The following is a 576,716-nucleotide window of genomic DNA, read 5'->3' on the forward strand; positions in this document are numbered from 1 at the left end:
GGCTGAAAAGGGTGGGAAATATTTTTTTATGTTTCGCAAAGCAGGAATAGTTAGCAGCTGTTATAGGAAAGTGATTTAATTAACAGGCATGCAACTATCTTTAAAATTTCATTTTATGTAGTTTTCTTTCTGCCTTTTCTGTAATTTTCTGGTAAGGAGCACTGTCATTCTGTGCACTGTGTTGAAGTAAAATTGTAGTCCTCCTTCTATTTATGGCAAATTTCCAGTTTTTTTGCTTTAAAATTCTGGTCACCCTACACATCTATGTGTGGTCTTTGCAAATAGGACACCTCTTCCTATGGTCATTAAGGCCCCTCACGTTTCAAATCATAATGTTTAGCTGGGTACTCACGCTCGTGGTCTCTTTCGCATTCATAGTCTACTTATTGTAGTGGAGTAGAATATGTGCAACATGTAATCATGTATCCTGTTTGCACTCCAATGCACCGTCGACCTCTCACTGCTTGCTGATCCTTGAACTAAAATAACCCTTTCCCCGCTCCCATGTTACTTTTCAAAACATATGACATAACTGGAACATTTGGTTACCCCCTCCCCAAAAATAAACAAAAAAGAAGCTTATTACCTTACCCCGATGTGTAATACACTTGGGGGCGGTGGCTGCCCGCCCTCCTGAACACTCCTGACAACTTACTCCCGCCCACATTAATGAATATGACATCCAGGCAGTCTGAGTAGCAGCCAACTAGGTGCAGAACTTGTCTATATTAGTTCTCTTGCTGTGGTTTGTGACGTGTGATTGCAAACTAATCTGTCTCTAATGCGGCCTCGGCACCTTAGCTTACAGCAAAAGTCTTGTATTGATCACAGGTAGGGCGCTTGTCCATCTCTTCCTATATTTCCAGTCTCTCGGGATGCTTGTCAACACGCTCAGAAATGCGATCCATCCTATATCAAAGTGAGTCTAGCTTACCATCAATGGTGACAAGGCTTTGCCGCATGGCTGAGAGAATGTGACGTATATCATCCCACTTCTCGGAGGCTGTAGCCCCCTGTTCAGAAGCCATGAGTTCAGGGTCCTCCTCTCTGACTGGACGATTTGCGCTGCTCAAATGGTCGTTTAGGCTGGGACTTATTGACCGTCCCCATATTTCCGAGGCCTGCCGAGATTGGGAGGCGCTAGTTAACCTTTATTTTGTCCAGGTGATGTGTATAATGTCCTGTTATTAAGTTTGACAACTGGTGCGGTATATGTAGTTGATGGACCACTCCTGGTGGTTGTTCCTGGATGTGTGATCCCAAATGGGGCTGGATAATGAACGTGGTCTGATCCCCGCTGGGCACCTGGACTGGTCTTTAGTGTTGTCAGGCGTGGCGCTCACAACATGTCCACAGCCCCTCACTTTATACAATGAGGGCCAGAGCGCACCGAACCCCGATAGGCACCTTTGCCAATGTACTGCTTTGTGATGTCAGGGGTGTTGGACCACGTGTCGTGGCCTGCCGTGCACACCAATAGCTTGTGGATCCGCTCACTCCGCGCCTCACATCAAAGATCGCACCGGCTTGCCCCGCGGTACCACCGCCTAAGTGCGCCGCCCGGGCAGAATGCCCGCCACAGCTCCACGTTGCGGTGATCTGGGCCTCATGATCCGGCAGGCCACCCACTGTCGGTGGGGGGATGGAGTGGTCACACAGTCCTGTTCAGTTTGGCAGCGCCCAGTAGCGGCCGCCGTTCCTGTTTGCTGTGATGCGTTCAGTGCGTGAGTGACCACTGTGCCCTCGGCCTGGTCGCACCCACACCTCCCGCCTGCTCCTCCTTACCTGCCTGAGCCTCGCACTCAGCGACGCCCCAGCCGCCACAGGACCATCCAGCGACGCCCCAGCCGCCACAGGGCCGCCCAGCATCGCCCCAGCCGCCACAGGGCCGCCCAGCGACGCCCCAGCCGCCACAGGACCATCCAGCGACGCCCCAGCCGCCACAGAGCCGCCCAGCGACGCCCCAGCCGCCACAGGGCCGCCCAGCGACGCCCCAGCCGCCACAGGGCCGCCCAGCGACGCCCCAGCCGCCACAGGGCCGCCCAGCGACGCCCCCAGCCGCCACAGGGCCGCAGCCGAGCCCCCAGGCTTCTCGCCGGTTCCCACGAGACCCCGCCCCCCCGGCCGCCGATTGGTTCCCGCGCTCCCCGCCTCCCCGCAGACCCTCCCTCCCGGCTCCCCTCTTATGACACCCCCGGAGCGACCGCGCAGCGGGAGCACCGACTGAGCGCCGAAGGTGCGCCAAAGGTAAGCCCTTCTGCGCCCGTCCGCGCCTGGACCGCGCCCAGTGCCAGGACCCCTGGACCCCGCAGACACCAGCCCACCCGCCAGACGTACACCGCCGCCACCCTCAACGCGATCAACACCGGCCGAGTCCCGGGATGCTACCGAGCAACCCCGAGACGCACCCACGGACCCTTCAGCTGCCACGCCTGCAAGTTCACCTGCATCCGGACCTGCCCCGCACCAGCACCCGCCAAGCCGAACACCAGCAGCAACCACCTCAAGTGCATCCTGCTCAACACCCGCTCCGTCCACAGACACGCCATCGAACTCTGGAACCTCCTCGACACCACAGCTCCTGACGTTGCCTTCCTCATGGAAACCTGGATGAACGACTCCTCAGCGCCCGACATCGCCATCGCCATCCCAGAGGGCTACAAGATCACCCGGAGGGACCGCACCGCCAACCAGATGGGAGGAGGCATCGCCATCGTCCACAGGGACACCATCCGCATCACGACCAACACCGACGACACCCTGACTACCGCCGAACACCTACACTTCCAGATCCACACCGACCCGAAGACCACCCTCAGAGGCACCCTGATCTACCGACCCCCGGGACCACGCACACAATTCAGCGAGGACATCGCTGACTTCGTCAGCCCGCATGCCCTCCCCTCCGCTGACTACATCCTCCTGGGGGACATCAACTTCCACCTGGAGAACAACAACGACCGCAACACCATCACCCTGCTTGACAACCTCGCCAACCTCGGACTCAAGCAGCTGGTGTCCACCCCCACCCACCTCGCCGGACACACACTCGACGCCGTCTTCTCATCCAGCAAAGACATCGCCTTCAGCCACCGCACAGGACTCCACTGGACGGACCACAGCTGCGTCCACTTCACCTTCAGAAGAACGACGATCCACCACCACCAACAACAGGTTGCCCGAAGAAGCTGGAACAAGATCACAGCCGACCAGCTCGCCGCTTCCCTGAGCCAGCACCCTCCCGCCAGCTCAGCGAACCTCAGCTAGGCCGCCGACAACCTCACGAAGTGGATCAGCAACTGCGCGGACGAACTCGCCCCACTGAGGACCCCGCCCAGCAGACCCGGCAGCAAGAAGGCCCCATGGTTCACCGACGAACTCAAGAGCTCCAAGAAGAACTGCTGAGCCCTCGAGAAAGTCTGGAGAAGGGAACCAACACCGAACAACATGACCACCCTCAAGCTTGCCACCCGGAAGCACCACCAACTGATCCGCGCCACCAAGAAAACTGCATTCAAGGACCGGCTGGACAACAACGCACACAACTGCAAGGAACTCTTCAACATCGTGAAAGAGCTCTCCAACCCCAACGCCGGAAACAACGACATCACCCCATCGCAAGACCTATGCAACTCCTCGCCTCCTACTTCCACAACAAGACATGAACAACAGCTTCAGCACTCAACCGACGCACGCCACGACCGCACCAACGCCCCCCACCACCACCCTCCGCGCCTGGACTCCGATCAGCACCGAAGACACCGTCCGCATGATGAACTCCATCCACTCCGGATATCCGACCGACCCCTGCCCTCACCACATCTTCAACAAGGCCGACGCGGTCATCGCACCCACCTGCGGGACATCATCAACACCTCCTTCGACACCGCCACCTTCCCGGAAAGCTGGAAGCACGCCAAACTCAGCGCTCTACTAAAGAAACCAACAGCGGACCCCACCGAACTCAAGAATTACCGCCCCATCTCGCTCCTCCCGTTTCCAGCCAAAGTCATCGAGAAGACCGTCAACAAACAGCTGGCCGCCTTCCTCGAGACGAATGGATCCCTCGACCCCTCACAGTCTGGCTTCTGAGCCAACCACAGCACCGAGACCGCCCTCATCGCTGCCACCGATGACATCCGAGCCCTGATGGACAACGGAGAAACAGCGGCCCTCATCCTCCTAGACCTCTCCGCGGCATTCGACACTGTCTGCCACCGCACCCTAGTGCAGGGCCTCAGCAACGTCGGGATCCAGGAGAAGGCACTGGAATGGATCATCTCCTTCCTCGACGGAAGAACACAGCGAGTCCGTCTACCACCGTACATGTCAGAGGCCACCGAAGTCATCTGCGGCGTCTCTCAAGGATCCCCGCTGAGCACCACCCTCTTCAACGTCTACATGAGCCCCCTCGCGGCCATCGCACGCCAACACAACCTCAACATCATCTCCTACGCCGACGACACCCAGCTGATCCTCTCCCTGACCAACGACCCCGCCGCCGCCAGAGCCAACCTTCACGAAGGGATGAAAGACGTAGCCGAGTGGATGACGACCAGCCGCCTGAAACTGAACTCAGACAAGACGGAAGTCCTCAACGTGGGCTCCTCGCCCTCCGCCTGGGACGATGCATGGTGGCCCCCCGCCCTGGGCACCGCACCCAGACCGACAGACCACGCACGCAACCTGGGCTTCATCCTGGACTCCTCCCTCTCCATGACCAGACAAGTCAACGCTGTCTCCTCGTCGTGCTTCAACATCCTGCGCATGCTACGGAAGATCTTCCGGTGGATCCCCACCGAGACTAGGAAGACAGTCACCCAGGCCCTCGTCACCAGCCGACTGGACTACGGCAACGCCCTCTACGCCGGAACCACCACCAAGCTCCAGAAGAGACTCCAGCGGATCCAGAACACCTCAGCCAGACTCATCCTCGACATCCCACGACACAGCCACATCTCCGGACATTTGAGAGACCTGCACTGGTTCCCCGTCAACAAAAGAATCACCTTCCGTCTCCTCACCCACGCACACAAAGCCCTACACGATCAAGGCCCGAGCTACCTCAACAACCGCATCAACTTCTACGCTCCCAAACGTCACCTCCGATCAGCCAGTCACGCCCTCGCCGCCGTCCCCCGCATCCGAAGAACGACAACAGGAGGAAGGTCCTTCTCCTACCTGGCCGTCAAGACCTGGAACTCCCTCCCAACCGACCTGCGCCTGACCCAAGACCACCTCTCCTTCAGGAAGAAGCTCAAGACCTGGCTGTTCGAGCAGTAGCAGCACCCCCCCCCCCCCCCCCAGCGCCTTGATTCCCTCCGGGTAAGTAGAGCGCTCTATAAATGTCTTTGATTGATTGATTGATTGGGTCAGTCCAGGAAGCGCGGGGAGGAACCAGCAGTCGTGGCACCACCGCTGCACTGCTTTTTATGCCGCCATGTTAACAGTCCGCATTTTTCTTATGACCGGTTCTGATGTGGCGGGCACCTTGATCCACTGCTTGGGCATTCACGCGTAGCTCACCGCAAGCCACAACCCCTTGACCTGCTTTCAAAAAGTAATGTGCCAGCATGAAGACGATGTCTGCAGGATAGTGTGGGCGGCTGTCTGAGCTCGCTCGAGCTGCGGCTATCTTGGAGTCTGGCAAGCTCTACCCTCTTTATATTACATATTTATTGCACTCTTGCTTTTTGACGCCCCAGCTTATTTTTCATTTTTAGTTACCAATTCAGGCATGGCTATCGTCCATGCTTAAATTGGTAAAGTAAAAAAAATGACTGCCAGACACCCACACACGCGGCGGTCATTTTGAAATGATTTATACGATGTCTGCTTTGTGCACATTTGTCGTGTTGCACCAGGGAATCTTGAGCGTCCATGACATTGTGTACCTTTTTTATTACTTTTTTTCACTGTTTGTTTCTTTTTACCCTGTTGACATGCGTGCCTTTCTCACTAGTGTTGCTCCGACATGTAATTTCTTGAGACTCATTCATGTTTTACAACCAATGGGACCAGTATGCACAAGAATAGCTCTGTTGCAGTACATTGATCTTTGATGGGAGCTAAACCCCATTAAATCCTATAATGATCCCAGTGCAGAATGTGTACAGGACAGTTGACTCTCATAGGCAAGAGATCAATGCCCATCAAATGATTTTGACTCAAAACAGTCACCTTGAGCGTCTGCCCAGCCGACCCATTCAAAACGGTGGCCTTGACTTTCACCATCGTTTTTACCAACCGATTCTTTTTATTTTTCAACCTTTTATTATTTATACATGGGTACAAAAAACATAAAATGCAACTAGGTAGCCATACTCTAATATTAGAATAGTACCCAGTTCATTGGACATTAGTAAGCAGCCTCTACTGACAAGTTTTTGAGAGAGAATATAATAACTTTATAAACCTAAAATTATCCTCCTTCCTTTGCACAAATGCATAAGGAATGCAACCTACCCAGTGTGTATTTTTATGAATTCCTAAATTAAAGCACACTTTATTAAAACTTAAACTTTCCCATTCACAGAGCAACTGATTTAAGATGCTAATTCCCCCACATGCAAGGGTCACATGGAATCCAACTTATGACGATTCCTTAATTATCCTTAGTCGCCGTTTATAAATATAATTTAAAAAAAGAATGGATCAAATAATTAAATCGTTGGTTATCTCCAGGATAAACGGTTGGACCACGTTTTAAGTGCCCATTTGAATGATAACTCAGCTATAACTGTTCAGTCTAGGTTTATGCTGCTCTAGGGACCTCGGCTAAAAATTCAAAATGGGTCTTGCTACTTATAGCTCTCTTTGGCACTGACTCTTCTCATGGCTTCCTATTGCACATGTTCAATTGCTGTGATAACATTAAAACTTTGTGGCACAAAATAGGAAAGTAGTTGCAAGGCATTTTTATTTTTGACGTTAATATTCAATACACACAAGGATATCTAGGGGTCTGTGCCCCCCACCAGAGTTTGTTAAAAAAAAGTCTTTTTGCCCTAGCCTCTTGCGACAAGATCACCCTTATGTAATTGGAAGAAGTTTGATGGCTTATCACATTCCTGGAGGTCCAGGGGGCGCTAGGCATATTATGAAAAGAAACGCGTAACAACACATATGAATCAGTGTCTTTACAAAATCATAGCTGGATGGAAACTGGATTATATGTGCCATCTGCCTCCAAAAATTAAAGTGGCTCTGAATTGGAAAACTGTGACTCCTATGCAAAGACTAAATGTGTATAACCCAGGTAAGAGCAGTGGAGTAAATATTCTTTACTATCTACTGTTTACATTGACTCGAGGGTAATATGGAATGGCCTCTAGTTTCTTCTTTCTCTTCTCCTCCCGCTGCCACCAGCATTTTCTTAGTCTTTTACATTTTTACATGTTTTCTTGATAGCCCATTTAAGCACTGCCATTCTTTCTTTTCCCGAGTGAAATCTTGGCCTATGTAATGTCACTGTTAAATATGGCCCTGTGAAATCTGGCCTATGTAATGTCACTTGTAAATATGGCCATGTGTCCTTTGTACAGAAAGGTCTGGATATGGATACTGATGTAGTTTGTGCTGGATGATTCTGTAATGTGTGGGTCTTTTATTATAGTCAAGAACGTATGGCACCCTCCTGGTCTTCTCCCTGTAAGGTGTCGATCATCGTCCTTGCTGTGCAAACCTTCACCTTTCACCAGTTAGGGGCTACTTACTTTTTTTCTACCCATAACTTATTACCGTAATATCCATGTATGTGCGAACTCTCACCTAAACATGTGCATAAAGTTAAGAATACATTTTAAAGGAGGCTGGAAGCATGCAGGGCACTGTTGCACTGTATAGTATAGATTTTTTGCTTTGTGTGACCTCGATTCAGACTTGTGTCTGTCCCTTAGGCCCATAAATGCTTCACACAGTTGAAAAGTCCCAGAAAAAGTTGGCTTGCATTTAGATTTAGAGCTGCTAAATAATATACTGCAGACAACCACCTTTTTAGGTCTCGCCTACGCAGCGCACAAGCGCTGCTTAGAGAGACCTCTTGGCATCACTCTGCACTTTGGCTAAAACTCGTGCATGTTTGCACTGCTGTCTATGGACACTCGTGCACGTTTGGAGTTTCCCTTGCGGGAGTGAGCAGCGGCGCCATCTGTACCTATTATCATGCCTTGCTGCTCGCTCCCGCAAGTGAAACGCCAGACATGCCTCAGCGTCTACAGGCGCACAGGGGCCATATGTTTCCGACTTGTTCACAGTAGCGCGTGCATCGGTCCCGACCTCTGCTCTCGTCCTTTCCATGTTCCCCCCCTCATGTTCCAGTGTTCCCTTTTCCTGCTTTCTCTCTCACATCCATGCTTTCTGACCCCGCCTCTGCCGTGGCTCCTCTCTGCGTCCTTCTCCCCCGCACCCTTCCTTTCTGTGCCTCCCCCCTCTCTCCCCCTGTGCAGGCTGGGCAGCGTGACTTAACCAGCTACCATACGAAGACGGCCACTCCTCTCCGGCACTACAGCACTCTGAATACCACCAAAAACGCTGCCATTACGCAACATTGAAAACAAGATGCTTCTATTCACGTTTAAATGGGAGAGCTGTTTGCACTCCTTTGTCGAGCACCAGTGGGTGCCTTGGTTGGCGGCCACGGACTTCGCAGTATTAAACTTCAGCTAAGGATAGGCACGAGACGGTAACAAGATAAGACAGTCTAGCACATTTGGAAAATCGTGCTTGCTGCAGGCTTCACTTCTCCTTTAGACGCCAGGGTCTTTCCCTCTCCCGCTTGTTACCAGACGACGGTATTGGAAACCGACACTGGCCTAATAGGCATTCTACTGGCTCCTTCCTCCCAGCGCAGAAGAGGCGCCAAGAGGTCACGCCTGAATGCTAATAAAAACATAAGAGCATCGGGAACCTGTATACAGTGGAGATGTTATGGAATTCATTTTGAATATCTTTGTGCAAATATCATTAACCTGTCGATATTGTTGCTTTTTATGCCCTGGTGAAAGATATGCGAGTACTGAATTCACTGGACAATATATATGGAATCAAAGGAGTTAGCCATCCGTGCACGTAAAGCATGAGATTAAAAAGTAAACTGACCTAGTTTTGCTTTTTTCTCCATTTGTTATTTAGTAGCACTATTCAGGTTCCAATAGCAATAATTTCATCAAAGAAATACATGAAAAATGTTGAGCAACATTGGATTCGCATCAAATCCTCTAAGGAGGTGGAAATCGGAGCAGCCGGGCAAAACCTGTCGGTGGGGTGGGGGCATGCGTGGGTAGGGCAGGCAAACGGGGTGCTGATGGGTGTCCATGCTCCCTATGCGGTGTTGGTCTGGTGAGGTGTGCCTCTACCTGCAGCCACTGGTCTGAATCTGCACGTGATTTTACCAGGTGCGTTTCTGCAAAGTAATATAAGGCCCGGTGTTTCCACGACCTCTGATCCCAGGTGCTGGCATGCCAGGCATCTTGTAATTGGCCCTTGCGATCAACTGACCTCTAAAAGAGGACTACAGTGTTCATTGAAACATCACACACGCTAATTAGGCACTGGTTCTGTCTCTGTTCTGTTCTGTTAGTAACTCATGTTTGTTTCAGCACAATGAAGTGTCCTATTATTTTCATACAATAAACCAGCATATTCTGAACTATTCCTCTATCTGTTTCACCTTTGTTTTGACATACATTGATAATGGTGTGCCACATTAACATGTGTACCACACACAATCAGGTGATGCAATACACATTGATATTTACCTGAAATTGATACAATTGACTGTAATGGAAGCACAGCGCTACCTGTTTAGTAACGCTGTCCTTTTTGCCTCTGAGGACATGCATGTATGTACATGTATGGCATGTCAATGAAAACGAGCATTATCAGCGGCGAATAATTGGCTGTCCGTGGGATGGCTCTGTGCAGAGGAGAATGGAAATATTATAAGCTCCCTTCGCTTCAGACGCCAGGGACCCTTCTGTGACATCGACAATCTGTGCAAGGCAGACTGGGGCTGAGCTCACGTCTGCTCCTCTGTCTAGCGGCTATGTGCCCTGTGAGATTCCTGCAGCCAGTTGTGGCTTTTTTACTGGGCAGAACTGTGCATTCTGGGACCTGTAGCTTTGCTACTCTCATTGTGGTATGGGCCGCCGAAGGCACCGCATGCAAAGGGTCGCTGCTACTATCTAGCCAAGGGAACTTAAACAAGCATGGTCCTAGCCATTAGGTCTCGCCTTTGGGACCTTATAAGTGTTTAGCCATACAACAGTTAATGTTGTTGCACCAAGGATATTGTGCTGGATAACTAAACACTTATAAGGTCCCAAAGGCGAGACCTATTGGCTATGCCAATGCTTGTTTAAGTTCTCTTGGCTAGATATTCGCATTCTTACTGTTTGATCACCAAGTGTTCTGTTCTTTTAAATTCATACTTTGTGATAATGGTACCTCAAAAGCATTTTCTCTTGACTGCCTATTCTGCTTTCTAAGTTTTGGACTGATAACAGGAGGCGTAATGAAACATATTGACACTTGTTCGTAATTACTTCTTATGTTTAATTTGACGATGTTGTTTACTTGTTACAGTGTTCAGGCTTTTGCCAACTGTTTTCTTCAGAAGTAGTAGCAGGAAAAGGGGTGGAAAGAACGGGTCAGGTGCTAGGGTAGTACATTTGTTAAAGTAACTTCCACTGGCCTTCCGCCCCTAGACGTCTTCTTAGTAAAATGATCATGGATGCTCTAACCCTTAAAGGCCTTGCCCTTTCTACTTTTGAGTCATTCTCAGTCTTTTTATTTCAGTAATTTTTTATTGAAAAAAGATATATTTACATGGAGCACAACATATACATGGGAGGAAGAAGAGAAAAAGAAGGGGAAAGAAAGGGGAACAAGCATTTTCAATGCAATGGTTTCACCTTTGGAAATGTTTGAGCTATTGGCATTGTTAATGACCAAATTTTTATTTATGTGTTGGTTTTCAAAACAGATAAATAAATGGCATTGTCACTTACATTGTTATTAGCGTAATCTTTGCAGTCTCTAGAACTCTATAGCACTCCCTAGTTACTCTACACTCCCTAGCACTGTGCACTCCCTAGCACTCCGCACCTCTTAGCATTGTGCACTCCGCACCTCTTAGCATTGTGCACTCCCTAGCACTCTCTAGTCATTTCCTAGCACTCCTTAGTCACTCCCTAGCACTCTGAACTCTCTAGTCACTCTGTACTCTCTAGTCACTCTGTACTCTCTAGTCACTCTGCACTCTCTAGTCACTCTGCACTCTCTAGTCACTCTGCACCGTGTGACAGCAACTATGCACGTGCACCCACGCTCCCCTCTAGATACCGATCGGCGAGCATGCACACCACCGTGTGACAGCAACTGACTGTGCGCGTGCACCCACATTCACCTCTAGATAGGGATTGGTGTGCATGCACACTATCTTGTGACAGCATCCACACGTGTGCATAGGGCCAACACTTGATACCAAAGGGCATACATTCACACGACCATGTGACACCCGTCACTGAATATTGAGCAGCACACATATGACACAGATCCGCGCGTGCGTGTACACTTGCTCTCACCTCAAGACACCAGGGAGTGTATACGCAAAATTATGTTATGTGTGTTTGTAAAGTGCAGTATCACCCGCGAGCCTATCTTGGTGCTGAAAAAGTCTGACAAATTATCGTACTTGCGCCATGTATCTGTGCAATCACCTCTATAGATGACGTATGTGTCTGCGTGGTGGTAGGAATGCATACAGAGACACACGGCGAACGTGTCTGCGCACAAGCACACGTATTGCTATAGATACACGTTGAGAAATGTACTTATGCCTGGTTAAGTGGTCTGCACCTGTAGGACATAAATATGTACTGAAACGTGCACAGAAACTGCCCCATAATCTTTGCACTTACATACCTAGATAATGGCGTGTGTCCTACAGATACAGTACCTGTACATGTCTGCAGAGGCAGCTGTTGCTATATACTGAGGGCTGTACATACATCCCAGGACAGTCTGCGCACAGACCTACACCGTGAGGGGGGGCGGGAAAGGAACGGACAGCGGGAGGGGGGGGGAAAGGAACGGACAGCGGGAGGGGGGGGCGGGAAAAGAACGGACAGCGGGAGGGGGGCAGGAAAGGAACGGACAGCGGGAGGGGGGCGGGAAAGGAACGGCCAGCGGGAGGGTTGAGGGAAAGGCACAATATTGTTTGCCAAAAGTAGTTCTTTAAAGGGCTAACGACCGCAGCGCCAGCCTCACCTTTCACTTGCTCGTTCAGTCACGTTATTATTCGCATCGCACACCTTTCACTTTGTGCGACCCGGCACCCATACATTCTCGTTCGCTCTACATCCAGGTACTGCACCTACGGTGCCGCACACTGGCAGCCCTCATTCAAGGCAGGGCGCATCACAGGCTTGGAGGCGCTCCAACTAACTCCAACCTATAGGTGTAGGCACGAAGGCACAATCGCTAAAGTTTCAGGGTAGCAGTTTAAAATTCAGGGCAAAAGAAACATTTACAGAACCATCTGAGGCGGTAACCCAATAATATAAAGCAGGTAAACAGCCAGCTGTGAGTATAAATCGGTTTAAGTTAGCTGGTTTGTACAGTGCTTCGCCATAGTAATCAAATATTCACAGCAACGGAGAGTGAAAGGGGAGGGGGGCGGGAACGGGGAGGGGGGCGGAATGGACACACGGGGAGGGGGCGGAACGGACACATGGACAGCGGGAGGGGGGGTCGGGAACGGGATAAATATTAAAAAATTTTGCTTACCTGATCAGCGGCCTCAGTGCACAGCCCACCCCTGCAAAAGACACAGTGGAAATGGAGTAAACATGACGAGACCAAAAAAAAATAAATGCACACACCCACCGCCGCAATGACGTTCGGAAAGGGGTGGAGAGGGAAAAAGTCGCGGGAACGCCCCCTAATCTGGTCCGGCCTTGACGGACAGATCCGGCTCCCAATGGCTAGCCTCCATTTATGGAGCTAGCCAAAGGGAGTCGGGGGACGTTCCTGAAGCCCATATAGTAAACAATAGATTTCGCCTGCGCCGAAAAGCTGCGCAGAGCGCAGCCGTCGGCAGGCGAAACCTAAAAAAAGTAATGCCCGGGGGAGGGGGTCTAATTCACGTTCAGCGTTTCAGTCTTATTGGCGTTAGTCCAACCGCCAGTCGTTCGAGCTTGACCTTGTCGTTTGGATCCTCCGTCCCCTTATCTTGCATCGATTGTCACTCTTGATCCCCAGCCCCGACCGTGGGTAGGAAAGAGAGAGAGAAAGGAGCAGCGCAGGATTTTTTGGGGTTTGCACTATCAGGTGGGCTGAGTGCTGGTGGCACCTGTAGGGTTGGGTACCTGGCTGTGTTGCCTATGGGGGTTTGTGCGAGGATAGGTAGTTGTCTAGGGACTCCCACATGTTTGACTGTCTGTGTCTTTGGTGAGTGTTTCGCTGTTATGGTGTCCGCCCCTCTCAGGAATGTGACCCTGTTGAACCATGTTCTAGACGTGGCTTTCCCTGTGTCTTTCCAATTGTTCAATACTGTTTTGACCGCTGCTGTCAGCAGCAGGTCGATGAGGTCTCTATCTTCTTTGGTTGTGATTGAAGGAGACGTGAACCCCATTGCTAGGCTGTAAAAATCCAGTTGTATGGCGGCCCCAGTGATGTTGTTTATCTGTGTCTCAATTATGTTCCAGAACTTACTAACCTTGGTGCAGCGAAAGAGCAGGTGTGCAAGATCCCCCCCCTTTGTTTGTTGCAATTCCAGCAGGAATCGCTGTCGCGGATTCCTACGGAGGCTAGGCGGGCGGGGGTCCAGTATGCCTTGTGTATCAGCCAGAATTTGGTCTGGTCTAGAGTCGCCGTCACCTTTTCCTTGATGTGGATCTCCATAGATCAGCCTTCTCTTCCTCGCTTAGCACCCTTCCCCCTAGTGAAGTCATTCTCAGTCTTAAATGGTTTGGGGATTTCGTGGAAGTTGTGTGAGGAAATCCATCTTCAGTGGACCTTGACCTAGGTGGGTGGCACAGTAGTTTTTGTGCTTGTTTGATATTATGGAAAGCCTACCCATGATGGTGTTAAAGTATTGTCCACCCTGTTGTCGTTACTTGGCCATATACCCCCAACATGTCTCTGTGCCATGTACTTGCTAAGTTGCCATTTGGAACAAGCTACTTGTGTAATGGGAGTTTAGTTTGTGTTTTTAACTCTAGCCTTGTTGCCAGAAGAGAGAAGGGTCTATGAAAATAGCATTTCACTAGATTGCCTCAATCTATCCCAGCTTTGAAATCCTGCCGTTTAGTTGGTTTTCCTTTAAAGAACAAAAACAAGTCTCAAAAGTGTGACCTTTGTTAGGCACGCCACTTTGCTGTAAAGCATAAACTTAAGTAATTTCTTCCTCCTAGTGTGTGCTTTCCAGCAACAGAATATTAATTTATGATGAGAAAATATTTGAAGTTTGTTGAGTAATGTCTACATTTGTTTCTTGGAGTCGTTGCGAAGTGTTCAATACATACATGCCGCCGATCTTGACTTTCTTTGTGTAAACATGATTTATAGTGTTTTTCATCTGGGGCAGTAGCTTTCCTATTGTGAAATACCTGTGTGGTTACGCCACACAGGCGCCTGGAAACTGTTCAGTACAAACATTGCTGTGATTTGACAAGCACTAATATAGGCAATTAATTAACATTCAAATGGTGTGTGGAATATTGTTCTTTGTTAAAAAAAAATATGTATTGGCTCAATACATTTTCAGTGGAGATATAGCCTAACTCTTTCGAACTTTATAATGTTGCAAAGCATTACCAGACTGGAAGCACGGAAAAGGAGGAAGGAAAAGACTAGGGGGTGGGCCTTCTTACCATACTCATCCATGATTCCTATTGGCATCAAAATGACTGCCGAATTCATGCTGTTCAGAAAGAAATTGAAGACCCATCTCTTTCCAACCCCTATCACCTCACCTGTTAGGGGGCACAATCTCTGTGCCACGTAAAAACATAAAATTACCGGGGCACTCTTTTGTTAAGTGCTCAGTTGCTTCCCAGATAGGTTTAAGCTACATAACTACTCGTAAACAGATGCATTCATGCAATCTGATAGACTTCTAGCTGCAGATTCGTTACAGTAGAATTTTCTTCAAGCATCAGACTCGATCCCGAAATTTTTGTGAGCTACCCCTACGTGCCGGGAAGGTGGTGTTATTTGGCTCTGCATGACGCCGTGACATATGTGATGTGCGCAGTGCCAATATAGGCACCACCCCATCGCACTGACGTCCGTTCTTTTTGTTTCCTTTCCACACAAATAAACACAGATCTGCAGAGAGCTACCCCAAATCACTTTTTGACCTTTTTCGTTTTTGTGTCAATGCGTTTTGAAACTTGCCTCCTGGTGTGGTAGGGATGTTGCCGAGGAAGGCTGGATTCAAGCCCTGCGATGCCTGTCATTGGCAAATGTCAGTGATGGACCCGCATCTCTTCTGTCTCAGTTGTCTGGACCCGAAAGTCCCACATCAAATTTCGTGCCATGCAACTAAAGGCCTTGAGGGAGCAATCCCTGAAGCTCCTTGCCACTCGATGTGCTACACCGCGACGTTCTCTATCACAGTTGAGAGGAAGGTCCCAGGATCAGTCACATTGCCATAGCTCTTCGTCGCAGTCAAAGTTGTCCCACTCTGTAAGTCCCACAGAAAGAAGAGCAAGAAGTCGAAGAGGTCTTCGACTTCACCCCCTCAGTCAAAAGTCATCTGACGAGACGAAGGAGCCTTGTCACTCAAGACCTGGCTCTGCTGTTGAGCCTGTGCGGCCTCTGTGCCTCCCTGATTTTCCAGGACCTGAAGCGACCCCCACCCAACTCTGAGAATTCTATGAGGCCACACACCTCATATTTGGACGGCCCATCCCCGCTGGTGCCTCTTTGCACCCATGGGTTTAAGAGGTGCCCCTAATGGTTTACCGCAGGCAGGTCTGCCCTCTGCACCAATCAGGCCCCTTGGATCCACCGACGGATCTGGACTGGTTGTTCCACCTTGACCACCCCCCACCTTTGCACCCCTTTACACCGGTCCCTATGTCGGCGCCGTCCTCATTTTTATCCCTGACTCGGACACTGAGTTGGAGGGGTGTTGTCTGACCGATTTGAGCCATTCCTATGGGCTAGGACTTGGGGAAGATTGTGAGGGGCCAGTGTACCCTGAAGAGCACCGGCCCCTAAACCTGAATATGGACTGGTGTGAGGAATTGGTTGATGCCAGTGGATTAGACACCTTCCCAGATGTTGGATTAGTCTCTCTTCCTACCGTGGCTACGAAGGAGGCTGCCACATTTGCTATGATGATGGTGAGGAGGGCTGCCAAGGTTCTGGACTTGGTTTCCCTGTGTGGGTGTCAAGACGTAACGCTTGCTGGAGGTGCTTCACCGGGGCGTACCCAGGGGACCCCTCCTCACCAAACACGATATCCTAGAGAACTTGGTGGTTCAAGCCTCCACTTCCCGAATACATCATGGCACATTCGCTACCACCCAACCTCATAGGGAATCCAAAAGGCTGGACACCTTGGGTAAGTAAATATTTTCTTCCACTAGCCTGACATTGCAGTCTTTAAACACTACTTTACACTGTTACTTCCATTTCCTTTGGGATTCAGTTGCGCACGTGTGCCTAGGTCTCAGAGGAGGCCTGAGCTCTCTTCCAGGCTATGGCGAGACCCAACTAAGTTCACAATCAGATGTGGGCTGGACACAACCAACTCGCTAGGGAGAGCAGTTTCTTTGTTGGTGGACTTAGGGCACCATGCCTGGCTGAGGAAAACTGGCTTTACAGGGGATGTCCATGCTTCACATTTCAGCATGCCCTTTGATGGCTCCGGTCTCTTTTCGGAAAGAAAACTGACTCGGCGCCGGAACACTTCAAGGACAGCAGAGCTACGGCCAGATCCTTGTGTCTTTCCATGGCCCCCGGTCAACCTCAGCCCACCATTGCTTCTTTTGTGGCCATGGAAGGGGCTTCCAGCGACGTCTTTACCCACCCAGCAACTAGGGCCCACAAGCTTCCCAGCCCCTGCGTGGCCAAGGCTGCGGCATCCACTGACCTCGTAGGTCAGGCATCCAGAGGTCAGCCCAGTCCACCAGCCCCCTGGCAGCCGCATCCTCCAAACCCTTATAGTCTGCTCGCATACCATCATGGGCACCCAGTGGGCGCCAGGATCCACTGTCGCCTGAACCACTGTCTGTCTATAGCATCGGACCAATGGGTTTTACAGATTTTCGGAAGGGCTACTCCCTCACATTTGTGACTACCCCTCCACCCATTTTTTTTTTGTAAAACATGTTTATTGGCATTTGAGATTATTACATACATCTCATCTTTCATTGCCAATGGTTTTGGCATACAAGTGATCCCGCACAGGGATATAATACTGTAACATAAGAGCATATGGTTTGAAGGTTGTTGAGCCCTTTCGCTCAGTCTATTAATTGGCGATAACCCTCACAGGTCTGTTTCCATTTACAGGTAACCGGTACAAAAGGGGGTGGTGATGGACGGAGCATCTGAACCAATCAAACACTCACACCCAGTCAACAGATCTGGGTTTAATCCATCACCGTTCTTTAGCCCACTCTGCCACCCCAGTTCAGATATGGCCATATGCAAATCAGTCTGACCCTGTGCCTCATGGGAACAGTCCAGCCCGAACTGCCAAGCCATGCCATGCCATCCCTGGACCGGAAACAAGCTTCCTAGGACCGGTTTATGGCATTACAGCCGTCTTCAGCCAGGCTTGCTTGATTCCAGTGCTAAAGTGAGCAAGAGACTCGCGTCTGAGCATACCCTGCCAATTTATGGCGAACAAAGCTGTACATATACAGGTAACCTTCACACATCCCTCTGAACGGCAAGTCCAGGATATTCAGGCTATGAAACCGATGTTTCAGCCTCTATCCTGGGCTCCAGCTTCCTTTTGTATGCCTCACTGGGACCTTAGTTTGTTTCTTACTTTCTTAATGTGCACTCCTTTTGAGGCACTTCATTATTGTCCTCTTAGGCTCCTCACCAACAAGATGGTCTTTCTGGTGACAATTACATTTGCCAGGAGGATCAGTGAGTTACATACAGGCACGGTCCTCGCAGGTTCCCTACATACATCTCCTTTTTCCCCGACAAACTGGTACTTCGGACTCTAACATCGTTCTCGCCTAAGATAGCCACACCGTTCCATGTAGGTCAGTCCATCATTTTTCTTACCACCGGCTGGACCCAAAAAGAAAGTTGTTGTGCAATCTTGACCTCACAAAACCGTTCCGGGTGGACAATCAACTCTTCGTTGGATATGTCGGGCCAAGAAAAGGAAGACTCTGTAGATACGGACCATCTTCCAATTGATTGTGCTCTATATTAAAATCTGCTATGCATTGGCCAAAAAGCAGCCCATGAGGGTTTGCGTGCTCATTCCACAAGAGCCAATGCTGCAACCACTGCATTGGCATGCCGAATTCCAGTCCCAGACATCTGCGGGGCAGCAACATGTGCATCTCTACACACATTTCCTACTGCCTGGACAGTCAGGTCCTTAGGGATGGGCACTTTGCCTGTTCAGTCCTGCAGGACTTTTTAGTGCAGAATTGTTTCAAAGACCCACCTCTGGGAAGGTATTGCTTTCGTATCTATTGTAAGGTAAGGATTCTGCAACTAGTAGTGTCTTATCAGATGAACAAGTTACTTACCTCTGTAACTCCATATCTAGTAGAGACGGTCTAGCCACAGATTCCTTATCGACCCACACATCCTCCCCACTTGGAGAACAGATTTCTAGAGACCCGGATGTTCCCCTATCCGGACCCTAGTTTTCCACACCCGTGGTCAATGTACTTAGTAGCTCTGCACTCCTGGCATGGAAAGTTGGAAAAGAAACTGATGTCAGTGTGCTGAGGTGGTGCCTATATAGGCACCATGTATGTCGCATCCGGTGCCGACAATGACACATGGAGCCGAACGACACCACCTACCGCTGTGCAGGGAAACGGCTCAGAAAAATTGCCAGAATCACTTGGACGCCTGGGGATAATTCTAAGGCAAGGAATCCAGCCTGATTCCTGGAGATAATTCTAAGGTAAGGAATCCAGTCTGACGCCTGGGAAGTCTCTGCCAGATAAGGCATTAACTAAGGTAAGTAACCTGTTCACTAGGCAGTTAATCCGAAGCAAGCCTCTTCCTCCTTGTAATTGCCCTAGGAGTAGAGTACATTTGTGAGAGCTTTGCCCTGGGAAATCCACATGTTGACCATTGGGAAGTCTTTTAGGAAGAGAGAGGAGTTGAAGAGGCTGTGTGTGATGAGCATGTATTTATATCAAACAAACAACATCATTATAGATGCCATCCCCCCACCCTATTCCGTACCCCATTTTATATTCAAACCCTCCCCACCCATTTTGCCATCCCTTCACTTCCCCTCCCCTGCCATTTCTTCTTCTTCTATTTCTTCTTTGTTCTCTTGCTGTCTCTCTTCTGTCTATCCTTTCATCTCTCTTCCTCATTTCCGACCCACACCTTGATACTACTCTGGGGTAACCCTGGTGCTCTTTAATATGCCCTACCCTCATAGCACCTCTCTCGCTCTCTCGCTCGCTCGCTCGCTTGCTCGCTCTCTTGCTCGCTCTCTCGCTCGCTCTCTCGCTCGCTCTCTTGCTCGCTCTCTTGCTCGCTCTCTTGCTCGCTCTCTCTCGCTCTCTCTCGCTCTCTCTCGCTCTCTCTCGCTCTCTCTCGCTCTCTCTCGCTCTCTCTCGCTCTCTCTCGCTCTCTCTCGCTCTCTCTCGCTCTCTCTCGCTCTCCCTCGCTCTCCCTCGCTCTCCCTCGCTCTCTCTCGCTCTTTCTCGCTCTCTCACATAAGATTCAAGACACTCTGGATTATTTCCAATGAGTTGTCTTGTTACGTTACGTTACTCTGACTCCACGGTACCACTGCTACATAGTACATGGCGATGTACTTTATTTGAACTTCCATACCCCAGCATGCAAATGTTTCTCTCTGACCTGTGCTAAGTCTAGAATTCTTGTCTTCTAAAACATTCAATACAAATGATTATGATATGGAAATAAAAGCAAACTTAGCTTGACAGCAACAGTTAACTACCTCAGTTGGACATTACCTTATTTGAATTGCGCAATAACATTACATTGCACATATTTACATTTACTTGCATTACATAATTTGATGTTTGTAGGAACAGCGAGTTTGGTATTTTCCTAGAACCACACAATTTACAGTCAAATGTTGGGGCAGGATTAGAATTAACTTCTCAGGTTACAAGTCTGCAGTTTAACCACAACACACATCTCTTACACTTGTTTCTCTGCCTTTGTAGATCACTTCCTTTGGAATAAGGTAGGCTCTTGTCAGAAAATAGCTAGCTTTTTCGCTGTCACTTCTTAGTAGCCACAGGAAATTTTCGTTTGCATTTTCCAATAGGATTAGCTATATGGTTGGCAAGACGTCACAGTGAAGGAAAGTCTTAGTTCCAACTATAGAATGAAACCCTGATTAGTAGACGTTGTACACACAGGTATGATCAATTTGTGAAGACGAGGGGTGTCTATACACAAGCAGAAATAGGGACTATCACACTGACTTCTGTCAGATTGATCTCCTTTCCTCTCCGAACACATTTAATGCATCTTATTCAGTAGAAAAATGTATTGGCTTTTCTCCTTCGGGTCAGATCCTTAAAACATTCCTAGGAAAGGGTAAGCAAGCGTGAACACTTGTCTCTAGAGAAATGTGGTACCAATTCAGATTTGTGATCAAGGTGAATTTAGAGAGTTTGTGCAATCATGACATCTCCATGTCTTTTTTTTTTTTTAAAGGTCCCGCAAACCGCCTTTAGATTGCCTGTGGGCCTTACCAAAAACGTATAGTGAGCTTAGAGCTGGTCCACTTCTCTCCTTTGGTTGGCTTTATTGTCAGTCTCATATGCTTGCTTCTTGTTTGATGGCTCACCTTCCTTCCTCCCTTTGTGTTTGTCCCTTCCCTGAAGTATATTTTTTTTACCATTCTTTTTGATTGGCTGGCTTGTACCTTTCCATGCCCACATTGAGGGAATACTTTTTTCTTTTTCTTAAAGCACAGCATGAGTGCATGTGCGCTCTTGCTTTTTATCCTGTGCTTCTCACCCAAGCACCTTTCCTGGGCACTCCATATTGGTCCTCCCTCCCTCACGTCTCTCTCCCTCGTGCACTGCTTCTCGCTTTCCATTGTCCACCCTATACACTCATTTTGTTTATTCTTTCCCTTACCTAAAGCTAGTCCTCTGTTGCTGCCCACGCCCACTCCCATTTGCATCCCCCATTCACTCCTCCACCTTTCACAGTCCATATACAAGAATATTTAGTTTTTTTGTTTTTCGAAGGGCCCAGCAGCTGTTATTTGCTGCCGGGCAACTCTATCAGCAAAGCACGTTTGCCCAAGTAGATACTTACATTTTGTTTTCTTTTATTTGCACTCCAAGTGCCGTCTGTCATCTTGGATCAGTAAACAAAAAAGAAAAATGGCGCCAGTGTAATTCCATATTCGTGCTCATACGTGGTGATGCTGCACAGAATCTTCTAAACACATTGTCCAAGTTAGTAGGTCAAAAAGGAGAGACCTATTGCCTTTGCCAATACTTGTTATTATTTGTAGTGTGCAATTTAGTTCACAATGATCCCCATCACAGCAAGACTGGAAGCCAATAACAGCCCTGGACAGCTTCACACTGCTAGGCTGCCTACTGCATCAAGCCGGCATATCGAGGGAATGTTTGCATTTATGGTGTCCCTCTACAAGCAAATTTTTAATATAAAATGGGCTAAAATGCTGCATTTGTCCATCATGGGCTATCGCAGTATCTAGGAGCATTATTCCTCTGCAGCGGCAGCACCAGACCACCGGAAATCAAACTACCTTTCCTATGTCACTGTCCTGTTGTGTCCCCTGCATTCTGTTTTCAGTGGAAGTAGGAAACAAAGGTAATTAAAAGCTTTGTGCATCGAAAGTGGTCACTTAAACTATACAGTGAAACGCACCATGTGGCACTAGATGCCGCATGTGTAAGGTGACTTTGGTTGTTCTGATTAATGTTTTTATGCTTTCCGTTCTATTTGATGTCATTTATAGCGTTAATCTGTGATTCAGAAAGACATTTCAGGATGCCATTAAACAATATTTTAGTTGGTGAATGGAGTGGTCTCTAGGTGAAATTGGAAAATTGGCTAGGCCTCCTAGATGCATATTTATTGATCTTCTTGTTTAACCTTGTGCATCATTTTGGTGCTATTTTCCTAGTCAACTCCAGCAAGCTGCTGTTTTAGTTTGAATTTATAGCACCTGGCATTCATAATTTATGTAAATCGGGTAAACCAGACCATCAGGTTAATAAGGTCAAAACCTCTGTTAGGGTTCGCATCTCTTACAGCACCAATATTGCTTGACTTGAAGTTCAAAACCTACCAATGGAAAGTATACAAAACCAAGACTATGGAATGACCTCTCTTTACAACTAAAACTAGATACTGCGTTTTAGTAATTCTTAAAAGATCTCAAGCCATGCACTTCTTTTCCACCCTGTAATGTTTAAAAGGACCAATAGTCCTCTCGCTAGCTCTCTTTGCACTGCTTGTTGTACCAAGCCCTCTCCAAGCTTGGTAAATTTCTTTGCATGCACTTTATAACCTAGTGTGTGAGGTAAGCTTCCTGTTAGGCACACAGCTCTAGTGGCCCTGGGTGTCAGCTCCACACTTTGTGAGAATTGTGACGAGCAATTCAGTGCCCAGACCTGGATCCTCTTCGTTGAGCTGAACATTTCAGCTCTTTCCTTTGGTTTCAACACACGTTGCTTTGCTGTCTAATGTGTACTAGGAAATGCCTTCCATCTGGGAGTACCCATAGGACCGATGACATTTTATGTTCTTGGCACTTCTTTCCAAGCTCACTGATGGGATGGAATGGCTGGGGCATGTGTATGTCTATATACCTCTATATCTATCTTTGCAAAGCTTGAAATTATTTATATCTGATAGTATTTTTTAAACGTTTTATTGCAATTTTAAACTATACAGTCTCCAACATAGAAGACAAAATTACACTCCATATCTCGCTTTTTTAACATGCACAAACCATTTACCTTCTTGCATAACTTCCATTTATTCTTACTCATGTTTTTCATTATTCACCAGGTGTGGTTGAGCCACCCTATGTGAGAACCCTGTATTTTCCATATTTGTCACTTGAATGTTATATGCTAGTCTTTGTATTACTTTTCCTCAGGTCCGTTCAGCGTATATTTCAAATTGTCTGTCATAACTCTCCATGTATCTTTCTCCTAATTCCTCCATATTTACTGATATTTCTGCAGGCAACCACGACCTTCATAAATCTCTTTTTTGGTGGTCTGACACTAGTCCATGACTTTTACCCCTTGTGATACTATTGGTGGTTCCTCCATTCACCAATTTTTCACTCTGTCTTTTTCATCTGCGAACCCCTGATTAACGAATAGTTTCTGACATGTAGTGAAGTATGTCTCCTCCCAAACGCCTAACAGCATCATCAGTGGTGTATTTCGTAGGGTTACTCCTATCACCTGTGAAGTCTAGCTTGAATCGATGTCTAATAATGTTGAATCACTGGACATTCCCAGATAAACTGAAAAAAAAGGTTTCCACCCTGTCACATGTGTGTAGTTTGATCTATTCTACCAGTTGTGTGTAGCATTTCCTAAGTATATCTTTTTTTGTTTTTGAAGTAGATTCAGCAAATTCACTGAACACTTTGTTTCTTTTCCAGGGCCTATTCATTCTCATTGAACATCCCGAAAGGGGTGACTCAAAATCCCCCAGAGAGTTGTCTCTGTGTCCCATGAGCACACCAGAGGACCTCGGATCAGGGAGCAACACTGAACTGGAGTCCGTACTTCGACTTCGTAAGGGACACATGCCCGTTGATTTGCTGGGGACAGAACCCAACGATGAGCAGTGCAGTGAGCTGGGGCCCCTCTTAGTGGACCCCCCTGCAGTTCAAGAAGACGTAAGTTCAGTACAATTCAAAGCTTCATGATGCATAATGTGTATGTATGCAGCAAAATGCATAGTAAGTTAATGATGTGTCAAATGCATTGTGCTATGTTCATTTAAATTGCTGTACATGCTCTACAGTCTACTAGGCCTTCAGATATGTCCACTGGACCAAGATGGCCTGCTCACTTATGTTTAATGCTATGACCAGTAGGTTTCTCCATTGTTTGGAGCCTGCTTGACAGAGAGGTCGAGAGGTGCCCTGGAAGCCTGTCTTGTGTACCCAACAGTGCTTTTGGGGTAAACCTGTCGATCCTTGAAGATTCTCCCTTTCTCGTTATTGTGGGTCTTGAGAAGCGCAAATGTAATAGCACTGCGCTAATTGCGAGATCTATTGTTTCAAGTTTATAACACCAAAAAATGGTATACTTTCTAGGTAACCAGTCTTGCGTTTGTTTAAATTGGTCATTGGGTGTAACTCTCCAGTAAAGCAGTTACTTAGTTGTGTGTGTACAGGTAATTAAATTGGACACATGGCATTCTGTGATGTAAATGAACAAGCACATTTTAATTTGACTGTTTAAAGGGCTAAACTCCTGATTAACAATAGTAATATAGAATGAAACCCGAAGTGTATTAATAATCCATATTTTTCACTAGTTGATATGCCTCTGCCTTGCATTGTGTACCGTTCGGGGCTGGGAAGGATGGCTAGAGTACAATCTAAAAATAGCTTTCTTCGTCCTTGGAGGCATTACAATACTTATCGAGGTCTTTTGTTGTTGTCACAATAATGAAGTTTTTATAATGATGTGCACGTTACTCTTAGCTCCATCTCTCTCTCGTTCTCCCGCTATAAGCACTTGCAGTGCTTAGCCATAGGATAGGCAACTATACATGCAGCTTTTTTCAAAAGTAAATAAATATTTTTAAAAAGCTGTGGACAGTGCATGCTTGCTCCCTCTTGTCTTCTCACCAACCTTAGTTTCATGGATTCCAAATAGCATTATGAGAGGTGGGTGCTTTGTAATTTGTCAGCAGCTGCTCTCACCTGGGACCCAACTGTTTTGGAGAGCTCGTTATGTTTTAGGTTTTTCCTGCACAGCGCTTACACTGTGCTTGAGATATCTATTGTTTTTAATATAAACTCAAAAAGGACTTGCATCCTGCCTCCTCTCTTTCCTGGCTTTTCATTGGTTCCTGTGCGTGGGACTTACCTTTCCTCTATTTCTATTGGCTGTAGCATATTTTCTTGCATTAACCAATGCTTGTTCCTTATCTGCTTCTCATCAGTTTCCCACCGCTGAAATTCTGTTAACGTATAACAACAATGGTCCTGTCGGGTTCGAACAAGCTTCTTACCACATTTTACTGAATAATTAACACTTAATTTCTTTCCCAAAGGGTCAATCAGAGCAAGAAGCCAAAAGCCAAAAATCTATTAAACAAATCCAAACAATATCCGGTATATCAGGCTATTTTATACAAATTATTTGCATTCACAAATATCCTATTTGCATTGAAAAACAATTTGTACTATTGGAAAGACGGAGCATCAGTTGTGAGAACAGTGAAGTTCAAGTGAAGTGAAGTGAAGTGAAAAAATACTTATATAGCGCGCTACCACTCCAGGGAGTATCTTGGCGCTTAGATTTCTGAAAAGACAGAAGAGGTGTTATGAAGTGCTCAGTGACGTATCGTGCAGTGATAGACTCGTGACTTTATATACAGTGGGGATGGGAGGGGAGATTTTTGGTCAGTCAAATCTTCATTAAATAGTTTATGCTGTGGGCCACATCCGTTGGCTGCTCCACAGAGTCTCTAAGGCTGATCCAAATATTTTTCGTCGACGTTTCAATCCAGTTATGGCCCTATTTGTGCCTCACCGCGGGTCTTCATCAGGACTGTGGGGCAGGGAAGGGTTGAGTCTGGTAGGCCGCCTGTTTGGACAAAATTTGAATAAGTCAGTATTGGATTTTTGTTGTTGTAAGTGTATATTGCTTGGCAAGGAAAGCGTTCACTTCAGGGTGGCCACGGCGGGTCCTCCCAGGGTGTTGACCGGTTCCCTCGTCTGTAAGAAGGTCAGGGGTATGAATTCCTCCAAATGTAGTTCTAAAAGGAATCGAATTAGTGACCCGTCTGTCTTATCCTAATTACAAGTGATGTCCATTGTTGCCCGTCACTCACCTGCTGTCACTTAGTTTGATACAGCAAGCTTCAAATTCGAAATCAATCTGATGATCACAATAAGGAGTCAATCTGTGGGAGAGAAATGCCCTCTATTAGTGAGTTCCCATCACCCTTTGGCCGTGGGTACTTTCTGCTTGCATCTATGACCGATGTTAACTTCACGTAGATTACATCGAGTGGGTACACTAGCGCTGCTGCGAGACACCCATCTGCTTTGGCATTATAACGTCTATGAGCTTCGAAGTTAAGATACAGTTACTCCCATATATCGAGAAACATTGGTATTATAACGTCTATGGGCTTCGAAGTTAAGTTGCCGTTACTCCCATGTATCGAGAAACCTAGGCGTGTCAGCATAATAAGGGCCACATGGATCGGAAGACTGCTGCAATCTGCGCTTACCTTTTCCAGTCAAGTTGTTTGAAAGAGAAGCGCCGGGTTTCTTCTCGCCGTGCGCCTCTGCCGGTTCTCCTTGCAAAAGTGAGATCGCGGTGCTGTTCCCGGCCAGTATTAACTGGTTCGGGAAGCGCGAGGACGTGCCGTGATCGATGCGCTCCGGTTTCTAGGCAATCCTCGGTTATGGAGCTCGGCGTGATCGTGCATTTTGTAGTTTGGAACACTTCCAGAGAGGCTGGAAATTGCGGTGCCTCATTAGCTTGTTCTGCACGAAACAGGCATGTTTAAGTATACAACGAATATACGATGCAGTGCGCTCAGTTTGTGAATGTGGCATGGTGACTTGACATTTCATAATTGTGCGACGATATTCATAGTTGGAACACCTCGAACGCAAAATTTGTGTGCTCTAGTGTCCGCCTTGTAGTTTGAGACACTTGCACTAAGGCTAGAATGGTTCAATCATGTATTCTGCATGAATCAGGCATGTTTAAGTTTACAACGAATACATGAGGCAAAAAATATACGAGTCAGTGTGCTCAGTTTGTGCATGTGGCATGTTGACTTGACATTTCATCATAGTGCTCAGTTTATGCAAGTTGCAAAGTGACTTGGTATATCATCATGTTGCGTCAATGTTCATATTCACATTATACTTAACAGAAAATTCTAGTTACACTTGTGCTACAGTGGAAGACATGAATCAGTAACGTGTCATTGGTATTATTCCACCACAACTAGGATTGCCACTACGTTTCATGATACATATATACTATAATATTTTCAACGACAGTGTAGACGTTTTAGTGTCAGTGTATTTACAAATTGAAGTGAGGATAAAATCATCTGGACATGTATGTACATTTTAACCCCGTATTGCGACGGTGCCACATACAGGCTAACTTGGGAATGTATTGCAGCTGTCCCATCCAAATTATGTCAATGTACACCTGGCACAGGGGATCACGGTTGTTATATACAAATGGTATGGATCATTACATGATTACAGTGTTCATAAAAAAGCATGAGATGGTGTATTTACATATGACCGTGAAAATAAAATCTTCTAGAGATCTGTGTCTATTTCATGAGCATTCTCAGGTGACAGGGAGGATAGTGTAGTCGACCCTACAGCTATCCCGTCTGTTTCTCAGTTTCTTCCTTGTCGTTAAGCCCTTCCTGCACTGAGTTAAGAAGGTGAATCCACCTGCCCTCCTTGTAGTTGAGAGACTTCGTGATAGAACCTCCCCTGGCATTGGGGATGATCTTCTCTACTTCTAGCCAGCCTCCTCCGGTGTGTGATTGTATGTGTTGTAGTGTTCTACTAAGGGGGCTCCTATTGTTCTGCACCTGATCCTGCTCATGTGCTCTAAAATCCTCATTTTTACTCTGTGTTGTCTGTCCGATGTATACTCGTGGGCAGGGGCAGAAAATGGCGTAGATTACATATGTACTGTTGCAGTTCGTGAAGGTATACACCTGTTACAACGCAACTTTTACGACTACCTACTGTTACAACGCGACCATTACAACGCATACCATTACAACGCATTGCGCTGGGGGGCGCTCTAGGATAGGGAATAAGTATAATTTACTATCCAACACCTTCCCTAGTGTCCACGGGGACTGGAGTTAGAATAGTAAATTATACTTACCACTATCCAGCACCTCAAAGCGCTATGCGTTGTAATGGTATGCATTGTAATGGTCGCGTTGTAACAGTAGGTAGTCGTAATGGTATGCGTTGTAACATGGTACATCCGTTCGTGAATGTGTGAGTTGAAATGTTCTGTGGTTATGAGTAAAGTCAATCCCTGCCAGGCAAAAATCACAGGCCTTACAACCATCACATTTGCGGTGTCCTATAACTGGCGGGAGTCCCATGAGATTTCTCAGGTCTGGTTCTTTCGGTAGTTCCAGAAATGCTTTTACCACAGTGTCCTTCACGTTCTTAACCCTTTTGAAGGCAAAAAGGGGTTGTTGTTCCATCCGTAGTTCCCCTGCCACCAAATTCCAATATTTGCATATGATTTTCTTAATATCGTTACTCTTGGTGTTGAATATTGTAACAAATACAATCTTGTCTGTCTCCCTGGTTTTTTCCTTGGTCGTGCGTAGCTGGTCACGATGGCAGTACCATGCTCGTTTTTTGGCTCGTTTCAGAGGCCTTTAGTATACCCCTTTCCCGTAGGTGTGTTGTCAGTACCTCTGATTCCTTAAAGAAATCTTTCCTTTGTGAGTAGTTTCTTCTTAATCTTAGATACTGCCCATACGGCAAGTTGTCTCTCAAATTGCGGGAGTGATGTGAACCATACATCAACAGGGTGTTCCTCTCCATAGGTTTTCCATACAAGCTGTCCCCCCTCCGCCCTGAAGGTGAGGTCCAGGAAATCAATAGATACACTGCTGTAGGCCAGTGTGAGTTGTAGGTCACTGTTCCTGCTGTTTAGCCACACAGGGAATTCCATCAAGTCACTCTCTGTTCCTGACCAAATCATTATAACATCATCGATGTATCTTTTCCAGATTTCAATTTTACTGAGGTATGGGTTCAGTTGGTTGTACAGGTGTTCCTCCTCACAGCTATCCATAAACAGATTCGCTAGACTTGGGGCATATGTAGCGCCCATGGCCACCCCCTTGCATTGGTAGTAGAACTGTCTCTTAAACAGTCGTGGCTGGTGACATTTGAAAGTGGCGGGGCGTAAGAGTTGTGGACGGCGCACTGTGGCGAGCAAGCGCAGCCAGCAAGCATGAACGCATCAAGGGTGCACCTCGCTTTTCTTAACATGACCCTTCTCCTGATGCCTGGTGGGACAGACACATTAAACAGACTCAAAATAACCTCAAAATAAAGCCTTGACTTGCAAATGTATATCCGTGATCTATAAAGGCAGAGACCTGGGCGCCAGGCACGAACAAGACTGGGACTGTAATCACGATTATGGTTTGCCAGTCATGCTTGACAGCACGACGCGACACTCAATACAAAATTAGGCAGCTGTATTTTTCCTTTTTCAAAAATAAATCCCGGCATGGCACACATTGTTTTCTGTATATATTTATATGTAAATCGCAGCAACAAAACACGGAAAACTTGAAGCCTTAAACACAGAAATTCACACTCCGTACACAGACACGGTCTTACTGTGAACAAGGACCTTGATGCTCTAGGTCTGAACTTTTTCCTTTGCAATGTGCGCACCTAGGAACCTAGGGAATTATCATTTTGCCAATATTTTATTACTAATGCAAAAAAAGTGTAAGCATTATTATTGCAATTCCTATGGGCTGGGCGGTCTAGTGACGTACAGAGCAGAGGATTGAGAGGTGATCTCGAGCCTTCATCCGTTTACCCCTGGATATGGTGCAAGAAGGGAGTGCTATGTGCGTGCTCGTGTGAATGATGCCGGGAGGTAGTCGAGACATCTATGTGCGGCTCTAGAGCTTTCAATTTCCTCGCAGTAAAATGTTACAAGCTCTTTACCAGAGAGAGACCTACGGGAAGGAGACACTTTCAATACATGTGAGCCCCTGTTAGTGAATTTGTCAATTTTACCACACAGTCGCGCCGGCAATATGGGTGGGGGGGGGGGGTAGAAATGGTGTTGTCGCTCTGCTGAGGGGAGGGATGGGAGGGATGGGGGGGAATACAGTTGTGATAAATACTCATCTCAAAAAATGGCTAGATGAGGGTCTATTGGATGAGGATGAATACCTTTTTCTTAAAGTGAACCGCCCCAGGTACCCGTGTTTCTATACATTGCCAAAGATTCACAAAGGCCTACCATTTCCACCAGGTAGGCCAATTGTATCGGGCATTGGGGGGCCAACGGAACATTTGTCCCAATTTGTTGATGTGTTTCTGCAACCGATAATGTCTAATTTACCTTCCTACATCAAAGATACGCGTCACATCTTAAACATTTTGGGAGACATAAAATGGGAGACTGGAATGGTATTGGTTACTCTTGATGTGATCTCGTTGTACACGAGCATCAAGAACGAATTAGAACTGAAAGCCTTGGCCCGTTTTCTATCTTAAAGACCTGCCAGTCACTGGCAACATACACAAATGACTTTGGCGATGACTGAACTGATATTGGAGAATAACTATTTTTTGTTCAAAGGTGACTGGTTTAAACAAAAACAAGGAGTGGCTATGGGCTCCAAATTTTCACTGGCGTATGCGAATATTTTTATGGGCTGGTTAGAAGAAAAATACATTTGGGGCCCTGTAGCAAATGAATGGAATGGATCTATCCTGTATTGGGGTAGGTTCATAGACGACTGTATTATGATTTGGACAGGATCTATGCAAGCCTTAGATGGGTTTTTCACGTATCTTAACAATAATGATGTGAATATAGGTTTTACCACTTGCCACAGTACGACAAATATAACATTCTTAGATGTTGAGCTATATGTAAAGAATGAACGTATTGAAAGCAAAATGTATTGTAAACCTACTTCATGCAACACAATACTCCATGCGAAGAGTGCTCACCCACGTCACCAAGTTAGAGCCATTCCGTTTGGTGAGATGCTTAGAGCCAGGCGTAACTGCAGCAAAACTGAGAATTTTAATAGCTGCATATGTGATATGGAGAGAAGATTTGTGCAGAGAGGTTACGACAAACAAAATGTGAAATTGGCTAAACAGAGGGTCCTAAAAGTTGGGCACAGTGAGACATTAAAGCCTTCAGCCAAACATGGTCAAAAGGATCAGCCAATCAGACTGATTACAACCTATACTCCGAAGAGTAATGTTTTGGTGCAAAGTATGAGAAAACATTGGGGTATTTTGAAACTGGATAATGTTCTAAAACAACATATAGGGGGCAGGCCACAAATCTCCTAAAGAAGGGGTCAGACTTTGGGCTCCCTACTAAGCCCGAGTTATCCAGTATCACAACCACATGTCATATGGCTTGATCAATATGCAAAGGGATTTTACAAATGTGGCCATTGTGGCATGTGTAGATGTGCAAAAGACAAAACAAAAAGTTTCAAAATCAAGGATGGAAAACGGTATGATATCAAAATGAACATCACATGTAGTACTAAATTTGTAATCTACATAATTGAATGTAAATGTATGAGGGTGTATGTGGGCAGCACAATTCGCATGCTTAAAGAAAGAATGGGCGAACATCTAAGAGCAGTAAAAAACAATGATGTGAGGTATCCGATAGCGGAACACATACATAACTGTGAGAAGCAGGACTATAGCAAAAGTTTCAAATTCTATGGTATTGATCATGTGACTGTTGACCCACGAGGTGGGAACAGAGAATTGAAATTGAGGAGGCAGGAAGCACGATGGATCATGCGCCTTAGGGCGGTAGAGGAAGGATTAAATTATGATCAGGAGCTTCAATTTTTCTTAGGTGATTAAAGAGTACCAGCGAAATTTGTGACTGACTGATGCACATTACCTATATGTGAGTACACATCAGATGAGGTAAGGTTATTTGATGGGTATTCCATAATACTCATTATTATTAACTTTATGGTCATATAGTATACAAATCTGCTGTTTTAAACGCAGTACAATGATAACGCCGAAAGACTTTGAGAATAATGCTGGATTAAATACGCTCAATTAACAATGGTATGCACTGCTGTAATTGTTAAAACTCGCTATATAAAAAGTATATTTGGAAATTCATAGAGGAGAAGGCCGTATAGATATAAGTTTTTTGAAATTATCCTTGAATAGTATGTGAAGTATATTCGTTTTAAAATGGCTGCCGCATTATACAGGCACCTCTGTAAGCACTGATTTGGTAGCCCGTCATCAGTGTCTAGCGGCGTCTAGTTTAAACCAGGAAGAGGAAGGAAAGGTGTTGTCTCCTGTACTCGGGACGCAACCGAAAGTACCGAGCAAGGTAAGCCGGGGGCAGAGGGAAGCTAAGATTTAATTAATGGAGAGGGGAAGTGTTAGGAGAGTAATATACTCAATCTTTAACTCAACAGGCTCAAAAGAGATGCGGTATGAACAATAGGAGATTGATGAAAACCGGCAGACTCACAAGGTACGAACCCGGCCTTTAAAACTTTAAGAATGGGGAAGGAAATAACAAACAGTGCACTCGGAGCTAAGAATATACTATTGATTGTAGGTTTTTAACCAGCACACGAGGAAAACAGAAAGGGCTAAACCAATTGGGACGCTATTAATTGGAAGTTGACCTGCAATATTTCAGGTAAGCGAGGCCGATATAGATGTAATGTTAGAATCACGCAATGATTTTTGCCAAGCATAAAAGTGAAATTAATCCAATTCACGTATAGGTAAAAAGTTGGATGGCGTGCAATAAATGATTCTGAGGATATAGAAGTTGAAGGAGAGGAAAGCAATAAGAAAACGTGAGGTAGGTTCATAAATAAAAATAGATGTATGTATTACGCATTGATCCAAAGTGCATCCCTAATTCTCAATGGGTATAGAGTGAAGATGTATATTTTCTCTATTCAAACAGAGAGTTGTGTAAAGCCAAGTTGAGGTAAATATAACCCAGATTACTTGGTGATTATGCATGTTGGGCAATAAGATATTCACGAATGGTCTTGGTCAGAAGTAACCACTTTCCTTATGTTTTGGTGCATGAAATGCTTTAGACACAGGATAGAGTGTAACACAACCATGTATTTCATTTTACTTTAATTTATTTCAAATTGTATCAACCAAAAGAAACACGGTGAAGATGTTAAAATATGTTCAAAGGGCATGCAATACATTGCTTTATAAGGGTTTCTATTGAGCACAAGGTTGTCTTTAGGGGTCTTGATGAGGCTCTATAAGAAGTTATCAGATTAATTGAAATAAGGGGTTGTAAAAAAACGCTGTTTGTATTATTTCCTGCCCTGAGGAAGCCGATGGGTTCTGTATAACCTCGGCGAAACGCGTTGGCATGGCATGGAATTGGAAAATAAAAGAAGAAAGTGTGGAAGAGCCTTGAGACTGATTTGACATCGTTGAATTATTTACTTTAAGAGACTTTAACAACTATGATATGTTGAGTGCTGCAGTATCATATTGTTAGTGGGATGGGGGGTAAGCGGGATAATTTTAAATAAAATAATAAAACAACAAAGTCAATAAGCATAACTTACCTTACCTTCCCGCTGGCGCCTTTAAGTTAGTTCCGACTCCCGCCCTCCTGTTCTACTAGTCACGCAGGAAGCCAGGCACCCTCCCTCCCCTCCACCACAGCACAGCACTGTGATTGGTCCGGCCGGCTGCCCCAACACCACGTCATTTCTCTGTATGCTGCAGCATACAGAGAACAGTAGAGTGGGAGGGGTTACTCGAGTACAGGGGGGAGCGGCTTGCCCGCTGTTTTTAATACAGTTAATACTGTCTGTTTGAACAGCCTCTTAGGCTGCCCAAACAGACAGTATTAACAACAGTGGGGAAAGCCACTCCACCCTGCCCTTGAGTAACCCCTCCCACTCTCACAAGCAGGAACTTCTCTGCTTTCTCGCCGTGCGAGAAGGCAGAAACAAATGGTAGTTCTCTACTATTTGTTTCTGCCTTCTCGCACGGCGAAAAAGCAGTGGGGCGGTGCCCAAACGCCCCCATGGAGGATCCGCCACTGCTCTTAAATATGAAGTAGTTCCTTTTCATAGCAGTTTCCAGAAGTGAGATCACAAAGGTAGTTGGGATCCAGTAGGGTCTCGATCTTAATTCCAATGTGTTCCTGATCACATCCACTGCTTCATCTTGAGGGATAGATGTATCTAAAGAGCACACATCAAGGGTGACCATTATTTGGTTTCTTCCATCAAAGGGTTGGCCTTCTAACAATTGTATTATTTGCATACTATCCCTTACATATGATTTAGTTTCAGGGACCCAGGGTTGGAGAAAATAATCAATAAATTAGTTAAGTGGTTCCAAGACCGATCCACACACCGATATTATGGGTCTTCCCGGTGGTTTCTCCAATCTTTTATGCACCTTAGGTTGCGTGTAGAGGGTCCGGATCCTTGGTTCACGTTGGTTCAGGAAGTCGCGCTACTGTTGACTGAGGTAACCCTCCTCCATTCCTCTTTTTGTGGTGTCCTCTATATGCTGCTTGATGTCTTGTGTGGGGTCTTTCCCAATTTTTCGGTAGCTCTCCTGGGCCTGTAGTTGCTGTTCGATCTCCCAGACGTAGTCCTCCACATTCTGTACCACGATTGCTCCCCCTTTGTCCTCCGCTTTGATCACTCTTATCAAGTGTAGTCAAAGCCAATTTTTCAGTCTTAGTGGTGTTATACCTGATATATTTCCTATCATCAAGTAGCTGCATGGTATCCTCTAAAACAATCTTTTCAAAAGCCAGTATTCTGTCTGACATCATGAATGCTGTCGGTGTGAATGTAGATGGTGGTCTAAAGGTGGTTGCGGCTTGTGAAGGTGAGAAAGTGTTTTTGGAGAAATAATATTTAAGTCTTATCTTCCGGAAGAAGCGCTGTAGTTCAAGTTTTACTTGAAAAGAATCTGGTTTAGAAGTCGGTACAAAGGATAACCTCTTGGATAGGATATTCTTCTCTGCGGGTGTCAGAATGTAATTAGATAGATTGATTATGGGATCAAGGGCATCAATTGTTATTGCAGTCTGGTGTCCTGGAGAGCGGTATTTCTAGCTCTCAAAGCTTTCTTTCCAGCGATAGAGTCCAACTCAGTCCTACTTCAGACGGACAATACGACCACCATGTTCTATCTGAACAAACAAGGAGGCACGCGCCTCTCAGTAATGGCAGTGCACCTTCCAGGCGAATTGAACGTAAAAGCAGACGCACTCAGCAGGCACTTCGAAGATCAGCCAGACTGGGTGCTAAACGACAAAGTGGTAGAAGAGCTTTTTCGTTGCTGGGGTCATCCAGCCATAGACTTGTTTGCAGACGACTAAAACGCCAAATGCCGCACCTTCGCGTCCAGGTTCCACCGGCCAGGGACGCAGGGGAATGCTCTCCTGATGGATTGGTCGGGAACATTCGCTTACGCATTTCCTCCCCTGGCTCTGATTCCGAAGGTAGTCTCCAAGCTCCTCAGGTCGGACATGGAGATGATCTTGATAGCTCCGGATTGGCCACGGCAGTGGTGGTACCCGGACCTTCTGCATCTGTCTGTGTCCCCACACAAACGACTTCCTTGCAGGCCGGACCTGTTGAGCAAGATGAACGGGAGGATACTGCATCCCAACCTCCCATCACTGAACCTAACCGCATGGCACCTGAGGTCCTGCAATATGGACATCTGAACTTGCCTCCCGAATGCATGAACATTTTATAGGAGGCTAAGAGGCCTTCCACGAGAGCGTCCTATGCGTTCAAGTGGAAAAGGTTTTTCTTATGGTGTAGGGCTCATCACCTGGATCCTACTAAAGGGCAGGAGGAGGTAATTCTGCCATACCTCCTTTCCTTGGCAACTTCTGGATTGAAATATGCTTCCATTAGAGTGCATCTGTCAGCTATAGTAGTGTACAGGAAATCGCCTCATCAGATTTCTTTCTTTCAGGTTCCGGTGGTTAAGGACTTCCTCCAGGGGTTGAAAAAAGTCTATCCCCCTGCGCGAAATCCTTCTCCTCCTTGAGAATTGAACCTGGTTCTATCCAGGTTAATGTCACCTCCTTTTGAACCTATCCACAAGGCTTCTTTGCAACATCTATCTTGGAAAGCAGCCTTTTTAGTGGCAATCACATCAGCGCGCAGAGTAAGCGAGATACAAGCGATTTGTGCGAAGGAACCATATACTGTTTTCCACTACAATAGGGTGGTCCTGAGGGCTCACCCATCCTTCTTGCCTAAGGTGGTTTCTGATTTTCATATAAATCAGTCCATCTCCCTCCCTTCTTTTTTTCCAAATCCAGCGACCCCAGCCGAGCGGTCATTGCACTCCTTGGATTTGAAGAGAGTGCTCAAGTTCTATTTGGAAAAAACCAAGGGAATCAGGAAGTCGGATCAGCTGTTCGTGAACTATGGTTCGATGCGAACAGGTTTTCCAGTGGCCAAGAGGTCCATCTCTAGATGGATTGTCTCCTGCATTAAATTGGCCTACCAGCTTGCAGGCAAGCCTTTATTGGTGTCACCCAGAGCGCATTCTACCAGAAGGAAAGCGGCCACGGTGGCTTTCTTGCACAACATTCCAATGTCAGAAATATTCAAGGCTGCAACCTGGAAATCAGTTCATACCTTTACGAGGCATTACTGTCTAGAATCTGATTCCAGGGCCGATACTCAAGTGGGACAAGCTTCTTTGAGGAATCTATTTGGGTAGCCTGCGGCCTGTACGAGCTTAGTTGTTACTAGGCTTAGTATGGTTATTACTGTATTGTTACTCCTTTGCCCGCAGGGAGATGAGGTGAGGCTCGCTATTCTATTCTAATGCTTATGACTATTGATGAGGATCCCCTGGAAGAGAAGGATTAGTTACTTACCTGTAATCCTAGTTCTCTTCCAGGGGTATCCTCATCAAAGTCATAAGCAACCCTCCCGCCTCCCCGGGCAAACGACATTCTTTAATAGGGAGATATTGTTAACCTATTTGTTACTGGGTTTTTTCAGTCTCCGAAAAGAACAACTGACCTAACTGTAACTCCTGAGGCATGATGGGATACTGGGGGTCATGGGTGCCTTAAAGGCACAGTGTCCGTTTACTGCTATGCAGCTACATGTTTGCTTTTCAGTCTTTTTAGACTGTGTGTTTGCAATGCAGCCTGGGAGCTTACTATGCTTCCAGTGAGTTATGAGAATTTCTACTGCTTTCTGAGCATTAAAACAGTTTCTAAACAATCTTTGGTGTTGTTTCTCATGTTTCTAATGCTTATTATTCATGTATGGTGGAAATTCTTCACAGCATATTTCAGCTCTGATGTTATTTGACTGCTATATATATATATGTTTATATATATATATATATATATATACATATATATATCAAGCACTCAACACTTCGAACCAGTATCCGAAGGAGACGACACAGCGTAGTGAAAGAACCTTCTTTATTTCAAAAGTCGCTTACGACGCGTTTCGCCTGACCCAGCAGGCTTGGTCACGATAGGGTTTGTGTCAACACATACATTCATTTAAAGTGCTCAATACTGACGTGATGCATCACGTGACATACAAAATCATAGAAATAGAAAAGTTATTTACACATGCTCTCATCGTGCACAGCATTAGAGTAAAGAATTATATTTCAGTGTCATTTAGATAAAGGTATCAAAATGCAATATACATAAATAAAGCCTCTAATCAAAGTGGTAAAAAACGGTGAAAGAATGAATAAGAAACAATAAATATTTCTTTCATCTATACTCATTCCTCTACCCCAATTCGGGACATTCACACAGTTTTTTTGGTAAAGCCAATTCGGCCCAAGTGGGCTTATTTTGATTCACCAAAACCACCTCAAATGGCAATTTATAAGCAATAATCAGCCTCTAAATTCAATATTATTTAACTAGTATTCTCATTGTGCATAGATGATTAGCTAATACTTTTTCAAAAAGATAAAGCCCCAGTGGGCAAACCCAATCTATTCTACTTATTGACTATAAGAGCACTTATTTAAAAACAATCCATTATTACATTTCTCCTAGAGAAAATGAACTTCGTTGATGCAGGAAGTCGAGTAGACCACAAAAAATTAATTTTAAAGTCATAAAGTAAATCATAGGTGAGTGTATAGATCTTCTTCAATGTTCAATCCATACGGGCTTTTTGTATTCAGTTCAACTATGTACCATGACTCCAGTTTGCGCAGTTTTTTCACCCTATCCCCCCCTCTTTCATTCAAGGGCACGGAATCAATCACATAGTAGGACAGACTGTTCACATTCTTGTCATGGAATTTTTCGAAGTGTCGGGCGACTGGATATGACCTGTCAGCATTTTTTATCGCCCTCAAATGTTGTAGTATCCGCTGGTGAACGGGTTTAATTGTACTACCAACATACTGTAGATTACATCCACAGCTCAAAACATAAATCGAAAATTCCGTTTTACAGTCAAATTGTCCTTTGATTTTTTTCATTCTATTTGAGAGACCCGGTTTGTATGTACTGGTATTTCTCCCATGTTCACAAGCCTTACATTTCTTGCACTTAAGAAACCCATCCTTTCTGGCCAACCAATCACTCCTATTTGTCTTCTTCTTTTTTACCTTAGTCAGTGTGGTTTTGACTAACAACTGCTTAAAGGATTTTGCTTTTCTAAAAGTGATCAGAGGTCTAGTGGTTAAAGCAGGACCAATAATTGGATCATTTTTAATGACATGCCAATTCCTGCTTAGTATTTTCCTCACAGAGCCATGCAATTTGTTGTAGTTCGTGATTATTCTACAATCGTTCCCTTCCTGTTTTTTAATCCTCTTATCTTTGAAAAGAACTTCCTCTCTTGTCTTTTGTCTGACTTTATTAAAAGATATCTCCAAACAGTTGTCACTGTATCCTCTTTGCTTGAAGTGCTGTTGTAGATCTTTTAAAGCATTCTCCCTGTCTTGTGGATCACTGCAATTCCTCACCACTCTAAGACCCTCCCCATAAGGAATACTGTTCACCAAACATGTGGGATGGAAGCTACTGGCATGTAGCACAGTGTTTCCAGAGGTCTCCTTCCTGTATATTTTGGTTTGTATTCTACCATCCTTTACATAAACAGTAAGATCTAAGAAGTTGACAGATTCAGTACTAGCGGTACTAGTGAACTTGAGATTCAAGCTGTTCTGCTGTATTCTTGCCAGGAAGAGGTTAAGGTCTAACATGGAGCCTTTCCAGACAACAAACAAGTCATCAATGAAACGACTCCAATGGAGGATGTTATTCTCACATTCATTTTGGTACTGTTTCCGGATCACCTGCTCCTCCCACCAGCCCATATGCAAATTCGCATAGCTGGGGGCGAAGCAGGTGCCCATCGCAGTACCACAGGTTTGATGGAACAATTCATTATTAAAAATGAAAAAATTATTTTTCAAACAGGTAGAAACCATAGACAACAACATTTGCGTATGGGCCCACAGTTTGATTGGTCTGGTTCCTAAAAAGTGTCTGATGGCATTCAAGCCATCGCTGTGTTTAATGCTTGTATACAGTGTGGTAACGTCAATTGTTACCAAAATCAAATCCTCCTCCCAAGGTATGTCATAGATGGATTTTAGAAAATCCCCTGTATCAAGAATGTATGAAGGTAATTGTGATGCCAGGGGATTGAGAAAAGAATCAATAAACTTGGAGGTATTCTCCAACCCACTACCAATGGCGGAAATAATTGGCCTACCAGGGGGGTTGTATACATCCTTATGCACCTTCGGGAGCAAATAAAACACTGGGGTGACTGGATTGGATATCTTCAAAAATTTCAATTCATCATGGGTGATTAAAGCTTGGCTATACCAGTTTTCCAGATCTGAGTTATACTGTGCATGGCTATTAAACATCATTTCCTGTTTAATCCTCACATAGCAAGCTCTATTATTCAGTTGTTTATAGGCTTCAGATATATATTTCTGCCTGTCCCAGAGAACTACGTTCCCACCCTTATCCGCATTTCGAACAATACAACTCTCATTCTGCTTGATTTTTTCAATAAGGGTTGCTTGGGCTTTTTCTTGCTTGCTGAATTTTTTATTGCACACACTGGTACACTTTTCCAAGTTCTTTAAATCATTCACCACTAAGTCATTGAAGATGTCAATATTGTCACGTGCAGTGTAAGGAGTGAAACGCGACCTCGGACGGAAACCAGTAGGGTCGCTGGCATTGATGGTTAGTCCTTCAGCTCTTGCCACTTCATCTGCGTGGCTCATAAGTTCCAAAGGTTCTGATGGTTCCTGTTCCTCAAAGTTTACATCATTACCATCTATACTGAAAGAGGGATGAAAGTCTAACATGAGGTCCATATCTTGTACATTCAATTCTCCAGGTATACTCCCACTGTTACTGGGGTTCAAAACTCCACTGCTCGAGCTCGGGTTCATAGTGAAATGTTTTTTTAGTTTCAAAAGCCTAGCAAACTTGAAGATGTCGATACGTGTTTGGACATAATTAAACTCGGCTTCTGGGCAAAATGACAGGCCCAAGTCTAGTGTTTGTTCCTCTTCAGTAGAGAGTTCCAAATCCGTCAAGTTGATTATCGATGGTTGTTGTTGGCTTATAGTTGGGACAGTGATCGTTGACAGTTGCGCATTTATTCTTTGTTTTGCACCTTGGCGCCTTTTTCGCCTTTGCCTTTGCCTTTTGCCCTTGGAGGTTTGGCGTAGTTTACCTTGGTTCTTGGGCGGAGGTTGAAGCGCCGGTATATACATATATATATATATATATATATATATATGTATGTATATATATATGTGGGGCACATATAATATAGTGTTTCCGGGGTCCCGCGCATGGGCGGTAATATTCTAATGCTTATGACTTTGATGAGGATACCCCTGGAAGAGAACTAGGATTACTGGTAAGTAACTAATCCTTTATGAATGCATGTTTAAGGTATTATATTCGTAGTACCTTATACGAGGGACATTACAGCATAATGTGTGTCTGTTTGTTGGCCTAAGTAATTGACAGCAGCACTTTGACAAGATTGTAATACCACTTGAACAGTGTTGATTAGTTTGTACCCCGATCCGAAATACTGAGACAATGCGGTGAAAGTGATGATTAAGTATTTTCATCAGAAAGTTGGATGTACCTCGCTTTATAATTATGGATCAAGGATTTGTTTCAGTAAAGCGTTTGTCATCCGTGAGCAACACATTGAAAATCTGCGGTTTCAATTGCTTTGTCATACAACCTTATGATAACCGAGTAAAATGGCCTAACGGTTAAAATACAAACCGTGTATTAACTAAAAAGGCTTAGGTTTTGCTGTGTCCTAAGAGCAAACTTTGTTTGATTGTTGGATAAATACATCACACGGCCTACAGGAATCCTTCAGAGTGTGGGCTCTTCCTGAGCTTTAAAAACTGTGGCTTTCTTTAGAACTAAACCTGGAAAGTCATAAGTGGGAATTGGGAGAACTTCTGTCACCTAAGACCTACCAACTATGCCTTTAGTTAAGCACTTACTGAATATCCTCCATACTGACAATTAAAGACATTGCAGTCGATGCCTTAGAAAATGCCTACTGCACATGGTAGTTAATAGTTAGCCATAAGTATTGATACATTGTCACTCCCTTCAGATTTAGGCCATTGATTTTCCAGTTAATTAAATGACAATTTTGCAACAGCCAAATCGCATTACCTTTATTCTGGTGGTGTTAAAACTTAATGACTTCACTGGCTTAACATTTAACATTTAAAACGTCCTGACTTATAATAATAATAATAATAATAATAATAATAATAAATAAATGCATAAAGCGCATGGTTACACGGTTATAGTGTGTCCCCGCGCTTAACATTTAATTTGGGAGAATTGCAGTTAACGTTTTGTTGTGCAGAGAGAATGTTGTATATGGATTGGGAGAATGGTATGTGACTTCATATTAAAGCTTAAGGTTATTCTGTACTACCACCCTTGCTGTTCGCTCCCTGCCATAGCCGACCTTAACCTGCACAGATGTTTCCAAATATAGATCCACTAAGAGCTTCAATAGCCCTTGTGTAAGCCCAACTTGGACAGCTTTGACCGCACTACATCAAAAGCAGCTTTAAATCCATGAAGCAGAGTCCGCTATCCCATTCAGCTATTATCTTGAGCCCATCGTTCAACTTCCTTAAACAGTGATAGTGCAAATATCTTTGAGGACATATCGATCAGTGAAATCAGTCAATAAGCTGTCGGGTCCTCATGGTTACCCTTTCTAGGTCTCGCGTGGGCGGATATCTCTCGCAGGGCGTGGCAGCTTCACTGCTCCGCCCACGCGAGAGATATTGTTCTAAAAAGAGTACTGTAAGCCCCACCCCTCCTCTCCATTGGGTAGCGTCGGCGTTTATGGTAAACGCTGGCTTCCCATTGGAAAAGAGGGGCCACCCAGTCCGATTTTCGTACTGCTCCTCTGGACAAGGTAGCCTGCTTTGTGGCTGCCGTAAAGACATTTCTTATCTGCTTGTTTATTTAACAAGCAGATAAGAACATTCTTCACACAGCTGTGAAGCAGACCCAAGCCCAAGCCCTCACGCTGCCTTCATGCCTGCAGCACGTGCCACTGCTGGTCTCTTTTTGGGCCGTGTACTCAGCAGCAGCTCTCCCCCCACCCACCCTGGCTGGGCTCTCCTTCGCAGTGTCTGCCAGGAGGAGGGGGCGAGGAGGAGGGCAGTAGATGAAAGGAAGCCGCTGCTGGAACTGTGCGCCCGGCCTCGCTGTAAACGCAGCACAGCGAGGTGAGGCAGGCACAAGGCGAGGCAGTGGCATGTGGCCTGGGTCCGGGCGGAGGGCTCCAGGCTTCTTAAGCGTGTTATTGTAAATGCTCGTTTATGACTCGCATTGGAGGACGGACAGTAGGTTTGCAGTAAATCACTGCCGCTTTCACCTCCTCTGCAGTTTGAGAATTCTGCTCAGACGGGGCAGAGGATCCTGGTTAGAGAAGCAGCAGAAAAGAGATGAAAAACAGAAATAGAGAGGATACAGGGAAAAAAGAAGAATTTGACCGTAAAAAGCGAGAAAGAAGACTTGAGAAGGATCAAAGATCTGTGAGGTCTGAAGTTGTTCCGAGGCAGGTGGGAGTAACTCATCCTGTCCTAGCTTTTCTTTGCATTTTTTACATTTTATCTGTTTGTAAGTGAGGTACAAGCAGCTAGGGTGGCTTGGGACTATCTCCTTCCCAGGCCTGGCCCAGGGCGCAGGGCCACTCCCAATCGGAAGGCATAAGGGCCGGGGACACACGGGGCTCCGGGGGGTGCGGGTGCAGGTGTCTAAGAACTCTCCTTCGATCAGCATGCCAGAACCGTCGCTGGCAAATGCTTTGGAACCATTAGATCCTTGAGAAAATTTTTCGACTTTCTCCCCATCGATGCCAGAAAGACGGTGACAGTCGCACTTATAATCTCGCGACTGGATTACTGCAACGGCTTGCTCGCAGGAGTTAAGAAGAGCACCATCCTTAAACTGCAGAGCGTACTTCACACAGCCGCCCGTCTAGTCCTAGGTCTCCCCCGCAGGTCCTCTATTTCTGCAGCGCTCCGTTCGCTTCATTGGCTCCCCCTCCACAAAAGGATCCTTTTCAAAATCCTGATCATGGCTTTTCGTGCCTACAATAAGACAGGCCCCAAATACCTCACAAGACGTTTTCCCCATTATTTGCCCAGCCGTCACCTTCGTTCAAGCGATGATAATCTTATCATTCTTCCGAAATACAACCTGAAAACGAAAGGCGCGAAAACCCTCAGCTTCCTTGCGACCAAAGCTTGGAACAAACTACCCAAAACCCTCAGACAACAAACCCAGGAAAAACCCTTCAGAAAGCTCCTGAAAACATGGATTTTCAAACTCCCGGATGACCACCCTAAGGCTTCCATCTAATTCCTTCCATCTAAATTCCTCCTGGACCGGCTTTCCTTCATTCACCAGCGCCAAGATGCTCCCTTCGGAGCGAACGTTGCGCTCTACAAATACCCCACAAAATATCAAAATATCAAAATAAGAGCTGCCATGTGGACTCTCGCGGGGCTCCTGCTTCACGTGCCCGGGGTTGTTTTGGCCTTTGCAGGGCAGCCGCCGGCCCCGAGGGTCCATCATGTCTCGGCGGGCGTTTGCTTTTTAGTTTTCAATTCACAATTGAAATTTGAAGCACAATAAAAGTAACTGGAATAGAGGCGTTGATCAAAAAGTACAATAAATAAGCAAAAGTTTGCTCTGTGGTTGACCAGCAACATAGCAGGTAATAACATTGAAGGAAATAAAAACGTTCAATCTGTTTAGGTATGTAATTGCTATTCTTGTCTGAATATATACCAATGCATTCCAAGAAAAACATAGAAAGCACTAATTTATTTCGGAAATGAAGTTGTTTTTTTCTGATCCAAGACTTCAGCAGCAATTACCGTAGCGACACTAGGGTATTTAGCCATGTAATTATCAAAAAATAGGGTAAGTTCTGAAATCACTAAAAGTCAACTGCCGAGCACAATACATGCTTGGCAGGCACGGTTTCTCTTGGTTAGCAAGTGGGAAAATCTTCCTACAATAGACTGCTGCGTGAATCACCTTTCCAACCAGCACTCCCGCACCCCTCCGCCCCCCCACCCCACCCCTTCTCCCCTCCACCCCCCACCCCACCCCTTCTCCCCTCCTGTGCCGCGGGACTTCAGATTTAACTGAACTTAGTTACTGCCCGTCTCAGCCCTCATGTTTACATTTTCCCTGGCTTGCGGTGCTCAAGATCCCAACCCCGGAAGGGTGAGGGCTGGCAGTTGACCCAGACGGGATCCTGAAGTGTGACCTGCAGTGACCGCAGATGTCAGCAGCGAGTGTCTCTTTCAAGTTGCACTGCTGCAGAGTTCGGATTTATTTGTTCGGTTAGGGCTAGCAAGGTCGGGCTGGCAGGCCACCAGGCCATGTGCAGAGAGCGTACAGTGCCACGGACCCCCGCCGTTACAGCGCATCGCTGGCCTTGCAGAGCCACGCGCTGCTCCGTTATACGGCACTGACTTTTCCGTTGATCCATTGGTCAACCCGAAGTCAGCAGGACCATAACTCCCAGAATGCACAGGCCTTACTATGGCCCAGAGCGATGGTGCTTAAGATACCAACCCCGGAAGGATGAGGGCTGGCAGTTGGCCCCGCCTGGATCCTGAAGTGTGACACGCTGACCGCAGATGTCAGCAGTGAGTGCCGAACCGCCGCACCCACACGGTGGGCAGGTCCAAGCAGCTAGGGTGGCTTGGGAGTTGCTTCTTCCCAGGCCTGGCCCAGGGCGCAGGGCCACTCCCTCCACACGGGTGGAATAAGGGCCGGGCGCACTGGGGCTGGGGGGGGGGGGGGGAAGAGGGGGAGGGGTAGGCAGGGGTTAAGGTGGGTAGAGAGGAGGGGTAGGGGGGAGGGGAGAGAGTGTGTGGGTGTGTAACCGCTGCCATGTGGACTCACGCCGTGTGCTGTGCGGGGCTCCTGCTTCACACAGGGCTGGGTTTGGGGAGGAAGAAGAGTGCGAGTGTCTGAGCGCTGCCATGTAAACTCTCACCGTATGCTGTGCCACCACCAATACCATTAACACCAACAGTACCACTACCCCTACAACAACCATCCCTACCACCACTAACACAACAAATAGCAACAACAATACAACAAATTCCACCATCACCAATACCAATAGCTCCAAAACTCCTGTTGCGAGACCTATTGCATTTTAATGCTTGTTAAAAATTGTTGTAATGAGTGATCCTCTTTTTAGTTCTTGTACATTTTGTTGGCGACTCCATTAGGGCAAGAGACTCAACTCGTTTTTTTATAACCTTTATTTGTCATTTTATAAACACATTACAACAAAGCAGCAACTCAACAGGGCGGAATACTGCTGCCGCCATGCCAGCCCCACTTCAACTTCACATCACAGTAATAAGATATATTAGGCGAAACGAAGACACATTCAATTATCATAGTAAACATAACAAAGCAAATGTATTCCGTTCTTAACACACAGACACAGCCTTACCCCCCACTAGTGGCGGTTGGTGACATTTGAAACTAGTGGGGCGTAAAAGTTAAGAGTGGCCTGTGGTAAGAGTAGCAAGCAAGCATGATCGCCATAAGGGTGTTTCTGGGGGCTTCTCTCCACAAGAATATTTTTAAACAAGAGTGGACAAACGGTGCATTTTCAAAAAGTGAGAAGGTTAATAAAATAATTATGAAACAGTAGTTATGACATCAATAAAGAGATTTCATATGATTTTGACGTAGGTAGCTGCTTATTCAGTATAACCATAGAACTGCATAACAGACTTTAAGATAACAATGAATCATATTTGTGTAAATCATTGTATAGAAAATATTATATAAGACAAAGGGGACTACTAGATGTAGGATTCATGTCACATATATTAGTAGGCATTTTTAGGAGCGCTTGGTGATATGGAGAAACACAAACTCAGGATTCAGACGTAACACAGTGGTTAGTGTTAGCTTTGCTAATAAGAATTTATTTATATGCAAACAAACCCTTTTTTAGCAACATTAGGATAATGAAAGACTTAGAAAAAAACATAACGTTCTAACCTGTACCAGGTAGCTTGCATGCAGCTACTGTGTTAGATACACTTGTAATTTATGAACTGCACAGTAACAGAAGGACCTCTGTGACAAAAGCAGTAACCCACTGAGCTATGCACATAAAATGCTGTTCTGTAGTCTGCATAGTACATGTTATTTCCAGCAGGCATATGAACCCTCTGTGCTGCTACCTTCAATGAGTCAAAACTGTGATCTTTCTCCAGGAAAAACATTACTCATTAGAGTTATCTTGAAACTACTAGATGTAGAGGGACTCTGCAGTTGATGCTTTTAAAATTACTGTACTGCTACAAAACGGGCCTCCACTCAGTCCGGCCTGCACCCCATAAAGACATCTGTGCTAAACTAACTGCATAGAAATACACAAAACCCGCAAGGAGGAGATCTTAGCTCGATTAAGATAGCCCTACGGGTGATTGCACTTACTGCTGATGACTGCGGTTATCCTGCATACCACAAGAAATGCCCCATAAGATAACTTAGTGGGTACAAGCACGAGGTGCAGAGCTCGCCAGTCGCCTACTGGCCAAAGGCTCAAATGATGTGAGATAGACGAATAGGTGCATTGTTTACATTTTTTTAAATAATTACTAATGTTATTAATCAATGCGGATATGTCTCCTTATCGTAAGGCAACGTGCTTACTATTAATTTGCATGGAAACGTTTCCATGAAAATACATCAAATATGAAAACAAGCTCACACACATTCCTCAAATTATGTCACAAATGAATTGATTTGTGCAGAAACGAATCGTTCTTGAAAACAAAATAATTTGTGAAAAATAGAATGAAGGCAAAACAACACAATTTTCACAAACACATTGATTCAGTTCACTTTTGTCTGTATTCGCTGAACCCAGATTTACGCATTTGTGAAAATTATAAAACCTATTTTGGCCGGCCATTCCTAACTTCAACATACCCGATATAAAAATTCCCCACCTCCACAACAGACCATGAGAATTTCGTTTCACCGTAGGGCTGAACGGCTTTCCTCATTCTCCCACATTCGTCAACCTTCCCTCCCGAACCACTGACCCCCATTCAGGGGGAAACGATGCGATTTTGGAGAGAAGTTGACCTTTTGTAGACTGGAGTGACAAGGTGTATGCAGCGCACACCACAAATCGAAATTAACTGCCTCATGCCGCTACACAATCAGCAGAAGGAGCAGAAAAACAAAGTGAAGGTTTTAGGAAAAACATTGTCTACAAAATACAAACAGGTCTCTGTTTGTCTGTACTACCGTCCATGGCTCACCGCTGCTGGTAGTAGCTTAGCTTTACTATACGCCGCCGTCACAAAGTTGCACCAGTCAGGGCCGGTTTTGGTTCTCATCCGGCCCTGCTCACAGAAGTCCCCCACCGACCAGCAAAATAGATACAATCTGCCTCCTCTGCTGCATAACAAGGGACACATCGAGGTGCGCTCTGGATTAACTTTATTCAGGCCCACAGGTGCCTCATAGGTGCGATGCATGAAGTTAAGTGAATTAATTTGAACTGGGCGTTACTTGACACTGTCTTCAATAACTCACACGTCCGAGTCCAGTCCACATCCGAAATAGGGGTCCCCAGATGTACATCTCAGATGTTCTGCACTATTAGCAGCCCCTAATTGTATCAGCCTATAGATGTCTCCCCGACCCTCAACATCTCACCCCATGGAACCGAGCCAGACGGAGCCACAGGATAAGACGGCCAAAGAATCCTCACTGTGTCAGACACATGCATAATGTAAGAAATACCCCGATTCTAATGCAAACTGACCCTCTGCCTCCTCAAATGACATAAAAACCTCGCTTGGATACAGATCCCCCACTAACTCGCATCCACCCTCACGCCAAGAGTGGTAAGACAGCCTCTTCCTTCTGGTGAAATTAAGCCAAGCTCCATATTGTCAGTTTCCTACGAAAAGGCGTCCTCCTAATAACCACCAGGTGCCACACCGCCGTTGTCTGTCGTACCACATGGGGTGCATTATGGGACGCCCAGGCCCTGCCATCAGATATGCAGGGAGCTTGTTCCCCTGCACTAACCCCAGTAAAAGATCCTTTTAATCCTTCTTTTAATCCCTCATCCATCCATTTCGCCACGTGCTGCATGTAAGTGGCATAATAATATTCCAAATTCGGCACACCCTTCCATTGTCCTCATTCCTGTTTAATCAACATCAAGCACGCTACTTTCGTCTGTTTCCTAGCCCAGATGAGCGAGGTAAGAAGGGAATTCAACTTACCAAATACCCCCGCGACCAGGGACACAGTGAATTTTGAATCACATAAAGGCATCCGTGCAAAAGCACCATCTTGGAGACTGCATCCCTACCTATCGGTGATAACGATAACGTGTTCCAAAACCCGACCGAGGGCCACAGGGAGTCGATAACACTCCATATTATAATGTAGCCGTTTGTTGAGCGTACGCGCCACCATCATACGAAGGTATCGAAACTTCTTCGTCACCCATCTCAAACCAAGATCCGACAACCGTTACCAGGGCACACACCAGCGGACTTCCATTTGTTAATTCGGAGGTCCGACACCTCGCCAAACTCACGCAGCAGCGCAAATAATGCTGCCACCAACGTACTAGGCTCATTAAGATAAACAGTGCATTATCAGCATAAAGAGATATGATGTGCCGAGAGTGCCCCACCTCAATGCCCCACTCATGCAACACCAACCGTGCCTGCACCACAGTAACTTAAAAATAGCTTGTTTATGAACTGGTAGCCCATGATGCTTCTTGAGGCAGGCAGATGGTAAGCTCCCTTTTCCTACGTTGCAAACAATTTTGGCAGCTGTATTTTGAACAGTTTGAACAGTTTGAAGCCTTGAGAACAAGTAATTGTCCATGCCGACAATTAAAGCATTCCATAGTTGATCCCACTCAGCAATAAAGCTTGGATAATGTTCCTTCTCCAGGCTACTGGAATCCATCGGATCAATTTCTGAAGGAATCGTAGCAGTCCGAAACACGTCCCTCGGAACCCTGGTTACTTGTCCTTGTTATAAGGTCTGGTACTTGCCTACGACCCCTTTTAAAGAACAAAACCCCCAACTCTGCCCTTGGATGGATGGGTACCCTCCCCCCGCCCCCCAGGGCAAACAATTCAAACCACACTGTTTTGGATTAAGAGGAGTGACCCCTCGGCCGTATTTATTACATATTAAAAACATTGATTATTAATTTTTCATTATGTACACTTTACGCAAAAAGTCCAAATACATTGGTAGACACATGCCACTTGTCTAACCTTAACATGCTCTAATACAAATGCCACTCCTAACGTAATCTACAAATGTATATACTTTACTTTCTGCTTGTCCCCTCTAGGCCCTATGGCAAGGTCAATAACTGGCAGCCCCAGATCAGATCCTGGTAAACTACAAATGCTACTCTACCAGAGTAGGCTTGTGTAGGGGGTACAGCTTATCGGACGGATACTTTCCCCTGGGCCCGCCCTAAGCCTTAAACTCCATAACAGGGCCCAATGGCAGCCCCTGATCCCGGTAGAATTATAAATACTACTCCACCAGAGTATGCTTGCATAAGGGGTACAGCTTATCGGACGGATGCTTTCCCCATACGCCCTAAGACTTAAACTCCATAATGGGGGCTGCAATTCTGCATACTTGCACACCGATGCACATGCGCTTGCGATAGTGGCCACTGGCCTACTGGAAAGAGTGACTCCCCTGGCCCCTGCACCGCGACAGCCTACTGACCGGCTGCCACTGCCCCTGGAGTTGCATGGTGCTGGCCGCTAAGGGACGAAGACTATGCTTACCAATCATGACCATACTACCACAAGATAGCATAGTTGCCCGACTATCTGTCCTCCCCCACAGCCCACTAGGAAGGTCATGCCCTGGAAATCGCCCGCCCCTGGACTCAACTAAAAAACCCTTCATCCCAGGCGAGCCCGGCCGTTACCCCTAGGAGCAGGATCCGGATTGCCGGTGGTCCCTTACTTTCTTGTTAAAGCGTGGCCCACCAAGTCCTTGCCTTGCCCCACTGACAGTCGGCCCTGCGCATGAAAATCTTTTCTTGTTCCCAATTTACGCGCCATGACCTCATGAAACTGCCGGCAAACATGAAAGTAGAACATCCGTTGGTTGACAGGCTAAAAGACCTACACTACTGCACATGATACTATGTAATAGTGTATCGATGCAAACTTCTCCCTGAGTTACAGGGTGAAGAAACTTGCAATTCATATGAAACAGAACCAATGGGCTACAGCAAGTCAGCCGAACCTAACTCGGTGTCTCGGATGGCGAAACCCATGACCCTTGAACGGAAAGATAGTGAGGCGTGTGCCATCGCTACATAGCAAAAGTGGCCCTGAAAGCCCGCCGTCTTTGCCGTGTGGATCTCCTCACAGGTGTCACCGTCATGGACCCACCATACATAAAGGAACATAAAAACACAGATGATTAGTGCTCCTAGTCCCTGGGGAAAAAAGTTGGGTGTGCGTGCCCGGCCCATCGACTACCTCATGAGACTGTACCCTCCTTTGTCCACCCCAGGTTGCTGAGGTATGGTGTGACAGTGTGGATCTTGAATGCGCAAGAAAAAAAGGATGCATAGGTACTGTGCGCCACCCCATATGTATCTAGTGCGAAAAGTGAAAAAGCACACAGGGTGCTTATGAATTGTATGATATGATTTAGGCATCTAATGCCGGAATGCGCCCAAGCCTAGGTACCATGACACAAAACGGACATCCACTGCATACCTGTGGTAAGCATGTCTACCTCAAACCTTGCATACATGTTCGGGCACCAGGGTGCTGGGATACTGTGCGGCACCATACATTACTAGTATAAGTGTATGAGCACCAAGGGGATGGTGACGAACCCCCAGGCATATAAAGCTTGATTATACAGGTACCATGTGACATGACACGGACATCCCAATGCCTCCGCGTTCAGGCACCAAGGTGCCGAGATATTGTGATACAATACATAACTCATCCTAAGTGTATGAGCACAAAAGGTGCTTAGGTACTGTGTGACTAATCCCCAGGCCTCCGACCGAGACCCTGCCATCACACCAACCATGACACCGCACCTGCAAAGGAAAAAAGACAACAAGTTACGGGCTGATGCTGGCCCGGATGCCTCCTGGTGAGGAGCGCGAGGAACAAGATACTGTTCCTATGCCCACTGCCCCCTTTTAAGAGGGGGCAGTGGAGACCACCATGTCTGCTTATTGTCTAAACCAGTCTCCCCCAAACGTCCGGCGTTTCGCTTCCGGTTCACTGACGAGGTCTGGCGCGAGCGCTATAGTGGCGGCTCGTGCTAGATAGCGCTCGCCTTGGCCATTCTCAGCATTTGTTACCTTCTCAGCTACAATTGACATCAACAGATACCGATTCAATCTTATGCTGCCGTGCGGAACGCGAACCCTGTTTAGTTGGCAGTAATTCGGCCTGTGAGGGCTCACCTCCATGCTCTGGCAGGTGCTGTGTGAGCTGTGTGAGCCTCCCCCAACCCCCTCATCACCCCAACCCCCCCAATCAACTGCTAAGACGACTGCCTGAGGGTGGCGTACTGCCATGATAGTGTTAGGTGCAGGGGTCTTGGGATGTTTGCCTAACCCATGATTGCGTTCAGCAGCGCCACATATGGTAGCTCTGCAGCTGCAGATGCCCCCAATCAAAAGCAATCCAATTCACGGCTCCATCGACAAATTCTAGAAAGTGTCGAGCAATCGACCTCCAAGACCAAACCAGCACTGGCGTTGCCAATAGGTCTCGCAGTAGGAAAGTTGGAGCTATTGGTTTTGTAAATGACAAAGCCCTTTATGTTTTTTTAAATGAAAACAAAAAAAGGCATTGTTATTTGCAATTGTAATAGCTCCAACTTTCCTACTGCGAGACCTATTGGCAACGCCAGTGCTTGTTGTTCACTGCGGCAAATGCCTCATTTCTACTGATGGAAAAGATGCACTTGAAGTGCTCTGTTTCTGATGTGCATTTTTTTGCGGTTTTCTACAGCGTGAACTTGAAGGCATCAGAGCGCTTTACTCGAGCACCAGTTTCGTTACAGGCGGACACATTTTTGGGCATTGGGAAATTAAGTGATCTACCCAGAATCACAGGATGTTCAAACATTCGCCTTATGCCAGACGCTAAAGTTGTTCCCCACCTTCCGAGACGGCCCTCCAGCCCTTAAAGCCACATCCTAATTGCGTTACAACATAGCTTCCAGCAATATTTCCATGCTAGGAATTCAAATATCATAAAGCTGATTTTGTGAAACGGATGAGCATACTAATTTAACCGCATCGCCAGAAGCAGTATTTAGGTGCCTGCCATGCGATCAGTAACTCTGCCAAAATGGAGCGTCAGCGTCACTCAGAAAACTCCAGTCCGCTTGCTTAAAACTGGGCGTCACCTACCGACCACAAGAAGGTCGGCTAAAAAAACAAGATGGGCATTTAGATATCGGGAGCACTGTACAATAGCAGAAGTCTAGCACAAGCTTCTTCAAATTGTTGGTATTCCTGTCGCATTGGCTAAGATCATGCAATTCGTCGCCACTGATGAACAATGCAGTGCTCCATGAAAGATACATTAATCTATATAACAAGAGGGGAGCTGGGTAAAGGGTGGATTGTTGAAATAACTAGGAAGACAGTGGGTGAGGGGGGAGGCAGGAGTGTTGCAGGGGGCGAGAGGAGGCTGCGTGTGAAAGAAAAGGCATAGGGGAGGAGAAGCCGCAGAGCGCACGCTGGGCGAAGCCCTTTGATGTGCTGTGAGCGGCCGGGAAAGTGAATAATTAGGGGAGGAGCATCCAGCTTTGCTAGTAGTATCAGAGAGGGACCCCGGCGCCCACTCAGAGAACATGAGAACTCCCCTCTGAAGCGAAAGAGTAGGGACAGTGTGTGGGGGGAGTGGGGGGGAGTCTCTCCTAAGAAGAGCATGGGGTCACTGTCACTCACTCATCGTTGTACTAAGGAAGCGCTGCACAGAAGCACGCGCTGGAGTGAAGTGGTCGTTTCCTCACACCCCTCTATCTGGTGTCTCTGATGCACAAGGGTTAGCTATAATAAGTACAGTAGTAGCACCGGGGGCTAGGGGGTGGGGAAAGGGGCGTGGGGAGGGGGGCGATTGTGCCCCAAGTAGAGCTGATGGAAGGGGACAATTTTCCTATAACTACTTATCGTGCAACGTAGGCTGCGTCTAGCGATAGCTCTGCTGTCTGGGGCCTGCGACGTTGGTGAAGCACAGCAAGTACATGGAAGTGCATCAGTGAGGAGGATGCGCGCATGCGTGCTCGTGTTTGCGATCAGATAGTTAGTTAATCGCAACACGTAAGGAAGTGTATCAGTGGGGAGGATGCACAATTTGGCACTGTAAAACAAACACGGGCCAGTGAGGTTTGAAAATCTATGTCTGTCCTTCTTGGCACAAGAGGGCAGAGGCAAAAACAGAACCTCGGATCTGCCATAGCGAAGTGGCTCCGTCTAATGTGAGACTCCAATAGACATTGCGTGCTAATAGAACAAAACCGCATGTGATACTCCAATAGACATTGCGTGCTAATAGAACAAAACCGCTTTGTACTCTGGATCTTGCAGTTTCCCAGGCACCCTCATAAGTATGGACTTAAAACCACAACACATATTAAACAAGCAGGGCAACATTTGCAGGGAACGGTGGAGGCAGGGCGGGGAATGTGACGTCAGGGAAACTGATACAGGAGGGAACTGAAAGTAAGGCCGGCATGAATAATTAGGGGAGGAGATGCCGGGAAACTGAAAGTGCGGCCGGCCTGCGGCCGGCCATGAATAATTAGGGGAGGAGAAGCCCTTTGATGTGCTGTGCTAGGCGGGAATGCGCGTGCTTGTTGCTCACGTGATTCACGTGAACTTCAAGAAAACCGTGGGGCTGAAAGCCCTTAGTTTGAAGTTGATTTTGCCGACATGAATTCTCGCTCCGCTCGATGCGCTTGCGCACATCGATAGGTCGCGAGACCTAAAAACGCAGGTTTGCCCCCCCAGTCAAAACAAACAGCCACAGGGGTCTGCGTGGCGTCTTCGTACACCAATACTCCACTTCCTATAAGAGGGCCAAGCAGAGCAGGTCTCCCTAGGTGTCCCCTCTCCAGCCACCAAGGGTGGAATCACTGCAGCAGTTTCCTCCTCCGCACCAGACTGCAGGTCCTCTGGCCTCCGCAATGGCCAACTCGTAATTTGTCTACTAGTACAAGCCTCAAAGAGCACTCGCACCAATGGCCCCCCAGCAGGCAGACTCATTCCATATAGGCCCAAGCAGTGGTGAAAGCCAGCAGGGTCATGTCTGCCTCAACAGAGTTGTGTGATCCACTCTGGGCCCCATACCCGGTGCCATTGCCATCCCCATACTGGAACCTCTCGTCATTGGGGCCCCACCAGGCTGCAGCAGCCTAAGGCTGTAAACCAGAGGACCTCTCTCGTGGATTTCAGTCACGGTCTCCACCACTGCCAGGGGAGGCGCACCTCCCGCTCAGGCCACCGTGGAATGCCCTCCGGGTCAGCGGGGGGCCTCAGTGGCCGCCCTCGTTACTGAAAGGGTGATCCGTATGTGTTGGTAGTTTATTGGATTGAGAACTTTGTAGTATAACATGATGTATGTTTGTTCTGTAAAGTTCCACTGTTGCGCAGGTGATTGAGTGAATTAAATCAAGTGGCCCTGTGAATGTTTTTCAACAGAGATTCACCTGTCCCGTGGTCACACTGAACAAAATCCTAGCACGAGGGAAGCGTGTTACTGTGTACAGGCTCCACCTCAGTCAGGTCATTTCTGGTAACAAGATGTGTGTGCCAGTCTCAGGTGCTGTGACTTACGTTTGCTGACTACTTAGAGCCACATGGAAAGATTGTGTAGCTCTCTTTGACACCGTCGAGGCAGAGTGGTTTAACTGCACTGTGAGGGGTAGATGTGACGCGGTAAAACTCGTCAGGCCAGAGAATTCATTATATTGTGCCTCCTCGCTTTAAAATAGTTCTGTGCCTGTGATCTTCACAACGAGAGCCTGTCACACAGCTGGTTAGTCAGCGGTTTCAACATGTTTGCCCTCAATTCACTGTGACTGTTTCACAATCCTCACACAGCTGTGAAAGTCGGGAGTCGGCTTTATATTCTTTAGCTGCAATCACTAACCTTTGTACAGGGAGACCTGTTCTACCCGAACACGCGACGGTCACGTGGCCTGTGCTTTGTTTGGAGAGGAAGGAACGGAGGGGAAAAAGTAAAAGTCCGAATCCTTTCGAATGTTGACCTCTTTCCGGCTCTCTGTTGCAGACAGCATTATCGATTGAGTACTGCGGTACATAACGTTGAACGAATGGAGCAGGTCATCTGCTGATGCAAGTAAATGCAATAATGGATAGACAACAAGCAGATGGGTGCACCGAGCGGGAAACCTTCCATGCGCCTCTATTGCAGTGCCCCCTTCTACAGGAGCTAAAACAACTGACCCAGCCACAGCAGTCAAATCATTTGCGAACACATCACCTAAAATTGAACTGATCCAGCGGAATGTTTGTTAGCAAAAGCTTATCAAAGCCTCAAGTGGCATTTTATTTCACCAACTCTTATTCGCTCAGTTTTGTTCCATTCGTAGGCAGGATCATGGTTCCTAATTGGATTTGTGCATGCTTAAATAGGACATCAGGCTACAAAACAGACTGCTGTTTCTTATGTCCAAAGAAAGCCAGCTCTCTGTATCAGCCTGTTCACGTGCCATGGAGCGTGGGACATCATTTTAACGGTCACTTTTAGTTTAATGAATCTCTTGTTTTCATGTAGCCTTATGATCAGAGTTTTCTGACTCCCACGAATGACTAGGGCAGTCTGCTTCTGAGAAATGTTTGCTCACCACCATGTACTGTTCTAGTTCCAGAAGCTCTCCTAATTTGTTTCCCTTAGACTGCTATGGGTGTTTCCCATTTAAATATTGTTGGCAGTCTACCAATTCAAGGTCCTGATGTTCAATCCTCTGCATAGTTGTCAACTATTCGTCACTTCAGTAATTTTTCGTTGAAGGAATTCCGTTGCTTGCCCTTAAAGTGATGTCTTAGGATGTCTGGGCTGCAGAATTTTCCTAAAGACTGCTTTCCTATTTCTCCTTTAGATTAATCCTACATTTGTGTGGTGTGGTACCTGATCTCAGTGTACACGAATAGTGGTCAATTGCGTGCATAAGGGATGCTGTGAAGAAACGAAGATGGAGTGAATCTTCGAGTGATTTATGAAACCGAGAAATTGGTGGTTGTTATGGGCGCACCTCCAAAATGGTATGAGATCGTCTGAGGCAAGGGACAGTCTATTGCGAGGACACGTGGAACAGAGCTACAGCTCTATGAGAAAAGTTCCAGGGTGATTTGTGGATGTGTAATTATTTACCAATTAGGCGGTGAAGAAAAGGATTAGCCCTCACCCAACTGGTCCACTGTCAAAGGAGGTAGTTGCAGACTGCAGCCTGCTTTGTTGGGTAGGCCGCAGCATTCCAACAAATGTTATAACTCATCTACAGTCATTGTATTTTCTCCTGAACGTATAGGCCACATCACTAACTTGACTTGACTTTTGGAAAGCAAAGTGCATGTGAAGTCTTATTGTAAAATATGTGATACTTTCATATTAAAGGAACCTCTGTGGAACTCCATAATCTTGTTTAGTCCGAAGCCTGCCAGAGAGCACAGCAGTCTGATCGCAATGACTTATTTGACAATATGTCGATAGATAACCTGGAATGCAACTCCTCCCCTTGCTTCCCATTGGATTTTTGTTCTGTCACTCTTAATTTCTTGTCTTCTATTCTCTGGCTTTATTTGTTTCAGATTGTCAAACTAGTATATGTTCCTTCCCCGGAGCGTAGCCTGTTTACCATGCCTGATAAGCTCCTTTTCTCCTTCCAAAAGTGTTTGCGTTTGGGAACTTTTTTCTTTTTTAGAAGCACTCTGAGAGTGTAGGTATCCCCCTCATAAATGTTCCCACTTTTCCCTGCATGTTTTATTTCATTTCCTGTGTGTGCATGCGTTCGACCTTTGAGTCACTCTCCCATGCGCTTTAACATGATGTGCTCTCTTTATTCGTTACCACCGAACGTTTCTCCACCTCTGTGTACTTCCCTCCTCTCACTCACTGTGTTGATTTCCTCACCCACGCCAACCATGTTGCTTCCTCCCCAAACACACCACCTAGTTGCTTCTGTGTAGCTTCGCCCGCATTGCTGCGGCTTACCCACCATCCTATCACTTCACCAACCTCTGTGAGTATTCCTCCATGTTGATTCCCCACCCGTGTTGTTTCTCCCACCTGTGTTGTTTCTCCCACCTGTGTTGTTTCTACCTTCCCACTCACCGTACTTTTTTTTTGTTCAACAATCCAGCACAAATGTGTAAAACAACAAAACTTTCACATAATTTTGTAGGTGTGTGTATGCTTAGTACTGGCGCCTACAAAATGACACCGCCAACCGTTTAACCTTTTACCCCCCCTATTTATTAGCCTTTTGCTGCACATCATCAGGGATACTATGCAGCATGGCTAAAACCATTGACAAAGCCAGTAGCTCCCAAAGGCGAGACCTGTTGACTTTGCCTGCACTTGTTCTTTTTTGCTGTTCTCATTTACTACAGAGCTCTTTTACAGGTCACACAGAAAAGCAATAAAGACCGCAAGATCAAGTTATAAAGCCTTCACAAAGAAGAAAGAAAATTGATTTAGCAAATAGAAAGTGGAAGGAGTTAGAAAAAGCGGCCCTGGAGAAAGACACACAAGATTAGAGAAGTTCTTAGACTAAGGAAAAACTTCTTGGAATCTAACATTACAGAAGAAGCCTGGGTAATGCATTTCAATACTATCTTTAACATCACAGATGATTCAGAATATGATACACAGTCACCGAGATTCCTGGTTGAATAGAATCATTGTGCCAATATGTAAGAAAGGTTTCAAATACAACCCAAAATCCTACAGACCAATAAGTCTAATTGATATTGACTGTAAAATCTTTTCCAAATAAATTTTGAAGGCCATGGGCGAGTTTGTCACTGATTAAAAACATCCTTGCACATGGATGTACGGACAAGCAGGGTTTCTTGAAGGACAATGTACGATAGATCCGGTTTTGACCTTCCTGCATAAAATTAATACATTTAACACAGTAATAAAAATGACCTTGTTTGGGGCCTTTTTCAAATTTCTCATCGGCTTTTGATTTAGTCTCAAGGAAAAATCTTTGTAAAAAATTGAGCATTTTGGCCATTCACATTAATTCAATTGTTTGTGCACCGGAGCCCCCTCCCAGGTCAGACTTAATCAAAGAGGGTACATCAGTAAAAATAAATTACTTGCCAGAAGAGGGGTCTAGCAAGGTTATGTTTTGGATCCACTTCTGTTCTCCCTCTATATAAATAATGACTTGTACCAAGAAATCAGAAGAGCCGCTGATTACATTCCATCAATAAATGGTTTCAAGACTCTGGCCCTTCTTTATGTCGAGGATTCCATCCTGATAGCAAAAATCCCCAAAGGTGTGCAAGCATGACTTCTAGCTATGGGTGAATATTGCTATGTAAATAATTTAGCAACGATGCAGGGAAAACCAAGATAATGACCTTCAGGACCAAACGTGACAATAAGTATTCATTCTTCATAAATCAAGTAAGACTGGAGGAAGTTATTACTTTTTAGAATGTAATAATAAGAATCGATAGGTCATTGAAAACTCCTATACAAACATCTATAGGTAAACCAGAAGCAACACAAAAACCTATTTTCTTTGGTCAGTTCAGTGAAAGGGCCCACTCACTGAGCCCTAAACTATCTAGTCAAATGGTTTGCAGTGTATTATCAGTGTAACAGTGTTGAATTGAGGATTTTGTGTATGGTCTGCTGGTGGATTTTTAACCTTTCGCTCTGTCAGTATTCCATTACAAATACTATTTCAGAGAGGCAGGTTAGATATTTACATTTATTCCAATATGTCCACTTGATTTAAAAGTTGTAATGGCACTTTTTGTGGCTTTGTTGCAAAGCCTTCTGGTCCAGTTCTCACTAGCATGCTAGGCAGTATATAGTTTCCAATGATGGTGTACTTGAGACCGTACTAATTTAAACTCTTTGGTTACAGTACAGTCAACCTTCTATGAGCTTCAGCAGATGAGGAGTCCCTTTGTGTCATCATTGCCTCTCACCTGGGATTCCCACCCTGTTCCTCAAAATGTCCAACTACTGTGGATGTGCCCAAATATTAAACAAACAAGTCCGTTTTTGTCAAGTATACGCCATATTTTAGGACGGTGTACCTATAGTGGGTGGCTCAGCGAGGGATGTCTCTTTATCTCACCACCCTGAGCTGCTGAGTTCTGCTGGTTTTAGAGCAGTTCTCGGAAGAATTTCTCTTAGCATCCCGGGCTCAGTGTTAGAAGGGGCCTTGTATTCTGCTGCGCAAGGTCTCCAGGATCAGCAGGCTGCATTTATCTGCTTCTCGGTCCTCTGTGCCTGGCTCTCACCGGTGAAGTTTCTAGGTGAATGCAACCCTTTATGGTTCTCAGTACATAGGTGAAGAGAAACTCAAAGTGTTAGGTTGCTTCTAGGTGGGATGAAGCAGAATATTGTTGGGCTTCATGGGCGCCTCCGTGGTTCATGCCTTGATCCCTAGGCCACACCCCCAGGTATTAAGTATCAAGCTTGGACATCTTTAGGACAAATCTTTAGGAAAAAGAGAACTTGCCAGCGAGCCTTCTCTGGCGCCGCCCAGAAGATATGGAACTCTCTTCCACTGGAAATACGCAGAATCTCCTCTACGATTGCTTTCAAACTGGAAGTTAAAAGATTCCTAATGAACAAATTCCTACCTTAATTGTGCTATATTCACCTGCTCAAGGTCATTGATCCTAAAACCATTGGACCATCATTGGATGCTGCTCTTCTTTATCTAATAGTGTGCCCCCCCCATTTAGTCCGCTATGTACCTGCTTATTGTATTACTCTCCTTTGACCCATTCGTCTTGTAATTATGTGATTATTCTTGCTTTTATTCCTATTTAATGTCGATAATGTATGTATTACCCTTCTTCCATCCTTTTTGTAAAGCACTCTGATATCCTTCGGATCTTGTTCGCGCTGTATAAAACTTTATAAAGAAAAAAAAAGAAAAGAATTCTTAGTCCCAAGTGGGCAGCAAAATCAAAAGATATACAGACAGCATCCCTACTAGCATTCAGGGAAGCTCTGTCTGACCCCTAAACCAAGAGTTTTCATACATTATTTGTGCATGTGAAATTACTAAAACTGCAGAATCATTGTGGTATGATCAAATGTCACGAATATTGATTGTTCCCACTTTATGCAAATGCCATCCGGAGAAGGTGGAACAAACTAGATACATGAACAGCAGCAAGCTATGAGCTAGTGCAGGAACCTTGAAGTAATGTTGCAGTTTTGTGACTGGACCGGGGAAGATTCATCACCAACCACATGAACCATAATACTGGAATGTACCATATGTGCAGTGATTTTCTCCCTGCACTTGACTCCGGGGTTCGTTCGGCGTGGGAAACTGACCTGGGCTACCCCATTTCGGATGAGCAATGGAGGTGGTGTTGTAGGGCTACCAGGGTGGTGTCCCTTAACAGCAGACATAAACTATTACACTTTAAATTGCTGCGGAGGTTGTACCACACCCCGGCTCTCTCACACAGGATTGACCCTGAGCGCTCTCATAATTGCCCCAAATGCCGGCCCCCGTTTGCGGACTTAGCGCATCTCTCATGGTCTTGTCCTCTCATTCAGGAATACTGGTCCCAGGTACACCGTACATTTAGTGACATACTGCTTTTAAATCTAGTTCCCACCTAGGATATGTCGCTGACTTACCACGTAGTGTGCGTAGACTGGCCGCTCTGGGGTTTCTGCTGGCCAAACATGAGGTGGCGCTGAGATGGTGCGATAGGCGTCCCCCAAAACATAACTCTTGGCTCCGCAGTCTAGCTTTCTGCAACGCTAATAGTGAGGAGTTTTCGTTGATGATCCCCACTGCTGCTAGACCGGTGGACATCTGGGGCCCATACCGCACATACATCGCCAAGGCTATGTCTGCCCACCAAACACAATCAGACCACCAGATTGTCCCCGAGGGTATTGGTTGAGAGAACATACATCTTACCACTCTATGGAAGTAACAATGCTGAAATAGTGGACTGCCTGTTGGGTGTGGATTGACGAGTGTTGAGTAATGATGAGGTGCCCATGGTGCTTGGAAATACCGCTATGTAGTTGAGGGTATGCTGATACTCTATTTGGGGTATATCCATATGTCTACATTCCTCTCCCTCCCCATTCCGTTCTCCCTGTGTTTCCTGAGAATTGTAGTTTGTAGTTATGACATTCTTGATGTGCGTTTTGCTGCCCAGATTTCTAGGACTCAACGCTGTACAGCAAATGCTTCCGTTTGCTTCATTTCTTACTATGTGATATGGCTCTATTACGATTGTAACAGCTCCGACTTGCAGTGTACTATTTGATAAGTATGTGTCAAATGTGACTTCATTTGATTTTTTTTTTTTTTGGAAAAGGTAAATAAAGATTTAAAAAAAAAACATAACACTGGAAATAAACAAACATGATTCTGCTTTACCGTGGGCTATAGAAACAAGTATTTGCAATGCAATAGGTCTCGCATAAATGTGCGTTTGGGCTATTGACATTGCAAATAACAATGCCTTTTATTTTTGTTTTCATTTTTAAAACATAAATAAAAGGCATTGTAATTTGCAATGCCAATAGCTTAAACTTACGTAAATGGGAGACCTATTGCATTGCAAATGCTTTTTTTGCTTGGTGCCCTTTTTCTGTTCACAGGAGCATTACCTCTTGACATAAGTACTTTGATGAGGAAGACCTGGACCTATTAATAAAGGTAACAGGTACACAAAAGGGCGATTACTAGTACGGTAGCTCTTCTGAGAAGTGTTGGTTCTGTCATTTTAAAAAGGCGAGAGCTCCGCAGAGAGATGCTGGTACTATCCTAATTAATGTGCATCACAGCTGAGATGTGCTCTGGAACGAGATCACGAGAGACACAGCAGCTATGTTGAGAATTGTTTTCCCTTCGTGCCCATTACTGGCATAGCCAGCCTCAGTCCTGGCAATCCAACTTTTAAAGTACAGCCACCATACTGAGGTGAACCAGAATGCATGTAACACGGATATGATGGATTCCTGAGGTTCATTTCACATGGACTGTCTATTGGCAGCCTTTCCTCATGGCCCACTGCCCCTGAGCTGTAGATCTGTTTGTACTCTCTGTTGATTGAGTTATCAGTGTCATCTACTGTCATGGTCCAGCGCCCAGGGTCACACCATAGAGCATAGACCATAAAAAAAGTAACTGTGATTCAGCCTCAGTTTCTTCATTTCACGTTGCAGTGGTTCTCACATCCCTCCTCGGACTGGTGACCCCCGGTCACAAAAAATGTGCACAGACGTGTATTTGAGGGAGTATGCGAGGGCTGCTGCTAACTCCCTCCCACGCCCATCATAGACTTCTAGCTCTCCCCGCTTCTTAAACCTCTGCCCCTCTGCTAACCAGATATAAAAGAATTATAATCACTGGAATAACCGAGACTAAATCAAGGAGCTGGCCCTGGTCATTACCTGGTCGTTTAGATAGAGGAGAAAGGGGGAGTGGGAAGGGAGAGGGAGTTATTTGTGTCTAGGACGCATATAGAAGACAAAGAACTGTGTGACAAACAATGTGACGATCGAGTCTACTTTTCAGATGTATAATAATTCTTCATTAATTCATTCAAATGTAAGTATTTCCTGGACGGTGAAATGGTGAAACAAATAGCATGAGGTCATTTCTTTCGGTGAAACCAATGTCCACCTTATTTGTCTTTTAAACAACTAGTAGAGATATGTTACAGGAAGCAGCGTTCTCAAGAGCGATCTAAAAGTATGGTGAAGGGCTCATCTCTCGATTATGTCCAACTTATGGCTTTGGTTTTTTTCTCAGACCACCACAATATTCACCCAGTCAAGCGCTCTGGATTATCCACACTTAAATGTGAAGAGTACCTCCAGTTCAGGGTTTCTATTTTTTTTAAATTTTGGCACTTTTACTCCTGAATTTGTAACCGGTTACAAAGGACCACATACAAGTCGCATATTGTAAAAGTAAAAAAAAAAGCCTGTACAGTATGTCCCGCATGAGAAGTGAGTTGATGAAGACACTGGTTAAAACATTTTTATGCGAGAGCCACAAGAGTGGGCGAAGGGGGCACACAGTGGCTGAAGAAGGTCACGTGCGTTAGTTCACACAGGTTAAGAGTGGCACAAAATGGGCAAATCACACATTGTGGGTGACCTGCTGAAAATATTGCTCTATCTGTTCTCTTATACTGTGCCTGTGTTCTTTTTATTCTTATTATTGGGGGTGGTGGGGTTATATAGCGCGAAGTAGACCCGAAGGAATCATCGCGCTTTACATGGGAACCAGTAAAGGGCCCACTTGCTATTGACATCAGAATACGTTGAATTATCACACAATCTAGTAATTTCCTGGTTGAGTACAGTAGCTCCCTCACCTTGTAATTCCCTGTTGGTCATGTCTGTGGGCAGGGGTTCAAGTACACACTGCTATGCAGCCTCAACGTCCCAGGTTTCACAAACACTGCCCTGGGGCAGACTGGGACTGTCTTGTCCTGCTTTTCACTTCCCCAAAGAGCACCCTCATGCCCAGTGCTAGGTGCTTAGCGTGTGCACAAGATGGCTCTCTGTGCAAAGAGTGTAGTCGGGTGTAATGTGCTATTTAAAATCAAGGCGTTTGCAAATCCATCGACAAATGGTGGTAACTGCGGATGCGCAGGATGGACGTCAAGTCGACTTAGGCGGCGGTGCGAGCTGACACATGACAAACTCTATCTTACGTTGTGTGAAACACATGACTCTAGGTGGCTGGTTACTTCCCTGCCCAACATCTGGCTCTGCTCCAGGAACCCTCTCCAACGACAGTCTAGTCAAACACTTGCCCGCGAAAAAGGCATGGCTTTGCAGAGGGGTTTTCCAGGAACGGCAGCGGAGAGGGGAAGCGCCGAAGGAGCGGTGGTGAGCCGAGTCACATCAGCACCTCTACCAAGGTGAGAAAGGTAAAAGCAAGGAAGGAAAATTAAACGTAACGTAGTCCATATTTAAACGCACATCCCACTTGTCACTTTTTTTTTAATGCAGGTGGGCGGTCAGTCGGAGGGGGAGGAGATGGAAATAGAACAAGGGAGGTCGACTGGGTTGGCGCGCAGTGCACGCGCGCATGGCAGCGTGCTTTCACTGTAAACTGCGTTTAAAGTGAAAGCACACCGTGTTTAAAGTGAAAGCATGCACAAGATGGCGGCGGACTGTCCACTGTCCTTACATGCACGCTCATGCTGTTAGGTTTGGACAAATGGCGAGAGCAGCCATCTTTGTCCATCCCTGCGCGTGCATGTTAGGCTTTGGCAGAATCGATTGCAAAAGGTCCTCTCTGGCGAGAGCAGCACATGTGCTGTTTTCGCCAGGCGAGACCTAATAAAAAAGCGTGAAATGGGTAGGGGGAAGACAAGAGAAATCCATTTTGTAAATCATTGCTGCTAGGCCCAAATTGAGGCCTAGTTAGCAAGGATCAGGAAAACACACTCCTACACATCATAGGAAATTTGTTTTAGATACCATAGCACTGTGTCAATGTGCATATGTTTTATCAAGTGAAAAATCACATTTGGCATGTGAATAATGCACAAAAATATTAATGCACAAAAATCCTTAACATGTATGTATATACTGAAACACACCAATATGTATGTGAGTGTACAGCTATCTTTTAAACCAGTAAACAAACTAACAATAACAGAAATATTGCTTCTCAAGTAGGATCTTTGGTGCTTGTTTACTTCAAATAAATTTCAACTATTCCATCCTATTGAGGAAACACTTAAAGTGTAGTTCTTTTCAGCTGTACAATCTCTGCCAGGGGGAAATGACACAGACCAGCAGTTTACTCTCCTATGGAGAATGGGCTTACTAAACCTTCTTCAATTGGGTTAACCCTGCAGTGGGGTTCTCCTTAGTAAGGGAACATCCTTAGCCTGTCTGTAACTCGCAGGGATGAGCTTCACTCTCCTGTACTCAGTCTTGTGGAAAGTTGATCAGGACAAACTTCTCCCAGACAGCGAGAATGAGGAAACTATGTTAGAGTCCTTCTTAGTAAGAATGGCCCAATTTGCAGTTCTCAGCCAGTACTGCCCTGTAAGAAATTGGGTTATTGTTTGAAGGGGAGTGGAAGCCCCACATGGGCAACAACTACAATCCTTGTCAGGGTAAACCACAAAAGTCGCTAACTTAACCTGTGCTTAATCCTCTGGTGGCTTGGCACAAAAGTAGTCTGGCCTAATTTAGGGGCAATGTTAAATTATTCATGCAGCACACAAACAATAATAAAGTGAAAATGTAACACAAAATAAATCCCAAACCAATGTAGAAAAAGTGTACATTTTAATACATGAAATGATATCAGAATGGCAAAAACATCTAATAAGTTTAACCAGAGATATTCAACTTTAAGGTTTTAAGTAAAAATGGCACCAAGTAGCACAAAACTCCAAGAATGGTTATCTGGTAGTCGGACTGGGACAAATGCACAAGTTCTGCCCGACCATGAAGGAGCACGGGCTGGATACAGGGACCAGATTAGTCCCGCTGAGCGTTGTACCATATGTCCTTTAGGCGAGGCTTTGTGTTGCATGGTGTGGATTCCAATCAGGAGCTGCGAGGGCTGCTATGCGAGGTGAGGTCCTGCATCGGAGTGAATGGAACCCACAGACAAAGAGGAGCACTCTCTGATGCCAGCCAAGGGTCCATGACCCAGGGAGCTCCTCTTGAGTATCAGGACTCACTCCGGGCAGAGGCCAGTAGTAGGGCTCAGGCAGGATCAGTTACAGCAGATGAGCTGGGTATTTGTTGGGAGGGCTCTGGTGCTTATGTCATGTCCCTGTAGCTCTGACACAGGAGGTCGGCAACTGACACTTGGAGTCACTCTAGGTTAGCCTGGGATGAAGGTACGCAAGTCCAGTCTTCCTTTTCAAACTGCAAGGAAGTCTACAAGCAGCAGAGCAATATTTCACTTGTGACCATCACTGGGCCAGGAGTGTTCGGAAGAGTGGCTCTGAAGGTCTAATATTTATACCTTGGGCCTCTATAGTTACTCTGCACTTAAATGACGCAGCACAAGGCTCTGTCCCACCAGCCTGGCAAAAGTCAGTGAGTGTATCCGTTTTTTAAAAAGGGAATAGAGCTTGTTACAGATCCATTTCCTAACTGGATGCTGAAGCCAAAAATATTGGTTGGGTATTGTTAAATCGTTTGACAGCTTGAGAAAATGTGCATAATATTCTTTTGGATTTCTAATATGGATTTAGACCAGGTGATGCTCCTATGGTTGGTGGTCGACCAGTGCCCACCCTACTATATGTGGACGATATGGTACTGATAGTGCATACTGCGAACAGTTTGCAGCAACTTTTAGACCTTTTTATCAAATGTATGGTCTGTTTGGATCCTGATACACATTTTTCTAAATCTGGTTGGACTGAAGTGTACCAAATCTAGCAGCTTTTTGATAAAGGGTCAGCATATTAGGAAGATTGATAGCTTTTGCCGTTAAGGCATTTTATTGGACTCACAGCTTTATTGGCAACCTCTTCTGAAAAATAACAGACAGTCCGTTAATGGGGTGGCACACAGTGAATGCAATTTTTCATGGCGACTGGTGAGTAGTTGTATCTAGTCGATCACTGATTTACAGAATTCCAATTGTATTCCTACAGTCAGCCATGGATGTGAGATGTGGGCATACACATCCTGCACCTCTAAACAGATTGCAGAAAATCAATGTTTAAGACGCTTACTAAAGATTTCGCAATGTGTCTCTTCTGAGATTGTCCATGGTGAAGTTGGCTTAGGTTAGATTTCAGATTTTATACGTCTCCGGCCTCTGCTTCTATGGTTCACTGTTTGTTATGAGTTTAATAAACAATTATTAATTGAGTCTGGATCACATGCTTCATATCTCCTGGTTGCATTATCTCATGCGCACTCTGAGAGACCTTGGCAGACCTGAACTTTTTTTATAACCCAGATCGTATCACTCAAGCTGACATATTGTGGGTCAAACATGCTTTTTCAGGCACAGTGGGAGCAGACAGAGAAGCTCTTGCGCCGACTAAGTGCTCAATGGCCCACTATGACATGGTACAAACAATGAGTTGCTTGAAATTTTATCTGACACTAGACCTGTCCAGTTACAATAGAAGGCTTTTGACCCTTTTCGGACTAAATTTGTTCTCTCCGCTCTTGTTTGTTTCTAATGGGTGGGACAAAGCTTCTGAGCTTCCTATGTGTTCTTGTGAGATGGTTACTATTCTGGATACACTGCACAGTTTTTATTTGCACAAAATTTAAAACTTTGTTAGAAATTTATTTGGCCTCTCTTATTACCAATGAACTTCAGACATGTGTGTCCAGCTTTATTGTTCTTATAATTCTCAAGGCTAATAACTGTCTGGAGAAAGACAGGGCATGCAAGATTGGTGTCCGATTCCTTTGTGTGTGCAGGAAGCCACAGCCCTTTGAAATGTAAGTGGGGCCTGGTACAGCCCCTTCCAGTCATCCTACCAGGATGGCCCATCCTGTCCACACTTGAGCCTCCTTTGAGTTACTGTCTGAAGGCAATACACAAACCCCAACAGCAGAGCCGTTCACACAAATGTGACCCAAGACAGGTGCAGAAGGCATAAATGATTAGGACAAAAAAAAGCAAATTTTTTAGAATTGTGACTTAAAATCCGATTTTGATATTAAAGAGAATTTTAAATTACAACACATTTAGGTGTCAGCAGTTTATTTTGATCTTCTCCCAATCTAAAGTTATCACTTATTAAATGTAATAAGATACCCAGTGTTAGTCAATGGGAGTGATGGACCTTACGGCAGGGAAATACGCCGTTAGGAACTTTTATCTGCCAGGACATGTCAAACTTAAACACACACGCCCTGCCTTTATATACAATGTACCCTCCTCTGTGAACCTTTAGGGCCTACCTAGGGGTGACTTATAAGTATTAAAAAGGAAAGTGAAGGCCTGCGCCTGCAGACGCCTGGAAAAAACATGGAGGAACCAGAAGACCACTGAAGCCCACACCGACCACAAGATCGCCATTAAGAACTACCACCGGCTGATAAGGGACACCAAAAGAACCTTCATCAGGGATAAAATCAACACCAACGCAGCCAACACAAGGGAACTCTTCAACGTCATCCAGCATTTCACCAAACCCTCATGCGAAGCCTCTGACATCACACCCTCCCAAGATCTCTGTAACAATCTCAGTGCCTACTTCCACCAGAAGATCATGACCCTTTATGACAAAATCAACGAACCAACAAATGCCTTCACCCCTCCACCCACTACCACCGTCACGCCAACCATCACTACCTGGAACCCCGCATCCATCGAACTTATCATCACCACCATGAATAAAACTCACTCAGGAGCCCCCACGGACCCCTGCACATCTTCCACAGAGCCTCCACTGCCATCGCTCCCGAGCTAGCCCGCACCATCAACTCCTCCCTGGCCTCCAGCTCCTGCCCCATGGAATAGAAACACGCGGAAGTAAAGCCCCTCCTCAAAAAACCATCGGCCGACCCGACTGACCTCAAGAACTACCGACCCATCTCCCTCCTCCCCTTCGCGGCCAAAGTCACAGAAAGGCTTGTGAACGCCCAACTGACAACCTTCATCGAAGATAACTGCATCCTGGACCCCTCCCAATCCCGTTTCCGCAGCAACCACAGCCCTGCTCACCGCCACCGATGACATCCGCATGCTGCTCGACCTGGGCCACACCGCAGGCCTCATCCTCCTGGATCTCTCCGCAGCGTTCAACACTGTCTCACACCTCACACTAACCAACAGGCTCCACAATGCGGGAATTCATAGAGACGCCCTCAACTGGATTCGATCCTTCCTCTCCGGCAGAACACAGAGGGTCATGCTCCCCCCTTCCTCTCCGAACCCACCAACATCATCTGCAGAGTTCCCCAAGGATCTTCTCTGAGCCCAACTCTATTCAACATCTACATGGCCGCCATCGTCAGGCAGCACGGACTCAGCAACGTGTCCTACGCTGACAACACCCAGCTCATCCTCTCCCTCACCAACAACTCAGAAGACACTAGACTCGGTTTCCAGGAAGGAATGAGAAACGTGGCCGCCTGGTGAAGGACAGCTGCCTCAAACTCAACTCCGAAAAGACCAAGGCTCTCATCTTTGGCCCCTGCCCCTCTGCCTGGAGCGACTCCTAGTGACCTCCCGCCCTCTGGCCCCCACCCACCCCGACGGACAACGCTTGGAACCTTGGCATAATCCTCAACTCCTCCCTCTCCATGAACCGCCAAATCAACGCTATCTCCTCCACCAGTTTCAACTGCCTCCGGGTCCTAAGAAAGACCTTTAAGTGAATCCCTCCAGACTGCAGAAAGACCATCCCCCATGCACTCATCACCAGCAGGCTTGACTACAGCAACGCCCTCTACGCCGGAATCAACAAATCCTTACTACACAAACTCCAAACCACCGAAAACGCTGCCGCCAGGCTCATGCTAGGGATACCGCGCCACGAACATATGTCTCTACACCTGCTAGAATTCCACTGGCTCCCCGTCGAGAAGAGAAACACCTACAAACTACTCACACATGCCTACAAATTCCTCAACAACATCTGACCCAAATACCTCAACAACCGAATGAGTTTCCACGCACCCAAGAGGAACCTCCGTTTAGCTGAACTTGTCCTGGCAGTGGTCCCCCGCATCCACAGAAGAAGAGCTGGAGGGAGAGTTTTCTCCTACACCGCAGCCACAGCATGGAACACTCTCCCAATAGAAATGAGACACACACCAACCCTACACACCTTCGCACGGGCTCTCAAGACCTGGCTTTTCGACTGACCGTAGCAGCCCTACCTTCTCTCCCCCAGCACATTGAGACCCTCACGGGTGAGTAGCGCGCTTTACCAACCCTGATTGATTGAAGGCCTGGCAAAAGATGTATTATGCATGGCCAAAATGGCAGTTTAAAACTGCACTATGGACAGGCCTGAGACATGTTTTTAAAGAATACTTTTGTTGGTGACACAATGAGTGCTGCAGGCCCCTAGTAGCATTTAATTTACAGGCCTGGGTACAGGTATTGTGATTTACTAGGGACTTACAAGTACATTAAATGTGCTAATTAGGTATAGACCAATTTTACCATTTTTGAAGGAGCTATCACACCACTTTAGCATTGGTTAACCCCTTCCACGCTGATGACGAGCTGGGCTCGTCATGGCGTAGCCTCCTCGCACGCTGATCACGAGCCCAGCTCGTCACGTAACATGCGTTTTTAAAAATCTCAGCGCAGGAGCGGAATTCCGCTAGCGCGCATGAGGTTAACAGTGGTAGAGTGTACAGAGTCCTAAGCCAGCAAAAACAGTTATGGATGGAAGGCAAAATGTTTGTGGGACGACCACACCAAGGATGTCAGGTCAAACATTCCCCTTACAACCAGTGACACTATCAGCTCCTACAGCATCAAAGGAATCTCTCCCCTTTACCTGCGGGTTTATAGGCAAAGCATAAATAATCTCTTGTCAGTGGATAACCTCCCTCAACCCTGCTCCACACATGACAAAAATAAACTGTGCACATTCACTCGCTCCTCACCTAAAGTCCCGGATGACAGGTCATCCAGTAATTAGCCCATTGTCGCTATGAGAGACCTGGATCCGCTACGCTCGGAGTGCAGTGGCAGCTATCGGGGAGTGACATAGAAGCAGGTACGGTGTCAGAACAGGTGTCCGATGGGGCGCAGACTGTGAAATGGAGCCCCCTTCTCACGTTAGCGCTATCTGCGCAGTTTAGTCAGCCTGGGCTGCTGGCTCATTGGCTCCGTTGCTGGGTGTGTTCTTTTTGCATACAGCATATGGCTGCCAAATGACAATAGCTTTCCATAGGTGGTATCCTGTGCCTCGTCTATTCAGCAGATGCTCGGTAATTGGCAAGCTAGACATTCTTCTGAACACATTTCTTTGCGATATTCTGACTGTAGTGAGAGTTATGTTAATTATATTTATAGAGCGCATGATTACCCACGGGCGTCCTAGTGCTAGAAGCTCAACTGCACTGAGATCAAAGTTGCAAGGCCCAATTAGCTGAGGGATTCTAAAGGTTAAATAGCCAAGTTTCAAGTTCCTTCCTAAATGCGAGGAGGTCAGTGGAGTTCCTCAGATTCCAAGGGAGGGCATTCAAGCGTTGGCAGCCCCTACACTTCACGTTTCTGTGCCTGTCCTGCTGATTGGGAGCACCCTCCTACAAGTGCGTCATCGTAGGCCGCGTTTGTAGGCTTGAAGGCATGTCACGCTTTGAGGGTCTGTACTTAGAAGTGAATCAAAATCCACCAATTAGTCTTGAGCATAACAGATAGCCAGCCGTGCCATTTTCACAGGTATATAATTGCATGTACTCGGTACAAGATACCTGGCATTAATGCATTGCGATTCAATGGGAATGTTAACATTGTACATTCTAAAATGATTTATGTATTTTAGATCTGTAAAACTGTTGTAATTAATGGGATTCTAAATTGTAACGTCTTAAAATGTGTACGCTTCCAAATGTATTAATCCCTGCACTCAGAACTAGTACATCAGCGAATGGCTCTCAGCTGGCGAGTTTACTTCCTGGCGTCTCTTACATGGAGCAGGTGTTCTTCTGCACTTTATCTCCTAGCTGTAATGTCGGGGGGCAGCACGTGAGGTTGTCCGGAGAAGTGTTCAATTTGAAAAACAGACTTGTTTCTATTGGTGTAAATCTGAGGTAACTCAGTAGCAGACACTAAAGAGCGATTTGTGTTCGACTTCCGCAGAAAAGTATGAAGTTGGGTAAGTTAAGCTAAAAATCCAACAAAGAAAACATAAGAGAAAATATTTTTAGGAAGTTGAGCAAAGCCTAATTAACATTAATCACTCTTTTTTTTAATGGAGGGAAAGATTGTTGATCCACATTTAAAATGCTGATCTGCAATTAAAAAAACATTGATATTTAAAAATACAGAACGATTCAGTTTATTTTTATTGCGTTTTTTGTAAAGTGCTACTATCCATCCTGCACTAGCATCAGAGCTCCTTGGAAGATGGCTCTATAGAGAGGTAACAGTGAGCTGCAATATAATACATTTTCAAGAACTTGTGGCGGTGAACGGGTCCTTCGCACAGCAGCGATGGACAGTGCCTAGAGAGAACCTGTCATCGAGAATGTACCCAAGAGCAAAATAAAAGTGTGAAAAGAGCAAGAGTCCTGAGAGCCTGGTTGAAGAGGCATAGACAGTCTTTTGTGTCTGACGGGGAAGGACATAGGAATCCACTTTAATAGGGCTGTCCTGAGGAGGATTTCCTTATTAAAGTTCCGGGATGGAGAAGTGTCTCTTAATGATCTTCGTATGAATTTGAGATTGTAATTCTCATTCTCAAAAAAAGTTGGAGAGTTCCTGTGGAGGATCCCTAGACTTGAAGCTGACTACTATTGTATCTCCTCTATAGGCAGTGACTGATGGACCAGAGGTTTCTTGTTGTTTAGTAAGGATATGCAGTTTTGAGAGAGAGTTTGCTCAGTGGTCATGGAGTACTTGTGTAGGAGGGTAAGTGCTTTAAAGGTAATTTTTTATTTAACTAGGAGTTAATGGAGGGATTTCTGTTATGGTGTGATGCTGTTATGCCATTTTAGACCAAGTAATAGGCAAGCTTCTTAGATTTTAACTCAGTTTTGAGATAAATATGCTGTGGAGAACCGTATAAAGTCTGTTACACTAATCCCCAAGTAATGACCACAAGGAAGGCTGTTTTGTCTGAGAGCAATGGCTCATCAGTAGAACCACTTTCTACACTGTCTAGTCTAGTCTTGAGCTAGAGAACATAACTTTCCGGCGAGTACAGACTAGCTTCTGATTTTAATTGAAGCAAGGGACCACCCGAATAAAGTTTTTTCTGGTACCCATTGCCTCATTTTAACTCACTTTTCCATCTACAACACTGTGGCCTCTCACCCGCACTTCACCTACAGGCAGTTGGATTAAAAGATCTCCGTTAAATAGCCCCTCTTAAAGGTGTTGCTCGTTGGGGATTGCACCGCCTACCCAACGAGGAGCATTGCCTAAGATGATGCGTGACACCTGCAAAGGTGTGTGAGGCCACTATATCCAACAAAATGGATACCCCTTGGTAGGTTTTCACTGAAACTTCACCTCTCCTCCACACTCCTGTGACCTAAACACACACCCTCCCCAGGAACAGCCCAGTTCTCTTTTGCAACACATTGTCTCGAAGGGCGCAACTGTGGCTGGACCTTCCACTCACCCAGAGTGGTACTCTCGCTCTTTCGATCGCGCAGATCTCTCCTCCTCCTCATTGTATACAGTCATCAGTAGAACCCCTTTTAGGAGACCTAGAAGGTGCAATGCTCTTTGGAAACCTCACTTATAATGGGGCTAAATGACCGATCAAAATAAAAGAGCACACCATATTGAGTGCTTTATTAGCAGTGAAGTAGGGAGAGTTGCATAGTTCTTCTGGTCAAGGTAATGGGAAGGGTAGTGGATTGGCAGGACACAAGAGAACAAATTCAGTTTTATCCAGTAAATGCAGAGCTAGTTAATTTTCCTACTTCGATGAACCTGAACAAGGCAGTGAGGCAAGTTGATAAAATTACCAGGATTGCATTTAAGCTGTGAGATGGTGTAAATTGGATATCCACTCTTGAAGTGTTGACAGATAATCTGGGCCATCATAGTGTTAAATAGTGGTAGTTTGGTAGAGAGGTAGAGAGGTGTGGCTCACTGGTTAGAGGCGGCAGACCTGTAAGCAGAGAACGGCCCGGGACCAGGGTTCAATTCCCGACGCGGCAGGGTCGTGGACCAGGGGTCAACGGACTCGATAATTCTCGCCTCAGTGCCTACTCTAACCGGGGAACACACTCGGTAACTCTGGGCATTAAGCTTGCCTCATCTCTACAACGGCCCCCCACAGACGCCGGGGATGCCTGGTTTCACCCTGGAGATACCCAGAAAGGGACCATCTCACAGGGAAAACAAGGACGGGTTTCACCAGCGGTCTACAGCGCCAGGACACTCGGGTAGAGTAACAGTGCGCTTTACAAGAATCCCACATTTACATTTGATCCCTGAACGTATTAATGCCCAAAGAGAAAACATTAACTTCTAAGTCACTAGCCTACACTTAGAAGTGTCTGTAAATCATAAATAAATCGGAAATCCGGTATTTGTAAAGCGCAAACTACTCATCCTTACGGGTCTCAAGGCGCTAGGGGCTGTCGTGGAAATTAAGTGAGCAATTGCCCAGAGTCACATGGTGCTGAGCTGATCTGCCACCGGAGCCGGGGATCGAACTGTGAGCCCTGTGCTCCGAAGTCAGCTGCCCTGGCAGCTGCACCACACCTCTCCACCTCTGTAGAGTTAAAAGTCCTCTTCATATGGTGAACATTGATCTTCCTCAAAAACAAGTTTGATATCTGCTCAGTTGGTTACCTGCTCTTACTCCAGTGCAAACCTGTCCATTTCACTTTAAGCACAGATCTAATTAGCCTTTGTAATCACTTGCTTTTATTTGTCTGTGTAGAGAGTATATAAATTCAATAAGCAGTGAAGGTGAACTCCTCTCTTAACCCCTCAGAACATGGCTGAGATACATTGTAGTTTGTTGGCCTGTGTTGAGATGGTTACGATGTATGCACATTATCAGGTTTATGATTTAACCTATAAATTCCAACTGCAGCCTGACACCCTTCATGAAAGCTTGAAAACAGACGTGTTCTAGGTATTTTTTTTTTTTGGGGGGGGGGGATTTTTTTTACATTTTGATTGTCATAACTAGGTACTATTTTTATTCTATTTGTGGGTTTTTGTGAAGCGCTGTATCACTCATTTACAGAGTCAGTTGCATTTCATTTACAGAGTCAGTTGCATTTCATTTACAGAGTCGGTTGCATTTCATTTACAGAGTCAGTTGCATTTCATTTACAGAGTCAGTTGCATTTCATTTACAGAGTCAGTTGCATTTCATTTACAGAGTCAGTTGGCATCTGTAAGTAGATAAGTGAGTGAAGCTGAGCCAATTTACTTTATTGTGAATACCGCCAAGTTTTACGGAGTTTACAGAATTTAAACAAACCTGATTACGCACTGTTAGAAGGTGGCAAACACTATCAGAGTGAAGTACTTAGAAGCTGGAAGGATGTACCGCCTCAGCTTGCAAACTTAAAGTTGGCTACTGTAGAAGCTGAGTAAAGTAGGATCTCACTTTTTTTTTTAGCTAGAAAATTCAGGATAGACTCAGAAAATGCCTTGTGCATTAAGCAAATAGTCTTCAGCTGGATGCCTATATTATGAAGACATTAACCAAAGAAATGAAAATAATCAAACCAACAAAACTTCAGTCCACATTGTTTTATTCACAATGGGATGATATATTGAATATGCATAATTTACAGAATAATCAATCAGTGGTTATTTACAGTGCCCCAAAGGTAGAAGCGGGGAGGGTAGTGTGATAGTGATGGGAGTTGGTGAAAGAAAGAGAGAAGATTCTTAAGTGACGGTAAAATCAGCAATTGAGACTTGTTTCACAAAGTTACAAACTCTGTACCTAAAACAGGACCGACCGGTTCATGCGGATTATTTTAGACACAAATCATACTCCAAATGTTCAATGAATGAAACCAATGGGGTGTGGAGTTGACGGTGAAAGGCAATCCGATGTCGCCGTTTCGACCCTCGTACGCGCAGACATTAGTTTTAATCTTGCTGTGGGGGCTATAGACAGGACCCGGTGATACGTGGGTTCGAGGTCAATTTCGAGAAAGGATCGTGATGTAACCCAGACGTTGTTTGTATGTTTCCACGGATTCAGGGGGGTCCCTTGTACCATCATTGCGACTGTGAGCAGAGACCAGAGCAGGATTAACTCCGTGACCGACACAGCTCTTGACCCACCTCCGCCTGATCGCCACAGAACACGATCTCCGCCGGACGTGTCCTGGCTACGGCGTGTAGATTACATATTATCGATGGTACAAGGGACCCCCCTGAATCCGTGGAAACATACGAACAACGTCTGGGTTACATCACGATCCTTTCTCGAAATTGACCTCGAACCCACGTATCACCGCGTCCTGTCTATACCACGTTTGTGGTTACGTGTCCCCCACACTCCAGTCCTGATGAAGACCCCACAGCAAGATTAAAACTAATGTCTGCGCGTACGAGGGTCGAAACGTCGACATCTGATTGCCTTTCACTGTCAACTCCACACCCCATTGGTTTCATTCATTGAACATTTGGAGTATGATTTGTGTCTAAAATAATCCGCATGAACCTGTCGGTCCTGTTTTAGGTACAGAGTTTGTAACTTTGTGAAACAAGTCTCAATTGCTGATTTTACCGTCACTTAAGAATCTTCTCTCTTTCTTTCACCAACTCCCATCACTATCACACTACCCTCCCCGCTTCTACCTTTGGGGCACTGTAAATAACCACTGATTGATTATTCTGTAAATTATGCATATTCAATATATCATCCCATTGTGAATAAAACAATGTGGACTGAAGTTTTGTTGGTTTGATTATTTTCATTCCTTTGGTTAATGTCTTCATATTACTGGGACCCCTTCCCTTTACTCGTTAACTAACCCAGGTCCCCGTAACTTTAACTGGGTCAACCCCCCTATCAATATTCTGGATGCCTATATTGACAGGAAGTTAGCAAAGTTGTTTGTGATTAGGGGTACCTGATATTTTTTTTCCTTCTTTAAACACCAACTAGATTGTGGCTTTCTGAAGTTTTTGAAGACGGTCCAAGCTTTTCTTAGGAAGCCCAAGATAAGTGGAATTGCCATAATCTAAGCTTGATTAGATAACAGCAGCTATTACTCTGAGAAAATGACGGGAAAGTAACATTGATTTGGTAACGGCAGATAACGGAGGTTCCGGAGAAAGCTACGCGGCCAAGATGTTTTCTTAGATTGTGAGTTGAATGTGCTGGGGAGAGCATAGACCCGAATCAGTTGGCAAGAGCTCTGGTTTACTCTGATTTAACTTCAAAAGGTTTGCTTGTATCCATGTCTGGGTGTTTTTCAGTACTAGCGAGAGGTCACAAGTACTTGGAAGAATTACTGGGGAGTCTGCAGAAATGTTGACTATTATCCATGTAGAACTAGGATATCACCATGGATGGATGTAGATTCAGCAAAATGCTAGGAGTAGCAGAAGTGACATTCTATACTATTTGACCTTAATGATTTCACAGGAAGTGACCTCATATGGCCTTTGTCCATGAATCTTCCTAGACCATGATGCCACATGGCCATAATACTGATGACATCACAATAATTAAGATTGGTGAAGTTCCCTAATAATTGAATGATTAATATAACGCAAACAAATGTCTATTTTTAGATATCATCTATGTGAAGGTGCAGATATGATATGTCAAGGGAACAGTCACCTGAATTGTAGTAAGCAAGCAAAGTGAGGCTGATGTCTTTTAGTAGAGATTACAGGGTGGGGGATTCTCTCCCCTGGGAACATTTTTGAAAATAAAGATGAGCTCTAGTGCATTTCAAGTCCTTTCATGGTGTGCAAAGCTATTGAAATCTAACGGTCTCATTGATTTGACACAATTATGTCTTTTTAAATGTCTTATGTGTGCCCCATATGCCAAGAATTATCTCCATTGCTATGGCAAGCATTTTGCTATGAGCGCCCATTTCGCATCGGCATTACATACAATATGCCAGTGCCAGAATTCTATTAATACTGCTGTCTGTGTACTCTGGGGGGGCCTTATATAAAAAGTTACGCCTAGTATGTTGAGGACCACATTTTGTCATGGATGGCCCCTGTCATATGCCACGTTGTCCTCCATATGCCAAGAATTTCCTCCAGTGTGCCTGCATCAGCATTTTGCCACATGTATCAACTACAGCAAAGGTTTTCTCCAGTATGCCAGAGCTGACATTTTTCCAATGGTCCCCCATGCCAAAATTGACCTATAGTGTGGCCAACGCTAGCATTTTGCAGTGGGTATCCCATATGCAAGTATAGCCTCCAGTGTGCCAATGCCAGCATTTTGCCAATGGTGCGTCTATAAACCAAAAAGTATGCCAGGTCCAACATCAGACTTTCAAGCAGAACACATTCTCACTGGTGCTCACTTATATTCACATACACTCCTTCACACACATTCAGTCTTCCTTACTCATCAGCGTTTGCTTGCCCTCCATTTTCACCCAGTCTCTTGCACTCACTCATACCCTAACTCACTCACTTTTGCTCACTTATATTTGCTACTTACACACACACAATCCCACATACAAATATAAATGCTCAGACATATATACACACACTCTCAGGCAAATTCACTGTGACTCACATGCACGTACACAACATACATTTAGTCATTTTATTTTTCTTACCTTAAATACCAGTGAAGGTCCATTCCAGATCCTGCTGCTCAACTTTTTACTACACTAATAGTGATTCATTGACTACTATTTGCTATTAGTGTAATGAAAATGAGCAGAAAACTAGGATGGAGTCCGGGGCTGGAAATGCGAGATACCCTTGTGCTATTGCCACTGATTTTGCCACTGTGAGGCCAGGGGGTGCAAAGGCATTGCCAGGGGTCACAAGAGGCAAGCCAGGTCGCAGGTGCTTTTCCCTAAATGACGTCCATGGATATCACCTAAGTTGTTGCAATAGGTAAGGCAGGGGAGATAAATTGCGAATAAATAACAGTGGAGAAATTATAGTTCCCTTTTGTACTCTCCATAAAAGTGGGGTTGACATGGAGCAAAATTGGCCAAGCTGAATTGATTAGAGGCAGTTGGTGTGGAATGAAAACATCCATATTAGATAAAGGCCACCACTTGCTAGGGTGGTAAGGAAGTATAATACAATTGTGTGGCTGATAGTGTCAAAGGTTACAGAGAGCTCCAAAAGTATTAGGACCCCTCCATTGCTTGTCCAGCATCATTCTCGGATCTTTGAGGGCAGAGGTAACCACCAGCTAGGTGCTTCTGCCAGGTGTAAATCCTATCTGACGATCCTGTAAACTGTGATGGTTTACAACAAAGTTGTGAAAGAAGTTTTCTCAAATTTAAAGAAAATCAGAAGTAAAGAGATGTTTGTACATTATTTAGGATCTAAGGGGTGCAAAGAATGTTTTAATGAGGATTGAACAATAACATGTTGAATTGATTGGGAAAATCTCAATTGACAGTGAAGAATGTATAATTTCTCTTAAATAGGGTGTTATTTAATCTTTAAGTAGGTTCCAACAATCTTCAGTTGCGAAGTTTAAAAGGGCGGAAACCGTGGTCTTCTGTATTGGTTCTGTTAGGGATATTGTTAGACAGATACGAAGAGATCTTGGTATGCACTGCTTACCTGAGTTTGTTTTTATATTTTTTTTATAAGTTATCAATTGGTGACTGTAAGGAAGTATGAAATAGCAAAAGGATGCTGGGTAAGCCGAATGATTGGTGTTGTTGAAAACATTTTTATATTATTTTTTGCGCAGATAATTTTGATTAAATAGTATTCTTTGTTGTTAGCTGCCTTTATTAAAAAAGTATTTGTGCAACTGGCAGCAGTAATTAGTTCTGCCGATGGCATTATACAAGCTGCCAATAACTGTCTTTCTAACTTTCTCTGATAAGTTCTTGTAACCAATATGAGTTGGATTCACTGTTTTTGTCTGAGTTTGATTAGGCCAATCCAAGAATCTGATGAACAGGATTATCAAAGTCATTGATCATATTTAAGAGGTTTGAGTTAGTCGGCTGCTGGGAAAAAAAAAGAGTACTAATAGTCTGCGATCTGTATAGATAATGTTGCAACATTATTATTGGACCATGATCTAGTTTGAATGGTTTCTGATTTCATTTTGGGTTCAGAGACATTATATAGTTTAACCAAAAAGATGTACATAGAGATCTAAAAGTGGTGAGACTACGATTATCATAAAGTGGAATTAAATCCCACCAAGTCAGATGTCGCAAAAACTACATCAGCTGATTTGCTCACCTTACGGGTGTGGCCGACTACATGTTGGGATAGTTAAGGATTTTCATGGCACTCATTAACAAGTCTGCACTGATGTCTAAGGCAGGCTCCCCCCTCCTTACATTGTCTCCTCAAACTATCAGGTGAGTGTAACTAATTAGCATCTTTAAGATTAATTTATCACGCCAAGAAAAATATTCATATATTATAGTTGGTGAGTGTTAAATAAAATTTGACATGATAATCTTTTTTAGTTCTAGGCATAGGATGTCCATGCCTGGATATTAAGAGCATGCCTGATTAGTTACCTGACGAGAATCTTTGAAAATGGCGGCTACCTGGCTTCAACATTTACCAGTGCGATCTTGGTGGAACATTTTACAGTCTTTAGGGGGAGGTCCTCAATAATGAGGCCGCATTCATAAGAGAGCCATGTTTCAGTAAGAAATATTATCTATAAGCTATTGCTAGTAATCAAATGATTGACAGTAATTCTCTTAATGAAAAGTCGTGTGGTCAGTTAACGAGTTATTGAGTAGTTTTTTTATATATATATATATATTCGCTCTGCATTATCAGGGTTGAGCATGAAACCATTTGAAAATAAAGACAAATTGTGCTCACCTGTGAGAGAATTGGAATATGTAAGTTGAAGGATTTCCAAAGGAACAACATGGCTGACTATTGGGCACATCAGTCATGGACAACACGGTTGGCTTGCCTTTGGTACGTCTCTGGCATGCAAGCTGCATGTCCACTGTGCAGGTGCCATTTTATGCCACAACACTCAGGAGTGAAGGGATGAGAAAGAGAGTGACGTTGCTGGCTCCGCACCAGTCAAGAGGCCAATAGTGATAAAGCGGAGAAAATAGTTATACCAGCAAATTACATAACTAAAACAATAAACCAAATAAAAATTAGGCTGTAGTTACCGGGAGTTAAGATAAAATGGAAATTTAAGATTAAATTGAAATCAACCAAGATAAAATAACAATGGGGCTCCTCGTTGAGCTGCAAGGAAAATCAAAGGCCCACTGAGTGAATTGATGTTGTTGCTTCCAGTTAAGTCCTGTTATTACCAGTACTGCAGAGCATCAAACAGTCAAACTCAGATGTCACTTCCGGTTCTACAGTGTATTCTTAAAAAATTTACTCTTTATTTGGTATTTTGTCTGTAGCAGCTGGTAAATGCACTTGGTTATCATTTTTGGTTGTAGGGGGTTCATCTGAAAAACCTATCTTAGGTGCCTTTGTCAAAACACGGTGCCTGCTATTTGTCTGTGTTTTAAACTGACTTGACAATGAAATTGTCTAGTTTGCATATTATAAGAATAGTTTACATTGAAAGTAGGCTAAGTTCATTATTTGCTAAGCCTCCGAGTGATTTAATGTCCTTGCCAGACGAATGATGTGGCTCGTAGTGGATTGGCTCTGCTATCAGCTAATAACCTCCAAGTACACAGGCCCAATACTAATGATCTGTGTCATTATAATATTGGTATAAGCCTTTAGGTGCACAGGTTGGATCCAGATCTGTGCCAATAACTATTTTTTAAACTTTGTGAAATTATTGTGTTGGTCTTCTTGGGTCTTTGGTGTGACTGTTTGAGTACTGGCTCTGTCTGACACGTCCCAAACAAAACAAAATTAACATAACCATCCCAAAAGGATTCTACATCCTGAAAAATAATTGGTGTGTACATTTCTTCAAAGGCTAAAGGCAAAAAACTACTCGGCTAGAGCAAATTTCCCTTTTTTTCATCTAAAGAGTTCAGTCATTCTCCTGTATTTCTATCTTTCGTAGATTCACATGCTTGAATTATTCTTTATCGAATAATTTGATCATGTGAATCTATGAAATCTATCCAACCTTAAGAACTGTTACAGGCAAGTAACATTTTCTTCCTTAGTCTTCAAAGCAAAGACCGTGGGGTGAACAAGTTAAGAGAGTAGATTATCATTGCCAAAGTTAATGTGGATAATGCATATAAATCCATTGGGAAGGAGGGGGTTATAAGAGTTGATTGTACTCTCCTGTTCTTGCTTTCACATTGCATAAGTTCCCATCCCACGTAAAACTTTTTAAACAAATCTTTTAGACTAGGCTTTTGCTAGCAGGGGCAGCCGTGATAAGTGATTGTAGAGATATAGAAACGTAGAGAATCTGCTTCTTTAAAGCCCCTCTCACCTCTGGGTCCTGATGTCCCAATGTGCCTACAGGGCTATTGATAACTATGACCCTGCACACATGCTTAGTACACACCTTTATTTGCTGACCTATTGAGGCCAGTATAAAATGATCACCATGTAAGCCTTGCAGTGGAGTTGGATTTAGCAGAGCGTCTTCAGTTTTTAGAAGGCTGTGCTGCCAGGCAGAACTATAATTCCACATCTTCTGAAAACAGTGGCTGCTTTAGCCAAAGGAAATTCAGCCTTCGGTATTGGAAACTAAGCAGATTAGCCCATGACCCCGCAAATCCCCTTACCTGGTTAAACTTTTCTCTTTGCTTCCAACTAAACCAGTGGAGCTCTTGTTGTCGTCTTGGGTTTAATAAATGTTTTTGTACATGCTTGTGTACTTCCTCTAATCCAGCAGTCAAGATAGATTTTACCACCAATGCTGTTGGTTCTCTTTCTTGCACACTTGATCAGATTTCATTTGACATATTGACTATGGCTTCTATGTAGTTAATGTATGTTATTTCTTTGCCTATAAATTACTTAACGTAGCTATGAGACAGGCTTAAAGTGCTGGGAGAAGTAAGAGGGAGCAGCGCAATAGGAAATATGAGAGAACGTCTTTTGAACTGAAAGAGCCTCCCCAAAATACTTTACCCACACCAACTGATATAGCGCTAGTACTTGGTGTAGCCAAGCGTAGTGTTGACTGCACAGGAAAGTGAGACCATAAGAGGCAGTTGTGTTGCTTCTGCCTTCGAATTCAGGAGATCAAAAGTCATAATGAAATGAGTAATGAACTTGTGGAGTAAGGCAGAATGGAAAAATGGAAGCATTCAGAAGTAGTTTCAAATCTTTCATTGAAGATAGGAAGCAGAATGAGAGGCACCGCCTGGCTTACACTAAGGGCCATATGATGAGGCATTGCATTTGTAGCTGGATGATTTAGATGGGTCTTCGGGCTAATACTCGTCTTTAGAAGGTCCACGAGTTATTGTGACCTTGGAAAGTGAAACATCAAGGTTCCTCTTCTAGTTGAGGATGTTAGCTATCTCTGGAGCCTATGAAATTGTTGCATCAGTTCATATTAGGATGACCTATCCCCCTCATGCCTGGGTACTCTTGTGACAGAATTGTTGCTGTGATGAGGATTCTTTCACACTATGCAGGTGGACTAAGACGTATTGGTTTTGTAGATGTGCGGCACTGCACAAATTAATGACCCATCGTGTTTTCCAAGAAAAAACTCTAGAAATTGGCCCAATTTGAATGATGCTGTGAGAACTTTTTTCTGTGTCCTCGTGCAGTCAGTGGTTACTGGGTGCTATTTGTTGCGTGTCATGTTGTTTTTCACAATGCCCTAGTGCTATGGGTACCACTGCTTTCGAATTGGTAAACAAGTTACACCCCCCCCCCTTTGCCTTTTGTTCACTTGTCAAGAGTAGCTAGGCTTTTAACTGAAGGAGCATTGCTGGAGCTGCAGTGGAACTCAGATACAGTATGACATAGTATTAATGACACTCAAAATGCATGTACAAAATGTAATACAGAATGGTGAGTAACAAAAAAACAACCAGACCTAGCAACTTCTCACACTTAGGCTGTAAAGTGCTGTACTCTAAACGTATGGGATATGTTTTTCCATGGGAGGTTTGAGCGTGCTCCACTGTGTTTGAAAACACTCTCTGTTCTTTAACTGTGGCTTGCTTTACAGTCCTTGAATAATGGAACACATTTGTGTTCAACACATCGTGTTACAAATGCATATGGTTTGTTGTGATAGTCTTCCCTTTAGCCTAGTTTTGCAGGGGAGGCCTGGCGAAGGGGATTACTCTTTAGGTTAGAGCCGAAAAAAAGGCACAAACACCCCAAATCCCGAAAAGCTCACTCAACAGAATGGTTTATGGCATCCAAAGTACGAGTTCGAAATGGAAATACAAGAACTTGCGCCTAAAATGGGCTACTGCTTGCTTCATTGACACTCCTGGAATATCGCAGGTCTTCGAATCTCTTTCAATCCAGATGTCTTGAGTTCATTTCTGATGGCTGATCTCCAAGGTCCTAGTGGCTCCTCAATGCCTCAAATCCTTGAACCAGATTTCACTCTAGCTTCGGTCCGCTTGACTTTGCTCCTCTCAACATGCTGAGCAGTACAGTGTCCTCATCCGGTTTTACAAGTCTGAACGACAGGTCTTTCTCAGACGTCATAGGCTTGTTCGTGGTCTTGTGGAAAAGGTACAGGTCCTGCTTCCTAATCGCTGTCGGACAAACCTGTAAAATGGAGCAGCAGAGTTCGTCCAGACATATTCAACCTACTTGGCTTATCATTCCCTGTGCACTGAAATGAATCAATGTTCAACTCTGCTGCCTCATCTTATCTGCGTTTCTTAACAAACGCTGTACCAGCATGGCTCATTTTACACAATACTCCGAGAGTAATGACTTAGTGGATATTTATTGCGTGCTTTGTACTGCCAGTGCCATGGAAACGGAGCTCGCGGAGTATTCTTTTGTGTTTTAATGGTGGCAAGTGACAGAGCAGTGCTGTAGTTGCCCTTGCTATTATGTAGCATGACGATATTGTGTCATGGTCCATTGATTTAAAGCTTATTTTAGTCTAATTTAGTGTTTTGTTAAGCACACCGTTCACCAACAAGTGTCACCTTTGCAGGCGAGACAATAAATTAATTCAGTTGCCACGCCCATTACTGTATGACCGTTTCAACCATCTTTTACTGTTACCACCTGCAGCGAGCCTCCCTTATGGCTGGAATTTGTGCATATTCCGTCATGGCTAAAACAACATTCATGGCATGCCTAAATCCTATTGTTGATCAAAGAAGTTAGAAGATCAACCACTTAAGCTGTCCCGAAGTGCTGTTGGCACACTCACAGTCAGGACACCACGAGACTGGAGTGCAAAAATAGAGAAAACTAGGCAATGGGTCTTCTCTTTCTTAGGCACACGGCATCTGGAATGACATCCCCTAAATCCATCATGCCTCAACCTTGCTCCAGTTTATGACCAAGCTAAAGGCACACCTCCTGTAATGACTTGTTAACTGTAGCTTTGTGCTGCTACTTTTCGGCTAGGTGTACGCTATTTAGATACCACTTTCTTACACACATGCATGCTTTTTATAAGTAAAACCTTTATGGCACCCTTTACGTACGCTTAGGTTGCCTAGTAGAAAAGTTAGTTAAAGTGTGTCACACCAATGCAGTCTGCTCCCAGTGTGTCATTTATTGGGGACGTTTTAAAGTGAGGTGCCAATTGGGGCATGTGGGATCAAGGGAAAGTGTCCTGGGTTTTGCAAAGCGTGTGCTCTGGAGGGCTGGTGATTCTCCAAGCAGATGGACGTGGATGTATAATACCGACTGGCCTTCGAATAGTATTAGACCGCTTTAAAAATAAGTTTCTAGTCCTGCTCATTGTGGGTGGCATTGTACCACTAATAAGTAGTAGAAAAGTATTTAGTAATGTACCCCTGTGCTATTATGAATGCAAACTTTCCTTTTAGTGTTTCTGTCTCGGTCTTTATCCCCGACCCCGATTTATTTCAACACAAAATTAAAGAAAATGTAGTGCATACGTTTGTTTTTACTGAACGCTAAATGACACTCGTTGAGATGTATGATGAAGCAATTTAGGTGAAATGCTTTCTGTGAATTGGAGTTGTAGCCATTTCTTTAGTGAAATCACATGCAACCCCCTCAAATCTCGTGTCACACGGGAAAAAACTCGTAGAAAAAGGCACGTCTGTCACCAGCCACTACTTTATCCGCTCCAGCTCTGTGACGCGTAAGGCACCCTCGGCGACTAAGAACCTTGAAGACCAAAGAGGAACACAGTAGACAAATGAGTGTTTTGTCAAATCATGACTTCAGGTACATTTTGAACACGGGTGCTTGTGATGTTGCCCTCGAAACTATTACGAAAACGTATTGTTATGAATCGCTGGTAACAGCAGAAATATCACAACCCAGTTTCCTGTCCCTCATCAAGAAATTCCACGCAGAACCATGTCAAATCTTTGCACCTTTTACTGGTGAGAGGTGGAAAGCCGCATTCTTATAAACTCCTGAAGTTAATAGTGGAGGAACGCCGAATCCGTTTATTGACGACGACTTCGAGGGCTGTGAGGCGAATCGATGCTCCCCGGCATTAGCCCGAGGTCTTTAGTTCCCCGGCAAGCAATTACCTGGAGCAGGCTAGGGCGCACTGCAGGAACGCGCTTACAGCTCAGACGAAGAGGAAGCACAATGGAATATCACCAGAGACGCGCTGCCGACAGCTGCGCGCGGAACATCTGCCGCGCGTCACGTTACGTCAGCGGGAACGCAGAGGCCGTGCGTGCGTCGAGTGTAGTGTGCCTCTTTCAGGCGTCTGGGGCCCTCTATTTAGCCGCTCTCTGCTAGAAACCTATTATGCGCAGTGTTTGCGCCGAGTAATCAAAAATGTTTTCCATATGATTTTCTCTCCCGACCTGCCTGTGCTACTAATACGGGCATTTCTTTAGACCAGGACGTCCTCTGAACACGAGCAGGACAATGAATTCGCCTTTGGGTATGCAGCAGCCCCTTCAGAGCCCCCGCAGTGGACAGAAAGGTTGCTTGCTCTTTTAAGCGTCGTGGCGTGGGTGTTTTACACAGTACGTTCGTGAGTGCTTATCCTCGTCAGGGACACGAGCCTGCTGTTTGCCTAAAAGCATCTGAAGGTCAAAGAGAAACGCCCTTGGAGTGTTCTCCTCTGGCTGATCGATTGCCAGTCTACCTACTCTTACGTTGGTGGCTGTCAGTATGACCGCCCCCCTCGTCGCGCTGACCTTCGGCTGCGTACGTCTGTTATGTGAATTACCCAGTGATTCGCAGTAGAACAGGAATACCCAGCCCACACCAGAACAAGTCAACGACAGACAGCATGCCGAAAGCATCATCTAAACGGAACACACAAGTGACTTATTTAATACTAATACAGGGTGACCAGATTTTAAAAACCATGACTTTCCACAAATAGGTTGGACTGCCGTGTCCTACGACCGAGGGACACAGGATGACAAAGTGTACAGAGCTCACCCACCAAATAAACACAATTACATTTAACTTCTTCACACAGTGTCACCTCTGTTAATGAAATTGCTTGCTACAAGGGATTCTAATTAATCAATGACAGGAGCACTTTAAAATGTGTCTTCGTTTAAGTTCGGTGGATCCTCTTTGAAAATCAGGATTTGTGCTCCATAACTGTGAAATATTCCCACACTGTTCGTGAGATCCAGGACAACTGGTCACTCTTTAATAGTTTATTTATGCAGCACTTCATACCACACGCACTTTTGGGCTGCTCTCGCAGGAATTCAAACTCGTGACCTAGATGTGGAATATACACATTACAGAGCTTCGTGTAGGTGTCATTTCTATCCAGGTAGGTATGGGAGCATGCCATTCCAACCATCCCTCTAGGATGTGTGAAGGGAAATGAGCACTGAGAGGCAGTATTTATTTGTGGTTTGTAGGTTTGTATAGGTAAAGCTTTGTGTGTCTTGACCCTACAAGCAGGGGGCTGATTAAATTAATGTGTACATGGGGGTGGCTGAGCCTGTGTGGAGAACTCGTGTTCAAGTAGATTTAGAAGCAGTTTGTTGGTGAAGACCCACAGAGCTGAACGGTCCCGCAGTGCTGAGCCTGGTCTGTGGTCTCTGGGATGGAGGACAGGATGAATTAATCTCTAGAAGACCTTACCTTGGGCTGGCTTCTGTACAAAAGGGCAGTGGGCCTGTATAGACTCAAATATTGGATACCACAAGTCTTTCTGGAGTCACAGGTAGTCCATTACCATAGGGCCTCCTTGGAACTGTATTTCTGCATCCAGTGATGTGACTGGAGATTAAAGTCACGTCACAGTTGACTTTCAGTTGACCAACCTACCGTAGGTAGGGCTAGTCACACACTCCACGCCAGGATCCTCTTACGGGTGATAGTGTGCTTTATTCATGTACATAAAGGAGGTGCCGGATACCCTAGTCCCCTAGTTTGGCAATAGTGCGTGTGAACAAGATTGAAGGCTCCACTTCTTTGTCCAGGTGCATTGACTATTAGACCAGCCACTCAGAGCTAGAAAAGTTAATATTTCTTAGACCAAGAATATATTCTTACCATTTTTTTCTCTTACGGTGTGTGGGTCGGTAAGGCCTATTCCACACACCCACTCATCAGACTTAATTTATCTTTTTTGCTTTTCTTTGTCGTTACTAGGGATAATGACAGACCCACCTAGAATCTCACTAAGGGTGTTTGAGCATCAGTCCTGGTGCAAAGGAGAATTAACACTGGCTAAGAACCAGACTGAATATAGTGAGTGATTGTCTCCAAAACTCGGCTGTTCAACATGGCTGCATTCATTCAATTAAATTATATTGCATTTCCCAGTTGCCAGCAAGATAGCTTATGCTCCCTCCACTCACCCAAATGAGCGATCCTACTTGTACCAGAGATGGATGCCTAGCACATTGCAATACATGCTTAAGTAATTATTCCCAAATTGTGTAGGCCGAGGAGCATAAGAGCCAGATGAAGGCACTGTGTTGGTCAGATAGTTCAGACATAGAGACAGCATCCACGTACAAGCGCACACACAGGCTCTAGGACACCAAGCTTATGCATTTCATGTTTGACCTTTGTGTGTGGGAGTGCGGTGCGGTAAGTTCGCATTGCTGATGCTTCCTCCTGCTCAGTTGGTGTTTTGTGTAAGGGAAGCATGCACTGCTACGTCCCTGTAGCACCTGTGTTTTGTGTTGGGAAAGATTGGTAAAACCTTCTCTGTGCATAAATGCTGAACAGATTCTTTGCTAATACTTATCCTAATTTCCAAGGAGTCCGTGGTGGATTGTGCCTGTAGTAGTGCAAAGCTTTTATGATGTTGACTATACAGAGACATCATCATCTGCTTTAATAAATGCTTTAAGGAGAAGCACTAGTCCAGTGTAACATGGATTAACGAATTCTGGTTGTCTGCTTTAACAGGGGTACTGCTCTACTTTCTTGGGTTTATTGTCTGCTTTAAGTGACTCAATCTCCATTTTAAGATGGTTGGGTGCTCACCTACACCTCGCTGCTAACCACTTCCGTAATGCAGGCAGGCGTACTCACTGAATTTCATGTGGAGAGGGCTTTGGAGGCTGCCAAAGGTGTAATACTGGCAGTCCTATCGGAAGTGAGGACTGCCAGTACCCACTAGCACGTCTCCTCTAAATTAGAGACATTATTGCAAATCGATATTTTGGTTTGGAGGCTGTTGAAAAGGGTTTCATTTGCTTATAAAATGCAAGGTAAATGCGGTCAAAAAGGGATTGTGAAGAAGGATACACAACCTTTTCAGACCCTTCCAGAAGACTAGTCCTACACTTTGAAGAGGGATAACATTGCAGTATAAATACATATCTACCTCGCTTGTTTTCTTTGCATGTAGTAGTCCCATTCTAGTCCTAATATTTCTACACTGCTGAGCCAGTGCTTGAGTAACACGGATGACAGCCCTTCCACTGCTTTTGGTATTCGATACCTCAGAAGGGTGCTGTTTGAAACCGTTCACTGTTAAGCCTGCAGGGACAAAAGAAACTGGATCTACACAGTCCTGAAACAAAAGTGCGGATTAAAGTTACCCATGATTACATCATGATAAAGCAGTTTAATTTCCAGTGAAGCAGTAAGAAGGCGATTTAATAGAAACAACAAAGCAGAGGGCCCCAAAGGATGATCTAATGAGAATGACTAGGCAGAATGTTCCCATCTTTGCTCACAATAGAGATTGGATGTGCTTGAAGCACACTCTTTCCTCTAATTTTGAACCATTACTCGACTCTTTAATGCCACCTACTCTAACAGGCATCCTGTCCAGCTGCTTTCCATGTGGGTCTTGCCTCTTCGTTGGTTGATCATAGTTCAAAAGTGAGCCGAAAATCAGATTCTAGGACCAAAAACATGGGAATAAAGAATAAATTAAGCAAAATCATGTCGCACAGCTACAAACCTAGATGTAAAAGGAGAAAAATGTATTTTACTGTTTTGGCATTTATTTAAATTTGTGCTGTTAGTAGCGTGGTTGCTTTAGAGAGAGGTAGAATCTGGAGGCCATTGAAATGGTCTGTTTGTGTTTTGACACCAATCTAGTGACCGTACTTGCATAAACGTGCACATTCTAGTTTAACTGTATTAGTGTAGAGTATGGTATCGTCATGAACGTGGAGAAACCGTCTATTAATGGATATAAAAATAGTCTACGTAAAAAGTGGTTGTAATTAAGAATCTACACCATTAATAGTTGGTCTGTCAGATTGGCTAAACGGACATGTTTCCCCTTTTTAGCTCGAGCCTTAGCGCAGCGCGCATGCACTATTCTAAGGAGAGGGCCTCTTGGAGCTGAACAGCACTTTTCACACGCTCGTTTTTTTTTTTTTTTCCATTGGTCTATACGTGTGTCTTTCTGAGGAAGAAATCACGCAATAGGTCAAAGGTATCTGCATGTATCCGCCCACGGCCTAAGGCTTGCGGTTACCTGCATGGGCCATCTGTTCGATCATCTGTTTTTAATTGCACCACGCGCGTGCACCCGAAGGTAGCATTAACATTTTTTAATATAATCGGGATTCAGAAATCCGTATTATATTTAAAAACATCAATGGGTACCCCATCCGGGCCAGCAGCTTTACAATTAACACTTTTTACCAGGGCAGATTCGATTTCATCTGTTGTTAATATATAATTAACATTTTTACCCTTATTTAAATTGGCAGCATCTGGGTTGAATATACTCTCAACATGCAATGCCCAGTCTTCCGGGGCCACCACAAAATCAATATTTACTGTTGTGTTCTCTTTAACGAATGGGTGGTTTGTTTTCTAAAAGAGAACTGGATCTTACATCTCTGCGGCCTGGATTAATTTCTCCCATGCCCCCTCACAAATCTCCTTTTTCCTTTCTTTCAAAGTATTTTTGTAAGCTTTCCTCAAGGTACTGATCTTGACACTATCTCTTGTCTTTACTTTAAGGGCAGATTTTAGTTCCCCATTTAACCTAGAATATTCCTGATTGAACTATCTGGGGATAAGATCAGAAACTTACCTCCTCCTTTTGGAAGTTAAATCACCTGCAATTTCGGTTGTAATATTACAAAATGCAGTAGTAATGTCCAAATGTATTGAGGAACTGTCCATACAATTTTCTAGATCTTTGTTTTTTCCCAGTAAAATTTTCCATGAAGGTGGATGGATTCTCACCGGACAATTTTATTGAAATTACATTATTGCCTTGGATAGTAATATCAGTGTCCGCACCCCTACTCCGTTTCTTCTGTGTCAGAGTTAACCTCAGTGACACAGTTAAGGGATGGTGGTCACTAAGAAGGCTAACACTTTAAAGGATTTTTTTCCACCAAATCCCTGCAATTAGATGAGACAATAAAATGATCTATTTGAAGATGACCTTGCCCCAATCAATCAATCAATCAATCAATCAGAGTACTTGTAAAGCGAGCTACTTACCCATGAGGGTCTCAAGGCGCTGAGGGGAGTGGGTGCAGCTACTGCTCGAAGAGCCAGGTCTTGAGGAGTCTTCTGAAGGCGAGTAGGTCTTGGTCTGACGTAGGTGGGTAGGGAGGGTGTTCCAGGTCTTGGCGGTGAGGTAGGAGAAGGATCTGCCGCCAGATGTTGTTTGTTTGATGCGGGGGACAGCGGTGAGGGCGAGGCTGGCGGGGCGCAGCTGGCGGGTGGGGGTGTAGAAGCGGAGTCTGCTGTTCAGGTAGGCTGGTCCCGCGTTGTGGAGTGCTTTGTGTGTGTGGGTGAGGAGCTTGAAGGTGATCCTCTTGTCGACGGGGAGCCAGTGTAGGTCTCTCAGGTGGGGGGTGATGTGGCTGCGGCGGGGGACGTTGACGATCAGTCGGGTGGAAGCGTTTTGGATGCGTTGTAGTCGTCGTAGGTGTTTGGCTGGGATTCCTGTATAGAGTGCGTTGCCGTAGTCCAGTCTGCTGCTGATGAGGGCCTGTGTCACCGTTGTTCTTGTTTCGGTCGGTATCCACTTGTAGATCCTGCGTAGCATGCGGAGGGTATTGTAGAAGGAGGAGGAGACGGTGTTGACCTGTTTGGACATGGAGAGGGAGGAGTCGAGGATGAATCCTAGGTTGCGTGCATGGTCGGTGGGTGTCAGTGCTGTTCCCAGTGTGGTCAGTCACCTGCAGTCATCCCAGGCTGAGGGGGTGGGTCCGAGGATGTGTACCTCCGTCTTGTCCGAGTTCAGCTTCAGACGGCTGTTCCTCATCCAGTCGGCGACGGCCTTCATTCCCTCGTGGAGGTTGGTTTTGGCGGTGTGCCAGTCCTTGGTGAGGGAGAGTATGAGCTGGGTGTCGGCGTTGGAGATGATGTTGAGGTCGTGTTGGCGGGCCACTTGTGCGAGAAGGGCCATGTAGACATTGAACAGCGTCGGGCTGAGGGATGAGCCCTGGGGGACGCTGCAGATGATGTCGGTGGCCTCTGATCGGAAGGGCGGGAGGCGGACGCTCTGGGTTCTGCCGGAGAGGAAGGACGTGGTCCAGTCAAGGGCCTTCTTTTGGATTCCGGCTTCTAGGAGGTGTGACTTTAGAGTGCGATGGCAGACCGTGTCGAAGGCGGCTGACAGTTCCAGGAGGATGAGGGCTGATGTTTCGCTGTTTTTTAGTTGGCGCCTGATGTCTGGCAGCGATGAAGGCTGTCTCGGTGCTGTGGTTTCGTCTGAACCCGGACTGGGACGGGTCCAAGATGTTGTTGTCTTCCACGTGGCGGGCCACTTGCATGTTGATGATTTTCTCGAGGACCTTCGCCGGGAACGGGAGCAGGGAGATGGGCCAGAAGTTCTTGAGGTCCTTGGGGTCCGCTTTGGGCTTCTTGAGGAGGGCATTGATTTCGGCATGTTTCCAGCTTTCCCGGAATGTCGCTGTTTTGAAGGAGATGTTGATGACCTTCCGTAGTTTGGGTGCGATGGCAGCGTCTGCTTTGTTGAATACGTGGTGTGGGCATGGGTCTGACTGAGAGCCTGGGTGGATGGAGTGCATGACCTTGCGTGTCTCGTCGTCGTTGACATTGGACCAGGAGCTCAGGCGGCTGGCGCTGTTGGTGTTCACAGGGAAGGTGGGGTCTGGCGTAGTCGTGGCGGTCATGGTGTTGAAGCTGTCATGGATGTCAGCGATCTTGCAGTGGAAGAAGATGGCTAGTGAGTTGCACAGTTCTTGTGAGGGCGGTATATCGTTGGTGTTGGAGAGTTCCTTTACGATGCTGAAGAGCTCTTCGCTGTCTTGTGCGTTGTTATCCAAGCGGTCTTTGAAGGAGGATCTCTTGGCTAATCTGATGAGGTGGTGATGTCTGCGGGTGGCATCCTTGTGGGCTGCGTGGTTGTCCGGTGTGCTCGTGGAGCCATATCTTCTACAGTTTCCGGCATGCGCGTTTGGAGGTCTGCAGCTTGTCGGTGAACCAGGTGGCTCTCTTGCTGGCATGGTTGTTGGAGGGTTTCTTGAGTGGGGCGAGAGTGTTGGCGCAGTCGTCGATCCACTGTCTGAGGTTGCGAGCTGCGGTGTCTGCGTTGGTGGGGTCGGTGGGTGGGTTTTGGACGAGGGTGGTGATCAGCTGGTCTTCGGTGACTTTGCTACAGCAGCGGGAGGTAGCTGTTGGGTGCGGTGGTGCGTGGTTGGTTTATTGAAGGTGAAATGGATGCTGCGGTCGTCGGTCCAGTGGAGTTTGGTGGTGTGGACGAAGGCGATATGCGTGCATGTGGAGAAGACGGGGTCCAGCGTGTGGCCAGCGGCGTGGGTGGGTGCGGTGACTAATTGTCTGAGGCCGAGGTTGTCGATCAAGGTGGTGGAGTTGGCGTAGTTGTTGTTCTCAAGGTGGAAATTCAGGTCCCCGAGGAGGATGTAGTCCGTGGAGGCGAGTGCGTGGGTGCTGGCAAAGTCGGCGATGGAGTCGCTGAATTGAGCTCTGGGTCCGGGGGATCTGTAGATGAGTGTACCTCTGAGGGTCGTGGTGGGATCTGTGTGGGTCCGGAAGTGCAGATGTTCGGCAGTGTTGAGGGGGTCGTCTGCGTGGGTGGCGATCTTGAGGGTGGACTAGTGGACAATGGCTATTCCTCCTCCAGTTCCGTTGGCGCGATCCCTGCGGGTGATCTTGTAGCCGTCCAGGATGGCTATGGCGATGTCGAGGAGTCGTTCCGCCAGGTCTCGGTCAGGAAGGCCACGTCTGGGGCAGAGGTGTTGAGCAGATCCCAGAGCTCGATAGCGTGTTTGTGTGCGGAGCGGGTGTTGAGGAGTATGCAGCAGAGGTGGTTGGGTCCAGTCCTTGGAGGTTTGGTGGTTCTGTCGCAGGTGAAGCTGCAGGTGTGGCAGGAGAAAGTGAGTCAGTTTCGGGGTGGCTTGGAAGCAGGTGTGGTTTCGGCCGGTGTTGAGTGCGTGGAGGGTGCTGGTGTTGTAGCGGAGTCTGGTGTTGTGGCGTTCGCGGGGTCCAGGGGTTCTGGTGCTGGGCGCGGTCCATGCGCGGATTGGCGCAGACAGGCTTGCCTTTTGCCGCGACAGCTGCGCGGACTCCATCAGAGGGGGATAGGAGCAGCTGGGAGGCGGGAGCGGGGTGGCCAATGGGGAGCAGGGGGTGGGGCCGCTGGGGGGCAGCGGCGGGAAGGAGCAGGAAACGGTGGCAAAACAGGTGGGTGGCAGGGAGTAGGCCCGAGGCAGCTGGTGGCTGTGTGGTGGCGTGGAGAGTGACCTTCCTGCGAGCAGGGTCAGAGGTCGCTCCTACGCCACTGCGCAGCCTCCTTAATAGGGGGATATGGAGGGAGGAGCAGCTGGGAGGCGGGAGCAGGGTGGCCAATGGGGAGCAGGGAGGGTGGGGCCGCAGGGGCACAGCGGCGGGAAGGAGCGGGAAACGGCGGCAAAACAGGCGAGCGGCAGGGAGCAGGCCCGAGGCGGCTGGCGGCCGTGTGGTGGCATGGTGAGCGACCTGCCTGCGAGCAGGGTCCGTAATATCACCCTCTGACATAGTGGGTTCCAAAACTGCTAGATTTTATTTGTGTATAGCAATATTATTATTATTATTAAAAATGGGGAATCCTATCACCAAAAGAATCACAATATCCACAGGATTCTCCAACTTCAAAAGCACATTTGACACAGTTAAAATTACCCGCCCAAACTAAAATGTAATCCCCTCCTACTCCCTCTAAAAAATAATCCAGGTCTTCTTCTAAAAGCTTAATTACCCTAATTTTTGTTTTATCAAAGATGGTATTATAAAAATGTATTACAATGATGGACTGCTTTCCTTCCGAATGTAAATACAAAAGCTGATAATACTGTGACAAGATATGTTTTCTTTAAAATGAAAGGCAAAGTAACTGCAATTAGAGTTGCTAAGCCACCTTTTGCTCTCCTCATCCTAGATGGACTAGCATTGGTACAAACAGTTTGATATCCGTTTATAAAAAAGGGCTCAGTATGCGAAGTTTCTCGGATTAGTACTAGCACAAACCCATCTATCCTTTTCAACCACTCCTCGTTAATCTTACTTTTAATCCTTGCAACTTTCCACGTCATAATATTTAGAAACTCATTTGTGCGGTGGCTAACTTCCATCGGGTTACAAGTGGGAGAATGGTCCTTATTGCTATTCAGAGACTTTTCCATGGCAACTTTCTGAGTTTGTACAGTTAAATCAAAATTTTCCGGATTAATAATTATGTTACTAATATAATCACGATCCTTAATACTAGACAGAGGCTCTTCCATAACAATTTTCTTAGTTTGTGTAGTTATATCCACGTCTATCGGGCTATAAAAAACAACGTGATACAAATTCCTGGCTGGTAACAGCCGTAGCCTTTTGCTGTCAGTCTATTTCACTGCAACTTCTCAAAGGGGCATACTTATTAAACAAAGGCACATTTGAGAGTAAGTTGTGCCTCGAATTTATATGAGTATTACCAAGACTAGGCCTATAGAAATAACCCAGTGGGACGGCCGTTATGTAATCCTCATTATCAAAGCGGTACCCATTAGCATTACTCAGAAACATTTCTAGCAAACCTCCAACCAGCCCCCTACTATGAAAGTTTACCACAACAGTCTCCCTGACATGATTCCCTGGATTTGCCCACCCAGTTCACTCGCCTTGGCATAATAATATCCTGATGTAATATATTAGCCCCAACATTCGAATTTGCTGATATCCAGTGAACCACTTGATTTTTCAATGTCTCATAAGTTTCCCTCTGGTTTTGAGTAATTTTGGAACATTGTATAAAACGATGACGTATGGAGTTGCCTGGGGGGCGGGGGGGAGATTTAATGGCCCCTTGATGTTATTATTATCTTGCATAATACTGTTTGTTTTGGCCGTCAAAAGTTTTTTTTGTTGCTCTTAAACAGTGTCTACTTTGTGGGGCCTTGTATCTTGTGTTAGTTGAATTGTCAAAATATCCCCTGATGTTGATGCCTGGATAGTCTCTTTGATTTTCATCACCGATAATGGTAACAGGGATTGATCTCTCTTTTACGCATTCCGATGGATTATAGGTTGATTTATGGAGGCTAATCGCCTTACTTGTTGTTTTAAAGGATAACATTTCAGAGACCATGTCTGTCAAAAGTGCCATATCTTTTTGCAAAAATGTGATTTCTGACATTGAGCGTCTCTCAATACTGTCCAATTTTCCATGTAATTTCTTAAAAATAGTTTCGAGATCTTGCGGCTTTTTAGCATATTGTATAACATTGCTATCCCCAATCCCTGAATTGTTGACTCACTTTTTTTGTTTGGGTTTGGTTTTAGCCTTGGTTGAATGCTTCCTCACAGGGCTATTAACTTTTCGTGGGAGTTTTCACTTTTTTTGCTGGAGGGGATCGCGGGGATGTATAATTTGAGGATACAGAAATCTCCAGAGATGTCATAAGAATACATGGGTTAGACAATTAGGGAACATTATCCTTATTAGTTGCAGTTACTGTAGTTGGCTCGACCTCCTTGTCGTTCTCTCTCATATTACTCATGGATACTAGAGAGTCAATCCCACCTTCTAAAGCGGACTCTTTTAAGGCGGCATCTAAGGCAGTTTTTGTTGCTGTCAATTGTTCCTCCGCATGCACGATTTCACTATTGAGGAGTCCCACTGCATTTTTAAGGTACTCAGTGATGGGTGCAGACTTCGTGGGCAATTTTCTCCATTGTGATGGTAATTTCCTTTTGCCCATATCTCAATCGGTATGTTGCACTATGAAACAGGCAAATAAAATGTAAATGTCTCTTACCAGGAGTTAGCGATTTCTGTACGTCCAAGGGGGGGGTGGCCCTGCCCTGCCTAGACTTGCTGCGGACGGACGCAGACGGGCCACCCTTGGCCAGGGATTTACCCGGGCGCAGCCCGCTCTACGGGAGCCCTGGCCTCCTTTTGTGCTCCTCCTGGCGTACCTGATTATGTAAGCGGCGTGTGCGCCAATAGGGCTGCTGGGAAATGTAGTGCCTTCCCCTTGTGGCACCGGATTCACAAACGAGGCAAACTGTGGCTGACCTGCGAAACTGTGGTCCCTCCAAGCGTCGAAGTCCTGGAATTCTGAAGTGAAAAGCAACAAGTATCAGGCAAGTGAAAATGACGTCTGTCATGAGCTACATGGCTGAAAGAGTTGCATCAGCCTAAAAGCAGGGCTACAATGTGCCTATTAGTGTTAAAGTCTCCATGTTACAGAGCAATAGATGCAGAATCATTTAGGATAATTTCCTGCAAGGTAGATACTTTTAAGGTCCCAAAGGCGAGACCGATTGCATTGCAAATGCTTGTTTTGAAGTAGGTATGGTACCACAGTCTAGAAACGTGTTTGGGTCAAGTACTTAAACATTTTTTTTTCTGGTCCACCTGCAGTCAAGGCACAAATCCATAATGCCAATGTCTAATTTGTATACAAGTTGATATAGTCAATTGATGAAAATCATTCTAAAATTGGTAGCCAGTATCAAGAGCACTAGCTTACCAGGCTGTTTTAAACAAGCATTGGCAAAGGCAATAGGACTCACCTATGCAGGATCTATTGGCTTTGCCATTGTGTGTTAACCATGTTGTACACCAGCGTGGCTGCAGTTGAGCATGGCTAAAAGTTGGTGTCATAGAGTGGAGGGGCGTAGAATGTCATAAAGTGGCATAGAGTAGAGTCGTGGAGTGGCGTATATCTCGGTGGCTTAGAGTGGAGTATGCATGGTGCGTTAGCGCATGCCATTACAGACAACACATTTAAAATTTTTAATGACAATTAAATTTAACCAATACAATTGTACTGATAAAACTATTCAGAGCACAAATGATAGTGTGCAAATGGCATCCCCTAGTGTACTGATTTGTTTTGATCGCATTGAAATATTTGTTTCCACCATACTACAGAACTACAAAAAAATTGCTTAATTTGTACTTTCCTAATTCTGATATGCACTGAAGTATTTGCAAAGTCCATTTACAGACATTTACATTTTGGTGTGTGCTAGAAAAAAAGCCTTTTCTTTCACTGTAACCAGCTAGATAGATAAATCCTCTCACTTCGAAGTCAAAGAAAGAAAAGCAAACACCAAGCTCCTTCTGAAGACAGAGCATGACCGTTGACCTCTGTCTTACAAGGCACTGCGAATGTGACAAGATGAGAATAAGATTTAAAGGCCTGTATATAGAAAGCGAGCACTGGTCGATGAATATAGTAAACAGGCAATGTTCCAGAGTAGGAAAAAGATATGCTGGACAGCCCAAAACAAATAAAGCCAACAAATAGAAAGCCCAAAAATGTGAGTTACAAACCACATATCCAATGGTAAGCAATGAGTGGAATGTATTTTCAGGAAAGCTCCCAGAATGCCCACAAAAAGTATTTTTACAACCAGAGTTGCGCTTCAACCTATTAAAAAAATATCACATTTAGAGGAGGAAGGGGGGTGTGTAGTGTCACAGATATTCTTCTGTAAGTAGTTGTATGTTACTTGGGTAGGACTTAGAGCCCGAATTTCCAGAAGTAAGACACTTGCAGAAAGAAACTTTGTGCTTCTCTGTTTAAGTTGCACTCGTGAACTGTGGTTGTTTAAAGAGCTATTTATTTTCTATTTTGGGTAAGAATAACTCTGAAATGTTGCAGATTTGAGCACTGCAATCATCTTTGTTTACTACAATAAAACTGGTTTAGAATGCAGCTAGAAATTGCCTTACAGGACCTTAAATATTACCATGATACCATGGAATTACTATATGCCACGGAGTATAAAGAAGTGCTTTGAACTGTCATCAAAAGATTCTAGTTCATGGCTAACGAAGCGTGATGGGTCTTCCTTTCTGCAGACATGTATTGGTTCGGCACATCGCTGCATTTTTCGGTTATTTAGAGCCCACCGAGCCAGGGGTGGTTGTTTGCACCTTGCAGAAATTTCTGTGCTTATAATAGTAAAAGGTTGTCGCTATCAAATTATTTGCATTGTGGCCGGTGGACCTGGTCGAGTCTCTGCTAACCCTGTAATCTTCGTAGTGGATGAGGGACTCTTCTGCCTTATGGGGAGTGGGAGGGCGCAGAGTCACTCCAGTGCTTGAGTGCGCCAGTGAAGAAGTGTCGCATCTGGTGTGGACAGTGCTTGCCCATTCATTGCTCCCGGTATCCCTGTGAATAGCTAAATGCCCAGATGCTTCGCGTGCTGCATATTTATTTATAGCCCAGGCTACTGCGTATTTTGTATGAAAAAAGTGCACGGGCGCGAGAATGCGACCATTCTTACTGTGAAAGAGCACACAGATTTCTGTTGTTGGCCGACCTTCATACACTAGGCTATGCAGGTCTGAAAAGGAGTTATGTTGTCCTCCTTTTTGCCATCCCCGAGCCCTCTCTGCAATAAAAGGCTGCCACCATGCTTTCCCCGAGATCTATGTCTTTAATTAAAATTAGAGGCCAACTGTTTCTCATTCTGCAGCAGCACCATCCGCCCTCTCTGTGTTGGTGAGTAAGCGCTTAAAATAAATTGTACAGCAGGGCTGGAGGCCATTGAAGTAACTAACAATTGTGGAATATGCTGAAACTCGGAAGCCTAGTGGTGTGTAGGAGCACACAACTGCAGTAATCTGAAGGGACAGTGCATAAGACAGACTTCATCAAATACTCATTGGCGGCACTACTACTGCACTCTTAAGTTCCCATCCAGTTTCCCACCCTCTGCGTCAGTCACTTGGCTCTCACCTGTTCCCCTCTGCTAGCCAAGGTGGCAACAGCAGTATTTGGAAACGCCTGTCCTTAAAGTTGATTTATGAAAATAATCACAGGGTGCCTGCACCATCCTTAAAGATCACATCACTCGCTCAGTTTAATAACCTATATCTCTACATCTTCCCACAAATCCCGGGCTTCTGCAGCATGCCAGATCTGTTACCCATGAAATCCTCGAGGCATGATTCAAGTGGAAGCCCAGGCCCTCATCGTTACCAGAGCCGCCATCTAGACAACCTATGGCGAGGTCTAAAGCTCTTGCAGTACAGTACACACAGCTGTAGGCTTGGTGAGTATAGGGTAATGGTCTTTACTATGTGAATGTGTACCTTTATATCAACACCTCTTTCCTTCCAAGAGTCTGAGCATCTAGCCAATTGAAGGAAACGTATCTGTTTGCCCTCAACTCTAACTCCACCAATGTCTTCCTTTAGTTTGATCCCCACAAGAAAATGTATCCGTTGGGAAGACGCAGCTGAGACCCCATCCTAACAGAAGGTACTGTCAGTGTTCTGCTCCCTTAGTCTTAGCTGAACCTCCTGACAGGCCCTCATTACACACACGTGCTCTCCTTCTCTTCCCCTTTCTCTTGCTATTTCACTCTTGCTGTTACTCTCTCCTTTCTCCCTCACTTTCTCTCTTACACTCCTTTCAAATTCACACTCTCGCTCCCTGAACATTTACCACACGTTCTTACAATGTTGGATCATAATTCCTCTCCCAAGCACTGCACCCCAGTTGACCCGCATCCATATCCGACATTTCCCCTCCCCTCCCCACATTGCTGCTTCTGTCCAGCCACTTCAGGCTTGCTGCAAGAGCTGTGCGTTCCCCCTCATTGGATCTTTTGAATATTCTCATGAATCCTTTCTGGTCGTCCTGCTGGGAATCGCAGTAACTTTAAATAGCAGTAAACTGTGTTAAAATGGATATTGGCCTCAACAACAGTGTTTGTTTACAAGCACATTAACCTCATTTTAAACAGGCTGAATTTTGACCAATGAGATGGAAACGCTAAACTCTGCAACTTCCCCAAGAGGCCACCACAGCTCAGATTTCTACATCACATCATGTGTTATGTATTCCCTGAGAAGAGCTCAGCTCTAACCTGTCAATGACTATATCCTGATATTTTTCTGGTCTGCTTAGCTAGTTCAATTGTCTGAAGAACGACCTTCTTTCTACGGGGATGTCCCCTTTTCTGGGGAAGATTCCATGAAAATTGCTGCACCAAGCACTTCCAAAAAGCAAATGCAAAAGTGAATATGAAAAGTTTCCAGAGGAGCTGGACCAACTTCATAAAGCACCTGCAACCATATCTTCACAGAAAAAGATTGGATTTTCTTCAGAAAAATGCTTTAGACAGTAGGTACATCTGCACAAAAGCCTGAGCGAAAATCCAGCTCACTTGATTTTCTAACTGAAATTCAGTCCCTATCGGTGGCTTCCACGTCATTGTGTATGACTAAGGAAAAGAAACACTGTTTTTGTTGATGCAATTGTCAACATCACTCCTCCTGCCACCTATGGGACAGACATCGTCAACATGACGTGATCACCGTCAACAGCGACCAGACCCTCGTAGTTGATTAGAGTTCCTACTACAATGAGACCATCATCAACGACACCAAGGAAGTCTTTACTCCTGTTATCAACAGTGGCCCTTCCTTCAACATCTTCAAGGTCACATTCGTTTACAACAGTTTACTACACCAGTCACATTTTCAACTATAAAGTTGACAGCAAGCCTTCTCTCCCAACTTCTGGATTAGAAGGTGATTTCAGCAATCAGGACACCTCTGAGACTACCTATAGTGCTATGCAGTTATATGTGCATTACGTCCTGAAGTTTGAGGGAGATGCTTTGGATGAAGAAGATTCTTACTAGGAGTATGATTCCGTAGGGCTCCCGGTTTTATGGTATTTATTTTTCTGACATTTCCGTCTGTATTTATCCGTATTTATTTTTTGCCAACTTTATCTGTATTTATCCATATTTATTATGGGTTTTGTGAAAAAATAACGCTGAAACTGGTATATTTCCAGGTTTATTTAACCAGTAAATATGCAGTCATGCTTGAATGCCTGCCAGGTTTCAGTATTATTAACACCCGCAGAAGATAAATCAATGCACTTATATGAAACTATGCACATTTCAGTATCAGCCTTGTGCATATCTACTGCTGTTTAGGACTTTTTACAAAAATTCTTTCTTTTTAACCTCATTACCTATCAATCCACACAGTTATTGTCCTGGCAATCATGGCAAAGTGCACTTAGGATCACTCAAAAGGCACCCAATTTCCATTTTTATCCACTTATTAAAATATATACAGACAACAAAATAAATGGTTTTCTGTCTGTATTTATCTGTAAAAATCAGTAAAAACGGAAAACAGGGAGCCTTCATTATAAGGCATTGACTTTCATACCTTTCATCCTCTTCAATACTATGCACCTCGTTGTTTCTGTACAGATTCTGAAGTCCTGCAGGTGCCTGCTGCATTTTTATGACCCTTTCTCTGTAGATGATGATGGGCACCTTTTAAAGACACTTCTCTCAGCAGTCTGCCATATAACATGTGTCCACCCTTCCTCTTCCACCAATGCCGTCTCTGCCACCTACACGCCCTTCACCTTGAACAACCCAGCCTCCAAGGTCAGTCACTCCACCACTGGTTTTGCCAACTTCTGGGAGATGAGAACTTATCGGGTCAGTGTATTCTGATTTGGAAGAAGAGAGAGAACTAACAGATGATGGAGTAATGAGAAGTGGGGTGCCTGTATCATACCAAGCAAAGGTGACAAATCACTTGTCAAATCAGACTGTCCTCCAGACGGCATAGCCCATTTCCATACACTGATGAAAAATCGGGTAGAAATGTCAAACTCCCAATGATCTCAGTGGTTCAGCAATGCTTGCTGTATGACTTCAAGGAACATCCTTACAAATCTATTAGGTCCATGCCTATACTGGACTTAGTTTTGTCAGAAGGCCTACAATTGGTGAAAACACCAGTGGTGGTGCCCCATTTACAAAAGAAGTACAGGGCCCCAGTCTGTGGCCCAGCACAGATGAAAGAAACAGATCACTCAATTTTCTGCACACCCCTGAGTGGCACTGCAGATGCATAGATCATTTCCTCTGTAGAGTTGTTTCCCAGGTGACAATATCAACTAAGGCTGCAAACGGCTTAACATTTTTGGGTCGTTTTGATTGCTACATGAGTCATGACATCTTGCCACTGATCGACGTTGTACCAGAGGATAAGAGGGAAAACTGTTAAAGCCATCATCAAAGAGGGAGCAACAACATCAGGAGCAATCATTGACGCTAAAATGGACGTTTCAAATGCAGACTTTTGCCAGCTGGGCTGAGTGGTTGCATTAAGAAAACAGGAATGACTGAGATCTGCAGCTTTCCGTCCAGAAGTCCAAGTAAAAATACTAAATATACTATTTTAAGAAATCGCCCAGATTAGAAAGCGTGATGATGCCTCGCAGAATATTAAAACAGATAAGTATGTGTCAAAATCTCTGTGTGCTTTCCAATACCATCCTCCTCACTTAACACATTTTGGTGGCTCACAAAGATCACAGGCTTTTGGAGAGGCTTTAATCGGTACGGACAACAAGGCCATCTGTATTTTCTCCAAAGGTAGCCCAGATACAAACAGGGCTATGCACCCAACAGAAACCAAAGTCAGGATACGACAGATCTTCTGGGCGAAAGAGTAGTACCTTGCATGCGCTCTCAGGACAACCAAAAGCAAGCTTGACTCCTTACATCTGCCCCCACCCCACCCCCAGGATCCTCATCTTACTGGATAGAGCTAAGAATTTCCCTTTTTGCCCCTGCATGGGAGTCCATAACATCGGACCAATGGGTGTAGCAGATTACACTTGGGTCATATGTTGGAGTTTCTACGGAAAATGCCAGTCTTTCCACCCAGGAAGTAGCATTGTCTTCATTTGAGGGCACTGCAAAAGGAAATTCTCCTCCTTCTTAAAGGAGTGGTAGAGACTGTCCCGAAATGCAGGATTTGGATGATTGGTTTGTTATGGTGTTAAGGGAAGAGTCAAAAGCTTCTACAGTCGTCTGCATCTCTCGGTTCTCTGGCTAGGCGTGACACTGAACATCAAGAAGTTTTCTGTGGAACCAGAGACAAAGGTTCGAGGCATGTGGGCTGCTGAATTCATATCTGTGCATAGATCGCCGCCTAGTGTTGGGTCCGGATGATCGCACATTGTTGTCCTGGAAGAGTCTTCGAAGTATCACGAGATAGGTGGCTCCTTCCCTGGACTACAGTGCGCATGGGCATCGACTCCATCCTCAGATTGTTTTTTTCCGCCATTGGGTTCGGATGTATATTGGTTCCCTCTAGTCGGAATCGATAAAAAACTTTCTTAAGGCCAAAAGGTCTTTCGTTTTCTTCGTCGGTAAAGTCTTGCGTTTGGTGCCTAATTCTTCCAGCTCGGTTTCGAGCCGGATTCCATAGAACCGCGTGCTTTCGGCGCGGAGGGCCCAGTCGACGCCACAGACCCTATCGACTACTCATCATGGAACGGAGCCCGTTCAAGAGATGTCCCGTCTGCAACTCCAAGTATCCCCACATCGACGTCCACCCGGTGTGCAACAAGTGTCTGTCGCCGGATCATGATGAAGCCAGTTGCATGGCTTGTTCCCGTTTCAGGTTCAAGAAGACGCTTAAGCATCGACGCGCTGCACTCCAGGAGGCCCAGCAAACTGCACCGGCGCCTGTGGACATCTTCGGTGCCGGGGATGATGAGGAGGGAGCTGACCGGGAAGTTGGTGAAAACCTGTCGAATCACGCGTCGGAGGTCGACTATAACTACGACGCGGACGCTGAAATGTTCGAAGCTGAAGAAGTCGTCGACGAGGTAGGAGACGACGACGGGGCCTGTGGGGCCATGGAAGATAGCTTGAGCGAAGAGCTAACTCAAACTGACAATGGGGCCGTAACGCTTCAGAAGGCTCAGGTCGAGGGATCGCCACTAGGCCTTACCCAAGATCTTACTATGGGTTTTACGGCCCCGCCTTCGGGCTCGGCTACGGACATTACTATTGAGCCGCACCCTGCAAAATCGAAACCGAAAGTCTCGACGCAAGCAGAAGCACTGGTGCCCCCCTCGAAACCGAAAGTGCGCATTACTTTGGTCGGATCGAAGGCCTCGGAGCCGTCGACGCCGACAAAGCAGAAGGGTGTTGTCGATCCGAAGACACAGGTCAAGGGCGTTGAGACGAAGTCTGCCACGCCGAAGACAAAGGTCAAGGTGGTCGAGCCGAGTCAATCGGCGCCGAAGACGGTCGACACCAACAAAGGACTCGGTGATCCGAAGGTTCTCGAGACTACGCGTCAACAAGACAAGGCCAAGAGCGGCGCAACCCGCGAGTCCACGCCTAGTGGTGCCTCGAAGGATCCCGTCGGCTCGACGCAACCGTCCGCAGCTTTCTCCAAGCAAATGGCGGACTCCCTAAAGCGCATCAAGGAGAAGGGCTCGGCTGTCGGCCGAAAGATCCTCCATCTTCGAAGCCGGTCGAGAAACCTCACAAAGCGTCGACGCCCATTCACTTCACGTTGCCGCCGAAGGTGGCGCCGAAGGCTTTCAACCCTAGGATGGGCGCCGGCGTGCCCGAGAAGCTTCCCTCGGTGCCGAAGTCGACGACGGTGGTCCCAACCTTGAAGCATCGACAATCTTCATTGGAAGAACAACAAGAACACTTTATCGATGCCGAAACGGGCAGACTTTTCCTCCATAAACGGAAAATTGCCCCGGAACAGCCAATGGAGTCCTACAAAATTCCTTTAAAGAAAAAGGATTCCTTTTCGACTCCTGTTCTTGTGGAACCACTTTCTCCACATGCCCATGATGTCTCACCCACTTACTCTGACGTGGACGCTGGGGAAGGCGATGATGAGGATGAGTACAGCTATCCTGTCTACACAGACCCTGAAGATACCAATGAACCCTGGGCAGCTGGTGCTGACCCAGGTGATCCTCACTCTGCCCCAGACACTCAACTCTATTCTGTGAAAACGTCGCCTACAGAGGATTCAGCAGCGTTTAATGCCCTCATTGAACGGGCAGCTAAAAATCATGACGTCCAGCTCCCTGCTGACCCCATTGAAATGGACATTCTTTTTGATACCTTTTCTGTCTCAGAAAGAACTGTCAAGACTCTACCTTTGTTGAAGGGTGTCTTAAAACATGCTGGGGAGATCTTTAAGGAGCCTACCAGAGTCAGGGTGATAAACCCTAGGATTGAGAAGAAGAATAAACTAGCGCCTACTGATCCTACTTACATCAAGGGTCTTTTCGTCGCTCAAGCACTAGAGGCGTTTCCAGAGGCCAGCTCTCCCAAACCACGCAGTACTACAAAGGCAACACGCAGTCCACATACACCAAACAAAGTCGAGGTGGATATCGTGGTAACAGCGCCAAAGGCAGGGGTCGGGGAAACAACAACTCCAGATCTTCTGCCACCAACAAACAGTGACGCCTTGTCACTGCCCCCCGACCACGCAACACCGGTCGGGGGGAGACTTCAGCAGTTCCTGCCGGTCTGGAAATCCATCACCACAGACAGGTGGGTCACACAGCTCATACAGTAAGGTTATTGTCTGGAGTTAACATTCACTTCACCCAACTTGCCCCCAAGACACCGTCCAATGTCCGACGAGCACTTGCACTTATTGCAGCAGGAGGTCATCGTCATGCTGCAAAAAGGGGCAATCGAGCTCGTGCCTGTGGAAGAAAGAGGCACAGGAGTTTACTCGCTGTACTTCTTGATACCAAAAAAGGACGGGTCCCTTAGACCCATACTGGACCTCAGACCCCTCAATCAGTACATTCTATCGGAGCACTTTCATATGCTGACCCTGCAGCAAGTACTTCCATTGCTCAGTCAGGGGGATTTCCTCGCAACTTTAGACCTAAAGGATGCGTATTTTCACATTCCGCTGCACCCGTCACACAGAAAATACCTCTGGTTCACCATCCAAAACCAACATTACCAGTTAAAGGTTTTGCCTTTTGGGGTCACCACGGCACCCAGGGTGTTTACGAAGTGCCTGGCGACGGTGGCAGCGCACCTAAGGAGACAAAACATTCACGTCTACCCTTATCTGGACGACTGGCTCATCCAGGAAAAGTCAGCCCAGCAGTGTGCCACCCACATGTCCCACAACATTCACCTTCTTCACGATCGGGGATTCTCACTGAATTACCCAAAGTCCCACCTGCAACCCGCCCACATATGGCAGTATCTGGGTGCGACGATAAACACTCTGGCAGCCACAGCACAGCCAAATTCAGTGAGGGTCAACACCATTCAATCGCTGATACAAAGATTCAGACCCCAACACTCTCTTCCAGCGCGAGTGTTCATGCAGTTGATAGGCATGATGGCCTCCTGCATCTCCATAGTCCCGTACGCGAGACTACATATGCGTCCGCTTCAGGAGTGCTTAGCACGTCAGTGGACTCGGGCTCACGGACAGTTGAAAGACCTAGTGTTGATGAGCGGTCGGGCGTACAACTCTCTACATTGGTGAAATCCACAAAACCTTTGCAAGGGACGACCGTTCCAAGAGCCTCTACCACAGATCATCCTGACGACGGACGCTTCTCTCCATGGATGGGGAGCTCATGTACTCCATTACACTGTGCAGGGACTATGGACACCACAGCAAAGGAAGATGCACATCAATGTTCTGGAACTGATGGCGATCTTCATGGCACTAAAAGCCTTCAAAGTACATCTGTGCAACAAGGTCATGTTGATCCGGACGGACAACATGACGGCCACGTACTACATTCAGAAGCAGGGAGGAACACACTCTCCACAGCTGTCTCATCTGGCTCAGAGCATGTGGATGTGGGCCATTCAGAGAAACATCTTCCTCATGGCAGAACACCTCCCAGGCAAAGACATTCAGATGGCGGACCTGCTCAGCAGGTACAGCCACCAAATGCTCTAGTGGGAGATACATCCATCGGTACTCCATCCGTACTTCCAAAGGTGGGGTCATCCAGAGATAGACCTGTTCGCCACAAAGGAGAATGCAAAATGCCGAAGCTTTGCCGCCAGGTTTCCACACCCACAGTCATAAGGCAATGCGATATGGATGAACTGGTCAGGCAAATTTGCGTACACTTTTCCCCCAGCACCTCTAATACCGCTGGTGGCACGCAAGCTGAAGCAGCACTCGATGACTCTCATCCTGGTTGCTCCAACGTGGGCTCGCCAACCATGGTACACCACGTTTCTGGAACTGTCCGTGGTACCGCATCAAAGGCTGCGCCTCACACCCAGGCTTTTGACGCAGAGCCATGGCGACATTCAGCATCCAGATCCTCAACAGCTCAACCTGGCGATCTGGCTCCTGAGGTCTTAAAGCTTGGCTACCACAACTTACCTCCTGACTGTATGGACATCATCCGGGAGGCAAGGAAGCCCACAACCAGAGCATGCTATGCGGCGAAGTGGAAGCGGTTTGTCATTTATTGTGCAGGCCACAACATTAACCCGCTGGATGCATCTATTCAAAACATCATTTGTTATCTCTTACATTTGTACAAATGTAATCTGACCTATGCTTCCATTCGCATACATTTATCCGCAATGGCTGCTTATCTCAAAAACAGACAGCACCTCTCACTTTTCAGGGTGCCTGCCATTAAAGCCTTTCTGGAAGGACTCAAATGAGTCATTCCTCCGCGGACGCCACCAGCTCCGGAGTGGAACCTCAATGTAGTCCTCACCAGGCTGATGGGTCCCCCTTTTGAACCACTGCATTCCTGCGAGATTCGATTCTTAACATGGAAAGGGGCTTTCCTTATAGCGATTACGTCGCTACGACGAGTTAGTGAACTCCAGGCACTAACTATCCAAGAGCCATTTATTCAAATTCATTCTAACAGGGTGGTGCTTCGCACTAACCCTAAATTCCTTCCTAAGGTAGTGTCTCAGTTCCATATCAACCAGACTATAGAACTACCTGTGTTCTTCCAAAATCCAGAGTCACTGGCGGAGAGAATGCTCCACACACTTGACGTCAAAAGGGCCCTAATGTATTACATTGATAGGACCAAGGATTTTAGGAAGACTAAACAACTCTTTGTTGCCTTTGCGCCAAAACACAAATGTAACCCCATTTCCAAGGCTGGTATAGCCAGGTGGATCGTTAAATGTATTCAGATCTGCTATCAGAAAGCCAAGCGCACTCTCACCATTCCACCACGGGCCCACTCCACCCGAAAGTTGGGGGCCTCCATGGCTTTCCTTGGAAATATTCCTTTGGAAGGCATATGTAGAGCAGCCACATGGTCTACCACACACACATTTACAAAACATTACTGTGTTGATGTGCACTCCAAACTGCAGGCAGCTGTAGGACAGGCTGTTTTAAAAACTCTTTTCCAAACTACTGCAGCTGGCACGGGCGGCCACCGTTAATGGAGGGACTGCTATGTATTCTATGCACAGATATGAATTCAGCAGCCCACATGCCTCGAACCGAATATGCTACTTACCAGTATGCATCTGTTCTTGGCATGTAGGGCTGCTGACATTCATATCGCCCGCCCTCCTCCCCGGCGCCTGTAGCGGCTGCAGCATTCACACATACTTCTAGCATGGTCATCATTCATCTTGGCCACAATGGCTAAAAACAATCTGAGGATGGAGTCGATGCCCATGCGCACTGTAGTCCAGGGGAGGAGCCACCTATCTTGTGATACTTCGAAGACTCTTCCAGGACAACAATGTGCGATCATCCGGACCCAACACTAGGCGGCGATCTATGCACAGATATGAATGTCAGCAGCCCTACATGCCAAGAACAGATGCATACTGGTAAGTAGCATATTCGCTTCACCTCTTAGGAGCGATACATGACACACTGTTGGAAAAGGCTTTTCCTTAGCTGGACAGATTGATAAAGCTTCAATCCATGGCAAAGACCTTCACTGCCAAGCAGTTGGTCACTATCCGGTATTACAAATCTCTGCTGTGCCTAATGTCATCCTGCATTAGTCTTATAGCCTTTTCCAGGCTCTCAATGAGGCCTGTTTAGCAAGATTGGACAGCCAGTAGAGGCACATGGGAAAACACAGTCCACATCACAAAACGCCTAAAACAGGCACTCATACAGTGGTGGTGCCCTATGAATCCTAACACAGGCTCCCTTTCCATCAGTCAGAGTGGTGCTCACAACTGATGCATCTATGGAGGGTTGGGGAAGCACACAATCAAGTACTGTTGACCAAAGGTCGCTGGTCAGACGCAGAAAAGAGCTTCATCTCATTAACATAGAGCTCGAAGCCATAAGACTGGGTCTTCGGGCGCTCCACCCAAGACTTGCAAGTCAAGCAACTCCTAATCTAGATGAACAATACAACATCCATATTTTACATCACGAAGCAGGAAGGAATGTTGTCCTGGCCACTGTTAGAAGAGGTCCGGATGCAATAGGACTGGGCCTTTTCCTACTAAGTGGACATAACGGTGGAGCATCTCCCTGGGCGGCAAATTCTATCGGATTGTCACGAGTGGAAGCTTCACAAATATCAAGTGGATTACATATTCCATAAATGGTATCAACCCACACTTCTATGGTAGTATCTGGTCTCAAACAGCAGATTCAGTCCTTTTCTTATCTTCCACGGATTAGGAGTGTTCTGAAGTGGCTGCCTGGAGGTGCCACATGTATGCCTGTCACGAGCTAGTGGGTAGGAATGACCCCCTCGGGATGCCCTAACCAGTGGGGTGAGAACTCCTTTGGCTAAGTCTAACCTGTTTGGGCATTTTTAAGATGGCCAAAGTGTTCGATTCGAGCAATAGGCAGTGGCGGATGGTGACAGTTTAAAATGGTGGGGTGTAAATACCACAACTGAAGTGTGTGAGCCCAGCTATTCAACAGGGATACATTTATCAGAATGGCAAACACACTTCCCATGACCACGCCACAGCAACAGGTTGGCTTTCTGGAAATTCAAAGGATTCAACCTGCAGAGCAGTGAGATCGAGGCTGGCAGAGTGGAGATGGTGAAAGTGTGAGGGAGAGGCTGAAAGGAGACAGAATATACCAATGGTGGCATTGTGAGACTGAGATACTGGGAGAGATATGAAGAGCTCGGACAGAGAGTGGGTAAGCAGGGGAACAGGAAAGGCTGGTGAGGAAGTGGAGAGAGACATAAGAGGTAGGTGTGAAAGCACACAACTGGTATGTCAGGTGTGCAAGTGGACAAGGTACTTGAGGAAGTGGAGAGGCATGAGAGTGGGGAAATAGTAGAGAGATTGGGGAGAGGCCGGATAGACAGTGGGAGCGAGGAAATTACCTTTTCCCTGTGTCCCTCCTCGGTCGTTTCTGTGTGTCTTCTGGCTGGAACCAAGCAGGAAGCACCAAGGCTCCTTTGAGCCAGTCCCAGCCCTGCAATGGAGCGTTGTGATTGGTCTGAGTGCCATAGTTTGGCACTCAGACGAGGCTAGGGAGCCTGGGCATGTTCTCCACCAGAGCTGTAATCCAGCCTATGTGTAGAATATGCAAAGTATGCTTGATTGTTTGACCAGTCGAAGACGGCCAGCCAAAAAGTCATGTGCACTTACAAAGTGCTCACCACTCCTCCCCCTGCTCTGTGAGCTGATTAGGCCCAACCCTCAAAACTGCTTTAGCAGGAAAAAATAAAGTAAAAACTTTGTGTTATTTTATTTTCTCTTTTTTACACTGCTGGAAAGCAGTGTGGTGACGCTGCTCCACATTTTCGGGCAGTTTGATAGGCAGTCCTGCGTAACCTGTTTCAGTAAAAGTGAGCATGCTTCCTGCTTTTTAGGTCGAGCTGGTGTTAGCGCGAAGCGCTGCCTCCAGCGAAAGACCGTATGTTATCCACTTGCTGGGAATGTTGAACAGGGGATGGGCACGCGCAGCGATTTAATCGGGTGTGCGTGCACGTTCACTCACGCGTCGTGCACATCTCCTGTCCCAGATTCCCAGCAAAAAAAAAAAAACCCACACACACCCCTCCGCCCCCCCCCCTTCCCTCGCTGGGGGGGGCAGGCACCGGCAATACGCCCCGCCCCCCCCCCCACCGGGTCTGTCGGACTCCTCTCATCCCGCGGTAGTGGCGGCTGCACGGGAATCGTAGGTGGCTTGCTCCCTTCTCTTCACAGGAGCGCGGGGTAGGCTCCCGTCCGCTTCCTGTCTGTGCTGGTGGCCCCGCCCTCTGTGTCTCGCCTGTGCAGAGAAGACCCCCCCTTCCACAGCCCTTCCAGCTTCTAAAAGTGCAGCTTGGGGGCGTGATTAGCTCATAGTCCAGGTCCAGGTGCACCATCATTACGGTTCAGGTAAGACTCGTTGATTGAGGCAGTAGATATGACACAGCACACAGTGTAAGCAGTTGGTTTCGGTTTAAGAATCGAGAGAATAGAAACCTAGAATTTCGTGGTAGAAACTAGGTACTTCCCAGCTCTGCCGCTTGTTGCATTTGCTAACGAAAAAGTCGCATTAGGTAAATTGCTTTTAATGAAATATTGGCATGCAGCAGTGACTGCTTCAGAAGAGGGGAAGCCTGTCCTTGGACGCAGACAGAGTCCCTCGTCCTCTGAGCAGTCAGCGCCCACTCAAACCAGAATGTTGACTTGTTGGAAGGCAACAGACAGCAGTAAAGTAGGTGGTTTAAGAGAGACGGGTGCTCAAATATGTCAGGATTTTCAATATGAGTTTCTGTTACGTTGGGGGCTCGGCTGACTTTTTTCAACAAACCATGGGTTTATCTCCATGAAAGCTCATATGCTTCCAGATGTATATCAGAGAAGAACTGAGAGAACCAGGGACATGGAAATAACCGTTTTTTCGTCACCACAGTGACTTCGCTTCACTGTCTTCTGAGGCCTCTCACGATAATGGGGCTCAGCTGCATCAAACCGTGGACCGGAAGCACTCAATCCAAGAAAGGTAAGTTGCTTGCTGTGGTGTACAGTAACCTTAAACGCGGGCTTTACTCAAGAATATGTGAAGAACAAACACCTGGTTCCATGGTGGGAAGAGGTTGTGGGCTACATTAAGTAAGAATTCATGTGCACGCAGTGCATTGTGGGGCCTAGTTGTTGAATGGTTTTGCTTTCCCTGGTGGCCGTGGTGATGTCGGGCTTTGCTAGTCTGCCCTAGATGTTATAATTTATTTGTGTATCAACAGCATCTCTTTCCACCCTACCCAGTGCTACAGCGATTTACTGTGGAAAGTGAACAAATAACCTACATTTGAAGGAGGCCTCATTTTAAATACGTTGATATGAATAAGCATTTATCGCGGACTGCGCTGCCCTGCCAGCCTCGACTGACCTGACCCATGTTATCCATGCAAGGTGCCCTCCATTCCATTGTAGAGCGATTAACGTCACGCGCATTAGCTGATTGACTGTAAAATGACGAACGCATTTTCAAGTTGGAAATTATTTTACTAGGAACGCATAATTGCTTCACTATTAAAAGGTGGAGCAGCCTGATACACTGAGGTATACGTGCTTGCAGCTAACAGTGCCGACACGCACCATTTTTTTCCAATCAGATTTTATTGGGGTTTTTGCATATATGACGCAACACAGTGGTCTATTCAGTCAAGATATTGTTCACCATTTCTTTCATCATTGCAAACATAGTGTCGGCATGCACCTTTGCTCATTTGTAGGCTGTAGGACTTTTTCTCATCTGGACCTTGATAAATGTGCAAAGCACAAAATATTAGTATACGTAGTTTTACAGCTGAGGAAATTCAGAGGTGTACTAAAAGCACGTTTAAGAATACACACGGTTGAACATGTTAGAAACTGCTCAAACCTGGAAAAGAGGCTACATTTGTGCAAATGCAAGTTAGGTAATTTCGAACATCTGCAAAAGACCTTTAAAAGCCTCCATTCCTGGTCAATACCTCAGCGTGACGTCTGAAAAATATGTTGAGAGGCCTTGTAGGTAAAGTTCTGTGTAACCTGGATAAGCCATCCTTTAGTATTGTAATAGTGGGTAACATTCACCAGGCACCAGCTATTCACTGCGCCGTACGTGGAATACTAATGATGTGTTGTGGGTCAACAAATCGGTATTTTAGGAATCAAAAATTGTAGTCGACATTAAAACTTAGTGACACGTTCTTTCCATCACACTATGTTCCCGGAAAATATTTTTTCATTCATATTAAGATCGTGTGCAGTAGCAAGGAGGAGACAAGGTCAGGAGTGTTGAAGGTGGCAGGGAATAGACTTTATATAACCAGTAATGCTGCCATTCTTACCCAGTCTTGGTTCAGCACATTCACTGCCAGGGATCTTTTGATTGAGGTAATGTTATGTACACTGCTCAGTGGCAATAGACCCTGCATCATCAGCAGTGCAGGGGTGCCCATAGTTCCAGGGGTCCTCTCCAACACTGTGAACAGGTGAGCCGGAGAGCTTCTGAATGGGTACGCAGCGTAGGGGACCCCTCCATGTACTTTGCAGGGGGCCCCCTTAAGTTTTGTTACACCACTGACACCACTTTGAAAAGGCTGAAGTTAAAAGTGAGGGGAGGGAGCAATATATTGGGTGCCATATTTGATTTTGCCCAGGACTCTTTGAGCAAAGGACAACCCTGCATCTATATATGGAGCACAACAACTGACGTGCACCTGAAACCAGCCAGGACTATTGGCTTTGTGAATGACTTTGTTGTACATAATTAATATTAAAAAGTTTTAATTACGAGACTGTGAATAAAAACATTACTGAGGCCTGTGGAAGGTTTCTTCAGGGTGTCTCAATCACACCCATTATGTTCACTCAATGTTAGATCTATACGCCCTTTTTTCCTTAACATTTCCTCCATCCATAAGTTACACCTCATGTCTTTCTTCTTCAGCATCCTTTTTTCTCTCTTTCCTTAATCTACTTCCACAGATCTCCTAATTCACCACCCCAAACACACAACACACCCGCTCACCTGTAAGCACTGCATTTTCTTTTACTTGTCAATATTTCGACAGCTGTGTTCCTCCTTGGCACACATTTGCACGGAATCAAAATTGCAACTAGACTACGTGATCATTGAGCGGTGCGCTCTGCAGCGAGACGTTGGATTGGAAGACCATCTATTCTGAACACCTTTTCAGGTCTCGACTATTCTATCCCGTTAGGGATTGAATAGGCGAGATTATAGTAAGCAGTCCGAAAAGTCTACCTAGCCAGCGGATCACGTACAGTTCATGTGAGGCAGGCGTCTGAGGCAGGCCTGTGCACATCAAACACCATCGGCCTCGGCATCAGACTTCAAAGGAAGCCGCTCGCACACCACCATTTGTCTGAGCCTCAGCATCAGACTTCAAAGGAATCTGCTCCCAAGCCGCTCCCCTGCCCCCCCACCCCCATCAGACTTCAAAGAAATGTGCTCCCGGCCCCCGCCACAGCAATGCAGAGAGCTTTGGTTTTTTTTGCATCCATTTCGTGGGGAAGCCGTGTTTTGTTCGGCGTTCTCTGCACCTTTCTCGTTTTTTTCTGGACGAAAGTGAAAGCCTACCGTGCTTGTTTACAGTAGCCTTTGTCCTCAAATGCTGTTGCTATGTTGCCATCTCTCTAGGGACACTCAGCTTGAAAACACACGACTTGCTAGCTGCAATTTTACATCCGCTATGCTTTGCCTCTAGACACGTTGATCCCTCGCAGACTGTACTGACTCTGCCCCTTTTGATTCTGAAACTGACCAACGCAGTCACCACGCAGTCTCTTCTCTCTGTCTTATGATGTCTGCCCTGCCACCATTTACTTCGGACCCTCACCCTCACACCTCCTCACACTCACTCACCCTCACACCCCCTCACTCACACACCCTCACTCACCCTCACACCCACCCTCATCCACCCTCACACACCCTCACACCCTCACCCTCACAACCCTCTCACCCACCCTTACCCCCTCACACCCCCACACACTCACACCCCCTCACCCTCCCCTCACACACCTCACCCTCACCCCCTCTCTCACCCCCTCACTCTCACCCCCCCTCATCCTCACCTCACACCCCCTCATCCTCACCCTCACCCACCCTCATCCTCACCCTCACCCACCCTCTCACCCTCACACACCCTCTCACCCTCACACCCCCTCACACCCCTCACCCTCTCATCCCCTCACCCCCTCACCCTCACCCCCCCTCACCCCCCTCACCCCCCCTCACCCTCACACCCCCTCACCCTCACATCCCCTCACCCTCCATCGCACCCTCACACCCCTCACCCTCACACCCCTCACCCTCACACACCTCACCATCACACCCCTCACCCTCACACCCCTCACCCTCACACACCCTCACCCACCTCTACCCTCACCCACCCCCACCTTCACACACCCCCTCACTCACCCCCTCACTCACCCTCACACAACCTTTCCCCCTCACACACCCTCTCACCCTCACACACCCTCTTACCCATCCCCTCACTCTCACACACCCTCATGCCTCCCCTCCCCCTGATGCACCCCCTCACACTCCCTCCCCATCACACCCCCTCCTCCTTACACCCCCTCCTCCTCACACCCCCACACACCCCCTCACTCTCTCACACCCTCACACTCCCTCACCCTCACACTCCCTCACCCTCACACTCCCTCCCCCTCACACTCCCTCACCCTCACACTCCCTCACCCTCACACCCCCTCACCCTCACCCCTCACCCTCACATCCCTTCACCCCCTCACCCTCACACTCCCTCACCCTCACACTCCCTCACCCTCACACTCCCTCACCCTCACACTCCCTCACCCTCACACTCCCTCACACCCCTCACCCTCTCACCCTCACTCACCCTCTCACCCTCACTCACCCTCTCACCCTCACTCATCCTCACTCACCCTCTCACCCTCACTCACCCTCTCACCCTCACTCACCCTCTCATATTCACTCACCCTCTCACCCCCTCTCACCCTCACACACCCTCTCACCTTCATACACCCTCACCCTCATACCCCCTTACCCACACCCACCCTCCCCCTCCCTCACCCTCCCTCACCCTCACCCTCCCTCACCCTCACACACCCTCACCCTCACACACCCTCACCCTCACACACCCTCACACCCCCTCACACCCCTCACCCCCCCTCACCCCCTCACCCCCTCACCCCCCTCACCCCCTCACCCTCACACCCTCTCACCCTCACACCCCCTCACCATCACAATCTCACCCTCACAACCCCACACCCTCCCCCTCACAACCCCACACCCTCCCCCTCACACCCCCTACCCCTACCCCTCCCCCTCACACCCCCTCACCTCACACCCCCTCACCTCACACCCCCTCACCCTCACACCCCCTCACCCTCACACCCCCTCACCCTCACACCCCCTCACCCTCACACCCCCTCACCCTCACACCCCCTCACCCTCACACACCTTCGCCCTCACACACCCTCACCCCCCTCACCCGCCCTCACCCCCCCCTCACTCACCCACCCTCACCCCCCCTCACTCACCCACCCTCACCCCCTCACTCACTCACCCTCACACACCCTCACACACCCTCACCCTCACACACCCTCACCCACCCTCACCCTCACACACCCTCACCCTCACACACCCTCACCCTCACACACCCCTCACCCACCCCTCACCCTCACAGCCCCACACACCCTCACTCACACGCCCCCACTCACACAGTCTCAGTCAGTCTCACACCCACTCACCCTCACCCACCATCACCCTCACACACACCATCACACACCATCACCCTCACACACCATCACACACCATCACCCTCACACACCATCACACACCATCACCCTCACACACCATCACACACACACACACACACACACATAACAAAACATAGCATAGCATAACAAAACACAGCATAGCATAACAATAAAAGCATAGCATAACAAAACATAGCATAGCAAAACACAACAAAGCATAGCATACAATAACAAAACACAACAAAGCATAGCATAACAAAACATAGCAATACAAAACAAAGCATAGCATAGCATAACAAAACACAACATAACATAAAAAAGCATAGCATAACAAAACATAGCAAAACACAACATAACATAAAACAAAGCATAGCATAATAAAACATAGCAAAACACAACATAGCATAGCATAACAAAACAAAACACAACAAAACATAGCATACATTACAAAACATAGCATTGCAAAGCATAGCAAAACATAGCATACATTACAAAACATAGCATTGCAAAGCATAGCAAAACATAGCCTAGCATAACAAAACACAACATAGCATAGCATACATAACAAAGCATAGCATAATATAACATAGCATAACAAAACATAGCATAACAAAACATAGCATAGCATAACAAAACAAAGCATAGGATAGCAAAACTAAACATAGCATAGCATAACAAAACAAAGCATAGAATAGCCAAACAAAACATAGCATAACAAAACATAGCATAACGTAACAAAACATAGCATAACAAAACACAACAACACATAGCATAACAAAACAAAGCAAAACACAACAAAGCATAGCATAGCTTAACAAAACACAACAAAACATTGCATTGCAAAAGAAAACATATAAAAGCATAGCAAAACATAGCATACCAAACACAACAAAACGTAGCATAAAGCATAGCAAAACAAAGCATAGTATAATAAAATAGAGGAAAGCATAGCATAACAAAATCTAGCATAGCATAGCAAATCGTAGCATAGCATAACAAAACATAGCATAGCATACCAAAACACAGCATCGGATAACAATTCAAAGCATAGGATAGCAAAACATAGCATAACATAACAAAACAAAACATAGGATAGCAAAACAAAACCTAGCATAGCATACAGCATCACTCTGCACCACCACAGCATCACTCAGGGGTACCACAGCATCACTCGTTTGCAATCACAACGTCACTCAGCGCCACCACAGCATCAATCTGTGCAACTATTCAACAACACCTGGATCAAATATGTTCGCTCAATGTTTCAAGCTTTATTACAAATGTAACAAAAAGATGGTAATATTTCACTTCTGGTCTTGGATTTTCGTCACAATAAAATATACTGAACATAATCTTCACAAAAGTTGTTTACAAAAGTTTAAGCTATTGCCATTATAAATTACAATAACTTTTATTTAAGTATTATTGAAAAAAAATTAAAAGCCATTGTTATTTGTAATATCAATACATGTAAGTCACGTAAATACAACACATATTGCATTACAAATGCTACCCGTGTCACATTTGCGAAAGTTATAACTATTGGCATTGTAAATGACAAAGCTATTAATTTCGCTATTTTCAAAAACAAAACATAAATAAAAAATGTCATTTACAATACCAATAGCTCAAACTTTCCTAATGCGAGACCTATTGCATTGCAAATGCTTGTTATAATTGATATGTACTGCTTAACTTTGATTCATGCGTGTGAAAATATGAAAGATCCAGTGCTGTCGAAGAAATAAGTAGCTTACTTGTCGTTCATATATTCAGAAGCGGCCCTCCCTGCTCCGCGCTCATTTATTATGTACACAACAATCTGTGCAATGATTTATTGGTTATGGTGGCCTTCAGGGGGAGGATGAGAGTTTAGCATTTCAATCTCATTGGCCAAAGTTTGGATGGTTTGAACGAGGTGCATGTGCTACCAAAACAAACACTGGTGAAGCCTATGGCCATTTTAGCGCTCTTTAAAGTTACCAGGGATTCGCAGCAATGCAATGAGGATTGATTTAAGCTTGTGCACATATAAAGACACAAACGCTGGTGGCCAGGAGTTACAGGTATGGAATCTATTTCTTCTTATGTTAGAAGTAGGACCTGTCACATGAGTTTCCTGTAGTTCGCGATGGTATTGTCTTTTGCTATTCCTTTGCAGCCAGGTAAAATTCGGCAGTTGTCTGATGGGAACTCGCACATTTTCTTAAAGCGGTGTGACATGTACTTGGATTTTTTTTCAGTTTACTAAATTTTGCATTTCACTGGATATTTGTTTCCTTGTTCTAAGTCACATACAAACATTTTCAGCGATAGTGAATGTTATGCAAGTTTTATCTCAACGGAAATGGTATTATACAAGAATATGTCTAATGTACATACATCTTGTACGTTTTCCAAGTGACAGATAGCACAATTGACAGGAGCTCATGTAACGTGTGTGGGGCTAAATGTGTATGGAAAATAATGGTCAAAATCCGAATATCGCAATAAAATCTTTCAAAATCTTAATTTTCATGCAAAAACATATGTTTTGTGCACTAAGCAGAATACTTCTAGTTCTCACGTGAACTATGGGTGTATTGCTTAGGTGAAACGATGCGACTTCGCACAGCTTAGTTTGCCATTCAAAATGCAATACACTTCCGCTGTATTGCATTTTGCATTGAATGAGCTTTTGAGGTAGTCCATTCTTTTCACGAGGCTCTCCCGTCTTTCCTCGGATCCCCAGCCCTCCCCTCGGATCCCCAGCCCTCCCCTCGCATCTCCAGCCCTTTGCGGTGGCGTCAGGCTGCAGAAAAAGCTCTTCAAACTACCAATACAAATAAGACTTTTTCTTGCATGTAATGTCCTTGCCTTTCTCAATTAGAGCCCGATCTGAAGACACCCTGCTTATGCTCCTGTCCAACCGCGGAGTTTATCCTGGAGTAATTATTTTAAATCCAGCAGATTATGCAAGTCACCTGACGAGCCTTGGCCACCCTGGGCTCGCAGGAAGCGCAAGCCAGCTTTTTATTATTAAACGGTTTAAAGGTTTCTTGAGACGATGAAGACATGCCCAAAATACATTTGCGTGAGTGTGTTTCCTGCACTGTCAGTGCTGTGCCCGTCTCCTAAGGATGATAGTTCTACATTATGAACGCTTCAATTTGTCGTCGTTTAACTTTCCTGGGCTGGTCAGTGCAGTACTGCTCTTCAATGCTTTGGCACAGTTTATTATTTGGGAGAGGCTCGCACCCTCCCCCTCCTACCTCGGATTACATTCTAGAACCAGGGCTGGCGAAAGAAAGTGCTCAAAAGTGTAAGCGAACTTCGCCAGAGCCGCTGGCCCAAGGTTGGTTCTCTTTCATGCTAAGGTCTAGAATTCGCTGGCTATGCTTGTAAGATGGGGTGAAAAGAGCTTTGAGAAGCCACTTGTTAGTGCTGCCTCCACCCGAGAGTTGTATTAGCTGTCTTTCTCTGGATAGCAAAATAGCTTCGACATAGTCTTGCATTCTAATTACTCATCCTAGAGATTTACTGACTGGAGGCTTGATGCACCCATCGGCAGAGCTGATCCTCCTCTTCAAAATGCTGTCTAGAGAATCCTCTCTTTGTCCTTCGAGTCCGCACTCCCACTGCAGGGGTTGAACCAGGGTACTGGCATTGCTTAGGCCTAGCATACGTTGATCACTTTTCACTAAAGAAAGTGATACATAAATGAGTACACCAGGGGAATCGAATGAAGACATTTTTATTACGTTGAGCCAAAATCCTCTCATGGGCCAGGCAATAGATGTGAGAAATAAAAAACTAGCTGGAGCAGGTAGCTTAGATGGAAAAATCTGAAGTGTAATCTTTGAGTTGTTCCGTCATTCACTTTTCTAATGAATGCAGTGGTCAGGGGGAACAAACTCCATATGTACTTGTACCACTGCCCCAAAATATCCACAGAGTGAAGCACAGAAGATATCTAGTCATGTATGTAGTAATAGACCAGTCTTTACGTCACCCAGAAAGAGGCTCATTGACAAAAGAAGCATGTGAAAAACTAGCCAGCAAAACCGCCCCTGAAATTAAGAAATGTAGCCACACTAGCCCATGCTTAAAATAACGAGCTCCCAATGAAGGCCAAGATCAAATGAGCCAGGCTGCATGCCAAGGGCGCCAACACTAGCGCACAATCATAATGTGGTGGGGTGCATGGAGGTGCGGCCCGTGCAAATAAGGGAGGACTAAGCTTTTGCATCCGTATCCTATTGCAGAGAAGGGAGTTGAGGCATAGGAGCTTCTGAGGCGTACTGACTATGCACCACATGGAGGAGGCATATAGTCAGTGTGCACCCCCTAGAGCACCCTTGTTTAAGGTGATATATGGGTGCCAAAGGCATCCCCCTGCAGGTGAGTGCAGTAGCACATCATCTGCCACTGGGAGGGTCCCTGCTTCTTCCCTCCAGCCCCCCTTTAAACTGTGGCAGTATCTCTGGCTGTAAGTGAAATGCAGACTGCCAGTCCGGCCTTTCACTAATGGGCTATACTGAGTGCAGGCGTAAGTTGCCACCAGCATTTTGAACAGGCATTCACCGTAATAGAGTGCACTTTCCCTATATGTGCCGGTAAAATGGTGTGCCACAACAGAGTGAGGCGATGCTTCCTATACCTAATGTCCTCTAGGCAGGGATTCAGATGACCGTTCCACAACAGCAGGTCATTTGGAGCACTGTGCTCAAGCCTTGGAATGCCATCCACTCAATACTCTTAAGTGCAGCCTAGCATATGTCCCTACAAACAAACCTCTGCTTGAGCAGTGAATTTGAAACGAAGTGAATAAGTTACTCCAGAACAGTGCTTAATTTGAGCCGGTCGTTTCTGGTGCTCAGCACTCGAACTTAATTGTTAACACCTGCTCTTATGACAGACTGCCACATGGTGGCGCTGTTTGCCTAATTTACAGATCGGCACAATAACAGTTGTTTATTAATTCAATATACATTAAAAATTACTAATATCAGCGGCCCAAGCCATTCTAATAGTTTTGGGGGCCTAGAATAGTCTCAGATGTCGCACTTGTAGATGTGTGATGGCTAGTGATTGTGTTGGTACTGTCACTGGCAGCATGGTAAGGGCAATGGGTGGTACAAGCGGGAGTATCCTCCTGATAAGGGCCCTTGCACTTATTTATTTACAAATTAAGCACTGCTCCAGAACAACAATCTTAAGTATGAAGCCTATGAAATGGTATCCAAACCTTTTTAATCTAAGCACATCTCTTTCATCACTACTAAAAAAGATCCCCTAAGCATCAGACCCTCACATCGACAACAGAATATTCAGTTTGCATTTATGTCAGAGGAAATGGCCCCAGGGTGATGTAGCTAGCGCTTTATAATACACTGCACATAAATAATTATGGTAGCTCTGTTGACTAATATCATGGTGTTTCTAATGCCTAGTACTGTACACCTGGAACACTTGGTTGGTTAAACTTGGAGAATGTGTAACTTGGAAACTGAGAAAACTTTGTCATCCAGTCACTTATGGAACATAAAACCGGCATTCCCTCCCTGGAAGCTAGAATCCGAATGGTGTTTAACTGTTCCCGTTTCCCAGCATCCCAGGCTTTCTGAAGGTATTTGTAGAGCTCTGTCTATGTTGGCAATGCATTAGTCACCCGTTCCCAGTGGAATTGATGACAAAATAATTTTAAAAGACCATGTTAAGTTGATTTGATATTGCAGGCTTGTGACCCTTTTCTGGATTGAGCCACTAAAAGTGGGTAGAATTTGCAGAGATGAGTTGTCCCAACAGTTGAGATTCTGGCAGCTCAGTGGCATCCAAGGTTCAGTGTAGGCTAGGCTAGATCAACTTTTGTTGCCTTATCAAGTAGAAAACCTTTTTAAGTGACAGATAAGTGGCTGAAAACGCCTTGTCTCAGAATGATCATCTTGATAGAGATATGGTCACGGTAACATCATAGCTTGGGCTGAGGTTCACTCTACGTTTCAACCAGATAAATATGCTTGGTAGAGTGTTCTAACCTAATATCGATTGATTGATTGATTGACATATTTAGAGGTCATTGAACAGTAAAGAGGATAAGAATGCTGTAGCAATTCTTAGAAAAGGAGAGGACTTGCATATCAATAGTATTCAACAGTTTAAATTCCCCAAGTTGATGATTTGCTGGATCAAAAAAACACAGTCCGTATTTAAGGTAATTTGTGACAGGAGGAAGCCTTTATTTGCGAATACAAATCATGCCACTCATCTGACTTTGAATACCTTCTTGTGCGCACTGATGAAACGTATGCAGCAGTAGTGACAGAGACACTGTTAGATCGAACTTGTAGCATGACGCTGTAGTTTTAACCTGCCCCCACCCCGCATACCCCACCCAGAATACATTCCTGTATTTTAGCACCTAGCGGAACGACAGGGAACATTAATTAGAGCAATGAGTTATGCTGCTATATCATGTGTGCATTAAAGAGAATTGAATCTGTGGAAGAGCATGGAACAGCAGAATTGTTATGTTAAATCTGATTAGCCATGGTGCCCCCGTTTGGAAGGCTGGTGAAACCTGTAGTATGCTAAAACAGAAAGTATTTAAGTGTGTCTACTGTAGTGATGACAAAAGTGGTATTCTGTAGCCTAATTAGGTATTCGAAATCCTATATCTTCCTACTTTCGCCTGCCTTATTGGGGACTAGATTATAGGGTAACCATTATCCTTGTAAGAGGCAATAAACCTGCCGAACGGCCACCCTACAGCCGAGCTTGCTGTGCCAGAAGCGCGCCTCCCTCCCTCCCTGCCTGCTAGTTGTCAGCTAGTATAGCCCCCAGGTAGCATTACAGGTATATTGGCCGGGGAAGAGCACTCTTATTCTCCTGTACCGGTCTTATCATGCACCAGTGTCAACAAGGACATATACTGGCCAACTAGGCATTGTGCAGACTAGCAGAGGTTCTTCTCGCGCTGCTTTCTATTCCACCCCCCACCTAGGGTCTTTAAAGCTCTTTTTCTCCTTCCTAAAGGACCTTGAGCATTGTATTAACAGCTCCAGTCGAAATCCCATGAGCGAAGGGGCAAGGCTCAACATTGTCTAGTGTGTTGTCTGCCAAGCTGTTCTTTCTGCATTACTAGTGAAATAAATGGTGTTCAGAGACGCATGTTTGCATTTCTGTATATTTCCTTTTATCACTATCTTTTAATGTGGTTCATTTGTCTGAGTCTCAACAGAGAAATTGGCAGATGGTCTCGCACTACTTTTATGCTTTCTGTTTTTTCAGTGTTTTTGTAATTACCCACATTTGCTAATTTGGTAGCTTTAACATTTCTGATTACTCATTGTACGTTAATCTACTTACAGAGTCAAGAGGAAAGTGAATGTCCCAATGAACCTGTTCAAGAAGATGAAGGGTTTATGGGCATGGCCCCTCTGTTGCAGGCCCACCATGCCATGGAACGAGTAGAAGAGTTTATGTGTAAGGTAAGAATGTGCCGCTTTTCTCCCTCTGTAATTAGTTTAATTTCTTTTTTGCTTAATTATGTTTCTTAATCCATACGGATCCCTTAGTTCATGATCTTCTCCTTAATTAGTCCGAAAACCGTGTAGAGTCACAACTCAACCCTTTTTTTGTTTTCAGCATACATTTAAAGTAAAACCTTAGCATGGGTTTCTTAGGGAGGTTATTCTACAATTTAAATTAAGGTTTGCAGAGAATGTTGGCCCGTGAACACATTTGACAAATGGCCTCCTTTTAAGGTATACATATAAGCATGCATGTTGTTACTTTGAATCCAACAACATTAATATATCAAAGGACCCTTGACCAGTCATCCCAAGCATACCGTGTGTCACTTTCACCAGCACATCCCTCAGTACAGCATCTGGACCGAAAACCTAACTGCAGATTATCTAGAAATGCCCTGTTCTATAAAAGTCTATAATTGTCTTGTCATAGTGTTTTACGTGATTTTGGCTGTCCAGTTGGCCTGTTATTGATCTAAAATGTCTTGGTACCATAGTGTCCTGAGTGGACTTCTTCAATGGATATTTATTTAGCTTGCGAGGCATTGGAAATAATTCTTCTTATTTACCTGTGGGAAAATCAAAACAATAGAAACTCAGTTCTGCAGTATTCTTCGAGAATAAAGTGTTTTGAGAACCCACTGTTCGATTCATTGTTGGATAACTTCGATTTTCATTTTAAAAGAAAGGTTGCGTATGTTTCTCTTACAGTCCATCATCTTCAGCAAAGAGAACATTACACGCCTTCTGTGGAAAGTCATAAAGCCACCTTTTGATGTTATCCCAATAATCCAATGAGATTAAGAAATCCAGCAATAGCCTCATCACTATGGTGCGGTCTGTAGAGGTTAGCTTTATGTAACCAAAGCAACTCTTCGTTAATTATGGTTCCACACACAGAGCAATGTGTACATCTTCATAATCTATTAACAGCGGGCCAGTGTCCTGCATCATCACACGTTCTCAGTAGTCATTTCCCTTTGGGTGGACCGAGAACCGGTATAGGCGAAGCAGCTTCTCCATCATAGGATCTTTGATAGTCATAAACACTAGAATAATTACCCGCTGCCCAAATGGCCTCAGAACACTTCTTGTGTTCATGTACACAAGTTATTCATGTCCATCTGATTTTATGATGAAATAAACCCTATGATAGCATATCGAAGGCTCAGTTTTTTTTCTGGGAAAATACAATGATTCTGAATACCAATTTAAAACCTGCTTTGCAGCATTTTTTTAAAGAAAGGTGAAAATGTACGAAGACAGAAAATAGCCTTATAGGCTTTCATTTTAACCCCTTCGCTGCGGCGGCTATTCCGCCGCAGCGCTAAGGGGGTAGGGCGGCCGCGCGGCGGTCACATGCTTGTGACGGAACCGCTCCGTCACGGCTCGCAGGTGAGCTGTGCTTGTGACGGAACGGTTCAGTCACGAACGCGCCCGCTCAAATCAGCGCCGCGCAGGCGCGCCGAACGGGCCATGACGGAACGGTTCCGTCACAAGCACAGCTCACCCACGGCTTGTGACGGAACGGTTCCATCACAAGCATGCAAGGGGTTAAAGAGAGAAAAAAGGGTGCTGTCCCTTTAATAATCCACAAGTCTTCTCTACCCAGAGTGCACCCTATTGGCGTTAAACCTTCATGAGCCAGTTCCTTCCTCCTGCTCATGTGAGCACATGAGAATTAGAACTTCAGTTTTACAAATATCGCAATTTATCATAGCTTTTTAAGCTTCAATCAATGTTTTGAGACCTTACACATCGAGTAATGCCATAAGATCAGGATTCATGAGAAGAATTTTCCTCAAAAATGCTTTCTCTTTTTCTGAAGTGCTCTTCATGAGGCAGAAAAGGAAGTGTCAGACCCCCACACGGCATTACCATTAACCTTGGAAAAACGAAGACCATGACCTATAACAACAAAAAACGAGCTTCAAAATGGTTCCAGGGAGATACCTTGATTGAGAATACAGAAGAGTATAAGTATTTAGGGGTCAATATTGATAAAAACAGAAGTGATCAAAAGGAAAGGCGTGGCTCATGCGGTAAAAACCTTAAAAGGAAATTGGCAGGGCCTTCACTGGCACCCCTTCTTCGAGCAGTATAAGCCAAACTTCTACTGATCATTTCATACAGGGAGAACCACTAAGAAACTGTGACGTGAGAGTTTTGGATAACATAATGGCGTGCTCCTGTAGAATCATCTTTTCACTTTCGTGCTTTACATCCCCGGCACAGATTCTGCTGGAGTTTGAACTGTTAAAACAGATGCTGTCTATCGGGGTTCCTACCTATAATGCTGTAACAGAATAAGAAAAGCAGAGACCAACATGCTGAATTACCTTCTATGGAAGGAGCTAGAAGATAGCAACTTTTGACCGGCAAGGACCTACCTTCAAGAATACCTAACTACTACTTGGCTTACGCAGCTTTTGGACACGCCTACTAGCCATCAGTTATTCAAGGAGCTAATTTGGAAATCACTAAAAATCAGCTCACTTACTCAAGATAAAGCTTCACTGACTCTCAGAGCCCACGGATGGATGACACTAAATAACTACAAGGCTCACTGTCCACAGAAGGTAATAAAACAAGAATTTACAATGCAATAGGTCTCTCAGCATTAAAGTTTGAGTTACTGGCATTGTAAATGACAATGCTTTGCATTATTTTATTTTTTTATTTGCAATTGGTATATAAACATTGTTTGTGAATGGTTAGCTGTTGCTTATGCTAAGCAAATTTGGCAGTAATATAGAGTGCTAGTCTTGCTTGTTATAAGCATGCTGATTTAAAGCGCTCTGATTCCTGCGGGTAAAGTTTGCGCTATATAAAAGTGAAAACTAATAAATACATTTAAAAAAAGCCTCCTGTACCACGTCCGTTCTTATTCTGCAATGCCACATATCTTTGGGTCCCTGTACTTATTAACTGCACCCCGCTGTGGGAAACCTCCATGGCAGGAACAATGTGTTGCGGGTCAGACACGGGCAATGTAGCCACTGTCCTGTGGCTGCACCGCGGGGTAACAGTGTAGGGGCAGGAAGGCAGGCAGTTGGTAGTGCTGTGCCATAGCAGTGTAGTTCTCTGTGTATGCTGGGCATGGGGGTTGCTATTGGCTGACAAGAAGTGGTGAGGAGGTGTCGGTTCGGTGTGCCTGCTTCCTGATCTTGGGCAGGCGACAGGTAAAACAAGAAGGCTTAGTGCTTTCCGTGGAGCCAACAATAGATATAGCCATCTGTTTCATATCTTAACTTAAATGTAAGGTATTTTGTTTTGTGATTTTCACAAAAGACCAGAACTGGGCATGAAGTTAGTGTTCCTGTTGGTGTATTGTAGAGTTCAGAGCTCTTGCCCCCCACACTACCTCTCTGAGAAGCCTTGGACTGCTCACCCTCACTATCCTGAGAAACACACGCAAAAAAGGTTGGCCAAGATTTCAGAGCCATAGTGGGCCAGACACCAGTGACAAAATATCGAAATTGCCCGGTGACCCAGAAGAGAGTCTGACACCACTTGTCTATGTTCTCTCATCTTCCAGGATACCAAGTATCAGGCATGCCTCCTCGATTGATTTGGTTGTATTCCAAAAGGTGTTCCATCAAACTTCATATGGTCCAGCCTTCAATTCCACCCTCGGGTGTGAGATTAACTCCCTTGCCACTGCCAGAATTCTGATCTTCTGTTTCCTGCTGTTAGAGCTTCCTGGGCTTGCATTTTTGGAGCATTACTTTATTTGCTCTTTTCTGAGCTTGGCGGTTTCAATGTTGGGAGGCTGATTCACAATAATACAGTGAAATAGCTCCGCTTCTTCAACACTGCTCCTTCAAAATGCAACGAGGCACTCAATTCAGAACTGTTTCAGAGTTTCTTATTGTACATCGGGTGGGGTCTGCTGCCCCAATCAGATGTCAGTGGAACGTCTTCTTTATTCAAGAAAGTGATTTCTGGTTCACTTCTCTTTCATAAAACTTTTCATGTCCGGCTACGCAGTATCACCAAAAATCTCCACCTTCTTTTTTTCAAGAGAATGTATTGAAATGTAGAGTCCAAATCATTCCCCTCCTTGGTTTGTAGTGCCAAGAAATTACAGGTGCTTTCCTTGTGCTGTGTGACTTAGGGAGCAATTTACTGTATGCAGTGAACCCTAGCATTCGTTTAACGCTTGTGACTCAATCTGGGCCTCAGCAATGTCCCAGTGTGGCGTTCAGCAGAATCCCAATGTGGACCACTGCTTTCCCATTTTTTGCAGAAAAGTCTACACTACGTCTAATACTAATGAAAGGTACAAATGCAAGCAGTATTTCATAAAACCTCTGCAAGACAATCCGTACTGTTTTTTCCACTACAGTGTTTTGTTGTCCCCCCTACCCTCCCAAACAAGCGCGCGCCGGTCCCGCCTCTGGGCAGTACACGGAGTCCGGCTGCAAGAGACACCCTCACCCTGCCTGGCACGCGCTTCAGTGCGTCTCGCACGCGCCTTCCCCTACGGTATTGCTTCTCTCGCGCGGCCTTGACGCTCATGGTGCCCGTATCGCCCCTGTGATGCCCTTTCCCTGGGTAGGAAATGCCAGTGTGACCAGCAGTCTCCACGGAAGAAGCCGGATTAATGCTGGTGGGCCGCCGGGACCTAGGCGATGTGGCTGGTGAGTCGGAATCCGATGCGCCACCTGGGCCGGGAGGAGTGGCGCCGATGCGGTGAGGGGGGCGGCAAGGGGGTGTCTCTGTGCGCTCGTGTGTGTGTGTGTGCGGCGGCGGGGGGCGAGTGGGGGTGGGTGGTGTGTGTGTTTCTGTATGTGTGCGTGCGTGAATGTGCGCTCGTGTGTGTGTCTCTGTGTGTGCGCATGCATGTGCGAAAACAGGGGGAGGTGTGACTGTGTGTATTGGAGCTTCCCAAGAGACAGGAGATGTGCACACGCGCGTGCGGCCCGCTCCGATCCCATTCTTGAGGATGCGTGTGTCCATCTCTTGTCTCCTGGGAAGCTGAGCCGGTAACTATAGGTCTCTGGCGAGACCACTGTTTGGCGAGGTAATCGCCACGAGACCTAAAAACTACACAATAACAGTGAGACTCCTGAATAACCAAAAATCGATATCCACGCCAGTCGAAAGGCTGGCTTATGTAGGGGTGGCTTTGGAAACCATAAAGGCAAGTGTGTTTCCTTCGGAGGAGAAACTTTCTTCTATCCAGGAAACGTTATATTCTCAGTTCAACTCCTCATCCAACTGCAAAAAAGATAACCTCACTTCTGGGATTGATGACCTTTTATGTAAACATTGATCCCACTGCGAGGTTGCTCCTGGGATCTTTCTGGCAATGCATAGAGGACCAGTGGTCCGAAACAGAAAACAATTGAGAAGACAGACTAACTCTGACCTTAACAGCAAGGGAATCCCCCGCATGGTGGTGCAAGAGGCAGAAACAATTTCCCGCGCAAACAGTAATAACAGATGCTTCACATGCAGGTTGGGGAGCTCAAAACTTAACAATTCATGGACGATGGTCAAAATTAGAAAAATCATACCGCATAAATTACCTAGAGTTCAGAGCTGTTCAACAGCTCTCAAAACCTTCTTCCCATATCTATAGATCTCATCGACCATTCAGACCTTGACAGAAAAACACCACCACCATGCATTAGATAAACGGGAAAGGATGCACCAGGTCAAGACCTCTGTCAATGCAAGCTCAGTGGATCGGGAATTGAGCTCTGTCCAAAAATGGCAACCATTCGCAATTCAGGGAAAATTTATGTTAAGGCAAACTTTCTCATCTGACGCTATGAAGAGTCTCACAAATGGATATTGGAGGACGACGTTCTAAAAGATATTTTCCAAGAATGGGAAAGCCTTCACTAGATCTATTTGCAGCAAAAGAAAGCAAAACATTCTTAGACTTCGTATCCAGATTTCCAGAACAGGGATCCCTAAGGAATGCCATTTTGATTGAGTGGTTGAGGCCATTACTCCACACTATTCCATCAATCTCATTTATACCAATAGTTATTCTGATAATATGGATAGCTCCAGATTGCCCAAGACATTAGTGATACCCCGACTTCTTGCAAAACCACAGAAGAGGCTTTCTAAATAGGCCCCATGGTCAAATTCCCCACCCGACCCTTCCATCATTAAATTTGGCTGCAATAATCCTAAAGCCAGACAATATGGTCATCTTAATATGCCACCAATCAGTATGGAAATCCTGAAGGAGACAAAATCTCCTTCAGAAAGTACTTAAGGATATTGTCTGGCCTTCGGATTATTTCAGCCATATTAAGTGGAAAACATTCCGTTTCTGGTGTCAGCAGGAAAGACAACATCCAATCCCACATTAAGAAGACGTGATTCTCCCTTATTTTTTTCACTTGGTGTGAGAAAGTGAGTTTCTGTTGCAACAATGCACATCCTGGGACGAGGTGCCAAGCCTCCTCCCTCAGGATGGGCAGGGAAAGATTCAAAGGCATTCCACCTTTGTGAGCTTCTCCAGACCACTTGCTGTACTCCGCAACTTGCCCCCACCTCAGAAAGGGGGGTGTGCCAGCCTGTGCCAACTCCACCCCTCAGGTGGGAGAGGCTAGGTGATGCAGGACCCCGGGCTCCTGCCATCTTGAAGATGGGGAGCCCTGCCCAATCACAGCTAGGCTCCTGCCCCCTCCCACAGGAGAGGAGCAGGCTAGGGGATGTACCCACCCCAGGACAGGGACCCATTGGTCCCTGCCCTTGCCCTAACTGTAACGCCCCTAAATTTAGTATTTAGGGGCACCCTGAACCTTCTTGCTTCGATCCAGATTACGAAACAAGAAAGATGATCAAGGAACACGAAGACCTGAAGTGCAGCTGCTAAAAAGAGGAAGACACCAACTGATTTGGCCCCAGCCCTACCGGGCTGTCGACCCTCGAACCTGCTCCTGATAAACCCCAGCATCTCCAGTGGTCAGCAACCTCAAAAAACGCGGAGGACAATGATGAATTGTAACGAGTAATGTCAAAGGTACCCAACCCCTTACTTCTGCTTGATTTCCTAGGGTACAATTGTATGTCTTGCACTGTATGATTATGATGTACACCACTGTTTCTTGAAAAGTTAATAAAAAACATTTAAAAATATTTTAACTGTTTCTTTTAATTATATGTATTATTTTTTTAAAAATTTCAAACATTAAAAAAACGACATATATAAAAAAAAAAAAAACCCAGACGACCTGACTGCCTTGTGACTCTGAATACCTGGGTCTCCCACGAGCAGTGGTACTGCTCAAAGCAAGTAACAAGCCCTGGCATCAGTCCGTAACCGCGAACCCTGCACATTCTGCACCTGCCAAGCCTGGCCTGTGCTGGAGTGAATCAAGACCCTGAGGACGTCCCCCCGGCGATTCTGACCTGGAATCCAGTGCCCTGGGACCCTCCTCGGCGGCCCCGACTACGCCTGCAGCCTCAGGACAAGAGACCCCTCCAACCGTGACCAGCAGGTGGTAAGATTTCCAGACCATTAAAAGACGCCCCACAGCCCCCTGTGCCCAACTCCTGGGAGCCTACCTATCCTCCAAGATCCCAACTTACCCCTCGAAGTGTTGGTCGCGCCAGAAGATCCTCCGTCCCCGAGCCTGCAGCCTTTGTTCCCTTTTCAAGATCTCCATTGAATAACATTGAGCGTCCAACGGCTCAAAAGCACCCTGCACCCACCCGCCTGAGTGCCCCTGGCCGTGCAACCTGTACCCTATCCTACTTCCCCATTTGCCCTGAGCAAGTGACCAGCTGCCCAACTCCCACAGCCGCGCATGGCCTGCTATACAGCAGCCACCAACCAAAGGCCCCCTGCCTCGCATTGGATAACATTGGGCCTAACTACCTCTGCACCCGGCTGCCCCTGTTCCGCTGAGAGTGTACCAACTGTACCTACCTGACCCTGGGGGACCCCTGAGTCTATGCCTAGAACCTTAACTTCACCAGTTGAATACTCACCTGAAAACCAATAACTCACTTTCCTGCCATATGATAAAATTGACAGGTTTGACTCGAAAAATCTTTGAAGTGTGAAGTTTTGAAACTCTAAAATATTCCTATAAAATCTGCCGAATACCGAATTCCGAAGTACTCACCTGGGATCAGGAGAGAAGCCAGTACTGTACCTTGTAGCCCAGTACTGAACCGCAAAAGTAATCCTAACCGGGTTTACTAGATAGCTAGCTGAATTTTCTCCATAGGAATCCATTGTCTGCTTTTCTATGAAATTTCTTCTAAGTGTCTACTTTTGAAAACTTGAAATATTCCTTAAAAATCGTACCTACTACTGAAACGTAATTACTTACCTGTCTTAAGTAGGGATCCCAGTGATGGACCTAGGAGCCCAGTACTGGTACAAAAGTAACAAGAACGTGCTTTACCTGTAACCTAAATTTTCTCCTATTGGATAACATTGCTAGATTTTCACTGAAAAGTTTCTAAGTGTGAACTTTTGAAATACCTTTATATTCTTTAAAAATCATTGAAATAACGAAAACGTTTTTACTAAACTGTTTTCAGCTTAGGTCTCAGGACTGAATTTAGGATCTAGTCCTGGAATTACAAAAGTAATCTATAAGGTAATCAGCTGCATTTATGTAGAAACATCCATTGAGCTCAATTTTACATTGTGTTTAGAATTGTGTTGCCTACTGCAACCATTGTACCTATTGTATCTACAAAATGAATTGCCTCTTTGCAAAGTAATTACCTGAGAGTGCTTACATCGAGAAAAGTATATTTTGACACCTGTGGGTTCTAAAAATAAAACAACTATATCTTTTGATATAAAAACAATTGGCCTGGAGTTCAGTTCTTGAGTGTGTGAAACCTTTTGCTGACTGAGTGGATACAACAAATGCTTTAGACTGTCCTCTGGTACTGCCTTACTGCTCGACCAAGCTACCACTTTGGAGAGTAAGGTCAGACCTGACTTTAAACTCTGTTATACCTCTGGTGGTTGTGGACCCTATACACACTGTACCTTACTTTGGTCCAGTATATATAGAGCAACACTTGGCTCAGTCTAAGCTTTGGTTTTCTTCAATAAAAGTATATTTGGCAGCCATCACGGCATACAGAGAGTCTCCAAGACAAGTATCAATTTTCAAAATACCAGTCATTAAATATTTTTTGGAAGGACTGAAAAATGTAAAACTTCAGATTAAACATCCTTATCCACATTGGGAGTGAAATGTTGTGCTTCCCAAATTGAAGGGTTTACCTTTTGAACGACAACACAAATCTACATTGCAGTATTTGTCATGGAAAATTGCATCCTTGATGTTTATTACAACCAGCTAGAAGAATAAGCGAACTGCAAGCATTAATGAGAACTCACCCCTATCTAAAGAGGCTTTGGATTTTTATATTAACCAGAAATATACTCTCCCTACATTCTTTCCTAATCCTTCAACACTCGGAGAGAGAGTGCTACACTTGTAGGACGTTCGAAGGGTTTTACGTTTCTATGTAGATAAAACAAAAGATTTGAGAAAAACGTCACAAATGTTTATTATCTATGACCCAATAAGGCAAAGTATGGCCACATCTAAGTAGTCTATAGCTAGGTGAACAGTTTCTTGTATCGCACTATGCTTACAGTTGCAGTTAGCAAACAGACTTTTACCTGGTAAAACTAGAGCACACTCGACCAGAATAAAAAGTACCTACTACAGCATGGCTCAGCAATGTAACCTTAACAGGCATATGTAAAGCAGTTACATGGAAGTCACTTCACACTTTCACTAAAAAAAGTTGCTTGAACTCTGATACACAAGCGGATGCAAAAATGGGTTAAGAAATGCTAAGAAATTTCTTTAAATAGAGCCTTCTAACCTCTATTTAACCTGGTTAATTTTGCTCCTAGATCCATGCAGGCAATGCAGAATTATTCTAGTGTTTGACCTCAATGAATATTCCTACCGTACAAAACCAGGACTACTTATAAATATCAATTGTTCTGCTGCATCACTCAAAAACTACCCCATTAACACAGTTGAGTGGACTCATTTTATTTCCTTTGTCTGACACTACTGTCCTCACACCATTTCGTTTTAATTATTTTCTAAACTGAATAATTTGAACCATGTAATGAATGGACTTTTTGTGCAATTGGAGCTTCCACAATCATTATAAAATGGTACGTTCTAGGACCCATGATTCATGCATAACATGCTGCAGTGTTCCACCTTTCATTAAATACCCCCAGATTTCTGCTGTGTTAGTGCAATGCACATATTGTTGGCATTTCACCTACCTTTGCGCACCACAGCTGTAGCGATCCTTTATTGATCCACGCAAGCCGTGCTGAGGACCTGTTAAGAAATTCTCAGTTCATCTGTAAAGAGATAATATAGTAAATGGAATATAGAGTTAGTTTCCCTCGCTTGCCATCTTAAGCAAGCATTGGCATAGCCACTAGGTCTCGCATTTGGGACCTTATAAGTGTTTAGCCATGCAACAGTTGGTGTTGTTGCATCAAGTATATTCTTCTGCATAACTAAATACTTATAGGGTCCAAAAAGCGAGACCTATTAGCTATGCCAATGTTTGTTTGTTTTTTGTTGCTGTTTTGTTTAAGTTGCCAGATCTACAATAGCTGGACATGGTTTTTGTTAACAGTTCTTTGCATCAAATGACTTATTTTCATTGCTCTGAATGTTGTTTCCATTCTGGTTGTAGGAAGCAGTCCTTCTCGGGGGTGTGGGGGCTGCCAGCTGTGCGCGTGCGCCGAACTTTGCAAATGAGAAAAAGCCTGGTGCAGGCACAATTTACAAGTGTGGAGTGAGTGAGCCCCAGGCAGCATGACTCACTCACAAAGGAGTTCATGCACTGCACCTGCATATTCAGCATGGTTTAAGGAAACTCGACCCACTCCCTCCCAGGCATCAAAAACATATTTACCAAGAAACTCTGAGAAGAGCCTGACTGCTGCACTGACAGCTGGTGTTGTGTGGAAACGTTCACTGACGGCTGGTGGTGTGTGTGCCTGGTGGAAGCGTGCACTGACGGCTGGTGGTGTGTGTGCCTGGTGGGAGCGTGCAGTGACGGCTGGTGGTGTGTGTGCCTGGTGGAAACGTTCACTGGCGGCTGGTGGTGTGTGTGCCTGGTGGAAGCGTGCACTGACGGCTGGTGGTGTGTGTGCCTGGTGGAAGCGTGCACTGACGGCTGGTGGTTTGTGTGCCTGGTGGAAGTGTGCACTGACGGCTGGTGGTGTGTGTGCCTGGTGGAAGCATGCACTGACGGCTGGTAGTGTGTGTGCCCTGGTGAAAGTGTGCACTGATGGCTAGTGGTGTGTGTGCCTGGTGGAAGCGGGCACTAACGGCTGGTGGTGTGTGTGCCTGGTGGAAGCGTGAACTGACGGCTGGTGGTGTGTGTGTGCCCGGTGAAAGCGTGCACTGACGGCTGGTGGTGTGTGCCTGGTGGAAGCGTGCACTGACAGCTGGTGTGTGTGCCTGGTGGAAGCGTTCACTGACGGCTGGTGGTGTGTGTGCCTGGTGGAAGCGTGCACAGACGGCTGGTGGTGTGTGTGCCCAGTGAAAGCCAGCAATGACGGCTGGTGGTATGTGTGCCTGGTGGAAGCGTGCACTGACGGCTGGTGGTGTGTGTGCCTGGTGGAAGCGTCCACTGACGGCTGGGGGTGTGTCTGCCTGGTGAAAGCGTGCACTGATGGCTGGTGGTGTGTGTAGCCAGTGAAAGCATGCACAGACAGCTGGTGGTGTGTGTGTGCCTGGTGAAAGCGTGCACTGACGGCTGGTGGTGTGTGCCTGGTGGAAGCATGCACTGACGGCTGGTAGTGTGTGTGCCTGGTGGAAGCGTGCACTGATGGCTGGTGGTGTGTGTGCCTGGTGGAAGTGTGCACTGACGGCTGGTGGTGTGTGTGCCCAGTGAAAGCCAGCACTGACGGCTGGTGGTGTGTGTGCCTGATGGAAGCGTGCACTGACGGCTGGTGGTGTGTGTGCCTGGTGGAAGCGTCCACTGACGGCTGGTGGTGGTGTGTGCTTGGTGGAAGCATGCACTGACGGCTGGTGTTGTGTGTGTCCAGTGAAAGCCTGCACTGATGGCTGGTGGTGTGTGTGCCTGGTTGAAGCGTGCACGGACGGCTGGTGGTGTGTGTGCATGGTGGAAGCGTGTACAGACGGCTGGTGGTGCGTGTGCCCGGTGAAAGCGTGCACCGGCGGCTGGTGGTGTGTGTATGCGTGGTGAAAGCGTGCACTAACGGTTGGTGTTGTGTGTGTGTGCATGGTGAAAGTGTGCACCGACGGCTGGTGGTGTGTGCCTAGTGGAAGCGGGCACAGACGACTGGTAGTGTGAGTGCCTGGTGGAAGCATGCACTGACGGCTGGTGATGTGTGTGCCTGGTGGAAGCGTACACTGACGGCTGGTGGTGTGTGTGCCTGGTGGAAGCGTGCACTGACGACTGGTGGTGTGTACCTGGTGAAAGCGTGCACTGAAGACTGAGGGTGTGTTTGCCTGGTGGAAGCGTGCACTAACGGTTGGTGTTGTGTACCTGGTGAAAGCGTGCACTGAAGACTGATGGTGTGTGTGCCTGGTGGAAGCAGGAGCATTCACAGTGATAGAAGACAGAAATGAAACTGACGAAGAGGAGAGAGAGTGCGAGCAGAGGAGCATGATTCACAGCTAGAAGACACAAATGAAGGTGACCAGGAGGGAGGAGGAAAAGGGAGGGGGTAGTGCAAGCAGAGGAGCCTGATTACAGCAAAAAAAACACAGATGGCTGCTGTGCACGAGCTTGTGAACGCAAGCTGTAGGCCAGCAAAAGCCTCTGGTGGCACTTATAAAAGCCACTTAATAAATTTCTCGAAGAGATCTAAAAATGTAGTCCTAAAAGTGGCTCAGTGTCCCCAACTTCCACCAATGACACTTTAAGTGTACCTTCTGAAGTTTTTATTTCGCCTGACACTCAGATCTGACCGGCTTCTTCCTTACTTTGAGAATTTAAAGTCAATAGACTGATTAGAGGGAGTAGTGGTGAATTACATTAATTTGCATTCGTTGTTTCTTTTTAAATTAATCTAGGCTCTAAATGTAGTCAACGATCCGTAGTTGGTACAGATGCGTTGATGTGAACGGTCAAAATTGAATCAAATAATGTATTTCCCCAGTCCCTATAACTATGTTCCCTTACTTCTAAACCCAGATTCTGTGTCCGCACGTTTCCCCTCTCACCCTATGAAAAGAGATGTTGCTGGCTGCTTCTCAATGAAAACGATAAGGCTGGAAGTCTTTCTCTTGGTGTGTGGCCCTGATAGAGTATCTGGAAGCACAACTTGGAAGGGGAGCAGAGGTGTCAGGGCTCTGGCCTGTTACAGGAGGAGGTAGTTATGATTAACACTGCCTGCTTGACAATTTGCCTGGGGAAGGATGGCCCTCAAGGGTCCTTGTTACCGGCTCCATAAATAGCTTCGAAGATGGAGGTGTTCAGGGGTTGGGAAACTGGGGGGATGGTTTGTAGTGTCTGCGCTATGACCCAACAACTATTCAGTAGTATCTGTTAAATGAGGACTGAGCGGAACAGAGTGTAACTTTCATCAATAGGACACAAGTTGCCTCAAGCAACCTAGCCGGGCGTATCCCCTTCTCAGCCTGACATGCTGCAAACAAGAACTTAACCCCTCATTATGCCTCAGAGGGCGTCCTGGACGGTTTTATATGGTGTACCATTTATTTACTGTTTTGTGTTGTGTGGGAGGCATCAGACGGTTGTTGCAATTGTGTTGCAACTAGCTTGTATCGTAAATTCTGTCTGTCCCACATTGGCACCGATGTCATTACCTTTTGGCTGTATTGTGTAACGCCATTACCTTGTTGCTTTATTATTGGACTTTGACTGTGTGTTCTCACTATTCTGAATATGTCCTGTTTTTAGCTCCCGCTGGCTGCATTTGACTTTAGTCGTATCCCCACGTGCATCTCAAATTATCCTACGCACCCTACTTGTAAAGCGCTCTGATACCTTCGGGTCTAGCTAGTGCTACATAAAACTCTAAATACAAAAATGTAAATGTGAATGAGTGACAGGGTTACATGAGGCAAAGACTTCCCAGTAGTCTTGTAACCTGCACCTGCTGGATCACCTTACGATACAACCATTTCTTTATTGCTTTTCCACAGCGAGCTATATGGTTGCTGATTTTTTTTCCCCAAATCTTTTTCATTTTGTGGATAAAACAGATCAAATTCAATCATATATGATTGGACAAAAGAAGAAAAAATAAACCGGAGCCTATGCAGGTGCATAGGTATTGGTTGTTGATTATTTGAACTCATCCCAATAGGCTGTTCCAGAATTTTAAATAGGGAAAGAACTTAAGCTGATGTGGGATTTTCTGAAATTTAGCATGTAAGAAATTTGTAGCCGGAATATTCCGCAGTTACAATCTAGAGACCACTGGAGGCAACACAGCAGGTTTCTGTGCATTTACGGATGTTTGTCTTCCCGAGGAGCGAAGACGAGGCCTACAGGCTTGTCTGTGCTGCTGCATTTGGAGCGGGTCGGACTGATTTGCATAAGATTTGTTCCCTTTTAAAGACACAATTATACTAAAATGTATGACATGATTTTCCAGTGGTTTTGAATCGTATGCTCAAGTATTTACATCAGGTGTATAATTGGCTGCTAATGCCGACACATTCACTGTTGTTCCCCTTTACTATGCTGTTTACCTTGTATCCTTATCACCACAGGTTTTTATTTCCGTTACCACCCTGTGAATAATAACTCAAATGTCCTCAGTATATTCCATGTATGACCTTGTTGAATAGCCTTGCAGGGGTAAACACCAAAAGGTTCATAAAGGTGTTTGAGGTTCATGATGGTCAAAAGGGACATAGCCCAGACTTATAGGGGCGGAAACCTCTCTCACAGTGGAGGCTTGCGCTGGACTGATGCCCGGTACTAGGAAAACAAGTCTACCATGATGTCTGCAGAAACAATAAAACGTGTGTGGGGAGGTGGGTAGAGTACCACAAAGCTGGCGGCCTGCATCCACTTAGGTGGCATGGAGCAGAAAAGTTGCATGGAAACTCTACCATACTGAGATTACTGTTGCTGATGCAGTCACCATTGTGGGCTTGAGATGCAGATGAAGCTGTCGCATTGTATGAAGCAAAAATGCCAATAAAAGTTTTATTAAAAACATTAAAAAAAATTGACGCCAATGGGATTCCAGCCAATTCGTAAAAGCCCTCGTTTTCAAATGCATTTCATTTTTTGGAGGAAACCCCTTTAGTTCTAGCATCATTCGCGTTTCCTTTTATATTTGTAAGGACAGCTATCCTCACTCTGTTTCCTGGATCTGAAAGTCACCTCCGCATTTAGTGTTCTACCGCTGTACCTGCAGGAGAAGCCGGGAAGTCCCGTGTCTGGATAATGCTCGGAGTAGCCGCAGCCCTGCCCGATCTAGAAATCATTGGCTAATACCAGAGCCCCCTGGGCGCCCAGCCGCACCTGACCTTCATTTCACTTTCCATGTGTTGATGTTCGTGACCTCCGCCTGCGCTCATGTCGCTGCCTAATTAGTAACGCCAGCCCTGTTACTGTAACTTCAGACTCATCCATGGGATGGAGGGGAGGGGGGGGGGGAGTTAGGTGTGGCGAGTCGTGTAGCACTTTCGTTCAAGGCTCAGAAGTTCAAAGGTCAGGGACTTAAAGATGGCAGAAAGAGTTCAACATTCCGTAGGATTCGTATCTTTCAGAGACATCACATATTTTTCCCGTTACTGGCATACTGAGTGACCTTTGAGCAGTGATGTCATTAATTATACAGTGTCCTCGTGTTGTTCCCCAAGAGGTCTGGCTGAAATAACAAGCATTTACAATGCAACGGTTTCGCCTTTGCAAAAGTTAGCGCTTTTGGCATTGTAAATGACAAATGTTTTATTTATGTGTTGGTTTTGGAAACAGATAAATAAATGGCATTGTCATGAGCAGTAGAGAGTGAGTAGTAGAGAGTGAGTAGTAGAGAGTAGTAGAGAGTGAGTAGAGAGTAGTAAGTGAGTAGTAAGTGAATAGTAGAGTGTGTAGTAGAGAGTAGTGAGTGTGTAGTAGTGTGTAGTAGAGAGTAGTGTGTGTAGTAGAGAGTGTGTAGTAGAGAGTAGTGAGTGTGTAGTAGAGTGTGTAGTAGTGAGTGTAGTAGAGAGTAGTGACTGTAGTAGAGAGTGAGTAGTAGAGAGAGTAGTGAGTAGTAGAGTGTGTAGTAGAGTAGTGAGTGTGTACTAGAGTGTGTACTAGAGTGTACTAGAGTGTGTAGTAGAGAGTGAGCAGTAGAGAGTAGTGAGTGTGTAGTAGAGTGGTGAGTGTGTAGTAGAGTGTGTAGTAGGGAGTGTAGTAGAGTGTGTAGTAGAGAGTGTGTAGTAGAGAGTAGTGAGTGTGTAGTAGAGTGTGTAATACAGAATGTGAAGTAGAGAGATTGAAGTAGAGAGATTGAAGTAGAGAGATTGAAGTAGAGAGATTGAGGTAGAGAGATTGAGGTAGAGAGACTGAGGTAGAGAGACTGAGGTAGATAGATTGAGGTAGAGAGATTGAGGTAGAGAGATTGAGGTAGAGAGATTGAGGTAGAGAGATTGAAGTAGAGAGATTGAAGTAGAGTGTGGAGTAGAGAGTGGAGAGTCTGTAGTAGAGTGTAGTAGAAAGTAGTGAGTGTGTAGTAGAGTAGTAGAGAATGTGTAGTAGAGTAGTAGAGAGTAGTAGAGGGTGTGTAGTAGAGTGTGTAGTAGAGCGTGTGTGTAGCAGAGTGTGTAGTAGTGTAGTAGAGTGTGTAGTGTAGAGTGTGTAGTGTAGAGTGTGTAGTGTAGAGTGTGTAGTGTAGAGTGTGTAGTGTAGAGTGTGTAGTGTAGAGTGTGTAGAGTAGAGTGTGTAGAGTAGAGTGTGTAGAGTAGAGTGTGTAGAGTAGAGTGTGTAGAGTAGAGTGTGTAGAGTAGAGTGTGTAGTGTAGAGTGTGTAGTGTAGAGTGTGTAGTGTAGAGTGTGTAGTGTAGAGTGTGTAGTGTAGAGTGTGTAATGTAGAGTGTGTAATTGTTATGACCGGATTTTCTGATTAGATGGGATCAGCCCCTAGGGGCCCCTCCAACCCAGCCAGAACGTAATCACATCCCTCCTCAGGACCAACTATCCAGGCACCTGGGTACCTACCTGAGGATGGGGAACTCGCAATATACAAGCTCATATTATTAAAAACACCACTAAATCTATAGGGATACTAAGAATACTCACTGATTACTAAGGATATCCATACCCTACACCACACTCATACATCAGTTAGTCTCGCGGCCACTCAGACCCAGACTGATCTACCCTAGGGCAGATATGACACACAATCCGGTGCGTCTACACATGGGCCTGCAGAACCCAATGCTCCCTTTTCCAAACGGTTCGCAATCCTGCAAACCTACACGCCAGTCTCCCACCTGACGCTCTCACTTACGCAAGCCACAATCTTGTGGGTATCCACGCTGGTCTCCTACCCAACGTTCTCACTAACGCCGCATATCAACGACGACCACATTCCTATGAACACCTATATATATATATATTGGGAAGTCTCTTCACTAAGGGTCTGCTACTACAATATTAGGAGTTAGCCAATTAATATAATGTACCTCTTATTCTTGGCATCATAGGTCCACTCACTCCCTATTTATGTGATCACCACTTACCTGATTGGGATTACTCATCCATTCATGTACCTAGTAAACACCTAGAAGATACATTTACCTAGATTGAACAAGGATATAAGGCGCATTTTAGTTTAATACAAACTAGGGGTTTATTAGAACAATATAAACATTTACACAGATCTGTAACTGACAAAGACTATAGGTAGAACACACCGCTGAAAGAGAAAAGATTAGACATACAATAGCTTAGGGAATAAGGACAAAATTAAGGGTGGAGTTCACCTGATTAGTGTGTAGTCTTGTTCTAGCTGTCATCTGGGTTCCTCTCTCGTCTGTGCCTTGGCTCATCTCAGATTCTCTCTCTCTCCTGCACTCTTGGGTACACCTCTGCGCTGATCACTTTGCACTGGACTCCTCTCCCCCACGAACTGTCTCCACGTTCCAGCTTCAATCTAATGGTTCCTGCCGCTCTGATCACCGTTCATTCCACTAGCTTGTTCACTCTGTCTCTGCACCAATGTCCAAATAACTCCATCTGCTCCCATAGGTTAGTCCACGATCTCTCCTCCGTCTCTTCTAAAAGGCATTACTTCAGACTCCAGCTATTCACACCTCCTCCTGATAAGTAACTGCTTCTGACTGCTTCCTTCAGTTCCAGCTCCCTATTCAACTCAGCTCTCTCTCCAGCTTGAACCCTCTCTCTCTGCCAACTCCACTCCACTGCTTTCCACTCCTCCACCTCAACACGACTGACTGGCACCGCCACCTCCACTCGACTCTCCTCGACTCACTGACTCCGCCTCTGCACTTCACTGATATAGAATGCTGTTTCCTCATGGAAAGTTCCAGCCATCAGCCTGCCGCCCACCAGGTCTCTGCATCACCTCGCATCAAGGACACACACCCAGCCGGCCGGCCTTTTGTTGTGTCTTCCACACAGAGAATAATACAGCCTACCGATAAGGGCTGGCCCAGACCGGTTCTCTCCAAGTGAAAAACAGCCTTAACTATAAACTTTGCCTTTACCCTGAAAAGCCTCTCAGCTTCATCAAGATGGAGTCCCTCTAGCTCTAGGCCTGTAGGCCTGAAAGGGATGAAATGCCCCTTAGCTCTGTCAGAATACCTACATAAACCATACCAATGTGTCTAATATGTCAAAGCCAATAGGCAATAGACAGGTTAAAGTCAAGAATAAAGGATCTATTATCATATTAAGCAGCTATCCTCTTCTAGGTCTGGAAAAAAGGGCTTAAAAGGGCCAACCCAGGCTAAGAATACCTATACTAGATGTGAGCAAGACTAAGGTCTATATCACTGCTAAATAGAGCCCCAAAACTCTGCCATTACATTCCACCCTTAGATCCTTATCTTGCGAACATCAATAAACAACAACATCCATATAAACAAACATCAACACAATCTATCCAACACAGGCTAAAAATACCTATCCTAGATGTAAGCAAGACTAAGATCTATATCACTGCTAAATAGAGACAAAAACTCTGCCATCCACCCTTAGATCCTTATCTTGCGAACATCTTATAAACAATAACATCCATATAGACAAACATCAACACAATCTATCAACAAATCAAAAACTAAAAAACTCTCTAAAAAGAATGACAACTTAAGGAAATTCCACCTGAAACCCAATTGTAGGGAATACAAACCTAACAACCAACTGAAAACAAATCAAAGCACCCTTGACTTGAATGCTGTAACATATCTAAGATTGGATCTGATAACAACAGAAACGAACCAAAGCATCCTCAAACTAAATGTGCCTCAACTTCTAATGATAACTGGCGAAATCTAGTGATGTAGGGACTTATGTGTTGAATGAAAACAGCAAGGGGCCTAAATGGGGCCTACCTACTTCGGACAACTTAAGCCTAAATGAGGCCTACCTACTTCGGACAACTTAAGAACTAAATGTGATTCAACTTCTAAAGAGAAAACAACAAAGGGCCTAAATGAGGTTTACCTACTATTGTCAACTTAAGCTAATGATGACTCATGAAATTTAATGGTGTAGGGGCTTGTTTGTGGAATAAAAATAACAATGGGCCTAAATGAGGCCTACTGACATTTGTCAATTTAAAGAAACTATTTGGTGAAATCTGAGAAGTAGACATGACAAATTATTTTCAAGGTTTGGGCAAACATTAATACATAATCATACTAAAAGACACACCTCCCAGAACAATCCAAAGTCCAAGGTAACCACCCTTTGATCAATCAAGGTGAAAATGTAAGAACAGTAAAAAACAACCCCATTTCTACAAGATAGCTGGTGTATATATATATCACTTAGTTTCTTCACACTGTGGAACACATGTGTGCACCACCATTCAAAAAAAAGTCCTTCATTGGCAAAAACTGTTTTGAAGAAAACAGGAAAACTATAATAGGTGACATGTTTGTGTTATTTTAAAAGTGGGGCCTGCTCGTAGTGATTGCAAAGAATAAAGCAGGCCAAGGAATTATAGAAGAAAATCCTTTTGGGAAATTCATAATGATGGAGTCTGTCACAAATTAAAAAAAAGTGTAATTGTGTTCTTCAAAAAAAAAGTCCAATGTCAATTTTGTTGATCAGTGTAGGTCACCACCCTGCATCTTCGGTATCCGGACACTTCCTCCGATGCGGCCATTCACCACCCTTCCGGTCTGGTCTGGTCTGGTTCCATCTTCCAAAAATAATAAACTAACATAAAAACATGAAAGTAAAAAACTAAAATAAGAAAAGGAAGTGGGAGGGGGGGCGACCCACACCAACACCACAACCCAGCAACCTAGGACAAGAAAACAAGTATCATTATTCTAGAAAAATAAAATTTTAATTTAAAAAGCACCCCGGGTGCCTTTTATTATTGAAAAGAAAATATCCTAATTAATTAAAAACATTCAAAATCTAACTTTTAAGTAAATTTAGCAGGGCCTAACATACCCTAATCCTTACTAAGACAGCCCCTCCCTTCAGAGCAGGACCCAGGCTACAGTGTGAAGTAATTTGAATCACTGCCAAATGATGATCTCACAGCAGGAGCAGGGCACTGCAAGCCTCCATTTCCCTGATCAGAGAAGCCCGCCCAGGCCCACTGCAACTAACTAACTCCAAGGGCAAGAGTCTGCAAGAGTCCCTTATCAGCAGGCAATGAAGCTGCCTGCGTCAACAGCCAGGAAGAGCGAGTTAACCCCACCCTTAAATAAACAAGCCGTCTGCGGAACAAAATTGGATTATGGCCAATCAAAAACAGGACAGGCTGCAGCCGAAGCCTGCAGAGAAAAAAAAAAAACTCGTCTTCACAAACCAGCTGGTCTGCCAAGGTCGACAAACAAATTCTTTGCAAGCTTGTTCCCAGGCCTGATTGCACTAACTAACGAAAGCCAGCATTCTAAAAAAAAAATTCTGTTACAATGTACTGCTACTTAAAAGCTCCAGTTTCTAAAAAGACTTTTGTCTAACTAATTCAGCTAAAGGCAAGATAATTAAAATAAGGGCACTTATTTAGAAAGGGGCAACTAAGTTTTGCACATACAGTCTGTATTTAAAAAACGAATTAACATGGACCATTGTCAGCTGTTGAAAGAGAAATAATTTTAAAACAACACAAAATGCAGACATATTTCACCATTGTGTTTTGTTCAACCAGGGACAACATGTAATTATGCGTTACAGTGTAATTTATAGCGCAAACTTTTCATATAGACACATTTATAAAAAAAGTTTCATTTTGCATTTGGGAAAATAATAATAAGAATACATATCATTTTTTTTTCTTCAAAAGCACACGGTTGCCTTTCACTAATTAAAAGCACATGTTACCATGCACTGTCGGGCAAGATTGATTATTCTCAACCTGTGATCATTGCAACCAGCACATTCCTTTCTAGATGGAAAACCCTCAAAGAAATAATTAATGAAAACAGCCCGTAGCATGCATTCTAACGGGCCACCTCCTTAACATTTCACTCATTTTAAATCATGCATTCAAAAATAATTTTCCACACGTCTATGGATCCATATTAAGAAGCGTATTTAAAAGAACACAGCTCTCTCCGTGCAAACCCTTATCTCAATCCGACCGGTTGATTTATAACTTACAGTTCCAAGGCAAACCCACACAAATTCGTAGACGCAGTTCAAAAAGAATGTGAAATGAACAGAACCCTTCGCAAAGCACAAGATGTTACCTTTCCGTCAAGAAGCTGACAAAGCACGTAGGCAGACCAAGGAGTAAAAAAAAAAAGTCAAAATCAAACCATCAATCCTTAAAATAATCCACTGACTTTTATAGTCAGGTCAAATAACCATGCGTGTTGACAGCATGTTAAAAATAAAGACTGCCATCTCAATTCAAGATATTAACCCTTTGGCAGCTCAAGCACAATCAATTCCCAATGACTGCAGATACATGGGAAAATCATGAACACATCTCTTCACGTTTACAGATAACACGTACACACATTTTCAAAACGTTATCCCCAAGCACCCGAGAGAGATCCAGCTCTCTCCTGCCTAACGTAATGATAACATGCCCAGTCCAAGCCATGACCACATGGCGCTATTTACAAGCCATATTTACAAGACAAACTCTCCACAAACAATATATCCAAGGCGCAATTCACAAGGAACACAGCAGATCAACATGAGAACATGCACCTCACAAGCCACATTAACATGGCGCTATTCACAAGCCATATTTACAAGACAAGCTTTTCACAAACAATATATCCAAGGCGCAATGCACAAGGAACACAGCAGATCAACATGAGAACATGCACCTCACAAGCCACATTAATATGGCGCTATTCATAAGCCATATTTACAAGGAGCTATATGCAAAGAACTCCACAAATCATATTACAATGAACACATTTCACATTGCACAGCATAAGCAGATGCAGCAAGCAATTTAATGGACAATTTAAAAGCATTTTTTGCACACATTTATACAATTGGACCATCACAAAGATGTAACTGGCTCCCTCATGTAATGCCATCCTTCAACCCTGACAGTTTAAACACCAAGATGAAAACCATTCCTTCCACCCTGAATAAGCCAAATGCCATGATGTAATGCAATCTCCTCACGCTGCAACTGTTCAAGCCCATAGATCACACATGCTACATAAACTGCAACATTACGCCAGATGGAACCGGCGCTCAGGGCACTCCCTCAGAACACATGGGAAACTCTCTAAGCACATGGCCAGGACACACAGGATTCGTAAGATGCCGACTACGCCAAATGTTATGACCGGATTTTCTGATTAGATGGGATCAGCCCCTAGGGGCCCCTCCAACCCAGCCAGAACGTAATCACATCCCTCCTCTGGACCAACTATCCAGGCACCTGGGTACCTACCTGAGGATTGGGGAACTCGCAATTTACAAGCTCATATTATTAAAAACACAACTAAATCTATAGGGATACTAAGAATACTCACTGATTACTAAGGATATCCATACCCTACACCACACTCATACATCAGTTAGTCTCGCGGCCACTCAGACCCAGACTGATCTACCCTAGGGCAGATATGACACACAATCCGGTGCGTCTACACATGGGCCTGCAGAACCCAATGCTCCCTTTTCCAAACGGTTAGCAATCCTGCAAACCTACACGCCAGTCTCCCACCTGACTCACTTACGCAAGCCACAATCTTGTGGGTATCCACGCTGGTCTCCTACCCAACGTTCTCACTAACGCCGCATATCAACGACGACCACATTCCTATGAACACCTATATATATATATATATATTGGGAAGTCTCTTCACTAAGGGTCTGCTACTACAATATTAGGAGTTAGCCAATTAATATAATGTACCTCTTATTCTTGGCATCATAGGTCCACTCACTCCCTATTTATGTGATCACCACTTACCTGATTGGGATTACTCATCCATTCATGTACCTAGTAAACACCTAGAAGATACATTTACCTAGATTGAACAAGGATATAAGGCGCATTTTAGTTTAATACAAACTAGGGGTTTATTAGAACAATATAAACATTTACACAGATCTGTAACTGACAAAGACTATAGGTAGAACACACCGCTGAAAGAGAAAAGATTAGACATACAATAGCTTAGGGAATAAGGACAAAATTAAGGGTGGAGTTCACCTGATTAGTGTGTAGTCTTGTTCTAGCTGTCATCTGGGTTCCTCTCTCGTCTGTGCCTTGGCTCATCTCAGATTCTCTCTCTCTCCTGCACTCTTGGGTACACCTCTGCGCTGATCACTTTGCACTGGACTCATCTCCCCCACGAACTGTCTCCACCTCCCAGCTTCAATCTAATGGTTCCTGCCGCTCTGATCACCGTTCATTCCACTAGCTTGTTCACTCTGTCTCTGCACCAATGTCCAAATAACTCCATCTGCTCCCATAGGTTAGTCCACGATCTCTCCTCCGTCTCTTCTAAAAGGCATTACTTCAGACTCCAGCTATTCACACCTCCTCCTGATAAGTAACTGCTTCCGACTGCTTCCTTCAGTTCCAGCTCACTATTCAACTCAGCTCTCTCTCCAGCTTGAACCCTCTCTCTCTGCCAACTCCACTCCACTGCTTTCCACTCCTCCACCTCAACACGACTGACTGGCACCGCCACCTCCACTCGACTCTCCTCGACTCACTGACTCCGCCTCTGCACTTCACTGATATAGAATGCTGTTTCCTCATGGAAAGTTCCAGCCATCAGCCTGCCGCCCACCAGGTCTCTGCATCACCTCGCATCAAGGACACACACCCAGCCGGCCGGCCTTTTGTTGTGTCTTCCACACAGAGAATAATACAGCCTACCGATAAGGGCTGGCCCAGACCGGTTCTCTCCAAGTGAAAAACAGCCTTAACTATAAACTTTGCCTTTACCCTGAAAAGCCTCTCAGCTTCATCAAGATGGAGTCCCTCTAGCTCTAGGCCTGTAGGCCTGAAAGGGATGAAATGCCCCTTAGCTCTGTCAGAATACCTACATAAACCATACCAATGTGTCTAATATGTCAAAGCCAATAGGCAATAGACAGGTTAAAGTCAAAATAAAGGATCTATTATCATATTAAGCAGCTATCCTCTTCTAGGTCTGGAAAAAAGGGCTTAAAAGGGCCAACACAGGCTAAGAATACCTATACTAGATGTGAGCAAGACTAAGGTCTATATCACTGCTAAATAGAGCCCAAAAACTCTGCCATTACAGTAATGTAGAGTGTGAAATGTAGAGTGTGTAATGTAGAGTGTGTAATGTAGAGTGTGTAATGTAGAGTGTGTAATGTAGAGTGTGTAATGTAGAGTGTGTAATGTAGAGTGTGTAATGTAGAGTGTGGTGACTGTAGTAGATAGTGTGTAGTAGAGAGCGTGTAGTAGAGAGCGTGTAGTAGAGAGCGTGTAGTAGAGAGCGTGCAGTAGAGAGTGTGCAGTAGAGAGTGTGCAGTAGAGAGTGTGCAGTAGAGAGTGTGCAGTAGAGAGTGTGCAGTAGAGAGTGTGCAGTAGAGAGTGTGCAGTAGAGAGTGTGTAGTAGAGAGTGTGTAGTAGAGAGTGTGTAGTAGAGAGTGTGTAGTAGAGAGTGTGTAGTAGAGAGTGTGTAGTAGAGAGTGTGTAGTAGAGAGTGTGTAGTAGAGAGTGTGTAGTAGAGAGTGTGTAGTAGAGAGTGTGTAGTAGAGAGTGTGCAGTAGAGAGTGTGCAGTAGAGAGTGTGCAGTAGAGAGTGTGCAGTAGAGAGTGTGTAGTAGAGAGTGTGCAGTAGAGAGTGTGTAGTATAGAGTGTGTAGAAGAGAGTAGTGGCTGTAGTAGTGAGTGTGTAGTAGAGTGTGTAGTAGAGTGTGTAGTAGAGAGTGTGTAGTAGAGTGTGTTGTAGAGTGTGTAGTAGAGAGTAGAGTGCGTAGCAGAGAGTAGTGACTGTAGTAGAGAGTGTGTAGCAGAATGTGTAGTAGAGAGTAGTGACTGTAGTAGGGAGTGTGTAGTAGAGAGTGTGCAGTGATTTGAGTTTTACATCAAATTAAAAACGGGAACGGAACAAACTCATCCTATACATTATTGTGGTAGGTGCCCACGCATATAGGGTTAAATGATGCGTTAGATGCCACAGATCCCACCAACACGCTTCCTTTATGATAGGAGAATGCCCAACATCGCGGAGATTTGCTCTCTGCTCTTCCCGGATATTTGTATTTTCAAATATATAATGTTATCCTGCTAAACGAAGACGATGCTCAAACTATAAAAGAAGAGGGTTTCACAGATATGTTAGTCCTTCCGGGCAAACGAAATGACCCAAAGAAAGATCAAGTGACAGTGTAGAGCTCCAAGTGAGTCTTAATAAAATCAGTGTCTGCAACGCATAGCATCAAAGACGAGCGGGGCATCAAACTGCAGTGTCATTCAATCAAAGCTTCAAGGCTTCTGAGCGCTAGCCGAGAATTATTTTTTGTGAAGCACTAATCACTGTGGAAGGTGCCCCTGCTATCCCAGATGTGAGAAGTCAGTCTGATATAAAAATAAGCAGTATTTGGAATGAATGTATTTGGCAGGGGGAAGGTGGGGCGGCGCAAGACAGTACTGACGAGTGAACAGGAGCCATTTTGTACCGAGTGATTCTGCCTGTGTGCATGTAGACAAACCAGGCAGCAGCATGAGCATGTGATCAACATCGTGTTCACCAGTTCAAAGTGCCGCAGCTTCGAGGCGGGCGAGCCGACAGATTAACAGGGAGAGCCCGAGCCGAGCCGAGGGTCTGGCTCGGGCCTTAGAGCCCTGGAAATATGTGCTATGTAAATTATACAGCGAAGATCGCGTCAAAATATGACGGCCTCTTTAAAAAGGTGTCGTTCTTTAAAATGTGAAGGCTTGGTGTTAATGCTGCACGTTATCGCTCTGCACTGAGAAGGTTTTCTACAACTGGTAGCGCACATATTTCAAAGTGTTTTCATACACAAAAAAGAAAAAAACAACACTTTGCGTTGTTGTAGCTGCTGCTTGCTACATGTTGGAATGTGTGTTCCAGCGGAGTTTCTTCAAGTTCCCGCTTCCCGCCGGGCCGCCGCGCTGCCTGCGACGACCCGGAAGCGGTTGGGCAGCCGGCCAATCGCAGCGCGGCCCCAACCGGAAGTCCCGCCCCCATCGCGGCGCGAGAGAGAAGACACTGTCCGAGGAGCCCCGAGGGCTCCTGATCGAGTCCCGGTCCCGAGATGGGGGACCGGGTGAAGAGCGGCCGGGCGCATGAAGAAGGCGGGGCTCTCATGTGGTGAGAGTGCCCCGCAAAGTGCAACCGCCGCCCGAGAGGCACGCCGAGCACCGCCAGAACAGGTGAGTGTGTTGCGGAGGAGGAGGGGTGAGTGGGGGTGGGGTGTGCGCGTGTGTCTGTTGTAGTGTCTGTGCGTGCGTGTGTCTGTCTGCGCGTGTGTCTGTTAAAGGGGGGGTGCGTGTGTGTGTATGCAGTGTGTGTATGTGCGCATGCGTGCGGGAGCCTTTCTGTGCATGGGAATATCGGGCACGGCGACGCGACGTGCGCGCTCACGAGCTACAATCTCCAGGAGGACAAGCTCGTCACAGTCTGCAGTCCACATTCCCCGGAAAGTGACGAAAGAACAGTGCTGGCAAGCAGACCGGTTCCCCTTGATGACAGTTAGGTGTGTCTTTGTACTCATTCAACTTTCATTTTGGCTGCTATTATTATTTGTATTGACCAAAATGTTATTATGTTAATCCCTTCATAGCTGCCACCACCACAATGTAGCAACCAGTCATGGAGTCACAGCATGCTTCAATCATTTCCCGTTATCAAAGTGGGAGTTCCACAGTATAAATAGAAAGTTGCACAATGTTAAACATGTGGAGCAAATCCCTCGAGCAGACCAGACCAGACCAGTGTTTCTCTATTAATTCTCTTTTTCCTTAATTTCCACAGTAGCCAATATGTGTTTCGTCTTTATTGACTTCCTCAGGGCTAATAAATAGGAATCTCACTCCTCAATTGACATCATAACATCTGTAGGAATACGAATATTATGATATCTGTTGGACTTGGCCCTTTTTGCAGGGTCATCAAAGAACTTTTTGCCTTCCTCCTGAATTTTTTTCTGACCTGTTGTTGGAGGTTTTAGGACTCAGGGCACTTTATCACTACTGATCAGTGCTGATGTGCATGTGCTCTCCATAGTACACTTGGTAAGATTGGTCTACACCTGTTTGGCATATTTAATTTACATGTCAGTCCCTTGTACAGTGGTATCTCATATACCCAGGGCCAATCAATCAGGGGGTTTATAAAGCGTGCTTCTCACCCGTGAGCGTCTCAATGCGCTGAGGGGGGAGGCCTCCGGTCAAGTCGAAGAGTCCGGTGTTGAGGTCCTTCCTGAATGTGCAGGGTCGGAGAGCGTCTGATGTTCACGGGGAGCTCGTCCCGGTCTTGGCTGTGATGTAGGAGAAGGCTCTCCCACCTGTTCTACTTCTGTGGATGCTTGAGACATCGGCCCGGGCGAGGTGGGTGGAGCCGAGGTTCCTCCTTGGCATGTGGAAGGTAATTCTCTTGTTGAGGTATTTGGGTCTGATGTTGTGGAGGGATTGGTAGGCATGGGAGAGGAGTTTGAAGGTGACTCTCTTTTCGACGGGGAGCCAGTGGAGGTCTCGTAGGTGTTGGGTCACGTGTTCGTGGCGTAGAGTCCCAGGACGAGTCTGGCAGGGGCGTTCTGGATGGTTTGGAGTCTGCGTAGTAGAGTTCTGTTGATACCGGCATATAGGACGTTGCGGTAGTCCAATCAGCTGGTTATCAGTGCGTGGGTGGCGGTCTTTCTGCAGTCGGAGGGGGGGGGTCCATTTGAAGGTCTTGCGGATGATGCGCAGGCAGTTGAAGCTGGTGGAGATGACGGTGTTGATCTGGCGGTTCATGGAGAGGGAGGAGTCGAGGATGATGCAGAGGTCTCGTGTGTGGTCTGTAGGGGTGGGTGGCTTTCCGAGGGTGGAGGCCCACCAGGAGTCGTACCAGGTGGAGTTGTGGGTTCCGAGGATGAGGACCTCTGTCTTCTCTGAGTTGAGCTGCAATCAGCTTTCCTTCATCCAGTCTGCCACATTCTTCATCCCTTCCTGGAAGCAGAGTCTGGTGTGTTCGGGGGTTCTTCGTGAGTGAAAGGATGAGCTGGGTGTCATCGGCATAGGATACAATGCTGAGTCCCTGCTGTTTGACGATGGCGGCAAGGGGGGCCATGTAGATGTTGAAGAGCGTGGGGCTGAGTGAAGAACCTTGGGGTACGCCGCAGTTGATATCAGTGGGTTTGTAGAGGAAGGGAAGGGAGTCTGATCCTCTGGGTTCTGTCGGAGAGAAAGGATTGGATCCAGTCGAGGGCGGCTCCTTGTATCCCTGCATCATGAAGTCTGGCTGTGAGTGTGTGGTTAGAGACAGTGTTGAATGCTGCAGAGAGGTACAGAAGGTTGAGGGCCGGGGTGTGTCCCTGTTCTAGTAGCATGCGGATGTCATCTGTGGCTGCGAGGAAGGTTGTCTCGGTGCTGTGGTTGCTGCGGAATCCGGACTGGGAGGCGTCTAGGATAGTTCTATGCCCACGAGCCTCGCTGGGACTTTTGCAGCGAAAGGGAGGAGAGAGATGGGCCGGTAGTTTTTCAGGTCGGTGGGGTCGGCCTTGGGTTTCTTCAGGAGGGGTTTGACCTCCGCCCGCTTCCAGTCGTCTGGGAAGATGCCGAACATGAAGGAGGCATTGATGGGCTTGCCTAGTTCGGGTGTGATGGTGGCGGTGGACCTGTGGAATATGTGTGGTGGGCAGGGGTCCGAAGGGGCTCCTGAGTGGGTTTTCTTCAAGGTGGCAGTGATGTGTTCAACGGTGGTGGCTTCCCAGGTCATGCTGGTTGGCAGGTTGGTGGCATCAGGGAGGGGGGAGTTGTTCGTCGTAGGTTCGTTGAAGTTGTTGTAGATGGTCTTGATCTTCAGATGGAAGTAGGTGCTGAGTTTGTCTCAGAGTTCCTGGGAAGGAGTGATGTCTGTGGCTTCGCTGGGAGGTTTTGTGAACTGTTGTATGACGTTGAACAGCTCCTTGGTGTTGGTTGCGTTGTCTTTTTTGAAGGTTCATTTGGTGTCTCTATGGCGCTGGTGATATTCTATGAGGGCGCTCCTGTGGTTGTTCCGAGCTTCTGTGGTTTTTTTGTTTCGCCAGGATTTCTCTATGCGTCTGCAGGAGCATCTGGCTTCTTGTAGTTCTGTGGTGAACCAAGCGGCCTTTAGGGGGTGTTGCTTAGCTGGGTGTCAGAGGGGTGCGAGTTTGTCGGCGCAGCGGGAGAACCAGCGGTGGAATTCTGTGGCTGCGGAATTGGTGTCGGTCGTGGCGCTGGGTGGGTCTTGGAGGAGGGTGGTGCTGAGGAGTTCCTCAGTGACCTTGCTCCAGTTCCTCCTTGGTGGTTCCGATGCAGGCTTGGGTGCGGGGTCAGTGTTGAAGGTGAAATGGATGCAGTGGTGATCTGTTCAGAGGGGCTGAGTGGTGTGGCTGAAGCGGATGTTTGTTCCTCCTGCGCAAATAGGGTCTTGGGTGTGTCCAGCTCTGTGGGAGGGCGTGTTGACCAGTTGCTTTAGTCCGATGTTGGCGACATTGTCGAGGAGAGTGATAGGGTCGGGTTATTGTAGTTGTCGAGGTCGGTGTTCAGGTCCCCGAGTAGAATGTAGTCCGTGGAGGTGATTGCGTGGGATGCGGAGAGCTCAGCGATGATGGTTGCGGACTGGGTGCGAGGTCCCGGCGGTCTGTAGATGAGGGTCCCGCATAGCGCTCGTTCTTAGGCTGGTCTGGATCTGGAAGTTGAGGTGTTCTGAGTTGGATTATGGGTCACTCGAGGTGGAGAGTCGGAGTGTGGCTTTGTGGGTGATAGCGAGTCCTCCTCCTGGGCAGTGGGGGCGGTCTTTTCTCTGGATCTTGTAGCTGGCGGGGATGGCGGTGGCGATGTCGGGGCCGGAGGGGATGGTACAGGTTTCTGTGAAGGCTACGTCGGGCGGGAGGGTGTTGATCTGGTCCCAGAACTCGACGGCGTGTCGGTGGTAGGATCGCACGTTGAGGAGGATGCAAGTCAGGGACTTTGTGATGCGTGCGTCGGGCGGTCCTTCGGTGGTATTGGGGGCAATGTTGATGGTGAATGATCTGCGGCAGGGTAGGCATGCAAAGGGCCCGTGGGTGGTGTTTGGCGTGGATCTTACGCAGTAGGAGTGTCTTCCGGGGTTGAGTGCGTGGAGGGTGGTGGAGTCATAGCGGTGGGGTCTGGGAGAGCCAGGGTTCCTGGTGCTGGTTGGGTGTGGACGGGCGCAGGTCGCCATTAAGAGGGGAGAGGGGCGGGACCAGGGTAGGGAGGCGGGAGCAGCGGCAGGAAACAGACAAAATTACCACTGTTGCACTGAAGCCTAATGTAGTGGTACTACAGAAGGGGAACACACAGGCTGAAATAAGAGGCACAACAGTAAGGGGCGCACACAGAGAAATAACGCTGTAATTACTAGAACAAAAGAATGTTGAGAATGACGGTCGGCAGGAAATTAGGTGAACCTGAGGCGCTGGAAGCTGGCAGCCGGCGTTATCCCTGTTCGTGAAGGGCACTGAGCAGGAGGTGAGCGTCTGTTCAGGTGGAGCTGCCGGGGAGAGTGCTGGCCTGGACCCGAGGGCCAGTAAATTAAATGCTACTGCTGGGCTTACAGTGCTGCTTGCGCCACCCACAAAGTAGCCTTTCAAACCTGTCTCAGGCCTCTTCCACTGCAAGGGCTGCGCTCACAATTTACTGCCGCTGTGACGTGGCACATAAAGTGGATGCCACGTCTGTAACTCTCCTTTTACTACATATCAGTCACTCCTGAGGTAGGCCCTAGCTAGCTTTATGAGCTGGGTGCGGTGTAGGTAAAAGGTAGGACATATGCCCTAACTGTGTGGCATGTCTTGGCAGTGACAAACGGCCTATTTGGTTTCTCACTGCTGTGAGGCAGCCCTCTCATAGGAATTCATTGGGGATTCCCTGATATGTGCTTCAGTGGTAATTCCTGACTTAAGAGGGGTAGCGTGATCAAGTTTGGTATGTTTGGAATAGTGGGAATAAATGCTGTGTATTGGTGTTCACAGATTTATGAACACTATTTTAGAAATGACACTTTTAGAAGTAGGCATTTCTGTGTGCTATGTGCCTTTCTTCCTGCCTGTTGTGTATTGACTGTCTTGCCTTGGAGAGACAGGGCCTTGGGAGCAGCAGTGGTTCCATAAAGTCTGGATGAGTCAGCGTTATATTGAATAGGCCTGATCTGCATTTGGAGTGGTGGGAGATGGGGCACTTGCACCTGAATAGGGCTGTGCCTGCCTTCCACAATGGGGCCAGGGCCTACACTTACAATGCGGAATGTTGTGCACTTGCCAAATTCCTCCAGAACTGGTTTGGACTGGGCTCAGAGCCCTAGGCCAGGGGAGAACAAAGACATATGCCCTATAAATCCTGGGGCTGTGTCCCTATGTCTGTGGATCTGAACAAACTTGGATTTAAATAACACTCTGCCAGGAGGAGCTGCTGCCTGAGGGGGTTGGAGGGACAGCCCTTCCGCTGGGGGGCCCCGAGTGCTGGCCTGCCTGTGCCCAGCTCTGCCCTTGTTAATTTCTGGCAAAGAGCGCTGCCTGCTCCCTCTTGTTGTCTTCAGGAGGGAGACCGGCTGTGGGCTTTATTGATGGTACCCTCTGAATTCAGCGTGTGGTGAACTCTTTTCAGCCCAAATTCAGGTTAACTTGCTTCGCCACCAAAAGCGAATGCTGAGCGCTTCAATTTTAATTTTAAACTTGTGCCACAGTAGAAGCGCGTGGTCAGCGCTATCACCACAACTGTCCTCGGAGCCAGAGAAGGGGCTCAATCCTCAAACCTTCATCGGGTGCTGAGTGTGTATCCGCATTGGGAGGAAGACAGAAGCCCCGACGGAGACTTTGCTCTGTGAAGTGAAGCTGCCGGAAGTCAGGCAGAGGGCGCTTGATCGTGGGCGGTGCTCCAGAAAGAAAGTGGAGAGCCCCGCGGGTTTCCCTTAGCATGGTCGTGTGCAGGGCTGGCAGGAGCGACTGAGCCAGAGCCTTACAGGCTCCTGTGGCCACAGGGAAGAAGTCCAGAACTCCACCGCCGTCATGTGTTGCTGTGCGGACGGCGTGGACGTCGAAACGGAAGTCAGGCGGCTGTTGCCTGTTTGTGGGCGGGGCTGACAGCCATGAGCCTTTCAGTGGAGACGGGAAGGTGGCGGAGGTTCTGCCCCTTGATTGAAGACCACCCCTTGGAATCCTGACTCACCCAGAGTGAGGGTAAGTCCGGGTAGCTTTGCCTTTGTGGGGGGATCAAGTGGGGTCTTTCACATCCTTGGGGGCATTGCTCTGCCCTTTTTGGTGACATTGCAGGGATTACTCCAACCTCGGGGGCACGAGATCGGGAGAGGTCTCCAAAGTTTTGGGCTGGCCAGCAGGAGCACTGCGTAAGTTGCGGCAGCTGCCGAATTGTGTACACTGCTGGCGGGCTTTTCTTGTTCCTGTGGGCATAAAGTGTGCACCGGCCCAGTGATTGTTCTTGCGCACGGTAGACTACGGTTATACCGGGCTGTGTTAGTCCTGAATATAATTAGGCTGTGGTGTTACGTCTACTGTGGCAATGAGGCTCCTAATGGGGGCATGATGTATTTATGATGTGTGCCCAGTGGAAAGGTCACTAAGGTGCACTGGTGATGATACACATTTTAGGCTATACTAAGTACCGTTGTGATGTTTATGCCTAAAATGTGTTTGATATGTTTTCTGCAAGTGTTTACTTTGGTGCACTATTGCTGGTACTTTTGCCTATGCTAAGTGCAATCCTGCCAGTATTTACTGGTGACACTAAATGTCATGACCGTGGCATGATTGGCCTAATGATTTAGGTAATCCCTGTAAATTTGTGACAAGTGCCCGGTGGCACAGTGTATATATGTGATTAGGTTCTAATGTATTTTATGGATAATACACCGGCCATTTTTATATAACATGGTGTGGAGTTTCTTTTGTGGTGTGCCTAATGTGTCGCTGCTGTGTGTGTGCTGCGCAAACACTTCACGCATTGCCTCTGGGATGTGCCGGACTGCTTTGCCAACCTACCAAAGGGGTGAGCAGGGGGTTATCATTAGTGTGAATTCCCCTGCCCTGACTAGAGTAGTGGTTTCTGCCTGGCATGGGCGCATACCTTAGCCAACCAGAAATCCCATTTCTAACAGTATCAATTAAAGAGTGGGAGGAGGAGATAGAAACCTGCTCGGCATCCTTGCCTTTTAAACTATGAACATTGAAACTATGCTGCTCTACGATACATCTTAAGTTATTACTTCCGAGTTGCATTGGGCCTATGGTTTATTCCTATTTATTAACCCGTGGATGAAAGATGAAATACTTTTTCTTACTACTCCAAGAGGGGAAGAACAGGCATCATACACAATACAAGCGGAATATTCCACAAATGCAACAAAACCCTCTAGCACCTTCAAATGACATTCCAGAACAGTTTTTCTATGTCGATTTTCTTTGTTTCTTAATTTCCCTTTTTTAAGGGGAGTTCGTGGTAAGGGCAATACTTTACTCCAAAGTTATACCCTGGTATCTCTGGCATGAATTTTCTGAAATGAGTGGTTTTTTCTCTTCTCATCAACAATGTCATTGTCTGGACCATTGATAGTTTTCTCGTCGGCGATGGCAATATCGTCTGCAATATAAGAGATCCTCAATGGGATTGCTGTCAACAGGGAACTAACTGTAACCATAATAGTCGACAATGATGTTGATGTAGTCAACGTTGTTGTCTTTGAGGGTGTTGTCGTTGATGACTTAATCATTGTCAACGGTTTCTTCGTTGACTGCTCCATCGATAGTGCTGCAGTAGGCTTTCTTAATTTCGTGGATACCTTGTCTGATGTTGTTGTAGGTTCTGATCTTAGCTTTTGGTGAGAGGAAATATGTTCTATTTTTTGTTTTTGATGGTGCTCCAAGGATGGTTTTCGCTCTTGTGAAGGTCTGTGGTGAGTCGTTTTAGAACGTTTTTTGGGAGGTTCTTACTTTGTACTAGCTTTGGATGAATGCCCTTTTGACATTTCCCTATTGTGGGGCTTTTTGATAGATTCTGATGAGCTGTCACAATCATGCCCTGAAGCTACGGATTCCTTGTCTCAGATTTTTGAAGCCATAGCAAAAGTCTCCCCTCATTTTGGAGAAAAAGTATGACAAATGTTAGTCTTTTATGTGTGACAATGGCGGAGGCAGTAGATGGGGTTCTTGTGTGTATCCTCAGAGTATAGTCTCTTCTTCCCACAGGTACCACAATGTCTGCAGTGACTTTTTTTAGAGTCTTCTGACATGGTGTTCAGTCAGTTTTTTGTTAATAGATGTTAAGGAGTTGGGTTTTAATCAAGTAACTCCAGTATCAAAGCTAGAAGTTGTAGTTTAAAGATTTTCTTTTGACAATAAATTGAGCAGAGTTTGGAGAAACTCTGGTCACACAACATGGGGTAGAAAATCTGAGGTATGGTATCCTCTGAGAGGAGTGGTTACCAGAGTGCTGAAGCCTGATTAGCTAAAGTTTGGATCTTTTTAAATGATGTGACTAGATGATGTTTTAAGACTGTGCAAGCTATGTTTAGCATAGTACTGCTTTCCAGTTATTCTTTGGAACAACCTCTCCCGACGACTGGGAATGATTCACGCATATGACTCTATGAAAGATGCCAATACTGGAGAACCATAGTTACAGGTGAGTAACCTTTTCCTTCATTAGATTAAAGATTCGGAGCTTTAGTTAATGGCTGTTATTTGTCCTTGTTGCAGACGTGATTCAGAAAATATTTAATGGCTTAAATCCAAGTATAGTGTAAAAAAACGGGGGCCACTATGTTACCCAGTGGAAACTAGCTAACTTAATATAATAGCCACATTGGTACGTACAATGTTTATAAAGTATTTTCAAAACAGCAGATTGCTAGTAGGTAAAACCTACCTAACTTTAGAGTATGTAAGATGTAAATCAATTGCATTATCCAATGCAGGAACATATGGACCACCATACAGTAAGAAGATACTCCATACATTGATGGGTGCTGCAGACAACGTCTGACAGGGAAAGCAAAAGGTGCTGAGCACATCTGACGCCAAATAAGCAAATAGTGCAGCACACAGTGTTAGGTGTGATTGTACCCGGCAACACGTTCTAATGGGGAATTGAGCTGTTTCGGGCACTTTTAATGCGTGTTCATGTAACAGTCCAATTTTTTTTTAAAGCAGATTGTCTGGCCCAGCTTGTTCCAAGTGCACAGTGTCATCTTTAAGACCGACCATTGATGAGTCCATCTAGTAGCTAACCTAGAAGACAACTGCATGCCTTGCCAGTGAAAAATATGGGCAATAACTTGTTGATCAGTGTCATGGAACTTTGTATGAACCGGTCACTCTCGAATGTTATCAAAGCAATCTAGTGTTTGGCAGTTGCTGAACGGGGATAGGGAGCAGTTGCCAGTAAAGTTCTCATCTTCATCATCTGCCAGGGCCTCTGACATAATAACTGTATGATTTTAGTCAGGGGTTGATGAGCAGAGGGCTGTCTGATAAATGAGCAGGGCTGATATGATTAATGAAGAACAAAGTATGTGAAGTTAGTCTGTTAGTGTCTTGTCCTCAAATTGTTCTTACCTCAATTGCTAATGGTCAGAAGAAACCTAGTTTCAGGCAGTTGCTTGTCCTCGTGAGTGGTGTTTCAAGAGATGGCATGAGGCGAAAGCAGATTGGCAGATAAAGGTGAGATAGGATGTAACTCTGAAATGATATGCACAAATAAATTGGTATGGCATTGTCGCTGTTCTCACTGAGCAGGGAAATTTGAGCTACAGAGTCTATACCTGGAAAAAATGAAGGAGCCTCGAAGTCTTACATTTCTAATGTCTTACTACAGACCACACTCTTACCAGTTTTGACTTTTATTGAAGCTTCATCTTGAGTTTCTCTGTAGAAATCTCCAACCTGTGTTTCCAATTTTGAGGAAATGATTTTCATTTTGTTTTAGTATTTGTTGTAGTTGATGTAATCTGTATTTAAAACACTATCTGAGGACCTCGAAATCAATAGTCAAAACGCTGTGGCACTTTAAATGTGTCTGCACTAAGGTGGCTAAAGTTCCTCTTAGATAAAAATAGGTAAACCCTAAGATTATGGTGTACCGAAAAAAAGGGAATAATCTAAATAGATAGGTACGGGGAATGGTTTGTTTGTCTTTCTATTGGGAGGTTGGGATATGGTGTGTTAAGAGAATTCCTCCTGTTGTCTCGAGTGCCCTCAGACACCCTTGCGAGTGTCAAATATCATCATGGGGCGTTGCTCCTCGTGTGGGTGGCGCTGCAGTCCCTCATGGGCCCCACGAGGGGGCTATTTTATGGAGATCTTTTTAAGGAGATGCTGCAGTTGTGCTTGTGGGCGTGGGGGCCATTTAAATGTGACCTTTCTTAAATACATAAAGCTTTACCGAGATCTATCATCTTTGGCCAGCACTCTCATGAGTATTTGCTGAACATCTCGAACCGAAATACTCTACATTAGTTAACGTTATCAATGCGTAAGGACCTGTTGTAGATGATAAAAAAAGCTAGTATTTGGTCGAGAAGGTGAGAACTGATACAAGCAGAATATTCTCTATTGCAGTCCAGAGAGTGATCCTGATACATCTCATGCCCTCTGGAGCGATAGTGATTTTATTTTTTGAGTTTATTTTGAGCTTTTGCTGAAGTCATTGGAGCTAAAAATGGATGTTTCTCAGTATTGATGTGCATATCAGCAGCTGCCTCCTGTTCCTTCATTAGAGCGTGAAAGCCCTTGGTACGCTACTGCACAGGGTGGGAGTGGTTAATTATGTGGATCTATCAAGACGGAGTGACTAGTATGCTGTCAGCATTTGTGTGGCACACGTCTGTTGTTTGAATGTTCTTGTGATCTTGGCTGTCTGTGGGTGCTTGTCTGAATAGCTGTGTGGTTTCTTGGTAATAGTAATTGTGTTTGGTGTGTGTAACAAGGGAATCAGTCATTGATGTGATTAGTTGATGGTTCCTGCTTGATACATAGATCTAGCTGTTCTGGTTGTTCGCTGATGCCCCCAACATCTTTGGCAAACCGGACTCCTTTAGCGTGAAGAAGGAGGGGACACTGGCCGCTCCGGCATTCCTCCATGCCAATCTAAGCCATGCCCAGCCCGGAGGTCATCTACTCTGACGCCTTTGAATATGAAGAGGATGTTGTGCCAACACGCAAGACCAGTGGCACTCGAATCAACACCACACCCAGGGGCGTAAGTATCCTCGGATCTGACACTCACTCAAAGCCTCACAAGAGTCCACACACTGGGGCAGATCACCACTCGCACAAGAGTCAGGCTTCAAGCCCATGTACAAAAGGCCGCCACCTCCTCTGCCATTGAGCTCCGGTCAGCACCGAGAGAAGGAGCCATCCAAGGGCAGGAATTCCTCTCAGCCGTCAAACCCCACACAGCCCAAGGTCATTGGTCGGCCTCACTCCCTCTTGAAGTCGGCACCAGGCCCTCCATTGACAGCGAAAGCACCGTTGGTGGTTGGCTCAGATGAATCGGAGCAGCCCATTCTGTAGACACTCCAGGAAGAGCTTGACGCCAGTCAGAAGTGCCTTTTCATTCAAGCAGTCACCAACCCCTCATCCAATGCCATAGAGACAGGGGCCCTAGCTCTTGCCCCTATGTTCTACTTTCCCCTGCCACTACCTCCACCTCCACCAGTCTCACTGCCATGTTCATGCACACCACGCCAGCTGCCTTCGCCTGAGTTGTACTGAGGGGTCCTCACAAACCTTTTTGGATCCAGGCAGCCCCTTTAATCCTGCTGATCCCTATGACATGACCTTTGAGACTGCAGATCTTGAGCACTATCCTGTCAGGTCATCAGCCGCCTCCCCCGTCCTCCAACTCTGAAAGTTTGGCTTAGCTTGGTGAATAGTCCAGTGCATCCATACCTGTATCAAAAAACTAAAAGAACCTTACGCCTTCCTTCCCTCCCCGCACGGCACCCTTGTCCTGTTTATAAAAGGCACAGCCGTGACTAGCTGACATATGCAAAACGGCCAGCAGATCAAGCCCACATATATTTACCAAACACTATTGTGTGGATATACTAGCTTGCGAGCCGGTAGTGCTTGGCCAGATGGTATTGGGAACTTTGATGCACCCTACACATGCTAACCACTTCTAATAGAGTGTACTGCTTTACAGTCTATGCAAAGTATGTGTATCTACAGCCACACATTCTACGAACGGAAAATGTTACCTCCAAGCATCTGTTCGTAGTGTGTAGTGCTGTAGATTCACATGCACCCACCCTCCTTCCCTTCCTCTTGCTCTGCATATCTCATGTTACATGTTTGACACTGTACAATGCACATGGTATGTTATTTCACCACTCCAAACATACTTTCACCGGCTGTGAGAAAAACAGGCTAACATGGACTCTATGCCCATGTGCATTGTCTACCAAGTAAGGAGTCCCATGCATGACTCAAAAGACTTTTTTGAAGAAATGACCGATCCCAACACTACATGGCAGGAGTATGCAGAGCATGTGAATCTACAGCATTACAAGCTACAAACGAATGCTTACAAGGTTAGTAACATTTTCCTTTCTACCATACTTTGCTGTGGATTTTTCCTTGTTTTTTGGGTACTGACACTGAAGGTGCCCAATGTAATCTTTATTAAAATCTCAACAAAACCAAAAATATGTTTTGCCCTTTCTGAAATGATTGAATATTCCTTCATGTAGAGGAGGCCATGGATGGTCTCTTGCAGTGTAAGGTTTTCGACCAATGCCATATTCATCTTCACTTGCAGATACAAATACACACCCAACTTGCATTTTCCCGGACAGGTTGTTCTCCCTTATCCTCATTCTCCATCTGCTGCTTCTCTGGCTTTGTCCTAGTTGAGCTTGGCCCAAACCACAGAGTAAATTTGTGCCCGTTTGACTTTATTCAACATGACATTTTTTTTTTTTATGAAAAACTATTTTTTTTCATCTATCCCCCTTAATGTTTATCTTCGTATTTTGCCTCACCCATGCACTTTTTCATAATTTGATTAATTGCCTTCATGTAATTTTATTTGTACCAGCAATTTGGAGAAAATCACTTTATAAATGTAAGTAAATAAAAATTAACATCCTCAGACTTGAAACTGTATTTCTGATCACAGCTTAAGCTACATTATGTTCATGTCTGCAGAAAAAGTAACGACCTGAAATCTAACAAACGATATGTACATATGTTGAGCTTTTAGCTGAATAAAAACCTCTTCACATTCTGTTACTGAAATATTTTCCTTACTTTTAATTACTGGAAAGGTGGGTCTGAGAAGTGAGGGAGACGTATCTGTTTTAAGTTGCTCGCCATAAAAAATAAGTTTTCCAGCATCACTTCAAATTTTAAAAGTAGCAATGTGTTAGCGTGGAAAGTGTCCCAGATAGGTTTGAGAGTAACTAAACCACTGTGTGTTTTTACTTCTGCAGGTATGGGAAGGTCGATGGCGTGTCATCCCACACGATGTTTTACCGGACTGGCTGAAAGACAATGACTACCTTCTGCACGGGCATAGACCACCACTGCCCTCCTTCCGAGCGTGCTTCAAAAGCATTTTCAGGATACATACAGAGACAGGCAACATCTGGACGCACCTCTTAGGTAGGTGATGATGCAGAGCAGTCACATCTGTGGTGCAGGAAGCGGTTTGCCAAACCTGCACCTTATCTCTGTAGTGCGGAGAGGAACATTTTGGGCTTTCTAGCAACATATCAGCAACCTGGACCAAATGAATTTTTTTTTAAGTTATGCCAAATTAGACATCGTAAAACACCAGGAAAATAACCTGGTATATTATTTTGTTATTTGTGTTCCGGTTATGTTAATGTGAAATTAGTATTCCATAATTTCCAGCAGGTAATCAAGTCTGCAATTTTAAATTATTAAACCTCTGTCATCTACAACATCCTTTAATGCTATTGTACCTTTTTAGGAAATGTACATTCTTCCACAAAAATGCACATTTCTTAAATTGTCCAACGACCATTACTACAGTATTCTGCTTTTTCGTCAGGAAGTGAATTCATCTTAGTGTTATTTGCCGAAAATTGATCATTCCCTTTCATAGATGCGCTACATGGACACAGCCTTTGCTTTGATGTCCCTTTTTATTTCCCTTTGAATCTTTCAGTGTTACAAATGTGTGCGAAGACAAACAAATTCAAAGAAGAATGTCAAAGTGTGGCTCTCTTTGATCCTCCAAAACCCCTAAGGGAATAGAACATTTATGCAACACTTTATACAATCAACCAATCTCAAAGCAAAGATTTGTTCATCGCGACAGACGAAGAACAATTCTTTTTCAACGTCTCTGAGTTACAGATTTAAATGATCAGCATGTTTTTTTTAAATAAACAGGCCGCTAGATATAGAATTATAAACTCATTTTGGCCACTTTTGGGCCTTGGAAATGTTGGCAAAATAAATTTCTTAAAATCCAGAAGAAGAGAGAGAGAGAGTCAGTAAACGGGGAAACAAGTGGAAGGGAAGAAGGGAAAGAAGGAAAACAGCGATCAGTGAGAAGCAGGGATGAAAAAGAGCCTGCAAGAGTGAGGTTATTGTTATTGTTAGATTATATTTGTAGAGCGCCAATCACCAAATGTCTCTAGGTGTTTACAGCGTGTACCAGGAGCCAGGAATCCCTTAGTCCCGAAGATACTGGGTGCACAGTAGGTGGGTTTACCCAAATGACTCAGTAAACGAGATGGTTTTGAGTTTCCTCCTAAATGGAAGTAAAATGGTTTCCCTGCACATATTGTCCGGGAGCTTATTCCAGATGTGGAGAATCACAGCTGAGGAAGCCTCCCCACCCATTGTAGCTCTATTAACGCTCGGACAGGCCAGTAAGCTAGCCTCAGATGACCGGAGGTGACGTCCCGGCACATAGGGCTTCAGGCGGTCCTTGATATATTTGGGCGCTACTCCATATTGTGCTTTACGTGCAATTTGACCCTCTGCTTGATAGGGAGCCAGTGTAACTGTTGTAGCAGGGGGTGGTGTGTGCTCCTTCTGGCAGATTAAAAATCAGCTTTGCTGCTTCATTTAAAACCACCTGAAGTTTCCCCAGGAGTTTGTCAGGAAGCCTGTGTATACTGCGTTACCATAGTCCCGTTGTGACAGGATTAGGGCTGTCATGACCGTACGCATGGTGGAAAATTAAAACAGGGTCCCGAGCTTCGGGAGTTGTCGCATCAGGCCTGTGCAGCTCCCCACTACAGCAGACACCTGGTTAAGGGTGAAATGCGAGTATTGCCTATTTCAGTAATGATGTTTTTAACCTTGGATACGAAGAAGTCATGTACCTTTTCACAGTCTGCTTGATGAGCGACCGTCCTTTGTTCTTTTGTGCGACTCACCTCCTTGAGTACATTAAAGGTCTCTCTCTGAATGTCTGTAGCCTTCCTGATCCTCTCTTCATAGTACACAGATTCGGATCTGGTGATTGATTTTTTTTTTGTAGAGAGCGAGTTTTGCCATATACTTCTCTGGGTATTCTAGGTCGTATGATTTCGGCCAATGCCTTTCGCATTGACGGAGAGCCTGTTTTTGTCCTCTTAGTTCTTTCCTGTACCAGGGGGCACCCTTCAAACTGTTAGTTACCTTTTCCCTTTGCGCGGGAGCCACCATATCGAAAGCTGATCTTAACCCCGAACTGAGTCTTTCGTACACCAGGTCAGGATCCCGGACTGTGATCCTGAATGTACTGTCTCATTTAGTGCTTCCCTCAGCTTAGCATCCTCAATCTTTCACCAATTCTATGCTGCTCTCCAAACTGGGGGTAGGTGTGTAGAAAGGCTGCCCACAGGAAGTTCGAAGCTGATCAGATAATGAACTGACCGGCTACATGGTCTGCCATATGTGTGAAACTTACCTGATGACGTGGTCCATATAAGGTCTAGAGTTTTACCTTTCTCGTGAGTAGGGGACTCCACAATTTGCTGCATGCCCAATATAGTCATAGCCTCTCCGAACCTACTTGACACACAATCCCTAGGTATCAGATTCCAATTTTAGTTAAAATCTTCTAATACCAGAATCTGTTGGTATCTTGAACACAGATCGATAACCACTTTGTGGAACAGGTCATTAAATAACGGGGTTGGCCAAGGGGGGCGATACACCACTACTACTATCAGACAGGATGATTTGAGCCCGATCTTACTCCCCACTACTTCTGCCCCATCTAGCCTCTCCTCGACAATTTTCTCGGTGGTAAGTGACCTGTGGCTTAATATTGCAACTCTACCCCCTCTTTTATTCCCCTGTTGATTATACGTTAAGACGTCATTGTCAAGAGGAGGGAGGCCACAACATTGGGACCCGAGGTCTCCTTTAGCCAGGTCTCCATTAGTGCGAGGAGGTCGAGCTCCTTTTCCTGCAGTAGGGTAAAGATCTCGAAGTTATACTTTTGGATGGACCGAGTGTTCAGTAAAGCGGCCTTTAGGCCTAAGGGCACCTCTAACCCTATGTCCGTGGCCCTGTCAACCAGCATACAGTTATTCAGTGGGACTCCTGTATCCACTAGCAGGTTGTATGAGCAGAGACTTTCCACCAGAGAATCCGAGACGGCCGACATGTTTGCTGTACTTTTTAATTTCAAGAGTTCTTCCATGGAGTAAACCAATTTTTGGCCAGGGTTCCTGGCCCCTGGGCACGGACGCGCGCAGACGGGCTTTTCTTAGGTGCGTCTTTGGCACGCCAGAAGCGCGTCTTTTGCAGCATTAGTCTTATGACTGTGAGTGTGGCGGCAACTAGCTCGCTAACTCTGCTCAAAGCGGAAGTGTAGCAGGATGCCTTCTCCACACAATCAGCACACATCTGCGGTGGACGGGAAGGCGGTTCTGCTGAAAGCGGGCATGAAAGGTAGATGCAAGTAAATGTTAAACAACTTGTTTTAAAATCAGGATGGGTTTAAGTACCCAGGCGGGAAAAATAGCAATTTGTTTAAAAAGGCATTTTTACACTGTTCAATGACCCCAACGTGCAAAATAGCAATTCATTTCACAAAGCGCTTAGCAATGTTTACTGATGCTGGCTGTGATCAGCAAAATGATCAAAGTGAGTGAGAGAGTCCGCCTCTGATCCGCCAAGGTAAAATGCAGGGAGCGTATGGTGGTGGTTCAAAGAGGCATGAGGTGAAATCAAAACTAGACAGCATTTGTATTCGGCACGCTGACGTTTAGCCGTGGTGCAGGCGGTCTTCAGAGTAACACTTTGGGTGGCCCTAGAATTTACTTTTTGGCAAATTAAGCATTGAATTGAGCCTTAATGTTAAGCCACAAGACCTTTTGGAGATATATGTATATGTGCGCACACACACACACACACACTCACTCACTCACTCACTCACTCTCTCTCTCACTCTCTCACTCTCTCTTATGTTAAGAGACAATAAACAAGAAAGGATTTATTTGTCACACTTCCAGGAAGGCTCTGGCAAGAGGACTGCATTACTGAGGCCGTATGATGCTGAAGCTATTTATAAAACATTGTACCCACGCTTGGTGTCTCAGTCCATGAAATTCTTTCCTTTTAACTGTTGCCCAATAGTGTCATTTATAGGTCTCTTACATTTTTTTGGTCTTCTGACCTACATAAAGGTTGGCCCTTTTGTTTATACAGATGCCACCAGACTTGCTCTTCAGACTCCGAAGTCTGTTTCTTATATATCATTGCAGTTCCGAATTTTCTGATTTAGAACTGCTAATCAATTTATCTGTGACTTCCCTGACGCCTCCCCTGCCTCTCTGCTTACTTTAGGAAGGGTGTGCTAACACACCCAAGTGCTCTTCAGGCAAATCCTCTACTAGAGGATGTAGTCTTTATTTAACTCTGCTTACTCAAATCCTCTTTCTCAACATGAGACTTTGAAGTTATAATGAGATGAACCTGGGGCTCTCAACCAGATAGCTGTTCCATTTTATTGACATCCTCTCCCAATAACACCCAACCTCATGTTTTTCTCCGCTGCATTTTTAATGACGTTTGATCAACACCGGTTCTTGAAGCGAACTACAGGCAACTACTATTGCAGAACTGTGCCCTGTCCTTTCCCCAGCTAGAGCCAGCCTTGGTTTCAAGACTTGCACACTTCCAATGCCTTGATCATTTAAGACATTGGGGAGAGTATTTATGGTGTGATGAATATTATGTTCTCTTTTAGCTTATGCCACAAAAGTCTATGCGGTTATGTTCTGCATCTTCAGAGCAAAGTTCTTCTAAAGCATTGTGTGACTCGGTCCAAATACTTTTTCAAGTGGATGTCAGCGTCATAGCACACGTTATTCGGAAAACAATGTACTCCTATTCATTGTTCTTATGCATTTCTTCTTTATCTTCTCAGTTTCTAGAAAAGACGATGCCACTGCATGGTATTGCCAAAAACTGATTTTGAAAGCTGTTAGAAATTTTAACAAGCATTTGCAATGCAATAGGTCTCGCATTAATTAAGTTTGAGCTATTGGCATTGCTAAATATTGCAACACCAATTGCAACAAAAGTCTATAAATTGAAGGCCAAATAAATGTGTATTTTTTTTTTGTATCAATGGTGGCATGCTGCGCTTTAGATGAATGTTTAAAAGTAATGTGCGCCATACTGTGATTGCTACAATAGTTAATTGTGGATGTGTTAACAATTTATGTGTGCACTGATGGCTGGTGGTGTGTGTGCCTGTAGAAATTGTGCACTGATGGCTGGTGGTGTGTGTGCCTGGTGGAAGTGTGCACTGCCGGCTGGTGGTGTGTGTTCCTGGTGGAAGCATGCACTGATGGCTGGTGGTGTGTGTGCCTGGTGAAAGCGTGCACTGATGGCGGCTGGTGGTGTGTGCCTGGTGGAAGTGTGCACTGATGTCTGGTGGTGTGCCTGGTGGAAGCGTGCACTGACGGCTAGCGGTGTTTGTGCCCAGTGAAAGCGTGCACTGACGGCTGGTGGTGTTTGTGCCCAGTGAAAGCGTGCACTGACGGCTGGTGGTGTTTGTGCCAGGTGAAAGCGTGCACTGACGACTGATGGTGTCTGTTGAAAGTGTGCTCTGACAGTGTGGTTGTGTGTGTGGTTGTGTGTGTGGCTGTGTGTGTGGTTGTGTTTTATTATGATATGCCATGCTATGCTTTGTTTTGTTATGCTATGCTAAGCTTTGTTTTGTTATGCTATGCTATGTTTTGTTATGCTGCTCTGTTTTGTTTTATTATGCTATGCTTTGTTGTGTTTTGTTATGCTATACAATGTTTTGTTATGCTATGCTATGTTTTGCTATGCTATGTTTTGCTCTCCTGGTGTGTGGCTGTGTGTGGTTGTGTGTGTGTGTGTGTGGGGTTGTGTGTGTGTGTGGGGTTGTGTGTGTGTGTGGGGGGTTGTGTGTGTGGGGAGGAGGTTTTGGGGGGGATTGTTGGGGGGCGGGGTGTGTGTGGGGTTGTGTGTGGGGTTGTGGTTGGGTGTGGGGGGGTCGTGTGCTGTGGGGTTGTGTGTGTGTGTGGGGGTTGTGGTTCTGTGTGTGTATAGTCTCCACAATTTAGCCAATTTGTTGCATTAGTAATTGCTGCATTTAATTCAAATTGAAGTTTCCAGTCTGGGAGCGAAATATGTCCATGGACTGCTGACGGAGGTAAATTAATCCCACCTGCCTACCATACCTGTCCGCCATGAATAACGGTCCTGTGTGTCACTGTCGCCAGTCTGAGACAGGTACACATGCACGAATAGTCAACAGAAGCTATTTTCTGTCTCCGAGGGCGTTAATTACCGTTTCAAAAGTGTGTCGTTAAAGCACTACTGTATGAGAAGCGAGCTGTGTACTAGTGGCCCTAAACCTCCAGGACTGAAGTCTGAATTCTGTGGGTACCATGATAAACTTAGGCTGGTCTGGAAACTGCAGTTCCCAGTCAACTGGGCCAGTATTCACCAGAACTCTGTACAGCAGTGTGATTAAAGCAGTCATCAACACACTGAAACAAGACTTCAGCGCTTCGCTGTGAAATGGATCCCCCCCCCAAAAAAAAGCCTGTGAGTGGTGCGCGCGCGCCACTGCGAGGCATATGTCTTCAATTATCGCGTCCGTGTCTGGCCGCAGTAATTTAAGACATATGGGCTTTGGTGCGCGTAACAGACACCAATAGGCCATAGGCGGCGCTACGAGGCCGCCTATTGCGTGTTCTGTTAAAAAACAGCACGCACGCAAAGCCCAATCAAAATGGACCTTGAAATGCACGAGCTGTGTGGAATTTCAAGGTCCATTTTTGAAACCACACTAAAAGGGCTTTTCACTCGCTTCGCTTGGGAGCCCTAAAAATGAATACGTCGATGCACGCACGGCCCACTCTGTGTTCTAAAAATGAATACGTTGATGCACGCACGGCCCACTCTGTGTTCTGCTCCTCGCTTGTTGATCCACTTGCGCTTGCTGTTTTCTGTCTGCTATCATAACGGAAACCTGTTTCAGTGTCTTGATTTTGGTCAAAGTATCTCTGCTCTGTTAATGCTTTAAAATCCAAGACTGTTTTATGCCATACAAATACTATCTAAAACTTTTTTCCAACTCTTACCACAGCTTTTCGATGTGTCTGTGTGACCCAGGCTGAATATATTTCTGTGATGCAGTAGAAAGTTTCCTAAAGTTTATTTGCACAGAGACTGTGCCATGTGAGAAGCTTGTTCCTCTAGTTTGTGCTTTTGTGGGTTTTTTTGTGCCGAAATTTTCCTTTTCAGTAGCCTTATCAGGCACATTCATAAACTTGGCAGACTGTTTTAGATCGAGCCTAGAGTCAGCGTGCATGCCCTGCTCTAGGGGAGACTTGTTGTAGTGGAGTATGTAATGGAAGCTCCGGCCACTCTCTGGCCATATTTGCCATTGGCTGGTGTCTGTGTCCTTCATAAATGCTGGTGTCTGATTTGTGAAATGCTTGTTAATCCCTCCTTCGTACTACTGCCTTGTCTCTTTTGTACCCTCCTATGGCGACTGGACTGGCCTGGTGTCCTATCAATATTGCCTGCATTAACCCTGCTAGCGAACTCTTTGCCTAATTAATTTTATAGAGCACTGGTGGGACGCCAGCTTTAGCAATGGTGGACGTATTTGCAGCGCGCGCTTTTACTTTTGCTTATTGGTGTTGCCTTAACTTTCAAATATCCCCCCTTTGCTGGAGCCGTCCAAGAGTCCTTCACCTGGCCCGTTGTTGACCTCTTTTGATCAAATCTCTCTGGAGGACTCCTCTATTTTACTTGCTAACTGTAAGTCTGGGTCGCCTCTTGACGCCAGGACATTCTCAAACGTATTGCTCCGTTGGTCAATCCGATTCTTAATAAACTGATGAATGCCTCTTTGGAGTCTGCTATAGGGCTTTAAACAGGCCTGACTACTGCCATAATGGAAGAAACCTGATGTAGCCCCTAAGGGGCTTTCTTTAAACAGGCCTGACTACTGCCATTACGGAAGAAACCCTAGATCAGGTTTCTAAGGGACATGGTCATTTTAGACTGATTTCTCTTTTACCTGCTGCTGGCCAAGATGTTGGAGAAGTTGGTCAACCGACAACTCTCCGATTTCTTGGAGTATAACCACCTTTACATGATGCAAAATCTGGTTTTCATGCAGGCTAGAACACAGAATCAGCTCTCATTCATTAAGAACAACCTTGATCAAAACGCTGCAGCAATGGTAGTCCATTTTGATCTGTCGACAGCTTTCTTCTGAATAGTTTGTGGAGTGTGGGTGTCCATGGGCTGGCTTGGGCCTGGCTCACATCCTATCTGAAAGACAGATCACGATCAGTATATCTCTCCCCCCCCACCGTTTACGTAATCCCTCAAACCACAGACTTGTGGGGTGCCTCAGTGCTATGCCCTTAAGTAAGACTCTTTTTTAATGTTCATCTAGCCCTCCTGGCTAGCCTTGTCGAAGCATGGGGAGTGAGGGTGATGTCTTATGCTGATGATGCCCAGTTGCTGCTTTCCTTTTGGGAGATGGATGTGGGTGCCTTCATCGTGTTAAAGGACTGCTTGAAAGTTATCAGTGAATGGATGAACGTTAATTGTCTTTAACTGAATTCTGACAAAACAGAAATACTCTTCATTGGCATTAGCGATAAGCCTGATGCTCATAACTAGTGGCCTTCGGTGCTGGGCACCCCATACTCCCCTCCCCTCCCCTTCCCTTCCCATCTTCACTGGTAAGAAATCTAGGTTTGCTCCAATCTGTCTTTCGACCTGCAGGTCAAGCTGTTTCTGCAAGTTGTTTCTTCAGGTTAAAATCTCTCTGCAGGAAGCGCCATCATACGGAAGTGCGGCAGCATGTCTAATTTTGAAGTACCCGGCTCGTTCATACGTGTCATCCTTCTTACACAGTCTACATTCCCTGGCCAATGCCAATCACATTAAATTCTCGTCATTCTTATTTGCCTATAGAGCCTTTGGGCACAAAGGTCCTCTATATCTAAGAAGAAGGCTGACTGCCTACCACCGGGGCAGATCATTGCGATCCAATTTGCCAAAGCTACTGCTCATTTCCAGGGTTCGTTATGCGAGAAGAGGTGGACGTTCTTTTTCATTTCTGACTGTCAAAGTTTGGAACTCCCTTCGACTGCCCTGCTTTTCTCCCCTTCTGCCCCAGTTTTTTGTAAATTCCTGAAGACTTATCTTGTTAATGATTGTTTATGTATTGGGGCTTTGTTAGATCTTGATCATTCCGCCCTCATGCTGGTAGCGCCGGGAAACTTCTTCAGAAGCTTCTGCACGATTTAGAAATTCCATTGCATTTGTATTGTATACCTGTGCCCACCCTCTGGAAGGTGTGAGCTGCTTCTAGAGGTTTGTCTTTGAAGTTCCCAGGCACCAGCCTTACTACAGGGGCTATGCAGCCCTTTGTGTTGAGGTAGGACCCTGCCTATTCAGGTGTAAGCAGGACGATGCCCAGCTCCACCCTCCCATTCTTCCAGTGATGGCCCCTCCAGTTACACCTAACTCTCTATTGTGTGTGGTTGTCTAGGAGGACTGCACAAAGCCCAACTGTCCGCTAACCCCAGTCATGTGCCACAGGTACAGGCTGTAGGCTCTAAATGGCTAAGGCAGAAAAACGCCAAGTTTCCAAAAGTGGCATTTTTAAAATTGTAATTTAAAATCCAACTTTACCATAAGAGAAAATGTATCAGAATTGCACAGATGCCAAACATGAACTGGCTACCTGTTCCCATTTGGAAATTACATCTTTCTCAATGTAATAGGGTACCTCCAATGTTATCTTATGGGAGAGGTAGGCCTGGTAATAGTGAAATACAAATTAAGAGTGTTTCACTCCCTGGACATGTACATTTTAAAATGAGTTGTCTAGGGCTGATCCCTGGAGATGACTTATATGTATTAAAAAGGAAGGTTTGGACCTGGCAAAAAATTATTTTGTCAGGTCAAAATGGCAGTTTAAAACTGCATGCACACACTGCAATGACAGGCCTGAGACCTGTTTAAAGGGGCTACTGACATTGGTGATACAATCAGTGTTGTAGGCTCACTAGTAGCATTTACAGGCCCCAGGGTTCAAGTAGTACCAATTTACTCAGGGCTTACAAGTAAATGAAATACAACATTTAGGGATAAGCCAATGTTATCCTATTTAAAGTAGTGAGCACATGTACATTAGCACTGGTTAGCACTGGTAAAGTGCACAGAATCCTAAAACCAGCAAAAAAGAGATCAGCAAAAATATAGGCGGAAGGCAAAAAGTTTAGATGAAGACCACCCCAAGGCTGTGAAATGAATTGAAAAGTAAATTTATAAAAGCGCGATTGCTGCCCGGGGGCGTCCAAGGCCTAACACCCACCCACCATTGTCTGTTTACTTTCCCATCCCCTGCCAATCACCCTCTGTTGTCTGTATACCCTAACAGTCCCACCCATCTGCCCTCCACTGTCAGTTTCCTGCCCTGGCCCTGCCCGTCCACCCTCCTTTTTCAGCATGTTTCCTCAGGATATGTTGTCAGCTTTCTTCCTTAGCTTTTCCCATCCATCCTCCATTGTCTGTGTTCTTCCCCAGCCCCTCCCACCCACCTTTTGTTGTCCATGTGCTTCTACAGATACCTCTCACCTACCCTTCGTTGTCTGTCCACAGGCCCCTCCCACCCATCCTTTATTGACCGTGTGCTTCCCCAGGTCTTCTACCCACCAGTCTTTGTGGCTCCCATTCCCCTCCAGCCCACCCTCCATTGTACATGTGCTTCCTCATTCCCCTCCTGTTCACACTCCACTGTCCATGTGCCCTCATCCTCTTCCATCCACCCTCTTTATCAGTTTGCTGCCCCAGTCCCTCCTGCCCACCCTCAGCTGGCAGCTTACTCTCGAAGCCCGTGCAGCCCCCTCCACTGTCAGCTTGCTCTGAACGCCCACCCACCATTATCTGTGTGCTCTTCTACTCTCAGTTGTCAGCTTGCTGCTCCATAGCCTCAAGCTCACCCTCCATTGTTGGTTTGCTGCTCCAGCCCCTCCCTCTCACCCACCCACTGTTGTCTGCTTGCTCTCCCAGCCACTCCCACCCAACTGCTGTTGTCGGCTTACTGTTGCATGCCCTGGCACCCCCTCCGTCGTCAGCTTGCTCTGACCGCCCACCCTCTGTTGTCCGTTTGCTCCCCCCTCCATTGTCAGCTTGCTGCTCAGTCTCTTACCCCTACCTCCCTGTTTTAGCATCTTCCTCAGCCCGCCAGCAGCTTCGCCCAAAAGCTCGGAGATACTTCTTCAGGTGTGATTCAGGCGCTCGATAAAACAAAAAACAAACAAAAAAAATTGCCGGCGGTGCAACCCTAGTGGTTCCCACCCACCCACTGTTGTCCTAGATTTCCGCACCACCTTTGCCGCCCACCCTCCACATTGTCTCTCACATGTCCTATCCCCCACTGCTTACTTCTCCCCCACCCTCCCTTGGTGTTGCTTCATCCCCCTACCTGTTCCCGTGTTTTTTATATTAAAAAGCGCATTAGGCCTGACCACATCATAGGGCATTTAAAAATATTTTTAGCCATGCAACAGAGCAATCGCGCTGAGGTTACAGAATGGTTACAGAATGTCTAAAAATGATTGCCAAATCAAATAGCTCTCCTAGGTGAGACCTAGTGGCATTGCCAGGGTTTGTTTTATCTGAGCTAAACATGGTTTTGCCAGACTGATGCATATGTTACTTTCTATAAGGGATCTTTGTTTATTTGCATATTTTTTTCAGCCTAGCTTAAGAGGCACAATGTGTTCTTGGTGCCCACATGTACATAAGGCAGAGTTTACAAGTTTCTAATTAGTTTTTGTCATATTGTGGGAAGTGCTTCAATCAGGACACGTCTACCTGTGTCATTTTGCCAGATCAACAGTTTTGCATCGTATCAGAAGTCTTACATGTATGTTCCACTGAGCCAAGTGAGCACCTGTCTATTGATAGAGATGTGGCAGAGGAAGATTTCTTTAAGTTGATCATACTTCGCAACATATTTACTTGCCAAATTGCTTGTAAGAAGGCAGTCTCCACCACCGTTCACAAATGTAAGCAATAGAAGAAAGTCAGATGTAAGGCCATTAAAAAGCTATCTTTACAGAGTTCATTTACTTACTCCATAATTCCCTGCTACCTACTACCCCAATCCACACCTAGCTCTGCGGCATCTATAATTTGTTTTGTCTTGATAATCTCTTAATTATTCTCAGACATGGACTATTCCTGAGTAAAGAAAAGGACCAACTGTGGAAGAGTTTCTTGTAATCATACATTCATACAGATTGGTTGGTAAAGAACATCAAGTTTCTTTGGCCGTGTTTTTTGAAAGTGCTGCACCCACTGATCTCATTCAAGGTGGTGCTAGCACAAGGATATGAAAATCCTTCTTCTCAGGCAAGCTTTTGAGAAACTCAAGTTCAAAAGGGCAATCCTTTCCCCCCACCCCCACCAAAGAAAGCACTCAAGGGGGCGGCTTTCATTGTGCATGTACCTTACATTTGGCTACATGCCAAACTTGCCTCTCTAGCATTTGGAGCAACTAGTTCTTTCCTACAACCCTCAGCATCTGATCAGTGCACTCCTGCGACACCATCAGCCAGTTGACAATGCCAATCCAAAGAATCCTTTTGAAAACAATATACTGACATGATCTTCGGTCACTTTCATCAACCTCATAGGCCTCTGAAGTAACTTTGAAGTGACATGTTTGAGCGTTCGCCAGATCCCTAAATACATAAATTACAATTTCTGGTTCTGCTGTGAAGTCTGCATCTCCCTCAAGAATCACTTGCATTAAAAAAAAAAAACATAATTGAATGTACAGGGCATGGTCTTTTATCTGGTAATCCGTTTCCACAGTTGGTGATCTCACACAGTCGCAGTAAATAACTTCCAACTAGTTTGTCGTTGAATGGAGTGTATAGATTAAGACTTGTGTTTCGTGTAACTATCCCATTATAGAGTTGACACTTCCAACACAAACCAGGTATATCCATTCAGGGGCATTCATTGGAGTTGCTTAAGGTTATTTCTTTGGGAATAGGAATGCCCCTGAAGTACCAGCTTTAAATATTGTCTTCATTACAAATGGTCTCGATGCCTTTACTCATTTTCATTTACTAGTCGGTATAGTAAATTACATACATGAATGATTGATTTCCATTTCTTTTTTCTTGCCAGGTTGTGTTTTTTTCCTTTGCTTGGGGATTTTCTACATGTTCCGGCCCAACATTGCCTTTGTGGCCCCCATTCAGGAGAAGGTGGTCATTGGACTGTTCTTTTTAGGTGCCATCCTCTGCCTCTCGTTCTCATGGGTGTTCCACACGGTCTACTGCCACTCTGAAGGGGTCTCCAGAGTCTTCTCAAAGTAAGTCTTGATGGACAAGCTACGTAGGAGCATTAAACTCGAAGGCATATTTATTGTTTTATTCTGTGTGAACTAATCAGTGACCTTTTTCGTCTTAATTTGCAATTTAGCTCTTCGTTCTTGGACTGTTTAACCAATGCCTTTCGTGTAGAACATAAATCCCCAGTGGTGTAGCAAGAGTTCCATGGGCCATAATGCAAGAAAGGAAAATTACTCCTATGCCCCATTGATTGTATAAGATAACCACAATTTGGGGTGCAGTGGCTTCCTCACAGCCCTGAGCCTCGATGTCATTACACCTTATGTATTAATGATAGCTACAGCCTTGCCCGGCAGTGTTTCAGATTCATCCTCCTTCCTTGACTCAGTTTACTCATAACAACGATCCCATTCTTTGTACGTCCAAACAATGGCATCGACCACTTTAACCTGATTTCAGAATACCAATCCATGATTGACCTGGACTTTAACGTGTTATCTTGTGGTAGAGTACATTCCCTTTATTGTAACTTCATCATAGTGAGCTAGAGTTTTTACTATATTGTAAGTCTGGTAACTTTACTTTTTTGACAGGATGCCTTAAGGTTACTGGCCCTGTGGGCCCTCTTTTTTTACGTAAGGCCTTATTCAGGGTTCTGAAAAAAATATTGTGGTTCGGCTTCAATGCAGTTTGCGCACAATCCCCATATTCCAAGATCTGTGGTAATGTTCCACTCCATTGTTTTTTACCCAGTGCAGAATTTTGCTAGATAAAACCTGCCAAACTTTTTATGGGGAAAGAGGTTAGAAAGAAGGTACATTTGCAGTAAATCCACAATTAATTGCTCACGTTCGGCTCTGAGACTCAGAACTGGGTGGATATATTGCACTGGTGAAAGGTGCCGTCTTTTATTTCCGCAGTGAGTATTTTCCACATAGTAGTTCCTCATAGCTTGGAATGAGGCTTTAGTGACCATGCTGAGCTCAGCACATGAGCACATTTTGAGCTAAGTGTCAGGTTTGCCACATAATAATTTATTTCGTCATGTGTTTTAATTTTTAGGGGGTTAGGGAGCTGCAGAATCTACTACCCAGCTGCAGAATGTCACACCCAGCAGATCCCAGTCCTAAAGATGTTATCACAAAACATACAATGAAATTGTATTTCTGTACTATTATTCTATTTTCTTGTTTGCCGAGTAATATTTTGTAGTTCGGGTGAAGGCTCTCTGGCAAAGAGTTACTCAGCCTAGACTTCCTTCTGCAGGATGCTTCATTCACAGGGTGCTATATAGGTATAACATACTGCAAATGCTGTTTTCCCCACTCTGGGACCTCTTCCAGCCCACGTTTCTCATACCAGCTGAAGAGGGGCTTCACAGAGCTCGATCTCTCGTCTGGACGAGAGATAGAGCTCTGTGAAGCTCCGTATGATTGATGAGACAATCGCAGGAGCCATTCAGTTTAAGTATAGGCTCGCATGAGGAGCCAATACATTTTCCTCTTCAGCTGGCATGAGAAATGTGGGCTGGAAGAGGTCCCAGAGTACAAGGTGTCCAACATTGGTGCGGTGACAAAGTGTCGAGCCCTGACAAATCTGCCAGAAGTCTCAGAGGCAGAGAAACATGTTGGCTTTAGGTAATGGTATGCAGCTCTAGCTACCAGCCTTTTTAGTTCAACAGAACAGACCTAATTTCAGAATAAAGTTGTGCGAAAGGTGTGCCTGTTGATTTTAAGCACTTTTTGTCACAAAAGGGAGTGAATGCTCATTGCTCCTTTGCACTTGATACACTTTTTTGGCTTTGTTTTGGACACTTTCCTTTCTTCTTCTTTTCCAAACTGAATGACTACCTGTGATGAGAAAAGGGGCTCAATCTGGTGAACACCTGCCAGTCGCCCCGAGGGTGGTGTGCCCGTGAGGGGCCATTCTGTTCTCCACACATTTTTTCACATGTATCAAGTGTGGGTGGATGATTTGTGCACATGACTGATTCAGACATCGTTTAGTGCTCTGACTGACTGTCTGTTTGAAGTTTGCTAGGAATTCCCCTTATTTTTATGTTAAGAATTCTGGACGTAAGAAAGACCCAAAGAATTTGTTTTAAAATACAGGTGGGGTAGCAGTGGAATTTGATCGTTTGTCTCTCCATTGCATGAATACAAGTACCGATATTGAACGTCCTGGGGACAGGGTTTTTGTGATATTGTCAGTTTATGAGTGGGGGCAACCCTAATTCCCTTTTCCCTCTTGGCTCCTTTTTGGAATAGAGGTGGAAATAGTCACGAAAAGAAACTGATGACCATGTGCCAGGGTGGTGCCTATATAGGCAGTGCGCGCCCCACATCTGTCACAGACAACGCCAATGTGGAGTTGTACGATGCCACCTACCATCGAGCAGGGGTACTGCTCAGGATTTTCCAGATCCAGTCTGACGCCCAGGGATTATTTTCAGGTATGGAATCTGTGGCTAGATACAAGTCTCTACCATATAAGGTGTTACTCAAGGTAAGTAACTTGTTCTTCAGGTTTGTTTCCCTTTCAGCGACACTGCGAAAGCTGCAGCCTTTCCTTCTGAAGGCATTATCGTTCCAGACACTAGGATGTCAAGATCGCTAGTCAGCTTCACATTACTTTATTCCTTCCTTTTCATCCCTTCTGTTCTTCATTAACCTATTCCAACTACCCATCCTTGCTTCCTTTATTCTTAATCACATACCTGTAACTTATGATTGTGTGAAAGTTTCGGTTTGAATCCATTCAGATTCATGTCTCTAAGCCAGGTTTGAACTAGTTGGTCCTTATTGTTCTTGCAGAACAGCAGAAATTCCGTTTTGGGGCAGTTAAGCTTCACATAGGTGATGGATATCTCTAGATCTGAACGAGACGCAGGCGGTATTTGAGGTGTTTGACAAGAGAAGAGCTTGTATAAAGTTGTTTGTCATCTGCATGGATCTGAATTTGAATCCTCTCCATGAGTAGTGCACCAAGCAGCTCCATATATAGGCTAAAGATGATTGGGAAGATTGTGGTACCCTGTAATCCTGGGGTACTCCGCAGGTGATCATGGTCTTTCTAGGACCTGCAGGTGCCCCTATGAACCAACTGATAATGTTTGGATAGGTAAGAGGAGAATGAGTGAATGACTTATTCACTGAATCCCATTCAACACTTCACAGTGTGCACTGAATGTGTGGTAGTCAGTGCTGTCCTAGGCAACTGAGAGCAATCCCCTTATCAATCTCTGCCCCTCGTTCGCCCTAGCCCTCCAGGGCCTTCTTTACTCCGGGTTTCCAATCTCAAAGAGACTATTAGTTATAGATTCCTTACCTTAGAATTACCCCCAGGCTTCAGACTGGATCCGGAGAAATGTTTTCGTAGCAGGACCCTTGCACGTCGATAGGTAGCGCCGATCTACTCCACATCCATCGTCGCTGTGTCTACTTAGACGCCGCCCCTGCGCGCTGACATCAGTTCTTCCTTTTCCACGCCAGCCAGTGCAGATCCTTAGAGAGCGTGCCCTTAGTCACTTTTTGACTAACTCTTTTTTGACTTTTGTCGACTTCTTTTCTGAGTCTGCCAACTCCTGGTGCACAAGGGATGTCTAACAGTCAACCCGGCTTCAAACCCTGTGACTCCTGTCACAAGTTGATGTCTGTGACCGATCCACACCTCGTGTGCCTTTGGTGCCTGGAGCGCGACAGCGGCCCGAAGTCGTGCTCCAACTGCAGGGCCCTGTACCCGAAGTCTTTGCAGGAACTGTCCTGAAAGCTTCTGGAAGCCCGGCAGTCCGCTCCGTGCCGTTCGAGGTCCCGGTCGAGGGGTAGGTTGCGGGACGGTTCCCGGAGCGATCACCGCTCCTCATCGTACTCTGTTAAGTCGAAGCACAAGAAGAAGGCTAAGAAGCACCGTCGCTCTCCGCCTTCTCCCCCTCCCTCAGCTGACGCAGGACCCGGAGCATCGTCGCTCTCCGGCTCTTTATTCGGAGCCCGCTTCTGGGACAGCTCCACGCTTTCACTCCCTTTCCCGGAGCTGGAGCGCCCCCTGCCCAACTTTGCCAGTTTTACGAAGCGCTGCACAGCATTTTTGGGCAGCCTTTGGCCCCCTCCACCCACCACCCCCTCACCCCCACTCCCCACCCCCCACCCATACTCCCCCGGAGATACTTACCGATTGAGACCGAAACGTCGACATGCAACCCATCTCTCCCTTGGACTACTCACATCACTCCAACGACTTCTTGTTTCAATACCATGATGAACATTTTTGCTTTGAGTTGAGAGAGTGGGTTACAAGTACATTGTCAAATGCAAAAAAGTTCAATGTTTAAGCGATATTGTAGACTACACATTGTCAGTGAACTATACACTATTATTCACTTTAAATCCCTAAAATTTGCATCTATTTAATTTCAATATACATTGCCTGTACACCTGTTATTGTGATTGATTCACTTTTCCAATTCAATATTTTTCCTATTAAATGTAACCAATTAAGCTGCGATGTCACTCTAGGACATCACTGAATAATCTATCCATTATTTCTATCGTTTTTTCCAAATAACACCCTTGTTGGCACCTTCATTTACCTCATGAAAGATACCCAAGCCCACAAGAGAATATTTGGTTGCCCTTTTGTTTACTATGTCACGTTACCATACAGGATAATTTTAAAGCCAGACCTTTTGGCATTGCCAATGCTTTCTTTTTTTTTCTTCACTGTCAGCGAGTACTGTTTTCAGTAGATTTGAATAGCTCGCACATTTTATACGCGGGGTCAATTAAAAAAGTTTGAGAGGGCATGTCAGAGTACACCATCTGTGGAAAAATGGTAATACCTAACTTGTTGTTTTTCTATGTTCTAGGTTGGATTACTCTGGCATTGCATTCCTGATTATGGGCAGCTTTGTTCCATGGCTGTACTACTCTTTCTATTGCAACCCTCAGCCCTGTTTCGTGTATTTGATCATCATCTGTGTGCTAGGGATAGCAGCCATCGTCGTTTCGCAGTGGGACCTGTTTGCCACTCCTCAGTACCGAGGGGTGAGAGCTGGTAAGGACTCTTTCTCATGCCTTCCTGAAAAATCAAGATTCTCTTGATCTCTCAGCATTGCTGTTGTAAATACCCTGTCCTTGATCCTTCTCCTTCGTTGTGAGTTGCAAGTGTTATTAGTCTGTTTGGAAATAATTTCCTTGAGATGCTAAATGAATATAATTTAATTGTTGCTTTCCCTACCTCTTAATATTACTTTGGGAAAGGAGCAAAATGTGACCAGTGTTTGTATTCTCTGCTTCTCTTCCAGGGGATCCTCATCAAAGTCATAAGCACTAAATATTCCCGCCCATGTGCGGGACCCCGGAAACAATATAAAAATATATATGTAAAAAAACACATATATCTCGCTCCACATATATGTATGTACATATACTATTTTTCTCACCACAATGCAGCTCCATAACTGAGGGTAAAAACAATGTAAACACATATACATGCACTGCAATTATTTAGAAAACAAAAGAAAACAAACACATTAGGTCAAATAATCTTTGAACTTTGTGTTTTAATGAGTAAGCCACTCATAAATCCTGAAAATTGCTTATAAATAGACATTGTTAGCCCTCAGGCTGCATTGTAAAAACAATAGCATAGAAAATTAAACCATTTTCAACAAAAACTGGCACCGTGCCTTTAAGGCAGCCATGACCCCAGGCTTCCCATCATGCCTCAGGGGTGACAGTTAGGTCAGTTGTTCTTTCCGGCTCCTTCAGTCAGGACCCTGGTGAAACAGCTCCTTTCTGTCAAAAAATATTACAACTAATCTACAATTTTTGCTTTCACTCGACGTCTTTTAGACATAGGGTGTTGCCTAAACCTTTTTTAGGCTTAAAAAGGGTGTTTTTCCTGTCAAAGATGCCATCTCTTTTTGACAAATGTCCTTCATGTGGAAGGAAGATGGTCAATACAGACACTCATTCTGTCTGTATCCTGTGCTTACCAGATTCTCATTCCTCTAAAACCTGTGAACACTGCCAGGTTTTAACTTCCAGGACTCTTAAGGAACGTGAGAGGATTCGAGTATATGGGCTTTCTGAGAGAGGAAGATCTCCCAAGAAGCAGAAAAGTCGGAAGGCGCGGTCGACGTTGAGAGAAGCCCCGACTGGTTCACATTCGACGTTGGGATCGGCGTTGGAGAAGCAGTCGACGGCGACGAAGAAGATGTCTTCAGCGTCTACATCTAAGGTACCTCCGCTACAGTCAGCGTCGAGGGATAGATCCCCGTCGAAGCGGAAGAGCTCGACGGCGAGTCATATGACGTCGAAGCAGCATCGTCATGCTATGACGTCGACGGCTAGTCATGGTCGTTCGGTGTCGAGGGAGCCTCTGTCGACACATCATCGGTCGACGTCGATGCAGCCAACGTCGACGCCTGGTCAAGAGCGTTCAACGTCGAAGCGTCATTCGGATTTGAGGCACGCCCAGTCGCCGACGAAACAACGGCGATCGGCGTCGAAACAGCCTCCATCGACGTCGAGCAAACAACCTTCAACCTCGAAGGACAGTCATCGTCACCCGAGGTCGACTTTACAGAAAGCACGGTCGACGTCGAGAGAGCGTCTGCCTGCTCAGCGCTCGACGTCGTTACGACCACCGTCGATGGATCAGCAAAGATCCAGGGAACGGAGCTCTTCGCAGCCAGAGAACATTTCTCCTGCAAGATCAAAGGAGACGTCACCTTTGACACAGGTGGTTCAGGACAAGGAAAGTGGCTCATTGGACCAGGCTCAGGTCCTAGGACCACAGTTGGGTTCTCCAGGTTCAGCATCGGCTGCGGAGGTGGAACAATCTCCAGTGCAAGATCCCCCTGCCAAGAGACGGAGGATTGCGGAAGAGAGATCTCGGTCGAGGTCTTCCTCTGGATCTCTAGTGAGTCTTTCCTCATCTTCCTCATCATCTCGCAGTGGCAGATACTCGGATGGACAAAGCTGCGCATCGAATAGGGAGAGGTCCAAATCTCCTGCAAGATCGCAACAGGATCGAACGGATCGACCTCCACGGTCACGTTCACCAGTGAAGGATCCCATCCACAAATCTCCTTCTATTCATCTTTCCCCAAGGTGGAATAGACCTCTTCACCACTGGGCAAAGGACAAGGAGACGGCAGATCGCCTAAAAAGATATCGAGACCAACCTCTTCCCCGCAGAGAACGGTCTCGTTCTAAGCATTCAAGCAAGAGACATTCTCGTCACAGAGAGCGTTCTCGTTCTAAAACGCGGTCAAGCAGAAGATCTAGGTCCAGGAGGTCACATAGTTCTTCAAGTTCTTCGAGGACCCGTTCTCACAGAGCTTACTCTCCGACCCTTACAAGCAGCCCCCGCTCGAGGGTATCTCCAATTGAAGATATTTTCTCGTTCCAGGATATCTTGGGCAGGGGAGCCTTGAAGCTGGGAGTACCGATGACAGCTCCACAAATCGAGACGACTGTCATATTTGAAACCCTGCAACACAGAACAGCACCCAAACCATTGTTGCCGATGGTTCCGGGTATAATGGAACCCATGAACGAAGTCTTCCTCACTCCGGCAACGGTAAAGTCCGTTCCAGCGAGGATTCTCAAAAAGTATCGCCCTCCGGAGGAGGATCCTCTGTTCCTCAAGGCTGATCCCCCGCCAGATTCAGTAATCATTGCGGCGGCTAGAAAATCCAATGCGGTAGCTTCCTCGTCCACGGTACCTCCGGATAAGGATAGCAAGGTGCAAGACTCATGGGGGAGGAGAGTTTGTAACACCTCAGCCTCTTTCCTCAAAGTCTCCAATGCGGAAGCACTGCTCGGCAGGTATGACAGAGCTCTGTGGGACTCTCTTCAGAGATTTACTGCTAAACTTCCTCAGGAAGATAGAAAGGACTTTGAGGAGGTTCTGATGGAGGGCGGTCAAGTCTCCAATCAGATTATAGGAGCGGCGGCAGATGGGGCAACGCTGGCTGCGCATGGCTACGTACATGGAATCACAGCAAGGAGAACCTCTTGGTTACGCCTCACAGCATTGAAACCAGAGGCTCAAACCAGAATCCTAAATCTTCCCTTTTCAGGCACATCTCTTTTTGGAGCAAGTGCGGATGAGGAGATGCAACGCATGAAGACTGAGTTGGACACCCTCAAAGCCGTGGGGCTTGAGAAGAAAAAGGAATTCAGGAAGAAATTCCGTTCGAACAACAAGGGTTCTTCGAAGCAGAGGGTTCAAACCCCTCACTGGCAGAAAGGCCAGAACCAGCAGAGCCAACAAAAGTCTCAATACAAGGGCAAGGGCAATTCCAAGGGAAATGGAAATCAGCGCCAAGGCAACAACTTCAATAAATCCCAGCAGAAGCAATGAGTATTCACTTCCCCCAGCGCCGTTACCCACTCCAGTGGGGGGAAGCATCGCGCATCACAGGACAGAGTGGCAGGCCATCACAAAAGATCAATGGGTGTTGTCTACGCTGCAGAATGGGTACTGTCTTCGTTTCCGTCGTCTACCTCCACCCGTTTCCCCGATGTCAACATCAAGCCACCAGCTACAAAGGTTAAAGAAGGAAGTAGCTACACTCCTCGAAAAAGAAGCCATCGAGAGAGTGCCGGTGTCCCAAAGGGGGAAAGGAGTGTACTCGAGGTATTTTCTGGTCAGAAAAAAGGGCCAAAAGGAAGAATACAGGCCCATTCTGGACTTGAGAACACTCAATCTGCATGTACGAAAAGAAAAGTTTCGCATGTTGGCGCTTCACCAAATATATCCACATCTCAGGAAGGGGGATTGGATGTGTTCGATGGACCTTCAAGATGCGTACTTTCATATACCAATACGGCCCGATCACAGGATTTTCCTTCGGTTCCGGGTGGGGACCTCCCACTACCAGTTCAAAGTCCTTCCGTTTGGGTTGAAGTCGGCTCCCAGGGTGTTCACAAAGTGTGTCGCAGTGGTGGCGGCAGCTCTACGCCGCAGGGGAGTCTTCGTATTCCCATACTTAGACGATTGGCTGTTGAAAGGTCCAACTCCAGGCAATGTAAGGAATCAATTCCAGACATGCATAGAACTGTGTCAGCGTCTCGGGCTGCATGTCAATTACAGCAAGTCTGTTTCTCAACCCACTCAGAAGATCCACTTCCTAGGAGCTCTGCTAGACTCCGAGCTAGGAAAAGTGTTTCCTTCGGAGGAGAGACAGTTTTCGATAGCCCTCAAATGCCAGACAATTCTTCGCCACAGGTCTCAGAAGGTGTGGAAGATAGCCTCACTCTTGGGGTCGATGGCTTCCTGCATTTTTCTGGTACCGAACGCCAGACTTCGGATGCGTCCTCTTCAGCAGGATCTGGAGGACAAATGGGACCAATACTCCGATCGATGGGACGATCAGATCACTTTGTCGGAGGTAGCTCAATCTACCCTCAAGTGGTGGACGAAGAGACAGAACATGCAGGTGGGGATTCTGTTCCATCAACCTCCTCCCACGCAAACGATCATCACAGACGCATCGTTACAAGGATGGGGGGCGCACATGGGTCCTCTACAAGTGCAGGGTCTGTGGTCTTCCAAAGAAAGCACATATCACATCAACTTGCTGGAATTGAGAGCGGTTCACTTGGCTCTCAAAGCGTTCCTTCCCTCGCTTCAGGAGAAAATGGTTCTAGTACAGACGGACAACACCACCACGATGTACTATTTGAACAAGCAGGGAGGAACACAATCAAGGACTCTGTCTCTGGAAGCTCAGCGCATCTGGCATTGGCTTCTGGCTCGCAAGTTGTCTGTTCATGCAGTCCACCTCCCAGGAGAGCAGAACGTGAGGGCGGACGCACTAAGTCGGCACTTCGAAGACAAAGAAGACTGGGTTCTCAACGACGAAGTGCTAGACGACATTTTCCAGTCATGGGGTCGTCCTTCCATAGATCTCTTCGCGGACGACGAAAACACCAAATGCCCAAGCTTCGCCTCCAGGTTCTATCGACCAGGAACGAGAGGGAATGCTCTTTTAATCGACTGGTCAGGGCAGTTTGTGTACTCCTTTCCACCCCTTCCGCTGATCCCGAAGGTTGTGAGCAAGCTGAACAACTCGTGCACAACAATGATCCTGATTGCCCCCGACTGGCCGAGGCAATGGTGGTACACGGACCTACTTCACCTGTCAGTGTCTCCTCACAAGAGGCTTCCATGCAGGCAGGACCTGTTATCGAAGATGAACGGGAGGATTCACCATCCCAACCTTACGTCACTGACCTTGGCATGGCTCCTGAGGTCATTCAGTACGGCCATCTAGGACTGCCACAGGACTGCATGTCCATTCTGAAAGAAGCACGACGGCCTTCCACAAGACATTCTTATGCATGCAAGTGGAAGAGATTCTATATGTGGTGCATGCAGAATGGTCACAATCCGGTAAAGAGTCAGGAAGAAGCAGTTCTCCCATACTTGTTGTACCTGACTAAAGCAGGTTTGAAGTTTAACTCCATTAAGGTGCATTTAGCCGCTATAACAGCTTATAGGTGATCACCTTCACAAACTTCTTTTTTTCAGCTTCCAGCAGTCAAAGGTTTCCTGCAAGGTCTAAAAAAGGTGTACCCTCCTGTACGGCCTCCTGCTCCGCCCTGGGAGCTGAACCTAGTCCTATCAAAATTGATGGGCCCTCCTTTTGAGCCCATTCATAAAGCTACTTTACAGCAAATTTCCTGGAAAGCGGCTTTTTTGGTAGCGATTACGTCAGCCCGTAGGGTGAGCGAAATTCAAGCTCTCTGTGCTAAAGAACCGTATACAGTTTTTCATTTGAACAGAGTGGTGCTTAGAACGCACCCTTCTTTCCTGCCGAAAGTGGTATCAGATTTTCATGTCAATCAGACTATCTCTTTACCCACTTTCTTTCCTAATCCCTCTACACCAGCTGAGAGGGCGTTACACTCTTTGGACCTGAAAAGGGTTTTAAAGTTCTATCAGGTCCAAGTCTATTCGACATTCTGATCAATTGTTTGTTAACTATGGATCGATCAGAACTGGTCATGCTGCCTCGAAACGTTCTATCTCCAGGTGGATCGTTTCGTGTATCAAGCTTGCTTACCAATTGGCGCAGAAGCCTTTAGGGGGTTCTCCTAAGGCGCATTCCACTAGAGGTAGAGCAGCCACGGCAGCTTACCTGCATGATGTGCCCATGTCTGAGATTTGTAAAGCGGCGACCTGGAGGTCCGTCCATACATTTACCAGACATTACTGTCTAGATTCTGACACGAGAGCAGATACCCAGGTGGGCAAGGCCTCCCTGAGGAATCTGTTTAACAGCTGAGGATTTGGCTGTTATAATTTGGTTGGGTCATGTACTTCTCATTTACCTGCAGGTGGTTGATGGGCTTGCTATTCTATTCAGTGCTTATGACTATTGATGAGGATCCCCTGGAAGAGAAGGATAAGTTACTTACCTGTAATCCTAGTTCTCTTCCAGGGGTATCCTCATCAAAGTCATAAGCAACCCACCCGCCTCCCCAGGTAAATGAGATTCAGTACTGTTTGTTTCAATCTTGTGGTTGAGCCCTGTCTTCAGGGTTATGCAAAGAACAACTGACCTAACTGTCACCCCTGAGGCATGATGGGAAGCCTGGGGTCATGGCTGCGTGAAAGGCACGGTGCCAGTTTTTGTTGAAAATTGTTTTATTTTCTATGCTATTGTTTTTACAATGCAGCCTGAGGTCTAACAATGTCTATTTATAAGCAATTTTCAGGATTTATGAGTGGTTTACTCATTAAAACACAAAGTTCAAAGATTATTTGACCTAATGTGTTTGTTTTCTTTTGTTTCCTAAATAATTGCAATGCATGTATATGTGTTTACATTGTTTTTACCCTCAGTTATGGAGCTGCATTGTGGTGAGAAAAATAGTATATGTACATACATATATGTGGAGCGAGGAGATATATGTGTTTTTTACATATATATTTTTATATTGTTTCCGGGGTCCCGCACATGGGCGGGAATATTCAGTGCTTATGACTTTGATGAGGATACCCCTGGAAGAGAACTAGGATTACAGGTAAGTCACTTATCCTTCCTTCATTGGGTTCAGCTCGGTACGTTCTCAGCACCAGGAGACCAGATGCAGTAATGTGCACCATATAGTTCTATAAACAACAAAAAACTGATTTAAGGTGCCTCCATGTTGCTATCATATATCTTATCATTATTTGGTTTAGTAACATTTGAAGTATGATTTTGAAATTTTTTAAGAACGCCTTGACGAGTCCAGCTGCAATATCTTTACTGATTTCTAGAAGCTACAAAAATCAGTAAAACATTTACAACATTTCCAATTAAATATTGGGCTTTTGGGTGTTCGTTTGACACTGAGGGCTTAACATTTAAACTTTACATTGAGGAGGCGAGTTTTAGTAGTTTGTTGGCCTTGCTCACTCATGCAGTGTATTCTATCACTCTCTGGTCCTATGTTGCCTAGTTATGGCTGCCGTTTCTCTTTTTTCTTCTTCCTTATTTTTCATTTCACCCCGATTCCTTTGGCTACTAACTTGTTAGTAGTTCAGGCGAACTAAGCAGAAGGATTTGTTTCTTAGGGATGGTTTCATGTAAGGAGTGGGGGAAATAAGAGGGGTACATTGGTGTGGGTGCTGATTGAGGTAAAAGAGATCGGGCACAGCAAACACGATTGCATTATTGCATTCATTGCAATGATGATTTTTTGCATACATTTCTTGAATGATGGCTATATACCAGACTGTACAGCTGTGTTATCCCCGTGCACTCAACTTTCTCTGATATGATGCTCTACTGAGATAATAAATGTTCAGGTTGGCGCCACATCCGACGCACGTAGTCAAACCGTGCCTTATCACCAGTGAACGTAGAGTGGGAAGGGACACTTCTCACAAGGATGTGCGCACAAATATAGTTGAAACCTGATGGTTTCTTAATAATAATAATAATAATAGGGGCATTTGTAGAGCGCTGAGTTACGCACACCGGCGTGTCCCCGCGCTGAGATGAGAGAGGCGGAAAACAGGGAAATTTAGCTGCAAGGCAGGCAGTTATCTGACATAAAGGTAGGTTTTTAATTTAGCTTGAAACCTAGTTTCTGCTGGTTCCAAACGTAGGTCCACTGGGAGTTTGTTCCAATGGTTTGCCGCTAAATACCTAAAGGATCTGCCTCCCATGCGAGCTTTCTTCACCTTGGGGATCCTCAGCAGTCCCCCACCTGCAGATCTGAGCGCTCGGGCAGGTTCGTAGGCTTCAATCAAGCCCTGCAGTGGTCGAGGTGCCCTGCCATTCAGAATCCGATGGCAGGTGCAGAGGGCCTTGTACTCAACTCTGCTCCTCACAGGGAGCCAATGTAGCTTCTGCAGGGCCTCCTTCGAGGGCGCCCTTTTGGGCAACCTGAGGATCAAACGTGCTGCCGCATTTTGCAGCACTTGAAGGCGACCAACACTATTCCCCGGTGGACCCAGATATAGCAAGTTCGCATAGTCCAACCTTGCGGTCACCAATGCATGTACCAGGGTTTTGCGAGCTTCCATCTGCAGTAGGTCAAGGACTTTCCTCAGCCTTTTCAGGACCCCAAAACACACACCCACCACACGGTTGATCTGGGGCCCAAAAGTAAGACCCGCGTCAAACCATACTCCTAGGTTTTTTGCCTCCTGACAAGGGGTGGGGGTCGGTCCTAGGCAGGATGGCCACCAAGCCGACGACCAAGCAGACTGCGCTCTCCCCACCACCAGCACCTCTGTCTTGCTGCCGTTAAGTTTCAAACAATTCATGGCCATCCAATCGGCAAGATCTTTCATGCACGATCGGAAGCCATCTGCAGCAAGACAGGGTGCATGCGACAGGGAGATGACCAGTTGCGTATCATCGGCATAACATACCATTTGGAGGCCATGACTCTCCACAATGGAGGCAACATGCGCTACATACAAATTAAAAAGGGTCGGGCTCAGGGACGAGCCCTAAGGCACGCCCTGGCCCAGAAGTACCCCTTTGGAGTAGCAGTCGCCCTGCCTCACTTGGAAGCTTCTTCCCGTTAGGAAGGCCTGGATCCACCTCAGCGCATTGTTAGCGATGCCACCTCTGTTCAGACACTGTAGCAAGGTGGAATGTGCTACAGTGTTGAACGCCGCGCTGAGGTCTAGCAGGATCAAGGCCATAGTTTGCCCCTCATCTACACCCTGTCTCAGATGTTCTGTTGCCATAAGTAGGGCAGACTCTGTAGAGTGGCGCGGTCTAAAACCAAACTGCGTAGTGTGGAGCAAGCCCGCCTCCTCCACATGTTCCATAATTTGGGTGTTTACCACCTTCTCAGCCACTTTGGACAGAAAAGGCAGGAGTGAGATGGGCCTCAGATTTTCTAACACCTCAAAACTAATGTGAGATTTCTTCCGGAGAGGGAGCACCACTGCCTGTTTCCACCCCTTGGTTACCATGCCAGACTTAAAGGAGACATCCATGACATGCCTTATATAGGGCTCCAGGACCTCCAAGCTGTCCCCCAGCCGTTTAGGGGACACCAGGTCCAAAGGGGAGCCAGATTCTACTGAGATACATACCCTGACTAGCTCTTCAGGAGGGGGAGTGCTGAAGTTTGTGAGGAGCCCCGAAATCTCCGTGCCCTCCGATATTACCTCAAACTCAACCCCTGTGGGGGGGAGGGTTAGGGAAGGTCGAGTAGATTTTTTCGACTTTAGTGGAGAAGTAGTCGGCGATGCGATCGCATGTTTCCGTCGAACAACTCTCCGGGTCTGCAGACGAGTCTATAGTAGTCAAAGACTTGTAAATGCAGAAGAGCTCTTTAGCTGAGTTTTTTGCCCCTAGAATTTTCCCTGCATAGAAGGCCGCCTTCGACTTTTTAATCGGCCTATGATGCAGCCGCCTTTTTTCTAAAAACAGTTCCCTGGCCTGAGTGTCATATGTTACCCTCCATGCTCTTTCAGCTCGCTTACATTCCGCCTTCAACAGTTCATACTCATTTTTCTCCAATAGTAACTAATCTTATTCCAATGATTTTATTCCAGTTTTATTCCAACGATCATAACTTTCATAATGATAATCTTATTATGCTTTAATCATACGTTCCAGTCCTTCAAAATACCCAATGCATTTCGGGTCAATGATAGAGACCCTTCGTCAGGGGTCTGTAAGAGAGTGATACAGGACCAGATTAGATACTCTCTCCGCAATATAGGCACATAGTTATAATTAGTCAATACGTGTATTGGCTAGAATCCAAATGTGACAGTCGTGTGTATTTTTATTGTTGCACTGTTATTGTACCTTTCCATTAGTTGCTAACTGGCCCATTTACTGGTGCTTTCGTAACATAGCAGGCTACTATGCAGAGTTTTCTAATTATTATTGTGCATGTTTGATTTAGTCGGCTAGGAGCCTACCATGGCTACGTCTACACGGCCTAGGGAAAAGCTCCATTGCTTGCACTTAAAACAAGCAACCATTACATACAAGTTGAGCCCTATACATAAAGCTTTTTCTAGGTTTTGCTCATGGTTGAAATTTTTCTAGAAAAAAGTAAAATATAAAATGCTAAGATTTTACTATTAACAAAAGGCCAGAATTTGTGTTCCAAATATCCAGTTCTTTTTCTGGTGTCTTGGAACAGATTTACCACATATACAGTCGAAATCTATTTTAAGCCACTTTGATGTTGTGATAGTATGAGCTCCAAGGTAGGTTGTAAAACATTCAAATGGTCGCAGAGAAATTCATCCCGCAAATTTCACACCATTCAGTTATAACATCTACAGGAACAAAAATGTTAGATTAGCATATAATGTTTAAACATTTCCGTTTTATATCCCACCATTGGTAATCCATTTGTGAATAGTGAAATGGTGGCAAAGCATTAATTCGTGCTCCGGGTTGCCTAAATTCCAAAATGTAATGTTTAAGCAGTATTATAACTTTGGATTGTTGAGATCTCCATTGAAGAAGATGGAGCAGCATCAGCCTATTAAACCTGGTATAGGTCCTCGCCTCTCAGCATTACGATGTCCTAATAAACAGGTTCTGCTTCTCTTTCCCCTGCCTCAACAAAATATATGGATTGGGCAGGGGTAAGCAAAAGGCAAATCCTGTGCAGCAGGGCACATAGGAGCCTTCTGCCTTAACCCTGGAGTCTCTGAAGGAGGAAAGGGAAAATTTGGGTCAACTCCTGGTTCTACCTAGCTTGGCGGAATAGGGAAATGTGTTTAGCACAGCCCAGGGAGAATTGGGGGCTATTGCTGTGAATGTTCAACAGTCAACAGCTGTGGCCCTGTTTGAGACTGTTAATCAGGAGCGTAGCTTCAAGGGGAGTGTTTGGGGGTGTTACACCACCCCTTTCCAATAAATATATCCTCTAGTAAGTAGATTGTACAGGTGCTTTTAGTCCGGTATGGTGAGGTATCTGTCGGATTTCGTTCTGCGAATGGGAGAGCAGCTGGGTTATAAGAGACTGCACCACCTAGGTCAGTCACGTGGTATAGTGAAATTGCCCACCTCAAGTGATTAGCCACCCCTTGATCACAATTCAAAACATATACAGAAGGTGAATGAGAGGCAATAACAATTACGGACATGTAAAACAATAAAATATATGAGTGGAAAAACAGTCGGTAGTCGTTGAGTGAAGCCTTTGTGTATTTTAATTTCAAGTGCCCCTGGTATGCGTTTGTTGGAGACCGCCAATGCGTTTCTTCAGGGCAATTGATGATTTGTTAAGTATCATGTAGGGGTAGTAGACAATGTAGAACGTAGTGGGACCCCTAAGCAGGGCAAGTGTAGAAGTGCCCTTCTGAATGCCAGATCACTTATTAGACACAATACCGAATGTGCCTTGTAAAACACTATAACTTAGACATAGTATTTATAACGGAAACCTAGGCTGATGCCTTTTCAGGTCCGGATTTAGTCTTAGCAGTGCCGGCCGGATATTCCATTTACAGAGCAGACAGACCACTTAAGAGAGTCGGCGGCATTGCTGTACTGTACCGTACTGTCTTCCCTGCTAAATTCCAAGGCCTACCATCTAACAAATGAGAAGCTCTCACACTCCTCACGGGGAGAACACAGGCGGTCCGCCTTGGTCCCTACACTGCCAAAAAAACTCTCACATCCTGTGGTGTCCCTCAAGGCTCTTCCCTCTCCCCGCTCCTCTTCAATCTTTACCTCCTGCCACTCATTCAATCGCTTCTGAAATGGGACATGGTCACTTACAACTATGCTGACGATCTCCAAATCATCTTTCCCCTCAATTCACCACATGCCATCAAAACTTTTCATGGAGCCATGACTCATATCCAACTCTGAATGAATCAGAACCAATTGAAGTTGAACCCCGGTAAAACCGAGCTCCTACTTCCTGGACTCAGTTCTACCTACCGGGGTCCACAGTTCTGGCCTCCAGAGTTTGGCTCCCCCCCCGTCCCAGCAAAAACAGTAAAAAGTCTGAGTGTCATTATTGACACCGAGCTTTCTCTTAGGGCTCAGGTTGGAGCGGTGGTTTCCTCCTGTATGTATCAACTTCGGAGGATCCGCAAAATCCACCACTTTCTTCCCCCGGCGGCACTCACCCAAACTGTCATTTCGCTGGTACTTTCCCGTCTGGATTTCTCCAACGCCATTTACCACAGCCTGCCACAATACCTGATTCAACGCCTTCAAATTGTCCAGAACCAGGCTGCCCGCCTGATCCATGGAACACCTAGATGGCAATCAGCTAAACCTCTGCTCACAAACCTGCGCTGGCTCCCGGTTGATCGAAGGGCTGCCTTTAAGGTAGCTTGCCTCACCTTTAAGGCACTTCATTGCCCTTCCCCTGCTTTCCAAAAATCTACCATCCGCTCTCACTGTCCTACACGTAATCTTCGATCGCCCACCGCGACTTGCTGATCACCCCCAGGAGGAAAACTAAGAGATTCGGCGGACGCCGGTTCTCTCATCTAGCCCCTGGGCTTTGGAACCTCCTCCCTTTCCCGATCAAATCCTGCTCCTCCTTTCTCAATTTTAGAAAAATGCTAAAAACTTCTCTTCCCCACCCCCACGTAGACTCTGTTACCTATACCTACCCCTCACTATGTTTTGTCTACCAGCGCCAGGAAGCTTCGGTGTCAGTGCGCTTTATAAGCAACACTTAACATAACATAACTCATCTTTGAGCTATCTAAAACCAAGTCCTGGAATGGGATTTTAGTCTATAGACCCCCCGCCCCGAGATCTGCTTTTATTCACTAGATTACCCCCATATTAGAGTCTGGGTTTCTTTCACCAGGCTTTACCATGCCTGGTGATTTTAACTTTCACCTTGAGTCGCGAACCGTTAAAGATACTGAGGAATTATTGTACATGAAATTATGCTTTGGTCTCACGCAGCTATCATTTGGTGTCTGATATTCTTCAGCTAAGCTGGTCGGACCACCACGCGGTCTTTTTTTTACTTGAACGTTAAACAAGTTAATGCGAAGCCTCCCAATCACCATATCTCCCACACATATCAAGCCTGGAATAAAATAGATCCTTTATACTTTAAACAGGCTTTAACCAACTCTCTGCCTTTTAAACCTAATAATTTAGATCTCTTCAAGCTTGATCATGATGATTGAATTAGAGCCACAGCACTGGCTCTAGCCCCTATTAAGGCAGCTAAATGCGGCAGATCCAAACCCTCTGCACCATGGTTCTCCGCTAGATTGAGAAACCAAAAACAGATCTGCAGAAAACAAGAAAGAGAATGAAGAAAGATTATAATCCAGTTGAAAAATCTAATTATAAGCAATGTACTGAAGTTTATAAAACTATGATAAAAGAAGAAAAAAAAAATTTTGTGCAGAAACTAAAGTCCGCAAAGAACTCTACAAAATAATTATTTTTAACAGTAAAAAAGCTCTCCAATATCCCATTAATTGCTACTTACTTTCTACTTTGATAACTTTATTTCGGTCAAAGACCATAAAAGTGCAATAAAATATGTACAAGCACAGTGATAAAATATAAATACATCGAGTTAAAAAATTATTAAACAATGGATATCAAAGTAATAGGAGTAGAAGCAGTCGTCCCTTAGTCCTTGTGGATTATTGCGGATCTTCTCCTCCACATACCGAGAAGAAACCGGGAAACAGCGAAGACAATGGGGGGGGGGGGTGGGGGTAGTGTCATAAGTTAAGACTCTACGGGCAAGAGCACAGTGCCTAAAGCCCAAATTCCTGCAAAGTGGGATAATCCAGCACTTCCGAATTTCACCATATGCTGGGCAGAAAAAGAGGATATGTGTGATGTCTTCCCTGTCATGATTGCAGGCAGGGCAGTTAAGTTTTGTCGCTTTTGCCCATCTTGAAGTGAATTCTCCGACTGGTAGGGAGCCATGTCTCAATTGAATGTATAGCTTTCTTGCCAGTGGAGGTTGCACCAAGTCCAAAAACGCCTCCTTCCTGAATTCGACTTTGGTTGTGAGGAACTCATTGGATAGTTTGCCCAGGGAATTAGAGGAATGTAGCATTTTGAGGTTGTACGCTTTAACAGCTGCCACCAGGACAGTCCTTTGGGTCCTCAAACAGCTATCCTCCGGTGTCCCACAGTTGGGGAAGGCCGATTTGGTAGAAAAGGGACTTAACATGTGTTAGCCATGGTATGTTCTTGGTCTTTAACTGTCCCCAAATGATTTTAAATTCTGCTCTAAACGGTTCCAGCTTCGGGACAGACCAGAGCCTTCTCCAATAGAGCAGAGGTCGGGCTGCCGCTAGCTCAGTAATAGGTTCCAGACCCAGGTCCAAACGTAATGGGAGCAAAGGAGTACTTTGCGGTAGATCAAACAGATGCCGCATGAAAGAATGTTCCACTTTCGTCAGGTTCCATGTGTTAGTGTGTCCCCAGAGTTCTGCTGCATAAAAGGCTGCAGACCTGACCTGTATTTTATATATCTCTGGGGCAGGGGAAACGGTTTAAAGGATGAGGCACTGCAAAATCTGCCTATGCCACCCGCTATCTGTGCTAATCTCAGGGAGGATTTAGAGACTTGCTGGTCCCATATGAATTGTTCTGTCAGAGTCACTCCCAAGTATATGAAGGTCTTAACTCTCTCAAGAGGGGTTCCGTTCAATGTGGGGTTGGGGCGGGTGTGCCTCGGGGGGTTGAAAATCATAAACTTGGTTTTCTCCAAGTTGATCTACAAAACCCCGCGTGGTGCAGAAAGAAACAAACCCATCCAAAACCCGCTGGATGCCCGATGATGTCCGCAACAACAACAAGGTGTCGTCCGTGAACATCAGAGCGGGCACCCTACCAGTGACCAGGCGTGGTGCATCATTGTCTTTGACACAATTAAGTCTGTCTATCAGGCCGTTGACATATAAGCTGTAGGGGCTAGTGCGCAGCCCTGGCGTACTCCTCGTGTGACAGGGAAACGATCAGATAATTCCCCGTTCTTCCCACACCTCACCTGGGCATAATTCCCAGTGGGGAGCCGGATTATGGAGTGCAGTAAATAAGGAGGGAGACCAAGATCCTCCAAGACCGTCCAGAGCCTCTCCCTCGGGACCAGATCGAATGCGGCCCGCAGGTCCACAAAGACAAGGTAGAGGCTGCCACCCTCTACTCTTGCAGTTTTCCTGGAGTCGAAAGATCTGGTCCAGGGTCGAGACCCCTGATCTAAAACCGGCTTGGAGGGTGGTCAAGATTTTGTTTACCTCCATCCAGCCCAATAGCCTCTCCAGCAGAATTCAGCCCATCAACTTCTGTGTGGTATCGAGTAGACTAATTGGTCTATAGTTTGATGGAGAAAGCGGACAACCCTTTTTAGGTCTCGGCTAAAAGACGCGCGTAAGCGCGTCTCCGCCGAGATCTTTTGTCAGCGAGCATCATTCCCAGGAGACAGTCCTGGCCACGCGCATCCTTCCAGGCGATTTGTAACTGGAACGCGCGCTGTGGCCAGGCGCTGTCTCCTGGGAAGCGCAAGCACCACACACGCATGCGCATACACACACACACGCGCCCATGCACGCACGCACATACATACATACAGAGACACCACCCCTGACTCATACACACACGCGCGCACACACACAAGTGCACCGAGGCCCCCCCTCCCAATCCCCCGCCGTCACCGTCGCGCACATACATACACACACACACACGAGCATACACACACACAAGTGCACCAATCGCGCTCCAGAACTTACCTTACCTCAGCACGCGGCGCCCAACCTCCTGCTGGCGCGGCCCCGGGGCTCTACACCGCTCACAGGAGCCCCGGGCCGCGAGACGCTACGACTCCGCCTGCCTCCTCTTCCGGTGTGAACGTGGCCCCGCCCCCGTCACAGGCGACCGTGCCTGACTTCCGGGGCGGCCGCGAAATGAGTAGGCCCTGACATACAACGACTAACACTGAACTGTTCACCGGAAAACAGGCCACTGAGTCTATCGACGTCATTCGGGACTTACTTTCACCGTGAAGCCTGCACGCGTGACTGACCTCTCTCCTCACGGCTTTCAGAACGTGACGTGACTAATTACTAGGACATTCAGTGACCGCTCTACAGGTACTTAACTACTACTGTGCTGCGTGCCCGCAGACCCGAGAGAGAGCGACATGTCTCCAAAGTTACCCTGCTATTCCTACTAATATTGCCCGTGCCCCGCCAGTCACTGGCGACTCAGACACGACACTGCGTCTGCCCGAGGCTCCTCGGCCTCTTGAGACGTCTCCAGATTTCCGCAGCAACCAGCCCACCCCTGGCAGCTAGGAACCCCTAGTCACATCAGTCAGGCCCACGCTGCCCTCTTCCACCCTGGGGCGGAGGCGGAAACTCGACAGGTGCGTCATAAAGTCAAACCTTACACAACCAAAGAAAACTGCAGCATTCCACCCAGAAACCTTCGAGTCACCCTGCAGGGGGCGGTACGCGCTAGGCTCAGGTGAGCAGGACGCGCACACGAGCACTATAAAAGAAAGAAAACCGCGCGCGCTGCACGTGCTCCCCAGCTGGACAAGGAGCAGGAATGTGCGGAATGAAGCCCGAACCGGGTCTGCCTAATACCAGGAGGCAAGACAAGATTCCTGACATTACCCAGCGCCGGGCGGACAGACATTTGTAAGATTCCAAGATTGCAGTCTGAAAAGTAATCCAATATGCTTTCCAAGGATTTACATACTGGCAGATTGCGCAATGAAGAAAAGAGAGAGTACGTGATTAGCCCAAGACCACACCATTTTCTAGAGCGGCGAAGGGCAGATTCTAACTTGAGGCAGACCGTTTATCAGCAGCAGACGTGAATTGACTAGGACAGTGACTAGGTAAACTCGACAGGGCTGATAAGGCACCGCGCCCCAGCTGTATCAGCCTTCCGAGGGACCAGACAGTGAACAAAACTTTCACTTTTGAAAAAGGCCAATTTACCGCTGCTCACACCTCTGCCCACCGTCTCTTTTTTTTCGACGGCATACTGCCCTACATCCACGGGCACAGCAGGACCACAGGGTTCAGGGATTTTAAAAAACGAGGCGCTGTGGAAATCGCTTCAGTTGGACTAGAAGCCGAAGCCTTGTACAGGACCATGCCCTACACTTGAAAACTAGGGGCCTAAATAAATGAATGATTGTTCAGTGACAACTTTCCATTAATGCAAAAAAATTACGTTTGGTGAATCCGGGATTAGGATAGGCAAAGATCAGACGCAATCACATGCACCTTTGTTTACCTGCGTAAACACCCCACGCCCCCAACTGCCCCATACAAAGCCGAAGATCGAGCATCTCCACCCATCGCAGACGGACACTTCCCTTGTAGTGCCTGCACTTATCTCCGGAATCCTGCCCCCCCTCATCCACCAGCGACCCAAGATGGCTGTCCCTCCTTCTGTACACTGCATATACCAGGAGCTGGCCACTACCTCAACACCGCAGGCGTGATTCTATAGTATACTGCAGTGAGCCGTCATGCCATCACGTCCATCTGTTGTGGCCTCGAGGCGGGCACGCCCCAGGGCATGGGCAGCGCCGGGAAAGCTGACCTCCACAGATTTCCTGTTCGGATTCTGTCTGGCTCTGCCAGTTCCTCTAGTGGAAAGTTCTCACAGTCGGACCCTGGCGAGCAGGAAGGGATGGGCAGGCCGACCAGCGGTGCCCGCCACTAGCCCAGACCAAAAGCATCGGAAAATATTTAAAAATAAATATACCAACAGGGAATCAGCGACTGTGACTACAAATTACAAGGGATGCCACCTGTGAAAAATGCTGGCTGGTTAAGGGGCCAGTATGTGGACATCTCCTTGGCAAGCAATGGTGTATTTGATCAGTGTTATGTCTCGGCTAGACAGAGCATGCATCCACCTGTGGGCTTACAGGACACCCATCTCCTAACATTGGTAACATTTAGCGTCACTCATTTTGTTGATGCCATTTGTCATGACATGCAGGTGTCATGCCCTCTTCTTGTGTTTGCCTTCTCTTAGCGCATGTCCCAAGTACATGTCACCCTACACTGCTCCCAGTTTGTGGGGTTATTTTTTCTTTGTTTTCAAGCACTCCATATGAGTACTTGAGTTTTCAGGCCATCTCCCTTGTGCACATACACACAGACCACAAAAATGCAAATGCATGTACATATATGCACTTCTTAAATAAATGTAATACACGACCACCACTTAGTGAGTGCAGAGTAGTGAGTAGTGAGTGCAGAGTAGTGAGTAGTGAGTGCAGAGTAGTGAGTGCAGAGTAGTGAGTGCAGAGTAGTGAGTGCAGAGTAGTGAGTGCAGAGTAGTGAGTGCAGAGTAGTGAGTGCAGAGTAGTGAGTAGTGAGTGCAGAGTAGTGAGTGCAGAGTAGTGAGTGCAGAGTAGTGAGTGCAGAGTAGTGAGTGCAGAGTAGTGAGTGCAGAGTAGTGAGTGCAGAGTAGTGAGTGCAGAGTAGTGAGTGCAGAGTAGTGAGTGCAGAGTAGTGAGTGCAGAGTAGTGAGTGCAGAGTAGTGAGTGCAGAGTAGTGAGTGCAGAGTAGTGAGTGCAGAGTAGTGAGTGCAGAGTAGTGAGTGCAGAGTAGTGAGTAGTGAGTGCAGAGTAGTGAGTAGTGAGTGCAGAGTAGTGAGTAGTGAGTGCAGAGTAGTGAGTAGTGAGTGCAGAGTAGTGAGTAGTGAGTGCAGAGTAGTGAGTGCAGAGTAGTGAGTGCAGAGTAGTGAGTGCAGAGTAGTGAGTGCAGAGTAGTGAGTGCAGAGTAGTGAGTGCAGAGTAGTGAGTGCAGAGTAGTGAGTGCAGAGTAGTGAGTGCAGAGTAGTGAGTAGTAAGTGCAGAGTAGTGAGTAGTAAGTGCAGAGTAGTGAGTGCAGAGTAGTGAGTAGCGATTGCAGAGTAGTGAGTAGCGATTGCAGAGTAGTGAGTAGCGATTGCAGAGTAGTGAGTAGCGATTGCAGAGTAGTGAGTAGTGAGTGCATAGTGAGTAGTGAGTGCATAGTGAGTAGTGAGTGCAGAGTAGTGAGTGCAGAGTAGTGAGTGCAGAGTAGTGAGTGCAGAGTAGTGAGTGCAGAGTAGTGAGTGCAGAGTAGTGAGTGCAGAGTGCAGAGTAGTGACTAGTGAGTGCAGAGTAGTGACTAGTGAGTGCAGAGTAGTGACTAGTGAGTGCAGAGTAGTGACTAGTGAGTGCAGAGTAGTGACTAGTGAGTGCAGAGTAGTGACTAGTGAGTGCAGAGTAGTGACTAGTGAGTGCAGAGTAGTGACTAGTGAGTGCAGAGTAGTGACTAGTGAGTGCAGAGTAGTGACTAGTGAGTGCAGAGTAGTGACTAGTGAGTGCAGAGTAGTGACTAGTGAGTGCAGAGTAGTGACTAGTGAGTGCAGAGTAGTGAGTGCATAGTGAGTAGTGAGTGCATAGTGAGTAGTGAGTGCAGAGTAGTGAGTGCAGAGTAGTGAGTGCAGAGTAGTGAGTGCAGAGTAGTGAGTGCAGAGTAGTGAGTGCAGAGTAGTGAGTGCAGAGTAGTGAGTGCAGAGTAGTGAGTGCAGAGTAGTGAGTGCAGAGTAGTGAGTGCAGAGTAGTGAGTGCAGAGTAGTGAGTGCAGAGTAGTGAGTAGTGAGTGCAGAGTAGTGAGTAGTGAGTGCAGAGTAGTGAGTGCAGAGTAGTGAGTAGTGAGTGCAGAGTAGTGAGTGCAGAGTAGTGAGTAGTGAGTGTTGTTATGTTATGTTATGTTATTGGTTCTTGTACCGCGCACAGCTGCCCCAGCAAAGGGGCGTCCTGGCGCCAGGAGAGAAAACACAACATCACAGAACGCAGCAAAGTCAGGAAAAATTAGTTAAAAAGAAAAGTTTTGATGGCGCGTCTGAATAGCAGTAGATCTTCCAAGGCTCGAATTTCGCTGGGAAGAGAGTTCCACAATTTGGCCGCCACTACCCGGAAGGAGCGGCCACCCATCCTGCTAAGCAGAAAGCGTGGAACAACAGCCAGATTCTGACCCATCGATCTCAATGATCGAGAAGGAACATATGGGGTCAGTAAATTACTCAAGATAGGTGGAGCCATACCTTTCAGAATTTTAAAAGCTAGGCAGAGCACCTTGAACTCGATCCGGCGAGCGACAGGCAACCAGTGAAGCGATTGCAATGCTCTAGACGCCGAGCAGCGACGAGGCAATCCTAGTACCGCTCTTGCGGCGGCATTCTGCACTCGTTGAAGCCGCATGAGTTCTGCCTTGTTAGTACCTGCTAGTAAGACACTGGCATAGTCTATCCTAGATAGGATCGCGGCCTGGACTACAAGCTGTCTAGTGGGGGCGTCGAAAAATTTAAGCACCGGCCTGATACCCCTAATTATGCCGAAACAGGAGGCAGCCACCCTCTTAGTTTGGCAGATGAAGCTCAATGTAGGGTCCAGCCATACCCCGAGATTTTTTATCTCGATGGCAGGAGAAGGAATCGTTCCTAGCTCGGGGGGCCACCAGTTGTCATTCCACCAACCAGGTTGCTTACCCACCACCATCACCTCGGTCTTCTTTGTGTTCAATTGGAGTGCAGAGTAGTGAGTGCAGAGTAGTGAGTGCAGAGTAGTGAGTGCAGAGTAGTGAGTGCAGAGTAGTGAGTGCAGAGTAGTGAGTGCAGAGTAGTGAGTGCAGAGTAGTGAGTGCAGAGTAGTGAGTGCAGAGTGAGTGTGCATAGTAGTGAGTGCAGAGTAGTGAGTAGAGAGTGCAGAGTAGTGAGTAGAGAGTGCAGAGTAGTGAGTAGAGAGTGCAGAGTAGTGAGTAGAGAGTGCAGAGTAGTGAGTAGAGAGTGCAGAGTAGTGAGTAGAGAGTGCAGAGTAGTGAGTGCAGAGTAGTGAGTAGTGAGTGCAGAGTGCAGAGTAGTGAGTGCAGAGTGAGTGTGCAGAATGCAGAGTAGTGAGTGCAGAGTAGTGAGTGCAGAGTAGTGAGTGCAGAGTAGTGAGTGCAGAGTAGTGAGTGCAGAGTAGTGAGTGCAGAGTAGTGAGTGCAGAGTAGTGAGTGCAGAGTAGTGAGTGCAGAGTAGTGAGTGCAGAGTAGTGAGTGCAGAGCAGTGAGTGCAGAGCAGTGAGTGCAGAGCAGTGAGTGCAGAGCAGTGAGTGCAGAGCAGTGAGTGCAGAGCAGTGAGTGCAGAGCAGTGAGTGCAGAGCAGTGAGTGCAGGTGCAGAGTGGTGTGTATTGGCAATGTAAATGACAATGCCATTTATTGATGATTTAAAGAAAAAAAAAGAAATGTCATGAGCAATGCCAATAGCTCTACCTTTAATGATGCCGAGACCATTGCATTGCAAATGCTTGTTAAAGATTGGAACAATCTCTGCCCCCAGCCAGGTTTCAGGGACTGGGGATCCCCGTATGACAGCATTAATTGATTTACAGGAGAGTAGTAGTTCCTTCCGTAATTCCCTGGTGTTATTCTTTCAGTCAAAAGTGGAACTCATTTTTAATAAATTCTCGGCCTCGTCTACTTCCATGGAGAACGGAGAGCATTTGATCATCCAGATTTCAAGTATAGCTACTCTTACTGCCTTCTCCCCCTAACCGACCGCAAGTTATAGATCTGATCAAAATCATTAAATCAAGTTCCCCTATGGCCCATGCCCTATGGCCCATGTCCTATAAAATGATTTTTATAGTCCATGGGCCATAGGGGAACCTGGTTTTGTGGTTTTGATCAGATCTATTACTTGAGATCATTGCAAGTAACCTTACAATATTTTTTTATAAAGCGATCACCACTGGGTTTTTCCCAGGTGACTGTAAGAAAGCATTGATACTACCCCCTTAAAGAGCCCAGCCTGTATCCGACAGATCCGAATAGTTATCGTCCCATCTCTACACTTCCCTTTCCGGCAAAAATAATTGAAGAAGCCTTTAATATCCAACTGGCTAATTTCATTCAACAGCATGATCTTCTAGATCGTACCCAATTCTGGTTTAGAAGCTGTCATAGTACTGAAACTGCCCTTATAACAGCCACAGAAGAGATCAGATGTATCATGGACAATGGAGGACATGCTGTGCTTATTTAATTAGATCTTTCTGAGGCATTTGACACTGTTGATCTTGCTCTCCTGATTGACTGTTTTGGCACAGATCAGAATCAGAGGAGTTGCTTTCTTCCTTTTAAAATCTTTTCTTAGTGATCGTGAACAGACGGTATCTTTAAAAGAGTAGAATTTCAAGCCCTTCTCATTGCTCTGTAGAGTACTGCAAGGGTCCTCATTGAGCCCGACACTATTTAATGTGCATGTCATACCTCTTGCGAACCTGATTAGATTGTTTGATTTTTCCCTGGTATCATATGCCAACGATACCCAGATTCTGGTATCCTTCTCCAATCCCTCGGACGCAACGGCACTTATACTCCATGATTGCATATTGGCCGAAGAAGACTGGATGGGCACAAACTGTCTTAAACTGAATTCCAGTAAGATAGAGGTTACCCTTTTTGGCAAAGAAACCTTCCGCTGGACACCCTCCTGCTGTACGCAGAATCTAAGGTCATAACCAGCTCCTTTCAAAAAGGTAGAAATCTGGGTGTCCTCATGGACAATAAACTTACCTTTGGTGACTTAGTCAATGCCACTATTTCATTCACTTTCTGTACTCTTAAGTTAATCAAAATGATTCTTCCATATATACCACCTTCTCTACAAAGAACAGTAGAAACAGCATTAATATTGTTTAAATTAGATTACTGCTATGGGCTGTATTTAAATTTACAGGTTCAGTACCTAAAAACATTGCTATCTCTCCAGAATGCTGCTACTAGGCTCTTGTTCGAAATACCCAAATTCCAATCTGCTAAACCATCTTTACGGCTGCTTCATTGATTGATTGATAAAAATTTATATTGCGCAGAACAATAACCCGCAGGTATCAAGGCGCCTAACAATAAAATCGAAAGTCTGAACCATTCATCCTTACACATAGGCCTGTAAGAAGAGGCGAGTTTTTAGGGCACTGCGAAATGTCTGTAGGGAAGGCAGGGACCTAAGGTCCAAAGGGAGATCATTCCACCATTTGGGGGCTAGAGTGGAAAAAGCCCTGCCACCCCATTTGGCTCTTCGTATACGGGGGACTGACAGAAGCAATTTCCCGGAGGAACGCAGATTCCTTCCGGGAGTGTAGTGGGAGATGATAGAACCCACTCCAGAGTCACTGTTTTTTGCAATGGCTCTGTATGTCATGCACAGAACCTTGAACCGTACTCGGTATTCTACCGGAAGCCAGTGCAACGTTTTTCTGGCCAACGTGGCTCATTGGCTCCCGGTCGAACAAAGAGTTAATTTCAAAGTCCTATGAATCACCTTTACAGCTTTGCATGATCTTGGTCCAAATTTCTAAAGGACAAGCTTAAATGGTATCTACCAGAGAAGCCCCTCTGCTCAAGTGCAGCAAGAAATATTAGGATCCCTAAGTTTAGACGCGCCACCTGGGGCGGCAGAAGTTTCGTTAGGGGGGCTTCTAAACTTTGGAACTCCCTGCCACTTCATATTAAATCTTAGACAAACTTACTTTCCTTCCATAAGTCAATGAAAACATGGCTTTTCACCTATTAACTCTGCTCACTCGCACCAGTACTCAGTAGCGCCTTGCCGCCTCCGGGCAACGGTTTGCGCTTTGTAATGAATTAACATAACATCTTGGTGTGTTTTCTGACCACCATTACAGATAACATTGCTATTGTAAATCAGGCCTGTTAAATATGGGATTTTTTGTTGTTGTAATTGTTTGTTTTTATTAATACAGTGAAGATATACAACAGTGACTCAAATGCTAATGTAATACAACAATGAGCAGTTAACTAAGACATTGGTTGGTGCATGACAAGGGCGTGTGAGTGGGCGGGGGGGCTGTTGGGGGAGGAGAGGGGGGGCAGGGGTGCGGCTGGGCTGCAAGGAAGTTGGAGCGGGCCATGGTGAGGATCTGGTATACGATTGCAGTTGTTTGCCCTGCCCCTCTTTGCAATGTGCCGTGGCGCAGCTGCTAAGCGTGGTGTGGTGGGACTTGACGGCCATCCAAAACTGTCAGCCTTGGGTCTCTGTTGGTGAATTATTGGGATTTAATTCACATAATTGTTTGTTAAAAGGCTGTGTTTTTCAAGGTGATATTTTTGTATCATTGTCTAAACTCTCATAAAACATTAAACAACCCACTATGAATATAAAGAGAGATCTTATCTCTTCCTTGGATACCCATCAGTCACCAAACTTGGTGATCTTTTTCTTCATCTGGGTTTCCTTGTCCACATTACTCAAGGCTTAACAGGGGCTACAAACTTGTTCACAGCCCACAATATGCCTGAGTATGTGATCCCTACTGAAAAATTGAATCTTGCCAGATGTGAACAGATGGTGATCAAATGGGATTTTTTGGTGCAGTGCTAAGGTGAACAAAGTGAAAAATATTAAAATTGATCTATGAGAGACCTAACTTTATTGATGTAACTCATATTTCAAACTAAAAAACTGTGCAAAGATAGTGTTAACAAATAACTATCTAGACATGTTTCAGCATCCATGGTTAACTAACTCCAACGGTGCTTTCTTCAGGACCTACTACTGAAATGCTACTGCAATGGAAAAATTGTATACCAAAAACATATACAATATAATGGATCTAAATGATACCACCATAGTCACCTGATTTGCGGTGTGAACAGAAATCCTTCCTCATACAACATCCTTTGACAGACGGTGTCTATGAGAAAAAAGAACATCATATCTCAGTGTGGGGTGTACAATAATCATAATAAATATAGACAATGTTCACATTAGTGGCATTTCTAGTCAGTATATGCCTACTAATACTCCCAATTCATGGGGACCTAGCTTCAATTTCTCACCTTATTGTTCAAAGGAAGCTGCCTCACCTTACCTGGCAACGGCTCAGGATAAACAGGAGGCACAGCTCTAAAAAGGAGACGGGAACCAAACAATATTTTGAGGTTCATACTCGTAATTTAACATCTTTACAAGTACAAGCTTACCACTCAGACCAGACTGCGTAGCACTATCACTGCCACTATGTTTCATAATATTTTGTATTTTATTATTTAGCAGCAACTATGCCTTATTGTATTAACCCAGAGAAACTGGGGGGTAAGAACTGCTGTCATACATCTTGAATGCCCCAGTGTGTTCTCTGTAGGTTGTGTGTTGTTAATCCTTCTACTAGTAGTCCGACTATCTAGCCCGGGTTACTCTTCCAGTTAGTGTGAAAAAGAGTAAAGAACCCTGGCTCACATGTGTCTCCTCACAACATGTGTATCCTACAGCAGTTTGTGATACCGCTCAGCACCCTTGCGGATGTTGGTCGCGGTGGGACTAACCAAACAGAGCACCTAAGGCTCGTTAAATTTACTCAAGCTATGCACCCAACTAGTAGTCAGGCTATCCAGCCAGGGTTCCTCTTCCAAATGGTATGAATAAAAGTAAGGAACCTTGGCTCTCCCGTGTATCAAATCTATAACGGTCGTCGTTCAACGATGAACTGGCAAAATTGGCTACTTATTAATCACTGTGTGAACTGGCAAAATAGGCTACTTATTAATCACTGCGTGTAGTCAGACAGCTGTCCAATGGTCGGAATGATAATCACAACCGCGACGCTCTCCTCACAACACGTGCGTCCCACAGCAGTTCTATTACCACTATACACCCGCATCAGTGTTAAGTTTAAAATTCAAATTGACATTAAAGGGCTGGCCCCTGCGTATGTTCGTGGCGGTGGGATCGAACAACAGGAGCACGAAAGGCTTGTTAGTTCTTTCAAGCTTAGCACCAAACTACTCATAACCCTGCTTACCTGACCGTCGGTACCTCGTTACCGGCAACCGAGCAGTCGGGAAGGTGCAGAGCGTCAGTGGCGGCCATGTTCAAATAGCCCATTCAATGTCATTGTATGGCGTCATCATTATGCGTCGGCAGGTATGCTGGGAAACGTAGTCAGAAACAGGATAAGATTGTTTTTCCTATTTCATCGGATAGAAAAGGGCATGACAATCTTCACTATTAATGATGTTTATTTTCGGAATCTAATGTTATTCAAGATAGGATCTTATCGAGAGATATGTCTACCCGGATAACAAAAATTACACTCAGTCTGGAGAGCATGTCTAATCGATGGTTTGGCTGCTGAAATGGAAAGCGCAACATGAAGTTGCCTATGTTATTAATCATTAACCGCTCTCCTCAGGGTGATAAAAATTCGGTCAATGAGCGCCTTGAGACCCTACGGGTATGTAGCGCGCTTTATAAGTGTCAATGATTGATTGATTGAATGATTGATTGATATATGTGTGTCGCATGTACCCTGATCTTCTTGATATTACCGTCTGACGTATGTCAGATTGTTTCTTATTTGTGTCTACCCTTGCATGACTGATTGATAACCCATTAGGGAATGGATTAAGAATCAAATAGTAGGACGAGACCGCTTTATCATTAGTTCCAAAATCTAATTAAGAGTGCAGTTGTATTGATATTGAGACCACTATAATCCAAAGGGTAATGGTTGCATTGTCAATGTTCCCCTCCCTAGGTGTTTGACAGGGGCTCCCTTTGGGTAATGGAACCTCATATAGTGTATGAGGCACTCACATAATGCTATATGCTTAGGAACTTTCCCATGATAAAGGTTGGATCACTGTATTGTATGCAGGTCATAAAGAACATTCTTGAACTGATTACTCTTCAAAAGTGACCATGGTATTGCATCCTTCAGCCCAATCTTGTCACTTTTGAGTTTAAAAACCTATTTCTGTTCCTTCAACAGCAGGAATTTTGAAATAGCTGCTATATGTTCTGGGATGTATGGTTTATCAAGTACCGTCCAAGTGAAATCTGTTGGACGATGATTCATAGACAAAAAATGACTTGTTAATTTGGTGGCTTGTCTTTTACGCCGTATAGTGCTTCTGTGTTCCATTATTCTTTGCTTGACTTTTCGTGTGGTCATGCCCACATAATTCAGTTTGCAAGGACATGTTATCAAGTAAACTACTTTTTCACTGTTACAATTAGTGAACTTTTTTTGTACCCAAGGTTTATTGGTCCCTATGTCGACTGTCTTAGACTTTGCAGTCTGAGGGCAGAGTGAGCATCCTCCGCAAGGAAAATTGCCTTCAACTGGCGATCGTTGCCATAAGGTATCCATACATGTTTCCAAGCTCTCTCTCTCGGTCTGGTATGTACCAGCTGATCACGTAAATTAGTACTTCGTTTGAAGGCAAACAGTGGTTCAGGAATTGTTTCCGCACCAATATTCAGGATCTTCCAATGTTTCCGTACGCTTTTCTTGATAGCATTAGAGGCAGTGCTAAACGTATTCACAAAGGTTAGCCTGGATATCTCCTCCTTCTGTTTAGGCAGTTCTAACAATGCTTCTCTGTGATTGTGGCCCGTTTAACCGAGCGCTTTATCAAACTAGTTGGATACTGCCTTGCCTGTAAATTAGATGCCAGAATTTCAGAATGTTTTTTAAAACTAGTAGTTGTAGAACAATTTCTCCGCAGCCTCAAAAACTGCCCATAAGGCAAATTGTCTTTCAATGATTGAGGATGAAAGCTGTCATGCCTAAGCAATGAATTTCTTGCCATAGGTTTAGTGAAAAGTTCAGTCTCTAAATCAGTGGGTGTTGCTTCAATCAAAAGATCTAAGAACGCCAGTTTCTCTTTGCTGGCTTCCATTGTGAACTTCAAAAAGTTGTTGTGGCCATTAAACCAAGTCAGAAAAATATTGATCTGACATTTCGCCTCTCCACACCACAAAGATGTCCTCTATATATCGCCTCCAGAGACGGATGGAGTCTCTGAAGGGATTAGATGTGGACAGGACGTGCTCCTGTTCAAATCAATGGACGTACAGGTTAGCCAGGCTGGGAGCAAAAACGCTTCCCATACTGGTACCTGCAGTCTGGAGATATATGGTGTTCTCAAACTTAAAGAAGTTTTGTTTCATTGCTATTTGAGCACATGACATAATAAAATGTAAAGGAGTCTACATTTCTTTCAGAGAGTAGAAATACTATGGCATCCAGAGTGGCATCCTGGGGAATAGATGCATATAGTGACTCCACATCAAATGAGACTGTGTCAGTGCTGATATCATATTCAACTTCAGGGAGCAACCTTAGGACATCCTTCGTGTCCTAAAGGAAAGTTTGCATCTCCTTTACAATTGGTCTTAAAAAGTGATCCACAAATGTGGACAGTGGTTCTAGGAGAGATCCAATTCCTGAGATGATGGGACGTCCAGGAGGTGGTCTTATATTTTTATGCACTTTGGGCAATATATAGAAGTAGGGCATCACTGGGTGTGGTGTCTGTAAAAACATTGCCTCTTGTTGTGTGATCCAACCCTCACTGCTAGCCTCTTCCACCATCACGGCAATCTCCCTTTTGATTTTTTTCCGTTGGATCCTCTTTCGATGGGCGGTATGGTACTCTGTCACTCAGTTGTCTGAGACACTCAAATCGATATACTTCTGTGTCAAGGATAACAATAGCCCCTCCCTTGTCAGCCGGTTTTATAGTTATGTCCTTGTCAGACATTAGATCACGCAAGGCTGTTTGTTCTTTCGTTGAGAAGTTACAAAAGGATTTGTGATCTTTATCCATAATGGCAGCAATGTCATTGTTCCCTGCCTCTTCAAAAGTCAGTACATTGGAAGGGATCAAGTGTGTGGGCGGGTTAAAGGTAGAACTTGACGGCCATCCAAAACGGGCAGCCTCGGGGCTCTGTTGGTGAATTATTGGGATTTAATTCACATAATTGTTTGTTAAAAGGCTGTGTTTTTCAAGGTGATATTTTTGTATCGTTGACATATACTTTAGAGAACGCCTGGTTTTGATGCTTACGGAAAGGGGCTTAAAGAAAAGATGCTAACAAATCTTTGTCACAAAATCATTTATTTGTTGGTGGCAATCTACAAATTTGGAGAATTGTTTTATGTTCTAAGGTGATTTCAATCCGTGAAAAATGCTGACTCACTACTGGGGTATGATGAACCATGTTTGAAAGAAAAAGGTGATCTCAGATATTTTTATCTTGGAAATGATTGAGCGCTCCAGATACTAAAATGAGGCCTCCTTTTCTATGAATTCTCAAAGGAGCAGTCAGTTGATTCCTCTGTATTAAAGAGCAGCCTTACTACGGAGTTCAAGTAAACAAAAAGAGTACATTCTGTATTCATAAGAAAAGTGTGGCACACCTGAAGGCCATGTTAGAAGCTGTAAAATATAAATCTTTTCCAACAGAGGTGACTGCAGTAAATTAACAAAATGATGGGCTTCATTTGATCATAGAAATAACTGGTAGTACTCTGGAACGGTAAATGATTACACATTTTCTATACATTCTTAAACATATTCCTCATCCATGTCAGGCATGCTGAGTGAAACATATTCTTTAGCAGCAGCCTCTTCTTTAATTTTCAAGTAGTCTCCTGTGGCTTAACCACACCAAAGAACAACTGGAATGCTAACATTTTAGATGCATAACAAAATGCATGCCATATTAGTGAATAGAAGATGTTCAGTTTACATTCTTTACTATGCAGCATGCTAAAGTAAATGAACCTTGAGGTGTTAATGCAAATATGAAACTAGCCGGGTAAAATGTGAGGGCAGGCATAGAGTTTTTAAGAGGTTGTGGCATAGTATATTTTTAAAGAGCTAATTTTAGAATGTTTCTAAAGCTGCCTTCTCCAGCATCTTGTCTTCCAGTGCAGACACATTTTGTGAACTATGTCAACATTCTTGTTGTGTTTTATGGGGAAAGGTTAATATGTTCTGTAGCTTTAGAGAATAGAATGCTGCGGAATGTTAGGACGTCTCTGTGGTCTTACTGTTACATCAGACGCCATTTGGACTACTTCAGCTTTCTGCTTCATTTATTCAAGCCCAACAATTCTAGTTCTTTATCAGAACTCTGTAATGTTCAGAGGCAGCTGTTATGGGTAGAAGGCATAGTGATATGTGGGATGAAACTGTAATAGTGCTTGGCTCAGGGTCCAGCTATACATCTCGTGGGTAGATATCGGCAAGTTAGGAGTCAATCAAAATGCAACATTTTTGGAAGTGTTACGCTGTCTGGTTTACAATAGAACATATGCTCGTCTTGGGATTGAATGTGAAGCCCGTCCATGGGTCCTCACCTCTTTGCAATTTATGCATTCTGTGTTTTTGGGTTTATGGGGCTGACAAAAGTTTTCTCATATTTTTTAACAGCCTGGATAGGTCAGGATTTTTTTGCATTATCAAGCTGGACTTCTACAACACAGGTGTCTAAGTTGCATTATTGAGCGTGTCCGTTTGACTTAAGGGATCGCAGACTGGTAGACCTGACATCCTTGCTGTGGTATTCCCCTAGACCTTTTGCCTTGACTCTTCCATTTTTACTGAACTGTTTTTTGTTAGCATTAGGACTCTGTGCACTTTTCTCCCACTAACCAGTGGTAAAGTGCTTGTGCTCTCTCTCCCTTAAACAAGGAAAAATTGGAATACACACAATTGGAACATTTGATTTACTTAAGTCCCTAGTTAATAATACTATATGGACCCAGGGCATGTAAATTAAATGCTTCTAGTGTTCAGCAGCACTCATTGTACCACCAATTATAGTAGCACTGTAAAACATGTTTCAGAATTGCTACTGTGGAGAAGTGTGGCTCACTGGTTAGAGGAGGCAGACCTGGAAGCAGAGGTCAGCCCGGGACCAGGGTTCAATTCCCGGCTCGGCGGGGTCTTGAGTCCTAAAAATGTCCATGGACTCGATAATTCTCGCTCCGGTGCCTACTCAATTCACGGGTTCACACTCTGCGACTCTGGCCAATAGCTTGCTTAATCTCCACAACGGCCCCTCGCGGCGGGATGCCTGGCTTTCACCTTGCGGATACCCTGCTGGGGTTATCTCACAGGGGAATACCAGGACGGGTTCCCTAAGCAAGCGCTTAGAAACCGCTCGGTGATTTGCGCCTTATAAATTCCTTTACATGTACTGCAGCCCATGGTGTAATTGTAAACTGCTGTTTTAACTTGGCAAAGTAATGCTTTTGCCAGGCAATAACTTTCCTTTTTAGTACTTATAAGTCACTCGTAGGGTAGGTCCTAACCACTCATATGGCAGGATGCATGGTATCTAAAAAGTGGGATGTGTGTTTAGGAGTTTTTCACTGACAGGATATGTAAAACGTAGTTGGTTCACTGTTGTAAGGCTCTCTCGCCCATAGACTAACACTGACTTACCCTTTTACACTTAATAAGCGATAACCTCTCTTTAGAACATTTCCAGACTGGTGGAAGATTTAGGAGGACTGTCCTGGTGTCTGAAGAATGAAGATTGGACCTTCTTACCTGGAACTCAGGATCCCTAGATGTGACTTAGGAGCATTTGGCTGGTTTCCTGTTTGAGGTACAGGGAACAAACACGTTTTCAGAGGCCTCTCCTGTCACTACTCAGCACCAACTGGACCTGCCTGATCCCTGCTGTTGGTCTCTGGTGGAGTGAGGCCTGATCCCCAGGAGTGGCCGTTCAGGTCCTAGACCCTTGACTGGCATCAGAGAGTACTCCTCCTGTTCTGTATCTTCACCTGAAGCTCAGAAGTTACAGGTTGTTGGGCTCCTTGCGACTGTGAACAGACTCCTTGCATCAAAGAAAGGCATTGTGTCCTACATAAGCAGGTTGCAGCTCTGCTGCAGAAAGGGGCACACAAGTTAGTCCTGGAGCTGGTAATTCGGATGGGGTGCGATTCTTCACACTTCCTGGACCCCAGGAAAGATGTCAGTCTTGGTGCTCCCATTTAGCACCTCTCGTCTTGACCAATTTAATGGCATTGGTTGAAACTCATCTCAAGAGGTTGGGGTGCTCCATATTCCCGTACCTGGATAACTAGTTGCTGAAAGCCAGCTCACTGCAGATGCTGTTGCATCACATACAGGCCACAGCCTCGCTGATATTCGACTTGGGCTTTTTATTAATGTACCCTCTCAACACCTTCTGTTCATAGAGGCAGTACTGGGCACAGCATCTGCATGAGCTTTCCATCCTCCTCAGAGAATCCCAGGAAATTTAGGCTAGTCCAGTACTGATGGTCTTCTTCATGGTAGGTCTTCTGACTTTCTACATCCTCCTCGGCACATATAGGCTCTTTAGTGGTACCTCCACAGTCAGTATTTCCAGGAGAGGTGACATCCATCAAACACCATTGTGATCTACTGAAAATCTGCAGCAGATCTGCCATGGTAGTCAGTTGCAGAGCATTTGTGTCAAGGTATGTCATTCTACAAGCCATCCCCCTCCCTTACATGCACCTCCCCAAATCCCTGGCCATGACAACAATGGTGATGGATGCATCTACCCTTGGATGGGGTGCTCATCTGGAAGAGCTGGGGAAACAGAGGCCTTTGATTTCCACAAGAGCCGGTATTGCACATCACACTGCTTTAACTGTGCTTGATTTGGGTGGTACTCAAAGCCTTCCTTCCCTTTGTGGTCAGTCTGTTCAGATCTTGACAGATCTTGACAGACAATGTGGGACATCAGTAAGCAGAATGGAGTGGGATCTCGCTGCCTTTGTTGAGAAGCATAAAGACTGTATGCTTCGGGGCATTAGCATGGGATCTAGGTAGTCACCAACCATCTGGCTGACTTTGTCAAAACAAGGGTTGACAGCCTCAGTGAGCATCATCTTGTTGACCATGAGTGACGGGTCCATCTGAAGGTGGCACAGCACATCAGGTAGAGCTTTTTGCCACTCACGACAATGCCATGGCCCCAAGTTCAGTACTCTCCAATTTGCATTGCATAGGGACTCATTTTGATTAAGGTGGAACTTTCTACTTTACTTTTTTGTTTAAAATCCCCCCTCACCCGCAATGCCTCTGTTTCCTCAAGGTCTGAGGAAGATTTAGTTCTCCGAACTAAAGCGTTGATCCTTCCCCGGGTTGTCACCTCTTTCCATCTTGGGCAATGCGTTATGCGTCCTACTTTCTACTCTCCACCTCATCCCACCAAGGTGCAGGAAAGACTACACTGGCTGGACCCCAGTTAGTTTTCACATTGACCAACTCAAGTAGAACAGGTCTGACGACCAGCCCTTTGTAGGGTTTACAGTTAGGTATGGCAGTTCAACAGAGGACTTCATCCGATGGATAATTCTGTGCATAAAGATGTACTACCCCCAGTAAGAAGGAATTTGGGCCCTTTTCACCAGGGCAAAGTATTTCAGCTCAGCAGTAGCCAGTGGTTTTCCTCTCCCAGGGAGAGTCATGCAATCATATGGGCTTCCCTTCATACCTTTCTCAAGTATTGTTTAGATTCAGAGGTGAGAAGGGATGACCACTTCACATGCTCAGTGCTCCATATTTTGTTTGTTTGACTGTCCTTCAGACCCACCATTTCGGGAGGAATCGTAGGTGAGAAATCTGAAGTATCTATCTAATGAAAGTTAGTTACCTTTGATAATCGTTCTGGTGTATAGTCACCCAGAGAGTCTTCTCTGATCGCACCTGCCTCTCCGTTCTGAAGGATGATCTCAGGCCACAGTTACAAAGGTTCCAGATTAGATTCTTGTGCTGCACTGCTTCCAATTGATCGTCATTCCTCAAACATACTCAGCCACGGAGTAAGTAGTGAAAAGAAAGGTGTTAGCTGTGAAAGCTGGTTACTTTAGCCTTCCGTGAGCAGAAAGGCAGAACATTGTATTCATATGATAAAATAGTTTGACTTTTGGTGCCATCAAAGATAAGAGGACCTAATTGTAACACAGTTCTCTTGAGACATGCTGCCTTGATACAGACTTGGCTATTGAATTCAGTTAGTACCTGGGCAATAATTTTGGGGACTTGAGTGTTTGCTTGGAGTAAACCTAACTTTGAATGGTCATTGGGGCGACCTGGACATTGTATAAGCTGCCTGGCTTAATCTTTATCAAATCCATTAATATCAGGGTCCATAGTGAATTAGACATAGTATATTAGTCTCAGCCTGTCCTACAAAACAATTCTTAATCTTTGTGGGTGGTGGCAGGTGACAGATGTAAGTTCACCAGATCTTTTACATGTTCCCATTAAAGTGGGTTTTACTGATGCTCCAGAAATGTGTGTAATCTTCCCAAAATAGAATCTATTACTTCCAAATCCATACATGATGCATGATTCTGTCTGTTAGGTGTGCATACAGGCTATATGCTGCAGAAATATCCATCACAGAAACGACCTTCAAGAAGCCCCTGGTCTGTGCCTCAGACACTTCAACAAGTTTTATTGTCTTGGGTTAGGAGACATGTGTAGCTTGTAATATTATGTGCAACGTCAATAGCTCAAACGTTCAGTAATGTGGGACCTATTGCATTGCAATTGCTTGTTTTTTTAATGTTGACTGGCTGGAGACGGCTGATAGCCAGAAACCGGTCCTAGGATGCTTGATTCCGGTCCAGGAAAGAAATGGCTTGGCAGTTCGGGCTGGACTGTTCCCATGAGGCACAGGGTCAAGGCTGATTTGCATATGGCCATGTCTGAACTGGGGTGGTGTGGAGCCCAAAAAAACGATGGATTTAGGCCCAGATCTCTGTACTGGTGTGAATGTATGACATTGTTCTGCATTCTGTCCATCAACTGTTGTTTTTGCATTTGTCACCCCGAGTGGAATGGGTATGCTCAGACTACTGGAGTCAAGCTATCCTGGCTGAAGACGGCTAATAGCCAGAAACCGGTCCTAGGATGCTTGATTCCGGTCCAGGAAAGACATGGCTTGGCAGTTCGGGCTGGACTGTTCCCATGAGGCACAGGGTCAAGGCTGATTTGCATATGGCCATGTCTGAACTGGGGTGGTGTGGAGCCCAAAAAAACGATGGATTTAGGCCCAGATCTCTGTACTGGTGTGAATGTATGACATTGTTCTGCATTCTGTCCATCAACTGTTGTTTTTGCACATAAATAAAAGCAGCACGTTATATAAATAAAACCTACTAATTTAACATAGGAATTCAAAGTATCTGACTAATTTAAAAAAACATAAGCATTCAAGCGCAATCTCCGGGGGCAAGCAGTGTGGTGCAAGGGGGCGGGGTAGACTGCTTAAATTAAACAAAGAGCAAAACAGCAGTGGCCTCGGGATTGTGGTTGGGGCATGTGAATAGTGTTGTGGGAGGGGTGCGGGGGGAGGCACTGGAGACAAGAGACCAAAGCTGTGTTGCGGAAGGGGTGCGGGGAAGGCACACAGCAAGCAAATGAACGACTGAAGTTTCATTGCACAAGTAAACCGAACAGTTAACCAGCAAAAATAAAGGCCAACAAAAAATAAGAGTTCTCTTTAAGTTTAAATAGCCTGAACAGTAAGAACACATGTTAGATGGCCAGTCCTCATGGGAGGATACACAATTCCAAAAGGAGGGACTACTAAGTGTATTCACCAATGAAAAGCTAGCATTTCTAAAGGACAGCAAGATGAACCAATGAAAAAGATGGGTGTTTTTCAAGCTTTTATCCTAGATACAGCATGTCTCGAAGAGACAGCACATGCTCTGCCTAGGTGAGACCTAAAAAAAAAAAAAACACACTGTTGGAATTTTTCAAGAACAAATGTGAACTTTGTTGTGGCTTACTTTAGGATCCCAAACAAATTGCATTTTAAAATTATTCATGAGCTTAAGGCACCTGCTATAGAGCTCGTTTTATGCACAGAAGGCTCTGTGGTACAGTAGCATAATTTTGGTGGCCAGTGAACTTTCCTGGAGAATTCTTTATGCACTTCTGACAACATGTTGACTCTCCATGAAATAGCATAAAGGGTTACTGTGCCTGTTGCATGTAGCAGGCAGATCACAGATTTATTTTATTTAGATAGCTCCGTGCATTACAGAGATTCTGATGTGACCAGTAGGTTACAATTTACAATCCTTGAAAAATTGCTTAGCTTAGCTTAGTTATAAACTGGGATCAAGGAACTGCATGCAAACCGCAAAGCATAAAACTATGTTTTTTCCTTAGTATTTTGTTATTCTGCGTTTACTCAAGAGGTCCTTTGGGTAGCAATAAAGGCATTAGTAGGTGATGCATAAATAATTATTAGTGCAATTACTCGTGTAGACAGATACGTGTGACATTCTGACTTTGTGTAGATCTCTCGAATTCAAAATGTAGAAAACGAAAACAAAAGCCCCAGAATCTTACTTTATCTCTTGAACTCTTTTAAAGTGACATGCTAATAGTTGTCGGTTCCTGGTAGGGGGTGTGGGGTGGGTTTGGGTGGGGGGGGGCGGGGGGGAGGGGGTTCTGGTACAATATTTCACGGCTGCTTTTGGTTCCCAGTCAAGCCCCCTCTGGAACAACATACGGGTATCCTTAAGGCCTGCCCCAGCACTACTCCAATTTAAGAAAACGTTGAAGAGACACCTCTTTAAATAGAACACTACATCACAATGCAGTAAGAATCCAATACCCAGCTGCCTCTCCTCCTTTGACTGCATGCTTGCCTTTGATCATGTACAATGCTTCACTGCCTTTCCAGCTGGGTTCACGCTATACGAGCACCACAAAGTCTTATTATTTCATTGTTCTAAATATAGGTTATATTGTTTACTGCACTTTTAAGCTGGACCCCTGGCATTCGTATGCGCATTGCAAATAATATTCAGCCTATGATTAGAATTTAATTGGATATGGACAACAGGCAAACATTAGAACAGCTGTAAATGTGGCTAAGAAGTTTCCTTTTGAGACTCATTCTGGTAGTACTGCTGCTGTAGATATGTAGTAAAGTGGTGTGGACATATGCTCAGTGTGTCGCACATTTCAAGAGGTACACAGTCATTGGGAAGAAACTGTTTTTATTAGTCATGTATATTAACTTCTACACAGTTGTCTCATTTTCTCTTCTTTGTGTACTTTTTATAGGGGTTTTTGTGGGTCTGGGCCTGAGTGGCATCATCCCTACACTGCACTTTGTCATCGCCGAGGGCTTCTTGAAGGCCGCCACAATGGGTCAAGTTGGCTGGCTGTTTCTCATGGCCACCCTTTACATCACTGGGGCCTTACTGTATGCCGCCCGCATCCCCGAGCGATTCTTCCCTGGAAAATGTGACATCTGGGTAAGTCTGTGTAGGAACCCTGTATTCATTGTGCCATTGAAGTCCGTATTTAACCTCTGTCAGTACACTTCCCAGGTCTGTTCATCTTTTCTCCCCTCACGGGTTGGCATACTCTTTACTCGTTCGATTATTGAAGCTTTGGTACTATGAGTCCTGCACACTAGGCATGAATTTGATTGTTTTTTGTCTCTTTAGATTTTTTTGCTTCTTTTCATGTATGTAGCGTTCTGTTGGTTGTTTCTGCCCAAGCCTCCACAAGAAGCTGTTTGTTTCTTAGTGTAATTGTTATACATTTCCGCCTCCTGTTACATGCAGATTAACAGCACTGGTCCATAGTGTTTAGCCTATATTGTCTGCGACTTTGCTCTGACAGCTCCTATTTTTTACTGCCCTTATTGAACAGTAACATTTTTAAATTCTCACTGCTTGTGCCCAACCATATAGCACACAGTACATTTTACATTTTCTCAATCGAGCCCTTGGTCTTGGAGGTCACTTTCTATGCCTGGTGCTTCCTACAATGCCTCACCATTGTGCACGGGCTCTTTTCGAGACAAGCACTAGGATCCTTGTCCCACACCATGGCTTTGATGATACCCTACACATGGCATGGTCCCTCTGTCCATTTCCAAAACCCTGCTGCTAACCAATTTTGTTACCCGACCCTTGTCTCTTAGTCCTCCACCAAGGAAATGATGCCGATGCCAGCTATCAGCCCTCTCGCTCCTCATTCAAGTTCACATCTGTACTTGAATTGCCTGTAAACATTGAACTTTCCAGCCCTGGGCTATGGTACTGGAGTGAAACCTACCGTAGCGCCAGTGTGGCTAAGTGGGTGCCAACAATCATAAAGGTGGTATCGAAGAGGGAAGGGTTGGTCTTTTCTGATGGAATGTATTGTTACACACGTGTTTTTGAGCAGTGTTGCCATCGGGTTTTTAAATGTCTATATTGGATGAAAGCCTTAACCTGCCTCGTTCCCGCCCTTTTTTGTCAGTTCTCCCCTCCTTCTCCATCAGAAGAGATTTTCCTCTCAAAAACACAATGTCCCGCCTTAAACATTTTATGGGCCTTGTTTATATTGCACTATGTAATTCTGAAGTTGTTTTTTTTACTTCATATAATATACTTATTTTATAGATAGAGCTAGTTAAAAAGAAAAATCAATTACTAGTAGCTACCAAAATGCACTTCAAATTTTATAAAAATTAGTGGTAGGAGGACAGTACTAGATCGTGTAAAGTAGGAATATAGTGAGTGCTGAATTTAAGAGACGAAACTTGGGGACCAGCTGAGAAAAGCAGTTAATCATAATGTGCATGACTGCAGAGTAACCCTTAAAATGAGCAAAAATTGTAGTCCAGCGTAAACGGTGGTCAATCTACAGAGTCGTGAGAAGGAGGCAGGGTTGTCTGTGAAACAGTGGCGTACGCCGCTAACAAAGTGTAGCGGGGCAGGTGAGGTGTGGTTTTTTAAAAAACATATTTTATTGATTTTTAGAATAACAAATCATACAGTACAGTTGTACTAGGATTTTGGCACATGCCCATGTATAATGACGCAGTACATCCCAAGATCCACATTTTGCACAGGTATGTACATGAACTTCCAACTTTACCTTACACATTACACATTCTGTCATATTATGTAGTACCATCAGCATAATATAAGGCAATATGCACAATAAAAACTCAAAACATCCCAACTACCCCCCTCCCCAAGGTCTCAGTCTCCGTCCATCCATTACACAATACCGGGAAATTCAGTGGGCAGCTTTATCCATAAAAATGTCTGATCCGCACATTCCGCCCTGCACTACATCAAAGTCTTATTCTATTGTACATACATTTCCCGAGTCTTTATTGTACCAAATATCCCCGTCTTAGGCCATCAAATCCAGATCATGTGTACACATCCCTTCTAACATAATTTCCCATTCGAGGTAGATCGGGGTCTTATGCAGGCTTCTGATTTCCTCCCTGCGCAGCGCTGCACCTTCTGCTGCGCCCCAGCGCAATAATTCTGCGTGCCAGGCACGTTCTTCCGGGGATTTGCGAGATTTCCACCTCATGGTTATATTCCTAATAGCCAATAAAAATGCAAGGTTTACAAATCGGTATTGCACTTTATGGGTAGTGGCGCGTATGGAGCCCAAAAATGCATTCCCCAATGTATTGGTAATGGTGAGCTTCGTAGCAGATTCTGTCATGTGTCGTACTGTACCTCTGTAGTTTTGGGCATTCCCATATTTTAAGTTTAGAGTGGGGACTTTACCTGTTAGTGACCTGGTATCCCGGTGGAAATCGTCCTCCCAGTCGTCCCCCTACTGTGCCCTTTGTTCCCAACGGGTCGAGACAGTAGCACATATCCTCTTTGAATGCCCAGACTATTCCGCTCCCAGGAGGCAATAGCTTAAACCATTGTGTAGACTCTTAGGAACTCGTCAGCACTCTGTGGCCCTTCAGATTTTATTGTCTGACACATCCGCCTTGGTGGTTTGTGGCATGTCTAAATTTTTTAAATGGTCTTGGTTGTTTCGTGCAAAAAGGTTTTCTCTCTCAATTTAATCCTAATTTTAATTGTATTTATTGGTTCACAATTAGGTCACTGCTTTTATTCCTTTTCATTGTAAAGGTGTTGTACAAGTTGTAAATATTGTGACTATTTTATCTGTTGTATTGCTTTTAAGATATTGTATATATCGAAATAAAGCCAATCAATCAATCAAACCATATCATGTGTATAAAACCTGCTCCCTCTAAAAGGCATCTCGGGCAAAAATGCTGTGTTTGGGGAAACATCTTATCTAGTCTGTTCGAGGTTAAATATGCGCAATGTATCGCCATTGTTTGGATAAATCTGAATTTTGCGTTGTGGGGGATTTTTCTGGGGTGTTCCAACACTATCAACCATTCTTTCTCCGTCAGCTCTTTTCCTACATCCACTTCCGCAAGAGTCTTTAATGCTTGCAGGGAAACCCTCGTGTGTGTGCTAATTCTGGCGTACAACCATTTAATCAGATGACGTCCACTGCCCATATAATATACCATCTTAACCAGTTCATTCTCCGGGGGGGAGCGGAGGGGGGGTGGGGGGGGGTTTGTCCTCTGTGGAGCCCAGTGCGTTTTAATAAATCTAAGCAATGCCGTGTGCATTAAGTACAAATGCACTGGGGCGCCAGTCTGATTTATGAATGTGTCTTGGTCAATTAGTGTCTCTTCCCCGAACAAATCCGCCACCGTACTTATACCTGCGTCTAGCCAGGGCGTCAATTTACGTTTTGTTAGCCTACCACTTGCCAGGGTAATCCCTAATAACGGGATATTCCCTGCGTATCTTTGCGTTGTGTGTGTGTGTGTATTGCAGTGCCGCTCTCCAGCACCGTAGTGCCGCCTGCAGCAACGGGGTAAAGTCTGCTGGGATCCTGCTACCCGGCCGTAATAAAGCAATGTAGTAACCCATTTTCCAAGTCTGCATCAGTATAGTCTATTTCTTGTAGGTTACGGCCCGCCGTCCAGTATGACAGCCATTGTAATTGACAGGCGTAATAATAAGCACGAAAATCTGGTACACCTAGACCCCCGCCTCGGTCCAGTCTTGCAGTTTCTTGAGGCTAATACGTCGCCTGCCCTTACCCCAAATGAGGTCTGTTACCAGGGTATTGAGTAAGTTGAAGGTGTGTTGTGGCACGATCAATGGCAAATTCGTGAAATAATATAGCAGTCATGGCAACGCAACCATTTTAACAATAGCTGCTCTGCCCATTATAGAGAGCGGCAATGCACTCCAGAAAGCGACGCTAGCCCTCAATGCCCTGATCACTTTATTCAGATTACCCTCCAACATGTCTTCGTGCTTCCTATATATTTGTATGCCTAGGTATCTGTACGTCGACTGTGTGACCTGGATATTAGTGCCCCCAATATCTATCTCTGTAGCGCCCTCCCGCTCCACAAAGAAGAATGCATGTGTTTTAGTAGTTTTGAGAGCCAGTCCCGATATACGTTCGAAATTATGAAACGCTTTAAATAACGTGCCCATTGGAGTGTTAAGGTCAGATATGTACAGGAGTATATCATCAGTGTATGCCGAAAATAAATGAGTCGTGTTGCCTATACATTTCCCCAGATCTAGAAAATCCTGTCTCAACTGTAATGCTAACAGTTCCAATGCTAATATAAAAAGGAGGGGGGACTTCGGGCAGCCCTGTCTCGTTCCCTTATGTATGGTACATTCCTCGATATATGTCCTCCCGTTCTAGTGCGTGCCGTGGGGGCGCTGTATAATATTCGTATCCACGTTATATATTCTACCGGGATGCCAAATCTTTTCAGTGCTTGGAACATGTATTCCCAATGTATGGAATCAAAGGCCTGCCGTAGGTCAAGGGAAAGGCAACCAGCATGTGAATAGCGCTTCGGGGCCTCTGTCAGCAGATAATGTAATTTTCTTATGTTAAGGGAAGTACTGCGAGCGGGCAAAAAAACTGTTTGGTCTATGTGTATTAACTTTGACAGATGTGGGAGCAGTCTGTTTGCGAGCACCTTACTCAATATTTTATATTCTGTGGACAACAACAACAATGGCCGGTAATTTGCAATATCTGTGTGCTCTCTGCCCGGCTTCGGCAGCAATGACCAGAGCATGGGCCATCGTAGTCGGCAAAGAGCCCTTCTCCCATACCTCTTTCTTTAAGGCCACTAATTGGGGCACCAGAGCCTCTGCATAGGTATCGTAGAACTCAATGGGGAGCCCATCAAGGCCAGGTGTTTTGTTGCGCGGCAGCCCCTTCATTGCTGCCCTGATCTCCTGTGGTGTAATGTGTCCTAGAAGTCCCTTACGCACCGGTTCTGGAATTATCGGACAGGTTAGGGTGGACAAAAAATCTACTGTTTGGTTCTCAGTGGGGTAATCAGGTACTCCGTATAATGTGGCATAGTAGTCGCGGAATGCCGCATTAATCTCCCCTTGAGTAGTAACTATGTCGCCATTGTTTTTGGTAAGTCGAGGTATGACCACCGATAGGGGGTCAGCTCGTATAATGCGAGCCAATAATGCTCCCGCTGTGTCGGCCTCGCTGTGAGTACGTTTGCGTGAATGCCATATAATCTGTGACCCTCAGGGATTCCAACAGTTCCGCATGTCGGATTCGCGCCTCTTGCAGAGGGTCTTTTTTCTCCGCATCAGTAACTGCCTCTTTTTCTAGCTTGCCCAATGTCTCTTCCACCTCCACTAGTGATTTATGCAATTCCTGCCTTGCACCTACCATCGCGCCAATGGCCTTCCCTCGTACCACCACCTTAAAAGCGTCCCATTCTATCAATGTATTCGTTGCTGTATTACTGTTATCTAGGAAATAGTGTTCGATAGTGGTGGAAAGGGTATTACGGACTACTTGATCCTCCAGGCGTTGTGGCCAGAGGCGCCATTTGGGCACCGGTGTGGGTATTGTACCCCATGTGATGATGGATTCCAGAGGGTTATGATCGGAGGAAGTCTTGGGGAGATAAGTGGAGTCAATCACCTGCATTGCTAACCTACTGGAACAGAGCAGCCTATCGATTCTCGTGTGTAGGTCGTGCACCACAGAATAATATGAGTATTCTCTATGGAGGGGATGTCGCATTCTCCATACGTCTTGTAAATCCCATCCCTCCGTCCATCTTGGTAGTGCTTCAGCTTGTTTTAATACACTAGTGCCCTGTAATGGTGGGTGTGATCTATCCAATGATGCATCTAGCACTACATTGCAATCCCCCCCCCCCAGTATCCACGGATATGCCTCCCAGCCTGCCAATGCCCCACTTAGCGTATTCCAGTATTGGTCCTGCTCGTAATTAGGGGCGTAAAAATTTCCCAGGACTACCAATTGGCCATCCAACGTCCCTTTAACAAGTACATATCTAGCCAGTTTGTCAATTCTCTGCTCCTGCGCAACAAAGGCACCCCATGTCTTATCCAAATTGTGGCACCCCTAGCATAATTAGAATACAAAGTGGAGAACACTTGCCCCCTCCATTTCTTTTTGAGTTTCGCGACTTCATTTTCTATCATGAGTGACTCTTGCAGGTAGACTATTTGCACCTTGCAGCTTTGCAATTGGGCGTGTCTCCTGTGCCGCTTATGCACCGTGCCCATACCTCGTACGTTCCAAGTTATAATTTTATACTTCCCTAGTGTATGCATCTGTACATTAAACAGAGTATGTAAGAATATAGCAGGACATAGCTGCGGATCTTCAGAACAACAATGGCGGACAATTCGAGACCATACTCCATCCCAACTCCCTTAATACTCGGTCCAACCCAACAACTGTATCGGACCAAAACTCCCAATAATTGAACCAGCATACATGCAAGGATCTCCAATGAATACACAAATTGAATTAACGCAAAGGAAACAAAAAGAAGATATACATAGCGCATTCGCCATCTGGGGGGTTGTGCCTGTGCCTTGCACATGATACTATGCGTCAAACATCTACCAGGTTTGAGCTTCTACGGTACAAGAGCGCTAATAAGTGGTGCCTTATCTAAAATAGCTACGCTGCCTGAGGGGGGCCAATCGCAGCCGCGGCGTGGAATACAATATAAAAGTTACAATACTTGCGTGAGTCTATCACCCAAACAGTTCCGTGATTAGCTGTGGAGTCGCCGAGGGAAACAGAGCCACACTGCCCTCGGAGTCCGATCCGTGGGAGTCCTCCTCTTCCGTAGAGGATTTATCGATCGGCCATGGCGCATTCGTGAAGGTCGCTGTGGCCAGCACCGCCTGTTGTTTGGTCTGTTGCATCTGTTGCGAGGTAACCCGTGCTCGCCCGTTGGTCCTGCGCAGTCTACGGCCTCTACGCCCAGTCGAGGAGTCTGCATAGGATTTCTCCCTCTCCTCTGTGATCGTTGCAATCTCTTCCACATTAGTAAGTTCCATCACCTCCAGCCAATCCTCGACGTCTCCAGGGCTTTCAAAAAAGTATTATTTCTGTTAATGTACTATTTTGAGCCATGCCAGGAACAATAGCGCATACTGTATCTGCAAGTCTCTAAGTCGCCGCTTTGCCGCCATAAAAGAGGATCTTGGCTTCTGCACCAGCACTGTGTAATCCGGGAATAAAGAAATCCTCGCGTTCTCAAAGTTGATTGGTGCCGCCACTCTGGCTTTTTGCAGTAGAACATCTTGATCGCAGTAGTTCAATAACTTCACTATGAGGGGCCTCGGGGAGCACCTGGTTTTGGCCGCCCAGTAGGTATTCTATGCGCCCGCTCAATGCAGTATTGTGAGGGGAGCCCCTCCGTGGTGACATGGTCTTTAAACCATTGCTCTATATATCCCACCGCGTCAGGTTCCTCACTTCTCTCCAGCAGGCCAATCACCCGGATGATATTCCTTCGCGCTCTCCCTTCCGCATCCTCCACTAGCTCCAGCTATGTGGCCACCTGTGTTTGCAGCTGCTTTACATCTGTCTCCGTTTGTTTTTGCTTGGGCAACAGCTCCACCAGTGTTTCTCCCTGCGCCTTTACTGTCTCCGCCGTCTTAACATGGTCCACTCTGAGCAAATTCAATCCCGTGGATAGGGATCCTATTTGGAGCTCAAGCGCCTTCCGCGTGTCGCGCACCTCCCGTAATATAAGGTCCAGCTTATCTTCCGTGGTAGACTCTTTGGTCGGGGGTGACATATCCTGAGCTAATCACCTCGTCCGTGCCGCCCAGGCCGCCTCGCGTCCGGTCCGCATCGGTCTGTTCTTGTTGCTTTGGCTTTGTAAGCCCCACCTTGCGCATCTTTCTCGGTGTACTTATGCACTGGGGTCAAGACACGAGATAAAGAGGGTCACACAAATAATCACGTCCCGGCCCACCCAAGTAAGGTTCTGCACTGTCGCTGAAAGGGTGGAGCTGCCAAATCCGCTAGGTCCTTCCAGGTCCTTGCGTGCAGTGATAGTGTTCATGTAGGGCCCACTGACGCCTGCAGCTCCCAAACGGCACCTCAGCGATCCGCAGTGGGAAGTTACCTACTGTAGTGTTGCTTGATGCACCTTGCGACGCTATCTCAGTGGCTTCACTCACGTCGCGCCCCAGCCCCGGAGGTGAGGGTGAGAACAATGGCGCCTGTAGGGAAATCACTAGTCACCTATGCTCGTAACAGTGCGTCCCTCGTGGACGTTCGGGCCCAGCAATATGGCAAAGCAGCGCGAGGCGTGCCCCCACAGTTCCTCATGGATAGTAGGCCAGCGCTGGTATATGTGCTATGTAGGGCTTTCTTCGTATAAACACCTTAGCCCCTACCCATTCGCCCAGCCTTCCCCAGGCCAGAATGATCGTGTAGCAGCCTACCGCCAGTCCATCCGATCACAGCTAGCAGGGCAGTGCAGGATTTTCCACCATGCGTCAGAGACAGTCTCAAAGCGGTGTGCAGCCTGATTGCAGATGGCCGCCACCGACCTAGGGGCACACTCGTCGGATCACTGCAGCTCACATCCAGGAGCCGGGCCCCAGATCTCTTCTCCCTCTACCCCGGGTACTCATCAGGTTTCAATACGTGTGTTTTCGCGCTTGGCGGAGCGCACTCCACCGGGGGCCGTCATCAGAGGAGAGTAGGGTCCTGCAAACCCGCTGTCGATTATTGTGGAGATGTGGCAAACCATCCGCCGCTGCCGCTCTTGTTCCCGGGAAGCAGACCCCAGGATCCGCAGCATGTGGTCTCTGATCCGGTCATCCGCATGGCCCCCTCACTCAGTATGCGGTATCGATGGTACCGGCGCACCTCACCCCTTTAACTGTATATGATCGGCACCGAGTGGCCAGGCTCGACTGTACGGTCACACACCGCAGCTCCAGGCCGCCGACTGTGATTTCTGGGCAAGCGCAGCGGGCGCGCCGATGGCGCGCCAAAGGCAAGCCCGTCTGCACCCGTCCGCGGCCGGGTCGCGGCCAGCGCCAGCCAGGCTGCCGGTGTGAGCAGGGAATTCAAGAGGGTTTACTGGTCCAGGTCCGAACTATTAGCTATGAATATAGCTAGGCAATGTAAGGCAATTAGAACTAACCTGGCAAGCACTGAGCTGCCTCTGGAGTGCCTACTATGTAGCAGGGTAATGGGTACCGCTCCTATAGTAGCCAATCCGATAGTAAATCATAAGACTAACCTCGCTGCAGGCCCTCCTAAGAGAATATTTCGGGCAGGCTTATTGAACTGTAGATCTCTTCCCAGGCATGTAGATGACATATGGCTGATGCTCGCGGGCTCAGAGTGGGATGCCTTATTTCTTACAGAAACCTGGCTGAAAGAAGATAATCTGGCCTCTATTTCCCTAGCCGTCCCTATGGGTTTTAAAATGAGTTTTTCTAATAGGGAGGGAGACAGAAGGGGTGGAGGGGTGGCTCTTATTTTTAGTGAAAGCTATACTTTAGCGTCTTCCATGCCCATTACTATAAAAGGCATTGAGGGTCTTTACTTCTGCCTTCAAGTCAACCCTCAGCTATCATTAGCCGGGCTGATCATCTACAGACCACCGGATTGCTCTCTAGAAAGCACTTAACATAACATAACATGTGTATTTGTAAAGCGCACGTTCACCACTATGGGTATCTTGGCGCTGAATAACAGATGTTTGTTGTTACCCAACTCAATGGTACTCATTTTATCGACCTCAGATGGATGAAAGGCTGAGTGGACCCGCCGGGATTCGAACCTGTGACCATGAGGTCGAACACAGGCCCCTGCAGTGGACGCATTAGTCCACTGAGCCACCAGACCCACTTGTGAGCTATCTGACTTTATTGTCCAAAGATCCCTAGCTCACCCTCACTTTGTAGTACTGGGTGATTTTAATGTTCATGCAGATAGGCCCAGCTATCCCCAGATCGCCCAACTAATTAAAACTTTGGAAGCAGCTAACTTAACACAAATAATCGTTGATCCTACCCATAGGGTAGGACACACGCTCTATTTGATTTTTTCAAATATTCAGGAAACAATAGCAGAGACTCCTCTACCATTGGTCTGGTCCAATCACTACCTGATCTCTTTCTCAATAAAATGAGCTTCTCGCAACCAGGCCAATGCAGACGCTTTTTTAAGCGTAGGCAATGGAAGAATCTATCAGCTGACACCTTAGGCCCTGCCCTGGCAATTAATCCCCCAGCTTTGACTACAGACTCAAACCTAGACGCGGTGGCGATGAATCACTGGATAGAAAAAGCGGTGGAAGATATCGCTCCAGCAAAACTCTCTAAATCACGTAGAGAATCACCATCTGCCCCCTGGTTTTCTAAAGCACTAATGGAAGAAAAGAGTAACTGTAAAAGATTGGAGCGATTATGCCATGTTAATTATTGTGAGACAACCAAAACATGCTATAAAAAAGCCCTGAACAAATTCCATAAATTAATCAAAACGGCCCAAAAACTTTTTATTGCTACTTCCATCCAGAAAGCTGAGGAATCGAGCAAAGAAGTTTTTAAGATAGTTCAGTCCTTCTTTAAACCAAGAAGACAGAAGTTACCCCGTCAGTGGCTCTATGTGAAGATATTCTGGGTTTTTTTTATAATAAAATTTAAAAAGTGTATGACACCTTTTCAGACTCCGCTGCAACATTGATGTCTGATTCAGTGGAGGTAAGTGCGCCCGTTTCGTCTCTAACACAGTTTCGGCCTATCTCACAAAATGAGGCACTGGAAGAAATAAAAAAAATGTAAATCCGGATCATCCCTGCCCTCCCAAGCAGTGGAATATGATGTCATGCTCGCTTGTAAAAACACTCTCACACATCTGAAACACCTCTATTGCTTCAGAGGTGTTTACTGACTGTTGGAAACATGCCACATTACTCCCCTTGAAAAAAAAAAACTAATGGAGCCTCTGAGGACCTTAGTAATCTAAGGCCTATCTCTCTACTAGCAGCTCCAGGAAAAATGCTCGAGAAACTGGTACAACGCCAACTGAATGGTTTTATTGAAAATAACACTATTTTGCATGAAACTCAATCGGGTTTCAGATCAAGGTTCAGCACCGAGACCGCCCTTATTGAGGTGGCAGAGTCGATTAGATGGTCGTTAGATTCAGGGGCATCAGCAATGCTGGTGCTCCTGGATCTATCTGCTGCGTTTGATACGGTCGACCACGTCAGACTCTTGCAGGTACTAGAGTGTGTTGGCCTGAAAGATAAAGCACTAGCCTGGCTACATTCCTACTTAAGCGACCGTTTTCGGAAAGTTGCCTTATGCCCTTTCTCCTCTAAACCCAAACGCCTCTGGTGTGGAGTCCCCCAGGGATCAGCACTTAGTCCCTTACTTTTTAATGTCTATCTAGCTCCACTTTTTACTTTAATTGCCAAATGGGGGGTCAAAGCGATTTCATACGCTGACGACACTCAGCTGGTTTTTCCCTACTCAGAACTGTCTGTGGAAGCATTTAGCAAGTTTAAAGGTTGCCTCTGCGACATTGCTATATGGATGAATACCAACAAATTAAAATTGAACGCAGGTAAGACGGAGGTGGTTTTCTTTGGAAAAGGCCTGTGGCCCCCGCCGGATCGGTGGTGGCCGTCTGAAATGGGCCCTCCGCCTCTTCCTAGCAGTAGTGCTAAAAACCTGGGGGTGAGATGGGATGATAGCCTTTCTTTTTCTGCTCACATCCAGCAGGTATCAGCGGGGTGCCTAAGCAAACTTAGTAATCTCCGAAAATTTCTTGATCTGCTACCGGAAGACTGCCGCAAAGTTGTAGTCCATGCGACTGTCACATCGAGGCTGGACTACGAGAATTGCCGCTATCTTGGCTTACCGAAATATTTGATCCAGCATTTCCAGACCGTGCAGAATGCGGCTAAGAGGCTGATAAAACATATTCCTTTCAGACATCATGTTTCTCCACATCTGCGCGGTCTGCACTGGCTTCCAGTGGCTAGCAGGATCAAATTTAAGGCTCTGACCCTGGCGTTTAGGGCATTACAGGGTAATTGTCCTAACTCCCTTAAATTGCGACTTCCCCGATACCATCAAGCAAGGTCCCTTAGATCAAATTCACTGAATCTGCTACATGCCCCACGAGCCCTGAAGGCTCGACTTGGGGGCAGGACCTTCTCCGCTGGAACGGTAAAACTGTGGAATGACTTACCGATCCTGATCCGATCTGCAACTTCAGAGACCGGTTTCAGGAACCCATTAAAGACATGGCTGTTCACTCAAAAAACTAAGTCTCTTCCTCTCGCGTCACACTCAGCTGCTCACTTAGCGCTGGGACACCTGCATGCGAGGTAGCTGTTCACGCTTTAGAAATGAAATGAAATGAAATTTGATTTATAAAGCGGATGGCTGACCTAGTCAAGTCAAGTCAAGTCAAGTCATAGAATTTGTATAGCGCACTACATACCCAGAGGGTTTCAAGGCGCTTAGGAAGGGGAGGAGGATTATTTGTCGAATATCCACGTTTTAAGCTGCTTTCTAAACGCTAGGTGATTCTGGGTGAGGCGAAGGTAAGCGGGCAGTGAGTTCCATGTTTTGGCAGCCAGGAATGAGAAGGATCTGCCTCCCATGGTAGTCTTGTTGATGCGAGGTACAGTGGCGAGGGCTTGGCTGGAAGAGCGAAGTTGGCGGGAGGGGGTGTAGAAGGACAGTCGAGAGTTGAGGCAGTCTGGTCCGATGTCGTAGAGTGATTTGTGTGCGTGGGTGAGCAGTCGGAAAGTAATTCTCTTGTTGACGGGTAGCCAGTGGAGGTCTTTAAGGTGACCAGAGATGTGTTTGTTGCGTGGGATGTCTAGTATGAGCCTGGCTGAGGCGTTTTGGATTCGTTGTAGTTTCTTCTGGAGTGTGTTTCCGTAGTCCAGTCGGCTCGTGACTAGAGCGTGGGTGACTGTTTTCCTTGTTTCGGTGGGGATCCAGCGAAATGTTTTTCTGAGCATGCGAAGAATGTTAAAGCAGGAAGAGGATACGGCGCTGACTTGTCTGTTCATTGAGAGTGAAGAATCCAGGATGACGCCAAGGTTCCGTGCGTGGTCTGTCGGGATGGGAGCATTTCCGAGGGCTTCCGGCCACCAGGAGTCGTCCCATGCAGAGGGGGAATTACCTAAGATGAGGACTTCTGTTTTGTCTGAGTTAAGTTTCAGACGGCTTTGTTTCATCCATTCGGCGACTTCTTTCATTCCTTCGTGTAGGTTAGTTTTAGCGGTGCTGGGGTCCTTGGTGAGAGATAGGATTAGTTGAGTGTCATCCGCGTAAGAGATGATGTTGAGGTTGTGTTGGCGGGCGATGGCCGCGAGGGGGCTCATGTATACGTTGAAGAGGATGGGACTGAGTGAGGATCCTTGTGGTACGCCGCAGATGATTTCAGAGGGCTCAGACTTGAATGGTGGGAGGCGGACTCTCTGGGTTCTTCCGGTGAGGAACGAGGTGATCCATTCCAGAGCCTTTCCTTGGATTCCGATGTCCTTGAGGCGCTGTAGAAGGGTGCTGTGGCAGACTGTGTCGAAGGCTGCTGAGAGGTCGAGGAGGATGAGGGCGACTGTGTCTCCATTGTCCAGTAGAGTTCGAATGTCGTCTGTTGCTGCGATGAGGGCGGTCTCGGTGCTGTGTTTGGCTCGGAAGCCAGATTGTGAGGGGTCGAGGGATTTGTTGGCTTCGAGGAAGGTGGCGAGCTGGTTGTTGACAGCTTTCTCGATGACTTTGGCCGGGAATGGAAGAAGCGAGATGGGGCGGTAATTTTTGAGTTCGGTGGGGTCCGCTGTGGGTTTTTTCAGAAGGGCGGTGAGTTCAGCGTGTTTCCAGTCTTCCGGGAAGGTGGCGGAGTTGAAGGAGCAATTGATGACGTCTCGGAGGTGCGGTGCTATGACGGAGTCTGCTTTGTTGAAGATGTGGTGAGGGCATGGGTCTGTGGGGGATCCAGAGTGGATGGAATTCATCAGGCGGATGGTGTCCTCAGTGGAGATTGGGTTCCAGGCGTTAAGGGTGTTAACGGGGGGAGGATGGTCAGCTGGTGGTAGGGTGGGTTGGCTTCCGGGTTGGTTGTCAAAGCTGTTGTGGATGTCAGCAATCTTGTTGTGAAAAAAAGAGGCTAGAGAATCGCAGAGGGTTTGAGAGGGGGTGATGTCGTTGGAGTTGGTCGAGGGGTTGGAAAATTCCTTGACGATGTTGAAAAGTTCCTTGCTGTTGTGGGCGTTGTTGTCGAGTCGATCCTTGAATGCTGTTTTCTTGGCTTTTCGGATCAGTTGGTGGTGAGTGCGGGTGGCGCTTTTGAAGGCGTCCTTGGTGATGGTGGTTGGGTCTTTTTTCCAGGCCTTTTCAAGGGAGCGGCACAGTTTCTTGGACTGTTTGAGGTCATCGTTGAACCATGAAGCCTTCTTGTTGCCAAGTTTGTGTTGACGTTTTTTCAGTGGTGCTAAGGTGTCGGCGGTGTTGGATAGCCAAAGGGTGAGGTTGGAGGCGGCTTCGTTGGCGTTAGAGGAGAGGGCTGGGGAGGTTCGAAGGAGCGATGTGGAGATCTGATCCGTGGTGATTTTGTTCCAGTTTCTTTGTAGAGTTGGTTGGAGGTGGTTGATGGGTTTCGGCTTGTTGTAGGTGAAGTGAACGCAGCTGTGGTCAGTCCAGAGGAGATCTGTGGTGTGGCTGAAGGAGACGTGGTTGCTGGAGGTGAAGATTGGGTCGAGTGTGTGGCCTGCGATGTGGGTGGGGGTAGTGACCAGTTTAAGTCCGAGGTTGGCTAGGTTGTCCAAGAGGGTGGCAGTGTTGCGGTCGATGATCTTTTCAAGGTGGAAGTTGAGGTCTCCCAGAAGGATGTAGTCTTTGGAGGGGAGCGCGTGTGGGGTGATGAAGTCCGTGATGTCTTCACTGAATTTTGCGCGGGGTCCTGGTGGTCTGTAGAGGAGGGTGCCTCTGAGTGTGGTCTTGGGGTCGATGTGGATCTGGAAATGAAGGTGTTCGGAGTTGGCGAGGTTGGTGTCCGAGCTGGTTGAGATGCGGATTGATTTCTTATGGACGATAGCTATTCCTCCTCCTGTATGGTCGGTGCGGTCCTTGCGTGTGATCTTATAGTCTTCTGGGATGGCAATGGCGATGTCAGGGGCGGAGGAAGCGTTCATCCATGTTTCTGTTAGGAAGGCGACGTCTGGAGAGATGGTGTCTAGTAGATTCCAGAGGTCGATGGCGTGTCTGTGGACCGATCGGGTGTTGAGGAGGATGCATACTAGGTGGTTGGGGTCGGGAGTCTGTGGAGTGGTCTTAGCGGGGATGTTGTTAGTGCTGCTAAATTTGCAGGATCGGCAGGTGAACGGTCCATGGGTGCGTCCAGGAGCGGCTTGGAAGCAGTTGGGGGCGCGGCCGGGGTTAAGGGCTAGGAGGGTGGCGGCATCGTAGGAAACGCGGGGGGGCTGGGCAGCGCGAGGGGCAGGGGGTCTGGCGCTGGGCGCGGTCCAGGCGCGGACGGGCGTAGACGGGCTTACCTTTGGCGCACCTTCGGCGCGGGTTGGGCGCGGACGCTGCGCGTGAACGCTGCGCGCGGGAGCAACTGTCATATATGGATGGTGGAAGGGGAGGGGCGAGGGCGTCTCAGCTGGGAGGCGGGGCGGGCTAGGTTACAGGACAACAACAACAAAATGGAGGGCGCTTGGGGGAAGAGTGGAAAAGATCAGCAAAGTCGCGCTGGCAATGTGGAAAGACACAGAAATAAAATAATATGCAAGTCGGCATACACAACAAATCAGCACAAAGCACAATGAGGGCGTTTGGGGAAAAGTCGAAGAGCAGCAGAGTCGCGCTGGCAAAGTGAAATGACACGCCTATTAAACAAAATGCTAAGCGCACAGCAGGCAGTACAGTGAGCACAAATGTCAGCACAATGCAAAGCACAAAGCACAACGCGTTAGGAAAATGATACCGGGCCAAAGGGAGCGACCACTCGGCTGTGAAGCGTAGAGTGAGTCACGCTGCTTCTAGGTAACGGAGTGCTTTTAGCTTTGTGGGAGGGCGTCTCAGCTGGGAGGCGGGGCGGGCTAGGTTACAGGACAACAACAACAAAATGGAGGGCGCTTGGGGGAAGAGTGGAAAAGATCAGCAAAGTCGCGCTGGCAATGTGGAAAGACACAGAAATAAAATAATATGCAAGTCCCAGCGCTAACAAAAGAGATAGAACAAAGAACAAACTGAGGAGGGTACCGTTACTAAAGGTCCTTGGAAAAAAGAAATGTTTTAAGGGACTTTCGAAACTTAAGATAACCGGGTTCAGTGCGGATACGACTGGGGAGAGAATTCCACTCTTTTGCTGCATTTAACGTAAAGCGGCGTCCCCCTGTTCGTGCCTTCCTCACTCTAGGCACTATGGCTAGGTTTCCGAGGTCAGACCGGAGAGCCCGGGAAGATTTGTAGGGGCAGATCAAGTTTCTAAGAATCGGGGGTCCTTTGCCCTGGAGCGCCTTATTGGTGATACATAGTGATTTGAAGATGACTCTTTCGCGTATTGGCAGCCAGTGAAGAGCTCTCAAAGCTGGTCTGGCCGAAGACCTTCTTGAGGTCCCCGAGAGCATCCTGGCTGCTGCGTTCTGCACCCGTTGCAGGGTATTGATGGTGACTTCAGGGGCCGCTAAGAACAGGGCGTTACTATAATCCAGTCTGGATAGTATTAACCCCTGGATCAGTAGTTTCCTGGACTGGAGAGGCAGAAGAGGAAGAACTTTCCGCACTGCTCGAAGCAGGCCAAAGCAAGTGCCTGCGACTTTCTGTGCCTGCGTCTTAAAGGTTAGATCGGGCTCAAACCACCCCCCCAGGCTTTTGATTTTTTTCTTTCGGTGCGGGCAACTCGCCCATGCAGGAAGGCCAAGAGGATTTGGGGAGGGATGTGAGATGATGGCCCAGGAGCATGATCTCCGTTTTAGCTCCATTTAGTTTGAGCCGCGACCTGATCATCCAGGAGAATTTTCCGGCAAGGCAGGCAGAAAGATTGTCCAGGCATCCCTCTTGTTGGGTTAACGAGACGACTAATTGGGTGTCGTCCGCATAGGTGACTGTTTTGATTCCAAAGGGAGCCACCACATCCTCCAGTGGGGCCATATATATGTTAAACAAAGTAGGGCTCAACGAAGACCCCTGAGGGACTCCACACTGGAGGGGGGTAGAATTAGACAGAGCACCGCCTTCCCAAATCCTAAACGATCGATTATTTAGGAAGGATTCAAGCCATTTCAGGGCCATTCCTGTTATGCCCAATCTGACGAGACGTGAGTTAATATTTCGTGGTCCACCGTATCGAATGCTGCACTTAGATCTAGGAGGACCACCACTGCGGATCCTCCTGAATCTAAGATGCACCTTGCCTCCTCTGCTACCACTATCAGGGCAGTGTCAGTGCCCTGTCCCGGGCGAAAACCCGTTTGGGAGTTACTCAACAGCCCATTGTTTTCAAGGAACCCCGAAAGCTGCTGGTTGACCATTTTTTCAGCGATTTTTGCCCAGGCCGGGTAACAGTGAAATTGGGCGGAAATTGGCCAGGTCCGACGGGTCAAGCCCCGGTTTTTTTAAAAGCGTTTTGACTCTGGCCTGTTTCCAATTCGGAGGCACAACCCCACAAGTAAATGAGGCATTTAGAAGCTCTGTTGCTAAAGGAGCAATAGTGACTGCGATCCGTTTAAGGATATACAAAGGCGCAGGGTCAGACGGGGAGCCACTTTTCAAGGAAGATAGGGCTTTACAAAAGTCCTCCCTGGTAGTACAACTGAAGGAGTACAGCAGAGGGCCAGAAGTAGGTGCCAGGTGAGTGTCACCACCAGGAATAGCAACATTCTGTGGTAGACTGTCAAGGATTCTTTGTATCTTGGAATCAAAGAACTCCGCTAGCTGATTACATCTTGCTTCGGTACATTCCTGGGTGATTACTGGAGAAGGGACTTTAAGAAGTTGTTTAACTATTTTAAAAGTTTCTTTCGAGGAATTAGATGACAAATTAATTTTATTCTCAAAAAAAGCCACCTGAGCTTTTTTCAGAGAGGTTTTATAGAGTCTCAGGGCAGATCAAAGGCCGCTTTATTGTTAACCGCCCAATCTTTCCTCCATCTGCGTTCCAATTTTTTGCAGATTTTTCTGAGATCTCTAAGCTCTACAGTGTACCATGGTGATTTAAACGTACTGCTTTTCTTTGTGACTGCTTTGGGAGGTAATACCGCATCCAGGGAGTTGTTAAGCCAATTATGAAAGCTTATATCTGCCACCAATGGATCTGATTCTGTTGGAGGGGCAGTTTGTTCCAGCGATAGTGTCAGCTTTTCCAAGGAGAAATATCATTATTATTATTATTAAAAGCAGGATTCTGGAGGTTCGAGTTCGGAGCTCTCCTAGCAAGCGGCCGCCATGCTCGGCTGTTGGCCACTCCCCCGGGCAGGTGAGGTATTTGCAGTGAAGGGAGAGCAAGCTCTGGGGGGACGGTTTAATAATTTAAAAAACTTACTTGAAGCTGCCTCCCGCATCGCGCAGCTGGCCTTTTCCTGGGTCCCAGCAGCCCCTGGGACAAACTTCATTCCCATCCCTGTGCCTCAGAGCAGCATGGGGATTGGCTTGAGCGGGCAGGAAAGACGCTCCGCTCAGGTCATGCAGTCTGAGGGGTTTCTCCAGCCTAGCTTCTCAGTGCAGCCGGGCTGGAGAAACCTAAGTCCTACATGTGTGTTTTGTTCGGCCTGAGACGGCTGGCCAAACACAGATGCATGTTTAGGGAGTGCACAATCACTCCTCCGCCCCCCTCCCATGCCCCACTCCTCCATGCACAAGCTGGCTCAGAACTGGCAAATAAAAAAATTAAACGATACTAGAGCATCATTTGTTTTTTCGTTTGCTGGCTCTGCGCCAGGCAGTGAGGTGACGCTCCTCCGCCATTGCGGAGGAGCCGCCACTGCTGTGAAAGTGTTTAACCATTAGATGCATCTTAGCATACAATCGTGTAATCATGGTGCATGTTTTAAAGTGCGAACTGACTATTCTGGCACTTCCTATCCCCTGGAGCATAAACAATCTCCTAGTGGTTAATCACACTTAAATTTGCTGTATCTTAACTGTAGAAGACGATGGGAGTAAAGCGGTTAGCGTAGCCGGCAGTGTGCACCAGGCACGTTCATTTTGTCTTATAGAATGGCATAGATAGTACAAGGGGGTAGATGGGTTTGTAGTTGGAGGGGGGAATTAAACAATTAGTGCACACTCTGATTGTGTTTCATCATGTGATGAGACCTTCACTCAATCTGTGTGTTATAAGATCTATTTCAGCCGAACAGACAGTGCCTCTAAAAGTTTAGCCTTTAGCCCGTGAAGGGATGAGGCTGCTCTGGTGGAATCTAGTGAGTGGTTGGGGGCATTCTGCAGCTTTAGGCTCTTAATGAAAGATCAAAAACAGCTCTTTGTCTGGTACAAACTAGAGGCGCTAGTAGTGGACCCAAATGAGAAAATGACCGCACCTCGTAGAGACTTGAGTGGATAAAATTGTCAATCAGAGGAACGTGCAATAACATCGTATATATGGAGGGGTGCTTAGGCAGTTCTTGCACCCTACTACCAAAGGTGGCCAATATACATCAGAAACCTAATGTAAACCAAGTCAACATTTATAGAGCTGCCACCTCAGCACCCTCGTGGATAGTTATTGTAATCACGTCTGTAATGGGTATGCATTGATACAAACACAGTATTTCATCCACTTCAACTCTCCTCTTAAAGCAGCAAACGGATATTTTTTCCACGGACGCCAATAATATGATCCAATTAATTTTCACTGTTGGTTTATTCTGTGAAGTGAAAATTAATTGGATCATATTATTGGCGTCCGTGGAAAGAATATATGTTTGTTGCTTTAAGAGGACAGCTGAAGTGGATGAAATACTGTGTTTGTATCAATGCATACCCATTACAGACGTGATTACAATAACTATCCACGAGGGTGCTGAGGTGGCAGCTCTATAAATGTTCAGCTCTTTGCTAAGTTGTGCTCGGCCACTCCCAATTCTTGGTTGACCACAAAAGCTATGGTAGTACGTGCAAAACTCATTTTGAAACGTAATAAACCCCACACACCTGTTTACAGCTTGAATAGTTTCTTCTACGGATGAAGCGATTACTGTTGTCCGAGATGTCACCGGAGTAGAATAACCTGATTACTTTCAAGCTGATCGGAAACTCAGGTTATCAGGGCTGCCACCTTCATTGAAAACGGAGGAGTCTGGTGCAGGCCCCATATTGAAATTTCCCCCAAAGACCTGTCTAGTCTGGAACTTGGTGACCCAAGTAGCCCAAGTCTGTGGTCAAATGTAGGAGAAGCCGCCCTTACTTCCACCATCTGCGAGAACGAACAGTGGGGCAAGCCCAAGTATTGGAAGGTTAGCTCCAGATATTTCACCAGCTCCTTCTGAAGATATGGAGAAGTCGTGCACTAATAAAAAGAGGTAAAATGTGAGCTTTGTGGTGCAGTTGCAGTAATAATGGGAACACCAATCACTTACAACAGCAATTGGAGACACCCTGCAGGCTGCAGTATTGAGATCAGTCGCCTTTAATATGCACTGAGATCTCCGCATATTTTCTGAGAAAGACTTGCATTTCAAATGATCATTGAGCTTACCTGAGATTCCTCTGTCCTAACAGCCTTTTAACAGGTACTGCCATATCTCATATGTGCATATCATCAGAGAAGGCGCAGCTTTTTATCATTTCAAAGATTTACAGCGGTGTTTTGTTTCCAATTCCAGTGCAGCCATTTGTTATACACTACAAACTCTCCTCACATCTTCTGAAAAGGGATGGTATGTCCTCATATGAGCAGTCATGGGGCATCTGATGTTCCTTTAGCAGAAGCTTTTAAACATGCCTGGTAAGGTCTCCTCGACATCAAAAACAACATTCATCAAATTCATAACTGATGAGCAACTCTCTGGGCGCGCAGATAAGATCGACTCTGTAGAGGTCACTGGCTGGTCCCATCCCCTGTTCAAGTTTATAGCTGAGCAATAATAATATAGTACTTGTGACGGCAGAAATGTGAGGAAGAACAGAGCAAGTGGGAAATCAAGTGCTCGACCTCACGAAGATACAAGAGTCAGCTTGCCCTGCTGGGATTCGAAAGCTCAACTAGGAGAGCTACATCACACCGTGTGCCCACTCTTCTATTGATTACAACACTGACACGTGTCCTCTGTAAAATGCAATCATTTTCCCTAAAAAAATGGGAACAGGCTGGGTAGACTGGAGTGCACCTATAATTTCATAACACGGACGGGTGCATTTAGCTTCCTCACACGTCTACAGCACCCCATATCTCCAGATATAAACATGAATCCCCATGTTGGACGTGGGCTCCTAGCTATCTCGCTTGTTCATATCACCCCTACTGCATATGGGCACTCGCCCCTACTGCATATGGGCACTCACCCCTACTGCATATGGGCACTCACCCCTACTGCATATGGGCACTCACCCCTACTGCATATGGGCACTCACCCCTACTGCATATGGGCACTCACCCCTACTGCATACGGGCACTCACCCCTACTACATACGGGCACTCACCCCTACTGCATACGGGCACTCACCCCTACTGCATACGGGCACTCACCCCTACTGCACATGGCCACTCACCCCTACTGCATATGGGCACTCACCCCTACTGCATATGGGCACTCACCCCTACTGCATATGGGCCCTCACCCCTACTGCATATGGGCCCTCACCCCTACTGCATATGGGCACTCACCCCTACCGGATGTGGTCACTCATCCCTACAATGTGGTCACTCATCCCTACCGGATGTGGTCACTCATCCCTACCGGATGTATGCATTCACCCTTACCACACGTATGCATTTACCCTTATCACATGTGCACACTCATCCCTACTTCATGTGCACACTTACCCCTACTTCATGTGCACACTTACACTTATCCGACCACCTGTGTGCGCTCAGCCCTACCGATTGTGTGTATTGAATCCCCACCCTCCTTCGCTGTTGTCTTATCTTCCCACCACCCTGGCCCTCCTCCCACTGTCCTATCTCCCCACCATCCTGGCTCTCCTCTCCCTTCCTTTCTTTCCCCCACCCTTTTCCTGATGTCTGCTCTTTTTCCTCACCCTCCCATCCTCTTCCCACTGCTTCTTCTTTCCCTACCCCTTCCCTCCTTCCGCTGTCCATTCTATATCAGTTCTCCCGCTGTCTGTTTTTTTCCACCATCCTGTGTTGCGTGACTCCTCCCAAACCTCCTGCGCTGTTTTTAGACATATTGCACAGAAGCGCTTGCTGCTGTGCAACACAGCTTACAGGGAACAAAAGCGCTATTAAGCGGACAATGACAGTCGCGTCATAGTGTGCTCTTTTTTTTGCTTTCAGCTATGATGCACAGCAGCTTGCACTGCTGTGCAACATGTAAACAAACATTGACAAAGCCAATAGATCTCGCATTTGCAAAACCTATTGGCTTGTCTTCTTTCTCTGCTTCTCCAGAACTGGGTGCTTTGGTGTCATTATGCAGAGTTTTATGTCTGAACATTTGACTACATACCTCCCTAGAACATTGCTTCAAATAAGGTGTGTCTCACTCACACACCATTACCAACAGAAACACCGTTCATGCACCTAAATTCCTGCATGACCAGAGTTGAAACTAGCAAGACCGAGAAAGAAGTGGGTAATGGCAATATAGGGGCAGGTAGGGAGGCAGGTGTCACAAGTGCATCTCAATAATTCCATAAGCAAGATATATGCCTCCCCTTCAAATGTGCTATCCCAGATGGAGCATGGACTGGAACCCAGTGAACCCAGTGAAACTCATGTAAGCAATGATCTGTTCTACGCTTGAGATCATGGGAAGGGCTGAGTACAACTGGTAGGCTGTCCTGCATGTCCTCTCACATGAAAGTCCTTGCTCAGTTATGAAAAGGCACCCTAGATATTGGTTGCAAAAGTGCATTTAAAATTGGTACTCCAGGAAACGTAATAATCAAGTATAAAGAATGATGGAGAGTAGGTGAAGACGGGACAGTTGATGTTTGGGTCAGTAATGGGTACTATTTATAAGGAGCCATCTGTTACTACTGTTTTTAGGTCTTGCCTAGGCAGCGCTTGCACTGTCTCTTCGAGACATGTTGTATTCAGGATATGGGCATTCAATACGCCCAGTGCTTCTAGGTGGTTAGTTGGCCTGCCTTTCTAAATTCCTTTACTCTGGTTGGTCAACAATGCCTATCTGTCCTGCCTTGGTGTGCTTGGTTCCCTCCCAGCGGACATCACCAACTGCTTTTTTGGGTTGGCCATCTCTGGCAATCTGTTGCTTCCTTGCTCGTTCTTTCTTTGAGTTGTGCATCTGTAAATCTTATTTGCAGAGTCCATCCCTTAAGACACTTATTGGAACTGCAACTTGTCACTGTAGGAGGCTGGTTAGAGTTCTTATATGCCCAACAACAAATTCAGGCGTACACGCACAACTAGGAGTGTTCCCTGTATCTTACAACTCTTTTCTAGCTGATGCCTTCTTGTGATGTCATCAGAGTGCTTCTTCATTACAGATGGTTACCTGATCTTTTTCGGCATCGTTTATTAATCTTTCAAACCTGTTTCTGAACTTGAAAGCCTGGTTCCTGAAAGTCTAGCTAGCATTCCTCCATTTCAGTTTGACAGCATCTAAAACTGATTGCTAAGAGGAATGGATTGTACGAGTCCTCTCTAAAATGCCTAATAATTTGTTACTGATCTTTAGGAAGAAAGACGGATCTCAGTTGACCTCTTGCAAACTTGTTAGATTTTTTGTTTCTTCTAGATATGTTGAGTTTTATGTTTATTGTACAGATAATTAAAACCATTACAGTATCCACAAAATAAACAGAAAACAATAGCAATTTTAATACAATTCTAATTGTTTTACATGTGTGCTTAATAGAATACAAGATGCCAGTCACTTTTAAAGGCTATAAATAAAAATAAGTACAGTGCATGATAATTTAGGAATACTTCACAGATCCTTAAAATGTTTGTTCTGGTGGGCTGGCGCAATGTTGCCTGCAACTATCTATTGTCTGTGTTTGTGTATGCAGCCAGAAATGTATCTTGTGTGGCCAACATAAATTTAGCATTTCTTGCCAGAAGCTGTTCACCATTACAATGAAAGCACCTATCAATAGCCTCTCTACACGTTCTAACTCGCAGTCATAGGAAAGCAGCTTTCAGAAAAACATGTGGCATGAATTAGGGCACAGCAAATGCAGAGAAAGTTAGGCAGCCCGTTAGAATTGGTATTGCTGAAAATGCATGATGGGGAGTCACAGGAGGAATGGCTAGCAGGCCAAGATGGCTGACGCTTGAGCGTATTGCTCCACACTGGCCTGGCAAAGATCTTGATCATCTAGCGGCCATGGGACACCATCGGCCCTGGGTGACATTAGCCATTCAACCTGGACCCTATGGGAGGAGTGGTGGGGGTTACTCTGGTGGTGAAAGGCAGTGTGGCACGCTGTTAGAGAGACAGTGTATTACGCTGCAAAGGCCCAGCAGACAAAACGGCGGTGGAGAGGCCCATGACTATAGTATGGGATGCTGGTGGTGATCAGCAGGCAAGGACCAGGTACTGTGCCTGCAAGAGCTGAGCGGAGATCTTCGGGCTAACGAGCCCCCTCCCAAGGCTTGACTTTGCGCAGTCCCCTCCGCCATGCTCCCTCCCCTCACCCCCCCCCCCCCCAAATTCAACTGTATATAGAGAAGGTGATCGGCAGCTGGGGGAGAGGAACCTGGCTAGGGTTGGCATGGGGAGCTAAAATTGAAGGGTGAGGGCCGGGTACGGAGCTCTGCTGATGCTAAGCGGGGGAGCTGGCCGTGACAGGGTGACTGACATATTCCCGGGGCTGCTACCGTATTGTGTCCTGGGTGACCCAACAAACAGCGGAAGTACAGCCTGGGACAAGGGGCCATCAGACTAGGCATGGGACCTGCACGGCCTGAGGATTGGCGTGGGGAGGTAATTAACAAAGGCACTGAGGCCATAGCAATTTCAGAACTGTGAAGGCTAAAGTGAGGAGTGTTGACCTGAATATCTCCCCTGCCCCCAAGTTTGGCTGCTGACTGGGAATCACTAGTGCCGGAGGAGCGGTGCGACTGCAAGCACCCCACTGAAGGTGACGGAGGCTCAGAAGCTTCTGGAGGAGGTGCGTTGACTGACATCAGGGGCCGCAACAGTAGGCGTCGCACATTGGCCCAGGCATTTTCCTGAATTGGAGTGCTGGGCAAAGCACTTCCAATGTGTTGATTAATTGCCAAAATATAAGAGGGCCTGGACCTCTCTGCTTCCTTTGCGACAATGCCGCCATGGGTAAATCAAAGACCAGCAGGCTGGGATACCAGGCCACCCATATGGACATGGCTGCAACGCTACTAGCAGCAGCGGATCACTCTGAGGAAATCCACTGACTCAGACAAGCGATTTCCTGTACTGTCGGACTATGACGACTAAACCCTGAAAAACTGCAGCCTCCCAGTCATCACCCAGTGTACCTCTGAGGAACTCCTCTAAATGCATTGTCTACCGAACAAGATACTCTGTTTAACTGTAATAGATGCTGCCTCCTCCACTTGACAGCGCCCTATTTTCATTCCCCCCTTGCATGAAATGGATGGGAAGACATGCTGATACACACTGGTAAACCAGTAGATGGCGGACGTGGTGCCTGCGTGGGCAGAATGGCATGGTCTTGGATGACATGGCCTACGCGCCTGGACTCATGGGGGACTTTTTTTCACCCTACTTTGTGTGTGAACTTTGAACTGCACTACTTACCAGGGTATACTTAAGGGCTGGTAAGCCAAATTGGAGCTGGTGCAAAGCTGTTCCCCTTAACCTCACTTGCCCCCTTCACTGGGCCACTTTAGGAGGTTGAGTGGAGACATGATTGTACCACGGTTTTTATTCCTACAGTTTAGGCGAACAGCTATTGCTAGACTGTTTGGGAGGGAATGTTTGAGGGTGGCCTGTTTGTTGTCTGTCCCTGGGACTGATATTCATGCTGCAATAGGAGCTATGGGCACAGGGGAGAGACACAGTTGCACTACCAGGATGTACTGTGGATGTACTGTCCTATGGCTAACACATGCCATGGTCTCACACTCCTGGCATGGAACATTCAAGGAATGGGGTCTGCGGCCAAGCGACACATACATACATAGATATCTAAGGCGTAGGGGAGTATACATTGCTATGCTTCAGGAAATCCATCTTTTAGAGGGTGTAGGTTGTACGCTTGTAGCTCCCCAGGAGAGGGCACGTATTTGCAACAGGATACTCTGCCTTTGCCGGACAGCTTTCTTGTTGGTGCGGTCCCCTTTGAGGCGATGTCCACTACCATAGACCAGGAGGGACGCTATGTATTGATCACGGGCAGACTATGTGGTAGACAGGTTACGCTGGGGAGTGTATATGCGCCTAACCAAGATCAAGTCCAGTTTCTACATTCACTTTCTGTGCCTCCGAGTAACCTTAATGCTGATGCGTTGCTCTTGGGGCCAGAGAGGATGGGATTTTAACTTCATGCTCGAGAGGGCTCTTAATCGCTCGACCCCACCGCTGCTCGGGGCAGCGTCCCATAAGCAGACCTTTAAGTTCCTGGTAATCCAGATCTACCAGGTTGGAGGATTTGCGAGAAAGTAATCCGGGAAGGGCCTTGCGCTACCTAAAGTTGTGCGTTCCATTTTGGAGGTCACTCAAATTACCACCAATGGCGGATATAGCAATCCCCAAAATGGTGATGCTACCGACGTTACTTTTCTACTTCATAAACCTGCCTGGAAATGTACTGGGGTCTTGGCTCCAGCAAATAGACTCCCTACTTAGGGAACTGATCTGGGATAGGGGCCGCCACAGGGTGACCTTATCCACCCTCTGACTCCCGCTTCGAGATTTATTTAATGGCAGCTCAGCTCCAATGGGTTACAAGATGGCGCCCATCAGGTGGAGCTTGGCCCCATCGGGCTGGAACTTAATCAAGTAGCCCTACTTGCCTAGCTGCTCCAGCCGGCTGTCAGTATCCAACGACTGGAGACTTTGCAGGTGGCTGCGCTCACCTATAGGTGCAGATGTGTCCGATTAACTGGGGGAAATTACTTTATGCCCCAGCGCTGCTGCTTGTTGGCCTCACGCAGGGCGAACGTGTGTCCCACTTTACAGTGACGCAGATGGGTGAGTGGATGGAAGTTAGGCTGGTGATGACATGTAACTGCTTTCATATGGGAGTCCTGCTGCTCTACTGGGAGATGGTCGCACAGTCCGACCTGCCACAGGGCCAGTTTCTGACGTATGAGGCCCTGTTACAGGCTTTCAGCACTTCTGGAGTGGTGGCGAGGAGGAGCCCTCGACTCATTTGGTACTCCAGCTACAGGTGACGCTGGGGTCAGCCTGTGACCTGGCTTTACTGGGCATTAAATGAGATGGTGAGGCAGCTCCTAAGTGTGCTCAAAGAAAAATAGCAAACAGTTGTGGGCACTGAATTCACCGAACCGGCCAAGAATAGAATATTAGAGTATCCCCATATGGTGTTTCGGATACGTGACTAAAATGCATTCAATTTAATTACAGATATATGGTGAACCCGATGCCACACCGAATCAGGACCACATACTGTGGGGACTCCAGGAGATGCCCACGGTGTATGCATTTTGATGCTGAGTTTTGTCATATGACGTGGATTTGCCCCGCCTGCAGGCTTATTGGGGTGAGCTGCAGGACAGACGGAACTAGACCCTTGAGCTAACTCGGACATGCTCAGTGGAAATGGTTCTCTTGGGAAGGTTCCCTAGGCCCAGAAGAGAGGCAAAAGTTTCCTGGACCTAGCCCTCTCACTGGCCAAATGAAGGATATCATTTTCCTGGAAGTCCAGAGGGGGCTATAGGGATAGAGTGTGGGCAAAATACACGGCACGATAGAATGGGGTGATAGTTGAAGGCAAGGATTCAAAGGCGGTTGCAACTAGACTGAGGGCGACTGATCTGTTTTTACCCGGGGACCCCCTTCTCTCCCCACCGAAAGGACCATAGTCAAAGCCACTGCTTAACTGGCTTTTATAAGCCAACATCCTGATCACGATTGCTAAGCACCCTGAGTGGCTCCCTGGCGTGCACTTACCTGTGGCTATACGCTGCAATCCCCCCAGAGACAGTTGTTTGGGCATGTTAATTTATAATTGTCAGTTTTACTACTTAAGAGTATAATTTTGGTAAAACAGTGAACTTACCATCGAGTAGACTCTTTGCATTTAGGGTCAAAGGGGGAGGTGATACAGATGGTGACAAAGCGGACTGCTGTGCCTTCTCTAATTGATCTTCATGTGGTAGAAAAATAAGATGGACAGCTAGTTTACTTCCTGTACTATTCAACAGTTTTGTTAAAAAGGAGGACTGATCTTCTTGTTTAGCTTTCTAAGTGATTTTCTTAGATATAAAAGGTTGTTGGTCAGTGTCTGACTCCGCAGATTGACTTGCTGCCCGATTGTGTCTGACTGTGGCCGTACATCTTTCCAGCTGAGCATTGTTGAATGTCAGGTCATTTAGGATGTCTTCAGCAGTAGGCTCGCCATGTGCAGGCAGAGCATTTGGCTGGTTTCTGGCCCTTCAGTTCATTGACCAGCGCTTGAAACCAGTTTGGGAGAGTTACAAACCGTTCTAGTATACGATCACCAAGTTCCTTTTAAACTGCTTATAGCCGCAAAATCAGATTGTTCGATGTCCTCTTTTTATTGCCTATCACAGCAATATTATTAGCTATTGTACGCAATAGTTCTACCCGAATGTCCATTTTATTAGACTGAAAAGAAAGTGCAGAGATTAAAGAGGTTAATAACTGTCCAAAGTTTGTCCTCCCTTTTGTGAAGTTAGAAAACGAGACGTACTCACCACATGAAGACAAAATGAGATGAGGCCACGAAAGGTTTTTGCAATGTGGACATATCCATGAAGATGTCTCCCGCCTTGTTTTTGTTAGTCAGAGCGTGCTGCTCCAAGGATCAGCTTCATCTTGTGTATTGATCTTAGTCCGCAAGCTTTGCTGGCGTTGTCTTTTGTGGAGCCAAATTAAGCGGTACTCCTATTCTGTCATGTAGTCTGAAGTGGAGTTGAAGAGTTCTTCACAACGTACCTCCTCCATTAATACGTTGTGCAAACAAACTCTGTTTAATGGCTGCTGGCAATCTCTTGAGGGATCTTAGCATCTTATATTTATTCCAAACAAAGAATGTGAGAGAAAATAAAAAATGTGTGCTGCTGAGAAGTGGACTCCTAATTTCCCTTTTCATTTATTTTGCTCCCAGTGCTTGGGAGTTTGCCATTACTGTCCCTTTTTGGCACCATTGTTGATGAAGTTAAACATTTTATTGTTGGGCCCTAATAACAATGATGTAGCCTCCTTCGTTGTTTGATCTATTGCCAAATGGCCAGAATGTCTTGTACTAAGGTGATAAAAGGATCTGTGAGTTGCACAAAGACCCTTTTGATCCCTTTCAAGGCCTTGAATCAGCAGTCTCAAACGTCACAGCATCAGACAAAGATGTCAAATGCTGTTGGACTCAACTCACCTCACTTCTCTAGGTGCACTGTGTTGCTGTGTTCTCGAATATTATCCTGCTGCCAGGATGTATTCGGTCAATAATACAATCGTCAGTCAGTTTTAGTCTGAAGTGTTCCGAAATAATCCTTTGTGACCCAATGCCGGATCAAATTGAGTAGCAATCGTTGGGTAAAGTGCACCACTCGATTAGCTGATAGTTTTTTTCAGTTTTCTTAGAGGGAAGCCCTGTTAATCTCCCCTCCTCCACCCCCATTCCAATACCTCTAATACCACTGTTGACTGGCTCCCCAGGGGTAAGTGGACGCGGTGAAGCGGCTCAGGATGCCGGCACAAAAGTATCCTACCGAACCGCTTACCCCCGTCTCAGGCCTAACAGTAGCTTCAAAGAAGCATTAACGTGGGGGAACCCCGGGGTAATAGGAGAGAAGCAGGAGGGCAGAGAGGATTAGATCCAAGCCATGTGTTAGGGTGTAAGCAATACAGTAGCAAAGATTTGTGAGTGGGAACATCATAAGGGCCACTGAGGACACGAGTGCAGCACAGCAAGGACAGAGATTATTTCTTGTTATTTATCTGAGACAGATTCGCAAATTGTTACCTGTGAAAGTTATTGAGTGGTTCCCTGAGGTTTATAGGAATTTTAAATATTTTTGTCCTTGACTGAACTAGCCGTTGCAGGCTCTTTCTTGGACTTGTATGCTCATTTCTTTTAGGTGGAAACTAACTTTCTCATTATGGCCAATGATATTCTGTAGGATAGCTTGCCAAGCTTCCCAGCGAGCCCATGGTTTACTATAGCTATAAGTTCATGTAAAAGCTTGATTTATTAACGGCAATGCTTTTTAGCACACTAAGTGAGCTGCAGGCTATTTTGGGATCTCAAAATAGCCTGGGAAAAAGTAGTTAAGTGTGCATTTACATTTCCTTGTGCATTCCTAAATCTTTTGTACCTGGTAGGGAGAGATTCAGTAGTTAAAACTGAGTCGGTCAAAAGTTATTTATTTTCCCACCGAATGACCTTATAGAAAGTACTGTCAGGATGCTTCATTTGGAACATGTAGGTGGATCTTGAGTCTTTAAGTTAGTCGAAGTATTCCAATGACCCCCCCCCTTTGATAACAACGGTTTCATGAATACTGCTTTGATGATGATGATGAAATTAGACTTATAATGTGCACAGCTACTCGGCAGTGTCCCGGCGCAGTAGCCAAAGATCAGAGAATAGTAACCGTAGTTCAAACCTGATTAAAAGGCACCGTTGCCAGCCTTTTTAGATCTTGCCTGAGCCAGCGCAGACATTTAGTAAGGGCCTTTTAAAAGTGCTGCCACACGCTTTTGCTGGCCTTGCGGTTACGCGCGCAGCCGGCAGCTTTCAGTGCCCGATCAGACGCCATCTGGACTAGCCAGCATGCTTTTACTTTTGCCGTAGCGCACGTGCACACCACTCGCATGCTTTGTTGCAATTTTCTTTTAGCGCACGCAAACACAAGTCCCAGGCTTGTTTTCACGCATGCACCACTCGCGTGCTTGTCTAGGACTTGTTTTATATCGGAATGAGCAAAACTACAAGTCCCAGAATTTGATGAAAACCCCTTGGCCTGGAACAGCAGGTCACACGTGGACCTGGGAAGCCTGCAGGGCTGGGGCAGGTCACGGTGAAAGCATGCATGTGGATCATTCATTTGGACGGTCATGCCAATGAAGTGCCACTTGAATTCTCAAGATGAGACACACTGCGCCAAACGAGGCCGTATCAGAGTGGTGCCTCAGATCACACATGCGCTAAGCCTGCCCTTGACTTGTACCGCCTCTGCGCACCTTTAGCGCTGCATGCCCTGCGCTGCAGCATCCTCTCTTCTGATCTTTAATCTGTTTTCACCCAATGCTTCTCTTTTCTCCCACCCGGTCCCTTATCTCCTTTTACCCTCATACAGCTACCTCACACCCCCATCGCACCTCCACCTCACAACTGTCTGTAACCCTCTTAGCATATAGCTGTCAGCTCACACCTGTTTGATGGCTACCTGTACCCTCTTTTCACGTACAGTCACCCCCTAACAAGCAATACCTCAGTGGACTTCAATAGTGTCAAACCGGACCCCCTCCAAACACAGTCCATCCTCTGGTCATGTGAATGAGACCCCTCCCCGTCTGACTCCATCTTTTTTAAGAGGCAGCAGGATGAACAGAATGCATTGTGCCGCGTGCTTCTATGCCACTCCATTTAATAAATGTCACCCAACCTTTAAACATTGTGCTCAACTCATTGACGCCGGCAGGGTCTCAACCACTTGCACCTAACTGACCCCTCTTAGAGGATGAATACTATGAGACTTCCGGTGTCCAGTGACTTTTTGCAGCCCCTCGACCACTTCCTGTCCCTCTTGCCCTTTCAACGTTTTGTTTTACCCTTTACCTCTGTTCCGTAGGACCTCTGTATCACCTCTCCCTCTGTTCTCTCCCCCGTCCAGCAGTACCTCCTTGCCGTTTCCTGCCCCCCCCCCCCCCCCCCCCCCACCTCCTCGACTCCAGCCCGCCATGGCTCTTTTCGCCCTAGATCTGTCTCCTCTTGTCCCCTCCACCCGTCTCTCCCCTCAGTTGCCATTCAACTTCAATGCCGTGCTCCTCTTGTCTTCCACTTAGTTTGTCTTCTACCATACTTCTTCCGTAGTTTGTCTTCCTTCAACTTTTCTATTTTTAACGCCTCCATTTCACTTTCCTCTCCCTCATTTTGCAGCCACCCTTTGAAGCTCTTCCTCCACCTCTTCCCACACCTCACACCTCTTTCCATCCCATTACCTGCTCTCACTGTGTATCGCTGTTCCACGTGGGTCCCATGTCCACTGTCCCTTTCATCTCAACATTCTCTTCTGCACCCGCCCCATGTTCCTTCTGCCTCGTAACCATTCCTCGTCTGTTTTTTGTCCACCTATTTCTCCTGGCCGTCCTTTTCTCTTTTTGTTCCACCTTCTCTGCCTCTCACTTTTCCATTTCCTTGAGGGAACTGAGGCGATGAACCCTTCTTTGAAAGGTTTCGTAAAGATCCGTCTAATGGTACCTAAGTTATTGGCAAAACAAAGAATTAATTTCCTGTAAAAACCCGGTCCTAACAAGAACTACACAGTGGCGACTGCCACTCTCTAATTATTATATACAACTATATATTTTCTTTACTCCCGTTGTCCTGCATAGATGCTAGTAACCCCAGCCTCAACTATTTTCTTCCACATCTACTGGTAATTGTTAATTAGCGCCTCTGTCCTACCCACACCCTACTACTTTCTCCTTTATCTGTACCCTAGTACCTAAATACCTACCTGAACCCTAAGCCACTTACATTTACTCATAGCTTTTATGGCTCCCACTTTCGATACCCCACTGAAACCCTCGTATGCCCCTACTTCTACACTACTATCTTAAGGACTACCTATACTGTAATACATTTATACCTACCTATATCTATTTAGTGCTCCCCCTTTTAATGCCGCACTTATACCCTCCTATATCTATACCTACAACTAGTACCTCTGCCTCTACTTATTCACAATGCATTGGCCGCTGCCTAGACCCGAATGACCTTACTCCTACCTACACCATACACCTACACCTACAGCATGTCATCTTGTGTGGGAGGCTGTCACCAGAAGAGTAGTGTGAGTAGGAATTCGTAGAAAGAGGTGGTGCAAGGGCAGGACTTCTAACACAATAGTAGATTATAGAAAGAGGGGCGAAAAAGCACATCAGGGGTTTACAGAGGCATTTTCTCTTCGTTTCGAAGAGGTTTCATTACAATAACAACATGCACTGCATATTAAAAGATTAAACGTCATCGTTTAATGGAGAACATTGGGATTGTAATTATTTACTCCTCACCCTACTGCTCCCTTTCATCCCATCTGTCGATCTAAGGCCAATTCTGGGAGAGTCAATCAATCAATCAATCAATGACATTTATAGAGCGCACTACATACCCGTAGGGTCTCAAGGCGCTGGGGGTGGGGGGGTGCCGCTACTGCTCGAACAGCCAGGTCTTCAGCTTCTTCCTGAAGGAGAGGTGGTCTTGGGTCAGGCGCAGGTCGGTCGGGAGGGAGTTCCAGGTCTTGGCGGCCAGGTAGGAGAAGGGCCTTCCTCCTGTAGTCGCTCTTCGGATGCGGGGGACGGCGGCGAGGGCGTGGTTGGCTGATCGGAGGTGGCGTTTGGGAGCGTAGAAGTTGATTCGGCTGTTGAGGTAGCTCGGGCCTTGGTCGTGTAGGGCTTTATGTGCGTGGGTGAGGAGGCGGAAGGTGATTCTTTTGTTGACGGGGAGCCAGTGCAGGTCTCTCAGATGTCCGGAGATGTGGCTGGTTCGGTGGATGTCGAGGATGAGTCTGGCTGAGGCGTTCTGGATCCGCTGGAGTCTCTTCTGGAGCTTGGCGGTGGTACCGGCGTAGAGGGCGTTGCCGTAGTCCAGTCGGCTGGTGACGAGGGCCTGGGTGACGGTCTTCCTGGTCTCGGTGGGGATCCACCAGAAGATCTTCCGTAGCATGCGCAGGATGTTGAAGCACATCTCACACATTTTTATTTTGTTGGTGTACTATCTGTTTTCCTACCCTTAGAGACGAAGTGCCCCGGAAATATGTTCACTTTGGAAATCAATAAATGGCGAGCCAAAGCAACTGTTAGCATTGTTAGACAGTTATGAAGCTTTAATACAGAGTTGAGCACCCAACGGTGTGTGCGGTTGAAACAGCTTATATTGAAAGATGTCTAATGTTTGTGATAAGTGGGCTATGTCGTTAAAATGACAGCCCTTTGCTGATGACACATCTTTATATAAACCAAAATTAAAATTGGCAACCAGAAACGGATATTCGATTAAATAGGACAAGGTGGAGCCAGTGGGTTTCTTAAAAAATGTAGCACTGGTTTGCCGCGAAGACCTATTTATTTGTCTATCTTATAAAGATGAGCCATCAAAAGCATTGTGCTCATTCATAAAAATTCAAACTGAGATGAAGAAGTTATTAACTAGGGATTACCGATCAGTCTCAAATAAATCGCATGGCGGGTTTGACAAAAGCTGCACTAAAGCACACATAATCTTGAGAAGGGCACTGCACGCATCACCTTGATCATCAGTAGGGATCCGGCAAGCCAGAAAGCATTATCAAGCGGCCATTAAGATCAGGAAAAGTCTACTGAGGAAAGAGGCGTGGTCTGCCTTGTGCGACGCTTCCAAAAGAAGGGACAACACCGCATTTTGGAAAGCTGTAAACGCCCCGTATTAACAGAATAGAGAGGGAGACGTTATAGACCAAGCCGTTGACGGGGAATCCTAGGTGAATCACTTTATGACAAAGTGAATCCCCCTGACCACGTGAATTTTGTGACAGAGATGTCGGACAGCTATCTTGACACCATTCCATCTAGTGTATTTAGTTAGAGATTATTTTTAACTGTGAGGAAGTCACAAAGGCCATCAGTGAAAGTCCCTCAGGTAAAGCTCCGGGCCCCGATGGAGTCCCAATAGACGTTTATAAAAACGAAACTGATTTATGGGCTCCATAGCTAACAAACGTCTTAAATAAAGTAAACCAACAGGGGCTCATACCGTCCTGGTCGGAAGCCATAGTGGTCCCAATTTTTAAAAAAGGTAATAGAAATGATCCCACTTGCTACCGGCCAATTTCGCTGCTCGACACATTAATGTAGGTAGCGGGTCGGATAGTTTTAAGTAGGATACAATCATGGGCAGAGGAGAATGACTTATCAAATTTACAATACGGATTCAGAACGGGGAAAGGAACAATAGAGCAGGGATTAAATCTCGCTTTAGTAATATCAAAATATACTCCGGCCAAGAAGGGAAACTTTTTTGTCACCTTTGTTGACCTAAGTACCGCCTTTGATTGTGTTGACCATGAGTTATTATGGGCAACACTAAGAGACATGGGCTTGGATAGTCAAATTCTCCTGTTCATTAAAGAACTCTACAGGGGAGCACGCGCTAGGGTACGTTATGGTAGACAGGGTGAGTGCTCAGAAAAGTTCCCTATTAAGAGGGGTGTGAGACAGGGGTGCATCTTAGCACCCCTTCTCTTCACCTTATACATTAATTCCATCGGTCAACATCTCAGGGAGTCACAGCACGATCATCCAACCATAATGGAAACATCAGTGCCAATACTCTTATACGCTGATGACGCCGCTATCATGTCTCTCAACAGGGAGCCTACAGAGGGCTGTCCTGAAATTTGCTAATTATATGAGAGACAGAGGATTAAAAGTCAACATCTCAAAAACATATACCATGTCATGTGGCCCTGGGACTAAGAGGATACCTTGCCCCATCTTCCTTGATGGCAGGAGAATCGAGTCTACAGAAAGATTCTCTTACCTAGGCATACATTTTGATAGGAAAGGTAGTTGGCACTCAGCAGTGACCGCTAGGCAGTTAGCCTTTTCTAGGACCATAGGCACTCTGAACAACTTTGAGGCAAAAATAGGGGGCAGACCAGTAAGAGAGCTGATTCACATTTACAATGCAAAATGCGTTTCAACAGCTGTGTATGGTTTAGGTCTCTGGGGGACGGAAAACGCACAATCGATTCAATATTGCGAGACTCAGTACATTCGCCACCTACTGGCCGTACCCAAATCAACACCTACTTATGCTGCACACATTGAATTGGGTCTACCTTACATTTCTGATATTATAAAAACCGCGCCCATACTATTATGGCACAAAGTTTGGGTTACCCCTGAGACTTCAGTAAACAGAGATTTAATGACTGATTGCCTTAAACTTGACAGGGTAGGCAGCATTTAATGGTTAACCTACGTGAAGAATATGATGATTGAGATCAGGAACTTGGAATTTTACACAAGTCCACTGAGTATGGAATTGGTGTCCAGAAAATCAATAAAAAAGATGGTCTTGGACCACCTAAGTAATAAGAGGTGGGATTTGGAAAAAACCAAGTCCACAGTCATCAGATATCAGCAAATCACCACTTGCGAAGGGCTACAACGGTACCTTAGGTCTAATCCAAGCTGCTATGCCCGAATGTTACTTTCCCTTTTTAGGTTTGGCACCTTTTTTCGTCTGATTACTTTCCTACACTGTAACACTTGGTCAAATGAAAACTTATGATGTCCATGTGACGATACCTCCATTCAATCAAACATTCATTGTGTGTTCTTTTGTAAATTTTATCAGATACCAAGGAGGGCTTTCCTGAAACCTATTTTAAAGGAGTGGGGTATTCGCACTTGTAAATTAGCATTTATTAGATTGCAACAGCTAGAAAGTGATCCTGTAATCTATGCAGTATCTAACTTTTTAAAACTTGTCATTAGGTTTCGAACTTCAATGAAATAACCATGATAATTAATTCTATTTTAGACTGTTTTAAATTGAAACATTATGTTTATTTTGTCTGAGCAGATAATTAGCCCAGCACAACAAAAATAGTTTTTACCTTGGTGAATCTTAAGATTTGTATAATCCATTCAATGTTTATGGCACTTTATAATGTATGCTTTTATGATTTTGTTTTTAAAAATCGAATAAAGCTTTTCTGAATTGAAAATTGAATTGACAGCCCTTTGCCAGCTGCATGGCATTTGTGCTCTTTTGTGCAAATATTGGTCAGTTTAAAAGTGCTTTTTTGGGTTTTATTGAATTCTAGTGAATAGCATAACTGTTAGAGAGCTCAGTGCTGTTTTGTTAGGTCTCGGCTAGAAGCGAGCGAAGCTCGCTCTCGCCAGAGATCTATTGTTCTTATTATCTACAGCTTCCGAGGAGGACAGTCCTGGCCGCGCGCAAGGCGATTTGCGCCGGCCACGCGCGCGCGAACGCGCTGTCCTCCTCGGAAGCTGAGACGCTAGCTATACCTCCCGCTGCTTGCGCATGCGCCGTGCCCAATGGCAGGTTTCGGGCTTACGCATGCGCATTGCCCCTTACTGCAGGACCGGCCGCGGCAGACTTGGCTCTTGACAAATATTAAAGGGCTAACGACATAAGTAGTTTGTTACCGAAGCCTGGCAGCATTCTTGTCAGGATTCAGGCTCATCACTATTGGATGCCCAACACACGTTGCAAACGCCTGCAGACCACATACACATGTTTTCAACTCAATCCAGCTGCTGGCACAGGGGCAGCTGTGGAACTGGTATTAAGGAACGCCCGGTTGGTTTTAGACACGGCTGTTCTTAATGTATAAATGGCATGTGAGGTCGATTCGGGTGCTCTCTTACCTTGTGAGAGGGCTGCAGCCGCGGCCAGCAGCGCCAGGATCGCCAGGCAGCTGTTCATGGTGACTTGCTGAGGACAGATGTGTGATGCACGCGGCGTGGATGGTGCAGAGCACAAGGGGCTTGGAAATCTGCCCCTCAGTACCTGCTTTTCTTAAATTTGAAAGGGGGCAGAAGTACCAGCACCTTTTCGCACTGCTGTAAAACGTTTGATGGGAGAGTACCGTGTAGTATAGTGCGTAATGGGTAACTCAGTATCATAGTACATGAACTGTATTAATGGTAACGATCTCGAATTGTAGAATCTTATGATGTAGCAAGTATTCCCTTTGTGTCATTTGACTGCTTGTACCTTGTTCGTGTTGGGTGTCCTTTCATGCGGGGGTTGGAATAAAGGACCTACAAACTTGACACTGGTCTCGAGTCGTCAATAAGATACTACGTACCACCACTTCTAATTGGTAAACAGGCACCCAGACAGCACCGGCTTTTGGCATGGGCGATCTGGGCTCAGGCCCAGGGCGCCAATCTTCAGAGGGGTGGACGGAGCTGTATGTATTCAGGTTATGCAAACAGCAGCAAACCTTTCTCCAACCTCGGTGCCTCTCCGCTCTCGTTTCTTTCCGTAGAGGATATTTTTAACAGCCCATTAGCCCCCTTCCTTGCCCCCTTCACCCTCTTACCCTTGCTGACATACACCACCACCACCCTACTCGCCGCAGCGTGACGCAATGTAAACTATGGGTGACTTGGGTGAGGTCCGAAGATATCTGTGTTTAGGGCCGTTCACTGGGCTGACAGAGACAGACCTGTGAACACAAAAGCCCAACCCCCACCCTTCCGCTGCCTCATTCTATTCCCTACCACACTACCGTCAGCAAGGTCGCCAATTTTCACTCCGGGCAGGGCACTATCGTAGCAAAGGGTGGCTCTGAACACAGTGGCAGTTAGGACCTGCACTCGTGTATGGTAACTAGAGCTGAAGAAAAGCGCTCGAATGCGGCCTTTTTACCAGATTTGTATAGCGCGAACTCAACCCAAAGGTATTGGAGCGCTTTACACGAGCCCGGGTCTCACCTGGTCTGAGCACCGGTATTTTTTTAAGGGGGCCTTGAAACGGGTCTCTATCGGGCTCTGTTTTGTGCCCTGACACAGGCAGTCCGTTTTTTTTACCAGACTGCAGTGACAGCAGGCACGTCGATGTGCGCAAGGTGAGAGTTGTAGAGGAAGGGAAATCTTTTAAAGAGAGTCATTTTCTCTCTGGATTTCCCTTCTCTGTTTGAAACTCAGGAGCAGCAACATCGTCGTGGTGTCACCAGGTCTTTAAGTGGAAGTTTTTTAAAAATATTATATACAAGCCATAGTTGCTGCTTATTTAGGTTATGCAACTAGCAACCATTGTCAAAGCCAATAGTCTTGACTTGTTGGTATGATGTTACTTGTTGTATCATATACCTGGAGCAATGACAGGAACAGCAAAATCCAAGTCGGGCAGCACACTGTGCTAAACTCAGTTTTTTTTTTTGTTGACATGTTTTGTTTTTAAACCACGCCCCTTGGACTTTGCAGGGGGTCCGCTCAAGTTTTGTCATGCCACTGCTTTATGGGGGACTCTCTTGGCTAAAAGACTCTCTTGGCTCTCTTGGCTAAAAGAAAGGCTAAAACAGAGGATTCATTTTGGGGCCGGTGGGTGGCCCACTGAAATATAGAACCACTCATGAGTAGAATGTGGGGGTTCCTTTTTTAGACAACATTCCATGTGAATATTTTGGGGATTTATGGGTGCAAAGGACTGCGATGGGGTTAAGGACTTTTAATTTGCGTTTGATCTTCAAGAAAGTTTTAGCATATTTGTTGATAGGTGGCTCTTCTCAAAAGGAGCAATACATTTAAATAATACATTTAAGGGAAGACTGCATTACACATGCAATTACTAACCTTACATAGTGCCAACCAAAACATCTGCTCTGTCAACGTGATAACAAAAGGAGCGAGCATCCGTGAGAGTGCTCAGTCACAACCAATTTATATACATAACTTCTGTCAGTACAGATGCATCTGCCGGAAGCAGCTACCTAATAGCCTTCACACCCTGCTCGTGGGCAGCCCGGTGACAGAGCCTGGACGGCAAACTAGTAAGGGATGCCTTATCAAGAGGCGAGCCCCCGCTCACGACTAGGGGATGCAATCGCAGACTGTTCCAACTAAAACAAGAGTTGCAACAGGTAAACCAACTTTAATCTTATATTTTCCCCACAGCTTACTGACGAGTGCTGTAGAAAAACAAGCATTTACAATACAATGGTCTGGGCATTGTTAAAGTTAGAGCTATTGGCATTGCTCATGACATTATTTTTATTTATGTTTTTGTTTTTAAAACATAAATAAATGACATTGTCATTTACAATGCTAATAGCTCTAACTTTTGCAATGCCGAGACCGTTGCATTGTAAATGCTTGTTTTTGATGATAGGGACTAGTACTTAATGCAAGCCTTACAATCTTTGAGAGATACATCTGGGCCAGCTAGGATAAAACATTGAATACATTTTCTAATTAGTTTGTTCTGTGGGTTTTTGATTGCGATTGTGTGATATGTCCAATGTGTTGGGTTGTATGCCTCTATCGTGCATGTGTTGTTTGCAGTTGATGTTGGAATGATATCTGCATCGTAAATGTTAACTTCCAGCTGGAAATTGTGTCTTCCTTTGTTGCAAAATTAACAGACTCAACGTAACAGGAGAACTTTAGAGTCCTTTTGCTGTTTCAAATCCACCTCTACTGCAGCGACCTTTTCACACTATGGGCCAGATGTAGGAGCCCTAATACCGGTCGGTAACAAACGAATTTGGCCGTTACCGACCGGTATTAGGGTTTCCAGATGTAGGGGTCTATATTTTACTGATTCTGTAAATTTACCGAATCTGTAAATTTACAGAATCGGTAAAATACCGAATCGGTATATTTACCGATTCGGAATATCCACATGTAGGTGGCACTCCTAAGAGTGCCACAGGCCCTTAAGAATCTGTATTTTACCACCCAATCCTATTGGGTGGTAAAATACCGAATAGAGGTGTGCATGCACATCTGTGCATGCACACCTGTGCAATGTGACACACAGACATGCCCTTAGGGCATGTCTGTGTGCCACATGGCACACAAGTCCGGAATTGGGGTGCTAGAGGGTGTCAAAGTGACAACCCCTGCACCCTTGCAGAATTCGGTATTTACCGAATTGGTAAATACCTCATCTGTATTTCCCATTGATTCCTATGGGCTTCAAGGCCCATAGTAATCAATGGGAAATACCGACTCTTACAGAATCGGTAATTTTTTTACCTACATCTGCCTCCTTCCAATTTACAGACTCTTAAATACCGAATCGGTATTTAAGAGTCGGTAAATCGGATTCACCTACATCTGGCCCTATGTGTGTAATCTCCTTAAAGGACAGGTCTCTATTAAAAAAAATAATGTAAAAGCTGATTTCTAACAATCGTTTGCAATGCAGTAGGTCTTGCATTTGCGAGAGTTTGAGTTATTGGCATTGTAAAATTACAATGCCTTTTATTTATGTGTTTTGAAAACCTGGATGCGGTGCGTAAACATGCATTTTGCACTTATAGTCGTTGCTTACGAGATGCAAGGCTGGCAGTAGCTTTGCATCTTTACTGCCAGCCTTGCTTCTTGTAAGCAAGGATTGATTATAAAGTCAAAGTGCGTGTTTACGCACTGCTTGCAGGTTTTTCAAAACACATAAATAAAAGGCTTTGTCATTTACAATGCCAATTGCTCATACTCTTGCAAAAGCGAGAGCTATTGCATTGCAAATGCTTGTTGAGCTCTGAGACAGAGGCGGGAGCAGCCATAGGAAGGCAGTGACCATGACTTCAAGCCTTGCTTTTCAAAAGCAGGAGGGATGAGGAGGCAGCTGCAGCCGAAACAGACCTCGGTCTTTGAATGCACAGCAAATGTGGCAAGATAAGAGCAAGATTTACAGCCCTGTTAACAACAGAGCTCTGTAAACCACTAGCACTGGTCTCGAGTGCTCCGGCTTAAAGAAAGAAATAGTGCTCACAAGTTCGGAGTAGCAACACGGTCAGTCCTTGAAAATGGGTGGACCATATCCTGAATACAGCAGGTCTTGTAGAGACAGTGCAAACACTGCCTAGGCAATACCTAAAAATAGACATTTGCGGAAAGTAAACATAAAACTAGGAAAGCTTTTTTTTCTTCTTTTAAACTACTCTGATATTTATTGTTTTATGTCCTGCCTTTTCCCTCTAGTTGAGTTTACATTTTTTTTTATGTTTCGATCCCAATGCTATGTTTCATAAAAGTGTATTGCATGAATTCTAGTTTAGCCCTAGCACATTTTTGATTGTAGACTTGAACAGGTAAAACTATTTTACCACAATTATACTACAATTATCTTCCTTTTAGAATAAAACCATGAAAAATGTTATACATACACATGGAAAAGCAAATGTACACATTTAATGTTAGTGTAATTATAGCTCAATCTTTTATTTTTCAGTTTCACTCCCATCAACTATTCCACATCTTTGTCGTTGCTGGAGCCTTTGTCCATTTCCATGGTGTGTCCAACCTCCAGGAGTTCCGCTTCACCGTTGGAGGAGGCTGTAGTGCGCAGGATGTGCTGTAGCACCCATCTTTCCCATAAAAAATGGGGGAACAAGTGGAAAACCGCTGCGTGGCGAAACTATAGGTTGGAATTTTCCATGAACAATGTGAAGATGAAGTGTAAAACACGTCCAACTGGAACCTGGAGCCCCCTTAGGTGGACTTGAATAAAGAAATTGCGGGCAACAAAATTCTTACCTCAGATGATTGAAATGAGAAAGTGTAACATTAATTTATACCCGTAAAAGCACGGAGCAAAGGATTATAGGAGTCTTAGAAAATGCAAGATGGGATTTTTGTTAAATGCCATATTTATTTATAGAATATATGGGGGGCTCTAAGTTAGGCAGATTTTGTTAATGTTGAATTGAACAACATGTAAAATGGTTTGATTTACATGCTGATTTGGGAAGGGTAAAAGAGTAGTTTAATGTAAATAAAATTTATAACTTTCCGTTAACCATAAATTTATAGAAGTATAAAAAAGGTGGAATGGAAGGGATGGGGGTGATTTTGTATAGAAATCCATACATACAAGTACCACACACTGTTTTTTCAATTTGCACAAATGACCTGATCGTTGGAGCGCAGAGATATATCCCAGCAAATGAGGAGTGTATGTTTGTCTCAGACATGCCTTCGTCTCTGACTCGTGGATTTTGGTTTCTGCTTCAAGAGTGAACATAACAGAAGCCTAACCAGAACATCCTATACTTGAAAGACCCATTGTATCCACTTTGGAACACTACCTGTGTCCATTCCTTTTTCGGAACGTTTGTGGACGTTTGCAGCTTGAAAACTGTAGTTGCAGGACAGGACATGCTTCCTTAACACCAAAAGATGATCTAAAGGAACTAAATGTGCTTGTGCGAGCCGGTTCTTGAAAATGCCAATGAGTGGGTGTGCTCCAGCAGTGCAACGTATCTAGCAGGTACTTGGATGTGTATTTTGTTCTAGATTATTTCACTCAGAACCTGGAAGAAATGAATGACAATGTGGTAAGAGATGGAATAAGGTAGGCATATTGAAGTTAACAAGTAGGACAAAGGAGCACTCCTGACAGACCAACCTGTCCACTAATCTAGACTTAGTAACATAAATTGTGTTCCATCTTGATACATGCAGGCGTTGGAATAAGCTCGCTGAAGACAACAGACAGGGCTGGTCCTTGGGCATGACAGAAGAGGGTTTGTGAATCATAAAGGGCGTTTAGGTGTTCATTTGAATAAAGTATAGGGAGCGAGAACATCAACCTAGGGAATAGACGTCAAATCTAACACCTTGCGTTGTCAACAAATAACCCAGGTACTCTGGGTACTTTGTTTAAACATTTTAGCCAGTTTGACCTGTACTTTTACAGTTCGTAGTCTAGGAGTAAGGGCAAAGTCTATTTGTAATTCACTATGAGGCACCATTGGGCATGTTGAGTACAGAGGAGGCTCACTAAACTATTATGCTTATGTTTTCTGTAATTATGTGAATACCATCATTCAGATTACTCCTTGTCTCGAAGTTTGACACATCCCTTTATACCACATCACAAAGTCAATCTTTGTTCTGCACTAAATTGTTCCTGCTCCCAAAGATGGAAGGATGTATTTGTGTCCTTGCTAATGCCTGTATAAGCTAAAGTCTCAATTGTAATACAACACCGCTACCAAATCTAAGTAAAACAGAAGAGATTTCGAAGGGCTTGGCATATTAAGGTACATGGAAGCATGCCTTCTTCAAATGATAATTGTGTCAGCTGTGCAACATGGTACCTGATGCAAAAGGGATCAACATTTACATATATTTTCATAACTAAATGGCAGGCAAGGAGACTGAAATTGAGAGAAAAAGCTATGTTATTTTTTTGATTGCTTAATAGTAATTTAAACATGATTATTTTCTTGTATTACAAAAAAGTTTCTGAATCTTATAAAACATGCTTTAATGTACATCTTCAAAGGATTCATCTATTATTGCTACTTAACTTGGCATTCGGGCATACAACCGTATGCTTTAATGATAATCCGAAAATGGCAAAATGGGTGCTTTCCTGCTCTTCACAACTCTCATCGGTGTCCTTCACCCCTCTAACCAAGACTGCTTTCCTTTAAATAACCCAAATGCTCCTAAATTCTCCCGTTCTTCCTTTCTTTAAACATAATTCGGCTGTTTAAATGTTGCCTAGCTCTAATGTAGCCAATGATACTTCATTTAAGGACTTAGTTGGTTAGTATCATATAAAACTGCTTGCAGTAGATACATAATTTGTGAGCAACGACAAATCTTATGCTTTTGACACAGCGTGTCGTTTTTTTCATCTCTCAGTGCTGTACCTGAATTAAATCACATGACTGGAAAAGTCATTACACCTGTATGACTACTACTGTTTTAATTCCAGCTTTTCCTAATGTACTTCTTACCAGTTTATGAGCCGCTTACAATTTTCTTCGAGCTAGGAGTCGAATGCAAGAGTTTGCAGATCTCTTCATTGCATTATTCAAAGAATGGTAGCGAGAAGTTGAAAGGTACAGGTCAAATACGTTTTTGCAGAATTATGATCTTTGGCCCAACTTCACAAAGCCTCCATGGATCCTGGAAAACAATCTAAATGAAGGCATTTCGAATTGGCAGGCGTTTATTTAAGAAATTCTCTTTAGAAAGCCAAGTAGAAGCCGAACCGTTCTAAAGCTGGTCTACTGCTTCACTTTTCCTGGTAGCATATTAGCAGCCTTTTTAGTATGGTTTGTAATTTATAGAAACCCAAATAAAGTACAGGGATTGTAGAAAGACCAATTAAAGTACATGGATTGTAGAAAGATGAATTAAAGTACAGGGATTGTAGAAAGACAAATTAAAGTACAGGACTGTGGAAAGACGAATTAAAGTACAGGGATTGTAGCGGAAGGATCACCCCTTTACTGTACTGCTGAAGACGTAGAATGACTATTCAGTGCTGTTTCTGAAAGTCATAGGAATGGTGAAAGAGAGGTCAAGATTGTGTTGACATAGGTGGAAGTAGCCCATGCAACCTTTTTGCACAATGTGGAGAACATAAGTGGGCCGGCAAATCAAGAGCAGTATTAACTAGCGCAATACAGCAACGCAATAGGACTCATTCACATCTCAATTAAAGTTGTTAACATCCATTTGTGGTGGCCACAGAAACTGGCCAATGTCGTGTGATCTACTTTTGATTTAAGGAAGCAAAGGTACATATTGTAATGTGACTTGTGCTTTCTGTAAGAGCACTTTCGGGAGATCGTACCTGGAAACCTGGTATATATATTCAGAGGAGTCTGTGTATTGTTTCCCGATGCACTAGCTTCCCTAACAAGTCATTACCTGAACCAACGCAGCACAGAACAAAAAAAAACAAAAAAAAGGATTAAACTCAGAGATTTTTCTAATCAAGTTGCAAAGAGATATATATTTAGAGTGTGTTTGTGTGTATTACAATAAAGCAGCCTAGCTGTGTGCCCTGTTTCATAGCTTTGCTGAGAACACTTCCCAGGCTGTTGCCTGAATGCCTTACTCTCAGCAGTTGGAGGCTTGCTTGCTCTGTGTGGTCATATTGCCGTAGAGTCATTTAGGACCTGTTGCTTCTTTCCCTGGTAAATAGTGGCCTTGTTAAGTATTTATTTTCTTTTTTCAGTTGCATAATGTCAACATCAGCAAAGCACATTCTGAGGTCCTGGAATTCTGTGTTGGTTGAAGGGGTGGCAATGGTTTCTAAAGTGGATCTCTTGCTGTATTATTCATAACTTATAATAAATTAAATAACTGGCATTCCGACTCCTTATTGGGTATTTCATCCTTTCTTCTTTGATGTTACTGTGGTGGTGCAAAGTCAGTATTGTAGTGCAGTTGCCATTTCGCATTGACATAATCGTACATTTTCCAAATCCATTTTGCTTTCTATTTATGGAACCTCCAACCTGCAAGTTAAATGCACTAGTAATAAATGGCAAACAAGAGCTTACCTGTGCTAAATCCATATTCCTTTACACCTGCCTAATATCTTGTAATTCACACCAAAGCATTTACTGGCTTCGATACCCTCCCTGTATTGACCAGATTAGACCTTCTCATGATCAGCATTGGTTCAAAAACGTTGTTTCTAGGGAGAATAGATTGGTTAGCATCCAAAGGAGGAATGATCTAAAGGTGGCTTTGTCTCCGAGGTTCCACTTAGCAAAATTTAAGCTCCCCTGCCTTCATTCTCCAGAGATCAGAAAACATGTAACCTTGAACTGGAGTAGAATTCCCCACCTTCTTCAACTTGGAAAACATCTATTGTCATCCATGGGTTCTTCCTTATGTTGGGCAAAGATTAAGGCTCCTTGCCCATCTCCTTCTCCTCTTTAGCTGCAACTAGCTCCTGTAAAAGCTTGTGTACCTAGAGGTCAAACATGTAATGACTTAAGACTGGATAGTGAAATCTCGCAGAACCTGGTCTGCTCCACCTTGTACAAACTGTACTGCCCACTTGCTCTTGTGTAGTGTAGACTTATGCAACAATTCTAGAGGAAGAATGGTAAAGACATTGACATCAGGAAAATGTGGCTCGTGGGAAAACGCAAAAATAGCAGGGTTTGTGTTAATGTGGGGCTCTTCTGCTTTTGCGTTCCAGAAATCAGAACTCCTGCCATGAAGGGCAAGGCAGTAAGAGGAATAGAAATTTGCTGTTGGATGCAGGCATAGTGTACTGCATTTCCTCCTTGTTTGCCACAGCCCTAACACAGTGATATGAAGTCTCGTAAATGACTGTTATGTAACCTAAGATTTAGAATGCTCCAATCCCTGCTCCCACGCTATTTGGTTGTCTCCCCCCTTTTGCTCCCTCCACATAAGGTGCTTATTCCCACATGACATCCTGTTGTGTTCAGTTATAGTCCATTTGCTTACCTAAAATCATGAGGATTCAGGGACGTTTCAGGTCTGTAATGTAATTGTGTGATAGAATTTTCTTTAGTCTGTTCTGTTACATTGTATATCTTGCTGGTGTACTGGTTGTCTAATTTCTTGGTTTACCTCTTAAGTACAAGCCTAGGTCTCTTTTCCTGTTAACCTGCTTCCTGTTGTAGAAGGGCCATAAAGGATGGATGGACAGTGTGCTTTGCAAAAAACAAAGATGCCTCCTTGGATCGAACCAGCAGAAATTAACACATTTCCTCTACTTGTTTTACATGTTTGAAAATTAAGCCAAACCCAGAATTATTATTATTATTCTTATTATTATTAAAGGCTTTTATATCGCGCTCTATTACTAAAAAAATAGTATCCTGGCGCGCTGAAGGCAGAACAGTTTGGGAGAGGACTAATGGCTAATAACTAAACATAAAGAAAAGGAAAAGTTTAAACTATTGTATTAAAAAGGTGAGTTTTTAGTCCTTTCTTAAAAACATTGAGAGTCGATGCAGTTTTTAGGTGAAGGGGAAGAGTGTTCCAGGATTTTGCTGCTCTTACCGAAATTGATTGGCCGCCAAGTCTGCAGTATTTAAATTTGGGAACGGACATTTGGCACAGATTGGCCGATCGCAAGGGGCGATTAGGGACATACAAACGGAACCTTTTCCTCAAGTAGATAGGGCCAGTTTGATGAATAGCTCAGTAGGCCATCACTAGGATTTTGAACTGAATCCTGAGGGCAACAGGAAGCCAATGGAGAGCACACAGCAGGGGGTGAGCACTGGAACGCCTAGGAACATTGAACAAGAGTCTGGCAGCAGCGTTCTGAATGACCTGGAGGCGGTGAATCAGGTATGCTGGTAGTCCACCAAACAGTCCATTCGCGTAATCCAACCTAGAGAGAATCAAGGCGCGAATAACGGTCTCTTTAGCTTCTTTCGGCAGGAGAGGGAAGAACCTACGTAGAGTTTTTAGGGTAGCAAAACAAACCCCCGTGAGTTTCTTAATGTGGTCCTCAAACTTAAGGTTCTTACTGAACCAAACTCCTAGGTTTTTTACTGGGCCAGATGTGGCTTTTGGAGGGGGTAGGTCGGCAGGCCAGAGACGCTCATTAAAGTCCTCAGGGAAAGAGCCGTACAACAAGATCTCAGATTTACTTTCGTTGCATTTCAGCTGAGCATGTGCTAACCATTGAAAGACAGAGGACAAACAATGTTGGGCCACCGACGTATCTAAATTATCTCTGGGCCAGGTAAACAAAAGCTGTGTGTCGTCGGCGTATGCCATAATTTTAGCCCCCAACTGTTCAGCAAGGTAGATCAGAGGGGTAAGATAAATATTAAAAAGTAGAGGACTTAAGATGGACCCCTGGGGAACACCTGTAGAAAGTAATTTAGGGGTGGAGGCAAAGGGAGGCAGCCAAATTTGTTGTGTGCGGTTATCTAAAAATGAAGTTAGCCAATCAAGTGCAGGGCCGGTAACACCAATATCAGCTAGTCTGGCGAGTAGGAGGGAGTGAGGCACCGTATCGAAGGCAGCAGAGAGGTCTAATAAAATCAGAGCCGCTCTGCCACCCTCGTCAAGACACTCCCGAATAGCCTCCGAGATTTCAACTAAGGCCGTCTCGGTGCTATAAGCGGCCCTAAAGCCAGACTGAGCTGGATGTAGGGCCTCTGTTGATTCGACAAATTTATCCAGCTGCTTGAAGACAGTCTTTTCACAGATTTTTGCAAGAGCTGGGAGCAGAGATATAGGCCGAAAATTGGACGGCGTGGCCGGGTCTAGACCATTTTTTTTAAGCAATGGGAGCAATTTTGCTTGCTTCCAACAAGCGGGGACAGTAGCCGTATGGAGTGAGAGGTTAATAAGCTGGGTAACCTCATTTCCCACTGTTTCCGCTAAGCCCGCAAATACTCTAGCCGGGCAAGGGTCAGAAGGAGATCCTGATTTTAAAGCAGCAATAGTAGAGCTGATGTCAGAATTTAGTTGGAGGGTGAATTCAGCCAGCTGCTCAGTGCGTGGGGGCATTGAGGGAAGCAGAGTAGTTAAAGGTAATGTGGAGCCATTACAAACCTTTTGCAGGTCCTCCTGGATTTTAACGATTTTTTCAATGAAGAACTCAGATAGTTCTTCACACCATTCCTTTGATGCAGGTAACATAGGTTGAGACGCACAGGGAGATGTAAAACTTTTTACAATCGTAAAGATTTCCTTACTGTTGTTGTTCGCTTTGTTAATACATCCTGTAAAGTAGCTACGCTTGGCAGATCTAATGGCTGCATAATACTTTTTTTGCGCAGCCCGCAGATCTTTTTTTGCCTCGGGGAGATAGGCTTGTCTCCACGCCCTCTCAAGCTTTTTGCAACCTGATTTGAGGTCGCGGAGGGCATGGGAAAACCAAGGTTTGGAGGGGGTAGAACGGAGCCTGCAAACCCGACTGCTATTGGTTGATGCAGCAGTCGCGCATTCCATGAATTAAATGCGCTGGCAGCAGCCTCAATATCAGGGGGAAGCAGAGGACGAGACGCATCAAGTCCCTCAGAGAGAGTATTCAGATTAATCTTCTGTGTGTGGGCGGTTTGGGGTTGAACCGCAACAGAAGTCAAAAGAGGCCAGGAGAATCTGACAAGCTTATGGTCCGACCAGATTACTGGCTCAGGTTGGGTGTTAGACGGACCGGGAGGGTCGGCCGAGGATAAGGGGAGAGGTCTCTGGGGAGAGCCGTCTCCAACGATCGTACAGACAAGTAACTTCCCCCCCACAGACGGACACCACACCAGGATAAGGTTTAACGATACTTTATAAGCAATCCTTTAAGTACGGTAAAATGATACAAGGAGGTCTGGACTCAGGGGTCCCCTCGGTTCTGGTCTCTGGATTGGGAAAAGGGGTAGCGGGACAGTCTTGTTACCAATAGATGAAAATAGCTCTCAATCCTCGAGCTCGGCGTTCTAGATGATCGGGCCGCGGCGGAGCCAGCAGGTCCCGGGATGGACGAAGGAAGCGACGGTCCGCGGCGGAGCCAGCAGGTCCCGATGGAGATGGTAGTTACAAACGGTCCGCGGCCACGCCAGCAGGTCCCGATGACGATGAAGGTTTACGAAGGTTGCGGCAGCGCCAGCAGGCAGGACGATAGTTCGCAAGGCAGAGCTACGGCAGCGCCAATAGCCCGTCAAGGATGAGTTCTTCTCTGCGTCTCTCGACTCCAGGATACAACTGACTTCCTGCTCTGGAGCTGCCCCAGTTATAGGGCTGGTCCCCTTTGATGTCCGGACCCTCGCACTTGGAGGTCGGGGGGTCCGGGATGAGGGAGTCCAGACACCCAGCAGGGGGGTGGAGCCAGCGCCCGGGGAGGTTGTGGGTGAGCGGTACCTGGCGGGGGAGAGCCATCAACACCTCTTTCTCCCATTGACCTGCCAAGTAGTCCGCTCACCTCCTGGGTGGATGGTGGTGCCGGGATGTCTGAGGCCTGGCCAGGCCCAGGGTTTGGGGTCGATCGGGGGCCATGCGGCCTCGTGGTGGAGTGTCCAAGATGGCGCCCAGGCTGGGCGCGCGGGCTGGTAGTGGATCGGGCCCACGAGGTCGATATGTTCAGAGGCAAGGGTCCCGGAAGGGACGGAAAACGTGAAGTGGTGGTGTGTGACACTTGAGGGGCCGGGCTCGGGCCTGGTCGGGCAGAGGGGGAGCGGCCCTTCACGTGGCCTGTCCAACATGCGTCCCCCCCAGCTGAAGGCGGGGAGAGTCACCCATCCTCTTGGGGACTCTCCTCGTCGAGGCGGAAAAAGCGGGACAGGCCATCCGCGTTGGCGTGATCTGGCCCAGGCCGGTGTTCAGATTGGGAAAAGGGGTAGCGGGACAGTCTTGTTACCAATAGATGAAAATAGCTCTCAATCCTCGAGCTCGGCGTTCTAGATGATCGGGCCGCGGCGGAGCCAGCAGGTCCCGGGATGGACGAAGGAAGCGACGGTCCGCGGCGGAGCCAGCAGGTCCCGATGGAGATGGTAGTTACAAACGGTCCGCGGCCACGCCAGCAGGTCCCGACGACGATGAAGGTTTACGAAGGTTGCGGCAGCGCCAGCAGGCAGGACGATAGTTCGCAAGGCAGAGCTACGGCAGCGCCAATAGCCCGTCAAGGATGAGTTCTTCTCTGCGTCTCTCGACTCCAGGATACAACTGACTTCCTGCTCTGGAGCTGCCCCAGTTATAGGGCTGGTGCCCTTTGATGTCCGGACCCTCGCACTTGGAGGTCCGGGGGTCCGGGATGAGGGAGTCCAGACACCCAGCAGGGGGGTGGAGCCAGCGCCCGGGGAGGTTGTGGGCGAGCGGTACCTGGCGGGGGAGAGCCATCGACACCTCTTTCTCCCATTGACCTGCCAAGTAGTCCGCTCACCTCCTGGGTGGATGGTGGTGCCGGGATGTCTGAGGCCTGGCCAGGCCCAGGGTTTGGGGTCGATCGGGGGCCATGCGGCCTCGTGGTGGAGTGTCCAAGATGGCGCCCAGGCTGGGCGCGCGGGCTGGTAGTGGATCGGGCCCACGAGGTCGATATGTTCAGAGGCAAGGGTCCCGGAGGGGACGGAAAACGTGAAGTGGTGGTGTGTGACACTTGAGGGGCCGGGCTCGGGCCTGGTCGGGCAGAGGGGGAGCGGCCCTTCACGTGGCCTGTCCAACATTGGGCCATAGTAATATCGAAATTTGAGCATAGTAGATCCAAGATATGTCCTCCTAGATGGGTTGGAGCATCCACCCATTGTCTTAACTGGGCCATAGAAAGAGCTTCTGTAAGGCGAACTGCCTCTGGCAGGTCCGAACAGTCAACATGAATATTAAAGTCCCCCAGGAGGAGATACCGGGAATGGCGTAAGATCCGAGGGACTATTAACTCTTCTAGGGCCTGTACAAAATTACCCACGTGGCCAGGAGGGCGATAGACCAGCGTACCACCAATGGAGGAATGAGCGTTGAATTTTAGGGAGAAGTGGAGCATCTCGGCTTCAGGCAGTTGTTGTTGGGAGTCGTAAGAGAAGGTCCACTGTTCTCTAAAGACAACCGCAATCCCTCCACCTCTACCTAGGGGGCGATCAGATCTAAAAATCTTGAAACCGCGTGGAATGGCCAATTCAACAGAGGGGGCACAGGTTTCATTAAGCCAGGTTTCCGTTATAAAAAGTAAATCTAGCTGACTTTCACTCAGCAGCTCATAGATATCTGCAGCATGTTTGACCAATGACCTAGCATTGATCAAACCCGCTTGAACCAGTGAAGAGTCAGAGGGTCGAAGGGGCACATAGTTGAGCATAGGCTGAAAGCAAAAGTTACACACCTGGCAGACTCGAGATGCACTGTTTCCCACTTCCCAAGAGGTATTGCATGGGCAGGGACTGGGTTTCAGCGTCATGAGGTATCCGCGTGAATACCGCATGGAATTGTTAGAGGGGCGCCTGGGAGTGTTAGTAGGGATGTTGGCCCTGGGCCCGTCCGAGGCACGGACGGGCACAGACGGGCCCTCCTTTGGCGCTCCTTCGGCGCGCAGACGGCGCGCCCGCTGCGCGTCTTGAAGTGCATGTTTATTTATAACCACAGCCCCTCCCTCCGCTGGACCGCTAACTCGGGTCCAGCCGGGTCCGAGCCTGACTCAAGATGGCGCCCGTCTAGCCCTCCACAACAATCGGCACCAGGGAGCCGCGGTGGAACGGGGCACAGGGGGGCCAAATCACAAGCGCTATGAAGGTAACAGTTTTTAAAAGTTTTTAAAAGGCACAATAATTATTACAAACATTCATAAAATCGATTGTAGGTAATTTTACAAATGACTCGGTAATTCAGTGGGAGAGAGCAGAGGAGAACCCTCGCAATCTGCTCGCCTTCGCTAAGCAAAATATCGAGGTGCTGCCACCACCTCCAACAAACGCTCAGACCCACCTACTCCGCTTCTATTTATAACCACAGCCCCTCCCTCCACTGGACCGCTAACTCGGGTCCAGCCGGGTCCGAGCCTGACTCAAGATGGCGCCCGTCTAGCCCTCCACAACAATCGGCACCAGGGAGCCGCGGTGGAACGGGGCACAGGGGGGCCAAATCACAAGCGCTATGAAGGTAACCGTTTTTTAAAGTTTTTAAAAGGCACAATAATTATTACAAACATTCATAAAATCGATTGTAGGTAATTTTACAAATGACTCGGTAATTCAGTGGGAGAGAGCAGAGGAGAACCCTCGCAATCTGCTCGCCTTCGCTAAGCGAAATATCGAGGTGCTGCCACCACCTCCAACAAACGCATAACCAGAGTTGTTTGGTTATGCTGCTCCTTTGTTTTTAGTGTTTGCTCACTCTGTCATCTAAAATGCCTATTGTATCAGATAAGGAATCTGCGGCTAGAGCTCTCGATCTTAAAAACTCCTTATCTTATAATCCTCCCCAAGCGCCAGACTTGATCCGGAGCTTTTTTACAGCAGGATCTTTGTGCGTCGGTAGAGGGCGCCGAGCGACTCTGTAGCGGTGTCGTCTTCCGAATGGGATGGCAACGGAGTCCATAGAAGCCCTGCCCTGACACGTGAATGTCAGTTTCTTTTTGAACTTTTTGATCCGCTTACGGATCAGCGATTCCTCGGGCAGTTTTTTTGTTGGTCTAACTCGACGGTTTCATAGAACTGAACAGTGTGCCTTTAAACAACTTCTCATATCCTCTGGGTTCAAGCATTATGTGTCCTGTGGATGACAAATGTACCCTCACACTGTCTGTATGTGGTGCCTAGGAAAGCCATTGCCCTTCGTCTGCGTAAAATCTCTAAATAATGGTGGGTGTACATTGAGTAAACCCACCAATAGGTCAGTGTATCTTCACCCAGGTGGAATAAGGAGGTGTAACTGAATTGTAGTGCATGGAACACCAACAGTTGTAGTTCACAGAAGGGGGGTTGCCATGTGCACACCATTCTTGTCCATTGTTCAACTTTCCTTTTTAAACCATGATAATCCTTATGCGTGCAGCCTCGGTCACATGGCCTGCCTGAGTGCCTGGTGTAATACATTTACAACAACAAAAACACCAACAGTTGTTGTGCCATGCTAACTCTCAAATCGACGTGGCGTGATCAGTCATCCCTTACTTGGCGTCCTGCATCAAGGCCAATCAGTGGTAGAGCTGATGCTTCCTTATAGTGAGACTCTTTTTTGATATTCTGTTGGTGGCTTGGGCTAAACCCGAAACAGGGGCCCCTGTGGATCACTCTAATTCTCACAGATACCGCCTGGCCCCTGGAGATCCGACATGCCTCCTGAGATATCCAACTCATCATAGTTTTGTGGTACAAACTACTTTGGTAGCCCAAATTGTTGATTTTGTTTTCCTGTGGTCCCACCAGACATATTAGACACTTGTGGCAGGCATATTTTCTCCCCCACCAGTCTGCACTGCGATCCCTTAATACTTTATGTCCTCGAATGCTTCTCCCATGCATTGTGGGACTCATTGGAGCGCCTGCTACCCTCCCTTCCAGAAGAGAACCTGAACAATCTTGTTCCATTAGTACAGGAAGGGCAACAAGCGGCTAAAATGATCATTTACTGTGCTTTGTCTTTTTCGAGATAGTAGAGCTGAAGCAGTTTCTAAACTCTGCTGTCTGCTTTCCGAGTATTTATGTACTAGGTTTGTTCGGGGGAAATTCCCTTTTTCATGCACAAATGACCCATTCACAAGGCAGAGCTCATTGGCTTTTCTTTTTAAGACCCCCCCCCCTTTTCCAGTGTGACACCCGGTGAGGTTTTTCCTGCTTGCTGCAGATACTTTTATCTTCTTATACTGTCGGTGACCGGTTGTTTCCAGTTATCTGGGATGTATGTTATTTTGTGGCCATATGTAAGCATGTTCTTACAGGCTTCTTTCTGAAACTAGTATCTTACAGAGACTACTAGCCGTAGATTCCTTAACGTAGAATTATCCCCAGACGTAAGACTGGATCCGTAAAACTTTTTGCCACAGCATCTGTGCGCGCCGGGGGGACAGCTTCACACTACTCCGCCCAGGCGTTGTCCGCGTATGTGACGTCAGCAAGGTCACATAAGTCCCACCCAACGCTCCTACCTCAGTTTTTTCCTTTTGCGCATTGCAACGCGGATCCGGATTGTGCTCCAGGCCTGTTCAGGCCTTTCCTTTTCGCTTATTGTGTTGTGTGTGGGAATCGTGTGCGAATGCCTTTAAGACATGCTCGTCTTGTGCTCACCAGATGTTGGCGACGGATCCTCACCCCATCTGCATGTGGTGTTTGGGGGAACACCACAACTCCACTGATTGTGAGGCGTACCAGCAGATGAAACCGAAGTACCAGCGGGAGTGCCGGATAAAACTTCTCTCAGCTCACATGTCCGGGTCGGCGGCGTCACCACGCCCGGCCCCTGCAGATGGTTTTCGGAACCGTCGCCTCCGTCTTAGACATCGTCCCTCTCCCAGGCCGCAAGAGCGTCGCTCACCTGTCGGTAAGTGTCTCATTTTGTCCCCGAGGGCTGGTTCTTGGCCTGTTGGTGGCGCGGGCTCTTCGCTGGTGGTGCGGCCCCATGTGTCATCCCCCTATCCGCCGTTTCCTAGTGTTGGGGGGCCTAGAGCCCAGATGGAGGCATATGCAGCGTTTTTGCATGCCTCGCTGGCTTCTCCTCCTCCTCCTTCCCCTCCTGGGACGTCCGCGGATCCCTTGCAGTGTCTGGGGCCCTCTGCGGCATTGCCAGCAGCACCGGCCCCAGCGCCGACTGGTTCGGATCCAGGTTTGGATGATATGGTGCGGCCCTTCGGGGGTCCCTCCTTCGGCCCACGGCGCCTCTGCTTTGCTGCAAACTCCCGCGGGAGTCCCTGTGGTGTCGCGGGAGGTCGCCGGGAGTCTAGTCGCACCCCCGAGTCCCATTCGGTCCTCAGGACAGGCAGTGGCCTCGTCTGAGGCGACACCGCTTCGGCGGCTGCTGGCCCTGGTGGCACCACAGGGGCTGGCGGAGGGCCCTCCTCGTCCTGTCATGGGCCGAGGTTGGCAGGGGACCCCTCTACCTTCCCCGGAACCCTCTAGCCCCTCCACGCAGGCTGCTGCCTCGTCGGGGGTCGGTCGGAGCCTTTCCGGTGCTGTTCCCTCGCCGCCCCAGCTCCGGCCCAGCCCCAGTCTCCTGCGCCGAGCGCTGTTGCGGAGGTCGTTCTGGCTTCTCCCCTGGCGTCGGACAACAATGTCCTGCCTCAGATTGCGGACTCTACGGCGCCAGTCTGCCGTCGGGCCATTAACTCGTCCTCGGACGCCTCTTCTCCAGAGGTTCGACGCTTGCTGGTGTCGTCCTTGACTGAGACGGGCCAGCGCTCGTGGCTTTTTCCGCAATGTCATCTGAGGACCTCTCCTCACCGCAGCCGCGGTCTTTCCTGGAGGCCACAGGTCCCCCATTCCTTGGTCCCTATTCCTCCTTTCCGGTCCTAGGCCCTACTCGTCCAGTCACGGGCCGAGGTTGGCGGTGGACCCATCATCCTTCCCTGAGTCCCTCTCGCCTCTCCATGCAGGCGGCTGCCTTGTCATAGGTCGGGTCGACGCCTTTCCGGTGCCGTTCATTCGCCAGCCCAGCCCAAGTCTCCTGCGCCGAGCGCTGTAGCGGAGGCCGTTCCGGCGTCTCTCCTGGCGTCTGACGACGATGTCCTGCCTCAGGACTCTACGGTGCCAGGCCGACGTCAGGCCATTTATTCGTCCTCTGACGCCTCTTCTCCAGAGGTTCGACGGTTGCTGGTGTCATCCTCGCCGGAGACGGGCCCGTCGTGTTGTGGCTTTTTCCCCCGACGTCTTCTAAGGACAGCTTGTCGCCGCGGCCGCAGTCTTCGCCAGAGGCGCCGCAGGTCCCACATTCCTTGGTCCCTCTTCCTCCTTTCCGGACCTGACACTTCCTTCCTCCTGTGGGGGATTTGAATCTACACTTTTATGACTTAACTAATTATGAAGCTCAATCACTTTGTCAGGAATTAGCCGCTCTCCAGCTGAATCCACTCTCCCAACACACGTACACGGCCATATATTAGACCCAATCTTCACTAACTCATCTGATCTAGAGACTGAACCCAGATTGCAGTCTCTTGGTCTGATCACCATCTCGTCCTCTTCGCTATTCCCTTAGCTAATATCCGCCCTACAGCTAGAAGAAGATTAAGTATGCCACATAGGAGATGGTCTAGATTTACCCCCGCTAGCTTTAGTCATGCCCTCCAGCAGAGTCCCCCTCTTATGGGAAAGGATATTAATGTGGCTTATAGTTCAGTGGACAAGTGGATTACGGAACCTCTGGATAGAGTGGCCCCCTGGACCTCCAGCTTCCCGAGCAGACAGTCAAATTCTGCACCATAGTTTAATGAAGAACTCAGAATAGCAAAACAATCCTGTAAGCGTTCAGAACGCTAATGCAGGAGAGATTCTCAGATCACAAGAAGACCGCATATAAGTTGAATTTAAAACGCGATCACTCCCATATAAAAGAAATGCACGGCCTATTATAATGAAAGAATAGAGCAGGCAGAGAGCTCCTCCAAAGAACTATTTACCATCTTTAAAGATATATCCTCGCTTACAGGAACTGTAACTCCTATTGCCAGCTCAGTGGAGTCGTGCAATCAAATTGCTGATTTCTTTGCTGCAAAGGTAGCCAAAATATATACCACCTTTCCGGATGAGGCTCGCAATGGGATGTTCTGCCAATTGGAGAGGACTAATGTGGACGAGGCTAACCGCCTGTCCAAATTTGATCCACCATCTTTTGAAGATCTCAAAGGCATAGCCTTAAGTATTAAATCCGGCTCTCCCACAGATCCAACTACACCCAAAATTATGAGAGATGGCCTGGAGATTATATTTATTTGTTTTATTTGAAAGGTTTTATATAGCCCTGGCTAAACCCGGAGGTATCAGAGCGCTTTACATGAGAATCGGACCATAGTTGCAGGTTACATCGTTACAAAGGTTACACAGTTTTTAGAGCATAGCTACATAGTTACAGGTTAGGTTGAGACAACCAAAAAGGACACATACGTAAGGGAAAAAGCAGGCAAGGTGAGATATTCAAGGGGAGAGGGGCTAGGAGCAGGGGAAGTAGATAGAGAATGAAAGGGGGAAAGATGAGGGGGAGGGTGAAAGACAAAGCAAGAAATAAGAGGGGGAGGGTGATGGGGGCACAAACCGGTAGACGCGTAATAGCTGCGTCCAAAGTCCAGCAAACTGTGATCTTAGGGGAAGTTGCATCATTCCCCCATCTCCGTTGTGAGAGGCTCCCTATTACGCAGTGGACTCTCTCATAGGGGTCTCTGAGGCTCCAATGCCTACCTACTGGATCCTTCCCCAAAAAGGGGAGAGGGAGTGCTTTGGCAAGGGGCGCCATACCAAACCTCAACTGTGAGTGGCTCCCTTAGCGCTGTGGACTCTCTGAGGGAACACTGAGACTCCAGGGTATAAATATTGGATCTTTCCCCAACAAGGGGAGGAGTGCTTAGTCAAAAGGGCACAAGGGACAATGGTCTAGGCGGCTTAGCAAGCAGGGGGAGAGATTCAGGGGGAAGAGAGTATAGGAGCAGATGAAGTAGACAAAGAATGAAAGGGGGAAAGCAGTGGGGGAGGATGAGAGACAGCATGAAAGAGGGGTTGGGGAGGGTGAAGGGGGTACAAACCGGTATTGTATTGTATTGTAAGGGGTGCTTGTAAAGCGCACTGACACCATGGGTTTCCTGGCGCTGGTTGGAAGTAAAGAGGACAGAGAGACTAGCCAGATTGGGGGAAAAGACCGGTTTTTAAAGACTTACGGAAAAGGGACAAAGAGTTAGAAGTTTTGAGAGATAGAGGAAAAGAGTTCCATAACTTGGGGGCCAGGTGTGCAAATCTCCGGCCTCCAGATCTGCAGAGCTTGTAGGAGGGGACGGTCAAGAAATGAAGGTGAGCGGATCTCAGATCCCGGGATGGGCGGTAGGGAATGATAAGAGATTTTACAAAAGCGGGGCAGGCCCCAGCTAACGACTTAAAGATGATACAGCCGATCTTGAAGGCTACCCTTGAGGTGACAGGGAGCCAGTGAAGTTTGGTAAGGAGGGGCCTGGCGGATTACCACTTCGGAATCCCTAGGGCCAGTCTCGCCGCTTGATTTTGAACCGCTTGCAGTCTAGCCATCGATGTTTTAGGCAGACCGTGGTAGATTGCGTTAGAAAAATCTAAGCGGGAGAGGACGAGGGCCATGATGACCCGCAGGAGGGCATCAGGTGTAAGGAGGTATGCCACTTTCCTGATCCTGCGCAGCTGGTAGATGCAGGACGAGACCACCGTCCCCACTTGCGGCCCAAGGGATAAGCCGGAGTCGATTGTGACCCCCAGACTCTTCACCGAGGTCACCGGTGTGGGGGAGGGACCAAGTTCCGCCGGCCAGAATTGTGGCCCCCAGAAGTTGGTGCTCCTGCCAGGAAGGAGGAGCTCCGTCTTACCGGGGTTCAATTTTAGCTGGTTGTGGCCCATCCAATGGAGGATGTGGGACATGACTGCCTGAAAGTTAGGAATAGCAGAGGGGGAGTTAAGAGAAAAGATGAGTTGTAGGTCGTCCGCGTAGTTAAACACGGTGACGTCCCACTGCCTCAATGAAAAAAGAAGGGGGCGAAGATAAAGATTGAAAAGGAGAGGGGATAGAGAAGAACCCTGGGGGACCCCACAGGGCGAATGCTCCCTAAAAGTGCCCAGACTGAGGGTCTGAGACCTGCCGGTCAAAAAGGATTTGACCCAGGCCAGCGCCAGGCCTTGGATGCCAGCCTGCTCGACACGGTGGAGAAGGATGTTATGATCCACCGTGTCGAAGGCGGCTGACAGATCTAATAATACCAAGGCCTGGGGGGTACCCTTGTCGACACCGTCTCTCAAGGCATCCAGCACGGCCAAGATCACTGTCTCCGTAGAGTGGCCGGGTCTGAAGCCAGCTTGGTTAGCCTCGAGGAAGTTGGAACTCTCGATAAACTGGGAGAGACAGGTGGTGACGTGGGCTTCCAGGATTTTAGAAAAGAAAGGTAGGAGAGAGATAGGACGGTAATTTGCCGGGACGGCGGGGTCAGCCCCTGGCTTCTTCAGAAGGGGCACCAACACAGCCTCCTTGAAGGCGCCAGGCACCGTGCCGGAGGAGAGAGAGGAGTTTAACAGAGGGAGGATGCAGTCGGGTAGAGAGTGGCAGATGTCCCGGAGTATGGAGGGGGGGCAGCAGTCGTCTGGGGAACCAGACTTGATACGAGTGGCGAGAGTGGCCAGAGAAGTAGAATCTAGAAGGGGAAGTTGTGTAAGTGAGAAAGTGTTGTGGGGAGGGGAAACAGATTCAGCGCCAGGAGGAATGACTGGGATGGTGTCCCTAATCAATACAATTTTTTCAATGAAAAAGGTGCTAATGGTATTGCATGCTTCCTGTGTGGGGGCCTGAGTTGGGAGCGTCCTAGGGTCGGAGGTAAATTCATTAAGAACTTTAAAGATTTCTTTCGACTGGCAGGGGGCGGATAGGATTTTCCCTGAAGCGTAAGCTTTTTTTGCAGCGGAGATGGCCCGTTGTACCTATTGCGGGCGGCCACATAGGCATCTCTGCTTAGAGAGCAGTAGTCTCTCCTCCACTTACGCTCAAGCTGTCGAAGTTCCAGGTGAAGGGTCTTAAGATGGGGGGTAAACCATTTGTGGGAGTTACTGTGCCGGGATTGGGGAAACCTAGTTAGGGGAGCAAAAATGTCGCTGGCTGACGTGAGCCAGTCTGCCACCGACCCATAAAGCCCATCGGTACTGATGTCATTAGATAGCAAGGGACAGGTTTGGGACAGATGAGCCAGCAGTTTGGGAGAATCGACAGCCTTCCACTTGCAAGCAGTACCGCCTTCCCGCGGGGGGACCCTGATCTGGCCAGCCGCCATAAATGTGGTGTCGATCAGGGAATGATCTAACCACACTCAAGGTGTTATTAGTGGGCGAGAGGACTTGACCCCATGGGTCCAGATGTGATCGAGGATGTGACCACCCTTGTGGGTTGCAGACCTGACTAGTTGGGTAAAATTCAGGCTCGAGAGGCCCTCGAACAACTCGGAAGCGTGTGGGCCAGCGTCCTCGTGCTGGACCCAGTAATTGAAATCACCAATGATGACTATGCGAGGGGAGGAGGTATCAATGTTGGTCAGCTGATCGATGAAAGATGAGGGGAAAGACGGCATAGAGTGGGGGGGCCGATAGAGTACCATGAGAGTGACAGCACCTACCTCAGTCCCGAGGCTGAGAACCAGGGTGTCCACTTCCGGTAAAGTCATGACTGCGGAGGTGACAATCTTGAGATCCTTGCGTATCACCGCCCCAACCCCTCCCCCGGTGCGACCCCCTGATCGATTGGTATTCAACAAAAAGTAGTCTGGGGGCAGCGCAGCCAGGATGTCAGGAAGTGAATCATCAGTGAGCCAGGTCTCCGATAACAGTAGGACGTCAGGGCTTTCTGTCATAAGTAAGTGCAGGATGTCTGCTTGGTGCTTGACCATGGAGCGGGTATTTGTAATGGCTGGATTTTCTGTTTAGATGGGATCAGCCCCCAGGGGCCCCTGTGACCCAGCCAAAACGTACTCACCTTCCGTCCTCAGGACTCCTCTATATCCAGGCACCTGGTACCTACCTGAGGATAGGGAACTCGCAATATACAAGCTCATATTATTAAGAACACCACTAAATCTATAGGGATACTAAGAATACTCACTGATTACTAGGGATATCCATACCCTACACCACACTTATTCACATCAGTTGGTCTCGCGGCCACCCTGACCCAGACCGTTCTACCCTAGGGCAGATCTGACACACAATCTGGTGCGTCTACACACGGGCCTGCAGAACCCAATGCTCCCTTTTCCAAACCGTTCGCGATCCTGCGAAACCTACACGACGGTGTCCCTCCCGTCGCTCTCATTTATTTTAAGCCACAATCTGGTGGATTTACACGACGGTGTCCCTCCCGTCGCTCTCATTAACGCCGCATATCAACGACGACCACATTCCTATGAACACCTATACATATATATATATATATATTGGGATATTATCTCAGCTGTCTACTCGGGATGAAACTACAATAATAACTTTGAGTGTGGGTCCAGATTATTGTGTATTACCTGCTCTTGGCATCAAAGGTCCACTCACTCCCTATTTATGTGATCACCACTTACCTGATTGGGATTACTCATCCATTCACGTGCCTGGCAATTACCTAGAAGCGCCGTTTACCTTTAGTGAACAAGAATAGGGACTACACACCAGTTAGTTATAAACTGGGGGTTATTTATTACAGTAATATAAACATTTATGCAAATCTAACAAAGACTATAGGTAGAACACACCGCTTGAAAGAGAAAAGATTACACATAACAGGAACACTCCGCTGAAAGGGAAAAGATTAAGTGTAGCTAATGTGATGAAAACAATATCACCTGATTAGTGTGAAGTCTTGTTCTAGCTGTCATCTGGGTTCCTCTCTCGTCTGTGCCTCGGCTCATCTCATGCTCTCTCTCCTCTCCTGCACTCTTGGGTACACCTCTGCGCTGATCGCTCTGTCTCTGGACTCCTCTCCCCCACACGAACTGTCTCTCCACCTTGCGTCTTCACTCTTAATGGTTCCTGCCGCTCTGATCACCGTTCATTCTACTATCTTATTCGCTTTATCTCTGCGCCAATGTCCAATTCCATCTGCTCCCATAGGTTAATCCACGAGCTCTCCTCTATCTCTTCTAAAAGGCATTACTTCAGACTCCAGCTATTCACACTTCCTCCTGATAAACAACTGCTTCTGACTGCTTCCTTCAGTTCCAGCTCACTATTCAACTCAGCTCTTCTCCAGATTGAACCCTCTCTCTCTCTCTGCCAACTCCACTCCACTGCTCTCCTCTCTGCTGGACTCTCCTCTGCTCGACTGCCCTCTGACTGACTGACTCCGCCTCTGCACTTCACAAATATAGAATGCTGTTTCCTCATGGAAAGTTCCAGCCAGCAGCTTCTTCCCACCAATCCCATGCACCAGGCTCCTTGCGCTAGACGCTCCCACAGTGACCAGTCTGCTTGTTTCGTCTAGAGACTGAGCCCGGGAACAATTCCTGATTAGATTCAGCTCTGGCCGGTTCTCTCCGGTCCGCTTAGGGCGAACAACAGTTATAACTATAAACATTACTTTTGCCCTAAAAAGCCTCTCTGCTTCCATCAAGATGGAGTCTCTCTAGCTTTAGGCCTGAAAGGGGTGAAATGCTCCTTAGCTCTGTCAGAATACCTACATGAACCATACCAATATGTCTAATATGTCAAAGCCAATAGGCAATAGACAGGTTAAAGTCAAAAATAAAGGCATATTAAGCAGCTATCCTCTTCTAGGTCTGGAAAAAGGGCTTAAAAGGGCCAACACAGGCTAAGAATGCCTATACTAGATGCGAGCAAGAATAATGATCTATTATCACTGCTAAATAAAGCCAAAAACCCTGCCATAACATTGCACCCTAGATCCTTATCTTGCGAGCATCTTATAAACAACAACATCCATCTAAACAAACATCAACATAATCTATCCAACATAGGCTAAAAATACCTATCCTAGATGTGAGCAAGATTAAGATCTATATCACTGCTAAATATCTCTGCCATCCACCCTTAGATCCCTATCTTGCGAACATCTGACAAACAATAACATCTGAATAAACAAACATCAACACAATCTATCAACAAATCAAAACCTAAAAAACTCCCTAAAAACAATGACAACTCAAGAAAATTCCACCTGAAACTCAATTGTAGGGAATAAAAACCTAAAAACAAATCAAAGCACCCTTGACTTGAATGCTGAAACATATCTGAGATTGGATCTGATAACCACAGAAACTAACCAAAGCATCCTCAAACTAAATGTGCCTCAACTTCTAATGATAATTGGTGAAATCTAGTGATGTAGGGGCTTATGTGTTGAATGAAAACAGCAAGGGGCCTAAATGGGCCTACTTCGGACAACTTAAGGCTAAATAAGGCCTACCTACAGTTGTGAACTTAAAAACTAAATGTGTTTCAACTTCTAATGAGAGAACAAGAAAGGGCCTAAATGAGCCTTACATACTATAGGCAACTTAAGCTAATGATGACACATGAAACTAATGGTGTAGGTGCTAATATGTGAGATGAAAATAACAATAGGCCTAAATGAGGCCTACCTGCTGACATTTGTCAATTTAAAGTGAAATCTGAGAAATACAGTTGCAAGGTCTGGGCAAACATTAATACATAATCATACTAAAAGACACTCTACCCAGAACAATCCAAATTTAAGGTAACCACCCATTGATCAATCAAGGTGAAAATATAAGAACAGTAAAAAACCCCATGTTTATATAAGATAGCTAATGAAACATCAAGCTTAAAACAACAAAAAACATTTTAAATCGCACGGTGAAACACATGTGCGCACCATCATTGAAAAAAGTCCTTCATTTGGAAAAACTATAATAGGTGACATATTTTTTTTTAAAAGTGGGGCCTGCTTGTAGTGATGTCAAAATTGCAGGCCAGGGAATTAAATAACTTAGTCATAATAGGTGACACGTTTTTTTGCTTTAAAAGTGGGGCCTGATTGTCCAAGGGATTATTTAATGTCCAAATTCTTCAGTGTAGGCCACCACCCTGCATCCTGGACACTTCCTCCAATGTGGCCATCCATCACCCGGTCTGGTCTGGTCTGGTCTGGTTCCATCATCCAAAACAATAAACTAAAATAATAACAAGAAAATAAAAAGCTAAAACAAATAAAGGGAGTGGGCAGACGCACGCACGCACCCCAACTGCAGCAATCCTAGAAACAAGAGAAGAAGTATCATTATTCTTGTAAAATAAAATTTTCCATTTAAAAAGCACCCCGGGTGCCTTTCATTATTGAAAAGAAAATATCCTAATTAATTAAAAACATTCAAAATTTAACTTTTAGTAACATTGAGTGGGGCCTAACATACCCTAATCCTAACTAAGCCAGTACCACCCTTCAGGGCAAGAGCCATGCTACAGTGTGAAAAGAAAAATTGAAATACTGCCAAATGATGACAGCATCAGCAGGGCACTGCAAGCCTCCCATTTTCCCAGGTCAGAGTCCGCCCAGGCCCATCCAACTAACTAACTCCAAGGGAAGAGCAAGGCCACCCCGCCCTTAAATAAACAAGCCGTGCACGGAAGAAAATTGGATTGTAGCCCATCATAACACACTGGGACGTGATCGAAACTTGCAGAATGAAAAACAAAACTCGTCTGCGCAGACCAGCTGGTCTGCCAAGGTCAAAAAACAAATTTCTCCTGCCTTATTTTGTAACTAACAGAAGCTCGAATTTAACAAAAACAATTCTGTTACAGTGCATTGCCAATTAAAAAAGCTCCAGTTTTTTTTTTTAAAAAGACGTTTGTCCAACTAACTCAACTAAAGGCAAGACATTTAAAAATATGAGCACTTATTTAGGGTCCATTTGTCAAAGAGAAATAATTTGTAAAACAACATAAAATGCAGATACATTTCAACATTGTATTTAAGTTCACATTTATAAAAACATACATTTTCATTTTAACATTTTTCATTTCAAAGGCAAATAGTTGCCAGTCACTAATTAAAAGCACATGTTACCATGCACAGTCGGGCAAGATTTATTATTGTTAGACTAACACATTCCTGTCTAGATGGAAACCCCTCACAGAAATAATTAATGAAAACAGCTCGTAGCGTGCACTCTAACGGGCTATCTTTTTAACATTTCACTCATTTTAAAAGAACACAGCTTTCTCCATAACGTTGATTTATAACCACATCAGTTCCAAGGTGAACCCACACAAATTCGTAGACGCATTTCAAAAGGAATGTGAAATGAACAGAACCCTTCTCAAAACACAAGATGTTACCTTTCCGTCAAGAAACTGACAAAGCACGTAGGCTGACCAAGGAATCAAAAAAAAAAAAAAAAGTCAAAATCAAACCATCAAAAAATCCACTGACTTCTATAGTCAGGTCAGATAACCATGCATGTTGACAGCATGTAAAAAATAAAGGCTGCCATCTCAACTCAAGATATTAACCCTTTGGCAGCTCAAATAGAAACATTTCCCAACGTCCATTTATACATGGGAAAATCATTAGCACATTTCTTCACGTTTACAAATGACACGTACATATTTTCAAAAACGTTATCCCCAAGCATCCGAGAAAGATCCAGCCCTCTCCTGCCAAACGTAATGATAACATGCCCTGTCCAAGCCATGCCCACATGGCGCTATTCACAAGCCATATTTACAAGACAAGCCTTTCACAAACAACATTTCCAAGGCGCAATGCACAAGGAACACAGCAGATCAACATGAGAACATGCACCTCACAAATCACAATAATATGGCGCTATTCACAAGTCATATTTACAAGGAGCTATATTCAAAGAACTCCACAGATCATAGAACAATGAACACATTTCACATTGCATAGCATAAGCAGATGCAGCAAGCAATTGAATGGGCAATTTAAAAGCATTTTTTACACACATTTATACAATTGGACCATCACAAAGATGTAACTGGCTTCCTCATGTAATGCCATCCTTCAACTCTGACAGTTTAAACACCAAGATGAAAACCATTCCTTCCACCCTGAATAAACCAAATGCCATGATGTAATACAATCTCCTCACGCTGCAACTGTTCAAGCCAATAGGTCTAACAGGCTACATAAACTGCAACATTACGCCAGATGGAACTAGCGTTCAGGGCATTCCCTCAGAACACATGGGCAACTCTCTAAACACATGGCCAGGCACACCGGCTTCGTAAACTGTCCGACTACGCCAAAATGTAATGGCTGGATTTTCTGTTTAGATGGGATCAGCCCCCAGGGGCCCCTGTGACCCAGCCAAAACGTACTCACCTTCCGTCCTCAGGACTCCTCTATATCCAGGCACCTGGTACCTACCTGAGGATAGGGAACTCGCAATATACAAGCTCATATTATTAAGAACACCACTAAATCTATAGGGATACTAAGAATACTCACTGATTACTAGGGATATCCATACCCTACACCACACTTATTCACATCAGTTGGTCTCGCGGCCACCCTGACCCAGACCGTTCTACCCTAGGGCAGATCTGACACACAATCTGGTGCGTCTACACACGGGCCTGCAGAACCCAATGCTCCCTTTTCCAAACCGTTCGCGATCCTGCGAAACCTACACGACGGTGTCCCTCCCGTCGCTCTCATTTATTTTAAGCCACAATCTGGTGGATTTACACGACGGTGTCCCTCCCGTCGCTCTCATTAACGCCGCATATCAACGACGACCACATTCCTATGAACACCTATACATATATATATATATATATTGGGATATTATCTCAGCTGTCTACTCGGGATGAAACTACAATAATAACTTTGAGTGTGGGTCCAGATTATTGTGTATTACCTGCTCTTGGCATCAAAGGTCCACTCACTCCCTATTTATGTGATCACCACTTACCTGATTGGGATTACTCATCCATTCACGTGCCTGGCAATTACCTAGAAGCGCCGTTTACCTTTAGTGAACAAGAATAGGGACTACACACCAGTTAGTTATAAACTGGGGGTTATTTATTACAGTAATATAAACATTTATGCAAATCTAACAAAGACTATAGGTAGAACACACCGCTTGAAAGAGAAAAGATTACACATAACAGGAACACTCCGCTGAAAGGGAAAAGATTAAGTGTAGCTAATGTGATGAAAACAATATCACCTGATTAGTGTGAAGTCTTGTTCTAGCTGTCATCTGGGTTCCTCTCTCGTCTGTGCCTCGGCTCATCTCATGCTCTCTCTCCTCTCCTGCACTCTTGGGTACACCTCTGCGCTGATCGCTCTGTCTCTGGACTCCTCTCCCCCACACGAACTGTCTCTCCACCTTGCGTCTTCACTCTTAATGGTTCCTGCCGCTCTGATCACCGTTCATTCTACTATCTTATTCGCTTTATCTCTGCGCCAATGTCCAATTCCATCTGCTCCCATAGGTTAATCCACGAGCTCTCCTCTATCTCTTCTAAAAGGCATTACTTCAGACTCCAGCTATTCACACTTCCTCCTGATAAACAACTGCTTCTGACTGCTTCCTTCAGTTCCAGCTCACTATTCAACTCAGCTCTTCTCCAGATTGAACCCTCTCTCTCTCTCTGCCAACTCCACTCCACTGCTCTCCTCTCTGCTGGACTCTCCTCTGCTCGACTGCCCTCTGACTGACTGACTCCGCCTCTGCACTTCACAAATATAGAATGCTGTTTCCTCATGGAAAGTTCCAGCCAGCAGCTTCTTCCCACCAATCCCATGCACCAGGCTCCTTGCGCTAGACGCTCCCACAGTGACCAGTCTGCTTGTTTCGTCTAGAGACTGAGCCCGGGAACAATTCCTGATTAGATTCAGCTCTGGCCGGTTCTCTCCGGTCCGCTTAGGGCGAACAACAGTTATAACTATAAACATTACTTTTGCCCTAAAAAGCCTCTCTGCTTCCATCAAGATGGAGTCTCTCTAGCTTTAGGCCTGAAAGGGGTGAAATGCTCCTTAGCTCTGTCAGAATACCTACATGAACCATACCAATATGTCTAATATGTCAAAGCCAATAGGCAATAGACAGGTTAAAGTCAAAAATAAAGGCATATTAAGCAGCTATCCTCTTCTAGGTCTGGAAAAAGGGCTTAAAAGGGCCAACACAGGCTAAGAATGCCTATACTAGATGCGAGCAAGAATAATGATCTATTATCACTGCTAAATAAAGCCAAAAACCCTGCCATAACAGTATTTAAATATAAAATCCGAATCTGCGACTCGTTGGAGGCCGGGGCAGTAAGTGCTGGCGTCGGCATTAGGTGAGGGAGTGAAGTGCCTGCAATGCCGAGTGATGTGATACGAGTCCAGGTATCGGGTGGGAGAGGGCTAGCAAAAGCGTGTAAGGACCTAAGAGCGGGAGAAGAGTAGAATATAGGGGTGGTAGCATCCCTAGCCCCTGGGCCCGTCCGGCTGCAGACGGGCGCAGACGGGCTGGACTTAGGCGTGACTTCGGCGCGCTGACGGCGTGCCCGCTGCGCCCGTCCGCTGCGCTCCCTGTAGAGGGGCGCCATTTTATAGGGCTGGGTCGGTGCTGGTCCGAGCGCTGCACCGCTCACCCACACACCCCCCCTACCCAAGATGGCGGCCACCAGCGCGTCCCAACAGGAATTAATCTCCTGTGAGGGCGCCTGTGGTCGTGAGGTGGCAAGCAACAGGAGCGAGAGAGGGACTGCTCAGCGCGCAGTCAAGGTGAGCCCTGTATAACAAAAAGGGGTTAACATACACAACATGCACAAAATGAATAAAATGTTTTAAAATATCTTAAGAGAAGCGCAGCAGGCGCGTATCACAGCGCGAGTTGGGCGAGTGGCTGAAACCCCACTGCCTCGATGTATCCAATCAATTGCATCGGTAGACGAGTAAGAGCCGTGTCCAAGGTCCGGTAAGCTGTGCAAGGGTCAGGGAGGACAAAGGGAGAGAGACAGCGAGTTGAAGAGCTACAGATAGCACAAAAGGAAATTTATAAATTGTAGAGTCACTTAGGAGAGAGATGCAAACGGGAAAGCTCAGAATCACATAATAGTGATATTAAGTACCAAGAAATACTACGTATACTAGTGGTTAGAATCGGAACTTTGCAATTAGTAAATTCACTCAAGGTTCCATTTTCACATCGATCAGACTAAAAACGATTGAACATTACTTATCTAGAGGGTGAACAGAGATATAAGACATCCAAGGGGGTAGAGAGAGGTGAGATAGGTGATAGGAGAGACGGATTCCTGGGGGGAGGGGAGAAATAGGTAAGGCAGTCCAGTCGAGGAGCAATGTCTGAGGGTCGGCAGATAAAGTTCAACCTGCCGAGAAAGAGGACAAGAAACAACAAAATGGTGGCTCCCTGTCGCGAAGGACATTTGCGATCCGCCATTTTGTGCCGTTATTTCCCAGACACATCAAAGTAATAGTTTTTTTTTTTTTTTTTAAACCTTTATTATATGCGTTCAACACAAAGGCAGGACAGTTACAGCATCTGCAGTTCAACATGGCAATGTATTTGGTACATTCATTAGAGAGAAAGAAGAAAAGCATTAGGTTCAATATCAATACTGCAGCCAGCACAATGCACATACACTTCCCATTGTACCACCGTGGGCGGACAATTGGCTAGAGCCCTTTCATCCCATCTAGCCGGGGGGGGGGGCACACAGAAAAGGGAAACACCCTCTCTCCGTGTGCAGTTGGAACATCAGTCAAATAGGTGCACCATTGCAGTCCAACCCAAGCCTATATCGTCGCTGTCTGTATTTGTCGGCTAACTGCGTAGTCTTGTGCAGTGGCATACTCCTTGTATATCTAGTGTGCGCATCCCCGCCCTGCACCTCAGAGTGTGATATGTATATGAGTGTACGACATGAGATTCAACTGAGGACGGTATGCTGCACTTTCCCACCACTGTGTCGCCTTCCGCTCCATGCTATTGTCGTATACATTATGTATACATTCCCACCGGCCCTTAGTGCCGCGATGACGGTAGGGCTAACGGAATTCTGTCACTAGTTCCATATCTCATGGACCTCAATTACCCGAGTCTCCCCCCCCCCAGCATTCCACCAACAGGCTCGTCGCCCCATCCAGAGTCAGGGGGTGCTATGCACAGCGTGTAGTGTGGGGTGTAGTAGGGTGTATGAAGTGTAAAGTACTGATACGCTCATGGGCCCGGGATCGGCTCGTCGTCTCCAGAGGAGTCACTTTGCGTCGCCTGAGCTAGCCAGTAAACCTGTAAGGGGGACCAAAAGTCCCCGGGAGCACAGCGGGCGGGTAGTAGCTCCGCATACACGCCATGTTGTTCCTGACAGTATTGGAGGTCGTCCAACCATTCCTTAAACTTTGGCGCTCTTCCCCTTCCCCATCTGCAAGCAATCCTCCGCTTAGCGAGGAGTAACGCAATGTCAACAAATTTACGATCCGATTTGGGCACATTTCTGGTGTACCCTAGCAGCATCACGATTGGATCCATAGGGAGAGGGCCAGCAATCATAACTTGGAGGGCGGCATGTACCTGGCTCCAGTAAGTCTGTATTGCTCCACAGTCCCAGGCAAGATGCAGGAAACCCGCGCCTTCCATCCGGCATCTAGCACACCTATCATCCGCCGACAGGCGAAACCTCAACTTTCTGACTGGTGTATAATAATATCTTTGTACAAACTTATAATGAATAATTTTCAGTCGGCAACTGGAGGAAATTCTAGCCGTGACCGAGCAGCAGTACCTCCATTGTTCATCCGTGAGTGCGACCGGCAGTTCCGACTCCCAGTCAGTCCGTGCTTTAGACAGGACAACCGGGCGCTGCTCACGAACGGCAGCATAGAGTTTAGACACTAAGTGCGTGCCATCCGATACGAGCATGACATGCAATGGTAACACCGTCCCTGGTTCCTCCGGGAAATCAGGGAGAATATCTCGCATACCCTGTCGGAGCCGGATGTAGTAGAACACTTCCATAGGCGTCGGGGGAGCATTCTGGAACATCTGATCCTTGGTGCGGAACAGTCCATTCTGAAATAGGTCGCCCCACGTGTTGAGGTGTATGCGGCGGCACATCGATCGGAAACCGCCCTCCAGTAAGAGAGATAGTCTCGGATGGTATGCCAGGGGCAATGCCGGCGAGTAGAGCATGGGGGCGTCCTGCAGTTTGGACACTCTCCGCCAGGCATCAATTGTACAGGTCACAGTGGTGGCGGGTGTCTCAACATCCCCAACCAATCCCATCAGCATGCCCTCAAGCGGGAGCGGATGCACGATCCAGTCCTCCGCAGCAATCTGTGGCATAAAGGGAGCGGGACGAATCCAGTGATAAGCATGCTGCGCCTGTGCACTGAGATAGTATACTTCCAAGTCGGGCACATCGAATCCACCCTTATCATACGGCTGTATCAAAATCGACCAACTAAGGCGTGGTTGTTTACCTCCCCAGAAAAGGCGTAGTAGCTCAGAGCGAAGTCTTTTGAAAAAGTAAGTGCCTGGGTAGTATGGTATGTTTTGAAATAAATATAGGAAGCGTGGGAGGACGACCATCTTGATCAGGGAGGCTCTGCCCGCCATCGAGAGCGGGAGTGCCAGCCAGCGAGTCACATTGTCAGCCAGTCGTGTAATGGCCACTCCATAGTTTAACCGGATAGTGTCTTCCTTATTAAGCGATATTTCAATTCCCAGATATTTCAAGTCAGAATCGCACCATTCCAAGGGGTAATCCAGCGGAAATCGGGTGACCGAGGCCGTGAGGGGGAAGAATTGCGACTTTTGCCAATTAATATGCACACCGGATATGCCTCCAAACGCCACAAATTCCCTTAGAAGCGGATTGAGGTTGTCTCGTGGATGGCGCACATAGAGGGTGACGTCATCTGCATATAGGGAGATGCCAATCTGCCGCTGGTTACAGTTAAAGGCCCTGTCTTTGTGTAACTGTCGAATTCTGCAGGCCAGCGGTTCTATTGCCAGTGCGAATAGTAAGGGCGACAAGGGGCACCCCTGCCTAGTCCCTCTCGTGATCGGCATCTGTGCCGAAAGCACCCCGTTGACGACGACCCTGGCGACTGGGGAAGTGTATAGTAATGTCACCCAGGCGATAAATATCCGGGGGAACCCCATTCTACCCAGGATAGCCAGCAGATAACCCCATTCCACTGAATCGAACGCCTTGGTGGCGTCCAGAAACACAGCAGCAACCGGTAATTCGGGTGCAATGGAAGGAATTAGAGAAAATAACGTGCGCAGATTGTGAGTTGTGGCTCTCCCCGGAACAAAGCCAGATTGGTCCGGCAGTACAAGAGTAGTCATAAGTAGGGACAGTCTAGTTGCCAACACTTTCGCAAGAATTTTCGCGTCACAGTTCAGCAACGACAGGGGTCTATAGGCATCAGTGTCCGTTGGATCCTTTCCCGGCTTCAACAGCGAGGTGATCGCCACCTCCCTCATGGATCCCGGCAGTATCCCCACCTCAAGCGATTCCTCGAAGACCTCTTTCAGTACCGGCGCCATAACATCGATGTAACATTTATAGAATTCGGCCGGTAGGCCGTCTAGCCCTGCTGCTTTGCCATTACTGAGGGACATGATCGCTTCTCTAATCTCGTCCAGTTCGAAAGGGCACCCCAAAAACTCCCTGTGACCATCACTTAGCCAGCAAAGTGCTATGTCTTCCAGGAAATTACCGAACTCTACCTCCCCGTCCTGCTGTGTGGAGTATAGGCATTTGTAGTGTTGTAGGAAGGTGTCTTGAATCCCCTTAGAGTCCTGATGGATCCTCCCCTCTTTATCCGAGATTTCTAGGATATGGGAGGCAAAGCGCTGGTGCCTAGTGAGTGCCGCCAGTACCTTCCCCGGTCTGTCCCCCTCGCAATAGCGCCTAGCTGTCCAATATTTACCCCGGAATTTTACCTCCCTGGCAGCCTCTTCCTCATAGGTCGTCAGTTTAGCTCTGAATCGTGCCGCCAGTTCAGGGCTGGGATTCCCTACCATCTCCGCCTCCAGTGCCTTAAGCTCCCCCTCTAGTGTAGTTAACGTGCGCACTATGCTTCTCAGTATTCCACAGCTTTTGGAGATAGTGACTCCCCTCACAGTGACTTTAAAAGCCTCCCAAATGGTTTCGACCTTATCCACAGACCCCTTGTTCCTAGGGAAAAAGGCTTCTATCTCTTCTCCGAGCTCGTGTTTAAAGACAGGGTCCAGCAAGGCCGAGGGGAAAAGCCGCCATGGTGGTCTTACCCTAGAATGTCCTGGCAGTTCGAGGACGGTCAGTACCGGGCAATGGTCCGAGTACGTGCGAGGCAGATGTTTCACCCGAACTATCCCCCCAGCGAGGCCCCGTGAGACAAAGCAGTAGTCGATCCGTGCCCATGAGCGTGCATATGCCGTGAAGTGAGTGCCTTCCCTAGTCGTTGGATGTGTGTGCCTCCAACTGTCTACTAGCCCCGCCTCCGTGAGTATCCCCTGAAGAGCGTCTCTGGCCTTCGTGTTGTAATGTCCACTACCGTCCGATCTGTCCAACGTGGTATGTAACGATAAGTTGAGGTCCCCCCCCCAGACAATGTGCGTGGCTTCGGTCTCCAACATGTGGCCCCATAATGACAAGAAAAAACCAGGGGTATCGACGTTAGGTGCATAGCAATTCACAAGCATTATAACATCGGTTCCCAGCCTCCCCCACAGTATGACATACCTCCCCTCCTTATCCACTCGCACACCCAACTTTTGAAATGGCAGCCTCTTATTGACCAATATTACCGTCCCCCTGGAATATGTGGAATAGGAGGAAAACTCTCTCACACATGCCCATCTGCTCGCAAACTTGGGGGCACTACCCGGGCTAAGGTGGGTTTCCTGGAGCATCGCTATTTGCACATGGTGCCGATCTAGATATGCAAGGACATTTCTGCATTTCCGGGGGTCATTGAGTCCCCGGACATTCCAGGACATTACGGCGACTGCATCCAAAGTGTCATCACCCACATGCGCTATCATGTCCCTGAATAAAGCCAACAGCTGATGTTCCAGCTCTCAAACGAAATGCTCCAATTGTCAATCTCTCCGCTGTCCAGTTCAGTCTCGCCAATCGAACAACCATACTCACACACATGCTCCCTGCAGTACCTGTATTCCTGCCAAAAACGCCATACTCATCAAACTCACCACTTCCAACAACTAGCAACGCAACACTCGAACAACCCCCCACATTCCATGCACAGCCACCCAACCCTGGCTGTACATTCCCTCCCCCCTCCCACTGAAGCAACCCAAACTTGCCAGTACCGTGAGCCCCCCCCCCGCCCCAACCCGCGCTGTCAAGAACAATAGAAAAACCATGTGGGGAATTCCCTCTTGGGAGCATCAGAGGTACGCACAGAAACACCCCAACTCTCCCCCCCCGCCCCGCATGCAACATACGGGAAAGACAGAGAAGGTGGGGTGGTGCCTGGCATGTATCATCCCTGCAGGTCAAAGCCCTCTCGCCATCCCAGTGTCTCTCATCACCGCTCTTTAATCTGGAGGACGGGCAAATGTTCTGGGGCTAGCTCCATCAGTGCAACGGGGGTACAGCAATCAAGCGTTCGTAAGGGCTTCACCACTCCGGCCTCCTTCTAGGCCAGCAGAGTACTATACAAGAAAAACCTTAACGCCAAGAAGCCTTCCGCTACCCATACGTCCTCCCGATGTGACATGCATCTGCCCGATCTCAGCATCACAGTAGCAGTGGGATAAGACGTTCAAAAGCCATTTATCGGTCAGCAGTCTCATTAGGATGCAAGGCAGCCCACAGTGGTGCCTCCGCAATTAGTGCAAGGCAGTTCCAGCATCCAGAGCATACAGTTTCCGAAGTAGTGTCCGCAGTGCACCCTGGAGCTATCGGACAGACGTGCATAAGCACCCCATCATGAGTCATCTTGCTCGGCTGGGTTACCTGCGGCCTCTTCCTCCCCATCGTTGCGCCTGTCCCTCCTAGTAGCGCGAAGTTTCTTTACGTAGTCCTCAGCATGTTGCGGGTTCGTAAAGAAGTGTTGTTTGCCTTGATGGGTCACCCTGAGGCGTGCCGGGTATAGGAGGGCGTAGTCTATCTGCATATCCCTTAGTTTCTTTTTCACATCCAGAAATTTTCTCCGCTGGTCCTGTACCATGGGTGTGAAGTCTGGGTATAAGGAGAACTGTACCCCATCACAGGTCAAGTTCCGGCTTGTTCGGGCCGCTCTCAGCGCCGCGTCTCTGTCGCGGTAATTGAGTAATCGGGCGATAATGGGACGTGGCTGCGCCCCTGGTTTGGGGACCGGGCCCAGGGAGCGGTGTGCCCGCTCCACAATGAACTGATTAGAGAAGGCCTCCTTTCCTACCGCGGTGATCAGTATGCGCTCCACGTAGTCCTCCATACGACCGGTGTTGGTGGATTCCGGAACTCCCGTGACGCGAATGTTATTGCGTCTACTCCGCGCCTCCAACTCCTCATTCTTAGCTGCGATTACTCTGAGGACATTATCCATTCGGGTTAGGCGCGTTTCGTGGGTGTTGGATGTGTCCTCGGCAGTGGAGATGCGCCGTTCCGCCTCTGTGAGCCGCTCTTCGTGGACTTCTATCTTCTGTGCAACTCCGTCCATTCTGGAAGATAAGCGGTCAACCTTATCTACGATCGTTGCGAAGCCCTGGCGCATTTCGTCGATAAGCAGTCGCAATTCTGGAGCCACTGGTGTAGGGGACGTCTCAGCATTTGATGGTCCCGGGGCACCGTTGGACGCCGTGGTACCTCGCAGCGGTTTTTTGGTGGCTGCGGACTCGAAAGACAGTTTCGCCTGTTTAGCGTCATTTTTGCCCATGGTGCCCAGGCTGTTGGCGCCAATCGGGGCCGGTAACTGACGAGCAGCTAGTAGGTGTCCCTCCGCCAGTACAAGGCACCCAAGCCGGCAGCCCACAACGTGACGGATCCCCCCAGGGAAGTAGCAGGCAGTGAGCAGGTCGGTAAATCCGCGCCCCAAGTATAATGTCCAGGGCGCCTAAGGAGCGTATGCGCCGGCAGCCAGGCCTCAGCCCGTCCGAGTAGGCATGAGCAGTCGTAAGCGACTGGGGTACACAGGAAGCGGAGGGCAGTGCTGTGATGTTGGGCCCACTCTGTCCCTATAATCGTCCGCAAGTACGACCCTCCGGCTGGTCCTCCGGGCCCCTGGTCGCTTTGCCTGGTGGCAGCAGTGTCCCCCAGGGAAACCAGGGAGGTCGGTGGGGAAGCGTGTAGCAGGGCCGGGTGCGCCGCTTTCTCCTCCGGCAGGGCCAGGCGAGGCGTGCCGTGTATACCGGGAGTGCCACCCGGTCTCAGAGACAGTGATCAGGCCCGCCACACGTCGCAGCTCTCTCAGGGGTGGCAAGACTCACCTCCACCAGTCCCCGATGTTCCGTCTGTCGGCCGCCCGCCTCTCAGGCCGTGGTCAGAGATTTCAAGGCCTAGCAGCCTCGTGGGGAGCCGCGGCACCGCGTAGGTTAGTGTCCAGTGCGCCGCTGCAGCCCTCCGTGGTGTCTTCTCCCGGTGGACGCTCACCGCGGCATATCTCGGACGCCGGACCTCCGATCCTCACCAAAGTCGGGCAGAACCAGCAGCACTGGCAGTTCCACACTCGGTGCGAGTTTCAGGCTTCAACTCGCATGGGAAGCATATACTTGCAGGATGTTTCTGGCCAGGCAGCCAGAGCCTCACAGAAGTGCGGCCATTAGCGTGTGCGCCCTCTAGCGCCCCCCACATCAAAGTAATAGTTATCAGTTTTGGATTGGACGTTGTTTCCACTTCAATTTTTATTTTGCTGCAGTCAATGTTCATTATACATGTACCATTATTTCCATCAATAGTTATTTTCAATTCAGATGCTTTGGCTTCTCCAGCACCCACCTTGGCACATTCAGGTTTTTCTTGATCGATCAGCTTGCCTCCCACTGCTGTGTTTGTGACATCCTTTAAGACTTGCATTGCATATCCACCTTCCTTGATGCACCCCTTATTGGATTGAGACCTTGATCCCATGGCCATTGTGGTGGCTGAACTTAGTTTCATGTCTGCAAGCAGTAGTCCTGCCCATTACGAAAAAACCTGGAGCCGACTCAAGTCAGCTGGAGAACTTGCGCCCTATTTCTCAAAAATTGCTGCAAAAGTGGTGAATACTCAATTGATCACATTAATCAGCACCCCACACAATCGGGCTTCAGAGCCACGTACTCTGAGTCAGCACTGCTTCTTACCACTGAGACAATACGCAGATGCGTGGATGAAAACCAGGCAGTGGTCTTGGTCCTACTGGACCTCAGTGCGGCCTTTGATATGGAGCACAAACTGCTCCTACAGCGTCTCAGAGTAGGTATGTTGGACGAAGCAGCGCTTAAATGGATAGCCTCTTTTTCGCAGGATCGGAGTTTTCAGGTGGCACAATGACCTAATTTCTACAAAAGCATAGCGCTGTCCCAAGGGGTCCCTCAAGGCTCCATTCAGAGCCCTACTATCTTTAATCTTTATATTGCACCTCTGACTGAGATTATGGAACGTCAGGGAGTCACCATTGTGTCATATGCAGATGACAATCAACTGGTTGTCTCGCTGTCGCAGGCATCTGATGCAGTAGCCATTAATTTTTCCGCATGCCTGCAGGACTTGTCATCTTGGATGACAATTAACTGACTTAAATTAAATGGCAGTAAAACAGAGATTCTAGTGGTGGGAAAATCCCCCTCCATTTGGTCATCGGCATGGTGGCCACAGACATTGGGCCCTACTCCTTCCCCAAGAAAACAGGTTAAAAACTTAGGAGTGTGGTTGGACTCCACTCTCTTTTGAGGCACACACCACAAAGGTGGCAGTGAAGTGTTTTGGAATCCTGAGAGTATTACGGAAAACTCTGGACCTTCTCCCCAACTCAGCTGAGAAAACCCTGGTCCACACCTTGGTAACATCCCAACTGGACTAGGGAGATGCTCTCTACCTGGGAGCAACAAAAAATGCCTTCACAGGCTACAATGTATTCAGAACGCGGCGGCTCGCCTAGTTCTGAAGCTTCCCAGGAGAGCGTCCACCAGGAAGACTCTTACCGACCTACATTGGCTACTGGTTAAGGAAAGAATCCTTTTCAAATCTGTATGCATTATCTACCGTAGCCTGAAGGGTAACAGTCCAAGTTAATTGCACAACCTACTTACCCCCTACAGTCCATCTCGCCTTCTTGGATCGACCGGAACTCATTTGGCCAAGGTTCTTAAAGTACAAAAAGCTACAATGGGAGCGTGTTTGTTCAGTTTTTTGCCAGCCAAGAATCGGAATGCACTCCCTCTCTCTCGCCACGCTAAACCATCGGAGTCTCTCTTCTGGAAGAAACTAAAAACCTGGCTCTTCCACACATAGGTCCCTTCTCTTTCTCCTTCACTGAAGAGTCTTTGCTTCAGCGCGGGGACACACCAGTTGGTGTAACCAGGCGCTTTACAAGTTTGACTATTATAATCCATCTTTTATCAGAAGCTTGCTGCCTAATTTCTCAGTCTGATGGATGGAAATTGGTGGTCTGTCGAGGCCTTTCATGCGTTGACATTAATTTCTACTATACCTTTTGATGGACCCTTGTGGCGGGCTTCATTCCTTTCATTACATCTGCTGTTTTCTTTTGATTTTTTAGTTAAGCCCCTGATGGTAATCTCGTCAGTCAGTTGCATTAGTTCATGGGTGGTTGCCAATATTTTTCTGGATAGGTGTTGCCTCCATTCCCTATCTCCTCTTATGTTATTATAAATGTATGTTTGTGTTTATATCTATCTTTCAATGGCTACCTCTATTCTATGGGTGTTCTTCGTTCCTACACTGGTCAGTCTCCCCTGCTTGCCACAGAAGGCTCTGATTTGCTGATTTGCTTCCCTCATGGGGGAGTATAATACTTTTGGTGTATTCTAATAGATTTGTGTGTATGCGTATATATCTATATTTATATATATCATAAGGCATACTTATACTTTGGTAGCTATGCCATTGGGCTCTACCGCGGGTCTCCCTTCCCTACCCCCATAGCTTACTATTGCCCAGAAGGTTTTCAGGTCTCTTTCCCGAAGGATAATCCTAAGATCTTCCCACTGATCGGTTTCCCAATTTTTCTTTGCTTGGTGGATAATCTGCTTATGCTTAGTCATACACAGGTTAATGCTTTGCCTATCTTTAGCCTTTACTACAATTAGCAGTTCTGCTTTCGCTTTGCGACAATTTGCATTATAACCGGGATGGGCTGGGAGGATTTTCGCCCTTTGGCTCCATATCGGGTAGAATACATCAAGCAATTTAGATGTCAACTGTTTATGGATTTTTAGGGGCCTATCCACATTCCCCGATTGTGTATCTATTACACCAGCCTCACCATTTCTAATAGGTGTGGTAGAACATGCTGATAAATGTTTGCCAATTTAGTTGGCGAGCCCTGAATATGGCACCACTTTACTCTCTGCCTGTTGTTCGCTAGAGACAATGCAGCCTGTACTGGATTGAGCGCTGGTGCAGTGTTGGACAGACCCAAACTCCCCGGTTTGAGAGTCATTACTAGGGCATTATGGTCACTATCTTCTCTTTGGTCGATCTGGAAGTCCAGAACCCTTTCCCATGTTCTGGTTTTGACCATAATATAGTCCAACAGCGAGTTTTGTCCTTCTCTGTTAAAGGTGGACAGGCCTGGTCTATCCGATTTAGTCCTCCCATTACATGCCCTGAGCGAGGATGCCAAGGTAAACAGGTTTATTTGCAAAACCAACGGCGTCCAGGCTCTAACAGGTGGAATCTGAGAATCAGGTATATGCCAAAACTGATCCTCATCAACAGGACCATCAAGGGTTGAAATAGTTAGGAGCTCGAACTGACAATCGCCCCCTACTATCAGAACAACTGATGGATCAAGAGTTTGTATAAACTGTGTCAAGTGGTCAATCGTCCCAGACTCCTGCCCATTCTGTACTGGCCTGGAATAGACGTTGAGTAAGGCAATTTGTATTTTTTCGGGCATAGTTAGGAGAACACATTCTACATCAAATAACGGCCTTTCCTCAACTGTCAATCTACCTGGTCCAGGACACTTGATGTTTACCTCCTTCAGCCTTCTCCACAGGAAAGACTTCAAATTCAATACCTCCTATCCCAACAAAATGGTGTCGGGAGTGCACCAATTCTGTCTTGAAAATAGAATTTTAGCAGTCTATTTGTTCATTAGAAATTGTTGACACTAGAGCATATCACTGGGGAGGGAAGTGACAGACTGCTGTTAATGGTGGACTTCTGTTTCCCCCCATGTGCCAGAATCTGTTTTCCACGTGGATAAGGAAAATATTTGGACATTTAGAGAAAATGTCTCATTGTTTTAGCATGCTAGGACACTAACCACAAGTTCTATGAGAAAGTGAAACCCTTCATTTTGTTTACTTACTGCAGTCTCCTTCCTAGAAAATGTGCTTTCAGTTTTACACCAGGGTGTGTCTCACATTGTCAAGAATATATATAGGATAAAGACCCCCCTGCTATATAGTGTAAGGCTATTGCATGTGAACATGGTGTTCCGTGAGCATAAAGAGAATAAGGACAAGTTTCTTTCAATGTCACAGAATTCCGATGTGACTTGCAACATCATTTTAACACATAGCAGAAGGTATTTTATTCCTCATAACACAGTCACACCTTCGCCCTTCCCGCTAACTGTTTAAATATTTTGTCTTGCTCTTTTGTATAAACAAGCTACTATAGTTTTAAACTTGAAGAATAAAACCAGAATTTGTAGTATAAAATTAAACCCACCAAAAAGCATTTCCAGATTTGTTGAAAAAAAGAAATGATTCAGTTTAATGTAAATCAAATTATATTATGCTGTAGCTCACTGTGTAGAAATATACAGAAATATTGTTTCCTGTAATGACATCTAGCACACAAGAAATGAACATGTTGCCATTCATATCGACTACTAATTGTTCATTTTAGAAAAATAGAGCAGAATAAAAACCTAATTCGTGTTTTCTCAATGTTTAAACTACAGCTGCAATTATACACTGTGAGCTACCTTTCACAGTCACTGCTGGCTGTGGCAGCTTGTATTATGTCACAACTTAACTGTAATAAGAAAATTAGAGGCTGTATTTTATTAAGGTCTGCAGGCACCCCTATATTATAGAATGAAGGCTCTCTAGCTGTTCATTCGAGCGCTGCGGTTAAGCTGCAGTAGAACACGGAGGAATCAACTGACCCCATGTTGGATTGTTTTTTTCCCGCCCTTTTGTTCTGACGTGTACCAACGAGGCCACATACACAGAGAGGTAGGACTATTTGATTTCTCACAGTTAGTTATGGTTGGCATGTGCTAGATATGTAAAAACTGCCCTCACACACAATTTGAGGCATGCTTCATCATAGGACTTGCTAACCAGCACCCCTGCGCAGACCAATGCCTGGGGTGGAGCAAAAGGGACAGGGAGACAATATAAACATACACTTATAGGGATCAAAAAATGAAAAAATATTAGTGCAGAACTTGAAGTCTTAAACTGGCTCAGAAATGTATCCGCCGCTATGCTTTATTCCTGGATTTCCCGACAAGGTTTAAAAATAAATATAGCATGGTGGCGTCAGGGATTTTTAGTAGCCCTTCACCCCTCCTAGCTTCATACTTGACAACATGATTCAGCCGATTTAATATAGCCCTAGCATGGTCATCTGAAAGAAACACGTTCCTTATAGATTCCTTACCTTCGAATTACCCCCAGTCGTCAGACTGGATCCGGAAATGTTTTTCTTCAGCAGTACCTCTGCGCGTCGGAAGGTGGCGTGGGTCGGCTCCGCGTCCGGCGTCCTGGTCACCGGGATGTCGTCAATCGAAGTCTTCGCGCTCGAGGTCAGGTAAGTCGAAGCATAAGAAGTCGTCGAAGCATAAGAAGTCGAAGAAGCATCGTCGCTCTTAGACTTCTCATCGGTCGGCTGATCCGACGAGGCCTGCGGGTGGTGCCCCTCCCACTACTCCGCACGCAGAGCCCAACGAGTCGACTCCGAGCTTCCATCATCTTTCAGGGACCCGGAGCGACTCCCGCCCAACTTTGTATGTCTACGAGGTGATGCATACCATCTTTGGGCAAACCGATTTACTGGCGCGCCTTCAGGCCCAGTGGACTCAGTTGGGGGTCCTAGGTCTTTCCCGCCGCCGTCTCCAGTGCCCCATTGGGTCCAGGCCTGGCTCTGGATCGGCGCTGGTTGACCTCATTACGCCTCCGCTGGCGCCGCTTCCTCCGGCACCACTACCGTGTTCGCCGCTGGTTGTGGAGCTGACCGACGTCGACCCCGGCCTCCATCTGGACATGGAGCCGGACCAGCGTCAGCCGACGCCGAATCTGGCGCCAATGGGTACTTTTGTCCCTGTGTTCCACCCTGGCCATTTTCAGCCCAATTGGCAGCCAGAGGAGTGTGAGGAGGATTGGGAGGGGTCCGGTGACTATTTAACTGACCAGCTAGAGTCTGAGCAGGACTGTAGAGAGGAACTAGGAGATGCCAGTGGTCTTGACACTTCACCTGACCTTGGCATGTTGTCTCCTCCTACCGTGGCTATGGAGGAGGAAGCGTCATACGCTGTGGTGTTGCGTAGGGCGGGCGAGGCTCTCAACCTCGAGCTTTCTACAGTGGCGGTCAGGACTAACCTCCTGACTGAGGTGCTTCAACCGGCATCTAGCTCTTCGGAGCCCCTGCTGCGGATTAATGAGGCCCTCACTGACGTCCTTTTAGGCACGTTGTCCAGGCCCAACATGAGGGCTCCCATGGACAGGATGATCGCCAGACGCCACCGCCCGGCTCTGGGCGACCCCACTTTCCACTCCCAACACTCCACCTTGGAGAGCTTGGTGGTCCAAGCCTCCACTCCCAAAATGCCTTCCTTACCGCTCCACCGGAAAGGGAATCCAAGAAGTTGGATCATCTTGGCAAGACAATTTTCTCTTCCGCCAGATTAGGACTGTGGTCCGTAAACACTGCATGTCTCTTGGGCCGTTATTCGCATTCGGTGTTGGATACTGTTGTGCACGTGCTGCCTCAGTGTTCGGAGGAGGCCTGGGCGGTGCTCTCCCAGGCTGTTGCCGCAGGGAGGAATGCAGCAAAGTTTATGATCCGTTGTGGGCTGGACACTGCCGACTCTCTGGGCAAGACCATTTCAACCTCTGTAGCGCTTCGCTGCTACGCCTGGATGAGGTCAACTGGCTTTTCAGGGGATGTCCAAAACACCCTGATGATTCAGAAAAGGGGGTGGTGATGAACAGAGTGTCTGAATTAAGCAGACCACTCTTACCCAGTCCAAAGATCAGGGCTTGATCCATCACCGTTATTTATCTCACTGCACCATCCCAGCTCAGAACTTGGCTATATGCAAATCAGTCTGTCCCTGGCCCAGTGCATCATGGGAACAGGGCAGACTAAACTACCAAGCCAATTCTTCACCAGAAAGGAGACAAGCTACCGGGGTCCGGTTTCTGGCATTTCAGCCTTCTTCGGCCCGGCTTGCTTGAATCCTGATGGTGCAGTGAGAAAGGGACTCATGTCTGAGTATACCCTGCCACCTATAGTGGCCATAAACGATTCAGAAAAGGGGGTGGTGATGAACAGAGTGTCTGAATTAAGCAGACCACTCTTACCCAGTTCAAAGATCAGGGCTTGATCCATCACAGTTATTTATCTCACTGCACCATCCCAGCTCAGAACCTGGCTATATGCAAATCAGTCTGTCCCTGGCCCAGTGCATTATGGGAACAGGGCAGACTAAACTACCAAGCCAATTCTTCACCAGAAAGGAGACAAGCTACCGGGGACCGGTTTCTGGCATTTCAGCCTTCTTCGGCCCGGCTTGCTTGAATCCTGATGGTGCAGTGAGAAAGGGAGTCATGTCTGAGTATACCCTGCCACACCTATAGTGGCCAAAAACGATTCAGAAAAGGGGGTGGTGATGAACAGAGTGTCTGAATTAAGCAGACCACTCTTACCCAGTTCAAAGATCAGGGCTTGATCCATCACCGTTATTTATCTCACTGCACCATCCCAGCTCAGAACCTGGCTATATGCAAATCAGTCTGTCCCTGGCCCAGTGCATCATGGGAACAGGGCAGACTAAACTACCAAGCCAATTCTTCACCAGAAAGGAGACAAGCTACCGGGGACCGGTTTCTGGCATTTCAGCCTTCTTCGGCCCGGCTTGCTTGAATCCTGATGGTGCAGTGAGAAAGGGACTCATGTCTGAGTATACCCTGCCACACCTATAGTGGCCAAAAACGATTCAGAAAAGGGGGTGGTGATGAACAGGTTCTGAGCTGGGATGGTGCAGTGAGCTAAAAAACGGTGATGGATCAAGCCCTGATCTGTTGACTGGGTAGGAGTATTCTGCTTAATTCAGAAACTCTGTCCATCACCACCCCCTTTTCTGAATCAAAACACCCTGATGGACATGCCATTTGATGGCCATCACCTTTTTGGTAATGCCCTAGAGCGCTTCAAGGACTCACAGACTCCGGCCAAGTCCTTGCGCCTCTCCTCCTGTCTGGCGCAGTCTGCTTTTCACCCCTTTTGTGGCTACAGAAGGGGTGCCCGCTACGTCCCACTAGGCATGGGCGGAAAATACGTTCCGCTCGCGGATTTTGCGGATTTTCGGGAAATCCGCAATCCACGAGATTTGCGAATTTCCTGCAAAATCCGCAAATCCGCGAGCAGCGGATTTTGCTCGCACTGCTCGCACTGTTCGCGTGAGTTCGCGCCCCGCGAATAAGTGCGAAATTGCAGAAATACGATCTAAGCAAAACTGAAAGTAACTACTTACCAGGTTCAAAAGTTCAGGCACATCATTAGTAGCCATTTCCTGTAGTGCTTCCTGAGGGGCCCCTCCAGAGTTCAGTTGCCAGTTGAAACTATTATGTGACCCTGCTCTGAACCTCAGAATAGTTACACATATGCCACAAAGGTCATGAATTACAGCTAAGGGAGACAAGCAGGAGCCAGGCTGGAAGTTAAAATCCATTAATCAGCCCCTAATTCATTATTGTCAGTTGGGGCAGGGCAGGTGTTGTAACTAATTTTGCAACAATGAAAGCACTTAGCAAGTGCAAAAGATCACTAATCAGGGCACACTAAGGAAGCAGGTGCCAGCTAAAAAAATATTCTGTGACACATTAATCAGCCCCAAATTAATTCAGGTCACTTGAGGCAGGGAAGGTGTGCTTTGCTTTGCCGAAAATAATGTACACTGGACAACCAGAGGGTGTGGTGATGAAACAGAGGGTGGCATGGGTGGGCCAGAGGGTGGCATGAGTAGTCAGAGAGTGGCAGTGGTGACAGAGAGTGGCAGTGATGAAGAAGAGTGTCCCAAACAGGTTGGACACGTAGAAACAACAAGTTCGCAAAACTTGCGACCCGACAGGTAAGTTCGCAAATTGCGAAATTGTAAAAACCCTCGCGAACTGGCAGAAACACGGGCGAACACAAAAAAAAAAAAAAATCCGCAAATTCGCGGGAATTCGCGGATTTTGCGGATTGCGAGTTCGCAAATCCGCAAATTCGCGGATTGCCAATCCGCAAAATCCGCTCATGCCTACGTCCCACCCAGGGCCACAGGCCACAGCAAATTACCTAGCCTTCGCGTGGCCGGGGACGTGGAAACAACCGGCGAGGTTCCGGAGGCCAGCGGGCGGACCTGTCCACCAACCCCCACTCTGCAGCGGTCTCTTAACCCCCTGTACGTCCTTTCAGGCCCATCAAATGCCAGTGGGCGGCAAGATTCACAATCCCCTCCCCCACTGGTGCACCATCACTTAGGACTGGTGGGTGTTGCAAATAGTCCGATGGGGCTACTCCCTCCCCTTTAACACTACGCCTCCAGCCACGCCACCGTGATCCCACCGCATTTCGGATGATCACCTAGCCCTCCTCCAGCAGGAAGTTACGGCTTTCTTGGCCAAGGGAGCCATTGAGCGCGTTCCTGTCCCACAAGTAGGTTGTGTGTTAATCCCACTACTTTCTGGTTCCCAAGAAGGACAAGGGCCTGCATCCTATTTTGGACCTCAGGGATGTCAATCGCTTCCTCTGGAAGGAGGAGTTCAAAATGTTGACGCTTGCTCAGGTCTTGTCTGCCCCCGGCCCGCAAGACTGGATGGTAGCGTTGGACTTGCAGGACACTTATTTTCACATCCCCGTTTTTCCGGCCCACCGGCGTTATCTGTGGTTCATGGTAGGCCACGAGCACTTTCAGTTTACCGTGCTCCCCTTTGACCTTACCAGCGCCCCTCTGGTGTTCACAAAAGTGATGGAGGAGGGGGGTCGCAGTCATCTGCCCAGATCAGGGGCTTCAGTCTTCCCTTATCTCGACGACTGGCTGTTGAAGGCGTGCTCGCCCCAGGCAGTCATCTACCACCTCCAGACTACGGCCGACCACTTGCCTATGCTGGGGCTCTCTATCAATGTGCCGAAATCGCACCTGATTCCCCCTCAGAAACTCCTGTTCATCAGAGTGGTTCTGGACACATCGCGATTTTGGTCTATCCTCCCGTACAGCCATTCCGGGATATTCAGGCTATGATTCCGAACTTTCAGCCTCTGTCCTGGGTTTCGGTCAGGGGAATCTGCCTGATTGCCTCCAGAGGGCACTGCTCAACAACTGCAGTGGTGGCTTACGAACCAGATTGGTCAATGGGAGATCCCTCTCTCTTCCCCAACCAGACCACACTGTGGTGACGGATGCTTCCCTTCTAGCATGGGGTGGCCACATAGGAGAGGCTAAGATCAGAGGCCTCTGGTATCCGGCGGAGTCCAGGCTTCACATCAACCTTCTGGAGCTCAGGGCGATTCCTCTTGCACTGAAGGCATCAAGGCATTTCCTTGGTGGTTCAACACCTGGCAGGTTCTCTGAATGCCAGGGCGGACAAACTCAGCCGCAGGTGCATGATGGATCACGAATGGCGTCTTCACTCGGAGGTGGTGCAAGGTATCTTTCAATAAGGGGGGAGAGCCTTGGTTAGATCTATTTTCCACAGAAGAGAACGCGTAATGTTAGCAATTCTGTGCGTTTGGAATTCCCAGGGCGGCACTCGCTCTGCGACTCTTTTCGTCACGAGTGGAGTTGCGGTCTGTTGTACACCTTTCCACCTATGCCTTTTATTTGTTAACGTGACTAAGTGAGACTCGGGCGCCGCACATCGTTACCCAGAACTTGTTGCCGTAGCCGGTCCATGTACAGCCAGCTCGCATCTAAGCGGAGGGATGGAATAGGACTCCCCCGCATTCCTCATTGCAGGCGGCCACCCATCGACTCTAGGATGTGTGTGTCGAGGATGGAACACAAGAAACATTGACGGATCTCTTTGGAGGACATTTGCAACTTGGGGAAGATACCTTCCATTTTTTCGCTGTGTGTATGATAGTGGGGTCCTGCCCTCTGGGCTAACACACAGTTGTCAATCCTCATTACTTTTGAGCACTGCATTAATCGTAATTGGCATAGAAGACAGCAAAAATACATGGCTACCTGATGAAGGCCCAGCCAAAACATGCGTAGATTGTATATTTAGCCATGAAACATTTACATGATTGTATCATCTGTCTGTATGAGTTCCTTTTTTCCCTTTTTCTGTTTCCAGGGTTTTATTCTCTAATCTGAATGTAATATAGGATTATTGGCATTGTATAGATAAAACAAATTATTGTGCCAACATGAGACTGATTCATGATGCATGTCATCAATAATTGATTGTTGTGCATATATATATATATATATATATATACATACACATATGGTCTCTCCTTTGATTTAAAAAAAAAAAAAACTTTTGAATAATAAAAATGGATTTTTGATAAATCGGTATCTATGGGTCTGTACATACTTTCATAGATATTTGGTCCACGTTTAAAGATGTTTCCTATATAGTTATTCGCACTCATCTTTCCGCCTATACCACTGCTGCCCAACGTGCTGAAGAAGATCAGGCGCGACCGTGCCCAAGTCATTCTTGTGGCTCCGGATTGGGCACGAAGAGTCTGTTATCCCGAGCTGCTCAACATGGCCATTGATCCTCTGATCAGACTGCCTCTTCAGGATAATCTTGTGTCGCATCAGCAGGGTCCTCCACCCAAACCTATCCAGTCTCCACCTCCTTGCGTGGAGATTGAGTGGCGGCTGTTGACGTCTTTCGATCTGCCTCCCAAAGTCTGTGACGTAATCTTAGCAGCCAGGCGTCCCTCTAAATAGACAGTATACGCCTGCAGGTGGAACACATTTGTGGCATGGTGCACAGCAAAGGATGTGGATCCCATTTCTGCCCCCCTTTCTGAAGTACTCTTGTTCCTTCTTTCTTTAGCCCAGCAGGGCTCTGTTTTGGGCACTATCAAGGGCTACCTTTCAGCCATATCTATCTTCCTTCGGCTGCCAAATCAACCTTCTCTTTTCAAGTCCCCGGTAGTTAACTGCTTCTTAAAAGGCATAGCGCATCTTTTTCCTCCAATCCCTTCGTTATGCCTCAGTGGGACTTGAATCTTGTGCTAACTTATTTAATGTGTGCTCCCTTTGAGCCGCTTCACTACTGTCCTTTACGTCTCTTGACTGTTAACACTGCTTTCCTGGTAGCCATCAGTTCTGTTAGAAGTGTGAGTGAGCTCCAGGCTCTTTTTTCAAAACCTTCTTTCTGGTCTATTCATCCGGACAAGGTGGTTCTCAGGACCAGTCCATACTTTCTTCCTCAGGTGGTCACTGCCTTCCACATCGGACAAACCATTACTTTGCCCACCTTCAGGATGCCTCTGCATCCTTCAAAGGAGGAGGAGAGGCTCCACCGTCTGGACCTAAAATGTGTGCTCTACTGCTCTCCTTCTATCTGGATCGTACAAAGCAGTTCCGGGTGGATGATCAACTTTTTGTTTATTGCGTGGGTGCAAAGAACGGTTGTGCCGTACACAAATGAACCATTTCTCGATGGGGCGTGTTGTGTATTAAGGCTTGTTACTCTCTAGATAAAAAGGAGCCTCCAGTTGGGCTACGCGCTCATTCCTCCAGGGCAACGGCAGCCACTACTGCCTTGGGAAGGGGAGCGCCTCTGAATGACATCTGTCAGGCGGCCACGTGGGCATCACTGCACATGTTGACCTAACACTACTGCCTGGACAGCCAAGTCCGGAGAGACTGCTTCTTTGGCCATTCTGTTCTTCAGGATTTTCTGGTGTGATCTTGGTTCGCAGACCCACCACCGGGGTTAGTATTGCTGGGGTATCTATTCTAAGGTAATGAATCTATAACTAACGTGTTTCTTTCAGATGCACAAGTTATTTACCTTCGGTAACGATTTATCTGCAAGAAACATTAGTTAGTTATAGATTCCTTACTGCCCCATCATCCTCCACCGTTCTGCGAACTGATTTCTAGGGTTAAGGACATCCTTTTAGGGCCCTAGTTTTGTGCACCAAGGGTCAGTGTCTTGCATGGCTCTGCATTTCTGGTGCGTAAAGTCGTGCAGAGAACTGACATCAGCACGCGAGTGCGTCGTCTAAGTAGCTACCATCACGTCATCCCGGCATCCACGACGACGGATGCAGAGCCGACCGACGCCACCTTCCAACGCGCAGAGGTACTGCTGACGAAAAAACTTTCCTTATCCAGTCTGACGACCTGGGGTAATTCTAAGGTAAGGAATCTATAGCTAACTAATGTTTCTTACAGATATAACATTACCGAAGGTAAGTAACTTGTGCTTTACTGCTTTCGTTGGGACCTCTGATCCCCTATATTCCCGTTCTTTCCTACCTTGTTTCTGTAGGTTTAGGGTGGTCCCACTATAGTCTGGGCTGTTCAAAACACACTGCGGTAATACCTGTGGACAAAAATATAACCAACCTAATCATAGAATTCAGGTGAAGGGACAGGCTGTTTCTAATAAGCAATCCAGATACCTTGCATAATTTCTCTCTAGCATTCTAATCACTGTTCTTTTTCACAATGATTTCCACCATAGTGGTCTAATATATGTATGCCCCTGGTTGCATCAATAGAGGTTTTCATGTTGACCTATCTTTAACAGAATTGGTGATAATAATCCTATATAGTGCACTCTGTTCATTAGTCATCCAAAAAGCAAAAGAGACATCCTCAAGTCAAACCCCCTCCCACAATGGTCTGACGAGAGGAATAGGATATCCAGAATACTCATTTGCAATGAAAACTTACTGAGTTTCAAAGTAGTTAAAGCCCGAACAGGCGTGGGAGCGATGGCGTCTCCCTGTAGGAGATAATATGAATGTTTACTAACTGTGCAGTGGCACGTGTTATATCTCTATATATATATATTTTTTTTAATTCATAATTGCCGTGTTCATGCACCGCCCCCAAATTGTTGTGATGTGATCTAATAGTTATCAAGGAGACCCGCCAGTCTCCATGTGTTGCCTTATATTTAGGGTTATTTTATGTGGGTAGGAGCCGTAAGGCTTATATATGTGCTTCAATCTCTGTCTTTTCCAGGAGTCTGGTAGTCTGGTCCCTCCCTACCTTCTCCTTACATCATCAAGGTGAGACCGCCATTCCTGTGCTTCCCTCCTCGTGCCGTGTAGCTGCCGGCCGTCTGACTCTGCTGGCCTACTTAACGTGTTTCTTCCTCTCAGGTTATTATCCAATTTCAATCACGTGATCAGAGGTATCTTTTTTGGCCTAAACTGTTTCTCATAGTTGCCCGAGTGTTTTACCTTCTGTCATGTTGAAGGGATTAGATTTACTGATGGCAGGCATTTACAGTACCCATATACCACCATTCTTCATATCCCAATTAGTTTTTAACCGCCATCTTAAGGGGATTTAGTCTACTGATGGCAGTCATTTAAGGCACCAATGTTTCACCAATGTTAATAATAATACCCCATGTAATATTACCTAGCGTAGGAACGATCTGTCTCTACATACGAAATTTAAATGTAAAACAGAATGGAAATCAAGATTAGGATTGGGCAGGAGAGACCCAAGCGATGCCTATGTGGAAATCCTATCTCAAGTATATATGGACGTCTTTTCATTATCAACCCTATCTCTCGCCCATCATGTCTGAATACAGTTATGATGCATTGTGGATCTTGTATTTTCATACGTTCTATGGGGACTTTTTTATACCCTCACCAGTTCCACTCATGTCTAAACACAGAAGAATGAGATTTCTCACGTATTTAGTAAACTCCACAGAATTTGATCGTTTAAACCCCTCTCATTACTCCGGATCCTGTATATCCATTTTTGTTCCCTCAGAAGCAGGAGCCTTTTGATATCGCGCGGTGTTCGGAATATCGGGTTTATCTAACACTGTCCAATAGATATCATCCATTGTGTGTTTGTTTCTTTTCCAGATAATGTGTGGCAAATGTTGTCATGGATTTGACAGCGTATGTAGCTTCTATGTTCCATGATTCGTATCTTTACTTTACTTGTTGTCATCCCTGTATATAACTGACTACAGATACATTCAATCAGGTAAATCACATTTTCCGAATTACAGTTTGTATGTTCTTTCTGCATCAATGCATATTTTAAATCCACGTCAATGCTTTTTGTGCCTTTAGTGAGGTTACAGACATCACCACATATAGTGTGGCCTGTTACTGGTGGGAGGTCCCCCAGTTTCTGAGGTTGCCCTTGTATCTTGTGACGAGGTCTAGTGTTGTTAGACCTGGCAACATTGGCGTGGGTCTCCCTTCCATTTTTCGTTTTTGTTTCTTCTGTGTTTGCTGGTGTTAGATGATCTGGGTGCTGTGCCACTGCCATTCAGTGCCACTGCACCAATGCTCGCTGAGAACATAAAGAATGATCTCCTCATGGACGCAAGCCTCTATTCCAAACCCCACTGCATAGCACCCACTAAACCAAAAAACAATGCCACTTGGTCATCCTTTGTCACCTACACGGAAGAAGAAATTGGCAGACTGCTCAGCACTCTGAAACCATCCAATCACCTCACGGACCCCCTTCCTGCTAACGCTGTCAAAGTCCTTACCCCGTCGCTCCTCCCACTCTGGACTAAAATCATTAATAGCTCACTTCAACAAGGGACCATTCCCGACTCCCTCAAAGTTGGACAAGTCACACCTCTGCTAAAGAAACCTACAGCTGACCCCTCTGACCTAAACAACTACCGTCCCATTACCAATATTCCGACTCTTGCCAAATTGCTGGAAAAATGCGCACAAATACAATTGACTAAACGCATTACTCAGTTTGATCTCCTCAACTCTCATCAATCAGGCTTCCCAGCAAATCACAGTACTGAAACTGCTATGACTCACATAATTGACGACGCCCTTCAAATCCTAGATCACAACGATACCTGCCTCCTCATCCTCCTTGATCTCTCCTCCGCATTTGACACCGTCAAACATGAGAATTTACTCGAACTATTAAACACAAGAATGGGCCTATCTGGAACTGTGCTCAAATGGTTCACGTCCTTTCTGCATAACAGGTCGCAGAAATTCAAGAGCAACAACTTGATGTCCGCGCCAAGACCTGTATCGCTAGGCGTACCACAAGGATCCTCCCTATCCCCAACTTTGTTCAACCTAGTTATGGAACCTCTCACCACCTTGCTACAAGAATCCAATGTACACTTCCACATGTATGCCGATGACACCCAACTTTATCTCAAACTACAATCACCCAAAGACATCACGCTCTTGAATTCAACGATCAGAAGCACCCAATCCTGGCTGGCCGCTAATCATCTCAAACTCAATGCCCTTAAAACAGAGTTCCTTCTGATCTCACCTCCCGCGAAGATCACTACCGCACAAATGTGGCTTAAACACCTAACGGCAATCAATGTTCAACCCACCATCGTGGACTCAGCAAAATCTTTGGGCATAACACTTGACACCAATCTCAGCATGCAGGAACACATCAACAAAGCAACTAAGGGAGCGAACTACCAAATCAACACCCTTAGGAAACTTAAACCCTTCCTTCCAGCCAAAGACTTCCAAACTGCGGTACAATCACTAGTCATACCTCGAATAGAATACGGCAGCACCGCCCTCTGCGGTCTCCCCCTAGCTACTACGACACCCATAAGAGCCTCTTTAAACGCCGCAGCGAGACTTATCACTGGATCAAAAAAAACACTCACACATTTCCCCTGACTTCAAATCCCTGAACTGGCTGCCTTTTGAAGCCAGAATACACCTGAAAATCGCTTGCTTGACGCACAAGGCTGTCCACCTGAGCTCACCTAGATACCTCGCTCAGAAGCTGACGATTTCTGGAGGCTCCAGAAACACTAGAGGCACAAACAATCTTTTGCTAAAGCCTAAAAGATTCCGCAAGGAAAAAACCTATAAACGCTCTTTCTCAGGAATGGCTCCCAGGATTTGGAACTCACTCCCCCCTGAAACCAGGCTCATCCCCTCTACCATACTTTTTAAGAAAGAAGTAAAAGCGATCCTCATGGCTAAATGCACTTGAACTACTACTGGGGATTAACATCAAAGACGCGATACGCGATACTGATCTGTACTACTTGTTCGAACCCTTTGCATTTTTGTTTGACTTTGAAACTGACTTACTTGATTGTTTATGATATCACTTCACTGTACTTTAAACACTATTGATGTATCTGTTTATATATGCTCCCCTACTCTGTAAAGCGCTCTGATATCTGCGGAGATCTTGTTCGCGCTATATAAAACTTTCAAAATAAATAAAATAAATATTGTAAATTGACTGTATAAATTGGTATAATCCTAATAGACCCAATAAGAAAGTTGAATTTAGTATGCCTGAGCTCCAAATATGAAAGTGCATCTTTTAGTGACGATTATTTATATATTTTGTGATTGAAAATACCACTTTTAGGAAGTAGGTATTTTCTTGCCTAAATCTTCAAGTGTGCTCTGCTATGTGTATTGGCTGTTTGGTTTTGAAGGGTCAGGGCAGGCTAAGCCAGACCTGGATTGAATAGGGAGATCTGTAGTGGAGTATGGGGAGGGGTGACCCTTTGATCTGCGCATCGCTGTGCCTGGCAAGGTGAATGATGGCTCCACCTCGCACTGTGCGTCTGATGGCAGACCCCTTCTTCCTGAAAGGTAGGATGCAGCCTTGTAAACAAAGTGATCCAGGACGACACCAAACTGGTTCTGGCTGGGTTCAGTGATTTGTGACTTTTTTAGAACAAAGACTTTTGGGGTATAAATATCTGATCTAAGACCCCTCGACAGTGTGTTACTTCAAGATGAACCTCTGTCTGTGTAACTAGAGGGAAAGCTGAGGAGCTGTTGCCGCTGAGAGCCCGCATTTGCCTGGGTTTCCAAAGTCATCATTATTGATATTGTGGGCCAGCGCAGCTGAGGAGCTGTTGCCGCTGAGAGCCCGCATTTGCCTGTGTTACCAAAGTCATTGTTATCGCTGTTGTGGGCCGCTTAAGGCCTGGTGAGAGAGTCCGCTAGGAAAGAGGGAGAGAATGCTGGAGGGCAGTAGAATGACGAAGTGGATTTAGTGGGAGGTAAAGCACTTTCCAATCCAGGTACTAGTGTGCCCTCAAAGGGTCTGTCTCCAGAAGAGATGGAGGACAGGGAGAGAGATAGGAGGCATAGTTTAAAGATGGCCAAATTGGAAGGTCAGAAGAACCTAGAAAGTAAAAAGTTGGATATTGAGAATAACAGGCTGGCATTTGAACTTGAGAAAATGAAACTTAAGCATCAGAGAGTATTGAGGGAGTTGGAGATCAAGGCTAAGGGTCTAGAGATCTCCAACTCTGGTGGCAGCATACCTTTAGTACCTACCGAGAGTAGAGTTTACATACCCAAGGATGTCATCAAGGATTTCCATAAGAGTTAGGATATTGGGCAAGGGTTTGCCGCATATGAGATAGCCATGGTGTCCCACCGGGTCCCTGAGAAGGATTGTGGAGCGGCGTTGTGGGGACGCTTTGTGAGTGATGGGACGGATACCCTGTTGGATCTGCCTGAAGAGAGCAGGATGGTGTATGCCCATATGAAAGAGGCCTTGATGACACAATATGGTTTGACCCCAGAAATGTACAGGCAGAGATTTAGAACCTGTAATAAGTTAGAGGATTCCACTTGAGTTGAATATGTGTCTGTTTTTTTGCAGACAAATGGATCGCTGGGTAAAGGGTAGCAAGGTGAAAACGTTTGAGAAATTGTATGATTTGTTTGCATGAGAGCATTTATCTAGTAACTGTTTTCTAGAGCTACGCCAGCACCTTATTTATAGCATTCTTACTCACCCTAGGAAGCTTGCTGAGGAGGCGGACTACTGGGTGAGCACCCAGGTTTGCAAGGGTCCGGTGGCAGACTTCGCCAAAGGTGGGCAGGGTCCCCAGCAGAGAAGTAGGGGGGGACCAGGGTAAATAGAGGGAGTTCCAGAGAGGGCCCCAAAAAATTCCAGAGGGAAACAAGGACGCGTGTCCCAGCCTCCCCCTGAGAAGACGCAAGTGCCCCCGACAGGTAGGCATGTTCAGAGGGGGCCTCTTCTTTTAAGTGTGGTCAAGTGGGCCACTGGTATTACGATCCCCAGTGTCCCCAGAAGAACTCCAGCACACCACCCCATGCGCCCTCCGTCAATTGCCAGTGTAACCCTGGGAGGGGAGGAGATGGGTGCCTAAGGTGGGTGGGATGCCGTAGAACTGACCCTTGTCTCGCTTGGAGACTTTGAGAAGGTCCCTAACCCCACGCTGCCTGATAACACTAAGAAGTACAGGCAGTGTGTGACCATCAATGGCCATAGGGTGGACGCTCTGAGGGACACCGGAGCTTGTGTGCCTGATTTCCGCTCCCGGTTGGTGTCCAAAGAGCAGGTTGTCCCCCATGCATTCTGCCCAGTAGTGTCAGCAGACAGTTCTGAGAGCCAGTGTGAGGTGGCTCAAGATCCCTTTGAGTGGGGTGGGGCCTTAGTCAGGAACTCTTCAAGTAGTTGTGCGGCCAGACATGCCGGTGGACTGTCTGTTGGGCAACGATTTAGAGAACTCCCCGTGGGCTATGGTGGGAAACTGGCCCCCATGGTTCCCACGGTCCAGGAGGGAGCAGACCTTGAGGGGGATGCCCTGGAGCCTACAGGGAAACAAGTCACCAAACTGGGGGACCTACCTGAGCTGACCCATTGGCAGCAGGAAGGGGGGCAGACCAGGGAGGAATTTTGTGAACAGCAGAGAACGTGCCCTTCTCTTGAGGGGCTGCAGTGACAGGCTGCAGCCAAGGCAGCAGGTGATCAGTCAGGGTCACATCTGATCTATTGGGAGAATGGCCTTCTTTACAGCAAGCCCAAGGTTGCTGAGCCTGGGTCAGCCCGTGTGCTGGTGGTAACCCAGTGCTTCAGAGCTTCCTACTGGGGTTGGCTCATGATGTGCCATTTGCCGGACATCTGGGGCAGACCAAGACCTTCGAGAGGCTGGTCACCCACTTTTATTGGCCCCAGATGTGCATGAGCTCAGACATGTGAAACTTGCCAGGCAATTGGAAAGAGTGGGGGGGAGATCAAGGCCCCACTCCAGCCCTTCCCAGTTGTCATTACTACATTTGAGCGAGTGGGCATTGACATTGTGGGGCCCCTGGATCCCAAGACAACCATGGACAACAGGTTCATCCTGGTCTTGGTGGACCATGCCACCCGGTACCCAGAAGCCATCCCACTCAGGACATTGATAGCCCCCGTGGTGGGACGTGCACTGATGGGTATTTTCTCCTGTGTGGGGTTCATCAGAGAGGTGGTGTCTGATAGTGATACTAAGTTCATTCCCAAATATATGAAGTCCTTGTGGGGGGAGTGTGGGGTAACTTACAAGTTTACGACTCCTTACCACCCCCATGGTAATGGGCTGGTTGAGAGATTCAACCGGACCCTTAAGAGCATGATTATGGGCCTAGAGGAGCCCATGAAGCATACGTGGGACGTCCTCCTGCCATGCCTGCTGTTTGCTTACCGTGAGGTGCCACACAAGTCCTTAGTGTTCAGTCCCTTTGAACTGCTTTATGGTCACCCAATAAGAGGACCTCTGAGTCTGGTCAAGGAAGACTGGGAGCAATATCACAGGACACTTGCTGAGGCAAATCTGGAAGCCACCCAGGAAGAGATTAAACGCTGGCATGATCAGAATGCCACTTTGATTGAGTTTCAACCTGGTCAAAAGATTTGGGTCATGGCCCCAGTGGAGCCCTGTGTGCTCCAGGATAAGTGGACTGGCCCCTTTGAGGTGGTGGAGCGCAAGAGTCCTGTTACCTACATTGTGGACTTACGGTCTCCCAGGAACCCCCTAGCGGGTCCTGCATGTTAACCGCCTGAAGCCCCACTTTGAGAGGTCTGAAGTGGGCACGCTTCTAACCACAGATGCTGGAATGGAAGAGGAGAGTGAGCTTCTTCCTTGGAGAAGTGTGGCTCAATGGTTAGAGGCGGCAGACCCGGAAGCAGAGGTCGGCCCGGTACTAGGGTTCAATTCCCGACGCGGCCGGGTGCAGGACCAATGTCAGCGGGCCCGATAAATCTCGTCTCGGTGCCACTCTAACCATAGGGTCCCATGCTGCAACTCTGGGCAATGCTTGCTTAATCTCCACTCCGGCCCCATCACCGCCGGGGATGCCTGGCTGCACCTTGGGGGTGCCCAGAAAAGGGACCTTCTCACAGGGAAAGCCAGGACGGGTTCCCCAGTGGTACAGCGCTAGGACGCCTCAGGGTAACCACACGCTCTATAAATCCAACATTCATTCACTCATTCATTCCTGACCTCCTGTGTGCAGAGGAACAAGATGGGTCAGTGGAGGGTGTGGTCCTCTCCACCACACTGACCCCTGAGCAGCAGAGCAATTGTCACCAACTGTTTTGGCAATTCAGTGATCTGTTCTCCCTGGTGCCTAGGGTCACTGATTGGTGCGTCCATGACGTAGACACTGGTGACAGTCCTCCTGTCAAGCACAAGACTTACAGAGTGACTGACCGGGTCAGGGCATACCTTAAGGAGGAGGTCTCCAAAATGTTTGCTTTAGTGGTGATAGAGTCCTCTAGTAGCCTTTGGTCCAGCTCTGTGGTCCAGGTACCTAACGCTGCCGTGTCTGGTGCCACCCTAGAACTTCGGTTCTGTGTGGACTACCGAGGTCTCAATTCAGTCACGAAGACTGAAACGTACCCCATCCCCAGAGCTGATGAGCTCATAGATCGGCTAGGGTCTGCACAGTACCCCAGCATGCTTGATTTGACGTCTGGGTATTGGCAGATCGCCTTGACTGATGGGGCAAAGGAGAGGTCAGCATTTTCCACACCACATGGGCTCTACCAGTTCCGAGTGAAGCTTTTTGGGATGAAGAATGTCCCTGCCACCTTCCAGTGGTTGGTCAACAGGGGGTTGGTTGGGCTGGAAGATTTAAGTGCCGCCTACCTGGATGACATTGCAGTGTTTAGTTCCTCAGGGAAGGACTACCTGTGCCACCCCTGGGAAGTGTTGATGGCCCTGCGAAAGGCAGAACTCACAATCAAGGCAAGTAAGTGCCAGATTGGGTAGGGTTCTGTGGTGTACTTGGGACACCAGGTGGGGAGCGGCCAGGTGGCGCCCCTACAGCCCAAGATTGAGACCATCCTGGCTTGGGAGCCCCCAAAGACCCAGACACAGGTGAGAGGCTATTTAGGACTCACAGCTATTACAGGAGGTTTGTCAAGCGGTATGGCAACATTGTTGCAGCCTTGACTGAGTTGACTTTTAAGAAGCAGCCAAAGATTGTGAACTGGACTGACACCTGTCAGAAAGCTTTTGATGCCCTCAAGACTGCAATGTGAACGGCACCAGTACTTCAGGCGCCCAACTTTTCAAAAGAATTTGTTGTCCAAACAGACCATTCTGAGCATGATGTGGTGGCTGTTCTGTCACAGATCAATGAGGAGGGCCTAGACCAACCAGTAGCCTTCATTAGTAGGAAGATACTTCCACAGGAACAGAGGTGGAGTGCAATTGAGTGTGAGGCATTCGCTGTGGTCTGGGCACTGAGGAAGCTGAGACCATACCTTTTTGGGACTCACTTCCGGGTTCAGACAGGCCATAGGCCCCTCAGATGGTTGATGCAGATGAGGAGAGAGAATCCAAAGTTGTTGAGGTGGTCCATTTCCCTACAGGATATGGACTTTATGGTGGAACACCGCCCTGGTACAGAACACGCCAGTGCTGATGTCCAGATTTTTCCGCCTTAGTGATGAGAACTCCCAAGTGGGTGGGTAGTTCTCCCCACATTTAAGCTGGAGGGGACGCGTTTTAGACCTGGCACCATTGGCGTGGGTCTCCCTTCCATTTTTCGCTTTTGTCTCCTCTGTGTTTGCTGGTGTTAGATGCTCTGGACGCTGTGCCACTGCCATTCAGTGCCACAGCTCAAATGCTCCCTATTGTAAATTGACTGTATGAATTGATATAATCCTAATTGATCCAAGGAACATGATAGGAAAGTCGAATTTAGTATGCCTGAGCTCCAAATATGAAAGTGCATCTTTTAGTGACGATTATTTTTACATTTGGAGATTGAAAATACCACTTTTAGGAAGTAGGTATTTTCTTGCCTAAATCTTCCAGTGTGCTCTGCAGTTATATGTATTGGCTGTCTGGTTTTGAGGGTCAGGGCAGGTTGAGCCAGACCTGGATTGAATAGGGGGATCAGCAGTGGAGTATGGGGAGGGGTGACCCTTTGATCTGAGCAGGGCTGTGCCTGGCAAGGTGAATGATAGCTCCACCTCCCACTGTGCGTCTGATGGCAGACCCCTTCTTCCTGAAAGGCAGCATGCATCCTTGTAAACAAAGTGCTCCAGGACGACACCAAACTGGTTCTGGCTGGGTTCAGTGATTTGTGACTTTTTGAGAACAAAAACATTTGGGGTATAAAGATTTGTGCTAAGACCCCTAGACGGTGTGTTATTTCTGGATGTCAAGACGAACCTCTATCCGTGTAAATAGAGGGAAAGGACTCTGAAACTTTCATCCTTTTTTTTTTTTAATATTTTTATTTGTATAGCACAAATAGTGGCCACATCATGAATATAATCGCTGTTTGTTTTTTTTTGTTTTTTTTCTTTTATAAAAAACTTTATTGTGCATTTGAATAAGGTTACACACACGGACCTACAACCACAGGGGCCGGCCGCTATCAAAAGTAGAAGTAAACAGTATATACCACAGCTCTTTCGCTGACATCCCTGAGGCCCGGTAGCGATGCAGGATAAGATCCGTAGCAACACAGGATAGAGCCATGATGAAGTATTATTTTATTTTTTACAAAAGAAGAAAAAGGAAAGAAAACAAACAAGTCTCAAGGCATGGAACATTGTACACAAAGTTGTGCCCGTACGGGAGGGACCTGCAAGTGCAAAGCTGTGCAAACTAATAGTTAGTGAAGTGGATCAGGGGGGCCAGTGGGAGAGTCAATAATAGGTACAAAATTTAAACAAGACATGGAATGTTGGATCAGGGGGAGAGGGAGACGTCCGGATTGTCCTCCAACGGGGGCGTACATATGTTCCCTCGGTAGGAGTTCCACTGGCTCCAGATTTTAGTCCACGCCCTAGGCTTGCCCCTAGCCAAATACACAGTCCTCTCTCTAAACATGCACCAGTCCATATTTTCCTTCCATACTGACACAGTGGGCGGCCGCCGGGAACCCCACAACTGTGCGATGTCTCTTAGCAATCATGTTCCCAAGGGTCGCCCACCGGGTCTGAGCGACGTTATAATCATTTGGTTCCCACACATTCAACAGACATCGCCGGGCCTCAGGCAGCAGCGCGACTCCGGTGACACACGATTCCAAAATCCGGTCACCTCCGGGCACTCCCAAATAATATGGAGGAAGGTAGCAATCATTCCACAACCACGCTTACATAACCCATCAGCAGAAAAACCCATGGAAACCAGACGAGGACCAGTACCATACACATGGTGGAGAATTTTAAGTTGGAGAGGCGGAGACGGGCGGGAATAGCCACCTCCTTAGGTGAATATAATGCAGACTGCCAGTCTTCATCGTCCAGTTCCAGCCCATCCCCGGTCCAGACTTCTCTAAGACGTACAAGGAGATCCGCCCGGTTATTGATCAATTTCTTGTATATTAGTGAGATCGTACTATCAGGCACATGACCATCAAGCACACGATCTTCCAACGGGAAGAACTCGAGGATATTGGCATCGGCAGCGAAGACCAAGGTCAAGGCATGACGAACCTGTGCATATCTAAAAAACTCCCTGTTACTCAACTCCTATTCCTTCTGCAACGTCTCAAAAGTCTTAACTGCACCCTTGGCCCAGAGGTCACCCACTCTGCTAATACCAATCATATCCCATTTCTCAAAAACTTTCGTTGTCCAGAGGCATCCCAATCTCTCAGACGCATAAAAAGGAGTCGCGCGTGTCAGTCGATCCTTCCAACCTAGGGCCGCATTCGCATCACACCAGACTCGTACAGCAATCATAGTGGGACCTGTTAAATTTCTCCCTGCCACCTTAGAGTAGAGCGCCCTGTTGTAATTCCCACCCGGCAACTGATATTTGTCCATCTCAAATGCAGGATTTGGGCTAGGTGCATACATTGCGTGGTTAATCGCGCTCAACTGAGAGGCCCAATAATACCGCCTGATGTCTGGGAGCGCCATGCCCCTGTCATACCAGGGGAGGGTTAGCTTAGCGAGGGCGATTCTTGCACGCCCGTCCCAGACAAGCCGCCTCTGCAAGCTCTCCACCTCCCGGAAATAGCCCGCCGGGATAATATCGAATGAATTCTGGAGTGCGTACAGAAAACGTGGCAGGGACATCATTTTAAAAAGCGCAGCACGACCAAGCGGCGACAGTGGTAATCTACGCCAACGAACAGCGTCGAGTTTCAGCCTCTGGAGAGGGGGAAGCAAATTACGTTCATAGCGAACAGCGGGGTCTAATGATATAAAAATCCCCAAATATTTGAATCCCGTCTCCGAGACCTGGATGGGGAATCTACTAGGCAAGGGGGGGGAAGACCACCCGAAATTACATAGACACAGGATTTAGTCCAATTATTAACTAGACCTGAGTTCTTGCCAAACGATGTGAGAACATCGAACAAAACATTAAGCGATTTTCGGGGGGAGGTAAGATATAACAGAATATCGTCAGCATAAAGCGAGATCCGGTCTTCAAAATCCGGAGTCCACTGAATGCCCTTTATCGAAGGCTCCCATCGGAGCCAAGCAGCCAGAGGCTCTAAGGCAAGCGCAAAAAGTAGGGGAGACAACGGGCAACCCTGTCTCGTACCCCTCCCAAGAGTAAAAGAATCAGATACTCAGCCATTAACGACCACCTGAGCCAGCGGTTCCTCGTACACAAGTTTCACCCACCCGATAAACTCAGAACCAAAACCAAATTTCGCGAGGGCGGCCCAGAGAAACGGCCATTCTATAGTGTCGAAGGCCATCGTGGCGTCCAAGGAAGCCAAGATGGCAGGCTCTTGAAGAGACCCCGCCCTCGCAAGAACGCCATGCAAACGCCGCAAGTTGAGTGCGGTGTTACGATGCGGGATAAAACCAGATTAGTCCGGGTGGATCAGGTCACTAATCACCGTGATCAGCCGATTAGCCAAAACCTTAGCTAGGATTTTAGGTTCGGCGTTCAACAGGGAGATGGGCCTGTACGAAGCGCAGCGATCCCGAGGCTTCCCCTCCTTAGGAATTACCACAATCGTGGCTAAACGCTGATCACAAGGGAGGGAGCCAAGGTCTTGCGACTCCAGGAACATATCTCGGAGATACGGTGCGACTTTATCGGGGCGCAATTTGTATAGTTCGATGGCAGACCGTTGGGGCCCATGGCCTTGCCAGAGCGAACAGAGTGAATGGCGATTGCAATCTCATCCGCCGACAATGGAGCATCCATTAGGTCTCGGTCAATCTCTGATAGGCGTGGCAGCGCAATATCGCGTAGCAACAAATGAGTCTTCCTCATCTCTATCAGAGACCGGAGAATACACTGTACGGAAATAGTCCACAAAACACCCCACTATCTCACTCGGATCAGTCACACACTCTCCATTCAGATTCTGAATCATGGGGACCACACGATTCGCCCTTTCTTTCTTATCAAGCCACGCAATCAATTTACCCGCCTTGTCCCCAACATCGTACAATCTGCCCTACTGCTCCCTGTGCATTGTTTTGGCAGCATCCGTGACCAGGGACCTGTAATCAAGTTGTTTCAAACCAAGGGCGTGGAGTTTGGCATGGGTAACGCCTGATTTCAATTCACTCTCCAGCTCGACTATTTCTGTCTCAAGACGAACAATTGCTTGATTTTTAGTTTTCTTAGCATCGGTAATTAAGCATAGGGCCTGCCCACGAGTGACAGTCTTGAAGGCCTCCCATAGTGACACAGATGAGGACACAGACCCCTCGTTTTCAAGGAAATATTGATCCAGGGACTTTATCAAACCAGCACGGGTCTTAGGATTAATTAAATACCAGGGGTTTATGGGAGCGACTCGCCCTGCACAACACACTCTAGTATCCATACAAAGCCTCAATGGGGAATGGTCTGAAATGCCCCGGGCAAGGTGCCTGATCTCTCTGACAGAAGGGGACTGTGCCGCCGGCATTAGAACGTAATCAAGTCTGGAAAGACTTCCATGGGCACCAGAATGAAAAGTGTATTATATCTGCGCTGGATGCATCAACCTCCAGCAGTCCACCAAACCAAAAGTCTCCAAAACCCACTCAGCCATGATTGAGACTTAGGAAGATCTCTGGGGGGTGACGATCTACATTGCCAGAAACAACAGAATTAAAGTCCCCACCCATAACCAGAGTACCATCAGGGAGTCCCAGCATTACTCGCCCAATGTCTGAAAAAGTGGAGGTCTGTAGACCCGGTGGAACATATACAGTGAGCAACGAAACAGTCCTACCCTCCCACCTACCAGTGAGGGCGACATAGTGCCCCCTGTCGTCGAGGATTACGTTGTCTATCTCCAGGGGGAGAGAGGACCGAACAAGAATGCCAACGCCCCTAGAACCAGTGGTGAACCCAGAATGTGCAACAAGACGGTAACCCCACCTATTCATGGCATGACACGTGTTCCCCACCAGATGTGTCTCCTGTAAAAGAACGACATCGGGGGACAGGCGACGCAAGAATTGCAGCACCACTCCCTGTTTTATTCTATCACCCAACCCATTGACATTCCAAGATATTAGCCTTAACCCACTACCCCCATCCCAACAAGAAATGTGGAACCCACCCCACAAAGTGCACGATAATCGAATCATAGAAAGGAGCAATACGTTGCCTTGAGAAAAAACAAAAAACCCACAAACACCTCCCCCACCCCCAACCAAAACCCGTTACAGCTCCCCCCACCCTGCATTAGACTAGAAAGCCACCCCAACTTGCAGTGTGCCTGTCGCCCTACCATTACACTAGTCTACAAAAAGAACGCTGGAGGAGGAAAGAGTCCCACCACCCCCGCCACCCTCAGGTATACGACAATGAAATACAACAATGGTAAAATAATCGAACCCAGCTGAGAAAACTCAAGTGTTCGGAAATCAGGGACCGCATTGTCACTTCTGTTCTGGCTCACCACCCTCGGCGCCACCAGGGTGCTCAGTTCGATCGTTCCGGGCAGGCAGAGAATCCAGCCAGTCACTCACATTCTCTGGCCGGTCGAAGAAAAACGTCCGATCCTCGTACTCAACACGAAGTCTGGTAGGAAACAACAAAGCATATTTCAGGCCCAAGTCTCGGAGTCTTCGCTTCACACCCTGAAAGCCCATCCTTTGCCTCTGGACGAGCTGAGTGAAGCCCGGGTAAAAGTTGACTGTAGCGTTTTCGAATTTTACCGGGCCGCTCACCCTCGAGGCCTGCAGGATAGCATCCCGGTCTCTGAAATGAAAGAGCTTGGCAATGATAGGCCTCTGAGGGGTGCCCGTCCTCGGCTTTCCACCGGGGACACGGTGGGCACACTCCACTGCAAAGAATTTGCTCAGCCCTGAAGGGGCAAGGTGGTTCAGAACAAGGTCCGCCACCAGGAGGTCTGTTGAAGGATTTTCGGGGTTTTCAGGGACACCAATGACGCGGATGTTGTTGCGTCTTGCCCTGTTTTCAAAATCCTCCAGTCGATGCGACATGAGGTCGTTGGATGATTTCAGGTTGCCTATTTCCGTTTGCAGTTCCGACACATCGGCCGTAAGGCTAGAAGTCTTCAAGTCCAACGATTTCACTTTCTCGTTAGTTTTAGACAAGTCGGCTCTGATCAAGGTGACATCGATGGCAACCGTGTCGATTTTATGGGCCAGAGCCTCATATTGCTGGCCGATGGTAGCCTTCATATTGGCAATGGCGCTCATGACGTCTTGGAGAGACAGTTCAGTCAGCGCAGTTGGGTCTTCCTTGGCGTCCTCCGGGGTGCGGCTGGCGCCACCGGGGGATCCTTTTGATTGGGTGTAACGATCCATGATATTAGTTTGGACCGGTCCCCCGCGAATAGTCGCCTTGGTTTTCCGTTTCTCGTTGTCGGCCCTAGCCGCCATACTGGAAGATACGCCCCGGAGGGGCACGTGAGGCCTGGTGAAAATGGCCGCTTGCTGGCAAGTCTCCACAAGTCTACAAAAGTAGACTCGTGTGGCCGAGGTGACAACACAGTTCGACACAGAAGCGTTAAGAATAGAAGGCACCCGATGATGAGACAGAGCCTGGTCGGATCGCCGACAGAACGGAACAGTCCTGCGATCTGACAATGCCAGGACCCAAAAGCGAAACAGAAAGTTGATGCAGGGCTACTGGGGGAAGACCCCTCAGCCATTGTTGTTCAACTTCGTCCCGGCGTGCCAACTTGCCAAGCCCCAGGCTTACCGCAAGGTGGGCCTCAAAAGTTCGGTCCAACGTAACTTCGGTTCCCGGAGTCCAAATCTAATTTTTCAAAGAGCAAAAGCATCAGCTGAGGTTCATCTTCAGTAACCCATCTGAAAAATCAGGATAGGGTCAGGATATTTTGCAAAGAGCGGCGAAGGTCCCGGGAGCCCTGTGCTCACGCGGCCATCTCGGATGCTCGCGTAGCTCCTCCTCCTCACTTTCATCCTTCTTGCTGAAGCAACTACCCAAGGGCCTGATTTGAGCACGCCTCCTGCCGAAGTCCCAGGGACATTAGACTTCACCCATCAGCCGTCCGGATACCTATTTGAGGGGGATTCTACTTGCAGGTGAGGCCTCTGTTGAGAATTCCAAAGCCTCTGGTCCTATTGCAGGCAACACAGGCTGAAAGTCATCGCATCGCTATTGTGGGTGGGCCTCCGCAGCTGAGGAGCTGTTGCCGCTGAGAGCCCGCATTTGCCTGTGTTACTAAAGTCATCAATATCGCTATTGTGGGCCACGGCAGCTGAGGAGCTGTTGCCGCTGAGAGCCCGCATTTGCCTGTGTTACTAAAGTCATCAATATTGCTATTGTGGGCCATGGCAGCTGAGGAGCTGTTGCCGCTGAGAGCCCGCTTTTGCCTGTGCTACTGAAGTCATCGGTATCGCTATTGTGGGCTGCCTCAGCTCAAGAACTGTTGCCACTGAGAGCCCGCATGTGCCTCTGTTACCAAAGTTATCCTTATCGCTATTGTGGGCCGCCACAGCTGAGTGCCCGCATTTGCCATCCTGCGAGAATCATCGTTATAGCTATTGTGGGCCGCGGCAGCTGAGGAGCTGTGCCGCTGAGTGCCCGCATTAGCCGTCCTACGAGAATCATTGCAATCGCTATTGTGGGCTGCTGCAGCTGAGTAGCTGTGCTGCTGAGTGCCCGCACTAGTCCCCACTTTGAGGATCTTGTTACCCCCTGCGTGTGCCGCTGCGTGCCCGCCTTTAAGCCCCGTCCCAGGATTATCGTGAGTCACGCCGCGGACCGCTACAGCTGGGAGCTGTGGCCTCTGCGATTCCGCCTGTCATCACCGTGGCTTCCTTTTGAGGCTGCTTGCCGTGCCCCTTTAAATCTCAGGTACATTGTGCACCACCGGGTCCCAGGATTATCGTGAGTCACGCCGCGGACCGCTACAGCTGGGAGCTGTGGCCTCTGCGATTCCGCCTGTCATCACCGTGGCTTCCTTGTGAGGCTGCTTGCCGTGCCCCTTTAAGTCTCAGGTACATTGTGCACCACCGGGTCGCGTGGACCCCAGCCTCGAACTAAGTTCGTTCCACGCGCTTTTTGAGTGCCTTTATTGCTTTTGAAGTAAATCTATAATTATGTGCATTGTGGCTCCTTGAGCTCTTTTTAGCCTCCTGTTCGGTCTATATAAAGATAACTATTTTTCTATAACTGCTTGTGGTGTCCGTTTGTAGCGTCTTCCCTGTGTTATTGTATATGGTCATAAATGCTTCACACACTGCCTCTGAGATAGGCCTGTCTGCTTGTGCTACATTACCACAGGGTTGAGCAGGGGTTATCAAAGGGTGTAGCACCCTTACTCTGACTTAGGAAGAAGGATCCCTAGTTGGACCTCGGCGCCAGCCGCTGCCAACTAGAGATCCCCATTTCTAACAAGTGTGTACTAATAAATCCCGAATGTTCTCACTTCTCTTGAAGGAAAATTAGGGTTTTGAAGGTTAAGGTCGTTGGAGTTTAAAATGCGCCAATTTTTTCGTATAATGTGTTTTATGTTATTCGATGCAGTATTGAAAGTGGTGATGCAGATTGTGTTCGTCACTCTAGGTTTTTATGCTTCCCTATTGCAGTTGGATGCTCTGTTCTGTGCTTTCTTTATCACCCGATCTGGTAGTCTCTCTTCCGGAGTTTTTCAGAGATTTCAATCAATTCCTCATTAAAATCTCTTCTGTCTGAGCAGTTCTGCCTTAGGCGGAAGAATAGCCCACTGGTAGGTTCCCCCTAAGAGACTTGGGCTGAAAGCTATTGAATGATAGAAGGGCATTTCTATCTGTGGGTTTATGAAAAACATGAGTAGTTAGTATTCCTTCCCTGGGTTCAATGACCAAGTCCAAAAACAGAAGATTTGTTCATGTGATGGTAGAAGTAAAGTGTAATAGAGGGTTACGACTGTTGAGCCAGTGTAGGAAAATATTGCGCTAGTTTGTCACCCCTCCAGAACATTATCAATAAACCCTCGCCACAATTTTATGTGGGCCGACCAGGGGCTGTCCTGGGTTAAAATATGTTGTTGCTCAAAAGCTGCCACATATCATGGTGCCAGGCTCGGGATGAATGTACTCCCCATTGATGTCCCGTGGGTCTGCAAATAAATGGTATCCTCAGACTCAAAAAAGTTTTAAGTCAATGCAATTTCTGCTAAGTTTAAGCTGAAAGATCTCTGGGTACTGTACATCCAGTCTTGTGCAAACAGTAAATCCTCCACCACCCTCAGTGTCTCCCTTTAAGGGATGTTAGTATAGAGTAACTGGATGTCCAAAACTTCCAGGAATTCCTTTGTTGAGTCAAATTCGATGTCTTTGACGAGGTGTAAGAGATCTCTCATGTCATGCACGTATGCTTCCGTTTTCTGTACCAACAGTTTGAAGAAAAAGTCACAAAATGGTGGCAACGATCCAAGTATTGAGGCGATCCCCAATACTATCGGTCTCCCTGATGGAGGTCTAGTGGGTTTGTATATTTTTGGCAGTGTGTAAAAATATGGAATGATGGGGTTGTGATTACACAGGAAGAGCCCTTCCTGTTGTGAAATCCAATCATTATTCACTGCTTCCTCTACTAAGGTGGCTATTTCTGTTCGTATTTCAGGGGTTGGGTCCCGGGGGAGCATACTGTAGTTCCTTCTGTCTGATAGAAGGTTGATACATTCTTTGAAGTAGGCTGACCAGGTCTGGATGACTATAGATTCTCCCTTATTCGCTAGTTTTATAACCAGTTGTATATTTCGTCTTAGTTGTTCCAGGGCTTCCTTTTCCTCTCTAGTAAGATTTCTAAAAGGACTGAACTGTTTTGTAGTAAATTCTTCCTTTTTATGTATAACAGCATGTTCAAACGTGGCCACCTCCAGGGGAAGTGTTGAGAACGGTGGGTTGAACTTAGATTTTGGGCGAGGGGGATGTCCCCTCTGTTTGTGCCATTCCCTTCCTTCCCTTCAAAGAATATTCTTAATCTAATGTTCCTGAAAAATTCCGCTAATTCTTGCCGTTGTTGAAAACCATTCAATGTATTTGTTGGAACAAAACTAAGTCCCTTGTTCAAGATTCTTTCATGGGGTTCTGTTAGGGCTACATCAATAAGAATCATGACCAATGTGATTCCTTGCTCGTTCCGGGGACATAGTCCCGTGACATGCTTCTGGTCACCTGTTGATTTAGATCCTCCCATTGTACTCTCTGGGATCCTCTCTGTTTTCCCCTTCCCCTACCTCTTACTAAAAAAGAGTTTGGGATCTGTGGGAATTGTGTGTTCTGGAATCCCTGTCTCTACATATGCAGTATAGGAGGGAGCATAGTCAGCCACCCATATCCTTGATTCATGTATCCTGGGAAAGTGGGAAGATACATGGGACAAGGTCCCTGTTGAAATCCCCTTCCTCTCCCCTCTCCATCTGGGTTTATTTTCATAATCACTACGGTTGCTGCTGGTTTTTAAGGTGTCCCTTTCTCTTCTGCCCTCTTGGGAGCCTTCCTTTGTTTCGTCCTGTTTTTGTTGCACATGCTCATCTGTGATGTATGGCTATAATCGCTCTCTTGAGGAGCGTTTGAGATCTTTTTGTAACTTATTTAACTTTGATTGCTTTAAATAGTCTTTATATTCACCTGTTGATTTTCCTCTTATATGTTGCTGTGATTATATTTGCTTTAAGCCCTTGTTAATTAACCTGGATCTGTATAATCAGTGTGTCGGCTATCCTTTTCGCTGTGTTGATGATTAGGTTTAGCTAATCCCTCGTACTCTTCCAGGCAATGAGTGCCCAGTCTTTTCTAAATGTCACATCTTCCAAGAAGATCAAGGTCTCATTATTCACTAATTGGCCCTGTGGGCCCTCATTTGCCCTCAAATATTCTGTGTGGATAGAACCATCTACGATTTTTTTTACATTTGTTTTAGTTCCATTAGTGTATCCGAGCCCTCTCCCTGGGTAAGGACTTGATTGATCGAGGTATCTCCCAAAAGCGAGGGCCCTGATAGAATCTGTGCCACTGCATCATCTCCATACTCCATGCCCTGTTCTTCCATCATAGTAATTATTCCAGATATTTAACTAGTAATCCCTTGTGAATGATATTCGTTTAATTGATTGAGTGTTATGTATTTTTCTTATCTTTTACATATATCCCCTACACTGTTAGTTATGGTGGCATGTGCTAGATGTGTGAAACTGCTCTCACCCACAATTTGTGGCATGCTTCATCGTAGGGCTTGCTAACCAGCAAAACCAGCACCCCTGCGTAGACCAATGCCTGGGGTGGAGCAAAAGGGAAGATGGAGACAATATAAACAAACTTATAGGGAACAAAAAATGAAAAAAATATTAGTGCAGAACTTGAAGTCTAAAACTGGCTCAGGAATATCCGCCGCTATGCTTTATTCCTGTATTTCCCGACTAGTATTAAAAATAAATATAGCTTGATGGTGTCAGGGACTTTTAGAAGCCCTTCACCCCTCCCAGCTGCATACTTGTCAACATGTTTCAGCCGATTTAATATAGCACTAGTCTTTACGGCTTTCGTCAGGACCTCTGATTCCCTATATTCCCCTTATTTCTGTAGGTTGAGGATGGGCCCACTATATTCTGGGGCTGCTCAAAACACACTGCGGTAATACCTGTGGACAAAAATATAGCCAACATAATCATATAATTCAGTAGAAGGGACTGGCTGTGTCTAATAAGCAACCAGATACCTTGCATAATTTATCTCTTGTATTCTAACCACTCTGTTATTTTGCACAATAATTTCTACCATAGGGGTCTAATCCCCCTGGTTGATTCAATACAGGTTTTAATGTTGAACTATATTTAACAGAATTTTTTATAGTAATCCTATACAGTGCACTCTGTTCTTTAGTCATCCAAAAAGCGAAAGACACATCCACATGTCAAACTGCCTCCCAAGATGGTCTTACGGGAGGAATGGGATATCCAGAATACTCATTTGTAATGAGAACTTACTGAGTTTCATAGTAGTTGAAGTTCGAACAGGCATGGGAACAGTGGCGGCTCCCTGTACTCAGACACTAGTGATATCAGGAGATAATATGCATGCTTATTAACTAAACATGCAGTGGCCTGTGATATATATTATTTTTTTTATTTTTATTTATTTCTTTGTTTTTTTAAACACAGGGCTCGGACATTCATCGTGTCCACCATGTTTCTTCAGGTCACACAATCCAATTTGACACTGATACTTGGAAAAGCTTTCGTTGTCTGTGCTTTCGAGGGGCATTCTTTGAAGTCTTCTCCCTGGGGCCACAGGCTCCTCGTTTCCAATGACTCCTTTATGGAGAATGCACACAGATTAAATGGACACCTTTTCAGATCTGATCTTTTTGCCACGCAAAGTAAATGTGGTTCGCCAGACGCATGGTTTGTAGATCTACCTCTTCTCAGATTCCCCCTTCCGTTGCAGGGCGGCTTACCTGTGGAACTCGCTGCCTGCCCGTATCCGTAGCCTCCCGCCGTGTAGTCTGGGCCCTATTCCACCCTTTCATGATAGTTGCTCTGCTGTCAGTGCCTGGACGCCCCTTTGCTGGGGCAGCTGTTGCGCTATATAAATAGTGGTAACATAACATAACATCACAATGTATGAGGGTCTGCCTCACCTTCTGTTTGAAAAAGACCCCTCTATACCACTAAGAAACGCGTTGGGAACATCAAAAGAAGGAACTGCAATCCTCTAAGAGCAGCCGTGATTTCGTCGGAAAACAAGCACCGCTCTACATTGAGGGGGTGAAGGAGCTGGCACTTCAGGCATAGCACCCCATCAGCCATCACCTAGACCAAAGGCAGTTGTCTCCTCCGAGTACGACAAGGAGGAAGAGGAGGAGGTTCCTTTGTCCTCTATGTCCAATGGTGCATGAGCAAAGACCTCCGCAAGCACTGTGTGTCCGCGTCGATGCTCACGCTAAGCCTCCAAAGAGGTTTGATGTGGAGACAGAGTACCACCCCTATTGGGGTCGGACATAGAGTCCCACATTCAAGGCTGCCTAGCCTTCAAGGCATCTTCTGCCTCGGGTGCCATATGGCAATAAGCAAATGCCTCCGAGTGACAAGGCCCCAGTCCAGGGACACTGCCCCTCCACAGTTGCTGAGCCCGAAGATTCACAGGCCTTCAGTCCCTTTCGGCGCTGAAACCACTGTCCACTCTGAAACCGCTATTTGAACCAAAGGCAGTGTTGAAGACTCAGAGCAATCCATCCTACAAAGGTTCAAGAGTAACTGGATGCAATGTGAAAAAGATTTGGCATCCATCCCCAGATGGGAACAATTGCAATGAAGTTATCTCTGAATGAAACCAGACTCTGCCTTGGAAGAGAAAACTCGGTACAAAAGGGGGTGGTGATGGACGGAGCATCTGAATCAATCAAACACTCACACCCAGTCAAAAGATCTGGGTTTAATCCATCACCGTTCTTTAGCCCACTCTGCCACCCCAGTTCAGACATGGCTATATGCAAATCAGTCTGACCCTGTGCCTCATGGGAACAGTCCAGCCCGAACTGCCAAGCCATGTCTTCCCTGGACCGGAAACAAGCTTCCGAGCACCGGTTTCTGGCATTCCAGCCGTCTTCAGCCCGACTTGCTTGAATCCAGTGGCAAAGTGAGCAAGGGACTCACGTCTGAGCATACCCTGCCACACTTATGGTGGCCAAAAGCGGTACAAAAGGGGGTGGTGATGGACGGAGCATCTGAATCAATCAAACACTCACACCCAGTCAAAAGATCTGGGTTTAATCCATCACCGTTCTTTAGCCCACTCTGCCACCCCAGTTCAGACATGGCTATATGCAAATCAGTCTGACCCTGTGCCTCATGGGAACAGTCCAGCCCAAACTGCCAAGCCATGTCTTCCCTGGACCGGAAACAAGCTTCCGAGGACCGGTTTCTGGCATTCCAGCCGTCTTCAGCCCGGCTTGCTTGAATCCAGTGGCAAAGTGAGCAAGGGACTCACGTCTGAGCATACCCTGCCACACTTATGGTGGCCAAAAGCGGTACAAAAGGGGGTGTGATGGACGGAGCATCTGAATCAATCAAACACTCACACCCAGTCAAAAGATCTGGGTTTAATCCATCACCGTTCTTTAGCCCACTCTGCCACCCCAGTTCAGACATGGCTATATGCAAATCAGTCTGACCCTGTGCCTCATGGGAACAGTCCAGTCCAAACTGCCAAGCCATGTCTTCCCTGGACCGGAAACAAGCTTCCGAGGACCGGTTTCTAGCATTCCAGCCGTCTTCAGCCCGGCTTGCTTGAATCCAGTGGCAAAGTGAGCAAGGGACTCACGTCTGAGCATACCCTGCCACAGTTATGGTGGCCAAAAGCGGTACAAAAGGGGGTGGTGATGGACGGAGCATCTGAATCAATCAAACACTCGCACCCAGTCAAAAGATCTGGGTTTAATCCATCACCGTTCTTTAGGCCACTCTGCCACCCCAGTTCAGACATGGCCATATGCAAATCAGTCTGACCCTGTGCCTCATGGGAACAGTCCATCCCGAACTGCCAAGCCATGTCTTCCCTGGACCGGAAACAAGCTTCCGAGGACCGGTTTCTGGCATTCCAGCCGTCTTCAGCCCGGCTTGCTTGAATCCCATGGCATTGGATTGTTTCAGATGCTCCGTCCATCACCACCCCCTTTTGTACCGCTTTTGGTCGCTATAAGTGTGGCAGGGTATGCTCAGACGTGTGTCCCTTGCTCACTTTGCCACTGGATTCAAGCAAGCCGGGCTGAAGACGGCTGGAATGCCAGAAACCGGTCCTCGGAAGCTTGTTTCCGGTCCAGGGAAGACATGGCTTGGCAGTTCGGGCTGGACTGTTCCCATGAGGCACATGGTCAGACTGATTTGCATATGGCCATGTCTGAACTGGGGTGGCAGAGTGGGCTAAAGAACGGTGATGGGTTAAACCCAGATCTTTTGACTGGGTGTGAGTGTTTGATTGATTCAGATGCTCCGTCCATCACCACCCCCTTTTGTACCGCTTTTGGCCGCCATAAGTGCGGCAGGGTATGCTCAGACGTGAGTCCCTTGCTCACTTTGCCACTGGATTCAAGCAAGCCGGGCTGAAGATGGCTGGAATGCCAGAAACCGATGAATTCCTACTGGAGATGTTATCCAAATCAGAAAGATTGGTTAAATTCTTGCCCATGCTAAAGGGCATGTTAAAATCATCTCCTAACACCTTTAAAGAGCCAGGAAAGACCAGTGTCGTAACACCACGGGTCGAGGAAAAAATACAAGTTTTCTCCCATAACCCAGTCTGCATCAAGAGGGCGCGTACCACCAGAATTTCTAGTTGCACAAAGCACACAAGTGGAGTTCTGCTCAGGTCACAGGTGACATATCCCTGTCCGCCGTCAAGGAGAGCAGAATTTCAATGCTGTAGGTAATCAGGTCGTGGTGGTGGGGGCCTCCACCCACTGGAGGATAGCCAGCTCTGTAGGCCTTCTTTCCTGATATGACAGGGCACAGAAACTGGAGGTCCATCATTATCTCCTCAGGCACCTTTAGATGGGGAACATCTGTTTGGACTGCAGGTTGACGAGATGCTAGAAAAGCTGAAGCTGGACAAGTCTATGGATGCCCACCAGACACGGTCCAACAGCAGAGAAGCGTGGCTCAGTGGTTAGAGGCGGCAGACCCGGAAGCTGAGATCGGCCGTGGACCAGGGTTCGATTCCCCGCCTCGGCGGGTCTCGGGCTCAAAATTCCACGGAGTTGACAATTCTCGCTCCGGTGCCTACTCGACTCATGGGGTCACACTCTGCGACTCTGGGCAATAGCTTGCTTAATCTCCACTACGGCCCCTCGCGGCGGGATGCCTGGCTTTCACCTTGTGGATACCCGGCCGGGGTATCTCACAGGGGAATACCAGGACGGGTTCCCTAAGCAAGCGCCTTGAGACCCCTGGGTTAAAGTGTTGCGCTATATAAATCGAAACACATTTACATTTACATTCTTTCTGAGACAGCAGGCTAGAGGAGGCTCCCAGGCTGCTTTTCCAGATTTCCCCATCTCTCATACTAGAGCCAACAATACTGTTTCAAGAAGAGGTTACACAGGGGTATCGACAGGAGAAACACCAATAATGGCAGGGGTATAGGTGGCTTTGGTAAAGGAGCCTCCACCCCCAAGCACTGACTCATCCTTCCGCATATGAACAGTACAACATTTGCTTCCTTGGTGTGAAGCAATCACATCAGACCAGTGGGTGTTAGCAGTGTTTCACCACAGCTACTAACTAGAATTTCCCACAACACCTCCCTACATTTAAAAAACATTTTTTTAGTGCTTCATCTAGCACCAACTAGACCCGAGAAATCGGGTATCAGAGCGCTTTACATGAGCATCCGTTCCTTTACAGATGAACACATTAATTTTTGTTAGGCACAGGGAGATTAAGTGATTTGCCCAGAATCTCAGGATGTTGAGCGTCGAGGTCGACCGCCCTAGCCGTAAGGCTACATCCTCTCCCCAACATCCCACCCTGCACCTACACCCTTAGTATGAACATCTCAAACTCCTGCAGGTAGAGGTACAAAATCTCCTTGAAAAAGGGGGCCATAGTACCAGTGCCCCCTCACTATCAGGGCAAGGGAATTTACTCTCTTTCCTTCCTCACCAAACAAGGACGGTTCCTACAGGCCCATTTTGGAAAAATCTTGCTTAGGTCATCTCTATGGTCCAGTAAGGCGACTACATGATGGCATTAGACCTTAAATATGCTTACTTTCATATCGCCATCAATTCTGCCCACCGGCACTACCTCTGCTTTTTGGTAAGTGGCCACCATTATCGATTCGAAGTACTGCTCCAACGGTCTTAACAAAACGCATAGTAGTGGTAGCTCCCCACTTAAGGAGAAGCGGCATCCATGTATTTCCCTTCCTCAGTCACTGGCTCATCAAAATCAAGCTTCAATGTCTTTAGCCCCCACTCAAGGTACCATTTCTCTGCACCACAGCTTTGGCTTTACAACAAATACCACCTGCACCCCCTCTAGATTCAACCCTTGCTAGGAAAAGTTATCAACGCCGTCTCAGACAAAGCTTATCTCAGTCTGGAAAGGGTGATGGCATTCCAGCATTTCTTAAGTTTTTTTCAGTTCCCACTCTGAATTTTTATGCGCCTCTTATTTATGATGGTCTCTAGTTTCACCATAGTATCCGATGCCCATCTCCATTTGCGCCTGCTACAGCGATGTGTTTTAGCTCACTGGGCACCCGCAGAGGGTCAGTGGGTAGATCTAGTGATGGTGAAGGCCAGCGCCCATCACTCTCTGCAGTGATGGCACAACAACAGTCTGTAACATGGCAGGCCTTTCCTAGACCCCACTCAGAAGTCACCAATGACTCCCTCTCGTCAGCTTTTGGGGGGTGCATCTCAACCACATGTCCATACAGGGAAGGTGGGCCCCTCGGTACCAAGGATACCACATAGACTACCTTGAGCTCCTTGCTATATACATCTTGCTGTCAAAGCCTTCCTACCACTCATTCAAGGCAAAGTAGTCCTCATCAAAACAGAAAATATGACTTCTCGCTTGCGACTAGCCGAGCAAACCTGGCATTAGACACTCTGTCATCACATGCACCTCCTGGTGGAGTATCTTCCGGATTGGACAACGACTTGGCAGACCTGCTCAGCAGGAGGCATCAACAAGTTCATGAATGGGAACTCCACCCCCAAGTCCTGCTGTACTACTTCCAAGTTGGGGCACTCCATTAATAGACCGGTTTCCCTTTCTGAAAATGTAGAATGCCTCAACTTAGCCTCCAGTCCATGGGCAATGCACGGTGGATAAATTGGTCAGGGATTTTTGCTTACTCTTTTCTGCCTCTCCCATTCCTTCCACGTATGATGCGGAATATTCAGCAAACAACTCAGACCCTGAGTCTGGTAGCCACTTGTAGTGCAGACAGCCCTGATACTCGGCTCTCCTTGAGATGTCAATCATCTCCCATGAGCAGCTCCCCAGCAGGCCAGACCTTCTTACTAGAAACTAAGGTCGGCTCTGACACCCAGGCCCCAGCTAAATCTAGCGATCTGGCACCTGAGGTCCTAGAATTAAGCTACCTGTGTCTTCCACAAGAGTCATGACCATATAAGTGAGTCCCAGAGGCCTACCACTGAGATTTGGCTATTATTGCATTTCCCAAACACCTCCACTCTCTTAAATCTACGGTCCAGGACGTTTTTGTTACCTGCTCCATCTACAGAAATCAAGCCTTGTGTACACTCCCTTAGAGCTCTATTTAGCAGCCATAACCATTTACATATAAAACAGGGAACGCTTCTCACTTTTTCGCATCCTTGTAGAGCCTCAAAATGATGATGCCCCCCGAGTTGCCCCCACTAATGTGTCCCGCCTTTAACCCTTACACTCTTGCCCTCTCCAGTTGCTTTCTTGGAAGGTAGCTTCTCCAACATTCTTCAGGCACATCAGTGAGTTGCTAAACCCTCACTCTACAGGAACCCTTCTTTGGAGTTCATAGGGACAGGTTTGTACTGAAAACTAACCGAAGGCTCAACAGTAACCTAATGGTCCCCCTCTAAAGTGGTTTCCTACTTTTGTTTCACCCAAAAATACAGTTCCTCAACCGGATTCAGTAGCAAAAAAGTACCCTCCACATGTCAATCACTCTCTTATGTGCAATGTTGAAAAAATCAAGCCCTTTCGCAAGAATGGCCAGCTGTTCATAGCCTTTCCTAAGCCACATAAGGGTCAGCCTATTTCTAAGACTGGTTAGGAAGATGGGTAGTCTAATGCATCCAACCTTGCAATAACAAAGCCAAAAGAGCACTCCTTGTTAATCTCAGAGCACATTCCACATGTAAACAAACGTAGCCTTTCTTGGTAATATCCCTGTAGCTGAGGTATGTAAAGCAACTACTTGGTCAACCCCACACACTTTTACCAAGCACTGTTGTGTATGGCTCTTAGGCAGAAAGCAAGCAATGATTGGGCAGACGGGCATTAATTCCATATTATGAACATCTGCATTTACCACACACGAGCCACCGCTAGTAGAGGGTACTACTTTACAGTCTGTGCAGAGCATTTGTATATACCGCAACACATGCTACAAACAGAAAATGTTACTTGCCCTGTATAAGCATCTGTTTGTAGATTCACATGTACCCACCCTCCTTTCCATGTGGCTCTATTTGCAGATCTCTTCTTTTACTAATGAGTTACCTTTTCAGAATTCCCATGTGCATTATATTGCATTCACTTACCGCTCCATAGTACTCTCACCTGCTGGGCGAAAAACACTAACATGGAGGGGTGCCGATGACCATTGCCAACTGAGGGTGGAGTCCCAGTGTATCCCATGACTCAAAAGACTTTCTTCAAAGAAAAAACATTTGTGAATTGCTGTGGCCAACACTAGATGTGAGAGTATACAGAGCGTGTGAAACTAGAGCATTCTTCACTATAAACAGATGCTTAAAGGGTAAGTAACATTTTTCATTCACTGAGGTAAATGACCTTAGAACTCACTCCAGTTCCTAAAACGAGTATGTTATCACCAGCATATCTTTATATTGTAACTAAAATCTGCTATTGACCTTTAAGTGTTCCTTTTTGTGACCCTCAAAATCAGGCTTTTACTACAATTTGTGTCAGTGTGACAAAATACGCTTTATCAACAAAAAAATCGAATGGGTATGATTCTTGTAAACTTTCACCCAAGTAACCCCATGAAAAATACACCATCTAACTAGCAATTTTGTGAATTGCACCCCAAATTTTAAAGCTCTGACTTGCAATAGTAATTGTATGTAATGGGAAGGGCCCTTGTGTGGTTATTGACCGGGGTGAACTTCACACCGTCCATAACTTCCTTGGAGTGCCCTCCCCTTTGGAGAATGTTGCCAGATTCTGTCACTTGATAGACAAGAGTTGTCATCCTGTGCCTGACTTTATAACATATGATGATCAAATAGATGATCAACTAGAGGCTGATGAGGCACTATGCTAGCCTGTCTAATAATATATTGATAACTTGCTTTATGTAATTTGTAATGAAGGATTTAGAGCAGAGGTCTTCAATCTGTGGGGCACGACCCCCAGGGGGGCAGTGGAGTCTTAGGAAGGGGTTTGCACATTTCCAGGCCTCACTTCTGTCTGGAATCTAAAATGTGTGATAAGCAAAAATACAATCATCCAGGCTTCTTCTGTTCTTCAGCTGACGTTAATTGAGTCTCCTCAGCTGTGAAAGAAAAAGGCCGGGCAGACAGGTAAAACAATCCTTTGTGCCAGCGTGCCTGCTTGCCTAAATGAAATGCAAATGTGTGAGTTAATCTGCAAATGTAAAGGGTGCTTGGGAGCGGTTCTGGCTTTAATTGCTCGAATCACTCCGAGCATTATGAGGGCAAAGATTTTTTTTTTGTGGTAGTAGGAAGAGTTAACAACTGGGCCGTGAAGAGCATGTTTTTAGTCGTAATTGCATTGACGCCGCACTTAGCACTACTGAGGAGGTACTGAAGGGAAAGTTATGCAAAAGAAATGGCATTACTTAAGGTCTGATATTAATAAAATCTACATTTTGGAAGCTCCATTTTTATCATAACACTATTTGAACAGTTCGTAGCAGTCTATCTTATGTGTAATGCAACTTTAAAATAATAACTTACACACTCTGTGCTTTCTGTCACAGGCTGTGGCATCGTAGCCCTAGTCCCTACTCTCCACTGCACCAACCAAGTCTAATTCTGTGACTCTCTGGTTACACACAGACCTCTGCAGTGCATTAACTAATAGAGGTTTCCTAATGTGCTCCAGTGCATTTCTCACTGAGTAACAACTTTTACAAATGTATTTTTCATTTAAGCTACCCATTAATTTAAATATGTAGCCACCTGATGGTGAAAGACCTAAAAAACAAACAAAATATTTTGGGGCTGCTTTATGAGAGGCTTGCGTTGCCAGGGCGTCACATTTTTGAACCTCCGCCAGCACAAGTGTCTCAATCATACCTATGAGGCGACCCAAAGTCACCCTGCATGGCTTTGCCTCGCCTCATAGACATGGAGTAAGACAAAGCATTGCAGGTCCCTGCGTTGTCTTACTCTGTCAAGTAGGTGTTCCATGGGCTTTGCGGGTAGTGCTCCCATGCAACACCCATGGATTTTGATGCCACCCCAGATAGTTTTAAAACCATGTAAACCTGGGGCAGCTACAAACCCTTACGCCTTCCCCCATTAAGCATAACGAGGAGAAATGTTTTCATTTCTCCTTAATCTTTTTTTCTCTTTCCATGTGTGCTGCATTCTGCATCTCACATAGAAAGAGGTAAACCCCTCTCATGATTTTTTTGTGCAGGAAGGTGCCCCTTCCTGCACAAAAACAATCCTGCCTACATAGGCGCTAGGCAGCGATCTGTGCACCAATGCAGTGGGAAAGTACATGAATGCACCATATTTCATAAATAAGGTGCATTCCTGTCCTTTCACACTGGCCTACGACAGACCAGCAAGATGACTTGCTGCGCTGCCCAATGCCAGCCAGTTCCTCATAAATGAGGCTTTGTTTTTAGCCACACATTTGACCACACCCCCACTCTCACTGACCTTTGGTTTGCTAAACATTGTTTAATATTATCTCCCCACTTTACAAATGGTCTGCTATGGGAATTCAGGACATTTATGGTTGTCGATAATTTTCAATGATGAGTACCAAGTTCTAGAAATTGGCCGGAGTAGGTCCTCATGCCTAAAATATTTTGACTTGGGGGTCTCAGAATCAAAAAACTTGAAGATCTCTGATTTAGAGACATGTTACATTAAGTCAAAGACTGTGAAAATATTCGCTTTTAGGTTGAATTGTCGAAGAAGCCAAATTCTCAGATAGACCTCTTGTTTGAATGAAAGGTTTTTTTATGACTTCTGAAAGCTGCCAAGGAGAATGCGGGAGTTGATGTCATTGGGCAACAGGTATGAGGCTTTAAAACACTGACATTCTAAGAGATACAAAGTCCCTGAGTTTTGAGCTCTTTATCTTAGGGAACCCACACACCCCCAAATAGGAATTGTGCTGGCCAACCTTTCCCAGACTGGCTTTACTGAAGTAACAACCTCCTATTCACTTGAGAGGACCCCTCAGGTTTTGCTTGCAGCGCTGCCACGTGTGGTGCTGTGTATTTGGGTGGTAAGGCACATGATGACATGGGCGACCAGCACTAGAAGTGATTATTTTCTGCTATTCTTGTATACGTATACCATATACTTGTATGGAGTGCAGAGACAACTGCCGGTTTGTGCATCAGGCTTATATTTATTTTAGTGAGGAGGATAGTTTCCTAAATAAAGCCCTTACACAATCCACTTTCATTTTAATCCTGTATGAGGGGGATACAAATAGAGGGAATTTGTACCCACCTAATTCAGTGTTATCCTATGGAGAGCATAAACACAACACACTAGTAATCGGGTAACAGATGAGATGAAAAGAAAATTGGTACAGTCACAACCTCTTAGTAAGAGGATTTGACCAGCCCATCTGGCTAAAAGGGGTGTTGCAGCCGAGTAGCAACCCCGGCAATATAACATGTCGTTTGTTGTTGAGAGAAGCATCAGTGGTCTATTTTTTTATTATTATTATAAATAACTATAGTATTTTTCTGCTAATGAAAAGCCACCCTCTTCATTTAAAAAGATGCCTAAATGCCATTGAGTCACGAAGTGCTTGTGTCTCTACTGAGTTTGTTGGGGGGTGGGGGGAGGGGGTCGGGCGAGGAATAAAACCCTTCCTCTCTGTTTTCAGACCTGAACTCAGACATGTGAAGAGGAGTGTGGCAAAACCTTTTTCTTGAGTACCTTACGTTTCTGAGAGAGTTGTAGGCAATTAATTTGTCTTAAAAACAAAACAAAAAACAGGCTTTGTAGAAAAAACTGGGTAGATTTACAACTTCGGATGCAAATCAGCAGAGATTCGCCAGAACAGATGCGTCACGTAATCCCCCCCCTTGCGCCACCACAGATGCGTCGCATTCACAATGCGGCGCACCATGGTGCAACGAGGGGCAGATGCATGACGCATCTTGTGGCGTACAGGTGGGGCATTGCTGGAGTCGCATCTCAAGCATGACACAACTCCTGCAATGCACAGGAGCCGCCCATACTAAACGTGGTGCGTCACTCCTTACGCCTGCTTCAGGCAGGTGAAAGGATTTGATGCAGCAGCGTCGTAAAACTGACTCAGTGAAATCTTGTAGATTTCACTGTGTCAGTTTTATGGGGCTTTCCTGCGAGGGAACGCCCACCCTGCGACAGAACGCCCACAATAAACCTGATGCAGGTTTCATGTGGCGCAGGGTTTTACAACGTGACGCACCTGCCTAGATGCCTCAGGCTGTAAATAAGTCGCAACATGGCGTATGGTTTACGTCGCCGCTGTGTCACAAAAGTGACTCAACGGCGGCGTAAAAGTGTTGCAAGGGGCTTGTAAATCTGCCCCAACGTTTCTTTATTAATTCTGAGACAAAGCAATCTGTGAATCTCCTAGAGACGATTCATACTTTTTGGCGTTTATCAGCAAATCTATAATCCCTGTTGGATAAGGGGTGTTATATCCATACATATGGTCGAGGGTGACTGCAAGCGTATGCCCAGACTTGAGTCACATGCTCACTGAGCCACTGGAACCAGGTTGCACCCGACTGACGAGAACCAATTGAAGAATTTGGTCTCAAGTTGCTTTTCTTCTGATTCATGGGGGGTGGGCCTGGCCTGGCAGTTGAACCCGGACTGTTCCTACTGGAGCAGGGTCAAGACTGATTTGCATATGACTGGGTACAAACTGAGGTGGCAAGGGTTTGAATGCTACCGGGGCATTTGTAACGACCGGATTCTCAGGACAGGCAGCTCACCAACTGTGGCTAACCCAGTCGTCACGTAACGACACTCTTCTCAGGCCACTATTTACAAGATATCTAGAATACTCACCTGAGAAAGTGAAAAGAAGCTATTTACAAGCCTGTATAATCACAGATACCACTAACACCTAATGGATTCGATATCTTATCCTATAATTACCTCATCTTATATTCTTTAACGTCGCCCGACGATATCTTTAACGCTATATTTATAGTCCCGTAAGACTGTTATCTTTAACGTCACCGGACGATGTCTTTAACGTCACCGGACGATGTCTTTAACGTCACCGGACGATATCTTTAACGTCACCCGACAATATCTTAAATGCCACCTGACAATCTCTTTAACGTCACCCGACGATATACACTAATGGGGACAGTAATGGGGATTCATCTTTAAGAGTTATTTCCCAAATGAAGTTCACACTCTCCCCTCATGAGCAAATGACACTTGAATTAAGTTAGTCGCTACCTATAACCTAAAAGGGGATAAAAATGAATGGTTAGATGTATTCTACACTAAGCTCAGAACGCCTCACCTTAGACGTGTGCCTTTCCATTTCAGCAGCGGAGATGATTCCTCTCTCTCTCTCTCTCGCTTTGTCTTCAATGTGCTCGGGACTCTGCTCTCCCTCTATGGCTCACGAATACACGTCTGCACCGCTACGCCTCATCTACGCTGCCATGGTTCCAGGATTCTCGAACCCTCTTCTGGACTTAGTCTCTGCCACTCCTGTATGATGTCACTACAGGATTCTCAATCACTCTCTCTCTCCGTTTCAGGATTTCGATTAGCTGATGGTATCAATCTCTATGCACCAGCCTTTGGACCAACTTCTTCTGTCTACTTCACACGCTGCTCTCTCTCTCTCCTCTCTACTTGCTCCTTGATAATATAGAGCTCACTTTCTCTATGGAAAATTCCGATATTAGGCCGACTCCCACCGAATTCCTGTACCAGTCCCCGGCTGCCTTCGCCTTCCTCAGTGGCCACCTGCGTATTGCGTCTAGAGCCGGGGAGACAAACACATTCCTTCGATAAGGGCCAGTCTTGACCGGTTCCTCTCTAGCGAACAACAGGATGAATTCTAAACACTACCTTTACCCTGCGAGCGCCTCGAACAGTCGAGGCAGAAATACAAAATGGCTTCTCTCTAGCTTTCGGGCCTGTAGGTCCAAGAAAACAGAAAAAGGCACTAAACCCTGTCAAACCGCATAGTTAAGCCCTACAAATGAACGCAAATGCAACTAGGACTAAAATGGTAGTAGATTATAGACATCACCTGTCTGAAAATAGACTAAAATTACCCTGTCGCTACAGCATTTCATCTTGCTTCCTCACACTCTGCCTGCTTTGATAAGCATTCAGATGGACCCCCACAGAATCTAGATAGACGGTCACCCACCCACACACTCATCACCAGCAGACTCGACTAAGGTAACACACTCTGCACTGGCGTCACCCAGAAACTCATCGGGAAACTACAGAACATTCAAAACGCCACAGCCAAACTGGTCCTCAACATCCCCGGCCACAGCCACATCACTGAACACCTTTGAGAACGCCACTGGCTTCCACTCATCAAAAGAATCACTTTCAAACTCCTCACACATGCCTACAAAGCTATCGATGACGCAGCACCACCACCGTCTCTCATTCCACATATCCACCAGACTTTTTCGCTCTGCCCAACTGGTCCTAGCCACTGTCCATTCAGGAAGAATCTCAAGACATGGCTCTTTGTTTGAACCCTGTGCAGAAACAGACCAGCAGTTCTCCCACCCCACGCCTTGAGGCCCTCACAGGTGAGTAGTCACTCTATATAAACCCCTGATTGATTGATTGACCTGGGTGATTGCTATTAGTTAGACAAACTGCAAGCATCCCCCCATCAATCAATCAATCCTGGATTTGTAAAGTGCCGCAAGTCACAGGTGAGGGTTTCAAGGAACTGAATTGTAGGCAGGGGAAGTTAAATAATCTGCCCAGAATCATAGGATTTTTACACCCACACTGAGGCTCGAACCTGGTTCCTACTGGCTCCGAAGTCAGCAGCTTAAGTCGTTACCCACATCCCACCATCACCTATTGTGTGTTCCAGGGTGACTCCTGTCAGCTTGTTCAGATAAGGTTTCTGTGAGTCTTACAGATGTTTAGTGGTGGTGAAGTCTGTTGTTGGATACCTTAAGTGTTGCATACTACCGGTTCTCACCTGAGAAAAGGTTTTTCTACCCAATACCTAGGGTCTTACTTTTACCTCCATGCTGTGTGAGCAGCGTGTGCTTTGTGTGTGCGCGCACGCCAATGTCCTCTTTCACGTGTTGTGAAGCATGCAAATCTACGAATTCATGTCTGAAACATCGCGGTTTGTTTAGGTAATCTTCGGTGTCCCAAGCAGAGCAGCAGTGTCTGTGGCATCGAAGAGATTATTGAGGGTTTTGAAGGCGAAGTTCAACTGCTTTTGGATAAAGATCTTGGACTGGGTTAGGAGGTTCCTGACCCAATAAATCCTGTTGTGTTCTATGCCTCACTTGTGTTCTTGCAAAAAGAACAATTGATGGACAATGTCATACATTCATCCAATTACAGAGATCTGGGCCTAAATCCATCGTTTTTTTGCACACCGTGTCATTCCAGTTTGGACCCAGCCATATGCAAATCAGTCTTGACGGTGCACCCAATGGGAACAGTCCAGCCCGAACTTCCAGGCCAGGCCCTCCCTGGACTGGAAAAAAGCATCCTAGGACCGATTTTGGGCTTTCAGCTAATACCAGTCCCACTTGGGGTGAGAAATTTAAAAAAAACTATTGATGCACTGAATGCAGAACAATGTCATACATTCACCTCAGTACAGAGATCTGGGCATAAATCCATCGCTGTTTTGCTCACCATGCCATTCCAGTTTGGACCCAGCTAATATGCAAATCAGTCTTGACGGTGTGCGAACAGTCCAGCCCAAACTGCCAGGACAGGTCCTCTCTGGACTGGAAACAAGCATCCTAGGACTGGTTTCGGGCTTTCAGCCCTCATCAGCCAGGATAGCTTGACTCCAGTGGCATGGAAAGCACGGGACCCAGGTCTGGGCATACCCATCCCACTCGGGGGTGACCAATGCAAAAAGAACAATTGATGGACAGAATGCAGAACAATGTCATACATTCACCTCAGTATAGAGATCTGGGCCTCCATCCATAGTTTTTTTGCTCACCATGCCATTCTAGTTTGGACCCAGCCATATGCAAATCAGTCTTGACAGTGCGCCCAATGGGAACAGTCCTGCCCGAACTGCCAGGACAGGTCCTCCCTGGACTGGAAACAAGCAACCTAGCACCGGTTTCAGGCTTTCAGCCCTCATCAGCCAGGATAGCTTGACTCCAGTGGAATGGAGAGTACGGGAGCCACGTCTGGGCATACCCTTCCCACTCGGGGTGACAAATGCAAAAAGAACAATTGATGGACAGAATGCAGAACAATGTCATACATTCACCTCAGTACAGAGATCTGGGCCTCCATCCATAGTTTTTTTGCTCACCATGCCATTCTAGTTTGGACCCAGCCATATGCAAATCAGTCTTGACAGTGCGCCCATTGGGAACAGTCCTGCCCGAACTGCCAGGACAGGTCCTCCCTGGACTGGAAACAAGCAACCTAGCACCGGTTTCAGGCTTTCAGCCCTCATCAGCCAGGATAGCTTGACTCCAGTGGAATGGAGAGTACGGGAGCCACGTCTGGGCATACCCTTCCCACTCGGGGTGACAAATGCCAAAAGAACAATTGATGGACAGAATGCAGAACAATGTCATACATTCGCCCCAGTACAGAGATCTGGACCTCAATCCATCGATTTGCTCACCGTGCCATACCAGTTTGGACCCAGCCATATGCAAATCAGTGCCCCTTTGGGTAGCCCTGTGGCAGCGCTCTGGTTTAATAGACCAATGGTTTTGCATTTTTACCTCATTTAGGCACTTAATTGTGGTCATTGTGATGTTTAACTATGATTTGACAGGCTCTTGAACTCCATCAATTGATGATTTAATGTATGTGGTCTTTACACATGCTCCACTGTTTCATGTTTGAGTTAAGGTTAGTTTACCTTGGGTTGCTCACTCCCTTGCTCTGCTTTTTAGAGGCCTGTTATGGTCTCTTCTACCCCTAAGTTTACCTCCAGGTTTGCTGAGGGACTGGCCAGATGCCATTGTTAGTATTCCGCTGTGTTCCCCTCGGACTCTGGTTGTCAGATAGATCACCTGTATTTGGGAGTTGTTGGTAGCTTCCGCGATGGTCATTTCTTTCTTCCTTCCTCTTTTTAGGATGTTTTGGCTGGGTGTCCTATATGTATGTGGTGGAACTTCTATAGCGCCTAGCTGAAAGGCAGCGGAGTGCTGTATAACCAGGGTCAAAAGACTAGAGGTCGTGAATGCGACATTGGGGTGGTAGTTGGGCTCTGAAAGCGTACAAATTGCACAACATAATTTTTCTTAGATCAACTTACAAAAATATTATTTTTTGAAGTATTAACACGCTATTCCTAGTATGTAGAAATATTTATGCGACAGAATAAATTTCCTTTCTGGTGTTGCTTCCTTCCTTATATTATTAGGAAAAAGTAAGGGTAAAATGTTGTTTCTCGCTTGGTTCTGCAGAGATGCCCTGGTGCTCTGAGCCCAGCACAGGCTGGTGCTTCTGTTCAGCATGCTTCCAGGTGGATAACTTGGGCAAACAGCGGATAATGAGGTTTAGAGTGAGGAGATGTGGTCCAGCAGGCAGAGCCGACACCTTTCAAACCTGGGGGCCTAGGTTCAGATTTCCACCCTCAGCATTTGATTAAACATTGTGTGATTCTGGGCAAATGTCTTAATTTTCCTGTGCCTGAAATTGTGAGTAAAATGTATTTTTGAAATCCCCACTTGATGTAAACGATCAAGTCGTCTCCTAACCCCTCACATAAAATACAGCAATCAGTCACTTCATAGCTAGGTTTGTGCTAAATATACACCAATACAGACATACATTAAAGGACCTGGGACTTACAGTTAATAGTCTGGTGGCACAATGAAGAGAGTCTTGCTTTGTATAACAAAACAATAATATGTAAAATATTGGCATGGCCAGCAATGTCAAAGTGAATACCTAGAGTGATATATAATTGCTTTGTATGTAGTTTTTCCAGGCTATCTTGTAGTAAAGACTGCTGTTAGGTCTGGCCTAGATGTGAGCACTAGAAGCTTCACCAGCCTCAAATGCGCATAAAACTCCCAACATTAAAAAAGGTCTATATATATATATATATATATATATATATATATATATATATATATATATATATATATATATATATATATATATATATATATATAACGTTTAGAGGTGATGGAGAAGCTGAAAGAGCTAATTGAGACCCTAGAAAACCATGAGGAGAAGACCCGAATTGGCAAATTTAAAACAGATTTGAAAATTAAATTGGAGAAATATGAGAAGCGCATCAAAGATAGAAAGTCCACCAAGTTCATAAGAGACCGTATAGATTATGAATCAGGGCGCATCTACACTTTTGCCAAGAAATTCGATATGGCTAGGCGCCAGAAAATCTTTAGTGGACAAGCCACCCAACAAACAGTCATGCCAAGCAATGTAAGTTCGGATACCGGCTCTGAACAGGAATCAGATGATGGAAGCCGGAAAGGGCCAAATGATATAAGATTACCTGTGACTGACGAATTCCATTTTATGATCATGGAACAACAGTCCGACCATCGCATGGGAAAGGGAAGAGGATGGGGAAGGGGCCGAGGAAAAGACGACAAAGAAGAGGAGGCGAAGAGTACAGGAGGAGCACAAGGCTGGCAAACAAAAAGATCCTTGCGCTCAAATACAAATAAATAATGGAAGAAAGTGACAAGGATGCAACTATTATTAATTTGAGTTCCATGATGTTAACTAAAGATGATAAAACAATCTTAAAGCTAGGCCTTTCATACTGTGACACCAATGATTTTAATTATCCAAACAGTAGAATGGACCTTTACCGTTACATCAGGAAATTAAAATTGGCCAAGTTACATGCAGGACGGAAAAACATTCAGGAGTCTGAAGTAGAGATTGTGGTGGATACCCCTACTGCCTTTTTGAGTGTCAATGATATACCGGCTATGACGGACATGATAACATTAATGGACGGTGCTTACCAACTGGAAAGAGATGAAACTATTGAACTAGATACTAGCTTAAACTTAAATAACCATACACCCTTCAGAGCACCTTCGAAGTTTCTCCCACAGACTACAAAAGACAATGTGGATTTATTTGGGGAAAATATAACTAGAGATTTGAAATACCTATATTTTCAAGAAAATCAAAGAAAACAGAAAATGAATCCCAAGAAAGCACTTTATTATAAGACAGTGAAAAAATTACAGGTTGAAGATGGACTCTTAATAAAACCTTCGGACAAAGGGGGTAACGTGGTTCTTTGGGGAAGAGAGCAATATAAAAAAGAAGCTCTGAGTCAGCTGCAGGATTGTAGTTGCTATAGCAGAATAAGTCTCAAAGAATATGAGAATGTGATTGTGGAATTCTATGAAAGATTGGACCATTGGAAAGAAAATGGGCTCCTTAGCTGGGATGAGCACAAATTTATTAAACAAGAGAATCCTATGGTTCAAGTCTTCTATATGTTACCGAAGATACACAAAAACCCCACTAGTCCACCAGGGAGACACATTATTTCATCCTGTGGTAGTCTTTTTGAGAATGCTTCACGCTACATACTAGGTAACTAGGTACTGAATACAGTAAAACATGGAGGAGGAATTTGTCATACAGGCTCCCGGTCTCCCCTCCCCCCGCCAAAAGGAAACGACCCCTACACGCAGTCAAAACGTTTAAAAAAAAAGAAATTACTCGCCAAACAAATAGGGGAAGTTATAAAAACTGCCCAACCTCCCGCATCAATATAGGTGCAAGTCCTGTATCAAATGAAGTCTTTATATCGAACCCAGACAGTCAAACTCATCCCTGGCCCCTCCGATCCTTCGTGCGAACTCCCTCCGTTAGAACCGCCATGTTTGCAGGAGAGTCAAAGCGTTCAAAAAGGTTGAAACCATTACAACTGGAGCGAGTCAAAAAAGTTAGTTCTTGAAGTCCATCAACCATACAGAGATACACCCCCACCGACAGTAAGTCTCGATATTGTTTCCTCCGAGAACCTAGTAGAACCAGATGGGAAGAGAAAAATAAGAGGTCAATCCAGAAAGTACTGAAGGAGTTCTCCAGAAGTGAAAGATCGGATGGTTCCATCTCGGGCGGTAGCACTGTTGAATATACTAGACTTTCAGGAGTTCCAAGCTCGCAAGTTGTTACTCATGCGCTGACTAAGGACATCAGTTCTAGTTTCCGCTCTGGGCACTCTTTCTCAGTTAAAACCTGCTTCGTGGGAGACAGAGCGTGTTTCAGGTCTAGAAAAGGGTCGGAGTCTGGTCTCAAACACAAAGACTCAATCGTTACGACCATTTTGTTGATGATGGCTTCCACTTGCGAATGAAGTGCCCCGATGGCGGCCATTACGGTCCCCAGTGACGGCACACACTCCGTCCGATCCATCTCCTCTCGCTCGATGTCAATCAGGTCTTTAACCCCGGAGGACGACTACTCCGGGGGGACAGGCAATAGCGGGGCAGACGGTAACGGTGGGCGACCTGTTGATTCAGCGATCTTTACCCTACCGCCGCGAGCGAGGATCCCAACCCGCCGACCCCGGGGGACGCAGCAGGGTCCGCGGGACATGGACCCCCGTCCACAGCCGCAGACACTTCTTGTCGCCGTTCCTTTAGTATCAACCGGACCGCAGGACCACCATCCGAATCAGGCTAGGATAACCTCCACTTCGAAAGACCGGACTCTGCCCAAGTCCCACGGCCGATGTTATTCAACTGAAACCCGGCTGGGTCAGTACTCGAGGCCCCGGCTCACACGCTGGGTTAGGCCAAAAATGAAACACGGCGTAACTTCATCAATCGAGTCGATAAAAATCCCGGGATTGCACCTTTAGACTCCGCAACGATTCAGCCACACAGGGGTCGGGCGCGAAATCAGTATTAATTACAGGATTTGTCAGCTAATGACGGAGGTCGACGGAGCTGGGAGCTTACACAGCCATCTTGGTTGCTAGCGTAGCTCCTCCTCTTAAAAATGTTTTAAATGCAAAGCATGTCAACATGGGATGAATCGTACCAATTTTAAAAGATCTTTTTACAAGACAGTTACCATCAGGAGTGCTATAAACTGCAAAAGTGACTATGTGGTATATTTATTACAATGCCCATGCCCCAAGATATATATTGGGAGCACTACTCTACCCGTGCACCAGCGAATCCTACAGCACAGGCGTGCAATTGTGAATCAGGACAGATCTTACCCCGTTGCGCGGCATTTTGAGTCACACCACCAAAGTAACCCTGCAGGCTTACAATATACTTGCATAGCAGAGGTCCCGAAGAAAAAGAGAGGAGGTGACAGAAAGGGAGAGCTAAGGAGGTTGGAGACTTATTTTATTTTAGAGTTAAATTGTAAAGAGCCGCAGGATTTGAATGTAGATGAGGATCTCCATACATGTCTGTCCCGGTTCTGAGTATAATTGAAGAAATAAGAAAATAGCCTTGAGCAAATCAAAACTGCACAGAAAAAGTATGAATTGTTAGTGTTTTTAATAAACCTTCCCCCCTTTTTTCTTTTAATAAATTAGTGGTAGTATAATGTGAGAAATCACGTTGACATTGGGTCGAAAAGAATGGAATGGGAAAATGCTTACATTAAGAGTATATCACTGCTGACATATGTAGTGGTATTGGAATCTCTTTTTGCACTGACTTTTTATTCTAGCGTGCAATAATAGTGGATTGTTTACAGTAGAAGCATAGTGTATTATTGTTTACATTAAAGCACTTGCACTTTATTTGCACTTATGTGCAATATGAATAAATTGTTTACAGTAAGAGAGTATTATTGTTTACATACAAGCACTGGCACTTTATGAAAATAATAAGGATGTGTTAGATCCGTTGTATTACCAAAAAGCCCACATTCCATTCATTCAAAGTTTTCCCTATAGACAAAGCCACGTGTAACAATCTGATATTCATTGTTAGCTGTCCCAGGGTTAATAATTACGTTCATGTGTAAAAGTTTGTTGGTCAGCATACGATAAGGAATTCTAGAAAAACATTTAAATGCCCTCCCACTTTTTTGTTATATGGGCACTTGCCCTAACACACGCATATCTTTAGAAAATGGAATTGATTTTAAAGCGCACTTGCACTTTATTCTGAATGTTTATATATCCATTGGTTCTGAAATGTTGAAGATGGGATTTTAGGTTTCAACACATATTTATTGGCATTTACTGTGATATGAAACGTCCTTTTAATGCTGAATGATTTATTCTTTTACAAGTGTTAAAATGGCCACCGCACTGTGAGACAGCTTGACAATGATTTGAATGTCCGTCTACACTGTTAACTACCACTTTTCTGTATTTTAATCAGTCCGTAATGGCGGCAAAAACATCGTGATCCCGTGATCAAGGCGAGTTTCCTCGCTGAAACGCGTTGGGTTTTTTGTTTCCATGAGCTGTCACGATGCTGCACTCTAAATAAACAAGAACTTTTGGAAAAGCGCACTCTGCTAATGATTTCTTAAATCCGATTCTTCCAAGGGGAGTGCATTTACGTAGTTTTACTACGTTTTGTGGACCTGTATACAACAAAGGGGGACCTTTGCCCCTTTATGCACCGCTGTCACGGTGTCCCGGCGTTACAAAGGAGGTGGATTTGAATATATATATATATATATATATATATATATATATATATATATATATATATATATATATATATATATATATATATATATATATATATATATACTCTGGATCACTACCTTAATCCATTGGTCAAGTCAACTGTCATTCAACTTTTGCTTCGACCAACCATAGTATAGGTTTCTGGTCAGCCCTTTTCATCCACTGGTCTGTTGAACTGTCATTCACATTTTGCTTTCATTTACTACGGCATACAGTATGAGGCAATGTTGATCCATCAATAATTTACCACAGTATTGTCTATTCATTCTTCGTCCTTTTTATGTTTAATGCACCCTTTCGTGTATAAACCATGACTTTGTTACAGCAATTCAAAGCTAATAATACTATTTCTTTGCACCAGTGAGAATCATACTTTACTGTAATGTACATTAAAACTAAAAAAAAAGCCTCTTACCTACCCGGTAGGAAGCATCATTGTATGTTTATTTTAAAATGATTTGAAATGGAAAAAAATGTTTTCATTTGAAATAGTTTATTGCAAGCCGCCATCTTTAGGTAGCAGCATGATTGACCTATTTTCCTCCCTTCATTTTTAGGTTTTGCCTAGCCAATGCGTACGAAGTACGCATGTGCTAGGAAAAACTTAATGATATCTGTGTGTGGGGACTGGACCGTCCCCACTCTCTCATTGGCTAGCTCCATAAATGGAGGCTAGCCATTGGGAGAAGGCTCTGTCCGTCAATCTCGGACCAGATTCGGGGGCGTTCCCGAGAATTTTTGGCTTTTGGCTACGTCACGCCGAAAGCCGATTCTCGGGAACGCCCCCGAATCTGGTAAGGCACTAGTGGCACCCGAGCGCTCTGCCGCCTCCTACTACGGTGCAAACGCTGCCTCCCTGATTGCCGCCGCTGCCCGGGGCCGAGAATAACTTGAGGACCTCGCCGGGGCCACGGAGAGCAAGAACGAAGGAGCTGCTCTACCATTGGCTGAGGCGGTCGAGCCCCCTCAGTGCCGCCGCGCTAAGAGTGGTTCTCGAGCTGCCGCGTCATCGCTGGAGCCGCGCTGCGATTGGCCGCAGCTTCGTTTCGTCAGCCCCCCCCCTCCCTCATCGCGGTGGCTGCGGGGTTATTACGCCCTGTGTTCTTGATTTTATCAATAACTAAAATGGCCCCTACACACAGATTCATAGATGAACCAAACAGATGTTTTCCCTTCATAAATAGGGCAATCTGCCACCACAAGGCACATGGGACTGACACAAAATAACTTCATTTAAATTTCAAACATTTGAAAATGGCATTTTACTGGGGATAATAAGACAGACCAAGGTTCTGCGTTGTTTCCATCGCACCTGCAGTCTCTGCTGCCCCGCCCTCTGCTGCCCTCCCAGGTTCGGTTTCATTTCTTCAGTCTGCTGTAAGAAGAAGAGGAAGGGCGAGGATGACTGAAGGGAAACAACAGACTAACGGGAGCCAGTCGGAGGCACGAGCGTCCTGCAAACAGAGAGGAGCGAGAGAGTGACCGGTATCCGACCAGCCTCCCGGGAACATCAGCTGTTGTCTAGAGTGACCGGCATGCACCTGGCAAACCAAAGGCAGACCTGTCCCAGCTCCAGGAGCGACTGACAGGCACGCGGCAACCCAGACTGTGCTCGGTGCACCAACTCTAGGAGTGACTGGCATGCACCCGGCAGCCCAGGCTGTACCCGGTGCACTAACTCTAGGAGTGACTGGCACGCACCCGGCAGCCCAGGCTGTACCCGGTGCACTAACTCTGGGAGTGACTGGCACGCACCCGGCGTCACACAGTACACCACCTGTAGGAGTGACCTACTCGTCTGCGGCGCCTCTTGAGTTTAGACCAATTCTAGACAGTGACGGGCACGCTCCCTACGGCACTCAGTTCACCAACTCCAGGAGTGATTTGACAAACCGTGATAATCTAAAAAAAAAAAAAGCACCAGTTCTACGAGTGACTGGTGGCACCGGAAAACCCAGGAGATACTTTCCACACAAGCTAGCGGAGTGACCCGCACTCTTACTCAGAGAGGTGCACTGGCTTTGAAATGCCAGGCTGCATGCAGTTATTTACACTGATGGCCTCGGAAGCGACTTGTCACATGCACTGCTCCTGTTGACAGCCTTAGATAACGCAACTCAGAAGCGCTCACCAGCACCCTGGGCGTACGAGGCGCTATACACGTGATTTTAGTCATTCATCCTCGCCATGTGGAAGAAGAGCACAGAGTCAGATTCGGCCAAGCAGCCCTCCATGTCCGACCTTGCCATCTCATCCTTCCTGACCCAGGTGTTGTGTGAGCGCGGCGGGTGCCTGGCTGTTCCCGAGATCCGGAAGCACCTCAGCCTCTCACCGACGCACATCACAAGCATCCTGGCCATTTCTTTAGCACAAGAGGCTGACCTTGGTTGTTCTGGGTGTGTGTGGCTCTGGGTGTGTGTGGCTCTGGGTGTGTGTGGCTCTGGGTGTGTGTGGCTCTGGGTGTGTGGCTCTGGGTGTGTGGGTGTGTGTGGCTCTGGGTGTGTGTGTGGCTCTGGGTGTGTGGTTGTGTGTGTGGCTCTGGGTGTGTGGGTGTGTGTGGATCTGGGTGTATGTGTGTGGATCTGGGTGTGTGTGTGTGGCTCTGGGTGTGTGTGTGGCTCTGGGTGTTTGTGTGGCTCTGGGTGGGTGTGTGGCTCTGGGTGGGTGTGTGTGGGGGGCTCTGTGAGGCTGTGTGTGTGGGGGGCTCTGTGTGGGTGTGTGTGTGGGGGGCTCTGTGTGGGTGTGTGTGTGGGGGGGCTCTGTTTGTGGGGGGGGCTCTGTGTGTGTGTGTGGGGGGCTCTCTGTGGGTGTTTGTGTGTGTCATTTGCGAGAGAATAAGCTATTGGCATTGTAAATGACAACGCCATTTATTTATGTTTAAAAAAAACATAAATAAAAATAATGTCAAGAGCAATGCCAATAGCTCTAACTTTAACAAAGGCAAAACCATTGCATTGTAAATGCTTGTACTTTTAGGGCCTTTGCTTGCGATAAAAAAAATCATCACCCTACATTTCCATGGTCAGACCGTATGGCTTTGCCAGTGCTTGTCCTATTTGTCCTGGCTAGGTGGGCAGTGCTAGTTTGTGAAACCTGCAGCCTTTTTTTTGTTCTCCTTCCTTTAGATTCAATGTGCAGCTGACCCAGACTTGAAAGCTGAAAAGGAGTTTTGCTCTGGAGACCATTCCAGTTCAAATCACTGATTTGTCCACTCAAGTGTGAACGAGATTAGAAAACGAGTTCCTGAAAGTACTGAAGTGCGGCGATCTTAGAACCAACCGGACTTCCTAGTACGGTAGCTGGGATTCATTTCACCATTGGCAAAGGAAGCGCGCGCTGTAGTAACGCGGCCGGAAGCATGAAGCAACCAACGGTCAATCTAATGGCGGCTTAAACCGCCAACAGCAACGGCCAAACTGCTCCCATTACAAAACAAGCATGTGCAAAGCAATAGGTTAGGTCTCACATTTGCGAGAGTTTCAGCTATTGGCATTGTAAATGGCAACCTTTTTTTTTTATCTATGTGTTGTTAAAATGTCGCAAATGCGAGACCTATTGCATTGCAAATGCTTGTTCATCTTTGTGATATTCCTGTCTGTGACTGCAAAAAAACGTTGAAAGGGAAAGAATGGTGTTTGTTATGCATGCACCAAAGCTATATCTTTGAGATAGCAACACGCTCAACTGTAGAATTCGTTCCCCATCCAAACATCACTCACAGAGACAACAAACCACATTAGAAACACTCCTGCACCCAAACCTGCACAGCACAGAAAATGCACAGATATCGAATGAAAAAAACAGAAAAGTCCCTACGGCCGCTCACTCAGCCACAAATCACATACCACAAAGAATTCATACAAGCCCAGACACAGTATGTCTGCAAAGAGATCTTTCATTAAACCATCACATGAAAGTGCTCAACCCTCGTTCGACAGACCTGTTAAAAAAGGATAACGGACTTCTGCAACTGGTCAGATTAGAGAGCCTTTGATTATATGGAAATCACATTTGGCAGGCAAGCATGCTGCAAGGCCATACAAATGGCAGAAATGCGTGACGCCAGTACCGACAACATAATGTAATATAGCTCACCTTTCAGGGACATGAGCCTCCGAGCTCTCTGTAACCTGCCGAGGCCTTAGCCTGGAAGGCCATTGCTACTTAAGAGGTAGGTTTGCTGTGCATACCCTGAAAGGTCTTTGGGATGGGCTGCTGCATGGAAGTCTGACCCGAGATGGGGCTCTATCCCGACGTGAGGCTTGTAGTTGGATTACTTGATTCCTCAGTCTGTACCATATGTTTCTATGGTTCCATTCATATGCATGAACAAAGTCGGGGGAGTAGCTGCCACTTGTGCAGCAGATGCAGTGGCACTGGGGTCCCCTGCACCCTGCTTATTTCTGCTTTTTGCTACAGAACTGGGGGGCATGCATGCCATATCCTTGCATGCAGCAGGATATGCGTGACCCTTGCTGCACCACTAAACCAAATGTAAAACAAAGGAATGCAACAAGAGTGACATATAAACAAGTAATGCTATCTGATTTCTTTGAGCGTGTTCCATATGTTTATTACACACATATTTACAATAAAAGATGCTGTAACAGGTGTTATATGCCATCCATTATGCCACAAGGATTAAAATGAAACCCTTCCACCCCAAAATACATAATTTCAGCCGCCCTTCTGTGTCTATATGCCGACATTCCGGTCTGTGTAATTCTTCTGCCTAAGGCTTCCCAAAAATGTACAGCTGCACGGGCCACCAATAGTCCTCAAGAAGTCCCGGCCCTTTTCTAGACTTTACAAGGAGAGCTGAGCTGGGCTGGGGGTGTTTTCATTGATAAATGCATAATTGAAGGTGATGTGGTGTTTTGATGTGTTTTGGTGTTTTATTGTGTATTATGTAAAGAGTCGTCACATTAAGATACCACTGTGGTCTCTGCGGGCTGAATCATTTCGTGTTAGTTCAAATACTAACCTAGTCTTCTTTATCCGAGTTGTCTCCTCTCTCTCTGGACATTCATGGATACTGGGTGATCGGACTATGTCACTCTCGCCTTTTCTTTTATTGCTCTCTCCTCCTCCGCTGCACTACATATTTATTGCCCATGCTGTATTTTTTTTTGTTTCTGTGGTTTTGCTTCCTTACTGCCGGCCAACTATGTAATGTAATGTCCTTCTGCTGTTTACTGTGTGTATGTAAAGCGCTCTGATACTTATGGGTTACGCTAGCGCTATATAAAACTTGTAAAATAAATAAAATAAAGCCCATTTGGAGTACCCCACACACGAGGAAACTGCAACACAGCTGTCCCTCTGGGGGAGATGAAGAGACAGGGACAGAACATCACAAGCATTGACAAGGCAATAGGTCTCGCATTTACATGAGACCTATTGCATTGCAAATGGTTGGCATCACGGAAACCGAAGGGAGGGAGGCGAGGCGAAGGCATGTATAACGGGGAGGGGGTAGAGGGTGGGCAGATTTAGAAGCCACGGACAACGGGAGTTAGGGCAGGCGGGGGGATTTTGAAGGCACGGACAACACGAGGGAGGGCGGGTGGTGGTAAGAATGCATGGACAACAGGAGGGAGGACAGGGAGGTGTTAAGGCACCAAAGCATGCCGTGCCTGAGAAGGGGAACCTCCTTAAAGAAAATAGTGCTCACAGTCTAAAATATCACGCACTTGTAACAAACGAAGTAAAGGGGCCAGTTGCCATGGGAGGTGACAAATGAAGAGGAGGCGGTACTAAGGAGGGACTAACAAGCCTATTTACCAATCAGAAGCCAGCATTTAGGACAGGCAATGACACAAGCCAATGGCAAATATGGGCGGGCTTCTATTCGCTACTCCACCATGCGCACTGGCTCTAGGCTCAACCTAATAAATGAAGAACAGAACAGGAAAAATGGAAATACGAGCAATATGTTGTGAGGCAAATATTCTAGTGGTAGATAATACCGCCTGACCAGTATTTGACCGACATGGCTGTCATGTTTCCTTTTTAAAATTTAAAGTTAAAATAGTAAATACCGAAAAAAAAGATTCCTTTTTAAGTGTTTTATAGCTGTCTAAACTTTTAAATAATTATTAAAGCAGGGATTCCATGTTAAAAAAAGAAATCCCAGTATTGGATACAAAATCTTACTCAATGCCAGATCCTTGTCCTGCCAGAATCTCAAAACAAGTACTAATTGCTGCGGGCGCACTTCTCTCTGAGCTCGGTGGCAATGTGGTTGTAGGCCAGGGGGCTGCCATTTTGTAAATTTTTGGGCGAGGCAGGTGTAACCCAATTGTAGCCCAATAAGGGCCAGCTGGATGGGTTACCAGCCACCATTTTAGGTTTGGTGACCTGGTGGCTGGGAGTGGACCGTAGCGGGTACAGAGAATTTTTGTGTGTGATTTGCTTAGGTAGGGTAGTGTCATTAAAATATTGAAATTATCCTACCAGAAGTATGGAGGATTATCGAGTCCTGGAAGCACTGCAGCTCTTGAGCGAGGCGTGCGGCTTGACCCGGCAGTTCCGGAGGCCGCAGCGGCCGTTGATGGGATTGGCCTCTGCGATGGTGGCGTGCTCATCCCCGAAGCAGTCAAAGGCCAATGCGATAAGTGAAAGGGGCCGCTCGTATGCCAGGAGAGTGGCCCTAAGGGCGTCCGCGCAGCCCGATGACAGAGAGTCATCTGAGGCGCCGGGGAGGGCAGAGGTGGGCCGAGCCCTCATGACTCACTGGAGAGGTGGGGCATGGAGAAGCGGCAGGCCCTGTATGCAGGAAGAAGCAGCACCTGGGCCTGAAGTGTGCAGTTCAAGGGCCTCTGGTGCTGTAAAGAAGGGAGGGAAGGCTCCCGTAGAGTCAGTGAAGGCAGGGATTTGGAGGCGGGCTTTAGGAACAGTCCTCATCACAGAGCCAGGAATAAATCACATGCTGAGTCCTGATCAGAGGGTCTGCTGGCAGTGGGGGGGGACACAGAATTACGTTGAGGTGAGGAAAGGGAGAGGGGGATGGAATTTGGCCCTCCGAGAGGATGAGGCCCCGAGATTTTGAGGAGGGCGAAGGTGGGGGACATACCTGGGGAACAGGAGCCAGCTTTGGGCACTCAGGCTTGGGAGGGCTTGGATAGCTTTACATCCTGGAATGAGGAGGTGAGGGGGTTAGACAGGGGGGAGACAGATAGATGCATGCATGGCTCTGGGAGGGTCGCTGCAAGGAGGTGGGAGGCCACCGGGCAGGCAAAGGTGGGCCAGGGGTAGGGGGCAGTTCTGAGCAGGGCTTAGTGCAGGGGGCGGCGTTAGAGCTCATTGCGGCTATGCTGGAATGGAGTGGGGATGAGGAGAGATGGGACAACAATGAGGAGTGGGTAATGGTTTTATGGGAAAAAGGGAGATGGGCAGTGGCAAGTCACAATAGGACAAGAAACTAATGATAGACTAGGCAGGGGGTTTGCAGGGAACCAGCACACCAGACCTGACATTTGTTTTTCAGGGTGAGGAGCAGCGCAACGTAGCAGACTCGGCAGAGCTGGGAGTGGCTTGCTGGCGCCGAGGTGAAGAAAGGGTGGAGCCCAAGATGGCACGCTTGATACAGATGGAGGAACCTGTCACTTCCAGCATATGTAGGCCCAGAACGACCTCGCTGGCCCCAACGCCCGGCTGGCCTCGGTGGACTGCAGGGACAAAGAAGAACAGTACCAAACGAGTGTGGGTGCTGGGGGAGTACCGGCGTGAATAGCCGGCCCTACCAGAAGCAGGGAGACTGGTGTCCAGCAGGGACACAAGGGTAGAATGAGGTACGGAATGGTACCAAGAACTGGGACAGGAGGAGCTAGATTTTGATGAAAAAAGCCTTGAAGAAGGCAAGTTACGGGAGGAGGAGGAGGACATGGAGTGGGGGATAAAGTAACGTGTCAACTAGTATGTTTCAGGTATCAGCAGAAAGGGCACAGAAAGTATCGGGCCCGTGGTGAGGCCAGCAAGGACTTCTGCAAGCTCGGGGCCACTGGCGAGGCGGACTGTATCTGTACGGGTGCCCTCCTTGGAGCCAGGTAAGGCCATGGGTATAAAGGCAAAGGTCGTAATGGTTTTGGTGGGTATGGGGGCGTGAGGACCAGGAGGGTGGTGGAGGGGGTAGGTTAAGTAAAGGGAAGTACGTGACAGTCGTAGGGGTGGGTAAAGATGAGGGGGTACAAATACTGGGAAAGTATCCGTGGACGGTGAGGCAACAGAGGATAAGAAAGAAAAGCCAGAGTGAAGAGCTGAGGATTAAAAAACTACCTTACATGGGGGTGACCAAACCCTTGGGAGCGCATTTGATGTTAACAACGAAAGAGCGGAATAAGTGGAAATGCTTAAGTTGCTGCATAGGGAGATGAGGTCAAAAGAAGAGGAATACGAATTAGCCCAGCGGCCGAGGGTCCCCTTGACAGTAGAAAACTGAACATGGGCGTTTCTGATATATGCAAGCGTGTATTGCGAAAAATTTCCGGAGCGTTGCCTAGCGCTATTTAAATACATGGATGTAATTCGGAAGGCCAAAATTACAGAAGGGGGATACGCATGGACCCAAAGCTAAATGGGGGAAGCTAGACACTGATTTGTGGCAGCATACCATGGGGCAGCAACAGGGGGAAAGACTTTATTTATGGCCAGTGGTCTTCCCATAGTTTATCGACCCTTTCAGGGGAGACCCACCCGAGGAGGGGTGGGAGGCACAGGAAAGGGGCAGCTAGGAGCAGGCGGGGCATGCTGGGATTTCAACAAGGGGTTGTGCACTCAAGAGGTTTGAAATCCAGAGGCCAGCATGTACTGGTCAACTGCTTCGGGGTGGGGGGCGGTTACCATCAAGGGGGTCAACAATGGGCAGCCACTGCTGGGGGCCACCAGCAACAGTTCGCAGGTGTCCGGGGGCGGTAAGGGCCCACAAGGGTCTGGGCCAAAAGGCAGTACTCTGGTTAGACTGGAGAAAGTAGAAGCAGGGTTGCAGGACTTTGATGATATGGGGGCAGCACAGGTTTTGAGGGACAGGTTCAGGTGGGAGTTTCCGTTGGGTTACACGGGTCCTTGGCACAGGAAATGGGCAGAAAGCTTTCAATCAACTGCGGAACATAAACAGAACATAGAGTGCGAGATAAATTGGATAAAGAAGTAAGGGAGGGGAGGATGGTGGGCCGTATGAGGACTGGCCCACGGAAAAGTTAATTGTTTCCCCCATTGGGTTATTGCCAAAAAAGGAATCAGGGCAATACAGACTAATTCATCATCTGCCATGGTCAGAAGGGATTTTGGTCAATGACTTTATCGATGAGGAAGCGGCCGCAGTGTCATATTCATCGGTTTACGTGGCCATGTCACTGGTCGTGAGGCCGGCACAGCTGCACCAATGGCAAAATGTGATATAAATCAGCTTTCTCTTTACTTCCAGTACCATACAGATGACTGGGATCTTCTGGGTATACATTTAGAAGGAAAATGGTACGTGGACAAAGCATTGCCGATGGGCTGCTCTATTTCATGCGCATTATTGGAGTGCTTCAGTAAATTTTTACAGTGGCTGTTTTCAGAGCGCATGGGGGACCAGTTGGTGATGCATTATCTGGAAAACTACTTCTTTGTGGGCTACCCTGGCTCTGTGGAATGCCAGGAAGCACTGGAAAGTTTCCAAGAGCTGACGGGGGAGCTTGGGGTGCCTTTGGCACCGGAACAGACAATAGGCCCTAGCACGGCCCTGTCTTTTTTGGCAATCGAGATTGATTCTAGAGCAATGTGGGTGCGCTTGCCAGAGGCTAGGAAAAAGAAAATGCTGGAACTGTTACGGGACATGCTGTCACAAGGGAAAGTGAAGGTCAAAAAAATACCGGTCTGTTAGGACACCTAAACTTCGCGGGCAGAGTAGTGAGAGCATGGAGGACTTTATGTAGGAGACTGGGGTGGGCACTGTCAGGACAACATTTGCCTCACCAACACGTTCAGTTCTCCTCTGAGGTGAAGGAGGATTTAACGATGTGGAAGGTGTTTTACAGTCCTTCAACGGAATTTCGCTTGCAAGAGAGGAAGACCTAACATGGGACATGCAATTATTTTCAGATGCAGCAGGCAGCAAGGGTTTCGGCCTGTTCTGGCAAGTGAATTGGTATGTGGAACAGTGGCCAATAGAATGGAGGAAAGGTGACAGGAGCATAGCATTTCTAGATTACCATCGGGATATCCGCCTTGCTAAGAAAATTTATCTTGCGGACAGAATCGATGCAGCATCGAACTCTAGTAAGGAAATCTTTACTATTGTGAGAGAATTTACTTCTCCCCGGACCGTCACGTCGGAAGAGGTGCCCTTAGAGTCCTGGGCGGCGGACCTTGCCTGTTTTTTCACGGCCAAGATAAAGCTTATTCAGGACTCTTTCCCATTGGGAGTGCCTGAGGAAACATCGTCTATTTCTGCGGCTGGCCTTCCTTCTTCCGCTTGGCAGGGCGCCGTCTTGGCCGAGTTTCCATCTCTGCCGGCCTCTGCCTCCTTAGCACTCATGGGCAATTTAAAATCGGGGTCGCCACTTGACCCATGCCCAGCTAAGCTCTGGGGTAAGTTGGCGGCGGTGGTTAACCCACTGGCGAACCCTCTTCTCAATCTTTCGTTGAGTCAGGGAGTGGTTCCGCCAGGATGGAAGCAGGCGATGGTCATCCCGCTGCTAAAAAAACCGGGGCTCGACCCGAAGGTCCCAGCCAATCATAGACCGATTTCGCTGTTGCCGGCCCTCGTTAAAATCCTGGAGAAGCACGTCCAGTCGGTGCTCTCCAATTTCCTGGAGTCTCATGAGATCTTGCACGACTCCCAGTCTGGCTTCCGCACTAATCGTAGTACCGAAACCGCGCTCCTTGAGGTTTCTGAAACCATCAAGGGAGTGCTGGATACCGGGGGCAAAGTCATGCTGGTGTTGTTGGACTTGTCGGCGGCTTTTGACACCGTCCCCCATGATGGCCTTCTCGCAAGACTCTATGAGATTGGCCTGCGGGGGACGGTGCTCAAATGGTTTTCATCCTTTCTGGCCGACCGCCGGCAAACGATCTGGACGCCGCCTGACACCGCTGTGATGCCGCCATTGGGAGTCGGGGTCCCTCAGGGCTCTATTTTGAGCCCGACCCTTTTCAATATCTTTCTGTCCCCCTTGGCGGCGGTCGTGGAGTCTTTCGGTGTCCGGATCGTGTCATATGCCGACGACACCCAGCTCCTCTTCTCTTGCGAGAGAGGGGCTGACTTTGACGGGGAGAGTATCCGGAGTTGCCTTGGGGCTGTGTTTTCATGGTTCCAACTGCACAGCCTCAAGTGCAACTCCGATAAGTCCGAGGTACTCTTTTTCGGGTGCGATGCGGAGCCTAGCTGGCAGGCCTGGTGGCCCATGGACATGTTCCCTCCGTCCGGTTCTTCCCCAGTGGCTAAGAACTTGGGGGTTAAGATGGATGGGGGACTGTCAATGAAGGCCCAGATTTTTGGGGTGACCGGCACCTGCTTCGGCCTATTAAAAATGCTGCGGAGGTTCCTGCCTCTTTTGTCGGAGGAGCATAGGAGGCTGACAGTGCAGGCCCTGATAGGCTCCAGGTTGGATTATGCCAACATTCTTTACCTGGGCCTACCTGAGTACCTGCTGCAGCGGCTTCAGGTCGCGCAGAATGCGGCGGCCAGGGCCATTTTTGGTCTAAACAGACGCGCCAGTGCCTCTGGGTTAATTAGGACTTTACATTGGCTACCGATCCGTAAACGGATCGTTTTTAAGGCCATGATATTGGCCTATAAGGCACTTCATGCAGTAGGAGCTAAACATCTCCAAAAGAGAGTGGTCTTTTACCATCCGGGCCGCTCTCTGCGGTCTGAATCGCTGTTTTTGGCGGCCGTTCCGCGTATTAAGAGAGCTCGCTTGGGCGGCCGCTCTTTCAGTCTGCTAGCCCCACAGATGTGGAACGTGCTGCCACTCTCACTTCGGGGAGCGACTAGTCTTTTAGACTTTAGGAGAGGTCTTAAAACCTGGCTGTTCACCCAGTAGGCCTCACTAGCTGCGCTTTCTTGTTGTGTGTGTGTGGTGTCTTTTTTTTGTTCTTTTTAATTGCGTTATGTTATTCTGAATCTGTTTCCCCTACCCAAAGCGCCGGGACACTCTTTTTGAGTAGCCGTTGCGCTATATTAAAAACATAAATAACATAACATAACATAACATAACAAGAGTTCTTTCCTTTGGTGGTTGTGGTGACAATGTGGGGGGAAAAAAACTGGCGTATGCCGATGCCCCTGCATTTGTGGTAAGTAGGCAACGTAGGATGTTACAGCTGGTGGTAGGGTAGCTAGCGGAATTCACCAGGGTAGCGTAAAGTTTAGCCTGAAAAGAGTTCTTGCTGTTGGGCGCACAGAGGCATGCAGAGAAATGGCGGCGCGTGGAAGATATTATTCAATTTGTTCTGTACCTCATCGACAAAGGTTTGTCGAGGGTCACAATCGCCAGGAAACTAGCAGATATTGCCTTCATGGGCAAGCTAATATGGCACTATCTTCCAACGGCAGGGGAATTAGGAACAAGAATTTTAGAAAGGTGGGTAAGGGATCAAGGACAGGGGGACATAGGAGGAAGCCACTGTGTTGGCGGTTGCTGAGGCAGGTACTGACTGTACTGCGAGAGATCTGCAAAGATGAGTATCAGACATGTATGTTTTCAACGCTGATGGTGTGGATTTTCTTTGGGGCTTTCAGGGTATCTGAGCTGCAAGGTAATAAAAGGGGCAGGGGGTAACTTGGCAGGAAGTGGTACCCCGCAGGTCCGGTGTGCAGATATGGTTCAGCCGATCCAAAACGGACCAGAAGGGGCTGGGAAAATGGGTGATGCTACAGGCGGCCGACCCCACATTGACTTGCCCATTAAAATGGGTGTCATAATGGTTCCAGGTTTCAAGGGGGTCAAAGGGAACGGTATTCACACATGCCAACGGAGTAAGAGTAACGGCGTATCAGCTGCTGGCAGTCTTGAGAAAAGCCTTAAATCACATGGGAGTGGACAGAGCCGGTTTTGGGACCCACTTTTTCTGCTTTGGGGCAGCATCTGAGGCAAGTAAGAGAGACTGGGGGAAAGAAGACACCATGCAGTTGGGGCGCTGGTCGTCAGACTGTTACAGGCACTACGTGAGAAGGGAGGAGGGAAGTGAGCGCGCACTGGATAACAATATTCAAAACTCATGCTGATCTTTCTTGTTTCAGGTCATGTGTCCGGCCCTCCGGCAGTGGAGATGGCTATTTGGGTCATCGGGCATTCGTTCGTAAAATGGGCCCAAGTATAGGCCCGCCAGAGCTATTTTGGGCACAATTTGGGATTTAACAAATGCTTGTTTAACGTTTTGTGGAAAGGCATTTGGGGCATGAGCTGGAAATAGTTGGTCATTTGATTAAATGGTTTGTTGGTGGGCGGTAAGTGCCCAGATATCCTGGTGTTACACTTGACGGAGAACGACCTGTGCAAAGAAAAGATTGGTGTCTTGATGTGGAGCATGAAAAGAGATTTGGCCTTGATTAAGGATCAGTGGGCAGGTTGTTTTCATAATAAAGAGGTTTATAAAGCGCCTGGTGACACCATCTCGGCGTGTCCCCGCGCTATGGAGATAGGAAACGTTCAGAAGGCATAGGAAGGCTATTCCGCTCGGCTGTGTTTTTAAAGATTGTACAGGTGGGTTTTTAGGAGTTTTCTGAACTTGACTTCAGATCCTTCCAATCTGAGGCTAATCGGGAGACTGTTCCAGTTGCTGGCTGCTACCAGTCTGAAAGAGTGGCCACCCAATTTTGCTCTTTTTACGAGGGGGATCTTCAGTAAACCCGCTCCTACTGAGCGTAGTGTTCTAGTAGGCTCATAAATGTGTACCAGGTCTTGAAGATAGGATGGTGCTTTATGCCATATAATTCTGTGGCATATTAAGAGCGCTGTATACATCACTCTCTTTCTGACCAGTTGCCAGTGTAGTGCCGCAAGAGCTGGTTTAGAGGCTGCTCTTTTAGGAAGTCTCAGCACCAGGCGGGCGGCTGTATTTTGAAGGACTTGCAATCTCCCTAAGCTTTTTTCGGTGTATAATGGACTTTGTTTGTACCTCATAGAGTGTGGCGGGGAGAGTTTAACCCGGGTGCTGTAGACAGGGCCAGGTGTAATTTGAATACGGAGATGGCACGTTTTTGTAGGTGTTTGGGTTTCAGCTGGCAACACAGAAATATGCTTTGATACAGTTGAATTTTTGGGGGAAGATTGTGTACACTTTTCAGGATTGGCATGGATCTGTACCTTCTGGAGGTCAGAGAGGTTTTAGCCAGGACCTTGAATGTGCAGAAGCATATGGGAAGACCTTGGAGTGAACCATGAAAGGGGTGGGCAGAAAAAGGGGTTAGTGGACACTCCCATCTTTTTCTGGGTGGCGGGGTTATGAAAAGATGGCCAGGGTTGGCAGAAGTTTTTGGTTAGCGTTGGAAGTTGGGAACATGGGCAGGGAAAGGGTAGGCAGGTAGTTTAAGGTTCAGTTGTAGACGTTTTGTTATTTACAGTTTCAGAAAGGCAGGTTTAGGATGTTGGTTTAATAGAAGTGCATATTTTTAACTGCAATACATTGTAATGTTGTTAATATGGTAATGGCAGGGTAGGGCCATGTTGAGGGGATTTTAGGGGCGGGCGGGGTGGGGTTAGGGCTCAGATATCTGATGTATAGCGAGGTTTTAGTTTTGTAAGGCAGTTGCCAGATATCGTATTGTAATGTGCACATGTTTCAATGAAGAAGCCTTTTTCACACACATAATTGATCTCAGTATGGTCTGCCCCCCTCTCTCCCAATGGGGGATTGGGGGCAGCCGAGCAAAGGGAGGTCTTCCACTTGGGCAGTTTGGCAGGGGTGGGGCAGGCCAGGGGTCTGCCATTTTGTAAATGTTTGTGCTAGGTAGGTGTAGCCCAATTGTAGCCCAATGTATAAGGGCCAGCCAGGTGGGTTCCCAGCCACCATTTTAGGTTTGGTGACCTGGTGGCTGGGAGCAGAGAGTAGCAGATACAGAGAAATCCCCCCCTCCCGTCCCTAATGCAAATGGGATTTTCAGGGGTTTGCAGTTTTTATGCAAGGTAGCTGCGTGGTTAACTTTCATAGGGACAGGTGTGCAAGGGTTTTTAAGTGTACTGTTGCTTGGAAGAGGTGCGTGGTGGGATTTTGAAAAGTTGGCCAGGGTTGGCAGAAGATTTTGGTTAGAGTTGGAAGTTGGAAACATGGGCAGGGAAAGGGCAGGTAGGTAGTTTTAGGTATTTCAAGGCAGTTCGAGGCTCAGTTGTAGACGTTTTGTTATTTACAGTTTCAGTAAGGCAGGTAAAAAAGTTGGTTTAATAGAAGTGCATATTTTTGAACGGAAATACATTGTAATGTTGTTAATATGGTAATATATTCAAAAAGAACAATTGATGGACAGAATGCAGAATAATGTCATACATTCACCCCAGTACAAAGATCTGGGCCTAAATCCATTGTTTTTTTGCTCACCATGCCATTCCAGTTTGGGCCCAGCCATATGCAAATCAGTCTTGACCCTGCGCCCAATAGAAACAGTTCAGCCCGAACTGCCAGGCCCTCCCTGGACTGGAAACAAGCATCCTAGGACCAATGTTGTTAATATGGTAATGGCAGTGTGGCGGGCATGTTGAGGGGTTGTAGGGGCAGGGGCAGGGGACAGATATCAGATGTATAGCGAGGTTTTAGTTTTGAAAGGCAGTTGCTAGGTATTGTATTGTAATGTGCACCTGTTTCAATAAAGCTGCCTTTTTCACACACAAATTGGTCTCAGTATGGCCTGCCCCCCTCTATCCCACGTGCGTTCTTCTTTCGCCGGCGAAGGTGCTCTCTCTCACTCCTCTTCACTCGATATTACAGCGCTCTATACTCAACACTAGAATGCTTCAGAGAGGCCCCACTGACCCAAATCTTGGTCTAGCCTAATTGCCAGAACTACAATCGGAGAACAAAGTTGGAGTCTTACCTCGGATCAACATCCTGTTGTTCTGGGCGTATTACTTAGGGCCAGATTTTTACTTTGGCGGATGGGAAACTTCATCACAAAATGTGACTGATATCCCGTTTGCCATAGGCAAACACATGGAGAGGATGTGGCATAACGGCCAGAGCGGCTGACTTAATAGCGGGGGAACCAGGTTTGAGTCTCAGAGTCTGCTCAACATCCTGCAATTCTGGGCAAATCACTTAATGTCACCGGCCTACCAAAAATGAATGTGCCATGTAAAGCTTTCAAATACTTCCGGGTCGAGTTCGCACTATACATACGGGTCGAGATCGCTCTAAAAAAACTGCAATTGTATTCTATAGCATTTGTAATACTGTGGCCGGGATATCCATTAGGTTTGTGTCGAGCATCCCATCTGCCGAAGTGTAAATCAGGCCCTTAATCTCTTCCTCACTCAAAAAACATGTTTAATGTAATCTGGTGCTCATGTATCTTGGGGAAAAAAACACCAGCTGACACATGCTTCACAAGCTCAACTGCACACTAAACTCGAGACTGGGGGTCACTTCACTTTCAGCTTGATCATATTTGGCATAAAATACTCCCTGACATTCATTATAAGGATATTGCATGTCACTGCAGAGTTCTGTGATCATATAGAGAGACTGGGTTGAAGGGTGAGTTACTTTATAAGGCCATGGATTTACAAGGTAAAAGGAAATTTCCTTATAATGTACTACAGTGGGTACCTTGGTCCTTATAATACATGGCCATACCATCACCCTTCACACAAACTGCTTAAATCCTATTTGCTGTTTCAAAAGAAAGAAAATGTTTGCCGTAAGTAGAATAAATAGCTGTAGTTCAAAATCAATCAGACCAAAAAGCTTTGTTGCTTAAAGATAGTAGAATCAGTTTAATAATAGTCTTTTTTTGTTTTTGTTTTTTAAACCTTTATTTAACAATCAGGTACATTACATTCCGTACAGATCTATCACATACATACACACTACAATTCCTTCATCTCTTGTCAATTCTGGTAGTGCTTCCCAACGGGCATGACATTGATGGCCTAATATTGCACCTCAGTGCTGTCCATAAGCTATAATGCACAACATAGCACCCATTTTATAATGCATTTAAGGTAACAAGGCATCCAGTAGCACAATTCTTTCCGCATCATACATCTGCTCGGGCCGTACATCGTGTGCAATATCTTCCAACGATCTCAGGATGCCATACAGCCCCACATTTCAGAGTGTGATACCCACGGTGTTCCCCCGTCATGCCACGCTAAAGCCGTGAGCAAATAGTGAGAATGCCGCTAAGGGGTGTTAACAGTGTCAGTGTAGCGGAGCAATCCCTCTGGCCGTGCCAGCCCCTACTTCCAAGACAGTGTTCTATTTAGACACCCCCTTCCTGGCTATCACTATCCGATTCCCCATGTTGGGACACCTGTGACATCCAGTATAGCTGCAGCGGGCCCCATATGTCTTTAGGCTTACAACGCACTGGCATCAGATCAGCATATATATTATGCTGTTCCTGGCAGTACTTTACATCGTCTATCCATTCCTTAAATTTCGGAGCCCTGCCCCTTTCCCATCTGCATGCCACTCTCCTCTTCGCTAGCAACAATGCAATGTCCACAAACCTACGGGATATCTTAGGTATATCTTTTGTGTGTCCTAGTAGCATTACCAGGGGGTCCAGCGGAACCGCTCCCTCAGTCATGATCTGCAGCGCCGCATGTACCTGAGACCAATATGCCTGTACTGCGCCACAATCCCAAGCCAAGTGGAGGTACCCCGCGCCTTCCGCCCGACATCGAGCACACCTATCATCGTCTGCCAATTGGAACCTCAGTTTCCTGACCGGTGTGAAATAAAATCTCTGCACAAATTTATAATGGATGATTTTAAGCCTGCAACTAGAGGAAATGTTGGCCGTGACAGTGCAGCAATAATGCCATTGTTCATCATTTATTTCAGTGCCCAGCTCCATACTCCATTGGCCTCGTGCTCGAGCATCAACAGTCACTCGCTGTGATCTAATCGTGTTGTACAGTTTCAACACTAAGTGGCGGCCTTCGGACACCAGCATAGTATGCAAAGGTAACACCACCCCCGGCTCATCAGGGAACTGAGGCAGTATCTCTCGCATTCCTTGTCTGAGTCTAATATAGTAAAAGATCTCTAATGGCGTCGGGGGACCGATCTGAAACATCAGCTCTTTAGTGCGAAACAATCCATTGAGGAACATATCTCCCCACGTATTTAGTTTGACACGTTTGCACATGGAGCGAAAGCCTGGTTCCTGCAATAGGGACAGGCGTGGATGATACGTGAGTGGCAGGGCCGGCGACTACAGAATAGGAGCATCCAGAGTTTTAGTCACTCTCCTCCACGCATCCACAGTGCACGTCACCGTAGTAGCAGGTGTCTTAATGTCTCCAGCCTTTCCCAGTAGCATTCCATTGAGCGGGAGGGGGTGCACAATCCAGTTCTCAGCTGCAACCTGCGGCATAAAGGGCGTGGGATGTACCCAGTGATACTCATGCTGCGCCTGAGCGCTCTTGTAGTAAATCTCAAAATCTGGGATGTCAAACCCCCCTTTCTCATAAGGCTGTGTTAGAATGGACCATTTCAGCCAGGTTGTTTACCTCCCCAGAATAATCGGAGGAGTTCCGACCTCAATCGTTTAAAGAAATAGGACCCAGGGTAGTAGGGGACATTCTGAAAGATGTACAAGAACCGTGGGAGCACCACCATCTTTATCAGCGAGGCTCTGCCTGCCATGGAAAGCGGTAATGACATCCACCGCGTGACATTATCAGCCAGCTTGGAGATAGCCGCTCCATAATTGAGTCTGATCGTCTCATCCCTATTGAGCGAGATCACGATGCCCAAGTAGCGAAGATCTGTGCTGCACCACTCCAGAGGGTAGTCTAACTGAAATTGCTGCACAGCTGCTGTAAGAGGAAAAATTGCGACTTTTTCCAGTTAATATGCACTCCAGAAATCCTCCCAAAGACGAGAAATTCCCGCAATATTGGGTTAAGATTATGCAGTGGGTCTTTCACATAGAGTGTTATGTCGTCTGCATAGAGTGACACCCCTATCTGCCGCTGAAAGCAATTAAACGCACTGTCTTTATAGATCTGCCGAATTCGGCACGCCAGTGGCTCAATCGCTATGGCGAAGAGCAGGGGGGATAGGGGGCAGCCTTGCCTGGTTCCTCTCGTGATTGGCATTTGGGGGGACAGCACACCGTTGATAATAACTCTAGCCACCGGTTCGGTGTATAGCAGTTTCACCCAGGCAATGTATATTTTAGGAAATCCCATCCTACTTAGTATGGTCATGAGGTACTTCCATTCTACCGAATCGAATGCCTTCGTGGCGTCCAGGAATATTGCGGCAACTGGTAGCTCAGGAGCTGTGGTGGGAATCAAAGAGAACAGCGTGCGGAGATTATGGGTAGTAGCCCGGCCCGGCACAAACCCGGACTGATCCGGAAGCACAATAGTGGTCATAAGTAAAGACAGCCGTGTGGCCAGTACTTTTGCTAGTATCTTCGCGTCGCAGTTGAGGAGAGACAGGGGTCGGTAAGAGTCTGTGTCTAGAGGGTCTTTTCCCGGTTTCAGTAACAAAGTAATCGCCACCTCTCTCATTGTTCCCGGCAGTCTTCCTACTTCCAATGACTCCTCAAACACTTCTTTCAGTACTTGCGCCATCGTGTCTATGTAACACTTATAGAACTCAGCTGGGAGTCCATCCAGCCCAGCTGCTTTGCCATTGCCTAGGGACATGATGGCATCCCTTATTTCTTCCACCTCTAGAGGGCCTCCAAGGAATGCTCTATGGCCATCGTTCAGCCAACACAGCGCTATATCATTTAAGAAGTCTCCAAACTCCACCCTACCCTCTTGCTGCGTGGAGTACAATTGCTCATAGTGTCGTAGGAAAGTCTCTTGAATTCCTTTCGTGTCTTGACACCTCCCACCCTCCTTCGTGTTAACTTCAAGTATATTAGTGCTAAAACGCTGATGCCTTGTAATGGCAGCAAGGACCTTACCCGGCCGTTCCCCTTCGCAGTACTTCCTAGCTGTCCAGTATTTTCCCCTATATTTTACTTCCCTAGCTGCCTCCTCCTCGAATTCTGAAAACTTATCTCTGAATTTCCGACATATCTCAGAGTCGCTCCCTCCCGCCATCCCATCCTCCAGTTCTTTCAGTTCTGATTCCAACCTGGACAAGGTCTTCACTATGTCTCGCAGTACCCCACAGCTTTTAGAGATGGTAACCCCTCGGATAGTAACCTTAAACGCTTCCCAGATCGTTTCCACACTATCCACTGACCCCTTGTTCCTAGGAAAAAAGGCCTCGATCTCCTCTCCTAGCTCCGACTTGAAGACAGGGTCTAGTAGCACCGATGGGAACAGACGCCAGGGGGGCCTCACCCTGTTTAAACCTGGAACGGCCAGAGTGGCCAGCACCGGACAATGGTCCGAATAGGTCCTGGGCAGATGCTCCACCCTATGCAGGCCCACGCTTAGTCCTCGAGATATGAAACAGTAGTCAAGTCGTGCCCATGTGCGCGCATGTGCCGTGAAATGCGTGCCTTCCCTACTCTCGGGATGTGTGAATCTCCAACTGTCTATTAGACCCGCTTCCAACAGTATTCCCTGCAATGTATCTCTCGCTTGTGTGTTATATTGGCTGCTCCCATCTGATCTATCCGCACCAGGCCTCAGCACTATATTAAAATCCCCGCCCCAGATAATGTGTGTGGCATCAATCCCAAGTACATGACCCCAAAGCGTAGTAAAAAACCCCGGGGTGTCAACATTTGGTGCATAGCAATTTACAATTATCACAGTGTCAGTACCAAGTCTGCCCCACAATATCACATATCGCCCTTCAGTGTCCATTTTTGCCCCCAATTCTTGGAAGTTAAGCGACTTCTTAATCAACACTGCGGTCCCCCTGGCATATGTTGAATATGATGAAAATTTCCTAATGAGGGCCCACTTGCTGGCGAATTTGGTGGCTCCCTGTGGCCGGAGATGAGTCTCTTGCCATAAGGCTATTTGTACATGATGCCTGTCCAGATATGCAAGTACATTTCTACATTTCCTAGCATCATTAAGGCCCCGTACATTCCAGGATATCACTGATACCTTGTCCAATGCGCTATCAACCATTGTCATCAATGCGAATCAACATATCCAGCACTCTCAAGTGCCAAGCCCGTCGGTCAATCACAGCGCATCCCAACCACCTTGTAGTATGTAGCGTCAGTACAAACCAATTTGCACTTCGAACGTACCCCTTAACCCCACCCCCTCCAGTCGCATCTCTTACAACAACATCATTCATCCAGAACAGGCCAACTACTGGACTTACCTTTGCCCCCCACCTACGATCCTGAGCAGTCCCCACCCAAACGCTATGTCTCTCACTGCCGGACCCAGCTTCTGTCAGCAGTAACAACATCATCCCCTCAAGTCTTTTCTCTTCCAGTCTGGCCTCATAGTTAGACAACTCCCGCCCCCCCCTCTCCAACAGCACCCCAACTTCCACTCCCCCAGTCCGCCCCCCTCCCACTGAAGCAACCCCAATTTTCCAGCATCCCAACCCCACCCCCGCCCTCACTTCTACCAAAACATACCCCCATACACAACAATAGCAACAAGTAATATGAGGAATTCCCTATGTGAAAAGAACAACAAACTGTGAGGGGAATTCCCTTGGGGGACATCTGAGGTGCACACATTCCCACCCCTACATCTCCATCCTGCCCCGCACAGCCCATACGGAAACAGTTAGAGGGGGGGAGGTGGTGCCTGGCATACATTACCACCTACAGTCCAACACCCGTCCGTGGTATTCTCGATCTCTTGTGGCTCCCCCTTACGACAGGAGCACCACCGCAATGCCAAAGAGAGTGCGCTAGAGTATCACCACTCAAGTACCGCATGCAATGTTAAGTCAGTCATCTTCATGTTCCGTCGGGTCTCTCTCAACTTCATCTTCATCAGCATTGCGTCGTCCCCCTCCGGCAGACCGCAGTTTCTTCATGTAGTCCTCCACCTGTTGCGGATTCGTGAAAAAATGTTGTTTTCCCTGATGGATGATCCTGAGTTTTGCTGGGTAGAGGAGGGCATAATCGATCTGCAGGCCCCTGAGTTTTTTCTTGACGTCGAGAAATTTCCGCCGCTGTTCCTGCACAATAGGGGTAAAATCCGGGTATATAGAGAAATTGACTCCATCGCATGATAAGTTCTAGTTCATCTTTGCCGCTCGAAGCGCAGTGTCGCGATCACGGTAATTAAGGAGGCGGGCGACGATAGGTCGCAGTGTTGCTCCCGGCTTGGGACGCGGACCAAGGGATCGATGCGCCCTCTCAACAATGAACTGGCTGGAGAAGGCTCTCTCTCCCACTGCTGCCACAAGGATTTTTTCAACGTAGTCCTCCATGCGACCGGTGTTGGTCGATTCCGGCACACCAAGGACGCGTATGTTGTTGTGCCGACTGCGCGCCTCCAACTCCTCATTCTTTGCAGCGATTACTCTTAGGATGTTATCCATCCGCGAAAGACGCGTTTCATGGGATGCCGACGTATCTTCATTCCCCGATATGCGCCTCTCCGCGTCCGTTAGGCGCTCCTCATGCACCTCTATCTTCTCTGCGACAGCATCCATCCTAGATGATAAACGATCTACCTTGTCCACTATGGTGGCAAAGCCTTGTCGCATCTCTTCCATCATCAATTGCATCTCCGGGGTAGTTGACGTGGAGGGGCTTGTTGTATTCGTCGGGCCACGTGCACCCCCGATCTCAGCTGTGCTGCATGTACTTTTCTTTGCGGCGTTAGATTCAAATGACAATTTCGGTTGTTTGTTGTCCTGTTTACCCATGACGCCCCTTTTATAGGGGCTGGAGGCCGCTGGCGAGATTCGATTAGAGCGATCCTCTCTCCCTGGCGAAGATCCTTTGTGCATTGGCACTCTACGCGCCGTAGGCGCTATGGGCAGCCCCGCGGCAGGCTGCAGGGTAGTGACACCAGCGCACAGGACCGATAGCTATGTTGACTTATCAATGTGCGACAGCCATGATCAGCTCTGGGAGTCTTAAAGGGCCCTCGATCGTGCCCAGCTCAGGGATACACTCAGCAATTCCCAGTAGCGTAAAGTTCTAGAAAGTGGGTCCGCCCAGACACAATTAGATTGTTCTCTATAATGCCATGTGCATCCTCTGCAATGACCGCCACACGTGACGCAGAGTGATAGCAAAAGTACAGCGTTTATTTTCTCTCCGTTCCCTGAAAGCGACCGCAGGCAGTCCACCGGCGCTACCGACCACTCTTTTCTGGTTCTGTAGTGTTAGACCACTTTTCTGGCCGGGAGCAACGTCGAGGAGCGGGAAGTTCACGCCCCTAGTTCCCCCCCGATCACCAGTCGCAGTCCAGCGTGTTCAGTTCGCACACAACACTAGATTTTCAGGCCCAATGTAGTGCCCCTCTACCCACCATTGCCAGCATCCCAATCATGTCCCGCAGTGGTAGTCTCAATTATTTCAGTGCGCCGTCCGCCGACACGCAGCACAGCTGAAGGGGCGCCGACCAATGTATCCCAAAACAGCCACTTCTGAATTCAGTGCATGTGCATAGCAATCAGGGCACCAGTTCAGCAGTCTTTGTTTCAATACGCCCAGAGAAGAATACACTGAGTGCATGCAATGCCACCGGCAAGACACAACGAGTAGTGCCCTCCAGTACAGCCGATCATCAAGGGACAGTGCCTCCCATCGACAGTCGCAGCATTAAAGGCCAGCGCCCCCAGGCTCTTTTTCCTTGGTCTTCTCCTTGCTTGCGGTGCAATTAGGCCAAAGTGTCAAAGTTTAGCAGAAGCCGTGTCCACATACAGGGCACTTTGGACCGCAGGCTTCCCTTCTCTAAGCCGCTGCGTGTAGTCGTGGGCAGCAAGCTCCGGGGCTGCCCCCTGCTCCAACTGCAGTTGGGACCCGACACGTATGGCCCCGGTCTCCGGCACTCCTCAGCTTGGCCTCCGGTGTGCGCCCGCCCGTGCTGCCCTCGACAGGAAGGCACAGGCTAAGTATCTCCCCGCGCAGGGCAACAATTGGGCGCCGGGGGTGTGGTCTGGGGGGGTGCGCTGTACCTTGTGGAGGTTCGCAGTCGCTCCGGTTTCCGCCGCACGGTGATATTGCAGCATACGCTCACAAGGCCTTTCTCCCTCGTGGTGTGCCCCGGGCTCGCGTAATCTTCTGCCCAGCCAGTCACGCTATCAGCTTCCGGTAGCGTCTCGCGGTCAATACTTCAGGCTGCACGAAGTCGGTCATACAACATCGTAGAGGCACCAAATTTTCACCGAGGCAGCAGTATATCTTGCAGCACACTCGAGTCGATTTTTAGACGGATTGCTGCAGGTTAACAGGATAAAATCAGGATATCATTGACCAGGCAGCTGGAGCCTCACAGAAGTGCGGCCATTCAGCTCGTGCGCCCTCTAGCGCCCCCAGTTTAATAATAGTCTGGTTTTAAATACTCTGTGGAGATACATGCAGAGACATTCTATAATTACATAAAGCCTGCAAAGAATCAACATGTTGATATAAATATCACCTTACTACTGATCGCAGATCATCTATGAGGAAAAAATAGCAGAAGGAAAAGCCAGGTTTCGTTTTTGATATTTAAAGCTATGTCCTGCCTTTCCCCTTTGCTTCTGGCTCTGGTAGGAGGCACTGTGATGTCAGAACTCATCTTTTTTATGTTTGAAAGCTTTATTGAAATAAAGAATTAGCAATACAATAAGGTGACAACAGCAGAATAAAATGAAAAAGGGCAATCATGGGAGACTAAAATTAAGTCAGCTGATGGCACAAGAAGGAACAAAGCATTTTAAGAGTTTTTAAGGGAGGGAAGGAGGGGAGGGGAGGGGAAAAGGGAACAAAGCATAATACAGTGAAGGTTACAATATAAGAGAAGCAAATTAGGTGATTGCAAATAGAACAGTAAATGCACGTGTTAAAAACATTATTAAAATATGAATAACAAAGGAAACAAGAAACTGCAATAGTGAAAAACTGAAGCATAAACTTACAAGCAGAAGTACAAACGTTCAAGGGGGTTTAAAATTGTCAGGGGTCAATGAAGTATAAGTCTTTTTGGCAGAATGATCTAAGTATAAGGTGAGAGGTAACCAGTAAAGTTCAACATTTTGTGGGGGTTTGCAGGAGGACCCAAAGGCAACATCCAATCTATGAGAATGACATAATAAATTCCACCAGGAGGTTATGGAGAGGTTGTTCAAGGACTTCCAATTGGAGGCAATATGTTGGAGTGCAAGTGCTAAAAAAAGGTCAAAAAGACCACATGAATGTGGGGGGAGATCTAAAGCTTCTGACAGGCTACCTAAAAAAAACCAAAGAGGTAGAAAAGGAAATAGAAAGATGAAAGATTTGAGAGATGCGGGACCACACTTGAAACCAAAAACGACGGACAGAAGGACAGAGAAAGAAAAGATGATAAAGATCAGTATTGGGAGCATCACAGGTCCAACAGTTGCTAGTAGAAGAAGAAAGGAAACGAGAAAGGGAAAGAGGAGAGAGATAGAGTCTATGATGGAAGAAAAATAAGGATTGAGTGAGGGATGCAGTGCGAGAGGTCTTCAAGGATTTCGCTCAAAGTTTGTTCCAAAGAGAGGTCGGCCACGAGCAGTTGAAGTCCTTTTCCCAAGAGAGTTCTAATTTTGACTTGGGACGATCAGGGTCAGGAGCAGAGAAGTATCTATAAATAAGAGAAGCCTTAGGAATAGTAGAGAGAATGGTGAGTATGGAGGAAGGGGAGGTGGATAGTTCATCCGTGGATAAAGAGTAGTATCGCTCAAGAACAATGTCCATGAGAATGTAGTATTTCTTTGCAAACGATGTAGGACAATGAAACTGGGTCTGAAATTGGGGGAAGGAACGAGGAGACGAACCATCAAAGAGATGATGAACCCAGATAATACCTTTTGATCTCCATGCCGCCCAGGCAATAGGTCTGTTCCGTATGAGAATATATGAGTTATACCAAATGGGTGACGATAAGAAGGATTCACGGGAGAGAGAGGCTGTGGACAGTAAGGGTCGCAAAAGAGAGGAGGTATGTTTGAATAATGGAGGGTTTAGACAAGGAGCCTTGGTAGTAAAGCGAAGTGCATCCTGAAAAGAATAAGGAAGGAGTAACTCACGTTCAACCGATAACCATAAAGGGGCAAAAGGGGTCACGTCTTGCGCTAACCAACGTGAGGCTTGGCGAAGAGAGAAGGACTTATGATAAAGACGGAAGTTTGGGAAATTAATCCCCCCATTTGATTTAGGTTTACGAAGAGCTGAGATAGATATACGAGCTTTCTTCTGTTTCCAAAGGAATTTGGATAAAAGAGAATCAATGCGACGGAAGTAGAGAGCTGGAATATGTACAGGGAGCATGGAGAGTAAATAGATCAAAATTGGAGCAATCATCATTTTAATCGAGTCAAGACGACCCCACCAGGAAAGGTATAGAGGATTCCAGGAAGAGAGAAGTGAATCAATTCTAGAGATGACTGCACTCATGTTAAGCCGGATAGAAGAAAGGATAGAGTTAGAGAAGAGGACGCCTAGATATTTTATTTTCGTACTGTTCCAGGCAAAACCGGTGGAAGTAAATAAATGTGGAAGGCAGAATTTTGTAATAGGAAGAATCTCCGTCTTATCCGAATTAATTTTATATCCTGAAACCTGGGAAAATCTTCCAAATTCATGCATTAGGGCCGGGACAGAAGTCTGTGGATCGGAAATGAATAGAAGGATGTCATCCGCATAAGCCGATAACTTAAGTTGATGTTCACCATAAGGGAAACCAGAAATGGAAGGGTTGTTACGAATAGAAGAAATGAAGGGTTCAAGAGCTAAAATAAAAAGAAGAGGGGAAAGAGGACAGCCCTGACGTACACCACGTTGAAGGATAAAAGGGGTGGTAAGTTGACCATTAACAAGGACCGAAGCTTTGGGCATAGAATATATCAAAGAAACATAGGAGATAAATTTCGGACCAAAGCCATGCCATTTCAGAGAAGCCATAAGAAAGGACCAGTCAACTCGATCAAAGGCTTTTTCGGCATCAACCGAGATAGCTGCAAGGGGGATAGAGAGAGAGGAAGCTTTGTTGAGAACATTGAGGAGGAGTCTGGAGTTGTCCGAGGTGAGGCGGCCCTTAACAAAACCACATTGTTCCTTCCCAATAAGATGAGGCATAAAAAGATCACGACGAAGGGCTAATAGTTTTGCATATATTTTATAGTCCACATTGACTAGGGATATCGGCCGATAATTCTTACAGTATTTTGGGTCACGCCCTTCCTTAGGTATGAGGCAGATGGTAGCATCCTGAAAGGAGCCTTGAGCCAAACCTGTGGAGCAAAAAGATTGAAAAAGAAAAAGAAGTTTAGGTAAGAGAAGATCAGAGAAGTGTAAGTAAAATTCAACGGGAAAGCCATCAGACCCCGGAGTCTTACCCTTGGTTAGAGAAGAGAGCGCTGTAGATAATTCAGAGAGGGTAAAATCCGCCTCAATGTCTGAGAAGTTAAGTGTAGAAGCATCTGGTTTAGGCAAACCCTCAAAATATGATTGTAGGAGATCTGGGGTAGGGGGATTCTCAGGAGAATATAAAGACTCATAGAAGGATTGGAACTGTTGTAAAATATCTTTATCTGTATGCAAGAGGACGTTAGAAGGGGAGTAGATAGAGTCTATGAGAGTTCTTTCTTTACGAGATTTCAGATAATTAGCAAGCAATTTGCCCGATTTGTTACGTCCCCCGTAATACCGAGTACTACCTCGAAGGAGAAAGGAAGAGGCCGAATCTGTAGTAAGTTTGTTAAATGCAATTTTAGCTTGAAGCAGTTCAGAAGGTATTTGAGTAGGAGAGGAGGTATAAAATTGGTGTTCAAGCGATTTGATATGTGCAAGAGTAACTTTGCGCTTTTGGAGAAATTTCTTCTTTTTTTTGGAAACAAAATCAATAATAAAACCGCGGGCTGTGGCCTTGAAAGAGTCCCAAAGAACATGGGGAGAGATATTAGGAGTAGAGTTAAGCTGGAAGAATTCAGACGTAAAGGAGCGAAAAGAGGAAGAGAAAAGAGGGTCTGTAAGTAGGGAAGAATTAAAACGCCAACGAGAAGATTTAGGAGCTGGAGGAGAAAGATCAAAATCAGTGATAATAGGGGAATGATCAGAAATGACAATAGGTTCAATAGACGAGGAGATAAGAGTTTGAGATAAGGAAGAGGAAAAAAAAATATAATCTAAACGGGAAAAAGAGGCATGTGGTGGGGAGAAAAAAGAAAAATCAATAGTGTCTGGGTGTGTGAGCCTCCAGGAATCTACAAGGTGAACCTGTGCGATAGTATCGAGAAACTGTTTATGGGGTTTGTGGGGAGTGAATCGTACAGAGGATTTGCGGTCTAAAAAGGGGTCGATGATTTGATTACAAACCCCGCCCATAAGGAAGGAAGCATCTTTATGTTGAATACATTTTGCAGTAATTACGGGCCAAAAAGAGGAATCAAAACCTGTAGGACCATAAACATTGAGCAAAGTAAGAGGGATATTATTAATAATCAGCTTAACAAGAATCCAACGCCCCTCATCATCTTTGTCTTCGAGAAGGACTTTACATTTGTGACGTTTGTGAATTAAAATAGCAACACCGTTCTTCTTATGGGAAGCTGGAGAAAACAAAACATTGCCAACCCACAATCTTTTAAGTTTTAAGGATTCAACATCTGAAAGATGGGTTTCTTGAATGAGAACAATATCGGGGTTATAAGAGGAGAGGTGGGAGAGTACTTTCTGCTGTTTAATAGGATGGTTAAATCCTTTCACTTTCCATGAGATAACTTTGAAATTTACAATATATTAACTGTTAAAAACTGAAAGGTGCAAGAACATACTGTACAAGTAGTAAAGCAAGCAATAGCACAATAAAATTACGATAACCAGTAGAGTATTAGAAGAAAGAATAAGGAAAAATAGGAGAAAGGGGGAAAAAGAGGCATGTGGTGGGGAGAAAAAAGAAAAATCAATAGTGTCTGGGTGTGTGAGCCTCCAGGAATCTACAAGGTGAACCTGTGCGATAGTATCGAGAAACTGTTTATGGGGTTTGTGGGGAGTGAATCGTACAGAGGATTTGCGGTCTAAAAAGGGGTCGATGATTTGATTACAATCCCCGCCCATAAGGAAGGAAGCATCTTTATGTTGAATACATCTTGCAGTAATTACGGGCCAAAAAGAGGAATCAAAACCTGTAGGACCATAAACATTGAGCAAAGTAAGAGGGATATTATTAATAATCAGCTTAACAAGAATCCAACGCCCCTCATCATCTTTGTCTTCGAGAAGGACTTTACATTTGTGACGTTTGTGAATTAAAATAGCAACACCGTTCTTCTTATGGGAAGCTGGAGAAAACAAAACATTGCCAACCCACAATCTTTTAAGTTTTAAGGATTCAACATCTGAAAGATGGGTTTCTTGAATGAGAACAATATCGGGGTTATAAGAGGAGAGGTGGGAGAGTACTTTCTGCCGTTTAATAGGATGGTTAAATCCTTTCACATTCCATGAGATAACTTTGAAATTTACAATATAATAAACTGTTCAAAACTGAAAGGTGCAAGAACATACTGTACAAGTAGTAAAGCAAGCAATAGCATAATAAAATTACGATAACCAGTAGAGTATTAGAAGAAAGAATAAGGAAAAATAGGAGAAAGGGGGAAGAAAAGAGAAGAAATAGGAAAGGAGGGAAGAAGGAGAGCGGAGAAAAAGGAAAAGGGTCTGAGAAAGGAGAGGAGGAAAGAAAAGAGAGAATGCATAGAAGACAGTACAAATCCAGAAGGATGACTGCAAGAAACATACCTGAAGGGGGGGGGGGGTACACAATGGAGGTGGGGAAGTGGTGACGCGGGGCAAGACGGGTAAACCAGGATCAGAAGCACAACCGTACCGAAGTCTCACAGGGGTACAAAGGATGACACATGGTGAAGGGGAAACCGAGACATATCTGCATGGGGAAGGAAAGAAAGAACAACAGTTAACTCAGGAACATAATATATATATTCTAAGCAATATGAGATAAGACAGAAGTGATGCAGAGAAAGAGAGAAAAACCGGAGGAACATAGGAGAGAAGTAACAAGGAGTTAGAAAGATTAAGAACAAATTAGAACCAGGTATAATGGGAGGACAACAGAGATAGGAAAAAACAGCGAAAGACCATTCATAGCGAAAGACAGGAAACAGTCATCAAAAGATATAACAACATGTATCAGCCACTATTTGAAGGCGAAGATTCCATGCCATCATTGCTATGCAAAAGAAGAAAATTACGGAGTTCGTCAGGATCTTGAAAAGACCAAGACTTGTTCTGATGGGTGACTCTGAAGGTACATGGGTGGAACAAGCCATATCGGGCTCCAAGAGAGCGCAGAGAGGGACGAAGAGCCAGGAATTCCTTTTGTCGTGCAGCAGTGGCAGAAGAGACATCCTGGGAGATATAAACATGTTGACCTTGCCAAGATAGTTGTTTTTTGGTTCTGGCTGCAGAAATAATGGACAACAAGTTTGTAAATCTCAGAAAAAGGATGATAACACCACGAGGTTTGGTAGAGGTTGACGAGCGTGCCCCAAGTCTATGTGCTCTTTGAATGCTGAGGGATGTGGAAGGTGGCATGTCCAATAATTTCGGAAGGAAGGATGAGAAGAAAGTGACAGGGTCATCCCCCTCAAGAGTTTCCGGCAAACCATAAATACGGAGGTTGTTCCGTCTATTACGATTTTCCAAATCCTCTGTGTGGCGCTGTAAAGAGAGGACAGTCTTTTCTAACGAGTCAATGCGTCGTGAGTTGGACTGAACCTCAGGAATCTGCTGTTCCATGGAGGAGATACGAGTATACATGACCTCCCATTTGTCCTTTAAGAGTTGCATGTCTTTACTTGTTTCCTCAATGAATGGACGCAACGCACAAATTTCTTCTAGAATTAAGTCAATGGAGTGCGAAGGAGGAGAATCTGGTGTAGGGGAGTTTTGCTTAAGTCTCTTGGAGGTCGATGCAGAAGGTGATGATCTGTTCGCTGGCGGTTGGCCTGAAGATGCACGTTGAGAAGAGGAAGTCGCCATCACGACTGACCGACAAGAGGTATCCAAGGTGGAAGAATGTACAGGAGTAACTGCAGAGGCTTTGAATACAAATTTGGGCCTGCGCAAATTCACCATAGGGGAGAATATGTCATAAAAGTACTGCCGGAGATAGTATATGTGAGGGAATCTGGATGGAAAAGTAGAAGGCTGAGACACTGAGAGCAAGAGTGGGCTGGTGATGCTGATTATTCCGCTTGGACTGTTCTGCACATTACTGTTGAGGATTGATTAGAAAAGAATCGCCATTATAGCTGACAACTGGAGGGCCTAATCCATAGTTATGTGAGCAGCGTAATCCGTTGAGCCTGCCAAGAGGGAACCAACATTCCTGAAAAATCTGACAGAAGATGTCTCTAGTATGAGATGAGAACCTTAATAGTATACATTAGCATCAGGAATGAGACCCATTGGATGGTGACAACTGTGCCCTCAAACTGTTAGGCTGTGCCTATCAGCGATGAAATTACTGCAGGTCAACAATGGAAAGTAACATCAGCTGTGCCTGTCAGTGATATGATGAACTGACAGGCTGACATTCATAAAAATGCCTAGGGTGAATACTCTATTTCACATATGGCAGTCTTATGATTAAAAGAAGGTAGTCCAGACTGTTTGTTCAAATAACAGATAGTGCCTCCCAAGACGATCCTCAAACCAATAGCATTCAATTTTTAAAAGCAGGGCTGAAACTCTGGCAAAGATCGTGAAATATTAAAGTATCACATGCAGCTGTAATTCCAATATCCAGTAGGTGGCGATAAAGGCAAAGACCATGACGAAAGGAATTCTTCACCTGCGCTGGGCTTCCCTGACTGAAACGTGACGGTCAAAATGTACAGCAGATGGGTAACAGCTGAGACTGACACTTAAACTCTCTCTTTCTGTGGTTCAAACGGATTCAGTAAAAATGTACAGCAAATGACCAACAGCTGAGGCTGGGAGCACCTGACACTTCAACTCCCTCGCGCTGAGGTTAACACGGATTCTAGCGCGGGAAGGACCGCTCTACTAATGCCTCAGGGGCGCTGCTTCTCTGACAAGCGCTTCAGATGAAAGGGCGTTTATTCAGACTGAAAGGAGTTTCCCACAACACTTATCTTTAGTGACAAAAGCAGGCACAATTAGGCGTTTCAGTGACAAGCGCTCCGTAGCTAGGGTGCTCAGTCAGCTATTATGTTGGGGTCGATGGGTTAGGAAACAGTCACCACTGGAAAAGCGCACATCATAAAAGAAAACATGTGGCAAGTCTATGTGCCGGCCGTAGAGATCAGAGGAGGGTATGAGATGGCAAATAGCAGAGGAACATTGTAGACGGCAACAAAGTGTGAGGAGCGGAGCAGAAACCGCGGCTCGCAATCAGCCGCGATTATTGCAAAATGGCGGACACATGGCAAAAAGTTAGAGCGACCTGAGGCGGAAGAGGGGCATAAATAATCAAAATGCCCCCAAAAGCTCACCTCCAAAGTCCAGGTTCCAAGAATAACCGGTGGTGTGAGGCCGGTAGCTGCAAGAAGCTGAAGGAGAACAAGTCCGCAAGGAAACCGTCGGCACTGAGGCGGGTTCCAAAATGGCGGGTCCCGGCAGCTCGAAATTCAAAAACGAAGAAAAGTCATTAAGGCTGGTGAGTAGAAGTTGGGAAGACACACCTCATGCTGACGGCACACTCCGGTCTCGAATTACGGTGTTTTGGAAGAAGTCCGGTCTCCCTTACATCAGGAAAAGTAGAAGGAGATGTTCCGCCGCGGAGGAGCTCCTCACCTAGCCGTCCATCTTGCGCGGCGTCCAAGCCACGCCTCCGAGAACTCATCTTTAATAACTTATTACAGTTGAGCAGCTACGTCATTTCTTTATTACAGGTAACTAACAATGTCAAGCCACCTGTAATAAGGAAATTAGAGCCGGGGAATGCATGTATTATAGCTCATGGTATCCACATACTTTCAATGGTGGCCAGCCCCCGCAAGCAAGCCCAAAACTAAAAACACTACACCTGGCCCACGGCAATTCAACACCTGTCCTTTTTTCAATCAATAGGTAGATTTATAGAGAGCTACTTGTCACTCGTGAGGGTATCCATGTGCTTTTGAATACCCAAGTACTCTTTGATCCTTTCTCCAACTCCCTCCAGAATGAGGGTCCTACCAGCCATGCCTCACTAAGCAGGCTTCTCTCATGCCCCCCTTCATGTTGAATGCTTGACGTGCCCAGAACACGTTTTCTGGTCCTATGCCTACTATTTCACAGATCAGCTTTCTGTGCACAACATATTGCAAGAGCACAATGATCGCTCAGCCCTCCAATGTCTCCTTTCCTAACATGACAATGTTTTTTTAATTAAACTTTTTATTAGAGGTTTCAACAAAGCAGCGTACAGCATATATCTTCATTGGCAATGCGAGTGTCACATATCGCAAAAATATGCATAAAACAGGAGGATGCAAGAGCCGCGACACGCCTCCCAATGAGTATTCAAACAGACACATTAAGCACATAAATATCCCAACTCCCGCCCCCGCCTCCCTCCAGAGAAAACAGCCACCAGGCATTGGGAATGCTGCGAAGCCCTACACACAGGGGATTCCACTAGGATAGGTGCTGCATAACGGCTAGTTGTAAAACAGGTAACATCATCATAGTAATACCAGAACACAGAGTTTGGGGTTTAGGAGCGAAGCACTTCCCAGTCAGTGACAGTTTATAAAGTCTCCACAACAGTGCCATGCTTGAAAACGCGCACTTTAACCCCTTGCGTGCGGGGCGTATTCCCCGCCTGTGCTGACTCAGCCTTGCGCGGGCGGAGTCATGACGGAACGGTTCCGTCATCAGCACAGCTCAACCGATGCTGATGACGGAACCGTTCTGTCATCAGCATGGAAGGGGTTAAAGCATATCAGGGTGTGCCAGCATATATGCAGTAATAGGGCTCCAAATGTCCTTAGGGCGAGAGGCCTCAGGTAACTCCTCCTCGTAGGCCTGCAACAGGTCTCTACAATAGGCCAGATCCGTAAACCACAGCTTTACAGTAGGGGCAGACCTCGATCCCCATTTCCTCGCCACCACTCGCTTTGCCATCAAAGTTGAGACCGCCACAAGGCGTCTCTTGGCAGGTTTCAGCTGGTTCACATACCCTAAAAGGTAAAGTTTAGGCGTACAGGCAACCAGCTCAAGCACTACTTCCGACAGAATCCGAGCCACTTCCGTCCAAAATGCAAAAACTTCCCCACATAACCAGGCAACATGATAGAAATCGGCATCATCAGCACCACACCGCACACACCTTGCCGAGTCCCTCAGGCCATACCTATGGAGTTGCAGAGGCGAGTAATATGCAGGAATTTAAAGTGAATGATCCTGAGGTTGCAGTTGGCCATAAGACGGCCCGTAAGTTGACAGCATGCCATCCATACCTCCATCGAAATCGGATTATTTATTGCTGATTGCCAGCGTTGACGCGACGGGTGATCCTCAAATTCCTGCTCCCATTGAGAAGCATAGTAGAGCCTCGTAATAAGTCCCCTACGGCTCGCCCCGGTCAGCATTGCCTGTAATGCCCTAAGAGTCATCGGCTCCTCTGGAAAGCTCGGATATGCAATCAGCACGGCTTGCCGTACCCTGACGTACATGAAGCGAAACAAAGGACCGAGTAGCGCCATTCTGGGCCTCATCAAGGGTTTTAAATCTGCCCCCCCGTGTATAGATCCCCCAGCCGGACAATATTTGCAGCTGCAAGCTCCTTCAATGCAGCGAGTTCCCGAGCGGCCGAAATACCCACATGTGCAGCTATGGGCAATAGAGGAGCATATAAGTATGGGATCTGAGCTCTAGCAGCCAGAGCTTTCCACGCCCAAGACGTGCACAGTGGGGGATTAATTTCCTGCCTAGACCCACCTAAGCCGCAAGAGAGAACCATAGCCTGTACCTGAAGGGGAAGGACCGCATCTGCCTCAATGGCTACATGAGTCTGGAATTGCTTCGGGAAATGCCTGTAATGGGCAAAGTGGGCTTGAGCACAAATGTAATACAAGCGAAGATCTGGAACTTCGAAGCCGCCCTGATCAAAAGGCTGCACTAGAAGATCCTATCTGCATCGCGATTTCTTACCCCCCCAGACAAATGTGAGCAGCGCCGACTGCAACGTGTGGAAGAAGGACATATTCAGTTTAATCGGGATGTTAATAAAAAGGTACAACATCTTAGGCAGGAACACCATTTTTACAACCGCAATCCTATCTGCCAACGACAAGGGGAGACGTTCCCACCGTTCCGCCTGCTCCGTTATGCGCACAGCGGCGCGCCCATAATTCTTGGCGACTACTACAGCAGGATCCCTATTAGTCATCACCCCCAAATATTTTACGGGCTCAGAAGTCCAGGTCAGTGGAAAGTCTAGGTCTACCTCCCTCATGCCCTCCGTAAGTGGGAAGACCACGGATTTGGACCAATTAATGCCCAAACCAGAAAACCTCTCAAATTGGACATACTCCCTCAACAATGGCGAAAGATAGACCGACGATTCCCGAACGTAAAGCAGCATGTCATCTGCATATAGCGAGACAATGAGCGGGCGCTGTCGAAACCGTAAAGCTGTGGCAGATTGTTTTTGGCAAAGCTTGCAAGCCAGGGGTTCGATTACCAAGGAGAAGAGTATAGGTGACAGAGGGCACCCCTGCCGCGTGCACCTTTCTATAGGGAATAAGGAGGAGACCCTGCCATTGACCCGCACTCTGGCAACAGGCCCGTTATAAAGAACCCGGATCCACTGCACGAAAAAGGTGGGAAAACCCATTCTGCTGAGAACCGTAAACATGTAGGACCAATGGACAGAATCGAACGCCTTTGCAGCGTCGAGAAGCACCACAACGGCTTGAAACTCAGGTTTGAAGTAATGCAACATGGAGAATAACGTGCGGAGATTGTGCGTGGTGGATCTCTCCATCACGAAACCAGACTGATCCGGTAGGACCAGCAAGGGCACCAGGGGTTGGAGTCTAGTGGCAATCATTTTTGCCAACATTTTTGTATCAATAATGATAATGGAGAGTGGCTTGTATGACCCACACTGTTTAGGGGGCTTGTCAGGCTTCAGAAGAGTGACCATCAAGGCCTCCATAGCGACAGTGGCAAGGCCTCTGTGTAGACCTCTAGCAACCGTGGGGCTAAAGCTGTAGCAAATGTCTTATAGAATTCACTCGGCAGGCCATCAGGCCCAGCGGCCTTACATGTAGGAAGAGCCATTATATCTTCCCGCACGTCCTCCTCGCCAAACGGTTGCACCAAATATTCTCAGTGGGCTTGAGATAGCCAGTTTAATGCCACATCGTCCAAATAGTCATGCGTCTCCGCAGTTAAAGAGAAGTCTCTGGCAGCATAGAGATCTTTATAAAATTTCATCACGATATCACAGAGCTCCTCCGTCGAGTGACGGGCTTCGCCTGCGTCATCAAGGAGTTCATTTATGGGCTCCTGACTCTGGGTTTCGCTAAGTGTCTGGGCGAGAGAGCGGCTAGGCCGCCCACCCTCCCCAGAATACTGCGCTATCCTACGCCGAGAGCAATGTTGTATCTCCTGGTCCACTGCGTCATTATGTTCAGTGACAAGGTCACGTATCTGTGCCAGCTTATCTGCAGTTGGATCATCATCAAAGGCTCGTTCCAAGACAGTGATGTCTGCAGCCAGCTTCCGTGTCCGGCACCTAATATCCCGTAAAACCCCCGCCTGCGCCCCTATGCATGCACCCCTGATGGTAACCTTGAAGCCTCCCACAAGACCCCGCACTGTCCACCGTGCCCTCATTTTCCCTAAAATAATTCTCGATCACCCCCTCAATAGTGTGTTTGAATACTGGGTCCTTAAGCTCCGATGGCTGGAGTCGCCAAGCAAACTGTGGCGCCCTATACTCCGGCAACGTCACCTCCATAAGGACTGGGGAATGGTCGGAAAGAGTTCTGGCCCCATGTGCAACACTCTGGACCCAATGACCCACCTCACCAGAGATCAACCAATAATCAATACGTGACCATGAGCCACACCCCGAAGACACACACGTGCTCTCGCAAGCTTCTGGGTGGCGCAACCGCCAGATGTCGGATGTACCATGTTACAACGCATACTATTACAACTACCTACCGTTACAACGCGACCATTACAACGCATACCATTACAACGCATAGCGCTTTGAGGTGCTGGATAGTGGTAAGTATAATTTACTATTCTAACTCCAGTCCCCGTGGACCCTAGGGAAGGTGTTGGATCCTATCCTAGAGCGCCCCCCAGCGCAATGCGTTGTAATGGTATGCGTTGTAAAAGTCGCGTTGTAATGGTAGTGCGGAGTAACGAATGCGTTGTAACAGGTGTATACCCAGATGTCATGTACATGTCCAGCATCAATAAGACCCCACAGCAGAGCCGATGCACTTTTTTGTCGAATCTCACCAGAACCATGCCGATCCTTAACCGTATCCAGATGCACATTAAAGTCCCCACCCCAAATAATTTCAGCAGGCGGAAACAGCAGAATCCGGCGCCACACATCCGAAAAGAATGCCGGGTCATCCACATTCGGCCCATAAATGTTCACCAAGAGCACACTCTCTCCATCCTACCTACCATGCACCATAACAAACCTACCATTATCATCCGCTTCTACTTTAATTACGGTGAAGGGAACCCCTTTCTTCACCAAAGTGAGCACCCCTCTGGCATACGAGGAATACGAAGAAGAAGCTCTCACACTAGCCCAGCATCCCCCAACGTTCCGCACTGACTCAGCCGTTAAATTTGTTTCCTGTAGGAAAGCGACACTCACTTCCATACTATACAAGCCTGCAAACACCATCCTGATCTTCCGTGGGGAATTCAATCCACGGATATTCTAAGTAGCAAACTTATTAGTACTACCCATTACCTGGTGGCAGGGAAATTAAGCAGTAAACATTGTATTCAAAGCATTGTGACCCCAAGCTGCAGCAAATATTGCACAACATAGTCGTGCGCCTGGTAAAAAACAAAGACCTCCCACCCAACCCCAGTCCCGGCCCAACCCATCCACCGCCCACTTCAGCACCACAACCATGCCAAAGCCATCCCATCACCCAACCTAACCTGCCCCCCCCGCAACAACAAAGACAGAAATTTGGGATACACCCATATGTGGGGTACCGATGGTCAGTTCTCCCGCATAGCAGGAGCTGACCGAGCGGGCAATGTGTAAACATCCCAGCTCTGCCTGACAAATCATGTGTACTCAAGCATGCTCGGACGAGCCGATGAAAACTAGATCCGAGGTAAGGCCACAGGCCTCGGGGATAATGAAAAGAGTGTATAACCTGTGGGCTCATAACAAACTGAAACCCACATAACCAACGGATACCCCAATAGTCAGAGGAAGGCAGATAGTCAGGTCAAACCCCTAGCAGCAGGGCATCGGGCAAGCGGTACCTCCCCAGCGTTCCCTCGCATGTGAAGGCCTTCTTCCGAGCAACAGCATGGCCAGTAAGGTGTGATCCCTATCAAATCTCAATAGAATGGAGTTACATACAAATACAAATACGAACTGAACACCTCAGATGGAAGCCACATTGGACCCCAGGACGGAGCCTTCAATACTCAGCGCACCCAGGCTGCTGCACTCCAGCCACTCCCGCCGCCCAGCGGTGAATGCTCACCCCTGCGCACCCGAGCAGCTGCACCACAGCCCCTCCCGCCGCCCAGCAGTGCATGCCCGCCTCTGCACATTCAGGCCTCACTGCTCACCTTCCGCCACTGGCGAGTAGAAATGAGGGCCCACCACGTGCCGATGCAAGCCCCGAGCCCGGGGCCCACGGACATATCACCCTCTACATCATGCAGCTCTGCTCCGCAGGCCCCCAGGTCTCACATTTGGTGCTGGGTCTTGATTTCTCCATGGAAGAATATGTACCAGTGCCCCCGGCATCATCGCAGGCTACACACCCGCTCAGCCTCATTGGTGCCACTAACTCTGTGATCCAGGAGGTGACGCCACGTGGCGGTAGCCCCGCGCTGCCCGCAGGCTCATGCCTACACTGTGGTCCAGCCGGGCACACATAATCTGAGCAGTCCGGACCGCAGGGACGGGGCATCATCGCAGGTTGCACTCCCGCTCAGCACTTAAGGTGCCCCTACCTCAGTGCACCGAAAGTTACCGTCCCGTTGACCCTCTATGATTGGGTATCATGGTGCGGACGCCATCATGTCACCTCCGGGCCTGCGGAATATGATGTCACAGACCCATGGGCCCCCATGCCTACTTGCGCACCACACAGATACACCCCGAGAGAGGTTGGAAATGGTGTCATGCACATGCTCACGGCCCTTTTTATTGGCTGGGTCACAAGTGGTGTGATGCGTATGCTGGATGGGTGTGGAGTGGATGTATACCAGTTGTGAGGGAGTGGCCATGGCATGCTGACAACTAGACCTGTGAGCAGCAGATCACCACAGGGAAGTCCTGGCACATGTAGCGTTGTTGTCCCCCCCTGGAGCATAAGCACAATGGGCTGACCTGGCGTATGCCAGTCCAGCATAAGGGTTATAAACAATGACCCCGAATGCTCTAGGCGTGGTTCAGTACGGGGCTGGACAAGGAAGTAACTAATGCGTGTGTCGCTGTTGTTGCGTCTGCATCACCTGGACAACATTCGGTAATATGTCACCCTGTGACCCAAGTCCAACAACATTAGCCACATGAACGTGGGGAAATTCACTGACCCTACATTCATCAATATTGCCACACATGAAAGACCATGTACACAACACATCTGTGTGATTCGGAATGTTTAATGCACATTCAGTGGTGTGTTGCATCTGAAGCAGTACAGGGCCATGCAAACCCTACTTTACAATATTGGTGCGTGAAGGGCCAGCTTGAGTCCTTCAGGGAATGACAAGCCCGAAGGAAGAGGAAGAGTTCAGTCTGCAGTCTATTTGCTGTGTCATTGGCAATCAAACCGAATATGGCAGTCCACTGTGAGGTCCTAGGTGAGTGTCGCAGAATGTCTCAGGGGACAGTGGAAGGTGATGATGCAGAGGGCAGAACCAAGCTGAAACCGGCCATATGGCGGAGATGAATGCTACTGCGTCCTTCTTACCACGATGGCAGATTCATCCACATCTTTGTCCTCTGTTGTTCCATGTGCCTCACGTGTGGTTGGTGCTGGCCTTTCTCCAGCACTGTGTGGCAGTGACACCTCATGGGCCAGAGGTGGAATGTCTGCTGCACTGTGTGGCACTGACACTTCAGGGGGCGGAGATGTGGATGTAGTGACAGCAGCAGCAGCATGCATCAGCACCAGGCCTTGTGGCAGCAATGCCATGAGGATGGTTTTGAGGTCATTGAGGAACCCAGCTACCACTCGCTGGTGTGCAGCCGGGGCAGCCGCTCTTTCGGCATTGGCCCACTCCACAGTCTCCATGAGCCTACGCATGTTTCCCACCTCCAGGGCGAGCTCGATAGAGCCACTCTGACTGGTCAGGTGTTCTTGTCTTTGAGTCAGGACTCTGGGCATGTCAGCCATGGTTTGTTGGAGAACATGGAGCGGACTGTGGGTGTCTGTTAGGGACTGTGAGTGGTCCCTGATCGGTTTTAGACATCAACGTATGGCATCTAGTTTGTCTACCATGCGGTCGAAGCCCAAGGCACCTGTTCAGCAAGCTTCTCCTGGCATCCCAACACACGGCATTGGAAGGCAATGTGCTCTTCGTGGGGGTCCTGGGAGGCAGCCGTGGTGGTTGTTGATGCCTGCTGTGTGGTCTGTGCAGGGGGTGGTGTGTCCTCGTTGCAGCTGCCCTGCCCCTGGAGGTGTGCTGCTGAGGCTGTCAATGAACTCTTGTAGTGCGTTGGAGTCAAAGCTGTGGTGGTCCTCTTCGTCATCAGAGAAGAGAGGTTCTGGCTGCTCTGTATGAGGTGTTGATTGTCCCTCTGAAATGTGAAGGGGAGATGCAGTTTAACAATGTATTCACATGTGTTTTGTCGCATTGTACATTTTTACATACAAACTGCATGACTGTGTCCATCGTGGCTGTTTTGGAGGAGCTGCCTATTTGATTGGGGACAGTGGACATTTCGACAACAGACGTGTGAGTGTTTGTACTTGTACATAGTCATCTCACATTTCCCTACAATGCCACTTTTTTGGCCAGTGTCTACACCCAGTCGGCCCAGTTGTATCCTGTTATCGACGTGTTGTGGTTTGTGCCACATTGTTGTCAGTGTTGCTTTGCTCTCCATGTAATGTGTGTGTACTGCATTTCAGGGGTGTGGCCCCTGCTTCTCTGTTTTGCTGCCCCTTATCCCTTTTATGCAATGTGCCTTTGACTTCTGTGCTTATGCAGTGCTGAGATGTTGCATACTTGTGTACATTGGTCTCATGGTGAGAGTTGGGGTCTGGGGCATGGTTTGTCCGCAGATGTGCTCAGCTCAATTGTGCATGTGTGCCATTGTGCACATCTCCCCCTGTCCTCCCAGTCCTTGGTCATTACTCACTCTGTTGCTGTTGTGTCCGGTGATGTTGAGCAGTGTCGGGTCCCCCGACTCCAGTTACCGTCTCCCCACTGATGACTGTGGACACCATTTCCTCCATGTCGTCCAGCTCCTCCTGCGCCGCAGGACTCCCACCTCCAGTCTGTATTGCTGCCTTCCGGTTGTTGGAGAGTTTCAGATTGTTTTTGCGCTTGACGTCATTCCAGTGCTTCTTGACCTCTTTCATTGTTCTCTTCAGCACTCCGAATGCATTCACCTTGTCTAGGATGGACGGCCATAGTCCATTTTTGGTTGCCAATGACACAGTGGACGTGACGAACAGTTGTTGATGGTGTTCTACCACCTCCGTTATCAGGATCCTGTTTTCCTGCGGACTGAAGTGCTTCTTCCTACTCTTCTTCTCCTTGGCCTTCCCTGACCCCAGCTGATCCTCCGGCAGGCTTGTGGAGTTCTGGTTCTCCGCCGTACTTGCTTTGGCAACATCTATTGTGCTTTGCTGTTGTTTGGCATTTGTTTGTCCGTTTTTTTCTACTTTTATGGTGATCTTTCCCACATGATGCATGTGAATTTCAGGCCTGTTGCTGGTTTTCGCAGATTTTCATATCACGATTGGCCTCATCGTGGCTTTTTTTGCATTCGCGTTTCGCATTTTTGCGGCGTTGATTTTAACGCGGTCAGTTGACGCGTTATCTGAAGCCTATCGCATGGTACCGCCGTGTTGAGAATGCTAAGTTAACACGGCATAATTTGCAGCGATAGACCGCGATGTTGGAAGTTGCATTAAGTATCATTTGCAATGGTTATCACACGTTCTTGAGAATATGCCCCAGCGAGTGTTCTTTTCCGGTAAAATTCTGCTTTGCATGGAAGAAACTGCAAAAGGTGAACTGGCAACAGTTTAATAGCAGGACAAAATATGCAAATCTCTAGTTACTGTGCTCTGGGACTGCTGCTTAATTTTCACAGCAGTTTTCACACTTTACCCCAACTTATCTCCCTCCAGCAGCAAATATTTCAAAACAGCACTGTATTTCCTGGTCCCAAGATGTAAGACACAGGATGGCATTTTAATATGAATGCCAAAATGCTTTAATTTCTGTCTTTAACAGCGTGTCAGCCTTCATTTGTCTGTTTCATGGTGTTTACCATTTTCTCCGCAAGAACTATGGAATGTTTTTACTATTTGTGAAAATTCCAGTTCACCAGTTACAAATGGTTTCTTCTGAATTATCTTGCTGAGCTGAGATAAAGGAGGTAGGGGGGCGATAGGTGAGATTGGGGGGACATGGTGGTCAGACTGTGGTAATGATAGCACTAGGCATGTATACTCGCATGCAACCGTACAATCCACCGTGCTTAGCACATATTAAGCATAGGGTGCTTTGGATTCAATTAGAGGTGGGTGACCCAACAAATTAACAGGGAGAACTGCGCCAAGGGACTGGCTGGTCTCTAATAGTCCTTGCACAAGCCGAGCCCTGAAAATGTTTGGCACATAAACTGTGCAGCAAACACTATATAAAAATATGATGGAGACTCAAAGTAAAAAAAGAGTGTTTCTTTGACATACAGAAGCGTTGTAACTTAGTACATCAGACTATATCACTGCATTAGTAGGCATTTAACCGCTTCGCTGCGGAGCGAATTCCGCCGCTGTGCTGGGACATTACAATCTTGGGCGTGGCTCGGACAGCCCCCGGCCATCGTGCGCACACGCCTACCGTGGCCGTCATGAGCACGGTAGAGGTTAATAAAAGTTTTTAAGCATGAACCTAAAAATATTCCCCCTCCATCCTTCACCGTGGCCACAATGCCATTAGTGAACTTAGAGACTAGTCAGTTGTCATGTGCACCCTGTATGTGGCCTAGATTCTTACATGGAACTATGTTATAGTCTAGGACACAAGAAACATACTTGTATAGCATACACCGGACCTCACATATTTCGAAGTGCTCTCACATGCAATAAGGAAAAAAGGAAGCACAGGGTAATAAAATATATGCCCAGTATTACACAGTTTGGTCAAGCAGTGAACCTGGGAAAAATCCTAGGTTTTCCGATTTCACATTGTACCATTCAGCCACTAGATGGATATCTATTTCCTACTCCTGTTTTATATCAAAGGTCACTGTATTTTCTTTAATTCTCGGTACATGGGGTTAGAGTGTGAGTGGCAGGCCGAAGCCTCCTTAAAGCTCAGCTCGTTTTGAGCTCAAGCATCCAACAGGAACTTGAGCTGAGCCAGAGCTAGGTATCTGGCTTGAGCTCTCAGTGTCTCGCCCACCTCTAGATTCAAGAAGGAGCCACAAACACTCCAGCTGAGCCCTGTGTGAACTACCATCCCATACGGTGTATGTGGAGGACCTGTGCTCAGCATGTCTGCTGCAGCAAAATAGCAATACAATAAAAAGTCTACATCAGTGCTTAATTTGTAAAAACAACAACAACAAAAATAAGTGCCAGGGCTTTCGTCAGGGGGCCATGGCAGCTTCCCCCACACATTACCCCTGCTGTGCTGCTAAATATAATAACAATATGAACTCACTGGAAGTACATTCTCAAGATTTATCGAATCGTGGTAAAGGGAAAACCACAGAGGAGAGGTCTCCGAGTGTAATGTAAAAGCAATGAGAGGGCAAGAAGTTGGATGCCCTATTTGTGGCGGGAGAGACCTTTCCTTAGGAGGAGAACCCTCCCTCACCCAAGGGTGACATGCTTCATAATAGGGTTCCCTCCTCAAACCAGGGCCAGATGGCCCCTGGTGTGGGCTACAACTCTTCTGGACTAGAAGAACAGAGGTGTTTTACAGGGAGGGGACCAAAAATATGATTAGTGAGGGGCAGAGTGCAGAAAGATATAGAAAGGATTTTAAAAATGTCTTCAGGAGACCAAATGTCTTTATTATGTGGTACCCTAGGACAGGATTAAAAAGCAAAGTGGACTAGGGGTTATCAGCAAATATACCCCTAATTTAGGTCAACATGTTTCTGCCCTTCAACGACCCCAGCCGATGTTCACAGGCATTCTTCAGGACCAAAAATAGTACGTCACTCTGCATTCAAATTATTAAGATAACCTCTAGTTGTCTTCTATTTTTAATCCTGTGCTAGGGTACCGCATAATAAATACATTTGGTCCCTTGGAGACAGTTTTAAAATCCTTTCTATCTCTCTCTGCACTCTGCCCCTCACTAATCATATTTTTGGTTCCCTCTCTGTAAAACACCTCAGCTCTTCTAGCCCAGAAGAGTTGTAGCCCGCACCAGGGACCTTGTGTCCTGGTGTGAGGAGGGAACCCTATGATGAAGCATGTCACTGTTGGATGAGTGAGGGTTCTCGTCCTACAAAAGGTCTCTCTCCGCCACAAATGGGGCATCCAACGTCTTGGCCCTTGCTTTGTCCTTACATTACACTTGGAGAACTCTCCTCTGTGGTTTCCCCTTTTCCACGATTCAATATGTCTTGAGAACGTACTTCCAGTGAGTTTATATTCAGATAGGGAGTAGTATGCTCTCCCTTTGGGGCCCCTTCCTTTGATCTTGTGTGCGCATTAAATGATAATAACAACACATCTACTAACCGCCACACTCATACAAGTGCGACAATCTGACTATTTCAGACCCCGAAAGCTATAACAATAGCCTGGGCAGCAGAAAGAGTAATTTTTAATGTATATTGAATTACTAATTAACTGTTGTTGTAGTCATCTCTAAAGTATTCAGAGAGCGCCACTTTGTGGCAGACTGTCACAAGCCCCAGTGTTGACAATTAAGTGCCGGTGCTGGGCACCGGCAACCACCGGCTTAAATTAAGCACTGGTCTACATCGTGACTGGGGCACTGGTCAGATAGGGAAGACTGTTCAAAAGAGCAGGCATACAGGAAGAGGGGCACTCTTTGGGGAAAGTGGGCATAGTGAGGGAAAGGTGGGGGAAATGAGCAGACTGGAGGAGACTATGCATCCTGTGGGAAGAGAGCAGGGAAACTGGTAGGGGCTGATTCACAAAAGCTTTTATGAGTATGGGAAGTAATTCTAGAAGAGTACTCTTTTACGTACGCCTACATGCCTTTGTGAATTGGGTCGAATTGGGCCGAAGCGTCCCACTCCACATTAGTAACAGTACTTTATATTTGAACTAAGTGTAAATTAATACATACTAATATTTTAATTTTATTTATATTTATTCGTGTTTTAAATATTTTGGAGCCAATTCAAAAAGACTTGTAAGATTATGTATAAGAATGTTACAGCAGTACTACTTTACGCACTCCAAAATGCATGAGAAAAAGCCCAAGAGAGAGGAGCGAAAGGACAGGGTGGAATAGAGCCGCCCACATAGGGACAGCGAGTACCCTGGAGAAGAGTGTATTCGGTAGAGGGAGAGTGGTAAGACTGAAGAAAAAGCAAATAATATAACCATAATTGGAAAAAACTGAGGTGAAAGTGGGAGAAGAGGGCCCACAAAAAGGTAACAAACAAGCAAGCCACCTCATTCAGCAGCCACCATGAAGGAAGCACTATAGATTCAGAGAGCTGCTCCAAAACTCTTCCACTGGTCTCCTCAGTGGCAGGCTGCCCAAAGCCCTGGTCCAGCATCAGCAAGGGCCTGAGAGAGAGGCAATGAATTCCCTCTACAACGACTAGGAGAGCATGAAGACTGCAGGAAGGGCAGGGAGGCCAGTACTGAAAGGATAACCCTGGCCAGGCTAAAAAGCACGTACATCTCTTTCATGTAAAATTACTGAAACTGAAGCAACAACGAAGCAGATAGCATTACAACTCTTACCTAAGGCCCCTTTCACTCCAAGACACCCAGCCACCCCCAATTACTAATTGACTGTCTCTTTTCCCTCTACCTTGTAAAGTGCTCTTGTGCATTTCGACTAAGTGCCAGACAATTACCACCTACAAACATTCTACAGTGTAGTAATAACTTGTACCTGTGTGTTTATGCATTTTCTTTTTTTAAGTCAGTATACAAACACTAATATAAAAACAATACCAGACCACTCTATAGCCCTCTTAGGACCCCACCTCCTTTATTACAGCCAACAACTCCTGCCATCAACACATATAACACCAACAGGCCTACCCCCTTTTTAATACTCCATATAACTGCTCAGCCCATCACTTTCGGCCACTGATTTCTGTCTTATTAAATGCAAAGACTGACATTCTAAAAGGGTGAACCCTTACTTAAATAAAAAGAATCCATGCGCAATTGCGCGGAATAGATGCTTCACCGTCCATGCTTTACATTGGAAGAACTTTGTTTCTTTTTCAATGGAGGTATATGTGTTCGAGCTTTAAAAGATTTCTGATGAATTTACCAACTACTTCCTTCCACGTAGTCCATTTCTTGAAAGACACACTCCAATAATTTCTAATTAGTTGTGTCAAAGCGCCTCTACAACAAAATCTAAAGACATGTACCACAGTAAGATACTCACACCTAAATGGGAGTTCCTAGTTCTTCTGGATGACATAGCCCCTGGTCTCTTGTCACATCGTTGAATCAGTTGTAAATCACTATATGACAGGGACTAAACAGGGGGAGTTCACTACCAGAGTACCATTACATTTCAGTTTGCAGGTACATTTGAGATTAATAGTATCTATTTGTATTTGTTTATATTATTTTGTTTATAGCTAGGGTAAACTTTCCTTAGGAAATGCATTTATGGTCTTCTTAATATCTTTGGCACCAGTCAACTGATTGCACTAAATTTTCCACACAAAAAAACAGTTCAATCTACTTTGACTCCTTGATGAAACGTGTTGTACAGATCCGTCTGCTAAGAAAGGGGGGGACTCAAAACATACATTTCTCATTGTAATTCCCATAGTAACGTTGGGTCTCTGACACAGAAAGCTGAATGGAATTATGCCAAATCTTGCAGAAAGTTAGAACGTTACTCAGAAATATTGTTTTCGTTATTAGGTGTAAACCTGTTCAGTAGTTTTCAAGAACATAGCATTTAAAAAGGTGCTCTGATTGAACATGAAGTGGTGAGCCACCAGAATTAGTGAGTGATGTCTGGTGTCTGGCTATGATCTGTTTGGCCAATTTAATCGAGATTTGTCAATCCTGATTGCCTGGGCATAGTATGAACATCACAGGACTCAGGGATTTGTTCCTTGTGTCCTGAAAATGAATTAGACCAAAACATGTAAGTGGGGAGGGTGAAGACACCCTTGCCAACAGGGGCAGGTGGGGACTATGGCCCCTTGGGATCCCCTTGATGTCTGGCCACAACATGGTCAATTGGTTGCAGTATCCATTAGATGACTCAGGGACATGGTCCACCTTGAAATTCATTGAGGCGAAAGTCTGTTTTGAAGGTCACAAAAGAAGGGTGATTACAGATTTTAGTCACAATTTAAATTGTTTGTACTATACTAATTGTAATGTATTCTATGGTGTCTTCAAATTGCAGAAAAATGCTCTTCCTCTGCTGCTAGTTGATGAACCATGTTTGATAGAAAACAGTTTACTCTTACTATTCTCTCATAGACTATGGACTGTGGAAGGTGCTCCTGAAAGTAAAATGAGAACAAAGTCTAATATTCTGAGTAAGTATGCACCTCCAACACCAGCAGCAGCCTATCAGTGATTCCACAGCGTTCTACTTCAGCCTCACCACATTGTTCTAATGGACAACTAGAACACAAACATTCTGTTTTTATGACAAAAGTGTGGCAAACCTAAACACCATCTTTATAGAATCAAAGCTGTAAAACTGAAAGCATATACTTTAGAAAAGTGAACAAAATGAGGGGGCTTCATTTTGTCATAGAAATTGTGTTTAGTGCTCCAGAAAGCTCAAATGAGGATATTTTCTATAAAGTCTCAAACATCTTGCATATTCACTTCAGATAAAAAGTCTGCCATGCAGAGTGAAACTTACTTTTAACACCAGCAGCTTCTCTGCAGAATTCAAATGAACAACTAGAGTGCTAAAGTTTTTGTGAACCACTACTGAACTTCATTTTGTTGGAATACAAGCTGTTTCATTTAAAGCCTTTCCTGAGGAAGAGGCTTAAGTAAAGGAGCATTCCCATGTTAATATAGATATGAAGCCAGTGGGTTAAAATGTTAGGTGCGGCATGGGTTTATAATTATTTGAGGTTTAATGTCTCTTTAAGGGCCTAGAAATAGTTAAAAAGAGAGAGATCTGCATAAGTCCAGCATCCCCTTCCCACATCTGTTTACTCACCCTACCCATTTTCTCAGCCACTTAATTGTAAAATAGTAAAAGTTTTGTAAGGTAAACTATGTGCGAAGAGGAAGTTGGCTGTCCACACAAGGTGGACTCTTGGGCCAAGCCCTGTGGGCAACCCCGCTATGCACACTTTGTGTGTAGTGGTGTTTGGGCACCTTCAGAGGGGCTCCGCCGGATAAACGGGTATATGCCTAATGGCTAACTCCTGCTGTGGCCAACTCCAGCAGTGGTTGGGTGCCAGCTGAGAGCCGGGCACATGGCTTTACCACTTAAGGCCTTGGCAGCAGTGGGTTGGATGCTAGGCCAATGTCAAATATGTTTTTTTTTAAACAGAAATTCATGGGAAAAAACAAAAGTGATGTTATATTTATGCTTTGAAATGAGACAAGATCTAATGTTTAAGAAAACACTGAAATATGCCAGTTATTGTTTAGTCAGTTAACCATATAGCTTGACCCCCATCATGCCCTGCTTATGACCTCGTATATTACTTCACACATGACATGTTAATTGACATCATTGATGGTAGATGTAAATAAAAGCATTGTTCAAGTTAATGAGCACTGCCATCTCCAAAGTAATGTGTGAGGTCATAAGCATAGAAAGATAAGGTTACATATTGTAGTTAATTGACTGAACCATAACTGGGGTATTTTGGTGTTTTCTAACCATTTCTACATTCATTTGTTTTGCACAGTGAAGTCATTAATGATATAATTTCAGATGTCATTAGTGATGTTATCAATTATATCAAAGAACATGTCATGAGTGATGTAATATATGAGATCATAAGCAGTGCATGGCAAGTGTACAAGTTATAGTTACTTCAGTTTACTATAACCGGTTGAATTTTCGTGATTTTTTTAGCTTAAAATGTGATTTTGTAGTCGCCATTTTCACCTAACTATAAAATCACTATAACCTTTGTTTTTTTCAGTGAATTTATAAGTCTTTTTTTATATTATAGTAAGGAATTATAATGTTTTACTATAACTTCACTATAACGTTTGATTTTTTCAATTAATTTCTAGTAAGATTTTACTATACCTAATTGTTCCAAGCCCCTGCAGTGCCCTTCTGTGTGCAGTGGAGCAGTGGGATTGGCCATAGAATTTGTCCTGCCCCCCCACAGCTCATAGCCTTTGTAAGTGCGAGGCACAGGCTTGGGTGCCTAATCCACACCAAGTATGGCCTTCAGCCCTGCACAGCGTGAGGTTGGGTGCAGGGTCCGGCCTGTGGTGAGGCCCTGAACCCAACCCACCGCTGGAAGTCAATCCCCTATTGCTGGCTAACCCTCCACGGACGCCCAACACCAAGGGACACCCAACAAACTTATTTTTTTTTGACTCATTGTAATCTCACCGTAATTTTGCAGTACTCAAGTAAATTTTCACGGCAGCTGCAAATAGTACATGGCAATGCAAAAAAAATTGCTTGCACTTTGCACTTAGGGGATTTTCTCTATGGCCTCCACCTTCCAACCACAAGAGACAGGGGTCAAGGCACCCCTCCCCTGTTACCCATGTATTTTATTTTATATTAATATTCAGGACACTGGGACCAAGTCTCCAGCCCTAAAATGACGGCCTCAAAATTTCTCTTTGTATTACAGCTAGCCAGTCACAGCGCTTGATCATGCAGGACTAGAACCAGCCCATCAGAATCCTGCATTTATCATTGTTTTCATCATTATTCTCTTTGAAGTATCGCGTTGATGGATACCCTCAAATGGGAAGTTTATTTTCTTAAGTGGCTGAGCGTTTTTTTCCCCAAATCACAAAAAAAACACTTTCTGAATAAAGATCTATCTTTCTGCCAAATTTGTGTAATTCCGTTCAGTTCTTTTGGCTGTAGCGGTTTCTATGACCAACTAGTTATAGTGTCTCACTTGCCCTCCTCCTCACTCACAGAAGAGCAAGTGATTGGACACCCAAGAACAGAACACTACTGACTCTCTCAGGAAATGCGGTTGCAAGACACACCCTTTTGCTGATGCTCCTGTACTCATCCACAATAAGATCTGACAGAGACACTAAAAAAAACTAACATGCTCTAGAATGCAGTATATGTGCCACAATCAGTCGAAAAATGCATAGCACAAATATAATCAGCATAGCCAGTAGTCCATGAATCATAAAAGGAGCTGTAATAATGAGTGACCTAATAGCTTAACCTTCCTCCCCTTTATAGAAGTAAGATAATTATATATTAGAAGATCTCTGGGTGTTATCATCAGACCCCATAGCTTAGCCCATAGACGGTAGATCTGAATCACAGGTGCTGTCATGCTCTTCTCCCTGGAAAGATCCCTCTCCAAGTGTGTGCCACCCATCCGTGTACCCTCATATGACCAAAGTACGCGTTCCCAAACAACAGCTGCATCTGCATGTTTTGTCTTGGTGATCGGGCCTGACCAGAACAGAATACAAAGGGGCATTGTTGTTCGACCTTGTTGACAATGTTTAGACTAAATCCCAGGAACGAGCAAAGTGTAAAAATAACAGTAAGTTCTTATGTGAAAGTTGCAATGTGGCACAAGCAAAATAAACTTGTGTAATAACGTACGCAAAGTAGCGGACAGTGAGTAACGTGCGCATGCCAACATAGGGAAGATGTCAATGAACATCTGACCTTTGGTCAGGACGGTAGCACTAATCAGATACAGAATTCAGAGGTAAGCAGAACCAAAGTGTCTCTAATGAATATCCAGTTTCAAAAAATACAGCCAAAAGACATAATAGAGAAGGGAATGAGGAAACAAATGTATCCAAAAATATGCCTAATTACTGCGCATCCGCAGGGTCCAATATGTACCTCGCCAAATGGAATACCATAAGCTCCAAGAAGACGTTGTATCCTTCCATAGTGAAAAGTGTTGCCATCTAATTAAGCAATTCAAATGAACAGACATGCTACTCATATCCAGATGTTGTTAGGAGCATTCCCGGACAACCTGTGCCAGTTTCAATGAAACTCAGATCCATGAGGCGGTGTGCATGGGCACAGGGACTCACTTCGGCCAGAGGCCCCAGAGATGGATTGTACACAAGTCGCATACCCATGGAACAGTCCTGGTTATGGGACATCAACGGACCTATCAATAGTTCAAAATCCAGAGCAGTGTGTAACCAGACAGACGTCCATGGCCCACTGAAAGGGGAACCGAATGCAGTAAAACACAGGTTTCACACAGGTAAATTAAGCATAACAGAAGGTTAGCCAAAAATAGACGTCTAGAGCTTCCACTGGCATCAATCCAAAGGGCTGTTGCATCTGATCACTGTACAACTGCAGCTGTTTCAGGCCTGGTAGAACCACAGATCGAGCCGCCATTGTGGAACAGTAGTATCAGAACAGGAATGCCACAAACTGGAAGGAGCAGTAGAGGGAACCCTTCAAATATGCTGGAAAAATTAGAATAAATAAAGGTATGGATCACTCCAAAAATAGTTTGAAAAGAGGAAACGAGTCCGGATCCCACAAGTTAAACAAAATGGGAAAGGCCTGCCGTATCAGATGCATTAAATATTTGGTGTATTAATTCTCCAAAGTGCAGGGGGAGATTTGTGTTCAACAATGATTGTATTTCACTGGATGTTCTCACCACCTGCAATCCGAAGGTCTCACGAACTGAAGTGAGAGCAACTTCTTGTTGAAACAATAGCGCTTTGAGTCTTCTTAGCTTCTTGAAATCTGTTTTCTAAGTTGGAATGGAAAGCCACAGCGAACTATCTACACTCCCATATGGGGAGGAACAGAATGTTGATGCAACAAGTAACTTGTTGTGAAACAGTTACAATGTACAGGATTACCCCCTCTCCCGCAAACCGCAGCAGTTCCTGATTATTAAGGATGAGATAGCTGCCATTGGAAAGCAAAGTAGGAGTTGGAATAATATCTGGAAAAGGGGTTTATTTTAAAAAACACACCAAATTAGGTGCTGAAACATTGCAAGCGCATTGACGTTTTACTCGCTGTCACACAAGAGAATGGCCAACATTGGAATCACAATCCTCTCCTGTAAGAAAAACCTCTTTCTCTGCGTGCTGACAACGTGCATGGCAAGGACCATAGCTCATGTATGTAACTGCTCCTGAGTGGTTCATATCTCCCCACCGGATAATGTTTCATGCAAACCATGAACTGGAACAGTGAAATGGGTAATTAAATAACTCCATGTATTAACCATACTGCTGAATCTGGTTCCGCCATAGTGAATGGTAACTATCAAACTGTCAAATTAAAGGGTAAAAACAATGCTGGTGCAATCCCATGTAATCCCATGGTACCCTCCCGTTTTTCAGTGCTTGGAGTGTCCACCCAAATTGCATAACATATCAAAGTTGATTCTGACCATGACACAAAGTAGACATTTCATTCTGAGCAATATCAATAACAGAATACACAATGTTATCTAAAGTGTATATACAAGATGATAATGTGTTAATGCTGTTATCGACTACTGCAAGAACCTTTTCCAAATTATCTTGATCTATGTGGCGTAAGCGTACAGCAGCCTCCGTTTGTGATAATCCCCAAAATTCATTATAGGCTGCGTAAACAAGACGTTTAGCACGAGGGACCTTGAACCCAGAAGGAAATCAGAAAGATCTACATCGTCTGATAAAAGTGAAAAATTGTATTTAACACAAGACTGTGTAGAATGTTCCAACCATTGTTGACACAATTTAGCAACAGAATCAGTTGTAATCGTATTAGAATGTGGCTAGTGGGGATCTGTTCTATGTTTTGTAAACCCATGAGTATTAGTCATGAAGCATGAATGACAAGCATTAGTGTCCGTTGGCCATAAAACCCATCCCTCTGGATTTACCATGGAGGTGTTAAAAGTACAATTTTTCATCTTACAATTTAGCTGATCTGCAGTGTAGTTGGTATTGGTCTGCCATTGTTCATAAAGTGTCAGAGACGGAATAGTGGGAGTATTCAAATTTTTAATTGTAGTCAATCCCAAACAAGTAGTTTGCTGGACCATCTAATTTAGAAATATCATTTGATTGGGTATCAGACATGCATAGTGCAAAGATTTAGTACCCTGCACTTGCCAAAATCTAGTGCCCCATATGGCTTTCAACTCAACATTCTCTTTCCAATAACCATAACCCTTTAGGGCCAAATCGATGATAAAGGCTGAGGAATAAACTAACTTAGTTTGTGTAAGCATATATTTGTTAGATGTCGGTACAGCCAATTTAAAGAAATACGAGGCTGGGTCCGAAAGGTTATAACTGGTAAAATATGTATGCTTCTGTTTTTGTATGTTATAACTCCCCTGGCAGGAGTAGGGCAATGATCCCATTGAGTATAATTAAAAAGTGTACCCTGAGTGCTTGTTTTATGAAGAAAGTGATTCCCATAATGTTGGTAACAGGATAAATCAGCGTAATTAGCAGAATTCATATATAAATCCTCTGTATCAAAGACAGTGTAACATTGCGAATCAGAAAATAAAGAATGAACAGCAATAATATCCCAATCATCTGAATGCAATCCTGATATAACAACATCACCCAAAGAAACATGGAAGACATATGGTATCTGTAGGGTCTGCATTGAACCATATACATCAAATGGTACTTTATCTCAAACAATGCCATCAGCTATTGGGACCGCTAAAATGTTCACAGGGATTAGTCTCTTTATATTTTATGGGAGGAAGAATGTGGTGCCAATACTCCATCGACTAGTTTCACTGCAGAGCGTTCCGGTAGGTAGTGGCCAAAAATCAGCAGGAAAAACACAGTCACAAATCCAATCCACATGAAGAGGAACATCATGGAAAAACCGATCCAGATGTAAATCCAAGGTGGTACCAGATAAGTTTGCTTTAACTATGAGATAAAAAACACAAATACGGGCAGGTGGCGGTGAGATAACTGAAGACAATGAAGAAGTGTCCGAAGAAAAGTCATCCTCATCTATATATTAACCGCTGGCACTCAGTTGAAACAACAGGGCTGTTTATGATTTGAAGTTGTATCCGGTTCTGCCACTAGGGATTCAACAGGCAGTGACGCATAAGTAAGGTCCAGGACAGAATAAGTTGTAGATAAAACTGATAACGGATCCACAGAAGACTCGGTCTCCCTTTCTGGTAACCCAGGAGTATCTGTACTAACAGAGTTCATAATCTGTATTGAAACATCCCGACGTGAGATGTTTGTAGGCATTCTATTGTGTTTTGGCCATACTGTGTAACTTGACATGTTCAATTGACATAAAACGGTTGTCTTTAGGACCAGGTAGTGGAGGTAAAATCACAGTTCTGGTGCCTTAAAGGCCAAGGACCAGGACCAGAGTCGGTATGAGGAACCAAATTATTTCCTGTTCGATACTTTCTCCCGGACCTGATTACCAAGTTTCTGTAGTCAGCCAGCAACAGGAATCAGCACAGCTGCATCCGTAAGTGAGGGCAAATGGGGTTTCGCCAGTGCGTCCTGTGTCTTCTGTAGTTCCTGTAAAATAGCACAGGGGTTATTTTCATCAAATTTTGCGGCAGCTGCCACAACGTCCAGACTGTCAAGGTCTGGAACAAACATCTTAAAGCCAAAGAGCATTTTGTATGGGGTCCAACCACCCTGAGATCTTCGAGGGAGATTATTAACCCCTTCGATGCTCATAGGCATGGTGCTCGTGTGCTCATGACAAGCTGAGCTCGTCATGACCACACCCAGTTCTATTATGGCCCAGCACAGGAGAAGAATATCTCAAGCATCGATGAGGTTAAGAGCATGTTGAACCCTATATAGATGAGTTAACCAGCGACGGCCCGTACCTAATACCCTTGCTGTTAAAGACTGCTTTAAGTCACGGTTCATCCGTGCCACAACAGAATTGCCCTCTGGCTAAGCAGACGTGAAATGCACTTGCATCCCCATGGACTTAATCAAATCATGGTAAGCCTTAGAGGCAAAAGCCGGACCTTGGTCTGAATGGAAAGTGCCACAGGAACAAGTCCCCACAAAGACATGCACATCTTTTATAACAGTACGAGCATCAGCAGAGCGCTGTGGCCAAACCCAGAGGAACCTAGTGCATGAATCAACTGCAACCAAAATGTATTGGAAAGAATTATCAGGTGTTAAGGGACTGCAATGATCAAGATAAATGCACCCAAACGGATGATTAGAAATGAAGAGATGAGTCTGTGGTGGGCAGAATACAGTAGAACCTTTGATTTGTTGACAAATGTCACATGAAAGCACATATCTGCGAGTTTGTTGGTATAAACCACGCCGCCAACAGCGTTGTTGTAAAAGAGAAACTGTGGCTTACACTCCTGCATGAGCAGCAGCCATGCCTTCATGGGCGGCCACAATAAGTGAAAGTCTGCGGGCATAGTTGGGAATCAAGCAATCACCAACTGTAGCAATAGTCACAAAAGGTACTTTGTCAGTCATATGAAGTATAACATGAATGGAAACCCTGCAGAAATGGTGTACCCTCCCTCGTAGCGGCAATAGTTGCCAAAATGTCATTGTCCATCTCGGTCATGGACCTTGTAATAGCTGCTACTGTAACTGTGGCTACTGTAGATTTGGCTGCTTCGTCAGCTATAGAATTTCCAATAGCGGGCATTCCCGCACACTGCTGTCCTAACATATGGATAAAATGTGTAAGTGGCAAATAGTTTTTAAGATCGGCCACTAGGACCCAAAGCATTTTATGCTTTATTATGCTACTTTTAGAATCTCAAAAATCATATTTTTTCATAAAAAACAAATTGTCATTCAAAGACTGTACACAGTAAAATGAGTTGTAAACAACAAGTGTAGGCAACTCAGGATCTGCAAATTTCAGAGCTAAACGTAAAGCTTGCAGCTCAGCCAATTGTGCTGTACGGTCTCCAAGGGTCTGCTTATGAACCAACGAAGACTAAAATTCACCATTCCCCATCTACCTGCTACTATTGCACAGGCAGCAGAAGAAGCTTGTTTAGAATGAATAGCCGGCTGTGCTGAACCATCAGGGTAAATTATACATTTATATTGATCAAGAGGAAGAACCGAAAAAGGAAGAGGATAAACATATTCAAATTGAAGAAATTCTTGTGTCTGTAAAGAAGGATCAAAAACAAAATCGTCATCAGCCGATGTCAAGGAAGTAGCCCATTGCATCCATCCGGGATGCAGAGCCTTAGAATTTGGTATGCTTGCCTTACTGACTGCCTCTAAGACAGGCACCGGGGAAATAACAAAAATGTGTTTACCTTGAGCTAGAGCACATACCTTCAGATTCACCATCTGGACAGTCGTTATTATTTTTTCAGTGGAAGAAAAACACAGGTCTGCTTGTGTATATAGATGCGATTTATATGCAATGGAAAACATGTCCCCTGTATTATTATTAGAAAGGTAAGTGAACCCGATTGCTCCTAGTACAATCCGTATGACCAATTTAGCAGTATTCACTCTAGTTTGTAAGTATTGCATTGCAAGCAAATTAGACTGCAAAGAGCGCAGTACAGTGGTGTGTTCCGTGAGCCAACTGGAAGACGAAAATAAAGGATTTATCAAAGTGTATAGTTGTTTGATACGCTAAGAAAAATCTGAAATGTAGGTCCCGCCGAAATTTAAGAAACCCTGCAATGATTGTAATTTCTTGAGGGTAGATGGAGGTTGCAATTGAGCACACGTCTACAAAAAGTGGGCTGCTATCCCCCTACCCTCATTGGTCAACTCATAACCTAGAAAAAGAATGCCCAAAAATGCAACATGACATTTAGCAAAATTTAATTTGTTACCTAAAGAGGCAAACCGCGTGACAATGCGATCTACACGTGCAAGATGAGGATTTATTTCATTGTCTGTCAGGTAAATGTCATTGACATATGAAAATGCATCAGGGTCAATTTAATTTAAAATCGACACTATACGTGCCGCACATACCTCGGGCTATTCTCATACCCCATAGGCAATCTCGCATAGTGCCTTTGATTTCCTAGAGTGCTGAATGCAGTCAAGTCGTGGCTCACCAGAGCCAAGGTGTGACTGAAAAAACCATTTGAAATGTCCACAGTAGTTTTACATTTCTTACTTACAATATTATTGACTAATGCCATACTGTGCATGTTCTGTACAGCAAAGTTAGGGACATGATTATTCAAATGCCTGTACTCCAAAACTATACGATATGAACTGTCCGGTTTCAATATTGGAAAAAGAGTGTTATTCATCGATGAGACACATTACTTCTCTTATTCAGAGATGTCCTATCTAACTTCATCGTCTATGTTACAGAGTTAATCCAATGTGAGATACTCGAGAATGTATTTTTAATCCTAAATATTTACAGATTTCTCTTCGTGCAAGTAAAATCAAATAGCTTATTTTTATCTGAGGGCATAGATTCATAATTTGCCATGACCCCCAAAAAATGAGGTATGGTGTTTGCCTCAGTGTATACCCTTTTTTTGGCCCCCCCTCCATGATCATTCTACCAAGCATTCTGAAACGTGTGCAGAATGAGCACAGGCAGGTTCCGCCCTGGATTTGGAAATGAAATTAGTAGGTATTTTCCCCATAGTCTCCGATATGATTCTTTCTAACATTAAAGGTGAAGCGGTTTGCATACAAGTTCGTCAATGCCTAACGGCGGTGGCAGACATTGATCGGGAGCCTCCGTTGCCGACTATTCTTGCTGATGTTTATTCATCCTTGGGACTTCATAATTTGGGAGTCAAACCATCTACCCAATCTCAGGGTAAACTCGCTCCTGAGTCCTGACAAGGAGGGACGTCCTGTCTTCCCACAGAAGACATGGCACACGAATAAGAAGAAACAGAAGCTGTGGTCTTGTGCTGGTTCGCCCCCACCTGATGCTTCTGAACGTAGATATGATTAACGTGATCTCTCTCAAATTAAGACACCTGAGAGGTTCCAGGTTCCTGATCCCCGTTCTCCTCGTTCCTTTCAGGAATTATCAGATCAACAATTTGGCGGAGGGGGACGAGAGGATCACAGACAAGGTGAGTGCGCGCAACAGAGGCGAGATCTGCAGCGCCAGTTTGACGTGAAAGTCAAACAGGAGGAACCACCTCCATATTGAGCTCCTTTTCAGAAGGAAAAAGTTGCCGCCTTGACAGTGAAATATGCCCCAGATGGTGAGAACCCTCCTCCTGGACAGGAGTTGGGCAGTGATTCTCCTCAGCAGTGCAGCAGAAGTTACCGTAACTCGCCAGACACTCCACCAGCTTCGGGAGGCGAAAGCTACTGACACTTTTTAACGATTGAAACCGCAGACACCCGTGGAGCCCCCACAGACAGACTTTACCATGTATCAATCAATCAAAGCATTTTTATAGCGCACTACTCACCCGGAGGGTCTCAAGGCGCTAGGGGAGGGGGGGTCGGCTACTGTTCGAACAGCCAGGTCTTGAGCTGCTTCCTGAAGGCAAGGTGGTCCTGGGTCAGGCGGAGGTGGGTCGGGAGGGAGTTCCAAGTCTTGGCGGCCAGGTAGGAGAAGGACCTTCCTCCTGTGGTGGCTCTTCGGATGCGGGGGACGGCGGCGAGGGCGTGGCCGGTCAATCGAAGCTGGTGTGTGGGAGCGTAGAAGTTGAGGCGGCTGTTGAGGTATCCTGGGCCTTGGTTGTAGACCTTCAGATTGAAGATGATATTAAATGCACTATAAATGCAGATTTTTGGGACAACTTGATGTCTTCCTATGATATTTTACTGGCGGAAGTTGATTGGCCTCACCCTTTTATCCTTGCTTCTTCTCTGTGCGAGGAGGTAATACTTCCTTCTTTTTGGTCTCGTCTGTGTGGGCTACGCACATGCGCAGTCTGGTTGGCGAGATTTTATGATTTAAAGGGAGCTTCAGTATCAGCTTTAAGCCCCCCCCATTTTCCCATTGGCCGGTGTCACAGTTTATGCTAAACGGTGGACAGCCATTGGGAAAGAGCTTTTGGTGACGTGGACTTTTCTCTTTTAGAGCCTTCACACTTGGACAGGTTCCTCTGCCTTCCTTCTGCCATAAAAGGTTTCTTATCTTTATGGAGCCAAACACATGGCCCAATAAAGATAACAAAACTTTTACTTTGAAGGAAAGCAGGCCTGGCCGTCAAGGTGGGATGGTAGTAAAAGAGAAAAGTCTATGTCATGGCGTCATGGCAAGCGCTTATTATTTTTTTCTAAGCATCTTTTACAGACAGAACATCTGCTTTAGACCGTGCCCCCACAAAATGCCCAAGTCTTCCCTGTTATGATGCCACCTCCCTTCAAGAACACACAACCCCCACCCCCTTGTTTGCCAAAAAAGGCTGCCCTGAGGGAGCTCGAGCGGGGTGAGCGTGCCGTCCTGGGGGGCGCTACACGGGGACGTCACCGAGGCGTTCATTGGACAGAGGCGGGGGGCCGCGCGGTAGCCCTCCCTGCCTCCACTGAGTCTGTGGCTCCTGCAGGCACTCAGTGCCTGTCAGAGGGAGGCTTTCTGTCTGCAGACGACGGAGCGACATATCACCTGCTTCCCTCGTTAATGGCCGAGGAAGGAATACGAGCCCCTCGGTCATGTCCCACCAGAGAGGGAGGCTGCCGGCCTGAGCAACGACTGTACTGTCTGTGACATTTATATCAGTCCCTTAGGGTGGGAAATGTGCCCCCTCGACTCAGTCCGCCTCAGATGGACAGCGTCTGCTTGGGGAATATTTGCACTGGCTGTCCGAAGGAGGGATATGTGTCCCTCGCCCCTGACTGTGGAATATGTGTTATGCGTCCCTGTCAGCCTCAGATGAAGACCGCCTGCCTGGGGAATGAACATACTATCTGAGACTTTCATATGTGTTCCCCGCCCCACCCTGACTTTCATATGTGCCCCCGTCCCCGAGTTTGGGAGATGTGCCCCTCGTCCCTGTCAGCATTAGATGGAGACCACCTCCCTGGGGAATGTCTGCATTGGTTGTATGAGGGAGGGATATGTGCCCCTCACCCCTGTCCATCCTTCAGGGAGATGCCTAGCTGCGGGAATCTGCGCACCAGCTGCCAGGGAGGGTTATGTACCCCGACGGAACCCACTGTGAGAGGCTTATCTGCTCTGCGTCACTCCCTGTACGAGGGATATATCTTAGGCGCTCTGCTGACAGTGAAAGGGATATGTGCCCTTTGTCTGTCTCTCTGTTGGAAGGAAACTGCCTGAGTGGACAATCTCTGCGAAAGAGGGGTCACTGCTGTTAGCATCTTTCCCTAGCTAGGGGAATCTGGTACCTGGAGAATGTCTGCACTGGCTATCTCTGGGGAGGGGCATGTTCTCCCTCGCGCCCATCCCTGTCATAGAGAGACAGGCCACCTTGGAGAATCTCTGCTCTAGCAGTCTGTGAGAGAGCAATTCTGGCACTTTACTTAATATCCCCTCCCTTCTAGAAACAAAAAATTCTACCACTGCCTGTCATAGGGGTTTCAGCACCTGTCACTAACCCCGCCCTCTAGAAAGTGGAATCTACCACTGACCCTACCTGTCACCGGGGTATCTGCACCTAATCTATCACCCTTCCTATCATTCAAGAAGTCAGACTGCCTGTCCCCTTTATATATTTCTGCCCCTTCCTGCGAGGGGAATATCTGCCTCTCGCCCCTAACCCGTCTCCTCCAGCAGTCTGCTATCACCCCTGCCTGCTGAGGACTATCTGCCCCGTCAGGCCTGAAAAAGCAGCAGCAGCCCTGCCCCTATCCATCTGAAATAGACAATATCTGTCTGCCCCTGCCTGTCTGTTAAAGCAAAACATACCTCTACCTCCCTCTGGAGGCCTGGCAGAGACTGTCTTCCTGAATTTGCATTTGAAAGTCTTTAACTGGCTGTGAAAATAAACTACTTCCCCTGCTGCCTACAAAAGTGGCAATAACCTGCCCCTCGCCATTGAAATAGGGCACCGGGAATTGCAGGGTGGTACCAGCTCTACCAAAGAGATGCGATGCCCCTGCCAACCGAAGTAGAGCCTATCTGCTCCTCGCCCACCTATTTATAAACAGAATGTCCACCCTGCTTCGCGGGGGAAGTGCTAAAGATTTTTTGTGACCTGCCTGCAAAAGTACAAAATTGAAAACCTGCCTGCCTTTACCAGCCTTCTGAAAAGGGTGTCGGCCTCTGTTAGGGAAGAGAGCTGTCTGCTAGGCAGTGGGAAAGGAGATGAATGTATGAATGTGGCACTGTTGAAATCTGTCACTGACACAACAGATTTACTTTAACATAGACAGACGGGGCAGATTTCCTTTTCCTGCCGGCAGTCAGGGCAGATTTGCCCTTTGCCCGACAGGTAGGGCAGATTTCCCTTTCCGCAGGCAGACAGAACAGAATTGCCCTTTGCCATACAGGAAGGGCATATTTCCCTTTCCGCAGGCAGACAGGGCAGATTTGCCCTTTGCCAGACAGGCAGGGCAGATTTCCATTTTCCCTGACAGGTAGGACAGTTTTTCATTTCCCCAGGCAGTCAGGGCATTTTTCCATTTTCCCAGACAGACAGGGCAGATTTTCATTATCCTAGTCAGACCAGGCAGATACTTCTTCATTAATGAAATGGGTAGTGAACAAATGTTACTCCCAGACCTGATGCACAGCTAGAATTCATTAGACTACTATTCTTAATTGAACCACAATTTTTACTCAATTTTTTCTAAAATTTCTCTTGGTTTTATTCACCATGTTATCATTATGATAAAGTCATTATTCTTTTATGCTTTGTCTTTTCATTTCATGTTAATGACACATACAGTATTCTTCATTTCCTATACAATTATTCTTTGGTGTGATACTTATCACACATTAACACAACTCAAAACAATTATTTTCGACGATTGAGGAGTGATTGGCTCGATGCATTTTGGGACCCAGTCCCTTCTTCGGGGGCCTTCCTGTAAATAGAATGCATATATGTCACTTTGTTGGGTTTTAAGCTTAGTCTTCTCAATTTTTACATTTTTACATTTATACATATAATCAAGGGTCACTATAAGTTTCAAATCGACCACCATTGCTGCACTTACTTAGCATATTAGTCATTACTCTGGAGTTTCTATCTCACATTTTTTTGAACTTATGTTTGACGATTCATAAGAATGTATATCTATAATTACTGGGCTAATGGTGATTCACTGATATCCTATGTATACCACCGATTATATGTATAAATGTAAAAATTTAAAAATTGAGAAGACTAAGCTTAAAACCCAACAAAGTGACATATATGCATTCCATTTACAGGAAGGCCCCCGAAGAAGGGACTGGGTCCTGAAATGCATCGGGCCAATCACTCCTCAATCGTCGAAAATAATTGTTTTGGGTTGTGTTAATGTGTGATAAGTATCACACCAAAGAATAATTGTATAGGAAATGAAGAATACTGTATGTGTCATTAACATGAAATGAAAAGACAAAGCATGAAAGAATAATGACTTTATCATCATGATAACATGGTGAATAAAAGCAAGAGAAATTTTTGAAAAAATTGAGTAAAAATTGTGGTTCAATTAAGAATAGTAGTCTAATGAATTCTAGCTGTGCATCAGGTCAGGGAGTAACATTTGTTCACTACCCGTTTCATTAAGGTTCTATGCAGATAGGGGATAGGCAGCCCCATGACACCTGATAGCACGCAATTGGTTGAAAATATTTTTCCGAAAGAGTTGAAAAACTAAAAAATCAAGAGGAAATAGGGTGTGCGAAGTGCCTACTTCAACTCTAAGATACTTCTTCATGCCTGCCTTCCAGGGGACATGCCTGACCCAGATTTCCAAAGTGAATATCTGTGAACCCTGCCATCTAAAGAGATTATCCACCTCTTGAATCCGTTCTGATCTTCTGGTTCTAAAACCAAGGTCACCTGCAGACGAGAGCGAATTCTCTCCCTGCCCTACCTGCAAGAGTGATACACTGCCTCAGACATGTCCTCTGACAGATAAAACATGTTTGTCCCTCCCATCATGGCTAAGAAATGAAAGTCACACTCTGCCTGCCTGTGAATCAAGTGTCCCGCCTGCAGGTAAGGGCACCCGTTGTGCCCGTGAAAATATCCACCGTCTGTGGTAGTCATGACATAGTATTTACAGCCCTCCAACATGACATCAACTGCGTGACTGAGGAAAAGGGACGCCAGGCGCGCCTTGTTTGTTGGCAAAACATGATCAATTCCCCTGCCGCAGAAGTTCTGCCAGCATGCCTCATAATATGTGCATATTGGTTGGTGGTGATTTCTTCTCTGCAATGGGTTGTTTTCGAGTTTGGATGGAGGCGGGCCAAAGTGTTAGGGTCTCTGAGTCATTAGATGACACCTGGGCACTTCTAGATCAAGCATTTGCAATGCAATAGGTCTCGCATTTGCGAGAGTTTGAGCTATTGGCATTGTAAATGACAATGCCTTTTATTTATGCGTTGAAAACCTGCAAGCTGCACCTAAACAAGCACTTTGTACTTATACTCCTTGCTTATGAGAAGCAAGGCTGGCAGTCTCTTTTACTGCCAGCCTTGCTTTTCGTCAGCAAGGACTATACATACAAAGTGGTGTTTATGCACCGCTTGTAGGATTTCAAAACAAATGAATAAAACGCATTGTCATTTGCAATGCCAATAGCTCCAACTCTCGCAAATGCAAGACCTACTGCATTGCAAATGCTTGTTCACAGTATGTCCCTGAGTAAACTAAGCAAGCTTATGCTTTGAAGTGGGCTCTAGCATTAGCTCCGGTTTTATATCGAAATCAGATGGGTTGAGATAAGGATTCTCCTATGTATGTTATTCCATTACGGTCAACCCCGCAGCCCCAACCATAGTATCCCATTAAATGTGATGCTAAAGCGTACATTAGTGACATCCTCACTGAATTGGAATATCAGGGTGTTCTTGAACCCTTGTACTCATCCACAATAAGATCTGACAGTGACACAAAAAACTTTTAATTATTCATTTTAACTGATGTGCTCTAGTATTCAGTATACATGCCACAATCAGTAGAAAATGCATAACACAAATAGGTAACTCTATAAGGCCAATTACCCTTGCTGCGACAGCTTAAAGCTGATCTGATTAGATGGGGTCTGCCTTCACCTCATGGATAGGTAGAATCAATGCCTTTAAGATGGATGTCCTCCCTAGGTTGCTATATCTATTCCAAGGGTTACCAGTACTGGTGGACAGGGCACTCTTTGCAGAACTGAAAAAGTTAACTACCGAATTCATCTGGCAGGGACAGAGGGCCCGTGTATCACATCGCGTATTAACTAGATCACGTGGAGAGGGTGGTTTGGCCCTTCTGGACTTCCTGGGGTACTACAGAGCGGCCCTACTCCGGCTGATAACAGAATGGTATCTCAGGGAACCCGAGAAACACTGGCTCTACCTGGACCAACAGATCACAGGTAGGACTATCTGGGATCTCCTATAGAAGAAGAAACAGCACAGGTCCCCAAATGCTTATATCAGCACCCCCACGGCTACCACTCTCCAGGTATGGGATGCACTCACATGGCAACTGCCCTTGACAACCTTTCCAATCCTCTATTCCCTCGTTCACTTTAATCCAGACTTCCTCCCGGTGATTTAGGAGGGCCATTTAGGGGGTGGAGGGTGGGTGGCTGCCTTATGATATCCGACTTATACAAAAAAAGGGGAACTCCTAACTTTCAAGGAATGTTTTAAGGCTTTCCAGCTGCATTCTGCAGAAGAATACCATTATCTACAGCTCAAGAACTGGGTTCAGCAACCCCAGGTGCGGTTGGCTGAGACCAGGGGCTTCTACCAAAGGAACCATCTCCTTCTTGCATTCCCTCATCGGGGCATTGAGCCCACAGGCGACCCCGAGACACTGAAAATTCTGGGACTCTGTCTTCACCACTCCCTTGGGGAAGAAACAATGGACTCCCTATACAAAGACATTGCCAAACATAATCACTCTATGTATCTGACAGAGGCCCACTATGTGACCTGCACACGTTTGTTTTTCCTCCGGTACCTGTGGCTCGCTCACCGCTCCTCCCCGCCGCCGCTCCTCCCTCACGTTTGCTTTGCTGACGACCACTCCTCCCCGCCGCAGCTCCTCACTGTCTGGCCGCCGATCCTCACCCCCTGTCCGCCGGTCATGTCTGCTGCTCCCCGCGCTGATGTCCGCGGCTCCTCGTCACTGCCCCACGCTGATCTCCGCTCCTCGTCAGTGATCCTCCCCGCGCTGAACTCCGCTGCTCCTGTACGCCACTCCTCGCGTGTACGTCGCTCCTGACATCAGCACGCACGTCGCGGCCCGCGCTACTTTCAAGGGACTACTTTCTTTTTAACTTATATTTTTTAATAACGTATTTTTTTTTAATTTATGTAGCCTATATCCATCTGCACACCCTGAGGATTCCAACGATGTATCGGGTGTGTGGATTGGCGCTGTGGTTCCCGAGTTTACCCGCCTCAAAGCCTGAAAGTTCTTCCTTTATAATAGTAGTATAGATAGTTCAATATTTAGACAAGAAACACAAGTGTCAATCAGCTACAGTCCCACATCAGGGCACACCTGAGGTACGTTACAACTGAACAATTGGATGAACCAGAGAGGGACACAAATGCAAGACGTTTAGAGAGGCTAAGATCTTGGAAACAAGATGTGTGTACTTTCTTCGATATCTGTAACTCTTGGCCTGGAAACCATGCTTGTTGCAATTGCAATCTTCTTGTTCTGACATAAAATCAATGAAAAGATTTTGAAATAAGGCATGATGGGACATCCTGATCCTAGGCTCTTGTGAGGGCAACTAAGAGGGACCCGAGATTCAAATGAAATCAAAATTTGGGCAACCAGCACCGCAGTACTACAACAGGATCCAGTGCAGTTCTCCCGTGAAGCTTCCAGCCAAGGTTCCACCCCTTGTTACTACAGTATCACTCAAGCTTCCCAGGGAAGCCAGCACAGTACCATGATAAGCTGGGGTGAAAGCTTGGATGGCAGGTTCTACTGGAGTACCCAAAAAATAATATAAGAAGAAAGAGAATATGGGTTAGGCATCTTCAACGGGTTGGGCGCCCACAGTAGGTTAGTTTCAGTTCTCATCCCCTGCACAGGTTGACTGCCTACGACGGAGTTGGGTGCCGGGTCCAGCTATAGGCAGGCCCAGGAGGGAGTTAGCCCGTGCACAGTGAGGATGTTGACTGGAAGTTGACCTAAAGGGTTGAGTGTGTACTCAGCTTTAAATATAATTGTTTTAATCTGTAACCTCAGAAGCAGCTCATGGCAGGCGTGCAAGTTATAGTTAGCTCAGTAAACTATAACTGGTGGATTTAATTATTTTTGCAGTTTAAATGCTCATTTTTATCTCCTTACAGCACCTAACCATGTCACCTTTGGGGTTATCAGTCTATCTATCTATCTATCTATCTATCTATCTATCTATCTATCTATCTATCTATCTATCTATCTATCTATCTATCTATCTATCTATCTATCTATCTATCTATCTATCTATCTATCTATCTATCTATCTATCTATCTATCTATCTATCTATCTATCTATCTACCTACCTACCTATTTGCACAAGTCCTTACTTTTCACTCGAGTTGTGGTACAAATATATTTATTTTGGCTAGCCGGGTGGCTAACAACATTTCGATGTTGAGAGTATTTTGCTTCACTATGCAAAATGATTATACTTGCAGACAGGGCCGGACTGGGAACCAGAACCGGCCCTGGCAAAGTGCTCGGCCAGCCCCCCTACTCTCTCCCCTCCCCCGAGGGAGGGAGGGGGGGGGCGTCCGCGCTCTGTGCCAGGGCCGGTTTTCGGCCGTTTTTGTTACAGGGCCGTTTTTGCAGCAAAAACGGCCCTGTAACAAAAACGGCCCAAGGGGCCCAAAACCGGCCCCCAACCATGCGGCCCACCGGGGGATTGCCCGGTGTCCGCAACGGCCAGTCCGGGCCTGCTTGCAGAGGAGGGATAGACGACTAAATGGGTACCAAATGGTATAAAATGTATTTCATTTCATTTTTATGGTTGTTTATTATTATGTCTGTGAATAATATTAAGAGAAAATGTATACATCTGATTGCAGTATCTCAATGTGTCTGATAGGTGGAAAGTATCTTTTCTATGTCTTCGATTGTACCGTTTGTTCATGTGGTATTTAACAGCACACTAGATAACGTCACACATCGTGAACAAGGCAGTTGTACAGCTGAAATGTGAAGATGTTAGTCACATGACTTGCCGAAATAAATTAATTTGCACCGCAACTCGAATAATGATCCTTTTTTTCAAGAAAGATAAGGACTTGTGGATCCAGAGATGTTGCTGGAGGTCATGCCAGGCAAGCAGCACCACTGGTGTTCAGGATGCATGTCAGAAACTGCCAAGTTTGCTTGTGTATATATTGGGCTGACATTTCACTCGTAGTGTTGAAATATAAAATCCGATCCTTCACGCTTTTGAATTTAGCTATGCGTTATCCATTTTACCTCTGCCCTCCTTTCCAGCCCCGGCTCTATCCTTGACACCTCACCTGCAGAAACATTTGTTAAGAATCTAGATTGGGGTATTGCAGGCAGAGTCAGCACAAAAGAACAGCTGGCGTCTGCTTGGAGTTTGCAGACAATGGTTAAGTCCTGAATAAAGTTTACACAGATAACATATCTTGTTGTGCAGCCTCAAGACGCGAAGATTGCTCAACACACCAAGGCTGTTGAATCTCACCATTACCTAATTTGTGTGTTTTTCTCAAAGCTCTATTCACACCATGGGGCGTCACTTGCTTGTGATCTTTTCCTATTAAAACCCATGTCATCATTGCTCGTGTGCTTCCTCCTTGAGTATCCCTTGGTGCTCGTTGAACAAGGCCCCTGCTCATGATTTTTAATAAATGATCTGATTTTTACTTCACTCCAGTGTCAATTCTCCTTACTTGTTTGAACCTGTGGACCAAGGGTGACCCTGCACCAGTGTGTCTGGCAGAAGGCACACTTCCACACATTGGCACCCAACGTGGGGCCCCATCAAAGGCCTGCAGTTGGATCGGGGAAGGGGATCGTGTCGGTGAGAAGAACTTCACTAAGAAGCGCACCACCTAGGGAGACTAGTTCTCGTCGCCAAGGTGATTCTTTCGGCTTCCCGACTCTGATCTTCTCAGCGGCTGCTGACCTTGACTGGGGCTTCCAGATGGCTATTTGGAATTGAGCATTTGATCAAGGAGTTTCGACAGGTGGGAGTTGAAGACTACGATTAGGTAGGATTGTATTGAACCGGTTCTTGTTTGTTTGGTATTTGTTTGTTTAACATTTGCAAATGTTAATACCACAGGTAAAGTGAGAGAGTTCTCTTGTAATTTCTGTCTGAAGAGTTATTATTTATATATTATAACCATGTCTGTGTTTAGTAAACTATGGAAGTTTTGTTGTTGCTGCTGCAATAAGCAGTGCATTTTGGAAGAGAGTCAGCCGCCCCCCCCCAGAAGGTACGCCAAATTTTGAAATGTATTAAACATGGAATTTTTCCCATCATGTATAGTGCATTGTGGAACACATATACAAAACGGGATCCCCAATTCCAGTGGCCATTAGAGGGGACGATGGACCCTCATAAACTTGAGTACTTGGAGAAAGAATTGTTTGCTAGGAAGGTTAGACCAGCTATGTTTGAAAGTTTGTGTATGTGGAGGAAGGAAGTGAAGGAGTGGCAGCTCAAGGCAGAGAAAGTGAGAAGGAAACAGGAAAGGAATACAGTTTATCAAAAGTTAAAGGAGTTAAAGGATAAAGAAGTTCCGGAAAATATAGAATGTTTAGATCGAGAACATACATTGACAACATCTAAAGAATATGTTGTTAGGCCAACAGCAATGGCTCAGGTCCACCATGATGATGTTGACTCAGAAACCAACAGATTATTGATTGGACGACCCCCACCCCCATATGCACCTTTGGTACCCCCTCCCCCTGGACCACCAAATCCTAAACGTTTTGCACCGCCGGCCCCAACTCCTCCACCAATGATTGTCCAACCCCCTACTTTCGATCCTGTACAGGTCCATCCCTTATCCCCCCAATCCCAATCCAACACGCATGAATTGGCGGATGGTCCTGTACCAATCTCAGCTCCCCGAATTCTCCACTCTGCCATACCTCAGCCGCGCCAAGATCGAAAACAGATAGTATTGAGTTGGTTAAATGATTCGGAAATGGAGGCATGAGAAATGATAGACCAGATACAAGATTTCTCTGAAGGCGAGGTCCTTTGTCTCATAAACAAACTTTCTTACCAGTTTTTGGCCCTATGGGAGATGATTACAGGGGAACATGGTCCAGACGATGTTAGAGCCATTAATCGGCAGTGCCAGGTAGGAGCCTTCCCTGTAGGAAGGGTTAATACCGGCATAGCAACAATAATGTGGCACTGTGATGAACTTTTTGCCTGGATAAGAACTATGAGGGAAACCGCAACCCAGTTTATCCCCGGGAGAGGAAACGCAAACAATGATGATCCTAACAGCCCCAATGCTAGAGCCCATTTCTTGTATAATTGGATATACAGTAGCAGCATCTTGTTTTGCTAAGATTAAAACAGTAAACAGGCTCATCAACTACCTGCCTTCTGACTGCCGTAAGACTGTGGTTCACGCATTGATAACCTCCCACCTCGACTACGCCAATGCGCTGTACCTAGGCATTACAGCAGGCTTATGTAAAAAACTTCAGACTGTTCAAAACGCTGCGGCACGTCTGGTGGAGAGAATTCCTCCCAGACAACATATCTCTCCTCTTCTCCGTAGATTACACTGGATACCCATTGCCAAACGATGTGTATACAAGGCCATGACTCTAGCTTATAGAGCTTCCAAGAGTAAAGGACCAGCCCACTTGAAAAGCAGCTTACGTCCATATCAAAACGCCAGAACTCTGCGCTCCAACTCCCAAATTCTCCTTGCTACTCCTAGATTTAAAACCACACGTGCAGGAGGGAAGACTTTTGAAGTCTGTGCTACTCAGCACTGGAACAAACTCCCGATTGCCCTCCGTGCTTGCCAGACAGAAGCCGCGTTTCGAAAATCCCTTAAGACCCATCTTTTCTGCCTATAATCCACCTCCCTTCCCTATAGCATCCCTGTTACCAAATTCACTAGCGCCGGGACGCCCCGTTGGGGCAGCTGTGCGCTCTATAAATGACACAAATACAATACAATACAATACAATACAATACACACCCTGGAAAAGGACGGAAGTTCTCACTCTTAAAGCCTCTTTACCTGATATTCGAAAGAACCCCAGAGATTTTTATGATGAAGTACAGGCAGCTAATGACTATTGGGTTATGATGTTAGCTGATATTGATATGTTTTTCGGTATGATCTTACTGCCGGATCTGTGGCGACTCACCCGGAAACAGGATCATGTTGCCGATGTTAGGAGGAGATTGAGGTGCTTATTAATAGTGGCTGAAGCTGATAGGAAGCCTGGTAAAAAACCTGCTCAGCTCATACTGGACCTACCTGGCAACATACTCACTTATATAAAGACAATAATTCCTCCACGGAAGTTAGATTGGATGCTCCTTACTGCTTGTAAACAAAGAAAGGACGAGTCTGTCCCTGATTTCTTTACTCGCTTTGAGAACGCTTTTCATGACTTTAGTGGCCAAGACACATCTACACCCACGGGCTCCCATTTATTTGTAGACCATTTTGTTGGCAACTTACTTCCCGAAAGTTCTGTTCGTTTAAAGGGGTCTGAAAAAACATGGGCCTCAGTCTCACCTAAGGCCATATTGGATATGGCTCAGTATTACCAGAATCAGGTGACAGATGAGCATGACAGGAAAGAAGGTAAAATAAAGGATTTAAAGACTAAGGTTATGATGGTTCAGGCTTATGTATCCCAGAGTCGAGGCTGTGGTCAAAACCACAGACAAATGCCCCCACCAGGGCCACCGCGTAGACAGACACCACTGGGACCGGATCAATGTGCCAATTGTAAAGAAGTAGGGCACTGGTGTTTTGAATTTCCCGTCTCAGCTTCTAGTGGGTGGGGCGGGGACAAGCAAGTAATATCGGGGAACTCAAGCCTCCCGACAGCCACAACAAAATTCACGCAGAAATAGGTCGGATAATTGTTTTGATCAAAGGAATAATCAATATTCTTTGGATGACTACGACCCAGATGATGCCATAGGAATGCACTTTGCCTAGGACAGCGTACAACAAGGAGGACCAGATGAGATACCTGTAGATCAGTCAGGACCCTATATTGCAGCTACCATACTTGGGCAGAATCAGAAATTCCTAGTAGATACAGGGGTGACACGATATCTCAAAAACTGTTTCCTGGGATACCCTTGTCTGGCCGGATAATAACATCAGTGGGGTTCGATGGAACACCAACCCCTAGCCCTGGGTCCCGAAAAAAACCTTTACAGGTTAACAATTTTATTACTTCTGCACCCTTTTTGCTTTCCCCGCATTCCCCTGATAATTTGCTGGGACTTGACCTTTTAAAATATTTTCATGCTTCCATACATTGCTCCCCATCTGGGGTGTGTGTCACCTTATGAAGGAAGACATCGCCCAAACGATGTAATATTTTCCCATGCTCGGACCTCGATTCCATTCCCAAATGTGTCTTGGCTACTGCAGACACAGATGTTGAGAGAATGGACATTCCCCCAGTACACATACAGGTTTGTGAAGGTGCTCTTTTGCCACGTTTCCCAAAATGCAAAATATCAAAAGAAGGTGAAGATGCGCTAATACACATCATTAATGACACAATACTTACAGGGGTCATTGAGGAAGTCTCCTCTAATGTGTATAATAGCCCTGTTCCTCCTGTCCTTAAAAGAGGGGATGAACTACAGGATAAAGTTTATCGATTTGTGATTGATTTGAGAGAAATTAACAAGATAGCAGTTCCTCAATTTCCTGTTGTTTCTGATATTACCACCCTGTTGACTTTGGTCCCGCACTCTGCCTCTGTGTTTGCTGTCATTGATCTTAAGAATGCCATCCCTATATATCAGGACAGTAGATATCTTTTTGGATTTTCAATTAAAGGTGGAGGAGTGTGGCTCAATGGTTAGAGCGGCAGACCCTGATGCAGAGTTCTGGCCAGGGACCAGGGTTCGATTCCCGCCTCGGCAGGGTTTCGGGCTCAATTTCCTCGGACCTGTTAATTCTCGCCTCAGTGCCTATTCTAATCACGGGCCCCACGCTGCAACTCTGGGCAACAGCTTGCTTTGCCTCCACACCGGCCCCAACAGCGCTAAGGATGCCTGGCTTCACCCTGGGGGTGCCCAGGAGTGGACACTTCACAGGGAAAGCCAGGAGGGGTTCCTCAGCGGTATGAGTATCAGCGCCAGGAAGCTGAATAGGTGACACCGCAAGGTGACCGTCTGGTGACAGTGCGCTCTATAAGTACCATGACATTAACATTTACAAGGTCGTTCATTTAGATTTTGTAGAGCCCCTCAAGGCTATACAGAAAGCCCTAGCACCTACAGCCAGGCACTCAAACGAAAGTTGGATGAACTTCCCTTACCAACTGGAGTCACACTCGTCCAATATGTCGATGACATCCTTCTTGCGTCTGACACAACTGAACAGTGCAAAGAAGTCACCCTCACCTTATTGCACCATCTTGCTGCTAAGGGACATATGGTCTCTAAGAATAAATTGCAATATTGTTGACCAGAGGTCACTTATCTAGGTCACCTCTTGTCAAAGGAGGAACGCACTCTTACCAAGGATAGGATTCAAACTATCATACACACTCCCATTCCCTGTAAACAAAAAAGAAGTCAGAGCCCTTATTGGCATTACCTCTTACTGTAGGCAATGAATCCCCATCTTTTCACACATTATCAAACCCCTTTTGTCCCGTGTTACCAAAGACACCCCCTTTCCTCTAACATGGTCATCTGAATGTCAAAATGCATATCAGCAGCTTCGTGCATCCCTTTGTTCTGCTCCTGTGTTGGGTACCCCTGATTACACCGAACCCTTTACACTATATGTACACGAGAGAGAAGGTTGTGCATTATCAGTCTTGACACAGCCACAGGGCAGCTAACATCCCCCATGTGCTTACTTCTCAGCTGTATTGGACCCAGTGGCCAGAGGACTCCCGGGATGTCTTAGGGCGGTGGCTGCTTCAGCCATCTCCATACGACAATCTGAAGGGATAGTATTAAGCAGCAAACTTACGGTTATGGTACCACATTCCATAGATGCACTATTTAACCAAACTAAGACACAACACCTGACTAATGCTAGGCTCACAGGATATGAACTCATGTTTTGGCACCCCATATTACACTCAAGTGATGATTGATATTGAATCCTGACACATTGTTACCCTTACCAGCTAAAGATTTGCATGGTTGTATTTTTCTGACGGAGGAACAAACCAAGGGAAGAGTAAATCTTAGAGACACAGCCCTGTTAGATCCTGAAGGAAAATTATGGGTGGATGGTTCCTGTTTAAGATTACCTGATGGCACTACCTCTGCAGCCTATGCCATAAGAACGTTGCAGACAGTGGTAGAAACAGCTTGCATTCCACAGAAATCAGCCCAAGCTGCTGAACTCATTGCACTCTTGAGGGCTTGTGAACTCAGTCAGGGATTATCAGTAAACATTTACACTGACAGCCAGTACGTATTTGGGGTGGCACACAACTTTGGCAGGCTTTGGAAGGAACGAGGGTTCCTAACTTCGCATGGTGGCACGATTCAACATGGTGAACTGGTAAATAGTCTCCTCACCACCCTGACATTGCCAAAGAGCGTGGCCATTATCAAGTATAGTGCCCACAAGAAAGTTACAGTTAAGGTGGGACAAGGAAATGCTTTTGCAGATGAGATAGCACGAGATACCGCAAGTACCCACACAAGCAGAATGTATGTACTACGGTCCCAAGCTGAAAGATGGGAAAAACATGTACACAGAGGTTAAGGAGATACAACAGTTAGCTACTGAACAAGAAAAGGCAGGATGGGAAAAAGAAGGGGAGTTAGAAGATGAGGGATGCTGGAGGCCCAAAGATATGTCAAAATAGAAATTGCAGTTGCACCTCCCTCCTGGGTGGTGTCGCTCAGTGCGCACAGCTACTGATGATTAATTTCATACACTTGCATTCAAGTTTTCTGAAGTACTCCAAAGTTGCAATCAATGTTCCTTTTTATTGTGTTATACAATGATTTCCACTCATTAATTTCATGAGGTCATTATGTTGCTAGTATGAGGCCATTAATGGTAATTCAAGCCGTTCTTAACACATTAATGTTAACCCCAATGCATTTCGGTCAGCGGATGCCGCCCTTCTTCAGGGGGTAAGTTCCTGGAGGGGCAAGAGAGACGAAGTGAGATGACGAAGTTCCTACCTGTAATGAATAACTAAGCGGCTTTGCAAACCGTCAAGGTAGCTATTGTGGTGAAAGCCATTTACGAAGGTCATCGTGTGAATACTTTGAGAACACAAAAGAATGTGTGGATAGTCCAAACCACAAAGGTTAGTGAGGTCAATAGTTCCGGGTAACCAGTCATGCAACGGGATATAAAAGTGCAATCTTCGATTAAGAGCATGGTAAACAATCAATCAATCAATCAATCAAAGCATTTATATAGTGCACTACTCACCCGGAGGGTCTCAAGGCGCTAGGGGAGGGGGGGTCCGCTACTGCTCGAACAGCCAGGTCTTGAGCTGCTTCCTGAAGGCAAGGTGGTCCTGGGTCAGGCGGAGGTGGGTCGGGAGGGAGTTCCAAGTCTTGGCGGCCAGGTAGGAGAAGGACCTTCCTCCTGTTGTGGCTCTTCGGATGCGGGGGATGACGGCGAGGGCGTGGCCGGTCGATCGAAGCTGGCGTGTGGGAGCGTAGAAGTTAAGGCGGCTGTTGAGGTATCCTGGGCCTTGGTTGTGTAGGACTTTGTGTGCGTGGGTGAGGAGGCGGAAGGTGATTCTCTTGTTGACCAGGAGCCAGTGCAGATCCCTCAGGTGTCCGGAGATGTGGCTGCGACGGGGGATGTCCAGGATGAGTCGTGCTGAGGCGTTCTGAATCCGCGGGAGTCTCTTCTGGAGTTTGGCGGTGGTTCCGGCGTAGAGGGAGTTGCCGTAGTCCAGACGGCTGGTGACGAGGGCCTGGGTGACTGTCTTCCTGGTCTCGGTGGGGATCCACTGGAAGATCTTACGTAGAATGCGCAGGATGTTGAAGCACGACGAGGAGACGGCGTTGACTTGTCTGGTCATGGAGAGGGAGGAGTCCAGGATGAAGCCCAGGTTGCGTGCGTGGTCTGTTGGTTTGGGTGCGCTGCCCAGGGCGGGGGGCCACCAGGAGTCGTCCCAGGCGGAGGTGAGGAAATAGACATTTTTAGGTAATCAATGTGTCCCCCACTCGCACCCTATCCATGCACCCATGTTCCATGTATGTCGTTCCTTTCCTGTGTCTGCCATGAAGATGCATATGCATTTGCGTCCAACGTTAACATGTCAGTTATTCAGTCCTCCAAGAAAACCACGTTAATTTGGCTTTTAGGCCTATGGTGCCAACGTCTTTACATGGTGCACTTTTAAATAACGCGAAGCACACGTTTTCCACGTTTTTCTGGCTTAGTCGAGCCAGGCCCTTAATTGAGGCTCCGAGTCTCTTGTGTCTCTGAAAGCTACAGTTTAGGTATGCATCCCTGACCCCTGCCTTACTTCTTGCCCAGTGAAGCGGTGCCCGGCTCGGCCTGGCCTGCCTGCCATGACAGTATTTTGCCTATAGTTATCTGCTCAGCCTCCTCGAAAACACATTCCAGTCTAGTGAAATAGGTAAACATATTCCCGGCTGCAGAGCAAAGGGCCCGGCCCTCCTGTCTCCATGCAAGTAATTTACTGAACCCGTTACCATGGTAGGTTCGTGGCCCCCGCGCATTGCTCCAAGACACGTATGCACGCACTAGCATTCAGTATTGAACGGCCTCTGCCCGAGAGACCTTTTACTTCAGACAACACATCCTCCAAACATAAGATACCAGATATGCTATAAGTGCAGGTCGTTCTGACATCCCAGACACCATGACTCCTCTACTAGTGCTAAAGTCAAGCCCCCCAGCTCTCTCGAGTTACACGTCATGCTCAGTTGCGCACGCACCCATGCTAAAGGTTTCTGCTGACCCTGCAGAATCTCTCTATGCATCCACCCACTTATGACACTTCTGTGACGTTTCCAGTACACACCTCCGTGTACGCCCCTGTACACGCCTTCTTTTACGCCCATGTGTTCTTATCTTTCTTTTTTCACCTGTTACGCCTACTGTATTCATTTCAATTATACTGTTTTACTATATATAATGTGTGATGTTAATAAAATGTTGAATATCCCTTCCTGAACCTTAGTGGTGATGGAACTCGATGTCCCGGTTCTCGAGAATCTTAATTAAAGCCCGTATGACTCAGATACCACGGACTCTGCCTCTCACTTATTGAGCTATCCTTTATTGTCATTTAATGTATAGAAAAATAGTTTCGGTAATTTTATTTACCACATAAATCTGGCGCCCGAACAGGGACCCCTCCCCTTCATCACGCGCTGGCGATGTACGCAGGCCCCTGACCCCTTCTACAGCCGTGACGGAATCCTGTGCACACCTGCGGGTTTTCCTGCTATCTCCCTCAGGCCCACGGAGGAGACGGAGACTGCGGTCCGGCATCCAGACGAGGCGGTGAGGAATGCGGAGAGTCCCGACCAGAGCCCAAGCCGAGAGAGCAAGGTCCGAGGTATCCGAAAGCCCACCTGTTCCGAAGCGCATGCGTAGTAGCAGCGTAGACGTCGTAGCAGTCCAGTCCAGTCCAGTTTCCGAGGCCTTCAGTTTTGCTTCCCGGTGAGTACCGTTGTTGGGAACGCATCTAGACGGGTTCATTAATTTGTGCCCGGTCAAGACGGGTCTGGGTACACAGATCCGGTCCAGTCCAGACGTGTTCACTTAGGTGAATACGGTATGACGTGTCTCTTTATGGGACCGGTATGTCTGTACTGTTCTAGCAGTGCATCTAGTGATTCAGTATTCTAGTATTGTTTATTGTTTTCTCGAGATTTCAGAATTTGTGTTTTCTATGTACCAGGTAATATCAGCCTGAAATGTCGTAATATCAGTCTGAAATGTTTTAATGTGTTTAATGTCGTGGTATGAATGACTGTTTGCTATTCATTACTGTGTTTATTGTGTTCACGTTCAAGTAAGTTAAAAAATGCCGCTGTTCTCGAAATTACCAAAACCAAAACAGGGTCTGGGCTCACTGGCAATAAGGACAAGCCTCACTATCAATAAACTATAAACCAAAACACAATACCAGTATTGCCAACTTAATTACACTTGGACCACGGATGGTCACTCGAATCGCTGACTGAAACAGTGACTCTCGGAGAACAGTTTTGTCCGAAATAAATCAAAATGTTTTAATTTTTATATCACATATACCATATCAATGGGCAATTTTTTGTTTTTTAGATACACATTTGGATAGCTCCACAGAAGTATGTCAAAACAACAAATAATGAAAACGAGTACAAAAAGACACTTTTTAGACAAATTGACACCTTGCATTCAACAGTCATACGGGACAACACACATATAAATATACATATATACACAATCGAAAGATTCTATTTACAGCATATATTTTTGAAAAACAACGCATTGGAACAGACAACTAAACAATTTTCATGTGTTTGAGAGTAAATCAACAATTCCTAATGCTGGATAGAGAAGGTCTACGCGTTTCGATGACCCCTTGTTGTGGGGAAATCTCGTCAGGACCAAAAAGCCTGTGAATGAAGAAACAAGATCGGGTCAACTAAGGGGACCGGACTCTACCTCTCAACGTATCAGAAAGGATAAGTGAAACTAATCCTACCTTAGAGTTGCTGGGTGCTCTTTTGAGATTTATACTGTAATAAAAACAGAACCTGTTTTAACCCATGGTTAAAGACGCAGAAAAAACCGCAATCGCATTTTCCTAACTATCTCATTCACTCGTGAGTACTTACATAGTGTTGCGCAGGGTGCGCTCTCAAAGGGTTTTGTTCTCATCCATAAGTGGAAGTGGAGATCTAAAAGAATGGAAGGACTAGTAAGAGATCTAGTGGTTTGACTGGTGGTAGCAGTAGCTATCGGTGAACCGGAGACTACTTACATCTGGTTGAAGCGTGGAGACGGGGCTGTTTCCCGGATCCGCACGGTGAAACGCCTTGTTAGATTAGTTCCTGAAAGGAAAGATGAAGACTACTGTCAGTATTCTTCGTGGGAACTACGTGGTCTGGATGGCTATTCTCTCACAGTTCTGTCAAGTTGTTCCGATCTACCTGTAGGTTTGTAGTATGATGAGTATATCTGGGGGTCCACGTTCTTCGGTCTCTGTCAAGTGAATGCAGATACCGGCATCATCCAGTTCGATGTTTCTTGTCTCGTGTGTCCTGGTTTTTAACTCACTTCCTGGTCATAGGATTTGTGGGGATTGTAGTTTTTAGGATTCGTCGTCATGGAGACGTTGTTTCTGTCATGTGACGTTGTGTGGTCTCGTGTGTCCTGGTTGTTAACTCACTTCCTGGTCATAGGATTTGTGGGGATTGTAGTTTTTAGGATTCGTCGTCATGGAGACGTTGTTTCTGTCATGTGACCTAGTGTAGTCGGGCTCGCAGTCTGCGCAGGAGACGGTAGCCCGAATCTTTCATTGTATCAGTTTATAGACGATAGATCTCCGAGAGTTCGTTAAGGCCATCAGTAGCTGTATTAAACTTGACAATAAGCATGGCTTCATGGCGAGATAGTTTAGCCTCAATATCTCCTCCTCTGGGGTCTTTTTCGATTTTGGCAATGACTGTCCATTTCAGGTCGTCTAGTGTGTGCTCGTGATTGATCCAATGATTGACAAGGGGGGCAGTTGTGACTTTCTTTTTTATACGGGATTTGTGTTGAGTGATGCGGCATCTAATTTCTTGGCTTGTTTTTCCAATATATAGCATGTCACAGGGACATTTTATGCCGTAGATGACGTATTTTGATTTGCAGTTTGTGAACTTTTCGTGTTTCCAAAAAAGTTGTTTATGTTGAAACAAGCATCCTTCTTCTGTGCTTGCGCAACAAATGCAAGACCCGCATTTGTGGTGACCCTGTATCGGTGGTAGGCCTAGCATGGTGTTAATTGTGGGCGGGTTCTGCTTCACTGCAGCTCGTACAAGGTGGTTGGCCACACTCTGGTCCTTTTTAAAGGCAAATAATGGTTTCTCTTTTAGTGTCTCAGCTACATTTTCTACTAGATGCCAATTCTGTAGAATGGTTTTCTTGAGTTGGTTGGAATTGGGGCAAAATGTTGAGACACATACTATCCTTTCGAGAGATGGTTTTGTCCTTTTTACTAGGAGTGTTTCTCGAGGGATCCACCATACTCTCTTCATAGTTCTTTTGAGAAGTTTGACGGGATAGCCTCTTGATGCTAGATTGTCAGTGAGGTTGGAAGCGTGGAACATGTATTCGTCTTTGAGGTGGCAATTTCTTTTTATCCGCAAGTACTGTCCGAAGGGAAGATTTTCTTTTAGGTTTCGCGGATGATTGCTTGTAAAGTGTAAAGCCTTGTTTCTGTCTGTCACTTTCTTAAATAATGTCGTCACCAAGCCTTCATCTGTGGGATATACTTCAACATCAAGGAATGACATTTTAACTTTGGAAAAGTTCATGCTGAACTTGATCTCTTCTGTGCGAGTATTAAGCCACTCGTGAAATTCTTTTAATTCTTCTTCTGATCCTCTCCAGGTTAAGAAGACGTCGTCTATGTAACGGCTCCAACTTGTGATGTTTTCCGAGTATGGATTTGATTGGTAAACAAATTTCTCTTCATAGAGTGACATAAACAATACAGCCAATTCTGGGGCGAACGGACACCCCATGGCTACACCGCTTATCTGGTAGAAAAAATCTCCGTTAAAATTGAAATAGTTTTTCTTCAGAGCCAATGTAGCTAGTTGCATGATAAATTCCGTTGGTACTCTAGTCGGTTTCTATTTCAATTTTAACGGAGATTTTTTCTACCAGATAAGCGGTGTAGCCATGGGGTGTCCGTTCGCCCCAGAATTGGCTGTATTGTTTATGTCACTCTATGAAGAGAAATTTGTTTACCAATCAAATCCATACTCGGAAAACATCACAAGTTGGAGCCGTTACATAGACGACGTCTTCTTAACCTGGAGAGGATCAGAAGAAGAATTAAAAGAATTTCACGAGTGGCTTAATACTCGCACAGAAGAGATCAAGTTCAGCATGAACTTTTCCAAAGTTAAAATGTCATTCCTTGATGTTGAAGTATATCCCACAGATGAAGGCTTGGTGACGACATTATTTAAGAAAGTGACAGACAGAAACAAGGCTTTACACTTTACAAGCAATCATCCGCGAAACCTAAAAGAAAATCTTCCCTTCGGACAGTACTTGCGGATAAAAAGAAATTGCCACCTCAAAGACGAATACATGTTCCACGCTTCCAACCTCACTGACAATCTAGCATCAAGAGGCTATCCCGTCAAACTTCTCAAAAGAACTATGAAGAGAGTATGGTGGATCCCTCGAGAAACACTCCTAGTAAAAAGGACAAAACCATCTCTCGAAAGGATAGTATGTGTCTCAACATTTTGCCCCAATTCCAACCAACTCAAGAAAACCATTCTACAGAATTGGCATCTAGTAGAAAATGTAGCTGAGACACTAAAAGAGAAACCATTATTTGCCTTTAAAAAGGACCAGAGTGTGGCCAACCACCTTGTACGAGCTGCAGTGAAGCAGAACCCGCCCACAATTAACACCATGCTAGGCCTACCACCGATACAGGGTCACCACAAATGCGGGTCTTGCATTTGTTGCGCAAGCACAGAAGAAGGATGCTTGTTTCAACATAAACAACTTTTTTGGAAACACGAAAAGTTCACAAACTGCAAATCAAAATACGTCATCTACGGCATAAAATGTCCCTGTGACATGCTATATATTGGAAAAACAAGCCAAGAAATTAGATGCCGCATCACTCAACACAAATCCCGTATAAAAAAGAAAGTCACAACTGCCCCCCTTGTCAATCATTGGATCAATCACGAGCACACACTAGACGACCTGAAATGGACAGTCATTGCCAAAATCGAAAAAGACCCCAGAGGAGGAGATATTGAGGCTAAACTATCTCGCCATGAAGCCATGCTTATTGTCAAGTTTAATACAGCTACTGATGGCCTTAACGAACTCTCGGAGATCTATCGTCTATAAACTGATACAATGAAAGATTCGGGCTACCGTCTCCTGCGCAGACTGCGAGCCCGACTACACTAGGTCACATGACAGAAACAACGTCTCCATGACGACGAATCCTAAAAACTACAATCCCCACAAATCCTATGACCAGGAAGTGAGTTAACAACCAGGACACACGAGACCACACAACGTCACATGACAGAAACAACGTCTCCATGACGACGAATCCTAAAAACTACAATCCCCACAAATCCTATGACCAGGAAGTGAGTTAAAAACCAGGACACACGAGACAAGAAACATCGAACTGGATGATGCCGGTATCTGCATTCACTTGACAGAGACCGAAGAACTTGGACCCCCAGATATACTCATCATACTACAAACCTACAGGTAGATCGGAACAACTTGACAGAACTGTGAGAGAATAGCCATCCAGACCACGTAGTTCCCACGAAGAATACTGACAGTAGTCTTCATCTTTCCTTTCAGGAACTAATCTAACAAGGCGTTTCACCGTGCGGATCCGGGAAACAGCCCCGTCTCCACGCTTCAACCAGATGTAAGTAGTCTCCGGTTCACCGATAGCTACTGCTACCACCAGTCAAACCACTAGATCTCTTACTAGTCCTTCCATTCTTTTAGATCTCCACTTCCACTTATGGATGAGAACAAAACCCTTTGAGAGCGCACCCTGCGCAACACTATGTAAGTACTCACGAGTGAATGAGATAGTTAGGAAAATGCGATTGCGGTTTTTTCTGCGTCTTTAACCATGGGTTAAAACAGGTTCTGTTTTTATTACAGTATAAATCTCAAAAGAGCACCCAGCAACTCTAAGGTAGGATTAGTTTCACTTATCCTTTCTGATACGTTGAGAGGTAGAGTCCGGTCCCCTTAGTTGACCCGATCTTGTTTCTTCATTCACAGGCTTTTTGGTCCTGACGAGATTTCCCCACAACAAGGGGTCATCGAAACGCGTAGACCTTCTCTATCCAGCATTAGGAATTGTTGATTTACTCTCAAACACATGAAAATTGTTTAGTTGTCTGTTCCAATGCGTTGTTTTTCAAAAATATATGCTGTAAATAGAATCTTTCGATTGTGTATATATGTATATTTATATGTGTGTTGTCCCGTATGACTGTTGAATGCAAGGTGTCAATTTGTCTAAAAAGTGTCTTTTTGTACTCGTTTTCATTATTTGTTGTTTTGACATACTTCTGTGGAGCTATCCAAATGTGTATCTAAAAAACAAAAAATTGCCCATTGATATGGTATATGTGATATAAAAATTAAAAGATTTTGATTTATTTCGGACAAAACTGTTCTCCGAGAGTCACTGTTTCAGTCAGCGATTCGAGTGACCATCCGTGGTCCAAGTGTAATTAAGTTGGCAATACTGGTATTGTGTTTTGGTTTATAGTTCTCGAAATTACGTCAGATAGGAACTAGGAAAGGGATACTCGAAGAAGCAGTTCCCGTCCCGCCTAGGGACACTCCAGGACATTTTAAGTATCATAAGCATGGCTTAGATGCCATATTGTACTTAGACTTGTGGGTTGATTATACGAAGGATCTGGAAGAGAAATATAGATGGCCTGTCTCAGGGACATGGGATGCTGATTGCATCATGAGAGTAGAAGAAGCACTATGGAAAAAGAAAGCCAGACAATCCCAGAAAGATGCCATAGAATTGTGGCGTAAAGAAGTGCATAGAAGAACAGAGAAAGAAATCAGGAAAGCAGAGAAAAGTAGAGAAGAATCTGAAAAAGCTAAAGAAAGAGAGCTACAAGAAGAAGGTGAACGAGTTAGAGCAGAACAATTAGACAGACAAAGAAATGCCCTTATGAAAGGCATGTATCCTGTTCTCGCCGAGGGCCTGCCCAAGGCGACCCCGGAAGTACCCAGTAATCTACCGCCACCATTGGTCCCGACTAAACTCCGTCATAAACGACCGCAGCGGAAATTTTCCTTTCTTCCTATTTAGATGACACTGTCCCAGAATATGCAAACAGAAATCGTCCCGCAAATGTCCATGTTCAACCTCCCAACCCTGTTCACATTCCCGTTGATGATACGATTTCCCCCACTGTCTCATCTGCCACTGCTTCGGCCACTACTCCGGCCACTGGTCCTAGTAATCCTTTTAATGCGCCTGCAACTCAGGGCCCACCTGTATTACCTGCACCTACTTTACCGCCTACACCGCCACCAGTAACAGCGCAGCCAGTAATGGTTGACGATCAAACCACTTCAGGAGGAGCAGTAGGAGGTCCCCCTATCACCCCGCCTCAAATAAAACGAACCACACTCAGAGAAACAGCATTACAATGCACACCAAAAGTAACTACCTACACAGCCCTTAAACAGTACCTTACTGATTGCCGATATGATCCAGTACCTGGCGAAGACCAGATGATCCTATATTCAATACGTTTACGACGGGTCACAAACTATTTGACTATTTTCCCAGATATGAGAAAACATTTAGACAACATATATCACTTTATTAGAACGGGGGAAAGACCAGAAAGTATTCACGAGGCCATGGCACACAATAAGGTGGAGACACAAAGTATGATCTTACAGTTTTTGATAAATTGTCTGATTAGGGAACAAGACCAGCCAGGTAAAGATAAAGAAGAGATGAAACTTCTGATTAAATGGAGTGACAACATAGCTGATGGTAAACATAGTAAACAAGCTTGTATAGAATCCATGTACAGAAAGATTCGTAAAGAAATTTTAGACATACACGCAAGGGAAAAAGCAGCAAGAGAAGCCGAGAAAGCGGAGGAAGAAGTCTCAGAAGACGAAGATATAGAAACTGAAAGCCCAAATACAATAGCGTATGTAGGTAGAGCGAGACCTTCTGAAAGACCTTTTGACAGACCCATACGTCTAGAAAACCAGAAACGTTTTCTTTCTCCAATACCAGAACAATGTTCTCTTGAACATTTATTCCAAGCCACTGATAAAGTACTGAAAGAACAAATAGGTTACAGTGAACTTAGTACCATGCATGAACAGGAACTGGCCCGGTCAGCTGTACAATGGGCTGGCAATACTAGCGTATATAAAGATGATTGAGTAGCGCAAAAATTTTTGAATCTTTCCCCAGACGAACAGCGACTAGCTGGTATGTACATGATCCAACACCTCATTATACTGTATGAAAGTCAACATTCTGATCCAGGTCCCCTATATAATATATTGGAAGAATTACTCCTAAAAAGATGGAGAGGCCTAGGTACCGATTTAATTAATGTCATTCTAGAACAACGACATAAATACAGAACTTTCCTGACTCCACATTTCGTTCCTGTTCCACCCCCAGTAAGGAAACCATTTTACATTGACAGACAGAATCCTTTACGAGAAGTTCATCCCGTCCGGACAGAAGGAGGTGAGCTCCAACGAGTATTCGTATACACACCCTTGACCAAAATGGAATTATTGGAAATGAAAAAATTAGTGCCCTGTCATGATAAAGATCCAGCAGGGTTCCACCGTGAATTAAAAGACATGCTCCTCATGGGGGAGTAAACGTATCCCGATATCCTTAAAATGTTAAAGGTACTGTTGCCAGCCGGCATTTACGAAAAACTTAAAGAAAAAGAATGGGAGGTGGGAGAGAAAAAGATTGATTGGACAGTATTAGAAAACGAAGAAAATACACGAATCCCTGGTACTGGTCTTGGGGAGAAAGCCAAAGCATTACCCGAGTTGTTAATACAAGTTTTACCAAGATTATTAGCTACGAAAAAGGAAGACTGGGATGCAATCTCAGCCTGCAAACAGAAACAAGACGAAGACACTAGTGATTTTTATTCCAGATTCGAGAAATGTTTCATTATTAATAGCGGCCTGAAAACAAGTAGTGAATCGTATCCACATCTTTTTGTGACCAAATTAGTCGAGAATTCCTTACCACAGGTTAAAAACAGAGTTCTGAAAGTCGAGAGTACATGGCAAGCTAATACGCCTTCCCAAATGTTACAAATGTTACAGTACCACCAGAACCGAATTAGAGAGGAACACGAACATGAACAGAGACGTATTAAAGACACGAAAATGAAAGTACTAGTTGCTCAATCTGTCCCAGTTGACGGTCAGAAGAAGGGTATGGCACCGCCAGTTCATTCTGCAGCTCCTGTTAAAGGGAATTGCAATTATTGCAAGCAGCCAGGTCACTATATAAACGAATGTGCCGTTTTAAAATACAATATTGCTACAGGCAGGACGAAAGAAAGACCGCGTCCCCCTAGACAAGAACATGTTCCACAACATAGTCCACAGAACACGCAACCTCCACAGAATGCACAACAGACAGTAGCTGTACCCCAGCCCCAACCCATTGCTGCCACTCAACATGTCACGCAACAAATGTACCAGTATGCACAGTCAGATTATCCTGATTATCAGCAGTATTCATGAAACAGCCTAGAGAGGGAGGTTGGCTTGCCCCTTATCGAGGTTCCTATAGATCAAGAGGGTCCCTATGTACATAGTCAGGTATTAGGGAAAGACAGAAAATTTTTGATTGACACAGGGGCGAGCAGAACTACCATCAGTCATGACGAGGTTCCAGGGGCACCCCTCTCAGGCTCACAGAATGTTTCCCTTGGATTTTCAGGAAAGCCTATTGTTAACGAAGTGTCAAAACCAATTTCCTTAGAAGTTGGTCCATTGTCTCGTACTACAGACTTGTTACTTACGAAATCATGTCCTGAAAATCTGCTTGGTATAAAGACATTGAACGCATTAGGAGCCGTGATTTGTTGTTCTCCGGAAGGAGTGAGATTGTTTTTACGTGATTTTAAAGGACATTATGTGTTAAGAGATTTTGATCCAAGATTACAGAATGTACCACAGCACTTATGGGCGCAAGGTCCGACTGATGTAGGTTGTATGCATATTACACCATATCGTGTTACTCTGAAACAAGGTGTTGTACTGCCACGTATCCGACAATACAAGTTGCCACCTGAGGCTGTAGCAGCCTTACTGAAAATTATTGACGAGCTCATTGCACAAGGAGTGGTTGTAGATACTGACTCCAATGTATGTAATTCTCCAATCATTCCGATTCTTAAACGAACTGACCCGAATGCACCGCCGGTCTACAGACTGGTGATCGACCTTCGAGAATTAAATAAATGTATAATACCCCAGTACCCAGTGGTCCCAGATATTTCTTCTCTATTGACTGCCATTGATTCCGAAGCAGCGTTCTTTACTGTAATCGATCTCAAGAACGCCTTCTTTAGTGTCCCCATTCATCCAGAAAGCCAGTACCTTTTCGGATTCTGTTTAAATGGCAGAAGCTTCAAATTTGCACGTGCTCCTCAAGGGTTCACAGAAAGTCCTAGTATTTACAGCCAAGCACTGAAACGACAACTAGACAGTATTCACATGCCTACTGACACTGCCCTACTCCAATATGTTGACGATCTGTTAATTACAGCACGGACCGAACGTGACTGCGAACGCGCATCACTGACTGTCTTGTATTTTCTGGCCGAAAAGGGGCATAAAGTGTCCCCTTCGAAGCTACAATTCTGTGCCCAGCAAGTGGTATACCTTGGACACTTGCTGTCCAAGAGGGGTAGACAGTTGACACCAGACCGCATTCAGTTAATTGCACATCTGCCACAACCCAAGACACAAAAGGAAGTACGGGCCTTCATTGGCCTCACTTCGTATTGCAGACAATGGATTCCTCAGAATGCATATCTAGCCAAACCACTCATACAGTTGACAACACAGGAGGCAGCGACTTCGACTGTCCTCCCTTGGACTCAGGAACATACACAAGCTTTTGATGAACTGAAGAAAGCCTTATGTCAAGCACCTGTTTTAGCGACACCATGTTACAGCAAACCTTTTACACTTTTTGTCACTGAACGCGATGGCACAGCATTATCTGTTCTCACACAAGATCAAGCAGGAAAACACAAGCCTTGTGCTTACTTTTCTAGTACATTGGATCCAGTAGCCCAGGCTCTGCCTGCGTGCCTAAAATCAGTTGCAGCAACAGCCCTAGCTATCAGACAAAGCGATTCAATAGTGTTAGGACATCCCCTGACGGTACAAGTTCCACACTCCGTGGAAGTTCTCCTGAACCGAACCCAGACTCAACACTTGACCATAGCACGACTGACAGGATATGAACTGACACTGTTCCAACCACACATAGAAATCAGACGTTGCAACATATTAAACCCTGCTACACTGTTACCTTCAATCACAGCAGACCCTACACCACATGACTGTGTGGAAGTCATTAATACCGTGACCAAGCCCAGACAAGACTTGACAGACATTGCATTGCCCGACCCAGACCTGACACTTTATGTGGATGGTTCATGTATGAGAACAAGCACAGGAGAGTTAGTGGCCGCATATGCAGTGACCACTGAAACTGAAGTCATAGAAACACATTGTATAGACACATTGTCTGCCCAAGCAGCAGAGCTCATCGCTCTGACCCAAGCCTGCATACGAGCCAAGAACCTTAAAGTAAACATATACACAGATTCACAGTACGCATTCGGAGTCGTTCACGACTTCGGTATTCTCTGGCAAGAAAGAGGTTTTTTAACTTCTCACGGCGCCAAGATACAACACGGTCCCCTCATTCAAGCTCTGTTAGAGGCAATACATCTGCCTGCATCCATTTCCATCATGAAGTGCAAAGCACATACGAAAGTCACAAACACCATTTCCCAGGGTAACGACCTGGCAGATCGAACAGCTAAACTCACAGCTCAGACTCAAACAGACATTCCGACTGACACGACAAAGACTGAAGTAACTCCACTGACACATTGTATGACAGTTAAGGATCCCACACTAGATGTACTCGACATACAGACACATGCAACTTCAGACGAAATCAAGAAATGGACTGAACAAGGAGGGATCCAGACAGATCAGGGATGGATGACGAAGGGGAGAGCCACATGGTTTCTCCCCGACTCCATGGTTCAAGTTATCATTAACACAGCACATAGTCCAGCACACTTAGGAGAGAAAGCCATGCTAGACAGCATACAGAATCTCTGGTTCAACAAGCATTTACGTGCAGCAGCAAAACAGAAAGTGCGTACCTGCATGATCTGTTGTCAGTTCAATCCAGGCAAAGGTATCCCCGTGGAACAAGGTGGATTCCATCCTCCTGACCATCCTTTCGAAGTCCTCCAGATGGATTATATCCAGATGGACAGATGCCGAGGATTCAAGTATGTCCTCGTAGTTGTATGTGCCCTTTCCCGATGGACAGAAGCGTACCCAGTCCCAGATTACACTGCTGTAACCACTGCCAAACAGTTGGTCCGTGAATTCTTCCCGCGATACGGCTTACCCCGTGTCGTGTACTCTGATAATGGACAGCCATTCTCGTCCGAGCTCATGAAACAGGTATCACTCCTGTTAGGATACCAGTGGAAATTTCACTGTGTACGACACCCCAAAGCCGCCGGTCTCGTTGAGAGACATAATCAAACTCTGAAAACACGGTAAGCGAAGGTCTGTGCAGAAAAAGGAGTAGATTGGATGGTAGCCCTGCTGGTTGCCCTCTTTTACATGCGTATGGTAGCTCATTCCAGAACCGGACTGTCCCCGTATGAAGTAGTCTTCGGCCGTCCCCCAAATATGTGGGGTACGCCTATGCCTCGTAAGATCACAGATGTTGAAAGTACTATGCTGACAGATTACCTGGCTTCCTTGATGTCTGCACTACTATCTTGTCGTTCACAGGTTGCGGCTGCCTTCCCGGACAACACCCAGGTGAAACCGCATGAAATCGTTCCCGGAGACCTGGTGTTGGTCCGCAACTTTGACCGCTCAAGCCCTCTGGAGCCCAGGTGGAAGGAACCAAAACTGGTGTTGATGACCACGAGGACCGCTGTGAAGATTGAAGGCAGAAAAGGGTGGCTCCACTCCAGCCACATTAAACGATTTCATGGACTGAGTCCAAAGACTTTTCCCGAAGACTGCCCCGCTACAGACTCTAAACTCCCCCTGTTAGAGAAAACTCCACAACAGGAGTACCGAGAAAAGTTGAGGTCTAGTAAGTCAGACAGCGTTTAATTGTTTAAGTCCCCCTCGGGTGAAGCGGTTAGACAGGTTTCTGACATGTATAAGATAGACCCAAATAGTCAGAGAGATAGGCGAATTGAAAAGAGAGAAAAATATTGCAAAAACCTTCACAGCAGATGCGTCATTACTTTAATTTTTATGTTTCTTCTGAGTCTTACGATCATATGCATAAGTTTAATGCTACATGTTTTCTTTCCTCTTGGTTCCCATGTACATACTTCCTCTAATGACACCGTAGAGCACACTTTCAGTGACCTGCCCCCTCACGAGCTGTCCTATCGACTAGCAATGCGCAACAATAATTTCATTCGTATGTTACACCATTCTCACCAGACCAGCAATGCCACAAATTGCTGGGTATGTGGCCGACTCCCACCCTATCAGAAATACAAGGGAGATCTGCCCCTCTTTCCCTACCCGTTTACACATAATGGTTCGTGTGGAGCATGGTTTACTTTAATGTCCTCCCTAGACAGTAAGTCCACAGTTTCCCAAGGCAATTGGATATGGGGGAACCTGAATACAGTTATGAATAAAATATGTTTCCCAGACAAGGAAGGTCTTCCCCAAAAGACAGGGACCGATCTAGAAAATGAAGTGTATGGATTAGGTAATTTTACACTTAACCTCATGATTCTGAATGTCCAGTCCGAGACTAATTCGGACTTGCCATTTATAACAGTTTTGCCAGTGAAAGGCGAATTATGCGTCAGAAAGAATGGTTCAGTACATCTAGGACACAGTGATTGTAATACTGTGGTCGAATTTAGTGATAAAGGAAAGTCTACTTTCAGAGCTTCCCGCCATTCCTATTTTATTTGTGGTCAGACAGCCTATGTACATCTGCCCTTGGATTGGGATGGAACGTGTTATATCGCGTTCCTATTGCCACCTGTTTTTCTAGCTCCGCCTGATTATCATCGAAATTCACATCTTGTGCATGTAAGACATAGAAGGGAGATCAAGACCCCGATTGTCGACTAGACTGAGACAACATGGGAGCAATATACAGATTTCAATAAAGGATTCTTTTTCTTTGTGGGTCCTGTCCAAAACAGTAAACTGATACGTAAATTAACTAGAACTCTTGAAGCAGTAGTGAACGAAACTACTTTTGCTTTAGGTAACCTGACCGAAGAACAGTCTGCTATGAGACTTGTTGTTCTTCAAAACCGCCTTGTCCTTGACGTCATCCTGGCCGATAGGGGCGGGGCTTGTAGAGTGATCGGATCCCGTTGTTGTATTTTCATTCCTAATAACGCACGGTCAGTATATAAAGCAATAACAAGGCTTCATGAGATAGCTCACCAGATACACCAGAATCCTGGCACCTGGACTTGGTCCGGTTGGCTCTGGAGTGTGATATCCGCCTGGGGATGGAAAGTACTGTCATTCCTAGGAATAATACTGCTTATAGTATTCAGTTGTTGTCTCTGTCTGCAATGTGGGCCAGCGATTTGCGGCTTGTGCGCCACAGCTTGTATTCCCCGTCCAAGTTCACGTTCCCGTTCCAGAATGAAAAAAGATGAACAAATGATGCTATACGAACAGATAGATGGTCTCATGAAAATAGACATATCCTAAAGGGTGAAGTAGGGGCCAAGGAGGGAATGAGGAAATAGAAATTCTTAGGTAATCAATGTGTCCCCCACTCGCACCCTATCCATGCACCCATGTTCCATGTATGTCGTTCCTTTCCCGTGTCTGCCATGAAGACGCATATGCATTTGCGTCCAACGTTAACATGTCAGTTATTCAGTCCTCCAAGAAAACCACGTTAATTTGGCTTTTAGGCCTATGGTGCCAACGTCTTTACATGGTGCACTTTTAAATAACGCGAAGCACACGTTTTCCACGTTTTTCTGGCTTAGTCGAGCCAGGCCCTTAATTGAGGCTCCGAGTCTCTTGTGTCTCTGAAAGCTACAGTTTAGGTATGCATCCCTGACCCCTGCCTTACTTCTTGCCCAGTGAAGCGGTGCCCGGCTCGGCCTGGCCTGCCTGCCATGACAGTATTTTGCCTACAGTTATCTGCTCAGCCTCCTCGAAAACACATTCCAGTCTAGTGAAATAGGTAAACATATTCCCGGCTGCAGAGCAAAGGGCCCGGCCCTCCTGTCTCCATGCAAGTAATTTACTGAACCCGTTACCATGGTAGGTCCGTGGCCCCCGCGCATTGCTCCAAGACACGTATGCACGCACTAGCATTCAGTATTGAACGGCCTCTGCCCGAGAGACCTTTTACTTCAGACAACACATCCTCCAAACATAAGATACCAGATATGCTATAAGTGCAGGTCGTTCTGACATCCCAGACACCATGACTCCTCTACTAGTGCTAAAGTCAAGCCCCCCAGCTCTCTCGAGTTACACGTCATGCTCAGTTGCGCACGCACCCATGCTAAAGGTTTCTGCTGACCCTGCAAAATCTCTCTATGCATCCACCCACTTATGACACTTCTGTGACGTTTCCAGTACACAACTCAGTGTACGCCCCTGTACATGCCTTCTTTTACGCCCATGTGTTCTTATCTTTCTTTTTTCACCTGTTACGCCTACTGTATTCATTTCAATTATACTGTTTTACTATATATAATGTGTGATGTTAATAAAATGTTGAATATCCCTTCCTGAACCTTAGTGGTGATGGAACTCGATGTCCCGGTTCTCGAGAATCTTAATTAAAGCCCGTATGACTCAGATACCACGGACTCTGCCTCTCACTTATTGAGCTATCCTTTATTGTCATTTAATGTATAGAAAAATAGTTTCGGTAATTTTATTTACCACAGAGGGTGAAGATCCCAGGATGAGGACTTCCGTCTTGTCCGAGTTCAGTTTCAGGGGGCTGTTCATCATCCACTTGGCTACGTCTGTCATCCCTTCGTGTAGGTTGGCTCTGGCGGTGGCGGGGTCGTTGGTGAGGGAGAGGATCAGCTGGGTGTCGTCGGCGTAGGAGATGATTTTGAGGTTGTGTTGGCGTGCGATGGCTGCGAGGGGGCTCATGTAGACGTTGAAGAGGGTTGGGCTGAGCGAGGAGCCTTGAGGAACGCCGCAGATGACTTCGGTGGCTTCTGATCTGAACGGGGGGAGGCGGACTCTCTGTGTCCTTCCAGCGAGGAACGAGGTGATCCATTCCAGTGCCTTCTCCTGGAGTCCGATGCTGCTGAGGCGCTGCACTAGGGTGCAGTGGCAGACAGTATCGAAGGCCGCGGAGAGGTCTAGGAGGATGAGGGCCGCTGTTTCTCCGTTGTCGAGCAGGGCTCGGATGTCATCGGTGGCTGCGATCAGGGTGGTCTCGGTGCTGTGGTTGGCCCGGAAGCCAGACTGCGAGAGGTCGAGGGAACCGTTCATCTCGAGGAAGGCGGCCAGCTGTTTGTTGACGGTCTTCTCGATGACTTTTGCAGGAAACAGGAGCAGCGAGATGGGGCGGTAGTTCTTGAGGTCGGTGGGGTCAGCTGATGGCTTCTTTAGTAGAGCGCTGAGTTTGGCGTGCTTCCAGCTCTCCGGGAAGGTAGCGGTGTCGAAGGAGGTTTTGATGATGTCCCGCAGGTGGGGTGCGATGACAGCGTCGGCCTTGTTGAAGACGTGGTGAGGGCAGGGGTCAGTCGGAGATCCGGAGTGGATGGAGTTCATCGTGCGGATGGTGTCTTCGGTGCTGATCGGGGTCCAGGCGCGGAGGGTGGTGGTGGGGGGCGGTGGTTCAGTCGTGGCGTGCGTCGGTTGAGTGCTGAAGCTGTTGTGTATGTCCGCGATCTTGTTGTGGAAGTAGGAGGAGAGGGAGTTGCAGAGGTCTTGCGAAGGGGTGATGTCGTTGTTTCCGGCGTTGGGGTTGGAGAGCTCTTTAATGATGTTGAAGAGTTCCTTGCTGTTGTGTGCGTTGCTGTCCAGTCGTTCCTCGAATGCAGTTTTCTTGGTGGCGTGGATCAGTTGGTGGTGTTTTCGGGTGGCGAGCTTGAGGGCAGTCATGTTGTTCGGTGTTGGGTCTCTGCGCCAGGTTCTCTCGAGGGCTCAGCAGTTCTTCTTGGAGCTCTTGAGTTCGTCGGTGAACCATGGGGCTTTCTTGCTGCCGGGTCTGCTAGGCGGGGTCTTCAGAGGGGCGAGGTCGTCTGCGCAGTTGCTGATCCACTTCGCGAGGTTGGTGGCGGCCTGGCTTGGGTATGTTGCGCTGGTGGGAGGGTTCATGCTCAGGGAAGTCGCGAGCTGGACGGCTGTGATCTTGTTCCAGCTTCTGCTTGCAACCTGTTGCTGGTGGTGGTGGATCGTGGTCCTTCTGAAGCTGAAGTGGACGCAGCTGTGGTCCGTCCAGTGGAGTCCGGTGGCGTGGCTGAAGGTGATGACCTTGCTGGATGAGAAGACGGGGTCGAGTGTGTGACCGGCGTAGTGGGTGGGGGTGGTCACCAGCTGCTTGAGACCGAGGTTGGCGAGGTTGTCCAGCAGGGTGGTGGTGTTGCGGTCGTTGTTGTTCTCCAGGTGGAAGTTGAGGTCCCCGAGGAGGATGTAGTCAGCGGAGAGGAGGGCGTGCGGGCTGATGAAGTCGGCGATGTCTTCGCTGAATTTTGTGCGTGGTCCCGGGAGCCTGCAGATGAGGGTGCCTCTGAGGGTGGTCTTGGGGTTGATGTGGATCTGGAAGTGCAGGTGTTCGGCGGGTGCGAGGGTGTCGTCGGTGTTGGTCGTGATGCGGATGGTGTTCCTGTGGATGATGGCGATGCCTCCTCCTGTCTGGTTGACGCGGTCCCCCCGGATGATCTTGTAGCCGTCCGGGATGGCGATGGCGATGTCGGGCGCTGAGGAGGCGTTCATCCAGGTTTCCGTGAGGAAGGCGACGTCTGGAGATGTGGTGTCGATTAGGTTCCAGAGTTGGACGGCGTGTCTGTGGACGGAGCGGGTGTTGAGCAGGATGCACTTGAGGTGGTTGCTGCTGGTGCTCGGCTTGGTCGGAGCTGGTGTAGTGCAGGTCCGGATGCAGGTGAACTTGCAGGAGTGGCAGCAGAAGGGTCCTTGGGTGCGTCTCGGGGTGGCTCGATAGCAGCCCGGGCTTCGACCGGCGTTGAGTGCGTAGAGTTCGGCGGCGTCGTAGGTCCGGCGGGTGGGCTGGTGTCCGCGGGAGCCAGGGTTCCAGGCACTGGGCGCGGTCCAGGCGCGGACGGGCGCAGACGGGCTTACCTTTGGCGCACCTTCGGCGCCCAGTTGGCGCTCCCGCTGCGCGCGTCCACTGCGCGGTCGCTCTGGGGGCGTCATAAGTGAGGAGCCGGGAGGGCGGGTCAGCTGGGTGGCGGGAGCGGGGCGGCCAATGGGCAGGAGGGGGGCGTAGTCGGCGGAGGTCTGCGGCGGGAAGGAGGTCTGAGGGCGGCTCAGCGGCGGCTGGGTCGTCCGGCGGACGGGAGGAGACACAAGGAAGGGGGAGGGCAGCAGAGGGGGGAAGGGGTGCACAGAGGGCAAACAGGAGAAAAAAACGGAGGGAAAAAAACGAGTGTGTTAGCAGAGGGGAGAAGGAAAAGGAAAATGACGAAGGCAAGAACGAGGCAGCAGGAGGGGGGAGAGATACAGAAGGCAGCAACGAGGCAAGGCAGCAACGAGGCAGCAACGAGGCAGCAGAGCAGGGCTCAGGTAGGCAGCGGCCTCAGGCAGGCAGTGGGCAGGAGCAGCGGAGTGGGGGCAACCTCGCCTGGTGTAATAAGGGTGAGCAAGAAATCTATTAATGAATGAACCTCACAAGTGAATTGCTAACCAGAAAACATATTGTGAACTTAGTGAATGATGCTTAGAATACGAGCATGCAACATGCCGCAAATTTTGTTTAAAGGTTCACAGGAGCCAACAAAGGGTGTCTATAGAATGTATTTTGCCAGGCTGTGAGTGCATCTAAAAATCGAATATGCTTTGTGCGTGACGCTGTCAACATAGCGAAAAGTTACCTGAGTTGCATTTAGCTTTCCTGCATTTGACTGTCGGTTGAGCTCAATTCACAGTCCCAAGTGATAGACGTCATAAGTACCATTGATAATAGAAAGTAACGAAGGGCGCAATGGAGAGTAAGCCGGATGGAAAAAGAGAAAAGAGAAAGAGTCCCAATGTCCCAAAATGGTTGCCATCTTTAAATGGAAGAAACTGGTGAAATAAAGGTATACTGTATGTAGAAGACACCAAGAATAAATCATGGAAAAAATTAAAACATCAAATGTATAACAATGATCACTCTCAAATACAGGAAACAAATTAATGTTTGATTTGAACATAGAATTGTGACACCCAAAATGTAGTAACAAGCAAACACAAGCCTCAAAACTTTTAGTGTCCCATCTCGGGAGGCCCTATGCACAGTACCTGGCAACATCAAATCAGGCTCCCCTAAAGATCCTGCGTCACCCAAAGTTCTGAGAGGCAGTGTGGAGACTCTAGAGCCCTATATCAGACACTTACTAGAGCTCTCCAGTGACTCGGGGAAGGTACCAAAAACTTGGAAGGAGGCGGTGGTGCTCCCCCTAAAAAAAAAAGCAGAATATTAGCATGGAACAATTAGAGAACCTGCGCCCCATCTCACTCCTGCCGTACTTCGCCAAGATCGGGGAGAAGGCTGTCAATAATCAGCTGGCAGCCCATATTGAGGCTAATAGGTTGCTCCACCCCACCCAATCTGGCTTCCGTGCACTCCATTCGACCGAGTCAGCGCTTCTGTTATCGAAAGAGACCTTACGGAAGTATGCAGACGAAGGCCAAACGGCGGCACTGATCCTGTTGGATCTTAGTGCCGCATTCGACACTGTGGCCCATCACACGCTGCTACAGTGTCTTAAAAGGGGAGGAGTGGTGGGCAAAGCATGGAGCTGGCCAGAGTTCTTTCTATTTGATTGCATTTTCCAAGTGGCACAGGGACCCTTCCGGTCCAAAGACATCAGCCTGAAACAGGGGGTGCCACAAAGGTCCAGTCTCCACCCAACCCTTTTTAATTTGTATGTTACACCAGTAGCAGAGATCACAGAAAAATTTGGGGTGGAAGTTGTGTCCTACGCAGACGACACGCAACTGGTTGTGGCTTTGACACAGCCAAAGGAGCAGGTCCCAATTCATTTTAGTTCGTTTCTGCAGGAACTAGCGGCTTGGATGGCAAATAACTGCCTTAAATTTAATGGAAATAAGATGGAGGTACTGATTGTGGGGAAGGCTCCATCAGTGTGGACCTCGGCATGGTGGCCTCCAGCACTGGGCCCTCTACCCATTCCCAGCGATCAAGTGAGGAACCTGGGGGTATGGCTTGATAATAAAATCTTGTTCGAGCACCACACCAAACGGGTGGCGGGCACCTGCTTTGGCATTCTGAGGATCCTCAGGAAGACACTGGACTTACTGCCACTGACAGCCAGAAAGACCATGGTCCATGCCTTAATAACATCAAGACTGGACTATGGGAACGTCCTCTATTTAGGAGCCAGTGCCAAGTGCACTCAGAGGTTGCAGCGCATACAAAATGCGGCTGCCCGCCTGGTCTTGATGTTGCCCAAGAGAGCTCCTTCTAAGAGAGCACTGAAAACACTACATTGGCTTCCGATCAGGGAACGGGTGTCATTCAAAGCACTCTGCTTTGGCCACCGAATCTTACAAGGGAAAGGACCCACATACCTCCATAACCTACTAACCCTGTACCACCCTACCCGACAGCTGAGATCTAGCGGGACTGGGCAGGTTCAGGTTCCGAAATTTAGCAGAGTGAGAATGGGAGGACTGTCCTTCTGTGTTCTGGCAGCTCAACAGTGGAACAGACTTCCTCTGAGGCTCCGTCAGCGCTGGTATTCCGTAAGGAGCTGAAAACTCACTTGTTTCACAAAGATTAGGGCTAGGCTAGTCTCTGGCCGGGTGGGAAGAAATAGCAGTTGAGTGGCCCTGGTTTTGGCCATTCTATAGCGCGGGGACACACTGGTACAGTGTAGCCAGGCGCTTTACAAAGTCAATCATTATTATTAATAATACCATTATTGTATTTTGAATATTAGGAGTGCGTGATTCCAAAATCTGTGTATTTCAAAATAGAAATTGCCTCATGCCTATTTATTGCCCTTTTTGACTATGGCTCATGGGCCTGTCCATGTTAGTGCTAAAAACACCATCTCCCAACTAGAACAGGTTTGGGACAATCCAGACATTCATAAAACAGCTGAACATTTAGTAAAGCATTGTATGATATGTTTACACAATACCAGGAAGGGACTATAAACCCCCACAGGTGTATTTTCTCCACCCCAGGTACCTTCAGAAGCACTCCAAATGGATTATATCCAGTTGGGGCATTGCAACAACTTGAAGTATGCTTTAGTGTTGGTGTGTTCATTTAGCAAGTGGGTAGAGGCCTATCCGACCAAAGATAATACTGCTTTGACAACAGCCAACATTTTGTTGAAGGAATTCTTCCCTCGATTTGGAATTCGTAGGGTCCTATGGAGTGACAATGGCTCCCATTTCACTGGTCAGATAATAGAGTACCTAATGAAAGGTCTAGGCGATATTGCCTCTGTGTCTTTTGGTGTGGTTGTGGTGCTTCATCTTGTAGCCGATGGGTGTTTTGGTGGTGATATCCGGGGTGGATGCAGGGGTTAGCCATGTCTCTGTAATGAAGGTCACGTTGGGGGAAGAGGGTGGGGATCGTACCCCAGATTTCAGTGGTGTGTTGGCAGAGCAATCTGGCGTTGATCAGGAGACTGCAGAGTTGTTACTGGGAGGCCTTGGCTGATGAGGATGAGGAGCTGATTGCTGGGATGACGGTCGGTTCTAGCATGGAGGTGAACCGGCAGTGGATGCAGGTGAAGGGTCCTGCTGTGTAGTGAAGTGATGCGAGGCAGCAGTTGTTGTTTCGTCCAGGGTCCAAGTGGTTTGCGGTGGAGTATCTCTGGGAGTGCAGAGGCCCAGGGTTCCTGGTGCTAGGCATGGTACAGGTGCAGACAGGCTTGTGTTTGGAGTGCATTTGGAGGGCCGGCGGCGTGACTGCGCTGCAACCTTCATTAAATAAGTCTAAGGGAGGGGTGCTGGAGAGTTCAGCAGAACAGGAAAAATGGCATGGTGAACGTAGCAGCGCCCTGGGGCACAGGAAGCCTCGGCACTGAAAGCCTGGGTCGATGGAGGCCTGAAGAAGTCTGTGTGTTGGTGGGGCTGGCTCCCTAGGGCAGGAGCAGACCGGCAGTCCACTGGCATTTGCTGGCAGCAAGGGGGGAGAAGGCAAGACATGCTGACAAGGACCGGGCTGCAACCTTCCTTTAATAGGTCTAAGGGAGGGGGAAGGGGTGCTGAGGAGGTGGAAAAATGGTAGAAATGCCATGGTGTTGCCTGGCAGTGAGGAGGAAGCTGGTAAGACCTGCTCTTTACTGTATGAGACTCCACTCCAATTTATAGCAGGTTACTACCTATGCTAAGCCAGTAGACTCCACTTCATGCCACTCTACTCTATGACACACCAATACACTCTATTGTACTTTACTCCACATAACATTACATCACTCCACTCAACTGTATGAGACCTTACCTCACTCTACGCTACTATTCAATAATCCACTCTATGCAGCTCCACTGTTCCACACGCTAATGTACTCTAATGTACTCTATGCGACGCCACTCTACAACACTCTATTACACTGTGTGCCACTCTCCGACACTTTACTCCTGTTTATATCCCTTCACTTCACTGTACTATACCGCATGCCACGTTACAACACTCTACTATACTCTACGATACTCTAGTCCACTATATAAAACTGTATGCAACTCATTGTACACCACTGCACCCCACTTTACTCTACTTTAGTCTGACACAGTACTCCGCTCTATGCCATTGCACTCTGTAACACTGTATGCCAATCCCCCCTACCACACTCGACAACACCATACTGTACTCCACTCCACCCTAGTATTAACATAGTAAACTGTATGCCACTCTACTCTACAGTGGTCTACATCATTTTCCAATACTATACAGCTCTCCACTACACTCTATTGTACAACACAGTACTCCATTTTGACGCTTTACTTGACTGTATGCTAAGCCACTCTATTCTACAAGGAGATCCAGCACTCTGCTCCTCAAACCAAAGAAATTCAAAAAACTGAAAAACTTACAAACATACTTTCTCTGGGACTGCCCCAAGAATATGGAACTCCCTACCCGTGGAAATAAGACTACTTCCCTCAACCCTTGCCTTCAAAAGAATGCGAAAGCTCTATGGATGAACAATAACGTGAACTAGAAGCTTTGCTCCTTTGTCGCCCTGCTTGTTTTTACTTGACTTTGTTACCCTGATCTATCTTGTTGTAATTGCTAACTGGCCAATGTCATGGTCCAGTCAAATTTGTCACTGCTGTAACTGATGTACACTTAACTAAAGTGATCCCATAGCGTTCGATCTATGTCTTCTGCAACCCTTATGTAAAGTACTCGGATACCCGATTGGGTCATGTACGCACTATACAAAACTTAAAATAAAAAAAAGAAAATAATGAACTCCACACCACTGTAGTCCACGACACGCCACTCCACACTAAGACACTTTTCTCCACTCTACACTACCCCACTCCAGTGTAAAGCACTCCAATATACACCACTCTACACTTTATCCCACTCCATGCCACTGTACTATACTTCGCTCTACAACGCACCACTGTCTGACACTGTACCCCGCTATATGCAACTCCACCCTACAACACTGTACTACACTCCATGCCAATATACTCCACTCTATGACTATCAACTCTACGCCACTGTACTACACCGTATGACACTCAATGACCAGCCACTCAACTTCTCACTATGATATGTCACTCCACTGTATGACACGGCACTCCACTCTATGGCACTCTCCTCCACTGTACTCTACAATACTACACTTGACGATTATCTACTCTATGACCACTCCAAAACACTTAACGCCACTCTATAACAGTGTATGACACCCTATTCTACTGTTCGATATGTCATTCCACTGTACATCTTGCTGCTCCAGTCTGACTCCACTATATGATCCGCCATGCCACTATACTATATAACACTTTACTACACTGTATGATACTGCTCTCTACTCTACTGCACTCAATTCCAAACTACAGTGCTTCAGTCTATGACAATAGACTTTACAGCAATCTCCTCCACTGTACTATACAACACTCCACATAGCAACTCTCCACTTGCGACACTGGACTCTACATATTGCAAGTTTGAACTCTTACTCTGTGTTTCATAGGCCTCTTAAAACCTAGTTATTTTCTTATTCTTACTGATGCCTTTGCTGTCTTCCTACTGGCTGTTTCAGACCAGTGTTAGCGCTTCGATGCCTGTTGGCTTTATGCGCTTTATAAATTACTAGCAGCCCGTCCCGACGTTGTCCGGGTATGAATTGCTGCCAGCCAGTAGTATATTGTTTTGTAGGAGTTCGTTTTGATAGCATTTCTTATCTGTGACTGGCCTGTGAAACGCTCCGATTTACAGTGCACTGCTGATGCACTTAAGAGTACGCATTCAGTAGTGTGTGAACTCGAGTTTCCTTACTTTATTTTTCCTTGCAATATTATATAGCGCAAACTCGACAACATGGCATGAGCACAATTTACATTACAGAAGAACACATTCATTTGTGGTAGGCAAGGGGAGACAAAGCAATTTGCCTGGAATCACAGGATGTTGACCTGATGCCGAGATTTGAACGTAGCTCCCCAGCTCTAAAGTTCGAAATTCTAGAACTTGTGGCGGGAGGTGTGTCTAAAAGTGCATGTCGGTGCTGGCCATCAATGAGAGAGACCTGTGCATTTTTCAAATCGGTGGTGAAAAAATATGAGTATGTTGCTGGAGATGTGGGCCGCCGTGCCACCAATGTACTTACTGGGGGAGGGTAAACACCCATTATTCCGCAACTTTCTTTCCGCAGACCATCACTTCATTATGAAAGTACCATGACTCCGCAATGCCATTATAACGCATGGCATTACATTTTATATGCTTTTACCATCCATACATTTACAACGAAATTTGTTGTAAATGCATGAATGGTAAAAGCATGTTTTTTAAAAATGTTTGGATAAGGTAAGTATAGGTATAGGGGTATATGTTTTGGGGTACTGAGGTATATGTTTTGGGGTGTTTGGGTATTTTAAGGGTTCAGATATAGTTTTGGGTTATGGGGTACAGGGGTAGTTTTAGCGTTTAGGGATAGGTATGGGTTTTGGGGCACAGGCGTATTTTTAGGGTTCAGGGCTAGGTTTGGGTTTTGGGGTATAGGGGTATTTTTAGGGTTCAGGGGTAGTTTTGGGGTACTTGGGTATTTTAAGGGTTCAGGGCTAGGTTTGGGTTTTGGGGTACAGGGGTATTTTTAGGGTTCAGGGCTAGGTTTGGGTTTTGGGGTACAGGGGTATTTTAGGGTTCAGGGGTAGGTTTGGATTTTAGGGTACAGGGTTATTTTTATGGTTCAGGGCTAGGTTTGGGTTTTGGGATGCAGGGGTATTTTTAGGGTTAAGGGGTAGGTTTGGGTTTTGGGGTACAGGGGTATTTTAAGGGTTCAGGGCTAGGTTTGGGTTTTGGGGTACAGGGGTATTTTAGGGTTCAGGGGTAGGTTTGGTCTTTGGGGTACAGAGGTATTTTTAGGATTTAGGTATAGGTTTGGGTTTTGGGGTACAGGGTATATTTATAGGGTTGAGATGGGTTAGTGTTTAAGGGTGTTGGGGTATTTTAAGGAATGAGGGTGGGGTTTAATTATGGGGTGCAGGGGTATTTAAAGGGAGCAGGATGAACACCCGGAGCTGCAATGTACAGAACCTGGGGAAAAAAACAATGAAATAATTGCCACAACGCGCACCACTGATGATGGACACAATGCAGAACAATGTCATACATTCACTCCAATACAGAGATCAGGGCCTAAATCCATATTTTTTTTTGCACTCCACATCACCTCAGTCTTGACCCTGTGCCTCATGGGAACATTCCAGGCCGAACTGCCAAGCCATGTCTCTCCTGGACCAGACTCAAGCATTTTAAGACCAATTTCTGGCTATCAGCTGTCTTCAACCAGGATAGCTTGACTCCACTGGTGTGGAGAGCATGGGACTCACGTCTGAGCACACCCATCCCACTCGGGGTGACAAATGCAAAAACAACAATTGATGGACAGAATGCAGAACAATGTCATACATTCACCACAGTACAGAGATCTGGGTCTAAATCCATCGTTTTTTTGCACTCCACACCACCCCAGTTCAGACATGGCCATATGCAAATCAGCCTTGACCCTGTACCTCATGGGAACAGTCCAGCCCGAAGGGCGGAACGTACCACACGCCCCCAGCATTTGTCACTCCCCCCAGCACAAGCCCACAGCACAATGTAGACACGCCCACAAGGGACTACTTTGCTGGCACAATTCTTTTACTTTTTAAATGAATATGGTGGGCGTCTGCATAGCCTATGTCCTTCTGCTGCAACTGTCCTTTCCAACGCTGTATTGGGTGTTGTGATTGGTGCTGTGGTTCCTGAGATTACCCGCCTCAGAGGTTTGGGCTCTCTCTTTATTATATTAGTATGGATCAAGCTGCAGTACACCTCGCCGTCCCTAGATGTCCCTGATGAGGCAAATGCAATAGCATTTAAAATATTATACATCAAGCTGCAGTTCACCTCGTGGTCCCAAGATGTCCCTGATGAGTAAAATTCCAAAACATTGAAACCCTTTCATGAATGCTAAAAATTATGCTAAGCTTATCCCATAATGCGTTGTATTTTTGCCCATAACTGTGCTTGGGGTGGTTCTAAGAGAATTGGACCTCCACTGAATTACTATTTAAAGGGAGCAGGAATGTATAGAACCTGGGAAGAAAAAACAACACTTGTGACTGAATGCCCCCAGCGATTGTCACGCCCCCAGCACACAACCACAGCACAATGCAGACACTCCCACAAGGGACTACTTTGCTGGCACGGTTCTTTTACATTTTAAATGTATATGGTGGGCGTCTGCATAGCCTATGTCCTTCTGCTGCAACTGCCCTTTCCAACGCTGTATTGGGTGTTGTGATTGGTGCTGTGGTTCCCGAGTTTACCTGGCCAAAAGGTGCAAGTTCTCTCTTTATAATAGTAGTATAGATAAATACAAATAGTGGTGTGTAGAACAGTAAAGCTGAGTGCTGTACAGTGGAGTGTTGGGAAACGAAGTGTGGCAGAGTGGAGGGTTATCGAGTAGAGTGTCAGAGTGGCATAGAGTGTAGCAGAGTGTTGTAAAGTGTAGTGACACAGAGTGGAGTTCAGAGGACTAGAGTATCATATAGTTCAGTATTGTCAGGAGCAGTGCAGTGGCAGAAAGTCTTGTACAGTGTAGTTTTGTGCAGTGGAGTATCATTATTTGTGCGAATTCTAGTTAGTATTGTCTGGTTAGCGAGCTGAAAGAATGTGTAAGGAGGTCCGCTACTTACAATAATTTGAAGGTGGTGGATAAATTGTAAATGAAAGTTATAACTATAACTTTTGAATTTTTAAAGGTTGTGTAGTTTAAACTTAGTTCGTATAGGGAAACTAAGTTTTGCTAACTATAACTAAGCTTTAACATTTGTTTTTTTAAATTGAATGTATATAGTTGCCCAGTTGAAGGTGTAAGCCAAAACGTGTTGGCGTCCTGCTGTAGGGTATTGTTTTATCACTAATAAAGGAGAAGAAAAACATACTGCTGTTCCTGTTATGTTCGTGAGGTGACTCCATTATGCTGCTGTGGCTGGCTCTGTAATCTGGGAGAGCAGTGGAATGAAGATATATAGAGATTTATATATATATATATATATATATATATATATATATATATATATATATATATATATTATATCATTGTTCAAGGATTCAGACTTTATATTTCAGATGCACACATGCATGTATGCACCCCTGCCTGTGCCCGGTGATCAAGCTCCCAAGGGGGAGCGAAACGCGTCATGGAGGACACTGTTCCCGTGTTATTTTTTGCTGAATAAATTGCACAGTTTGCACTGCTTCACCCACTAATGCTGTGTGGGAGTCCGTGATTTCTTCCTCGGAGTTGGGAGGTCCGTGTCTGTTTTCCCGCCGTTGGGAATTGGGTGGACAGGACGTCCTCAATATATAGAAATACCCACAACTACGTGTGCAGGCTCCTTAATCAGAAGACGGTTCCAAGAATCCAGAAGTCCCTCGTAATCAGGGACCCCACCGGAAAAGAAGCGAGAGCCGACCCAAGGTATGCAGGTGAGAAATCTTTTTTTATTTAATTTTTCAGAAGCCTGCCAGCATAACGTTTCGGCCTACCCAGAGGCCTTGGTCACACAATGCCATTTGAGAAGCAAGCAGATTTTTAAAGTGCCAGGTGCTAAGAAAGCTGTAACATCATTGGTTGACACTAAAACCAGCTACATGGCACTGAAGAAATACTTACAGGTTTAAACAAAAGTTAAAAAAACACGGTGTTTGTAAGTAAAACAATGCACATAAAAACACGTCATTAAAAAAGAAGAAAGCATATTTAGGCATTTCTCTTTAAAAAGACTTGACGTTTTGGAAATGTTGATGAATACATTTATTATAAAATACATTTCCTATATGTGTAAATTAACTGCAACTGTGCAAAATAGAGCAGTGTGCAAAGACAATAAGACCCAAGTGTGTTTATTTCTGTCAGCGACCCTAATCCATAGAATTAGAGGTATCTATGCCCATATGGTAATTTAGTGCAATCATAATGTACAGTACTTGCAAAACAAGGGCAAAATGGATAAAGAATGTGAAAGAGCGAGCTCTTATTTTAAAAATCCATCATAAAAACAGATAATTTAAAAACACTATACTGTGCGAGAAGGACAATGTAGCACCAAGGCCCTTCCCATAGTCAAAATGCCATAATAGTGGGAGTGTTTTTCAAAACTATTCAGCTTACAATGGTGCTATAGTACTTGGGGGTTTGCACTAGAGACAGGTATGAAAGTCTTCGCTAGCGTTCATATGTATGTATATATATATATTTTTTTTTTTTGCCCCACTGGATAAAAAGGCTCAATTAATGTAATGTTTTAACCTCCAACAACCACAGAAATTCAGCTTTAGTTATCTCAAGTAACTATAACTAGTGCTCTAAGGTAACTATAACTCATACCTCCGCATGCACAGTTTTCTCATCAATAATTTCACTGAAAACGTTGCAGTGATATTATTTATCAATGATGTCATAGAAGGTAGCATATGAGTGATGTAATATGTGGGATAATAGGAGAGCATGGCAAGGACGTGCTTTTTATTAACTTTAGAGCACGAGTTATAGTTATTTGAAGACGCTCTGGAGAACATTCCTTCTACATTTTCTTAAGCCTGTTATACCCAAGTTGATTTACGTTTGGTCTACAAGCGATTTGTACTATTCTGTTAAAGCCGCAAATTGTGGAAACTTCCACCTCTGTCCTGATTAGAAACTAATAATTACTCTTAATCCGTGCTCACCTCTTCTTACCTAGATCGAGAGTACCTGGGAAACCACTCTGAACTCTATATACAATCAACTTATTAGCACACAACTTATTCATTGATGTGTATTGAGAAACCTTTTTGTATGATACACTACAGACATGTGACTAGCCCTGAAGAAGCAGCGCAGTCTGAGCGAAACACGTTTTGGCTGAAAGTTGTCAAGTTGGCGCTACACTAGTGACACTAAGTTATCTTTATGTTGTAACCATGGATATTTGCTACCTGTTTTAATACCAGAATGAATGTATAATTTAATGACAAGAATATGTAGTTTATACATAAGATTTCTATATTTCAAATAAAAGTAGTGAACCTCACTGTTGTACTTTGGATTATTCTAAGTGCCCAACACATATTGTTACCTGTGTAGGCACCACCAACTGGGGAGACTTTCGTGTCTATGTCACTCCACTGTGTGCCACTCCAGTCTAAGCTAATTGACTGTACTCTACTCCGCTCTACGCCACTCCACTGTACATCACTCTACTCTACTTTGTTCCGCTCTATGCCACTCCACCCTTCTACACTCCCCCGTAGAGTATTCCACTGTACGTTATTCCACCAAATATATATTTGATATAATATAATATAATCCCAGAAGCAAGCATGAGACGAGAGATGTTCACATAATGCATATTATAATTATATATACATATATAATATGTAGAATTAAACTTTGTGGCACTGCAGAGCTCAGTGAGTGCGTTCTTTGTTTGCAGCTGTTGTTCGAGGAACCTATCGGTTTATATTTCTTACTATGATAAACATCACCTTTGCTGGCCATCCTAAAAATAAACAGTTGTATGCTGTATGCTGCACTCGGTCGATGGCCTCCGGATCAAGGACGGCGAATATTTTAAGTGGGTCTCTGCTGCCATCTCGTGGTATATCTTGGAAGCTAAAATAATAGCACATTTCAGAAGGCCTACATTGACATACCACAGCTACTGCTAGATAGCACAACCACCCTTACTTAGGTAGATGCAAATGCGCAGTGAGCATAATCATGAATTAATTAATCAGGCATATTTTAAAATTTGCTTTCACAAATTCACATATCTACCATTGCTGATACGAGGAAGGGGATTGGGGTGAGGCGCACGTTTGAGTGAATGCATGTGGGGACCGACTGGAATGTTTAGGAAACTCCTTAATCTGCAGCCTCTTGAGTGTGAGGGCGGCTCTGGCATTAATACACAGGAGCGCTGAATAGACGTGTCTGGGTGGACTGGAGGGCTAAAGAGAGAGGCTTCGTCATCAGCGTGCACAAAGGGAAGCTTGCTGAGGGCGCATGCGCCAGGGGCGTGGGGGTGGGAAGCGCTCCCTATACCTTTACATTAGCTTTCTCTCTAATCATTCTGGAATGTTGAAAATAAATGACATCTGTGAACGCTGATTGATGTTGTTTGTTCAATTATATTTGCCATTAACCTGAGAAGCATTAATATAAATGTTTAATTGTTTCAGCAGATTTTTTGCAGGGAGATTTTATCATATTTCCCCACAGAAATTAAAAATACCACAGCTGGGTTCACACATTTTCAGAAGATCAGGCCATCCTCTACTTAATATCGGTAATTCATACATATCTTTATCACAGGCTCTGTAATCAACAAGATTATTAAATTATATGCAATTTCCTCAAGGCGCAGAATGGGAGCCCTACTCTGTTCATTGAATAGTTGGATTGCCAAGGTGGGTAATCAACCACTGCCGAAGAGACCAAGGGGCCATGCCAACAGTGGGTGTTTTTCGCTATTCAATGGGATGCGCTGAGTGGCGGCCTAAAGGAGCGAGCCAGACTGTTGTAGTGTCTGTAGAGTTGTGTGAGTTTGCAATGATGGAACCCATGCGTCTGTTGATGGACTGCGTAAAACTGTGATGCAAGCACTCGAGCGCAGTGAAATGAATGCAGGTTTAGAATGTTGAGTTCACGGTTCTACTCATAAGAATAAAGACAATACTAAGCTCCATGTGTGCCGTAGTCATTGGCGAGTACCCGGGCTGGGGAGGCCACTACAGCTGGTGACGAGGATGGGATGAGTAAGCTGAAGATTGACAGTGCTCTCACAGAGACTTTGCTGTGGTACAGCAAACTGCTCGTGTGTGCTGTGTGCCTTCATCGAAGTGTGCGAGCCCCAGTCCCTCTAAAGCATTTGACAATAACGAAGCTTTTCTGAGAAGTCTACATATCGTTGGCCAAAAACCATCTGGGAAGGCTGCAAAAAGAGGTAGCACGCTACTACACAACCTAAAGCCCTACATCATATGAAGCGATAACACTTTGAGCAGATGTGCTGTGAGGCAGCGATCAACCAGGTGTCAGGAGCTACACATAGACGCTTACAAGCAATGCAATTCAAATACAAGAAACGATCATCTGCTTACCAGAAACAAGCAAGAAGAGTCTTCATACCACAGAGCTGGGTGGAATGGCCCCAGAGGAAGCACCCAGAGTTGTGTTGGTCAAGCTGCCCATACCCGAATCGGCACACCACAAAAGCTGCCAGGTGGTGGCTCAGAACAACTCCAAAAGTCTCCTAAATGCAATGCCTCCCATGAAGACCAAGAGGGAGGTTCAAGATTCCACAGGCTGTCCAAGATTACCCAAAGGTACAAAGCCTAGTAGATATTATGGATGAAAAAGTTCCTAGCAGAGAGCAGACAGAGTCGTAGAGAACTCCACCCTCAGTGTCAGCCAACCTCATAAATGGTTACAAGGTTTCTGCCTTCTTGAACCCCCGCCATTCGATGGTGATAAAAAGCTGAATATTGGCAACATATGAACTGAATGGATAGACATTTGATAATTTCGTTGATGCAATAGAAGTATCAGATAATAAGAAGATAGTCAAGTACCTTAAGAATCTTGCTGGTTATGGTGTAAAAGAAGTCATAAAGAAAATGCAGTGAGCTGACAAAATTACATACTGTCAAATCAAAGCAGCCTTAAATCTCAAGTTCAATCGAATGCCAAATGTAGATTACAAAAAGTACATCTTAGAGTCAAGAATGGCAGAAAGCTGGTGAGACTATTGATGAATTTGTTGAGAGACTGGATACCCTTATCAAGCACTGTAAATTCAGTGTAGACTTATACCCCAATGAGTAATGTTGGTAATCTGTACGGGCATACTGCGGCGACTTGTTACATGTAATTTCTTATTATTGGATGGCTGACATGTATTTGCATGATTTTACAGGTTGGGTAACTAGTGTGGCGTTGCCACACCCCAAGTATTGATCACTTTGTGTGTGTTTCAATTTTGTGATATGTATCTTGTACTGATCCAACTAGTTGTACGAGGATGTTTCCAGGATTCAGGTCCATTTTCTTTCACTGGAGATACTCCGAGGGTGGGGGTGGAGCGGGGGCATGGTAGATTCATGGGGATGGTAATAGTTCTCACAATGTTTATTCACTGCAGCATGGCAAGTTCCTATTGTAATGCACTGTAGTGTAGTTCCTATTTTCCCTATGGCCCTGTGCATTGGAATAACATAAACAGCAGTGTAGACGTAGAAGTGCGGTCTTCCAGGTCTCTACTGACTATGTTAGACTTAATTGGGTTTGTACCAACTAGCTCAGAGGTCACTGGAAACTTTCTTGACTGAATAGGAAGTTATCAGCTTTTCTGGCTCAGACAAGAAGGGATTCAGTTTTCCAACAACCGCATAAACATGACAACTTTGCTCCTTAGAATAAGAGTCAATCTCTAGAGTCGTGTGAAACAATAGACAGCTATTTCTCTCAGTCAGTTGTGCAAGAATTACTTTCACCAGGATGCAGAGAATAGAGAGACGGGCGTTTTCAATAAAAGGTATTATTTATTGAACAGTCTTTCTTCTCATGCAAGAGAAATGAATTGCCACAATTGCAAGACTTGTTATTAAAAAAAGTGCGTACAGTAAAAGGAGTATTGCGAAATAATACTGTGAAAGCATTGATATGGTTTCTTAGCCATACAATAGTTAAAATGAATAAAATATATACATTCATATATACATTTAGCTAACGTCCTCAACTGGTGCTTCTAACTACGCCTACCCCGGTGTACCTGACCTAAGCCTAATACATGGGAGGGAGTAAGTGAGTAGCAATTTAAGTTAAGTTGGTTTTGCCAAGGGTTTTCTTCAAGAATTCTCTCTAAAGGTTTAGTCAACACCGTACCTCTGGAATAGAATGTTGGAGGTCTGGTATCTCCCCTCAGGACTCGATATTCCAGTTACCCGTACGGGTAGGCTGGAAACGCCGGAGCTGGATTTTCTCAGCAGGAGAAAAGACAGCGTCTTTCTCAGCGCGTCAAGGAGGAGGAGGGGCAGCGTCCGTGGGCTTCTCCCATCTGCTGGGCTCTGCAAGGGACAGCTGTTCTGCTCCTGTATTCACCACCACCATCGCTGTGTTTGCTTAAGGCAACGTTGGTATTATTTATACCTGAAAGGTGCCGAGTTTGACATAAGTTTTTGGACATAAGACGTCAATAAAGATGTCACTAAGAACTGGTCGTTCTTACAGTGCTCATTAGAGTTCTATTACTAATAAAAACAAAGCAAGCGGGGCTTTCCCAGGTTGCTGGGGGTTTTATCTGTTGAAAGAACTCAGTGTGTAATCTAGGAATCTAAGATAGTGGCTTCTGCTGTGTCATGTACTGTAATGAGCTGCAGAGACGAGTTTCTGAAATATGGCTCTGATCGTTTATGCCATTATAGGGGTATGGATTGATTATAGCCGTATAGGGGCATAAGGTCACAATATTGATCGGGGTCCTAGATAGAACAGGACAGCACAAGTCCAGTCACTGCCCAAACTCTTGGGATGCCTGATCGGGGTAGGTTAATACCATTTTCGGATCTCACATTAATCACCTGGAACGTCCGGGGGCTTAATAATGCTAAGAAAGGGAGGCAGGTCTTGCATTATGTTCAGCGGCATCATGTAGATATTGCCTTTTTACAGGAAATGCACTGGCCTAGTGCTCCCACCACCACTTTCGCTTTGGACTGAGGTCCACACCGCTACTTTACTGGTTATAGCATGGGGTACGGCTGTCATGATTCATAAAAGGGTACCTTTCTAATTTACAAAAGTGCACACAGACAGGGAAGGGCGATATACTTTGGTGGAGGGCCTCTTGATGGGTTATCAGATTGCGTTCATCTGTGTATACGCACCTAATGTTGATTTCCCAGAGTTCTTCCAAGGTCTTCATGCACAGCTTTTACAATTGGAGGCAGATTATATATGTATGTGGGGTGACTTTAATCTTCTATCCAGAGCGTGATAGTACCTCCAAATCCCCGGATACTAAGCCATGTGCACGTCACATATTGTTAGACATGTGTGAATCAATTGTCCTTGTGGACATGTGACGCCAGCATAATCCAGGAGACGCTGTGTTTACTCACTATGCTGCTCAATATGGTACCTGGACCAGATTAGATTTCGGGCTTGTCTCCCCAATTTTGATTTATGGTTTGGGGCATCCCAGCATCTCCTGAGCACTTACACCCACCATCCCCCAGTGGTTTTGCACGTACGTATTCCCAGACCAGAGGGTTGCGAGAGGTTGTGGAGTTTCCCAGGACATGCCCTGATGGCCAAGGTGTTTCAATTTGAACTCAGGGGGCCTAATGTCGATTACTTCGAGCATAATAAAGGCTCTGTGAGCTCGTGGGCCACTCTGTGGAGGCATTTAAAGCCTACATGTGTGGCATATGCATTTCTAAGCATTCAGGAGTGCTCAAAGACTTGTGTGGCACGATTGCATGTATTGAGAAGCAATTAGTTGAATTGGACAAAGAGCAGATTGTGAGATCTGATCCCAGTTGGCTCGCCCACTGCCTGATGCTTCTCATGAAATTCAAAGACACAGCAGAACGTGAAAGCCATTTTTTAGGCAAGTTTGCCATCGCTATGCGTTATGGGGAAGGTGATAGACCCGGCCGTATGTTAGCGCATCTAATCAGGCGTTTGGTTGGACGGTCCTGCATCACTTGCATACTCTCCTCCACAGGTCGTAGCCTGCAGAGCACCTCAGAGATCCGAGACAGATTTTTAGCTTACTATGAGGCGTTATATACCACTCGTGTGACACATGATGAAGCAGACAGTGATAATTATCTTGCAGAGATTGCAATGGTGTGGATCGAGAAGTTTATGCAGCAGTTTCTGGAGGAGTCTTTTTTTGTTGAAGAGATTGGCAGTGCTATTTATGCCATCAGTGGTTCGACAGCTCCAGGCCTAGATGGTTTTAATGGCGTCTTTAATAAAACGTATATGGATTTACTTTTGCCGAGGCACTGGATTTCAAGGTACTTCCCCCTACTTTACGTGAAGCTGTAATAATTCTTTTCCCAAAGGCCAGGAAGGACCCGGCTTTATGCGGCTCGTATAGAGCGTTATTACTTTTAAATCTTGATTATAAAACATTAGCCAAGATGATCGCGCTGCGACTGGCCCTATTATTGGACCGTATTATTTCCCAGGCCCAGTCAGGCTTTGTCCCTCACAGGTCAAAGACGTTAAATCTGCATACGTTGTTTGTGGTTTTACATCGGATCGCTCCTGAAGTACTGGTGGCCGCGGTCCTATTGGACACTGAAAAGGCATTTGACTCTTTGGAGTGGCCCTTTTTTTGCGGTAATGAGGAAGCTGGGTATCCCTAAGGGATTTATCGATCTCACTGCATTGTTGTACGCGGCGCCCACCGCTAGGCTCCGTCTGAACGGTACACTGTGCTCTTTGTTCGTATTCACTCGTCAACCCGGCAGGGCTGTCCACTCTCCCCGCTGCTTTTTATATTGGCAAAGGACCCGTTGGTCCGTCATTTCCAGGCACTGCATCTGCACAGAGGTCTCCAGTTCAAAATGGACCCACTTTTAATCTCCCTGTATGCAGATGATATTATTCTGTATGTCCGTCACCCTCAAGAGAATTTGGAACCGCTTATTAGAGAGTTGGTTAGGTTCGGCGTATACTCTGGGCTGGGTATTAATTGGGGAAAATCTGAGATTTTCCCGCTCACACAGGGCATTGCTCGATGGGAGTGTGAATTCCCACTCACATGGTGCGAGGAGTCGGTCAGGTATTTGGGGCTCTAGCTACACAGAGACACTGAGCAAATAACCAGGCTAAACTATGGCCCCACGGTACACAACCTGGAATAGCAAGTAGAGCGCTGGTTGAAGCACCCGCTATCCCTGGCTGGCCGTGTGGCCCTGATGAAGGTATTTGTTCTCCCGATACCTGTAGGTATTTGTCCTCCCGACCCTGTACCTGTTTTGCAACATACCCATCCCCTCCCCAACACTTTTTTTCACATGCTGAGATCTCATCTCATAAGATTGTTCTGAGGGGGCGAACGACACAGAGTTAGCTGGGACACCTTGTTTTTACTATGTGAGAGGGGTGGGTTCGGTGTCACTAATTTCCAGGTATATTATTTAGTCGCTCATCGTAGCTTTGCCCATTCCTGCTATGATCCTGATGCAAGGATTCCCTACTCCAGGCCTGAGGCTGATCTGGTGCTCCGGCTCCACTATGCTCTGTGTTACCGAGGGGATTCCCCAGAGACCCCAAAGACATTCAAACAGTCTACACCACTAGCTGGGCCTGGCGTAAATTGACAAAAGTGACTGGTGGAAGTGCTTTATATCCATTGGAGATCCCTGTGGCGAATAACCCTTGGCTTCCCATCAGGGAGAAAAAATTAGTGCAGCGCACACCTGCTGCGTATTCCATGACTAAGTTGGGGGATTTGTTCCCGGGGGACACGTCTTTTCTAGTACAGAGGGTGGACGGTTTAGGGAGGCCATATTTATGGATCAATTTGTCTTTACTCAAATACGAAGGGTGATCCGAGCCAAGATTTCGGAGTACCCATTGGTGAGTCCTTCCCTCCGCTTACCCTTCTTGTCACAAGCCCGCTGGAGAACACTTAGGGCCAGATGTAGGTAAATCCTTTTTTCCGACTCTTAAATACCGACACATACCGAATCAGTATTTTAGAATCGGAAAACGGGATATAGCTAAAAAAATCCGTAAAATTTACCGAATCGGTATCATTCGGAATTCCAAATCGGTATTTACCGATTCGGTATTTACCGAATCGGTAAATACCGATTCGGAAATACCCATTCATTCCTATGGTCCTTCTGGCCCATAGGAATGAATGGGATTTACCGAATCGGTATTTACCGAATCGGTATTTACCGAATCGGTAAATACCGAATCGGGATTTTGAAAAAATTACATGTGACCCTGTAAACCAATCAGGAACACCCACCACACCCCACAACAAAGCCACAGAGGAACCAACCAATCAGAATCAAACACCCCTCCCCATTACCTGGGAGTGGCCACACCCATGCAGGTGCAGAGCAACTGAACTGTTTGCAGAGCAGGAGGAAACAGAGAGGAGCTGGCTTTCCAGAGCTTACCTGATCATCAGTATGGAGTCTCAGGAAGGGCAGAAGGATGCAGGAGAGCGCAGAAGGAAATTAAAATTCAGCCCAGCAGAACTGCAGGTGCTTGTTGAAGAAGTGGTAAAGCACCACACCCAAATTTTTGGTAAACAGTCTCTGCATGTTGCAGAGTCTGTAATGTAAATGTGGGTGTACTTGTAAAGAGCACTGTGACTCCAAGGACTATCCTGGCGCTGAAGACCGCTGGGGAACCCGTCCTGGTTTTCCCTGTGAGATGGTCCCTTTCTGGGTATCTCCAAGGTGAAACCAGGCATCCCCGGCGTCTGTGGGGGGCCGTTGTAGAGATGAGGCAAGCTTAATGCCCAGAGTTGCCGAGTGTGTTCCCTGGTTAGAGTAGGCACCGAGGCGAGAATTATCGAGTCCGTTTGACCCTGGTCCACGACCCTGCCGCGTCGGGGATTGAACCCTAGTCCCGGGCCGTTCTCTGCTTACGGGTCTGCCGCCTCTAACCAGTGAGCCACACCACTCCACGAAACAAATGGCTTGACATCCAGACAAAGGTCAATGCCATTGGAGTGACGCACAGGGAGATCGACGACCTAAAGAAAAGATGGTACGACCTGCACATCATCACAAAGAAGAAAATTGCTGCACAAAGAAAGGAAGCTGGTGTCACAGGTGGGGGAAAAACAGACATCCAAGACTAACAGAGCTTGAGGAGCTTGTAGAATCCACCCTGGAGCCAGAAAGCATCCATGGAATTGGGGACATGGATAGCTCTGCCGGAGCTTCAAACAAACAAGGTAAGATGCATGGACAGTAATCCCCACCCATTACCCTGTCCCCCTTCCCCACTGTGTGGAAGTATAACACTCCAGAACAGCTTTTACTGATGGCCAGCAATGCATCATGGGAGGCGTAGTCATAGGTACATACATGCAATGCATACACCATAGAATCCAGCAAGGCATGCCACACACAACTTCGAGCAGCTGATGTAGACTAGGCAAATGTGTGACATAAATGTAATTTAATAAAGACACATAGGTGAACGACACCACTGACCCTATGTCCATATCTTTTCACAGGAGAGTCCTCACGCAGTACAGCACCAGAAAGGGAGGACAGGGCACCAGTACCTAAAAGGAGGGAAAAGGAAAAAGAAAGTGCAGGTCACAGCACTGTTGAGAAAGAGAACACCACATCCCAGGAAGCCTCAACACCTGAGCTAGCCACAACACCACAGCCGCATTCCCCTCTATTGTTTGGAACACCTGAGTTGGAACCAGCAGCACTTACGCCAACTCCAACAACACAGTCATCCAAGCAGGGAAGGGCAAGGAGGCTTGATGTACTCCCTCTGAGGATTCTGCAAACCTCAGATAAGGAGGATGAGGAGGGTGAAATGCAGAGGAATCCACCTGTGGATGACAAGGCCAGGCAGCAGAGTACTGCAGGCGCTGTGCGGGACAGTGTCCTTGGCAGAAGGGCACTGAAGAGTGGTGAAGGGCAGGATGGAGAGGGGGTCTTCCGTGGACTGGAGGCCACCATGGTAAAGGTGCAGCACCTGCAGGCGAAGGCAATGTTGGCAGTGCACAGGCAGGTGCGCAGCAACAATTAAAAACTTTCACACGTTGACCATGGAATAGGAAACATGGCTGGGAGCATGGAGGCAATTGCAAAGGGGATGACAGACATCATACAGTACATGGGTGCTCTGTGTGACAAGTTGGACAGAGACCACTTAGAGCGTTGCAGAGAGCGCCAGTGTATGCGGCAGCAGTCTAAGGCCCTGAATCGCTTTGCCACAGCAACGTCACTGCTGTGCCGGCGTTCAATATCAATGCAGGATGCAATAGTGCACTGCTGCACAGATTTATCAAGGGGAATGGGGAGAGTCACCTCTGCCATGGAGCAGATGCTCACTAACCAGACAGGCACTGCTGGTGACACAGGTGTGGATGAAACAGAAGGGTCCACCAGCAGGAGTGGCTCCAGCACACCTGTACCCGAGATGCGTAGGAGCGTCAGGCGCAACATTTCAGACCCAGCCACCACCCAAAGTGTGGATACCCAGCCTCGTGCATCCTGCACTGTAGTGCGTGCCTGAAAACGTTAAATATTGCCCTCACCCCACAGGACTGGTCACAGTGGGGGTAACTGTGACCACGCAGTCATGGACACAGACATTGTTGGACAATGGCGTTTGATCTTTTGCATGCTGTAGTGACAATTAAACTACATACTTCACATAGTACACCTGTCTGTGTCTCATTAATTACCTAGTAATATCGACGTGTGATCTCTGCCCGTTGCAATCTACCATCTGTTGCTGCTGCTCCTGTTGCTTGGGGCTCTGCCTGTTCTTGGTCATCATCAATGTCCTCGTGATGTGTTACCTCCACCTCTGTGCCTTCTTTGGTGGCAAGATTGTGCAACATGGCACAGGTCGCTATCATCTTGCAGCACAGGATGGAGGTGTACTGATGTGCACCTCCACTCTTGTGGAGGCAGCGGAACCTGCTCTTGAGAAGTCCAAATGTGCGCTCCATTACGTTGCGAGTAGACCTGTGAGCAACATTATAATGCCTCTCACTCCTGGTAGTTGGATTGAGGTAGGGTGTGAGCACAAAGGAACGCAGGGCATATACACTATCGCCTAGGTTGTAAAGAGAGGTGCATTCGTTACATACGCATGACACATACATCTGCCATGACTATCAGGGTGTGTCACAGTTTTTTACCTAGCAGATATCCGTCCCCAAACTCTCCAGCTAGAAGCCCTGTGTATATCCCACTATTCTGGAAAATGTAGGAGTCGTGGGTGCTCCCAGGAAATTTGGCCACTATGTCTGTGATGATGTTGCCAGCATTGCATATCATCTGCACATTGATGGAGTGCATTGACTTACGGTTTCTGTAGATGTGTTCAGTGGCTGCAGGTGGACAGAGTGGAATGTGGGTGCCATCTATGCAGCCTATCACGTGAGGGAAGTGTGCCAGTTGATAGAAATCAGTTTTTGTTTTTGCAAGTTCCACAGGTGTGTCAGGGAACCGGATGTAATGTTCCATTCTCTGAGTAATGGCCTCCAGGAACTTCCAGAAAAAACATGACAGGTAGCTCTCGGACACACCACCGACTGCAGCAATCACACTTTGGTAGCTCCCAGAGGCAAGCAGGTGTAGGCTACACAGCACCTGCACATGGGGTGGTATGGCGTGCGCCCTTGGTGTTGGGTGATCCAGGTATGGGTGGAGGTCCCTAATCAAGTCCAGGATGGTTCTGGGGTGTAGCATGTACCTCTGCAGTATCTCTGGCTCAGTCAGTTGGAATAGTGTGATCCTCTGCCTGTAGACCTGCTCCTCACTTCTCCATACCCTCTCTCCTGCTGCCTGTAGCCGTAGCCGCCTCGCAATCACGTAGAATGCCGCCATTCTTGCAAAACTGTTGCATTTTGGTCCCTTTTTTATAGCCTGCACCTGGTTACCACCTGCTTTCAATCCATGGTAAATACCGACTCTTAAATACCGAATTTCATGGAATTCAGTATTTTTAGCCTTTCCCACATCTCGATGGACCTTTTTTACCATTTCTTGTTTACTGATTCGGTAAATAAAAACTCGGTAAATAAGGATTCGGCAAATACCGATTCGGAATAATACAGACTCTTATTTACCGATTCGGGTACTTTTTAGCACCTACATCTCAAATTCCAAATACCAGTCGGTAACGGCCGAAATTACCGAATTTCGGCTGTTACCGACCGGTATTTGCCTACCTACATCTGGCCCTTAATTTAAAGATTATATAACGCATGTATGACATTAATCCCCAGTAGGGACATAAAAGTACATGAGGTATAGGAGCGAGATCTTGTGCACCCAATTCAGTATTCACATTGGTCCTTCTGCTGTGAACAAACCAAGGAAGTCTCTTTAAATAGCAGACATAAGCTTATACATTGCAAATATTTGTGGAGGGTATATATGAGCATGGCTAAGCTACATGCTATTGACTCAAATCGCCCGCACTATTGTCTCAAGTGTGGTTCCCCGCAGGCCGACTTTGCCCACCTGACGTGGAATTGTGCCAAGTTTGGGGACTTGTGGAGATCCATATTTGAGACAATATCACAAATGATTCCCTTGGAAGTGACCCCTATGCCAGAGCTTGCTTTGTTGAGATTTGTATGGGGCTTCAGAAGAAGTACCGTAAATTCACAGCCATTGCTCTTCTGCTTGCAAAGAGGAAGATCGGACTCAAATGGGGTAGTAGAGCCTCTCCCACGGATAGAGACTGGCTCCATAGTCTTACATACTGCAATACCAATTGTGAGCTATATGACAGCACTCAACCTCTTGACTACTGTCCGAAAGATATTTGGGAGCCTCTCAAAGCTTATTTATTGGAAACCAGCACCTCCTCTGTCACACAACTACCCAATGGGATAGTTCCCACGGGAGTGGGGTAATTACAACACATTTCACTTTATCAGGTGCTGTGATTCACTGCTGTATCCCTTGGTGGCCTGCGCTTTGTTGCCGTTTGAGATTAACTGTTCTGGGTGGGTCGAGTGAGGTCTTTCCAAAATTTTATGTGCATTATACCTTGAGAGTTCGATCTGTTATGTACTTGTGCACGTCTAACTTGCAATTGTATTACTGATTCTTTTCATCGCTATTTCAATTTGTAGTGCTTAAGCATGCTGGGTTGTAAACTATGAGAAAATGGAAAAATATTGTTTAAAGAAAACAAAATCTATGTACTAATAGGTCCTTTTGCAACTTACCAATTCTTAGTGGGTCACAATTCGACCTACCTCATGAATATTAATGAGGTAGCTCGTAATTTGTGACCCACTAGGATTCGCTACCGTCACAGGGATGTTGCGCTTTGGGGTCAGCAGACTACTATGTTTGTGATTGCGTTTAAGTAAAGCAAGTTTTTTTAATGCAGCCCATTTTCCTGAAAGAAAAATGGGATGCGTTTAAAAAGAAAAAATCAAATGCTGTTGGACGCCTGCCTGCTCCTAATAATTTTTTTTTAACATTATCAAAGGGGAAGGGGTTTTAGGCGGACCTCTTCACATTTGCAAATGGGGTACCACCAACTATGAGTTGGTTGGAAGAGTACAAATGTTTTGCAGGTGCATTTTGTTCACAAAACATTAGTACATACCACTACGATTTGGTGTTTGGAAGGGATGACGTAAACACGCCCTCCCAAATACTGAATTGTTATTTGGTCGCAAACCTAAACTGTGATTCAGTAATGTGTTACCGAATCACAAGCTAGCTTTGATACATTAGAAAAAGCCTTTTTGCGTTTGCAAACGACCCGATTTTGTGAGTCAGTCAGTGTCACTATTTAGTCCTACTTCTGTGTCTATGGCCATTCCTGGGTTTTGATTCTGAAAATCTAGTAATCCTGAAGGTAAGGGCTGAAAAGAGGACATAGATAATCAAGACCTGACAGTGACATTGTGGTAGAAAGGCTGAACAGAGGAAAAGGAGATAAATAAAGTTGGGAGAATAACAGATGAGCAAGGGAGGTAAAATGGAAATTGGAGGAAAAGAGAACAAGGCAAATGGGGAAAATGAGGCAGAAGGGGAGAGGCAAGTAAGAACAAATGATGGATGTGAGGACTGAGAGAGTTAGGGGGTGAGTGATGAAAATGAGAGCAGGGTCATGTGGAAAAAAATGCATTTAACAGCCTGAGCAGAGAAAAACACAGCACAAGGACAAGAAGGAGGGAAAGAGAGAAGGGCAAGAGAGTTATAAAAGATGGATGACCTTGGGGGTGGAAAAGAAGGAGATGATGGCAAAAGGCTATAAGAGAGGGAAAAAGAAGAATACTGAGTGAATAAGATGGAAGGGAGGGGGAGGAAATGAATGTAGACGGGCTGAGAAAATGGAGTAGGGCTGAGAATATGAAAATGAGGGATGAAGAGTGGAGGGGAGGAGGGGGCGTGGTCTGGCCACGCAGAGAAATGGCCGCCTGCTAGAGGAGCTCCGCCAAGGGACGGACCCCCAACGAGCTCCTCAGCCTTACCTGTACACGGGGTCGTCGTTGTGGTGCTTGGGAGACGCCGGAGACCATGCGGGTTGTGGCGGTGATTTTTGCTCGCAGAGTGGTGGCGCCTGTCTCCGTAGAAACGGCATGACGGTGAGGTAGCCAGCTCTTATCGAGCACGTCCCGGCATTCGCGCCCTCCCGAAGCCGCACCTCTCCTCAGCAAAGGCGGCTCCCTCGTTACTATAGGGCAGCGCCTCCTTCAATTCTAGGCCGCGCCTCCTCAGTCGGTGGAGGCGCGCATCAGCACGGCAAAAACCTGCTTATGTCAGCTGGTCATATCAACCTACGGCGCCCCCTCCAGGTCCATTTAGAAGGGGTTTCTCTTCACATTTTTGATATAACTCCCTGAGGAGCATTCCACAACAATAACTGTGCCTCCAAATTCATGTATAAGAAAGCTGCTTTGTTTTTCCATCCTAAACTTTGCACAATTGACTCTGGTGTCTTTATTTTGCAGCTTTAGGCAACAGTTGGGTCAGATTTACTTGCCCCATGTACTATCTTACTTCTTAAACACAGCGCCTTCATTTCAAACTGCTTTTCAATGGGTTTCTTTGAAGTTTAGTAGGAAAGTCCTCTCAGAAATGTTTCCTCACGACGTATTTCACCAACTGGAGGCTGTTTAAAGTACTTTCTCCTGGATTTTCTGTCCTGCCTCTTTGCAGTTGATACTTTTGGAACCATTTCAACTGTATTTTGCATACATTAATGAGTTGATGACAAGGATACATGGGCTATTGCTACGCTTATGCTACTGAAATTTCACAGACAGGATTATCAAACTGTATTTTCATGCTTTGTTTCTGAAGTAGCTTTGGTATGCGTGACTTGTCACTTCAGCATTACTTTGGTTTAATGGCATACTATTTGTTACTTTGTGGCAATGTTGTAATGATTTTTTAAATTTCAGGCATTGACTGTATGCTGCTCGTTTTGGACATTCACTTGCTGCTCATATTTTACTACTTTCCTGTTCTTTGATATATTTCATCATTGCCTCATATTCCAATATCTCCTCTATTCGCTATTGTAGACCACCACTACGACGGTGCACGGAAATGTCTAATAATAGGAATGGTGGTCGTGGGCCTAAACAAACACTTTTTACTGATGTGGTTAAACAATCCTCTACTTTGACAGCTAAAGGTAATGGATCTGCACCACCTCCTGCACCACAAGTTGCTTTACCTCAGACGACAAATCCTTATCTGATACTATGCAACGCATTTTGCAAGAACTTTCAGGGGTTAACCGACGACTGGAAGGTCTGGATATTTCCATGACTTCATTAACCGCAGAGACTAAGTCTATCAGGGCAGAACTCACTACTTTCCACACAAGGATTGACGTCATTGACTCTAAAATAGTGGATATAGAAAGCCGACTGGATTCTGTTCAGGGTTCAGATCAAGATCTACTTTTTTTACATAGTAAGATCCTCGATTTGGAAGATCGCAGTCGTAGAGACAATATCCGCTTTTTTGGTTTTCCAGAAAATATCGTAAAACAAGATATGAAGTCCTTTCTTTGTAATGCCATTCCCACTTTGACTAGAATTTCTTTTGCCCCTCTTCTTGAGCTTCAACGTGCTCATAGACTAGGCCCACCGCGTTCTGGTCCTTCGGCAAGGCCCAGACCAATTATTGCTTGTTTTCTACGGCATGAGCAGGCCAGACAGATTTTATCATTGGCTTGCACTCATGGCTCCTTCCTATTTCAAGGTCAGTCCACGTCCTCCTCTATGAATCTACCAACATCTCAATTCTACACCTCTCCTGAATCTAGACAACGTGGCAGGGATCTCACCCGTCTGCCTCGTACTCAGGAGGACAGAGATTCAGCTCTACATTCTGTCTCCTCTCTCACTAACACACAGCAGAGAGACAAGTCTAGGTCACCTCTTAAGATGCCTTCTGATGCTGACTGAATTTTCTTTTATGTTCTAATTTTCTAATTCTATAATTAAGTTTATAAGCAGTATTTGTTGTTTATAATGCTTTTGCTGTTTGTTTAGTCTACTGAGCTTTTCATGCATGGTATAACATTGCTCCTTATAATTATAATTACTGTTCTTCGATATTTACTATTAACTTGTGATCTTCAGTTTTACAGTCATTCAATTATATTTCAGGTTTTACTTCTTATATACTATAAGGCTGTTACCTTTTCACAGGTAGTTTTCTTTCTATATATCCATTCTCCCTGTTATAGTGATGTTATTGTTGTTCGGGTAATCACTCAATGTTCCATTTATTGATTATCTTGCTTCTGAATGTTGTTTATCTGTTTCACTGTTTTCTATCTTTAGACTGTTTCTGATCATTTTCTTTCTGTTTCCCTTCCATTGCATGATTTTATGGTTTGCCCTCCTTGTCCTTACATGTTATCTCTTTTCCTCTTTTTAGGTGCCATTATTGGTTTGTATCCTTTTCGTGTTTTTCTTTCTCCTTTTTTTCTCCTTATTCTATTTGTCTAATGTTCTCGTCTAGGTACTATTCTGACGCTGTCTTTCTTTTAGGGGTATGTTAACTTTTGTTCTCTGTTTCATATTGTGTTTTTACCTCCATGTTCTTTCATGGTTTTATACTATGCGTTTGACCTTCTCAAGGTATATTTCTGTTTGTAGGCTTGCCTCAAAACTGTTATCTTTACCATGGTGGTCCTCTTTCCAATGTATTTCTTCCCTATGATATTGTACTCGTTACTTAACGTGACATTATACATTTCCTTCAGTGCTCACTTCTCTTTGGATACTTTCACATATTTTTTAAAATAGGTTCTGATATTTTCTTATGCCTTTATTCCCATGCTTTAGTGTCTGTATTTTCTATTCCCTTTCCTCCCCCTCTTTATGATGGTGCTGGACTTTCTATTTCTCTCATTTAACTTTCATATTTCTTTCATTCTATCTTTCGCACCTCCTTTATTATGTAATATGTCTCATTTTATTCCATTTCCCATGCTTTTATTTTTTATCCTCCTGTTATTTTCTTATTGTATGGTTTTTATATCATGATTTTTTCCATTTTACTGCCTACATTTCATGATAATGGTATATGGTTTTCCATATTTTTCTGGTTGTAATCATATTCTAACTGCGTTTTACATATTCAGCTCTATTACTTGCTCCCCGAATCCCGATTCTTCTTTGCTCGGAGGAGGTCCGGCCTCCTTTGGTGCTGCTGTAGGTGCACCCAGACCTGTAGTTAACAGTCTAGGTTTCTTTTTTCTTCTTTCTTTTCTTTTTTTTCCATTTTCTTCTTTGCATCTTTAATACTTTCTCTTTCTCTATTCATATTTGATTTGTCTGTTCCACTCTTCACTCTGCCTTTATAAACTACTTTTCCTTTTCTTTTTCTTCTTTCTTCTTTTTCCTTGCCCAGAGTAACACACCTCTTCTCTTTCTTTATTTTCACTTTCCTCTTTCATCTTCTTGTTCAACTTTACTGTCATGTCTTCTACCCATCCGTTGTCAGTGATTTCTTGGAATGTTCATGGCCTCACCCACTATATTAAATTGCATTCTAAAGATGTAGACGTTGCCTTACTGCAGGAAACCCATTTGGACGATATTGAGTCTAGTTAACTTAGCAGGGATTGGGTGGGTAAAGTCATTCATAGCAGTGTTTCTAAACCAGACCCCACTAATCCCAACCCCGTTCGTAAATGTGGCGTTGCCATTCTTTTTCGAAAGTCACTTCCTTTTACGATTATCAAGACATTGACTGACCCGGATGGTCGCTATGTATTTGTTGAAACTTGGAAATTCTTTCATTTGTCTTGGTTCTGTCTACGCTCCATTAGGTTCCAAAAAGCAATTTTCCTTCGACTCAATCGCCTCCTCACAGAAATAAATGTGACCCAATTTCTCATTGGAGGTGATTGGAACTTGGCTCCAGATCCTGCCCTTGACAGAACAGGTTGCTTTGATACCGTCAATGCATCCGATAGAGCCATTTTGTGTGACATTCTTACTGATACTGGTCTGGTTGATCATTGGAGACTTAGTCACCCTCAGGATAAAGAATACACATTATTTTCTTCTACTCACGGTACATTCACCCGCCTCGACTACTTTCTTCTTTCGCAACATACAGTCCGGCTAGTTACAGAATTGAAATTCCTAGAAACAGCCATTTCTGATCACTCCCCGGTTTTCTTGTCTCTTGATTTGGGTCTTTCCAGTCCGGGGCGCAAATCATGGCGTTTAAACATTAATAAATATAAGACACCATCTGGTAAACTGCTCTTACAGTCGCACCTACGGGACTACCTTTTGAATAATGGGGACTCAATCCCCTCTAAAAGAACGGTATGGGCAGCTGCTAAGGCAACTATCAGAGGCCAACTTATGCGGGACGCTGCTCTATATAACAAGAAGAATGCTGCCAAACAGGCTGATTGGGAAAAAGACATTGGCCGACTTTCCCAATTATATGTTTTGAAACCAACCCTTCAAAATCGTAAATTGTTGGAACAGGCACGCATGTCTATTAACAGTCTTTTTACTTCTAAGGCCGAATATGCCTTACAAAGGATGAAAGGGTGTCACTATGAGCAAGGTGAAAAAGCTGGTCGGCTACTGGCTGCGCAATTGCGTCAGAGGGAGGCTACTATGGCAATTCCCGCTATTACATCCAGTTCTGGCGATATGCTTACTCGACCGCAAGAAATCGTTGAGGAATTTGCTTCATTTTACAGATCTCTCTATTCACCAAACACTCACATTGACACGTCAGAGATGTCCAGTTTTTTGGATACAGTACATCTTCCACTACTCTCTGATGATGGTAGAGCTCTATTGATGGACCTATTACGAAGGAGGAAATTTCCTCAGCTATTGCTACTTTGCCGTACCATAAAGCACCAGGTGAGGATGGTTTTCCCCCTGAATTTTTCAAGTGGACTGGTCAGAGTATGGTTGATACTCTACATGCCACATTTGCAGAAGCCACAGAGGACTCCTCTCTTGGTTCTTTTTCCAATAAGGCCATCATAGATGTTTTACCGAAACCTGGTAAGGATCCTCTGCTTTTTTAAACTCTGATGTTAAGATTCTTGCAAGTATCCTCGCATCACATCTTCGTAAGGTTTTACCTTCTTTAATTCACAATTCACAGGTAGGCTTTGTTCCTGGTCGTTCATCTGGAAATCATTTATGTACTCTTTCCCATGCCTTATGGTCAGCTAAAAATCTTGCTAGTGATACCATACTCCTTTCTTTAGATGCCGAAAAAGCATTCGATCGTATTGAATGGGAGTATCTTTTTACCATAATGCAACGATTTGGTTTAGGTGACCAATTTACAGCTAAAGTGCGTCTGCTATATGATAGTCCTTCAGCTCAAGTTAACTGTGGTGGTTTCCTCTCTACTCCCTTTCCAATCAGACGGGGTACTCGTCAAGGTTGTCCTCTTTCCCCTCTTCTTTTCCTTCTCGCAATGGAACCTTTGGCTGCTGCAATACGTCAATCACCTGCAGTGGTTGGAGTTCCTCTTCCAATTGGCCATTCAAAAATGTATTTATATGCAGATGATATTCTTCTCACACGTACTGATCTTCCCCGCTCTCTCCCTGCTCTTCTTCGCATCATAAAAAATTTCTCTTCTTTTTCCGGTTATAAGATTAACTGGGATAAGAGTGAAGCATTGCCTATGTCCATTGGTACTACAAAAGCTGCAATTTCCGGTTTTCCATTTCACTGGCAATCTTCCCGCCTTAAATATTTAGGAGTATTCATTAACCGCGGATTGGAAAATATAGTTATGGACAATTTAACACCGCTGATTGCACAAATGCAACGAGATTTTGATAAATGGAAAGTCCTCTGCTTATCTCTTTGGGGATGGGTTCAGGCGGTTAAGATGGTCACCCTACCGCGACTTCTTTATGTTTTAGGTATGCTCCCTTTAAACATTCCCCTGACTATTCTAAGGTCCATTGACTCCAAAATAACATCTTTTATCTGGGGTACGGCTAAGCCGCGTATTACCTTGGCCAAACTCAAATCCCACCAATTACATGGTGGCTTAGGTCTTCCCTCTATTGAGCATTACTCACTCGCCCTTCATCTTCCACAACTTTCCTTCTTTTTGCCCAAGTCTAAAGACATACCTCAATGGGTCCCACTTGAACGTCACTTATTATCTTCTAGTCTTGGCCTGTCCCTTTTATATGGTAAAGGTTCCAGTTCTTCCGACCCTAAAAATCCTATCTTATCTGCTATGCATAAATCTTGGCAAAGAAGCCATCGCTTACTTAAATCTAACCCGCGGCTTCACGTCAAAGCTCCTTTATGGTCCAATTCGGCTATTCGTGTTCATGGTCGCATGATATCATAGCCTCTGTGGCAGGAGGCTGGTGTTCACTCTTTGGAACAATTGTTCCATGAGAACAACTTTAAATCTTTTTCTCAAATCAGTGAGGAATTTCATTTACCATACACGCAATCCCGTCAATATACTCAACTTCAACAAGCCATCACAAAGCATTTAGGTTCTCCACCCGATTTGTTGGCTGTATCTCCTATTTTATCTTATTTACATTTGTGGGGAAATCTTAAAGGTGTGACTTCTGGTCTTTACAAAACTTTCCTGCATCCTCTCTTTTCGCAACCCCTCTCGAAAGCTCTCCAATTAAAGTGGCAATCTCGCTTATCAGTTACATATTCCATTACTCAATGGGATCAAATTCTGGAAGGTCTACATAAAGGTGTCCGAGAGGCTCGTCTCAAATTTAGCATTTTCAAAATCATCCATGAATGGCACTGGTCTCCATCTAAACCACATCATGCTAAATTGATAACACACTCTTTGTGCTGGAGATGTTCTGCTTCTGGCTGTGATATTACACACATTATTTGTGAATGCCCCCGTACTAGATCATTTTGGCTTTTTGTTAGAAAGACTCTGGCATCTATCGTCTCATTACCTTTACCCTTTACTTCTGCAAATATTATTTTACATGATTTCCGAGGTCTCCCGTCATTGTCAAAACCACAGACTTGTCTTCTTCATGCTGCTTTGGCTACGGCCAAAATCTGTATATTACGCCATTGGAAGTCTTCCTCATCTCCTTCTCAGGAAGAGTGGCTAGTGGCCATGATACAAACAGCCTCTTATGAACGTGTAATTTATAATTTGCAAGATCAGGCTTCTGTTTTCCTACAAACATGGTCCCCATTCCTAGAAACCACGGTGGATAGTGACTCTGTTTCCATTCCTTCCTCCCCAACGTCTGCTATCCCTTCTTAATTATTTTCATTTTTATGTTACGTTTGTGTACTCTTCCTGGTTCTATCCTGCTCCTTAATCCTTTTCATTTGCCTCGGTCTCCTCTTCATCTCTTCTTTCTCTTGTTACTCTGGGATTCTTTTTCCCTTTTTCTTTTCTCTTTTCCTTTCATTCTTTCATTCTTTCGCGTTCTTCTTTTCTGCTATTTTTCGCTTTGTAGCTTATAGAATAATTGCTATTTTTGCTTTTCCACATTTAAAATATCCTATGTATAATTCTACCATTTTCATATTTTATTTTATTATCTATTTACATATGTATGTATTTCTGTATCTTCATCTAAAATATTTTAATAAAAATTTCAACACAAAAAAAGAGTGGAGGGGAGGAGATAGACAATAGGAGAGAGAATGAGGATGAAGGGAAGGTATGCAATGCGGGGTGAAAGAATAAAAAACACTGAGAAGAGAAAGTGGAAGAACTCTTGATCTAGCAATAATTTCACCACAAATGATACCCAGTACTTACCAAGAAATGTGTTAACAAAGGTCATGATACATGAATGTGGCTACATTTTTGAAGGGTGTTGGGGATGGGTACTGACTTATTTCTGGATCTGGTTAGCCTTGGTCAAATCCAGACAAGAACTCATGAGCTCTTGTTAGCCATTTTCTTCCACATTAGAGACAGTTACCCACCGAGCTATTGAATCTGGTATATCTTCTGGCCACGTTTTTCTCTCTGTAAGATAACTGAGTTGGTTAAGGGCCCTGCGGAAGAGATGTTTGTTTTCAACAGTTCTCAGGTTTATTAAAGATATGAAAACTGTGGTTTTGGGTCCATTTACCTCAGATGGTTGTTTATAATCTGCAGTTCACAGGTTGGAATTCTCATTGGACAGTCCACTGGGTTAACATGTCTGTTTCAAATCATTCCTCTGGAAGTGAGGGCATCTACTATTTTATGTTATTTATGAGTATACATTAACCACACATGCACATGGCACTACACCATTAATAGATACATCCTTTCCATAGGAATTGATCTATTTTGCCATGATAGTTGGTGTACAAACAACGGTGTGTATTATATATCTATGCGGATATATGATACACATAGATGTTGTCCTATATGAACCATATATTCATTTCTTTCTACTAATTTATCAATGCAAATCACTGAGTATTCGAGGCACTATAAGAGCCGATATTTAAAAAAATAAAGCATTTTAAAAAAAATATTCAATCATACCTGCCATGAAATAAAACACAAATTAAAGATTGTAAATATTTATTTAAGAAGTTTTTCACTTTCGTGTAATTATCCCTAATATATGGAACTTATAAAGTTAATTGATGCACGTAAGCCAACTTACATTATTTGGGATTTGTTTAAGTGTACCATGGGACATGAGTGACGTTTTCTATTATTGGGTCTCCAAGGTTGTTGACCACATTATGTTTTATTGGTTCTCTGAAGCAGCCTCTTGGCTATGTGAGCACAATAGAAAATCAACAAATAAAATAGATTTTGCTGTACGAAAAATATTCATTTATAATAATTCGATTTTTTAAGAGTACTTCAACGTATAAGTGACCCAAAGTGGCAACAATTGAAAATGAAAGGGAAATCAAAATTCCACATTAAACATCATTTTGCCTATTTTAATTCACAACTATTTTTACCAATTTTAATGAGTAGTTTAGCTTAAAAATGACACAAGCGAGAGCAATGTAAAATGAAAGGGAGCTAAGTATGGTGGAACATTTAAAACATTTTAAATGAGTAAAACAGAGGTTCTAAGTTTCAAGTGATGATGCATTGTTGCTCATTCTCTCCTTAGAGAGGGAATTGGCTTGCAGTTGCGCCCTAATCCATCTTAGACGCTCCTTGCAGCTTTTGGCCATGGTTAGCAGCACCTATTGAGCACCTTGAGGCGTTCTTCCATGAAGCAACCTCTAGGCAATACCTCTAGCTGGTGATTAAAGGGTTTCCTCTTTGCGTCTTCAGGTGCTGTGTCCCCTCTTTTTCATTCTCTGTGCACCCGTTAAAGGGGTGCATCATAGTTTACTCTGTCTGCTTCTTAGATTTCAGACTAGGATAAGCAAAGTGAAGGATCCTGGCCTGAACCATTGGCATCTAACATGAATTGCTTGTTCCCGGCCCCACTGGCCCACACAACTTGCCGCCTCCACTGACTTCAATGGGCTCACCCTGCCAAAATGATTTGCCTCCATTGCATTTTGCCCAAAATGGTCACCGATAATGTCCGTAGCTGCAAGCGCTAAAATTGCTACCTATGTATATACTGCTTCTGAAGGTGCCATGAAAGTGTCAAGATTCAATTACAATTGTAGACTCCAATTTAAGTTTACTGCATCTAGGGTAAAACCTAATATGCTAAGAGTAGAGTGCAAACAGGTTGACATCAGGTTGACTCATTTTCAGGAAACAGTGATTAAAATCTTAATGAAAAGTGCATACATAAAATTTGAGTTACTAAGAACCATACTGTTGGACCCGGCCCATTAGGCAGGTTCACCCCTAGACTTTTTGCGTTTTCCTAGCCTATTTATGGAACCTGGTGTTGGTGATTTTAGGCCTCTGCGCACTTTTTCACTGTGGTACAGTGTAAAGTGCCTGAGCTCTCTGTATGTGTGGTGAGTGACCTGCCCTCCCATAGGAATGAATGGGGAGTATGTATGCCCATGGTAGTTCCTGATGTGTGGGGAGTGCAGGGGCGAGTTTGGTATGTATCAACTCGTGAGAGTGAATGCTGCAAAATGATGTATGCGACATGACTGTGTCTAGTCTAGAAGTACTACTTTTGGAAGTTGGCATATTTGTGTAGGTTGTTGCTAGTGTGTGATTGGCTGGTGAGCCTGGCCCAGAGTGCATGGGTCTGCTTGTGGATTGACTGTCTGGTTTGAGGATGACAGGGGCTGGAGAGCCCAGGAGGTTGTCTGAGTCAGCCCATGGATGAAAGGCAGCATCTGCTGCCAGGGAAGTGGGAGGAGATGGCACCTGATAGTGAAGGGCTGTTCCTGTGTAACTACAAAGCGGGCTCCACCTCCCGCTGGGCGACTGACACCTCTGTCCCTGATACTGAAGGGGACTTCCCTCTAAACCAGTCCAGCTGGTTCTCACACTGCCTGCTTCAAAGGACTTCAAAGGACTTCAAAGGTTTTGCACTGTATAAGAAGGGGTTGTATCCCCTTCCAAAATGTTCTTGTTTTCAACTTGAATCTGCCAGGGGCATGCTGCTGCTGGGGCTCAGGGGGATCCCTGGGCCCTGCCCAGCTCCTGGACACTTGATGGACTGCTGAGGGACTCTTCCTGGCTGTCCCCCTGCCTGGCTGCATCTTTAAGGACTTTTGCTGGGCTTCTTGAGCTTTCTAGGGACCCTTCTTGCTGTATGGGTCTGCTCTGGGGACCTTTGGCGCCTGGGAGCGCTGTGCTGTGATCCTAGCGCTTGAGAGCGCTCCTGGCGGCATTTTGAGCGTTTCGTTGCACGCATTTTGCGTGAGGATTGGCGGGTGCCACCCCGCTTATTGTATTATTTACTTTGCGAGTGCCCACCTCGCTTATTGCCAACTTTGCTTTTAGTTCGGCTGCCCACGCCGATATCTTTAATGCCTGCCCGCCTGCCTGCCTGAATCGGGCCGCCGCGCAGCCCGCAGCGACCCGGAAGTACCTGGCCGGCCGGCCAATCCCAGCGCGGCCGGCCGGAAGTCCCGCCCCGCAGCTTGGGAGGCGGGAGAAAGGAGTGAAGTGCGGCCGGGAGACGAGGCGGCTCGAAGGAGGACAGGAAGCTGGCTGCCCGGATCCCCGGGGCTCCCGAGTGAAGGGAGACCCCCGGGGAGAGAGAAGAGGTCTGGCGCTTGTCAGGAGAGCCCAGCGAGGAAGCCGCGTGTGAGGCAGAGCCCGCCCCCGAACAGACGGGTGAGTGTCTGAAGGGCTGGGGGTAGGCGGGGAGCTCCGCGAACGGCAGTGCCTGATCGAGGCAGCATTCGAGCGCCCATGGCAGCGGGCCGCTCCTCTCTTCTTTCCGTGATGTGGCTGGCGGTGCCGGTAGAGGCACCAGGGCAAGAGCGGTCCCGTGTGACAGTGGACCGCTCCGACGTGGTGACGAGTGGTGCAGGAAGGGCGGCCCCGGTTGGCAGCGGGTCGCCCCAACGTAGATTAAAGCCCAGAGAGACCCAGGGGCCATGTGTGCGATGTCGAGCCCCAGAGGGGGGGCTCCAACGACCCCGCCGTCATTATCAAGAGCCTGCTAGGCTCAGGGGGCATTTTCTGTGGCCAGAGCCTGAGAGCTCCAACGCTGGGGGCATGTGCTGCGACAGAGCCTGTGTGGCTCCAACCCTGGCGCAGTTTGTCTAGGGGCTAGTGAGAGCCCCCAGCCGCAGTGTTGATGATTTTCCCAGCTGTCCAGCAATTAGTGGGCGGCTGCACCGTTTAGGCGCAATTTCAAGAGAGTCCCTGTGTGGGACAGAGAGGGCACAGTGGTGCCCGGCCTTCCCAGTTGCCCAGCACTTTGTGGGCAGCTGCCACGTTTAGGCTTTTGTACTTTGGACTGGCGTTGCATGGCAGCGCACCCTGACTTTGGACTCAGGGCATCTTCGCCCCACAAGGCCAGTTGGCCTGGGGACTGCCACAGGTGGTGGCTTATGTAGTGTTGGCTCAATGTGATTTCTATGCTTTTTAATAGTTATTGCTAATGTGAGTTTTTGCGCTATTGATTTATTATGCACCTCTGAATGTGTTACTGCATCATGTGTCTTCCTTTCCATGCGCTGCACCTCTGAATGGTTAGTCATCATGTGTCTTCTTGCGCTGCACCCCTGAATGTATTTTATTGCATCATGTGCTCTATTCTTAACACCTCTGAATGTTTAGTCATCATGTGTTTCTCCTTATTACTCCTCTGAATGTGTTCATGCATCATGGGTAAGGTGTTCTGGTTTATGCCCCTAAATGTGGTTATTCTTAGGTGGTTGTCTTTTCTACTCCTCTGAATGTAGGTTTATTGCATCATGAGTAATGTATTCTTTCTTAGACCCCTAATACTGTGTGATACTTAGGTGGTTCTTCTTTCTTAGTACAGGTGGTCCTAGTAAGGTCCTGGTTCCTGTTACCAGTGGTTACTGGTGGTTATCTTTGATTATTATTTTATGTTACATTTATTCTTTATTCTAGAAGTGATTTGATATTCTACATTTTATCTAGAAGTGCTATATCTGAATATGACAGTGGCCCTTGTGGCCCTGTCTTGTGTACATAATCCCTGTGAATATTGCCCGTGCCAGTTGGCACCATGTATATGTGTGATTTTATCTGATGTGTTTTTACAATACAAAAGTTATTTTTATAATAACCTTGTGTGGAGTCTCTTCTGTGGTGTGCCTAGTATGTTGTTGCTGTTGTGCGCTGGCGCCAATGATTTACACATTGCCTCCGAGTTTAGCCTTACTGCTTGTGCCAAGCTACCAAGGGGGTGAGCAGAGGTTATCTTGGCGTGTGACTTCCTTGCCCTGACTAGAATGGTGGTTTCTGCCTGGCTATGGCGTCAGCCTTAGCCTACCAGAAATAGCCAGTTCTAACACATACTACTACATCCCACACAGGCCCTTAAACAGAAACTCAAAAGCATTAGTCAACATATCAGGTTCCTAAAGAACCCAAGTTGCAGCAGTTTTTCTAAGACTGCTTAGCAAGTTCTAATCTAGCTGTAGCCAAATTTATAAAAAATTAACTAAATCTCCACAGTCCTGTTTATTCATGGCTGAGTCACAAAACTGATCTGCATCTGCAATTATTCATATCTTATTATTTCTTCAATGCTTTAACAATTATTGTTGACGGATTGTCCGTCAGAGCCGCGCAAAGCCAAAAGATATGCAGAGCTGGCACTCAGCCACAGAAAGCACACAGAACCTTGTGACTGCCATGGTTCTTCCAACCTGCTGCCATCTCCAAAGATTCGACATGCCGTATAGTCAGTTTTGTAAGAAGGCTGACATGCTTTGCGTGACATGGGTTCAATCAGGTAACGCTAGTCATAGTGCATCTGGAATAAAATTCAAGGCAAGTATGCTAGGACTAAGGATATAAACTACAACTGCAAAGGTAAATTCTCATATTTCAGCCTTAATTGTGCCTTTATTTACCAACACTGAATTGGATTTGTTCTCCCAAGTATGTTTTCGCTCCTATTTAGATACATGGAATCCAAATGGGCTCTGTAATTCAGACCACTCTTATTCATAAATTCACTATTTTGACATTCCTCAAATGTGCTGCAATAATGTTAGAATCAGACCTTATGAGATGAAAGAAGTAGTACAGAGTCATTTTGACAGTCACTTTGTTGACTACTGGGATTCCAACCTACTAACGTAACGGTAATAGTAGTATTTACCTATTTAAATTGAACAATACCCTAAAAACATTGCACTCAATGGCATTAATTATGTAATTGCGTTTAGAACCATTATTAACATTTCAGGAGTATAACAGTAAAGATACAAGCTTACTGGATAGCGCAGTCAGAAGGCCACCAAATTTTCTATCAAAGATTTTCAGTCGGTTACTCGCTTTTAATGTTTGTTTGATTATTGTTGTTAGTATAAAAATCGATGCGCTCATCGATAAATCTAAAATGTCGCCCTAATTAATAGAATCACTCGTTCTGAACTCCACATCCACCTCGACTCGCAAATATTTAGTCAAGCAGACCCTGAGACCTAGGCCCAGGATTACTGATTGATGGGTCACAGCTGGAAGGGTGTGTAGCTGGCAGGCAAACACACAGGCAGGAAACTCTTGTCCAATCTCACAGGTAGGCACAGCTACATTACAAATGGTCAGGGGAGAGTGCCCAAGAAAAGCACAAAAGGCCTTAGGAGGTATGCGTTCTCCTAAAAACACCATAAAAAGTCAGATGCCACATGAGTTAGGAACACGTAGCCAATCAGAACCTAGCACACGTAGTGATCCTGCGCTCCCCATGTCTGACATCTGGACATGTTATCCACTGGCCACACTGTGTCCACATGAGGTTGAGACCCACCAGTAATAACCATTAATTTATTACTCCAAAGGCAGCAACCAACATTCCTCACTATATATGGGAAGCCGGAAACTTTCATAACCTGTTGTGTTTTATATAAAAGAAGGACATTTACTGAGTGTGAATTGAGACAGTCCTGTAACTGTTCTACCGGCCGTAATGGTTAATTAAACAAGCTATTTCTGTTTTGCCAAACGCCTCTTGCCTTTTGTTTTTTGAAAGGATTTCGAACTCAAGCAACATTGTGATAACTCTGCTTTCCATCAAAAAGAAAGTGCTTAATTTGAGTTGGTGGTTTCCGATGCTCGGCGCCGCCATTTTATTGTTGGCTCCATCACTGTGACAGACCAACACATGGTGGTGCTGTCTGTCTCATTTTGGAATGAACACATCAACAGTTGTTTAGTAATTCTATTTACCTTAACAATTCTTGTAGTTTTCGGTGGCCTGGAATGATCTGCATTGTCACACTTCTGGAAGTGTCATAGTTAGTAGGCATATTGGTAGAACTGGCAGAGGCAACGGGTGGTGCCTCCTTTTTTACAAATCAAGCACTGTAAAGAGCTGAACTCACTAACATCTAACTAAGATTAAGGTTTTACTTCCTCCAAGGACATTCAATTTAGTCTTCAGCAGAGTCACGCTCGACCAAAGCTCAGATTCTGAATTCTCTTAATATTTACTGCTATATAATTCTCTTATTTAAAATCATTAATTTTTCCGAAAAACCTCTGTAAATGTAAGTCAAGAGATGCTTGGTCCATTAGGACCACGTTGTTTGCTTAGATCAAGAGAGATCATTTTAATAGGAACAATTTAGATGGATGACAATTAAACTCCCTCAAATAGTCTGGTAAGTCGGGCCATTCCCTGTCTAAAACCTACTAGACCTGCTCTATTCGTCCACAGGCAAACTTACCCAAGTGTTTGTAAGAAAAGCTGTAACCAGGCTCAGATGACCTTGTTCAACTCCCATCAACTCCATTTTCCCAAATTGTTTCTACTGCCACAGTCAAAAGTGCAGGAATAATCAATTAAATAACAAATTAACGTATTTCCAAAGTTAAAGCGTTTCCACTTATACACCCATTTAACCAATCCTGAAACACCTTTTTTTTATAGGAGATGTGGAATTATCATTAATCTATGGAATTAGACAAGCATACAATTTCCCATCACAGTCCAGAAGGGAAATCCCTATAAAGTTTGATGGACAGTCTCTATAAGTTCTTGTATATAGGTGCTAGGGTCCAGATTTACGAAGTCCTTGCATTGCCATTGCATCACGCGAGGCAACACCAGGACTTAAGTGATACTTACTAAGCCTTGCAAAGCCACCTTGCGTTGCTCTGTGTGGCTTAGTAAAGCCATAGTAACGCAAGGCAGCGCAACTCGCTGCCTGGCATTATTTTGTATTCGGAAGATTTTTCATGGGTGGAGTGTGGGCATTCCCCGCATCCACCCATGGACTTTGGCGCATTCCCAAATTTACTAAGGATACCAAACCCTGGGAATGTACTGAAATGCTACGCCATCCCAACTGAGGCATAACAAGGAGAGATATCTTCTTATCTCTCTCTTTCTATCTGTGCAACATTCTGCAGTACACGAAGAAAGAGGAAAATGCCTTTGAGGATTGTTTTTGTAAAGGAAAGTGTCCCTTCCTGCTCAAAAACAATCCTGCCTATAATGCAGGCACCCTTGCACCATGGCGCAAGGGTGCCTGCGTTGGTGTTCGGCACCACTCAATGTGCCAGCGTAGAGAAAGAGCAGGAATGTGCCATATCTTAGTCAATATTGCACATCCTGCTCTCTCCTTTTGATACAGCACAGCATGTTGTCTTGCTGCGTTGTGTTGTGTTGCGTCAAATGTTAGTAAATGTGGCCCTGAATTACTACCTTATCAAGGTTCTAGAATGGGGGCATGACCACGAAACAGTGGCAAATAATTGGAGAAAGCAACTGGCCCAAAACTGGCTTGATTTCCATAATTGTGATTGGGGTGTCATTCAGCTCGGGTGACTTCATCATCATCATCTGCGGGTACCAATTAGTTGGCATACTGGTTTCACCCATTTTTTCCGTGGTGCAGTATACAAGGGACAAAAAAACAGGAGGTGACTTATAGATTCTTGTTTGTCCCTGCATTTAGGGCATTTATCATCAGTAACGCCCACCCAATCTTGCTGTAAATAACCTTGTGGGGAGGGTGCCTACCCTAAGTTGGAAATAGAGTTTACGGTCAAACGGTTTCTCTATGGCGTCCCAGTACAGTTCCAATTCTGGGTAAGCCTTAAATTCAAGGAATCGCCCTGTAAGGTGAGATGAGAGGCCTTTTGCGCATGTTGTTGAGATAACCATCTTCCAGTATATGGCCTTCATGTCTTTCTTGGATGGGAATACTGCATTTATTGGGTCATACCACAGTTCACTCATATCCATTCTCACTAACAGGGATGTAATTGCCTTCAATCAGCTAATTTTGTGAAAGGAGTCCTTTTCGATAATTTCCTTGAGACCCCGGGCGTAATGGTGTAGTTCCTCAGTTGTCCATATTCTGCGCCAATACAATAATGGTCGCAGAATAGCCAGATCTTGTACTGTTCTTCTATCAAGATCCCAAAACAGAGGTGTTAGGGGGGTTCTTTGCGGGACACTAGTAGCTTTGTGCAAAAATTCATTTTCTACTAATGTCAGATGTTTAAAATTTTCGAACCCCCATAGTTCAGCACCGTAGAGGGCCGAACTTAACACCTTCATCCTGTAAATCTCAAGGAGTGGGCTGATAGGTTTCGTAAATGAAGTTTTGAACCTTTTAAGAAGAAGACCTGCCTGTTTCTGGTGCCTTAATATGGTCAGATCTAATTGACTATTCCAGCGCATATCTCTCTACAGGGTGACCCCCAAATACGTGAAAGCGTCAACCTGCTCTAACGGGCAGTTATTCATGTAAATGCTTCCTTTAAAAGGTTTAAAAGACTTGGAAGGTTTATGCTCACTAAGAAACATAAACTTTGTTTTGGCGGTGTTTATTTCAAGTCCGCGCAGCAGGCAGAAGTCTGTGAAGCGCCAGAGGGCCGTTGTAGACCACTCAGTGTTTTTGAGATTATCAGGGTGTCGTCCGCAAACATGAGGATTGGGACGCGATTGCCAGCCATCACAGGGGCGTCAGTAGGGACCAAGGAGAGGTAGTCTGCTGCCCCATTCACGAAGAGCGAGAACAGGGTAGGCGCCATGACACAACCCTGCCTCACTCCCCGCTCAACAGGGAAGGCATCCGTAACCTCTCCCTGCATTCCCCACCGGACCCTAGCGAAGTTGTCCTCATGCAAGCGGATGATCAAGGTCAACAACTCCGGGGCCATTCCTAGCTCCTCCAAGACATGCCAAAGTTTACTGCACGGGACTAGGTCAAAATCCCTCCTCAAGTCAACGAATACCGCATACAGTACACCTTGCTCTAGAACCACTGTCCGCCAATAAAGAATAATGAACCAAAATACTTGATCTATCGTGCTAGTCCTGGGGCGGAAGCCGGCCTGGGAAGGACTCAAGATGTTCTCTTCGTCCATCCAGGTCTGTATCTTTCCCAAAACTAAGCGACCCATTATTTTTTGGCTAATAGGCCTGTAATTGCCTGCTAAGGACTTATCCCCTTTTTTGTAAACAGGCACAATTTCTGCTCCCTTCCATGATTGGGGGACAGCCATCCCTTGGGCTATGGTAATTGATAAGTGGACAATATATAACCATCATCTTTCTTTGTCATTTAAAAATAGATCCGCAGGTACACAATCCATCCCTGGGGCTCGTCTCTCAGTTACTGAGTCTAATGCTCTGTCAACATCCCTAGGCTAAAAGCAGCATCTTCATAGAATGTAAAAACAAAAGCCCCCTCACTTTGATTATCCTCTATATTAGCGTATTGGGGCTTAAAATACTCAATCCAAGAATTTTTAGAGACATTGTTCTGCGGGCTGTCAGCACACCCACCTCCATCCCATTTAAAAGTATCCCAAAATAACTTCGGGTTTTTAGACAGACATGCCACCTTGAGTTCCTGCCACTTATTATCTTCCCATTCTCTTTTTGCACCACACTTTGTTTTCCTATAATTACCTCGAGCCACTTTTACTATGTTTGGATTCCTAGATTTTAATGCTAGGCCCAGCTCAGCCTGGGCTTGCCTGCAAGAGTTATTGTACCAGCTCTCCGTTTTTTTACTTAGTTTTCTCCTAGCCAAGCTTGGTTTGCAGAAATAGGATTTAAGGTTGGCAAAGAGATCAACATGGACTTCCACAAAAGGACTATACTTCGTCCCGTTTATTAGACCTGACCCCAAGGTAGCTAATACTTTGTCTACACTAGCTTTAATAGCAATTACTGTTTCAGGGTGGTCAGCAACTGTACACCACTTAAGGTGGCGCTCGTCATTTGTTAAAACAATTTCTGGGGCTGTTAGTTCTTGGGTCACTCCTACCGTTCCCTCTAGAACCAATCTAAATAGTGAGGTCAAGGGGTTATGGTCACTCTCTATGCAAGTCTTTACCTCCATGTCCACAAGAGAATGCCAAAGCTTTAGGTGAACAAGCAAATAATCAATATTACTTGACCTTACGCCATTATCATAGGTTTTGTTCCCCATCCTGTCTGACGGTGTTCGGCCGTTAGCGGCCCTCAGCTGATTCCCTAGACAGAACCCATTCAGGTGCAATGCGGCCTTAGTCCATTTACCTATAGGCCTAGTCTCAAGTTGGGGGACACCCCATCTAGAATCTTCTTCTTCTGTCAGATTCAGGTCTTCGAGCCCTAAAGGCTCAAAAGTTGTATTAAAGTCTCCCGCAGTTAGTGGCAATACATTAGCTGGCATGGTTTCAATCAGAGCTTCTAAGGCCATTATACCTCCGATTTTTTCCCTCCGGGTACACCTCTAGCATAAACATTAATAATGTCAATTTTTAGGCTACAAGGGAAGCTAACGCTTACTGCAAGAATATCGCAGTGTAAGACTGGAAGTAGTTGAGTGCAGCAGCTTAGGTTCTGCTTAACCCAGATCACCAGTCCTCCTACTGGACGACCCTTTTGCCTTCTCACAGCAGGTACATAGAAATTCAAGTAGCCCAATCTAAACACTGGTTCAACAGACCAGGCCTCTTGGAAGAGACAAATATCGAATTTATCAATAAAACTCAGCCAGCATGGCGACGCTAGCTTGGGCCCCATACCCGCCAGATTCCAGGATATTAGTGATGTCAGGCAAGCTGTACTCGGAGGCCTTCCAGCTGTGTCATCCCCCACTGCAGGGAAAATATGCTGCGGCAATGTACTTAGGTCCACGGAAGGTGAGGGACTTACCCTACTCGATATATGCTGGAATAGAAGTTTGCCACCCTTCTGTATGATAGCTACACTTTCTTTATTTAGCTTGTATCCCATCACACCTGCCTGTGGATTTTCATAGTCGGTCAATTGGCCTTCCCTCCTTGCTACATTTTCATCGGGCAATCGTGTTGTACTCACACTATTGCCGCCTTCAGGTATTTGCTGTCAATTACAGTCCTCCAGGCCAGATAGGGCATCAAACCTAATATATAGCCTTATATTCCGTAGAATGGAATGGTTCGATGCCTCACCCCCTGGAAAGAATTCCCTTTGTGAAGCCTGTACTGGTGCATAAAAATAAATTAGGGGAAGTGGTTGAATTAGGGACATGAGATCTTTTTGTGGCCAATTACAAATGTGTTCAACACATCTCCTGTCCCTGAAATTAATAATAATGCAATCACCCCCAACAGACTTTGTCCGCCTACCCACCCAACTAACTCTTCTAGCAAATAGAATTTCAGCACATATATGAATTGGCAGAGGCCGGTTAGCATTAAGCCAAAAGATGCACTTGTTCTTAAGTTCCATGTATGTTTCCCTCTTTCCCTGTTCTAGTGATGGAACCCCCGCCAATACTACCACATAAGGGGCAGATTCGGGGGAGTTTTATAGTTAGCAAACTAGCTACAGTATGAGCTGGAGGGGATTTGGACAATAGTTGAGGTTGCATTGCAGGTTTACTAACCTCCGCATTTTTAGCCATGTCCCTCTGGGCTATTTGATTAACCCCTGCCAGGTTAGTTGAGGAAGTTGCGACACAGGGCACTAGAGGATCGTTTACTACAGTGCTATTCTTGCCATTTGGTGGAACTTTAGAATTTGTGCTCACAACAGTTTGTCCTGCCGCATTTAGCTGTGTACAATGTGGACCACTGCCCCGATTTCCCACCCATGACTGATCTGAAGCAAGCGAGAGCTCCAGGCACACCAGTCTGGTTTCAATGCAGTCCAGTCTATCATATATCGGGTGAATTATCTTCTTAACAGTACATTCCAGCCTTTTCCAGAAGGAAGGACCCAGCTCGCCCGATGCTTCACCCCCCGCACTTGGCAATAAATTGGCCCCTTCATTAGCTGGTAACAATGATCTAGGACAAGGTGAAGTGCTTGGGGTGGGGTTCTCCTTGGGCACAGCCTCCTTTACATTTTTTGCTTTTCTTGCTAGTGCTTGCGCTTGCACCCCGGGATGTTTTCTTCTTGATGCCAGACCCTGTGGATGCTGTACTGCACCCGTTTTGGCATTACTGGCTGACCTGGTCTTAATATTAGGTGAAGGCAGCCTCTTCAAGGTGATACTCGGATTAGTCCTGTCCATTGGGATATTAGGTCGTGGTTCCGAGGGTACCAGGGGCCGAGCTGGCTGTAAAATGCAACTTCTCTCATCCCCCCCGAGGATGACAGCTTATCCTGGAAGTCAACCTGCTGGGGGACAGGTGATCTAGCCCTTGCCAGACTTCCCATTGAGGATCGCTTATCAAAGGGGGTGTCAAGAGATAGTCTCTTTTCAGTCAATTCGATGTCTTTGGCCAAAGCTGTTGGCACTCTTACAAGGAAATTATCCAGAGTGCCCATTAAAGTCCCGCCAGTGGATTTCCTACTGTTCCCTCCTACAGTTGGGGAAGTGGCCATGATATTTACAACAGATAAGGCTAACTCCTATAAATATATATACCCTACCCAAACTCTGCCAGCTGAAATACGTTTGCGGGTACTCACTGACCTTGCTTGAATGCAGATATTAGGGGGGTAGCCCGTCCACGCCTTGTCCGTGCTTGAACGGGCTTAAACGGGCCTACCCTTGGCCCGGGCTTCGCCCGGCTCGTCCCGCGGGACGGAACAATAGGGCTGATTAAGTACACCTGGGCAGGGCGTGGCGGGAGGGCGTCTCTCTGCCCCGCTGGATAATGGGGGCGCGTAGTTCTCTTCCTCTTTGTGGCCCCCACTGCTGTTGTCAAAGCCAAAATTCAATTTGCGAGCCTTTCCGCGGAGCGGGAAACGCGAGAGGTGAGCAAAGTTTCCAATATGGGGAGCGTGGTTCTCCTCCTCTTCGTGGCCCCCACTGCTGCTGTCAAAGCCAAAGTCCGATTTGCGAGCGTTTTCTCAGGCACTTCATAATTGCCAATTTAGTTATCCAGGCGAACATTATTAGACCCCTGTACTGCACCAGCGTTGACTGAGACTCATTCTGGGTGCATTCATTGGAGCATACACCTGCAGTACATGACCACTCAGTTGGGTCTCTAGTTGAGTACAATCAGTACCTTCAGCGCCATCCTTCGAGCATTTCGCAATAATGGAGCAGAATTCCCATACAATATTATCCCTAACAGTACCCCTATTACCCATTAGTCATTAATTCCCACATTTAACTATGTTCCTTTCAACGCAGTTTCTATACTTTTTCCTGCCTGCCAAAAGTGCATGTTGATGCTCAATATTGTTTTTTTTTTTAACAATTCTTTATTGATAATTTTTGATCATTCTTTCCCACCCATCCCACCCAATTATAAAAACAACACCACACAAACAGGCAATGAATATAAACAGAAATATTTTAAATTAGGCGTTATGCAAATATTAAGCGAGACACACAACAGATAAGTGCAAAACCATACAAAGAAAATCCTTTCATATACACGCAATTAATCAGCATTACGAGTCTGATCTCTCGATCCATTGTGTAACGGGATACCATATTTCTAACCCTTTTTTTTTCTTTTTAAGGCCCTTATGTTTGTATATGGCTATTTCCAGGCTATAGGTAGCAAGGAATCGTGCCCGCCATTGCTGGAATGTAGGCGGGTACAGGTCCAACCATGCAGATGTTAAGCAGATTCGAAGTACCGCCATTGAGATAAACAGTAATCCCTGCATGTTGGCGAATCTAACGTTCCTATCCACCCCCAGTATAATTTCCGCAGTGGTGATCTCAATATTACTCTCAAATATTCCTGACAAAAACGTTGATATATCTTGTCTGATAGTATTTAGGGTTTGACATGTAGCTAACATGTGTACCAAATCTGCTTCGGGCTGAGCACATCGAGGGCATAATGTGCCTTTACCGATACTCCATTTGGATATTCTAGCTGGTGTATAATAAAGTTGAAAAAACGTCTTGTAAAATTGGGCTTGAAGTTTGGTTGGCATTAATAAGCAATTTGAGATTTCTAGAGCATTTCGCGTAAGGGGTTCTGTTAATTCTAATTTGTTTTGCCAATAATAGATATGCTTGTCTAAATCATCTGGGAGACTTACAACTAAATCTTTATAAATTTTACCAATTAGTGCGCACCACTGTTTCGATTGCTGGAATTTTATTCATGGCCCTACTGCCACCCCCTTTTTTTGCAATAAAATCCCTAACTTGCAAATATTTTAAAAAAGTCACGCGATTCTAGCCCAAATTTAGTTTTTAGGGATTCGAATGAGCAGAAGCCTGTACTGTCATATAACGAGCCAATCTGTGTGATTCCCGATCTTACCCATCGTGTCATACAATAATCTGTAACGATCTCAAGGAGATTGGAATTTCTAACTAGGGTGGTATAGTGGGAGAACCTACCGAGTCCCAAGAGTTTTCGCACATGGTTCCAAACAATATAAATACCTTTTAGTGTTTTAAAGCGGACCTTTTTGAAATGACAGTCATATGTTAACCTCCACAAATGATCACTTGTCTCTCTGCCTAGAATGAGTTCCTGTGGGGTTGGCACTAACATATCTATATTGGGCTCTTGCCTGGGGGTTAAGAGAGCTCTACTGTATTTAAGGATGGTTGCCCACCAATGTTGATGCTCAATATTGATGGGGTGTTTTAATGTCCTACGCTGTCACTCATCATTTGAGACTTCTATTACTTACCTTCTATGTTGAACCTTGGAGCCCCTCTATTAATTCTTGAATGTGACACCAAGCTGTGTGCAGTGCCCATGGTAAGGGTATTGACACTGGGTTAAGGTGTTTATGGCAGTAAGAGGAACTTCTGGGGCTCACAACTGTATATTAGTGGACAATCAACTAAACTAAAATACAAGAAATTAGCTATTACATTTCCAGAAATTGCAGGAGCTGTGATCTCTCCGTGTGCTCATTGAAGATGTTGGTCCATGTAACCCAAATATACTCTCTGCAGACGCTTTTGCTTTTGTCAGGTACACAGTCATGTCTTTGTAGTATCCTTCAGATCAAGGCTTGATGAGTCAAAAACAGAATTGCACTCTTTTTTGTCACAGTTTCTGAAATTTTACATATTGAGTAAATAATTTAGTCGTTTTTGACTAGGGTCAATAGTTTCTGCATTCTAATCTGAGCTTCAGTTATAACAGCTCCAGGACACATAAGGTTACTTCTTTCATCAATTGTAACACTACTTTTGTAGTTTATGTAATCATTTGCCACTGTAATATGATCTATGTTGGTAGCAGCACCAGATGTTTAAAAACACGGATTCAGGAACACATTAGAAGCATCAAAACAATGATCTCCGTAGCCCTGTGGCACAACATATCACAGACAACCATCCAGATGAAAAAGAAATTAAATTCCATGCAATTGATAGGGTGGCGTCAGGTAAACGAGGTGGTGACAGGATCACTTGCCTCAGACAACTTGAGGCCCGCTGGATATGTAGACTTACAGCTGTAGATCAGGGATTAAATGTAAATAACAAATTTCATCATTTTTTGTGATCCAGTTTAACTCGTTCCCACTCTCCGAGTTTTCCGTGTAAGATTACTGCTGACTCAGTAATTCTTGTGTCATTCCCCCATAAACACATTAGGGACTTGATCTGTACATCTTTGCATGGTATTTTCACACTAGATCCATTGCACCTGTTCTTGCTCTTTTTGCGTGTTAAATTTAAGCACAGTTAGAACTCTATGCAATGACTGAGGCTTTCTTAGCATTGCATTTGGGCAACTGATATGAGTACTATATCTGAATAACTGATATGTGTACTTTGTTAAGCTATTCCACTGAACCTTGAGCTAATATTTCTGCCTCCAGCATACCAATCATTAGCTGGGGTATTATACTATTTTTACTTTATCCATTGGTCTGATTGATAACCAGGACTTTATTTGAGCTGTGCAACCATCTTGACCAGATTTATATACATATCTGACCATAGATGCAATGGCCAGCTCTGTACTTCTTGTAGTGCTTTCTCTGCAGTACCTCGCTCTGCAGTACCAATTTCTGACTCTCTCTTAGCCGCTGGCAATCACACTTGCCTGGGCTTTTGAATACAAATATATGTGCGCTATTTAGCTCGCATTCACTTAATTATGCCCCTATAACCTACGATAAATGAGGCAAGCAAGGACTCCTAAAACGGGATATAATTTGGGTCCTTTCGATAAGTATGTGAAAATATTTTACTTCACTCGTTTCACTTTTTATTTGTCATATCACGTTTGTATAGGATTGAAAGTCCAATCACGATATGTTTAACTTTTGTTTTTGGCAGATTTTGCTTCTTATACCAAATTTTCACCATTACAAGATGTCTGCTTGCATCTATGCCCTTGCAGACCGCTATGTATTCGCTTTTCCGATCGACAATATTCGACTAATAGGCTCCATTCTAAGCTTGTTGGTTTGTCTCCTAATAACAACAATCCTGAGCCATACTATTGGCTACTAAACAATTTTGCCTTTTGGACAAAAGAATACTATAACACTTCTTTAGCCGTTTTTTGTTACTTTTTCCGTCCTCTTTTGACCAGTCTAAGATGGCGGCCATGTTAGCACTGATCCTCATGTCATCAGGGATTGCGCGCCCTTTGCGTTTTACTAATCAGTACCCTTGATTGATTAATTACACACATTTGGAGGATATATATACCCTCTCAAATGTGCCTTCATTATCGACCGGGAGACCAGACGACCGCACACGCACGCGACGACGACGCCGAACATATGGTAAGTCCCATGGGATAACGCTATATGGGTTCTTAGATTGTCTGGTTTGATATACTCTTCATAACTCTTTTGAGACGTTGCACTCTAATTGGGCCTAATCCTATCACAATATTTATTGTGTATGGAATTCTGCTATATGACCATGCAGGTTAAACATGCTAAGATGGCGGGCACGCTCGAGTGTTGTTTTTTCTCAATTGATACGTGACGTACTGTGCAATAGGTTGGGGTTTTTCGTCATTATTGTTGCCTTGCACTGTCGGCTTATTTATCCGTCTGCCCTATGCTTTATGAGATAAGTCTCTAGAACAGTAATTTAACAGTGGATGGATGCACAGCTGGTTGTGTGTAACATGCAGTTCCTTTAGGATTGAGAGGTTTTGATAAGGTTTTATAGGTGCTCCACAAGGTGGCGCCAGGGGTCCTGTGGCGTCAAGTAGATAAATGCAAAATTGTGGACCTAGAGAATCTCTAGGGACATCCCTTGTTGGGCACACTGGCTATTATCTTTCTACAGAGAAAAAGATTTCCATTCTTTCGGTTTGTTGTTCATTAAAGAAATTTATTAGTTGTTGACATTTTTCATTGGTTTTTCATAATCTTTTAACTTCTTGATACTTTCAAAATACAGGCAATGTCATTCTGACTAATCATATCCAATGCATTTCGGGCATTATGGGGTCATGCCCTTCATCAGGGAAAACGACACTGTAAAAACGAAAATGAGGTGGCATTTACTAATCTCAAATGGACAAAAATAAAAATGACTAAATAAATTACATCTCAATCACAATAATGTCTCATACAATATAAGTGGTGCATACAGGTCAAAATATGCGGTTTGGTCATGTGAGGGTGTGCTGAGGGTAAGGGTATACGTGCAGGGGTGTGGAAACTTAGTTACTTACATGCCTTTCTCCATGTAAGTTTCAAGATCTAAAAGGAATAGGGACGGTATTAGTAGATTGTTTTACAAGGACTGGAGAAAAAACGGAAAAAAGTTGTGCGCGAGTCTAAAAGACCGCGTGCATTTCACATCGGAAACTAACCTGGTGAAATATAGGTTCGATTCGCTGTTGGTTATTCCATTCGCCGTAGCGGTTCCACGTAGCAGCAGCTGCCAAAAAGCAGTCCGCGCTTTCCTTATTTTGAAAAAGGTAGCGGTCATGTGAGGTGTCACGTGATGATGGAAAGGGAGACAAGACTACAGCGATATCGCTATGGTTAAACATGGACATTAAGCGATGTTCCAGTAATGTTGGAAGTTACACGGACAATTGTCGTGGTGGTGATGCTAATGAATATACGAAAAATGAATTAACACGAAAAAGGTTTCAAAATGGAAAAATATATAATCGGATTAGAAAAAACGGTCAATAGGAACCTCGAACTGATGGGGTCCTGGTATCAGAGTCGGTGTCGTAAGTGACAGTGCTATGGGCATGGGTTAGGGGGGATGTATGAAAGTGAGGTGTGTGAGTACATGTGTCAGTTGTTAAGGAACCCAGTACAGTCAGTACAGTATGCACAAGCAGCAATCTACAGAGCAAATATATTAAAGGTAACACGAAAATTCAATTCTATCGTTGAGACCCATCGGTTTTTGGGTAAACAGTTTATAGATCCAGTAATTCTCTCTTCTGAGTAAAAAATTCGTATTGTCTCTTCCCTCTGTCTTCTGGATAGTCTCAAGGATGATGTACTTAATTTGGGAAGCATTGTGTTGCGCTTCTACAAAATGTGATGCTAAAGCTGATTTAGTGTTCTTCAGACGAATATTGGATTTATGTTCAATGAGGCGTGTCTTAATGCGACGCTCTGTTTTGCCCACGTACATTTTCCCACATGGGCATCTGATTCCGTATATCAAGTTGGATGATTCACAGGTACCATTTACCTTCAATTTGATGGGGTAACCTTGTGTGGGGTGGCATATTTCGTTGCCTCTGATTATATTGTTGCAGCTGCCACAATTCAAACAGGGTTTAGTTCCCGAGTATGTGGTGTTGTCAGGAAGTTTATTTCGGAGGATTTCCCCCAGATTCTTAGCTCTAGTGAAAGCAAAGATCGGTGTGGAGCTGAAAGATTGTTTAAAATCCGGTTCCATGTTTAAAATTGACCAGTGTTTTAGAATGGATTGTTTGTATTTTCTGCTTGCAGTAGAATATTTGGAAACAGCTACAATCCGTGTTTGCTCAGTTTTTTCTTTGGGAGTTAAGAGGTTGGATCTGTCCATGTTGTCAATTCTAGTTCTGCTTTCTTCCACTAAAGTCGGTGGGTACCCTCTCGAGGTGAACTTTGTGGTCATTTGTGTGAGTCTGATTTTCAACATTTGTTCATCCGAACTGATACGTTTAACTCTAGCCATTTGAGAAAATGGCAGGTTCTTGATAAGTTTTGGTTCGTGGAAACTTGAAAATAGAAGCATATTGTTTCTATCAGTTGGTTTCGTGTATAAATCCGTTTTGAATCCTTCAGGGGAAATTGTTACTTTGACATCTAAAAAATGTACTTCAGTGTCAGATATATCCCATGTTAATTGGATTCTTTGGTCGATGTCATTGAATTTCTTCAGTTGAGTATCTAGAGCTTCTTTGGTGTTGGTCCAGATTAAGAAAAGGTCATCAATGTACCTCACTATCATCTTGAGATTGTCTGTCCATTCGGGTTTAGAGAGGATATGTTGTTGTTCATACCATTGCATGAATATATTGGCATATACGGGTGCCGCTGAATTGCCCATTGCCATGCCCGTGAGTTGTTGGTACCAAGATTGTTCGACTTTAAAGTAGCTATGGTAAAGAATAAACTGCATTAATTCCATGAGGAATGTTTGGAAATCTATATCAAGATCAGAGTTCAAAAGAGTATTCTCCAAGGCTTCTATACCCATGTCATGGGGTATGCCAGTACTCTCATTAGATACCATCGAAATTCACGCATACCACGAGGCCTAAGAATCGCTTTGAAACCATCCTTATGCAAGCATTCTAAAAAATTCCAAGAGCGCTGGTACGAAATTTTAAACAAATGCTCCCTAGACCTGATCCTCCTGATCATACAAGAATTGTCCACAATTTTGGAGGAACTGAGTATGGAAATAGAAGAAACTTCATCAGAACTTTCTAAAATGATGTCGGAAGATGAACTAAAGACGACCCTAGAGGACATCAAAAAACAAATAGACCGCCATACGAAAGAGATCAACGAAAGGAAAATTCGCAAATTTAAGAGGGACACTTTGGATTACCGCTTAGGGGAGGTCTACACATGGGCAGACATCTACGCGCAGAAACGAAGAAATAAGCCGTATAATTCGAACACAGACACATCGTCCACGGACAGTGACACCACCCAAAAATCACGTAGACCCCCACCAAGCAGGACCACCGAAGAAAAAACAACAATGGAAGAACCCACCACCAGTAAACCCATGGAACCGAATCCTTTTTTAGAACAGGGTCAAACCCAAAAAGGAGACCCAGGCGAAGCATCAGAAAAGGACAAAGAAAGAGATCCACCGACCACACGAAGCACATCGGCCATCATCAAGGAGAAAGAGAAAATGAAGAAAAAGAACCAACCTCAGAACAACTAGTAATCAACATCAGCGATAAAAATTTCAATCCATACGAATTACAAATATTACAAAGGGGGATGTCCTTTGTTCCGACTACCAGCACAGATAATTTGGAATTAGAGGTGAGTTTATTCAAATTCATGAGGAAACTCAGATTGAGACACTTCTTCGATAACATTGTACCAGAGCGACCACAAACTGACCAAGATCAACTATTAGGCTTACGACCCCAAAGTTCTTTCCAAGCTCCAACGAGCCACAAAACATTAGACCTGTTTGAAAATTTAGTACGACAAGACCTACAGAAGTTGAAACACACCAAACCCAAACAAAGAAACATAACGCAAAAAGATCTTGACACATTACACAGAATGGCGAACGACAACAGTATCATTTTCATCAAAGCTGACAAAGGGGGAGCCATCGTTATTATGAATACAGAGATGTACAATTCAAAAGTGATGGAACATATTTCTGACACCCAAACGTATACAATGCTAAATCAAAATCCTACGTTGGAATATTCTAAAATACTCAAAATCATCATTGATGAAGCACACAAAAAGGGCATCATTACGGACAGAACAAAACAATTCCTGCTAACTCTGAATCCCAAAAGTCCAACACTGAGGATGGTCCCCAAAATTCATAAAAACACCTATGATCCTCCGATGCGACCTATAGTATCTACCATAGGTAGCCTCCATGAACCCATCGGTCAACTCATTGACAAATACTTGCAAAAACCAGTACAATCCATGCAAACTTACATCAAAGATACCACACAATTCCTACAGAAATTACAAAAGATCACAGTCAATCAAACAGACAAACTAATCTTATGCACAGCGGATGTTCGTAGCCTATATACGAGCATACCCCATGACATGGGTATAGAAGCCTTGGAGAATACTCTTTTGAACTCTGATCTTGATATAGATTTCCAAACATTCCTCATGGAATTAATGCAGTTTATTCTTTACCATAGCTACTTTAAAGTCGAACAATCTTGGTACCAACAACTCACGGGCATGGCAATGGGCAATTCAGCGGCACCCGTATATGCCAATATATTCATGCAATGGTATGAACAACAACATATCCTCTCTAAACCCGAATGGACAGACAATCTCAAGATGATAGTGAGGTACATTGATGACCTTTTCTTAATCTGGACCAACACCAAAGAAGCTCTAGATACTCAACTGAAGAAATTCAATGACATCGACCAAAGAATCCAATTAACATGGGATATATCTGACACTGAAGTAAATTTTTTAGATGTCAAAGTAACAATTTCCCCTGAAGGATTCAAAACGGATTTATACACGAAACCAACTGATAGAAACAATATGCTTCTATTTTCAAGTTTCCACGAACCAAAACTTATCAAGAACCTGCCATTTTCTCAAATGGCTAGAGTTAAACGTATCAGTTCGGATGAACAAATGTTGAAAATCAGACTCACACAAATGACCACAAAGTTCACCTCGAGAGGGTACCCACCGACTTTAGTGGAAGAAAGCAGAACTAGAATTGACAACATGGACAGATCCAACCTCTTAACTCCCAAAGAAAAAACTGAGCAAACACGGATTGTAGCTGTTTCCAAATATTCTACTGCAAGCAGAAAATACAAACAATCCATTCTAAAACACTGGTCAATTTTAAACATGGAACCGGATTTTAAACAATCTTTCAGCTCCACACCGATCTTTGCTTTCACTAGAGCTAAGAATCTGGGGGAAATCCTCCGAAATAAACTTCCTGACAACACCACATACTCAGGAACTAAACCCTGTTTGAATTGTGGCAGCTGCAACAATATAATCAGAGGCAACGAAATATGCCACCCCACACAAGGTTACCCCATCAAATTGAAGGTAAATGGTACCTGTGAATCATCCAACTTGATATACGGAATCAGATGCCCATGTGGGAAAATGTATGTGGGCAGAACAGAACATAAATCCAATATTCGTCTGAAGAACACTAAATCAGCTTTAGCATCACATTTTGTAGAAGCGCAACACAATGCTTCCCAAATTAAGTACATCATCCTTGAGACTATCCAGAAGACAGAGGGAAGAGACAATACGAAATTTTTTCTCAGAAGAGAGAATTACTGGATCTATAAACTGTTTACCCAAAAACCGATGGGTCTCAACGATAGAATTGAATTTTCGTGTTACCTTTAATATATTTGCTCTGTAGATTGCTGCTTGTGCATACTGTACTGGGTTCCTTAACAACTGACACATGTACTCACACACCTCACTTTCATACATCCCCCCTAACCCATGCCCATAGCACTGACACTTACGACACCGACTCTGATACCAGGACCCCATCAGTTCGAGGTTCCTATTGACCGTTTTTTCTAATCCGATTATATATTTTTCCATTTTGAAACCTTTTTCGTGTTAATTCATTTTTCGTATATTCATTAGCATCACCACCACGACAATTGTCCGTGTAACTTCCAACATTACTGGAACATCGCTTAATATCCATGTTTAACCATAGCGATATCGCTGTAGTCTTGTCTCCCTTTCCATCATCACGTGACACCTCACATGACCGCTACCTTTTTCAAAATAAGGAAAGCGCGGACTGCTTTTTGGCAGCCGCTGCTACGTGGAACCGCTACGGCGAATGGAATAACCAACAGCGAATCGAACCTATATTTCACCAGGTTAGTTTCCGATGTGAAATGCACGCGGTCTTTTAGACTCGCGCACAACTTTTTTCCGTTTTTTCTCCAGTCCTTGTAAAACAATCTACTAATACCGTCCCTATTCCTTTTAGATCTTGAAACTTACATGGAGAAAGGCATGTAAGTAACTAAGTTTCCACACCCCTGCACGTATACCCTTACCCTCAGCACACCCTCACATGACCAAACCGCATATTTTGACCTGTATGCACCACTTATATTGTATGAGACATTATTGTGATTGAGATGTAATTTATTTAGTCATTTTTATTTTTGTACATTTGAGATTAGTAAATGCCACCTCATTTTCGTTTTTACAGTGTCGTTTTCCCTGATGAAGGGCATGACCCCATAATGCCCGAAATGCATTGGATATGATTAGTCAGAATGACATTGCCTGTATTTTGAAAGTATCAAGAAGTTAAAAGATTATGAAAAACCAATGAAAAATGTCAACAACTAATAAATTTCTTTAATGAACAACAAACCGAAAGAATGGAAATCTTTTTCTCTGTAGAAAGATAATAGCCAGTGTGCCCAACAAGGGATGTCCCTAGAGATTCTCTAGGTCCACAATTTTGCATAAGTCTCTAGAACACATCTAGTTTTATTGCGTGTTAGTTTCAAAACTAACACGCATTTCTTGACTCTGTAAATAATAAAAATAATAATGGCAATTTTCGAATCTTAGAGATATTAGTACTATCATGCCACTTGTTCAATTAGTTGGACTCCCATACTATTGCAAAATGCTTAAAATATCTAATGTCCTAATATTAACCATAGTGACTATGTACTATTTGTACATTGTTCAATATTTTTCTTTCACCCATAACGGTACTTTGTAAAAGGTTTTCATTCGGCTGATCAACTATTACTAATGGATACCTTTTATTTATGGTTCTATACCATATATTTCACTCTTCTTTGTATAACGTTTTGCCTATCCTTCGTTCTCAGGCATATACCTTATTCTTCTATTATTCTACTGGATCTTAAACGAATGGATGATTATTAGATCTGCCAACTACACAACTATAGTAAGTGCATACTTTCGTATCTTCATGACTGATAAACGTTCTTTAACCCCTAGATAGGTAGGCTCTTCAGGTGACTGTTTTTTTTTGTTTTTAATATAAACACAATCTCATAAAGTCACACAGACTGGACATACGATTCAGATATCGATTATACTGTCGCTCAACTAGTTTGAAGCCGGATAGATATCAATATTTGTTTCTTGCTACATATAGGTTCTTAAATATGACCACTCTTTCTAAAACATGGATATATTTACCTATAGAAACCTATTGTTCAGACACCTACCAAGACGGATGGGACGTGTAGCATAAAAATACACTGCGTAAAGGTATTTAAAACCATTTATGATTATAGAGCTGTTATGTAAATGCTATAATGTGTACTCCAGTCAAAATTCAGTAGTTACTGTCCTTTCATGATTCTTTTTTACATGGTTAGGCTAATAACACTCTGTATATAATACACTAGTTTATATTTAGGACAAAATGTTTTGTAACAACGCATGTTCTCCCTGGAATTCAAATGCATCTTTTCAAGTCTTTTTTCATATGCTGTACATATTTAATTGGTCTGGTGTTTTATAAATTGTTCCTTGAGTCTAAACTGTATGATTTATTTATCTGAGCACGTACTCCTGTATTTATACACATATTGATATATATTTTTGTATCTTTTTAAATGTAGCCCTGAAGAAGTCCGGTTTCGGACGAAACGCGTTGGCTATTTTTATCTGCGAGTTTTTGAATAATAAAAGAAAGAATAAAACGAAGAAAACTGACTTGAAAATTTCTTGGGAGAACAGTTGGATTCTATCTTTGTTACAATACAAATGTTTATTAAGCACTAATATCGTGTTTATTATACAGTTTTTTGGTGTGCGAGGTCAATTTGTGAAATTTAATCTGAGCTTCTCATTGAAGTAAATTGTGTGATCTTGGGCAAATCCCTTAGGGCCCAATTATAATGTTTTCTCACATGTAAGTTGCAGTTAGGTCCACAAAAAACTGACCTGCAGGAAGAAATGCTACTGATTCACAGAACCAAGATGAGCGGACATTTCCACCCACAGATTGAATTTACTTCTGCAGTCGATCTGTTAGTTTTGCAGACTGTCAGTTGTAGTAAGTCTCTGACCGAAGGACAGGGCTGGGGAGTTCTTGTCTGTTGTCCTGCAAAAAGTAGTTGAGCACTCACTGATTGATAAGCTTGTGGGTATTGCATATGTTTTGAAGTTCTTTCCTACCCTACAAAGATACTCATGCGATGAGGTGGAAGCATACACAATGAATGGCTATTCCCCTATATTTCTTAGGGTGTTGTCTGTTGTGGAAGTCATTTCTTCATGTAGGAAAAGTTCTTCTGTATTTTTTTTTATGGTCGCTTCATAGGAATTAAGATTCTATCCATACCTACAAAACATCTAATGTATGTAATTTATAGAAGCAACTCCATGGCAAGTAGATTTGAATCAATTCTTGTGAATAGGATATTTTTTCAGTGTCTTCTACACTTGCAACCAGGAACCCCCTGAGCCTTAATTATTATATAAAACTTGTCATAGACACTTATCACATGAATAAGACGATCACTTGCACAGTTAGCTCACTAGTCCCTATATCACATTGAGCCAGGCTCTAAAGGTGTAATCCAATTTGTTTTTTAAATGCGCAGCAGAGAAGAAAATAAGTAATGGGGTAAATAATGCTGTGATTATTAAACCTCTCACTGACATCCCAAGGAGGAGAAATATTTATGGATAAAATAAGGAACTAAACTTGAGAGCATGACAGTGCTAGCTGCTGCAGAGGGCTGTTGGAATAGTCTAGCATGATGTTGACCATAGAATGACTGATGTTGACTGGAAGGGTTATATGTTGAACCATGGCAAACCGGTGTGCAGAGAAGGTCTGACGGGAAACACTTGGCCGTCTATTTACGGGATATGCCTGGGTTTACACGACGCAAACTATTTTAACAGGGTTACTTTCTGCAATGCTCAAGGAATGCGCACCGCCACCTGGCTGGCACAAGCAGCTGACCTGGGTCCCGGAGGAGCTTGGCACTTCAGCCTGTGGTCAGTTCCCAGGTGACCCCGCGCCTGCGCAGGTACACAGAGTTAACGAGACCCCGTTAGGCCTAATTTGGACCAGCTGGTCCACGACGCAGGAAACCGCGCTTGGGTGAAACCTGGGCCCTTTGGGGTACCGCTGCAAAGCTGAGTCACTGTGCTGCCAGGAATGGGGGTCATTTGCCATGTTCCCGGAATGGCATCTGCTGCTGGCCGAGTTGGCTAATCCCCTGCGTTCAGAAAGGTCTTCCATGCGGTGGGCGGGCCGACGGAGGACGTGAAGTCGCCACATTAGCGCGCGCTCCAGGCTAGGCTGAGTCACGGGTACAGTTGCAAATTACGAATGCTCACGAGCCGTCAAATCCGCGTGCATTGAAACTATTATATAAACTAATTACGACACACATTTTGCAGATGCGCGTAGCCCTCTTTTTCTTAGAAATCCAATTTTCGCCCGCCTAGGGCGACAGGGAGAGCAGATGAGAATTCCTCAACATGATTGAGCTCTTGGCTTTTATTGCGTCGGTTCCAGCCAGTGTGGTTTTCGTGCATAGCATAAACCACGCTCACTCGTCTTCAGCATCTTTTACAGCTACACACTTATTTGGGTATTATAGTACATTTTTACTCCTCTCCTCGAAGTGGTTTTCTGAGAGTATTTTTGCCATGGCCCAAAATAGACTCGGTTCAGACTGGAGACTCCCGATTTTTCGAGCCAAAAATGGCTTTCTTTGTGCTGTTTCCCGTCTGAAGTAACATTTTCTTCAATAGAAGTTAATGGAGAAATTATATTCTCCCTAATTCTGTTTAAAAGTCCTCCCACTTCCCTGTCCTAAAATGTTGGCATGTATGTTACTACTATTCTGTACCACTAGCAGGAATGACCACCCTTATGATCCGTGGCTCCTAATGTAGCCTGGATCAGCCCCCAAAGAATTGACATATTCTGCAATGTTGGGAAGGAATGAACTGGAACAATTCAGTGTTAGTTCGTTCCAGGTGCGTGTCATAGAGTCATTGGCTAACCCTGAGGATCAGAGCAGAGGGACATATTATGTACTAGCCTCTATCGCCACGGGAACGTCACTTTTTGTGACATTTCCAGGGAGATAGGGGCTTTGCCTTATTCACAAGGCAGCGTTAAGCCACTTCATGTGTCTTAACGCTTGCACAGGTTGAAGGGGTAACAAGATCACAAACCCTTACTAGCCAGTTTAATGAGCTTCCAATCTGTTTACGCTTCGCCCTCAGCAGGGGGACACCCCTCACCCCCTTGCTTGAGTAGAGAATAGAAGAGTTGTGCTGGGGCTTGAATATTTAAATATTATTTCTTTGGAGTAATTCCAGTCAATCGCGTTAGTTTGTGCAAAGCGTATTTATTGGCACATCAAGTGAACAGCCAACACGTGTTTCACCCCTAAATGGCCAGCAGGCCTGGGGCTTCTTCAGGGCTGTGTTAATTAGTGACAGAGTGAAAAAGTTTTGCAACAGTGTAAAAGGACGGAAGAAGTGAGAAAAGTCGAGGAAGAAAAGAAGGGAGAGGGAAAGGAAGAGAGAAAAAAGGAAGAAGAAGAAGGAGAAGAAAGAAAAGGAATAAGAAGAGCAAAGAGAGAAAAGAAAAAAAGAGGAGGGGAGAGAAAAGAGGGAGGGGAAAAGGTTGGGGGTGGGTTGAGGACATTATTTAGGAAGGGCAGGTTCAGAGTGGTTAGGGTGGAGGAAGATAGTCAGAGTGGGGATAGTATTAGGTGTTGTGAAGACAGAGATAATATATCGAAATATACATATGTACAAAGGTTTAATTAACATAGTTCGGGAGGCACAATTTGCACATTGAAAATGGAAAACAATGAGATACATTGGGGGGAAAAAGTCATGATTATATATACATTTCGGCATTGAGCGGCACATTAATAGTGGCAAGCAATTAGGTACATTGGAAAAGTAAGAGTCATGATAATATACACCGTGCGGCATTGATTTTAGCCAAAAATGGGGGTTATGGCAGACAGGCGAGCAACAGGAATTAAAGAAAGCAATAAAACAATAATCAGATCATAAAGGCATACAGTAATAAATATACATGGTAAATAAAAATGATAACATGTCAGGAGTGCATATTCAAATAATATCAATAGGATAAAGTACGAATTTAGACATTCATGAAGAATCAGTTGTAAATAAGTATTGACCCATTGGTGTACAAATTTCAGAAAGGTAGTGCCCAATAGAATGTCATGATTAAATATACGATGTAAACATATATATAAGAAGATTTTTTTGAGAAAGAACATTTTGGTAATAGTTACATATGGCGGGTGTCCGGTCATCGCGGGGTTCAAGAGGAGCAATAGTTATCAACGGCACAGACCAAGTGATGTAAGGGAATAAGATGGTTGATACAAATAACTGGAGAAAGGAATAATAGTAAGAAGCTTGATAACAAGTTCGTTGGTTCAAACTGTACGAACAGTAAAATGGACTCTAATAGTGAGTAGGAAAAACCTTGTGAAGGGTCACTAGTACGATGGGATGATATGTTTAAAATTGTGAGCGCAAGAGCTGTGCGAAAAATAATCCGGTGTGAAAAGAATAGAGAAAGAAAAGTTTAATCCTTGTTACACTCCCCGTGAGGTATATAATCTGATCGTGTATAGCTTGTAAAGGGCACTTTAAAGAAAAGGGATTAGTGATTCTTATATTCGAATTGTGACTGCCTAGTCCTTGTGAGGAAAGAGCAAATTAAAAACACAGAGTGATGGAAAACGGACTTGAAAATAAAAGTGCTGCCAGTGAAGAGGAAAGAAAGGCATGCTCAATGTGAAACGTACTTACACAGTGAATTATAATCAAAAAAGATATCTGGAGAGGCAATAAAGTGAGATCCCTCGGACTGTTAACTAGTTGTGCCATGATAAATCTGAAAAGTTGTAACAGGTGATCGGTGGTGATGGTGTTAATAGGAGAGATGAAGGGGGTTCTGTGGCGAATAAAGACGGAACTTGTGGGTGGGCTTACCGGTATTAATACAATTTTATGGTTCCGGTTCTTAGCGTAGAGGATGTATAACGTTTCGATCTGTGCAATGTAAAAAAAAGGGGGGGTGGAATGAGCACGGGAAAAACGGTCGGGAGTATCTTAGGACAGTCGATAGGCATCTAGGTAATGGGTAGCTTATATAGGATTGATATTATAATTGATATTAAAGGAAAACCGAGGTGGGAAAGGGAGGGTTAACTAAAGAGGTAACTGTTTAGTGGAAACTTAAGGAGTCTCCACGAGTTGGTCATATCAGAGCAATTTGGGAAGGTGCTCGCCTGACAAAGGCAAGTAGTCAGGGGGGATCTAATGCAGGTCAGGTATGTGGTTAATTTTTCGAAAAAGGAGAATGAAGGGGTTGGAGAGTCTATGCACACAGGTGGGAAAAACCGAGTTAAATGTCTAAAACGACAATGTTTTGCAGGTTAAATAAACATCATTCGATTCCACTTTTTGTGTGGTCATATAAACATATATACAAAGGTATATAATAGTAACCAGGGGTCAATCCCGAAACACGAGCTAGGCTCCTGTCTAGAGATGATCATAATACAAGTTCTTACTTGCACCGATTGAGGTAAAATACTTTGGAAATTTGAACTTTGAACTGTTCTTGAAAATACTTGAACTGCACAGACCATGATGCAGTGGGGCGATACGGCGGAAGAGGTCAGCGGTGTGCTCCCAACTCTGGAATCCCCTTTTTCTTGGCTCCCAGTAGCCATGTAAGCTGACGAGCTTGTTGGAGATGCACCTGCGTGCCAGAGGGGCAACGAGGCCCGTGACGGATGTTTGGCGACCAGTTCTGCAACCCCGGAACTATATCTACTGATGAGGGAATCAATCCCGAAACACGAGCTAGGCTCGTGTCTAGAGATGATCATAATACAAGTACTTACTTGCACCGATTGAGGTGAAATACTTTGGAAATGTGAACTTTGAACTGTTCTTGAAAATACTTGAACTGCACAGACCATGATGCAGTGGGGCGATACGGCGGAAGAGGTCAGCGGTGTGCTCCCAACTCCGGAGAAACCAGGGGTCAGTTCATAGATGGTGTGGAGGTTATCTGTTGGTATTTTTGTCAGGGAGTACGCAGGACACTGGTCGTTATTCAAACATTCTATTAGTCCTGGCGATTACAAAGTAGAGGCATACTTGATTGCTTTGGAAGTGTATTGGTGGCTAGAAATATGGTGCAAAGGTTCATGGGCATTAATCGTTTCCTAGCCATACATGCATTTCCGCATCTTTGTTCAAGCCGTGTTCAATGGTTTTGTATTTCATGATGAAAAGGCTTTCTCTTCTGCGTAGTCTTTGTTCCCAATGCCCCCTCTTTTTGTTTGAAGTACCAGTTCCAGTCCAAAAAAAGGTCTTTTTTGTGTGGGTGTTTATCATGGAAATGTTCCGTTAGCGGATGTCCAGATTTGTGCTTATGTGTATTGCGGTAATGTTCTTGTATCCGGATCCTGAGAGGCCTGATGGTGCTGCAGATATATGGAAGGTTGCATGGGCAAATTATAATATAAATACAAAATTTGCTATTACAATCGATCCATTCTTTGATCTTGAAATCCTTTCCTTGTGACATGGACACTTTGGTTGTTTTACTTATGCTCAATTTGCAGATGTTACAGTTTTTGCATGTATGAAATCCAGGCAAACTGTCTAGAAAAGTAGAGGGTTGGTGTCTTTTGTCTACAAACTCAGATTTGCAAAGAATGCTTTTGAGGTTAGGTGCTCGCCTAAAGGTCATTTCCGGATATGTTTTGATGTAATCAGTTATAGTCGGTGTTTGCTGTAGAAGAGGCCAATGTTTCTTGAGAGTTTGTCTTATTTGTTGATGTCCTGTATTGTAATCTGTGATGAATCTTATGGATGTTTGGCTCCTCGATTTTTCTTTTTGTATGAACATTTGTTTCCGTTCCGTTTTTGCAACTGTGGTCATTGATTGTTGAAGAAAGGACTCTTTGTAGCCTCTTTGGTTCAATCGATTTATCGTTTCTTCCCCTTTTTCTTTAAAGACATCATCCTCGCTGCAGTTCCTGCGTATCCTCATAAATTCCCCTTTCGGGATGTTCCTGATGGTATGTTTAGGATGATAGCTGTCAGCGCGTAGAATAGAATTAGCAGCTGTTTCCTTGCGATAGATTTTGCTTTGCAGTGTATTGTCTTTAACATATAGAGTGACATCCAGGAAGTGTATCTCTTCCTTGGAGGATGTACCTCTTAACACTGCCTTGTAAATAAGGCCCCCTTTCAGGCTATGCTTAGCGTGAAAGGGGTGGGCAGTGGGTGTTGCGGTGGGCGTTCCACTGCAACATCCATTCATTTTGATGCTGTCCCCTATTTGCAGGAGCAGTGTAAATAGGAGGCAGCACCAACATTAAGACCAGGGAAAACCTGGTCTTTAACATGAGGAGAAATGCTTTATTTCCCCTCCTTTTTGCTTTTTTCATGTGTGCTGCCTTGTGCAGCACATATGGAAAAAGCAAAATGCATTGGATTGTTTATGTGCAGGAAGGTGACCCTTCCTGCACATAAACAATCCTTAAAAAAAAAGAAGACATTTTGTAACTTCCATGTGTGCTGCATTAATCAGCACACAAAGAAGTGACAAAGCGGCATTTAACGATTGTTTATGTGCAGGAAAGGACACCTTCCTACACATAAACAATCTTCCCCTGCACGCAGACACCCTTGCACAATGGTAGGGGAAATGCAAGGCTGCACCATATCCGTGTAAATATGGAGCAGCCTTGTGTTTCTGAAGTGGAGGAGTGAGGCGTTAGAACATGACGGCTAATGCCTCACTCCGCCAGTTCTTTCTAAATATCCCCCAGAGAGTCAAGGGATTATACAGAAGTGCACTAGTATGCCGTGGCATCTAGGAAATCTCAAGGGCTAATCTGTTTGGATAAACTACTCAGGGCTGGATTAATCACTAAGCAAAATACACACGTGCTTAGGGCATCAAGGGAAGGGAGGTACCACAGAAATTTTCCATTGCTTGATTTACTATGGACCATTTGGTGCAAAACTGCAAGTGGTGCAGCGGAATCTATAAATAAAGTGGAAGTATACAAAAACAAACACTGATTTCCATCTTACTGTAAGTTTTGATTAGAAAAATAACATTTTATTTTACGGTTTATTATTGTTTATATTGTCAATTACATATATATTGGGCATCAAAATCTTGTAAGTGCTTAGAATCTCTAAAGGTCTTAATCCAGCCCTGAACCTGCCAGGGGTGTTCTGTATGCCTACCTCCCCGACACGTCTACCATAGATGGCATGTTTATCAGCATCTTATAGTTAGATGCATGATGCTCTCTTCATCTACTCTACATGACTACGCAGCCTGTTTTGCAATGTATTCCTGGGGAGTGACCATGTATGAATGCACTTGACAGTGACATTTTACCCTCCCCTGTCGTCACTGTCCTTACCTTCTGAGGGGCACGTCCCTCACCCTCACACAATATGTTCCTTCAACTTCTTTTTGTTCTTTTTTTACTTAAACTAATTGTATATTTGCTGCATTGGACCCGCCCCGTACTTCTTAAATCCTTTTACCATTATCAGCTCATCCTCTTTTTTTTGTCTCATTCATGGATCAGCATCCTTCAGCAGGTAAGTGTGTTTGTAATATTATGTCGGACTTTTGTAATACATTTGCTTTATTTAGGTACAGGCGGTACAAAAGGGGGTGGTGATGGACGGAGCATCTGAACCAATCAAACACTCACACCCAGTCAACAGATCTGGGTTTAATCCATCACTGTTCTTTAGCCCACTCTGCCACCCCAGTTCAGACATGGCCATATGCAAATCAGTCTTTACCTGTGCCTCATGGGAACAGTCCAGCCCGAACTGCCAAGCCATGCCTTCCCTGGACCGGAAACAAGTTTCCTAGGACCGGTTTCTGGCATTACAGCTGTCTTCAGCCAGGCTTGCTTGAATCCAGTGGCAAAGTGAGCAAGGGACTCACGTCTGAGCATACCCTGCCAACTTATGGCAAACAAAGTTAGGGAGACGAGATTTTTAGCATATTAAAAGAAATATTGGCACCCATGTGGCCTATAGCAACCATTTAGAACACTTGTAAACAAACCTATATGACACGAGACGTGAGTCTGAATCACGAGGTAAAGATGAACCTATCACAGCGCATCATCTCAACGGTTTCGCAGGCAAAAGCTGAATAAATAACGGTTGTTTAAAGACCGCGGTTGGTACTGCGAGTCAGGATGTTTTTACGCCAACAGGGACGAAAAGAAAACAGTGCTCATCCTTAGGTAAGCCGCCCCATGCCGTATATGCCCATTAGGTATTAGAACTTATAAAGATAATGTTAAAGTCCTGTGCACATGTATAATATAGGGTCCCCCACAAGATTACTAAACATATATAGTGATTGGTATTGATACATTGTTATAAAAGTAGAAACAGTGAGTGAGTACGCTCAGGTTAGGACATATTCCCCAATAGCCTAGTTAAAATAATGATACTGAAGATGGTGTGAAACAATATTAATAAGAGTTTACATCCGTTAGACAAGTGAACTCGTTAGATCGTATCTTTGCTAAGTAATACCCATTCGCTTTAAAATAATGATTTATGAGCTGGTACTGAAGATGGTACGTATCAATATGGATTAGAAGTTAAAGCCCTTAGACAAGTGAAGTTGCTAGATTGTATCTATGCGAAGTAATACCCATTCGCTTTAAAAGTTACTAGATCGTATCTATGCTAAGTAATACCCATTCGCTTTAAAATATTCTTTGTATTAATTAATGATGTTCAGGAACTATGTATACAAGACTCCTGTATAAAATAAACGTAGATATAGGTTTATAACGAGGTTAATCCTTTAAGTTATGGAAGAACAATATAATTATTATATAAAGAATTATATGGGAAATGTATACATTTTTCTACCCATTTCAGCACTGCCATCAGAGTCCCTGACTATCTAAAGAACTTCAATTGAATATCTGTGTACATCATTTTAAGAAGCATCTAATCCACGCAGGAAAAAAGAGTTTTAAGGTAGTAAAAATATATGAGGAGTGCATAGAATAGTGTTTGAGGGAAAACTGAATTTAGACATATAAAATATGTTGTTTTAAACTGTTTCCCTGTAGAATTGGACATTATCGTTAAAGAAATTTCCAGGCTCATCATTATTGAGTACCTTAGTCACAAGTGATATGAAACTTTGAATATAAATATATAGTAAGTGTTGGACCCGGCCCATTGGGCAGGTTCACCCCTAGACTTTTTTTTGCTTTTTCCTAGCCTGTTCATGGAACCTGGTGTTGGTGATTTTAGGCCTCTGCGCACTTTTTCACTGTGGTACAGTGTAAAGTGCTTGAGCTCTCTGTGAATGAGTGGTGAGTGACCTGCCCTCCCATAGGAATGAATGGGGAATATGTATGCCCATGGTAGTTCCTGATGTGTGGGGAGTGCAGGGGAGAGTTTGGTATGTATGAACTCGTGAGAGTGAATGCTGCAAAATGATGTATGCGGCATGACTGTGTCTAGTCTAGAAGTACTACTTTTGGAAGTTGGCATATTTGTGTAAGTTGGTGCTAGCGTGTGATTGGCTGGTGAGCCTGGCCCAGAGTGCCTGGGCCTGCTTGTGGATTGACTGTCTGGTTTGAGGATGACAGGGGCTGGAGAGCACAGGAGGTTGTCTGAGTCAGCCCATGGATGAAAGGCAGCATCTGCTGCCAGGGAAGTGGGAGGAGATGGCACCTGATAGTGAAGGGCTGTGCCTGCCTAACTACAAAGCTGGCTCCACCTCCCGCTGGGTGACTGTCACCTCTGTCCCTGATACTGAAAGGGAATTCCCTCTAAACCAGTCCAGCTGGTTCTCACACTGAGACTTCAAAGGCTTCAAAGACTTTTCACTGTATAAGAAGGGGCTGTGTCCCCTTCCAAAAGGTTCTTGTTTCTAACTTGAATCTGCCAGGGGCATGCTGCTGCTGGGGCCCAGGGGAATCCCTGGGCCCTGCCCAGCTCCTGGACATCTGATGGACTGCTGGGGGACTCTTCCTGGCTGTCCCCCTGCCTGGCTGCATCTTTGAGGACTTTTGCTGGACTTTGTTCTGCCCTGGAGACCTTAACCTGTGATGCTGGGACCCTTCTTGATGCAGGGGTCATTCCTGTGGGCTTGTCTATGCCCCTAGCGCCTTGGGAGCGCTCTTTGCTGTATTAGGGGCGTTTTTAGCGTCTCACGCCCGATGCGTGAGACTTGGCCGGTGCCTACCCTGCGATGTTGCCCGTATTTGGATATTTACATGCGAGTGCCCACCTGGGCTGGGGCCGGGCAGAGTGGGGCAGAGCAGGGGAGGGGCGCCGGGACACATTGTCGGTGTCCGCCCCCCCCCGCAGTAGCGCGAGCTCGCGCTCGATGTGTGAAGCCACAAGGGCTTCAAGGGCGGCCCCGGTTGGCAGTGGGCCGCCCCAACGTGACTTAGAGCCTGTTGAGGCTCGGGCCATTTCCCTTGACTCGAGTCCCCCATGAGGGACTCCAACGACCCCTCATGTGTTTAAGAGCCTGCTAGGCTCAGGAAGGTTAACTTGCTGAGGAGCCAGAGGGCTCCAGAGAGAGCGTTTGTTTTCGAGCCTGTGTGGCTCAGTTTGGCGCAATGTACTGCTAGGGCCAGTGAGAGTCCTGCCGCAGTTTTTATTTCCCAGCTGTCCAGCACTTTGTGGGCAGCTACCACGTTTAGGCTTTTTGTACTTTTGAAACTGGCGCTGCATGGCAGCGCACCCTGACTTTGGACTCAGGGCATCTTTGCCCCACAAGGCCAGTTGGCCTAGGGACTGCCACAGGTAGTGGCTTATGTAGTGTTGGCGCAATGTGATTTCTATGCTCTTTAATAGTTATTGCTAATGTGAGTTTTTGCGCTATTGATTTATTCTACTCCTCTGAATGTAGGTTTATTGCATCATGAGTAAGGTATTCTTTCTTAGACCCCTAAATGCTGTGTGATACTTAGGTGGTTCTTCTTTTTCTAGTACAGGTGGTCCTAGTAAGGTCCTGGTTCCTGTTACCAGTGGTTACTGGTTGTTATTTTTGATTATTATTTTATGTTACATTTATTCTTTATTCTAGAAGTGATTTTATATTCTACACTTTATCTAGAAGTACTATATCTGATTCTGACAGGCGCCCATGTGGCCCTGTCTTGGGTACATAATCCCTGTGAATATTGCCCGTGCCAGTTGGCACCATGTATATGTGTGATTTCATCTGATGTGTTTTTACAATACAAAAGTTATTTTTATATTAACCTTGTGTGGAGTCTCTTTTGTGGTGTGCCTAGTATGTTGTTGCTGTTGTGTGCTGGCGCAAATGCTTTACACATTGCCTCCGAGTTTAGCCTTACTGCTTGAGCCAAGCTACCAAGGGGGTGAGCAGAGGTTATCTTGGCGTGTGACTTTGTTGCCCTGACTAGAATGGTGGTTTCTGCCTGGCTTTGGCGTCAGCCTTAGCCTACCAGAAATAGCCAGTTCTAACAGTAAGTAAAATTAGAATCCATGAAGTTAATAAAAGCCAATTCAGAGCCTACTCTGGTATTAAATCCCTTCTCTTACATTACCTTATAACCCTACAGCTTTGAATCTTGCTCCATTAGACCATCATTCATTGGTGTGACAATAAAGGTTTCTTTTTTTACCAAGTAAGACATTTGTTTTAGTGAATCTGGTGTAATAAAAGTATACAGTTTAATATAACAGACATTTTAGAATAAGGATGTAGTACCAATTGGTTAATTGGGAGTGATGTGATAAATAACTTTAGTCACTCTCTTCCTTGCATAATTAAGAGTTATTCAAAATCTTTTTGGAATGCATTAATTGCCTGGACTATCATTTAGCTTAAAAATGCATTTATGGAAAGGGGCGACCACTCGGTCCCCCCGCACGTATGGCAGAGTACCACGATCCCCCCGGGAAGCCATCTTGGGCGGGAGGCGTGTCTCGGCTGGTATGCCCGAAGCGGCGTAGCCGGGGCGCGCCTTTTCCCGCCCTTGAGTGGGCTGGCCTAGACACTGACGCGGCTGGCCACGCCCTCGGGGCAGGCAGGGGCGGGTTTACGCCCGCCCTGAAGACGGATAAAAGGGGAAGCAAGATCCGAAGGCATCCTCTTGTTCCTGTGCTCTGAAGCTGCACCTCCTCGCTGCACGTGAGCTCGAGACGGAACGAAGAGCCAATTTTGAGCGTTATAATCTTTCTTTTGTCTTACAGATACTCTGTCGGAGAAATGCCCAAGAAAGGCGGAAAGAGAATGACTACTGAGCAGATGCTTCGGGTCCTCATGAAGGAGATGACCGAGCTGAAGAAGCGGGTGGCGGTGAGAGAGGGGGAAGGGGGGCCGGAACGTCCTTCGGCTGGAGCAGCCCCAGGAGGGAGAGCCAAGAGGCCAAGGAAGGGACCAGCTGGGGGAGACGTCCCGGTTCCCCGGACTCCGCTCGAGGCGCCAACCCCAGTACCTGTGGAGGGGAATCCGATTCCCGTGGTGGTCACCCCGGTGTCCAATCAAGATATGCCGCCCGAGCTGGCAGCACAACTTGCAGCGTGGTTGGGCGAAGGTAGTGAGGGCGCCACGGCTGTCGACGCGCAGGCGCTGATGAAGCAACTGCGTGAGAAACGGGAGGCAGCCAAGGTGTCCGCGCCGGCTGCAGTAGTTGACAAGACACAAGGGACGAGTACGACCGCAGAGGCAGCGTCCGGTGCAGGTAAGCGGCCATTGCCGATTGCGAGGGATGAGTCAGCACCCTCTCGTAGAGAACAGTTGGGTCAACATGTGCCTTTGGCGATTAAGGAGAAGATTTGGGCGGGGGAATATGTGAACATCTTCTCGTTGCTTGTTGATCATTATGAGGTGGAGCATGTTAAAGGCCAGAAAGACCTCATGCATCCGAGTGTTTGGCGCGCAAAAATGGCCGCCTTTAAAGTGAATGAGAGTATTGGCAATTGGGGCAAAGCATGGGGGATTTTTACGTCGATCTTAGGGGAACGTAGGCCCGAATTGCTTTCCGAGTTACCGACCTATCAGTCGCGAATCATGGGGTACTCGACGTCACACCAGGGTAACCATTGGTTCTGCTACGATAATCTGTTTAGAAAGGCTAAAGAGCACAATAAAAGCTTAACCTGGGACTGTTACGATTCTTTGACATGGGATAGAATGAAGGAGACAGGTATGTTGAAAATGCCATTGGTGGGAAGTAATGTTGGCGAATCCTCCCGCCAATATGCGGGGACGCCCTTTCGATCAGGTACGGGTACCGACGATTACTCGAGACCTGCCAGCAATACAGGGAAAAGGGGGTTCTGCTGGAATTTCAACAGAGGTAAATGTACTAGGCCCCAGGGATCGTGTAAATTTAAACACGAATGTAGTGGGTGCGGGTCGTCCCATCCTGAGTCCACGTGCAGAGCCAAAACGGGTGATAACGGCGGTAGAGGAGGCGCCAAACAGGTCTAACATAGTCCGAGGGGCGCCTTTACCTACCCCGATTGATACCTTGGCGATGATTCCATGGCTCAGTGAATACCCGGATCGTACTTCTGCTGGGGTGCTGCGGAACGGGTTTTCGTATGGTTTCCGCATCCCAGTAGGGGACTTTCAGGGTGTGGAGAAGTGTAAAAATCAACTTTCGGTCCTGCAGCATACGACCGTGGTACAGGATAAGATCCGGAAAGAGGTTAGTCGAGGTCGGGTTGCCGGCCCGTTTAGTATACCCCCGGTGCAGAATTTTGTTTGTTCTCCTTTAGGGGTGGTCCCCAAGAAGGACCCGGGTGAGTTCCGACTGATTCATAATTTATCAGCTCCACGTGGTCTTTCTGTGAACGATGCAATAGATCCAGAAGTGTGTTCGGTGCGGTACGCATATTTCGATGAGGCCGTAGCCATTTTGAATCGCCTGGGGCCCGGGGCGCTGATGGCGAAGTCAGATATCGAGTCAGCGTTCCGACTGCTCCCGGTACACCCAGACGACCAGCGTCTCCTAGGTTTCATGTTTCAGGGTCATTATTACATGGATAGGTGTATGCCGATGGGGTGCTCTATATCTTGTGCCTATTTCGAGAAATTCAGTAGTTTTCTACAATGGGTCTTCACAAAGAGGACGGGTTTCCAACATGTAATGCATTACCTTGATGACTTTCTGTTCCTTGGGGCAGCCGGGGATCTCGAATGTGGCCAGGCCTTGGCCGAATTTTGTGAGTTAATGAAGCAGTTGGGTGTGCCATTGGCACCAGGTAAGACGGTGGGTCCTGCGACTTGCCTCAAGTTTCTGGGGATCGAGTTAGACTCCAGTGAGGGTTGTTTTCGTTTACCAGCTGACAAGGTGGGGAAGTTCAGGGCAGCCCTGCAAATGTGCATAAATGGATCTAAGGTTACGCTGCATCAATTACAGCAGTTGGTGGGACAGTTGAATTTTGCCCTGAGTGTTATACCGATGGCCCGCCCCTTTTCCCGTTCTATTGCCCAAGCTATGGTCGGCCTAAAGGAGGGTCATCATCGCACGAGACTATCGGCTGAGGTCCGCCAGGACATGCGCATTTGGTTAGCATTTCTGGCGGATTTTAATGGTCGAGTCGTCTGGAACAAACCGGCCGTGTCCTCTGAAGAGCTGGGGCTATGGACAGATTCGGCAGGTAGCATAGGTTTTGGTGCCATCTTCGGCACGAAATGGTCGGCACAAAGATGGCCGGCATGGTGGCATGACAATGGGCTGACAAGTAATATTGCTTTCCTGGAACTTTTCCCCATTTTGGTGGCCCTGAGAACCTGGCCCGAAGGGTTCAAAGATCACTCTGTGATATTTTGGTCTGACAATATGACCGTGGTCGAGTGCATCAATAGCCAGGCAGCACGATGTAAACTGCTTTTACGACTGCTCAAAGAAATTGTTTTACTGAGTATGCGACTGAATGTGCTATTCAGAGCAAAACATGTCCCGGGGGTGATGAATCAGGCGGCTGATGCACTGTCTCGTTTTCATATGCAGGCTTTCTCGGGTTTCCTTCCCACAGCGGACCCAGAGCCGGCACCCTTTCCCGAAGCTCTCTGGTCTCTCGGTGCCCCGAACTTCGTCACCTCGTGGGAGAGAGCCTAGCACCAAGGACAAGGAAGGCATATGAAGGGGCGTTTCGGTCCTATTTAGCCTTTTTGGGGACTCATAGAGAGGGGCTTTGGGGCCACGAGGAATGGGTAGTGAATTTTCTGATGTCCTTACGTAGGGCTGGGAAATCGGTGGCTACGGCCCAGAGGCATCGTGCTGCCATTTCCTTTGTTGCCAGGGCTCATGGTATCCAGGACCCGACAGCGTCTTTCGTTGTACAGAAAGCGCTGCGTGGGTGGCAACGCCTTGAGGGTCGCAGAGTAGATGAGAGGCGCCCGATAGGTTTGGATAGGTTGGCCCAGTTGTTGGCCACACTCCCTGCCACATGTTCATCTCAGTTTGAGACGGTGTTGTTCCGAGCCGCTTTTACGCTGGCATTTCATGGAGCGATGCGGGTAAGCGAACTGGTGGCAAGGAACAAACGGGATGTGACAGGGGGTTTGTGCCAGGAACACGTTCAGATCAGAGGAGAGACAATGACTGTCTCCTTTGCCAGGTCCAAGACCGATCAAGATGGGATGGGTGACTGCGTGCTCATACGCAGGATTCCCGGGTCCTCCATGTGTCCGGTAAAGTGTTTAGAAGACTACCTAGCACGAAGGGTGGCATCATGGGGGGGGACCTTGTTAAGACACGCGGACGCCACCCCACTGACGAAATTTCAGTTTCAGCGGGTGATTGCGATGTCAATTGCCGCTGCGGGCTTGAACCCGGGCGAGTTTGGGACCCATTCCTTTCGGATAGGGGCTGCTACGGAAGCTACAGCTAGGGGTCTTAATGTTGAACAAGTGAAACGAGTGGGGCGTTGGTCCTCCAAGTGTTATAAGAGGTATGTGCGGTTGCACATGTTGTGAAGCTGTAATGATGTACTCACGCTTCTTGTCTTTGTTTGGTTTTCAGTTGCGCAAGCCTACGAGGCGGGGCGAACTATGCAGTCGACCCAACACCGGGCCAGCGGTCAGACATCACCGGCTGCGAAGAAGGAGGTGTGGGTCGTGGGCCACTCATACGTGAGGCGTGCCGCGGACGTATTCAAAGCAGGTGACATGATTCACGTAGCTGGGGAATACGGGTACAGGGTGTCCTTCTACGGAAGAGGCGGGCTCTGTATTGACCAGTTTCAAGAATTTTTCGAGGGTTTGTTAGGGCGGACGAGGTCACCGCCGTCTATAGTCATAGTGCATCTAGGGGGCAATGATTTGGTCACCACCGGTAGACGACTTCTCCTGGAGGCAATGCTTTCCACAGTAAGTTGGTTGGCGAGGAGAGTTCCGGGGTGTACAATTGCGTGGTCACATATGGTCCCACGAAAGGTGTGGCGAGGGGCTATTTCTGTTCCTGCTTTGAATCACTCTGTGAGAAAGCTTAATAACAAAGTGAGTGGGTTGTTCCGTTCCAGGACATTGCATTCTATTTCGCATGGCTGTATTAATGATGACAGTATGTATTTGGGGGATGGTGTGCACTTGTCTCGGGTGGGGAATGAGTTACTCATAGGAGACTTCGTAGCATGGTTAAAAACGTTAAAACATGACCTTTAGGTAGGAGCTTTGTGGGGGGTCCGGATAGCCGGTCAACTATCCGGCCTGTGGCGGTAAGGTCATGATCGGTGAGCACTAATTGGAAGATCCCTATGAGTGGGCGTCACCCAACACGGATGGGAGCGCTCGGGAGAGGTGGCCATTGGCCCCTCAACGGGGAGGCGGTCCCTTCTAAGGATGGGTCGCCGAAAGAAAAGGAAAGGCGGTCAAGGCCCCTTCCTGTGTAGGAGGGGTTACAGCCCCCTCCTGGGGAATTTCCCGGGGCCAGTGACGTCTGCGACGGCAGATGTGGTAAGTTGTGCGGGGTTTGGGGGGGGGTCTACGCTACCTTCTAGATACCTCACACGAGTCCTCGAACGACCTTTAAGTGGCGTCGAGTTTTATTGGTGCCCCCGTCAAGTGAAAGGGAAATTGGTAGTTGCACTTGAGGTACGCCTCAGTGCTGTCGCCCCTCACAAGTGGGGGGGGTATTTGTGGTTAGGGATCTTGACACCGGTTACGACCTTGCCGTTGGCCCTTAAACGTTAGGATGTACAATTTCATAATTTCAAGTAAATGTTTGTAGGATGTTAGTTCGGCTAGGAGAACCTCTGTATTAGAGAATCTGTTAAGGTTAGCCAACATCGCAATGTGGTAATGAAATTGTACATAATATGAAAATGTTGATTTAAGGTTTTAATTTTGTTTTAATAAATACGGCCGGGAGGGTCACTCCCTCCCTCTTCCAAAAACTTCAAGAACTGTTTCCGGTTTCCCTCCTTTGGGGATTGTGTTGAGAGGGGGTGGCGGGTATCTCAGCCATATGGAAAGGGGCGACCACTCGGTCCCCCCGCACGTATGGCAGAGTACCACGATCCCCCCGGGAAGCCATCTTGGGCGGGAGGCGTGTCTCGGCTGGTATGCCCGAAGCGGCGTAGCCGGGGCGCGCCTTTTCCCGCCCTAGAGTGGGCTGGCCTAGACACTGACACGGCTGGCCACGCCCTCGGGGCAGGCAGGGGCGGGTTTACGCCCGCCCTGAAGACGGATAAAAGGGGAAGCAAGATCCGAAGGCATCCTCTTGTTCCTGTGCTCTGAAGCTGCACCTCCTCGCTGCACGTGAGCTCGAGACGGAACGAAGAGCCAATTTTGACCCACCCACCAGCCCCTGAGGACAGCAAGTGGTTTTGAATAAAGTTGATGGATAACTCTGATTTTCGTTTGCAGGTTGTGGTATTATCGTGATGATTTGGAGTATGTAATAAAGAATGGTCGATTTGTGTTACGTTTCGCAAATAAAGTAATTCTGCTTTAGTGTTTATTGGTAAGCATGCTTTTAATAAAAGTGTAGTTGCTACTGTCTTTTTAGTTTAGTCATTTAGTTAGCATTGTCGTATTTATTTCGGTCGGGCGGTAAGGTCATGATCGGTGAGCACTAATTGGAAGATCCCTATGAGTGGGCGTCACCCAACACGGATGGGAGCGCTCGGGAGAGGTGGCCATTGGCCCCTCAACGGGGAGGCGGTCCCTTCTAAGGATGGGTCGCCGAAAGAAAAGAAAAGGCGGTCAAGGCCCCTTCCTGTGTAGGAGGGGTTACAGCCCCCTCCTGGGGAATTTCCCGGGGCCAGTGACGTCTGTGACGGCAGATGTGGTAAGTTGTGCGGGGTTTGGGGGGGGGGTCTACGCTACCTTCTAGATACCTCACACGAGTCCTCGAACGACCTTTAAGTGGCGTCGAGTTTTATTGGTGCCCCCGTCAAGTCAAAGGGAAATTGGTAGTTGCACTTGAGGTACGCCTCAGTGCTGTCGCCCCTCACAAGTGGGGGGGGGTATTTGTGGTTAGGGATCTTGACACCGGTTACGACCTTGCCGTTGGCCCTTAAACGTTAGGATGTACAATTTCATAATTTCAAGTAAATGTTTGTAGGATGTTAGTTCGGCTAGGAGAACCTCTGTATTAGAGAATCTGTTAAGGTTAGCCAACATCGCAATGTGGTAATGAAATTGTACATAATATGAAAATGTTGATTTAAGGTTTTAATTTTGTTTTAATAAATACGGCCGGGAGGGTCACTCCCTCCCTCTTCCAAAAACTTCAAGAACTGTTTCCGGTTTCCCTCCTTTGGGGATTGTGTTGAGAGGGGGTGGCGGGTATCTCAGCCATATTGCCTGGACTATCATCTAACTTTAAAATCACAAATCTCTATAAAAATCACTCTATCACTCCCCTGTTTTTTATCTTTTTTTTTATCTTTTTCAGTGGGTGAAGGTCAATTTGGTCAATCTTTATCAGAAGGACTGTAGTATAACTCTTATAATTATGTTTTAGGTTTAAATATTGCCTTCCTGACGAAGACACACTTTGCGTCGAAACGCGCGTCGAAGACGACTATTTTCCTTGCCACAGGAAACGTTGTAATTAATGTGAACTGTTTATTATTGTTGCCACAAGAATCACTATATTTTAATTAGAACTGTTTTTAAGAAATGAAATGAAAATTTGATGTTTGTATATGAGATGCTAAATAGACATTAGCTTAATGATAGGTAATTTTTTACTGTGTTTGTATTTTGAATAAAAATGTGTTTTTAACTTGACACAATTAGTTTTTATTGTTATGCTTCAGTTGTTTCTATTTTCTGCATTTATGATAAGCACTAGAATATAAAGATCTAAGACATATGTGTAACCATTAGATTGCCTAGGTATATACCTTTGACTTGCATAGTCCCTGCCCTAGGAATTGCCTAATCAATTCTTCAGGGGGTCCCACATATTTTCCGAGTGACATCCCCTAGTGCAATTTGGCCAGTATTTTGGAGAGCAGGTAGCTATCATGCAGAGAGGAAATCTTAAGATAGGTCTGGGTACATGCATATTATTGAAAATATATACTAGAGAGTCTGAGAATCTCTTTAAATGGTCTGAAATAGAGGTTAAGCAGAGTTGGAGACAAAATTGAGCCCTGGGAACTCCTTACAGTAGGCTGACTTTGCTCAATATAGAACTCCCTAACTTAACCGCTTTAGACCTATCCAACAGATAGGTTGTGAACCAGTTCAGAACTGTTCCCTCACTTCCTATTTGTTCTTTTAAGATATTACCAGTAAGCTATTGTGACTTTATCAAAGGCCATCAAATGGTTTGGAAGTACATGAAGGCCGGAGTTACTACAGTCCAAGAAGCAGAGAGCTACATTTTCAACAGCATGTAATAAGGCAGTCTCTGTGCTTCAATCCTCTCTAAATCTAGATTTGAAATCTTCAAGGATGTTGTTAGCAAGGATATGAAGGGAGAGTGGTGGTCTGCACAGCATTCTATCACCTCATTTTGCATGAGCTGAGTGTTACTTTTTTGTGGGGGAGGGGAGAATTGGCCTGTTTTATGAAAATAGGGAAATATAACTATGAGAATTGGGTTACTGGTTGACTAGTGTGTGAGCCCTGGTCAAACAGCAACCACAGTCCAAGTCAGGGTAAAGCACAAGCCAACCCCAGATTAACCTGTGCTCAACTCTCTGGTAGCTTGGCACAGAGCAATTAGGCTTAACTTGAATGCAATGTGTAAAGTATTTGGGCAAGACTTCAAACGGTACCAAAGTAGAAATATACAAAAGGAGTCCCATACCAAGTTAGAACAAGACCAAAACAACAAAAATCCAGTCAGTAGAACAGGAGATATGCAATTTTAAAGATTTTAGTGAAAATAACGCCAAAAAGCACTAAGCACCAAATGTGGATATCTGGTTGCACTGGAGCGGGACAAAGTCACAAGTTCAGGCTAACTACAATGAAGTCTAGGCCGGCTACAGGGATCCAGTTCGGCCCACTGAACAAAGTACATTAAATCCTGGATTGTAAACGTTGTGGAGATCTGCGTCAAAGATGCATTGTGCATTCATAAAGATGTGTTGGTTCTGAGACATAGCGAGGCTGCGATACGAGGCCTTGCATTGTTGTCGGCGATCCCGTCAACGAGGCTTGCGATGCAAATTCTGGCAGTTGGAATGCGGCGTGCAGTCGGGGGATGCATCCTTTCTGAAGATCTGTGAGGCTGCGATGCAGAGTCCGTCATCGTCGTCAAGCCTGCTGTCAATGAGGGATGCGTCGCACAGTCGTGGTTCTGAAGGCATTGCGGGCGGGTCTTTGCAACGGATTCAATCCATGCAGAAGGGGAGTTGTGCTGGTTTTATTCGGGGTTGCGCCATGTAGCAGAGGAGATGCGTTGGTTCTGCTAGATCCACAGAACCTGTAAAAGCACCTTAAGTCCATTTCAAGGGTCCACGACTGGGGTGGCACCATTTGGCAGGGTATACTCACTGATGGCAGTGTCCAGGGACAGGTGCAAGCAGTAGCGGCTGCTACCGAATGGGTGTGGGGTTGGGGGAGCAAAGGGAGCATATTAAAAATACATTAAAAAAACACATACCTGGTTGCGGCCAGCCTCCATCTTTCCTCCCTCCTCTTCCTGGTTTCTGTGGAAGCAGGAAGCACCTAGGCTCCCCATAGCCAATGCAGTATTGTGATTGGTGAGCACCCAGGCTCCCCTGAGCCAATCACAATGCTGCAGTGCAACGTGTGATTTGTTTGAGCGTTGTAGTTCGGCGCTCAGACAGGAAATGTGACCCTGGGCATGTTCTCCACCTAGGCTGCGATGCAGCTTGGGTGTAGGTCATGGAAAGTGCGCATGAATGTTTGGCCGGCCCCAGAGGACTGGTCAAACATCCATGCCCCGCCCCACCCCCAAACAACGGTACCTGTACATTTAGATAAAATTATAATAACGCTAAGTTATTATAATTTTATTTTTTTGCTTTTAATTTCTCACTCAGTGCGCAGTGGGGCGACGCTCCTCTGCCTTAGAGGAGGAGCTGCCACTGGGTTCAATGTGGTAGGAATCTTATGTTCCTAAGGCTTCAGATCAGGAAGCCAGCAAACCAGCCGTTGAGTCAATCTGGGTTCTGGGTTTCTGAGATGCAAGGTCCAGTCCTTCTCACCCAGACATGAGGGCAGAAGGCAGCAGGTCAGCACAGCAGGGCAGCAGTTCATTCAGAGCAGCAGTCCACCAGAGTAACAGTTTTTTCAGCAGCACAGTAGTCCTTCTTTCTGGCCAAATACCCACAGGTCCAGAAGTGTACTTAAGTGGTGGTGTCTGCAGTCCAGTATATATACACCCAGCTGTGCTTTTGAATTGGACATGCCTTTGAAGTGAACAGATGGCTTGCCTACCTGGCCCTGGCTGCAGATTAACTACAGGAGGTATGCAACCCTTTGTGTAGAAACAGGACACAGCCTATTCAAGTATAAGTGGGGCTGGGCCCAGATCCCCCCTCCCATCCTGCCAGTGATGGGCCACCCAGTCACTCATAAGCTCCCCATTGTGTGTGGCTATTTAGAAGGAATACACAATGCCCAACTGTCATCAACACCCAATCATGTGACCACCCACCCAGTGATGCAGGCACCAAATGGCAAAAGCAAGAAAATGCCAACTTTCTAAAAAGTGACATTTTGAAAATTGTAATTTAAAATCAGATTTCACCATTAGATAGGATTTTAAATTCCAGTTCCAGAGACACCACACATGAATTGGTTACCTGTTCCCAATTGGAAATTACACTCATAAAATGTAATAAGGTAATGCCAATGTTACCCTATGGGAAAGGTAGGCCTCACATTAGTGATAAATACATTTAAGAGTTTTTCACTACCAAGACATGTAAAACTTAACAGTACATGTCCCACTTTTAATACATTGCACCCTGCCGTTTGGGCTGTCCGGGGTCTACCAGGGACTTATATGTATTAAAAAGGAAGATTTGGGACTGGCAAAAGGTTTACTTTGCTAGGTGGAAAGAGCAGTTTAAAACTGCACACACACAGACTGAAATGGCAAGACTTAAACATGTTTGGAATGCCACTTTAGTGGGTGGAACAATCAGTCTGCAGGCAGGCCCAGCTCCTGGCCCCAGGTAGTGCCACTTTATAAGGGATTTACAAGTAAATGTGTCAATTGGGTATCAGCCAGTCTTATCATGTTTTAAGGAGAGAGCACAATCACTTTAGCACTGGTTAGCAGTGGTAAAGTGTGCAGGGTACTAAGGCCAGCAAAAACAAATTCAGCAGAAATAGGAGGATTGAAGGCAAAACGTTTGGGGATGACCCTGCAGAAAGGGCCAAGTCCAACAAGAACTTACATAAGTGACAAGTTAACCAAAGTGACTCAATAGGGTAGCTGATGTTTGGCAAGCTCATTGCTGATTCAGTGGTTTACCCTTAAGTTACAAGATAGGCTTTCCAATTTTCAATTTCTATTTCTTGTAAATTCTGGTATGGTTTATCAATACTTTCAAAACATTTAAAGATCAGTGTTTATCAGTTTGTATGCTTTTCTAAACTGTAAATAAATCATGCATATGGTACTTTTCCAGTTCCTATATACAATTTGGCTTTTATTTCCTTCCTTCCCTTGTTCATTCATATTGTCAATTCTTCCTTCTTTCCTGCTCCTAATATCCTCCTTTGTACATTTCCCTTGCATTTTCTCTTAGGGGTAACAATGTATTATTTCCCTCATTTACCTGCATGTCTCATTTCTCAGAAGTCAAGCTCCTCTTTTTAGGAGCCTATCCCACCTCATGAATGGAGATATGTGTGTTCCTCATTCAAGTTGCTATGAAATATGTCACTGTGCTTTGTACTGATGATTTTGACCTATGAGCAGCAGCAGCTGTATTTTGGGCAGGTTCTGTTTTGGAGTGCAGGCTCAAAACAGGCCCTTGCACCTATTTTTGCTTAAATTGTGCCAACAACTGAATATACTAAGAAACACAGAGCAGTGGCTATGTTCTGTTGCTACTAAGCTGTAGGATATACAGCTCATGCTCTAACTTGTAGATTTATTTAGTTACTGTGTGCACAGTAGGAAGCAGATTTTCAGCAAAGCAGGAGCATTTACCCCTATTGGGCATATAGATGGTTGTTCAAGAAGTTCATGATATAGGTTATCCTTCTATATGTGGGTATGTGGTGTAAGATTCTCACCGTATTTTCCGCAGGAGCGAGAGGAGGCCACAATGCTCGGTTCCAACCTCCCTAATCACGAAGGTAACCCAATAATGGTCAAAGCCAACACAGATCAAAGGGAAAGAGGGGAAGGAAAGAGAAAACAAGAATGTTCCACGAAGACTGCGCTGTAGTGTGAGTGCCTATTTGGGCCCGTGTAAGATGACTCCTAAGTGAAATTAAAAAAGAATGTATCAGAAAAAACCTCCAACATCTGTGTAGTTCCCTATTACATATGACTCTTTATATATATACCTCAATACCTGAGTAATTCCCCTCTTCCATCTACTAATAGATATAATGTCCGATAGTCATATGATATATATATCTAGAGGGGAAAAGAGAATGGAAATAATGAAATAACGGTTAACATGGGAGGTCATGAAACATGATCAATCATAGACTATAGCATTCCTCTTTTTTATTTTTTATTTTATTTTATTGAAAGTTCATGACAATAGCATATCAAATACATAGGAGAAAACACGCGCTGACAAAACAATTACCATATAAATATACATACAGAGATATAAATATGCATAACAGATTTTCAACTTATAATAAGGATGTTCGAGCAGATTAAAACCATTAATATAAGGAAAAATACAGGAAATATGTTAAGATCGAGAGGGAAGTATCTATATGGATGTTAAAAAGCTATAAGCACAGAGTTTTCGACCGCCTCCATGATGCCACGGGCGACCAGAGCCTTAGTCCCATATCCCTGGATTTCGCTCCCTTCAGTGCATACAGCTCTGACTCTATGTTATGGATCCCAAGTAGCCTACAAATCCACATCTGAAAGGTTGGAGCCTCGGTGTCCTTCCATGCAGCAGCGATTAATATTCTAAAGACTGCTGTTGCTATAAAAACAAGTGCCTCCGACTCTGTGCTCAAACCCAATTTGGCGTCAACCCCAATTATTTAAAGTGTAGGGGATAGGTCAATCCTGACATCTAGCAGCCCCTCTAAAAACTTTACAATTTCGTTTTTAATTGGCCCTAGTTTCTCACAGCCACAAAACATGTGAGGCAGATCGGCAGGGCCCTTACCACATCTAGGGCAGTTGTTATCTGCTCTCTTTCCCCAGTCAAACAGTTTTGCCGGTGTGTGATATAAGTTAAATAGAGTTTTGAAATGCTGCGCTCTTAGGTTTGAAGATCGTAGAAACCTTTTATCCATAAGAATGGCTCTGTCTAGATCGATATCGGGGACACTCAGTTTCCCAACCCAGGTAGCCTCTGTCTTAAGCATGTCATCTGACAGTGTCCCCAAGAATAATGCATACATTTTCCTTATACGACGCCCGCCTCCCTTCATATAATCTAAAAGTGTGCATTCTTTTGATATATCTATGATGGGTCTCTTGGATTTAATTGTGTTGGTCAATTGTATGTATTTAAACTCTTGAGAGCCTTGAAGTGCATACCGCGACGTCAGGAGATCGAGGGGCCTTAGAGCATCCTTTACCATCACTTGGCCCAATGTGGTGATTCCCTGTCTTTCCCAATGTCTCCAGGACCCATCTGTACATAAGTGAGGGAATAGCCCTGAGTTCCAAAGTGGAGTATGCTTGTTAAACTTCGGAATGCTCTGGTTCTTGTGTATTGCCAACCATACCGCCCGGATATCTTCCAATATTTTATACCCTGGGGACTTAAAGAAACGTTTATCATAGTTCCTTAACAGTACCCCATAAGCTTTGTTCCCTAATGCTAACTTGTATATGGATGGAATACCGCATTGGCAGTGTATCATATTAGCAGGGAAGAAAAGTATAGCCATATCTGTAAGGAGACAAGACCAGTGGTAGAATTTTAGATTAGGTATACCCAATCCGCCCTGTTCCTGGGTTAGAGACATAAATTTGATTGATCTTCTCACCTTACCATATTGCCAGACAAAGTTCATAAAAATTGCCTCCATTTCCCTAATCAAAATATCATCGATTTTAAAGGGGATAGACCTAAATTTATATAAGATTTTTGGAAACATTGTCATTTTAATGACATTGGCCCTGCCTATAATTGATAAATGAAGAGTATCGATTCGCTTTAGATCCTGTTTCATTTTCATCAATAATGGTGAGAAATTATCTTTGATAATTTCCTGTGTCTGGGCATTAATTGTGATTCCTAAATAGACAACTGAGTCAACATATATATCATCCAGTTTGACTGTTTTACTTGAACATAATACCTGTGTTTTTGCCACATTTAATATATACCCAGAAGCACTCCCAAAATCAGAGGTGATGTTAATTAATTCCCTCATAGCTCTAGCAGGATCCACAGTGGTGATAGCTATGTCATCCGCGTATGCAAGGATTTTGGTTTCAAGTCCGTTGGTGATAATTGGCTTTATATTAATATTGCCCTTAATGTGGCAAATCAGGGGGTCGATATACAGTGCAAATAGGATAGGCGAGCACGGGCACCCTTGTCTTGTCCCTCTTGAAATATGGATCGGCTTGGAGCCCTCACCCATTAGCTGGATACTAGCTGTTGGAATGTAATACATGGCCTTAATTGCCTGCAGAAATCAGGGGCCGAATCCTCTGCCCTCCATCACTTTCCAAAGAAAGCTCCACTTAACCCGGTCAAACGCCTTCTCGGCATCGAGGAGGATCATCGCGATTCCCCCCCCCCCCCCCCCCCTCCCCCTCCCCAGCATGCATATCAAACAGAGTTATAGCTCTTTTTATATGGTCGGTGGTACCCCTTCCGGGAATGAAACCGTGCTGCCAGGGAGAGACGAGGCCCGCGATAATCCTCCCCATCCGTGAGGCCAGTATTTTAGCGTAGAGTTTGTTATCGCTATTAATTAATGATATAGGCCGATAAGAACCTGGGCTCTCCTTGGGTTTGCCTTTTTTGTGAACGACCACTATATTGGTTTTAGTCCAGGATTCTGGTATAGTGCCTGTATTAATAACCCCGTTAAATAGATCTAATAGGAGAGGGGCCGTTTCTTCACTCAGGCATTTATAGACTTCCAAGGGTATAAGATCAGGCCCTGCTGCCTTTCCTGCTGATAGATCTTTCAGTGCCTGCAGGAGCTCCTCCATAGTGATATCCTGTTCTAAGGATTCCCTCTCATTGGGCGACAAATTAGTATCTGTATCCTGCCAATTCATACCCGGGTAGGTTGTATCTGCCTCCTCCTTATAGAGAACCTGATAGAATCGCCTAAAAACCTCTAAAATTTCTGTTGGCTTTTTATAGGTCTGCTCACCATCTTTAATTTCAGTAATGATATTTTTTGAGGTGGCTTGTCTTATCCGAAGCGCTAGGGCCCTGCCTGCATTCTCACCTGTTTCATACATTCCCAGTCTGCGAGTCTGATATTCTGCTGCAGCTTTCTTTGCTAATTGCCGGCGGATATCTGCTTTTATAGTATTTAAGCTATCTAGGCTCTGAGACCCCTGGATCCCGCTGCATACATCTCTCCTATGTTGTTCCTCGGCCTTCGCCAACCTAGCCAAATGACACTCCCTGTCTTCCTTCATATTTTTCCACAACCGTGCAGAAAAGCTAATAGTCTCCCCTCTTAAACCAGCCTTGAAACTATCCCAAACCATGCCACGGGAAGCACTATATCTATTAGCGTCAAAGAAAGATTGGGACCACCCCTTTATATGTGCGATGTAATTACTATCTACTAGAAGTTTTCTATCAAAAGACCACGGTCTCATTTTTTCCCTTGGTTTAGTAATAGACATATTCAAAACAAGTGGATTGTGATCCGAAATTAGCTTTGGGAGCATTGAAATTTCAACATTGCTAAGTTGTGTGGTTGATACTAAAAAATAGTCCAATTTTGTATATTTATTGAATGGATGTGAAAAGTATGTGAACCCAGGTTCATCTTTCTTTAGATTACCCCAGACATCCTTCAGGCCATAAGAATGAATTATAGAGGAGACCGCCCTGAATACCCGGGGCTTTCGACCATTATATAGGGTGTTACCTGTAAAATCTGCTGAGATATTGAGGTCGCCGCAAAATACCAAAGGTGATGGCCAGTTAGTGAGCTCCCTTTCAATGTAATCCATCACCCCTGGATCGTCCAGATTGGAACCATACACTGAACAGAGAGTGATACCTAATTTCAATTCACATATAGCCCATCTTCCCAACGGGGTCAGCTTTTGATTTTTTGACCCCACCCAATCCAACCCGGCCTATGATGGCTACCCCCCTTACAGTTGAGGTCTGTGAGGAACAAGACAATATTTCATACCCCCTTATGTTTAACCAATGTTTCTTTTTCCATGGCAGATGAGTCTCTTGTAAGCAGACAATATCGGGCCTTATTAATTTAACATACTCCTCGAACTTTTCCCTCTTTTTCCAATCGTTCAGTCCTCCTATATTAAGGCTAATTATCTTAATCCTTGACATAGCCCTGGAGAGAAACCAGCCAACAAGCTAACCAGTCATATTTTATCCTGTATCTAGCAATGACAAGTGTAGCCACTTTCAACATCTCCGATATATCAAAAAACATATTTATTGCATGAACTTTCTTTTTGCTTCTTTACCCCCTTCCCCCCCCTCCCACGAGAGACCCCCCCTCCCCACCCCCCTGACCCCAACTCACCCCCCGGTGAGTCGCGCAGACTGAGTCTGTGCATGTGATGGGTGCGGCAATGGACACAGTGCAATCAATAAATCCAACTTCAACCTCGGCTTTATGTGCACCCACGATTTTCCCACGAATCTCCCACAAATCTCCCTAACGTGACACGCTTTACTATGTGAGATTCAAACTTAACCTTGAGCTAAGCTAAACCTAAGACTTCATCCAATAACAAGAGTTGGGATCTTTGCCTTTGTTAGATTGCATGAATAATGAACATGTTATAGAGAGTCTAGAAACTCCTGAGCCTTGATTTCCGAGGAGAAATACATGGTTTTGCCTAGGTGGATAATCTTTAACTGGGCAGGATTGATGAGGTAGACCTGTACCCTTTTGTCCTGGAAAGGTTTAATTAATTGCCTTAATCTCCATCTTCGTTCCACGGTGGAGTGACAGAAATCCGGCCTAACAAAGAAGGACCCTCCTTCAAATGTTCTTTTAGAGTCAGGCCGGGCTTTCTCTGAAATGGACTGGCGAAGAAGAAAATTGCCTAAATAGATTAAGATTGCTCTAGGCTTATCCCCTTCTCTGGCATTTTTTCTCAATCTGAAGGGTGTCCTATGTGCTCTCTGTATTTCAGTGGCCCAGTTCCAACCGGCGATGTCCGGGAAGGCTTTCTCAAATGTTTTAACGATAAACATTTTAACATCCTGGCCCTCTGCCCCTTCCGGAATACCCAGGACCCTGAGGTTGTTCCTTCTTTGCCTGTTCTCAAGGTCCTCCAGCTTCCACTGGACGTCAATTGCTTGGGCTCCAAGAGTTTCCACTTTATTTGTGGCTGCAGCCGCCTCAGCTTCGGTGGCGACCACCCTCTCTTCTAGATTTGAGACCCTATCTCCCACACTTACCCAGGCTTTAGAAAGCTTCCTGACCACTGCTTTCATCTTTCTTATCGCAGCCTGGGATTTGAGACTGTCTGCCCGGGTTTCTTCTCTGTGAGCAGTTATTCCTTGGTGAATTGATTCCATCATCGTCATCATTGACAACTGTGTGGGCTCATTGTGACTTACGTTGCCCGTCGCCGGGTTAGAATTCCCTTGAAGGGATGTTGTAGGAGAGTGGTCCCAAGTCAGTGCTGTGTGGTCTCTTTGAGGAGGCACATTTTTTATAATAGATGATGGTAACCCTACCTCACTATCGCTCTCTGTTTCTGGATTGCTGCCATCAATATCTGAGCTATGTAGCTCATCATCCTCCTCTGACCAGTTGGCCTCCTCTGTAACAGAGAAGAAGCACTCGCTGGGGGTCTTTTCCTTTTCCTTTTCCCTCTCGCCGTGAGTGGCCCCGGAGTAGATTGTATTGACTTTAGAATTGGCAAGTAGACCCCTATGGCTCTCAGGGGCCGTGGTAAGACTGATACTCTCTTTGAATATATCAGCTGTAGATAAGCCTTCTTGATCACCCTTGTCGTTAGTTGGTAAGACTTCTGACCCTTCCGTTGACGAAAACAACAGATCTTGTGAGGGTAATGACACGGGTAATGAGGTGGTGCACTCATTGTTGTTGGAAGCACAGATATCGCCAGATCCCAATCCAACAGCTAGAGACTCTGAGTGCATCATTAAAGACTTGCCCCCACCTGCGGTGTCATCCCTGGCTTCCTCTACCTGACATAACTGAGGGATCTGTGTCTGTGGGTGTAGATTTGAGACTGATAGTGCTGCAGTTTGCAGTGCCGGGTCTATGCCTGGGTTCTCAGATAGAGTATTGGCCGGTAATGGTAAAGCGGGCAACTCACATGGTACAGAAAGTGCAGGTAGCACAGGTAGTACAGATAACACCGGTAGCCCAGAGTTCACAGCTGCTGGCGCTGGCTCAATATCCTTCAGTTTTCTTTTCTTTTCATTCCGATTCAGCATTTCCACCACGCTGACCGTCGCAGTGGCTGTAGCTTGACGGGTTCTGATCTTAGGGGAGTTCTGCCCTGTGGGCGGTTACAGCTTTGCCCGCCCTGACACAGCTTCTGATGCTGCCCCCTCCAACCCGGTGTTTGCCACATTGTCCATGCTTGGAGTATTATCCGAGTTGCCAGATGCAGAGGCGCCATCCGCCATACCTTTTTTTTTTGTCTTTCCCCCGGTGTTGATTTTAGGGGCCATAGATACAAATGCTATCAGCAGAGAGATCCCCTGCCTCACCTTGACCGGTGCGCTGCAGCACAGAGCGTCTCCACCTCCTTGTGCCGGGCTGTCGGGTCTGTCCGGTCTGACAGGTCTGCCAGGTCCGCTGGAGTTGCTGCAGTTTCCGCTCCGCTTCCCTGGTCCCGCCTGTCCTGTGTGGCCCTGCCTCCAGGCTACGCGAACTCCGCGAGCTCTGCTAGGGCTACTGCAAGCTAATCCGACTCCCAGCGCAGCTGCAGCTGTAGCCAGGAGCCTCCGCAGACCCGTGCGAGGCAGCCCACTGCCAAAGACACTGGAAAGCATCAGGATTCCATCGGGATTCAAAGAGTTAATTTCCAGCCGCTTTTGAATGCCGCTATGCTTCTACGCGTTTTGCTCTGTCTGAGCGTTTGGTTATGTCTCGCCAGCGCAGAGTGCTATTGTAATGCCCCGTGAGTCTTAGGGGTCAAGTAGCCTCGAGGTTTACTGTAGCCTTGTTTCTTTAGTGATCCCTCGTTGCTGACATTAACGGAGAGTGCCTGGATGTCGGAATTGAATCAAAATACATCATTCCATCCCTGCGCTGTGTCCAGTGCTGCCGCTCAGCCGCTGATCACGGCCGCCATCTTGCCTCATTTCCAGACTATAGCATTCCTCATATATTACTGTTATCTTCCTTAAGAAATTGAATACTAAATATAACATGAAAGAAAAAAGCATATACATATACTAAGCATTACTACATGCATCTCAGTTCAAGTCATATGACCATGTAAAAAATAAAAATATACAGGGCCTGAAAATAATAGCAAAAATGTAGCAGTTCTAGGTTTCAAATGTGTGAAAAATTTCAGTTTAGGAAAAAGCACATCTTAATGTTGTATTTTCTGTTAATAGGTTTCTGTATGTATGTATGTATATGTATGTATAGGCATTTATATAGCGCACTACTTACCCGGACGGTCCCAAGGCGCTTCGACCGCTGCGAAACCCTTCCTGGCTTCCGTGAGAGATGGTCCCTTAATGGGTATCTCCAGGGTGAGACCAGGCATCCCCGGCGGTCTGGTGGGGCCGTTAGTGAAGATGAGGCAAGCTAACGCCCAGAGTTGCCGAGTGTGATCGCTGATCAGAGTGGGCACCGAGGCGAGAGAATTATCGAGTCCGCTGACCCTGGTCCAGAAACCTGCCGCGCCGGGAATCGAACCCTGGTCCCGGCCCGTCCTCTGCTCTCGGGTCTGCCGCCTCTAACCAGTGAGCCACACTACTTCACTTTCTCCATCAAAGGCATCACTTTTATGCTGAATCCACGTGCAAGATCCAAAATCTGATAAGTATTGATTTGTTCACTTTAAGCATGCTAGTACGTGCATAGCGTGGTACCCAGATGGGATCTTGTAGAATGATAATTCTTGTTTTATTTGTGTCTCTTTCCTTTGCAAGATTCCAATGAAGGAGTGCAGGAGCAGAAGATTACGGATCAGAGGAGGTGGATTGAGGATGCCCAAACACGAAAGAAACCAGACGTGGAGCTGACAGAGAACGCCACATCAATGAGGATGAACTGGAAGCAGAGGTAAGGAAACCGACAACAGGAAGGTTAAGGCTGGGACCGACTAGAACGGCAAGCAGCTTCCTGTCTATCATCGCGCTTTTTATTCGCATCCGGATATGGATCACGGCAGGCGTGACATGTGGCTCCAAAACATATGTTGTTCAGACCATCACAATATAAACAAAGAACAAGACTGTTGAGTCCAATACTTTATGGGAGGGCGGTGATTCTTGAGGCACCTGTTTGTACTATGATCTTCATTGCTACAATTCTGACACCTTATTTTTCAGAAAGTAAAGCTACATCATGCCTGCAGTAAAGAAGGTTGACATCACAGGGGTGCCACATGCCCTGCTCATAGTTCGCTGCAAACCTGCTGGTCGCCACCCAGCAATGTGTAATGAACCATGAGCTGAATCACAGCCATAGTCCCATAGTGGGAGTGGAGGTAGGTCCATGGAGTCCAGTGTGTCCAGGGACCTTTTGGATAGCAGAGGTTTCCATCTGCACAAAAGCAGTAAAAGTGTATTAAAACCCAGTATTTGTTAGTCTCTACTAAAAAGTAAATCTTCCAATCTGTGGTGTTTTATCTGTTAAAATCATTTTTAACTGACAACTGGAAACCCTCGCTATAGTTTTAAGTAGTCCTATTAACTGAGATTTCATCAAATTAAGACCAGGTTATTTTTGCTTTGCAGATTTACTTGTGGTCCTCGGGCTGTCCGAACTTGAGGGAGGAGATAGTTCAATAGGCATTACTGTCTCAGCAAAGAACTTCACAATATCTTCACATTTGTCTTCTGAAGTATGAGCTGTGCTCATGGAAATCAGCATATTTTACTGTTTAATTCCTTTTAAGAGTAGTTTTGGTCAATTCCTCAAGATACTCAGAAGCATTTTGATGTGAGAGGACTTAGCTCTGAAACTGTGAGCTCTGTAGCTTCTTCTGGCAGCACTCTTAGAGTTAGATTAGAGGGATAGGGGGATTGTCTTCAGGTTTTGTTGTGTTTTCCTGGGTATTTTATTTTATTATATTTGTTTACTGGTCCATAAGTGAATTGGGTCTGAGGGTCCAACCTTTATTGCTGGTGCCAGCTTTTGAAGTGAGAGAAGCTTCTACAGTCCCTCCCCCCCACATAGCTGTGTCTTGAATTTTATTCCTCCCTGCCCTTGCCCCAGATTGTCTGGAGGTTACAATAGACTAGTGTCAAATCCTTTGGGGGTGTGCTGAGGCAGTCCTTTTGAGGTGCAAGTGGGGTAGGTAACAGGTCCCTTCCGCACCCTTCTAAAGATGGCCCTAGTGCCCCTTTGTGATATTCTCTGGGAGGAATACACAAAGGCCAACTACAGCCAGCCATGTGGTTAGGAGAAGAAAATTACTACTTTCTAAAAGTGGCATTTTCAGAATTGTGACTTAAAATCTGACATTACTATTAAAGAGGATGTTAGATTATAATTGTTTAGAAACCAGACTTAACACTCCTACCTACTCCCAATTAAAAGTTCTCACTTACTAAATGTAGTAATGTAACCCAATGTTATCCTATGGGAGAGATAGGCCTTGCCGTGGTAAAAAACATATTTAGAGTTTTTCACTAACAGGACATGCAAAACTTAAAAGTACATGTCCAACATTTTAAATACACTGCATTCTGCCCTATGGGTCACTTATCTGTATTAATAAAGAACGTTTAGGCCTGTCAAAAGGTTTATTTTGCCAGCTTGAATTGGCAATTAACAACTGCACATACAGGCTGCAATGGCAGGCCTGAGACATGTTTAAAGAGCTACTTAAGTGGATGGAATAATATGTGTTGCAGGCCCACTAGCCGCATTTAATGAACAGACCCTAGGCACATGTAGTACCACTTTACTATGGACATACAACTAAATTAAATCTGTCAAGTGGGTGTAAGCTAATTTCACCATGTTTAAAGGAGAGAGCACTTTAGCATTAGTTAACTGTGACAAAGTGTGCAGAGTCCTAAGGACATCAAAACAAATTCAGCAAAACAGGAGGAGTGAAGGCAAAAAGTCTGGGGAAAGTAAAACCCATGGCGGATAGGTTTAACACAGAGTTTTTGCTAGTGTCGCCCTAATGCATATTGAAATCACCCCGGAAGATGCTGGCCTTTAATATCATCAGTTGGGTCATGATCAATTCCATACATTCTTCAAATAATGTTTTGTTGTCAACGGGAGGTGGCAGATAACATTTAATTTAAGAGAAGATGCCTTCTGAGAAGAGATTTCCATAGACAGGCACTGGAATGAGCGGTAGGGAACAGCTAAAACCTATCATGTTCATATGGAAAACAGGTACTCCACCACTAAATCTGTCTCCATTCAATACATTGTGGGATGGAGTGGTGCCAGGGTAGAAAATGTCCAAAACATTATTTGAGGAGTTGTCAAGCCAATTTTTCTGTGAAACTACTGGCTAGATGTACAAATCATTTTAACAGCCAAAAATGCTCCTATTCGACATTTGCCACCATTAAAATGCTTTTTCTTATGCACTAATCCCATGTTTTCCAACCGAAATCTGATTGCAAAACATTGATATTTTACTAACACCTCAAAAGAACTGGTAATGTGTTGCACAACAAAAGGGGTCCCTTTTGCGAATGTAAAAAAAGTTTGTTGAGAGTAGGCATTTGTCCAGGGGACCACTGCCAACTCTTTAACAAACTAAAAAAAGTAAAATGTTCCTTATAAATGCAATCCTGTTTCCTTTAAGGTAAACGGGCTGCATTTAAAATTGTTTTTATTTTATTAAAAATAAATCACTGACATGGTGAGCTACTGACCCCAGCAGGGCTACAAAAGCAGTGAGTTGCATTTGCGACCTACCTTATTAATATTCATGAGGTAGGTTGGACTCTGACCTTCTATTATATAATATTTTAAGAAACCACCTATTATTACATAGCTCTGTTCTTAAAATTCTTTACTGGTCACATCATACTTGCAAAAAGTATTATGCGACCAGTAAATAATACATCTGTCCTTTGTATATGTAGGGCATAATTCACGATAGTCTCAGATATCTGCAAGCATAATTAAGTGAAGAACAGCAGTTATGGAGTAGGCACTGAAGTAAGGGGTGGGTGGTATTGGACAAAGACTTCTTAGGCTGTTTGATGGGAATTTGAATGAGGTTAAGGAGTTTCCTCTTCTTCAGAGTTAGGCATGTAGGAGGAGGTCTGTGGTTTATGATGATGGGGATGGGGGACTTGACTGGGTCTAGGTCACATCAATGTTTTGTGGTCGTATGAGCAACTTCATAATTCGCATTAAGCTGACAGAGTTTTCCGTGACTGCGGGAAGGTTTTGTTGTTTGTGTCATGTGCAGATATGTTGCTGTATAGTATTTTACGTCAGTATGTGTGAATGGGATCTCCATGAGTGGTCAACTTGGATTGTCCCAGGTTTGAGGATGCGGAATTTAACCCAGTTTCCTTAGTTATGCACCCGTGACCATGGAGATAGCTACGTGACTACTGTTTGGCACAGTCTCAGGTGTGCCATGACAATGGAGCACCTTCAGAAAGGAAAGATGAGGCAAAGGTGATGATGTTTGATCTTTTTTAAAATATATTTATTTATTTTTAGAGTTTTATATAGCGCGAACCAGACCCGAGACATCAGGTATCAGAGTGCTATACATGAGCTTCAGTTTCGTTACAAGAGGACACATTCATATTTGTTAGGCACAGGAAATAAGTGAGTTGCCCAGAATCACACGATGTTGAGCGTCGTTCCAGAGACTCGAACCCGGTTCCCCAACTTCGAGGTCGACCGATCTAGCCGTAAGGCTACATCCTCTCCCCAGAGGTGCAAGGGCTTCTCTGCTGTTGTCTGATTTGCTGCCAGTGTGTGTGAGCAATATAGAGTAGAGAGTGGCTACAAGGGATTTTATTTATACAATATTTAAATTGATTTGTTAGCATAAATCTTGAAGGTTAGTTGTCAACAATCTAACCCAAATGTATTCATAGGATAACCCAAATAATTATTGATGTTAATCACATTAAATGAGAAAAGAAGAAGAAGAAGCAGCACACAGAGAGGTCTATTTATATGAAAAAATATATATTGTATTTCAACTATCTGGAGAAAATCAATTCACTGGGATACAATAAACAAATCAATGTACGCAAAAGTTCATGAACCGATGTATGTATAAATCAACAAATCAGTTCATAACTAAACATCAACTCCTTGGATTTATTCTAACAAATCAATTTAAATGTTGTATAAATAAAATCCCTTGTAGCCACTCTCTACTCTATATTGCTCTCTGCCCAAGCCTACAAGGGTTTATTGGGTCACCCAGAATTATTTTAGTGTGTGTGAGCAGCACCTTCTGGTAGTAGAGGAAATCAAAAGCTGAGAGAGAGAAGCAGACACTAATGGGCAGAGCTGTTTAAGGCATTGGCAAAGTGGGCATTGCACCCCCCCCCCCACCTTTCTGGGGTTTTTAATTTGCCAGGTGGGCAAGTATACTCTACAGACGCTTTGTGTGTATGCCCAGCCTGCCCAACAGTGTCCCTTGCACTCTTGGACAGTTGAAGGCAATTACATTAAAAACAATCTGTCTCATGTACCTCCCTTTTCTTCACCTAACCTCTTCACACCTCTTTTTTTACTTTTCACTCTCTACAAACCAATGTATCTCCCCCTCTCTCTATCTCACTCCCAGTACCTCACTTATGTTTTCCTCTCCTCTCTCTCAATATACTTCACTCTCTATCACTCTATAGGGCTTTCTCTAGATCTCCCACTCTACCCTCCTGCCTCTCTCTGCAAATCAATGCTCTTCTTCATTTCTCCTCCGTTTATCTCTTCTCCTTCTGTTTCACTTTTTGCTCAAATTTCTTTCTCTCTTTACCTCGCATCTCACTTTCCATTTCTATATCCCTCACCTCTGTCAAATCACCTTTTCAATCTCACTCCCCCTTACTCCTCCTCCTTGTGTGTCTCTCTGCCTCTCCTCTGTCTCTCCCAAGCTGTCTATTTCTCAATCAATCTTGACTTTCTTTTTCTAACTCAAGTGTCTCTCTACTTCACATCTTTTCTCTCTGCACCTCATCTCTGTCTAATTTGCACAGCTCTGGTTTTTTCTCTTATCCCTGTACTTTTCCCTCCACCTTCTTATTTTTTACCTGACCTGTCTTTCTATACAACTCATTTTAACCCTCTCTCTTCCTTCCATAGTTCCATTCTCTGTTCACCTGCCAGCTTCTAGTTCATCTCTCTTTCTATGTCACCCCTCTCTACCGTTCTATTTCCCTTTCTCCGACCCTCGCCACCTCCCTGTAAACCATACTGATCTCTCTGCTTCTTTACCTATCTCTGTCTTTCTGCATCTCTGTATCTTCTTGACTGACTAGTTCACCTTTTTCTCTTTATGTCTCTCCCTACCTCGCCCATCTCTGCATCTCATCTCTATCTATAACTCCCTTCAACTGTCTAGACCTACCAATCTCTTTACCTCACTATTATTCTTCTGTTTCGCGACCCTCCCATTTCCTTCAATCAGTAGATTCGGAGTTCACTGTCTAGCCAGAGAAGTGTACACATAGAGGACAGGAGAATGGACAAGACGGAGGAAAAAAATGATCAAAGTTCACCTGATTGAAAGGTATAAGTAGTAAAAGCAAGTTTTAGACTGGAATGTGGCCTGAGAGGTCATTAGTAGCCATTATTAATCCAAGCGTTCCTTACATGAGTTAGCTGTTTGTTGATTTTAACTTTTGCCGCAAAAATCCAGCTGTGAAGGGGGATGGGGGAATGGGTTTACTTGCGATTAGGAATATCCGGCAATCAAAGTTCCATTTCAAGGGCTACATGCATATATAATATGCTTGACCCACAAAGCTTTACATAGTGTGGCCCCTCTACACCTCCAGAATCTGTTCTCTTGGTATTTCCCTAGGAGGCCCTTAAGATCTACTATTGCCAGAAGGGTCACTATTGCAAAAATAAAAAAGCCGACTTAGGGCGGTAGAAGCTTTTCCTATGCAGCAGGCAAACTTTGGAAATAATTGCCTCCATCTTTAAGATCCCTGGATAGCCACCTCCTTTTTAGGAAATCATAAAAGACATGGCTCTTTACCTCCTCTCCTACCTAATCACCGCTGGGCGCTGTACAGCTTAGAGGGTTTCCGCCAGCGCCAAGATACCTCGGTGATTGCACGTTTTATAAACCTATGTCTTATTTTAATATTGTGCAAGAGTCCATTACATAATCATCAAGACATTCCTACCTTGTATTTACTGCAAGCCCAAAAACAGTCTAGCTAAACACTGTGGGCCATATGTAGGTCATTTTTGTTTTGCGATTCTCAAATTGCGATTTTTAGGGAATCGCAATTTGAGAATCGCAAAACGAAATGTAGGTAGGATTAGCACTTTTTTGTGAATCCCAATAATTCCTTATTTGCTAATCGCAAATTGAGGTTCACAAATAAGGAATACCTTCTCATTTATTCCTATGGGCTACAAGGCCCATAGGAATGAATGGGAAGACATTCTCTATTTGCAATTCTCAATTAGAGAATCGCAAATTGAGAATGCAATTTCAGAGTTGCAAGGGTGTCACGGCCGAAGGGAAACACTACGTGACAGAGAAAGGACCCTCAGTCCTAGGATGGGTAGACCAAGGAAAACTCGGTATTCAACTCAATTCAGGAGGCACAATGCAAGTCCTGATGACGGCCCCCGCACAAGCATACTAAGCAGAAAAATGGAAGGCAGAATTCCCACAAGTGTTCGGCAAGTTGACAAAGTTCACTCACAAGATATGCCTCAAGGAAGGGGCAACAACCAGTGAGCCATAAAGTAGGCAACATTCCGTTCAAAAGCAGGGAAGCCGTACAGCAATGCCTAGAAGACACTGGAATCATCAAGCCGACCGAGAGCGCAGAATGGCTGGCTCCGCTGGTCGTAGCCAGGAAACCCAATGGCAAGGTACGCCTCTGCATTGACTTGAGGGAGCTTAACAAAAATATCTTAGTGGATAAATTTCCATTACCCAGGATCAGCGAGATGTTAGCCCGGACGAAAGACGTCAAGTGGTTTTCCACAGTAGACCTGACCTCCGCCTATCACCAAATCGCACTGCACCCCACGTGCAAGAAACTGACCTCGTTCATTACACCGTTTGGATGCTACCAGTTCCGGTGAATGCCCTTCGGCCTGGCCTCCGCCGCTGCGGTCTTCCAAAAGCTGATGCATAAACTTTTCAAAGACACTGAGGGAGTGCAATACTTCCAGGATGATATCCTAGTCATAGGTCGAACCAAGGCTGACCATGACGCAAAGCTCTCCACTGTACTGCGCATCCTAAGACAGAACGGTCTCACAGCAGATTCTGGGTGTCCTCGGTCACGTACCTAAGGCATAAAATAAGCGATAAAGGTATCTCACCAAAACAGGCAAACGCAAAGGCCATAAAGGATGCACCTAACCCCAGGAACAAAGATGACGTCAGATCTTTCCTCTGCATGGCGGAGTTCTACAGCAAGTTTGTACCGCATTTCGCCACCAAAACACACAACTTACGTCAGCTACTGAAAGAGAGAATGGCCTTCACGTGGTTGGAGGCAATGCAGGAAGAATTCAAGCAAATCAAAGAAGATATATGTAAGGCGGTAGCCCTACATGGCTTCGACCAACAAGCGTTATCTATACTCACCATGGACGCGAGTGACAGAGGGTTGGGACCCGTCTTGATGCAGCAGTCCCAGAAGGGGAAATGACGACCGTGAGCTTTGCTTCCAGGTCCTTGGCTCCCAATGAAGAGAAATTCAGCGTGGTCGAGAAGGAGATGCTAGCAGCAATATGGGCAATGGAAAGATTCTTCCAATTCCTGTGGGGCTCCAGATTCCTACTCCGAACGGATCACAAGCCGTTAGTGAAGGTACTCACGTCAAGCGGACACGCGACATAGCGAAAATGACTCTGCGTCTCTTGGACTATGTGTATGATGTCCAATACATCTCCGGCTCCAAGAACAAAGTGGCCGACTTTCTCAGCAGGGCGGCGGCAATGGAAAATGCACCAAGGCCAATGGAAGAAGACGATTACACCATAGCATTCATGGACGACCAAGAGACGGTCATAAGTGCACAAGAATGGAAGACGGCATACAAGGAGGACACAAGCCTAACAGCTGTCAAGCAGTTCATAGTCATGGGGTGGCCAGAAAAGAAACATTTAACCCCAGAACAGCGAAAATTCTATGAAGTACAAGAAGAGCTGTCAGTGGGAGACAACAAGATCTTCGCATTAAGAGGAGACAAAGTGGTGCCCCGAGGACGACTGGTAAGCCGGCTACTCACGATGCTGCACGAAGGACACTTGGGGATAGTGAAAACAAAACAAAGAGTCAAACAAGCATACTCGTGGCCAGCAATGAACAGCTAAGTGGAGAGACATGTCAAAGAATGTAGACAATGCAGCAATGCAGAAAAGACACAGACCACAATGCGACCCCCCTTAGGGAAGTTCGTCAACCCAGCTAATCCCTGGGAAGAATTGTCAGTGGACATATTGGGCCCCATATTAGAGGCAAACATTGTACCCATGTGTACCCATGTATGCCATCGTGCTAGTCGATCGGTACTCCAAGTGTCCGGAAATAGAATATGTGAGTCAGTGGACACCAATGCTGTACTGGCCTTCCTCACCTCCGCAGAAGGAATCCCAAGACTCGTAACTTGTGACAATGGACCCTAATTTACGTCCGAGAAATGGAACGCATTTATGGACCGGAATGGAATACAGATCAAACACACCCCGATATACCATCCAGCAGGGAACGGCCTAGCCGAAAGGTTTAACAGGATCATCATGGGATCAATTCAAGCTGCCATCAACGTTGGGAAGAATTGGGAGTTGGAACTAAAGTGCACTGTATGGGCCTACAGTATCACTCCCACTAAGACAGGGTACAGCCCGTTCAAAATATTGAGGGGCCGGGACCCGTTCACCAGGGACAGTATGGTGTGGAAACAATGCACAGTACAAAGCAGGTAGTCTCCAGCAGTGGTGCGCAACAATCTGGAAAAAGCGCAAAGGATCTACACAGACCACTACAACAAGAGGCACAATGTCAAAGAAACGGTGCTGGAAAAAGGGAAGTGGGTCAGAGCGAAGCTTGGCAATTGAGGAAGAAAGGAGACAGCAAGTACAGCACACCTCTGCAGGTCAAAGAAACGTACGCCAGATCCGCCTTATTGAGTGATGGAAAGATATTGTCCCTAGACAGAATGTCCAGATGCAACAAGGTGATGAAGTGGGACAAAACCGAAGAGTGTAACTACGGGTACCTGGAAGAAGAGGAAAATAACAGAGACACTGGTACACCCAGCAGTGGCACGGAGGTCACCAATGCAGAAGAGGCGAACACTGCCGGGACCCAGGAGAACTCAGAGGACTCTGAGCAGCAGGCATATCAAGCAGACCAAAGTGAGAGTGATTTGGTCACCAGGGACCAACCACAGGAGAAAACCAATGCTGCCCCTGCCAGGGACAGCAGAGACACGAAGGTAGGCACCACGTTGAGACAGACCCACACAGGCAGGACCGTGGTACTGCCAAACAAGTATCGGGAGTTGGACATGAAGACCTAACCACCCTCGGACTGATCCTTTTGGAGGTATTACCCAGTAGTTTTGGAAATTGTGTAATTGTTGTTAAAGGGAGGAGATATGTAGTGTAGCATTCTAGTGTCTCCGTCAGCTCGTGACGGGGGACGCTAGAATGCTCGGGGAAGTGATGTTACGACTGAGAGAGGGAGAGAGTAGCGACATTCGTGCTGTAGGCTTGCTCCCGGCGCGCTCTAGTACAGGAATAAATAGTTAACCACACACCTGTGTCTGCCTCATCATTTACCCCGCAGCAGCACTACAGGTCGGGGTCTGGGTCGTTTTGTTGGCAGGGGGTTGGTCGGGTTGTTTTGTGGATTAGGGGGGTGGGTTGGGGTAGTTTTGTAGGCTGGGGGGGTGGGTCGGGGTTGTTTTGTGGTATGGGGGGGTGGGTCGGGGTTGCTTTGTGGGCTGGGGATGGGTCGGGGTAGTTTTGCGGGCTGGGGGGTGGGTCACGGTTGTTTTGTACCCTGGGGTCGGGCCAGTTTTTGAGCTGGGGGTGGGTCGGGTGTAGCTTTGTGGTTTGGAGGGTGGGTCAGGGGTAGATTTGTGGGCTGGGGGTTGGTTCAGGGATAGTCCTCTGGGCTGGGTGGTGGGTTGGGGTAGTTTTCAGGACTGGGGGTTCAGGGCTAGTCTTCAGGGCAGGGGGGTTTGGGGAAGTTTTCATGGTTGGGGGCTTGGGGCTAGTTTTCAGGGCTGGGGGTGGGGGTAGTTTTCAGTGCTGGGGGGGTTGTAGTAGTTTTTAGGGCTGGGGGCGTGTTGGGGTAGTTTTTTTAATTAGGGGTTAGGGTATTAGGCCTTAGGGCAGGGGGGTGGAATGGGTAGTCGGGGTAGTTTTTAGGGCTTGGTTGGGTCAGGTTAAGGTACAGGGTTTTGGCATCAGGGCAGGGGGATGGTACAGTGTGGGGGTTGGGAGGTAGGGGTATTTCCACCTCAGGGCAGGAGGGAGTTGGGAGGGGGGAGTTTGTACCTTAGGGTGGTGGGTAGGGGGGTGATGACCTTAGCCACCCATACCTCTTTACCACGAAAATTTGTGGTACAGGAATGTGCGGTTAAGGCACTTTGTTTAGGCATGCAGGGTTAGGGAACTCCTGGTTCGGATGTATGTCAGTACAGCGCGATCATTTTGATCACGGTACTTTACATCGCAGATTTTCAACGCAAGTCGTTACAATGACTTGCGTTGGAGGGCGCGGACTGAGGAATATTATAATTTTATATTCCAACACCAGTCCACGTAACAGTAGGGAAGGTGTTGGAATATAAAATTACAATATTCCTTAACCAACAGCGCCATACAGCGCAAGTCGTAGTAATGACTTGCGTTGTAATGGCAGCGTGGTAAAGGTCGTGCGGTGTAAACACCGCGTTGTAAACAACGTTTACCCCTGGTTCCATCATACAACCACATCTGGGTTTCCATTCTCATTGAATGAGTCCAGCATTGCCCCCCAGGTTTCCAAGTCCTCTGCAACCTTATCATCCGTGCTAGAAATTCTCAAGTGTTACTCGTCTGTAACTATCGATTCCAGAACATTCTTAACCCACAGGACCTCACCTGGGACCTGGGATGCCATATACTCAATAGCTATTCGTCGTTTAGCAAGAAGCAGTGCTAAATGCAGGAGTTTATATGAAAGATTGCGTCGTCTGAGTTGCACCACCATACCCAAGAGGCAAGCACCGGGTGACATAGGGATGGCAATTCCCGCCACTTCCTCGATGCGGGGCACCAACTCCTGCCAGAAGATATGCCCCCGCGCAGTGCCATGCCAGATGAATGAATGTGGCACTCTCCTCCCCACAACGTGTACACCCAGAGTCAATACAGTTGAGCCGGGCTGCTGTTATTTATGGGTGGTGCAGGCAATTACACTGAAGCAGTTTAAATTAGTTGTTACAGGACAACGTCTTTACCAGGCTGCATACATGACTCCAATTCGAATCCTCAATGGCTTCCCCCAAATCTGTTTCCCATGTTATTTTCGCTTTGTACACATTCTTCATCAGGTCACCCTGAAGAGCGTCATAGAACAGGGAGATGAGGTGTCTGCCTTCCCCCATCTAAGCAACCCCCAGTGTCTAAGATGGTGATGGGGATGCCCAGTATGGGCGCCAGAGTTCCTTTGCAGTGTTTTCTAATTTGGCAAATTACAAGAGATGGACTAGTCCTTTATTAAAGGTGTCCTGTGCGTCCTGAAAAGTGAGGAAATCCTCTCCTGGGTATAAATTTCCAGCTAAGAGGCATCAACTCTCTCTCCATCTCGCCCTGGACATTTCAAGATCAATAGATCAAAAGGGTTCTAGATCCCATATGCATAATTCTCTGTCAAAGGGGGCCCTGCGTAACACCATTTTTCTATCACTGTTCTCCACACCTGTGAAGTATGGTGGGCCAGATAAGGTACGCTAGCGTTTGCCTGAACCTGCCATCCCCCATTAAGATGTGCAATAACGTATCATCCTTTATCATACCTTGCAGAAGCCTTTTCTCCCAGTGCATTTTGTACTAGGTATAGACACCGGGGAAGGAAACCATTTTAGCTACTGCCGCTTGCCCCATCACCGACAGGGGCAGTGTGTTTCAGAATTCTACCAACCTGACTAGACCCAGCATACCCTATCTACAATGATGCGCTGATGAACGGCTACTCTCCTAGTAACCATAATGCCAATGTTTACGTGTGGGTCAGAAACTCGCCAAAGTTCTCCAGGTGTCGCAATAGGACAGGTATTGCCTCAGCAGGTGAGTGGACATATACCAGCACATCATCAGCATATAATGAGAAGATGTGTGTCGATTTCTCTCACCCGTATTCCGCAGGGATCCAGCTCCCTACAAAATAAAATGACAATGGACGCAAAAACCAGGGTGAATAGAAGCAGCAAGATGGAGCATCCTGTCGGGTACCCCGCTCCACCCTTCAGGCCTCCGAAACCTCCCTCCACCCTGACACAGGCCATGGGGCTCATGTAGAAGAGCTGCACCCAGTCCTGAAAGACTGGACCAAAGCCGATCTCCCTCAGCATCGTTCTGAGATAGATCCACTTGACCGTGTTGAATGCCTTCTCAATATCAAGTGGCACAAATGCCAGATCCTGGTTCGACCCAGCAGTCTCATGTAGTACATGGTTTAGACGCCTCATATTAAGGGCTGTGCTGTGCGAGGGCATGAAACCACATTGGTATTCATAGATCAGTCCATGGATTATGCCCTGTAGCCACTTCGCCAATATTTTTGCAGAGCATGCTTGCATCAAAATTTATCGTAGTGGGCGATCTGTAGGAGGAGGGATCCTCAGAGTCTCCTCCAGGCTTCAACATTAGACATATGCCCTCTCGGAGGGTCGGGGTCAGGATTCTGATTCTCCGGGCTTCTGAGTTGACTTCCAATAATTTCTCCCCAAGAATGGCAGAGTAGGCTTGGTAAAACTCGACAGGGAAGCCATCCTCTCCCGGAGCTTTAGCCCTATGCAAATCCTGGAGATCAGCTCTAAGCTCCTCCAGTGTGAGGTTCTCGTCTATGTCTTGTGCGTCGGTAGGGGAGAGGCAGAGTGGAGTCATCTCCTCAAAAAAACTCTCTATCATAATTGGGCAGATCTCATCGTCAGCTTGTTATACAGCCCAGAAGTGCATCGGTAGGGTTGTCAGTATGTCACACCTTTGCATCACTAGTTGTCGGAGCCTCATAATGTCAGGTCTCGGATCCTCATAATGGGCGTGATCTCCTGCTTGAGTCTTAGTATCTAAGCCAACATTTGGCCAGATTTGTCACCTTCCCTGTGCAGACATTGACAATAAGATGTGAGTGTATGCCTATCTAGGGTTTAACACAGTTTCTGTAAGTTATGTTGGGGTCGCAGAACATCTCCCTGTGTGATGGCAGAGCTGCTTCGCCCTTATGAAACATTGCTAAGCTCTGTTCCTGACCCGCAATGTCCACGATAAGTTGTCGTTGGACCCCGCATGTCATGTCAATGCAGGATCCCCTCAGGACGACCTTAAGGGCCTCCTGTTCCGTGGTCCTTAATTTGGTGGAACCCCAGTTACCATCCAAGTGATGCCGGAGCACATCCTCCAGTTTATCCCCGCAGGCCACGCCTGTCATGCAATCTGGAGGCATGCGCCAGCGCTGCACGGCATGTGCAAGACGCCCCCAACATAAGTGGAGCAACACTGGTGCATGCTCGCATACATATCACCCCAGATGATCAAACTTTTGCAATGAGCAGCCTGTCTAAGCCGCTGTATGTGCAATGCGTCAGGGAGTGACAGGTATATCCATGTGTCTGTGGATGATGAGTGCGCCAACAATCGAGTAACCCCAGATTCTGCATGACCCGGGCAAGGGTCTCTGTCATCTGTGGTTTTGTCCCCAGCCTTGGCAGTTGGCAATCCCAATCCCCATCCTGAATACAGTTAACGTCTCCCACACATACTAAAGGGGAACTCACACTGTCTTCAAGTAACCCTTGCATTATGTGATAAAACTCTCCATCATCACCATTGAGGCCATAGGTGTTCAAGATAGTAATGTCTAGCTATCTAGTGTGCCTTGCAAGACTATATAGTGACCCTCCACATCTGCCTCACTATACACATGATGGAACAGCACCACTGGGGCTATCCAGATCATCACCCCTTTGGCATAGGAAGAGTATGTTGCAGAAAAAAGTTGACCTCTCATTTTTCTGCTAGCTTCTGCGCCTCTGAGCCCATCAAATGTGTTTTGTGTAAACAGGCTATTTGCACCCTAGATCTCAGATCTCAACAACTACCGCCCTATATCCAACATACCCACTTTGGGGAAATTGCTGGAGAAATGTGTACTAACACAATTATGTAACCACATCGAGAACCACAACCTCCTAGACATACACCAATCCGGCTTCCATCAAGGTCACAGCACGGAATCTGCACTCACTCACATAATGGATGACATACTAAAAATGCCAGACCACAACGAATCTTGCCTATTGATACTTCTTGACTTATCTTCCGCCTTCGATACGGTTAAGCATGACAATCTATTATCCCTACTGGAACGAAGGATGGCCCTTACAGGATCAAGTTGAAGCATTCACTCTCTCAACCCTCCATGGTCACCATAGGAGTTCCACAGGGATCAGCACTTTCACCCAATCTTTTTAATCTACTCATGGAGCCCCTGGCAAACGCACTGAATTCAGCGAACATTCTATATCACCTGTATGCGGACGACACCCAACTGTATATGAAAATCTCCTCACCAGAAGACTTCATTTCGCTCAACGCTATTCTACAGAATACTCAAAGTTGGCTCACTGGAACCATCTCATGCTCAACACCAAAAAAACTGAATTCCTTCTCATCTCCCCTCCCAATCACATACCCAAGATAGAATTATGGCTGAAACATCTAACGTCCTTTGGCTGTGCTCCCCACATCATTGACTCTGCAAAATCTCTGTGAGTCACCATAGACAAATACCTGAACATGCAGGCGCAAATTACTACTGCCACCAAGGGAGTTAACTACCAGTTAAGTATACTAAGGAATTTTAAACCCTTCCTCCCTTAGACCGACTTAAAAATGGCAGTACAAGCCCTTATGCTTCCAAGACTAGACTATGTATACATCACTCTATGCGGTCTCCCTAAATACAAGCTGGCCCCGTTGAGGGCATCGCTCAACGCTGTGGCCAGACTGGTATCAGGAACTAAAAGAAATAACCACATTTCTCCGACCTTGAAAGCTCTGAACTGGCTGCCCTACGAGGCAAGAATTCACCTAAAGATCGCTTGCATGACCCATAAAGCACTGTATAGCAATACCCCAAGTTTCTTAGTTCTAAAGTTAGGGCGATCGGGACGATGCAGACAATTGTGAAGTGCGAGTTCACTACTATTGAAAGCACAATCGTTCCATAAAAAGAGAACAGGCTGCAGAGCGTTCTCAGGGATTGCACTGAAGATTTGGAACTCCCTACCTCCAATGATACGTGGAATCTCTTCCTTTACCTCCTTCAAAAAAAAGCAAAATGCTTCTAATGAACAAATTCACGTCCTAAGACTCTAACTCTACGATCACCTATGTGATCCACATATTACTGCCTACCTCTTTTGTATTGAAAGCGATTATCAAATGTATGTTTACTACTTCAGTCACTTAATGTTTGATAACTATGTTTTATGAAGTGCACTGATTCCCTCGTGGATCATTCTTTGTTGACTACTAGTCTCCTAAGCTATCCATGTACTATTATCTACCTCCTTTGTACTGAATGACGAATACTGGATGTATATATATTACCTCAACCACCTAAGGTTTAACAATTTTTAGTGTAAAGTGCTCCAATATCCTCGTGGGTCAGGTTTGCGCTATATAAAACTTTATAAGTAAATGAATAAAAATAAATAGATGCAAATGGACTCAGTATCGTTTTGTGTAATTCTGTATACCCCTGACATTCCATGTAACGGTATATAGGTTATTAGCCCTAAGGATTTGTGGCACCCACCCAATCGCAGCCCCACCTCCCACCGGTAAAAGAAACCGCTGCATCAATCCCGAAGTAGATTCACTAACATCTGTACCTGCACATGTACTACAACATTATCCCTTCAAATGTTAGGGAAAAAAGATCAAAAACATACACCCACCCTGGATAAACAGCTGTGCAAAAACCACACACACTGCTCATCCAGCTGCCAGGACCTGCAGCCTAAACCCACCACTCACAACCATGGCCTGCCAAGAAAAATGGAGGGGGCTCCACATCGGCCCACACAATTCACATTGTTGTGTCAATAATGCCCCCACAGGCAAGATCAGCAACATTAACCAATGACATTCAAACAAGATTGCACTCCCCCAGCAGGATCATCCCACCTCATAAGAAAAAGGTTAGGAAAAGGGGAGCCAAAAGGAGAGAAGCAACACAACATGCAGAAACAAGTGTGCGTTCATACAACAGGATCTGTCCCTGTTGTAACCACCACAGAGACCGGCTTGGCCCCTTTCAGTCCAGATGTTGCATTCAAGGGGCAGAGCACCATAATTCCGTCCTCCAGTACCACAATTCATCCAGGGCCCCTGTCCTCAGGACTCTAAGATCCGCCAACTCCGGACCCCGCCTGCGATCTCCAGTTTGGGCTGCGTGACCCCCTATCTGTACGGGTACCAGATCTACATGAGCCCCCCCATGTCTCTACGGACCTTGTCTCATATATCCAGCCATCTCCGCACGTCCTCTGGTGACTCAAAGAAATCAGACTTGCTACCCCTGCCTTTATGAGTTAATTACATTAAATTTAGATGAATTCCTCTGGCTCATCCACTTGTAACCAGGTTTGGACCACTTCTGCCCCTTTAACACCTGTGGGATTGACAACGTGAACCTTGGCAGTCACATCTGGCTCAACCTTGGATACCTTTCCATTGCGTTTCTTACACCTCACCATAGACAGAATAACACCTGCCCATACTCTCTTGTGCGGTGCATCGCATGTAACAGCGGTTTAAAAAGACACCTCAGTGGATCCTGTGAATCCTTGTGGTGATCCTCCCATTCCTTCATTGGCTCCTGGACCGAGGAGGTTGTGCAGCTCTGGTCCTACTTGATCTATCTGCAGCCCTTGACACCATATCCCATGAGATGCTCATATCTGGGCTACGTTGGATTGGTGTCAGATGCTCAGCTTGGAAATGACACCATCTAATGTAAACATTAGGAATCAAGTTGTGAAAGTTGCTCCTTCCTTTTCTGGTGCTAAGGAGGGCTCTTCGTTTGCCCCCCTGTGCTTTTTAACAGCAAAGTAGCACCTTTAGCTAAACTTATTTGATCTTTGTCATCACATAATCAGGCAATACTCAATCTATCACCCGGATCGATGGACCCACGACCTCAATTAGGCTTAGTTTAAGTGTTGTCTCTCCGAAATTTCCACTGGACATTTGACTTCTTCTGCTCAGATGCCTGGTGGCCTTCAGATGTGGGTACTTTGCCTCTACAATCAGTACTTTAAAAAAGCTCTTGAGCCGAGATGTATCAAAATTTTATGTAGCGTAGCAAGACAATCTGCTTGCGTTGCATCAAATGGAGAGGGTGGGAATGCGCAATATCTATCAAGGTTTGGCACATTCCTGCTTTCTGGCACATGTGTGGCTGCCTAGTGACTTCGCGGGCACCCCTCTGCCATGGTGCAAGAGTGCCTGTATTGCAGGCAGGAATGGTTTTGTGCAGTAAGAGACACCTTCCTGCACAAAAATAATCCCTTGAGACTTTTTCCTCTTTCTAACCGTACTGCAGAACGCGACATACTTAGAAAGAGGAAACAACAAGGAGAAATAAAGATACTTCTCCTTATTGCACCTCTGCCCCGGAAGGAGTCCAATTGTGGTGCATTCCCCAGTTCACCAGTCTTGGTAAATCTTGGAATCCACCAAATACATAAGTGGGTGTGTGGGAACGCCCACGCTCCACCCATTTAACGCCATCCAGGCGCAAAGTAACGCAAGGCAGTGACGTGGGCTGCCGTGCCTTACTCCAGAATTACCAAACCACGTAGGCCAGGCCGGGCGGCCTTGCGCAGCCTGGTAAATCCGACTTAAGGATCATGTTGCTCTTTCGTCACCTTGCGTAATGCAAGGGCAACACAATCCTATGATCTTTCTGGGCCTTGGCTTTCAGCTTGACAATGCTCTCAACTTAGTACATCTGGACAACAACATTACTTCTACCTGGTTTTTGGTGCTGAAATGATAAAGAAAAAGACTCCTTTTCCCCCTTGTAATACCATGAAAAAGTATTCCAAATATTGTCCTTAAAAAAATTAATGGCAAATCTTCAAGTGATTCTCAATAAAGCAGTTCGTATGAGTTTTTGATCTTCTTTTTCCAGCAAAAATCCCCTCTCATAGGCACCGACTTCAGAGGCTCCCCATCTATAAAATAATTATTTTCAAAATCATTTGTCTCACTCATCATGTAGTCACTAAATCCAGTCCCTTCTATATACATGACAAGTCTCACAGATATATACCCATCTGTTTACTTTGTTCAGTTTCTGACAAGTTTCCCTCCTTTAGGTCGAGCCTGGACAGCACATGCGCTTTTCTGCGAGGCATGCTGTATTCATGTAGGGACTTGAAGCTCCGACAACTCTCCTCCCATATTTTATATTGGTTTGTGTCATTGTCCACTGTAAACTGTGGCTGTTCTTCGGTCAAACGGCTTAGTAGTCCCTCCTTTGTACCGCCTTGTCTCATTTTGTAACCTCCCTTGGCGACAATCCCGTTACATGTGTTGTTACACTGGAAGGCTTTAATTACAGCCTCCGAGCACTATTATCACAAATAGCTTTGTCTTGACACGCTCTCTCCTAACGCTTTTTAAAAATTTCTATAGCATGGGCACCAATACTCATTTCCAATGCAATAGGGCTTGCATTTGCGAGAAATGAAGCTATTGGCATTGTAAATGACAATACCTTTTATTTATCTGTTTAAAAACAACACCTAAATAAAAGGCATTGTCACTTACAAAGCTGATAGCTCAAACTCTCATAAGTGCAAGACCTATTGCATTGCAAATGCTTGTTGAAAAGTGCCACTGGAGCACTGTTTAATTTATTTCCTAGTCCATTTACATATCTAGTGTAGGACACCTTTTAGGTAACACTTGTACTTTATAATATTTCATAACGCAACGTAACATAACATATAAAACACATAACTCAACATAAAACACAACACATAACATAACACACAACATAGCCAAAAATATTACCAAAACAATAGCATAACAACAAACATAACATAACCAAAACGATAAAATAACAATAACATAACCAAACACATAACATAACTTAACCAAAAACATCTAATACATAAATGGCCAGATGTACAACCATTTTTGCATGCGCAAACGGGTTTGCAAACCCATTTGCCGCATGCAAAAATAGCATGGGGAATGTACAAACCCTATTTTGCGGGTCACAATTTTTTTGCAACTCACAAAACAGGGTTTTGCAACTTGCTATTAGGAAGGGGCGTTCCCTTCCTAATAGCGAGCACAATCCTATGCAAGAATGATTTGCATACGTAATTGCGGGCACAAAACACTCGCAAATTACCACTAATGCTCTCACATTACCACCCTTTGCATTATTCTCTGAGACCTAAAAAAGAAAAAAGGTTTGATATGATACTGTACCTTGCATTTCAGTCCTTTGAAAGAGGATCTAATGTTATTTCACTGAAAAGAAATGCTTGAAGCTTTCAAATCAGTTGTGACTCTAGTTGAATATCAAGTTCTCCATGAAAAAATAAAATTGTCAACCCTAAAAGGGTTGACCCTTTTAAGGGGTCCCCAGGGGACCCCTTCCCCTTTGCAAATACAGGGGGAAATGTTTTTTAAGGGCAGGCAGACGTCCTAGGGACCACTGCCTGCCCTTAAAAAGATGAAACGAAAACGTTTCATTTTTTAAAAATGTATCCTGTTTTCCTTTAAAGAAAGCGAGCGGCTTCATAAAAAAACACATGGTGATCTGCTGAGCCCAGCTGGCCGCCATACCTGGGAGGGCCTGCCATTCCCAATGGGGTCGCAAATTGCGAGAGGCTCATTAATATTCATGAGCCTCTCAATTTGCGACCCCATTGGGAATCGCTAACAGTGTGTTACATACTGTTGTACATTCAAAATAGCGCCTCGCAAATTGTGAGTCCCAAAAGATTTGCAATTTGCGAGACGCTATTTTGGGCATCGTACATCTGGCCCAAAGATAGGGACTGGGAGCTTAAGAGAAAGAGGTCCAGTACCCGTGCTCCCAATGCAGTACGTCAAAATCACTAGAGAGTAACTGTTCCTGTGAGTAAGTGCTAGCCTATTCGGCAGCAGAGGGTGTGAGAAAAGGAAAGAATTTGATACTCACCTATCTTAATAAAAGATTATACGGTTGGATGCAAGGCAATTCCTTAAATTTGAAGAGTTGCCCTCACACACCCGTTGAGGTGTCATGCTTCATCATTGGGCATTTTGCTCCTTGTGTGGGTGGCGCTGCAGTTTCCCATGGGGCCAGCGAGAGGGCTCTTTAGCGAAGATATTTTAAGGGGGACGCCACAGAGGTAAGTGCGGGTATGTGGAGAGTGGTCAAGTAATTTACAAATAACGTAACGGTGCCCTTGGTAGTATTTATTTTTTGGTCCGTTCGGTATAATTAAAATCAGTAAAAAAGAACTTGTGTACCCTTACTCCAGTGAGGAGGGTCAGTTCGTTTTTTCAAATTAGGTGAGTGGTGATAAAAATAAACAGTCGAGTCGACATGTTTCACGCCCTGTTGGTCCCTATTGGATCCTATGGGGTTTCATCAGGACAGGAAGGAGATTAAAGTGCAAAGATAAACGTTAAACAGGGGGTTGAAAGAGACAAATGATTCACCCTGTGTTTTTGACCTGAATCAGGTGAGTGGTCGAGGTGTGTCTGAAACCATTTGTTTGAGACCACTCCTATGTATGAATCCAACCCCAAATAATATCCGGGGATGCCTCAACGATGTAAGCAAACGTCTCAGAAGGTTACATTGCCCTTCTGCTTACTCACATTCGTACCTGCCCTCAGCTGCTTGCTGCCAAAAACATAATATAACACACAAATACATAACATAACAAAAATCTAACCTAACATAAAATAACAAAAACATAACATGAAAAATGGAAGTACCCACGCTGGCATCTCCAACAGCAGTGGAGGACTACAACATATGAGTCCAACATGGTATCAGTAAGGTGGCCTTAACTGCCGCCAGTTGCTAGCGTCGAAATAATCTTACTCCATGTGCCCACAATAGCTATTGGGCATTTTCAAAGCATCAAATTATTGTCCACAATTCTTCCTTCCTTGGCAAATCTGTGGCCCTAGGAAGGTGCTGCGCAAAGGATTCATCAATAAAAGAGATTCAAACCTTTTAATTTGCCGCTCCAATAATATCTGCCAGCTTGAAGTTAGAAGCAGTGCCAAAACTGGCTTGAGGGTGAAGCCTGAGATGGTATTGTAGGCAGTGCCGAAGGTATGAAGACCCACATTATAGGATTCCGCTTCTTCGGAGGTGGCACCTAGACTGGAGCCAGTTGAGGTGTGGAATGGAGTGACATCATAGTAAGAACTTGTGGATTTGATGAACCCATATGTATGGGGCCACCCTTGGCCAATGACCCGGGTCTAAACAAAAATTGTCCAGTATGGCCTGCAGAAAGTCCTCAACCTGAGAACGGTCAGCAAATGGAGTCGGGAACATTTGCTACTTCTTCAGAACTAGAAATGGCTCCAATGAGAACAAGCACTGGCGTTGCCAATAGGTCTCGCAGTAGGAAAGTTGGAGCTATTGGTTTTGTAAATGACAAAGCCCTTTATGTTTTTAAAATGAAAACAAAAATAAAGGCATTGTTATTTGCAATTGTAATAGCTGAAACTTTCCTACTGCGAGACCTATTGGCCAATAGGTCTCGCAGTAGGAAAGTTTGAGCTATTGGTCTTGTAAATGACATTTTTTTTATTTATGTGTTGGTTTTGAAAATAGTTAAATTAATCGCTTTGTAATTTACAATGCCAATAGTTATAACTTTCGCAAATGTGACACCTATAGTATTTGTAATGCAACATGTTTGTATTTACGTGACTTAGATGTATTGATATTACAAATTACAATGGCTTTTAATTGTTTTAAATAATTAATACTTAAATAAAAGTGATTTTAATTTATAATGGAAATAGCTTAAACTTTTGTAAATAACTTTTGTGAAGATTATGTTCAGTGTATTTTATTGTGATGAAAATCCAAGAACAGAAGTGAAATATTAACATCTTTTTGTGACATTTGTAATAAAGCTTGAAACATTGAGAGAACGTATTTAAACCAGTTGTTGTTGAATGGTTGCACGTAATTATGTGTCACTGAGTGGTATTTGGAGTGTATGTGTTTTGTTATGCTATACTATGTATTGTTATGCTATGCTATGTTTTGTTATGCTATGCTATGTTTTGTTTTGCTATGTTATGTTTTGCTATCCTTGTGTGTGTGTGTGTGGTTATGTGTGTCTGTGTGTGTGGTTGTGTGTGTGTGTGGTTGTGTGTGGGGGTTGTGTGTGTGTGGGGTTGGGGGTTTGTGTTTTTTAGTGGAGGGTTGTGTGTGAGGGGGCGGTGTGTGAGGTGGCGGTGTGTGAGGGGGCAGTGCGTGAGGGGGCAGTGCGTGAGGGGGCAGTGCGTGAGGGGGCAGTGTGTGAGGGGGCAGTGTGTGAGTGGGAAATGTGTGAGTGGGCTGTGTGTAAGTGTAGTTGTGGGTGTTTGTGTGTGTGGGGGGGTTGTGTGTGTGTGTGGGGGGGTTGTGTGTGTGTGGGGGGGGTTGTGTATGTGTGGGGTTGTGAGTGACAAACCAAATGCATTGATCTACATTTCTTTTCAGGCACCTGGCACCCGGCGAGAAAGCTTGTTTCTTGTTTATGTAACTGCCCCTCCCTTCGGATCACAGCACACGAGACCACAAATGCCTCGGGCAGCCGAGGCATTTCTAACATAGGTCTTTCAGCACAAAGGCCTAAAAGTACAGGCAAATGCCGTCTGTCGAAATCTTCATCACAGACAGCGGACTGGGTTAATTCAGGGACAGTCCGTGAAAATTACGGATGGGTGGTCACAGTGGGGGGGGGCTAGGGGGGGGGCAGTAGTTATGGGGTTAATGCATGAGGAATTCTATTCCGTAACAGTAGCCAAAATGCAGGGTCAGAAATGGAGGGTAGGTTATCTGTGAGCAGTGCACAGGATAACAGCATTCACGCATTTTCGCTGTAATGTAAATTGTGAGCGTCTCCTGACGCTGCAAAGTGTCTGCCTCGTAAGACGTTTTGCTAAAGACATGTAAATGTCGGTGTTGGCTGATGCCGAAGCTCTGTTTGATTCTCGTGCTAATCACAGGCTGCGGATGGGGGCAGGGCGGCAAACCCCCGCGGCGGGCACACCGTCCACCAGCCTGAACCGAGCCTTGGGGCTGCTCCGTTCAAACATGCCGTGGAGGTGAGGGGACTGCTGAGTACGCCTCAGCCTAGAACCTCGGAAGGAGCAGCACGGACGCCGCTGGGTGGCTGGCGGGACTGAAGTGCGTGCACTGCGGCTGTGAGGGCGTCGCGCGCTGCGGGCTCAGAGCTTCATTGTCTGCCGCCACGGACTCCCACATCCTTCCGTCCATTCGCTCCACATGGCCCTGGCCGTCTGCAAGCGGCTGTGGCAGCTTAAAGATGTCGTCATCACTTTCCTGCTGCCACTGCTCCTGCTCCCTTTGCCGTTACTCGCCCAGAACAAGGTGAGGCTTTTAATTAAAAATTGGTCCAACGGGAATTTCTGAAAGCTACAATTTAGCACTCTATTCTAACCTTAAAATAAGCATGCACAACTGTTTTAATTCCATGTAGTAAATATATATATATTAATGTATCTCTTGCAGCTAGTTTCCTGTAATTTTCCCCATTTAATATGAAATATAAACAACCGGCATCCGTCTTGCATAAATTATGTCGTCCGCAGATGGTTCCTCTTTGTGCACACTGCTTCCCCTGACGATGCCTTTGCCCATTGGCTCGTTGTGAGCTACGCTGGGTTACAGACACCAGTGCCGTGTGTTGTCTGTAAGGTGGAGTGGTCGGTCTGTGGGTTAAATAGCTGAACTCAGACCGCACACCGTTGAGGCTTTAAAGCGGCGTGTTGTGATGTCCGCGCTCCAGAGGTCTCTGGGGGACATCACATGCGTGCATGTTTCCCGCCGAGATCGGACGGAGAATATGCTGAGAGAATAATATGTCTTGCACAATGGGTTGCTATCTGTGTCGTGAAATGTTAGTATGAATCGCAAGTGTGGCAGGCAGAATGCCTGTGTGCGAAAGCGCGATGCGCTTGGAGAGAGGCCGGAGGGAAGCCGGATGGGGCGGGAGAGCCTGTTGGGGGGGCGGGAATGCGAGGGAGGAGAAGTGTGGCAGGCGGAATGCATGGGGGCGGGAGAAACTGAAAGTACCAGTAGGAGGGAGGGAGGGAGGCTGATGCGCGTGCTTGTTTGGTCACGTGATTCACGTGAACTTAAAGAAAACCGCAGCAAAAAGCCCTTGGTTTGACGAGGATTTTGAGGACATGAATTCTCGCTCCGCTCAATGCGCTTGCGCGCATTGATAGGTCGCGAGACCTAAAAAACAGTGGCATCAGGAATTGTTGTCAAGTCACTAAACTGAGGAAGAAGAGGCCTTCTACTGCCTATAGCATTTTTGTGTTCCTTGGGGGAAGATTCCTTGGCTGCTCATTTCATATCCTTTGACTTTCTAGAAGGAGGATAATGGGACTGCTTTGAAGTGTCCTTGAAGGCCATAGCCAAAAATAGTTTGACTTCCTGATGGCCTTCAGATGCACAGGCCAACGAATTGTGGTGAGATACAAGACACCATATACAGATGCTGTGTGGATCAAATAATGACAGTTGCTACAACATCACTGACAGTTTTAAACCCGAAGACGTTACAAGGTAAAATTTTACTAAGTCACTTTTGCTAGGTGAGTAATTTTGTCAGTTAAACACAGAGAAGAGTTCGATGAGGTGTGGAGAAACAGGAACTGACATCAGTGCACGAGTCAGCTCAGTCCGCGTACTGTGTTTCTCGTCCTTCAGTTGAGATTCTCTTCAAGTCAGATGCCCAGAACATGTTTCAAGAAGGTTTCTGTTGGTGATGGTTTTTGAAATTTCTTCTGCAGCTTCACCTAATATACTTTCCTTGCATCCTTGGAATTATTTGATCTCTACCAGTGCTATCTTCTGAGACCTTAATTTAGTGATAGCTAGGGAGAGTTGGATATTACTTGTTTGGATTAGGGGACTCCTAAGGGGACCCATACTGTCTAATGCATTAACATACAGGGATTCTGTAACACCCTCAAAGTTGTACTGAAACAACTGTTTCTTGTGCCTTAGCAGTATGATGTAAACATTCTGATCTGCGTCTCAAGTTGTGGAGCATTAACAATTATTATAAGACATAGGAACCAGACCAGTGCCATGACAATTCTTTCAGCTGTACAGTGCCAGTAATATATTGAATATTTACCTTACTGTGTGAGTTACTAGAATACATTTTGTGTATGTCCAATTTCCTCTAAAATATTACCATTCTTGCACAAAATTCATGTAAATGAAAAAACTGTGTGCATTTTAAGTTGATGTCAGAGCAGACAGTAATAGTAGTCTTGTGTTCTGTTTAGTACAAAAAAATTGTCACTCATGATAGGCTGCAGAAAATGAGAGAGGATATCCATTTTATTTGACAAAGTATGTGACTTTAGCTGATAACGTATCATGTGCAGTTTCTCTTATATCCCTATTCTCCTCACCGTCTCGTCTATGTCCATGCCAATCACAGTATTGGACGAGTCAGTACTATCGATGGGGAAGGAGATTGATGGGTTCCCATGTTTTTCCAGCAGAAACATTTTGATCTATAGATTAGTGGTGGCTTGAGTCTGACAGAAAGTCAAGCTTAATAGATAAAGAGCTGGGGCCTTCCACCAATGGGTCAGTGCCTATGCAGGTTGGAAGGGTGTGTGGTCACTGACCGAGAACATAAAGAGAGGTGTCAGAAGCAGAATTAGTGCTTGTACTGCAGGAAAGTGGGACACTTTGCTAAGGAATGTCAATCGAAGCCTAAATCAACCAAAACTGTGGCAATGACACAAGATACGACCCTGGAGGTTCCGGAAAATATCAATGGCTGTTAGTAAGTGAGACCCCTCTGTTGGGTGCAAACCCAATTCTGGTCTCTCATGTTTGGGTCGATACTTTAACCCAAGAATACTGACATCTTGCCATATCCATTATCTTGGACCTTCCTACTCAAGCTGAGTAGCCATACCAGACTTACTGTGATTGGGAATTTTATTGACATAGTATATGCAATGTTCTTATTATATACCTATTTTTAAGAAAGAGTGCCCAGAACCTGTTTAAGACGTAGATAGAACCGAACTGTCCATGGCAATTTACATATCAAAGAGAAACCATTGCCATGGAATGTGATAATGCCCATGTTGAAAAAAATATTTTCTATCTTATTGACACTCCTTTATTTGGTGTCATACTGGTAGCCCCTGACTCTTTGCGCATAATCTAAAGATCGACTGGTGCTTGTGTAAGTTGATTATTGTCTCTATTCATTTTTTAAAGAAATGTTATGAGGAACCTCCACTGTCGGTTATCCCATTGTCTTCAGAAGTGGTGGAAATCAGGGTTGACTACCACCGCAATACAGTTATTCCAAGATATATTCAGCAAAACAATAGCTAGTGTCCTGCCCGCCACTGGAGTTTTGACTGCTGGATCGGTCTGCAACCAGGGGCAATCTTCCCATGCAGTAGAGTAGGGGTGGGCGGAATTTGCGTAATCGCGTTACGCAAATCTCTGCGAAATGGTAAAAAATCAAAGCGAACACGCAGAAATTCCGCTAACCTGCGGAATTGCTTGTTCGCGATGCTTTTTTACTGTTTGCAATCGCTGTTTGCATGCTCGGGGGAAATATCTCGCGAACACGCATTTGAGAACGCAAACAAGCAAAAAATTTTGCGATGTCGCGGAACGCAGAATTTTGGGCAATTTAGCGTTCTCCGCAGAACGCGAAATTACCCAAATTCTGCGAGCGGAACAGAATTTACCGCCCAGGCCTAGAGTATACATTCTAACTGAGCTCCTGGTGAATGGGTTTATCCAGCATTTAACATTTCCTGTGCCCTCCTGACTCTTTTATTGTGCTGAAAAAGAATGGAGAATTCAGGGGATGTATAGACTACAGGGCCATGACCAGAGTCATCATTAAGAATAGGTACCCATTTCCCTTGATCCCACAGAAACATACCACAGAAACAGCAATATTCATGTTAAACTGACCTTTACCTTCTTGGCCAAGGAAGTTCAAAACTTCCTATGATTTGCATATTTCCACATGTGTTCATTGCTAACTTCTCTAGTATTGTTCCATGGTTTAAAGGTTACAATAGGGTTTCACCTCAGTGCCCATCCTCAGACACTGCACTCCATGTGTGGTGAAGGCTGATGCTTCTCAATTTGTGATTGGTAGAGTACTGTCCCAACAGGACCCCAAGACTGTACAACTTTATTGTGTGGTATTTCGCTCCAAAGAGCAAATCAACACAATTATTTCATCTTGGAGAAAGAGCAATTAGCCTTCCAGGAATAGAGGTGTTCCCTCGTAGGAGCCTGTCATATCATGACCATTTATTCGGACCACAAAAACCTGCTTTTTTGATCTGAGTACAAGCATCGTCTCCCAGACAACTACGCAGTGATTTGTTTTTTCAGTTAGTTTAACTTTGTCATATACCAAACAGGAACAAAATCTGCAAAAGCGAATGCTTTGGCATTCTTCTGGAAAGAACTGTGACAGGTGCAATAGCCGTGGCCAAATTTATTGAAGCTGTCCACTCTGCTTCTGTTCACAAATATTCTCTTGAGTGGCTGCAAGAGCCAGAGAGCACCATTCAAGATGTACTTCACATAAAAGGGGCCTTGTATGTACCTACCTCAGACTTGTGCCACAAAGGCACATCATTAGTGTCAGCCCACACCCCTGACTGGATATCCAGGTGTGTGCAAACCTCTTCTATCACGTCAAAATTGATTTTGATGTGAACCTCACAATAAGGATGCCTAGGCATTTGTTCCGACCTGCACAATTTGCGTCTGCTGCACTGCTACAGTCTGTTCCTGCGACACCTTCTCACTGTCATATTTACTCTGTAACTGATTTACCCAGTTCATGGCCAGAGCACCATCTTTCTGATAGAGGATCTGTTAACCAAAATGACACATTTTGTTTCCCTCTGTAAGATACTCAGTGCCAAGGAATTGGCAGATATGTTTAATTCAAACAATTGTAAGCCTATCTGGGGTGCCTGCTGCCATTATTCCTGACCATAGACATCAGGTTGTGGTAGAGTTCTGGCACCAGTTATGTGCATTTTCAGACATTGACATCTGTTTGTCCTCAGTCTTCAATTCGCAGAGCAATGGAAAAACAGAACATGTAAAACAAATCATGGCACAGTTCCTATGATGCTTACTATCCATCAATAACACTGACTGGGTAGAAACCTCCAGTCATGCTGAGTTTGTTAATAACATGTAAACCAAATCATGGCACAGTTCCTATGATGCTTACTATCCATCAATAACACTGACTGGGTAGAAACCTCCAGTCATGCTGAGTTTGGTAATAACAACTCAACTCTGATTTTACCCTTCTATTGCCTTTTGAGTACCAATGGAAATCAATTCCATTGTAAATACAGGGGGGGAGCCTGGTGCCCTTCTGCATTTCCAGGACATTTTGGAAAAGGAATATAAAAATCTTGAGGAAGCCAAGATCGCTTACCAAAAGCAGTCAAAGAAACACTGACAACCAGCACCTCAATACCTACCTGAAGTTTGTGTTTGGTAAGCCACCATGCACCTTTGGGTATAAAGGCCAAGCATGTTACAGCCAAACTTTTAAAGTTCCATTTTCAATAAAACATATGATTAAACCAGTGGCAGCTAAACAGTTCTGCCAAATGACATGCTGTTTTCATGTTTTGTTAATCAGCCCTATGATGACCACATCTCTTCCTCCTGTACACCTGGATGGTCGTGTGGAATATGAGGTCAAAGCCATTTTGGACTCCAGGTGTAATGAAGGATGCGTAGGCTGGAAATGATGCAGCCAAAGGATAGGTCATTGGAGCCAACTGGGCATGACATGCTTCGTTTGGTTTGCCTATTCCATTTTTCACCCAGACAAACCTCCTCTTGGGTGTCCTTTTAAGGGGGTGCAGTCATGCCTAGTCATGGGTGATCACCTTCACTCCCATTCACCATTTGTTATTGTGCATTATTGGCAACCCATTTCACCTCTTACTCGGGATACCATCCTCAGGATATCATCCATGCTACAGGACAGGAGTCAGGCCACCCAGGATTGAGCCCATCGCATGTGCTGCCCTGCTGGTCTCTCCCCAAGTATCTCCAGCACAGTCAATACGGTTGCCAAGCAGACATTCCAAAGTCATGACCGTATGTCGCATCTGAGTGGCAGATTAAAAGGGGATTCCAGGATCTATTGCTGGATTGGAGGATCCTGGAATTTAAGGATCACCTGCAGAATTCAATGATCCTTCAGACTGTAAAATCCACACTTAGGGCTTGGTCAGATTCTTGTCTTTCTTCCCTGTTGGTGAGAGGAAACCTCTACTCTGCTCTTTACCTGTTCTGATCTGCTTGAGCTTAGCTCTTCTCCTGTGGTCCTGGCTCTCCAGTTACCGGTATTTTCATGTCAGGTGTTGACAACATCCTCTCAGACGTTTTCAATTTGTGCCGCTTCTTGAATTCAAGTTATTGACCGCTACCATCACTGTCTTCAGAGGCATCAGGTTAGTAGTTGAATAGTTCCGGCCTCAGGTTAATAGCTAGTGAATGTCAGATATTACTTTTTTGGATTGTGGGACCCCTGTTGGGCCTCTGTACCATCCCAAGGACCTGCATAATGAGATTCTGTGATTTCCTCAAAGTTGTATTGTAACAACTGTCTCTTGGGACAGTGCAGCATTTTATGCAGATCTTGTGTGAAGTTTTGTTTCTGATCAGTGTCCGTTGTGGAGCATTGACAACTGATATAGGACATCAGAATATGACCAGTCGCATGATTCGTTTGGTTCTAGCAAGACAAAGGCACGGTAATGCATCAGTTACTAGAGCAAATGTTTTATATGTGTTATTCCCTGTAGAGAACAGTGTATGTTAAGCACATGTAAGAGCAGAGAGTAACTGTAGTTGTGTATTGTTTTATATTAAGAAAAACTGTCACTCGTGAAATACTGCAGAAAATCTGAGAAATTGTCCATCTATGGAGACAACATGTGTGACAACAACCACTATCTTTTTTGCCTTCTCTCATATCCCTGCATCACTTCCCACTTTTTCACCACAGGCGCTGAGTGCTGTCTTGGACATGTTTGGAAGTGCCGAATGGGAAGGAGACTTCAGGGGTTCCAAATTATTTCAGCAGCAATATTTGGATCCACCGGTTAGTGGTGAATTTAGAATGGCAGCAGCGATGAATACAGAGCAAACAAATAAAAGCAAGATGCCACCTCTAGAGTTTAGTTACCTGGGAAGAGAGTGTGTGCGATCCCGAAATCAGAAAATAGGTACCAGCATCTGAGGAGAAAATAAAGTAAAATCCTGAATTTACTGGAACACAGAGCTAAGAAAGCTAAGTAATAATTGCTTTTATTTATGAATTTGATTAGAAGAGTTTATAAAAAACGTTAAGGTGCACTGCTGAGTCACATGCATCAAAGTTTGAGCTACGTTTGCTTCTGAGTATAGCTCGTGAGTTGAAATGCATTAGCCTCAGAAGCTCTGCCGTCACACTGCTCCATCACTCCCTACTAGCTCCTCAGTGCAGTTATGGGCATCAGCTCCTTGAATCTCTTTGCACAGTCCATTTTTACCCAGCTTATTACAAATTCTGACTCTCCAACCTATTGACCAAATATGCATGCATCTCCATGCATGCACCACCATGCCAGTGGAGGGTGCAAACTTCTCAGGGCTCCAGTGGTTCGTTTCAAGAGGGCCTCTACAGTGACTAGAATACTGTTTTGACCTTTAATTTTTGAAAATAAAAGAGGCATATCTATTGCAGAGTGATAAAGGATTCCCAGTAACTGTATAGCCCCGCCAGAGGGGATGATCTCGTGGAAGGTCTCAACAGTGGACTGATGCTGTTGATGTCTCTTGGCCACACCTGTTTGTATCATCATTTAGTAGAGCAAACCTAGACATCTTTACTTCCTGGTCCTGGCCCTTGCTGAGGGCGATACAAATTGGCGAAGTTCATAGCCACCTGACAGCATCCAGCTTAGATAGTTTTTGTAACAAGTTCTCATGAAACAGGCCAGAAGACAATGTTTTTTTAGTAAACCAGTATGGTATGTTCCAAACAGAAGAGGGCCTGAGTGTAGCATTCATATGTCATGCAGAGGGGTTGCCTGTAGACCTCGCAGAAAGTGGTGCAATTTAGCACCAAGAGGAGGCTCGCTTTGATACGCAAGATACTGAAAGCAAGGAACTGAAAAACCAAGTTTGCTTTTTCATTGTCTTGTTGGGCCAGAAACGCTACAACGCAAAGTCTCCTCCAATTCCACGCCTTTTTGCATAGATAATTTCCACATTCAGTCCACGGCAGTGTGGTCCAGTGCTAAATATATTCTCTCTGCAGAAAGTATTTTCTCCAAAAACAGAATATGGGAAGAAGCTGAAGGGAAAGGAATCAGGAACAGAAAGATCTATGGACCTGGCTAGGGCAGATTTGAGAGGACAAATTAAGAGGGTTGTCAGGCAATATGAGGGGCAGGTAGACATTAGGATAAGGAGACTAAGCAAGACTAGATAGTAAGTTGCAGACAAATGATGGAACATGCAGAAAAATAAAGAGATGCACAGACAAAGACTAAGGATGCTTGCACAGAGGATAGACAGATGCAGAAAGAAGATAGAAAGGTGCAGATAGAGGAAAAGGTGATGCAGGCAGAGAATATGGAGTGCACGATGAGAAAAAAAGTGCAGACAAATAACATGGAGATGCAAACAGAAAATAAGAGGGTGCAGGAAGAGGATGTAAGGGTAAGGCAGATAATCAATGAATAAATAATTACAGACTGAGGATAAGAATAGCAGATAACAGGTAGGTTGAGAAGGGGATAAAGAGAGGAGGTACAAATAGAGAACAGAGAAGTTTAGATGGGGATAGGGAGATGAGAACAGAGGATAGGGAGGTACCGAGAGAGAACAAGAAGGTGTAGACCGAGAATAGTGCGCTGTAGACAGAGGATAGTGTAATTCAGATAGAGGACAGAGTGCCTCAGGCTGAGAACAGGGAGGCATAGACAGAAG

At 45.9% G+C, this 576,716-nt stretch overlaps 1 protein-coding gene across 1 annotated transcript; it reads left to right on the plus strand.

The window, feature by feature from the left end:
* Positions 1–23,836: 23,836 nt before the first annotated feature.
* LOC147668213 (adiponectin receptor protein 2-like) lies at positions 23,837–269,043 on the plus strand. Its single transcript, XM_086948695.1, has 7 exons — positions 23,837–24,073; positions 126,563–126,682; positions 166,931–167,102; positions 180,138–180,324; positions 185,166–185,353; positions 222,657–222,850; positions 265,160–269,043. Exons 1-7 carry the CDS (start codon positions 23,906–23,908, stop codon positions 265,286–265,288), a joined length of 1,158 nt encoding a protein of 385 aa, XP_086804821.1. The 5' UTR covers positions 23,837–23,905; the 3' UTR covers positions 265,289–269,043.
* The last annotated feature ends 307,673 nt before the right edge of the window (positions 269,044–576,716 follow it).

The sequence above is a fragment of the Lissotriton vulgaris genome, unplaced genomic scaffold, assembly GCF_964263255.1.
Source record: "Lissotriton vulgaris unplaced genomic scaffold, aLisVul1.2 SCAFFOLD_214, whole genome shotgun sequence".
Classification (NCBI taxonomy): domain Eukaryota; kingdom Metazoa; phylum Chordata; class Amphibia; order Caudata; family Salamandridae; genus Lissotriton; species Lissotriton vulgaris.

Bases quoted from the DNA above. Each gene is read 5' to 3' on its own strand.
- LOC147668213 (XM_086948695.1), top strand. From the start codon at position 23,906: ATGAGCACACCAGAGGACCTCGGATCAGGGAGCAACACTGAACTGGAG. The intron at 180,325-185,165 runs GTAAGTCTTGAT...TCTATGTTCTAG, and splicing joins GTCTCCAGAGTCTTCTCAAA to GTTGGATTACTCTGGCATTG. The intron at 222,851-265,159 runs GTAAGTCTGTGT...TTTATTTTTCAG, and splicing joins CTGGAAAATGTGACATCTGG to TTTCACTCCCATCAACTATT.